At 44.0% G+C, this 576,716-nt stretch overlaps 2 protein-coding genes and 1 pseudogene across 2 annotated transcripts; all 3 read right to left on the bottom strand.

Moving 5' to 3' along the window:
• Positions 1-87,027: 87,027 nt before the first annotated feature.
• On the bottom strand, positions 87,028-88,957 carry LOC147705982 (uncharacterized; annotated as a pseudogene).
• A 7,809-nt stretch (positions 88,958-96,766) lies between these two features.
• On the bottom strand, positions 96,767-360,656 carry LOC147705981 (protein-glutamine gamma-glutamyltransferase E-like). The gene is made up of 13 exons (XM_086932440.1): positions 360,609-360,656; positions 338,751-338,927; positions 257,206-257,430; positions 241,358-241,476; positions 240,309-240,437; positions 221,982-222,159; positions 166,403-166,538; positions 152,910-153,013; positions 139,567-139,809; positions 135,153-135,482; positions 134,813-134,973; positions 107,142-107,275; positions 96,767-99,254 (listed from the first exon to the last, which is right to left on the bottom strand). Exons 1-13 carry the CDS (start codon positions 360,640-360,642, stop codon positions 99,074-99,076), a joined length of 2,151 nt encoding a protein of 716 aa, XP_086788566.1. The 5' UTR covers positions 360,643-360,656; the 3' UTR covers positions 96,767-99,073.
• An 80,760-nt stretch (positions 360,657-441,416) lies between these two features.
• Positions 441,417-543,191, bottom strand: LOC147705980 (protein-glutamine gamma-glutamyltransferase E-like). Its single transcript, XM_086932436.1, has 13 exons — positions 543,051-543,191; positions 511,956-512,129; positions 509,258-509,500; positions 502,507-502,619; positions 500,174-500,302; positions 496,270-496,444; positions 484,275-484,407; positions 469,745-469,848; positions 468,554-468,796; positions 464,332-464,646; positions 461,066-461,223; positions 456,007-456,140; positions 441,417-441,696 (listed from the first exon to the last, which is right to left on the bottom strand). Exons 1-13 carry the CDS (start codon positions 543,055-543,057, stop codon positions 441,546-441,548), a joined length of 2,079 nt encoding a protein of 692 aa, XP_086788562.1. The 5' UTR covers positions 543,058-543,191; the 3' UTR covers positions 441,417-441,545.
• Between the last annotated feature and the right edge of the window lie 33,525 nt (positions 543,192-576,716).

The raw sequence follows: 576,716 nt of genomic DNA, 5'->3' as shown, positions 1-576,716 counted from the left end.
GCAAACTGCATCTTGAACAGTGCAAGCGGTCGTTTTCTGCCGCTCGAGTAGATTTCTCCTCGAGCGGTCGCAGGCATACGCGACCACTCGCAATGAGAAACCTGACCTCCCCACGCTGAGAAACTCGCCGGAAGGTTTATTTTCCATGATAGCGATTGTCAACTTGATGTTGCTGATCGCGAATGAGGAAAAAGTCTCGCCGGGATGTAATATTGCTTGCTCGCAATCACCAACTTGACGTTGAGGACCGCAAGCAAGCAAAAAATGACCACTGTGCTAGGCTACACTATGCGTGGTTGCACTGTGCTATATTCAATTTCCGTAGTGCAAAGTAGCGCAACTTTTGCAAACTTTGCAAGAGTAGCGTAGTGCTTTGCCCGGGGTTAAACACAATGCAAACAAGGCAGCACTTTAAAATTGTTTTCCACATTTTCCAAATGTAAATGAAAATTAAAAACACATTTCAACATTGTACAAACTGTTTATAAAACAGTTTAACAGGTTCAACATATACACAATTTCCTTTCTTTCATTTCAGTGAAAACAATATCCCTCGTCCCCAACCAAGATGTCTGTTGCATACTGCGAGAATGGTCAAAAGCACATTTCTTTTGACAATCAAAATAATAATACATTTAGTCACAGTTTAAATCACTAAAAAACCACTTTTCAAAGCAAATGTATTCATTCATTATCGTTTACCTTCCAAAAACATATAAAAGGAGATTGCCACCCTTTGGTATGCAGTGGTACACTGGCTTCTGATGTGACCACACACAACACTGAGACCAGGAGAGTGCAGCCAACGACATTTCCAAACAGAGCCCTCTATCTACACAGGTAAGTATATGCTTGCCATTAATCGTCGTAAAAGAATACAAACTAAATAGCCAAAGCAATAACATTTAAAAAATGTTTTTATTTATCAGATATTCTGAAAGTCACCTTAAAACACGACCTTTGATCCAATTCCTACTGTGCCAACAATGTAAGTTATCATTCACCCTTTTTTCTGTGATAAATAATAGTAAAATAATAAATTAGGTAAAACCTATAACCTACTCACGAACGATGATATGCAACATTGGGTAGGGTAAAATTTGCTATTCTACTACAGCCAAATACTTACCTCAAGGACGGTGCTGGACAGTGACTGGACGAAAATACCAATGTTACTCCTCCAAGTACTTGCCTCAAGAAATGAGCTGTACAGTGACTGGGGATGAGCAAAATTACCATTCTCACTCCACCAAGTACTTCCCTCAGGAAAGGTGCTGGACAGCGTAAGGGGGGTGAAATTACTATTCTAACTCCGCAAAGTAGTTACCTCAGGGAAGGGGCTGGACTGTGGCTGAGGAGAAAATTACTATTCTAACTCCATGAAGTAATTGCCTCAGGGAAGGCGCTGGACAGTGACTGGGGGGCAAAATTACCATTCAAATTCCACCAAGTACTTACCTCAGGGTAGGTGACAGAAAGTGGCTGAGGGCAAAATTAAATTACTATTCTAACCCTGAACAGTGACTGAGGGGCAACATTGCTATTCTAACTCCACCAACTTAGATTACTATTTTCTGTTAACTACTACATCCTGGATTTCACTTAATTGATGTGTTTGGCTGAAACGCCAAGATGTTTATGTAGGTTTTGGACTGTGATTGCGGGACAAAATTACTATTTTAACTCCACCAAGTACTTACCTCAGGGTAGGCACTGGAGGACAATGGCGGATGAGATTACTATTCTAACTCTGGAAAGTACTTACCTTAGGGAAGGTGCTGGACAGCGGCTGCGGGGAAAAATTACTATTCTAACTTTGACAAGTACTTACCACAGGAAAAATGCTGGACTGTGGTTGAGGGTCAAAACTAATATTCAAACTCCTCCAAGTAATAACTTCAGGACAGGCTCTGGACAGCAGCAGGGTGCGAAATTACTATTCTAACTCCACCAAGTACTTACCTCAGGGAAGGTGCTGGGCAGCAGCTGGGGACAAATTTAACAATCTAACTCCACCAAGTGTTTACCTCAGGGTAGGTGCTGGACTGCAGCTGAAGGGCAAAATTACTATTTTAACTCCACAAAGGCATTACCTCGGGAAAGGTGCCAGACAGCAGTCGGAGGACAACATTATTATTGTAACTCAGCAAAGTACTTAACTCAAGGAAGGCTCCAGATTGGGGCTGGAGCAAAATTGCTATTCTACCTCTGCCAAGTACTTGCCTCCGGGAAGGTTCCAGACAGTAGCTGAGGGGCAAAATTACTATTCTAACCCTGAACATTGACTTGGGGGGCAAACTTAATAATCTAATTCCAGCAAGTACTTACATCAGGAAAAGCACTGAGTGAGGGGCCAAATTACAATTGTACCTCCACAAACTACTCACATCAGTGAAGGTGGTGGACAGTGACTGTGGGCAAAATTGCGATTCTAACTCTGCCAAGTACTTACCTCACTGAAGAAGCTGGACAATGTGTGGGGGTAAAATTATTATTCTAAATGTACCAAGTACCTACCTCACATATGGTGCTGGATAGTGACTGGGTAATAAGATTACTAATATAACTCCGCCAACTACTTACCTCTTTTCCTTACCTTAGACTACCATTCATTAAAGTAGAGGAATGTCCAGCGACTGGGGATCAAATTACTGGAAAGTCACACACCATGTTGCAAAGAATACAGCAGTTTAAAGATAAGTAATTCCCCAAAATATACTAAAAGCAAAAAAAAATAAAAGTAGTTAAAATCTCAGACACAACTCAAAACCCATAAAATACCCCTCTGGTTACTCTAGGTGACACTGTGGAAAGGACCACAGAGCATAACCACGCTGCCGCTGCAAAGGAGATTGAAGTGATGGAGAATATTTATCATTTGAAAATGCTAGCTTCCACCTCCAATGAACCCTGTGGCCAAGTTTTGAGGGAGGTAACCCAAAACATCCCCATTCATGCTGCTCGTATGATTTAAAATCCAACACCTTCCCTAGTGTCAGCACAGACTGGAGTTGGATTAGTAAATTATCCTATTCCAACATCCAGCACCTCTACAGCAAGTAGTTGTTCCGACTTTCATTGTAACGGTATGCGAAATAACAACGCAGTTGTTGTAAGTCCACGTTGTTTTGGCATGTGTTGTAAACGCATGCGAAAAAAAGATATATATTCGACGGAGAATGGTTCAGAGACAAACAGGTGAGTAATCTCCAAAGAATAATTCCACAATCCTACTTTGATATTAACATACCCACTGAACTTACAGATACTTTTACTGACAAACCTTTCCTACTGTTGTTGTGAATGTATCTAGGACCCTAATTAAATATCCCTGATTCATGCCTTCATGCGGTTATGATAAACCATGTCCTAATGAAGACATACGAATCTCGCTCATATTCAGTAATAGCCCACGCAGCCCAAATACGGCAAGGCTACTTCCTTAGATTCCTAGAGAGCACAACGAGTTCTTTCAACACACCAAACCTTCAGCAACCTGGGAATTCCCCATGTCTTTGTTTTGATTTGTCATTGAACTCCTGCAAGCACTAAAGGAACAGTCAGTTCTTAGTGACATCCTTTATTGACGTCTTATGTCCAACCTTACGTCAAACACGGCACCTTCCAGGTATAAATATACCAACACTTGCCTTAAGCAAACAGACAGTGGTGTCTGTGGAGCAGAGCGGCTATCTACTTATCCGAAGCCCAGCTGATGTGAGAGCCAAAGGAAGCCGCCCCTCCCCTTTGACACACTGGAGAAGCTGCCTTTTCTCACGCCGAGAAATCCAGCTCCGGTGTTTTCCAGTCACCCTCGCGGGTTACTGGGAGATCGAGTCCTGAGAAACGAGATACAAGACCTTCTTCTGCAACTTACTTACTTCTTCCCACGTATCAGGCTTAGGTCAGGTACACTGGGGTAGGCGTATCTTAGAAGCACCAATTGAGTTTGTTAGTCAATGTTTTTATGTTTGTAAATATTTTATCCATTTTAAAGTATCTTATGGCTAAGAAACCATATCAATGCTTTTACAGTTTTATTTTATAATACTCCTTTTACTGTACGCTCTTTACTTCATAATAAGTAATGCAATTGTGGCAATTCATTTCTCTTGCATGAGAAAAAAGACTGCTCAATAAAATAACACCTTTTATTGAAAATGCCCGCCTTTCTATTTCTCTGCACTCTGGTGAAATTAAGCATGCATGATTGACTGAGTGAAATAGCTGTCTATTGTTTTCACACGACTCTGGAGATATACTCCTTATTGTGGGGGAGCAAAGTTGTCATGTTCTATGGTTGTCAGAATCCCTTCTTGTCTAAATCAGGGAAGTTAACCCCTCCCTATTCATTCGAGAAAGTTTCTAGTGACCTCTGAGCTAGCTGGCAAAAACTAATTAAATCTAACATAGTCAGTAGAGACCTAGATGACCTCAGTCTTACGTCTACACTACTGTTTATGTTATTCCATTGAGCAGAGCCTATTGGGAATATAGGAACTACACTACATGGCGCCCAATGTTTGGTAAGGCGATAATCTAACGCAAGATACTAGAGTAACTCAGTTGTGCTTTTAACACAGACCCCTTTCTCTCGTAAAAACTCCAATAGACATCTGGAGTGGGTGAAAGGTTAATATCCACCGAAACTTAATAGGATGAGAATCCTATGTATTAGTTTACGGTATAGTCAATGTTGAAGGATACAGTGTTCCAAAATATTGTGCACCTAATCTTTGTTTCCTTGAAACTTGATCTACAACAAAAAACCTTTCTGTCAGTAAAAATGTCAGACAGTGAGGATGAAAGGGAAAGAGTTAGACTAGCAGCTCAACTCTTAGCAGAGGACACAGTCCTCCAAAATGCAGACCCGGATGCAAAACTCATCCTGGTCAATGTAAGAAAAACCATAACTATAAAACTTATAGAAAATGGGGTATCACCAAGAGGTGGTACAGTTGTATTTGTGGTAGGGGCATATGAGTATCGGCAGACAATGGTATTCTATTCCTGGATAACTTTTCCAGCAGCACATACTGTGACACGTGAGTTCCACTACTATAAAGTAGCGGAATCTCCAGCGGAATACTCTCCTTTCGAGGAAATTGAAATTCCACTAACATACCAAGAGCACCTGCTCTTATTTAATGGCGCCCTAAAACATCAAAATCACATTACCAGGCTCGGTCCACTAGGTAGACCAGGAGCCACGTGGCCGGTTCTAGCCAGCTACACACCACACCCAGACATTGAAACAATGTCAAGCAAAGAACTCTTAGTTAAAATAAAAGAATTACCAAAAGCATATAGAGATTTAGTTCAAATCACACTTGACAGTACAAACTACAGATTAGAACAACTAATTGAAAATTCTGAAAAAACCTTTATTAAAAACAATCTCAATTCTCAAAAAAAGAAATGGGAGGGTAATAAACAAACTACTCCCAGAGAAAAACAATTTCAGTCCAGAGGAAGGTCTCCCCAAAGGAGAAATAAATCTCCAGGAGGAGGGGAAAAGTCTCCCCAAAGGGAGCCCTCTGCAAAAAAGATATAACCTTGGAGATAGGGATAAAATTAGAAAACCTGACAGATATCAAGATATTGATACACGTCCATCTCGATCTTTTCAGACTTCCTCACAGAAATCGGAAAGAAGAGGACGGTCAGAACACAAGGAAGAGCACGTCAAGTCCAAAGACAAAGATCCTGCTCACCAAAGTAAAAAATCACAAATTCCAAGAAAGAAGGTAGCAAGTATTAAAATTAAACATGCAGAGAATCCTGAGGACACAACTGAAAAACGGAGAGTGGGCCCAGACAATGCTAGACCGCGCAGTAGAAGTGACCATAGCTCGCAAGATCCTGATGAATCTTCTGGAGACAGTGGACACGAATGAATATATTCAGGTGGAAACTGCAGACACGCAAGTTAGCGTGCCCCATAAACTATATGAAATAACATTACGTACAGAGGGAGATAAAACTAGGAAAATCAAAGGTCTCTTTTGGGAGAATATTTCTAAAGGCTATGACATCCTGTTATCTGAAAAAGACTGGCCACCAGAGTTTGTCAGGGAGTGCCCTCATGGCGAAGAAATGATTATGCCTGCCTTCTCAAATCATATCCCGATTCACAAAAAATACACATTTGCAAGAAAATGGGCAGTGGCCCAAGCCCCTGCTTTATATAGAAGTCATGTAGGATGGGATGAGGACTCTCCTCCCCACAAAATCCAGTTAAAAAATCAGCCTACTGCACAAAGGCAGTACCCAGTTAATCAAGAAGCTAAAAAGCAAGTCATCGATATCCTAGATCAACTTGAATATCAAGGGGTGATCGAAACATGCACCTCACAAATGAACAATCCTTTGTTTCCTGTCTCCAAGCCAGACGATTCATATCGTCTAGTTTTGGACTACAGACATTTAAACTCCAGCTGCAAAACTTTTGCAGTCCAAAACTCTCACAGTGCAGCACTAACGAATACCATTGTGCGCAAAAAATATAAAACGACATTAGATATCTCTAATGGATTTTTCTGCCAAAATATTTCACCTGAAAGCAGGTATTTGACCGCTTTCTCAATAATGGGGTCGCAAAAACAATTTTGCCGACTCCCACAGGGATTCAAGAATAGCCCAGGATTATTCTCAGCAAGGCTAACAGAATTACTACAAATGTACGATGATGAGGCATTATCCTATCTCGATGACATCTATCTTAAAGAGGATGACCTGGAGACTCACTTGAAAAGAGTGAACACCATAATACTTGGGTTCTCATCCAAAGGTTACAAATTCAACTTTAAAAAATCAAGAATAGCCCATCTAACTGTCCTATTTTTAGGATATGAATTATCAAGTTAAGGCAAAAGCCTAGCAGACAATTTCCTAGAGAAATGTGCGGTACTCCAAGCACCTAAAACGCTGAAGAATTTACAATCAGTACTAGGTTTCCTGAATTTTGTAAGAACATACATTCTAAATTATGCAGAGAGGGTTAAACCTCTCTACGAATTAATAAAACCTGATTTCAAACCAAATAATTGGACTCAAAAACATACAGAAATTTTGAGATCATTACAAACAGACATGTTAACTAAAACAAAACTGCAAACACGGACAAACGAACGCAATCTGGTAATCCGAGTCATCCCAGGAAGATGCGGATTCACATACCTGACCTCTAATGAGGGAGAAACGTTACCTATAGCTTACAAATCACATTTGTACACTCAAGCTGAAATGAAATTCAGTTCTACAGAAAAATTTTTGACAGCGGTTCAAACTGCTGTAGCAAGAGAAAGAGCCAAGAGAATAACTGTTTATACATCAGAATCAGCCATTGAGGCATTGAGAAGCCCACGCAATCTACAGGCAGAGTTATTAGATCCGAAATGGATACAATGGGAAAATTCTCTTGCTGCAGAAGACGTGAAAAACTATTTTCATTCGAATATGAAAAGACTAGAAAATCTGGAATACGAAGATGAATATCCTCTGCCGACCGAAATCCTGTCTCTAGAACAATACACATGTGTAATCTACGCAGACAGATTTGCACAACATTATGTTGTGGAAAAGCAAATTTACAAAAACGCGTGCGCGATTGTTAAAGGTCGTTGGCGCTTAGGTAAATTCAGACCAATGGTCACTAAAACAGAATCATTCAGAAACTGTACAGCTCAGCGAGCCGAAATAAGATCCCTAAAGATGGCGCTTGAAAATGCGGATCGCGAATTCCCCACACTAATAGTGTGCGATTCTCATTACTGCGTCCAATCTTACAATAAGAACCTGCAGACTTGGATTCAAAATGGTTACAAAGATGACACAGGTGCCACAATAAAATATAAAAAACTTTGGGAAGAAGTAGTTCTTTTGCAGAAAGAACTACAAAAGACTCACGTGATACACGCACTGAGTCATCGACATGATGGGGTTCACGTCGCAGGGAATTCATTGGCTGATAGAGCCACAGCGGCGGCTGGTCAACCGGCTTCCGTAGCCACGAAAAAGCATTCAGAAAAACTAATAGATGGAGAAACCATGCTGGCAGTAAAAGCCTCATTGAAAGGCGATTATGCGGCATTACCTCTTAACTATCCACTCAAAAATACATACATAATTGCTGCAAACTCCGTTCCGTTTGCTCGAATCCCTGGAGTGGGGGATAGAGTAATTCCAAACATGAACCGGAGAATCTTCTTGATACAAGAAGTATACATGGGATTGGGTCTGAGGCTCCAAGAGATCTTGAAATCTCTGATAGAATTACAATCACAATACTGGTGGGCGGGGATGAGCATAGAAATTTACAATTTTTCAATAAATTGTGAGGACTTCAACAGAGATCGCAGTTGTGAACCGGACCAGGCACCAGCCCAGACACCACTATTACACGGTACAAAAGGGGGTGGTGATGGACGGAGCATCTGAATCAATCAAACACTCACACCCCGTCAAAAGATCTGGGTTTAATCCATCACCGTTCTTTAGCCCACTCTGCCACCCCAGTTCAGACATGGCTATATGCAAATCAGTCTGACCCTGTGCCTCATGGGAACAGTCCAGCCCGAGCTGCCAAGCCATGTCTTCCCTGGACTGGAAACAAGCTTCCGAGGACCGGTTTCTGGCATTCCAGCCGTCTTCAGCCTGGCTTACTTGAATCCAGTGGTAAAGTGAGCAAGGGACTCACGTCTGAGTCCCTTGCTCACTTTGCCACTGGCCTGCAGGGAAAGGTGAACAACCCATTGTGAGGTCAGTAATGAGGTATTTTAAATTTTATGGGTGGGTAAGGGTTTTGGGTGTCTGAGATAAAATGTGGTGTGTATTATGGGGTAAAATCTGAGATTCGGGTGTGTTACCGGATCAGTCATGAAAGTTGGGGTGTGCATTTGGGTCAAATATGATTTTTAGGGTGTGTTTTGGGGCTCAAAGATGAATTTTAGTGTTCGGTGGAGCAAGGGTTAGTCCTAGGGTTGCACTCACTGAAGTGGGAATAGTAATGTTTACATCTCCGCAATCCAACACCTTCCCTACTGTTGCAATATGTCTAGTATTAGTATGCTTTGAATGGAATGCGATATAATGGTATGAGTGGTAAATCTATATATACCTGTGGCATACCAGTGGTACGCCTGCTGCGCAGGGCTGCACAGCGGCTGCCATTGAGAAGTGCAGCTGGGGGGACTGGACAGCTGGGAGGTGGGAGACATCGGAAAGAACACTGGATGGGCTGTGGACGTGGGGAGTGTCTGTGTGAGCGGGTGATGTAAATTTTTAGATGAAAGAAATGTTACCTCAAGGCTGGGTCCTGTGTCTTCCTTGCTTCTGCTCTCCTGATTCTCCTTCCAGGAACAGGAAGTAGGCAGCCAGGCTCACCCCCCCCAGGCCAATCACAATGCTGCAATACAGCATTGGTATTGGTCATTGGTGCCGTGACGAAGCATTCAGCCAGGAGCTGGAGGTGTTGGCATGTTCTCTATGCAGGCTGTAATACACCCTTCATTGCGAACAGAACAGTGTGCAAGACTGCTTTGTGCGGCCTGAGTCATCCAGCCAAACAGTCACTGGGCAGTTGAGTGGACATGTCACTCCGCCCCTGCCTTGCTCCGTGAATGGAGCAGCCCCACCCACCCTCCCGCCCGCAAAGGAAACATGTCACGATAACATCAGGAAGTTATCATCATGTGATGATTGTTCTTCTTCTTGTACTGCTTGGAAGCAGTGGGGCAATGCTCTTCTGCCATAGAGGATGAGCCGACACTGGGGGGGCGTCATCTACAGGTGCTAGCCCTGGGCGACTCGACTCCCGGAACTCCTCCTATACGTGTCCCACCTTCTCCTTACCTGGACATTGGCACCGTAGTGCAATCTGCTAAACTCTTTCCAAATCTGTGACTCAGCCAGCAGGAGCCTCAGACAGGTGAAATTTCATAAGCATGGGTACAGCAGTCACCGCCAAGTCCACTGGTGAACCTCCCGATGCAGTTGATGCAGCAGGGAACCCTTAGGCGTGAACTTGCCGCGCTCCCGCAACACAAGTTTGTTGCAGCTCAGGGGCCTCACCCTCCACAGCGTCCGGCCCGCGCAGCCTCGTTCGGCCTATAATGCAGAGAGGTGCTGCCCACTGTTGGTAATCATCTCTGTGCACCCCGGTGTAGTGGTGGATCATAGTATGTGATGCAGACCTCCATACGTTGGTGCGCAGGAGCGACTCTACCATTCACAGCTGTAAGGGGCGCAAGGCAGTTTTTTCATACAGGTCAGCAACGTGTCTCCATGTGACCAGCCAGACTTCACCACCAGGTATGGGTGATCACAGCGCCTCAATGTATATCGCCACGGCTCATCGACTCCACAGCTCCTTCGCATCCCACTCCAGGTTCCAGACTCAGGTCCAGCGAGGCATCCAGGCTCTCATCCTGGTCATCCTGGATGTTGAGTGGCTTGAAGGGGTTGTTGATGTGTGCTGCACTTGGCCCTGGCTGATCCATTCTGCACTTCATTACTTTTTTGCCTATTTTCTGCACTCTAGGCTACTCCACGCTACACCACTCTACATTACACTACTATACTGTATACCACTCTGTTCTATTCCACTCCAGCCTATGCCACTCCAATGTACGCTCTTCCACTGTATGCTCCTCCACTGTACGCCGCTCCACTGTGCACTATTCCACTGTATGCAACTCCACTCTACGACACTACACTCTATGCTACTCCACTTTATGCTATTCCACTCTGCACCACTTCATGGTACACCACTGCATTCTATGCTATTCCACTGGATGACACTCCACTCTATGACACTCAACTGTACTGAAGTGGAGTATACGCTACTCCACTCTACCCCAACCCACTGTAAGCTACTACACTGTACAGCACTACACTGTATGCCACTTCACTGTAGGTCACTACACTAAACAGTTCTACAGTCTAAGTTTTTCCAATGTATGACCATGTACTCTGTGCTACTCCACTACACCACTAGACTTAATGCCACTAAACTCAGCATTATTCCACTCAGCACTTCTCCACAGTATGCTACTCCACTGTATCAATCAATCAATCAATCAATCATCGCATTTATATAGCGCACTACTTACCCAGAGGGTCTCAAGGCGCTGGGGGAGGGGGATCTGCTACTGCTCGAACAACCAGGTCTTGAGTTGCTTCCTGAAGGCGAGGTGGTCCTGGGTCAGGCGGAGGTGGGTGGGGATGGAGTTCCATGTCTTGGCGGCGAGGTAGGAGAAGGACCGTCCCCCTGTGGTGGCTCTACGGATGCGGGGGACGGCGGCGAGTGCGTGGCTGGTCGATCGAAGCTGGCGTTTGGGAGCGTAGAAGTTGAGGCGGCTGTTGAGGTATCCTGGGCCTTGGCTGTGTATGGCACTCAATTCTATGCTACTCCACTGTAGCCTGCACTAGTCCGCTCCTCCCTACTCCTGTGTATACCACTCCACTATACGCCACCATACTATACACCACTCCACTCTACGCTATTCAACTTTATGCCACTACACTGTACATCTCTCCACTTTAAGCAGGTCTACTCTCCATCTCTCCACAGTACGCCTCTCCACTCAATGCATGTAACTCCAATCTTTGCCACTCTACTCTTTGCTATTCCAGTCTACGCCACTGCGATGTATGCCAGTCTACTCAACCATACCTCACTGTACGGCACTGCACTGTACGTCATTCCAGTATACGCTCTTCCAATGTATACCACTACACTGTACAACACTCCAATCTATGGTACCCCACTGCATGCCAATGCACTGTATGCAAACCCACTCTATACCATTCCACTGTAAGCAACTTCACTGTACTACTCTCCAATGTATGCTATCCCACTCTATATCACTCCACTGTATGCCACTCTACTATACTCTATTCCTTAGCACATCCCTCCCTGCATGCCACTCTGATGTACGCCACTCTCTCATGCATCTGAGTTAGCCCAGGTAGGCATTAGTGGCATTCTTGCATGTCCGCAATCCTTTTTCCTAATGGTGGCTTCTCTTTGCTACATTAAAGTTTGACAAACATTTTATATTCGTGGGGCTAAAGTCTAGTCTGCTCACTTAACTATGGTGTGTTTATCATGTTGCAGGAGGCCCCATACCCCAGTCTTTGACAGTCATGGCCTGGAGGTGCCTTCATCAATGTTGGTTAACTGTTTCTTTGCTGTGTAGATCAGTGCATTTGCACATCTTTGTCCAACCATGGAAACACTCTTGCTGTCAACTGATTTTTTATGCTGTTGTCTAATCAGTTCAGCCCTTAATCTTCCTCTCTTCCTTTATTTGGTACTTTCAAGAATTTGCAATTCTTGTCTCTAGCAGATTTATTCCTATTCCTGAGATATTTTTCATGTGGGTTTGATTCATAGAAATTAATGAGCTGTTTGCCAAGAGGAGACTAATTCCAACAGAAAATGCCTTGATGTACAGGCATAACCAAATCAAATCAGTCTCCCGCCTGTCGGTATCCTGCCTACATTTTGAATTTGCATATTCAGTTTTCACGCAAGATACCTTCATGTAGATTTTGTAGCATTTAACGTCATTTTCGTGAATTTAACAGAATTGGCATGTCTCCAATGCTCTTTTCCAGTAAGCCAAGAAACCTGAAGAACTTGTTTCTAGAGGTGGGGCTTGCATATTTCTCTCAAGGTATTACCTTTCAGGTGAGGCGGAAGCTTCGTGTAAAATGCATATTACTCTTGCATCTCTGACGCATATACCTTTTTATTGATTCTCATTCCAGACATATACAACTCCTTCTTTCTCTAGACAAAATATCTAAATGTATAATTTTCGATTCTACTGTTAATTCCTATTCTACTGCGTTATATATGCATGTCTTAAGAATCTTTAATAAACTCACTCTTTAAATATAAAAAAAGATGGAAACACCATAGTTTCCTTTTTTTGCACCGGAACACTGGCAAAACCTTTGAGTTTCTTGAAACAAGAATGGGAAAAAAATCAATTTTAATCCAAATATTTGCAGAATATAAATAACAGAAATACCATATATTTACAGGCACAAGGTCAATACTTTATGGGAATAATAAATGAGTTGCAAGAAAGGCCTTGTATTTCTAAACCTTTCACAGTTTGCTCATTCACAGTTCTTTGATAAGTTGGTTACTTTAACTATGTTTTTGTAGTACGTGTGTCTTAAATTGCTACAGTTACACTGCCGTGCTTGAAATAAAAAATAAATGTCATTAATTGGCTGGTGAAATTTCCATTTACACTTATTTGTGTGAGGCAACTGCATTAGTTTGGTTTGTCAATGCTTTTAATAAGGTTTTTGTTGCTCTTTTGTGCTGGCTGTTCTTTTGAAGGGGGACTTAAGGTAGGGAGGAAAAGCCATTGAGTGGTAATAGTATTGACTGTGCTGTGCAGCAAGGACACAGGTTATATTTTATATGCACCTTGTGGACTTGCTGCCAGTAGAGTATCTGCTAGTCAAATTAAGTCCAATATAGGAATGGTATGGCATATAATGTTTGTTTTAATACCTTGAAGTACCATATTTATTAGAACCACTCGGAAGTTAGCTCTGCTGAGATGTCCGCATGTAACTCCATACTCGCCAAGGGGGTGTCCAGCTTCACACTCCCAACCAAATAATAGAAATACAGCACTCCCACACGGGGACACACCACACACATGAAGCATGAAACACCTGGAAAATGGTTTCACTCATACAATGAGGCATATCAAAAGACAGTTTTCAGAATAAAGCACAGGGTTTTATCTGTGCAACACTCTCTAGCAGATAGACTTTTCCATAAATATATATCAACAGCCAAAAATCATGAATCACGAACATATAAGTAATTAAAATATGAACTGTGTTTTCATTAAATAATGAAAAAATTCAGCGAACTGCTTCAAGGATTTAAAGTGAAAACTACTTGTACCAGCCTTTTCACTAAGGGATCAGAAGTGCAATTAATTGAACTTAATTGCTTACAGACTTATCACCGTGATCAAGGCTACAACAGAAAAAATGCGTCAGTGGCAGAAAAAGACTGATTAAATATATTTGTTGACACAGAGCTTTTGAGAGTGCAGCGTCATTTATGTATGTTGAAATCATTCCTTTGGGAATATTGGTCTCATTCCAACGCTGGCACCAGCAGTTGAGCGCCAGCTATTGACCACTTTGGGGCATATGTACAAGGAGTTAACACCGCATTAGAGGCACTTTTCCAAAGATTTTGAGGCAAGATTTTTATCGCCTTTCGTACAAGCTGATGCTACCTCTGTTAGCTGCAGTTTTTGGGCGAAAACACCCATTATCAAGATTGCCACTTCTGCTAGCGATAATGACATGCGTTCCCGTGCAAAAACAGATGCTAACCCCAGTTAGCGATATTTACAAAGGGGATTCCTCAAGTTTGAAAGACAAAAAAAACTGCCTGTGACTGCAGTTAGAGGCAGTTTTTTAAGACCAGAAAATACATGATCTTAAAAATGGAGATAACCCTTGGGGCCTCATTTCAGCAGGTTTTGTTGCTGGACTGTACTGCAAGCATTGTTGCTGCACTACTTCCCTACGACAAAACTACAAGACAGGACTGCACGCCATCAATAAGATAGTGCGCATTCTTGGGCCTCATTTACAAAAAGTGTTGCAGTACTGCGACAAGACAGCGTTGCAACACCTTTCACCAGCCCCTTCTTGAAACACCACAGCTGCGCTCTATTTACAGGACAGTGCTCCATGACGTACGTATTGACAAATACGTCTAAAATGCTGACGTATCTGTCTGCGCTAAAGTCACCCATTGCTGTAGTCATGTCACAACCATGACGCAACTCCAGCAATAAATTGGGCCAGCCTGTACCTGTGGCACTGCATCACTCTAACGCCTGCCATCATGCAGGCATAAGGTACTGACACAGTGCAGTTCCTAAGGGGGGCCCGGGTGTCAGCGCAGTTGGAAATCCATCGGTGGAGGTTGCATTCAGCAGTGTTATCGTCTGTAGGCGTAGGTGGAGTGGTGGTGCTGAGGAAGTTGACGAGATGTACTTTGTGGCCTTGATCTAGCTGCAAGTGGGGCAATGATGCTGGTAGTGTATGGTGGGCATGGTGAGGACGTGATGTATACAATAATGATCGGTCCAGGAGAGTCCGGTGGTGTGGCTGTAGTTGAAGGTCCCGATGGTGGAGGAGACGTGCTCGACTGTGTGTCCTGCTATGTGGCTAGCTGCGGTGATACGCTGCTTGAGTCTGATGTTGGAGAGCTACCCCAGGAGGGGGTAGTGTTCTGATCACTGGGGTTGTCTAGGTGGAACTTTAGTTTGCTGAGTAGGATATCGTCAGTGGATGGGAGAGCCTGGTGTGTAATTAGGTCTACAATGGTATTGGAGAATGGGTGTCCAGGGCCCGGGGGCCTGCAGATGAGGGTGCCGCCAAGTATGGGGTTGGGGATGGTCTGGATCTGGAAGTTGAGGTGTTCCATGGTCACCGTTGGGTCATTAAAGTGTGTTCTCAGTCAGAATGTGCTTCTGTAGGTGATGGCAATGCCTCCTCATGGAGAGTCGGGTCTTCCTTGCGGGTGATTTAGTAGCTGCCAGTGATGAGGATGACCGATCTGGAGCAGATGTTGGTCCTGGCAGGCAATGTGGCATCCAGGGTTGATGTCGACAAGGGTGCTGGCGCTGTGGGAGTGGAGTGTCCGAGAGGAAGGGTTCTTAGTGCTGAGCACGGTCCAGGGGCAGACGGACACAGTTGGGCTTGCCTATGGATTTCCTTTGGGATGGGAGACGTCCATTACAAAGCAGGCATTACATCGTAATGCCTGAGAATGCAAATTCAACAACGCAGGTGTCTCTCCATCGCATTCCATTTCAACCCATTGTGAGGTCAGTAATGAGGTATTTAAAATTTTATGGGTGGGTAAGGGTTTCAGGTGTCTGAGATAAAATGTGGGGTGTATTATGGGGTAAAATCTGAGATTTGGTGTGTGTTACGGGATCAATCATGAAAGTTGGGGTGTGCATTTGGGTCAAATATGATTTTTAGGGTGTGTTTTGTTGCTCAAAGATGAATTTTAGTGTTCGAGGAAGCAAGGGTTAGTCCTAGGGTTGCCCTCACTGAAGTGGGAATAGTAATGTTTACATCTCCGCAATCCAACACCTTCCCTACTGTTGCAATCTGTCAAGTATTAGTATGCTTTGAATGGAATGCGATATAATGGTATGCGTGGCAAATCTAAATATATCTGTGGCATACCAGTGGTGCGCCTGCTGCGCAGGGCTGCACAGCGGCTGCCATTGAGAAGTGCAGCTGGTGGGACTGGACAGCTGAGAGGTGGGAAACGCCGGAAAGAACAATGGATGGGGCGTGGACGTGGGGGGTGTCTGTGTGAGCGTTTGTTGTAAATATTTAGATGAGAGAAATGTTACCTCAAAGCCGGGTCCTGTGTCTTCCTTGCTTCTGCTCTCCTGAGTCTCCTTCCAGGAACAGGAAGTAGGCAGCCAGGCTCACCCCCCTAGGCCAATCACAATGCTGCAATACAGCATTGGTATTGGTCTTTGGCACTGTGACGAAGCATTCAGCCAGGAGCTGGAGGTGTTGGCATTTTCTCTATGCAGGCTGTAATACACCCTTCATTGCGAACAGAACAGTGTGCAAGACTGCTTTGTGCGGCCTGAGTCATCCAGCCAAACAGTCACTGGGCAGTTGAGTGGACATGCCACTCCGCCCCTGCCCTGCTCCATGAGTAGAGCAGCCCCCCCCCCTCCCTCCCGCCCGCAAAGGAAACATGTCACGATAACATCAGGAAGTTATCATCATGTGATGATTGTTCTTCTTCTTGTACTGCTTGGAAGCAGTGGGGCGACACGAGGGGTGCGTCATCTACAGGTGCTAGCCCTGGGCGACTCGACCCCCGGAACTCCTCCTATACGTGTCCCAACTTCTCCTTACCTGGACATTGGCACCGTAGTGCAATCCGCTAAACTCTCTCCAAATCTGTGACTCAGCCAGCAGGAGCCTCAGACAGGTGAAATTTCATAAGCATGGGTACAGCAGTCACTGCCAAGTCCACTGGTGAACCTCCCGATGCAGTTGATGCAGCAGGGAGCCCTTAGGCGTGAACTTGCAGCGCTCCCGCAACACAAGTTTGGTGCAGCTCAGGGGCCTCACCCTCCACAGCGTCCGGCCCGCACAGCCTCGTTCGGCCTATAATGCAGAGAGGTGCTGCCCACTTTTGGCCATCATCTCTGTGCACCCCGGTGTAGTGGTGGATCATAGTATGTGATGCAGACCTCCATACATTGGTGCGCAGGAGCGACTCTACCATTCACAGCTGTAAGGGGCGCAAGGCAGTTTTTTCATACAGGTCAGCAACGTGTCTCCATGTGACCAGCCGACTTCACCACCAGGTATGGGTAATCGCAGTGCCTCAATGTATATCGCCACGGCTCATCGACTCCACAGCTTCTTCGCATCCCACTCCAGTTTCCAGACTCAGGTCCAGAGAGGCATCCAGGCTCTCATCCTGGTCATCCTGGATGTTGAGTTGCTTGAAGGGGTTGTTGATGTGTGCTGCACTTGGCCCTGGCTGATCCATTCTGCACTTGATTACTTTTTTGCCTATTTTCTGCACTCTAGGCTACTCCAAGCTACACCACTCTACATTACACTATTATACTGTACGCCACTCTGTTCTATTCCACTTCAGCGTATGCCACTCCAATGTACGCTCTTCCACTGTATGCTCCTCCACTGTACGCCACACCACTGTGCACTATTCTACTGTATGCAACTCCACTCTACGACACTACACTCTATGCTACTCCACTTTATGCTATTCCACTCTGCACCACTTCATGGTACACCACTGCATTCTATGCTATTCCACTGGGTGACACTCCACTCTACGACACTCAACTGTACTCAAGCGGAGTATACACTACTCCACTCTACCACAACCCACTGTATGCTACTACACTGTGCAACACTACATTGTATGCCACTTCACTGTAGGTCACTACACTAAACGCTTCTACAGTCTAAGTTATTCCACTGTATGACCATGTAGTCTGTGCTACTCCACTACATCACTAGACTTAATGCCACTAAACTCAGCATTATTCCACTCAGCACTTCTCCACAGTATAGTACTCCACTATATGGCACTCAATTCTATGCTACTTCACTGTAGTGTACACTAGTCCGCTCCTCCCTACTCCTATGGTCACAACTCCACTATACGCCACCATACTATACACCACTCTACTCTACGCTATTCAACTTTATGCCACTACACTGTACATCTCTCCACTTTAAGCAGGTCTTCTCTCCACCACTCCACAGTACGCCTCTCAACTCAATGCATGTAACTCCAATCTATGCCACTCTACTCTACGCTATTCCAGTCTACGCCACTGCACTGTATACCAGTCTACTCAACCATACCTCACTGTACGGCACTGCACTGTACGTCATTCCAGTATACGCTCTTCCAATGTATACCACTACACTGTATAACACTTTAATCTATGGCCCCCCACTGCCTGCCACTGCACTGTATGCAAACCCACTCTATACTATTCCACTATTCCACTGTAAGCAACTTCACTGTACTACTCTCCAATGTGTGCTATCCCACTCTATATCACTCTATATCACTCCACTGTATGCCACTCTACTATACTCTATTCCTTAGCAGATCCCTCCCTGCATGTCACTCTGATGTACGCCACTCTCTCATGCGTATGAGTTAGCCCAGGTAGGCATTAGTGACATTCTTGCATGTCCGCAATTCGTTTTCCTAAAGTTGGCTTCTCTTTGCTACATTAAAGTTTGACACACATTTTACATTTGTGGGGCTAAAGTCTCAGTCGAGTTTCACCTAGTGCTGCTCTTCCTTCCTAGTCTGCTCACTTTACTATGGTGTGTTTATCATGTTGCAGGAGTCCCCATCCCCCAGTCTCTGACAGTTGGAAGATTCACTTACTTCAAAGTAGGCACCCGTTGTAAGTGTTAGACATCAGACCCCAACTCTTCAGTACACTTCTAGACCTGTGAACTCTGCCAGGAAGAAGGACTGTTGTGCTGCTAAAGGGACTGGCACGATGCTGGACTGCTGCTCTGAAAGGCTGTTGTGTTGACCTGCTGCCTGCTGGACTCTTGTCTAGGTGAGAAGAACTTCACTTGCATCTCTGAACCCAAAACCCGGGAGTGCCTTCAAGGCTAGCTGTCTGGCCTCCTGATGAGAGGCCTCAGAGCTGAACAGGCTTCCAACAACCAGGACAGGAGCCCACCACCTGGACTTTGCCATATGTGAGTCCTACCCTGCTTAGTGGTTACCCCCCTCAGTCCAGGACCCTTGGATGTGGGCCTGAAGGACCTCTGCTAACCCATCTGTGGACTCAGCAAAACTGGCGCATCTTCTCTTCTGCATTGCGCAAACCCAAGCAGAAGAGTGCATGGCTCATGCTGCACACACTCTCCCAGGGCCAGGACTTTGCATTGCCCTCGCAGCACACAACTTTATCAGAACTGCCACAGCGCAAGCAGTCCCAGATGCAGGCCATCATATTGCAAGCCTCTCGTCAACAGCAGCCTCGATGACGACGCAGGACTGCGCATTGCAAGTCATGCAACCTCAACAAAACCAGTAGGTGCACAACGCATTTTTGATGCAGGACTATGCATCACAAGCCGCCTGATTTACAGCCTCATGATGGTGCAGGAATTCTCATCATAGCCTCGCAGGTCCCCAGAACCAATATTGCCAGACGTATCCCTGTCCTGGACCTTTCATCACCTCAGTTGCGCGACGCATCCTCGATGCAGGACTTCACAACTCTTTGCAAGTTGGATTTATGGTACTCTTTTTCAGAGTGTCCAATTGGGTCCATGTAGCTGGCTCGCTCTCCAACAGGGTCCGCATAAGATTGTGCCTCTATCCCGGTGTAATATGAGCAGATATTCACAGTTGGCACTTTGTTCTTTTCTGTTACATTTTTCAAATGGCATAGCACAGATTCTTCTGATTGGAGAATTGTTATTTTGGTCTTAAATTATTTACAAAACGTTACGCTAGTTTTCTAAATTGGTGTGGAATTTTTCTTGTGTTGTGCTTCACCTTATTATTGTTTGGAGCACAGCATAAATACTTTACACATTGTCTCTAAGTTAAGCTTGACTCCTCTGTGCCACGCTACCAGACATTTAAGTACACGTTAATTTGGGGTGCGCTTGTGACTTCACCCTAAAATGATTGTGGTTGCTGCTTGATTTGGGATGCGCCCTCACCACAGCCAGTAACACAATTCCTTGCACCTTGTTATATATGGCACAGAGCAGACAGCTAAACATAGAGAACATACATTTCTAAAGCATTTAGAAAAACCAAAACAGGTAAATAGTTAAAGCTTGTTTCCGGTCCAGGGAAGGCATGGCTTGGCAGTTCGGGCTGGACTGTTCCCATGAGGCACAGGGTCAGACTGATTTGCATATGGCCATGTCTGAACTGGGGTGGTGTGGATTGCAAAAAAACGATGGATTTAGGCCCAGATCTCTGTACTGGGGTGAATGTATGGCATTGTTCTGCATTCTGTCCATCAACTGTGGTTTTTGCATTTGTCACCCTGAGTGGGACGGGTATGCTCAGACGTGAGTCCCATGCTCTCCTCACCACTGGATTCAAGCAAGCCGGGCTGAAGACGGCTCGAATGCCAGAAACCGGTCCTCGGAAGCTTGTTTCCAGTCCAGGAAAGGCATGGCTTGGCAGTTCTGGAGTGACTGTTCGCATGAGGCACAGGGTCAGACTGATTTGCATATGGCCATGTCTGAACTGGGGTGGTGTGGAGTGCAAAATAACGATGGATTTAGGCCCAGATCTCTGTACTGGGGTGAATGTATGACATATTTCTGCATTCTGTCCATCAACTGGGGTTTTTGCATTTGTCACTCCGAGTGGGATGGGTATGCTCAGATGTGAGTCCCATGCTCTCCACACCACTGGATTCAAGCAAGCCGGGCTGAAGATGGCTGGAATGCCAGAAACCGGTCCTCGGAAGCTTGTTTCCGGTCCAGGGAAGGCATGGCTTGGCAGTTAGGGCTGGACTGTTTCCATGAGGCACAGGGTCAGACTGATTTGCATATGGCCATGTCTGAACTGGGGTGGTGTGGAGTGCAAAAAAACAATGGATTTAGGCCCAGATCTCTGTACTGGGGTGAATGTATGACATTGTTCTGCATTCTGTCCATCAACTGTTGTTTTTGGATTCGTCACCCCGAGTGGGATGGGTATTCTCAGACGTGAGTCCCATGCTCTCCACACCACTGGATTCAAGCAAGCTGGGCTGAAGACGGCTGGAATGCCAGAAACCGGTCCTCGGAAGCTTGTTTCCGGTCCAGGGAAGGCATGGCTTGGCAGTTCGGGCTGGACTGTTCCCATGAGACACAGGGTCAGACTGATTTGCATATGCCCAAGTCTGAACTGGGGTGGTGTGGAGTGCAGAAAAACGATGGATTTAGGCCCAGATCTCTGTACTGCGGTGAATGTATGACATTGTTCTGCATTCTGTCCATCAACTATGGTTTTTGCATTTATCACCCCGAGTGGGACGGGTATGCTCAGACATGAGTCCCATTCTCTACACACCACTGGATTCAAGCAAGACGGGCTGAAGACGGTTGGAATGCCAGAAACCAGTCCTCGCAAGCTTGTTTCCAGTCCAGGCAAGGCATGGCTTGGCAGTTCGGGCTGGACTGTTCCCATGAGGCACAGGGTCAGACTGATTTGCATATGGCCATGTCTGAACTGGAGTGGTGTGGAGTGCAAAAAAACGATGGATTTAGGCCCAGATCTCTGTACTGGGGTGAATGTATGACATTGTTCTGCATTCTGTCCATCAACTGTGATTTTTGCATTTGTCACCCCGAGTGGGATGGGTATGCTCAGACTAGAGTCCCATGCTCTCCACACCACTGGATTCAAGCAAGCCGGGCTGAAGACGGCTGGAATGCCAGAAACCGGTCCTTGGAAGCTTGTTTCCGGTCCAGGGAAGGCATGGCTTGGCAGTTTGGTCCGGACTGTTCCCATGAGGCACAGGGTCAGACTGATTTGCATATGGCCATGTCTGAACTTGGGTGGTGTGGAGTGCAAAAAAACGATGGATATAGGCCCAGATCTCTGTACTGGGGTGAATGTATGACATTGTTCTGCATTCTGTCCATCAACTGTGGTTTTTGCATTTGTCACCCCGAGTGGGATGGGTATGCTCAGATGTGAGTCCCATGCTCTCCACACCACTGGATTCAAGCAAGCCGGGCTGAAGACGGCTGGAATGCCAGAAACCGGTCCTCAGAAGCTTGTTTCCGGTCCAGGCAAGGCATGGCTTGGCAGTTCGGGCTGGACTGTTCCCATGAGGCACAGGGTCAGACTGATTTGCATACGGCCATGTCTGAACTGGGGTGGTGTGGAGTGCAAAAAAACGATGGATTTATGCCCAGATCTCTGTACTGGGGTGAATGAATGACATTGTTCTGCATTCTGTCCATCAACTGTGGTTTTTGCATTTGTCACCCCGAGTGGGATGGGTATGCTCAGACGTGAGTCCCATGCTCTCCACACCAATGGATTCAAGCAAGCCGGGCTGAAGACGGCTGGAATGCCAGAAACCGGTCCTCAGAAGCTTTTTTCCGGTCCAAGGAAGGCATGGCCTGGCAGTTTGGGCTGGACTCTTCCCATGAGGCACAGGGTCAGATGGATTTGCATAAGGCCATGTCTGAACTGGGGTGGTGTGGAGTGCAAAAAACCGATGGATTTAGGCCCAGATCTCTGTACTGGGGTGAATGTATGACATTGTTCTGCATTCTGTCCATCAACTGTGGTTTTTGCATTTGTCACCCCGAGTGGGACGGGTGTGCTCAGACGTGAGTCCCATGCTCTCCACACTACTGGATTCAAGCAAGCCAGGCTGAAGACGGCTCGAATGCCAGAAACCGGTCCTCGGAAGCTTGTTTCCAGTACAGGAAAGGCATGGATTGGCAGTTCTGGCTGGACTGTTCGCATGAGGCACAGGGTCAGACTGATTTGCATATGGCCATGTCTGAACTGGGCTGGTGTGGAGTGCAAAAAAACGATGGATTTAGGCCCAGATCTCTGTACTGGGGTGAATGTATGACATATTTCTGCATTCTGTCCATCAACTAGGGTTTTTGCATTTGTCACTCCGAGTGGGATGGGTATGCTCAGACGTGAGTCCCATGCTCTCCACACCACTGGATTCAAGCAAGCCGGGCTGAAGATGGCTGGAATGCCAGAAACCGGTCCTCTGAAGCTTGTTTCCGGTCCAGGGAAGGCATGGCTTGGCAGTTAGGGCTGGACTGTTCCCATGAGGCACAGGGTCAGACTGATTTGCATATGGCCATGTCTGAACTGGGGTGGTGTGGAGTGCAAAAAAAAACGATGGATTTAGGCCCAGATCTCTGTACTGGGGTGAATGTATGACATTGTTCTGCATTCTGTCCATCAACTGTTGTTTTTGCATTTGTCACCCCGAGTGGGATGGGTATGCTCAGACGTGAGTCCCATGCTCTCCACACCACTGGATTCAAGCAAGCTGGGCTGAAGATGGCTGGAATGCCAGAAACCGGTTCTCGGAAGCTTGTTTCCGGTCCAGGCAAGGCATGGCTTGGCAGTTCGGGCTGGACTGTTGCCATGAGGCAGAGGGTCAGACGGATTTGCATATGGCCATGTCTGAACTGGGGTGGTGTGGAGTGCAAAAAAATGATGGATATAGGCCCAGATCTCTGTACCGGGTGAATGTATGACATTGTTCTGCAGTCTGTCCATCAACTGTGGTTTTTGCATTTGTCACCCCGAGTGGGATGGGTATGCTCAGACCTGAGTCCCATGCTCTCCACACCACTGGATTCAAGCAAACCGGGCTGAAGACGGCTGGAATGCCAGAAACCGGTCCTCGGAAGCTTTTTTCCGGTCCAGGGAAGGCATGGCTTGGCAGTTCGGGCTGGACTGTTCCCATGAGGCACAGGGTCAGACGGATTTGCATATGGCCATGTCTGAACTGGGGTGGTGTGGAGTGCAAAAAAACGATGGATTTAGGCCCAGATCTCTTTACTGGGGTGAATGTATCACATTGTTCTGCATTCTGTCCATCAACTGTGGTTTTTGCATTTGTCACGCCGAGTGGGATGGGTATGCTCAGACGTGAGTCCCATGCTCTCCACACCACTGGCATCAAGCAAACCGGGCTGAAGACGGCTGGAATGCCAGAAACCGGCCCTCGGAAGCTTGTTTCCGGTCCAGGGAAGGCATGGCTTGGCAGTTCGGGCTGGACTGTTCCCATGAAACACAGGGTCAGACTGATTTGCATATGGCCATGTCTGAACTGGGGTGGTGTGGAGTGCAAAAAAACGATGTATTTAGGCCCAGTTCTCTGTACTGAGGTTTAATGTATGGCATTGTTCTGCATTCTGTCCATCAACTGTGGTTTTTGCATTTGTCACCCCGAGTGGGATGGGTATGCTCAGATGTGAGTCCCATGCTCTCCACACCACTGGATTCAAGCAAGCTGGGCTGAAGATGGCTGGAATGCCAGAAACCGGTCCTCGGAAGCTTGTTTCCGGTCCAGGGAAGGCATGGCTTGGCAGTTTGGGCTGGACTGTTCCCATGAGGCACAGGGTCAGACTTTTTTGCATATGGCCATGTCTGAACTGGGGTGGTGTGGAGTGCAAAAAAACGATGGATTTAGGCCCAGATCTCTGTACTGGGGTGAATGTATGACATTGTTCTGCATTCTGTCTATCAACTGTGGTTTTTGCATTTGTCACCCCGAGTGGGATGGGTATGCTCAAACGTGAGTCCCATGCTCTCCACACCACTGGATTCAAGCAAACTGGGCTGAAGACGGCTGGAATGCCAGAAACCGGTCCTCGGAAGATTCTTTCCGGTCCTGGAAAGGCATGGCTTGGCAGTTTGGGCTGGACTGTTCCCATGAGGCACAGGGTCAGACTGATTTGCATATGGCCATGTCTGAACTGGGGTGGTGTGGAGTGCAAAAAAACGATGGATTTAGGCCCAGATCTCTGTACTGCGGTGAATGTATGACATTGTTCTGCATTCTGTCCATCAACTATGGTTTTTGCATTTATCACCCCGAGTGGGAGGGTATGCTCAGACATGATTCCCATTCTCTACACACCACTGGATTCAAGCAAGACGGGCTGAAGACGGTTGGAATGCCAGAAACCGGTCCACGCAAGCTTGTTTCCAGTCCAGGCAAGGCATGGCTTGGAAGTTCGGGCTGGACTGTTCCCATGAGGCACAGGGTCAGACTGATTTGCATATGGCCATGTCTGAACTGGAGTGGTGTGAAGTGCAAAAAAACGATGGATTTAGGCCCATATCTCTGTACTGGGGTGAATGTATGACATTGTTCTGCATTCTGTCCATCAACTGTGATTTTTGCATTTGTCACCCCGAGTGGGATGGGTATGCTCAGACTAGAGTCCCATGCTCTCCACACCACTGGATTCAAGCAAGCCGGGCTGAAGACGGCTGGAATGCCAGAAACCGGTCCTTGGAAGCTTGTTTCCGGTCCAGGGAAGGCATGGCTTGGCAGTTTGGTCCGGGCTGTTCCCATGAGGCACAGGGTAAGACTGATTTGCATATGGCCATGTCTGAACTGGGGTGGTGTGGAGTGCAAAAAGACGATGGATTTAGGCCCAGATCTCTGTACTGGGGTGAATGTATGACATTGTTCTGAATTCTGTCCTTCAACTGTGGTTTTTGCATTTGTCACCCCGAGTGGGATGGGTATGCTCAGATGTGAGTCCCATGCTCTCCACACCACTGGATTCAAGCAAGCCGGGCTGAAGACGGCTGGAATGCCAGAAACCGGTCCTCAGAAGCTTGTTTCCGGTCCAGGCAAGGCATGGCTTGGCAGTTCGGGCTGGACTGTTCCCATGAGGCACAGGGTCAGACTGATTTGCATATGGCCATGTCTGAACTGGGGTGGTGTGGAGTGCAAAAAAACGATGGATTTATGCCCAGATCTCTGTACTGGGGTGAATGTATGACATTGTTCTGCATTCTGTCCATCAACTGTGGTTTTTGCATTTGTCACCCCGAGTGGGATGGGTATGCTCAGACGTGAGTCCCATGCTCTCCACACCAATGGATTCAAGCAAGCCGGGCTGAGGACGGCTGGAATGCCAGAAACCGGTCCTCAGAAGCTTTTTTCCGGTCCAAGGAAGGCATGGCCTGGCAGTTCGGGCTGGACTGTTCCCATGAGGCAAAGGGTCCGACGGATTTGCATAAGGCCATGTCTGAACTGGGGTGGTGTGAAGTGCAAAAAAATGATGGATTTAGGCCCAGATCTCTGTACTGCGGTGAATGTATGACATTGTTCTGCATTCTGTCCATCAACTGTGGTTTTTGCATTTGTCACCCCGAGTGGGACGGGTATGCTCAGACGTGAGTCCCATGCTCTCCACACCACTGGATTCAAGCAAGCCGGGGCTGAAGACAGCTCGAATGCCAGAAACCGGTCCTCTGAAGCTTGTTTCCAGTCCAGGAAAGGCATGGCTTGGCAGTTCTGGCTGGACTGTTCGCATGAGGCACAGGGTCAGACTGATTTGCATATGGCCATGTCTGAACTGGAGTGGTGTGGAGTGCAAAAAAACGATGGATTTAGGCCCAGATCTCTGTACTTGGGTGAATGTATGACATTGTTCTGCATTCTGTCCATCAACTGTTGTTTTTGGATTTGTCACCCTGAGTGGGATGGGTATGCTCAGACTAGAGTCCCATGCTCTCCACACCACTGGATTCAAGCAAGCCGGGCTGAAGACGGCTGGAATGCCAGAAACCGGTCCTTGGAAGCTTGTTTCCGGTCCAGGGAAGGCATGGCTTGGCAGTTTGGTCCGGACTCCGGACTGTTCCCATGAGGCACAGGGTCAGACTGATTTGCATATGGCCATGTCTGAACTGGGGTGGTGTGGAGTGCAAAAAAACGATGGATTTAGGCCCAGATCTCTGTACTGGGGTGAATGCATGACATTGTTCTGCATTCTGTCCATCAACTGTGGTTTTTGCATTTGTCACCCCGAGTGGGATGGGTATGCTCAGACGTGAGTCCCCTGCTCTTCACACCACTGGATTCAAGCAAGCTGGGCTGAAGACGGCTGGAATGCCAGAAACCGGTCCTCGGAAGCTTGTTTCCGGTCCAGGGAAGGCATGGCTTGGCAGTTTGTGCTGGACTGTTCCCATGAGGCACAGGGTCAGACTGATTTGCATATGCCCAAGTCTGAACTGGGGTGGTGTGGAATGCAGAAAAACGATGGATTTAGGCCCAGATCTCTGTACTGCGGTGAATGTATGACATTGTTCTGCATTCTGTCCATCAACTGTGGTTTTTGCATTTATCACCCCGAGTGGGACGGGTATGCTCAGACATGAGTCCCATTCTCTACACACCACTGGATTCAAGCAAGACGGGCTGAAGACGGTTGGAATGCCAGAAACCGGTCATCGGAAGCTTGTTTCCAGTGCAGGGAAGGGATGGCTTGGCAGTTCGGGCTGGACTGTTCCCATGAGGCACAGGGTCAGACTGATTTGCATATGGCCATGTCTGAACTGGGGTGGTGTGGAGTGCAAAAAAACGATGGATTTAGGCCCAGATCTCTGTACTGGGTTGAATGTATGACATTGCTCTACATTCTGTCCATCAACTGTGGTTTTTGCATTTGTCACCCTGAGTGGGATGGGTATGCTCAGACGTGAGTCCCATGCTCTCCACACCACTGGATTCAAGCAAGCCGGGCTGAAGACGGCTGGATTGCCAGAAACCGGTCCTCGCAAGCTTGTTTACGGTCCAGGCAAGGCATGGCTTGGCAGATCGGGCTGGACTGTTCCCATGAGGCACAGGGTCAGACTGATTTGCATATGGCCATGTCTGAACTAGGGTGATGTGGAGTGCAAAAAAACGATGGATTTAGGCCCAGATTTTTGTACTGGGGTGAGTGTATGACATTGTTCTGCATTCTGTCCATCAACTGTGTGATTTTGCAAATAGTTAAATCAGAACACAATAAAAATTACACTCTAATTTTAAACAAAGGAGTACAATTTAATGAATGGAATGTCACAAACCAACAAAAATCCATTATTGAGAATTGGAGGTAGGAATTGTAGAAGGTTTAAGAAAAAATGCCTTCAAAAAGCACAAAGCACCAATGATAGCCTATAGGCATGGTAGACCAGAATCTAGGCACAACTTGAGGCTAGGGAGTGACTCATGACCTCTGCCTCTCCCTAACCTATGATGTGTATATGTTGCTCAGGGTAATCCTACCCACTTTTACAACATTTCCTGTTTACCCTATTACAAACAATCCCATAGTGCCCCTCACTTTCAAAATCCAAGATGGAGAAACCCTGTATGCCTACCTAGAGGGCCAGGGTAAAAGCAATCCCCTACTCCTTGGTCGATCGAAACCAGTTCTGGAGAAGCTTCCCCCCCACACACTGATTTTGGTGCCTGCCTGACTACAAGGAGATCAGCTGGGGCCTTTCCCCTTTTCACCTAACATTTGCTTGTGTCAGGGATTGACTCTCCTTTTGAAGTAAATTAAGTTCCTGTACCCACCACAGCTAGTCTTGCTGCCATGGGATCAAAAAACCATCCCCACACCGAAGCCTTTATGTCTGCTCTGGAAAATGTTTTCGCAACTCACCAGTGGCTTTTAACTGGCTGGGCTAATGTTAGAGAAAAAGGATTAAGAAAAAAGTTATGTTTCCTTAATAGTTATTAGAAATCTGGCTTCCCTATTGAGTTTTGCTTTAAATAAATATCAAAATGATTTGTTTAACCATATTGTCTAACTGGTCGCTAACCCAAGATAGCAGAATCAATATTTAATATCACTTCCTAGTGTTCATGGGCCTTGCTGCAGCTTTTGGGTGCTAGTCACTGTAAGGACATGTTAGCTTAAAATTTCTGCACAACCTACTCCTGTCAAAAAAGATTATTTTGACAGTTCGGGCTGCACATTTTAAACTGCTGCAGCAAGGCTACAGTGGTAGGCTTGGAGTCATTTTTGCGTGGTCACACAAATGGATGGCACATTATGGTGTATTCCATAGTTTGAAAAAGACAACAATTGGGGGTTGGCCCTTGTGTACAACCACCATGGGTCTCTATCTACAAGCAAAAAAAAAGTAGGTGGTTGTATTTCTTTTTGTGTTTTACTATCTGTTTTTTTAACTAAAAAACAAAAAGAAATACAACCAACTACTTTTTTTATTTTTTTGCTTGTATTCCTTGGTTGACATTTAGTTGTCCATGTCCTGGATGAGCTTTGGGACACCATATACACTGACCTAATTGGATAGTTAAATATGCCAATCAGGAGTTAGCAAATTTGATTTTTTTTTAGGGATTAGAGCATATGCATTCAAACAACAGCAAAGGTGCACCACAGAAATTGTAACAGTTGTAATAATAATGATCAATCTTGAAGATGTTGGAGTTCTTCTTCAAATCCTTTATTTTCAAAACATTTAGTCAAACATAAACAGCCGACGCGTTTCGTCCCAAACTGGGACTTCTTCAGGGCTTTAAGTTAGTCGGACGTCGCGTGCCTGGGAGGAGAAATAGAAGTGTGGTCCTGGGGTCACCTTGCCAGCTACAATATATCCTATTATTTAGGTTCTTCCCGACGCTATTATTTTATTAGATAAATGCTAGCGGGCGACAGCAAAGCAGGTTTCTTAAAAGTTCTTCGAAGGTATGATGGAATGTGCCACCTTACTGTAAATACTGTCTCAGTCCATATGCTGAGTTAGTTGTGTATATGATGTTGGACTGGAGGTCCTGTGAGTCCTATGGAGGAGGGTGTGGGCACTGTATCCCAGCAGGCCGTTATAGTCAAAAGCGGCCGGCGCCCATCCACAGCCCTCGTCCTGGCCAACACCCGCAGCGACGTCGTGTGCTAACTAAAAAACAAAAAGAAATACAACCAACTACTTTTTTTATTTTTTTGCTTGTATTCCTTGGTTGACATTTAGTTGTCCATGTCCTGGATGAGCTTTGGGACACCATATACACTGACCTAATTGGATAGTTAAATATGCCAATCAGGAGTTAGCAAATTTGATTTTTTTTAGGGATTAGAGCATATGCACTTGGGATTCATTAGCAGTGTCCAAGTGCACTGAGTAAAAACACCAGCAGCAAAGGTCCATAAACATTGGGGATGACCACACAGAATGAAGCACTTTCTGCCAAATGTAAATCAATATTTAACAAGGGCAAAAAAATAACATGGATAACTACAAATGTAAATGTTCAAAATATAAATACCATTAGAAAGGGAGCCCTAATTATAATTGGACCTGCAGACCGAAAAGAACAGCTGACTATAGTAAATGGATTAGGTATTTCCACTTATTCGTGTTTCTAACAGAAAATGTAGCTAGTGCTGAAATTGTTTTGAAGGTATCATTTGTCTTTATTTGATATCTCACACTTGGGTGGGGTGACAGTGCAGCTGTCTGGTTTCCTAATTTATCTTGGGGACATTCTAAAAGCTTCCCTGGGAATACATTCCACTCATTACTTACCATTGGGTTTATGTTTTGTACCTCACATTTGCTTGCTTTCTATTTGCTGCTTTATTCGTTTTAGGCTGTCCAGCTTGTGTTTGTCCCTCCGATGGAGCATGGACTATTTACTGTATTCTTCCACTAGTACTTGCTTTATTTAAAGAGGCCTTTAACACTTGTTCTTATATTGTCGCATTTCCTGTGCATTCAAAGACAAAGGTCAAATATCAGGGTCTGTGTACCTAGGGAGTTTGCTGTTTACTTTTCTTTCTCTGATCTCAAAGTACAAGGATTTATGTGACAATCTTGCTGGCCACTGGAGTTGTGAAAGGAAAGACTTTTTTCTATCACACAACAATAATGTAGATGTCTGTAAATAAACTGTGCAGATATTTCAGAATGGATCAGAATTAGGAAAGCACAAATGAACAAATTATTTTTCTAATCTTGAAGTGTGTTGCAAACAAATCAATACACTAGGTGATGCCATTTCCACATATTATCATTTGTGCACTGCATAGTTTTATAAGTAAAACTATATATGTGCACAAACATAATGGTCACTTTAAATTGAAAAAGTATTGCCTGTAATGGCTATGTGCTACCACACCATACATACTCCACACTACACCACTCGAAAAAATATTCTACACTCTATGCCACTCTACTCTACTCTACACCACTCTTTGTTAATCCACTCTACATGACACTATATGACACTCCACTCCACTCTACAACCCTCCACTCTATGATACGCCACTCTACTCTACTCCAGTCTACACCACAGCACTCCACTCTACGCCACGCCACTGCACTCTACTCATGACACGCCACTCTACTCTACCTTCCTCCACTACACAATACTCTTTGACACGTCACTTCACTATACAACTATGTACAACATGCCACTCTATGACACGCCACTCTACGGTGCTCTACAACACACCACTCAACTTTATGCACCACTCTGCTCTATTCCACTACACTACTATACTCTATGATACGTCACTATACTCTAGGACACGTCACTTTACTCTAGCCCCTCCATGCTATGCCCCTCTTCTTTATGCAATGACACATTACAACACTCTACTCCACTCTACAGCATTTCACTCTGAAACACTCAATACCACTCCACTATATGACACTTTACCTCACTCTACTTTTTGCCACTCCCCTCTATCCTCTCCACGGCACTCCACTCCATGCCACTCCACTCTTCTCCACTCCACAACACTTTACTCCACTCTATGGCACTCTACTACACTCCTCTTTACGCACCTCCAGTCTGTGCCACCTCACTCTATGCCGCTCCACTCTACGACACTCCACTTTACAACACTTTACTCCACTCTACAAAAATCTATGCAACTCCTTAAATGCCATTACAGGCCAATTTACTACACTCCACTCTATGACACACTACTCACTCTTCTCCACTCTCCTCCGCTACTCCACTCCACTACATCCACTCCATGCCATTCCGCTCTACACCACTCAATTTTACAATGCTCTATGCCATTCCACTCTGCAACACTCTGGTCCAATACATGCCACTCCACTCTATGATGCTCTACCCTACTGAATGCTGCTCCCTCTAATACATTCCATGCCACTTCACACTACATGACTTCACTCCAATTTACAGTACTCCACTCCACTCTATGCCACTTCACTCAAAAACACTCAACTCCACTCTATGCCACTCCACTCTATGACATTTTCAGCCTCTCCACTCTACTCCACTGTATGCACATCACTATACATCACTCTATGCCATTCCACAAAGTGGACTCCACTTCATCCCTATCAAGTCTACCACAATCTACTTCACTCTATGGCACTCTACCCTATGACCTTCTATTGCACTATGCGTAACTCCCTCTATGCCACCCCACACCACTTTAAACCACTCTACTCCACTCCACTCTACACCATGCTACTCTACTCTGACACTCCATGCTACTACATTCTTCAACACTTTACTCCATGTTACACATCTCTACTCTACTCCAGTCTACTCCCGTTCACTCTACACCCTTCCACCCTTCGACACTCTACTCCCTCCACAACACCCCACAACACTCTACTCCACTTTATGACAATCTATGCCACTCCACTCAATGCCACTGAACTCTACAACACTCCATACCACTCCAATGCATGCCACTCTCCTCTATGCCACTAACTTTTAGCCATGCTGAATATCAGCCAAGCTGTTGTACAACATAGCTAAATCACAGTGGCAAAGCCAATAGATTTTGCATATGCAAGACATATTGGCTTTGACAATGCTTGTTCTAGATAGATGTTTTTTGTAATGTCTAACAGACTGGGCCAGTGGAGCTATGAGGCAGAAGAAGACCTCATTAAATGGCAGGGTTGACTAACCTATGTGGCCGGAAAGGGCAGATTATGTGGCATCTTGTGACAGTATTAATTCATTATTTTATCATTTTTACACGTTAACACTGCCTGGGAAAAGGAAACGTTTCACCTCTTCAGTACTGATTTAACAATCAAGGGCCTTGCGCTTTTACTTACTTTTGGCCCATTTGAGCTGAAATGTAAACTTGTGGTAAAGGACCTCTTTTTTGACATAGCATATGTTTGTACATTTGTTATGTAGTTTGGCAAAATCTAACGTTACCGATCTGTTGTTTGTCTTTGAATGGGAAACAAATAATATCTGACTTAAAGCAGTTATCAAATACAGGGTGGGAAAGGTTTTGTTGCTGTTGTGTCAATGTTGCTGATATTCGACTTTGCCACCTTAATTCGAGTTCCCCTTTCTAATCAATGTGTCACCTTTGTAAAACATTCAATTTTTGCTTCTGCCTCTTCCATAGATGACAGTAGTGGGGAAACAGTGGTTTAGTTGTGTTAGTTAAATAATAAAATTATTTGAGAAGGGGAGGCAATTCTGAATTTTGCCACAGGCTGAAATTCTCAAATGATAAAGTATCCAACACTAAATACATTAGTTATGATATTAACTATAAAAACTCTTTTTAGATAAGACATAATCAAGATCGCTGGAATTGTGTAATTTTCTGTTCTACATACCAATGAATTTCTCACACTTGGGACAGCCGCATAATTTGAACACTCGATCAAATGTTTATTAAAAAATCACCACACTAACCGCCTGATTCATCATGCTTTTTTGCGCTCGCAAAGGGCCGGATCCGGAGAATCCGGCCCTTTGCGAGAGCGATTTTTGCATTTGGGATTCAGCATCCCAAATGCAAAAATCGCTAATTGCGATAGCGCAAATGTGCGAGGAATTACATTTAAGGAATCTCTATTAGAGATTCCTTAAATGCAATTCAACATCCAATTTAAATTTGCGAATTCGCAATTTCTTGCCGCAATTTACCGCAAGGTCAGACCTCGCGGTAAATTGCGAAAACTCAGAAAAATGCATTTAAATGCATTTTTCTGAGTTGCATGTTACACACACACATGTCCTTTGGACATGTGTGTGTGCAACACCTGTGTGAAATTTCATTTGAGGGGTGCTACAGGGTGTCCTGTGGACACCCCTGGCACCCTTCAAATCGCAATCTTATTTGCGATTAGCTAATTGCTAATAGCAAATAAGGAATACTCCCCATTCATTCCTATGGGCCTTTTGGCCCATAGGAATGAATGGGGATTTATTCCTTATTTGCGATTAGCAATTAGCTAATCGCAAATAAGGAATCGTAAGGAATCGCAATTTTTTTGCATATTCCTACATGAATCCCGTTTTGCGAGTCCTTAATAGCGAATCGCTATAATTCGCTATTAGGGCCTCGCAAAACAGGAGATTGATGAATATGGCTGAAAGCCCCTTATAGGATTAGACCATTTGCAAATGTTGATCTTTCAGTTTCTGATTGTTCTATTGTATTAAATTAACACAGTACAGACGGTATTGGTGTGTGCTAAAAAAACAAAATTGTACAATAAAACTGCATTTTTAAGTTGCAGGAGTTGCCTTTTGGTATTGCACAATTTAGTCAAATCTATTCAATAACTTGGCCTAATCAGTGTCCCTAAAATGAATGCAAAAAATAAATGCCTGCAGTTGATGCACTCTACATGTTAAAGTTATGTAGATTCCATGGCTGAACATAAAACTTGCATTTTTTGCGGAAAATGGCCTAGAAGAGCAGTTGTTTTTCTTATGGGTCTATATTCAGCAAAGCACTTTGTGGGTAATTGCAGACAAAATTGTGCAATTGTATAGGTGAAGAAAGACTGTCCAGTTCAGTGTTTTGCCATCATAAAAGATTTTCATTTTACCATGGGGTATGGAAATATCACTATTTAGTTTTAAGCCCGCTAGTAAACAATTGGATATGATAGAACCTCGGGTAACAATTGCAGCAGCCAAGTTGGATTTACATGCCTCATGCCTCTCCCTAGTTGTAAACACTTGCTACTGTTCTGACCTGTAACTCAAATTAAGGGCCTATAACAATAATTACAGATCTCGACAATGGGCTATAATGCTATATTCGAACACTAGAATGCTGACAACTCAACTGAAAATAAAAGTGTGGCACTGGGCCAATAATAGCATATATATTACTTTTGTTCAAGCATTCCATTGGATGCATGATGGAATAACACATGCCAATACTAGCAATGCCTTTATCACGCAGTATTTACCATGCATATACCATTACCACGCAAGTCTTTATCACACATGTCATAATGACACACACAAATGTTTTTTGTTTTTATTAATGAACACAACAGGTGGACAGTCCTTAACAAGAAAATGTAAAATTGACTAAACTCTCAGTACAGTTTTGTCACTGATAACAATGATTTGCGTTATAATGTGAAATCATACATCTGAAATGTTAACAGACAAGGAACAAGTTATTGCCACTACAAACTATATTATTAGTTAAGATCATATACACACCCATTATGAAATCGTACAACACTATAACATGCAAAACGTTGAGTAATGAGGTTGAGTGTGTATCATGTGTAAAACTTGAGACTAAGTAAAAAGAAAATTGTTTTTGTTAATATAAAGAAATGCATCCTTTACCTGCACAGATAACAGATAGGTTCTGGATGCTTTAAAAAAAGAGAATGATTTATTACTTTGAGAGTTTAACCTTTAGGTAGGGTCAATTAAAAACACAATGGGTTGTTTGTCTGTCTAGTATTTTACGTACATATTGTTCATTACCATAGATGAAACAAAATACTAAACAGGTAGCAAAGTGGGTGAGTCAAGATTGCCACTGAAGACTTATTTGTATTTGACAACACAAGGATTTTGCAACTGTTACACAAATTCATCTTATAAGAAATTCATCTCATAAGGTTTTGTCAAGAAATAGGAATACAGTAATCTGATGCATAAAACTACAATAGAAAACTTTTATAAATGCATAATACTAAATGTGTTGATACAAAAATGACATACTAAAATTATAAAACAATATCTTGTACTAGGATGAATTTTGTACCACAATTTATATAACAACATACATGCTAACACAATATAGACAAATCAAAAATCTATACATGTTCAGCGGTATCTACAACAAAAACAATCAGCATGGGTTTTGATACCCAAATTGGGCTGCAAGTGTGGCTGGATACAGATGTTTGAAATATGCCTTACTTGAGGGACATCATAACCTGCTAAAGATGGCCATTGGATGTGGCAATGCAGAAGAAAGACACTTTTTAAAAGTATGAGTAATGAAAATGTAGAGGATAGGTGATAGTCTACAATGGGGCATATTATCAAGGGGGTTTATCTCCGCTTTTTTGGCTTTAAAAGCCAAGAAAGCGGAGATAAAATTATCTCCCTATTACCTAGCTGTCGCTAACACCAGTTAGCGACAGCTAGTTGGAGATAGCGACCATCTTGGGCCCCACTTTGCATGTCAGTGATATTTATCACTAATGACATGCAAAGTGGGCGTGCCAAGATGTTAGCGACTGAAAACAGTCGCTAACATCGCTATCTCCTATTACCAACTTTTGGAGATATTCGCGCTAAGCGCGAATATCTCCAAAAGCTAACACCTGCCCTGAGCAGTTCTTAGCCATGTAATCCAATGGGAGGTGGATAACATGGCTAAGAGCATTAGCTTGGTAATACATGAATATCGCGGACTTTTCAGCGATATTCATGCATTGCGGCGATTTATATCGCATTTGCGATAAACCTTGGTAATACCAAGGTTTATTTGCGGTAAAAATCGCCGCAGCTCAGCGGTAAATTTTTCACGCTAACCAAGCAATAGCGATAATTATCACTATTGCTTGGTAATATGCCCCAATGTTCTTTGTAGAAATGAGATGACAGTGACTAGTCCCAACAATGTGTGTGTTTTGTTAGAATGAAATACACAGGTATTGGGTGCTGTACTCTATTAGTTCATGTGAATGAGTGTCCAACAAATATGGAGTCTGAACACACCATGTAGAAGCAGGATTTGGTGACATATTTTACTAAAAGAATACCAGTTGTGAAAGCCTGCCTGCTTACACTTATGAAAGTTACATCAATTCTATGAAAAGGGCATTGCTTTACAATCTAAAAATAATGCTTATTGTGTGAAAAATGGCAGTTACTTGTAATACTGGATGTTGGAATATGTTATTGAACACAAGGAACATGTATAAGAATAACACACATATAACCGACACACACACAATGCAACTACAGTACTGACAATCCATATATTCATCTGACCAGACCCTGTAATTGTTTACATTTTTTTTATTAGATGATTGAAATATAGAACAATAATGATTTCCACTGATTGGTATATAAACAGTTGACAGTACATCAAGCGTATAGAACAATAAACATCAAAAAGTGTAGACAAAGATTGCTAATCTTGCTAAATATATTATATATATTTTTTTATTATTATTATTGTTATGCAATTTAAAGTAATATGAACGTGTATAAATAACCAAATTAATTGTTATTTGAATATAATTGATTTGTTTTTTTGTTTAAGGTCAGTTGGGCAGCAGTAGCACACAACATGCGGGTCCTGATTCATAAAGGTAAACTTACACTTTTGTGTAAGTTTACTATTTTGTTTGGTATTGACAATGTATGTTAATAGTATTTAATGACTGTGGAGACTCTGCATTTGGGTGGAGAACTCCGCACATAAAATTATAGGACAGGCTGATTTGAGTAAATAGGGAGGCTAACCTTGGAAGCTCCTATCATTCACTTATGATGTAGACTCGGGTGGCGTTGCGGTATGCAGAACACTGCAGCATGCCCCAAAATCTCTGCCGCGCTACGCAGAGTTTTGCAAGTGGGCGAAGCTGCTTGCCGCTCCCATTTACATGAAGTTTTATGTTGTATGCAAATCAGTCTTGACCCTGTCCCTCATGGGAACAGTCCATCCCGAACTGCCAAGCCATGTCTTCCCTGGAACGGAATCAAGCATCCTAGGACCGGTTTCTGGCTATCAGCCGTCTTCAGCCAGAATAGCTTGACTCCAGTGGCTTAGTGACACGGGACCCACGTCTGGGCATACCCTTCCTACATAGGGTGAACAGTAAAACACACAAGATGATGGACGGAATATTGCACAATGGCAAAACATTCACCCCCAGCCACAAATCTGGGTTTAATCCATGGTTATTATTTATTTTTCTTTGGTATCACTTTGTTCGCCCGAAGTTGTCAGGGTATGCCCAGACATGGGTCCCTTGCTCACTCTACCACTGGATTCAAGATAGCCTGGCTGATGAGTATTATTAATCTGAAACCGGTCCCAGGATGCTTGTTTCCGGTCCAGGGAAGACATGGCTTGGCAGTTCGGGCTGGACTGCTCCCATGAGGCACAGGGTCAGACTGATTTGCATATGGCCATGTCTGAACTGGGGTGGTGGAGTGAGCTAAAGAATGGTGATGGATTTAACCCAGATCAATTGACTGGGGATGAGTGTTTGATTTGTTCAAACGCTCCGTCAATCATCCTCTTTGGTATCGCTTTGTTCGCCCTAAGTTGGCAGGGTATGCCCAGACATGGGTACCTTGCTCACTCTTCCACTGGATTCAAGATAGCCTGGCTGATGAGGATTATGAATCCGAAACTGGTCCCAGGATGCTTGTTTCTGGTCCAGGGAAAACATGGCTTGGCAGAACGGGCTGGACTGTTCCCATGAGGCACAGGGTCAGACTGATTTGCATATGGCCATGTCTGAAATGGGGTGGTGGAGTGAACTAAAGAATGGTGATTGATTTAACCCGGATCAGTTGACTGGGGCTGAGTTTTTGATTTTCTCAAACGCTCCGTCCATCATCCTCTTTGGTATACCTTATGGTCAGCGGTTCCAGGAAGGGGGGCAGCACTGTGCAATTTGTTTGTGAGGCAGAGATAGCAGCACTAGCTTTTTGTGCAGTGCCGCCTCCCCTCCATGCTGGCAACAGATGGCAGGCCTGGAAGTGGGTGCCCCTTGCAGGAGCATTGCCTACATTGGGGGAGAGTGTGCTGTTGTGTATGACACACCGCCCACGTTCAGTGCACTCAACAGTAGCTCACACACCGTTGAGCAGACATCATAGATCGTGAGCAGGACCTGCTCGACATGCTAGGCGTGGAGATTTTGGGGATCGGTAAGTAGTTATTGTTTTTGCTTGTGTTCTACAATACTAACTTTTTCAGCCAAATAGCATGCTGCTCAGACTCAGTGGTAGGTTACGTTTACGATAAGAATATTATGTGATCCAGTTTGAGCTAGCTAACTGCATTTGTCAGCGTTTGCTTTGGCTGATTATTTAAGACGTCACCACAGACTCTTCTGTCCTTTTGTCACCATAGTGAATTAGTAATATCAGTAAGTTTGTATTCTCTATGGATTTCTTAATGTAGTTCGTACAGTACCAAGCAAACTCACAGTGACATGTAGTATGCATCTATGCATTGCAAAAAAGGAAGACTGCGTTAGTCCATCAAGGGGGTTGAGAAATAAGAATTGAATCAAAGATCATTCATTGCAATATAGTAGTTCCAAATGTCGTTTTTTTAAAGGAAATTTAGAATAGGGATTTTAGGATTACTACAGGCAACTTGATAGTCTATACTAGTACTATCTGTGATCTCATTTAGAAAATCACAATTTTACTGCATTTGCCTGTTATAATATTTTTAGGGAGATTAACTTCCCTAACTCTTACCTCTGTCCACTATTCTAGTACATTTAATTTTGCCTTGTTTATTTTTTAATACTGTCTCCTTTTTTTCTAACTCCCCTATCCAATTTCTGTTTAATTCTTGTTATCCCTGCTTTATCCTTTTTTCCAAACTTCATGTTTTTGTGTAGCTAACTTTCTCATGTCTGTACTAGTGTATAGTTTTTTCTTAATTTTTTAGTAAGCTTTACCTGTATCCTACATATCTTGTGGTACTCTAAGACTAAAAACAGCGTTTTTGGTACTCTACTGTCTACTGTAAAGAAGATTATGGACCCAAGTAAGCTAGCAATAATATTGATCATGTATGTTGGTTGAGAAGGCTTTCTATTTTTTGCTCATGCTCTAACAGTTAGAGTGGCCATAGTCATGGACCCCCCAATGTTGTGCTTTAATTTATTCATACAGTAAACCAGCAGTTTCCATGACTGTGCAGCATGCCTGGAAACTATGAGGTCCCATTGCATTTGCCAACGAACACCATATATGTCCTTCATTGAACATTATTCTACCCCTTAATTGCACTTCTATGAGTCATCATAATAGGCTATAGCTCTACCCCTCCATTACAAAAAGTGTTCAGTTGGTTTCACATCCTAGCTTTGCTAACATTGTCAATCAGAAAAATGCTCAGAGTGACATTTTTTATAGAAGATAGTGCTAACCGAACTGTAGTGATGTATTGTGGTTGCATTTTAAAAAAAGAAAAATAAATAAGGGATGGCATATCTGGCATCTAAAACATGTGTAATGATTTTTCTAGCTGATCAGACCACCAGTACCAGGGCCTTTCTGCTGCGGAGGCGGTTGGAGGGGGATATACTGTGGCGGCAAGGACAGGTGGTGGTGTGTCACATTGCCTGCTTATTGACAATTACTATTATACTCACTAGCTACAAAAGCATTGTGACTTGTGAGACTCGTGATCACGTACTCCCTGCTTTAGCAGCTACAGCAGTGGTTGATTCTATCTATAACTCAGCAAAAGCTCCCATAATGAATGGTGAAATGATGGGTTGATTGAAACAGAAAGAATGGAAGGTTAAAACAAAGGATAGGTGAAATAGTATGTAAGTGAATGGATGCTTGGGTGGGTGAAAGGATGCATGGGTGGGTATTTGGTAAATGGATGGATGGATGAGTGAAAGGATGGTTGAAACAGTGGATACTGAAGGGATGGATATATGAATGGATAATATGGATTGGAAATTTCAGTAAAAGATCGGATGACAGAAAGTAAAGCTTAAATCATAGCGGCTATCAATCGATAAATATAGAAAAATGAAAGTATGAATGAATAATTGCTTGGATGACGAGACAAACTTTTCTGGAGAGGACATGCTCACATAGTTTGCGTAATTGGTTTTCTGATTATCAACACTATGGTTCAAACTGGGGGTGTTTTATTTTTTGCTCTACTCTGTTCAACTACCATCACTCATCAACCCCCTCCCTGGCCATACCATTTAATCACATTTGACCTAAGTGCTCTATGTCTCAATTTGTGACTGTAGTGTTGGAGGCGCAATGTGTGTCTGCTTCAGTTAATGTGGCATTCACAAAGTTTCCAATGCATTGCATTGCAAACCGAACACAAGATGTGTTTTGCTTCACCCACTTGGGCCTCTTTTAGCACTTCACTCCTTTATTCTTACCTAAGTTCTTCCGTCCAGCCTACCAAAAAATTGAGAAATTCATACTTGGCTGGTGCTACATTTTTATAGCCATTTGAAATGATTCATAAATATATTTCATAGTTTCCATAACAGATTTACGCCTGTTCAAATTATTCCCTTTTGACTTTCGCCAACTGCAGTGACTGAATAAGCCAAAGTTGGGGCACATGATGATGATCAGTGATACCCTGCTAGTCTATAGCAAGAGCTCTGCCTAACTGGTCTAATCCTTTTAACTCACCCTATAGTAGACTAAGTCAAGTTTCCTTTCCTTACTGCCAAGCGAATTAATTTGTTGGGAATAATTTGTAGAGGAGAGTGAGGCTGGGAGTAAGAATTTGAAAGGCATTTGGAGAAGGGCAGGGTCATTAGAGTTAAAGTAAAATAATTGACCATTTCTGCTACCCCAGCTGCAGACTGCTTAGTAGCAAAGTACCCAATGCGCTGGCTAGCATGCCTCCATTTAGAATAACAACTTGTACTCCATAGTGCATTATGCCTTTCTCATTAATGAGAGTTCATTTATTTAATTTTTTCTACTTAAAGTGCTTCATTATGATGTCGGCCGGATTGCAACCAACACGTCGGTTGTAGTCCGACCAACAGCTGGGGCTGCGGTCCGACCAACACTTCCAAAGGGCTCAAAGAGCCTGTTGGATCAGCGGTCGGAACATAATTTCCTACAATGGGACGGTGCCTACTCCGGCACTGGCATTGGGATTACAAAGTCCCCTTCCGATGGCTTTTCATGGGCAGACTGACCGCCATAAAAAGGCTGCCGGAAATGGAATTGGGGGCCCTAGCAGGGTACCCCATACATCCACAGCCTCAACTATGAGGGCCTGGGGGGCACCTGTGGTGCCCTACCAAACATCCATTACCCGTGTGCATGAATATTTGTGAACATACATTTTTACCAATGCGGCTTGTGCCAGCCACAGCAATAGCCGCAATGGAAAAAATGGATTTTTACGACCGCCTCATATGCAGTCGCATCTTTTAATTTGTCAGATGAAGCCGCTGACTACTAGTTGGTCAGTTTCCATTCCGAAATGATGTTGGTCGGACACGCATTGGACAGACATCATAAAGAAGCCGAAAGTGTCTGTTTTGTTTTTTACTGGGAAAGCCGTTTTTAGGTCAGCCTGGGCAGCATGCATGCGCTGTCTGCAAGACCTGCTGTAATCGATAAAACCACTTTATTCCTGCCTCCTGCTTAAGATTGGTCAATTCCAGCATTGCTCTTCTTTGCTGCATCCTGTCTCGTTCCCACAGCCGATAGCTCATTTCCTTTCATGGCTCAGGAGAACTGGTAAATGACAGTGTACTTACGCTTGCATACGTTATCTCTTGTTCCTGAGAACTTTTTTATCTTTATTGTTTTCATGCTTTTGGCCCATCGCTGCATTCACCAATTTGTATTCACGTAATATGCCCTTCCCCTACTCTCCAAGCACACACAACACCTGCTCAGGCACACAGCCCCTGCAGCAGTCGTCTTTTGACCCGTTGGTGCTTTTAAAAAAAATGTTGCCCTGGCTCTCGTCATTTCCATCTGCATTTTTTATTTTTATTGAACTGGCTTGTCGTCTGCACAGCAGCACTTAGTGGCTGCCGTTATTCATGTTTTGAGAGGCTGGCACCATGGTCTGAAAAAAGCTGCCCATCTGCATACTCCAGTGCACCATTGCCCCTCCTCTAACAACCATTGTGAAACGGATGCCGTGTTTATAAAAGAAAGATGCCCAGCCACTTACTCCAATACAGCATTTTCTCACCTTCTCCTACATCCATAACCTTTGTGTTGCTTGCCCTCAAACTTTTCTTTTTTATTTACTTTATTTAATTGTATTGTCATCAGCACAGCAGCAATTGACGGCTGCCAAGCTTCATGTTTCTTAAAGCGGACACCACGTTCATTAAAGAAAGCTGCCCGGCTGCTTACTCCAGTGCGGCATTTTACTCAAACAACCATTGTGAAAAGGGTGCGGTGTTTATGAAAGAAAACCACCTAGCCACATACTCTGACCTTCAATGGTTCTCCACCAACATCCATACCCTTTGTGTTGCTTGCCCTCATACTTTGTTTATTTAACTGGCTTGTCGCCAGCAGAGCAGCACTTCACAGGTGCCCAGCTTCATGTTTCATAAAGCAGACACCATGTTCATAAAAAAAAAGCCGCCTGGCCGCTTACTCCAATGTTCCATCACGCCATTGTCCCCCTCCAACTACCATCGTGAAAGGGGTGCCCTGTTTATGAAAGAAAGCCACCTGGCCACTTACTCCAAAGCACCGTTGTTCACTTTCCAAACATCCATACCATATGTGCAAAGTGGAAGAAACATTTAAAAGGCTGGAAAGGTTCAGTGTGGGGTCTATGGTTTGGGACAGGTACAGAAGTGTGAATAGCCCAGTTTTCTTAAAATAAACACACCCCTTTGATTAGATTAATGCACATAAGTGAGCACGCTTCTCCCCTTTGAGGAAGTGATATTGAAAAGTATTAGCTAATGCACTGAGATTACAGTAAAGTCAACTCTTAAAATCTTTTCCAGCACTTAAGTAGAAAGATATTATGAGGTTTGAACGACTGGCAGTATATGAGTAAGCATGGGCGAATTTTGCGAATCTCGCGTTCGCGAATTTTGCGGATTTGCGAACTCGCAATCCGCAAAATCCGCGAATGCCCGCGAATTTGCGGATTTTTTTTTTTTGTGTTCGCCCGTGTTTCTGCCAGTTCGCGAGGGTTTTTACAATTTTGCAATTTGCGAACTTACCTGTCGGGTCGCAAGTTTTGCGAACTTGTTGTTTCTACGTGTCCAGCCTGTTTGGGACACTCTTCTTCATCACTGCCACTCTCTGTCACCACTGCCACTCTCTGACTACTCATGCCACCCTCTGGCCCACCCATGCCACCCTCTGTTTCATCACCACACCCTCTGGTTGTCCAGTGTACATTATTTTCGGCAAAGCAAAGCACACCTTCCCTGCCTCAAGTGACCTGAATTAATTTGGGGCTGATTAATGTGTCACAGAATATTTTTTTAGCTGGCACCTGCTTCCTTAGTGCGCCCTGATTAGTGATCTTTTGCACTTGCTAAGTGCTTTCATTGTTGCAAAATTAGTTACAACACCTGCCCTGCCCCAACTGACAATAATGAATTAGGGGCTGATTAATGGATTTTAACTTCCAGCCTGGCTCCTGCTTGTCTCCCTTAGCTGTAATTCAGGACCTTTGTGGCATATGTGTAACTATTCTGAGGTTCAGAGCAGGGTCACATAATAGTTGCAACTGGCAACTGAACTCTGGAGGGGCCCCTCAGGAAGCACTACAGGAAATGGCTACTAATGATGAGCCTGAACTTTTGAACCTGGTAAGTAGTTTCAGTTTTGCTAAGATCGTATTTCTGCAATTTAGCACTTATTCGCGGGGCGCGAAGTTGTACTCGGAAGCCGCGAACTCACGCGAACAGTGCGAGCAGTGCGAGCAAAATCCGCTGCTCGCGGATTTGCGGATTTTGCGGGAGATTCGCGAATCTCGCGGATTGCGAATTTCCCGAAAATCCGCAAAATCCGCGAGCGAAACGGATTTTCCGCCCATGCTTATATATGAGTGGTCTCTGTGGTTCTAATTTACCCCAAACTTTAATACCTTTAATAGGTAATGTACAATAATGGATAATATGCTGCATGGCTAAGCACTTATAAGGTCCCAAAGGTGAGACCTATTGCATGGCAAATACTTGTTTTAATCTGGTCTTATTCTGCCTTAATTCTTTTCAGCCAGTCAGTGTGTTTTATGTAAGGCACGTGTGGGTAAAAAATGACCCTGTGACTCCCCTAATCACATCAAATTCCAATGGGCCCAGGGGACCATCAGGGTCCTGCTACTGTGTCACACACTATTTAATTTTACACAAGCATTTACACAAAGCATTGTTTACAATTTGTCTTTTTTCTTTTTGGTTTTTCCATGATATAGCTACTCTTGCTGGTCCACCACCACTACCGGCACTGCAGGAGATAGCAGCCTGGCTGCGGCAGCAGAGACTGGAGATCATCCAGGCCAAATACTGGGAGCTGGTGGCCATGGAGGATTAGGATGCAGAAGCATCTGGTTCTGCCTTGGTCCCCAGTTCATCCAGCCATCATCCGCCTCCACCTTCCTGGCCAGTACATCGCTGGCACCACTACCAGTAGTCAGGGGCCCTAACCATCACTACTGCACCCCTCCCGCTCAGACGTGTATTCCAGCGCCGCCTCCTGAAGTGGAGGGACCATTTTGAGAGTCAGTTGGGAAGGATAGAGCAGAGCCTGGATCAACTCTGGCCCCAGATTGACGACACCCTCTTCTGACCCCTTTTTTAAATTGTTTTGGTGGGAGGGACTTTTGTTGTAGGTGGAGAGGGAAAGGAGATGGGACTTGGTGTTTTTTGGACATTCTTGGACAGTTTTCTTCTTTGTTGGACATTGGTTGGGGGTGGGGAGAAGGGAGGGCCTGATATGGGTAGAGGGGGTGAGTTTTTTGTTGATAATTTTTAAAGGGAAACATTATTTTATCATACTTTATGCCCAATGAATGACACCACTTTCTTTGTGACTTTGTCTCAGTAGCCATGCAGTGCCAGGCATGTCCAGATCATATGAAACAATTGTACTCCAAAAACACCGCACGCGGGCATCCCTCATCCTTCCTGTGGAAGCATTTGTTAATGTGCCCCGGGGTGAGCTATGCCCTATGCAGTATAAAGATAGTAATTAGCCTGAACCAGGCATTTATCGACACCTTGGGGTTCCTGGCTAAAACATTTGCCCAGTCCTTGTCGTTCTTATGGGTGCCTAAGTCCATCGTCCAACGATCCTTCAGTATGGTTAGTGGTTGCAGGGCATGCTCTCCCATTGTTCTATAGAGGAATGTGACTGCTTCAATTATGCAACCCGTTATGCCAATGTATCTGCAAGTGTTGTGAGGTTGTGGTTCTGAGGGGCCTGCCCTCCAGGGTCTTCGTACAGCCGCTGTCACTCCCCTATGTAAGTAGAAGTGGCCTTGGGGATCCCTCTCTAAATTCCATGAATGGGTGGAGTTCCCCTTCTCTGTAAAGGTCCCATAGTCTAGTTGCTCCCGCCTGTGTCCAGTCTCCAATGCCCTCCCAGAGTCCGCCATGTGGCAGTACATGTAGTACTGTCATGGTGGCATCCGGTGAATATGTGATTTGCCTACGTGTTTTTTGGAGGCATCTCCTCTAGCAGCTGCTCACGGCTGTACCTAGCCAGTGCACTCAGACGTAATCTCACCCACTTTCAGTAGTATTTGTAAAAGCACATCAAGGTTTGGTATAAATGGCTCATTTGTGCGTGCCTGCTACCCATCGAGTGAACCACTGCATTGCACTGCTAAATAATATGTTTCAAAGTCAGGGACTGCAAACCTGCCGCCACCAGTCAGGCGCTGCATTGTCCTCAGGGCTACTCGATTGCCGACGTTACCCCGGCGAAAGGCTGTTGTAAGGGAGTCTAGGTCAGTACACCATTTACTTGGCATGCATATAGGCAGCATCATAGAAAATAGACTGCACCATTTTTAAAAACTTCATCCATCCAGCTACTGACAGTGGTACTTTTTCCCAGAAGTCCATGTTGGTCCTCAAAGATATTACAGCAGCCCCCATGTTCCCTTCTAGTAAGTCGGATTGGGAATGGTATATCTTCATGCCGCAATATCCCAGACAGCAATGTTCCCATTGGAGTTTACCAAGCCCATCCGGTGGGTCCCTGCCCTCTGTCAGTGAGAAAAGCCTAGAATTCTGCTCGTTGACTTTAGGTCCTCAATCACAAAGTAGTCCAAAGTCTATTCAAAAGAGTGTTCCTCAAAGTATGGACACTACAAGTCTCAAGTGCTAAAAAAATAGAGTACAGAAGACAAACAGAAAGGGTTTAAATAGAAACCAGAGTCAATATGCAGAATGAAAGGCCATCACTTGGATGACGTAGAAGAAAACAGAAAAACTCAGTAAGGCATCATTGGTGTCCCATAATTACACATTACGTGCACAGTGTCATTATCTGGGATGCCAAACAACTATACTTTGCCCCACTTCCATCTAGGAGAAAATAGTTGTATCCCCTTGTAGAGTTCTATACAGGAGAATGGTGTAAGAGGGAAAGACTCTCTTATGTGAATGGTGCAGTGCAAGAAACAAAAGCAAAATGTGAATTAATAAAGGACACACAACAGAGTCTCAGTGTCAATGACTCTCTTAGATCTGATCTCACAGATGGGTTCCTATCTAAAAACAGTGAGAAAAATAAACCAAGAGCAGTTGAAGTACAGCATTGCTCTTCTGAGCAGTGCTGTACTCCCACTGATCTTCTGATATTCGGTGTCCATCATTGCCCTCAAATTCAACGATTTCTGAGCCCTTTCGGGCCGGGTTGGCCAGCCAGGCCAATAGGGAGCCCACTTGGTCCCTTCCTGCATGTGCCTGTTCCATATATCTTTCATAATCAAAACACAGCAACCACTCAACCTAGGTGAGCATTCCCTCTTTGGCATCCAGCAGGGCCTGGCCTTGCTCAGGGTGCCCCGGTGTGTGTCTTCGTGAGGTCCTTAGTTCCTGATCAGCTGCCTCCAGCTCCATCTCCAGGGTACGTCAGACTCCTATAGAGGTTGCCATGCATCTACCCCTGTTTATTGGATTAAAGGCATCCAATTCTGTCAATCTGGATGAGGCAGTGTCTGCATTCTCAGCAAAGTAATGTGTGGTATCCCCTAATGTCGTCAAGGAAGGTCTGGTCTTCCAGTGCTTCCGGTTTGAGCTGCAAATTAGGTGTGATTTGGCGAGGGGTCCCCCACTGTAGATGCAAGAGGACCGAGTTATGATCTGACACTGTGCGTGTCATGTATTCCACATCATGGGTCAGGGCATGGATATCTGGGGAGCACAGGAAGGTGTCCAGCCTAACATGGAGGTCGTGCACATAGGAGAAATAAGAGTAGTCTTGAATCGTAAGGTAGAGGCATTTTCAGGTATGTAACAGTCCCTATCTACTCTGTCATTATGTGAAGGTCTTCCCCACGTGATGAACAGGCACCGCTCCAAGCGGAGATGTGATCGGTTCATCAAGAGGTCAGCTATACAATTAAAGTCCCCTTCCAGAATCGTGCAGTGAGGTACATCCCACCAGGGTGCAGGACAGCTTAGACAATAAGCTGCGTATACTACGGGTAAATCTCCACCTAACCTCAAGCATGCCCTACTCCTTCGCACATGCCCTCTGCGTGCGCCGCTATAGACACACCTCCTGTAGGCGGTGGCTTGCTTCAAAGCATTGCGCATGCTCGGTGTCTTGTATACTGAGGGCTGAGTTGTGTCGCACTGCCGCGCAAGCGCAGTGCGTGGTTCTGACTAACATCGGCAACAGCGATAGGATCACAGCTGTTGCTTGTTCCCCCAATTAGGAAGGATATAAAACCACGAGCCTCACCTCTCCTCGTTGCCTCCCCTTCGGCTTTGGTGTTAGCCGAGAGGTACCGACGGAGAGGTGAGTATACAGATCGTGGCACGCTACTTCAGGCTCTTTAGGCTTATTGAGAGTCTCTTCTTTAGCGCTTTGTTTTTGAGACTGTTCCCCTCCAGGCTGGCGTAATTTCCCAGCTGTACCTCAGGACTGAGCTCTTTCACCTTTCCTTTACCACTTGATCTTGGATATAGGTGTAGGTTTAGTTTTGTTTGGGGTCCTCTTACAGATAAATATAGGGCTAAGGTCCTTTCACTTAGTCTCATTACCCTTCAATAGTCATCTTTGAGCCATACAGTTTATCTCTACCTCTTGACTGTGTGAGGGTTCTGAGTGGTCTACAAGCTTACAACTTAATAATTATTATTATTTGGTTAATAGGGGTATTCACTCCTGGTTGACCTAGCCAGTCAGAGATTAGACATTAGTTTTGTCCATTAGTTATACCTTCTCTTGATCTCCATGGGACAGCGATCGGTGAGGGCAGTCACACAACCAGTTTTTTACATGCGCAGATTGTAAAACTTAACACTGACTACAGTCCTCTGAGTCATTTAATCATAACACTTTATTTTATGTTCTGTGCATAGAGCGGGGCCTCAATCTCCGAGCCGTTGCCGGGTGAGGTGAGGCTCGACTCCCACATATTGCTGGGTAAGTCCTCTACACTTTGTTTGAAAAGAATGTTCAGTAATGACTGGTGGTTTACTTTAAATGCAACCTTTACTCTGTGTGGCCGTTCTAGTAGGGACTAGCCCAGCTGAGTCTATTAAATGGTCCTTAAAGCGTGACAAGTCTGTTATGTTTTAAGAACAAACACTAGCAGTTGTTTTTTGTCTCCATTCACAGGATCACGTCCTCTATCAACTACTGGTTCAGGAGGATACGGTAGGATGGTCTACATGACCACTCCAGTAGTTCGGACAGTTTGTTAACAAATAATTTGATCTGTCCTTTTCACTTTTTCACTCTACACAAAATATTTGAGTGTACCTTTGCAGTAGCAATATCTTTTGTGTCTGGCCCTGAAGAATGCCGGTGTAGTTTCACCTTTGGCAGAAACATGTTGGCCTAATCCATAACACAGCAAAGCATCACAGTGATTTTTTCACACTGTTTTACACTTCTTTTTAATCTGGCGTCCTGGTGAATATCAATAAAAAAAATTCTTTTGCCTCGACCGTCATTTGAACATCACTTGTTTCACTCCCTGGTTTGCACTGCACTTTTTCAGCACCACTCCGTGGCATGGACACTTCGACAATATGAACCAGTAGTGTGTGTTGTCTGGCCAATTCATCAGGGCTTAGACTCACCACCCTGGTTAGACGTCCTACATGACGAGGCTCCGCCAAATGGGTGGGCTGTTAGGATATCTATCATATACTTGTGTCATGTGACTATTTGGTCTGGTTTAGTGCAATTCAAAAGGGTGGCCTCCTACACAGGACCCTATAGACTCAGCTATGTTGGTTAACAGACCCTCCAACTCTTTGTGTTCGTTGCAGTTTGATTAGGGGTATTGAGTTTGGATGGTCTATAAATATAGCCCCCTTGACCCTCCTCAACTATTGTTTTTCAATAAATATCCTTGGTCTGCGCTGGGCCCATAGACATTCATTATGCTTCATCCCGACCATCTAATCTGCCTGTGACCACCACATATCGGCCTTCCGGGTCTATCCAGATCAACACTCCTCTGGTGAAATTCGAGTGTGAGGTGAAGTATACCGGACCCCCCACCTGTGTTTGAGTGCAGCCCCCTCCCTAGCTAACAAGTGGATCTCTTGCAATAGAGCAAGGTGCACTCTACGCCTGTTCAAATAGGAGAATATTTTGTAGCGTTTAGACATAGTGGGCATACCCCTAATGTTCCAAGTTTGAATCTTATATGGTGTGAGGTTAGTCATTGATGTGTTTCAGATAAGGTGTGGAGTTTCCCCTCTGGACTCTTGCCCTCTGCCTGGAGAGGTGGGAGCCCACCATCACTCTCCAGTATGTAGGTCCCGGCATATTTCATCTTCAGATCCCTTACTAATAACCCTATAACACACCAACAGCCCCACCCTAGCAAATCTTTGTCATCCAAATACAATCAGTACAACATAAAAAAATTCATTAGGGTTCCTGCAAGGCTCCTATGCAAAGGATTAGCCCTCGTCCCCTAGCTCCTCAGGGCCTTTCAGCCACCCAGTGTACATTAAACTCGCTAGGAGTGCTGGCCATGGGGGCCCGCTCAGGCAAGAAATCACAGTGCTGGACCTTCTGTCCACGTGGGCCTGCCATTCCACTTTGTCCTCATAATACCTGTGATTCAGGACAGTTTTCAGATGGGCAACAGGCTCTGCACCTGCCAACCCAATTCCAATAAGTGAGGCCCACTGTTATCTGACTCTTGGGTGCCTGCCAGTATACAGGCCAAACGTGTGCCAGCCGGGTCCCCCACTCGCTGTATCACCTCTGTCTCAGCAGCAGTTGGGCAGCATTCACCTGTCTCCATGGGAGAGCTGCTCCCGGCCAGGAAGTTGAAGGTAATTAACCCATTCAATGCTCATGATGGAATGGTTCCGTCATGAGCATCGGTTGAGCTGTGCTCATGACGGAATCGTTCCATCATGAGCCCGTTGGCTCATTAGAACCTTCAGCACAGCGCGAGAATTCGCGCCGCGCTGAAGGTGATAAAAGAAAGAGGCTCCAGTGCAGATGGTGACACCCCTGTGGGCGACAGCCTCCCTGGGTCCAATGTGTGCTTTTATCTGCCTCTCAGGCACCTGCAAGTACACAGACTAAATGTGCCCTAACCAAACCCCGCACTCTCTGTTTCACCTCTGTTTTATCAGCAGTGTCCAATGTGTGCTTTTATCTGTCTTTCAGGTGCCTGCCAGTATACAGGCTCAACGTGCTCCAACTGAGCCCCACACTCTCTGTTTAACCTCTGTCTTATCAGCAATCAGGCAGTCCTCATCAGACTCCAGGTGAGAGCCGCCCCTGGACAGTGAGCTCTAGGCCAACACATTTTCTCAGCCCTCGCTTCCTCTTCATAGGCACGGTCAATGTTGCGCTATGTTGTGTGGGCGGTTCTCCCCCTCTTGACCACCAGAAGTCAGGTTGGGGAAATCTCTTTGTGCACTCTCTAGGATAACAGGGGTCATCTCCCCAAGTCACACCAGCCAAAAGGGTACAGCTCCCTGCCAGGACTGCATGGGCTACACCCACCTGGGGTTCCCATGGGGCAGCTCCCACCACCAGTGGGCATTAGGTCCAGGAAGACCAGAAAAAGAGACCACCGGCAGGCTTACTGCTTACCTGAGGGTCCATAGCCCAAGGCTGCCGCCATCATAAGTTGCAACCTCGTGGCTTAAACAAGTGCTGAGTCAAAATTAAGGTTATCAGCATTGCCACTGGTTATGAGGGCATCAGCCGCCTCCCCAGTGTAGCAGACGTCCACGGGGGAGTAGTCAGGGCAACAAATCAGACACAGGTCTGCAGTATGGCACTGGGTGGGGATCGGCCGGCCCAGAGCAAAGCCGCTTACTCGATTGGCTGCTGGCCACGCCCCTGTGAAGGTTTGTGTTTGCTAACTAAATGGACTGGTTTGGTCCTTGTAGAATAATTTGTGAACCAGAAAAAAAGGAGTTGACTTGGCAAGCAAATCTTCCTAAGTGTGAAAGGGGAAGGGCCAATCACCTTGAGGAAAAGTGTTCACCCATTAGACCTCAAACATTGCAAATCATCACAATCAGGCTCACTAATTATAGTTGAACACCCTTCCTCACTGTCAGCCACCCCATGAAATTATCACTCACAGTCCCTTATATCTCTCATTGGTGCAATAAATGTACCTGCTCTAATCCAAGCATGGTGGTACACAATTGCTGATCCACTTTGATGCATGTAACACACATTGAGGCAGTCTTTGTGAATCAAATTTCTTGGGGCAGTCCTACTAGAGGATGAAAAAAGGATAGGCAGTGGATGGAGGGAGGAAGGCATTTTCTCTCCAATATCCTTCACTGCACACTCGTCCACCTCCAATGTGGCCATACATGTGCCTAAAACGATAGGGCTGCATAAGTTAGTCAGACAAAAGTAGACAAAATATTATGATGTTCCCCTAGATAGATCAATTTTTTTGGCAAAGAAATTGTGCAATAAAAGTTCTATGGCGGCCTACTCCGTCAGGAAAATAGAGTTTATCCTCAGACTCAGGTGGTTGGCCCAGAAGTTGGTAAGCTAGCACCCTCTGATCTGAATCTGACCAATCACCCTCATCCTGCTACTGTAGTGCTTCAGGAAAGGTGTACTTTGGTGGTATAAAATGTTTTTTTTGTATCAAGGTCAATCTCTCCACATTTTGAGGCGAGAGACTGGTTCTTCTCACCGTGACAGCTGCTCCAGCTTCACTGAACACACACTCAGCAGACACACCGGCTATCATATAGGTCAGATACGTTATTGCCAGCCTGCTGAGCTGTGCCCATTGATTCATCTTCTCATACCAATACACCAATGGGTTTTGATCCATATAAACCTCTTTTGGGTCATCCAGATACTCATTGAACATTCCTGCAAGGGTCATTGACGCTGCCACTTACTCGGCCTGTTTTGCCAGCACCTCTGCACTGGACGTAAGCCCTGCCATTAGATACCAAGCCAATGCAGAGGTTATGGACAATTCTTCTATTCCTGTTGTTGTTGCTGCTGGTGTTCTTGTCGCTGGTATTGGCTGCTGTGAGACAGGACTCCCCTGTCTGGAAGTTGAAGGTAGCACCCCAGAACTTCTTTCAGTGAGTGGGACTGTATGTTCCAGCTGTTTTCTTTCCAGGACCTCAGCTCTCTCAACAATCCCCTTCTTGTATTCTGAAATATCCCTTCTGAAAAAAGAAATGAAAGTGGCCATTATTATTTTATAATATGTATCCAGTATTGTGGCACAGATATACTTTTTGGATGACACAATGTCTCTTTAAAGTCTTGTATTTTCAATCAAATGAAAGATTAAGCTCTGAACCAAAATATAGACATCTTCAGATTGATCGCCCACAGCTGGGAACTTGTCAGACATGTTTTTTAACTGCTCCTTTTGCAGATACAACAATGGAATGGCTGGCCCATCGTACTCTACTCCTTACTGATTTCCCTGTGAAAACCTCAAAAGCAAGTAGAATCTTTGTTAGGCATTTAACTAGTCTCTATTTGTCTATACCAATGGTCATGCTTTTAGTTACATTACCTCCTCTTTGGTTGACACATTCATTGATCCATCTTTACTGCTTAAATAGACATCAAAGCATCTAATAAGTGGAGTTCTAATGTGCTGGCACCTCCTGTATGAGAGGTTTAACTGGTACTCTGTTAGGATGCTGAATGATCCTCAATTGCTTCAGGACTTTAAAAGAATGACTATAAAGAGTGCAGATTCTTTTGCATATGGTCAGTAAGTTGCTGACTTGATCAGGGCTAACATTTTAGCCAGCTTCCTTTTGTAAAAATGTGCCATTGAGTGGTTGCATTCGTGGGGTCCCATCCTGCCTAAACATACTCATAATAGTAGCCCAGATTTTATTGCTGGTGGTGACACTGATGAAGGTGACTTCCGAAGGGTACCAGTAGGTGGTCGACTCAATGCGCGTCTTAGGCCTGTCACTGTATTCTGTTGCTGTGTTGTCTCCATCTGAGTCATGTGCTATTGAGGGGTTGCTGACGTGGGTGACTGCTGGGGACAGTGCTGCTTTGTATAAAGATGTCAACCTATTCTTCCTGCTCACAACCTACACCTCCAACTCTAATCAAAGGCTCCAGAGTCAATACTCGTCCCCCATCACCTTGACTACCACCATGTGCAGTAAGTTGATTAAGGTTCGCCTCTGGCGGAGTGTGTGATGTTTTCTCAAAAAGGTCGCTTGGCCTCCAGTACCATAGTGCGTACCAAGCTTACCTCAGCGCACACTATCATTGCAAATGGAGTATTTTGTAATATTGTCCTCCCGCTTGCTAACTGTAAAGAAGTCCCAAACTAGGCAGAAGTACCTTTTCATTGGGCCACTGGTGCCACTGCCAATGCCTGAAGAACTGGGGGTAGGCAGGTGTGTTGAAGATTGGCTCTCTGCATGCATACTAGTAGTGGATGCAGGTTGCATGGGCCACATCGCTTAGAGCAGGTTGAATAGCAGGGGGTAATGTTGGTCTCCTCTGTGCAAGCTTCCACAATGACTGGCTCGTTGTCATCTTCATCCCCTTCCATAATTGTAAGAAAATGAGGAACTTTCCTTTTCATAAGCTTCTCCTGGCATGTTTTGGACTCAGCTGGGTTCCAATCCATGCCCAGATCATTAGAAAGGCAGTTAGGAGAGGATGGTGGAGTACCCTTCCCTTTTCTTGCTGGACATCTGGAAGCCAATGGCTGTATCGAGGAGGCTCTTGCTCAGTAGGTTCAACCTGCTTCTACTTCAGTAAGATTAATTGCTGGCTGCAGCTGTTCTCCACTTCCCTGCAAAGATTGGGTACTACTTTGCAAAAGAGACAAATCCAATTCAATTTGTTGACGTCAACATGATTGCAACGACTGCATCGCTGAGACACAGGCTTGGGCTTATATTAAGGTGGTGCCGTTGATGCGTGAGTGCTGAGCCCTGCTTGCCATCTGGAGACCAGTTCAGCAGGCATAAGTTTGCCAAAAAAGGGTTTTGGTTGGCACGCGAGTGGCAGAAATCTGCTTCTTCTCCTCCCAACCGGACACTTTCTTGGCAGCATCTTTCTTTGGGGCCATCGTGAAGGTGTCAGTTAGCAGTGGCACTTAGCTGCACAAGTGAAAGAGATTGGAGGACTTACATGACTGTCTGGCTATACTGTGGGTGATATCTTTTGTGCACCTCAAAGCAAACAAGCTGGAAAAACCTTGAGTGAAACATGGCATTGTTGCAGTCTGAATTAGTACAGACAATACCATTTTGTGTGGTTACTTAAGTAATCATTATTATCCTAAATAATTAACAACAACATTGCATTGCAAAGTCAAACCACATCATCAGAATATAATATTTAATTTCCATTCAGGATAAAAACATGCAGATATCACTGTTTGCTTTGTGTGCATGCAAGGGAGAAATCAGAGGCAGTCAGGGAGGTGCAGGGGGGAATTACATAATGCTTAACACATTAATGCAGGGAGTCAAGGGGAAAATGGAATAATCCTTACTAAAAGAATGCTGGTATGCATCCACTCAATAGCAGAAAGGGGGGGGGGGGTCAAGGGGAAAATAGAATAATCCTTAAGAAATGAATGCTGGTGTGTGTTGTACACCTCCTGTGGGGGGTGGTCAAGGGGAAAATTGAATAATCCTTAAAAAATGAATGCTGGTGTGTATTGTGCACCTATGGCATGCAGGGGATACAGGGGAAGATACGAAAATACCTAAAAATCTAATTTTTGTGTGTGTTGTGCAATTATGGCAGGTAGGTGGTGAATGGATGGTGGAGAAACTTAAAAACAAACAAACAACACAAATTCAAATAAAAACATTTTCATAAACAAATTAAATACCTTGAAATAACAACAATAATTAATTGCTGGTGTACTAAGGGATACTAGGGGACTGTGAGAAACCCATCATTATATACAAATACTACAATGACCCTCAAGCATCATAGTAAACTGATAGCAGAGAAAAGTAAAAATAAATAGTCAAATACCAAAAGGCATAGCCCTCTCCTATCAATCTCTCTTTGAAAACAAAAAAATAGGGTGATTGCACAAAATGGCCGGCAACATGATCAAAAAACAACAACCAGTAAAGAGACATGGCCACAGCAAAAAACACATGGATGCCTATGGCAAAAAGATACTGTCTGTCTATACAAAATGGCTTCCGGCCACACAGTCAACAAACAACAACCAGCATGGAGGCAAGACAACAACAAAGAAAACATGCAGGCCTATGGCAAAAGCACCCAGGTGTGTTACACAAAATGGGTGCCTGCCACGTGCTCAAACACAACAATCAGCAAGGAGGCATGGTCACAACAAAGAGCACATGCAAGCCTATGGCAAAAGCACACTGGCTGGCTGCAAAAAAAGGCCACATGCCAAATGGGCAACCAACAATAACCAGCAAGAAGGCATGGACACAGCAAAGAACACATGTAGACCTATAGCAAAAGCACAGAGGCTGCTTCCCAAAATAGCTACTGGCAACATGGTCAAACAACGAGCAGCAAGCAAAGAGGCATGGCCACAATAAACAACACATGCAGGCCTATGGCAAAAGCACACTGTCTGCTACCAAAAAATGACCATGGCCGCATGGTTAAACAGCAACCAGCAAGGAGTTATTGCCACAACGAAGAACACATGCAGGCCTATGGCAAGAGCACACTGGCTTGCTGCACAAAATGGCCACCGACACATGGTCAAACAACAAGCAAGAAACATGGGGTAAAAGAAACACATGCAGGTCTATGCACACTGGCTACACAAAATGGTTCCTGGCAACATGGCTTGTGTAACAAAGACAAATTGTGGCCTCTGGCAAAAACACATACACTGGCAAGACAACGGAGACATGTTAACACTGAAGAAAACAGCATTTTTTCAGCAATGCCAAAAACAAAAATTAACTGAGCTGTAAAATTTCACAACAACACACACCCTCTAAAGGCATTAAATATGTATTACCTCATCGATACACGTTTTGCAGAAAAAAGGGGAAATACCCCCAAAAACACATGATTTTTAATTTAATCCAATGCCATCCCTGACTTAAATGAACTTTTAATTCAACAGACAGCATAGAAACAGGTGCTTCATGCACCCATGCCCAGTACTCAGCTTACTGGCTGGGTGGCCCATTGGCAGACTAGGTCATATAGTAAAAACAAAAATTGTAAATGGGTTTTAAAAAATGAAGAAAATGTACTGAACTGTGCAACATTTTTCATTCACAAAAGAAGATACATATATTTGCAAAATAAATGCCCCCCAGTTAAACTATAGGCCACATAGTGCAATACATTTAAAAAAATGAAATAAAAGTACAAATAAATCCTGGTGCATGCCCTCATAGAAACAAACAACACCCTTAGACAGTAGGGTTTGAACTTATTTGTGATATCACAAAAACAAAGGGGCATATTACCAAGCAATAGCAATAATTATCGCTATTGCTTGGTTAGAGACAAAAATTTACCGCAGAGCTGCGGCGATTTTTATCGCAAATAAACCTTGGTATTACCAAGGTTTATCGCAAATGCGATAAAAATCGGCCGCAATGCATGAATATCGCTGAAAAGTCTGCGATATTCATGCATTACCGAGCTAATGCTCTTAGCCATGTTATCCACCTCCCATTGGATAACATGGCTAAGAACTGCTCAGGGCAGGTGTTAGGTTTTGGAGATATTCGTGCTTAGCGCGAATATCTCCAAAAGTTGGTAATAGGAGATAGCGATGTTAGCGACTGTTTCCAGTCGCTAACAACTTGGCATGCCCACTTTGCATGTCATTAGTGATAAATATCACTGACATGCAAAGTAGGTCCCAAGATGGTCGCTATCTCCTACTAGCTGTCGCTAACTGGTGTTAGCAACAGCTAGGTAATAGGGAGATAATTTTATCTCCGCTTTCTTGGCTTTTAAAGCTAAAAAAGCGGAGATAAACCCCCTTGATAATATGCCCAAAGTCCTTAAATCCAATGGTATTCAGGCAGCAGACAAAAAGAGTGATCCTTACATCTCCAAATCCAAAGGAAAAGGGCCAGGAGATGGGTAAAGCACTGGGATGAGCCTGTTGGACAGGAACAGGAAGTTGGAGTCTCAGGGGCACTTCTTCATTGTTAACCCGTTGCGTGCTGCCGTCGGCCAACGCACTACCTCCATGGTGCTGTCCTCAGCTGACGCAACCCCGCCCACTCTTCAGAGCGCCCGCACCGCGGTGGAAAAACCACTGCGGTTAAGATGTTAAAAAAAATGAGTAAAAAAAAATAAAGGCACCTCACAATAAAAAATGACTTGAACAGTCCATTGGAGAAGAAAATTAACTATAAAACATCTTTTCAAGTAGATTTAGCAACTTCTCGAGGATGCAGCCGTGGTCACTGGCAGTCTCTCGCTGTCATCAGGAAAATGTTACCGGATGTCACTGGCGTGGCATAAAGCTGCACTAGCAGCCTTCAAATCTCTCAAGCTCACCAGCCGGACAGCCAGCAAGTCTCTCGGACACTGGCAGGAGGCAGGTAAATCTCACTAGGACTCAGGAGCATCCGGCAAGACTTGTCATGCTTGCCAGGACATGCAAAAATCTGGCTCAAGCATGGCAAACAAAAAAGGCAGAAAACTGAATTTATTAGATACTCTGTTTTCTGTGTAGTGCAGAGTTACGAATTCCACAAACTCTGCAAGCGGAGTGGAATTTTACACCCAGGCTGATTATGATGTTCAATGTCCCTCCCAGAATATATGGCCTGATAACCTCCTCGGTTCCCTTTAAAGTGGTGCTCCATGGTTTCAGTGATAGTCAATGTGCTTGGCCATCCTCTAGGCCAAGTGAGCTAGTCTCTCTTAACTACTTCCAATAGGTAGGGCAAGGAAATATCTTTACTTGAGTTTTTTTCTTATGTTTTCGGTCAAACTCTCTCCAATGAAAACTTTCTTTGATATTGGAGTGTGGATCAGTTTTCTACTTTCACTGACCTCAACTGGAAGGTAATTGTAGTGCTTTTTACAAATTCACTTTGTCAACACCAAATTGTGTTTGACCATAGATTCGTCTTTCTCACCTGTTGGCCCTCTTCTGGGATAATACATTGTCTTTCACCCTGAATGCCCATTCTTCAAGTACTTTTAGTCTCTTGGGGCCCGATGTAGGTCGGTCGGTAACGGCCGAAAATCAGTATTTTCGGCCGTTACCGACCGGTATACCTGAAATGGTATGTAGGGGCACAATTTTACAGAATCGGTAAATTTACCGATTTGGTAAATTTACCGATTCCGTAAAATACCGAATCGTTATTTTTACCGATTCGGTAATTCTCCGATGTAGGTGGGACTCTTCAGAGTCCCAGGAGCCTTAACGAATCAGTATTTTTACCGATTCGGTAATTCTCCGATGTAGGTGGGACTCTTCAGAGTCCCAGGAGCCTTAACGAATCGGTATTTTACCATCAAATCCAATTTGATGGTAAAATACCGATTCAGGTGTGCATGCACATGTGTGCATGCACACCTATTCCATGTGACAGGCAGACCTGCCCTTAGGGCAGGTATGCCTGCCACATGGCACCCGTGCCTGTTTTGGGGGTGCCAGAGGGTGTCAAAGTGACACCCCCTGCACCCTTGTGTGAATCGGTATTTACAGATTCGGTAAATACCGAATCGGTAATGCCCATTCATTCCTATGGGCTTTGAAGCCCATAGGAATGAATGGGCATTACCGATTCTGTATTTACAGAATCAGTAAATACCGACTGTTGAAGATTCGGTATTTCAACATCTTGATATACCTACATATCCACACTTTAGATTTACCGATTTTTAATTACCGAATCGGTAGAATTCGGTAATTTAAAATCGGTAAATCTAATTTACCTACATCTGGCCCTTAGTCACATGATTTACAGTTGATGCCAAGCTCCATAGTGCTTAGTAGCTAGAGATTGATTTTATTATCCCTTTTCTCCATCATATGGCAATGGCTTCCCTTGGCTTGGTACGTTTTACATTCTACCCTGAAAACCTATTCATATTGTGGTCAGATTGATTTAACCCCTTGCATGCTGATGACGGAGCGGTTCCGTCATCAGCTACGGGTGAGCTGTGCTGATGACGGAACCGTTCCGTCATGACTCCGCCCGCGCAAGGCGGAGTCAGCATGGGCGGGGAATTCCCGCCGCACGCAAGGGGTTAATTTGTAAATCAATATTCTATTCAAAATATCAGCCCTGACTAAAAACTTGGTCTACTCACACGTCACCATCACGTCATTGACCAAAGAGTGGCAACCAGCCTTGATTACCATGTGGGCATTTCCCAATTCCCAGTACCCAGATGTTGGGACCTCCAAAGTTCTCTATTGTCCCCAATAATCTTCAATAATTCATCTGGTCATGGGATCCTAAAGATCATTTGACTTCACTGAAGTTTAAGGAGGGAGTAGATAAGAGGTAATTACTGTGTCCACCACAGCCTCGTCAGGATGTTGGGTCCAGCCAACCTTGGACAGCACATAATATTGATTTCCCTTGTATCAAAGCCTATGTAGAACAGGGGGATTGGTAAGTATTGCAGCATTCACTTCTTCCTATGGGTGTTGAGTAAATTTGATTACATGAAACTATAATTTTGGTTTCTCCTCACTTCTCAGAGTTAAGGTTTGGGATAACCTATTGCTCCACTCTGGGAGTTATAGAGCTCAAAGGATTCATCTGGAACACTGTCTTCAGAATTGTCTTCAGAATATGGGAGAGGAACAGAACAAACTGTGTTAACCTGCTCAATGCACACCTTTGGGCTGGGTTCCCACAGTCTGATGATGCCTAGTAAATGCCGAATTATTTGAACGTGTTCCTTTTTAATTGGAGATTGACTACAATTTGCATAACTTTAGGGTGTAAAGAACTGTTGATCATTTCCACTATTTTAGAAGAAGGTTTTTATGCTGAATGAATAATTCTAATAATTGTGTACCTTAGGTTTAGAAATAGGCCACTTTGAGTGAGACATTCCCTGGTTAACTCCTCCCCTTCCCCAGTCTGCCACCAGCCTGTCATTCGGAGAAGGGGACAATGTTCTCTAACTCTTTAACAAGTTCAAGGTGCAGTATCTTTCCCCGGTTGGAGCAATTAGTTCCTTCAATTTTTTCACCACTAATTTTTCGACTGGAGAGGAAAACCATATATGGGTGACTCTCCCCCTTAGGGTGAATGCCAGTTTTGGATTCTGGGCCAGCTATATTTAGGATCATTAGGGTTATTGAATGTGAAATTACACAGGCGTGACCCACTGCTGATTCACCCTCATGGGGCTTTTGGTGGTACAGTATTCGTCTTTTGTGGCAACATGACGCAACTGTCGGCTCCGTGTCCTGAAGGCATCGCAGAGGGGACCGCCGCACTTCCCACTGTAACCCTGGTCTTACCGACGAAGACACCCGAGACTGCCACCAAGCCACTGCATGCACCGTGACCTGTGGGCACTGCAGTTTGGAGTGCATCACTTCGCGCAGCCGGCCTAGCATCCCCACCGCCCCTGTTCCATGTTACGGTTGTACATGATCCGCGTCCGAGGCAGCAGAGATGGAGTCTCCGCCAACATAAAAGGAGAAGCGTCTGCAACACGAACGTTTCTCGTTCTAATTGTTTCTTCGTCCGTACGGGTCTCCCTCGTCACTTCCGGATCTCCGTTTCTGACTTTGGAGCCGCCGCATCTTCTGGAGCCTTCGCATCTTCTGTAGCCTTCGCATCTTCGGAAATCCGCTGCGCCTTTTGTTCCAGTTGGACTTTCACTTACCGACTATTCTCCTGCTCCTGCTCACAGCACGTGGGTCTTCCAGGGCCCTTTTCTAGCTCCGCTTAGTCTGTCCATACATCATGGCGGTAACATGCTCGTGCTAACTAATAGCACCCCAAGTGTGAATCCTTAACACTTGCGATCAGTGGTGTATTTTCTTGGCACGCACTGAGCATCTGTATTTTTCTTATATGATATGAAAGCTCGCATTAACGCTCTCCTTATAGGCATTGTTGGGTGTTGTATGTTGCATTCACATATCAAGTGTGTTTATTACTGGCTCCTGGTGTAAGAAGCTCCTTAGCTGAATTTCTCATAGATTAGAGTTTACCAGAATGTTGTTATCACTTACCTTTTCCCCCATTTGCATGATTCTATGAGTCTTGGAAGCTCTGCAAAATAGGCGGTTGCATATTTTGTTTTCATTATATTACAGGTTGCGCTATCAATAACCTGCGAACATCAATTCCTTATTTGCCACCTGGTATCATGTACTTCAATGGATAAGGGGTAAGCAGCTCATTAAGGCTACTACATTGCAGCTATAACATCACACCACACCACAGTTGTTAATTCTTGTTTTATTTATTGTTTAGGGAATATTGCACCTGATTCTCAGCCTTTTACATATATGGACACAAGTGGAAGAGGGGAGATTCCGAGGTAGAATGTTTATATAGTTCAATATTTATAGGACTTTATGTACCCAATCTAGCAACACATTAATTCGGCCTTCTGTTCACAGGATCTTCAGCCGGTCTCCTCTGGTGTTTCCTTGGTGCAGGACGTGTGTTGGATCTTCTGCTGCCATCTTCCTCCCTTGTCTCCCCTCTTTCCCCTATTCACTGATACTGCTTTGACCTTATTGGGTTGTCTAGTGGTAGAGGGAAGTTGGTAATTATTCATCAGTCTCCTGACTCGTGTCCCCACAGAGACCTCAGGTATGCCTGACAGAACACGAAGCCCACGTGGAATTTCTGGCTGGGTGAGAAGGAAGAGAATAAGATTTCCTTAGCAGACCTAGCTCCCATGTTAGGGAATCTACAGAAGGAAACGCAAGCTCTTTCAAGTAGAGTTGATACATTGGAGAGAAGTATGGCCCATGATGCCTCAAAGAGGGCTGAGGAAGGCATTTCCACTTCATTTACTCCTCCAGTAGTCAGTAGTCCTGTTATACAGGTCACTACTCCTCCCACAATACCGTTAACTCCTCCTGAAAGGTTAATGGGTGACCCTTCTTGCTTTGTGGCTTTTATTAACCAATGTCAATTGCACTTCATGTGCAAGGCCGCCTGTTTCCCAACCGAACAAGCCAAAGTAACTTTTGTCTTATCATATTTGGGTGGGGTCACAGCCACTTGGTCAATACCATTGGTTGAACGCAATGATCCCCTTTTGTATAATTATGGCCTGTTCAAAGAGGAATTAAAAAGTCTATTTGACAGACATTAGTTTGTACAATCAGTAGATTCGGAACTGCTTAATTTGAAACAGGGATCTAGAGATTTGATTACTTACATCACTGATTTTAGCTGCCTGAGTTTTGAAGCTGGTTGGCCTGAAGAAAAAAGAAGTGCCTTATTTTATAGGGGACTCAAAGATGAGTTTAAGGATTTATTGGCTCAGGTAGCATATTTACCTAATAATTGCAAGGCCCTCATGGATTTGACAGTAAAATTGGACCACAGATTACATGAACGAAAAAGGGAGAGAGGGCGATCAGAGGCATGGCTTATGACATACAGGGAAAAGCGCACTGAGACCAAAAGACATGGAACTGAGGTTGAACCAATGCAAATTGGGAGCATAAGGGGTCCTATCAGTAACAAAGAAAGACAGCACTGCAGGGACCAGGAATTATGCCTCTATTGTGGTAAACAGGGGCATTTCTTGAGGACGTGTTCCAGCAAACCGAAGAAACAAAAGGAGCAGGGAAACTAAATAGCCTGGTATCTAAAGAGAGAAGAATTTCAGGTTGGTCAGGTGTAATAGTCTTTCAACCTGTAGTTACAGAAGAAGCTTGTACACTGACTTCACACTTTAATGTAGACACCTCGATAGACTGAGAAAACCACCATATGAAAGTCTGTGCACTGATAGTTCCGGTGCCACAGGCAATTCTATAGATCTTCAATGGGCCAAACCGTTAAGAATTCCAGTTAAAGCAAAAGCTGTCATAGAAGAAGTCAAAACTATAGATGGTAGTACCATTAAATCTGGCCCGGTTACACATGTCACCATTCCTTTTTCCATGTGTATAGAGGGTGTTCATACTGAGGTAGTCACTTTTGATTTAATTCAATCACCACAATTTCTTGTTGTTTTAGGGGTTTCCTTGCTATCACAGCATAATCCAACTATAGATTGGAGACAGAGAACAATTACGTTTTCTTCACACTTCTGTATTGAACACTGTATAAAACAACCAAAGGTATCACACCCTGTGTTAGGATCCTGTACACAAATCGAACCTGAACTTCCTTCTTGTTACCTAGATTTAGCAGAGGTGTTTGACAAACAAAAGGCCATAACCCTTCCACCACACCACCTCTACGATTGTAGGATAGATTTAACCCCTTCCCTGCTGGCCCGTTTCCGCCGCTGTGCGGTAAACAAACGAACAGGGGCGGGCCATGACGAACCCCAGCCGTCATCAGCACACGAGCACCCTAGTGCATGACGGCTGGGGTTCGTCATCAGCATGGAAGGGGTTAATACCTGGGGCCCAGATACCCTGCAGCCGCATATATGCTCTTACCGAAAAAGAAAACCTCTATTTACGTGAATACCTAGATGAGATATTACATATAGGATTCATTCATCCTTCTAGATCCCCTGCATTTTCTCCACTTTTTTTTCTATCCCTAAGCGGGAGGGAGGCCTTAGGTGTTGTATCGACTACCGTACCTTGAATGATAACACCATAAAAAACATATACCTACTGCCTCTAATATCTTCCTTGTAGATCAGGTTAAGGAAGCGAGAATTTTCACAAAACTGGACCTACGAGGGGCATACCACTTAGTGTGAGTCCAACAAGGCGACAAATGGTAAACTGCTTTTCACACTAAGTTTGGGTTGTACGAATATTTAGTTATGCCCTTCGGGCTATGCAGCGCTCCTGCAGCGTTTCAGTTCTTTATTAATGAGGTTTTGAGGGACATGTTGGATATCTATGCCATTACCTACATTGATGACATCTTAGTATATTCGTCCTGTATTGAGCAGCACCAACACTACGTACGCACAGTAATGCAAAAAATTAAGAGACAACCATTTGCTTGTTAAACTTGACAAATGTTAATTCCACACGACCAAAGTAGCCTTTTAAGGATTCATCCTGCCACCTGGTGGGGTCAGCATGGATCCACAGAAGGTAGATGCAATTACACAATGGCCATCCCCTAAGTCTGTAAAGGACGTACAAAGTTTTTTGTGGTTTGCCAAATTTTACAGGCGTTTTATTGACAATTTTTCTACTTTGACATCCCCTGTTGCCAAACTGCTTAAGAAAAACATAGAATTCTTGTGGTCCCCTGCAGCTGAAACCACTTTTCAGTCTTTAAAGCAAGCTTTCACTCAGGTTCCCATATTGAGACACCCAGATCCTACTCGTCCTTTTATATTTGAAACGGATGCATCTGGGCGTGTCTTTTCCCAAAGAGATGCCTCCACAGGAAGTTTACATCCAGTTGCTTTCTTTTCTCACAAGATAAATACCGCTGAGCAGAATTACTCAGTAGGAGACAGAGAGTTATTAGCCACCAAGAGAGCATTTGAGTATTGGAGAGAGTACCTGTTAGGAGCCTTGCACAAAGTTACTGTTTTGACTGACCATAGGAATTTACTGTTTCTGAAATCTGCAAGAGCATTGTCTACAAGACAACTATGATGGACTTCGTTTTTTAGGGAATATGATTTCGTAATTCAATATCAGCCTGGTAGAAAACATGGGAAAGCAGATGCGTTATCTCGACTGGGTTATGAGTCAGAAGAGCAAGTATCCAAGCCACCTCCTATTATAGCTTCTGAACGTATATTAGGGGGACTTACCATAGAAGAAAATTTCATTCAAAGAGTAGCAGCTGCCCAAAACACGAAGGAGGTTAAAGACTGGGGGAAGAAGTATCAAGGGAACAGTATTGATAACATCTTATATATACAAGGTAAACTGGTGGTTCCTACCCTGGAATTACAGGAACAATCCTTGAAGTGGTGTCATGCCCAGGTACTTTCAGGTCTTCCCGGCTATAGAAAGACGGTAGATTTATTATGTCGTTATTTTTGGTTGCCCTCTATGTTTGCTGATGCTATTCGTACATTCAAAAGTGCTACGTCTGTGCACAAGACAAAAGTTCACTTCAAATTCCAGACGGGATTCTACTTCCCCTGCCACTCCTCCCAGCCCTTGGCATACTATTTAAATGGATTTAGCATCAGAACTGCCTAAAACAGCAAAAGGGCACACAGTAGTATGGGTGGTAGTAGACATGTTGACAAAAATGACCCACTTCACTCCTATGAAATCTCTTCCCACTTCACAAGAGCTAGCATGATTATTTGTGCAACACATGGTTAGGTTACATGGTTTGCCCACTGTATTAGTTTCTGATCAGGGACCCCAATTCATGTCCAATTTCTGGAAAGGGATGCGTAAACTCTTGTAGATAGATGTGCAGTTTTCCTCTGGGCATCCTCCCCAAACAGCTGGACAGACAGAAATAATTAACCAGTGTTTAGAACAATATCTACGATGTTAGTTATTACAAACGCCAGCAGATTGGGATAGGTATTTGTGGGCGGCAGAATTCTCTGTAAACAATAGTATGGAGTAGTTTCTGTCCTGTAACTCCAGTTCAGTAGTAGGGGTATCTCTGTTGCTGGGACCGGGGCAAACGTTGCAGAATGGGAAAGCAGTAATCCTTGATGAAATCCATAAAAAACAAAGAAAGGGGAATAGTCAGTGGCAGAATGTTTCTGTAGTAGGGGATCTCTGTGTATAGTCATGATCTAGTGAATAGTCCCGCCCATGTGCGTGGACCCCGGAGCAATCAAAAATAATCTCTTAAAGTGTTGAAAAAATGCAGAACTGCACAGACACTTAAGAGACACTTAAGAGAGAATTTAAAGACATATAATGCAGCCTATAAACAGGCTACACTGTCCAGTACTTCAACTAGAAATTCCACCAAAAATCCACAAACAGCAAAGCCTGTCCAGATTTCCTTTGCCCTAGCAGCAAAATCCCTCTGAAATGATAGAGAGGAAGACATGGACAGACAAGCCCATAGGCTGCCATTATGTGACTCAAAACAGGATACTGTGCCTTTAAGAGAACTTTCCAGAACTTCACAGTATCCCAGAATGCACTGCAGGTCCCTTTTACTTTCAGTTCTTTTTGAAGGCGTAACACGCCAGACCTGTAGCATTCCTTACATGAATATCTCTCCACCGGGGAGGAGGGCGGGCTCTTATGACTATAACAGAGATACCCCTACTACAGAACTGGAGTTACAGGACAGAAACTACTCCTTCTGTAGTAGGGGATCTCTGTGTATAGTCATAATCTAGTGAATAGAATGGCAAGCCCATCCCCACACCAAAGCGGCGGTGGAGAAAGAAATCAACACCACTATTGTGCGAACAAATTCCGCAGCGAAGCCTGTCCAACCTGAGCATCTGCCCTGGCATCAGCTTCCAGACAGTAATGCTTAGCAAAGGTATGAACCCACTTCCAAGTGGCGGCCTGGCAAATTTCTGCAATCGGCACATTACGGAGCAAGGCTGTCGTGGCAGCTTTGCCCCTGGTGGAATGAGCCTTAGGCTTACCTCCTAAGGTCTTGTTAGCTTTCTGGTAACACAGTTGTATGCAGGACACAATCCACCTAGAGATGGACTGCTTAGAGGTCGCAAGACCCGTCCTGACCGATCCATTATTGATAAACAATTGGTCTGACCTACGAATATCTTTTGGCTCATCCAGATAAAATTTCAACACCCTCCTAACATCCAGGGAATGTAAGGACCTTTCCGCTGGAGAAGAAGGTTTCTGAAAAAACGTAGGCAAAGTTATAGTCTGGTTGACATGAAAATCAGAAATAACCTTGGGAAGAAATTTAGGGTGAGTACGCATAACAACCTTAGCAGCATGAAATACAGTATAAGATTCTTGGCAACACAACGCCTGAATTTCACTCACCCTGCGGGCCGATGTATTAGCCACGAGGAACGCCGCCTTCCAGGACAAGTGCTGCAACGAAGCCTTATGAATGGGTTCAAAAGGCTCCTTCATCAATCTGGACAGCGCCACATTCAATTCCCATGACGGCGAAGGAAGCCTGACAGGAGAGAATACTTTCTTCAAGCCTTCCAAAAAGTCTTTGATCACAGGGATCTGGAAGAAGGAAGTCTGTGAAGGGCTTTTCCTGTAGGCAGTCAATGCAGCAAGATGAACCTTAATGGAATGAACATTAAGGCCAGACCGCTCCAAATGTAGAAGGTAAGGAAGGATGACATCTTCCTTGCACGTCGTCGGGTCAAAGTTCTTGGACGCACACCAGATACAAAACCTCTTCCACTTGTAAGCATAGGATGTCCGAGTGGAAGGTCGCTTAGACTCCTTCAGTATGTCCATGCAATCTTCGGGCAGATTCAAATGGCCATATTGCAATATATCAGGAGCCATGCTGCCAAACTCAAAGACGAGAGGTTGCGGTGCAACATCTGTCCCCCGAACTTCGAGAGAAGGTCCGGCCTGCAGGGCAGCCATATGTGCGGAAGGAGAGACCGGTGAAGCAGGTCCGTGAACCACCACTGCCTGGGCCATTCCGGGGCAATCAGGATCATCCGTGCCCTAGACTGGGACAGCTTGATGAGCACCGCTGGAATCAGGGGAATGGGTGGAAAAGCGTACACAAAGCTGTTCAACCAGTAGATCCATAGCGCATTCCCCAGCGTCCCTTGCTGATAGTACCTGGAGGCGAAGTCTCGGCATTTGCTGTTTTCGGCGGTGGCGAACAGATCTACGTCTGGAGTCCCCCACCTTTCGAAGACTTCTCCTAGTACTTCATCGTTTATGACCCATTCGTGGTTTTCCTGAATCAGTCTGCTCAGTGCGTCTGCCTGAACATTCTGCACACCTGGTAGATGGGTAGCCATTATCGTCAATCCACTGGCCAGAAGCCAGTGCCAGATCGTCTACGCCTCCCGAGACAGGGTGCGCGATCTCGAGCCCCCCTGCTTGTTGAGGTAATACATCGTGGTCGTATTGTCCGTCTGTACAAGCAGAGAGTTGGTCTGGAAGGATGGATGAAAGGCCTTCAGTGCCAAGTGAACAGCTCTGAGTTCCAGGAAATTGATGTGATACGTGCACTCCATCGGAGACGACGTTCCTTGAATCTGTAAATCTCCCGAATGCGCTCCCCAGCCGTGGAGAGAGGCATCCGTCACGATAGTATGAGTAGGAATGTCCTTGTGGAAGGGAACCCCTCTGAGGAGATTCTCCGCTGAACACCACCACTTCAGAGACTGAAGAGCATGCAGAGACAGTCGTATCTTGTCGTCCCAAGATCCTTTCCTCTGGTCCCATTGGTCCTCCAAGCACTCCTGCAGAGGTCTCATGTGTAGCCGTGCATGAGGAGTGAGGAAGATACAAGACGCACTCGACCCCAGTAGAGAAGACACCGTCCTCACTGTTGTAGATTGAGCGGTCATAAGAGCCTGAGCCTTCCGAAGGATCGATCGCCGTCGTTCCTCCGAAGGAGACACGCTTGCTGACAGCGTATTGATGGTGGCTCCCAAGTACTGAATGCACTGGACCGGGATCGGGACAGACTTGGACATGTTGATGTGCAACCCCAACTTGTTCAAGAGAACGCACGAATTCTGGAAGTGTGCTTGAGCTTCCGAGAAGGAGGAGGCCTTTATCAACCAATCATCCAGGTACGGGTAGACAAACACCTTGGTCTTCCTGAGGTGTGCCGCTACCACTGCCATGAACTTCGAGAATGTCCTGGGCGCAGATTTCAGCCCGAATGGCAGCACTGTGTACTGGTAATGATTGGTGCCGACTTGAAATCACAGAAACTTCCTGTGTTTTCACGCGATGGGCATGTGGAAGTAAGCATCCTGTAGGTCTATGGAACAAAGCCAGTCTCCCTGTTGCAACTGAGGACGAAGACGGCTGAAATGCCAGAAACCGGTCCCCGGTAGCTTGTTTCCTTCCCAGTGAAAGAATTGGCTTGGTAGTTTGGTTTGCCCTGTTCCCATGATACACTGGGCCAGGGACAGACTAATTTGCATATAGCCAGGTTCTGAGCTGGGATGGCGCAGTGAGCTAAAAAACGGTGTTGGATTAAGCCCTGATCTCTTGACTGGGTGAGAGTATTCTGCTTAATTCAGAAACTCTGTCCATCACCACCCCCTGTTGTTTAATTATTTTGTCCACCATAAGCGTGGAAGGGTATACTCAGACGTGAGGCCCTAGCTCATTGCACCATCAGGATTCAAGCAAGCCGGGCCGAAGACGGCTGAAATGCCAGAAACCGGTCCCCGGTAGCTTGTTTCCTTCCCAGTGAAAGAATTGGCTTGGTAGTTTGGTTTGCCCTGTTCCCATGATACACTGGGCCAGGGACAGACTAATTTGCATATAGCCAGGTTCTGAGCTGGGATGGTGCAGTGAGCTAAAAAACGGTGTTGGATTAAGCCCTGATCTCTTGACTGGGTGAGAGTATTCTGCTTAATTCAGAAACTCTGTCCATCACCACCCCCTGTTGTTTAATTATTTTGTCCACCATAAGCATGGAAGGGTATACTCAGACGTGAGTCTCTAGCTCATTGCACCATCAGGATTCAAGCAAGCCGGGCCGAAGACGGCTGAAATGCCAGAAACCGGTCCCCGGTAGCTTGTTTCCTTCCCAGTGAAAGAATTGGCTTGGTAGTTTGGTTTGCCCTGTTCCCATGATACACTGGGCCAGGGACAGACTAATTTGCATATAGCCAGGTTCTGAGCTGGGATGGTGCAGTGAGCTAAAAAACGGTGTTGGATTAAGCCCTGATCTCTTGACTGGGTGAGAGTATTCTGCTTAATTCAGAAACTCTGTCCATCACCACCCCCTGTTGTTTAATTATTTTGTCCACCATAAGCGTGGAAGGGTGTACTCAGACGTGAGTCCCTAGCTCATTGCACCATCAGGATTCAAGCAAGCCGGGCCGAAGACGGCTGAAATGCCAGAAACCGGTCCCCGGTAGCTTGTTTCCTTCCCAGTGAAAGAATTGGCATGGTAGTTTGGTTTGCCCTGTTCCCATGATACACTGGGCCAGGGACAGACTAATTTGCATATAGCCAGGTTCTGAGCTGGGATGGTGCAGTGAGCTAAAAAACGGTGTTGGATTAAGCCCTGATCTCTTGACTGGGTGAGAGTATTCTGCTCAATTCAGAAACTCTGTCCAGCACCACCCCCTGTTGTTTAATTATTTTGTTCACCGTAAGCGTGGAAGGGTATACTCAGACGTGAGTCCCTAGCTCATTGCACCATCAGGATTCAAGCAAGCCGGGCCGAAGACGGCTGAAATGCCAGAAACCGGTCCCCGGTAGCTTGTTTTCTTCCCAGTGAAAGAATTGGCTTGGTAGTTTGGTTTGCCCTGTTCCCATGATACACTGGGCCAGGGACAGACTAATTTGCATATAGCCAGGTTCTGAGCTGGGATGGTGCAGTGAGCTAAAAAACGGTGTTGGATTAAGCCCTGATCTCTTGACTGGGTAAGAGTATTCTGCTTAATTCAGAAACTCTGTCCATCACCACCCCCTGTTGTTTAATTAAATCTGATGCAACGACAGCATGCAAAACTTTTCTCTGGGAATCCACTTGTTTGCCTGCCGCAAGTCCAGAATGGGCCTGAACTCGTTCTTGTCCTTCTTGCGAACCAGGAAGAACCGGGAGTACAGACCTCTTCCTCTTTGAGACAAAGGTACGTCTTCTATCAACCTTTTCTTTAACAGGATATCGGCCTCCGCCTGGAGCTCGCGCAGTTGATACCGCGAGCTGACCGGAGGGATCGCTGGAGGAGGGCTGATGAACCGAAGACTGTATCCATTGCAAACAATATTCAGCACCCACTTGTCCTGAGTAAGTTTTCTCCACTCTGCCAGAAAAAATTGAACGCTTCCCCCCACCGGAGCGGGTAACGGATGAAGGGGAAGTAACCGCTCAGGGTCGAGACCCGGCCGGGCCCTTGTTCGCGGTAGAGGACAGCTGTCCCCCTCTACCCTGTCATTTCTGGAAGGGTCTCCGGAACTGCTGCTGTTGTTGCTGCTGCTGTCCCGAAGACTGCCCTTATCCTCTTCCTTGTGCGCCGTAGCGCCTTTGGAACGGCCGGTAGGACTTCTTCTCTTTGGGCTTCTCCAAGCCCACAGCCGTAAGGGTCTCCGCCTCCGCCTTCATGCGGGCCATCTCATCATCTGCGTGTTTTCCGAACAAGGTATTCCTGGAAAAGGGCAGGTTGGCCACCCGCTGCTGGGCCTCCGCCTTGAGTGACGTGAGCCGGACCCAGACATGTCGCCGCTGATTGATTCCATGGCAGTAACCATGGGCAGCCAACATGGAGGAATCCGCAGCCGCACTGATGACCTGATTGGACACCAGCATCCCTTCCTTGGGAATCTCTTGGAAGTCCTCCCTCTTGTCTCTTGGTAGCAGTTCCACGAACTGTTGCAGGGAGTCCCACAGCACCCGGTCATAACGTCCCAGAAGAGCTGTATCGCTGGATGCCTTCATGGCTGTGGAAGCGGTCCCACACGCCTTCCTTCCAGCCGAGTCGATCCATCGACTTTCTTTATCTGGCGGCACTGTGGAGGACGGGGAGGTAGAGTGTAATTTCCTGGCCGCCGTCACTATCACCGAATCCGGTACCGGATCTACTCTCAGAAAGTCAGGGTCCGAATCCGGGGCCCTGTACTTCTTTAGAAGTCGGGAGGGAGCGGCCTTCACCACCGATGGTGTGAGGAACATCTCCTCTGCAGGTTCCTTCAATCCAGGTACTAGTGGTAGAAGAGGGAAAGACAGATGCTTCTTGTGAAGTGTCTCGAATATCACTGACGTCGAAGGTGTAGGAGCCGTCACAGCGATACCCAACTTCGCAGCCCCCCTCAGGAGGACCTCCTGGAAAGTGGCAATGTCATCCACTGGAGAAACCCTGGTGTCAGGGGAGTCCGATAAGGTTGGCGAGTAGGAATGGGTCCTGGAAGAGTCCGTGCAGGACCTAGACCCCCGCCTCCTATGGCGACGCCTTGATCTGGTGGAGGATCTATGACGACTCCTTGATCTTCCTCTCCGTCCGGAGCGTGAACGTGACCTCCTCGGCCGAGGACGATCAACCGGATCCACCGGAGTGGGTGACTTGGGCTTGGACGGGGCCTTCGGTTTAGGCGTACCCTTGGGCGGCGTTGGAAGAATAGGCAACGAAGTCGACTTCGGTGGAACTGGAGGTGGCTTCACTGGCAGCCATGGCCCAGGTTGCGGTGGAGGCAACGGAGGAGGAGTAGGAGTCCTCGGAGGGGGACCCCTCAGTAATGGAGGAGGGGGAGTCACCTTCCCCGACGGGGTATACACCTCGGAATACACCGAGCCCGGCGAACCTCCTTCTCTACCAGCCTGGGATGTTGGCGAACTTCCCACGGCATCAGGCCTCTTTCTGCCTCTCTTTGACGTCGAAGAACGGCGGCCAGACGGCGAGCGCCCCCCCCCCTGACGTTGAGCGTCTCTTCTTCGGCGACGAACGCCTTCGCCTCAACGGCGACCTTCTGCGCCTCGACGGGGACCTTCTGCGCCTCAACGGCGATCTTCGGCGCCTCGACGGCGATCTTTGGCGCCTCGACGGAGACCTTCTGTGCCTTGACGGCGATCTTCCATGCCTCGACGGTGACCTGCGCCTCAACGGCGACCTGTGCCTCGACGGCGACCTGTGCATCAATGCCGACCTGTGCCTCGACGGCGACCTTGGTGATGAGGACCTCCTCGTGAACGAACGTCTCCTCTTCGCCAACGGCGAACGGCGGTGTCGCCTCGACTGCGAGCGCCGCCGCCTGGCCTGTCGACGTCGATCGATCGACGCCGACATCGACGAGGACGACGATGAAACAGTGACTGGGGACTTCGAAGGTCTAGTAACATCCCTCGACGCCGAGCGTCGACATCGTTTCGACTCCGATGATGGGGAACAGACCGTAGTCATTCCTCTCGACGCCGTAGTGGGTGCAATAGACCCAGGCGCAGAATGGTGACGTTTGCTGGCCTTCCTGCCCCTGGGGAGCCCCCAAGAGGCCTCAGCATGGGCAGAAGAAGCCCCTCCAGACCCACCTTGTACCTTCAATCTTCTTTCCTCAAGGCCCTGAAGTCTGATCTTCTTCCTGCCCTTCAGGGTCCTGCCAGAGAAGCCTTGACATATCACACACTCCTCTGGGATATGTGAGGAATGAAGGCAGAGGATACACATCTCATGGGAATCCGATTTGGCCTTCTTCCTGGAGCACTCCGGGCATTTATCGAATAATGCAGGCATATTCGACAAAAAACAGAGTGCAAGAACCAAGGAGAAAGGCACTAAAGTACAACAAAGTACTTAACTATGAGAAAACTAGTGAAAAATCACCAAAAACCCTTAAAAAGGGAGAGCTCAATGCTCCAGGGTCCTGCTTGCAGGAGCCAGAAAAAAGAACTGAAAGTAAAAGGGACCTGCAGTGCATTCTGGGATACTGTGAAGTTCTGGAAAGTTCTCTTAAAGGCACAGTATCCTGTTTTGAGCCACATAATGGCGGCCTTTGGGGCTTGTCTGTCCATGTCTTCCTCTCTATCATTTCAGAGGGTTTTTGCTGCTAGGGCAAAGGAAATCTGGACAGACTTTGCTGTTTGTGGATTTTTGGTGGAATTTCTAGTTGAAGTACTGGACAGTGTAGCCTGTTTATAGGCTGCATTATATGTCTTTAATTCTCTCTTAAGTGTCTGTGCAGTTCTGCATTTTTTCGACACTTTAAGAGATTATTTTTGATTGCTCCGGGGTTCACACACATGGGCGGGACTATTCACTAGATTATGACTATACACAGAGATCCCCTACTACAGAAACAATCTTCCACTGACTATTCCCCTTTCTTTGTTTTCTATGGATTTCATCCCAGATTACTGCTTTCCCATTCTGCAACGTTTGCCCCGGTCCCAGCAGCAAAAGAGTTCATTACACACATTCAGGAAGTGCAAAAAGCAGCAGTTCCAAATCTAGAAAAAGACAAATTGGCATATAAGAGAAGTGCAGATGCTCATTATCGCCCAAGCCCTGAATACGCTATGGGGGATAAAGTCTGGCTGTCCACATGCAATGTGCAAATCAAAGGAGTTCGCAAATTTAAACCCCGGTATATAGGACCTTACACCATTGTGGAAATAATCAATCCTGTGGCCATGAGGTTAGAACTCCCTGATACCTTGAAAATACACCCAGTGTTCCTTGTGTCCTTACTAAAACTTGTAGCACTGGGTACTGCGTTACCAGTCCAACCTGCGCCTCAAGAGGTTGACAAGGAAGAGGAGTACAAGGTGGGGGCCATTGTGGGCTCTCGTCGAGTACAGGGTAAGCTCCAATACCTCATTCATTGGAATGGGGAATGTACCTGCAGACAGAACCTGGGAACCAGTGGCTCACGTACCATCTCCCTGTTTGGTGTGTTTATTTCATCATAAATACCCTTGAAAGCCCAAACTAGCGGGGGTTCCATAGGGGGGTGTACTGTCACGGTTGTACATGATCCACTTACGAGGCAGCAGAGACGGAGTCTCCACCCACATAAAAGGAGACGCATCTGCAACACGAAAGCTTTGCGTTCTAATTGTTTTTTGGTCCGTTCGGGTCTCCCTCGACACTTCCAGATCTCTGTTTCCAAAGTTGGAGCCCCCGTGTCTTTTGGAGCCTTCGCATCTTCGGAAATCGGCCGTGCCTTTGGTTCCAGTTGGACTTTCACTTACCCGCTATTCTCCTGCTCCTGCTCACAGCACAGGGGTCTTCCTGGGCCCTTTTCTCGTTCCGCTAAGTCTCTCCTTATAGCAAGGCGGATAATGCGCTCGAGCTAATAACACCCCAAGTGTGAATCGTTAACATTTGTAATCAGTGGTGTATTTTCTTGGGGCGCACTGAGCCATATGGATGGCTTCAAACTGAGGTGGCATGTTGTGAAAAATAACCATGGACTGTGACTGAGTAATTAACAGTGGCTGTGACTATTTCAAGCATTCCCTACATCACTTTTTGTATAGTGCAACTTTCTAAAAGGTGGCATTTTCAGAATAGTAACTTATTACCATTAAAGGGGACTTAAACTACAATTCAAATGAGTACAATATGCATTTCACTATCTGTTCTCATTTACAGAGCCTAATAAGGTAACAGAGTGTTAGTCTACTGGAGAGATAGCCTTGCTATAATGACAAATAAATTATGAGTTTTTTTTTACTGTCAGAACATGTAAAACTTTATCACACATGTCCTTTTTAAATATCATGCACTGTGCCCTACGAGCATTGGGGGCCTACCCTACTAGTGATATATAAGCATTACAAAAGAAGGACTAGGACTGCCAAAAGGTCTAAATTGCTCGATTGAAATGTGAGTTTAAAAACTGCACAACAGGCTGCAGTGGCAAGCCAGAGACAGGTGTTACACTGCTACATTAGTGGGTGGCACGATGAGTACTACAGGCCACTAGCAGCATTTAACTTGCAAGCCCTGGGTATAATTAGCATTATATACTAGGTATTAAAGTAAACGAAATGTATCAATCAGTTGTATACCAATGTACTATGTTTCCTAAGGAAAGCACAATAAATGTATCACTGGTTCGAAGGAGTAATGTGCATAGAGTGTTAAGAGTCAACAAAAACGGGTTTAGCAAAGAATGGCAGAAATCTGGGGTGACCCTGCAGAAAGGGCCTGGTCCAACATGAACTCTTTCCTTCGACCTGGACATGCCTAAGAAGCACATTACTCTCTCATTTGTAAATTAGTTTGTGGATTTGGAGGATTAAGACATGACCATTTGTCCTTTTTTGACTACCTTTCCAAAACCAGGTCAGTGATCTGGCTGATGTTAATCTGGGCAATCCCCATGGGACCTATTCTTTTTTCACCTATTCTCCAAAGCTCAACATGTAGTTCTGGTTCCCATTAAGTAACCTCAAGTGACCTGTCCCTGCATCTACAGGTGTGTGTCGCTGGGTAGCCTGACTGTTGATGCTGCCCGACCGCCTAATTTGTTAGGGTGATTGGTGGGCATGGTATGTGTCTGGGTTTTCTTTTTTCAAATCCGACCTGTTGTGAAGTGCTTTTTGAAGAACATTCCTCTCTGTGTGACCTTCTTTCAGGGAAAGCTGTACATGCTCATGTGTTTCTTGCCCCTATCTGATTAGGGATTTTGCACTCTCACATATTTTGTGTCATATGGACCATATACTAATCTGCAACCTGGATCAGAATAGAACAGAGTGTGATGGAAAGACAAAACACCTCTTCAACTTTGCTTGAATTATTTCAATTACACAAAAGAAGATGGATAGAAAACTTACAAATAGCACACAAAGAAAGATGGATGGAATACTTACAAATAGTCTAACCACTGGCAATCATGCCAGGTAGCATTCCAACCTGCCGTTAATTATTTCAAAAACACAACAGAAGATGGATCGAATACTTGCAAATAGTCTAACCACTGGCAATTATGCTTGGTAGCATTCCAACCTGTTGTTAATTATGTCAAACACTCAAAAGAAGATGGATGGAATACTTACAAATAGTATAACCACTGGCAATCATGCTGGGTAGCATTCCAACCCGTCGTTAATTATTCCAAACACACAAAAGAAGATGAATGGCATACTTACAAATAGTCTAACCAATGGCAATAATGCTGGGTACCATTCCAACCCATTGTTAATTATTTCAAACACACAAAAGAAGATGGATGGAATACTTAATTCCATCCATCCATAATAGTCTAACCACCGGCAATCATGCTGGGCAGCATTCCAACCCGACGTTAATCATTCCAAACACACAAAAGAAGGTGCAAAGTTGTTGTTCCAGAGCACCGCACAAAGTAGATGTTTATCTATTGAGTATAATAGATTAAAGAGAAAAGAGAATAAATCAGCAATATATCTGTTTCCTAAGTTCAATCAGTGAATTCCTTTATTTTTCTTTCTTTTCTCTTCACAATCGTGGAGTTTTCACAAAATAGTAATTCTCCTTGTTATGTTGATTGGAAATTATACAGAATGTAGCCAGAAAGCCAAGCCCACACGTGTTTCGTCACGGGAAACAATCACCCAATGACTTCATCAGGGAATAAATAATTCTCGCGAAAGTGTACGCCACATTCCAGGTATGACTTGTCAATGGCCCAATATAGCATAAAATGAAGTAAAATCGATTCTCCTCATGAAAGTCACGTTTCCATCAATCATCTATTCAGATATAGGATCAATATCTCTAAAATTCATATATTTGGTGTAATCCAAGGAAAAATAAATTGGTTTCTTGGAGAGTACTCCTTTCTACTAAATCACTGAAGATGACGACGGGAGTACTCTCCTAGAAAACATTTTATTTTTCCTTGGGTTACACCAAATATATGAATTTTAGAGATATTGATCCTCTATCTGAATAGATGTTTGAAGGAAACGTGACTTTTTATGAGGAGAATCGATTTTACTTAGTTTTATACTGTATTGGGCCATTGACAGGTCATACCTGGAATGTGGCGTACTCTTTCGCGAGAATTATTTATGCCCTGATGAAGTCATTGGGTGATTTCTTCCCGTGATGAAACACGTGTCGGCTTGGCTTTCTGGCTACATTCTAAATAATTCAAATCAACATAACAAGGAGAATTACTATTTTGTGAAAACTCCACAATTGTGAAGAGAAAAGAAAGATAAATAAAGGAATACATTGATTAAACTTTGGAAACAGATAAATTGCTGATTTATTCTCTTTTCTCTTGAATCTATTATACTTATTAGATAAACATCTACTTTGTGCGGTGCTCGAGAACAACAACTTTGTATTGTGTATTCTCTGTGTTTACACAGAGGATTATTTGGAATTTAGGAGGCCATTGCCCCTGAAGCAACCTATTATGGGATTTGTTACTGTGAGAAGTTGGCCTGATATATGATGTTTCCAATTCTGGAACCACCTTGTATAAGTCCAAACAATCCCTTATGGTTTCTGGTTGTAAGTCAACCTTATAGACAAGCTATCCTAGTGGTAGCATGGACTAAGCAGCCTTAAAGGATAAACTCAAGAGGTCGTGTTAAGCAAGCTGTTTTACCAATCACAATCCTGTAATACCAAATGAAAGGACACCACACAAGTATATATTATAAACATATATGTATTTATTACTAGAATAATCCCCAGTACTCTTTATGAGCAAAGGGGCACAAGCGTTTAAACAAAAGCGCAGTATAACATATGAAAGTTGCACAATTATGGATGAGGGCGGGTGGGCACTCAAACCATATATTAAAAAAGTGGTATAAGAGATACCAATCGAACACTGGTTAGGCCTAGGGCCTAGGGAATCGCTGGGAGCAGTCAGGACTAGCAATGCTGAAGTCGGGAAAAGCCCGCGGGATTCGGGTGCAGCGCTTAAAGCAAACGCATGCACCAATGCAAAATCAATGGTGCGTAAAAGTTATAAAGTTACTGTTTAAGGAGACTTCCGCTTAACCTAGAAGGACGAAATTTAAGACACATACACTAGAGTTGTGTACCAGTGTGGGAACACCGGCGTTGTTGAATTACCTCACCCACAGGAAGCCGGTGCATAAGGTCGAAGTTGTGTCGGGTTTAGTCACGCAGGTTGTTGGTTCTTGAAGCTGAAGATGCTGCAGGCGATGTGAAGGAGAAGTGTCCGGTGTGATCCAAGGGTGGATCAGAGTTGTAGAGTACCTGAAAGCAGAGGGGACAGAGTCTGGGTCACTCAGCAGTGACCAGGGTGGAACCAGGACGGAACCAGGCAATGTCGGGCGCAATCAGGTGGTTGTCGAGGAGCTTCTCTCCGCTGCCACATGGGCTCTAGGGCATCTGCGATGTCCAGGAGTGGATCACGAGCTGTCCCATGAAGGCTCTCACCGTCGGCCCTGTCGGCTTCAGGATTTGAGCAAACAACACTTGGCAAGAGCAATCCATGCAGGACTGGAAGATTGCTTTTCTCACTCGGACCAGGAGGGTCAGAGCGGGTGCTCCTTTTCAGAGGAGCGGGTGCAAGTCTGGAGCAACCAGAATCACAAGTTAGATTTTGTAGTTCGTCAGCACAGGGGCCACAAGCCAGCGGGCAAGTGACAGGTCCAACGCGTTGAGCCAAAAGAAGCAGAAGGGACCCACGCAGCACTCGGTGAGTGTAGAGGGGTGAGCTTCAGTGCAAAAGTGGCTCAGGGCTGGGGCTTCTCAAACCCCGATGTACAGCTTCGAGGGTCACTCGTGGGCTGCACGGTCAGTGTCTCGTGGTCTTTCCACGATGGCGGGGCCCACGCTTCCGGTCGCCTCCACGGGTCTCAGCTCTGCAGGGACTGTGGATCGGGCTGTTAGAAGGCAGGCTCGCTTGGTCTTGTTGGACTCTGTCGCTCGAGTTCCGGCGGGAACAGCAACAAAGCAAACGTCGAGGTGTAGTGTAGTTCCTATTTCTCCTATAGGCCCTGCGCATTGGAATAACATAAACAGCAGTGTAGACGTAAGACTGCGGTCTTCTAGGTCTCTACTGACTATGTTAGACTTAATTTAGGTTTGCGCCAGCTAGCTCAGAGGTCACTGGAAACTTTCTTGACTGAATAGGAAGTGATCAGCTTCCCTGGCTCAGACAAGAAGGGATTCAGCTTCTAACAACCGCATAAACATGACAACTTTGCTCCTCAGACTAAGAGTCAATCTCTAGAGTTGTGTGAAACAATAGACAGCTATTTCACTCAGTCAGTAGTGCAGATTTACTTTCACCAGTGCAGAGAATGGAGAGACGGGTGTTTTCAATAAAATATATTATTTATTGAGCAGTCTTCCTTCTCATGCAAGAGAAATGAATTGCCACAATTGCAAGACTTGTTATTATGAAAAGTGCGTACAGTAAAAGGAGTATTACGAAATAATACTGTAAAAGCATTGCTATGGTTTCTTAGCCATAAGATAGTTAAAATGAATAAAATATATACATTCATATATACATTGGCTAACGACCTCAACTGGTGCTTCTAACTACGCCTACCCCGGTGTACCTGACCTAAGCCTAAAACCTGGGAGGGAGTAAGTAGGTAGCAATTTAAGTTAAGTTGGTTTTGCCAAGAGTTTGTTTCAAGAATTCTCTCTAAGGGTTTAGTCAGCACCGTACCTCTGGAATAGAATGCAGGAGGTCTGGATTCTCCTTCTTAGGACCCGATATCCCAGTCACCCGCAAGGGTAGGCTGGAAACGCCGGAGCTGGATTTTCTTGGCAGGAGAAAAGACAGTGTCTTTCTCTGCGCGTCAAGGAGGAGGGGCAGCGTCCGTGGGCTTCTCGCATCTGCTGGGCTCTTTGCAAGGGGACAGCTGTTCTGCTCCAGTATTCACCACCACCGTGTGTTTGCTTAAGGCAACGTTGGTATATTTATACCTGAAAGGTGCAGAGTTTGACGTAAGTTTTTGGACATAAGACATCAATAAAGATGTCACTTAGAACTGGTCGTTCTTACAGTGCTCGCAGGAGTTCTATTACTAATCAAAACAAAGCAAGCGGGGCTTTCCCAGGTTGCTGGGGGTTTGGGATGTCGAAAGAACTCGGTGTGCTATCTAGGAATCTAAGGAAGTGGCTTCTGCTTTGTCTTGGACTGTCATGGACTGCAGAGGCGAGTTACTGAAATATGGCTCTGATTGTTATGCCATTATAGGGATATGTATTGATTATAGCTGTATAGGGGACCAAACAAAATAGAGAAAACAGCACTCCTGTAAAACAGTAATTGTAACAATTAGGGCAAAATAAATGGCCCTTAGTATGTAAGACTCTAGTATTTATAGAGTAAACACAAAAGCATTCAATAAGGTGACATTCAATGGCAATAATTCAGAAATAGAGTTCTGAGATATAGTCCACTTGTTTTTTGTTATCTTCAATCTTTATTCTTATAATTCCAAAACACAGGTTTTCCCAGCAAGATTAAACATGATGTTTAATCTTGCTGGGAAAACCTGTGTTTTGGAATTATAAGAATAAAGATTGAAGATAACAAAAAACAAGTGGACTATATCTCAGAACTCTATTTCTGAATTATTGCCATTGAATGTCACCTTATTGAATGCTTTTGTGTTTACTCTATAAATACTAGAGTCTTACATACTAAGGGCCATTTATTTTGCCCTAATTGTTACAATTACTGTTTTACAGGAGTGCTGTTTTCTCTATTTTGTTTGGTCTCATGTGACGCACTTTCTAGTGTGTACTAACGGCATCTTCAGGTGGTAGGTGCCTTGAGTTTATAAAGCACCCTAATGATTACGTTGTTTCCATACAATGTGTACCTAACTTAAAGAAAAAAACAATTGTTTATGCAGAGTGTGTGCGGACATTTCCCTCTTGGGAACACTACCGCCCTTTCTTCTCTTTTGCTAATAGCTGTATAGGGGCATGAGGTCACAATATTGATAGGGGTCCTAGATAAAACACATCAGAGGTGCTGGATGGTGCCTGTATGCACAGGGTGGTAACTCCTTGATTCTTCAGTCTTCTATGTCGAGTAGGATGTCGAAGGGTCCAGAGTTTCGTTTCTTATGTTTCATCAGGATTATCTGAGTGCGTTGGCACTGCTCCCATTCTTATACCAATCTAGGGGGCTGGATTACCTGCTAGGTCCCCTCCTATGGGTGGGACCCAGGAAGGGGGTGGCTACACCCCTTTCCCTTTGTCCAGGTCACGCTGGGACTAGGGCTGGTGAGCCCCCGAACCGGTTTGACCGGATTATGCAAGGGGAAGCCTTGTGCTCCCCAGGCAGTGTCTGGTTTCTTTCAAACCTCCCTGCTACAATCCACTATCTCCTGTCTGGGGAGGATGGACACCTCCCTGCGACAGGAAAGCCTTTGTCCAGGCCTCCTCGGCTGAGTTTCGGTCAGCAGCAGGAGGTCAGACTCGTGTCTGTGGCAGAAGCATCCATTTTGTGGATCTGAGGCTCTTTTAAAAATCAACCGCGTTTCAGTAAAGTAACATGTCTTCTTCCTCTAGAGGGGTAAAATGCTATCCCCGTCGACAGGACTGTCGAGGGGATAGTATTCCAAATCGTATGACACCTTGCACGACATGTTTTGATAAAGCCAAACCAAAGTTAACATATAACCGCGAGGATTATAATGCACTTAATAGTATATGGTATGGCATTATCCCGGAACAGCTTAGGGAGTTGTTCCGGACAGCTGCAGACAGGCTCAGCTCATGCTCGAGCTCCATCTCACATTAAACCACGCACTCTGCCTCCAGGATTGATAAGGCCTTCCATAGGAGTGACTCACAGGTTTATATGTGTCCTGATATAGGTTTAGATATAGGTAAACTATATCTAAGCAAGAGGTGATTACACAACTTGTCCCAGCTGAGTGATCAGCCAGTTGTGTCAATTTAAGAACCATCCAGGGGTGGCAAAAGCTATGCTGCAGCCCCTGGTAGGCCTTGGTGGCACCTATGCCCTGAGCACCTATAGTGCATGGTACAGGGGCTGAAAATGAGTCCAGTTCCAATTGGTTTATGTACCTATAGTACATGTATGTGAATTTAGAGAGAGAACAGCAGGCTGGGGGTCTGATTAGCAGGCCCACAGCCTCATTAAGTCAAAAACCAGTGAAGCAAAAAGCAAAAATTGGGGTGACCATAGGATAACAGACCCTACTCTCCTACACAACCCCCCCCCCCCCCCCCCCAAACGCAGGGACATTATAATTAACCTTGACCAGATAAGTCTTCATGTTCTAAATGGAAGTACCTGGAGAAACCATCTGCATTACCATGGTCAGTCCCTGGGCGGACCACCTGAGTAGATTGGGGTTTTCGCCCTTCATCTGATTTAGCCACAAGAGGGGCTTATAGTCTGTCTGAATTAGGAAGTTAGTTCCAAACAAGTATTGCCTCAACTTCTTCAGGGCCCAAACCACAGCAAAGGCCTCCCTCTCAATAGCTGACCAGCGTTTCTCCCTGGGGGTCAGCCTTCTGCTAATTAAAGCAATGGGCTGGTCTTGACCATCTGTATTCAGTTGTGAAAGCACAGCCCCCACCCCCAACTCAGAAGCATCTGTCTGTACAATGAACTGTTTGAAGTAGTCAGGACGCTTCAGGATAGGTGCAGAGCACATGGCCTTCTTCAGGTCATCAAATGCCTTTTGACAGCTAACTGTCCACTGAACCTTTTTTGGCATTTTCTTGGATGTCAAGTCATTTAATGGTGTCACAATGGACCCATAGTTTTTCACAAACTTTCTGTAATACCCAGTCAGGCCCAAGAAGGCTCTGACTTGTGTCTGGGTAGTTGGAGGAGCCCAGTCATGTATGGTCTGGATCTTGCTCTCCAGTGGTTGAACCTGACCCCCACCTACTAGGTGGCCCAGGTACACAACCTTGCTCTGCCCTATCTGGCACTTAGTAGCCTTGATAGTCAGGCCTGCCTTTTGCAGGGCCTCCAGAACCTTCTTCAGGTGGATCAGATGATCCTCACAGGTGGAGCTAAAGACAGCAATATCATCTAGATATGCTGCACAAAAGTCATCCAACCCAGCAAGGACTTGATTCACCGACCTTTGGAAGGTGGCAGGTGCATTCTTCAAACCAAAGGGCATTACCACAAACTGATAATGTCCACTAGGGGTAGAGAATGCTGTCTTGGCTTTTGACTCTTCAGCTAACCTGATGTGCCAATAGCCAGCTGTCAAATCAAATGTGCTCAGAAACTTGTCAGAAGACAATTTATCAATGAGCTCATCTGCTCTTGGAATGGGATGTGCATCTGCCCTAGTGACAGCATTGAGACCTCTGTAGTCCACACAAAACCTCATTTCTCTCTTTCCATCTTTGGTATGAGGTTTTGGCACCAGGACTACTGGGCTGGCCCATGGGCTCTCTGATGGCTCAATCACTCCAAGCTCCAACATCTTTTGCACCTCAGCCTTTATACAATCCCTGATATGGTCAGGTTGCCTGAAGATTTTATTCTTCACAGGCAGACTGTCACCAGTGTCCACCTCATTGGTGCACCAGTTATTTTGACTGGGTGTGAGTGAAAACATGTGCCTGTGGGCCTGCAAAACCTGTCTGCAGTCCACCTGTTGCTGCTCAGTGAGGCTGCCTGCCAAGGCTACTCCATCAACTGAACCATCATCAGGGTTCTGGGAAAGCAGGTCTGGGAGAGGGTCACTCTCTTCCTCCTGTTCCCCATCTGTGGCCATGAGCAAGCTCATTTCCTCCCCGTCCACAAATGCTTTCAAACGATTCACATGGAGCACCCTGTGGGGGCTCCTAGGGGTTCCAAAGTCAACCACATAGGTGACTTCTCCCTTTTTCTCAACAATAGGGTAGGGTCCAGTCCATTTGCACTGGAGTGCTGCTGGGGCCACTGGCTCCAACACCCACACCTTCTGTCCTGGCTGGAACTCAACCATGACAGCCTTTTGGTCATGCCAAGCTTTCTGTAATTCTTGACTGGCCTCCAGGTTTTTGGATGCTCTCTCCATGTATTCAGCCATCCTGGAGCGGAGACCAAGTACATAGTCCACAACATCTAGCTTAGGCTTTTTGAGAGGTAACTCCCATCCTTCCTTCATCAAACATAGTGGACCCCTCACAGGGTGGCCAAACAAAAGTTCAAAAGGGCTGTAGCCAACCCCCTTCTGTGGGACCTCTCTGTAAGCAAAGAGCAAGCAGGGTAAAAGGGTGTCCTATTTCCACCTAAGCTTCTCTGGTAGTCCTTTTATCATTCCCTTGAGGGTCTTGTTGAATCTCTCCACAAGCCCATTGCACTGTGGGTGATATGGTGTGGTAAACTTGTAGTTTACTCCACACTCCTTCCACATTGCTTTTAAGTATCCAGACATGAAGTAGGTACCTCTGTCTGAAAGAACCTCCTTTGGAAAGCCCACTCCTGAGAAAACTGCAATGAGGGCCTTTGCCACAAAAGGTGCTGTTGTGGTCCTCAGGGGAATTGCCTCTGGATACCTGGTGGCATGATCCACTACCACCAGTATAAATCTGTGCCCAGATGCTTTTTGAGGATCCATGGGACCCACAATGTCTATTCCAACTCTTTCAAAGGGTACCCCCACCACAGGTAGTGGTATCAGGGGGGCCTTTGTTGTGCCACCTGACTTACCACTGGCTTGGCAAGTGACACACGAGCGACAAAACTTCTTGACATTTTCTGACATATGAGGCCAGTGAAAGTGAGGGACAAGCCTGTCCCAAGTCTTGTTCAGGCCTAAGTGTCCTGCAAGGGGAATATCATGGGCCAAGGTAAGAAGGAAGCTCCTGAATTGCAAAGGTATGACCAACCTCCTGGCTGCACCAGGCTTGGGGTCTCTAGCCTCTGAATAAAGGAGCCCATCATCCCAATACACTCTATGGGTACCTTGAGCATTCCCTGCAGCCTCAGCAGCAGCTTGCTGTCTGAGGGGTTCAAGGGAAGGGCAAGCTAATTGGGCCTGCCCCAGGTCTGCCCTTGAGGGTCCCCCTGTCCCCAGAAACTCAACCTGATCAGGCTCAAGTTCCTCAGAGACAGTCTCCTATTGGACTGCAGAATCAGCTCCCTGTGGAGGCTGATCCTCAACCTGGGGCAAGTGGGAAGGCACAGCCTTAACCCTCTTTCTCTTTCTCTTGGGTTGTGGTTGGTCTATTGTTCCAAGATCCACCACTGGTTCAGGAAGGCACTTCTTAGCCTGAGTCCTTGTCACTGCAAGGACATGTGCTGAAATCCCTAGCATTTCTGCATGAGTCCTGTACTCCACTTCTGACCAAACTGAGCTTTCCAGATCATTGCCTAACAGACAGTCTACTGGGAGGTCTGCACTCACAACAACTTTCTTCAGGCCAGTTACCCCTCCCCAGGAGAAGTTCACAACAGCCACACTATGTGTAGTAGTGGAGTTGCTAGCATTGGTCACTAGGTAATTCTCACCTAGTACAATCTGTCCAGGGTCCACAAAGTCAGGTGTCACCATAGTGACACTGGCACAAGTGTCCCTGTAGGCCTGAGCCAGTTTCTCATTTATCAAAGGCGTCTGCCTATACTTGCCCAGGTTACTGGGACTCACAGTAGTGGTCAAAGATAAGTCCACATCATAAAGCATAACTGCCTGAGTAGGGACTCTGACTAGGCCAGATTCCATCTCAGTACCCAGTGTTAACCCTACTATCCCTTTAGGTTGTGCACTACCACTGCTGTCTGTACTAGGGGGTGCAGGTGCTTTAGGAGCTGCAGTGGTAGGAACTGGATTTTTCTTGGGGCATTCACTCCCCCAATGGGAAGTGGACTTACAAGTATTGCACCAAGGCTTTTTTGGGACATCGTTCTTCTTCTTTTTGTTACCATTTTGGGAACCACCCTCCTTATTAGAATTTTGTGGGTCTGAAGAAGACTTCTGGTCTTTTTCTTTATCTATCTTATCCCCACCCTTCTGGTCTGTTTTCTTCTGGTCACCACCATGGTTCTGGGGTTTCTGCTTAATCCTTGTTCTGACCCATTTGTCCGCCTTCTTTCCCAATTCTTGGGGAGAGGTCAGATCAGAGTCAATAAGGTATTGATGCAACAGCTGGTTCTGACAGTTATTAAGGATCTGCTCTCTCATTATAAGATTGTACAATCCTGTATAGTCTGAGACATTACTTCCCTGCAGCCAACCCTCCAGAGCCTTAGTGGCACAATCAACAAAATCAGTCCAGTCCTGAGTCTGTGCTTTTTGGGTGTCTCTGAACAACAACCTGTATTGCTCAGTGGTTAGGCCAAACCCTTCAATAAGAGCACTCTTCAGGACAGAATAGTTTTTGGCATCCTCAGGTCTAACTGTGAGGAGCCTATCCCTCCCTTTCTCAGAAAAGGATGACCATAAAATTGCAGCCCACTGATCCTGAGGAACCTGCTGTACCATGCAGGCTCTCTCAAGAGCAGTCATCCATTTGTGGATGTCAACCCCTTCCTTGTAGGGGGGCACAATTTTTGTCAGGTTTCTATTATCATAGCCCCTGTCTTTCTCTCTAGGAATTATGCTGCCACCAGTGGAATATAATCCACACAACTTTTGTTCTCTTGCTAAAGCAAGTTTAGCTTGATCCAAGGCTATATCTTCCCTCTCTATCTGAAGTTGGACAGCCCTCATCCTGGCCCTATGCTCTTTTCTCTGGGGGGAAGTCATTCCCCTTTGAGATTCCCTTGAGACACTAGAAATATGAGAGTCCTTTGAGGGAGATCTCATCCTTCTATTGCCTGAGGGAACTATGTTATAGGATCTGGGGAGGTGCTGGACCTCTCCATTCCCATGTAGGTCTAAGTTGGTCTGGTTAAGCCTGCCAACTACGACCTGGTTACCTCTCTGATTCTGATCAGACTCATCTACCTCTGAGCCTTCCTCCTCTTCTTCTTCTTCTTCTTCTTCTTCCTCCTCCTCTGGGGTGGTCTCATTCTCAGGGGGGGGGGGGGTTATTCCATCTCCTGTTTCTAAGGGAACTGCACTCTCCTTATCTAAGTCATCCTTTTCCAGGATGGCTATCAGGGAAGGAATGGTGGGGTTGTGACCCCTTTTTAGCCCTCTTGCAATGCATAAGGCACTCAAGTCTTTATGGCTAAGTTTGTCATAGCTGGAAGTTGCCTTGGTAAGGTCAACTGTCACAGGGGCAGAGCCTGAAGCTCCTCCTGTGCCAGACATGACTGCTAGTGAGGTGCAAGTGGCGCACATACCTACACTAAGTGTTTTCCTACTGTCCCTTGCTTGTGAGCTGTAGGCAGGGTGTGCTAATCCCTTTAATCTACAACTACTAAGTTCAGTAGAACTAAAATATGCTAAGCTTTTGTTTATATGTACCTAAGGTACTTGATGTGATCTTTAAATTTGATAAAAAAGATTGCAATGGTAAAACTACAGCAAGCTCAAATCCGCACCGCTGCACACCAATGTGAGAAGTTGGTCTGATATATGATGTTTCCAATTCTGGAACCACCTTGTATCAGTCCAAACAATCCCTTATGGTGTCTGGTTGTAAGTCAACCTTATAGACAAGCTATCCTAGTGGTAGCATGGACTAAGCAGCCTTAAAGGCTAAACTCAGGAGGTCGTGTTAAGCGAGCTGTTTTACCAATCACAATCCTGTAATACCAAATGAAAGGACACCACACAAGTATATATTATAAAAATATATGTATTTATTACTAGAATAATCCCCAGTACTTTTTATGAGCAAAGGGGCACAAGCGTTTAAACAAAAGCACAGTATAACATATGAAAGTTGCACAATTATGGATGAGGGCGGGTGGCCACACAAACCATATATTACGAAAGTGGTATAAGAGATACAAATTGAACAGTGGTTAGGCCTAGGGCCTAGGGAATCGCTGGGAGCAGTCGGGACTAGCAATGCTGAAGTCGGGAAAAGCCAGCGGGATTCGGGTGCAGCGCTTAAAGCACACGCATGCACCAATGCAAAGTCAATGGTGCATAAAAGTTATAAAGTTACTATTTAAGGAGACTTCCGCTTAACCTAGAAGGACGAAATTTAAGACACATACACTAGAGGTGAGTACCAGTGTGGGAACATTGGCGTTGTTGAGTTACCTCACCCACAGGAAGCGGGTGCATAGGGTCGAAGTTGTGTCGGGTTTCGTCGCGCAGGTTGTTGGTGCTTGAAGCTGAAGATGCTGCAGGCGATGTGAAGGAGAAGTGTCTGGTGTGATCCAAGGGTGGATCAGAGTTGTAGAGTACCTGAAAGCAGAGGGGACAGAGTCTGGGTCACTCAGCAGTGACCAGGGTGGAACCAGGACGGAACCAGGCAATGTCAGGCGCAATCAGGTGGTTGTTGAGGTGCTTCTCTCCGCTGCCACGTGGGCTCTAGAGCATCAGCGACGTCCAGGAGTGGATCACGAGCTGTCCCACAAAGGCTCTCGCCGTCGGTGCTGTCGGCTTCAGGATCGGAGAAAACAACACTTGGCAAGAGCAATCCACGCAGGACTGGAAGATTGCTTCTCACTCGGACCAGGAGGGTCAGAGCGGATGCTCCTTTTCAGAGGAGCGGGTGCAAGTCTGGAGCAACCAGAACCACAAGTTAGATTTCGTAGTTCATCGGCACAGGGGCCACAAGCCAGCGGGCAAGTGACCGGGCCAACACGTTGAGCCAAAAGAAGCAGAAGGGCCTCACGCAGCACTCGGTGAGTGTAGAGGGGTGAGCTTCGGTGCAAAAGTGGCTCAGGGCTGGGGATTTTTAAACCCCGATGTACAGCTTCGAGGGTCACTCGTGGGCTGCACGGTCTGCGTCTCTTGGTCTTTCCAGAGAGTGTGGGCCCCACGCTTCCGGTCGCCTCCACGGGTTTCAGCTCGGCAGGGACTGTGGATCGGGCTGTTAGAAGGCAGGCTTGCTTGGTCTTGTCAGACTCTGTGGCTCCAGTTCCGGCGGGAACTGCAACAAAGCAAACGTCGAGGTGCTGGATGGTGCCTGTATGCACAGGGCGGTCACTCCTTGACCACAAGGGAGATTCTTCAGTCATCTACGTCGAGTAGGATGTCGAAGGGTCCAGAGTTTCGTTTCTTATGTTTTATCAGGATAATCTGAGTGCGTTGGCACTGCTCTTATTCTTATACCAACCTAGGGGCTGGATTACCTGCTAGGTCCCCTCCTATGGGTGGGACCCAGGAAGGGGGTGGTTACACCCCTTTCCCTTTGTCCGGATCACGCTGGGACTGGGGCTGGTGATCCCCAGAACCGGTTTGACCGGATTATGCAAGGGGAAGCCTTGTGCTCCCCAGGCAGAGTCTGGTTTCTTTCAAACCTCCCTGCTACAATCCACTATCTCCTGTCTGGGGTGGTGCGACACCTCCCTGCGACAGGAAAGCCTTTGTCCAGGCCTCCTCAGCTGAGTTTCGGTCAGCAGCAGGAGGTCAGACTCGTCTCTGTGGCAGAAGCATCCATTTTGTGGATCTGAGGCTCTTTTAAAAATCAACCGCGTTTCAGTAAAGTAACATGTCTTCTCTCTCTAGAGGGGTGGAATGCTATCCCCGTTGACAGGACTGTCGAAGGGATAGTATTCCAAATCATATGACACCTTACACGACATGATTTGATAAAGCCAAACCAAAGTTAACATATTACCGCGAGGATTATAATGCACTTAATAGTATATGGTATGGCATTATCCCGGAACAGCTTAGGGAGTTGTTCCCGACAGCTGCAGACAGGCTCAGCTCATGCTCGAGCTCCATCTCACATTAAACCACGCACTCTGCCTCCAGGATTGATAAGGCCTTTAATACGAGTGACTCACAGGTTTATATGTGTCCAAATATAGGTTTAGATATAGGTATACTATATCTAAGCAAGAGGTGATTACACCAACTTGCCCCAGCTGAGTGATCAGCCAGTTGTGTCAATTTGAGAACCAGCCAGGGGTGGCAAAAGCTATGCTGCAGCCCCTGGTAGGCCTTGGTGGCACCTATGCCCTGAGCACCTATATTGCATGGTACAGGGGCTGACAAGGAGTCCAGTTCCAATTGGGTTATGTACCTATAGTACATGTATGTGAATTTAGAGAGAGAACAGCAGGCTGGGGGTCTGATTAGCAGGCCCACAGCCTCATTAAGTCAAAAACCAGTGAAGGAAAAACCAAAAATTGGGGTGACCATAGGATAGCAGACCCTACTCTCCTACAGTTACTATTGCATTGGTTTTGCGCAAGGTATAACCCAGCCACGCCTCATAGCCTACACAAAAGAAGATGGATGGAATACTTACAAATAGTATAACCACTGGCAATCATGATGGGTAGCATTCCAACCTGTCGTTAATGATTCCAAACACACAAAAGAAGATGGATGGAATACTTACAAATAGTCTAACCACTCCAACCCACCGTTTTCCGCCCACTGTATGACTCTAGTTAGAGGCTTGCCATGTTCAAATTAGTGCTGAACCTGCACCTCATGGAAACAGTCCACCCTTAACTGCCAGGTGGGCTCTATCTAGAAAGAAACACTAACAACCACACCCAAGGTGATTGCTAGTGGTTTCGGCAATTTATAAGTATGAGTCCCCCACCGTTTGTATGTTTTCCTAAAGTGATATCTGGACACAACATTTGATTTCAGAGCGCCTCCCTCTGCATTGTCAAAAAGTTCTCAATTTGCGAGCACTGAGTATGGTTCCGTATTTGGAACTGGCATCTCTGACTCTGCTTTTGATTAATTTTTGAATGTAGCTAAAGATATTTTCCATTTGCTTGTTCTAAATCCGGAGTTAACTCAACGTATTAGCTCCCATTAGAACCCTTGAAATTTTTCCTTTTTTATAACCAATCAGTCCATATCTTTCACACTGCAATGGAAGTTCAACACTTCCTTTTTGAAATGCCTATTTCAGTATCTCTGTCATCCTCTCTATTTCTAAGAGTGGACAAGTCCTTCTGAAATTCGGCCATTTCTAATTTTCTTTTTAATTTCTGCTTGCAATATTATGAATCATTTAAGCAAAAGCTTGTCTTTGAACTTCCGATCTCCACATTCTGGTTGTCAACTTAGCTTCCTACTCTGCTCCCATATTGTAATTTATCATCATTCTTTTCTTTTCTAAATCAGTTTCTGTAAAAATCAGACTGCTAGCCATATTCACTAACAAAATCATTTGGTGCTTAGTTTCACCAGTCTCTTAAGATTTTCCCAGGTATTTGACCCCTCTAAAATTTGCATGCCAGGCAGAGTGTCAGCTCAGTAGGCATAGTGGCCTGTACCCTTGGTACCCAGTAATTGTAATACATGTGTGTTTCAAAGGCCTCACCAATCCTTAAAGCATGGATAGCTATTTTATTTTTCTCCTTCGTATACATCCCTGCTGTTCCATCTCTGTGGTATCCTGCATTTACACTTTATACCATTTTGTAATTCATTAAATGTTCATCCCATCTGTTTTTCTTAATACAAAGGCCTTAACTTGGGTAGGGGTCTTCCCCTAAATGTTTTGCCTGATTGCCTCCTCTTTTTGATTATTCAATTTGTTGGCCTTAGGACTCTGAGCAACACTGAAGACCAGTGCATGTACTTCTCCCCTAAACATGGTAACATTGGTGTACAACCAACTGCCATATTTAGTTTCCTTATAAGTCCCTTGTAAAGTAGTATACCATATACACATGGCCTGTAAATTAAATATTAGTGGGCCTGCAGCACTGTTGGTGCCACCGACACAAGTAGCCTTTCAAGCCTGTCTCAAGCTTGACACAGCGGGCATGTGTGTGGAGTTTACTGCCTCTTCAACTTGGCATACTAAACCCTTTACCAAGCCTTAAATTCCCATTTTATAAAACATGTCACCCTAAGGTAGGCCCTAGGTAGCCCATAGGACAGGGTGATGTGTGAGTAAAAGGTAGGGAATGTAGTTTTGAGGTTTGCTTGTCTTGGAAGTGACAAACACCCAAATTCGCTTTTCACTACTATGAGGACTACTTCTCTCATAGGTTAACATTGGGACTTCCTTAATACACTTTTAATATGTAATTCCTGATAAGAACGAAGTGGGTTTGACATGTTTTGTATCTTTCGAATGGTAATGATAAATACTCTTTACTTTTAGAAAGTGGATATTTCTCTGCTCTAACTCTTTTGTGTGCCTGCAGCCTTCCTTCAAATACACGTCTGGGGTTGGTGACTGCTTCACTTTGTGAATTCCCTCTCGACAGCCACAAACACAGGAAGGATAGGTGTGTCTGAGTGTCAATCTTCATTCTGATGGCTCATTCAGGGCTAGAAGGGAGGGAGAAGCTGACACTTGTACCTGAATAGGCAGTGTCCTATGCCCGCACAAATGGCTGATTACGCCCTACTGATAGTCTGGAGATACGGCTGGGAAGAAATTACCTCTGCAATTCAAAGAGCCTTCTTTGAAGACACTCCCACTTCAAAGGCACAACTGGGTATACGTGCTGGGTCTCTGACCTCTCCAAGCCAGGCACTACTGGACCTGTGAATACGTCTGACAGGAAGAAGGGCTGCTGTGCTGCTACCAGGAACTGCCACACTGCTGGACTACTGCTCTGAGAGAACTGTTTTTCCACTCTGCTTTGCAGCCTGCTGCTTGCTACCCTCTGCCCTGCTGAGGAAAGCACTGGACCCATCTTAAAAAAATCCATTGTAGCTCCAAGGTCCTGATGGTGTTCCCCCTGTTCTGAAGTCTCAGGGACATCAAAAACTTCCTACAAGCTTGCACCAGCACCTGGACTCCGCCATCTTTGAGTCGCTGCCCTGCCAAGTGATGCCAACCCAGTCCTGGGCTTTAAAAATGCATAACTCCGGTTCTACTTATTGGATTTTTGTCATTTTGGTCTTGTTTTATGCAGCACATTACTGTCTATTTGTCTATTTGTTATTTTAGGTGTTTTCATTGTGTTACTGTGTGTTGTGTTGCACAAATACTTTACACATTGCCTCTTTAGATAGACCAGACTGTTCTGTGCCAAGCTACCGGAGGCTGAGCAGAGGTTATCTTTTAGTGTGTTTCTAGCCTCCCCTAATAGGATTGTGGTCCCTACTTGGACAGGGTGAATACCTCTGTCAAATAGAGGCCCAATTTCTAACACTGACTAATGCCTAACTACTACATTGCTCACTTGGCTACTCAGCTGCTTAAACTTGGACTTCTTTTAGTTTCTTCCAGACATGCGATATTAATGACTGTCCTCAATGTCCCTTCCAAAGTTTGGAAAGTGAGATCAGGATACTCCCCACTGGCTAGATTCTCACATCTGTGCCTGGAGAGTAGGTCCCTCACCGTGTACTTGAGTCTTTTAAAACATTTATTGCAGTATTTTACCTCGTGAGAATGACCGGACACAATCTTGACCTTACACATGACTTTCACACTGATTGTCAGCACATTTTGGTGCTGTTTTTATCCACAAGTTGTACCTTGAGCCAGAGCTCCTTCTTTTTCAGCTTCTCAAGAGGGACCTGGATATCCCTCTCTGTAAATTTTATCTGTGCAGTACATGGTGACAAGATGAAGTGGTGCTTAAGCCTCTGATTTCCAATTTCTAAATTCTGATTAAACCTTTTCTTTACAAAGATAAATGCCTCCTAGCTAGAACTGCCTTCTTGCAGGTAGAAGCCGGGTAACACATGTTGGGTGTGGGGTGACCCTTACACATTCCTGTCCCATGTGTCACTTGGTGATTATGTGTTTTCTGGTTATTTCCATTGAAAAGTTTTTTATAAAGTTCAAGGACAAGTAGGAGTACAAAGGTACTTTTATTCTGTGCAAATTTGTTAGATGTAATACAATGTAGTAGAGAACAGTGCTAAACAAATCTATTTCTCATCAGGGTGACGTGGTAGAGGTAATGAGAAAATTGTGTAATACTATCTAATCGATTATGTTAAATGATACTGGTTTACATGTACCACCCTTCCGGCAAATATGAGAAAGTTTTACTAATACGAAAGAAAAGGAGGAATGGAGAGTCATAAAATAAGAAACAAGTGGGTTAAGAGCATGGACAAATTAACTGGTTCCTGTTTTAGAGGCTCTTTCCTGTTTCTGTGTGTGCCACACAAGCATACTGTCCCCAGGTGAGATATGTATGCACTTGATATTTTAAGCTGTGATATTATCAGGTGCATTAAACTTTTTGTGGTAACAGCAACAAGTTTCTTTAAGCTACTTCAAAAGAGGCTGTAATACATGTCCTCTATCAGATATTTTTGGAGGATGCATCAGTGGCAAAGCCCTTGGGAGAAAAATATTTGAACAATTCCTGAAATGTTTTTTGTGATAATCGGTTTGCGGTCCCTGGTTAGGCAAATAGGTTCCCTGGGTCCCTCAGGAAAGAGGTCTCCATGATGATGAAAAACAGCCCAGCAATCTGGGGAGCCACTGCAGAACCTCATGAACAAAAGGTGCATGAACTATGTTCTTGGTGTTACATCTGGCACTGGAAGGAAACCATTGTTCTTCACTACTTTAAATTTAGGTGCATAAACACATCTATTTAATTACATTTGCCATTTCTCATTTTAAATGAGGAGTTGGTTTAGCTTTACAACTTAAATTCATTAATGGTGGATTTAAGCCTTTTCTAGCTCATATTTACCTAACCCACCCTGCCAACTTAGGTTGTGCCCAGCTTTTACACAAGAAAGCTACAACAATGAATATTGATCATACTTTCTACTATTAACTCATACTAAATAGGTAGATACACCCCTAGCAGTAAAGCTTTTCCTGTTTTCTACATAACAACTAGCTATAGTACATAAAATAACACTCAAATAGGTTTTAGAAAATTGGTGGAGGAGGACAAATGTACAGAGATAGGTTTCACTTTTGACTGCCCTCAAACAGTTCTTCCTCACATAAAAAGAATCCCCAAATCAGTGACCTACCACCTATTCCACCCCAAAAACCCTACAAAAAAGACTTCCCCCTAGCTCACCTACAGGATTGCGAAACAATTTGTCTTTCTCACTTTGACTCTACAGTTGCAATCCTGGCAGGTATCACGCACTTCACGATGGACCCCATCAAAACAGGGCTTCATTCGACTTCTCCTCTACTGGCCTCTGCAGGCAAAGTTGATAATTTCAAAACACAGAAATGTGTCTGCCCTCTGAAAATGTTCAAGTGGCTCAGTTAGCGTCCAATCATAGAAAAAAGGCAGTAATCAGCTCGCTGTCACCAAAAATGAACACCTCACATAATCAGAGTCACACCAAGTTTTAGTAAAATATACACATAATTTTATTCAATTTTTTAAATGGAAATATATCATTTCATAGGGAACAAGGTACCTACACATGGATGATGCGGTACTATAATTCAAGAAATTGCATACACCCCAAACCGCAAACACTAACAAAACCTGGGTTTCTATTGGAATTATATAACACATATTAGCAAGCCCATTATTGCCGTTTTAGCAGCAGTTTCCTGCTGCTAAAACGGCGATAACTTTAACGAGGTTCTTGCTAATAAGCCCCATTGTTTCTTTATCTTCAAATGTTTGAAAGTGACCCCTTAAATAGCACTAATCTCACAACCCTCTCAAACTCTTAGTACGGGCAATAATATCTGGAACATTGAAATAATAATTTCCAGGACTTCAAAGCCACAAATAGGTGTTTATGGGTTATGGGCCTCCTCCTGCTGATCATCTTACTAAAATCCATTTTTAATTCCAGGCATTTTTCAGTAGCTAATTATCATAATTCTAAAATTGAGATGAAACTACCAAGGGCCTGATTACGAGTTTGGCTGTGCAGCACCGGGTCCACCTGCCGCCGCACTGCCAAACCCATGGTGGGCCGCCCACCGGATTATTCGTATTTCTTGTGTCTGGCAGGGTTTTGTTTGATGTTCCCACGGCGGGTACCTGAAAATTGGCACAACAATTGGAACACCCAAATTTGTTCCTGCACAGCATGGACTGAAAAGTCCATGCCATGCCGGAACCGAGGTGCATGCACACAGGGGGGCACATGTTGTTTTCCCCTGCATGCACCACATGGCACAGAGGATCAAGGGGGCCCTGTAGGGCCTCCTTAGTTTATTCTCTGCCACGGTTTTCATTGCGGAAAAACCGCCATGAAAACCGTAGCTGGGAGGAAACTCATAATATGCTTGGCGAAACCCGCGGTCCCGCCAATCATATTGTCACCTACTGACCGCAGCAACACTGCCAGGGAACGGCGTTTGGCCGCAAGATTGGTACTCAGGCCCCAAATGCTTCTAGAAACCAATTTTCATGTACTTGTATAGATATACTTATTTGGTTAATATTGCATTGATTTGATCAGAAGAAACACTAACATATTAAACATCAGAGCAGGGTATCACATGTTTTAATGCAAGTTGAGAGAAGCTAGATTAACAGATGGTTAGAGATTCCGCTGTTGTTGTTCAATTAACGTGTGACTGGCCCACAGGTGCAGGGCTTTTTATAGGGCTTGAAAAAGAGAGTTACTTGTGGCAAGAATGCAAAGGTCACAGGGCAACAATAGGTTTGGGAAAATATGTCTGGAAGAAAATATTATTTTAAATCTTGGTTCCATGTTTGAAATGTTGGTTTCACGTCACTGTTATTACAGCTTGCGGGAGCCTTAGTGCCTGCCGGTGATGTAATGCCAGGAATCATAAGGTCCAAGGAGGTACCTGAGCTGAGAACGCACCATGGCTGCTTTTTTCCCAGTTTCGAGGCTGTCTACTGAACTTGACTTCAAAAATTTTAAAATTAGAAAAGATAAGAATGAGAAGATGTATTATGACCTGCAATGCAAGATACTATCATTTTACAAACTACCTTTTGTTACACTGGAAATATTATCTTCAACTACAACAACTTCCACAAACGTTTTTACATTACAAAACTTGTTACAAGAGAAGTTGACTGCAAGCTGCTTGTTGCCCATGGCAATGGGGCTGATGTCAAATGGAATTATGATGGTCTCCTTTGGCTTTATTGAAATTACTCTGAAATGATAAAAGAAAGTAACAGTTAGTGCACTTAATCTGCCAAATGGAGTCATTGCAGTAGAAAAACTGACTGAGAACCCCCCAGTAAAGCCTCCACACTATACTTGTAAAACTAAGAGCCTGAATACAAGTTTAGTAGTTCTCCTACAGAGAGCCATGGCAGAGCTCCACGGGAGGATCACCAAACCCGTAGTGAAACCACCCGCAGGTTTCTGACTGGAATCCAAGTCGGACTGATGGTGCTGCAGAGGTCCCACAGTGGTGCCTTTGCCAGGCTTAAAGGCGAGCTTTAGAAAGGCATTGCTGGGTGACCAACACAGCGCGTTCTTGCACAGGATGAAATGGACCATGTCATGCATTCCTTCTCATACAGGAACTGGAAGTGCAAAAATACAGGGTGGCACAATATGTGCCCCCTTGCACAAAGGTGGCAGGGGGCCCTGTAAGGGCCCCCTGAGTTGCCTTAACATCACACTTTCCATGGCGGGCTCACCACCATGGAAAGGTTGGTGTTGAGGCAACTCATGATATGCTCAGGATTTCCACAGCGGTACTGCCAGGATATTTGTGCCTGTGACCGCTGTCTCACCACCGCTGGGTCACCGTCTCCCAGCAGTTGCAGCACTCCTGTGACAGTCCGACCTCTATGCTCAGAATAGGGTGGGTGGTGCTGCAGTGAGGCATGCTCTGACCACCACCACGGGACTGCTAAACTCGCAAATGGCCCCTAAGTGTTCTCATAATTTGGGTTTCCTTGTGCATCCATTTTGTCCATGTTAATTTCCTGTGTGCACAATTGCTTTTTTCATAGCCTGACAAAAGTACACATTTATACTAAGTGTGGCCCTCGGTTCATTCACTAACACACACCAGCTATTGCCATCACAAAAAAAGACACTGTGAAGCTTATATACAAGCCCCTTGTGCCACTGGTGCATCACTTTTTCCCATATTAAAAGTGAAGAATTGGCAAGCAAGGGGTTTGTAAATAAGCCCATATGAATGCAACTGTGTGGCGTGGCATGGCATGTGGTAATATCAACCAATCTCCCTTTGTCAGCTCCACTGCAGCTTGTCCGGGTTCTGCCATGGTTAAGAGTTGTAAAATAGTCTTGCAGAATTGTATGGGCCGATTCACAGAACTAACTTAAGACAAAATCCTAAACTTACTACCATTTTGGTATTCAAAGAAGGCATTTACTCATTTTGGTATTCACAGAAGGCACTTACTAATTTTGGTATTCATAGAAGGCACTTACTCATTGATGAGTAAGTGCCTTCTGTGAATACCAAAATGAGTAAGTGTACTTACTCATTTTGGTATTCACAGAATGAGTAAATGGTAGTAAGTTTAGGATTTTGTCTTAAGTTAGTTCTGTGAATCAGGCCTGTGGTGTTTGCTTACTACAGGAGTTAGTAGGTGCAGGTGACAGCAAGCAATCTTGTGTGTATGTGTGAACTTGCCTATCTTATGTGCGTGTTTACTTGTATCGGTCTCTGTGAGTCTTTCTATGCAGTGTGTGTCTGAGCAAGGGTGTACATCCAAGTGAATATGTCTGTGTCTGTATTTCTAGTAAATCTTTGCATTCATATTTCAGTTTTTTGTGTGTTTATAGTCATGTGTCTATATGTGTGTGAGAGTGCCTAAGGATTTGCAGAACATCCTATGCCTCTGGAGTTGACTTCTGGCATCTGGAGGCCATTCCTGCCTATCTTTAGACTTGGTAGGAATGCCTCTCATATGACTTGCATCACTTACATAGAGAGCATGGCATATGCTGAGTGCTCTAGGAATAAATGATGTCCACTCCTGGCACCTGGTTGAGATGGCGAGCATCTCTTGAACATTCCTACAATCTAACGACCATTCTTGACATAATGTGAACATCCCTAGTTTGTTCTGGCCATCTCTTAGATATATGGACTTAACTGGAAAACAGTGGCCATCTAATGGATATTTCAGCAATCTGATGTAGGGACAAGATAATGCGGGGCAATGCACTGACATGTGAGGATGAAGTTGCTCCTTGCATACGATGGTGTTAGTATGTCAATTTTTATGTACGCGAGTCAGCTGGATATGAGAGTTCTTGATTAAAATATAATAGGAGCTTTTGGGGGCAGACGACAAGGGAGGTCTGTACTCTGGGAGATTTTGGGCGTGGTGCAATCCACTGACTCCAGGCAGATTAGGCTATAGGTTGTAGGGTGGGAGGTGGGAACATATATGTTTGGACTACCAGCCACCATTTTATTAGTTATCAACATGATGGCTGGTAGAGTTGGCAGGGTTATATTTAGTTCTACCCGACAATCCCCCTGTTTTGATTAGGAAGGGTGTAAACTCTAGGCTAATTGTTGTTGGATCTGGTGCATAGTGGGATAGTGGGCAGGTTGCTGATATTGTGTTAGACAGTGGTTGGAGGAAAGCTCAGATGGTTTTATGGTTGTTGGGATGGGTGAGCTATTTTGAAAGAGGTTGTAGGGGAGAGTAAGTGTGCAATTACAGAAAGCAGGGAGTTAAGAGGATAAAGTTTAAGAACAAAGATATTTAGTTAGTTTATGATGTAGAAGACAGCGAAAGAGGTAGTTGAGGAAGTGTGGGGGGACATTTAGGATTGGGGGTATGACAAACATTAGTTGGTATGCATGTATAGTGAGGCAAATAGTTTTGTAAGGTAATTGGCCTAGGTTATATTTATTTTGCGCAACAAAGAGGCATTTTCCACACAAGAATGTCAGTGTTCTGTGCTGTCCCCTCTTGCTTAATATTATATCTGCAGCCAGACATATTTTATGCACTAGAACAATCACGGACACAATTATTTTATTGTCAGAAAAGGTGAATGCTTATGGAAATAATGTTTTTGCTAATAATGAAAAGTTACATTTGGGTGCAAACAGGTGTATATTGTTAGCGAACAAACAACGTATTTGATGGCATATGAGTCCATTACAAGGAAATAGTTGGAGTAAAAAGATTATTTACAAAAAAATAAAACAATGGTAATTAACAATAAAATGAATGTATTTCCAAAAAATAGCAGATAGAATAAAGAAAAAAATAGCTTTTACTAAAATTGAAAAGCTGGTCTTGAAATTCAAAACAATGTGTCTTCCACAAAGAAATAGAAGCTGATGTTTATGTAGAATTGCAGTTTCTGCAAAAATAAACTAAAAGTGATAATGTAAAGCAAAGGTAATGAGATTTCATACAACTGTAGAAGAAGTTCTGGGAGCAGATTTACTAAAACATAAAAATTTGTATTTTCAAAGCATAATACACTTTTGTTTTTCACAAACAGACAAATTGTATAAACTAGAAATGTTACAAACAGGGCCGAACTGGGAACCAAAACCAGCCCTGGAAAAGTGCTCGGCCAGCCCAGTTGAGCTGTCTGCCAGGGCCAGTTTCGGACGATTTTGTTACAGGGGAAGATATTACCGCTATGCTGCACAAACGGCCCTGTAACAAAAATGGACACCCAGGGGTCCAAAACTGGCCCCTACCCTGGCGGTCCACTGGGGAGATGCCTGGTGCCCGCTACGGCCAGTCCGGCCCTGGTTACAAACACATAGTTTATTATCAGGAAATGGCAAGATGTAAGCTTATGGAAACGAGACACTGGTACTTGATGATCAAATTAATGTATTTCCAGACAATTGCTGACATGTAAAGAAAAAGTTGTTTTTACTAAAAATTGAAGAGCTACTATTTAAAGGCAAAATAATGCATTTTCCACAACAAATACAGCTGGTGCTTTGGCAGAATTAAAAAAGTTTACAACAAAAAAAAAACTGAGACATAAAAATTGTATTTAGGGCAGAATATGTATTTTCAAACCATAATACACTTTTGTCTCTCAGATAATTAGCTAATTAACTATACATTACTAACTGATATTTGGGGACAAAATCAGAAATGTACATAAAATGGCCCAGCTATGAAAACGGCACCTATGAGATTGGCTTAGGTTTAGTGATAGAATCACTGGCTAAAGGCTTAGATTATGACTTCTCTATATATTCTCATCTTCCTGTCATGTCCCTTCCAAATATAATTACTTTCACTGTAAGAGCGATAACCTAATTTAAAGCCACAAAACAGGAAGTTGAAAAGTAAGAAGGTAGATATTTACTTAATATATGTTGAAAATTGGAAGAAAACCATGCACATGACTTTGTCAATTTACCTACCAAGATTATATCAATTGCTTGTAAATTCTATCGATGTTTGGTCAATTCCTGAAATAATTGAGTTATTGCTGTAAGAGGTTTATGCTGTTTAGGGGTGCAGGGCTGCTACTGTGAAGATGCTTAGAACTTTCCACATGCTGCTCATGGTAAAGGTCTTTTTCAACCTCTTTAAAGCAGCTTCTAGGCTGGCTGGTGTCTGTGAAGATGGCTTGGATGTTTGCCTAGGCTCCAGTAAGACAACTCCGGTGATGAGGAGCCTATAATTCCTGAAAGAACTCACTTGCAATGGGAGCACCCATGTGAGATGTCCCTTGCAAACGTTAGATCGAGCAACATAAGGGTACGGGGTCCTTCAGGCCTGAGCTGCGGAAATTGGATAGCTTTGTGAGGGCCTTAACCAAATCATTATATATTTAAATATTACCCTGCAAATTGAAAGTTTACTTGTCAACTTGCTACGTCAAAGTTATGATTCTTTCTAAAATCACCAGGAAAGGGTGCAATGATTAGACTTCCTTCCATCCCCTGCAATTTATAAGAAAATGAAAGAGTGAATGGTTTGCAACTTCTCCAGTGTTCGCAAACCACTGGAAGGTTACTGACTACCAATGTCAGGAAGTAAAGGTTTATGCAGTTAGAGCTTCCTTGAGCAGAAGTTTCCATCTTGTGAATTGCGGCTTTGGTAATTGGGCAGAAAGAGGTCACATGGACTGCTGCATGAGGACCTCTTTGGAAACAGCCCCTTTACTTTGACATAGTGGCTATACTTGTATACCTACAGCAATGCATTCACAGCGGATCACAAGGAATTGTCTGGGATTTAGGTGAACCGTTCTGCCCCGCCTCTTTGCTCCGAGAATGACTGATACATCCAGCACAGCAAGAACAATTGACCAAGTTGCATGCAGCTGCTGTGCAAACACAGTGCTGTGATACTGTGTGTTCAATAAGGACTACAAGATCATTCCAACAATGAGGCAAAGATGTGCTCCTGCACATAAATATATGCGCAAAAGTTCTTGAATTTCTTGTTGTAAGCTATTTCACAAGAGTGAAACTCACAGAGTCAACTATGTAGTGAGAAGCTGTAGCTTCTAAGAATGATGTGTGATGATATTTTTCACAAGCAGGAGACTGTGATCATTCAAATTTAAGGAAGCCAAGGCATTCACCAGGACCGAATATTTGGAGTTAAAAAAGATGGGTTTAGGGTACCAGAGGAAACACTTGTGCTTCGGAGTTGTAAGCTTCAACCGGGTTGGTTTAAAAGAAAGATGTACACTTTGGAATGAGGTGCATTGTGGATACGGATGACTTCAGGAAACAACTAACTTAATAATAATATTAATATCTATTCCTTTTCACAAGCTAGTAGTTTGAATTTTATGTTTTGAAAACATATTTTGGTGCACATCACTTTTTATTATGCCAAATTCTTTTGGGCCGACACGAACGTGTAAAGTGCAGTCAGCACAACGTACCTGAAGGCTTGTTCATTTTAGTTTCTGCCAACCCAAGCTCTCAAGGTGAAATACACTTTCACTATGTTAATGTGTAGGAGGAACACTTAAAAATAAATTTTCTTTCTATTGATTCTCTACATCAAATATGATCTATATTTGAGAAAATAGGAGGAATAAATCTAAACTTTCAATCCTTGGTCACAGAACAGTTCATGAATCAAGGCGAAGTTAACCTTGGAAGATGGAGCAAGCATATACACCTTTAACAGGAGAGCTGGACGACAAAGTCCAAGGACGCCTTCACGTCACACTGGGAGAGTCCATTTTGTGGCTCGCAACAAACGAGGCAAAGTACCAGTTTCTGCATTCTCAAGGCTAGGCTTTATGGAGGTTGTACAAGAGCATTTCATAGGCAAAGAAATGTTAAGTTGACCTCAATTTAGAAGCCAGGGTGGTGAAAAGTCACAAATTGTCAGATCAATGCCATTGAGCTGCCTGGCAAGAAGGCAGTACAAAAATAAAATGAGGAATGAATCACTCGACCTGAGTAACCAGGGATAGCAACTTTGTAATTAGAAGCCCTCAATCTCGTTTAGTAAGGTCGTGAGGCGGTATATCTTGGCTCTCCGCCAAAATCTAGAAACGTGTAAGCATCATCATTGGGCTCCCTTTTTGTAGTTCGCTTACCTCCACCAGGAGGAATACCACTGGTTATTGCAGTAGTGATTAGGGACATAGTGAAGGTGTTCAAGTTAGGTGAAGTTTGTTTAAAAGGCTTGTATGTCCTTGACAAAAAGAGAAGAAGGCAGTACAGCCACACACTTTACTCTCTCAAATACCACAGACAGGCCCAACCCAACTGAGTGTAGGGGCATCAACGTGAAATTCCTAAAATACTGCTCAGTGACTCTTGAGCAATGTCTAACAGTGTGGAGAGAGGCAGGGTCAAACACTTAAAATGGCAGGAAACCCCATTTCTCTGTTGCCCATCTCCTTTTTTTAGAGGTCACCAAGTGAAGACTATTCCTCCCATGTGTGGTGGGGACAGCAGGGGGTGCCTGAGCTATTTTAGCTGCCAGCCTACACCAGATAACGTCCAATCAATTTTTTGAAGCAGTAAGACACAAGGAAGTCTTCCACATTCCCCAAAAACTATGGGCCTGATTTAGATTTTGGCAGATGGTTTACTCTGTCATAACGGTGATAGATATCCTGTCCGCCAAAATATAAATCCCATGGGACATAATGGTATTTATATTTACGCGAGCGGGATGTCCATCACCATTGTGAGTAAACCATCCGCCAAAATCAAAATCAGGTCCTATAGCTTGAAATGATAACATTATTACTCCCTTTTAAAGAGTTTTTCAAGGGATGAGATGCTGGACATTGGCAAGCTAAACTCAACAGATGTTGGAAGTAGGATCTATTTCCACATACATATAATCCAGCTGCCAGGTGGCAGTAGCCTCCTCCCATCAACTTCAGATTTGGGCAGGTAGTTGGAACTGTTGCCGCCAAGACCTGGAACACACTCCCCACCCACCTACGGCAGACCCAAGACCTGCTGACCTTCAGAAGACTCCTCAAGACCTGGCTTTTCGAGCAGTAGCGGCATTCCCCAACCTCTAGCGCCTTGAGACCCTCACGGGTGATTAGTGCGCTTTCTAAATGCTATGATTGATTGATTTATTGATTGATTGATTGCCAAGGCTAGCTCAATACATACACTTAGCCTAGAAATCACCAGATTGGCAAAATACGAAGTCAGTAAAGGAGGTATTTAAAGGCCAATGTCTGTTTTTGAGGAGCATATCACTGTTTAGTTTAAAGTTACTTTGAAAGCTTTTTTCCAGTACATTTTTCTGACCGAAAGGTAAAACGGAAAGGTTATTTTGTAAATACAGTTTTGTAAACACTTTGTGTGTTCGATGCTACTATGGCACCCAATAAAATGTTATTGCAAGTTCAAGATTTGGCCATAAATGAGACGTTTTTGCTTAACCTGGATTATGAGCTGTGCAATGTCAACTGCACCTCACCTCACACACTTAAACAGTAAAATCCTAGTGGAAAACATCTAATGCCTGGAGTGTTAAAAATAGAAATTCCTGTAGAACTTTGAGTACTCTCACCTATTTCAGAACACCAAGGTCTTGTTATTGCCATTTGCTAAAATACAGGCAGAACATCCAACATCATGAAGAAGTCATTGTCTACTTACATTATCTCTAGTACTGCGTTTATCAAGGAGGCACCCACAATAGTCAGTTTGCCATCTGTTAATTCCTCTGAGAGAGGGTTGGAAAATGTGACGCTTCCTTTACCAGGCTTGTTCACAACAACTGGACCAAGCACCTGCACGACAAAATAAAGTGATTTTGCAAAGAGCAAAAAATGTAGAGGCCAGGTGGGGAGAAAAGTTGATAGAAACATTATGTGACAAGCAAAGAGGAAGGCATAAGTGATGGGGAGGGTAATGAAATGTGGAAAGATTTAAGTAGAGCTATTGGTAAGTGAGCAGGATAAGGGGCTACAGAATCTGGGTGAGACTGCAGCATTGAGAGAAGAGAAGATGAGATTCATTAAGAAATAAATGCACAGAAATTTGTCAGGCTGACAGTGAGAGTGGGAAGAAAAAATCTGGAGGTGACAGGAAGATATCAAATTCATGGGTTTTGACAATACTTATTTTCTCTTCAGCATCATATGAGATTTGTTAATTTTGTACGGCCATATTGCGTTGAAAGCACATGATCTCATTTGATTTCAGAATTTAGAATAACATCATGGTCACTGTACTTAAAAAACCAAGGGCTACTGATTAATTTAAATATGCCAATGAAGACTCTCCTTAAATTTGATAACACTGCTTTAAGAAAAAGTAGACCATTTTTAAAAAAGAATAATGTTGTTAAAATACAGATGTTCCAGTCTGTATATTAATACCACTCTAAGACTTGCAAAGGATTGGTGAACAAAGGAAAACAACACTTTGAGACTGGGAAAAATTGCTAGTTGAATCAAACATCCCAATAGGTAAAGAGTGAAAGGAACAATCAAACAAAACATTTCATAATTTAAAAAGGATTGGCCAAGTTTTTATTTAATGGACCTTTGCTTGGAGAGAAGTTTCAAGTTTTTCACAACGAACTTAGGCCCTCATTAGGATCGTGGAGAATCCGCATCCTCCGGGCCGGCGGAGGCCACCGCCGGCCCGGAGGATGCGGATTCTCTGCAGCGGAGCATCCAATGTCCCCCCTCCAGATTAGGATGGCTGGGGGGCCAAGAAGTCCGTCCGCCGCTTTTCCGCCGCAGTTGTCTTCCGACCGCGGCGGAAAAGCTCTATTATGGTGGCGGTGTCTATCAGACACCGCCAGCCATATTAGGATGGTGGGAAAGACATGCCTTTCCGCGGCGGATTTCCCGCCGTGTAAAAGCATACGGACTGTCACTTCGGGGGCCCGTTGCGTGCCCCCTGGGTGAAGGGGGGGTGGGGGGTGCACATGGTGCTCCCTGCATTTGCGTGCACAAAGCAGCAGGCACCACGCGGCGCCTGCCGCTTTGTTCATGCAAATGTGATGCATGCATTTTTCACCTTGCGGCGGGTGCAGCTTGAAACTGCACCCGCCGCAATGTTAAAGATAGTGGATGTGACTGCCACCCTGGCGGTCACATCCTAATCTGCTCGGAGGGAACGCCGCAGCCCCTGCGGATGCTCCCTCCTCCTCAGGGGTCGCGGACGGACTCAAGTCCGTCCGCGATCCTAATCGGGCCCCTATATTTGTTACGGACATAAACGAGTATAATTTATTGTGTCACTCACTGTGAGATGTCACCTTAAGATTGCACAACAACAGTGGAGGGGAGCATTCTCTTTCCCATGTACATATGCTTAGTCTGTAAAATACTGAACAGGAATCCCACATTTTATGAAGCGAATAGGGATGTATGAGTTGAATATATGTGCATGAAGTGTCTCTGGTGACCATTCACCATGCTCGGACCAATAAAGAAAAGGATTTAAACAATATTGTGTGAATAATCTTTAACACTTTAGGGCCCAAAATAGGAATAAGGGGGTGTTAGGCTCTAAAATTACATATTTATAACAGGCAATGGTATTATAGATAATTTATAGACAGTGGAGCAACAGTCCTGGGGAGAATAATTTCTACAAGTCTCTAGTTTAACATAGCCACATTTAAATGATTCCACAATATAAAGAGAAAAGCATGACTTGTGACCAATGTGCTTCTGGCAGATGGCACATTGATTTCAAGAAACATTGGTGGGGGGGGGGGGTGGAATGCAATTTTCTACAGTTAATGTGGTTTTGTGTGCTGTAGTTTGATTGAAATTACAGTCTCCTTCCTTGAGCACCATTAAAAACGCCAAGAATGCTTCATCTTTCAATTTTTAACATCATTTACATAGAGGTGTGAGGCTATTCACCTGCTTATCTGCCAGACGATTTTGTGGATTTTTTGAACACTTACATGGATCATAAAATCAGGATCACCTCTGAGTCGCTGTTCAGTACCAGGCTACATAACACCAGCAGGGGGTCACTTCCCTTCTAAAAAAAACGTCCAGCACTTGATCGTAACTAGACAAGGAATATCTGCCAAACTTTATTTTTAGCAGTAGAATTTTAAGATCCTTCGTTCCAGGAAATCTTCCAACTCCAGTGTACCAGTGAATTAAGGTTGAGAATGAGTCTGTACAATGTGTGATGGGAGATGAATGCCACCAATGTTAAACGTCCAGTCATCACAATACCAAGAATCTAGGGTGTCCGAGACTTGCAGTGTAAGCAGTGCAGAGGAAAAGAGGCAGTATTAATCTGTTTGGACTGCCTAACTTCCCGTAGGTTTCTCTTTAGGGCTGGGACTGGTCAAGGTGCATGGAAAAGCATGCCTGTTTATCCGATTAACTTGGAATCTGTTGGCTGTCACCTACAGACACCTGGCAAACATCTACTTCTCTACTTTTGTTGTCCGCTCTGGCACATGGTGCTCCTCCTGTTTTCATTATGGAATGTTATTTCACATTGTGGCAGAACATGACCAACATTTGGAGGCATCAATCTGCATTTGCTGGGCATCTCTTCCGTGGAATTACATACATATGCAAGTGTGTTAAGGTCTTTTCCCCTGGGGCAGTAGCCTATATGAGTGCTTTATATAACTGATATGTTGGTGTTTGGATGTTTGGTGGATTTCTTTCCCATAACATATGTAAAACTGATGCAAAACCATTTCACTTTGAGTTGGGGAAAAATGTATATCAGCTATGTTTTGAGTCTTAAAAGCCTTTTGTTTTAGCCAATATATTTGGTAAAGTGCACTGTAAAACGTGCAGTGCCATCTTTTCCAGAATATTTTTCAGGGTCAACCTCCCAAAACCCTTAGGGAAGGGTTGAATAGCAGAGCAATTGTTTTGCCCACTCACTTGATGCAATTTTAAGTCTGTATTGGAAATGTTTATACCATATCTGTTATATACGGCACCGCGATATCGAAGAAACCAACTCGCAGTTTATCGTCAGCATCCATAACGTTTACATCCTCATTAAATGAGTCATGTTAACGGCATCTTCCGTGTATTAACAGCAATGACGGACTCGCAATAAACCAACTAGTTTCGTTTCAAGTGGCGGCCATATTAAAGCAATAATAGTGCAACCCAATGGTGTTCGATGAACAGGCCAACGTAAACTACTTTCAACAAAGATTTTATTTTACTAGTTCCCTAGTAACAACATTGTCACTAACTGTACCAACCATCATATTGTGCATCGCACAGGATATACACAAATCGCAATGCTATTTATGTCTGACAGGATCCCTATCCAGGCCTTGGATTGGCCACAACCTGACCATATTCATCTAACAATCTCTTCACATGTGAAATTTTACTCTCCTTTGGGGTGGAGCAGATATGGAGGACATGTTCTGCCACACCCAAAAGATGGAAGCAACTAAGATGCCATGAAGTTCAGCTCATGGCGTAAGGCACATCACTGTTAGACCTCCTCCCAAAATCTGTGTTTAAGCTACCATAGATGAGTTAGGAGCAGACGACTGAGTGTATCTGCATTGCTCCATTAACACCAGGGATATTTGTATTGTCAAGCAAAAAAATACAAACGTAGTGGGAAGCTATGTGTCATAGTATAAAGCATTCTGCCCATCGTCTGCCTAATTTTAGCTAACCTGTGGGACCGGATCACTGAAGTTACTATACGATGTACCCTCCAGAGAGTACTGGGAACGCACCCTAGACTCAAGTGATGATTTGTATGTCAAGGGAAAAAAGGAAACAGTGTAGTGTCTGTTTTTCTGATAATAGGTTCGTCCCTCTCAGGCCTTTAACCACCATCTGTATTTCATTTATGCCAAGGCAGTTGATTCATGGTATTACATTGTGATCAAATAATATTATGAAAGGCGCACACCTTAATCCCCTTTTTAAACAAAAAACTTTATAAACCTCTCCCTTAAACATTTTTTTCTCTGTAATCATATTGTAGAGTGCTATTCAGGATTAGAGAGCTGCCTATCCCCCTATTATGTGACTGCCAAAGTATTTCAGGTCAATATTTACCTGAGAAACCTGTGTGGACTGCGTTGTTTGTTTAACATACAGAATAGCTACAAAGTCAACCGGAATCTCAAATAATCGTCCCCCATCATCATAGATTAAGACCAAAAAAATCTTAGCACGAACATTTTTCACGAATTACTCATGTATATGTATTTAGGTTACTTTCCACGAATTCACACAATCAAATTTACATTTCAGGCATCAAATTCACATGTAAATGTAACTTCAAAACATTCTCTGAGAACATAATAAGTGGTTGTTTGCTCATCTGTGTAATCCACATCCGGGTTCGTTTGCTGCCCTATGCATTTTGGGACACTCACAGTCCCTTCTTCAAGGGCCACTGCATTAAAACATAAAACATAAACCCTAACACTCCCAATAACTCATCAAATAATCTTTCCCTTGTCTTAATGCCCAAGTGGACAAGCATACAACAGCTGTTACACAAACGTTTATGCGAAATTACCCAATCATCTACATGCCTCATGCATACGAAGTGTGAGACCTGTGTGCTGAAGTAGCAGCTGTTATTGAACCAAAATAGTGAAAAAGACCAAAATAGTCAAAAACACTGTAATGGTCCTTCTATCGCCGCCATACTATGCCAATGAACTCCAGATTATGCCAACGAACTATGTATTTGAGCTTATATAGCGCACAGCTACCCGCAGTGGGTTTCCCGGCGCTTGCTTAGGGAACCCGTCCTGGTATTCCCCTGTGAAATAACCCCGGCAGGGTATCCACAAGGTGAACGCCAGGCATCCCGCCGCGAGGGGCCGTTGTAGAGATTAAGCAAGCTATTGCCCAGAGTCGCAGAGTGTGACCCCGTGAGTCGAGAAGGCACTGGAGCGAGAATTATCGAGTCCGTGGAATTTTTAGCCCAAGACCCGCCGAGGCTGGGAATTGAACCCTGGTCCAGGGCCGATCTCAGCTTCCGGATCTGCTGCCTCTAACCCCTGAGCCACACTTCTCCACATGATATACTATACTATGATATACTTACACTGTATGCCAAACTGAACAAATGTAACCATCCCTCAATGTGCCACTCATCCAAATATGTCATAGTTAATATCTTCATTAATGGATTATTATCCTATGTTGCTACTTCCATATACTACTGTAAACTAGAAAAACAAAAACTGTTATAAATATGCCTGTGCCAAAACAGAAACTCAACGCGTTGTTGTTCAATTTATAATCGCCACGTGCCTGCGTACCTGTTATATGTGGCACCGCAATATCGAAGAAACCAACTTGCAGTTTATCGTCAGCATCCATAACGTTTACAACCTCATTAAATGTGTCATGTTAACAGCATCTTCCGTGTATTAACAGCAATGACATACTCGTAATAAACCAACTAGTTTAGTTTCAAATGGCGGCCATCTTAAAGTAATAATAGTGCAACCCAATGGTGTTCAATGAACAGGCCAACGTAAACTACTTTCAACTAAGATTTTGTTTTACTAGTTCCCTAGTAACAACGTTGTCACTAACTGTACCAACCATCATATTGTGCACCGCACATGATGTACACAAATCGCAATTATGTCTGACAGTCAGGTAAATGGCAAAGAAGGACTCATAATTGACCAAAAAGTTTAAATTCAAATGACAGCCATCTTATCTTATCATATCTTCTTAAGTGGAATTTTTTTTTTTTTTTTTAAATTTTTAAAACCTTTATTATAAAAGAGCACACAGATATTCAGCCTAACATCCCGGAGGCAAGGCAGCATAGAACCAGGAGGAGAAAAGTGCAAGGTGATTCACATCAGAGCATTGTAGGTTGTTTTTTATTTTTTTAAGAAAGAGAACTAAACCAAGAAAAGAAACGCCCAGAGGCGCGTGAGAGTGGCAATGGAATCCTCAGAGTCGTCAGGGAGTCGGCAGAAGGCAGAGGAGGACAGGTAGAGAATCGATAAAGGAGGATAAATGATAGGATGGAAGGGGGGAGGAGGAAAAAGCAGGAGAAGTACAAACAGCATAAAACAGTTGGCGTCACAGGTTACGGTGATAAGTGTTCGTCCAGAGGGACAGGTTCCGGCGGCAGGCACACATCGCCCCTGTATGCATTCCATGCCCCCCACACTTTATTCCATGTCTGGGGCCTCCCTCTGGCTACATAGACCGTCTTTTCTCGGAACATGCACCAATCCATGTTGGCTTTCCATTGTACCACCAGGGGGGCTGCAGCAGCACCCCACTTTTGAGCAATATCTCGCTTGGCAACCATATTGCCCAGGGTCACCCAACGAGTCTGCGTCGTGTTGTGGTCAGACGGTTCCCAAACGTTGAGGAGACACCTCCGAGCCTCTGCAGCCAACACCACCCCAGTCACCTCCCCCATAATCCGGTGCACTCTCGCCCAGTAGGGGGAAATGACGGGGCATTCCCACAGAATGTGTAAAAAGGTTGCGAGAGCACCACAACCTCGACGACAAAGTCCGTCGGGCGAGAATCCCATATGCAAGAGTCGAGGGCCGGTGACATACACCCAGTGCAGGATCTTGAATTGCACCAGTCGGAGACGGGAGGAGATAGCGACCTCCTTAGGGGAGGACACTGCACTCTGCCAATCCTCATCGTCAAGTTCCAGGCCGTCTGCCACCCATTGGTCCCGCAACCCTAGGAGGAGATCAGTGCGAACATTAATCAGTTTTTTATAGGACAGGGAAATAGCACTGTCAGGTATATGGCCATCCAGTATCCTGTCCTCTAAGGGGGAGCTTTCAGGGATCTCTCCCTCCGTCGGCGTGGCAGAGAGCAACACGTGTCTCAGCTGGGCGTAGCGGAAAAACTCTGAATCGCCCAAACGGTATTCGGCCTGCAGCTGAGGAAAGGTCTTGACTTCGCCCTTAATAACCATATCGTCCACCCTGGAGATGCCTATGAGGTCCCATTTGTCGAAGCCCTTGGTGTGCCACAGCCTGCCCAAGATATCAGAGTCATACAGTGGGGTAAACCTGGTCAGTCTGCCCTGCCAGCCCTGTGCTTTAGTGATCGTCCGCCAAATGTGAACCGCTGCCTTGGTCGGGCCTGACAGCCGCCGATCGAAGGACCTTGAATACAGGGCCCGATAGTAGTTGCCACCGCGTAAGAGCCACCTGTCCATTGCGTAGCCGGGACTATCAATAGGGCCATAAAAGCCGTGATGGAGAGCAGTGAGCTGAGAGGACCAGTAGTACCGACGCACATCCGGCAGGGCTATGCCTCCATCGTACCACGGTAACGTAAGCTTCTGGATGGCGACGCTGGGTCGACCATCCCAAAGCAAGGCCCGTTGCAAACTCTCAATCTCCCGAAAATAGCGGGCCGGAACCGGGTCCTGAGTGTTCTGTAAGGCATACAGGAACCTGGGCAAAGACATCATTTTGAACAATGCTGCCCGGCCTAGGAGAGAGAGCGGGAGTCTGCGCCAGCTATCCACGTCTCTCCGCAGCCGCTGGAGAGGGGGGAGCAGGTTGTGGTCGTATCGCGCTTTAGGACTACCGGAAATGTATATCCCCAAGTACTTAAAGCCCTGTCTGGCCATCTGGATATTGCAGCCTCTGGGGAGGTGCGGTGTGTCCCCTTTTAGAATGTAAAGAGAAGACTTGGCCCAGTTGATGACCAGGCCAGAGTGAAGTCCAAAAAGCCTGAGTACGTCGCAGGCCACAATGAGCGACTTGCAGGGGGAAGTGAGGTAGAGCAGAATATCATCTGCGTACAGGGAAACTCTATCTTCAAAGCCCGGGGCCCAGGTAATGCCATGTAAGTCTGGGTGTGTACGCAGCATGGCCGCAAGCGGCTCGAGAGCCAGGACAAACAGGAGAGGTGACAGGGGGCAACCCTGCCTGGTACCTCGGTGAAGGGCAAAGGACGCCGACACGCGGCCATTGACTGTGACATTAGCCAACGGACAAGCGTAAAGGAGTTTCACCCAACTCACAAAGACCGGTCCAAACCCAAGCTTCGCCAGCACAGCCCAGAGGTAACTCCACTCAAGAGAGTCAAAAGCCATAGTGGCGTCAAGAGAAGCAAGCACCGCCGGTTCCTCGAGGGTGTGGGCTCTGGCCATAACACCATGGAGCCGACGCAGGTTAAGGGCAGTGTTTCGGCGGGGAATGAAGCCCGACTGGTCCGGGTGCACCAAATCACCAATGACTCCAACCAGTCGAGTAGCAAGCAGTTTGGCTAGGATCTTAGGCTCCACATTGAGGAGAGAGATAAGGCGATAGGATCGGCACACGTCCCTTGGTTTTCCCTCTTTGTGAATAACCACAATGGTGGCCAGCCTCTGGTCCAGGGGGAGCAGGCCCTCATCCAATGCCTTCAAAAACATAGTCCGCAGGTACGGGGATACCACATCCGGTCGAATTTTATATAACTCGACCGGAATACCATTGGGACCAGTCGCTTTACCCGACCTTAGTGCACGGATCGCTAAGGCGATCTCGTCAGCGGATATGTCTCGATCTAAGTCGGCACGGTCCTCTTCGGAAAGACAGGGAAGGTCAATCATCGAGAGGAACGCCGCCGAGTCAGCCTGGGAGCGGTCTGAGTTGGAAGTGTAGACACCCCGGAAGTAATCAGCAAAGGACTCGGCAACAGCACTTGGGTCCGTGACGGTAACCCCGTCTTCGCCCAAGATCTCAGGCACAACGCGGCTAGCCATCTCGCGCCTGTCCAGCCAAGCTAGCAGTTTCCCAGCTTTGTCGCCAACGTTGTAGATACAACCCTGCTGTTCCTTGGCCAGGGTAAGGGCAGCATTCGTGGCGAGATCATGGTATTCCGTCTGTTTAAGGGAAAGGGCATGCAAAAGAGAGGGGTCGGGCTCAGGCCCCAATCGGGACTCGAGGCGCAAGACCTCTTCTTCAATACACGTGAGTCGGCATCTCTGACTCTTCTGGCCTCTGCTTTGAGAGCAAGATCCTCCCCCCTTAACACAGTCTTAAATGCCTCCCACAAGGTAACAGCCGAGCCAACCGAGCCCACATTCTCCGAGAAGTAGAAGTCGATGGCCTTAGCAAGGAGGGTACGAGTTTTGAGATTGCGGGAAATACCATGGGTTAACCGCCACCGGCCGGTCAGACAGGACGACGTTAAAATCAAACGAGACCCACAACGGGGAGTGATCGGAAATGCCCCGTGCCACAAAACGGGCCTCAGACACGGCAGGCGCATGTGCAGCTAAGGTAAAGACGTAGTCTATACGAGAAAGACTACCATGGGCACTCGAAAGGAAGGAGAAATGGCGGAGCGCGGGATGCAGAAGTCGCCAGCTGTCCACTAAACCCATGGAGTCAAGAAAGGAAGGCAGCCACAGTTGGGAACTGCGGAGATCTCTCGGCGGATGGCGATCCAGGGAGCCAGAGCAGACTGAGTTAAAGTCACCCCCCATTATCAATAGACCATCAGGCAAGGAAAAAATGGCTCCACCAAGGTCTTGGAAAGTACCAGATTGTAGGCCTGGGGGAACATAAACCGAAAGTAGCGCGAGGGAACGCCCTTCCCATCTCCCCGCCACTGCAGCAAAGCGTCCCCTCTCATCAATCACAGTGATGTCTATCTCAAGGGGAAGGGACGCACGCACCAGGATTCCCGCCCCCCGGGAGCCCGAAGAGAACCCAGAGTGGGCCACCATCTTGTAGCCCTTACGGTTAAGAGCTTTGCACGAGTTTCCAATCAAATGCGTCTCTTGTAAGAGCACAACATCGGGCATATGTCTCTTAAGCAGTTGAATCACCACCCCTCTCTTAACACGGTCACCCAACCCATTAACATTCCAACTGATCACTTTTAATTTCCTACCCCCCATCGTCCCGTAGTCCGCCCCACCCAACCCCAGCCAACCCAAACAGCAAGTGAAAAACAGCAGTAAACATGACCCATTGCCTAGAGGAAAGAAGAGAGAAAGAACGAACAAACAAAGAAACTTGCGTAATTGCACCCCCCACCCTGCACCCCTGCATCAGACTAAAAAGCCCCCCCAACCAGCAGTGTGCCTGTTGCCCCATAAACTACTCTACAAAAAGTCCCAGAGGAGTAAGGAATCTCCACGAACACCTCCCGCCACCCTCCATGTAGCGACAGGAAAGTCAACAGGGTCACTTAAGAACAGTACCGACAGTCTCATGAAGCGGGGTCACCAAACGCCGAAGTTACACAGTAGAGCCAAGTCTCATAGATCCGAGCCACCAGCCGCACCTCCATCTTGTTCATCTTGAGCGTCCCGACGCGGCGACAAAGTGTCCAACCATTCACTCACATTCTCGGCGAAGTCAAAGAACAGGGCATGGCCCTCATGCTCAATCCGGAGTTTGGCAGGGAACATCATAGAGTACTTATATCCCATGTCTTGCAATCGCCGTTTTACACCCGCGTAGCTCTGACGCTGTCGCTGAACAGCCCTAGTAAAGTCCAGATAGAAATGTATTTCAGCGTTCTGGTACTTAAGCGGCCCATGCCGTCTGGACGCCTGTAGGACCGCATCTCGGTCTCGGAAGTTGAGAAGCCGCGCCACGATGGGTCTAGGCGCCACGCCCGCCTTCGGCGGGCCACCCGGCACCCGGTGGGCACGCTCCACAGAGAAAAAGTTACTAAGACCAGACGGTGCCAAATGGGTCTTTATCAGGTCCTCCACAAAGAGGTCCATCGCCGCTTCCTCTGAACCCTCTGGAACACCGACAATGCGGACGTTCTGCCGCCTGGCGCGTCCCTCAAAGTCCTCCAGCCGCCTTGAGAAGTGGTCCGTAGTCGTCCGCAGGTTCCGGACCTCGGTTTGCAGGTCCCAGACGTCGGCTGTTAGGCTGGAGGTCTTAATGTCTAGTGTCTTCACTCGATCATTAGTCTTGCCCAAGTCGGCTCTGATGAGAGTCAGATCAACAGCCATAGTGTCCACCTGGTGGGTCAAGATCTCATGTTGTTGCTGCATGTCGGCCCGAAAACTGGTAATGGGCCCCATAATGTCGCTTAGGGTAGGCTCGGAGCCGTCAGGCGAGCCCATAGATGGAAGGCTTTTAGCAGAAGACCCCGTGGCAGGCGGTGTCTTCGGCTGGACATACCGCTCAATCCTATTCTGTTGCGTCTGTGCTTTTCCGCGAACGCCTTTGTTCGACGTCTTGTCGGGGTCCCCTCTGCCCGCCATGATGGTTCCGATGAGGACAAAGGGCTGCACCAGCCAAGCCTGAGCCCAGCGAGCCAGGGAGAAAATCCGAGCTAGACAGGCAGACCAGGCCGATGGAAGTGAGCACTGTAGACACTAGCACTCCGCCAGTAGGGACAGCAGCCAGTCACTACGCAGTCCAATCGTGCAGAGTGGCGGAGACCGGAGAGACAATGGCACAGCCCTGGCACGGAGTTCAACTCGAAGTAGCTTAGCGTAGGAACCACCGATTCGAAGGCGGAAGGCAGCTCCCGCCTCAGTAGACCACCAGCAATAAGAATCCACCCGCGTGGATCAGGATTTCAGACAGGATATATGAGGAGGATCGGAAGGTCTGCGGAGCTCCGAGCTTACGGGGCCATCTTGGTTGCCCGCGAAGCTCCTCCCCTTAAGTGGAATTTGTTAAGCGCACTGACACCATAAGTTTCCTGGCGCTGAAAGAAAGAGTTCAGAGATTGCAGGGGCAGAGTTAACCAGATTGGGTGAAGAGCCGAGTTTTCAAAAGTTTCCTAAAATTCAATAAGGAGCCGCTAGATTTAACTGAAAGAGGAAAAGAATTCCGGAGTTTAGGGGCCAGATAAGCAAACCTGCGGCCGCCAAACTTATTAAGTTTTACTTTAGGGGCGACCAGTAGGTGAAGATGCGCTGAGCGAAGATTGCGCGCCGGGAGGTGCTGCGTGATCAGGGTTTTAAGGAAATCCTCCGGACTGGTGCAGTGGAGGGCTTTAAAGGTCATGCCGCCAATCTTAAAAGCCGCCCTTTCCACGACTGGTAACCAGTGGAGTTTTTGCAGTAGTGGTTTCGCAGATTCCCACTTTGGGGTTTTGTGGATGAGTCTGGCAGCCTGATTCTGTACAATTTGGAGACGGTGGTGCAGTGACTGGGGAAGACCATAGTAGAGGGAATTCGTAAAGTCGAGGCGGGATAGCACTAGGGAGATCACGACCTGGACTAATGCCGCGTGTGGGAGTAGATGGGCTATTCTGCGGATTTTTCGCAATTGGAACATGCAGGAGGAGATCACAGCACCTACTTGGGCCTTGAGGGAGAGCTCTACATCGATGATGACCCCCAAGCTCTTGACCGTGCTTGCTGGGGCGGGATGGGAGCCCAGGTCCGTGGGCCAAAATTGAGGGCCCCAGAATGCTGGGCTATTACCAGGAAGGATAAGTTCAGTTTTCCCTGGATTTAATTTCAGTTGGTTGTGATTCATCCACAGTTGTATATGGGTCATGGCTGCTTGAAAGCTTGTGGCGGCATCAGGAGATTCAAGGGGGAAGATAATCTGCAGATCGTCCGCATAATTGAATACTGTGATGTCCCAGTTTTTGAGCGAGTGAATCAGTGGCCGGAGATATAAATTGAATAAAAGGGGGGAAAGGGAGGAGCCCTGAGGGACTCCACAGGTTGTAGATGCCCTGGCTGCCGTGAAAGGGCCCAAACAAACAGCTTGTGTTCTGCCGACGAGAAAAGACTCAATCCAGTTGAAGGCAGGACCTTGAATGCCGGCCTGTCCGACACGGTGGAGAAGGATGTTATGGCCCACCGTGTCGAAGGCGGCCGACAGATCTAGTAGCACGAGGGCCTGGGGAGACCCGTTGTCAGCATTCCCCCTCAAGGCATCCAATACTGGCAAGATAACTGCCTCGGTGGAATGGGCCGGCCTAAAGCCGGCTTGGTTAGGTTCAAGATACCCAGAATTCTCAATGAAATTTGAGAGACAACGGGTAACATGAGCCTCGAGGAGTTTTGACAGGTAGGGCAAGAGGGAGATGGGACGGTAATTGGAGGAATCGGCGGGGTCCGCACCTGGTTTCTTCAGCAGGGCCAAGAGAGTGGCCTCCTTGAAGAAGCTGGGGACCGTGCCGGTGCTGAGGGAGGAGTTCCTCAGGGGCAGTATGCAATCCGGTAGTGTAAGGCAGACGTCCCGAACAACCCAATATTATTTGAAAACCCAAAAAACTCACACAACTTTCCAAGAACTTCTCATTTTACTGGTTCCCTGGTAACATCAACATCATTGAACATACCTAACGTCAAGTAGTATGCCACATGTTATGTTCATGAATCTGAATCCTATCACTATCTGACAATCAGTGTGCTCTTCACCTCATACATCAAATCCAAGTAAATTTCCTGAAAGGTTTTGATTAAAATCAAGTCCACAGCAGTTAGTTATGGAGCATGCAAATGCAAACATCATTCTCTTAATTGCATTAATCCCACATGATCGTTTTGCATGTACAACTTCAATTTCATGATTACAATAATGATACATTGTATATACATCTCTATACTTAAAGCATTGTCTGTTGCATGCCTCTCTAAGTCCATGTCCCATCTAGTAGCCTGAGACATAATGTGAAATGTATTATTTCGTATGTCAGTGGTTTAAGGTTCTGAAAAATCTATGCTTAGACTAGAAGTATGTCAAAAAACCAATATGAAAAAATGCGACCTATAGAAAACAACTCATGTCAAGTTTACCCTTCAAACCCAAATGAGTCATGCTGTTAAAGTTCTTTACCCAAATGACTTTTCTTTGTGATAGAATCTTCTTAGCGCCATCTAAGGGGGAAACGCAAGGCTGGACCACATTCTTGTAAATATGGTGCAGCCTTGTGTTTGTGAAGGGGCGGAGCGTGCCTTTAAGCCCAGGAGGCTAAAGATACACTACCTACTACAGGATATGTACAATAGAAGTGGCCACCAGAGTGCAAGGCTGTCTGTGTACAGGGGAGGATTGGTTATGTGTAGGAAGGTGTCCCTTCCTACACATAAACCATGCTAAAATGCCATTTTGTAACTTTGATGTCTGTATGCTTCATGCAGCACACATGAAAGTTACAAAATTGAATTTTTTAAAAAGGTTTGGTTATGTACAAGAAGGGGCACCTTCCTGCACATAAACAACCCTTGGCATTTTGCTTTTTCCATGTGTGCTGCAAAAGGCAGCAAACATGAGAATATTGCAAATATGAGCAGTAATAAACCATTTCCCCTCTTTTCACGAACTTAAGACCAGGGTTTTCCAGGTCCTAATTTTGGCGTTGCCTCCTATGTACCCCACCCTTGTACATTGGGGTCAGCGTCAAAAACATGGGTGTTGCGATGGAACGCCCACCACAACACCCACTGCACGCCCCTTTCACGTTCGCTAAACATAGCGTGAAAGGGTGCCTTCTGTACAAGGCAGCGTTAAGCCACAGTAAATGGCTTAATGCTGCTTTGTATACTAGGCAAGGCCCCTATCGTCATGGGAATGGCACAAAAAGTGACGTTCCCGTGGCGATAGGGGCTTATACATATGCCCATTAGTGTTCATTTTCAGAAAATTGCAAGCTGATGTTTGAGAAAAAACTTTTTAAGATATTGACTAAATAAAATTGGTTTTCCTTAGTTTGTCAAATACACTTTGAGGACCGAATGAGCCACTAAGCTTGGAAAGGTCTTTGCATGCTTGCCACATTATGAAGTATTGGGAAATGTCATAGGATCCACTGCTGAACTTCATGTAACATCTCTACCTTTGAAGCCAATTATTTGGCAATTTGGTTTGTTAAATATTGCAGGGATTTGTTAGCATGAGCTGAAAGCCATTTGTATTTTGGCAGCCATTTTAGGTAGCCATGTGCTCGCCATGTGCTGTTTCCCTCTTCAGAGCCTTGCACATGCTCAGAAGGGCCTAGCTAGTAGAATGCACCTGCTCCTAGTATAGAACTGTCAGGCTATTTTTGCTGCTGTATGGAGAAGTAATTCTCCTCCTTCTTTGTTGAGCAAGCAGATCTTGCATGCCCATATTAGACATTGTGCATGCTTACATGAGCCAGGACTGCTTCTTGGTTTTAAGCTGACTATGTAACCCTAAGCATATATAAGACCCCAGTTATCTGTACTCTTTAGACTGCTTCATTCAGTTGCTAAGGCTTCTGTGTGACATAGTCTCCCTCATCTGAGGTGAATGAATGAATGAATGAATGCATTCTTTTTATATTTCAGTTTCTGTGCCAATTTCTTCTTTGTTGGTTTGAAAGGGCCAGGTATCAGTGAGACCCCTGAGAAGGTGTCTATGTTCTTCAAATGGCGCTCCAACATGGACCTCATCAGTGAAGTGGCTATTTAAGTGAGTGATCTTGTCAGGAGACAGAAATCTTCTGCGGAGGACAGGACAGGACTCTACTAAGGAAGTACTCTGTGCACGGAGATTCTGGGGTTGCTCTATCTCTGCATCCCAGTATATTTCTGATCTTCCTGATTTTGATTCTCCACATGTTTACCATTCCTGACTGAGAACCTTTTTGGCGTCAGTATTCTAAAAAAAAAAACAACGTTAGGTCATTCAGAACTTGGCAGTTAGAATTTGGACACCATTTGATTGGTAAGAGTTGTTCTGCGGCACTTGCTGTTGGTTCTTGATGCCTTGGATTGGTAAGGTAGTTTAGTAACACTTACTGTGGCTTTTGATTTGTATAATTGGCCAATATTTGTACTTGTATGTATGTAATATATAAATTGCAATTTATGTAGGCAGGTAATGAGGAGACTTTTCTCTGTTTTGAATTGATTTGAACGGCACACAGTACAAGAGTACCTTAAGTGCTACTTTGATTATAATATTTGCATATGTTGCAATATTTTTGGCATGCCTGTTTCGAGCACACATCGAAGAATGTGTTTCTTTTTGGAGGTACCATAGTGAGATATGAAGTGAATTAGACGGCTCCCCTGAGGGAATACCTAAATAGCTTTAGGTATAAAAATATATTTCTTCCTTGGTGATTCTGCATCCCCCAGGAATTCAAATATGGACATAATACAAAAAAGGATCCTTTTCTGCGCACTTTTATAAATGGAGAGATGCAGAGCGATTTTTTGGCGTTCTGCCAGCCAAAGTTAATGAATTGAGTGTATTTTGGCTACTTGAAAATAAAACAGTCTGTTGGGCTTTTTTTGCGGTCTTTTGGAATACTATTGAGAAACTCTTCTTTTAAATATGACTTACAACTAGTATTTACAAATGGTTTGGTTTAAGTACAGTCTGTGGGCTGTCCTTTGCTTCTGTCCTAAGTGTTGATCTGTGGGTTAATCGTGTGTTTAAATGTCTATGTGGTTTTTGGTTTTCCCATTAGTGATACTTCTGTGAGTAAATAGCGATTGTGCTCTTTGTGTCAGGATTGCTAGCCTTAAGCGCGTTGTATCATGTTTTCTGAGTGTATGACCCCTTCTGTATATGTCTGAAATTAGCACATTGTGTTTGTTTGTGTTTTCTTGCTGTCCTCAGTCTGTTATGCAAAATGTAATTTAATTAGTATTAAATACAAATTAAATAAAAATCCAGAAATGAACCATATGATATGCTAAATAACTGCATGTTACTATTAAAGTTATAGAGCAAACAACTATGCACATGTACAAACTACTAATGCTTAAAAGATAAAACTAGAATTCACATTGAATAGGAATAAAATAGGCCTCAAAAACGAAATTGTGTGTTTTGCAATAAATAAACAATTATAAAATGTTACATTTTCCTTAGATACATTGTGTTAGATATAAACAGGCAAACACATCATCTGAGTAAATTTTCACTAAACTAAAACACATATTATAGAACATGCATTGAAATGCCTCAGTTTTAAATAGACTGTCACCATGCTTACATTTCAACACTAAAAAAAGGCTTTCCAACAGCTGTGTTTTAACTGCCCCTGAGCAGCAGCTGTTGTTTTGATTGTAGGCCACGGAGAGACAGGAATGTTAACTCAGCTAGGATTTTGTCAGTTAAACACAGTGTAAAACCCTGCATTTCAGACTGCTGTTTTAAAAAGTTACAAAAATCTGGTTCATTATTTTGGATAACAGGAAAACATTTAAAGTAAGGATTTCCTTTCTTAAATACTTTTTCCATAAGCACATTCTTTGTTCTGATGTTAAATGATGACTGTCCTTTTAAAAAAAAGTGGCTCAAAATGTTTCATGTTTAAAGTTAGGCTTCTGTGCTCAGGCTTATGAATGAATGTGTCTAAATATGATAGGCAAGGGATGCAGCTATGTTTTCATATGTGGAAGTATTAAAAATGATTGGTTTTATAAAAAAAAACAATTATTAATTATGAAAAAATTATTTAAAAAAATAAGTGCTTTTAAATTTGTTTTTTTATATATATAAAGCTTAATAATCATACTGTTACCTCCTAGCATTAAAATTAAATTTAAGTTGTGTTGTACCGCCTAATGAGGAATTTTGTATATGAAATATCACTCTGCGCAGGCGTAAAAAACTCATTTTTATAACGGTATATATGATATTTTTAATGTCCAATCTCTGGGATTTGTAGACAACATTCTGAGGATGGCTATTATGCAGAAAAAAATATAGGATATTCATTTTTAACCGCATCGCTGCTGCGGTGATTTTTGCGCTGTGCTGCAAATGATCATTTTGCTGTTTGCATGACGAGCTCAGCTCGTCATCAGCACACAACACCCGTGGGTGATGACGAGCTGAGCTCGTCATCAGCATCGAAAGGGTTAAGTGCCCCAAATATCAAAGTCAAAATTGGGCAAAATTCACTAATTTAAAAAAAAATCTGCAATTCAGAGCAGCCTTTAAAATGCCTTATGCTTCAGTAAATGCATACATTTAGGTATGATACAAATAGCTGACTTCTATATGGTTAGACAAGTATATTGCACACTGCTTATAATTGAAAATATGTATAAAAAACAGCAGAAGTTATTTTTTTTAACTCTAAACTGACAAACAGGGGAATGGGTCTGCTGTTCAGCCTTGCACACAGAATAGAACAGCTGGGAAGAGTTAAATATCAGTTCTATATTTAGAAGCCTAGCATGGCTCCCAGAGTAAAGTTTGCTGTGACATTTTGACTTCTGAAACTTTTTGAAAGACGACAGGGGAGAAAAGGAGAAGTTTTACTTTTTTTGGCAAAAGCAAGCACTTTATGTACTCATATGAATGGTATATGTGAACTTTTGATTAACAGATACGCTTTGCCATATATTTATAGAGCACTAATGCTTTTAGTCTGAGGATTACTGTAAAAAAGCTGAGGCAATGACATTTACTTTGAATTAATTCGCCCTCATGTTACACTTGTACATTTGCTAAAAGGATTGGGGTTTGGGTATTCATGTTTTTTTTTTAGCTCTTTCAAAAGTGCTATGTACCTCCTATAATTTTGTTTATGCTCAGTTGCTACAAAAATGGGTTGATAGTGTTGACAGAAGTGAAACCTGTTTCAGGTTTCCTACTGTCAAAATGGGGGACGGAGGCTATCTCCTCTACAAATTAAGGCAAGGTAAAATGTATGTTGCTCTCTCTTTTTCTCAATTTTTTTTAGCCTGTCTAAGTTGTCTGTGAAATAGCAATGAGACATTTAATTGGCTATTCAGTAATACTGTTGTAAACATTGTTAGCATTAATAAAATGAATAAGAATATATGTTATGTTACTGCCCATCCTGTTTGATGAAATTATGATAGGATCAGTAGTCTAGATTGGTGTTCCCTTATTTTGATCTTTAAGGGGAACTAGATGTAGGTAGTTTTTGTTCTACAAGTCTTAGGTGATAACACCATTATTGCATGTTATTCTCATGCTACATAGTTTTGCAAGGGCATTGCTAGCTTTTATTAGCTAGTCTGTGTAAATAAACTGACAGTCCTTATTAGAGCTGATGTTGCATAGTTTGGATCATGAAAAGTAGAATGCAGGGAAGATGCCCATGTGATCCTTAGCAAAAAATGTGTTGAAGGAAATGTTGTTTTATAGATAAGAACCCCTGTTAAATTAGCAGTTTTGAGACATGAGAGCATGGTCCTAAGCGTACAATATAGGTGCTTTTGAAGAATCATTTTAGAAGTGTCTGCAGTCCTGAACAAGTAATGTAAAGTTTATGAAGTGTAGAACATTTCCTTTTTGTTAGGGTTTTCAGATTAGTACACAGGAATACACCAAATGTAAGGATTTAGGGTATGTCTGTGTTGTTTTTCTCTTTTCCTCACAATTTAGTAAATTAACAGACTTCCTTGGCTGCTTGGGATTGGGTGATGTATTACTCTTGTCAGTTCACCAAAGAGTTCCTTTTATACTTGCCAATAGGTCCAGGATGTTTTTTTTTTTACTCTCACACAGATACATGAAAGTGTTCTTGAGTGCCTTGCTAATATATGGGGCGTCCCAAGAATAGGAAGCATTCTGGGACTATCGTCTCTGTTGATAGATTGTTTCTGTGCCTTGTCTAAAGACTTTTTGTTCTGTCCACCAATAGATATTTGCTGCCTTAAATTGTAGATTGTAAATTGTAAATTGATACTTGTATAGCGCACTACTCACCCGCAAGGGTCTCAAGGTGCTTGTACGAATACCGCTGTGGAACCCATCCTGGCTTTCCCTGTGAGGCGTCCACTCCTGGGCACCCCCAAGGTGGAGGCCAGGTATCCTTAGCGTTGTGGGGGCCGTTGTGGAGATTAAGCAAGCTATTGCCCAGAGTTGAAGAGTGGGACTCCATGATTGGAATAGGCACGAGGCGAGAATTATCAGGTCTGTGGAATTTTGAGCCCAAGACTGGCAGAGGCTGGGAATTGAACCCTGGTCCCGGGCTAGACCTCTGCATCAGGGTCTGCCGCTCTAACCATTGAGCCACACTTCTCCTCAATGGCCTTACAACCATTGCCAGAGGGGCTCGGACATCAGATTCAGCCTGCGGAGTCAGCGTCAGTACCAGTCCAGCTTGAAGCCAAAGTGAAGGTAACCAGCACAGGCTTTGCTGGCAACTAGGACCTCAGTGAAGGCGGAAGCCCTGGAATGAAGTATGTACCCCTGCCACTGTCTTGGGCGAAAGACGGGGTCACAAATCAGAAAGGAAATATTGTGAATAGAGTTTTTAATGCCCAGCTGAGAGTCACAGACCGACCAGAATGGCGAGGAGGCTTTGTGTGAGGTGACCCCTTTTGAAACAAGGGTTGCTTCAGAGATTCTAGCATCAGGCCTCTGAATCCTGGTCCTAAAGTGAATGCACGTTTGCACCTTTTTTTGTTGGTCAAGAGGTGCTTGAGCACACTGGATGCAATGTTTGGCCCCAATGAATGAGCAGCTCGCCAGCAGAGCAATACAGGAGCTAGGGAAGGACTTGAGTTTAGGGTACAGGTGCGGTGTCTCTGGTGCCTGTTAGATTGAAGTGAAGAAAACTGGTGCACTGCCTGAGACACTGGACAGGATCGTTAAGAGCATTTTCCCTGGTGGGTGACTGCCCTGTCCTGAAAGAAGAGACTTTTTTCTTGAAACTGGGCTGAGATTCTTGAGTAGCGAGTTGTGCAGCTCCACCGTGGAAACAACAAGAGCCTGCCTGTGAGGCTCAAATGGGCACAGGGAGAAGACTCCCCTCTGGCTTGGTTGTACAGCAGCTTCAATTTCCCCAAGGACTTCTTCTTTTTCTTGTCAATAATGTACCCCTTTGGATGTCCCGTTTTTGGGGAGGAGCAGCCCTTTGCAGCTCTTCGTTCTAATTCTCATGGCCCTGTGTGGTCCTCCTGGTCCCTTGGAACCAGGATTGTTTTTGTAATAATCTGTTTAGTTGGTTTAATATTTGAATTAGTTACATTTATTATGCACGAAAAACACTTTTCTGAGCAATTAAAAAATGTGACTTTGCCCTTTCCCAAATGTATTAAATTGATGTTCTAGCCCTCATAAAAGGAAAATGGACAAGTAGGCCTGAAAATGTTTTTACTAGACGGTTTTAGGATTTGCTTAGGACAAGAAAAATGATATTCCTGCTTATACCTCATATATACCCGTTTAATGAAATGTTTAGAATGGAAAATGCCCACCTAGCAATGAATTAGGATATTGATAAATTTATGAAAATGAATGTGCAAATATTTTCAATGATCCTACTGGACCATAGGAATGTCTTTAGCTTATGCTAAAAGGACCATCTGTTAAATATTGCTGGGATTTGTTAGCATGAGCTGAAAGCTGTTTTGTATTTTGGCAGCCATTTTAGGTAGGAAGGAGAAGAGGCAACAACCACAACAACCAGAACCAACGAGTAACCTGGCAAACCGAGGACCGAGTGGGCGACAACACTCAGAGCAAAACAGTGACACCGAGCACCAGTGGTCAAGGAGTCTAATTACCAACTTATCCGACAGACCTCTCAGTCAAGTGGAAGAGAGAGTCTTAGAAAGAGGTCTGGGTTTTGTCCCCACCGCGAGACCCGATAAGTTCAAACTCCATTGCGAGTTAGCTGAGTTCTTTCGCAAACTCAAGCTCAAAGCTTTCTTTGAAAACAGGACAGAAACTGAAACTGATCCTCTACCTTATGACACCAACTTCAGGCTGAAGTCAACCTTTGTACCACCGCCTTACAGCATCCCAGCAGAAATTACAGCTTTTGAACAGGCGGTCTTTAATGACATGGAAACTCTACCATTACCGACCACATTTCGAAATTTCTCTGGAGCAGAATTCCAAGCGCTTGAGCAACTGAAAAAAGACAAAAGTATTACTATAAAACCAGCCGACAAAGGGGGAGGGTTAGTAATACAAAATACCACTGATTATGACAAAGCTTGTCGCACCCTTTTGTACAACACAGTCAACTACAAACGGTTAACTGCAGATCCGACACCAGAACTAAAAGAACGTATTTCCAATCTCGTCAAAGAAGCAGAAGAGAATGGCCAGATTTCAAAAAATGAAGCAGCGTTTCTCACTGGCAGTGGCAGTACTGTTCCGTATTTTTATACGTTACCTAATACCCACAAAAACATCAATCCTCCGCCTGGAAGACCTATTGTCTCCGGAATCGGTTCTGTCCTCGAACCCCTCTCGACATTCTGCGATTTCTACCTAAAACCATTGGTCCAGAATACAAAAACATACCTGAAAGACACGAAAAACCTCCTACAACTGCTAGGCCAAGTGACTTTTTCAGAAAATTCAATCATCCTTGTCACACTAGACATTGAAAGTCTCTATACGAGCATTCCTCAAGACAATACCTTAAGAGTCATGGAGAGAGCCCTTGATTCTATCGAATGGGATTATGTAACCCCCAAGGATTTTCTAGTCCAATGTGCCACCATGGCACTTAAAGAAAATTATTTTGAATATCAAGGGGAGCTCTATTTACAGTGTACCGGAACATCGATGGGCAGTACGTTTGCTCCGTCAATAGCCGGACTGTATGTCTATGACTTCGAGGAAAGACATATTCTGCCAGCAGATAACCCATTCCTCTCATCAATTACCTTATGGAAAAGGTATATTGATGATATACTTTTAATTTGGAAAGGTGATGAAGATATCCTAAAAACTTTCCTGACCTGGATAAACACCAGAGATCCTTATCTGAAGTTTACCAACAACTACAGCAAAGAGCGAGTGGTATTCCTTGATGTCAACATCTCTGTGAGTGGGACCACCTTGAAAACCACTACCCACTACAAACCAACGGCTAAAAACAATCTCCTCGACTTTTCTAGCTTTCACCCAAGACCGTTGAGAGAAAATCTGCCGTATGGACAATATCTCCGTATACGGAGAAACTGCATGGACATCAAAGACTACAAATCTCAGGCCTCCGACTTGACAAAGAAACTACAAAAACGTGGCTATCCAAAAAAGATCCTGGATAAAGGTAATAAACGCGCCAGGAACCAACCACGAGAGGCCTTACTGGAGGATAACGCCAGAGCTCAGACTGAAATACCCTTAACGTGCGTAACAACATACAGCACCATCTCAGACGCGATGAAGAAATCGGTCAACAAACACTGGAGAATCATAAACAGCAATAAAAGAAACTGGGAAAAGCCATTGTTCTCTTTTAAGAAAGGCACTAGCCTTAAAGACTCTTTGGTTCATACACGCCCCAAGGTCGATACCTCCACCTCCGGTCCAAGATCCATCACTGAGGCGTGGGGTCTACCACCCGTGACAGGGCACTTCCCATGTGCCAATTGCAGTGTTTGCCATCTCACCACGCACACCAAGGAACTGTCCCTCGAACCGGGGAAAACATGGACTCAGAAGAACCATACTAATTGCAACTCGACTAACGTCGTTTATATGATAACATGTCCTTGTTCCAAAAAATACATCGGGATGACAACACGCAAAATCAGACAAAGAATCTGCGAGCATCGCAGTAACATAAGGTGTCATAAATCTGCGACCAAAATGAGCGAACATTTTTTGCAGCAACACCATACGCCCAATGACCTCAGATGGACAATAATTGAGCAAGTAACCACGGAGAGAAATACTACTAACATTCTCTTCGAGAAAGAACAACGATGGGTCTATAGGTTGGGCACCCACATTAATGGGTTAAACGATCAGATCCCATGGTCATCTGTTCTGAAAAAATAAGCTGTCTTGGTTCAAAACATATATACCCATATACCGTTCTGATGCTAGCAGCTCGGCCTCTCCATGTCCGTGAGTTTCTTCCCTTTCTCTCTTTTTTTCCCCCGTCTCTTTTTTTCCCCCGTCTCCGTGTGCTCAGAACTCACCACACCTGACCCGTGTTAGACATTCGAACCAACCATGTCAACACTAATGTCCGTGGTCTGACGTTCTAACTACCAGGCCTTCTGACACACGTCCACTGGGTCACCATAGCAACACGAGGGCTTGCATTCCAAGACTCGCTCTCGGACGGCTTTGTGATTGGGCACCCCTTATCCTCAGACACACCCACCTCCCCGGGTAGCTACGCCCAATTTCGCGCGCTTTACCTAGGAGAGAGTATTTCTATGCCATTCACTTGCCGAACACCCATCCACGGGGTCCGGTTCGAGGAGAGCGCTAGGTGCCAAGCGGGTGTTTGGCGTTGCGGGCGTAAGAATCCTTGCTTATACCACCAGGCTTTGCCTAACATTAAGCTAAGTATCCCTAGAACCGCACAGATCGCTTAAATAACTTGTCCTTTCACTCCTGTAGGGTGTGCCATCGTCGCCACCACCCCCCTCCCGAGACCCATGAGGTGTGGATCTTTTAACACACAAGTGAGAAATTTGCCATTTTTATCATTTTTTATCTTTTTTAATCTGTAGACACTGGTTGAACCACTAGGGTCCAACATAGTCACTAGCCCAATTTTCTGGGCGCATTGATCGTCTTAGCACAAATGGTACGTCTGCATGTGTTGCGACCGTTCTTTGTGCTGATTAGCTATATGCCCTGTTACAACCTGGCCTCCACCATTCCAGACGGTAACATACCAACTAACAAATTCACTGTGGGCACGCTTAACATCCTTAGTCTAAGCACAGAGCCGCATTTACAGTTGTAGCAAAAAGACGCTCCAGTCCACTTAGTAACCTTTACGTTTTGTCTTTTCATGTGTGTTTGTCAATCTTTCACAGACCACGGGTTCGCACACTTTAGCTCGAACCCTCTTTTTTGGTTTGTTCTTTTTGCACCCTTTTTTTGACACATAGTCTGTGTTTTAACTTTCACGTCCTCTGGTCAGGGTAGGCCTTAGCGTGTCTATACCGCCGAGGTACACATTCACATGGTCCTGACGAATGCCCAGTAACACATGTACACTTAAAGGGCAGAAACATGTTGACCCCATTGTAAATCTTGAGGGGAAAACACCCAACACAATAGTTGGTAGATTTCCCATCACATACCTTTTAACTAATACCCAGCCAACCACGGAATAAAGTTTTTTGTATGGTACGTGCTGTCGGTATTTTTTAATATTTTCCACCTTTTCACATTCTGTCACAAATAAACCCCGCTCCGCAGTAACCTGGCGTTGCAGCACACCGGGGAGACATTCGGTTTCTCCCGGTGGGCCCAATGATGAAGCATGTCACCACCCAGGGTGGTGAGTGAGGGCTTAAAAAGAATCCCTGGGAAATTCCTACGAAGGTAGATTCTAACTTTCCTTGTCTCTGTGCTCGACACCTGTACCCTTCTGTGGGCACTCTTTTGTTGTTTATTACTACTTCGTGGGGGACCGAGAGTGTCCTTTCCCTCCCTCTCTCTCTCGTTGTTGTTATTAGCCATTTTAGGTAGCCATGTGATTCGCATGTGCTGTTTCCCTCTTCAGAGCCTCGCACATGCTCAGAAGGGCCTAGCTAGTAGAATGCACCTGCTCCTAGTATAGAACTGTCAGGCTATTTTTGCTGCTGTATGGAGAGCAAGCAGATCTTGCATGCCCATATTAGGCATTTTGCATGCTTACATGAGCCAGGACTGCCCCTTGGTCTTATGTTGACTATATAACCCAAAGCATATATAAGGCCCCAGTTTTCTGTACTCTTTAGACTGCCTCATTCAGTTGCTAAGGCTTCTGTGTGACATAGTCTCCCTCATCTGAGGTGAATAAATGCATTCTTTTTATATTTCAGCTTCACTGCCAATTTCTTCTTTGTTGGTTTGGAAGGACCAGGTATCAGTGAGACCACTGGTAAGGTTTCTATGTTCTTCAGGTCGAAAAACACAATGTATCATCATGCGTTTTCTCTAATTTTCTTGGGGATAACTCTTTTGTCCATGATCTATCTCTGAGAATATAATGCTTGCCTCCAACGCTCACCATCACTCTCAAGGTTCCTCTGTCACTATTGTAGATCACCAACTAGTTTTCAGCATGATTGCACAGGAACTGAACCTTGGGACATCAAAAATATTTTTACATACTTCATTCTACTGACATTGTGAAGGGCGATTATTCAATGCATGGTGTTATCTGCATAAGACCAATAACACTTTTTTGACATTTTGCTTGCTTCAATTGTCTCTTCCCTTTTATTTCAGGGTTCCTTAAACACACTTTGAAAAATAATCATGGATCTTAAGTGAATATATTTTTAGCTTAATCTACACTGGCTTTGGTCTCTTTTTGATAATAGAAGCACTTAACTACATTTCATTGTATACTCTTGTTATTTTAGCTTGGCAGACAAGCCCACAAAAAGGGTCGGAGAGGTAACTGAGTAATACTGTATTATGGCCTGATTTTTGCAGAGAGATGAGACATCCCCACAATTCAGGCTACCCACCGGGAAGGAATGTGGTTGTTCACAGAGAGGTATGCTAAACGTAATATATACTTTTAATGCATTGACTATAGACAGACAGGATATTGATCCTAGAAGGACTACCATATCTTCATTCTATTGTATTCAACCCTCAGACTAAACTTTGTGTTTTACTACTATAACAATGGAGATATCTAAGAGAATAGGATAATGTCCATGCCAATGTGTTCTATATTCAATGTATCAGAAAGGTCACAAGGTGATTAGTGTTTTGCAAACTGTGCCAGATCAGCTGCACCCAGGAAATAAGAACCCTTCTTTGAAGACACCACTAAAACTGAAGCTGATTAAATTATTTGCTCACAGGGACACTACACTTAATCTACTTTTCAGCAACTAAAACCATCAGCAAATTTCCTCAGTTTAGTTACAATCAGCTCTCAGGAACAATGTAATGGAAACATATTTGGTGTCACTATGAATCAGCAATAGAATTGAAAGGTTGGCAATGAGCCCGAAAATTCATCAAAGTAGGCTAGTGAAGTTTATTCAAATTTCAGACACACTACCATGGAAGATAAACTCAGTGCGGGGAGACCAGTAAAAGAAACACACTGCCAAGAATAAGATAAACAAAGGGAGAGAGGTGAACGTCAGAGAAGTCACTGGATGGGAAGTAAGAATTACTGTCTTAAACAAAGGGGGTATAACCCAGATAATTTAGAATGGTGAGAGGACGATTTGTAAAGAAACAGAAAGTAAGAAACAAACAGCTCAAACAATGAAGCAAAAAAAAGCGGAAAGAGACTACATGGATACAAGTTGTGGAACAGGAGCAAAAAGTGAGCAGGTTACAACTGAGATAGAAGGATCTTATGAATGTGGATCAATGCAGGTTGCTTTATAGACAGACAAACATGGGCGCAAATAGTAAGGAGGGGTTTCATTATTGGTTAGATGTTACAAGAATGACGTGACTGGTAGGCATTGGGTCCTAGAATGACAACAACCCGACAAATGTAAATATTGCTTGCCGTATATCACACTCCATATGTATCTCAGTCATCACACTTCCTGTTTATAAAGCCCCATGGTTCATTTCTCACCTGGAGGCTAATTGGAGGGTGTTCCAATGTGATTGTCTTTTGCACCAGAAATGGTGCCTGCCCTTCAGCTTCACAGACAGCATTGAAGTGGACATTGTGATCATCTTTTGACAAATACTGTTCATATTGGCCATAAGTAACCGTAAATGGAATCTCCTTTTCTGTAAAGATACAGCAATTGACAAAAATGAGTGCTCTGTAAAATTTTATTTTTTGATCTTCCATAAATAACACATACATTTTAAATCAGATCCTGAGGCAGGCCAACCACCACACTGTGCCTAACTATTGAAATGTTAAAGAAATTAAGTGGAAAGAAACAAATTCTATGATAAATTACCTTCAGCAGGACCAAGCTTGACTGATGTTTTCTCCCCAGAGACCTCACTCGTCACTCTCCCATTGTACAGCACGGATGAGGCGCAGATGCTCACCACTACATTCTTGGCATGCTCTGTGCTTGAGTTTTTGAGGATGAGGATCAGATTGGCATCCTCACCAAAATGAATGGATTGAATGATCTTGAATTTTCCTGAGACATTTACGTTGGCTAATTCAGTGGCATCCCCCACAGCCTCCGCTGCAGCCCCCCGATTTGATGTAGATGGAGGAGCGCATCCAAACAGCTTGGTATATGCTTTTGTAAAAACTTCTCTCTCCTTCTTGGAACCTGAGCAGAAGCAAAATAAAATTAATTCTGTTGCTGCAAAGACAGCAGTGTACCCATGTTAAGTTGTTTCTGTGTATATATCTATCTTCCCACATGCTGAGAGAAACAGGAAAGGTGAAGTGATTGCTACAAGAACTTATGAGAAACACTGCTAGGGAATACAGTTTGTATGCTTCAATAAAATATGCTTCAACAAATCCTCACCACTCCTGAATAGTTTTATAAGTTACACACTCTCCTTTTTGCCTTCAACAATATCCCCATTATCAGATAACTGGTGTTTACATTGATTTACATATTGAGGCTTAGGAGAGAACACTCATATTTTGTCAGAGGTAGAAAGAAGCACGTTGGTTGACAAGCAGCACCCCATTATGGCAAAATGTTGAACTCACTTTTCTTGTATATGGTCTCATCACGAATTTGTGCCACACTGGTAATGCCATGTGCAAGCAAACTGCTAGAAGTCAAATTTATACCAGATGGCACTGAAGCAATTTTGAAGACGCGGCCTGTGACATTAAACAGCTGGACATAAATGAAGATTGCTGCTAAGGGAGTTCTGGAACTTTTTATGTAAAAAGACACTGCCCTATTTTTAACCTGTGTTCACTACCCTATTTCAATCACAGAAGGGTAATGCCACATTCAAGTCTGCTCAAAAGAGTAAGTGCTGGATTTTGAAGATAAATTCATCCTCAAGTTTATATGTTCAAATGATCACTCAGATACTAGAAGTGTGCCATATATCCCACCACAGAAGAGTGCAGTCTCTAAATGTTTTACTTCCAGAGAGAACCTATTGTAACCTTCCTGTGCCTAGCTAACACTAGCTAGTGAGCTTTCTGTTCCACAAGATGGAGCACAATCCAAAAAAGTGCAAGGCACAGAATTTCTCAAAATCTGTTGTATGGAAGCCTCTAGTGTCTACCAATTCCGTGCCAATATATTCTTCACATTCTGTTTTATGAATACACATTTGACAAAAAACATATTTTGGCAAGGCACTTTAACAGATTAAAAAACATTTTTGGCACTCTTTTTGGAATGAAAATATCCCAAACTGTGAATTTCAAAAATGTCAATTCCCTTATAATTACAAATCAAAGAGAAAAAGGGCAATGATAAAATTAGCTAATATATGGCCTGCAGACTGTCCAGTATTGGACGATAATAATTCCCAGAAGTCTAGCACTGAAAGTTAATCACTTGGAGATTGATACAAGAATGTGTTTAATGAGAAAGAGACCATAAAATGATGCCCCGCTGATTCAAAGTTAACAATAGTATATTGAGTATCTACCAATTGTCAAATAAAACTTTCAGTATTACAATATCAGGTCATTTAATTCTAGTGTCAAGACAAGGAAAATCCGAACTATATATACTAAATTCAGGGCAAGACTGGCAACACAAACCTGCCTTGGAAATTATGTCGGACCGTACTCCTGGAGGGTGAGGGGGAGTAGGGTTGCGGGTGCTAGTGGGAAATACTGCTGCTTAACTTTTGTGACAGGGGGCTGATTTTGCAGCACAGCTGCAAAGCTGGCCCCCAGTTGTCTAAAACCGACCCCACCCTTCTGGCCCACCAGGAAAATACCAGGGGCCTCATTTATTGGGCCGTGCTTCACTTTTACGTCGCCGGTGCGTCACTTTTTGTGACGCACCAGCAGCATAAAAAATGTGCCTTGTTGCAACATATTTACAGAGGGACGCATATAGGTAGATGCGTCACTTTGTAAACGCCTGTGCTACATTATACCTACGCCAGGTATAATGTATGCAGGGGGGGGCGTTCTGACGCAAGACAGGGTCATAGAAGTGACGCAGTGAAATCTATAAGATTTCACTGCGACACTTCTAGGATAAAAATGCGTCAATTTCTTATGCCTGCCTCACAGCAGGCGTAAGACTGACGCAGGCCCTTTCACATGGGGCAAGCCCCATGTGAAAGGACACATTGCTGGAGTTGCATAAATTTTCTGACACACTCCAGCAATGCGTCACTTTTGCGCCTACAGATACGTCAGAAATACTGACGTATCTGTAACTCCTTGCGACATGATGCGTCATACTTTAAATATGACGCATCGTTAGTGTTGCAGGGAGAGCGCAGTGAAAAGTGACGCATCGCTGTTTTCACGCGGCGATGCATCACTTTCCATAAATGAGGCCCCAGGTGCCTGCTACAGCCAATCCAGCCCTGGTCGTATTCCCCTGGTAACTAAAGAAGGACACCTTCAGGTGAAAAGGGAGCCATGCCTTGCAGCAATTGTTTGCTATAGTGTATCTCAAAATGAGGAGAAGTTGCAGTGTGCTGCCCATCCTGTTCAAGTTACTTAATTACTTCTGATTCTTGGGAAGGATTCTTTCGATGAAAGGGTTTCTCAGTCACATCTTGCAGCAGCCACTCTTTTCAGGTGTTCCGGGGAGAAGTCCAGTTTTCTCCTAGTGGGGCAGCCAGTACCGTAAGCGCTTGGTTCTCACACTAAAACTTTCATTCTTTGATATATCCTAGTACACTAAATTAATGCATTTGTATTCTTTGAAAGAGTAATGCTGTTTGGCTGGGGTTGCATTTCTTTGTTCTGACTTGAGGGGTTAATTCTCCAGGGAAGAGAGCTTTTAAAGCACCGTAATTTGTATCCTGATTCACGGTGATGCAGCGAAATTAATATCCTGGCTTCCACTGATAGGATTTTTGTTGTTGTGCTCTTGTTTTAATCAGATAAATATTCTCTATTTTCTAAGACTGTGTGGAGTTTTTATGTGGTGTTTTCATAGTGTTACTGTGTGTGTTTTGCACAAATACTTTACACATTTATGTTAAGCCTGCCTGCTCATATCTAGCTTACCCTGACTTATAATGTGATTCCTACTTGGACAGGGTGCAAATAAACCTCTGTAAGCTATAGACCCAATGTCTTACATTGGTGATCAGTAGTGAGTATAGGACTTGTGTTTGTGCAATAACATATAATCATTCAGTGTTCACTACAACTCCATATTTAAGACCAATGTTTTCCAATTCTCCCTGATTGGCCTTTTTTAATTATCTGCTAAATGATGTGTCTCTCTGGAGAAGCCGTACCTGAAAGAATTGAGTTTGAGTTGGCAATGTAAGAATTCTACACTGTGCAGCAGCTGACAGATTTCTGCAAGGACATCCAAGATTCTAGTTGGTGGGCGAAAATGCCCACAGTGGGGAGGGACGCAGTCCATACACTAGATGTAAAGGTCCAAACATGCTACATTGCAACTAAGGCCCTACTAGTCAAAAAGTTTGGACAGACCCTGAGAGGTATAGGTTCTAGTTGGAGCCCAAAAATCTCCTCACAAACATGGGTGGATTTCTTGGATTATGCAAGCAAGGCACTGAAGGGCTGGGGTAGGGGCAGCAAGGTTGATGATTATTCAGAGATGAACTACTGATTTTAAAGGAGCACATGCTTGATATTTGTTTTCCAGAGCTGCACCAACAGCTGGTTGATAGCAAGTTAAATGACCCCAAGAAACTTGATGAGGAGGCGGACATATGGGTCAGCACCAGAGTGTCCAAGAAGGCATCAGAAGGGGACAGTCAAAAGGGTGGGCAGGATTCCTAACAGAAGAAAGAGGGGGAGATAAAAAAAGACTGACTTTTCTAAAGGCCCCTAAAACAACTCTGAGAGGAAAGAGTCTCATTTCACTTTCCCAATCTGGCCAACAGAATAAAAATACCCTGACAAAGGTTAAAAGCCAAAGCCCTTCAAGTGGTATGAGTGCTACGACCATGGACACTACAAGGGTGAATCCCAAGTGTATAATAATTCATGGCCAAATTAATTTACACTTCATGTTGTGTTAATTGACATGGAGCTTGTTTGTCTTCCTACTTCTACTTCAAGTGGCAATGATTTTGCACTGCATAGTACAGGTTCAAAGGAAGTTAAAGCTAAATTAAATAGGCGCCTTATAAGGAGTGAAGACAAAGATAAATCTACATATTTTACCTGTCACCATCTAAGTCCAAAATCACAAAGCATTTTCTGTTGCTTTCTGTTTTTTACTCCAGAAATAGTGTTGTGAAGCAACCTGCCCATACCTTCCTCGTACTTGTAGTTGGCAGTGATATCTTCTCGGAGATTTTGCCCCACAGCCTTTGTGCTGATGTTCTTCCCAACAACACCGGAGTCACAACAAAGTTTCTCTTTTTTATTCTCGCCCTCACAGATCCAGGAGACACGGTCCGCATTGACCTCAGCAAACACAAACGGTGCATCATATTCCAGGTCCACGTCTCCTTCTTTGATCGCTTTTACCGAGGTAGGACCACAGCGATAGATTCCTGGAAGCCAAGTAGAAGAAATGTAATGTTAGGTGATAGAGCCACAACATGTATGATACAGAGAACTATTGTAATATAAAGTGTTGTTTGATATTTCCACTTGTCAGGATGCATTTTGGAACACACACAAACGATAAACCTGTGCATTGACATTGCACTTCTACAATGTGATCTTGCTATCACAAAAAGACCTCATATTACATGGAAGAAGTCAAAATTGTTTAGTACAATCCAGTGCTAAAGGTTAGTTTTTACATTGTCCTTTTGTTTGGAATGTTTTATATAACAGAGCTACCACAGGGGCGTGCATGACTGTTGACTTATTCAAAAGATTGCATATCAGCACTTAAATGTATGGCTGGAAGGTGCAATATGTGAAGAGTGTTGTGTACGTAAATGTTTTGTGTAGTGAGTGAGTGCCAAAGATGTGCTTTTATCAAGTTGTGAGGCCAGTGCGTAATTTTCATTATGCAGGTGTAAGACTGTGAAATTTCCAGAATTGTGCATAAAGCAAAATCTTGTCATTACGCATAAATAGTTTTTGCGCCAGGAAGCAGATGACAGGACCTAAACTTGACCACTCTGCACATTCATTTGCAAATAACATTGGTACACAGTCTCTGTTTATACCCTTTGGTGGAGCTTTACATTTATCTGGCAAAACTATTTTTAGTTTCTTAAGGTAACTCAAGGTAACTAAAGTGCTGATGCAGCTTTACACCCACTGACTTAATATGCTTTGGTCTCCACTGCCTGGTGCGCATGTGCAATTTCCATTGTTAGTTCTGTAGAATAAGCAGCAGACTTTCCCTAGAATGAAGGATAGCTGCTGTAAATCTCAGCTTTGACCTACATGCCTTGCAAAGTCCCTGTGACAAAGTTGAGGGAGCCAGGGAAATGTCCAACCGAAAAACAGCTTTAATGAAGTAATTAGTTTTTCCATCTTGCCTGCAGGATACCTTCCCGGTGCAGGGAATTGAGGGGATTGGTGATTTTACCATCATCTGATAGATGAAGCCATTTCAAGATATCTGGAGCTTTAAAAAAATGCAACTGCGAAAGGCACTTTTTCTAAACTCCACTACTACTGAAGATTATTGGATCATGGATGGAATGGTCAATTCAATCACATGCCAGGCATTCCTCAACCAGGCAAGGGGGCAACACTGTTCATGGAAATTTATATGTCTAAGCGTTTGGTTCCACTCCTTTTTTCCTTTTCACTTTCTCATACTCGTCAATTGAATGTTCTTTCAACACTCTAAGAATTCACCTATTTATGTCCATACTTTTCTGAGTGAACTGCAGATTTGAATTTACTTCCAACGTCTTCTGTGGTTGTGCCTTCCTTTTCTCGCTCATAGTATGTTGCAGTATACCAGAGGATGGCCACGAGTTGTGCTTGATTTACTCCAAGAGTCTGTAGAGGTACATTTAAGTTTGTTTTAACATCATTAGGGCTGTATTAACCTCAGAATTGTACTTTGTAAATTCCAATTGTCTTTCTAATATTGTGGATGCTTTTTTGTATTATTGCTTCCCTCCCTTACCCTCCTTGAATTTCCCTTAACCTCACATCTTTGTAGTAAATATTTCGTATTTCCTTCCTCACCACCTGGACCATCCAAGACTCAGTAGGGGTAGGGGATTTACTCCAAGGCTCGGTAGGGGTACATTTAAGTTTGTATTAACATCATTAGGGCTGTATTAACCTGAGAATTGTACTTTGTAAATTTCAATTGTCTTTCTAATCTTGTGGGTGATTTTTTGTATTATTGCTTCCCTCCCTTACCTTCCTTGATTTTCCCTTAACCTCACTTTTTAGGTCTCGTCTAGTATGTTCCGCAAGGAATAAATAGACAAGAGTATTGGGGGCAAACCAAGGTCTAAACCATCGTGGATTTCGTCGAGTGCATATGCACATGCACGCGCTTGCCATTACCTTCCGCCTGCCTCCGAGAGCTTCACTTCAAAGGAATCCACTCCCCCGCCCCCTGCTTCACACTTTTCACGGCCGCCAGGCCGTGTCTCGCATTTCTCCTCCCCCCTCTCCACAGCAATGCCTCATCCTACCGCGCTCTAATGATTGGAGGTCCACCGGATCTCTCGCCCTGCTGTGTATGGCGTACAGTTAACCTTTGCAGACTTACTTAAACTGCTCTATATTTTACCTCGTACAGGTGGTTTACATGCCTCTGATCCATAAATTGCTTCGAGTAAGCACCTTGTGCATGCAGTCTATTCTGCTGTTTTAAAGGCTCTTCCTTCGGCTTTCTATACCTGGCAATACATTTTTTTTTTTAGCCTTATCTCACCTATTCCGGTTACCTTCATTTTTCACAAACCAAGGGGCCGATTATGATTGCGGTTTTTCCGCATCCTCGGGGCCAAGGACCCACCGCCACATTAGGATGGCTGGTGGGTCCTGGTTTCCGTCCGCAGCTTTTCCGCCGCGGTCGGCTTACAACCGTGGCGGAAAAGCTCTGATATGGTGACGGTGTCTCTCAGACACCGTCCGCCATATCAGGATGGGCTTTAAAAAGTGCTTTTCCGCGGCGGGTTTTCCGCTGTGGAAAAGCATATGGATCTTCACTGCGGGGGCCCGTTGCGGGCCCCCTAGGTGAAGGGGGGGGTGGGGGGTGCACATGGGGGGTACCTATGGTACCCTCCTGCATTTGCATGCAGAAAGCGGCAGGCACCGTGCGGTGCCTGCCTCTTTCTGCATGCAAATGCAATGCGTGCATTTTTAACATTTCCGCGGGTGCAGCTTGAAGCTGCACCCGCTGCAATGTTAAAAATAGAGGATGTGACCGCCAGGGTGGCGGTCACATCCTAATTGCACAGGAGGGAACTCCGCATGCCATGCGGAGGTTCCCTCCTGCTCTGGGGTCGCGGACGGACGCAAGTCCGTCCGCGATCCTAATCCACCCCCAAATATGGTCTGTCTACTTTTGGCTAAAGGCTCCTCCTGCTGATTAAGGATTTTGCAACTTACCAAAGTGTTCACTGGCTGCCTGAATGACGTTTATAAAGTCATACAAACCCATTGAAACACGTAATATCGTGTTTAAAGGCTGTGGGATGTGTTTTATTTGTTATACAGAAAAACGTTCTATAATACCCTTAATCGCAAAATATGTAAACATTTTCTCCCATGCTTTTTTTCATCCTTCTTTAGCAAAACCCACTATCCATATAATAGTTTAATGAAGTTACTGCCTGAAATTTGCTTACATACAAACTGTGAAGCCAAAGGTGGAAATGGTTTTACATCGCTGTTCAAGATGACATGAGTGTTATTTTCAAACTCATAACACATGTACGAAAGGAGTTACAGCTTCCTGTTCCTGCACCGCCCCAGAGAAGCTGCTGCGGCGCTGTGCTGTAGAACAGAGATAAGATCTCACACGTGTTTTTGTGCGTGTGTATTAGTGGTCAAATTTCATTAAAAAACGTGCCCATCCTCGTGAAACACCGCACAAAATATTTACAATCAATATAAAAGATAAAAACATTTTTAATAATAAATAAGGAATTCAGCACCCAAAAGAGTGCACCCTGCCTTCCCTTCTAAACAAATAATAACACCCTCCCCCACTTTATATTATAGGCACCCATCAGTTTTGCTAGCAACTCTGCTTCAGGAATTTGAATGCTGCCCGCAGAACTATAAGTCCATTTGTGTCTCTTTGAAAACAGCATTGCTTCATTTACTTGTGCTGATTATTAGGTCTCGCATGCTGGCAACGTGTGTATGCTGTTGCTTGTCAAGGACTACTGTTCCGTAAAATGGGCTAGAAATGGTCACTTCACTCCGTGTCCCAGGCTATAAAAAGTATGGGGAGCTGCGTCTGTGCAGTAGACAGCATCGAAAGTGAAAGGCCTCCTAGAAGCAGCTTTAGAAAGTGTGTGTTGCCGACTGCATGAGCTGGTTCAGGGGGGTAGCGAAGTTTGTTGGTGAATTGCCAGGAGCCAAAAACTTTCTCTTTCGCAAATCACTCGGGCCACTTTATTAGATCACTTGGCTCTATGTAGCTGTTGTACATCATAGACCATGATTACAACATTTAAGGACTTGCGTTAAAATGTTCTGCTGGTATGAGCTACATAGACGAAGTAGCATGTAATCTTCATTGTGCTCGTGTTTTCTATATTAATGTGCACAATTTTTATTGGCCTATAATAAAATGCTATCATTTGAATCGCCTATTGAATACTTGGGGCTTCAGAAGCACCTTTTAAATTGCCTTGCTGGAGGGCAATGTAAGACTGAATACATTAAACCTTAAAAAAAAGTTTTTTTAAAAAAGTACAATGTTTGAGCTGTTATGTTTTTGAATTTTCGTCTTGAAATAACTGCTGCTCTAAAAAGTGTAATTGATGCGTCAGGAATATACATGCCAAATGGAAGAAAATATGTTGAAGACAAAGGCAGAATTATTTACCCTTTGTATTCTATTAAATTGTATGTAATGTTTTGATCTAGCAGACAAACACTCTTGTTAAACCACACTAACTGCAAAACCGCGAAATTGCAGCCTGGTGTCCACACTACTTTAGACCACGCACACTGCCCCCTCGCACTACTTTAGTTCACACACACTGTGCCCTTACACTACTTTAGGACACACACACTGTGCCCTCCCACTACTTTAGGACAAACACACTGCACCCACACACTACTTTAGGCCACGCACACTGCGCCCTCACACTACTTTAGGCCACGCACACTGCACCCTCACACTGCTTTAGGACACACACAATGCGCCCTCACACTACTTTAGTCCTTAGGTGAATAACACAATTGGAATTGGTTCACCTTATAGGCCCCTGTAACAGTGTACCATAGGTACCCAGGGCATAGGTGTATCCTAGGCCTACCAGGGGCTGCAGCATGTATTGTGCCACCAATGGCCTGGCCTCCATATTTGGCACAACTGGCTGATCACTCAGCTGGGGTAAGTTGGTGTAATCACCTCTTGCTTAGATATAGTATCCCGATATCTAACCTTAACTGGACACATGTTAACCTATAAGCCATTCCTATGAAAGGCCCCTGCAATCCTGGGGGCAGAGTGCGTGGTTTCATGTGAGATGTTGCTCTAGCATGAGCTGAGCCTGTCTGCAGCTGTCGGGAATAACTCCCTTAGCTGTTCCGGGATATTGCCATACCATTTACTCTTAAGTGCATTATAATCCTCGCGGTTATATGCTAACTTTGGTTTGGCTTTATCAAAACATGTCGAGTAAGGTGTCATACGATTGGGAATACTATCCCCTCGACAGTTCTGTCGACGGGGATAGCATTCCACCCTTCTAGAGGGACACGACATGTACATAACTTTAACCCCAGTTAAAGTTAACCAGAGCCTCAGCATCACAAAATGGATGCTGCCACCACAGACATAAGTCTGACCTCCTGCTGCTGGGAGTCCTTCCAGCGAGGGAGGCTTGGACAAAGGGTTTCCTGCCTTGGGAGGTGTGAGCACCACCCCAGACAGGATTTTGTGTATTGGGTAGGACAGGGTTGAATAGAATCAGACATGCCCGGGGCACACAAGGTGTCCCTGTGCATAAGCCAGTCCAAACCGGTCCTGGGACTTTCCAGACCCAGGCCTGGCGAGGAGCTGGACAAAGGAAAGGGGGTGTAACCTCCCCCCTTCCTGGTCCCACCCAGAGGAGGGACCTAGCAGGTGATCCACCCCTCAGATTGGGAATAAGAGTGGGAGCAGTGCCCTAGCACCTCAGATCATCCTGAATCAACTTGAAACTAAGAAGACAACTGGACTTCAACATTCTGCTGCACAGAAGACTGAAGAGCATCTCCCTTGTGGCCTAGGAGTGGCCACCCTGTGAACACAGGCACCATCCAGCAACTCGACGTCTGCTTTGCTGCCGCCTCCTGCCGGAGCCTGAGCCCAGAGCCTGACAAGACCCAGACTCCCAGACTTCTCACAGTCTGATCCACAGTCCCTGCAAAGAAGAGACCCGTGGAGGCACCGAGAGATGTGGGACCGGACCTCTTGAAAAAACCCCGAGAAGCTGACTGCGCAGCATCCGTGGCACCCTCGACGTTGTGCTTTGGGGACTGAGAAGCCCCACCCCCGAGCAGCCCTTGCACCGAAGATCAGCCCTCCAGCATCTCCACAATATGCGTGGGGCCCTTTTGCATTGTGCCACTCGACGCGCCATCCCGGCCACTTGCCACGTGGTCAGCGGCCATCTTGGGTACGAACCCTACAAACTACACTGCGGGTCTGGTTGCTCCAGACTTGCCCTCGCTCCTGTAAAAGGGAGCACCCGCTCTGACCCTGCTGGTCCGAGTGATAAGCCTTTTTTGATTCCTGCGTGGCTTGCATTAGCCAAGGCCTGTTTGCTCCAATCAAGTTGCCGATACCGCCAACAGCGAGAAGCCTGCCTGGGACAGCTCGTGATTGACTCCTGGATGTCCTCGACCTCTTTGTGTCCACGTGGCTGCAGAGAGAAGCTACACATACCCCTGTTTGCACCCGACATCGCCTGGTTCCAATCTGGTTCCACGGTAGTCACTGGCTAGTGACTTTGAACATTGTCCCCTCTGCTTTCAGGTCTTCACCACTTCAGATCCAGCTCCAAGCACCATCGACCTGCGTGACGAAACCCGACACTACTTCGACCCTATGCACCCGCTTCCTGTGGGTGAGGTAACTCAGCAACGCCGGCGTTCCCACACTGGTACACACCTCTAGTGTCTGTGTCTAAAGTTTCAGCTTTCTAGGTCACTCGGAAGGTTCCTAAAACACTAACTTTGCAACTTTTACACACCATAGACTTAACATTGATGAATGCGTGCACTTTAAACACTGGACCCGAGTTCCGCGGGCCTTTCCCGACTTAGTCACTGCTAGTCCCGATCAGCTCCAGCGATTCCCAAGGCCCTAGACCTGTTTCCTTTTCGATTGGTATCTCTTATACCACTTTCTTAGTATATGGTTTGAGTGGTCACCCGCCCTCATCCATATTGTGCAACATTTGTGTATTTAAACTGTGTTTTGTTTTAACGCTTGTGCTTCTGTGCTCATAAAGAGTATATGGGGATATTTGTAGTTAATAAATATATATATATATATTTTCAATATATAGCTGTGTGGTGCCCTTTCATTTGGTATTCAAGGGGATTGTGTATGGTAATACAGCTGGCTTCACATGCCTTTCAGAGTTTAGCCTAAGACTGCTTTGTCCACGTTACCACTAGGATAACTGGTCTATAAGGTTGACTTACAACCAATCATCATAAGGGTTGCTTGGCATGGTACAAGGTGATCACTAGAACTAGTGAGCATCATATACCAGGCCAACTTCTCACAGCTCCCTCGACCCTTCACAGTCCGGCTTCCGAGCCAAACACAGCACTGAGACCGCCCTCATCGCAGTCACAGACGACATTCGAACACTACTTCACAATGGAGAAACAGCTGCCCTCATCCTACTGGACCTCTCTGCAGCGTTCGACACGGTCTGTCATACCACCCTTATACAACGCCTCAGCAACGTCGGGATACTAGGAAAAGCATTGGACTGGATCATATCGTTCCTCGCCGGAAGAACTCAGAGGGTCCGCCTCCCCCCTTTCAGATCAGAGGCCTCTGAAGTCATCTGCGGCGTACCACAAGGATCTTCACTCAGCCCCACCCTCTTCAACATCTACATGAGCCCCCTCGCATCCATCGCGCGCCAACACAACCTCAACATCATTTCCTACGCTGACGACACACAGCTGATCCTCTCCCTAACCAAAGACCCAAGCACCGCCAAAACCAACCTACACGAAGGGATGAAAAACGTAGCCGAGTGGATGAAGAACAGCTGTCTAAAACTGAATTCAGACAAGACGGAAGTCCTCATCCTAGGATCATCCCCCTCCGCTTGGGACGACTCATGGTGGCCACCAGCCCTAGGAAGCGCACCCAAACCAACGGACCACGCACGCAACTTGGGCTTCATCCTGGACTCCTCTCTCTTGATGTCCAGACAAGTCAACGCCATCTCATCATCATGCTTTAACATCCTACGTACGCTCAAAAAGATCTTCCGCTGGATCCCCAACGAAACAAGAAAGACAGTCACCCAAGCACTTGTCACTAGCCGATTGGACTACAGAAACACCCTTTACGCCGGTACCACAGCCAAACTACAGAAAAAACTCCAACGCATTCAGAACGCCTCCGCCAGACTCATCCTAGACATTCCCCGCCACAATCACATATCCGGTCGCCTGAGAGACCTTCACTGGCTCCCCGTCAACAAGAGAATAACATTCCGTCTCCTCACCCACGCACACAAAGCCCTCTATGACCTAGGACCTAAATACCTCAACACGCGCATGACTTTTTACTCCCCCACACGCCAACTATGATCGTCCAATCGAGCCCTCGCCGCGATTCCACGCATTCAAAGATCCACCATGGGAGGACGATCTTTCTCCTACTTAGCGGCCAGAACCTGGAATTCTCTCCCCACCCACCTCCGCCTCACACAGAACCACCTCTCCTTCAGAAAACAACTCAAAACTTGGCTATTTGATAAGTAACAAACACCTCCTCCCCCAAGCGTCTTGAGACCCTCTGGGTGAGTAGTGAGCTATATAAATCCTAACTTGACTTAACCTGCATTTGTTTTTAGGCCTCTGGATGTTATGCAAAAACTATCACATAGAGAGAAGAGCACATTATTATTGTTCATTTCCACTCTTTATTCCATTTCAAATCATTCTTTGTATGAAGCGAAACAGCTACACATACTATGCTCATTAGATAATTCCTCCTATAGTTCAATATGTCTCAGTTTAGCTCAGAGGCTAACAGCCAGATTAAGAGATGAGTGATAGTAGAAAATCCTACAATTTCTGAACTAAAATCTAAATCCATTGGAGATGTCACCAGTGGGACCTTCAGTCATAGGGTTAGTAGTGAGGAGGACATTCAGTAATTTGATTTTTCCTCCTGATTTAGCAAGTTGAGGATTTCCGGTTACCGGCAACTATAAATGCCACATGTTTTTTCTGTTGTTCTGTTGTGTTATATTGTGCAGTCAGGGGCTCTCACCAGAAGTGCTGATACACAATCTTGTACCAAACCAAAATTAACACATTTTTCTGAAGCCTTTGCTTTAAGTGGCCTATTGATTCCCATGAAGTCATCACAACATGAGTGGTAAATATATTTGCTCACAAGTACTGGCCCAGTCATTTTACCTGCACAAAGCAGGTGAAGTGCCCAAGCGTAAATCGGTCCCTCAAATAGGGAATGGCATGTGAGTGTTGGTGTGGTGGCACTGATGTTGTTATTCCCCCTTACATCCACAAAACTGCAGTTGGCAGGTAAAGCCAAAGGTAATAGCACCAAAATCTATAGTACAGCCTACATTACTAATGTGCATCGTTACCAGCCACTTGAAATGAGGGCCTACACATCTAGGAATATGCATGAGTCATGTTTATTCGGTTTTGTCATCCTGAAAAAGAACAGCACCTTTTTAAGCCAATGAGACACAAGCTCGATTAAAATGATTACTTAATGTAAGCAAACATACTCTTAAATCTCTTTGCCTTGATGCACAAGACAATTTAATACACAGGCAATAATAATCATGCTGCTCCCAAAACAATGCCTATATAGCCACATTATGATTAAAGGATAACAAACTTCGATATTATCACCACTCTACATCAATAGTTAAGATTTAATTATTATTTCAGATACTCTTCAGACAAGGAAACTTACAGAGTAGTATGCCTGACACATTAAACAAACCTTGAGTTACAACATTCTAAATTGACAGGTTGACATTACTGAGGTAAATCTGAAGCACACACTGATTTTTTTCAGACTGTCTATTCAGGTCCATATGGGCATGTATAAGTAGTTGTTGTAATATTATTCTGATCAAGGTCTTGCAAGACTGTTTCAAACCTGAGTTTTCAAACACTGAAAAACAAATTTGGTCTTAGTACTAAAAATATTGAAGTCAAAAACTTAGCAAACTAAGTTTCTCTGAGAGACAGTTTAGATTTTGCGTTTTTTGTAGCAAAATACTCTCAAGCGACATTAGAAAAGTCATCACTATCTCTTTTTGAAAATCCATTATTTTGAAATAAAAATGTCTTTGGTTTTAGAGTAAAGTTTAATGTATGTAAGAAGGGGCCGTGTAGGAAAGTTCCCCTTTTTGCATAATTACCCCTCACTTTTTGCCTGACATCTGAAGGAACCTGACTTGATGTGCCCTGGGTCCCTGGCAATCACGTTTCCAGGGCCTATGTTCTTTCCCAAGACCATACCTTTATACCCACAATTGGCATTATCACTGGCCACAGGTAAGCCCCTTGTAAAAGGTACCATGGGTACCAAGGGCACTGTGAAAAGGGACGGTCTCTAAGGGCTGCTGCACCTATAATGCCACCCTTAGAGACCCTGATCATTAACACCCACACACTGTCATTGCAGGCAGTATGTTTTAGTGCAGAGAAAACTGAAGAGTCAACATGGCACACATCCCTGTGTGCTATGTCTGCAACCCACTGCCTGAAGTCTAGGGAAGTCACCCATTTAGGAGCGTTCACTAGCCCTAAGATGAAGGTACAGTGGCATGATCCCTGTACACCTACAGTGTCGAAGCCCATTCCTAGAGAGTTTAAGTGTAGGAAAGCTATAAAGAGTATATGGTCTGGGAGTTGGTCATTACAAATCCCAAAGCTCCATAAAGGCTATACTAAAAACTGGGAAGTTTGGTAGCAAATCTTTCAGCATATTAAACCCACAATGATGCCAGTGATTGATTTAATGTAAAATGTACTCAGTTGGCATCTTAGAGATGCCCCATGAAAGTCGACAGCCCTGGTATGGTTCCCTGGTGTGGCTGCCTGCCATTTGCCACCACCAGACAGGTTTCTGGACCCCTCTCTCTGGGTCCAGAAACAAAGCCCATCCTGGGCTAAGGTATCATGCCTCCTCCCCCAGGATGTTTCCACTAAAGGGAAGCTTCAAAGGCCTGCCCCCTTTGGAAGCTGTCCCTGCCTTTTGCTGGACCAAGCAACTGGCTCCCACAGGTTTCTGGCCCCCATCGTTGGTGGGAAAATCAGCGGGAAAACCAAGCTAGGAAGAGAGGTGTGCCCACCTTTGCCAACAACACCCCTCAAGTGGGAGAGGCAAGTTGAAGCATCTCAGTCCCTCAGTCTCTCCATCTTGAAGATGGGGGGGACTCAGCCAATTAGGGAGAGGCTCATGCCCCCTCCCACTGGACGGTGGCATAATAGGTGTACCCACCCTAGGGAAGGGACCCAGTGGTCCAGACCTGCACACCCCTTCACCACCTCTAAATTTAGGATTTAGGGTCAACCCTGAACCGTACCTCCTCAGATTCGAGGAAGAAAGAAGAAGGACCGAAGACCCGTGCAGACCCAGGAAGAAGAGGACAACTACTTCTTAGGCCCCAACCCTACCGACTTGTCCCGATTCCGACCTGCCTACATCAAAGAAACCGGAGTATCCAGCAGCCAGCAGCTTTCCAGAGCCCAAAGAACCCTACCCTGCACTCACCCTACAGACTCTGTCTCCCGTGAGCACCAGATTTGCGCAACAAAGACTCCAAGACCAGAATGCGGATTCCAGCACCTTCGCGATTCTACACTACTCTGCACCCGCCTGCCACGGCCCTAGTCTGAGAGTGGCCAAACACCACAAGGAGGTCTCCCCAGGGATCCTGATCTAGGATCTGGTTACCCCTGACCTCCCACAAGCTCTGAGATGGTGCCTTCAACCTCACCTGGAAAGATCCTCCTCGCCTGACTGCGAAAGAAGGCCGTAAGAAGATCCCGGATTCAACCAAAGCGTTCTGAGCCCGATAGTGACCGAAAGTGATCTGAAGGATTGTTGCGAGCCACTCACCTGAACTCCAGGATGTTCCAATGGGGTGACATTATTCCCCAGATCCCGCTGAGACCTGACAGGGCAGTAATGAGTTGACAGGCTGCTACCTCGCAAGTTCCCAAGGGGAAAGGGGGTTGGAAGAGAGAGAAAGAGACAAAAATACAGGCTTCCAGTGATGTGACATTTGGAGTTTTGGACTCTGGGCTCAGGACAGTATATAGCACTGTCCGATGTGCTGGACTCTGGGTTTCAAACAAGAAGTAACACTGGGATTTCTGGACAGCAGTGCTGACCTTAACCCAGAAGCTTTGCTCCTACACCAAAGTGGCCTGCCCATCCATAACCGAAGGCCCCCTTAGCCCCATTGGCTAACATTGGGCCCCTGCACTGTGCATCCGGCCGTCCCAGTACCACAGGTGGTGCAACTCAAGAGCCCATCTAGACCCTGGAGGGTTTGATCCTAACCCCCAAAACTCCCACTCGTAAGTCATGTACTTACCTGAGAAGTTGCTAACCCTTTTTCCCCCATAGCAACCCATGTTAAGAGATTTTTCTCCCATAGGAACTCATGTTAAGAGATTTAAGGCCTAAAACGTTCTAAGTGTTGAACTGATGTTTGTATGGAGAAAAGAGAACTAAACTGCAAAGTATAAAAAGTCATATTTACCTTGTATTATGAGATCGTAAGGTGTGGCATCTAGGCATACCACCCCAGTACTCAAAGTAATCCAAAAGTAGCTAAAAGGTAATCTGTAATTAATGACTTTGTAATTCAAACTGCATTTTAAAGTGAGACAAACCTGTAACAATTGCAAATCCATTCTCAATTGTATTTCTGTGTAAAGGCCTACAATTTTACCTACCTATACCAAGTTGCGCTTAGTTCTAGAAATAAAACACAAGTATACCTTTTTTATACTTACCCAATCGGTCTGAATTCAGTCTCTGAGTGTGTGCATCAGTCTTAATTGAGTGAATAATACAAATGCTTAACACACCCTCCGCATAAGCCTCCCTTCTCGCACACTCTACCCCAAAGAGAGCTGTTAGTTCTTATGTAATTTAGCCTCTACTATACCTCTGGGGACTCCCTGTACTCTGTGCACACTATACCTTACTTTGGTATAGTATATACAGAGCCAGTTTCCTACAGGCAGATTTTTTAATTGGCATCAATTCAGAAATAAAGGGTTTTACCTGTACTTTGCTCCTGAGGTGTTGCGTCCAGAACCTGCCAACCATCATAGAAAGCTCCCAGATCTTTCCGGGTAAACCAGCCTTCATTCCACACATGAAAGTTCCTGATGATATGAAAGAAAATTGAACAGGCAGTTCAGGAAGGCAGGCTGGAATAATCTAATGTATAACTTGCTGTTCAGATCATAAGGAGGATCAGATTTGCTACTAATATTATCGGCCACACAACATCATCCCTGCACATCCACATTCCATACAGTTTATACTATGTCCTGGGATGTTAAGCATATCCCTGGACACTTTCATATTCAGCAGAGGATTTCTAGCTCTCCCCATCTAGTACCTCAATTCCGACCAGGCCACAGCCCTGCTAATATGCTTAATTAAATCTCTCACACACCCACTGTCATAGCAATATTTTTCATAAAATGCTATGCCCAGTTAAGAGGCTGAGGAATATTCGAAAATTTAGCAACATTTTGAACACGGTTTATTAGGACTGTCTCCGATCCCAGACCTTCCTCGAGTATAAGCCGTGAGGGCAGCAACGCATCCATAAACTCTACTCAAATTTGACTAATTTTAGCAGATAGGTATTCCCAAATCTTGAGAGAATTCTTTTGTGGCTACTTATTTTGATATGACTGTTAGATTTGGGGGTCTCTAGTTGGCACAGGTAGGTACTTGTGACAAATAGGGGCCCTTCCCTCTAGTCAGGGTAAGGGGATTACAGTCCTAAAATAACCCCTGCTCACCCCATTGGTAGCTTGGCACGGGCAGACAGGCTTATCTTAGAGGCAGTGTGTACAGCATTTGTGACCACATACAGTAACCCAGTGAAAACACAACACATCACACAAGGTTTTATATAAAAAATAAGTATACTTTATATAGATTTACCACAAGACCATAAACAACAGAAATACACAACACTGTTACTTTAACATGGTAGATTTACCTTAGTTAAGTTTAGTTATTAAGATGCAACCCTTTGCGTCAATGTACCTTAGGTTGCGTTGCGCTTCCACGACAAGCAATGTCGCAGCGGGAGAAATGCGGCAAAGCTCAAGTACAAAGAAATAAAGATGTGAAGATCTTTCAGATGTGGCACGCTTCTCCGGGGATGTGAGAAGTTCTCGGTTCGATGCATGGACGGCAGCGGCAACACTCTTTTTCCGCGACGCGATGGCAGCAGCTCCACCTACGACACTCTTCTCCCACAATGCGTGAAGCTTCTGCACGATGCAACAACTACAGCGGTGACAACCACGATGCGACGGCAGCAGCTCTGACGGTGGCGTGCTTCTCGGGGATGCGAGGCGCTTTTCTTCGATGCGCTGCAGTGTGACAATTCCAGCGGTGACACCCCCCCTTCGGAGTTGCGACGGCAGGCACAGCGACACGCTCCGACTTCGTTGCGAGACTCTTCTCTCGATGCGGTGCAATGCGACAGCGGCAACACCCTCCTTCGGAGTTGTGACGGCAGCATCAGCGACGGCAACACGCTTCCTCTTCGTTGCGGGACGCTTCTCTCAGTGCGGTACAGTGCGACAACTACAGCGCCGACATCCATGATGCGATGGCAACAGCAGCAACGGCGACACGCTTCTTCTTCGATGAGTTGCTCTTCCAGCTCCTTGCGACACACAGTTCTTCAGAAGGCCCAACACAGCAGATGGCACTTCCAGAAGAACTCTGGGGAGCTGGGGGTTGAAGTCTGTTGTCCCTGAGACTTCAGCAGGAGGCAAGCTCTTTTCCAAGCGCTTGGGAATCCTTTGCAAGTTGAAAGCAAAGTGCACAAAGTTCCTTTCTCCTTCCTTTGGTAGTAAGGCAACCACTGTAGGCCAATCCCCCAAGCAGCACTTCAGCTTGGGAATAGTCTCTCCTCAGTTTCTTCAGGTTCCTCTACTCAGTAACGGTTTCTACTTGTAGTCCAAAAGTGATCTAATTTCTTGGGTTCAGGGTCCCAATATTTATACCCCAAAATCCTTTATCCTCTGAGGGGAGAGGGCCTTTGCCCAGTCCAAACCAGTTCTGAAGCACTCTGTTTACCAGACTTTGCCTTTCCTTTCACAGTGCATGGCAGAAACATCAGACGCCCCACAGGAGGTGGATCCAGCATGTGGAAGGCAAGTACAGTCCTGGAGCGCTTTCTTTACAGGACTCCTTCTCTTCTTTCAGTGTGCAGGGCAGAGACATCAGCCGTTCCCCAGGAGGTGGAACCAGCATTGCGGAATGCAGGCACAGCCCTATTCAAGGTTAAGGTGCAACTCCTCCCTCCCATCTAGATGCAGATCTCTTTATTCACCACTGGGCTGACTCATCCTGTCTTTTGGAATCCCCCAGCCCTGTCACTCACAAAATCAGACAAAGGAATACACAACCTAGCAGAGGCAAACTTGAAAGGTTAGAGAAGCAAATACCTACTTTCTAAAAGTGTTATTTGCAAACACAGAATATTAAAATCAACTTCACTAAAAGATGCATTTTATCAATCTGAGTCAAGGCATACTAAACTCGAATTTCTACCATGTTCTCTGAGACAGTTAGGATTATAACATATAATAATTCTAACTGCACACTCCGGCCTATGAAGAACATGTAACCTTGCAATAGTGAAAAACAAAAATGGCTGCAATTTAGTATTAGGACATGCCACACACATCAGGGCTTATCCTACCTTATACTTATAATGCACCCTGCCCTTGGGCCTACCATAGTGGTGATTGATAGGAAGAAAAAGGAAGGTTTAGGGACTGGCAAGTGGGTGCACTTGCCCAGTCAGCATGACAGTACCAGACTGCACGCAGGCTCTGCAATGGCAGACCTTAGACACATTTTACAAGGCTGCTTCTGTGGGTGGCACAACCAGTGCTGCAGGCCCACCAGCAGCTTTTGGATTTACACGCCCTGGGCACACTCAGTGTTCTAGACTAGGGTCTGACAAGTAAACCAAATAGCCAAACATGGACCCACTGATTAATATATCAATTTACAACAGGGAGCACTTGCACTGAGGCACTGAATAGCAGTGGCACAGTGCCTAAAGCATGTAACATCAGCAAAAATACATGAGGCAACAGCAAAAATGTAAGCGAGACACACGCCAATGGTGCCAGGTCTAACAATGCCAAACTTTTAATTTGAGAAAAGGCCCTGACTTCACCCTCCGTGGCTATGAGGGTGATTACGATGTCCGTTTGCCATTGTTGCTGGGATCGAGACCGTCCGCTTGTAATGCGGCGATCCCGCATATGAGATTATGATGTGACCGCCATTGTGGCGGTCGCATCGTTTATCTCTAACATTGCGGCGGGTGCTGCTTGCTGCAGCACCATCTGCAATGTTCAAAATGCACTGTTTGCATTTCCCTGCTCTATGCAGCAGGCACTTCGAGGTGCCTACCACCTGGTGCAGGGAAATGAAGGGGGGTACAATAGGTGCCCCCCCAGTGCAACACAAGGCCCAAAAGCCCATCCCACTAGCCTTTCCATGTTGGTTTTACCGCCAAAGAAACACTGGCAGGGATGCAGCATCATAATATGGTAGACAGTGTCTGCCAGGAACACCCACCATTCTACTGATGTGATGAGGTCCAACAGGCAATCATTATGATTGGTGCTGTCAGACCTATGGCAGACTGTTTTTCCGTCCACCATGCAAACCGCCTGCCATCGCAATCTGGCGGGAAAAATTTGGCTGCAGAATTGCAGTGAATCCACCACTAGCAGGCTGCCAGAAGCGGATTCACCGCAATCGTAATTAGCCCCTATGCGTTTTCACAGTTTGCCCAATTCAATCAAATTCATTTAAATGAATGTGCAACCATCCACTGTGCTTTGTACGTGTGGTCTGTTGCTACTTAGGTGAATCTGAACTCATGCATTATCCAAAAGGAATTATTCCTTCTCTTGATTTACCTTATGAGCATGATTTAAAGGTAAATTACACAAACAGGAGACTTTAGATCACCCATGAAGGGAGGGATGAATATGGGTGTCCTGGAAGAAATACTTAACTTCTGATGGATCAATTTGCCTCCTTAGACACCTTGAAAATTTTTTCTTGATTGCTTCCAGGTGTGGCTTCTCCACTAAGTCAGAAGAATGTTGCCCCTCTGCTCTAAAGCAGTGCAACGGAAAAATATAATGATATAACAAAACATTATTTTCATTTTATTTTGAGTATTGCCGGTGCACTGCAGACAGGTTGTTAGGGCGGGTCTAGGCTCCCCTGACATTGATGAAGGAGGAGTGGTGGCTGCACCATAAGTGCGCATGATGGTTTGGCCGGCCGTCTCGGGCCGGCAGAACCGTCATGTGCACTTTGCATGTTCTCCACCGGCTGTATTGTACAGCCTGGGGTTGTACATGCCCATCCTCCCAGTCTCTCTCTGAGCGCTGAATTACAGGGCTCAGACCAAACGCAATGCTGCTGTAAGGCAGCGCTTTGATTGCTCGGGAGATTCTGAGAGGCTGTGTTCTTCCTGGTTCCTGCTGGGGGAGAGGCGGCAGCTGGAGACGGTGACCACCAGGTAAATTTTCTTTTCTTGTTCTTTATATTTCTTCCTAACCTCACCCCCACCATCTGCCCTGCCCCGCCAACGTTCCCTACCAGCCACCACTGGTTGCCTCAAAACTGGTACCATTGTTTCAAACTATTAGAACACAAAGACATGTATTGCAAAACTATTTCAGAGAGCTACGACAGGCAGTTAAAATGTAAGGTTTTTCTAACTAATAGGAAAAACACCATGCTAGACATGAGAGCTAATTTTGAAAATCTTTATTAGCTGCAGTTAGCTGATCTTTTTGGAGAATCTAGACTTGAGGAAAAAGAAAAAAGCAATGAACACTGCCAGTTGGGTTTGGACATGATATTCTTCCATGGTCTATGGTCTTATTGAATTTAGAGAGTTATTGAGCTATTCGACAAGGAACAGGTCCTAGATTCATGAAGGGAAATTGCGCTCGCAAAGGGCCAGATTCTGAGAATCTGGCCCTTTGCGAGCGCAATTTTTGCATTTGGGATTCATCATCCCAAATGCAAAAATCGCTATTTGCGAAATCGCATATTTGCGAGGAATTGCATTTAAGGAATCTCTATTAGAGATTCCTTAAATGCAATTCATTAACCAATTTTAAATTGCGAATTCGCAATATTTGGCCGCTATTTACCACGAAGTCTGACTTCGTGGTAAATAGCGAAAAAATAGAAAAAAGCACTTTAGTGCATTTTTCTCTGTTGCATGTTACACACACACACATGTCCTTTGGACATGTGTGTGCGCAACACCTGTGTAAATTTGCATTTCAGGGGTGCTACAGGGTGTCCTTTGGACACCCCTGGCACCCTTGAAATCGCCATCTTATTTGCGATTAGCTAATTGCTAATCGCAAATAAGGAATGTGTAGGAATCGCTATTTATTTAGCGATTCCTACATGAATCCCGTTTTGCAAGTCCTTAATAGTGATTCCTTAATAATCGCTATTAAGGACTCGCAAAATGGGACAATGATGAATCTAGCAGTAGGTCATGAGTTTTAGTTTAGATAAAAAAGCATATTTTCGGGCTCTCCGTTAAGAGAATTGTTTAATCTTGTTTTTCCCAAAGCTCAGCCCAACTTAGAGAGAATTGCTGCCATTCGCCAAAAACAGCAAGCAAAAAATATAAAAAACCATGCTCAATTATATGAATCTTAACAGATTGGAGCCCAAACTTTATCTAAATGCAAAGTCATTCAGATTCAACTTGCATACCAACCTCAACATAATGAACACATTTCCAAATTACACAAAGATGCCCTGGTCCAGCTGTCTCTTCTAAACAATGTTTTTTTCTAGAATGTGACTTCAGAACAGCTGTTCAAGCACTGTTACTTTAGCATCTGGATGGTGGTAATGCCATGCTTCTGACTTCCCGGTCTCCTTGCTGTTATCCATTAAGGGCATCCTACATGCCTTTGCAGGTCTCATTAAAAGCCGGCAAAAATTTGATCACATCACCCCCATTCTGAGAGCTCCACTCTGTGTCTCGTGCAAATTTCAAAACGAGCTACAGCATTTACAAAGCCATCATGACTAGCAGCCCCGCGTTTCTTGATAACAAACTCAATATGTCTGGTGGCTCGCAGCACACCTACAGCAAGGCCACCATTAGATTAGACTGGAGCCTAAGAAGTGTAAAAAAGAAAAAAGCAAGGCAGCAGGCAACCAGTAATTTGAATAACATCCTTGTATACATAGGGATCGCCCAATGCTATTTTAATTAGGAAAGAATTGAATTGAAGGATCTATAAATAAAACTACAACAACATGCAGTAAACAGTCGAATAACCAGCTACCTCACCTATCCCTCCCTGACTGCATGCTTTCTTCTGACCCTGTACAGTGTTTTTGGAAAGGTTTGCACAATACAAATACCACAGCCATTCATTCATATTGGAAAAGCCTCTTTTTAACAGCACTTTATTTCACCACACCTAAAAGTATTAAGGTGCTGATATCTTGTATTTTTACCTGTGTGCATATTTCTTCATTTTCCCCAGGTTCAGACTATCTATTCTCAAGAGCCGGATGTACTTACAGTAATATAGAGATGAGTCTGTCCCTTGAAATGGGTCTGCTGGACGGGGTATTGCTCTAACCTTTAAACTCTAAATACAGAGACAAGTAATGTTTCTCTTTTTAAATCAATGTGTTTTAGTGTGACTGTTGTTTTCCTTTGTGAGTATCCCAGTTTACCACTGAATGTTAGCTATTTATTTTGTACAACTTGTTTATTCAATAACATATTTTTTCTATGTTTTTCGTCCAAGGGCATATTACTACAACCCCCCCTCCCCCAAAAAAGCTTACCCAAACACCCATTCATACCGACTTTGTGTTAACCATTTTTTTTTTAAATTCATGATCTATCCTGATTTTGCTCAGATAAATAACCGGTCCATGTCTACAATAGAAGTTTCAGATTAGTGTCAGCTTTATTTACTAAAGAATGGCAATCAGAAGAATGATTTCCTAGTTTCTACGTATGGCATAAATATCTGTTCTCTGTGGCATGCATGCCGTTTTGCAATTTCGGCAATATGAAGATTCAATGTAGTGCCTCATATCTCAATCAACTTTGATGATTCAAAGGAGGTAGGCTACAATCTAAAGGGAATAGGTTACAATTACTGTCAGCAAACAACATGAGTGATTGATTGGCAATTTCTTTCCCCACAAAATTATATTTCCAAACCAGTCTCCTCAATACAACGTTTGTTTCTAACAATTTATGGTCTAATGTCTATCTGCATACCAACATATTAATGCATTCAATTTCCACATCTATTTCAGCAGTAAGTTACTGTCTAGTGAGTGGACATTTTGTTTGGTAGGAGTTTAGGGCCTTATTTATGAGGAAGTCACACAGTGCAGCGCAGCAAGTCACCTTGCTGTGCTGCGTGACAGGGAAAGGCAGGTAATGCATCGTATTTAAGTCACTATGGTGCATTACTTTCCCTTCCCTAGCACTGGTGCCCTTTTGGCAGTCTTGCACCAATGCAGAATCGCTTGCACCATGCTCCAAGGGTGCCTGTGTTGCGTGCAGTATTGTTTTTATGCAGGACGGGGTGCCATCCTGCACAAAACCACTCCTGGGAAGCATATTCCTCTTTCTATAAAGAAACAAGGAGAAATACAGATATTTCTCGCTGCTATGCCTCCCCTGGAAAGGTGTGAGTTTTTGGCACAACCCATGTTTACAAGTTCTTGTAAATCTGGGGATGCATCAAAATCCATGGGAGTTGGGTGGGAACACCCATACAATACCCATGGAATGCCTACCCAGGTCAGAGTAATGGAATGCAGCAATTCGTGCTGCATTGCTTCATTCCAGATTTTCGAATTCCCTCAAAATTACACAAGTACTATATTGTGTGGTGCAAACGTGCTGCAACCCTCTCATAATTGAGGCCCTTAGTGTTATTTTTCCACCAAAATCAACACAAAACTGATACGGTTTGATGCCTAAAAGAGCAAAATGTGTAATCTTGTTAGCTGGGGGAAAAACAAAAATACCTGATGTTTTGAAAGTATGCATTGTCCTACAGTCTGTTACAGTCTTATTACAGTCTGTAAACTTCCTTCAATGCTTACATTGAAACAAATTCGAAACTTGGTTTAGAAAGTTAAAATCTACTCAATCCATGACAGTGGAAACTATTTAATGAGTTCTGACTCCAGTGCTGTTCATGAGGAGGCTGAGTTGCTATGTCTGGCCCATCACAGCTAGCTTCAGTAAAAATGTGTTTGACCTTTCATTGCCTCCTCAACAATCCATCTATTATATTTATCTGTCATACACATATGTATTGAAATACTAGATGGTTTAGGTGTAGAAATTATAAACTATTTAGTATGGGTCAACATTTCATGTTTTGTCCTTAGGCTGACACACTACTGTACAAGGGCAGTCACTTTTAGCATGTGCACTTTTTATAGAGATGATATCTTTGTGCACAGTTCACTAGATCTGAACTTTGGTAGACCTTACACTTTTACCACAGTGCCTTTAAAATAAGGAAAATAATTGTCCTTCTAGTGGAGGTATGTGAAGCCCCTGAGCACACTCGAACACCCTGCTACATGACATCTTATACAATGCATTGACAAGTGAGGGCAGGACCAGGTACACTAGTCTGTGACTGAAAGATGTGGCTGCTTCTGTGCTTATCACACATCTGACCTTACCCACCAGAGCATCTATTGCTCATGATGTGCATGTGTGAAAGGAATGGAATTTGCGTACGCAAATGCTGATGTATTTGAAGAATCCTCTTATGTACAAAGTATGTTATTTTTCAAACTAGAAGCTTATTTGGATCCTAACCAGCCCAGTCTGCGCAGCTCAGGGGGGTCATGCAGTCTCTTGATCCACTCCATATCACTCTCAGAAGCTTTCTTTAACTAATTCAATTACTCTCACCACCAACACAGTGATTTGAGTTGCACCAGATAATTCTGATTACACACAAGAAGAGTTGCAAATGTTGTTACTCCCTGGAAATCAGGCGCAATGTCTGGTGTGCCTTGATTTTAGTCAGTCCAGTTAATTCCGGTCATACACACAGGCGCAAGTGCAGCCGTACCGCACGAGGTAGAATGATGCACTGCTACGGGTGCGCCCCCAACTCCGAGGTTCGCTGCCTTTGAATCGGACACTGCTCGCAATGAGCTTGCAGTTGCAGTGTCACACAAGAGAGATGCAGGACGATTAATGAAGTGGGCCATGCGGGGTCCGGTAACCAGTGAATTGGCTCACCACCAACAAGACGCTTATGGGTATCGAGGCCCCAAGATGCAGCAACCATACTTCTGAGATGCGGGCAGTGCTTTTGGGGCTCTGCACCAGGCAGTCTGATATCCAGGCACAACACTTAGTTCCACGCTCACAATGCGTTACCAATAGGAATCCAGCAGACAAAGTGGGTACTTAAGGGGGCAACGCTCTCCAGGTGTCTCAGGTAGATGGTTCTGGTCCCTCGAAGGAGATCTTTGATGTCCCTGAGACCTCCACAAAAAACGGGGAAAGCCAACAAGCCCTTGGAGAGCATATGTCAAGGTGTCACATAGCAACAGGCAGTCAGACCAGCCAATATTCAAGAAGGTTGCATGGTCCCGTCCAATTGCAGTAATCCTCCTTGTGCACAACAGATTCCTCTGGCTGTGTGGAAGTGTGCACCACGCAGTTCCAGGATCTCCGGTCCGACGTCACAAGTGTATCTTTACCCTGCTGAAGTATGGCACCAGAAGTATTACCGTAGTGTGCCTCTGAAGTGGGGGTCAGGGGTGCCCAGTCCCAGTTGGGCACCCCTGTTTGCTCTAGATGTTAGGAGAGCCCGCCCCTGCTGCCCCGCTGGCTCCTGTGCTCCCACTCTTCTGCGGGAGCCAGCAGCTCTTTCATCCCCTGCCCGAGGCCAAGGATCTTCTAATTGGTTGGCACAGGGAGTGGGACAGGTCCACCACAGCTGGTGAAAGTGTGGCAGCACTTTCCCTCATTGTCGACCACTTCTCTCTTGAAGAAATCGGACCCGGAGGTGGATCCTGGGCCCCTCTTTTTACTGTGTGGGAGCACACCGGTGCTCCTGCCTTCCTCTTGGTGATTGTGGAGGGGCCTCGGGACTCTGGGGAAGAGGCCCTATGCAACACCCTCCCAGTACTTTAAAAATAGCAGTACTCCTTTCAGTGACTCCATGTTCTTCTGTGAGGGATCAAAGGTCAAAACTTATCCTGCTGATATCTCAGGCCCTGTCAGATCGTTTTATATGCGTTATGCGTCATTTAGCTCCTAGTAGCAAAACCCAGCCACCTGGAGCAAACATTTTCATCGGATCTCCTGGCCTTATAGATGTTAAAGTTTGCTATGTGCTGGTTCCACTGGATCCCTCCGCCAGCCTTTCTTCTTTCTCTCCCATGGGGATCCTCTCCTCCTTGGTGTAGAAGCCCAGTTGTTCCATCAGACTAGTCCTCTGGTCTGGGTTAACTGTATTCCGAGTCCTTAGTCCAGATGGATATCAGGGGGCTACCTCTTCCAACTGTCCATGACTGCTTCCTCCAGTCTCAGTTTCCAGCAGAAAAAACACAACCAAGAGTGCTCTCCCCCTTGTGCAAAGCCTTTTAAGTGGGGGCTGAATGTTCTAGAAGCAAGGCTCTTCTTGCCTATCCTGGGGCGCCACAAAATATCTTGGCCCCTGCCCCAATCCTCATGCACAGCACTGTGTGACAATTCAATATGGTGTCACCAAGGAGTCACTGTCCACCTCTCCTTTGGAGGCCTCAGCTCTGCCCCTTATTGACATCGCTGCCAGGGCCATTCCCATCAAATCTTCAAAGGGGAGCGCCCTCCTGTGTTGGCTCCAGAGGTTTGGGCTCCGTCATTTGTCCAGTAGGCTTGGGCTGACCAATCTTTGTTACAGTGTGTCTGCTGATTTATTGATGCAGATGCTTCATGCTCACCCCTTGTTTCCTCAGGACCTGACCTGAGTAAAGCATTGCAAATTGCCCCCTTTGTGTTGTTAGGCCTTTGTGCTTTCTGCTGGAGACAAATGTAATTAACGTGGCACCTGAGCTGTGATCCAGAGCTGAGCCAGAGAAACGGGACGGGACAATCCTGGATGAAACATAAGTTGTATGGATATCATCTTGTAAATCACAGATTTGGGTTTGGAATACAGGTTCCATTTCATTTCGAAATGCCACTGGCCTCTGTAGGCTAAAGGGAAGCAAAACTGGACTTTAAGCAGTCTTCCATAAAGGTGTAAAATGGAGTGTCACTGCTGACAAGATAGTATAGAACACTGGCTTTCCCTATGAGTGTACACTAACCTTATGAGGCCTACCCCAGGTCACTATCTAACCCTGCAGCGTTCCCTCTGTGCCTGGCTACCTGTGTGCAGTTACCTGACTGTGCATGACATGAGTCTCACAAGTGACGCCTTCACACATGTTCACTTGTAACCAGCCAAGTTCCCCTTACCCTTGCTGTGTTGCAGTGTCCTTATCTTAACAGGTGGACATGAGGGTAAGCATGTGCAGTCCATTTACTATATGTTTATCGTGGTTAAGTCACCAGTTGAGATGCTCACCCACTATAGAAGGTCAAAGCCAGTTGATAAAAAAGCAAAAAAACAGAGGGATTTGATGGGCAGAACCCATTGCCCTACAAGTGGCCCAACATTTACTTGACTCATCCCCCTCCTTTTATTTAATGTTGGAAGAGTGCGTAATAATTACTGTTAAGTTGTAACCTGGATTCCTGAATATTTGTGGAAGTATTCAGTATAGAGTAAAGTTTGAAAAAGTCTAGGCAAGTTTGAATAATAACATATCTGCAGGCAAACAAAAGTATCAGTCCTCCATGACTGTACACATGAAGGATGCATGAATGATGGTACCTAGTTGATTTTTAACTATAAATCTGCATAATTATGTTTACATTCCTTTATTATTTGTCTTGGGTTTCTTCATGGTGAGGTATTGCACAGTCTCTATTTTCAGTGCATGTCACACATATGGTCTTTGATATAGGCACTCAATTCAATATTTTCCCCACATTCCTCTCTTTGCCTCATGAAAAAGTTTTATTATAAGGTCACCAGGGTACCAACCCCCCCCCCTACTACACTTGTATATTCATAGTGAGGTTCTAAAAAGATGTCAATATTATCAAACCTGTGTAGACAACCATATTTAGCCTCTTTTTTGTTCTATGTAGTGAATGTAGTGATGGTTTACTGAAGAAGGCATTTTTTCAGCTGAAACATGCGTAGTGTGTCAACATACCGCCAGCCTTCTTGCCCAACTTAACCATTCACTTTGTGGACCTTTTCTTCAATTATGTTATGGCCTATTGAATGAAAATAATGCATACATATGGTAAAACTAAATAGAAAAGAATGTAAATAAGTGCATAACCTAAATGTACCATTTTCATATATACTGCAATATAGGACACAGTATCAATTTATATTGCTGGCTTTACACTATAAATTATTTAGTATGTCTGATTTGTGAACTTTTCTATAATAATATAGACATTTTTGCAATAAATAACGATAGAGTTACGTATGTAATCCTGATAAATTGTAAATATTGGGGGCAGATTTACAAGCCCCTTGCGCCACCAGTGCGTCACTTTTACCATGTTAAAAATGAAGCAAAAGTGGCGCAAGGGGCTTGTAAATCTGCCCCATGGTGATAATTTGGTTTGCCTCCACATATGTTATTATTCAAACTTGCCTAGGCTTTTTCATACTTTACTGTATACTCTCTGCGTTTGGCAAGTTCATCTTGTATGCATGGGCCCCTATGTTTCAAACTCACAATTCAGTATAGAACAGACTGCTACCTACTATTCTCTCAGACAATCGAAATGTGATATAAGGATTTTACCAGAGTACATATGCAATAGGAGCTGTGCAATCAGGAATTTGACCACAAAAGGGAGTTAATTTGGAGCATAGTTTTGGACACTGAACCACAGCTTTTAGGGCCCTTTTACCAAGAATTTCTATCTAAAGTTAATTATCTCTGACTGAGCATTCATCAAGAATGCCATCTTGGAATTCGAATGTCAGTGACAGAACATTTCTTCTAGTATGAGTTTTGAGTAAGGTTGTCATTTCTGCACCTTCTGCTATTTTCTACTTTTAAATTTCAACAGGTTGCGCCAATTTTGATTGTGTGATAAGTCGTGATAAATGAGACATTTGGTGCACCAAACTCTATGGGTAATTTTTACTTTTAAAACATGGAACTAGAGTGGCAGTAATTTTCAGCAATATTCTGTATGTACATGTAGCTTTAGATTACGTTTCTTTGACAATATAGAATTGGCGAAGCCACGGTGATGATGTTTCAACAAGAATATAAGATAGGGTACAGATTTCAAATACCACATGCTCCTTGATAGTTAAATGAACATTAAAAGAATGGTTCAATATATTTACCATATGCTGTCATCACTTTGATTCAATGGTTTTCCAGTTTTGTCATAAAATTCATCAATACTCAAGGGTCCATTTGTATCATGGGCGGAGCTGAAGTTTGTGACTACACGAGCTGGAATCCCCAAACACCTGAGGACTTTGAAAACAAAATCAAAGATAGAATCAAGGACGGAGACATACATTCAACGCAAGGATATTGTTAGTGGCAGAATTTTAACTATTAGTGATTTAAAGTCATAACTTGGAATGTAATCCTCTGAACTCAAATCACTGCAAACTGCAAGCCAAGGTACACTCTACATAGATATAGCTGTCATTGGCCAGGTAAGGTCCAATTCTTAACCCCTCCCATGCTGATGTCGAGCTCAGCTCGTCATTCATCTGCCACGGTGCTCGTGTGCTGATGACGAGCTGAGCTCGTCATGGCCGTTAGAACGCTCACACGCGGTGATAATACCCCTGTTGTGCTGGGCGTTCTAAGGAACGGGTGTGGCCGTGACAAGCTCAGCTCGTCATCAGCACACGAGCAGCGTGGCTGATGACGAGCTGAGCTAGTCATCAGCACCGGGGCGCTGTGCGCGCCCCGCCCCCAGCACAGCGAGGGAATGTGCCCCGCAGCCAAGGGGTTAAAAGTGTTTTGCACAGCTAAGTCAGAGTTAGGCTTTCAATTATCTTCATTTGTAAGATGAAATCCACTTTACTCATTCACAAGATTTTCTCACACTGTCTAACCTGTAGTATGGTGCTATTTCCAGTGTGATAGGATCTGCTCACTTGATGGGTTGCACATTAGAAATTAGAGGCATCTGCAAAAGGTGGTGGAAAACCAAAAACGGTTTTTAAGTACTCACAAATCCCAGAAAAATGTTGTTCCTTTAAGGGGTAGGAGTCAATTTAAAAAATATATTTTTCCAGTGGGGTAAAAGTGTTAAAGTGCAAAATATCAGCCTGATATTTCCACATGCAGGACCATACACATTTTCATGTACAAAATGTTTACCTTTGTTAATATTCTAGGTAAACTACTATATCCACATGTTCCTGGGAATTATCATGTAATTATTTATGAATTCCAATAAACGTTTGAAAAATATTATTAAAAATATAGTCATAAGCCTACTTGAACACAGTTTCCGGTGTTCTTTAGAATTAGAATTAGTCCAATGTCCACTTCCTCTGTCTTGACATTCTGAAAAATAATTTAACATATTTTCCGGTGTTCCTTAGAATCGTAATTAGTCTAAATTTCCATTTTCTCTGCCTTGACATTCTGATAAATTATTAAAGTCACTTCTAGTCCCTACGCATCATGTGTCTCTGGTCCAACTTAAAGGTTATATAGACAGTGACTATATTCTCCTTTATGTCTGGCTAGATACAGCTTTCTACAGCCTCATGTTGGGATGGCAAAACAGGGAATACATAGATGGCCTTTCAGTTTTCGTTTGGGCATTTAATTATCTTGCATTGTGTTTTTATATTGATGAGAAATGTGAAACAGCGCAATTTAGGCTTCGCCCTTACATGTCACAGAAGCGCAATGTTCATGTGCACCTGACACAATATGCATGGAGTGTCTCAACTTTATTTACATGTAAGGAAGCATTTAACCACATTCTTGACATGTGTATACTGTAGAAAGTAGAGACTGAAGTGTGTGTGGGTTAAATTTTAGTCTAACTATGACAACATATAACTCTCATTCACATTTACACTTTGTTTCCAGTTGTACTGCGTTTATTAACATACATTGAATATGTCATCATAAACTCATTTATCCATGTTTGCATTTATTTTGAAGTTACAGCTGCATATATACTCATATATTCAAAATGGACATTGAAATACTTAGCTAAAGTTAACTTGGCTAAATACCTAAACTTTCAAATGTATTCTTGCTTGCCTTTCATGTTCGTTCTTTTGCAGGTGTGTTCTCATGATTTCATAGTTAGAGAATGGAGTATTGTTGTATTATTCATAGTGAGGCCTGAGAAGAGAAATCTTTGCAAGGACGTGAAGAACTAATGAGCAAGAGAAGCCTCCTATTCATTGCTTATTAGAAAGGATGAGATACTCAAGGTTGCAGAGACTGTGTTCGTGGGATGGGAAAGTCAAAGGATGTTGCTGATACTAACTGTGTGAATGAGAAATAATTGGGTTTCTGCTGACGTGGGGAAAGTGAGATTGTCTTGAAAATTCTTGGTTTGATTAGTCTCACACAGTTAGAGCTCAGACCCAAATCCCTTTCTACTTGTTTCCCTTGCAAGTGTGTAGCTTTATGCTAAGCACATATTCTTTTTTTAGAAGACTTCTACTTGAGTTCTCACTATGCGGACACCTTCCTGCACTTCTGAATTCCTCTGAGACCATCCCCTAATGACTCATTAGCATCTTAGATTTAGTCTTGGGTTAGATGACTTTAGAATCTATTCATGTTTAGGAAGGTGGATCAGAGTTTCTTTAACCCGTTCCGTGCTCGTGACGGAACCGCTCCGTCACGAGCCTCGGGTGGGCTGTGCTGGTGACGGAACGGTTCCGTCACAGCCCGCTCGCCGCGCCTGCGCGGTGCTGATTTCGCGCCTGCGCGGCACGTTCTATTAAGCGGGCGGGGCCATGACGGAACAGTTCCGTCACAAGCACAGCCCACCCGATGCTCATGATGAAGCGGTTCTGTCACGAGTACGGGAGCGACACGCGGCCCCCCTCCCCCCTAGCGCTGCGGCGGAATAACCACCGCAGCTAAGGGGTTAAGGAACACAAATTTGTATTTCTCAGTATTTGCATTGCGGAGACTGTGTTCATTGTATGTTTTATGCTATTGAATCTGAATCTCTTTTTATGTTTCAGATTGCCAGCTGTAATCATGTACCATCATAATGTATTCTCGTTTTGCATATATATTGGATTGACTTTTAACTTGCAATAAACTCACTTAAGTTTTTTTTTTCAAAGTTGAATTATTTTACTAGTGTTGACTCCCTTGGCCTCTCAGTCAACTGAAAAGGTTCATTGGATGAGAAAACAGTAATCACATTCCTCCTTGGCTGCAAATTCTAAAAAAACTAGTCCTTCGTAATTGAGTTACTGAGCTTCCAGACCTTTCGACAGTGACTGTTTTACGTGTGTTTGTTTTGCTTAGCATTACCTGAAAAGCACTTGAACGATTCTTAGGTGATGCTCTGGCTCTCAATAGGGAATCCAACTATCGTTCTCTCAACCATATTATCTCAGCTTTGCCAAAGGGCTGCAAATGAAATTAGCATGCCAAGCACAAAAGCTGTGTTTGTTTTTGACAGCAGCAGTAGGCTACTGGCTCTCAGTATTAAAATTGGGGGGCAGAGGAATTTCTGCTTTCATGTTCATCTGCTCACAATTCCCTGAAGACTCGTCTGAATGTTTAAAAACGTTGGGCCGTATGTATCAAGCTAATTAGCATTCGCAAAGGCCGAAATTCTGCGAATTTCGGCCTTTGCGAATGCTAATTACCTAAATGGTATGTATCAAACATTTTTGCATCAAAATAAGGAATCGCAAAATTTGCTATTCCTTATTTTGCGATTGCACTTAAGGAATCGCAAATTTTGCGATTCCTTAAATGCAATGTATCAAAGAAAAAATATGCAAAAAATGCCATTAAGGAATCGCAAATTACCACCAACTTCTAGTTGGTGGTAAGTTGCGAATTCTTTTAATAAAGTATTTTTCCAAAAAACCAAAGGTGCCATATGACGCCCATACATGCCCTTAGGGCATGTATGTGCGCCATATGCCCCCAAATGTCTTTTTCAGGGGTGCAGCAGGGTGTTCTTGAGACACCCCTGCACCCTTGAAAAAATTCCTAATTTGCGATTAGCAAATTGCTAATCGCAAATTACCCCTTCATTCCTATGGACCTCCTGGCCCATAGAAATGAATGGGTAATTTACGATTAGCAATTTGCTAATCGCAAATTAGGAATGGTAAGGAATCGCTATAAAAAAGCGATTTTGTACATACATACCGTTTTGCGAATTCCAAATAGCGATTCCTTAAAATTCGCTATTTGGAATTCGCAAAACGGAACCATGATACATATGGCCCTAAATGAGAGGAACAGGGGTCTCTTATGCTAATTTATTATTGAATATTACAGCAGCCCTGCTCTTCACTACTGTGCAGGGCTGGAAACCCAAGGGACTCAAACTGAGAAATGTGGTAGAGCTGTGTCAGATTGGTTGTATGTGAGTGGTGTTTGGGGAGGAAGAAAGTAGTCTTCATGCCTCTGTGAAAGAGCGATGGTAGATTACAAGTGTCCTTCACTTTTTCCTTATCTTTGACTTTCCATGGCTACACTTGCACATATTTAAATTTGTCTACCTGAGGTCTATGTGTACCAACAAATTATCTGACGTAAATGCAAGCAAATGCTACATTGAAATCACAAAACAGGTTTATCTGAGTCACCATTTCCAACTTCTGATGTTTGCAATATACATGAGACATCATTGCTGACCACCCAAGACAGTAATTCATAAGGGAAGATGCGGGTGCCTACGGCATGGGCGCCAGCTTTCTGAGGGGGCACTCTGGTATTATAGAAGTGACCCGCCAGGGCACTTTGCTATTACGGAAGTGGATTCAGATGCTTCCTGTGACCCTTTGTGTTATACAGATAGCACCAGAGCACATACAGTCACAAAGAGGTGGAGCACAGTCAGTGGGTTCTCTGTCGGTGACTGTTGTAAGAGGATAAAGTGGGTCATCTGAAACCCCTGGCATACTCCTGCAGAGGGCTCTTTGTTCGCCTTTGAAGTTCAGACCAGGTATCTGCCTGCACTGTGAAAGACTGAGTGTCTGCTTCAAAGGGCTGCTTCGTCTTTCATGAATGAATTGTCCCAAGTTTGCGTCTAACCTGGGGGCATTGCAATATCTACTATAAGGTGCACTGTCCACCATCTGTGCCGGGTGCACATTGTAAAAGTGCTGCATGGCACAAACAGGGGCTGTGCACCTTATCTATAATAACACAACCCCTGAGGATCTAGGCCTAGATGTAGGTAATAGCAATTTACCGAATGGTAAATACCAAATTTTACAGATTCGGTATTCACTATTCGGTAATTGCTATGTAGGTAAAATAATCGGTAAAAATACCGAATCTGTATGATTCGGTAATTTCCGATTCTGTAATTACAGAATCGGTATTTGCCATTGATTCCTATGGGCCTTGAAGCCCATGGGAATCAATGGCAAATACCGATTCTGTAATTACAGAATCGGTAAAATTACCGATTTTGCAAGGGTGACAGGGTGTCACTTTGACACCCTGTTGCACCCCTGTTTCTGGCTTGTGTGCCATTTGACACACAGACATGCCCTTAGGGCATGTCTGTGTGCCACATGGCACAGGTGTACATGCACAGATGTGCATGTACACTGGAATTCGTTATTTACCATGGAATAGTATTCCATGGTAAATAACGATTCGGTAAGGGCCTGTGGCACTGATTACAGTGCCACCTACATCTTGATTTACAGAATCGGTAAATTTACCGATTCGGTATTTTACCGATTCTGTATATTTACCGAATCGGTAAATATACTGATTCTGTAAATAAAATGCCCCCTACATCTCAAAAGCCAAATACCGGTCGGAAACGGCCGACCGGTATTAAGGCTCCTACATCTGGCCCCAAATTTGGATCATTATTAAAAACATGCATTGTTCTCTGCTGTTTTTCTGACATTAAACTATTTCCCCCATTTCATACCCTAAACATTGAGGAACATAATTATACCCCCACTGGCCTCAATGAGTGATTTTGGCAGGATTTCCGTATATTAAGGCTCCCTGTAGGTGTCAATTGTTGTCCATGCGTGCCTTCTTTTTCTGAACTCTTCTTTATCTTCGAGCCATGACAGCCTCCTTGTTTGCTTGCTAATGTTTTTTTTTAAAGAGTTGTGCAGAAGTGCCTTGTCCCATAGTTCTTTTGCTTTCAGCGTTGTTAATGCTGTGTTAAGGGTTTCAGCCCAGTTCGAATTTTGGTGCATGTTGTTTTGGATTTCATTTCATATCAGAGCTCTACATGTGTTTCCATCGGAAGCTCTTGCTAATGACCTGTATTTGATCAATGTACCTGTTTGTGCTAGTTGTTGATTTATTAGCCCGAATTCTAGTCAGATCTGAGAGAGAGATGCCCTCTGGGGAAGCTCAAATAAAAGTCTGAGGGCCATATGTAGTAATTACTATTTACCGATTCTTAAATACCGAATTTTACCGATTCGGTATTTGAAAATCGGTAAATAGTATTTAGGTAAAAATTCGGTAAATTTTACCGAATCGGTAATATTCGGTATTACCGATTCGGTAATTCCTATTCATTCCTATGGGCCTGGAGACCCATAGGAATGAATGGGAAGCCATTCACTATTACCGATTCGGTAAATACCGAATCGGTAATAGGGGTTACATATTCAAGGGTGGCAGGGTGTCACATTGACACCCTGTTGCACCCCTGAATCGTGCATGTGTGCACATGTAGCACACATACATGCCCTAAGGTCATGTATTTCTGCCACATGGCACATTTAAAAAAGCACAAAATTGCTTTTTCAAAGGTTTTCGATATTTACCACAAACTTGTAGTTGGTGGTAAATAACAAATCCTTAAATGAAAAATGCAGTCACTTGAGTGCCCCCTACATAGGATTTAAGGATTCGTTAATTTACCGATTCTTTAAATTACCGAATCAGTAAATTACTGAATCCTTAAATCCTGCCACCTACATTAGAAAAAGCTAAGTACCGGTCAGTAACGGCAAATTTACCGATTTTCGGCCGCTACCAACCGGTATTAAGCTACCTACATATGGCACTTAGGCCTAGATGTAGGTAATAGCAATTTACCGAATGGTAAATACCGAATTTTACAGATTCGGTATTCACTATTCGGTAATTGCTATGTAGGTAGAATATTCGGTAAAAATACCGAATCTGTAAGATTCGGTAATTACCGATTCTGTAATTACAGAATTGGTATTTGCCATTGATTCCTATGGGGCTTTGAAGCCCATAGGAATCAATGGCAAATACCGATTCTGTAATTACAGAATCGGTAAAATTACCAATTTTGCAAGGGTGACAGGGTGTCACTTTGACACCCTGTTGCACCCCTGTTTCTGGCTTGTGTGCCATGTGACACACAGACATGCCCTTAGGGCATGTCTGTGTGCCACATGGCACAGGTGTACATGCACAGATGTGCATGTACACTGGAATTCGTTATTTACCATGGAATAGTATTCCATGGTAAATAACGATGCGGTAAGGGCCTGTGGCACTGATTACAGTGCCACCTACATCGTGATTTACAGAATCGGTAAATTCACTGATTCGGTATTTTACCGATTCTGTATATTTACCGAATCGGTAAATATACCGATTCTGTAAATAAAATGCCCCCTCCATCTCAAAAGCAAAATACCGGTCGGAAACGGCCGAAATCGTCCGTTTCCGACCGGTATTAAGGCTCCTACATCTGGCCCTTAATACCTTATTTTGTGCTAAGTTGAGGAAAGGCCCACATTTTCCCATGAAGGCTTCAGTGCCATAGCAGAAATTTGGTATAAGCTTGGTGTATCGCAGTAAGTAATGGCTTAAAGGTCGGGTTTTGTAGCTTCCGGTGTATTCGCTGGAAATCTGATATTAGGGAAGCGATTCTTGGTGTTAGTGTAATCTGATTAAAGTTGTGTGACTGCCGATCTTGTAGTCATACGCCGAAATATTTATATGATTTGGCTCATAGAATTGGTTCCCCCACTGACCAGCTGCCTTTCTTTATTAATTTCCTACCGAAAATCACTACCTTTGTTTCATTTTTAGAGCAATAGATGTTTAGTTGGTTCAATAGCCTCTGTAGGCCCATCCCAGTTAGATTCACAAGGACAAGATCATCTGAGTATTCTATTGAGGCTACTCTCCTAGTTGCCAGTTTTGGTGGATAAGAATTGGTTGTCTCCAAGTGAGCACTAAGATCAGCCAAAAACAGATTGAATAGTACAGGCGCCAAGATGCAGCCTTGCTTCAGACCTTGCTTTATGGCAATTATTTCAGTCAAATTGGAGTTTTGCCCGAGTATGACCTGGATTCAATTATTAGAGTATAAAGGTTGAATTGTACGCAGTATTTTTTCCCCACTGCACAGCTTTTTCCATAATAGATTGCGGATGACACAGTCGAAGGCTTTTGAAAAGTCCACAAAGCATGTGTATAGTAATTGTTTCATTGAGACACGCATTTGTCGACAACCATATTAAGAGACACCCAGGGCAGGATTGGGAACCACAACCGGCCCTGGCAAAGTGCTCAGCCGGCCCCCCTCCCCACTGGGGACGGTTTTCGGTCGATTTTGTTGTAGGGCCGATTTTATGCTGCAAAAACGACCCTGTAACAAAAATGGCCCCTAGGGGTCCAAAACCGGCCCCCCACCCGTGCGGCGCACCGGGGGATTCCCCGGTGCCCGCTATGGCCAGTCCGGGCCTGGAGACACCAGATTGTCTAAAGTGCTAGCTTTTGAACAGAAATCTGTCTGATTACATGGGATTACATTTTTGTTATCTGCCCATTCTTCAAGTTCTATCAAGATGAGTCCTGCAAATATTTTGGAATCAGTATCTAATAAGGCTATGATTCTAAAGCTTTCTGGAGAGCCACAGGGGGGCCTTCTTATAGATTGAATGTAGGATTGAGCCATGCCAGGTATCTGGGATAGTTTCTGTTATTAAGCAATCATTTTTTTTTTTTAAACTGGAAGCGGCTGCTTCAAATGTCCTTGTCTTCTTTATACATGACCCCTGGGAGGCCGTTTGAGCCAGGAGCACAATTCCCCCTGCTTGTCTCAATTATTTCTGTGATTTCGTGTGTAAAGGACAACACAGTTTCACCTAAAATGTTTTCTGTATTTACAGATATTTGAGATTTTCAGGCTTCCTCAGTAACATTATTTCCCACTGGGCCCAAGTTGTGACTATCTAATTGTTTTATTAATGACCATAATGACTTTCAGTTGGTTTTGCAGGCTTGAACTATGTCAATTCAGTCTTGCTCTGATTTGGCTCTCTTTGCTTTGCAAATTGCCTTTTGATAAGACTTCCATAATTCTCCGAGTTTTGTTTGGGCCTGTGGGTTGCATTGTGAATTACTAGCTTTCATTTCTCAATCCAGGGTTCTTTGTTGTTGTCTGAGAGAGCTGGAATACCAGGTTTTATGCTTGGACTGCCGCTAAGTTGCTATAAAGCTATTTTGTACTGCAAAAGCGGCCTTGAGTTCTTCTTGTGTTTGGCTACAGGCCAAGATTGGGTCTTTATGATCCCAGGTAAATGTTGAACCAGCCTTTTCCCTAGTTTCATATCAAGAAGATTACAGTCCATTCGATTTGATTTATTTCCAGTTCGAGCCTAGCTCTTGTGAGCTGATGGATTTATAGGTTTTCCGCTTTGTGTTATAATTTATGATACTAAGGGTTTGTGGCAAATGGTCGCTTTCACACCTGTCGCTGATTTTGAAACATGAGTTTTTATGGAAAAGTTTAAGGGATGCAAATGTAAAGTCCATATACGAATTTGATTTGTTGGTGTTTCTTGTGGCCTTCATCGGAATGTCTCCTTGAGTGTGGCCTTGCAATGTTCGAAGGCCCAAGGCTTCCATAGTTTATAGTAAATCATGATCTGGTTTGATGATTGGACCACATTTTGAGACTTGGATTGGCATGCCCCATTGTCTGACTGCTCTGTGTAAGTTTCCACTTCTTCCTTGGTGGTTAGCCATGTTGTGTAAAATCGCCTGTGACTATGCAGGGGATGCCTTGATGCGAAATTTCCAAAGACAGAAGATAGCTTTGTACTATTTTTATATTCCTCCATTGAATTCGGATGGATGTAGATATTTAAAATTATGATGGATTCCAAGGCGTTGCCATAGTTCTAATTATTTATTTTTATGCCTTGTATATAAATGAACAATGGCTCCTGTGGACTGGTAAAGAATGTTCTAATAAAGTTATGCACAATGGCAATGCACAGGGTTGAGGTGATGTCAGAGAGAATGCTGGCTACATACATCAACGATTTTGTCAATTTGTAAATTTGTTTATATAGAAAGGAAGTAAATTAAACAATATATACATACATATTTAGAGTTGAAAAATATATTGTACAATAGATACTCTTTAAATCATAGTGAGAGGTGTCCTAGTGAGAAAACATATGAACCTAAACTAATGGTGACATATGTACAACGTTTCAATTTTTAGAACATTTCGGCGACCATAGGAAATTCACAACACTTATACAATCATAAGCGCTGAGTTATTGTTTGCCTTTGTTAACTGTCAACGGCGTTTCGACCCAGTTTAGAATGTAGGGTCTCTTCGGGACCAAGGAATAACGGGACACCTGAAGGGAGGGCTGCACTGCCTATTGTGAAAAAGCAGCGGCACAGTGAATATAGTGAAAAGAATGAACTCACAGGGGACCCGGCCGGGTGCCCATGTGAGGTTGGTAATAGGCAGGCAGATTGTAAAGCTGGTAAAGACAGTATTTCCGGCACTGAGTGGTCGGAAAAGCGAAGCAAAGTGTGCGAGTAGTAATGCTGCGTGTGTGGGGGCGCAGGGCTGCTCTTGGATACATTTATTGGCTAGCCGGGCTGTGTCTCTGGATTACCAATGGATACAAAGTATGCTTATCTGTTGACGATTGCGATCTGACAGCTCCCAAGTGTGGCTCGAACAAAGGAGCGTCCGTCTCCCTATATGGTGCAATGACCACACCATACTTAGTTTAGCCTCAACATTCCTGACTTACTCACTAGCGGAAGCATTGTCAGGGGAAAGAGCTAGCTCCTGATAAATCTGCAGAACCTTCTCTTGAGAATAGGGAGCTATTTTATCACAGAAATCTTGGGAAGGGGTCATCGGCAGTTGCTGGGGAGGTTCAGAAATTTCTTTAATTACTTTAAACATCAAGCTGGTTGAATTATCTTTCCAGAGAGATAGCAGGATTTAGCCTAAAAGATAGCATCCTTGTAATTCCATACCATAGAGTGTTCTTGTCGGTGGCATTCCAGTCTCAGAGTCAAGAGTTCCCCTGAGAACCATGGGACAGAGGGCTTGCTCCTTTTAAAAATGTAATTCTTAAGGGGGCATCTATGTCTAGAACCCTACTTAACCAATCACGGAAACCTTCTGCTGTATAATGGAGGATTATTTGCCCCCCGTCTGATGTAGTGACTAGGGCAGCCTCCCAAATAGTGGCAGTGATATTATTCAGTTTCCTGCAGAAATGGTATCTAGCAGGGGAATCCTTGCATTTTTTGTGGGCTACTGGGGAGAAATTATGAATTTGAGCAGATAGTGATCCACCCAACTGAGGGGGTGGATAGTCTCAATCGCTAGGTGATCATGATTGCTAAAAATGCCATCAAGCGTATGATCAGCAGTATGAGTTGGGGAACAAACCTGCTGCTCAAACCCAATGGAGGACATAAGATCGACGAGATGCATAGTGTCTGTATCAAGGTGATTTTCAAGCTGGAAATTAAAGTCTCCTAGGTCTGTATAGTGGACAGTGGTGGCGAATGGCTCAAAGATTTTACACCATGTCTTTATAAATTTAGCTAGCAGGCCAGGCGGACGATAGACCGAAATTCCAGAGAAACAGAAATTCTCTGACAGTTTGATCCTAAAAGAGGCTGCTTCTAGAATTGCACCCAGAGCAGATGTCACAGCAAGGAGTGTGCAACTAAAGGAGTCCCTGGCCACCAAAGCTAGCCCACCTTCTCTTCTTTCAGGGCGATCCAGTCTAAGTATGGTATAGCCCGGAGGGATTGCATCTACCAGATCTGGCCCTGAATGATCTCTGGCACATGTCTCCATAATGAATAGACAGTCAAGATTACTAGACTGGATGGTCAGGGCTACTTCAGTTTTGTGCTTAATCATGGAGAGAGCATTTAGCAGTGCAGAGGTTTGCTCTCTGCTAGTATCCTGGTGTCAATCTTATCTTCCACCGCCTGAGTTTTTCTAAGGTGGTGCAGATGGGAAGCCTTACTACTACTAAGTTTTCTATTACACTGGGGGTAGGGCACACCAACCTCCTCAGTGAAATTCCAGTTCTCTTTACACCACACGCTGGAAATTGGAGCGTACCTCTAACAATCTTAGTTTGGAGTAGGTAATGGCTGGAGGATCCTCAATTCCAGGTTGAATTATATCATTGTTTTTAAAAAGGCAGAACAATTGAAATGCTATTATCATTTTAAAAAAGCAGAGCAGGCCAGCGTGCCTCTTGCCTTACATGTGTTCCAGGTAATGGGGCTCCAGTGAAATTCGCCAAAAAATAGAGCTCTAATGGGTTTTGTTCCATTTAGACTTGTAGACTTGCATTAAGGCAGAGTCTACAGGCTAGGCCTAGAGGGTAAAAGTAAGAGGCTGGAGGGCCAAGTGAGGGGCCAAGCAGGAGGTCACCAGAGGCCGCAACTCACACCTAGACCTAGTAGGCCAGTTCTCCGAGGAACCCTGGGCTTCCAATAAGCATGAGGTAACTATTGCCGCTGTGCTTGGCTGTGCTCTATCATCTTACCAAGAAGAAGGGTGGGGCAACCCATGTAGCCCCAAACCAATCACACAGCAACATCTAGCCCCTTTTGGCTTCATTTAAACGATACTTCATTTTTCATTTTTTTGTACACTGTTTAATCCATATTTTTTGTCCTTCATTATTTATCTATAACTGTATGTGATTCCAACTCCAATCCACACACGGGGTTCGTTCTGCCATTTTCCTAAGTTTCTAGTATTCAGACTGTGCCCTCCGGACCTTAAATTCTAAACAAGACATATGCAGAAGTTCGTCCAAAGCAATGTTTATTAAAAAATCCAATGCATTTCGGGCACCGCACTGCCCTTCTTCAGGGAACACTACAAATGACAATAATACAAAAATAATGAACACCATATATTCACATTATTCAATATCCAGTCTTTAATCTAAACAGTCATCAGATTTATGCACTAGTTTACCCATTCCCTTAAATATAATTATGCAGAGCCCCCTTCCTGCGCAATGTAGATAATGATCCTCCGTTTTTACAAAAACAACCAGTCCCTCTTTAACACAATTTCCTTCCTTCATCTCGCATATAATGACCCTTCGTTTTTACAAAAACAACCAATCCCTCTTCAACACAATTTCCTTCCTTCTTCCCCCATAATTCTCTCTCTTTTTTTTTTTTTAATTTATTTTAGGTTTTTATAGAGCGCGTAGTCACCCACGAGTATCCCAGCGCTAAAACCTCAGGGTCCTAAGGGTTGGAAGTAGGGGATGTTGACGACTCAGGGGAAGAGTAGGGTTTTAAGGGACTTCCTGAATCGTAGGAGGTTTGGTTCCGCTCTGAGACTCGGGGGGAGCGCGTTCCATTTTTTTGCTGTGTTGACTGAGAAGCGGCGGCCGCCTGCGCGGGCCTTCTTCACCCAGGGGATCATGATAAGGTTTCCATGTTCTGACCGAAGCGCTCTCGTAGGTCTGTAAGGTGTGATCCAGTTGTTGAGAATTGGGGGGCCTGCATTGTGCAGCACCTTGTGGGCCAAACAAAGGGCCTTGAAAGTTACTCTTTCCCTAATTGGGAGCCAGTGTAGCTTCCTCAGTGCAGGTTTGGCTGATGTTCTGGCTGGGGTATTCGTGAGTAGTCGGGCTGCGGCATTCTGGTTTTTTTGCAATGTCTGGAGAGTGGATTCCGGAGCTCCCAGGTAAATGGCGTTGCTGTAGTCCAGCCTCGATAAAATTAGGCCTTGGATCAGCAGAAGTCGGGACTGGAATGGGAGTAGGGGGAGCACCTTCAAAGGTACTCTATCAAAGGTATCTACTCATATTCTTCCATCAGTGTTTATATAGCGTCTTCAATCCTCCCTTATCTCTCTCCCTCATTACTTTCTCCCATCTCATTTCACCCCATGGCCTCCCCGATTACTCCTCCTTATACATGCTATCTTACCCACAGCTTTCGTGCTCGTACTCACAAACCTCTTTCATTATTCAAACTCCTCACCCAGAGTTTCCTCCCTCCGCTTTCTTCTGCATTACTTCTCCTTACACAATACTACTGCATTTCACATACCTTCTTCAGACAGTAAAACCACTCCACTCTCATTTAGGTTCTGGTGAAAATTTAACACCTTTATTTAAATCTCGACCTCTCTAGTACCTTCCTCCCGATTGGCCCATTACTCCCACAGTTTCCCGCCTTCAAAACCACGTTTAAAGTCACAATCTATATCATTCAACTACATTGCCCATAACCCAGTGCTCACTCGTAAATTTAAATTATAGGAAAATGATGAAATCTTTTTAGATTTTAAAATTTTCAAAAAATTATTGTCATGAACAACACGTCTTCATCCGTGTAGTCTTGTAAAGTCAAATTGTATTGTCGAGATTTTCTCGATAACATTGCTTTTATCGCGAACCAGAATCTTGCTCCATCCATGTGGATCCTTACATTATTATAAACTGTTTTAGAACTTCTTGAAGGGTGCTATCCCAGTGAAAGGGTAAATTTGAAACAATGAAAGTGGTGGGATGCACACCGTTTTATCTCATGTTTGTCTTTGCTTGTCCACTATAAATGTGAATGCGTGCGTATTGGTTGTTATGCCTGCCCCGGTGGCACCTCTATGACAAGGAAGAAGGGTGGGGCAACCCATGTAGCCCCAAACCAATCGCACAGCGACATCTAGCCGCTTTTGTCTTCATTTAAACAATACTTCATTTTTCATTTTTTTGTACACTGTTTGCCCATCATCTTACCAGCCTCAAGTTGCGCTGGGTGTCCGGGCGTGAACAAAACGGCACATCCGGTGTCTGCAGTCAGCAACGGTCTAGCAATGGAGACCGCTGGCCGCCGGACGGCTGGTTCAGCTCCACTGAGCTTGTTTGAAGGCAGCGGTGTCTGCATTCAGGAATGGCCCAAAAATGGAGACCGCGGGTCACAGGCAGCCGGTTACTCTCCACGGGGTTTGCAAATGGTCCACAGGAACGCTGGATGGCACGTAGTGTAACTTGCATGGTTGCGTCCTCAATGGTGAATCTACAGATACCATACGTTACCCAACACCGGATGGATGAATTTAACCTGCTTCAAGTGAACATAACCTTGCCAGATAATAAAGACACTGACAACAAATGACCTAGTATTGGACTGTCCTGCACTTTTTAAAAATGTAGGATGCACAGTCTCTCTTTTTTCTGCCTGTACTTTTCACCCTTTGACTCCTCTGTACCTGTTCGGCTATGGCATAATTAAAGCGGCAGTGCATTTTTGTGGTTAACATGGCAAATCACTGCAGATCAGTCATGCAAACATTAAATCATTACACATTTTATATGCTCTTACTCTTGTTAGAGTGCAGATTTTGCTCTTAAAATTGTAGGGGTGCATTATAAACAAGGGTAGATCACATCTACATATAATCCTTTGTCGTTTTAATTTAGGAAACATGGCTGTAATAAAGTGACATTTTATGTGTTAGGGGTTTAGAGTAAATGTGAAGACACCAGCATTGCAATACCATGTTTAGTTTGAAACATTAATGCACACATTTCATACGTGTTGCCAATAATCATCAGTGCATTCGATGGGCTTATATAACGTATTAAAATAGAAGTGCTCAGAAAAAGTATTCATTGGATGTAATCCTATGAGGCCTTGATGACGCTTCTTATGTCGGCCAGTTTCAGTAGGTCCTGGTTGTACTTTCCCTTGGAAGCTCTTGCATTAAATGTAATAGTTGAATTTCATGTGTGTGTTGAAATTGTTTTTCTTACGTTTCTGTTGCAGGTGTAGAACTAATCCTCATTAGCTAGAACAATGTCTTTGTTTTAGGAGTAAGGCTTAGGGAAGAAAGGATACATTGAGAAGTAATTCTGATAACATGGACTGGTGTACTTTTTCAGCAAGGCAAGCCAGGGAATCAAGGTCACTTGCTCAGGCTTGGTGTCATCGCTGCCCAGTGGAAATGTACCCACAAGGAGGTGTCTTGAACGGTATTGCACCGTTACATCGCAACTTTTACAACGGGAGTCTATTACAACGCAATTTTTACAACGCTGGTTCCATTACATCGCATGCCATTACAAAGCATGACATTACATAGCAGATGCTATTACAACGCATGGCATTACATCATAAGTATAGGTAAGTATTTAATTTTTTTTAATTTTATTTAATATTATTTAATTAATTTAATTAATATTAATTATAATTAAATATATTTATTTATGTTTTTGAATATTATTAATTTATTATATATTATATATATTATTTATTATTTATTTATTTTTAGGTTTCAGGGCTGGGTTTGGGTTTTGGGGTACAGGGGTATTTTTAGGATTTAGGGCTGGGTTTGGGTTTTGGGGTACAGGGGTATTTTTAGGTTTTAGGGCTGGGTTTGGGTTTTGGGGTACAGGGGTATTTTTAGGTTTTAGGGCTGGGTTTGGGTTTTGGGGTACAGGGGTATTTTTAGGTTTCAGGGCTGGGTTTGGGTTTTGGGGTACAGGGGTATTTTTAGGTTTTAGGGCTGGGTTTGGGTTTTGGTGTACAGGGGTATTTTTAGGTTTCAGGGCTGGGTTTGGGTTTTGGGGTACAGGGGTATTTTTAGGTTTCAGGGCTGGGTTTGGGTTTTGGGGTACAGGGGTATTTTTAGGTTTTAGGGCTGGGTTTGGGTTTTGGGGTACAGGGGTATTTTTAGGTTTCAGGGCTGGGTTTGGGTTTTGGGGTACAGGGGTATTTTTAGGTTTCAGGGCTGGGTTTGGGTTTTGGGGTACAGGGGTATTTTTAGGTTTTAGGGCTGGGTTTTGGGTTTTGGGGTACAGGGGTATTTTTAGGGTTCAGTTTTTTAAAAAAACGACTTTAAATTAATTAAATTAATTATATTAAATAAATTAAAAAAAATTAATTAAATTATATTTACCATTTATAAATTAATTAAAATACATTTATTAAATTAAATTAAATAAATTATATTATATTAATTACATTTTTCTAATTAAATTAATTAAATTAAATAAATTATTTTAATTAATTTAATTTAATTACAATGTTTAAAATATTTAAATTAAATTAATTTCATTATATTAATTAAATTAAATTAATTAAAATTTTTATTAAAATTAAATTAAATAAATAGAATTAAATTAATTAAATTAAATTAATTACTATTTTAAAATGTATTTTAATTAAATTAAATTAATTAAATTAAATTAATTAAATTAACTTAATTACATTTTTTTTAAAAAGGTATACTTACCTATACTTACGATGTAATGGCCTGCGTTGTAATAGTATCTGCTATGTAATGACATGCGTTGTAAAGGCATCCGATGTAATGGATCCTGCGTTGTAAAAATTCCGATGTAACGGTCTGCGTTGTAAAATAACGCGTTGTAACATCATAGATCCGTCTTGAACGGATGGTGTGATGTCGCAATGCCTTCTGGATCGGTTTCCGAGGAATAATGTGTTTGATTTAGGGACAGTGTCCGGGGATTCTTACCTTGCCTTGAGAGAGGGAGCATCTTAGAAGGAGCTCTGTAGCTTTATGTTACTTGACTTCTTAAACGTAAAGAGTCTTCTTAGGAAGTCTTCATGCACTGACACCTTAATTAACCTTGCCTTGGGAAATGCTAAGTAGGGATGGCACGTTAGCTGTAGAGCAGGGACGGATAAATACTTTATAACTACAAACCTCCAATGAAGGGGAACCTCGACGTCTGTGGAGTCATTTTCTGTATTTTGATTCTCAAATTGTTCATCTTGTGCATGTTGCACCGCCTCAACTTTACCCAAAGATTTGGCTTTTTATTAGTTCCAATGTATTTCTACACCCTCATCTTGAGGTGTTTGTATGTCCAACTGTTCTTGGGATTGTAATAATTGAACTAAACTTTTCTGGAGTCTGGGATCCTTAGGAGTCATACAGCCCGATTCATCATCGGCATGTTTTGCGAGTCTGTAATAGCGAATAATAAGGAATCGCTATTACAGACTCGCAAAACGGGATTCATATAGGAATCGCAAAATAAATTGCGATTCCTACACATTTCTTATTTGCGATTAGCAAATTGCTAATCGCAAATAAGGAATAACTCCCCATTCATTCCTATGGGCCTAAAGGCCCATAGGAATGAATGGGGAGTTATTCCTTAATTGTGATTAGCAATTTGCTAATCGCAAAAAAGGATGCGATTTCAAGGGTGCTAGGGGTGTCCACAGGACACCCTGTAGCACCCCTGAAATGTAAATTTAGACTTATGTTGCGCACACACATGTCCAAAGGACATGTGTGTGTGTAACATACAACTGAGAAAAATGCACAAAAGTGCATTTTTATCAGTTTTCGCTATTTACCACGAAGTCTGACTTTGCGGTAAATAGCGGCAATAAATAGCGAATTCGCAAATTTTTTTTGGGTCATGAATAGCATTTAAGGAATCTCTAATAGAGATTCCTTAAATGCGATCGCAATTTGAAAAATCGAATTTTTTTGCGATTTCTCAAATTGCGAGTACATGACCCAATGATGAATTTCAAATGCCATTTTTGCGGGCGCAAACTGACGAATTCTGCGATTCGCACCGTTTGCGCCCGCAAAAATGCTTCATGAATCTAGCTGCATGTTATTGGAACAAAGTGGCTGGTAATGGCTTCTCTCCTTCTTAAACTTCAATACTGATAAAATGTGATTTCAACCTGGGGGTTCCAAACCTAATGTAGAACGTGGAACCTGACTTCTTCAGTTGGTAGCAGTGTAGGATGGTTGTCACATGGAGTAGGTAGGATCAGAGTCTTGAAAAATCTAGAAAAGGCGTAGACTCCTAGAGCACCATAACAGAGCCCAATGACAGAGAGCGGACAACAACTGACTTTGGTGGAGAGCGACAGATTTATGGTGCTGCGAGAACAGCGGCAGAAAGAGGAGTGAGTATTAATAGGGATGCGCTGTGTGTTAGATTGCAGGAGTGTTTTGTTTGTAAGAGGTCTGGAAGAGGTTGTTTGAAAGTCAAGTTAATGGTGTTTCGGGAAGATCATGGTCTGGGCGTTTTGCTTTTGTTTCAGGCCCCATAATGGGATATAAATAGTAGGTGTAGAAGACACCGATTTAGTGTGATTGCCAGACCATTGGTTTGGGGAGTTGTTGTGAGACGTCTTTGGATATTCCATTTAAGACAGAGAACTTTGTGTGAGTGGGACGCATAAGAATCATATGGTAAACTTTGTGTACAGGAGGAAACTATATTGATTCAGGTGACCAGCGCAGGTCAATCGTCACTGTGTGAAATGTTCTTGAGTGATTGGATTTTATTGATCCTTTAGAAGGCAGACAGTCACTTGTTTTGTAGATTGTGTGAGTGAATGTGTACGGAGAAATTGTGAAGGAGGGTGAGCCTCTGCGGGGAGGAAAAGGTGATGTTAGAGCATGCCGCGCAATGATAGGTCGGTTGGTGTAACACCATGCTGAGATTGGGTGGTAAACATCAGGAAGTTGAAATCGAGAAAACTTGTCTGCTGGAGAAGAATTTTGAGGAATCATGCGATATTTTAGAGTGTTATGGGACATGTGTAGAGAAGATCGGGGTGTGGTCACTCAACTGGATGAGGAAGCAACGCCAGAGGTACTCCAGCACACTATATGGCAACAAATGTGGGACTCCAAACCATAGTTTGGCTTCAAAATTGGAATACGATTACGGAAAAATAGGGTGATTTGGCTTTCCCACGCTATGGTTCCTTTCAATTGGAGGTATTGTACCAGTTGAGAGGAATGATGTCTTCCTTACGTCCTCCACCTAGATCAACATAGTTTGAGGCATTAGATGCATGGATGTGAGCAGAACAGTCAAAGAATAGGGAGAAATTTCTGGGAAGGATGAAAAAGGCAACAACAGCATATCAAGACGGGCAATGAGATGAACAACTGAAAAAAAGGAGAGTAGACATCACCAAGGGTGAGAGATTGTGCCTCATACTGGTGAAATATGAAAGGACACAAGATAGTAGCAAAGAGCATAATGGAGACGATGGGAGTGACACAGGCGACAGCTTGTTAGACAGATTGGTGTCAGAGAGACCTCCACCCTATAATCCACATTCGGTAGAGGGAAGGCTATTAGCAATTTGACCTGTGTCTGATGGAGACGCAGCGAGGGAGAGAGAGAGAGCTTTGGCCAACCTTGTTCGGCCCAGCAGGATGCCGCGTGGAGCCACGAGGTAGAGGGGATGCGCTCTCACCGAAGGAATGGTCCAGCTTTTCCCCCACTGTACCGACAACTATCCAAGGAATCGCAGCCCAGGGATCGGGCCGCATCTGTTGCCTTCTTCTCCAGACCGGAGTCTGCCCTAAAAGCTAGTCGACAGCGTGAATCTGCCGTCGGAGGGCCCCGGGACAGGACACAACTGCTGTAGGTACTGTGTGAATGGCCTGCGCGTCCTCACTGTTTTCCAGAGCACTTTTCTTTTCTTCACCTTGGGACACGGCACCGCCACCCCAGCCACCCATGAGCGGGCGATCGCACGGTGGCCCTTGACCTCATCACCGGTGCCCCTCGTCTAAAGCAGACACACCCCTGCTACTTTCTCATGGGGTAGCTTGCGAACCACGGAGCACACCCCATTGTTCCATTTGAGGAAAATACCAATGAGTGCTGGATCAAACGATTTCATTGTGTAATACCCACATGATTTCCCGCCTTTCATTTAATGCTAAGGATTCCCATGTAAATGTAGCCGCGTTTACTGCTGGGTTTCACTTGCTCTCCCTGATAGACTGCCAATAGATTGCCACAGGAGGACTACAATGAACAGCAATCGCAGGGGAAGGACATGCCTTAAAAGAAGTGTGCCGGCTCACAGAACGTGCCCAGAGCCCGAAGAGGCTGGGCTGGGCCCACTCTTTTACATCCGAACCATTTTGAAGATACTGTGCTACTTTGTATTCCGTTTTCCCTCTCTGGCTTTGGTGGGGGTGAGCTGAATATTATCCCTCCCTTTAACATGAACAAACCAAATGAAAGACCAGGGAGTGGCGTTGCAGGCACTTTGGACACCTTTCTTACGAGGGCAGAGACTGTTTTAACTCACGAAATAGAGTGAACAGAGTGATGGCTTTCCTTGGACTCTTATATTACACAAAAGCGCTCCTCCCTTGGCACCATCAGTACGGAAGCCCCCCCCTTTGAGGTCTCCAAAACAGCTTTCCCCATACCCGGTCATCGCTACATCTCCTACCTCCTCTTCCTCCCTTAGTGTAATAGCAACCGGTAACATAATCACCCGGGCCAAGACGGAGCCAGCCCAGTCTGATCCTGGTTACAGTGGACCTCCAGTCAAAATAAGGAGGGGGGGAGGTGTTCCCCTCAACCAAAAACCTATGAAAGGGGAATGTGCTGGGAAACGCACCAGGACAGACAATCTGGAAGTGGGACAAGCTGAATCAGTCAGGTCTACTGATACTGATATTTTGCCCACCTATTTGGCTAAGGAGGACTTTCTGAACCGGGTGGAGACCATGGTGTGTTTACTATTGAATCCTCTCCTGTATAAATTACCTAGAATTGAATAGAGGCTGACATCAATGGAGGCTGGCTGTAGATTGTATCATACTTGTGTCGATAGAACCTGGATAAATGAATTAGAGGGGTTGCCGGCACAGACACAGGTCTCAGTGATATCACCAAGTGAGGAAACGGAAAGCCATGATTCTCACTTGACTCTCGGGCCCACTGTTTCTTCAGAGCCACCAGTTTTGTGCACAACAAAAGTGGGGGACAGTGTATTGCACCAGCATCAGACCCTATCTAATCTCAACCACCCTTAATACTTACAATATTAATCTCATGCAAGGTGAACATCAGGAAAGTATAAGGGTCCAGAAGAATTCATCTTCTGTGTCAGCTACTATTAGATCTAGCTATCCAACCAATTCCCAATAGGCCCCAACGGGGGGCGACAACAAATTAGCCAATTCAGGACCACATACCAATAGCGTAAGGCATACTTCTAACAAACACTACTCTCTCTATCTTCCCCCAGCGGCAATGCCCCTAGTCATAGTACTGAGAAATGTTCCACCTTGAGGGAGGGTCAAGTGGAAACTACTTCCCAGTTGATGGATAAGTCCCTTCATTGGCTGAACTGCTATGCAGCGGGCTCTTGTTGCGAGGGGGGGGGCACTTCTAACCAATCATTTCATCATGGCCAGAAGGGTAGGGTGGTTGGGCGTGTCCCCAAAAGTGACTAAGGGTGATTGTGTTGTGATTCATTTTAATAATCCCTAAATCGCAAAATTCCTTTGAGACTATTCGCGCAGAATTCCTCCCGTAGGGACACAGATCACTGAAATTTCACTGGGTTACTTTTTTAGGCTCTTCTCACCGCTGGTTTTGGGATCGCCATTTTATACAAGGGAAAACCCAGGGAGTTATAATCAGAAGGCTAACAAGAGAATTCCCTTGGAGAATAGATTTGCCCCCCATTGAGGGTTAGAAATGTGTGATTGACTACCAGAGAATAGGCAGGAGGGGCAGGCTTTAATGCCCACGGCAGTTCTTGCACACAAGACCGACAGAGAAGCGACTACAACCCCCAGTAATAAAAATAGGAGGTACCCAGATGTAATGAGAATAGTATCATGGAATGTCGCAGGCATTTCAAATAAACTTGATAATGCCCATTGGCTTAAACTATGGCAGGATCAAGATATTTCCTGCTTCCAGGAGACCTGGGCCACAGAAGAGACCTTCGTAAATGGTTACCGCTCATATCAGACAAGAGCCACCCCAACCTCCTCTGGAAGAGCTAAAGGGGGCCTAATAACTCTGATTTCAAATACACTAGCAACAAAAGTAAAGATGCTAGAAGGAACATCCCCATATTTTCATCTCATTATTTTAGAGTTAGCTAATGAAGATCAATGGCTCCTAATAAACTTTTATAATAACAACTTTGATCCAAATATTCATAAAGTTTTGGAGGAAGTGAACTGTGCCCTTGATAAGGCGTTCAATTTTATTAAACAAAAGGCTGCCCTAAGTATCATCTGGCTGGGAGACTTTAACATACATCCTTGCAACCATAACTTAGATAAGGTTTGTGGTGTGGAGGATATAAGGGGCAATCCTGTCCATCATTTCTCATAGAATGCCTATGGAAACACTCTGAATATGTTAATTTCAATGATAAATATGCCTATGGTCAATAACCTAGCCACTATTAGTGATACTTTGTCTCCAACGTTTCACCGGGAACATTAGGAATCAACTATTGATTTTATATTTGTCACAAATCCCTTAAACACCAGGTATAGCAAAGTAATTATTCAATTTAACGCTTTTAGTGACCATGCAATTCTACTTTGTGCAATCCAACTTATGCAGAGGGTTGTGACAATCACCCAGGAAATTGATCAGCCTATATTAGCCAGGCGAAATGGATACCAACTAAAGTGGCCCATAATTGATAAAACAAAGGTGATACCCAATATGATTAGGACTGCCCTTCATAATATTAGTTACTGTAAAAATACTGATGAATTAAAAAAGGATAAGGGCTGGTTTGACTCTATTTGTTCAAAAAAAGTAAAGCCCTCACCAAAGCTTTAGGCTGTAAACCAATAAACACTTCAGAAATTTCCATTCTCCGAAGGGAATATAAAACGGCCAGGAAAAATAGGGAGAAGGCGCTAAGGGAAGAAACCTGGGTCAAATTAAAGCGGTCCTCGGCTTCAGGTAACTCTAAGGAGTTCGGGGGAATTGAGGTAATATGAATTTTTATGGTCAATTGTGTCCCCTAACGTAGACCCCAACGGCTCCATGTACATGCTTCAAGTACATGTAATTTCCCTCCATGACCAGCTATGAAGACGCAAATACATTTGCGTCCAACGTTAACATGTCCTCTTTCAGATCCACCATGAATGGGTCGAAAATTCAGTTCCTAAGTATGCCGTGCCACCGTCTTTACATGGGGCACTTTCGCGTTTTCCTGGCTCTGGCGAGCTAGGCCCTGATTTTTGCCATTGAGCCCTTTCTGCCTTCTGCCTCTGAAAACTGCAGCCTGGATCTGCATCCATGACCCTTGCCTTACTCCCTGTGCGGCGAGCGGTGCCCGGCTCGGCCTGCTTGCCTGCCAAGACAATTCAGCCTTCAAGTTTCTCTGCTCCGCTCCTCGAAAATACATTCCTGTCTAGTGATATAGGTAAACATCTCCCCAGCTGCAGAGCAAAGGGCCCGGCTTTTCTGTCTCCGTGCAAGTAATTCATTGCCCCCGTTACCATGGTAGGCCCATGGCCCCTCGCATTACACGTAGACACGTAGACACATATGCACGCACTAGCAGTCAGTATAGAATAGCCTCTGCCTGAAAGACCTTTCCTTCTAGATAATACAGTTCTTCAACACAAGATATCAGATATGATTTGGGTTTAGGTTGTTCTGACACGCCAGACTTCTGTCTCCCCTTTTGGTGCTAAATGTCAAGTCCCCTTCACCCTCCAGTTCCACGTCAATCACACGTCATGTTGCCTGCGCGCGCATCCAGCCACATATTTCTGCTGACACTGCAAGATTCCTCTATGGATCCACCCACCTGTGACACTCTTATGTGACGTTTCTAGTACACACCTCCGTGTACGCCCTCGTGCACGCCTTCTGTTACGCACATGTGTTCTTATCTCGTTTTTTCCAGCTGTTACGCCTTCTGTATCCATCACCATTTTATGCATTTACTATATATATTGTGCACTGTTAATAAAGTTTGTCTATCCCTTCCTGAACCCTCGTGGTGATGGAACATGATACCATGGTTCGAACCATTCCATTACATGGAATAAAACCCTTATAAACTCAGATGCCACGGACTCTGCCTCTCATTTGATTGAGCTATTTTATTGAACTTATACCGCATAGAAATTCCGCATACGGTAAAATATTTATTTACCACATAATTTGGCGCCCGAACAGGTACCCCTCCCCCACCTTACACGCCGGCGATGCGTCGCAGGACTTGCCGCCTGCCACAGCCGTGACGGACAACTACGCGTATCCGCAGGATTTCCTGTATCTCCCTCAGGCCTACGGAGGTGACGGAGACTGCGATCGACATCCAGACGAGGCGGTGAGGAGTGCGGAGGATCCCGACCAGAGCCCAGCCGAGAGAGCAAGGTCCGAGGTGTCTAGAGGCCCACCAGTTCCGAAGTATCTGCGTCACGTATCGAGTCGAGTCCAGTCCGGTCCAGTCCAGTCGAGTTTCCGAGGCCTTCTGTTCTGTGCTTCCCGGTGAGTACCGTTGCTGGGGACGCATCTAGACGGGTGCATTAATTTGTGTCCGGTCAAGACGGGTTTGGGTACGCACTGTTTTAGCAGTGTATCTGTACTGTTTAGCAGTATATCCAGTATCCAGTTATCTAGTATTTGTCCGTTCCAAAATGTTTTAATGTGTTTTAAATGTCGTGGTATGAGTGATTGTTTGATCTTCATTCCTGTGTTTATTGTATTAGTTGTGTCCAGATCCGAGTAAGTATCAAGTATCAAGTATCAAGTATCAAGTATCGAGTTACAGGATGCCTCTATTCTCTAAACTAAGACAGATAGGAACTAGAAAAGGGATACTCGAGGAAGCTGTTCCCATCCCACCCAGGGACACTCCCGGTCATTTTATGTACCACAAGCACGGCTTAGACGCCGTATTATATCTCGACTTATGGGTGGATTACACTAAGGACTTAGCAGAGAATCAGAGATGGCCCGCTACAGGGACATGGGATGCCGAGTGCATCATGAGAGTAGAGGAAGCGTTATGGAAAAAGAAAGCCAGACAGTCACAGAAAGATGCCATTGAACTATGGCGTAAAGAATCACATAGGCGAACCGAGAAATCACTCAGAAAAGCAGAGAATAGTAGAGAGGATTCTGAAAAAGCCAAAGAAAAAGAACTACTAGAAGAAGGAGAACGAGTCAAAATGGAACAATATGACAGACAGAGTAATGCTATTATGACAGGATTGTATCCAGTCCTGGCCGAGGGCCTGCCCAAAGCGACCCCGGAAACACCGAAAAATCTGCCTCCTCCATTGGTTCCGACTAAATTACGTCATAAGACCGCAGCAGACATTTTCCTTTCTTCCTATTTAGACGATGTAGCTCCCGCATATACCAATGTGCCCGCTCATGTCCCACCTGCTGACGGTAACCTACCTCATGATCATCAGCCCCCAGGTCCGCAACAACCGACCCTCCCTACATCGCTTCCTGCACCCGTATCTGTTGGTCCCCCTATTAATCCGCTTAATCCTTTTGGGTCTGGCACGGTCCAGGTTCCAACCCAGTTACAGCAAGTACCGACCCTACAGCCAGATTATGTCCAAGCCTCCGCCTCAGGAGGTGCTACAGGAGGTTACCATACCCCGCCACCTACACAGCGATTGACAATAAGAGACTTAGCTGCACAGCATACCCCGAAAGGGGCCCCTTTAGAAAAGCTTAAAGAATATCTTACAGACTGTAGATATGATCCCGTTCCAGGCAAGCAAGGGCCCATGATGTTAGCCTCAATACGTTTAAGACGTGCTGCAAATTTTTTTGTTTTATTGCCAGGAATGCCAGATTATCTAGACCGGATATATCGTTTTGTTCAGACTGGGGAGGGTCCTGAATGTATTCACGAGGCCATGGCATATCAGAAAGTAGACACTCAAAGTATGATATTAAGATTCCTCGTGAACTGTTCTATAAGAGAACGAGATCGGCCTGGTGTAAATAAAGAAGAAATGGAGGTACTAACTACATGGAGTCAGAATATAGCAGACGGAAAACATGATAGACAGAAATGTATAGAGGCCATGTACAGAAAGGTCCGTAGAGAAATAGTAGCAATGCATGAAAGAGAGAAGGATGCAAGGGAAGCAGAAACGGACATGAATAAATCCTCAGAGGAGGATGAGCCAGAACATACAGAAACGGTGGCATATGTGAGTAAGGGTAGACCCTTTAATAAAACGTTACGCCCAGAATGCAAGAGACTTTTTCACTCTGCTATGTCAAACCCGAGGACTCCTGAACATCTATTTCAGGCTACCGATAAAGTACTTCAAGAACGAATGGGGTACCATGTACTCAATTTCATGGATGAACAAGAATTAGCCAGGTCAGCAGTACAATGGGCTGACAATTTCGATAGATATAATGATGACTCAGTAGCGCAAACCTTTTTGAATCTTTCCCCAGACGAACAGCGACTAGCTGGTATGTACATGATACAACACCTCCTTACGTTGTATAAGAGCCAACATTCTGATCCAGGTCCCCTACCTGATGTACTAGTAGAATTATTAATGAATAAATGGAGAGGCCTAGGTACCGATTTAATTAAAGTAATTTTAGAACATCGACATAAATATAGTGCTTTCCTGAATCCACAGTTTGTTTCAGCTCCACCCCCAGTAAGGAAAATGTTTTACATAGACAGACAGAATCCTTTACGAGAAGTACATCCAGTCAGGAATGCTGATGATACCCTTACACGTGTGTATGTATACACACCTATAACTAAAATGGAATTGTTAGAGATGAAGAAAATAGTGCCGAGTCATGATAAAGACCCTGCAGGTTTTCACCGTGAAATAAAAGACATGTTACTCATGGGAGATTATACCTATCCCGACATTATGAAAATATTGAAAGTATTATTGCCTGCCGGTATTTACGAAAAACTCAAAGAAAAAGAATGGGAGGTGGGAGACCAAAAGATCGATTGGGCTGCATTAGAAACTGAAGAGACAGGTCGAACCCCAGGGCTGGGTCTTGGGGATAAGACTAAAGCATTACCAGGATTGTTAGTACAGGTTTTACCACGTTTGTTAGCAACTAAAAAAGAAGGACTGGGATGCAATCTCAGCCTGCAAACAGAAACCCGACGAAGACACTAGTGATTTTTATTCCCGATTTGAGAAATGTTTTATTATTAATAGTGGCCTGAAAGCAAGTAGCGAGTCATATCCACACCTTTTTGTATCCAAATTAGTCGAGAATTCATTGCCCCAGGTTAAGAACCGTGTACTGAAAGTCGAGAGCACATGGCAAGCTAATTCGCCTTCACAAATGTTACAAATGTTACAGTATCACCAGAATAGGATCAGGGAAGAACATGACCATGAACAAAGACGTATGAAAGAGACGAAAATGAAAATGCTCGTTGCTCAGTCAGTTCCAGCTGACGGTCAGAAAAAGGGTATGACACCGTCCAATAATTCGGCAGCTCCTGTTAAAGGGATATGCAACTATTGTAAGCAGCCTGGTCACTATGTAAACGATTGTACAGTTTTAAAACACAACATAGCCACAGGTAAAACTAAAGAGAGACCGCGTCCACCTAGACAGGACCAGGCCCCACAACACGTTCCACAGAATGTTCAGCCTATGCAAACTTCACAACAGACTGTTGCGGTACCACAGCCACAACCCATTGCCGCAGCACAACATGCAACCCAGCAGATGTACCAATATGCACAATCTGACTATCCCGATTATCAGCGATACACATGAAACAGCCTAGAGAGGGAAGTTGGCTTGCCTCTTATTGAGGTTCCTGTAGATCAAGAGGGTCCTTATGTACATAGTCAGGTATTAGGGAAAGATAGAAAGTTTTTGATTGACACAGGGGCAAGCAGGACAACAATCAGTCACGACGAGGTTCCAGGGGCACCCCTCTGAGGCTCACAGAATGTTTCCCTTGGATTTTCAGGAAAGCCTATAGTTAATGAAGTATCGAAACCAGTCCCCCTTGCAGTTGGTCCGTTGTCCCGCACTACAGATTTGTTGCTAACGAAATCATGTCCAGAAAACTTGTTAGGTATCAAGACACTGAAAGCTCTAGGAGCTGTAATTTGTTGTTCTCCTGAAGGAGTAAGACTGTTTTTGCGTGACTTTAAGGGTCACTATGTGTTGAGAGATATTGATTCCAGATTACAGAATGTTCCTGCCCGTTTATGGGCAAAAGGCCCCACTGATGTAGGTTGTATGCACATCACTCCATATCGTGTCACACTGAAGCCAGGAGTAGTACTACCACGCATGCGACAATACAAGTTACCACCAGATGCTGTAGTGGCTTTACTGAAAATCATTGACGAGCTCATTGCACAAGGAGTGGTTGTAGAATCCGACTCCAATCTATGTAATTCCCCTATCATTCCAATTCTTAAACGTACTGATCCGAATGCACCTTCAGTTTATCGATTAGTTATCGATTTACGAGAATTGAATAAATGTATTGTACCACAATATCCCGTGGTCCCAGATATTTCATCCCTATTGACAGCTATTGATTCCGAAGCGACGTTCTTCACTGTAATTGACCTCAAGAACGCCTTCTTTAGTGTCCCTATAGACCCGGAAAGCCAATATCTTTTCGGTTTCTGTTTAAATGGCCGAAGTTTCAAATTTGCACGTGCACCTCAAGGATTCACAGAAAGCCCCAGTATCTACAGCCAAGCATTGAAAAGACAACTTGACAGTATCCACATGCCTGACAACACTGCCTTACTCCAGTACGTCGATGATCTATTGATCACCGCCCGAAGTGAACTAGAATGTGAACAAGCGTCACTGACAGTTTTGCATTTCCTGGCGGACAAGGGACACAAGGTGTCTCCTTCGAAGCTGCAATTCTGTGTTCAGCAAGTGGTATACCTTGGGCACTTGCTGACCAAGTGGGGGAGACAGCTAACGCCTGACCGAATTCAGTTAATTGCACATCTTCCGCAACCCAAGACACAGAAAGAAGTACGAGCCTTTATTGGCCTCACTTCCTATTGCAGACAATGGATTCCACAATATGCATTCCTAACTAAACCACTCATACAGTTGACAACACAGGAGGCAGCGTCTTCGGCTGTCCTCCCTTGGACTCAGGAACATACACAAGCTTTTGACGAATTAAAGAAAGCCTTATGTCAAGCATCAGTTTTAGCGACACCTTGTTACAGTAAACCCTTTACACTTTTTGTCACAGAACGCGAAGGTACTGCATTGTCAGTACTCACCCAGGATCAAGCAGGTTCACACAAACCGTGTGCTTATTTTTCTAGTACATTAGATCCAGTAGCCCAGGCTCTGCCTGCGTGCTTGAAATCTGTAGCAGCAACAGCTCTAGCGATCAGACAGAGTGATTCCATAGTGCTAGGACATCAATTGACAGTACAAGTTCCACATTCCGTGGAAGTCCTTTTGAACAGAACCCAGACTCAGCACTTGACTATAGCACGACTGACAGGTTATGAATTGACATTGTTTCAGCCACACATAGAAATTAGACGTTGCAATACATTGAATCCTGCTACGCTTTTGCCATTAAGTGAGACAGACCCTTTGGCACATGATTGTGTTGAAGTCATCACCATTACGACGAAACCCAGACAAGATTTGACAGACATCGCATTACCAGATCCAGACCTGACACTTTATGTGGATGGTTCATGTATGAGAACAAGTACAGGAGAGTTAGTGGCCGCATATGCAGTCACGACAGAAACTGAAGTCATAGAAACACATCGCATTGACACCCTGTCAGCCCAAGCAGCAGAGCTCATTGCTCTGACCCAAGCTTGTATTCGAGCAAGGAACAAGAAAGTTAACATATACACAGACTCCCGTTATGCCTTTGGAGTCGTACGCGACTTCGGTGTCCTCTGGCAAGAGAGAGGTTTCTTGACCTCTCACGGAGCCAAGATCCAGCACGGTCCCCTCATCCAAGCTCTGTTAGAAGCAATACATTTGCCTACAGCCATATCCATCATGAAGTGCAGAGCACATACGAAAGTTACAGATACCATTTCCCAGGGTAATGACCTGGCAGACCGAACAGCCAAGCATACAGCTCAGACTCATACTCACACAATTGATATGACAAAGACAATAGTCCCGACACCGACGCATTGCATGACAGTTAGGGATCCCGCCCTAGATGTAATTGACATACAGACACATGCTACACCAGATGAAATAAAGAAATGGATTGAATTAGGAGGGATCCAGACAGAACAGGGATGGATGACGAAAGGAAAAGCCACATGGTTTCTCCCCGACTCTATGGTTCAAGTTATCATTAACACAGCACATAGTCCTGCACATTTAGGAGAAAAAGCCATGTTAGACAGTATTCAAAACCTTTGGTTCAATAAGCATTTACGAGCAGCAGCAAAACAGAAAGTGCGTACTTGCATGATCTGTTGTCAGTTCAACCCAGGTAAAGGCATTCCCGTAGAGCAAGGTGGATTTCATCCTCCCGATCACCCTTTTGAAGTCCTCCAGATGGATTATATCCAGATGGAACGCTGTTGAGGATTCAAATATGTCCTCGTAGTTGTATGCGCACTCTCCCGATGGACAGAAGCATATCCAGTCCCAGATTACACTGCTCCGACCACTGCCAAGCAGCTGGTACGTGAATTCTTCCCCCGGTATGGTTTGCCCCGTATCGTGTACTCAGATAATGGTCAGCCATTCTCGTCCGAGCTCATGAAGCAGGTATCACTCCTGCTAGGTTATCAGTGGAAGTTCCACTGTGTCCGACATCCCGAGGCAGCAGGTCTCGTGGAACGACACAATCAGACCCTGAAAATACGTCTTGCCAAGATATGTAGAGAGAAAGGTGTAGACTGGATAGTAGCTTTGCCAGTTGCACTCTTTTACATGAGAATGATAGCACATTCTAGGACAGGGCTATCCCCGTACGAGGTGGTCTTTGGCAGGCCACCGAATATGTGGGGGACGCCTCTGCCTCGTAAGATCACAGATGTTGACTGTAATATGCTGACAGATTACCTTGCTTCCTTGATGTCTGCACTACAATCATGTCGTTCACAGGTAGCTGCAGCTTTTCCCGACAACACCGAGGTGAAGCCACACGAGATCATCCCTGGAAATCTGGTCTTTGTTCGGAATTTCGACAGGAGGAGTCCGCTGGAGCCCCGCTGGCAGGAGCCGAAGCTTGTTTTATTAACCACAAGGACAGCAGTGAAGGTGGAGGGCCGCAAAGGCTGGCTCCACTCAAGTCATATTAAGAAATACCATGGACTGCCGCCAAAAACAGACTTCCAGCCCTGCCCCGTTCCAGAGACTGATACTAAACTCCCACTGGTAGAGAAAACTCCTCAGCAGGAGTATAAACTGAAATTAAGGTCTAGCAAGTCAGACAGTTTAATTGTTTAAGTCCTCCCCTAGGTGAAGCGGTTAGACAGGTTCCTGACATGTACAAGTTAGACCCCAATAGAGAGAGAGATAGACAGAAACAGATCAAGAAACATGAATATTGTAAATCTTTCCGTAGTCACTGCATTGTGACATTATTGATTATGTTTTGTCTGAGTCTTATAATTATTGCTACAAGTATATTATTACACATGTACTTTCCTATCTCCGTACGTGCACATACTTCCTCAAATGACACTGTCGAGCATACTTTCAGTGAATTGCCCCCTCACGAGTTATCATACCGACTTGCGCTGCGCAACAATACTTTCATCAGTATGTTACATCATTCCCATCAGACCAGCAACGCTACAAATTGTTGGATATGTGGCCGACTCCCTCCCTATCAGAAGTATAAGGGAGTTCTGCCCCTCTTTCCGTATCCATTCACACACAATGGTTCCTGTGGTGCATGGTTTAGTTTAATAAATTCATTAGATTCTGATTCCATAGTTTACCAGGGCAATTGGGTATGGGGAAATCTGAACACAGTCATGCATAAAGTATGTTTCCCTGACAAGGAGGGTCTTCCACAACGGACAGGGACTGATTTAGAGAACAAAGTGTATGGATTAGGTAATTTTACACTCAACCTCATGATTCTGAATGTCCAGTCCGATACAAAACCAGACTTACCCGCTATGTCAGTATTACCAGTCAAAGGTGAATTATGTGTCAGAAAGAATGGTTCAGTACACCTAGGTCATAGTGAATGTACCACTGTGATTGAATTCAGTGATAAAGGCAAGTCTACATTCAAAGCTTCCCGCCATTCCTATTTCATTTGTGGTCATACAGCTTATATACGCTTACCTCTAGATTGGGATGGTACTTGTTACATTGCCTTCCTTCTGCCACCTGTTTTCCTAGCCCCACCTGATTATTATAAGGACTCCCATCTAGTACCCAATAGATCCAAGAGAGATCTCCCGATTGTCGACTATACTGAAACGGCATGGGAGCAGTATACAGATTTCAATAAAGGTTTCTTTCCTTATTTAGGTACTGTCTCGAATAGTAAACTGATACGTAAATTAACCAGAACCCTTGAAGCAGTAGTGAATGAAACTACTTCCGCCCTAGGCAACCTAACAGAGGAACAGTCTGCTATGAGACTTGTTGTTCTTCAGAATCGTCTTGTTCTTGACGTCATCCTAGCCGATAGGGGCGGAGCTTGTAGAGTCATCGGATCGAGCTGCTGTGTTTTCATTCCAGAAAATGCACCATCAGTATATAGAGCCATAACCCGTCTCCACAAGATTGCAAGTCAGATACACCAGAATCCAGGCACCTGGACTTGGTCCGGTTGGCTCTGGAGTGTATTATCAGCCTGGGGATGGAAAGTCCTATCATTCCTCGGAATAGTCCTTCTCATAGTATTCAGTTGTTGCCTATGTCTACAGTGTGGACCGGCGATTTGCGGCCTGTGTGCCACATCATGCATTCCCCATCCTAGTTCACGTTCTAAATCCCGCCAGAAAAGGGAAGAGCAAATGGTGTTATATGAACAAATAGATAGACTAATGAAGATTGATATATCATGAAGGGTCCGTAGGGGACAAGGAGGGAATGAGGTAATATGAATTTTTATGGTCAATTGTGTCCCCTAACGTAGACCCCAACGGGTCCATGTACATGCTTCAAGTACATGTAATTTCCCTCCATGACCAGCTATGAAGACGCAAATACATTTGCGTCCAACGTTAACATGTCCTCTTTCAGATCCACCATGAATGGGTCGAAAATTCAGTTCCTAAGTATGCCGTGCCACCGTCTTTACATGGGGCACTTTCGCGTTTTCCTGGCTCTGGCGAGCTAGGCCCTGATTTTTGCCATTGAGCCCTTTCTGCCTTCTGCCTCTGAAAACTGCAGCCTGGATCTGCATCCATGACCCTTGCCTTACTCCCTGTGCGGCGAGCGGTGCCCGGCTCGGCCTGCTTGCCTGCCAAGACAATTCAGCCTTCAAGTTATCTGCTCCGCTCCTCGAAAATACATTCCTGTCTAGTGATATAGGTAAACATCTCCCCAGCTGCAGAGCAAAGGGCCCGGCTTTTCTGTCTCCGTGCAAGTAATTCATTGCCCCCGTTACCATGGTAGGCCCATGGCCCCTCGCATTACACGTAGACACGTAGACACATATGCACGCACTAGCAGTCAGTATAGAATAGCCTCTGCCTGAAAGACCTTTCCTTCTAGATAATACAGTTCTTCAACACAAGATATCGATATGATTTGGGTTTAGGTTGTTCTGACACGCCAGACTTCTGTCTCCCCTTTTGGTGCTAAATGTCAAGTCCCCTTCACCCTCCAGTTCCACGTCAATCACACGTCATGTTGCCTGCGCGCGCATCCAGCCACATATTTCTGCTGACACTGCAAGATTCCTCTATGGATCCACCCACCTGTGACACTCTTATGTGACGTTTCTAGTACACACCTCCGTGTACGCCCTCGTGCACGCCTTCTGTTACGCACATGTGTTCTTATCTCGTTTTTTCCAGCTGTTACGCCTTCTGTACCCATCACCATTTTATGCATTTACTATATATATTGTGCACTGTTAATAAAGTTTGTCTATCCCTTCCTGAACCCTCGTGGTGATGGAACATGATACCATGGTTCGAACCATTCCATTACATGGAATAAAACCCTTATAAACTCAGACTCTGCCTCTCATTTGATTGAGCTATTTTATTGAACTTATACCGCATAGAAATTCCGCATACGGTAAAATATTTATTTACCACAGAATAATAAATAGCCCCCATTTTAAAACGCCTAATGACCCAACGCTTGATGTAAACGTAGGGGAGGAGGAGTGGGTGGCTCACTTTAAAAGTATTTTTTCCCCAATTGATTGCCCGATATCTCCTGTCTAGGAAACATCTCTCTTTTTTCACTAATGAAGTTAGGAATGGGATAGAGGCTTGCAGTACTGGGAAAGCCCCGGCCTGATGTTGTCCCAATGGATGTTTTCTTTGAGAGCATGGACATATGGGTCCCCCTTTTAACAAATGTTTTTAATAAAATTGCTATAGTGAGCCCCCTATGTCTTGGAAAACCAGCATAATCGTCCCGGTTCACAAAAAGGGAGAAAAAAGTAATCCTAAAAATGATCTTCCCATCTTGCTGATCGATACGACGGCCAAACTCATGGGCTGTCTTCTTTTGATGAGATTGGAGGCATGGGTGCGGAGTAAGAACATTTAATGAAGTCCCAATATGGCTTCCAAGAGGGAAAGGGCACGCTAGACCAATGCCTGAACCTCTCATTGTTCATGGACAGATATGTCAGAGCCAAGGGTAAGAAGATCTATCTTGCCTTTATGGACCTATCCGCAGCCTTTGACTGCGTGTCCCACCCTAGACTCTGGCAAATAATGGAGGAGATGGGAATAGATCAGGCATTGGTTGACCTTAAGACAGCTGTATTCTGAAGCCTCCTCGTCAGTCCGTTGCGGGAAGAACGGGGAGTGTACCCTATCATTCAAGATCTTAAGAGGGGTAAGGCATTGCTGCGTCCTGGCACAGTTTTTATTTTCCATCTATACCAACAGTGTGGGAAAACATCTTGAGGGCGCAGCCTTGGATGTCCCTGTGCTCTCTAATCATCAGAGGTTACCGATTTTGGCGCATGCTTTTGACGCCGTTTTGATGGCCAGAACTGGGATGGGGCGCCAGCATCTTATATATGCTTTTTTTATGAATTCATTAGATTTAAAGGTCAATCAGACAGAATCTTTTATAATCATTGCTGGGGCAGGGAAACGCAACAGACCACCTTCTATTTTCTATGGACTCTGGTAAAATTGATGTGGTGGACTTGTTTACCTATCTAGGAGTTCTCTTTGATAAAGATTGATCATGGTCCAAACTGCTAGAGGGAAGAGCAATGGGTATGCAGAGAAGCTTAATGGTGTTGAAAACATTCTCCAAAAGGTTGGGAGCCAAATCTCTAATTCCAATGAAACAAAATTATCACATGAAAACAAAGGCGGCAGCCGTGTACGGGGCAGGAGTATGGGGGATGGCTCTCTGTGATTCCTTGCAATCCATTCAGAATACATTTTTTAAGTCTTTTACCTCCCTTCCCCAGTCATACTTGAACTTCTTGCTTCACATGGAATTGGCTATACCATACGTTATGGACTCGATCAAAATGGCACTATTCCTGCTGTGGCTGTCCATCTGGTGCAGGGACACAGACCCACTTACGCAAAATGTAATAACAACTATTTTATATCAGACAAACCACAGCAGGATTAGGTGGCTAAAGAGGACCCATGGGAAGGATACCGGAGATAGGTACAAGTCAAGGAAGTCATGAAAATCAGAATGTTTCTCAAACCCCAACTTCAGAGAAGTGGCAGAGAGGTCTCGAACAGTGATGGGGAAGGACAGAGCAGTATGTCGAGTCAGGGGACAATCAACACTGCATTAAAGGCAAAATTGTTGGATCTAGTAAGGTTGAAAACTGAGGTTGATAAGAATAATTGATAGAAACTTGCCTTTAGAAAGAATGGAAATTCATGAACAGGATGAGCTGCTATTTGTGGCAAAGGATGTTACTCGTAAAGCGAGGAGAGCCCATGAGAAATTAACAGAATTGGCTCGAAGGTACGACGTAGATTTGTGGAAGGCAAAAAATGTACAGGGAAATCACTGGTTGAACTATAGCATTCAGGAATTGGAAGAGAAAAGAGTAACAGGATTAAAGTGCTTTCAGGGATATGCACATGGAGCATGCTTGATAAATGGGAAGGAAGGTGGTCAAAGAAAAAGAATGTCAGGAAAGGATCGGGGAAACACCGCTTACAGGAGTGGGAACCTTGATAGTTGAGGCTTATCCACTGCTAGAGGTGCCTAGTGGAGGGTGTGTACACATACCATGGAGCAGGGGTGACCTAGCAGCATTCACTAATGATTTTCCTAGGTTGAGGAGAAAACCTGCCGAGTGGTACAAGCAAGTTGATCGCTTTGCAAAAATTTGCAAAGGTGTTGTGGATTGACCTGAAAACGTTGTTTGATATTGTGGCTTCTAGTGATCTGTGGTCTGCTTGCAAAATATCTATTGATTGGCCTTCTACTGAACCAGACAGAGACCCCATAACTCCTGGTTCCTCACCATTGGTAATGAAGAAGTTCAAGCAAGCAATCACATGGTTACAGCCCCAAATAGCCCCGCAGGATATCGATTGGGTCAAGTAAAAATTGACAGGACGATGCAGGAGCCCAAGGAATCATTACATGCTTACTATGTACAGCTCACACAAGCCTTCAAACAGTACAGTGGGTTAGATACTCTAGACCCAAAGGACATGGGACAGTTTGTCTCCAAATTTGTACTAGGACTGAGACTAGAGATAATGATACAGCAGCATCTAATATGCTGGCAAAACAAGTCAGAGGACAAGATTCTACGGTATGCTTGGTATTGCAGTGACGAGGTGGACTCCAAGCATAGGAGGATAAAGGACAAGTTAATGCTAGTCCAAATGAGGAATAGCGAAAAAAGCATATCAGGTGAAGACAAATGGGGGAACCCTTGGACATAAGCAGGGCTACGGTCAAGGGGGAGTTCAATGTGCTAGGAACAACATGAGTTAAGTAAGAGTCAAAAGGGTAGATCCCAAGATGGCGGTAGACATTGTCACCTTGAAGAAAATGACTGCTTGTCATTATTGTCACAAAATAGGGCACTGTAAGCAAGAGTGTAGGGTAAATCGGGCAAATCAGCTACAGGAAGGTGAGACAGTGGTAGTGCTGAATGGGCTCGAAACAGTGACAAGACCTAGATCATTTAATGGGGACAACCAGAGTCAGATAGAGCATGTGCCACAACCTCCAAGAATCTCACAGGGAAATCAAACATACCATTAAATGCCCTTTATGGAAACCATTGATGGATTTGATCAGGACCTGATACAATGACGGTGCCTGTGGGGGAGGAAGACTGTACCCTTGGAGCAGTCTTAAAAGTAGACCAGAATGGAATTCATGGAAGCTGATATAGATGGTCATCCCATTACATTCTTGATTGATACTGGTGCTATCCGTACTACTGTGAGATCTGCAGTAGTCCCAAACCTACCCATCTTTGGATAATCAATTCATGTTGTAGGTGTTGCCAACAGGAGAATTAAAAACTCGTTATCAGAAGAAATACCTGTGGGAATAGGAACATTTCAAGATCTACACCAGTTTGTGATCTGTGATTCAAGTCCAGCTTGTCTGTTAGGGCATGACCTTTTATGTAAGCTGAACTGTACACCTGTGATTGAGTCTATGATTTTGCAGGGCCTTCTGAAGGAGATCATCGGACATCCATGGAACTCACCCATAATAGGGTTGAGGAAGCCCAGTGGCAAGTATCGCACTGTTCAAGATATAAGAAACATCAATGTGATCTTGATTCCATGCTGTCCTGTGGTACTCAGTCCATCTGTGATACTGTTTCAGGTTCTTTGCAAGGCTGAGTGGTTCAATGTGATTGATTTTGCCAGGCATTTTTCTCCATCACTTTGCATGAGGAGAGCCAATTTTTTTTGCTTTCCAGCTGGAGAATCATGTCTTAATCCTACCTCTGCAGAATAAATGTAATTGGTATGAGCTCCCTAGACTTCTACGGTCCGCAAACACCAGCCTAATTTTGGTTCCCAGATTTAAACGGTCCAGAATGGGTGGCAGGGCCTTTAGTGTGGCAGCTGGACAACTATGGAACGGGCTGCCACAGAATCTTAGGGTAGCCGACTGCCTACTGGACTTCAGAAAGGGCTTGAAGACCTTACTGCTTCTTAGGAGCTAGCCTATCTGTTATCAACCTCGAGCCGCAGTTATAGCTGTTACATCTTTGTCTGAGCGCCAGGATGCCCGTAGGGCGATAGCAGCGCTATATAAAAACGCATTACATTACATTACATTAACATGGTATCAATCCCTCAAGGGTATACTGAGAGTTCATCTATCTTTAACCAGATCTTGAAGAAGAATATTGAGAGCTTGGCATTTCCCCAGAACTCGTTACTGCTGCAATACATTGACAACTTCTTGATTGCATCTGAGACAGAGGAGGTGTGCAGAAACGATACCATCACCTTGTTGAATCATTTGGCAGAAAATGGTCACAAGATGTCACCAAGCAAGCTTCAGTACTATTTGACAGAAGTTCCGTACTTGGGTCATTGCATTGAAAAAGGCAAGAGAAAGGTGTCACCAGATCGCATTGAGGCGATCATGAAAATGAATGTGCCTATGACACAGAAGGAAGTCAGGATGTTTCTGCAAATGGTACCCTCGGATAACAACTGTTTGGTTGCCTTATTGGAGCTGAGAGAGAGCTTTTGTTGCACTCCAACTCTGGGAATGCCTGATTACAACAAAGCATTTTCACTCTTCTGCTGAGAAAAGAAGGGTTGTGTGGCCTATTTTTCAGCTACATTAGACCCTGTAGCTTCAGCGTTGCCGGGATGTCTCAGATCCTTTGCTGCAAAAGGTGTCAGTATTGAGAGATGTGAAAGTATAGTGATGGGTCATCCACTTACTGTCTATGTTCCACACTCAGCTGAGTTCCTGATGAAGAGGACCAAAACACAAGATTTGAGAAATAATAGGCTTATCCGGTATGAATAGGTTTTACTGGCTGCAGAGAATGGAACTTTGAAGCAGTGTTCTGTGTAAAATCCTGCTACATTGATGCCTACTCCAAATGTTGATGAAGAAAATTGTGAGTACTATGACTGTATGGATGTGACTGAACTTTGCACCAAACCGAGACCCACATTGTTGATGAGCCCTTACTTGTTTCTGACTAGATCATTTTTGTTAATGGCTCATGCTTAAGAGACAATAAGGGTTACCTGAGAGCAGCATTTGCTGTTTGTACTTTTTCTGGAGTTGTCGAAGCTGCTTGTTTAGAAGGAGTATACTCCGCACAAGTAGCTGAAATCATTGCCTTAACCTGTGCAAGTCGTGTTCCTGAACAGATCCGAGTCATCATCTATACTCTTTGGGCCAGATGTAGGTAAAATAGATTTACCGATTTTTAATTACCGAATTTTACCGATTCGGCAATTAAAAATCGGTAAATCTAAGGGGTGGATATGTAGGTATTCCAGATGTGCTGGAATACCGATTCGGAAGAATTCGGTGTTTACAGATTCGGTAAATACCGAATCGGTAATGCCCATTCATTCCTATGGGCTTTGAAGCCCATAGGAATGAATGGGCATTACCGATTCGGTATTTACCGAATCGGTAAATACCGATTTTCACAAGGGTGCAGGGGGTGTCACTTTGACACCCTCTGGCACCCCCAAAACAGGCTCGGGTGCCATGTGGCAGGCATACATGCCCTAAGGGCAGGTCTGCCTGTCACATGGCATAGGTGTGCATGCACACATGTGCATGCACACCGGAATCGGTATTTTATCATCAAATTGGATTTGATGGTAAAATACCGATTTGGTAAGGCCTCTGGGACTCTGAAGAGTCCCACCTACATCTGGGTGCCTCAGAATCGGTAAATTTACCGAATTTTTATTTTACAGAATCGGTAAAATTACCGATTCGGTAATTTTACCGATTCGGTAAAATAATGCCCCCTACATACCTGTCACCCATTTACCGATCGGTAACGACCAAAATCGGCCGTTACCGCTCGGTAAAAGGCCTCAAACGGCCACCTACATCTGGCCCTTTGAGTGTTGGGTCATGCTCTCGGCTGTGGTGTAACATTGGGTCAGAAAGTCTGTGGCAAGGGCTACATTTTTTTTTCTGAAAGGAATGTGAACTGCCATTTTTCAACACATGCCAGACAAGGAGGCTCATGAGCCGGAAGTCAATTCTAATAATTAACTGCCTCTCATTAGTGTTTTACAGTATGTACCCATTCTAAAATGTGCTTCTGAGAACCTTGAACCTCGTAATGAGAGATGTTAACCTTGTTTAGTTTGTAGGAATTCATGACCTTCTCTGTGAAGTGTGTTCTGTGTGATGAAAAGTTGTGAAGGAGGTTCTAACTGATCAGAAGGCACTAGAGGGTGCAAATGCATGGAGTATTGTACTTAAAGGCGGTTGAGCCACTGTAAGCTCAAGCCAGATACCTGCCTCTGGCTCAGCACGAGGTCCTCTTGGACTCTCAAGCTTAAAACAAGCTGAGCCTGCATGTGTCGTTGGCATGCCACCCATTCTCTAAATACGTGCTTCAAGATCCCCTGGGTACCTCCTGGGCAGTGCTAGGCCGTGTAGATGGGAAAATAGCAAATACCTGTGATTGTGCTGTGAAAGTGCTTGTAGAGGAGTGGTATGCTAATGACTTTTCAACAGTTTTTCTCCAACTTCATTAACAACACCCTAAAGGATCTTGACAATCAGCCATCTCAGTTGCTGTCTCCAGGGAGTAATGAAAAGGGCCAAAAACCAATCGTGTAAGCTCTGCCTGAAAGTTTTTCTGCAGTCGATCTCACTTCACTCGTATTGCTATGAAGACTTGTACCTTTAATTCCATGGACTCTCCCAGACCTTTTGCAATGTGCACATGGGAGATTGCCTTCACTATGGTGTTAAGCCTCCTCAAAATTTTTGGGGCAGATTTACAAGCATCTTGCGACACAGTTACGCTGCTGTTGCGTTACTTCTGTGATACAGCGGCGTCATAAACAATGCGCCACGTTGCAACAAATTTACAACGTGACGCATCTAGGGAGATGTATCACGTTGTAAAGACCTGCGTCCTATTATACCTGTGTCAGGTATAATGTATGCAGGGTGAGAGTTCCCACGCAAGAAAGCCTCGTAAAAGTGATGCAGTGAAATCTAGAAGATTTCACGGAGTCACTTTTACGGCGACGCTGCGCCAAAAACCTTAAGCCTGCTTGAAGCAGGTGTAAGGAGTGACACAGCACAGCAAGTATAGGCCACCCCTAAGCAGTGCTGGAGATGCTTCACACTAGCTAGATAACTCTAGTACTGCATTACCCTTATGCCAACAGCCGCGTCACACATCTATCAATCCTTGCGCCACAATGTGCCACATTGTAAATGCGACGCATTGACTCAAAAGGTTTTTTTTTACGTGACGCAAATTAACTGACGCATCTCTGCTGATATGCAGAGATACATCAGTTCTTGGAAATCTACCCCAGTGTTTTTATTAAAGTCAGGGAAACAAGGTGATAAAAACATTAACATCGAGGACTCTGTCTTTGCTTTACTTTGTGTAACTTTGTAAGTTTTTTCCAGACATTCTTCCTGCAAATTTGCACACTGCATATGAGCTACTACTGAGCCGATACCGAGACTGCTTCTTCCCACATTATTTTTTTTTTGCATGTTTGTACACCTGCCGGGGTGGGATCTTGTCCCTAGCACTAACTTTCGGTGTGTTTGTACATCAGTGGCTATTAAGCCTGCTCATTTCGCCACAACTTATTTGAATGTTTGCTCACTAACTGAGGTGCGACCTCATCCCTCAGCATTGACCATTTCTATCTTTGCACATCTCATATTAGCTGAAACTGAGCCAATACTGAGACTGCATCTCCACTGCATTCGTTTTTTTAATGTTTGCACACTGGCTGGGGTGGGAACTCATCTCCCAGTATTGACCCCCTGCGTGTTTGCACATTAGCTGCTATTGATGTTTGCTTTTTGTATGCACACATTTCTTGCTGGTCTAGGAAGTTGCTAAATCTTTGACATTTTTCTAAGGCACTGTTAAACTTTGTAGCTGACTAGTGTACTTTGGCTCAGATCGAGAAAAGTAAAATTCCTTCACCTGTAAAGTCAAGCTGCTCTTCCTCATCTTTAGATGGCTACATTAAACGTGACGTGGGGGCTTTAAATAAGGAATTAGAGCATGTGGAGCATCTCCTCTCCTGCACTTTGGTGGTGGGAGTTGGGTTTGTTGCCACTACTAGTCCAGGGGAACTAGGACCAGAGGGCTTGTGTAACATTGTGCCTGGCCGGGTCAAGGGTTGGCTTCAGTGCCATCTTCCTCCAAATATGCCTTTTCTGTGGATCTTGGATTGATTTCTGGTACGGACACTACCTCACCACATAACAACCGCCCCCCCTGCTAAAACGAAAATGCACCAGGGGTTAAGAAAGTCTGTTCCACGTATAGTTCCTCAATCTAATCATCTAATTGATTCTACCTTGTTTAGTTCAGTGGCTCTAGACTACTTTCAGAAGACATTTTTTAACAATGTGAGGAGTGTGATCGAAAGTTTGCTTGCACCTATATGTTCTAGGCTGGAGACTATTGAAGAACTTTAAATAAGTGCTATGGGTAGGTGTGATACCTCTACTGTTACTCAACCTACAATGCGCTAGCAGGTGGTTAGAGGGCTGTTAACACATGCTATGCCAGCCCCTTAAGACTGCAGCCCAATCTCTAGTCACCCCTGGGGTAGACATATGATGGCTGACCCTCCTCAAGCTTTGCATTGTAACCCCTCACATGTGCACCCACAAGATAGGATCTCAGTGCCCAGGAGGGAGGGCGACCCTACCATCTTGGGGAGAGGTCCAAATGTGGGTAGAACTTTTAATCCTGCAAGGGGTGGGCAACGTCTTTGAATAGCCGCAGCTGGTCTCTGTGGTAAACTACCTCCTGTGGTAACCCTACCGAAAGTCTGCCACAGGGCAGGGGGGCAGAGGGCTGCTTGGAAGAGGGGCTGGCCGACTTAATATGGATGTGATTAACTTACTCCCTGATTGCTGCCTTTATGTAGTAATATTAGCCAATGTGCCACCTTTGACTTAGACTTTAGTTGAGTAGCCATTGCAGTTAAGGAACACAGTATTGCATTGGCTGCAGTCCAAGTCTATTTTTCAAAAATCTGGTAAAGATCAAATCATGATGACATGTAGGGTGGGCTGGATTAGCACTGTGAGAAGTTTACCTGGTATATGATGTCCACTATTCTAGTGGGCACCTTGCACCAGTCTAAACGACCCTCATGATGGTGGTTGTAAAGTCAACCTTATAGATCAGCTATCCTAGTGGTAGCATGGACCAGCAGTCTTAGGCTAAAACTTCAGAGAGCATGTGAAGCAAGCTGTTATACCAATTATAATCCCTTGAATACCAAATGAAAGGACACCACACAAGGTATATACAAAATATATATGTATTTGTTACTAACACAACCCCTCTGAACGCTTTATGAGGTCATAGATCGAGATACGGTACAAGTTACTCAATTAGCATACTTTAAGTTGCACAAATACAATTCTGCCCTAGGGGCCTCACGAACCATATACTAAGTAAGTGGTATAAGAACCACTTCAGGAATGGTGAATAGGCCTAGAGCCTAGGGAATCGCTTGGGCTACACTGGACAACCAAGGGATTGGAAGTAGGAGGCCCACACAGTCGCGGGTTACCATAGAGTTATAATGGGAACGTAAAAGTTACAAAGTTGTAGATTCAGGACACTTCCGGATGGACTACGGTAAAACCTTTTTAAACTAGGACACTTCGAGAGTCAACACCCATGGGAGAACCGGGAAGCCGGGTGCATAGGTGTTGTTTCGTATCCGGTTTCGTTGCTGTTTCCTATGGAGAGCTGCAAAGAGTGCTGCAGGCGACCAGGAGAAAAGTGTTCGGGTGGATCCAAGGGTGGATCGAAGATGTGATGAACCTGAAAGCAGAGGGGACAGAGTCTGGGTCACTAGCCAGTGACCAGGAAGGAATCAGGCGATGTCGAGCTGATTCAGGTGAAGAAGGTGAAGCTTGTCTCTGCAGCCACGAGGACCAGGAGACGTCGACGATGACCAGGAGCTGGATTCTAGCTGTCCCATAAAGGATCTTGTTGACTGCGGTGTCGGTATCCGGATTGGACCCAACAAGCCTTGGCAAACGCAATCCAAGCAGGATGGGAAGATTGGCTTCAGGTCAGACCAGCAAGGTCTGGGGAGCTTCTCCTTTGCAGGGAAGCTGGATCAAGCCCGGAGCAACCAGGCAAGCAGTGTAGTTTTAAAAGGAAGTCTTTGGAGGGCTCACTAGCCAATGGGCTAGCAACCGGGAAGACACGTCGAGCTGAAATGCAGGAGCAGGCCCCACGCGGCACTCATGGAGTGTGGAGGGCTGAGCTTCAGTGCAAATGCTGCTCGGGTCTGGGGCTTCTCAAAACCCAATGCACAACTTCAAGGATACCTCAGAAGCTGCACGGTTAGCAAAGAGCAGGTAGTCCAGGGTGTCCGGTCCCACGTCTCTCGTGTCCGCCACGGGTCTCAGCTTTGCTGTGGACGTGGATTGGAGTCGGAGAAGTCTGGATTTCCAGTTCCTGAGTCGCCGAGTCTTCGGGTTCCGGCGGGAGCATCGACAAAGCAAACCGGCAAGTTACTTGTGGTGCCTGTTTGCACAGGGTGGTCACTCCTTGACCACAAGGGAGATGTCTTCAGTCTTCTAGTTGGTATAGAACGTCGAAGGTCCAAGAGGTTCATTTCAGAGTTTCAGTCCAGGATAATCTAATGTCTCTAGACACAGCTCCTATCTTTATACTGATTTAAGGGGCTGGATTACCTGCTAGGTCCCTCCTATGGGTGGACCCTGAGAAGGGGGTGGTTACACCCCTTTCTCTTTGTCCAGTTTCACGCCAGAGCTGGGGTTGGAGTGCCCCAGCAACTGGTTTGAACCGGGCTATGCATAGAGCACCTTGTGTGCCCCAGGCAGTGTCTGGAAAAGCATCTTTCCATTGAACCCACCCTGCCCCAATACACTACAGTCTGTCTGGGGAGGTGCTAGCATTTCCCTCGGCAGGAAACCTATTGTACAGGCCTCCCTTGCCTGAGTTTTGTCCAGCCGCAGGAGGTCATACCCGTGTCTGTGGCAGCAGCATCCATTTTGTGATGCTGAGGCTCTGTTTAACTCTAACCGGGTAAAGCAGTAACTACATGTCTTCTCCCTCTAGAAGGGTGGAATGCTACCCCCGCCACCAGGACTGGCGGGGAGGTAGTATTCCAAAGTGTTTGACACCTTACACGACATGTTTTGATAAAGCCAAACCAAAGTTAGCATTAACCGCGAGGATTACAATGCACTTAAGAGTATATGGTATGGCTATGTCATAGAACAGCTATAAGGACATGGTTCCGAAAGCTGCAGAAGGGCTCAGCTCATGCTAGAGCACCATCACACATAAAACCAAGCACTCTGCCTTCAGGATTGTCAAGGCCTGCCATAGGAGTTACTTATAGGTATATATGTGTTTATATATAAGGGTAGATATAGGTATACTATATCTAAGCAAGGGGTGATTACACCACCTTGCCCAAGCTGAGTGATCAGCCTGTGGTGTCAGTTTGGATGGCCAGCCAGGGGTGGTATAATACATGCTGCAGCCCCTGGTAGGCCTTGGATGCACCTATGCCCTGGGTACCTATGGTACACTATACAGGGGCTCACAAAGGTGTCCCAATTCCCACCTAAAGTACAAGGAGTCCATTTTACAGAGAGAGCAGATAGCCTGCGGCCCTGAATAGCAGGATCCCAGGCCAACTAAGTAAAAAACCAGCTAAACACTAGGCAAAAAGTTGGGGTAACCATATAGTCAGATATCCACCTTCCTACAAGCACATCTAGAAAATATCTTGATGGGGATTGTGTCATCCTTAACTTTAGTCATCCAGGGGTTGCTGGAGAGATCTTGCATAATGCATTGTTTGATCTTTCCAAGGGGGATATGTTTTGCTTCTTCCCTTAGGTTTTTTCTATCAACACCTATCCCAGCCACCTGTTGGTTCTGATTTTCAACCATTGGTCTTCCCTACTGCAGGTAATCATCCTTTTCCCCTTTCACTTTCAAATAGGTAGAATGCCTTAAATTATTTGCAGGTGGTAGATTGACTTTTAGATGTAGTGGTTACTCACCAATATCTCTGGCTTGAGCAATTTTCCGGACTACATTAGTTCATCTCCCTGATATGCAAACATGCCTCCAGCAGTTTTTAATGTTCCTGCCTAAAGTACTCCCCCGTTGTCTGGTAATGAGACATTCACAAGGAGTTTTAATGAATCTGGTCCAGCCAGCCCTTTTGTCCAATCTGTTTATAATGAGTCATGTGGCCTTATCTCATGGGACATCTCAGTGCTTCAGAATAAGGTAACTGCCGCAGACTGGCTTGATATTATCTCTACCACTCACATAATCTGGATCCAGGAAACTTGGCGAGTGGACCATCTGCATGCTGAAGGTTTCTCTTTCCTATTTATACCATTATATGCAGTTCGTGCCAAAGGGGGTTTCAGATGTTGATTTGTAACTTGCTGCCAGCCATCATTAGAAGATCTATCACCTCTTTCCCTTACTGCTAATTTATGTTATAATCATTGAAGTTGGGATTGAATTGATCCTAATACATTCTTATAAAAATGCGCTCGCTCCACCCACTGTAATGTTAATGCTCTGGAAGTTGACAGACTCTTTTCTAGGGCTTTAAAATGTTGCCTGTCCAATTGCATGGGCCGACTATTTTAACATCCAAAGATGTAGCCATCCAACTAGATGGATGAGTGATCTTACAAATTAGGCAGGAGTTGGTACCTCTCACTTCCTACATAGTGCGAACGGTAAGGCTTTATAAATGTTGATCCACAGACATGAACTATTGCTGGTGCATGACCATAACACCATTTGTCATCCACAGATTCATACATTTGTGGGGAGAGGTGCACACTCTACAATCAACAATTTTTTCATTAGCTCCACCGTCAATCATTTAGTCTCCAATATTATGGGTCAAACAAACTGCTGTAAGTGATAACAACCCAATAGTGTGTTTTATGATTCTTCATGCCGATTGTCCTATAGCCCCTAACGGCGTATTAAATATTGTCCTTGTCAGGCAGAACAGTGTACGGAGTAGATGGTCAGGAGTTGACCTTAAGTACATACTCCGAAGGTTGCTAACCTTGAAGACAAATGAGTTTGATCTTTGTCCAGCCCCTGGTGTGGATAATGATGAGTTGGTCTCTGCCTTTGAGTCAATTATTGGGGCTCTTCATTTCCTCTTGTTGCATCCCGCTAGGATAGGGTTGTGTTATAGACATGGTTGGTTCAATCAGGACTTCAAAAAGTTGAGGGCTGCCCTCAATTGCACCCCAAGAGACTATTCTGTCATTAAGCCTCTAAGGAAATATATTATAGCAAGGCGTTAGCCTCTAGGAAAAAGGAGTTAAGGGAAAATGCTTAGTTAATTCTGGCCCCGGTGGCTGAAACTAATGATAACACTTTTTGGAATAACATAAATGCCCCATTTTTTAAAAGTGATTCTATTCCTGAATGAGCATCACATGTTCCCTTACAAGTTTGGATAGATCAATGTGAAAGGGTCTTTGATCCTTCAGTCAATAACTTGTCAAGGCTCAGCTTCTTGACTCCGAAAGAAGCAAAAATGATCCCCATTTTTAGGAAATGCATGCCTTTGGATTTCGGCCTGGATGAGGTCCTTGATACTTTGAAAGGTTGTGCCAAAGGTAAAGCCCCAGGACCCGAGGAGCTCCCAGTTGATGCTTTCATTGGTATGGGTGAAAAATGGGGCACAATATTGAGTAGAGTTTTCAATGCGAAGGCAAAGGTTTCAGCACCCTTGACATGGGCTAATTCAATGTTTTCCCTATGTTCAAGATGGGGGACAGGTCCAACCCGAAGTACTACTGCCCCATTTCCCTCCTGGATTCATCTGCAAAACTCCTGGACAGGGTTGTCTTACAGGGACTGGACAACTGGGCATTTGATTGATAAATTGGATTTAGGAAGGGAATTAGGCCAGTGGAACAATATGTAAATCTCAAACTTCTGATTGGGAAATACACAAAGGCAAAGCCAGCATTCTTTACTTATGTTTTGCCAACCTTAGTAGCATTTTTGATCAAGTGGACCACTCAATTCTATGGCATATCCTGCTTTCATATGAGGCTCCTAAGAATACTGGTTGTCTTCTTTCTCAGCTGAATTGGAATCTTACAGCTGTTGTACGATATGGTCCCACCTGAGAAGATTACCCCTCTTTTAGGTTTATGAAGGCGTGAGACAGGGGTGTGTGTTGGCCCCATTTTTATTTCAACTTTATATAAATGGTGGAGATAATATTCTTTGGTCCTGGCATGCCAGTGCACCAACCGTTGCTGGTCACATGGTTCCCATCCTCCTGTATTCAGATGATGTGGTCCTATTATCTGGGATCGCTTCAGACTGCAGCGATTAAAGGACACCTTTGTGGGATTCATGGAATCCAAGAAATGAAATAGCTGCAAAACCAATACATTTGTAATGTCTTGTGGTAAAACTCCACAGAAGGTTAGGCCTTTTTTCTTGGAGAGCACATCCATTACAAAGTTGAATTCCTTTAGTTATCTGGGCATTCTCTTCCCTAGTAATGGCTCTTGAGTCCAACACATAAAGAATGCCCAGCTCAAGAAGAACAGTGTGAGGGTGTGTTTAAGTTCTCTTGCAAACTTGCCTCTGCCCTATAAGGGATATGATTACCATCTACAAAGCAAGAGCACTAGCAGCCGCTAATTACGGTGGGGTGTGTGTGGTCAGATGTCTAACAGCTCTTTACAGGCTCAGAAAAATGCCTTTTTAAGGTGCCTTTTCTGTACTCCCCCTTCATCGACATCATCCATTATTCTTAAGTGGGGTTAACTCACTTGGATGACATGTGTTTACTCAAACCATATTTTACTGTGGCATTCAATATTGGCCAACCCAGAGATAGAATTTACTAAGGCAACATACGGGACTGTCTAACGTACAATTATGCTTTCCAAATCCCGTGGTTGTCTTATATTTATGACACCTTCAATTTGGCGTTCGGTTTTCTTGGGCTGCACGAGTGGTCTTGAATTCTTATGCTCCAAAGGTCGGAGGGGAAGACAGTTTTATCTGTTGTGTGGGCAGAAAAAAAGAGCCCTTGATGAAGCTAGGAAACCCCTGCTTGTCACATGTTTGTCATACGCCTTGCCTTAGGGTTTCAAAATGTATTTCCCCTTGGTGTCAAATACACATCATTTCGTTCTGACTAGACTGCGGCTAGGCATTGTACATCACCTCATAGCTTTCCCCATCATTAACCAATGGCAAAGAGTTCCTGTTCCAAGCCCATGTGACGGAATCTCAAAACAAAACACTCGGCACTTTATGCTTTTTTTGCGAATTTTATTTGTGCTTAAAGAAGTACTTTTTAAAATCAATTTTCATTGCACGCAGTATCAGGGGACCACAAGCCTGCAATGCATTTTTTGTGCCCTATGGAGTTCCCTGCTGAATGTTTTAGTGTCATCTCTTATATCTGGAAAGCAATATGTGCTAGGGATAGTATTTCTGATTAACTATAGCACTGTTTGGCCCATGTGGTACTGATCCTTGGACGTATATTTGAATGTTTTATATTGTCTTATGATGTATTGCGTTTTAGCGATTGTTCTTTTATGGCCTTTGATGCTAGTGCCGAAATAAAGATTTTTGAATGGAATCACTTCCTGTGTCAACTTTATTATGCAATACCTGCATTTATTTAATACATCATGTTTGATTTATTAAATACACACTATGAACCTTTAATGTAAAAGAGGAGAGAGAAAGAGATATCCATCTATAGTCTGAATTGCACAAAGTGAAACCAGGACACCTTAGATGAACTGTGGCTTCCGAGATCGACCAAATTGTGCGAATTTAGACAAATACATTATCACACTGACGCCTCATTTTGCTTCATCATAACATTTGAGAATACCTTGATATATATGACTTCAGGATGTACTCTACACAAAAAAGTCTCTTGTTAGATTTAATACACTATAATAATGTCCCCTTGAACACCAACAACCTAGGACACATAGAAGTAGCACATTACAAATGACTCTCCCCTCAGTTCACTAATATGGTACAATCATTTGCAATGCAATAGATCTCGCATTCATGCGAGTTTGAGCTATTGGCATTGTAATAGACAACGCCTTTTATTTATGTTTTGGGTTTTAAAACAAATAAAAGGCATTGTCATTTACAATACTAATATTACAAACTCTCGCAAATGCGATATCTTTTGCATTGCAATAAAGGGCCTTCTCGACCGCTTGTTAGATTTTAAATATCAGAGGAAGAAACTGGCCTGTGACGTCTTCAAAGTAGTGATAAATAGTGCAGTGAAGAAGGTGTGGAAGTGTTGTAAATTACACAGACTCAAAGTGTGAAGTGAGAGTTACATATGATCCGAGCTATAAACACTAACAAAGTGCTCCAACACCTTTTGCTCTGTGATTATACTGTTGTGGCTCAGGAGGAAGAGCAGGAGGGGGGGCTATTTCCTGCCCTCTCCCTGATTTGAGTGTGCAGTGTGGCACTGCGTAATGTCAATGCTATGTTTGGGCTAATAAAAAACACTCCAGCTGTAGTAGGGCCCTGGCTTTACCTCCTGGTGCAGGGCGGGCAGTGCTTTATGGCAGGCATGGAAGGTGGGAGTTATGGTCTTGGCTGTATCTCTGGCCTTGTACAGTGCCCCTCCTATTACCAGTGAGCGAGAGGCGCTGAGGTAATGGTATTTGTTTTGGTGGTATTGATGGTGGTGGTGGTCGTGGTATTGGTGGTGGTGGTATTGGTGGTGGTGGTATTGGTGATGGTTTTGGTATTGGTATTGGTGGTGGTGGTACTGGTATTGGTGGTGGTGACATTGGTGGTATTGGTGGTACTGTTGGTATTGGTGGTGGTGGTATTGGTGGTGGGATACTGATGGTGGTGGCGGTATTGGTGGTGGTGGTATTGGTGGTGGTATTGGTGGTGATGGTGGTATTGGTGGTGGTGGTATTGGTGGTGGTACTATTGGTGGTGGTGGTATTGGTGGTGGTGGTATTGGTGGTGGTTGTATTGATGGTGGTGTTGGTATTGGTGGTGGTGATATTGGTGGTGTTGGTGGAGTTATTGGTGGTGGCGGTGGTCTTGGTGGTATTGATGATGGTGGTATTGGTGGTATTGGTGGAGGTGGTATGAGTGGTGGTGATGGTAGTATTGGTGGTGGTGGTATTGGTGGTGGTGGTGGTATTGGTGGCATTAGTGGTGGCGGTGGTGGTATTGGTTGTGGTGGTATTGGTGGTGGTGGTATTGGTGGTATTGGTGGTGGTATTGGTGGTGGGGGTATTGGTGGAGGTGGTGGTATTGGTGGAGGTGGTGGAATTGGTGGTGGTGGAATTGGTGCTAGTGGTATTGATGGTGGTGGTATTGAGGGTATTGGTTGTGGTGGTATTAATAAAACAAGCTTTTGAAAACAACCTGTCAGGGCATTGTCATTTACAATACTAACAGCTCAAACTGTCGCAAATGTGAGACCTTTTGCATTGCAATAAAGGGCCTTCTCGACTGCTTGTTAGATCGTAAATATCTGAGGAAAAACCGGCCTGCGACATCTTCAAAGTAGTGATAAATAGTTCGATGAAGAAGATGTGTAAGTGTTGTAAATTACACAGACACAAAGAGTGAAGTGTTGGTGGTGGTGGTATTGGTGGTGGTAGTAATGGTGGTGGTGTTATTGGTGGTGGTGGTGGTGATATTGGTGGTGTTGGAGGTGGTGGTATTGGTGGTGGTATTGGTGCTATTAGTGGTGATGGTTGTGGTATTGGTTGTGATGGTGGAATTGGTAGTGGTATTGGTGGTATTACTGGTGGCGGTATTGGTGGTGGTGGAGGTGGTGGTATTGGTATTAGTGGTATTGGTGGTGATGGCATTAGTGGTGGCATAGGTGGTGGTGGTATTGGTGGAGGTGGTGGAATTGGTGGTGCTGGTATTGGTGGAGGTATTTAGGGTGGTGGTGGTGATGTTAATAAAAAAGGCTTTTGAAAAAACCTGTCAGGTGGCTTTAGTACAGATGACATATAACACAGATGTGCTGTTGTCCGCTTCAGCCCATTAGCACAGGATTATGTGCTACCTGGAATTCACACAACTTAATTCGCTAATCATTTCTAAATCCATTTTACATGGGGGAGGGAGTTTAAACAGACACAAGACAATTCCGGGTTAAACAATTGAATGCAAGCACCAGTGTAACCGGGGCGGCTGTGCTGCTTAAAAGAACACAAACGGTTTCAGCTGAAGCAGCACATATCCAGCCTGCAATAAGAGAAACTCAATAAAGTAAATAGTGCTTACAGAGTAAATACGGAGGCATTTGGGGCACCCGAGAAATACAAGTGAGCTGCAAAGACAGAACACACAAAAATATTTTGCTGATGTCATGGAAATTTCTACTGGAGGTTAAGGTACATGACAAGAATGATAACTTTCTCCCAAAAAAGTAGGAACTGTCCAACGAATGTTGAGACAGGTGGTAACAATCCGAGCAAAGTGCCCTGTGAGAAAAAGCATCACTAGTTGTTAGTTTAAGCATACTACAACAAGCCAGCACACTCCTATCATATCTCATAGAGCGGAATTTATTTAAGTATGTTCAAATAAAAACTATAATGCCCATTTACTTATTAAATAAAAACGATTATATCTCTGTTGATGTTTTTCTCTATCATCACAATAAAAATTACATTGACAATCCTTCTGTAAAACAGATTTTAGCATCACAATGAAGCCGATTAACAACAAAAATGTTGTCAACTTCTGAGGAGACCAAAGGTGATATAAATCACTTCTGGCAGAAAATAAAAATGTCTGCATTCTGAGTGTGTCAGTGGGGTAAAAGTGTGTGGTGTGGGTTGGGGGCGTGGGTGTCACAGGTGAATTTTAACTTTGACGTACCAAGGACATTAAAAATAAAATCCTGGAAAGCGAACATGCAACGGAAGCGGGCCCTCATTTGCTCAGAGACGGGCTGTGCCGTGTGAAGGGGGCACCCACCGGCTCCCAGAACAGCTATAATTTCGGAAAGGTTCCTGTTTCCACACCTCAAATTCCTGCTTAATGCTTTGTGTCAAGCTTTGTTCTACCATTTGGGAAGCTGTGCCTGAAGATGATTCTCTGTCTTCTCCCCACACCCTTCCTACCCTTGAAATGATGTAGCACCCCACAAATGACACCATGTCGCCGTGATACAGCTTACCCAGCATTCTGAGGAGCGAATAGAAGGGACACCTCGCTCGGAGACTCCTGCCTTCACATTGTTTTCCTTTCTGTGCTAAAGACGTTTAAACAAATATATATTTGCAATGCATAGGTCTCGCATTTAAATGCAAGACCTATGGCATTGCAAGCAAAAGGCCGCCATTGTCCATGCTTCGAAAGTGAAAGTGGGCATGGCAGCTGAATGTAAGCGAAGCACGTCATCATGCCTAATGTAGGAGAAGCTCAATAAAGGAAAAAAAGTACAGGTACCGTGTAACAACCAAGTAAAGGGGCCAGTAGCCATGGGAGGATACAAATGATGACATGGTCATACTAAGGAGGGACTAACAAGCCTAATAAGGAATCAAATGCCAATATTTACGAAGGACAAAGACACAAGCCAATGAAAAATATGGGTGGGGCTTCTCCTCCATACTCTACCTACAACAGATTGCCAGAGCAGCTCTTCCGCGCTGGCTCTGGCTCGATCCAAAAAACAAGCTGATGGAAACAATGCTTGACATAATCTCGGTCACTGGCAATCAATCTGAGCGGCATTCCAGACCATTGTTTTTTTGCCTTCAGTTAAATTCTAGGGAGAGACACCCGCCTTAGGAACAACCTAGGCACATACAGGTAGTATATGACAGCTGATTCGCTCGCTTGATTTACTAATGGCATCTTTGTGAAGGTGATCAGTGAGAAAGAATGTTTCTAAGTTCCTCTTGAAAAACTATCACTTCTAATAAATGCCACATAATGTGGTGATATACTACTGTGGAATGTAAATGTAAATGTAAATGTATAGGCATTTATATAGCGCACTACTTACCCGTAGGGTCCCAAGGCGCTTCGACCGCTGCAAAACCCTTCCTGGCTTCCCTGAGAGATGGTCCCTTAATGGGTATCTCCAGGGTGAGACCAGGCATCCCCGGCGGTCTGGTGGGGCCGTTAGTGAAGATGAGGCAAGCTAATGCCCAGAGTTGCCGAGTGTGATCGCTGATCAGAGTGGGCACCGAGGCGAGAGAATTATCGAGTCCGCTGACCCTGGTCCAGAAACCTGCCGCGCCGGGAATCGAACCCTGGTCTCGGGCCGTCCTCTGCTCTCGGGTCTGCCGCCTCTAACCAGTGAGCCACACTACTTCACTTTGACATATGACAGAAATATACTATTTTGAATATTGCCACTTAGTAACATACCTGTGCAGGTCACACCTGCGAAGACCCAGCATTGTCCATATTCAACTGGTGAGTAGCTATGTTGGCCCCACTCTCGCAGAATGGCTACACTTCCATTCCAGCTGCTAGGATCAGTCCCATCTGAGTAATCACCACTCCAATCTCCCACCAAAACCCCATCATCATCTTGGCAATTCACCTGAACCAAAAAAAGAGAGCACAACTTCAGTCAGAAAGGCTATAGTGGTTTTAAAAAGCACAGGGCATTTATCCAAAATTTGCAATTGATAAAAAAGTGGAGAAATGTATAACATGCATTGTACAGTGTCTCCTGTGACTAGATCCTCATGAATTACTAAGATGATTTGAGACCTCCTGTGAAAGACCTCACACATCCACAGATGGTACAAAAGTATGAGAGGGACAATGGGATACACCTGGCAGCCTCAAACAATGCTTTTTATAAAATAAAAAACTGTTCAGAAGAATAAAAAGAATGGGGTTGACATTACCTAATGAGGCAACCAATGAGTCATGTTTAGTTATTGTGGACTACACTAATACTGTTAATTAAAGCAGAGAAAATATTGGGGAGATTTACAAAATGTTCACACAACACAGTGCAGCAACCTAAGTTGCAGTGCTGTGTTGTATGAAAGTTAAAGGAGATGGCAGAATAACGCAATTTGTACTACAACATGGTGCTGGTTTCCTCCAGCCCATGAGCCGGCACACTTTAGGCTTCCATGTGCCAACCCACATGCTCTTCCATTATGTTGCAATGCTGTGTGCATTCAGTTATGCATAGGTTTTGTACTGAAGGAGACCCTTCTAGTACAAAAACATTCTTAATAATTTTCCTACTTTGCGTGTGTGCTGTGCAGCGCCACACAAATACAACGTTAGGAAAATGAGTCTTAAAAGTGCTCCACAGTTAGAGGGTGCTGCGGGCATCATTGTTGCTGCTCCCTACCTGGACCCTTGGTGGAGCAGTCTTCTACCGGACCCTTTGGTGCCTCAATCCCCTGCTGGTGGTGGAGCGAACGGAGACACGCTGGTTACACGCGAGGCCCCGCACTTCAACTCCCAGGGGGCCTCGCGGCGTGCACGGCAGTGACGCGGTAACAGGGCGCCTGAGGCCCTTAAGACCGGCCATACACTCCCTCAGTGCGGGACACGCATGGGAGTGCCCGGGCAAAGCCCGGGCCAAGGGCGGGCCTGTCCGCGCCCGTCATAGCCTGACAGAGACTGGACTGGGCCATTTCTCTAACATCTTGCCCCAGATAAAGAAGACTTGGCCTACCGGTAAGAAAGAACTTGAAGAAGTAGCCGGTTCTGTCATTCATTTTCGTCTTTCACCATTGTTGGGCTTTATTGTCAACTCGTGTGTACCTCTCTTATTTTTACCTTTATATAACTGGATTAAGTAGGGGTAAACATGAGTAAGGGTAAAGGTCCGGCAGGCACTTTGGACGCCTTTATTCTTAGGGCAGAATCCCTCTTAAATCACAAGATTCAAATTGCTGAAAAGAGGTTGTCCTTAGATCCTATTTTTTTGCAGAGTAATCCACCAAGACTTTCAGGGACTCCAGTAATCCCATTGCAGATGTCGACAGGAACAGAAATAGAGGATGATTTACCTTTTGACTGTACAAATCAGTCCACTTCAATTGAATCAACCGACATTTCTAGTCTACGAATAGGGACTAGACTAAGGAACCAGAAACAGCTGCCGGTAAAAAAACAGGATACAAAAAAGAAATCAGTACTCCCTAGGAAGTCAAAGACCAGGACGGTTGAGGCAGTGACACAAAGAGGGAAACCCACATCTAGCACTGCTCCAATTAGAATTGTTGGGAGGAGTGTGTCCACCCAGACAGAGCATAACACCAATGGGAATAATACCGACCTTGAAGATTATAATAGGGATCTTGAGTCGATTCTAAAAAGGTCCCTAGATGCCGCAAAAGAAGATCTTATATCTGCCCTAGCCACGCACATTAATGAGGCGTTAAGACCTCTGGAAGAGAAGCTAGTTTGTCTTCAAAATTCATGGGGGCAGCAGAATAGTACAAGCTGCATTACTGGGGACCGTGGCAAGGACAAGGGAAACCTATTAGAATCTCGGTCTATCCCACTTGAACCTGAAATAACTATTTGTCACAAACAGATTGGAAGTAGCCCCAGTGTAAAGAGTAAGCACACAACAGGGAATAGAATAGTAACGGGGGCGGACAAGGAAATAATACACAACAGACATCGGAAGGCTATCCTCCTAAAAATATAGGAAGTAAAAGACTGAGCCCCCATATATAGCCCAAAAGATACAGATTTAATTCCCAATGAAGATGTTCTTAGGTTTCCACCAGCATCAAGCCCATATACCCTAATACTAACAGGGGTTACTGTGCTCAGGAGAGGACAGAAAGAAAATTGGCTAAGCCTGAAAAATAAAGTAATTAATTGGCTAGAAAAATTCAGACAATTCAATCCAATGAGAGAAGCGGATATTCCGATGTTACGTAGGGTAGGCTGGGTGGGTGAATCCAGGAAGAATATAAGTGGAGATTGCGTGGTTGTAAATTTTAGGCGGCCACAAACGATTAGGGCAATTTTGGATAATAAAGATATGTCTGACCGGGGGTACACAATCATCAGCACCCTACCACTGGGATACTTCTACAGACCAAAAGAGAGAGGCTTTGAAACAAACCCCAATTCAGTGGTGCGGTTGAATAACTGTTTTGAGATCATATCCACTTTGGATGATCTAGATTGACTTGTAAAGGATAGGACTGTTGGGTTGGACATATTAACAGCGAATGGAAGGGCAAAACGTATGGACAACAGAGTCATGTTTGACCAACAGATAGGGCTGGGCCATTACCCCCAAGGTCAAGTAGAACCAACTATTGAAGTGTTGGATATGGTATTATTAAAAGGACTCAGTGACAATTCTGTTGTAAATATTGAGGCTCCTTCCTTTTGTCCACCAATAGTACCTGATTTAAACCCCAATATCCCTAGGCTGGAAAATGAATTATCACGGCTTACACCAGCTATAAATATTATATCTTGGAACATAGCGGGCTTAAAAAGGAACATGCTGGATTCCACCTGGCATGAATACATAGAGCTTCACGATATTATTCTCCTGCAAGAGACTTGGCTACTAGATACTCCTCATAGAGTGGGTTACAAAACATATTGGGTGGGGGCGACTCCCTCTGTAAAAGGCAGGCCCTCAGGTGGATTGGTGACCTGGATACGAGTATCTTTACAAATAGCTATTGCCCCTCACCATGTTTCTTCCCCAGATATATTAGGCCTAAAATTAACGGCTAAGGATGGTAGGATTATACACCTTTATAACATCTACAACAGACCTTGCCCTGTAAGTAGTGAATCAGCTGTGATTAGCCAGTTGGGTTCTGCTCTTGAGTTACTGGGGCATAACCCAAATATCGTAGTAGGGGGTGACTTCAACTCCAATTTCGAGCCTGTAGTGGGCTTCGGGGAACTAATGGAAGATGAAGACGAAGCATATAATATCCCAGAGTTGGTTAGCGAACAAGCAGCTAAATGTACAGTATCCACTACACAACTTTTGAGATTTACAATGGCACATAGTCTTAGGGCCTGCAATGGGAGACTCCCATCGGATAGACCAAAAGCTTATACATTTAATAGAGGTAATTCACGCAGTCATATAGACTACATATTAGTATCATTGAAATGCTGGAGTCATTTGCGTGATTTCAGAATAGATCCTAGAATAGAGAGTGACCACCGACCCTTGAGTTTGTCAGCCTCACCAGAAATATTTTCTATAACTTTACCTGGTGGTGGGGACACTGGCAGACTAGATGATGAAATTATACTAAAGAGGAATAATAGAGTAGTCAAATGGCCCTTTATTCTTGGGGACAATAGAACAATGGCCAGCATCTATTTCATTTTTTCTGATCTAATCTCCTCGTATTTGGAAAATGACGTAGGACAAGCAAGGGTGTCAGATCTGCATGGCAGGCTGGTAGAGGCTTTGGGCCCTGTACTGAGTAAAGTCCCCAAAGAAATGAACTTCCAAGAAGGCTAGAAATGGTGAACCTTGGTATAACAAGGATTGCAGACTAGCGAAGTATGAGCTAATCAAAGCTATTACAGACAAAGATGTAGAACATATAAGGGTGGAAAGGTGCACATATAAACATACATTAGATCACGCAAAAAGAACATGGGATGAGGAAGTATGGGCAGAACTATTACAGGCAGCCAAGGCAAATGATCAGGCGGGATTCTGGAATCTGATTGCTAAGGGCAATAGGACAGGTAAAGCCCAAAGGGACCTCTTCTTAGATGAAGATACTTGGATGAACCATTTCTGAGCCCTTTATTCTGAATCTGATCACAGCAGCAGCTTTAAAATATCAGAGGACATGATTATTATAGCAAAGGCAGAAAATCTGACCTTCAAATTGAAGGAAACAAGTTTCGTCCTAGAAACAGTTAAACCGGGTAAAGCACAATGCCCGGATAAAATTCCTGGTGATCTATATATTACTTTTGTGGACTTAAGAGCCGCATTCGATTTGGTCCCCAGGAGCAAACTATGGTGTCATCTGAAGGATATCGGGGTCCCTATCGAATTGTTAGTACAGATAATCAGTTGACATCTATATCTTCCCAACCTTAAAGTGCACCCCACTTTCACATATCCATTCTCTCCCGAGAGGACGGGGACCCAGTTCCAGGCCTGGTAATGTCCTCCGTCTCCGTAGCGGTTCTTGCCCCGTCTCCACCTGTATTTGCGTTCTGCAGTAGCAGGTAGGTGGTGAGTGGCCCCCAAATATCCTTCGGGCATGACTTGATGGGCAACATTTCTGCATAGTGGCCCAAATTATCTTGCCATGCTGTCATAGTGTGAATCCAAAATTTGAATTTGGGAGCACGTCCCATTCCCCGCCGACAAGCCACGTGACGCTTCGCCAGGAGCAGCCCCATAGCTAGGAATTTCTTGTGTGGTGTGTTAACGTCCTGGGACAATCCTAAGGGAGCTACTAATGGGCATGGATCTAGCGGAATCCCTAGCATGATTGAGAGCGCCTCAAATGTGTGTGTCCAGAAGGTTGCCACATGGGGGCAGTTCCATGCCAAATGCAAAAAGTCAGCCCCCTCCCCACCGCATCTAATGCACCTGTCGTTATCTCTGAGGCAGAATCTATGTAGCCTAGCCGGGTTGTGATATAAACGGTGCCAAAATTTGAAGTGTATGAGACATAATCTGCTGTTACCGGTAATAGTTTCTGTGTGTATACAGCTACGCTCCCACTGCTCATCAGACAACGGTACTTCCAAGTCCTTATCCCACTCTTGCCGGGCTCTGATCGTGTGAGATGGTATCGCTGCCTGTGTATGTTTGTATAGGAGGGACACAACGTGTCTAGGAGGCTTCGGCTGAAGGAGAGCATGTAAGGGGTCTAGCGTGGCTGGCTCCTTGGGAAACGCAGAAGTGATCACCCTCACACTCTGACGTAGCCGAGTATAAAGGAATATGTCCATTATTGTTGGTGTATGCTTGTCGAAAAACTGTTCCCTAGTGCGGAACTGCCCTCCTTTATAAAGATCTCCCCAAGTGGTGTACGTAAGGCCCTCAAGCATCTTAAGGCAGATCCCTTCGCACATGACTTTAAGTAAAGGGTTGCGGATCAGAGTTATTTTAGGAGAGTACAGCATCGGGGATTCCAATTTATGGGCTATTCGCTGCCAGGCTACGACAGTGCAGTCTACAGTAGAAGGGTCTCGGCCACGTTCCTTCACTGACGTGAATAGATAGGCTGCCGGAGGCATCAGGGCCATGTAGCCGTCCTCCACCGCTAGGTGAGGCATAAAGGGGGTGGATGGAACCAATACACCGCGAAGTGAGCCTGCGCGCAATAGTACCCTCCCTCACTGTAGGGCAGCATCATAGTACGTAGGGTAAGACGTGCCTGCTTCCCCCCCATATCAGCCACGTGAGCTGTGTCCGGAGTGAACTGAAGAAGGAGCTACCCGGGTGATATGGTATATTAATAAAGAGATACAGCAGCTTTGGCAGTAGCACCATCTTGATCCGCGAGATTCGTCCTGCCATGGATAGGGCAGACGCAGCCATTTAGTGAAAGAGCCAGTAATCTTGTCCATGGCAGTCTCATAGTTCGCTCTCATTAATGCATCTCTGTCCCTAGTGATGTGTATGCCTAGGTACTTGAGTTCCTCCGATTCCCAGACCAGTGGGTAGTCTAGGGGGAACACTGCAGACTTGGACCAATTTATTTGTATACCTGAAATGACACCGAATTTAGTGATCTCCCTCAGTATGGGGTTTAAATTGTCCAGGGGTTTGTGAACATATAATGTCATGTCAACCGCATAAAGCGAGATAAGCAGTTGCCTGACGGGATAGATTAACGCCTTGTCATTGTGGTGTTGGCATAATTTAGCAGCTAGAGGTTCTATAGCTAGGGCAAATAAGATGGGAGATAGGGGCAACCTTGACGCGTTCCTCTAGAAATGGGAAAGGGAGATGATCTGATACCATTTAAGAGTACCGACGCCACCGGTCAACAGTAAAGCAGCTGTATCCATTGAAGGAAGGAAGTGGGCATCTCCATACAACCCAATACCCCAGCAGGTAATCCCACTCCAAGGAATCGAATGCTTTGGTAGCGTCGAGAAAGACCGCCACTGCAGCACAGATGGGGTCCATGTCCTGCAAGACCGCAGCCAGGGTTTCCGAGGTTGTGTGCCATGGCCTGACTCGGGATGAACCCCGCCTGGTCAGGCAGCACAAGTCTCTGCATCAGCAAGTTAAGCCTGGTCGCCAGGGCTTTAGCAAGTATTTTCATGTCGCAGTTGAATAGTGATAAGGGCGGATATGAGTCACAGCACATTGGGGATTTCCCTGGCTTAAGTAAGGAGGTAAGTAGGGCCTCACGCATAATCTCTGGCAGGCACCCCTCCTCCCGCGCCGCATAAAAAACTTCCCGGAGGATGGGAGCTAAAATAGGGGCATACACTTTATAGAATTCTATTGGTAACCCGTCAGACCCTGGAGCACGTCCTGATCTCATTTTCATGATGGGGTCTGTAATTTTGTCCAATTCCAGGTCTAGGTTCAGGAATTTTCACTGAGTATCCCTTAACCATGCCAATGCTGTATCGTCTAGATATTCTGTCAGGTCCAGGAAGGTTTCTGTGAATGTTACCCTGCGCATCCTGTATGGTTGTTACATAAGTGGAAAACCTGGGGGGCTTAATCGCACCTGCTAGAGCCTTCCCCGGCCGGTCTCCCTCACCATATACCCATGCCATATGCGGTTTACCCCGAAACCTGCTCTCCCTATCAGCAAGCTCCTCATACTCCGTCAGTGTGTCGCGCATAGTGGCTCTGTGTGCGTGTCCGTCAGGGTCATTGTTGATGTCAGTTTCCAGCTGTATGTAGCATCATACACCCCTTTAAACTTGACTTGGTAAAACTCTTCTACAAGTGTCATCAGCTACGTATGCCATTTAGGCATTATTTTACATGCACTGCAAAGGAAATATACTTCTCCTGTCCCTCCTAACCATATATTGCATTACTTGTTTAACCTTATTATCAAATATGTTTATTTTTATCTTATGTACGCAGCATCTTTTGTTTTTCACGCTCTTTATACTAAGGCTATCACTTAATTTTAGTCTTTGTAGATTCATGGATTGATCTCACATTGCCATCTTTTTTCAAAGTATTAATTTTTCTAATGTGAAATCTGAATGCTATATTATGTAAACTGTTAGAGGTCACAAATCACATCTTCACATCTGCAATGTAGTCTAATGTATTTTGTTCTTTGCTCAATAAAATGTCTTCAGAAAAAACACAGTTATTGCTCCTGCTCTAAGAGATGTTTTCCTTGTTGGTGGTCTTTACTGCATGTTCTGCTGTGCTGGTAGCTGCAAAGCATATGTCTGCAGGCAGGCAGATAAGAAGTACTTTGACCTTTTATATCAAAAGCTCAGACTTTTCTGCTTTAGTCATCAGGATGGTTCCGCCCAGGCACCTCCTTCCCAGTGCCAGTACATAGCATGTATTTGTAAAGCTGCATACCTGGGGAGCACACATGTGACTACGAAGCCTGAGCAGAGAGAAGAAGAGAAGAGACAAGAGGGCACAGTGTACTGTTGAAGGATACACTTTGGAAAGGAGAGGTGAAAGAAGTTTGTAGAAAAATAGGAAAAAAGAAGCGCACAAGAGAGGGAAGGAAGACATGACAAAGGGCAAGGAGGAAGAGAGAGCTAATCTTTGGGGAGGGGAGGATGCAAGAGATAACGGTGGAGAGAGGGTGACTGGAGAAATGTGCAGGCAAATAATGGCTACTGGATGAAGAAGAGTGGTGTCATATTCTCCTTCCTCCCAGAATCACGCAGGTAAGTGTTACTTTACTTTCTTTATTCTCTCGGTTGCTTCCCTGCCCACATGCACATCCTTCCCTTTGCCCTCCTTGTTCTTACTGCCCTGTCCACTCCCTGACTAGAAGTGGTGTCCAGTTCTTGTGGTCCGGTGCAGGGTCCTAGTGCCTTTCACCCCAGGCCACTACATCTCCCCCTTTTGTCACAAAGAAATTATGAGAGAAGAGAGAGAGAATAAATTGTAGAGATAGAGAGAAAGGAAAAGAAAAGATATATCAAAACAAAGAAATGATGAGGGTGTATCCCTATCACTGCATTTCTTCAATAAGTCTTTTCAGCCTTCTGCTCGCTCTTCTTGGACAAGTCTCTTCCTGTAATCCTTCTGCTGGCCCTTCACCCTTGTCCGTTTCCATTCCGTTGTGATCTATCGCTTCGCTACCTCCTGTCACAGTATCTTGGCAATTTTCATTCAGTGTCTTCAGTCCTTTAAAGTGAGAACTGTTCCGTGTTATTCAGTGATGTTTTGAAGCAGCCGTGATCATTGGCCCCTTCACCTTGACAATCTTTAACAGGTCCTTTGAGAACAGGCTGACGGACTTTCTTTGCTGCCGCTGAAGCTTTATCACCTCGTCTCCTTCTTTGAGGTGCGCCGGGTGGCATGACGCCTTGCATCTGTATAGGCTTTCATCTTTTCTTTAGTTTCTTTGTCTTTGGCTGCAATGCTGCTGTGCTCCGTTGATGCCGCTGCTTCTATCTGTGGTAACCTCGTCCTGCTTGTCCTCCCCAATACCAACTCAGTGCGGCATCTCCCCATGGAGCTGTGTGGGGTGTTTCTATAGTCTCATAGGACTTGACATAGAGCTTGTCCAAAGGAGATCTACGACAGCTTCACTCATTGGACATTCTTTATGTTCCCCATGAACTGTTCTACCATGCAGTTCGCTTGTGGCCACAGCGGTGTTATCTTCTTGTGATGAATACCTGGGTAGTTTTCAAAATCAATGGAGGGGGATAGGAATACGTGATCCAATCAGTTTCCTATATTGCTAATATTTTTAATCAATGAGAAAGGATCACTGGTCCTGCATAACATGGGGTATGCGGGGATGGTTCATACTCTTCCCAATAAAAACCCTCATACACGAGTTGGAAAATTACGATGTTTTAGCTGTATATCTTGGTTCTCCGCTGTCCCTCACACGTGTTCGCATAATCACGGGGTTTAGTAGTTTATGCGACCTCCAGCCAGGAGGTATTACCCTTGTTAGAACAGTAGTGATCAGAAATTGTGGTTGTGAAGTGAAGTGGTGAAATTATAAAGAAAATAGATAAAAATTGTTCTCTATAACAGACAATTATTTTAATAGTTCTGATCTTCAGAGAACAATATTAAAATTAAAGTGGGTGAATTTAGAGCGATTATGACTCTTTCACATTAGTTATGTGGTATAGGTCGACATGTTTCAGCCCTCTAGTCGCCAGTAGGTCGGTGGGGCTTTCATCAGGACCACAGTGCTCAAGTGAATAGAGACTTACTCACATCTCTATGAGTACAAAAGAATTCAATAGAACATCTCGTTGCGCTGTTCTTTGACAAGTACCAATATTGCCTAGCTATTTCAACAGTGGAACAGACAATGATCACCCGAATTACCGAAGCAAAACAGTAACTCTCAGGAGTAGTATTTCTCCGGAATTAATCCAATACTATTTAATTATTTTGCATCAAACAGAACCATATACATGAACAATTTTTCATTTTTAAACATACAAATTGTTTGAACTCCACATAACATCAATATAGACAATTTTCACAATCAGCCAACTTTCATACAAGCATTCATACACGACAAAACATTAATATATATACACATAAGAAGTTTTTGGAACTATACAAAATTATTTACAATTTCTTGATTTCAAAGAACAAAGCATTGGAAAGCAAATGAGATTTTTCAGTATTTCAATGATCAAATAGGTATTCCTAATGCTGAATGACTACGCTTTCAGATTGGTGAACGTGTGACCGCGTTACAAGCCATGTAGCGGAACAGATAGAGTCTTGTAGAACCCTTTTGCCAACGTGTTAGTCATACTTATCACAGCCTGATTAACCCATTTAATGCGACATTCTACGGGCCACACATTCCAATGTATAAGACCCGCACTATAAAAACGCCACTTATGAGAGAGTTGACCCATTCTGACCCATTTAGACGCATGAGTACGCTTTCAGATTGGTGAATGTGTGACCGCGTAACAAGCCATGTAGCGGAGCAGATAGAGTCTTATAGAACCCTTTTGCCAACGTGTTAGTCATACTTATCACAGCCTGATTAACCCATTTAATGCCATTCCAATGTATAAGACCCGCACTATAAAATTGCCACTTATGAGAGAGTTGACCCATTCTGGATGTAAAGGTGTTCAGTTTCAAAGTATTGTCATTTTTTAGTTGCAAAGCCATTGTGCTATGAATGAGTTCCTGGTATTTGAATACCGGTCTACTAAGTTTTAGTGTTTTTCCCAATACCCTCCCCCTTGTCTAGTTTTTTTAAAAAATTTTACAGGTACTCTCTGACCTTGTCAAAGAACAGCGCAACGAGATGTTCTATTGAATTCTTTTGTACTCATAGAGATGTGAGTAAGTCTCTATTCACTTGAGCACTGTGGTCCTGATGAAAGCCCCACCGACCTACTGGCGACTAGAGGGGTGAAACATGTCGACCTATACCACGTAACTAATGTGAAAGAGTCATAATCGCTCTAAATTCACCCACTTTAATTTTAATATTGTCCTCTAAAGATCAGAACTATTAAAATAATTGTCTGTTATAGAGAACAATTTTTATCTATTTTCTTTATAATTTCACCACTTCACTTCACAACCACAATTTCTGATCACTACGGTTCTAACAAGGGTAATACCTCCTGGCTGGAGGTCGCATAAACTACTAAACCCCGTGATTATGCCAACACGTGTGAGGGACAGCAGAGAACCAATATATACCGCTAAAACATCGTAATTTTCCAACACGTGTATGAGGGTTTTTATTGGGAAGAGTATGAACCATCCCCGCATACCCCATGTTATGCAGGACAAGTGATCCTTTCTCATTGATTAAAAATAAAAGAATACCTGGGTAGGCCATGAACTTTCGGAACTCTTCTCCTGAGAATGGGGTACCATTGTCTGGGGAGCTCCAGGCCGCAACTATGTCATCCAAGATCGGTAGTCTCGCTGTTGCCGACGTTGATGATACGTTTTACACTATGGGGAATTGTGAGTACTCGTCAATGATCACGAGCAGGTAGTTGCACATGTCTAGTGGCCCAAAGAAATCAGCTGCCAAAATTGTCCACACCGCCGTCAGAAGTTCTGACATTTGTAGTGGTTCGGGTTTGGCTGGCTTTCCTGTCGCTTGACAGATGTGATACGTCACAATGGTGTCTTCCACCATTCTATCCAGGCCAGGGAACCATACTTTCTCCCTTAGCATTTTTTTGTTGCCACCATTCCGCGGTGTGACTCATGTGCCACATTGACAGTCTGTCGCCTTAGTGACTTCGGTATCACTATCTTTGTTCCTCACAACCTTATTCCTGTTTCTGTCTCCGACAGTTCTTCATGTATCTTTTTTAGTGCTATCATTTCCTCCTTGGTTACTTCTTCTCCCCAGGTGCAGTTGTTTTTGATGTGTTGCCACCTCTGCATCCTTGTCGTTTCTTTGGCCAGCTGCAGGGTGGCATCTTTCGCTGTCTCCTGCTCTAGCTCCCCTAATGTTATTGGCACCGGAGTGTTTTGCTGTAGTACAAAATTGAGTTATTCCACAACCATTGATGCAGTCACTGGTGACTGTGGTAGAGGTTGTCTCGACATGTAATCAGTCGGGTTGTGTCCCTTTCCAGGCTTGTGCACAATTTTGAAGTCATAGTCCATCAACCGTAAGCCCCAATGCTCAATGCGAGGTGGCATCTTTTGACGACGGATTTCCATATATTGCCACCAGAGCCTGATGATCTGTTATGATGGTGAATAACTTCCCATATATGAACATGTGATAGTGTTCATACACCCATACCACTGCTAGGCTTTCTTTTTCTGGTTGGGAGTATGCCTTCTCAATGTCAGACAAGCTTTTGCTTGCATAAGCAACAATCTTTCTTTTGGTGTCTCTCCCCGGCAGGTGCTGCGCTAGTATGGCTCCTAGTCCGACTGGGCTGCTGTCTCCCATTATCTCAGTGCATAGCAAAGGTTCAAAATAGACAAGATGATCTACCCCCATTACAGCCTCTCTGATGGCTTCAAACACCCAACTGCATTCCTGTGACCAGAGGAACCTCGGAGCTTGCTTTGTTAGCTCTGGGAGCAGTGTGCTCACGCGGTAAAGTCCTTGATGTAGCGAGCACAGTAGCTGGCAAGCCCCAGACATCACTTACTTCTGCGACATCTTTCGGAGGACTTGCATTTTGCAGTATCTCTACTTTGCTGGGATCTGGCCTCATTCCTTTCTTGGAGAAAATGTGTCCGAAAAAAAACAATTCTCTTCTCCCCAGCTCGCACTTGTCTGCGTTCAATCTTAATCCCGCTTGTTCCAGCTGTAGGCATACTTGATGCAGGGCCTATCATGTTCCTCATCAGACCCTGGGCCGGACTAGGAACCACAACCGGCCCTGGCAAAGTGCTCGGCGGCCCCCCCCCCACTCTTTGGAGGTGCCGCCGAGCTCTTTGCCAGGGCCGGTTTTGGTCCAATGTTGGTACAGGGCCAATTTTGCAGCTATGCTGCAAAAACGGGCCTGTAACAAAAACAGCCCCCAGGGGCCCAAAACCGGCCCCCACCCGTGCGGCGCACCGGGGGATTGCCCGTTGCCCGCTGTGGCCGTCCGGCCCTGATCTAACCGCCTGAATACTAGAATGTCATCACTATAGTTGAGGCTGTTCTTCACCAGCCTTATCACTTGCCTTATGGTCTCCTGAAATATCTCTGCAGCCGATGAAATGCCAAAACTCAGTCTCTTGTAGCGAAACAGACACATGTGCGTCGAGAACGTGGTAATGTATCTTGACTGTTGGTCCAGCTCTAGTTGGTGGTACCCTTTGCACAAGTCTAACTTCGAGAATCGGCAGGCCCGGGTGAGACAGCTGATCATCTCATTGAGATGTGGCCCCAGGTGGCGTTCTCGCTCAATTGCTGTGTTCGGTATCCTCATGTCCACATATATGCGGATCTTGGAGGTGTTCTTTTTTGGAACTGCCACTATTGGAGACACCCATGGCATAGGCCCTTCTGCAGGCTCAATGATGTCTTAGGCCAGTAAACTTTGATTTTCCTCTTCAACTTGCGATTGTAGGTGTATTGGTACCCGTTGATGATGTTGTGCTACCGGCTTGATCGCCTCGTTGATGTGCAACGTTATCTGCTTCCCTTTCAGTTTTCCTAGACCCTGCAGTAGGGCCGGATGCTCTTGTAGAATGTTTCTTTTTCCCAAATGTGGTATGTCATCGCTAGTTGACCCATCACCTGAGCCATGATGGTGGGATGTCACCTTTCAGCACATGTATCTCTTCTTGGCACGATCTGTCTTCGTATGTTAAGGTCTCTATGAACTTCCCCATGTTCTCCACCGGCTTCTAGGAGCCCCAGGTGAACACATCAACAGTGAATGGTGATAGCGGCAGCCTCACTTTCATTTTCTCATACTTCGACATGCACATGATGTTGCATGTGGACCCGCTGTCAAGTACAAACCGTGTATTATGTCGCTCTACTTCAATGTCTACTGTTGCTGTCTTCTTTATTTGATGCTTCTCCACAAGATGAATGTGCTCTTGTCTCCGGTCTACCTTGTAGTGCTGCCGTTTCTTCTGACTCATCTGAGGAGCTGCGATTCACTGTTTCCATGTGTCTGGCATACCTGCTGGGGCTATTGGTGGTCACCCATGGTCTTGCCGCTCTGCCCCCCTCGCTTCTGAACTGCCTGCTCATGCAGGTGCTTGCAAAGTGATTGTCCCTGTTGCATTTCCTGCATCTCTGGCCCATTGCCGGGCACACACTGACATGCAGAAAGTCGAGTTTGCATCTATAGCACGTTTGTTCGCTCTTCTTCATTGTTTCTTTTTGCCATTTCCCGTAATGCAATTGGCTTGTTCCAGTCTTTTCTCTTTCCTCAGCTCCTTCTCTTTGGCATGCGCCGTTGCTCTTGCTTCTGTGCGGGCCATGGTCCATATCTTCTCCAGCGTTGTTGGTTCCTTTAGGACACGTGCATGGAACTCTACAGACTGACAGCCTTCAATAATGCGCTGTCTTATTGCTTGCTCATTGTCAAACTTATCAAACTCACAGTATGTGAGTAATTTGCGCAGTCGTGTTGCAAAGTCATCAAGGGACTCCTCTGTTCTCTAACACGCTGTGTTGAAGGTGTATCTCTCAAAGTCAATGTTCCGTTGCGGGTCAAATTTTGCTGTGAGGCACTGTATTATGCCTTTGTATGCCGCTGTTTGATCGATGGGAAAAGTTATGAGCAGGTCCTCGATTTCATCCCCTGCGAGATTCAGAAAGAGGTCTAGCTGTTTGCTGTCCACGATGTCCGTGGCGCGCATGTAGCGCTCAAATTGCCTAATCCACCTTTCCCACCTGATGCCAGCTTGTGGTTCCGACAGGCTGAATGGCAATGGTCTGCAAAATATCGCTTGTGGACTCTTTGTGTCACTTTCTGTGTCAACCATTTTCGGACGTGCAGCTTCCGTGCAGGCCTTTTTTTGTACTTGCTTTTCTTTCTATGTATTTATTGTCTTTGTTCCCACGTTCACTTTGCCTTTAATTTGGTGTCTTTTTTTCTTTTAATACACTTTTGTGTATGTATATTTGACTGCTTCACCTTAATCCGGCCTTCTGGCCTTGAATTCTTTTTTGTTTCACGCTTTGCACCTTTGCCTGACTTCAAAATGACCTCCCGGCCTTCTTATTCCTCTATTGGCTACTTTGCCTGTCCTTAAGATGGCGAGACCAAGATTTCCAGTGCCTGACCTCCTAAAATGGCCAATGGGGCTTCCTGGGTGCTGATTGGCCACTCCCGCCTGACACCAAGATGGCGCTGTGCTCATGCAAGATTTATCTTTAAATCTACGCGCGAAGAGGGCTCTTCATGGTGCGGGTGGCCAGGACACAGTGGGGCGCACCGCTGAAGGGCGCGCGATGCTTCCACACAGAAGCCAATTTAGTTCAAAGCTAGCCTTAAGGCAGGTTGGGGGTGCCTCTTACCACGTCTTCGCCGTGGCTAGGCGGGCTCCCTCGCAGATGCCTCGGCACTCAGACCAGGATGGGCTCCTGGCTCTGTTTTTCCTGCAACCGGGTGGGCTCCAGATGTCGCAGCTTTTCTTCTTTTGTCCCTTTCGGCGGCAGGCAGACCAGAGTGGGCTCCTGGCTCCATTCTCAACTCACGAGAGACCTTGGTGCACGCTTTTGGTGTCCCTTTAATATCCCACCTTCGTCGCCAGTTGTCGTATTCTCCTTGCCCCAGGAATCACGCAGGAAAGGGTTACTTTACTTTCTTTATTCTCTAGGTTGCATCCCTGCCCACATGCACGTCCATCCTCATGCCCTCCTCGTTCTTACTGCCCTGTCCACTCCCTGACCGGAAGTAGTTTCCAGTTATTGTGGTCCGGTGCAGGGTCCTAGTGCCCTTCACCCCAGGCCAATTCAAGTGGGACTATATGCAGATTAATAGCTATACAGTAAATTTATTTAGCATTTTTTTGGGAGTGTGGATAGAAAAGGAGAATGTGAGAGAGAGTGGAGATAAGTGTGGGAGAAGAAGACTAAAGGAAGACTAATCAAAGCGAAACAATGAAGAAACAAGATGGTTAGAAACTTTGGGTAGAGGACTAAAAATAGCAAGACGCCAGAGAGAAGAAAATTTGACAATCAGGTGAAGACAGGAGAAAGCAGAGAAAGATGTGAGAAGAGAGAGAGGCTTTTAGACTGAATATAGGTGGAAGAAAAATATTACTGAGAAAAAACGAAGAAGAATGAAAAAGAGAGACTGTAGAGATGGTGGTGAATTAAAATAGAGCAGGTGAGAGGTCAGGGAAAAAATACCCTCGGAATAGAAACATCAAAAGGAGAGCAAAACTAAAGGCAGAAGTATAAAGGGAACCATATGTGAGTGGAAATATGTATTGTAAAGTAGTAAGCGAGAAACCTCAAGGAAAAGAAGCGAATAAACGCCCACTTGTGCAGTTCTTCAGTTGAATATGAGATGGACTTATGTGTGCACAGGTTCAGCTGTGATCACTCATCCCAGATACCATGCTTTTTCCTGCTAAGGGTGTAGGACCAGCATGCTTCATAGACAGTCGACAAATTTGTATGCATACATAAGGAGGTCCCCAAAGTGCGTCAATTATATGCAGTCTTTAAATTTTTTGGTTTGGTACAACATTTAGAATGCACACCGCGGGTAGCTTAGGACGTAAGCATATGTTTAATTCTCAGTTTTTCAGAAAGAGTCACTCGGAGTCACATATAAGACCTGGAAATGTCACACGTAGGCACCTAAAAGCATGAAAATGTCACTCTTAATCAAACTGAAAACTTTAAATATCTGACGATATATATTACATAAATACACATACAACACGGATGAAAACACTGGGCCATATGTACGACAAAGTGACTTCGGAAAGGCAAGGCTGCACCATATTCACAAGAATGTGGTGCAGCCTTGCGCTTCCCCCTGCGATGGCGCTAAATTTCTCAACTTAGCACCAACGCAGACACCCTTTCACCAGAGTGCAAGGGTGTCTGTGTGCAGGGGAGGATTGGTTATGTGTAGGAAGGTGTCCCTTCCTGTACGTAAACAATCCAAAAATTTCATTTTGTAACTTCCATGTGTGCTGCTTCATGCAGCACACATGAAAGTTACCAAAGAGCATTTTTAAAAAGGTTTGTTTATGTACAGGAAGGAACACCTAAACAAACCATAGCATATTGCTTTTTCTATGGGTGCCGCACAAGGCAGCACACATGGAAAAAGCAAAAACGAAGAGAAATAATGCATTTCTCCTCGTTTCGGCACCTTAAGACCAGTGTTGCGGTGGAACGCCCACCACAGCACCCACTGCATGCCCCTTTCATGCTAAACATAGCGTGAAAGGGTGTCTTATGTACAAGGCAGCATTAAGTGGCTGCTTTGTACATAAGGCAAGGCCCCTATCGCCGTGGGAACGCCACAAAAAGTGAAGTGTACATATGCCCCTCTATACCCAGATGGAGGACGGGTGTGCTCTCTGCTGTTCTGACCATTGTCCAAAGGACTCCTAATAATGGTTAATTTTATTTTGCAAGTAAAGTGGCGTAGCAAAGGGGTGGCGGCACAGGTTTTGGAGGCGGAGGCCTCCACCCCCACTCTTACATGTGCGGCAAATGCAGGTCTCGCCAGTCTTCCCCCTTCGCTCTAACATGCGGACACCACAGGGCGGCAAAGGCAAGAATCACAAAGTGTGTAGCTACGCCACTGTGTAAGTATAGTACCCTTATCTTCACGGGAAATAATGAAAGATCTATAACTGTGTTCTTATCTCTTTCTTCTCTAGTGGAGTATAACCAAAGAATAATGCACTAAATACATTCAAGTTTTAATTATCTGATTTTATAATGTATTTATTTTTTCTGGAGAAGAATATGAATGATTGATCTAAATATAGAAATGCATATTCCGGATAGGGAAAGAATGAAGAAGAGTGGGGACGCAATACAGAGTCAAAGAGCAAAAAAAGACAAAAAAGCACCACAGCATTTTATAGGCAAACTCTATCAGGATGTTCTACATGCTAGAGAAACAGAAGAGAGAGAATTTCCTAGGACCACATTTCAAAACAACTGCGTCTCCTCCAAAGAAAAATAATCTCCAGCTCACCATTGCGCTGATTACTCTGCTCACATAGACAGGATTATTTCTCTGTGTACAGTCTAAGGATGGTTCCTTGCAGTGCTCCAAACTCTTATCCAGGATGGTGAGACACAAATCCAGAACTTTTTTTTCAAACTAATAATAAAAAATATCACATCAATGTTAGGAAAATAACACTTTAGCTTCTTCAGGAGTATATTGCTTAACTCTTTCACTATCACTAAAGTCCTCCCTTCAAGAATGACTCTCATATCATAGCAGCAAGGCCTTAGGACTGCTCAGGGACAGTAGACAACAGAAGGGCAGGCTGAGTAGGTGTATAACTGGAACCAAAACGTATTCTATAGAGAGGTAGAGAACCCCTGCAAAGGGGAGGAGAATAAATCCAATAGCATACGCTTATGCTACTTATTAATAACAATATAACAGTTCATTTTGTATTTTATAGTTCTCAAGAGATTGTAATATATTTATAGACCATGCAGATTAAAAGGGGAAATATAGAATACATGCCTACAGTAGGTCATAAGATCAGAGAAACGCACACATTTAAAGCAGTCAAAATGATTACAGCTTTCTGATCAACTCTGACTATTATCCCTAAACCGAGAATTAACCATAACTACTATCACGGGCCTTAATCCTACACGCTGACCTTAAAGCCTAACACTCATACTGTTCCTAAACCAAAGTTCCATATCTAATCCCATTTCAATGCCTTAAATGTCATATTTTCTGCTACATGGGAACTTCAGTGAAATTACTTTTCAATACTTAATATCTGGTTCTTTGTAAAATACCACATACTTTTCTTTTAGGACAATTATTTAAGTATATGTACCTAACCTTTAAAACGTTCCTAAGCTTCACCAAGTACCTGCAGCTACTTATCTATACCAAATGAGAAGGGATGGCTCTTTTGCAGAGATTTTACTGAACAAGCTAATGTCCGTATCTTCTCGCTGTACTTTATGTTGGCGCCTGGAAAATATCCATGGATTCATATTTTCACCCTGACTTTTCTCATCAACTTTTTGATGATGATCTTAACCTACCTGGCCAAAATTCCATCCTAGCTCTGTAATGTACTTATTATGGCCTCGGTAGATAATTCCGGAGTCATTCAGAACATACTCCTTCCTTTGGACATCGATGGGCATAAATACATCATCATCTGAAAAAACATAAATATTATTTATATTTTGCAGAGATCAAAAATATGTGCGTTAATTTGATATAACTACTTTCATTTTTTTAGCTTCTGTGTTATCTCTTTCTTTGTGTCTTTAGATCTTTCTTATCTCTACAGTTTGAATCTGCAACTGCTTTACTCCATTTCCATGTAACAGTTCCACCTTCATTTGTGTAATGCAACAGAAAAACACTCTCTAGGAATATAAGCGAAGCCTAGTGCAGCATATTCTAACCTGGAGAAACAGGAGAAGAGTATGAGAACATGAGATTAAAAGTCATTCCATTCAATAACTTTATTTCAGTACAAAGAACCATAAAAGTGAACAACATCCTTTAATACGACCCAGTTTACAATAAACCACACAGCTATAAAGCACATTACCCAATCGATCACAAAGCCTCTCCACCGACGGCAGTTCAGATGGAAATATATAAAATATATTACAATAAATACTGTAAGCCAGTTTAAATCTAATACCCCTGATAAAGTAGAACACTTATTAAGAACTCCTCCCTTTAGACAAAACTATATGGGACAAAAACCTCCAATAAATTCAATAGCTAAATCTATAGAGGTCTGCTATGCTAACCATATTGTCTAGGGTCGGGGAATATTTCATAGAAGACTCTGTCATTGTCACGTTGCTCTTTCTAAAATGCATAGAGCTAGAATAAAATATTTTAAAATCACTAAGACCTTATAGTTGATACATGAATTTAACTCCAACATGCCAGGTTGGGCTGGGAAGGAAGATTAGTGAATTGCGTGTTTGCTATAGACTGTACATCCCCTTATAATTCTTCAGAATTACCAGGTTCCACATTCTAGGGACCGGCTCCATTCTATGGAGGAAAGACAAGGGATCACAGAAACTTTTTTTGTCAGACACCAGATCCAGAACAAGTATTTAGAGACTGCGAAAGTAAAAGGCTGGTGCATATGCATTTTCAGGAACCTAAGGGCCTCATGGCAACGTGATGTCCCTAGATTTCTGTAGAGTTGAATCAGCCCTTTGCCCTAGATTTCTCATAGTCTGCACAGAAAACTAAGACACAAGCCTCCGTTTATTTGTCCAAACCACAGGAAAGGCTATTCGATGGTGTATCATAAATCTGTCCCCTCCAATAATTGTTGATAAATCTTCGCAAGGGAAGTGTTCCATGCCTAAACTGGCTGGCTGGTTGCACCTAAACCAAAAAGACCTCAAATCGATAGGTTTCTTCAATCCCTAGAAATCTTATTGTTAGTATTCCTGAGGAGAGACTTGCCAGAAGGGAGATTGATTTAGACCCCCTACAACATTTCACCAACTCCCCCTTGGACACTGCCAAGCAAGCCACTGCCGGATCATCCCACATGGTTGCTTTGCCAATAGTTGTTAGGGATTCCCAGATATTTGAAGCCCGGGTAGCCTGCCTGATTCCTGAAGTCCTAGGATCTCCACCAAAGCCAATTTCTAAGAGGTCAGCTCCGGAGTGATTCATAATCTTCCCCAAAATAGAAGCGCTTAAATGTGGCCGCCTCTAAGATTGATCTAATGCCTAGATCCAGTCGGAGGGGGGTTAATGAGCTAGCAGGAAGGCTCACTAGTTGCCCTTGAAATGTATTCTCCACCTGCACAATATCTTTAATAGATATGTGTCCCCATAGCTCGTGACCATACAAGGTAGCACCTAGGGCTTGCATTTTGTAGATTTCAATAGTGGGACTAACAGGTTTATAAAAGGATCCCTTATAAACCCCCCACAAGCCCACCCATGTATTGCACCAGTTTTAGCCTTTTTTTGGCAATATGGAATGACCAATCCATATTCTCACTTAGAGTTAATCCTACTTAATCAAAAATAGGAACCCTCTCAAGGAGAGTGTCATTCAGGCTGGTGTTTAAATGTGTAAAATGTGATGGGTAAAAACCATACATTTGATTTTAGTCCATTGATTTCAAGGTGCCTCGACCCACAACATTTGTTGAAGCTATCTAATGTATTTTGGATGCCCATTAGGGTTTTATATAGAAGAAGAGTATCATCAGCAAGCATCAATGCCAGTCTTTTGCAAGAACCAAGCCTAGGTGCATCATTGTTGCTGGTGGTATCTAATACACCTATAAGACCATTAATATACAGGGAAATAGCTTTGGGGATAACACATATCCTTGTCGAACACCCCTGCTGACAGTAAAGGGTTCAGGAAATTCTCCCAGTGTACCACAACACACCTGTTCAAACTTATTCTCATGCAACGTCTTCATTATATGGCACAGATGTGGAGGAACCCCCATGTCAGCTAGCACTGCCCAAAGTAAATCTCTCAGAACTAGGTCAAATTATTATCCAGTTGACACACAATTTTGGACTAAAAGAGCTAAACACCAATACATTTAACGGATAGAAGAACCACATGACTAGACTCCATAAAACGAAGTAAAATATGAGACATCAACCACTTATTGAAAACTGGTCTTCGAGAAGAGACATAGAAATGACAAAATGTCTTACTATTGTTTTAAAAAAATATTTTTGCAATACATTAAGAAGACATGTTTCTGGTATTTTTTCACCACTTGCGTTCTCGTTAAGTGAATATTTGCGGTAATACCACAAATTAGTAGTAGCTTTGTTGTAAATTGAGCGCCCAAACAAATCGTTTTAAATTGGAACTAATGAGTGCAGTACACAAAAGGTGCTAACAGCCGGTTTTCCTGTGCCCTGCTACTATATTACTGTAACAGTAATGCTGTAAATTGAGATTATAGTCCATCAAGATTTACGCATCCACTTTCGTGTGCATGTTCCGATATGAAGGTAGTTTGTGATGGTCTATGTGCTTTGTCACTGTCTGCCTTTTCTGTTGCAATTAGGTTCAGCCCAATCAGTACGCCCAGATTTATTTGATCATCTGTTTATGGACTTCTCACTGTTGGCAAGTCTCCCTAAATATGTGTCACCCATGGTAGTCACATGGACTGCACAAGTTTACCATCAGTATTATGTCTTTTAAGATAATGCCACTGCAACCTATCTAGGGTAAGGGGCATTTGGCTGGTAACATGTGAACACATGCAGTTGTGTGTGCACATGATTGAGGGCGGCGAGTGTAAGACTACCATCATATGCAGCCCGGTAACAGAACACAGGTAGGCTGGCACAGAGGGGACTCTGCAGGGTCAGACATTGACCTGGGATAGGCTTTATAATATTAGTGGGCACATACAGGTAAAGTCAGGATGATTTACTGTCTTTTCTGCAGTGACACAACAAACAAATAAATATTGTGGCCGTACTGCTAATCCTCTGATGAAGGGCATTCGGCCCGAAATGCATTGGGAAACCACAAATGAATTATAAGAATTGAATACAGATGTTTTTCATGAACTTTATGATCTGAATTTAACATCAAGATCAAAAAAACTTTTCCTTAATAAATCAACATCAAACGCATAACAACGTTTTTGAAATTTCTTTCATTTAGTGCATTTGGTGACGCTACCCACGTTTGGGATAGCGCAATACCACACATCAATTGGTCCTTTAGCCCTCAAAGGATTACCAAATAGCACCTACCGAACTCATTCAAAATCTTATCCTTCAACCTAAACAGGAGTGCGATTGTTCTACCTCCAAAGCAGTATCAGCACCTTTTATAAGGCCACCAGGCTTACCTGATATGTTTTGCTGTCCCTTGGTAAAGCCAATAGGTCTGTCTTGTTTACAATGACACCCCCTTGTATTTTTTTGTGCTGGCTGGTATAGGTGAGGGGTACTGTGATTTTGGGGGGCATGACCGTTTAGGGGTCAAATGCGTGTATAAGATAATTTCAATCTACCTTCTCTGTATATTTGTAAATTAATGTAGTGTGTGTGTGAGAGAGAAATAAATGTACTTTTCCTTTTTCCAAAAGAAAAAGCACTGACTCGGCAATCCTTGATCAAGTGTTATTATTGCCTTTCAGCGAATGGTGATTACTAGCCCACACCACCTTCCCTGTGTAGGCCTTGGACTGCTCTGCTTTGTTACCCTGAGAGACAGTCACGCACTACAATTGGATGTTTGGTTCTCAATAAGGGGAAATTGCGGCCCAATTACTTGAGCAGGATGTGAGGCCTGTGAAACTTATAACCAAATTTCATACATTTTCCCCCACTGATCTGACAATTAGTTGGGCGGAGCAGTATTCACAATTAGGTCACAGTTAAATCCAATACCAAGAGGTCTGATTTTCCTGCATCTTTTTGTTCAGGGTATGTGAACATTAGGCTCTGTTACACCAGCAGGAAACTTCGTCTGGTAAATCCTTGTGAAGACCAGACAGGGACTGCGGCACGACAGCAGTCCGGCAAAAGCCTGACTCACTCTTATTGCATTGGGGTAGCCTCTAATGCGACCCATCCCTTTACATAGCTTGCAAGGCACCCTTCCGCCTACCCTACTGCCTCCGCCTCCCACCAAAAATAGGCCTGACTTCCATTTCCAACCCACTCAGAGCAATGGGTAAATGGAAGCATAAAAACACAGGAGGATGAATCCACATGGAATTTTGAGTTCCCATCGTAATTTGACACAGAAAAAATAGCTCTAAATAGTTGTTATCCATTCTGGGGGAATGACTTCTTAATTTTCATGGAGCTGGTTGGGTGTTTCCAAAGAGTATCAGTGTGCAACGTTGCAGACAGCGTTTGCACTCTGCCAGTACCAGGCAACTGTTAATCAGGTCCCAGGTGTTTTGCTTGTATATATATATATATATATATATATATATATATATATAGAGAGAGAGAGAGATTTTTGTGTTTGCTTGAACTTGAACACCAACATGGCCCGTCTATATGTTGGTTTGTGCAGGAGTGGACTGTGTAGGTAAGAGCAATGAGGCATGGTCGGGTGGAGTAAACTCGGTGATGTGGTGAGTGCAAGGTAAGTGGTTTTCTCTTTTCTAATTTAAACTTTCCTCGTCTTCGTTCCACCCACCCCGCTAAACTGCCCCACCGCTCTTACCTGAACGGGGCGGGGCGTTCCTGGGTCTGTGTGCATGGAGGCTTTTATGGTCCCTTTTCTTTGTAAGTGCAACAATTGTAATTCTTCTAGGTCCATTGTAACTGCTAATTTGGCATCCTATAGTCATGTTGTGACCATCTATTCCAGATTTTGGTTTAGAAAATGGCTTTGTTTCTGTCTCCCAGGATGGTCAATAGCTTGGTGCCCAGCTAACGCTCATTATAGCCATCTACAGACAGCTCCTTCGAATGAAACAATGACTGTAAAGGCTTGCCATTCTGCAACTTCTCAGCCTAGTCATCCCTCTGAGAAAAAAACTTTGAAACCCGGGAAGCAAAATGAGGCTTTTAGCATCAACAGAGTAGATTCGGCCTGACAAGTGACGATTTATAAGAAAATGGTGATACAGGTCATGACCCACTCCTCTGTTTCAACGTCTTGAGTTCTGACACCCTGAAGAGACAGTAGCATGCCTAGAGCTGAATTAAAACTGGTTACACATTTACTAAAGTTTTGTCTTGGTTCGTTCACCACGCAAAGCAATGTAAAGCACCACAATGCAAAGAGAATACATTTTTAAGAGCAAAAATCTATTTTGTGCCAAAAGTTAACACTCATGGAATACCAAAGCCGCTTTGGGCAACTCCATATTAATTTAGATAACAGTGGTGTGTCTAGAGTGCAGCAGTGTGAAAACCATAGGTTTTGGCTCAAAGCCATTTACACTAAAGCGGCGCGTGATCTGGCTTTGCTCCAAATCCCAGTGCTTAGTAAAACCAATTGCAAGGGAGAGTCAAGCAGTTACTTATTTGAGATATCTAGGTTTAAGCAATTAAGCAGTTGTGGCCGGTGAAGGTAAGCTGGGCGAGGGGGGGGGGGGGGGGGGGGGGTAGTGGATACATGACAGAATAGGTTTTAATTATTTATTTAATTGTACCTATTTCGTCGTCTTTTCCGCTCCTCCTCTCATGCAACAAATCGGTGTGACATGTTTATAAGAGTTGGGACACAACTGCAAACCACTTAGACCAAAACATAATATTCACAGGCCACACCTCAAGCATTACTCTTGCAAACATGCATAACAAATGGAGTAGATGCTTACTTGTCCATCCTGACGACACTAGGGATAAGAAAGCGCGAGATAAATGCAATTACAATACAATAAAATGCTTAACAGGGATCCTTTGTTGCAGCTTTTAGGTGTTAAAGTGGGGGTTCTAGGACTGAACATCACATTCAGAAATATCTTCTGAAAAAGAGTGTCCTAATTAGTATTCACAGATTTATCTTCCCAGGGGTATAGATTTTCTGTTATCAACATCAATTGGGCAATATTTCGTCAACGATATTTAAGACATTTAGGACATTGTATTTATGTCAAATGATATTCTGACTACCATATTCTGGTAACACCTAAAAAATGACAGTTGGCCCTAACAATGACCCAAAATCAGTACTCTCGATTGTCAAGACACTGTAGCCAAATAGGATCTTATTTAAAAGCTCCTTGCGCAGCCGGTTTGTCACTTTTCCCTATATTAAAAGTGAGGCACCGGCGACGCAAGTGGCTTGTAAATAAGTTGCATGAAAACTGTAGCAAAACCTTTCTGCTGTCACAAGCATAAGCAGCAAAAGTTGCGGAAATGGATTTGCTCCATTTTTTATGGTGTGCAGACAAAATATTGAGTAGGAAATTTCGAACTACAGAAATATTGAGTCCTAAATTTTTTCAGTGAAAAATATCGACTTCAAGAATATTGTGGTCAAGAATATCAGTTTGAAGGTAAGAAATATCATTTTTTTAAATATAGAAGTCAATAATATCGTTTGCAAAAATATAGTTGTTTAAAATATCGATTTTTTAATTAGTGGTATGTATTTTAGTATATATTTTAAATGTATGTGATGTATTTTTTGTATAAGTTTTGTATTTTTTATTTTGTATATTAGTTAAATTTTTAGTAGTAATCAATTTTATTTTAATTAAATTTCATATTTTTCAGTTCTGTAGCAGGTTGAGGGTTTATAGGGGAATAGGGTGGGAAGTAATTTAATTATAATAAATGACTGATATTTAATAATATTTATTTAATTGCGATTTTATAGTGTTAATTGTGGGAAGTACTTTAATTATTTATTAATTTGATGTTAATTATTATTAATTAATTAATTAAAATTCCAATATGAAAATTATGTAATTAGTTTTAGGTGCGGGTTGTGGGGTTTATAGTGTTAAAGGATGGGAGGTTTATTCATTTTTATGTGTTTTAATTTGTGTTTTAATTAATAATATGTATTTAATTGATAAGGAATTATGTTAATTATGGAAGTACATTTTATTTTTAATGTAGATGTGGGTTGTGTGGAATTATAGGGTAGGATGTAAGTTTAAAAAAAAAATTGTTTGAAAAATAATTTTACATTATATTTTTAGGTATTGCAGATATGTATTTAACATGATATATATTTATTTTTATTAAATTTATAATATTAAATATGTTTGTATTATAATTTTTAACATATTTATATATATATATGCTTTAATGTATTTTGTTTTTGAAATATTTGTTGTTGTTGATATTTTGTTTGTTTTTAATTTGGAATTGACTTTAGTGGGAATAGCAATTTTTACCCCTCCGCTATCCAACACTTTCCCTACTGTTGCACCCACATGGAGTGGGAATAGTAATTTGTACCCCTACGCTATCCAACACTTTCCCTACTGTTGCACTGACTAGAGTGGAAATACAAATTTTTGCCCCTCGACTATCCAACACTTTCCCTACTGTTGCACTGACTGGAGTGGGAATAGTCATTTTTACCCCTCCGCTATTCAACACTTTCCTTACTGTTGCACTCACTGGAATGGGAATAGTAATTGTTACCCTTCCACTGTCCAACACTTTTTCTACTGTTGCACTCACTGGACTGGAACTAATAATTTGTATTCCTTGGCTATCCAACATTTTCCCTACTGTTGCATGCATTGGAGTGGGAATCATAATATCTATTCCTTCGCTATCCAACACTTTCCCTACTGTTGCACTCATTGGAGTGGGAATAGTAATTTTTATCCCTTTAGCTTGATAATAGAATGTTTTTTTGATATATATTTTATATTACTGAATATATATCAAAACAAAACTCTTTCAGGCATAGAGCGATGCATAAATTATGCAAAAAAGAAGGAGAGAACTCTGGGTAGTTTTCAAGTTTAGGTGGAATGCATCTCCTGTTAGAGCACTCTCAACACCAGCGACACTCTAGATGTGCTCACCTCAAATGTCTGTTTTTCTATCAAAGTTTTTAAGAATAAGATTAGCACAGTGCTATCCACGGTGAGATAGAAAAAGACAAAGTATTTTGCCATTTATACAGCAAAGTCTTTAAGCATAGGACTAGTACAGTGCTGTCCTTGCCGAGCGGTAAAATCACAAAAGCCATTTATCACTCCAGGCACAATATTACAGCTTTGAATTGGTAAAATACCAACTCAAGCCAACCTGAAATGAGTAAAAGCAACCCCTGACACAGTGTTTTACTCTAATTAGAGCTCTTCAGAGAGGTATAGCTTGGTCCAGAAACAAGGGAGCACCCAGTATTAAGTCAAAACAAAACCCTTTCAGGCATAGAGTGACGCATACATTATGCAAAAAAGAATGAGAGAACTCTGGGTAGTTCTCAAGTTTAGGTGAAATTCAGCTCCTTTTAGAGCACTCTCAACACCAGCACCACTCTAGATGTGCTCACCTCAAATGTCTGTTTTTCTATCAAAGTTTTTAAGCATAGGATTAGCACAGTGCTATCCACGCCGAGTTAGAGAAAGACAAAGTATTTTGCCATTTATACAGCAAAGTCTTTAAGCATAGGACTAGTACAGTGCTGTCCTTGCTGAACTGTAAAATCACAAAAGCCATTTATCACTCCAGGCACAATATAACAGCTCAAATTGGTAAGATACCAACTCAAGCCAACCTGAAATGAGTAAAAGCAACCTCTGACATAGTGTTTCGCTTTAATTAGAGCTCTTCAGAGAGGTATAGCTTTGTCCAGACATAAGGGAGCACCCAGTATTAAGTCAAAACAAAACCCTTTCAGGCATAGAGTGACGCATAACTTATGCAAAAAAAGGAGAGAACTCTGGGTAGTTCTCAAGTTTAGGTGGAATGCAGCTCCTGTTAGAGCACTCTCAACACCAGCGACACTCTATCTGTGCTCACCTCAAATGTCTGTTTTTCTATCAAAGTTTTTAAGAATAAGATTAGCACAGTGCTATCCACGGTGAGATAGAAAAAGACAAAGTATTTTGCCATTTATACAGCAAAGTCTTTAAGCATAGGACTAGTACAGTGCTGTCCTTGCCGAGCGGTAAAATCACTAAAGTCATTTATCACTCCAGGCACAATATTAAAGCTTTGAATTGGTAAAATAGCAACTCAAGCCAACGTGAAATGAGTAAAAGCAACCCCTGACACAGTGTTTCGCTCTAATTAGAGCTCTTCAGAGAGGTATAGCTTGGTCCAGAAACAAGGGAGCACCCAGTATTAAATCAAAACGAAACCCTTTCAGGCATAGAGTGACGCATACATTATGCAAAAAAGAATGAGAGAACTCTGGGTAGTTCTCAAGTTTAGGTGGAATGCAGCTCCTGTTGGAGCACTCTCAACACCAGCAACACTCTATCTGTGCTCACCTCAAATGTCTGTTTTTCTATCAAAGTTTTTAAGCATAGGATTAGCACAGTGCTATCCAGGCCGAGATAGAAAAAGACAAAGTCTTTTGCCATTTATACAGCAAGGTCTTTAAACATAAGACTAGCACAGTGCTGTCCTTGCCGAGCTGTAAAATCACAAAAGCCATTTATCACTCCAGGCACAATAAGACAGCTTTGAATTGGTAAAATACCAACTCAAGCCAACCTGAAATGAGTAAAAACCCTGACACAGTGTTTTGCTCTAATTAGAGCTCTTCAGAGAGGTATAGCTTTGTCCAGACACAAGGGAGCACCCAGTATTAAGTCAAAACAAACCCCTTTCAGGCATAGAGTGACGCATAAATTATGCAAAAAAGTAGGAGAGAACTCTGGGTAGTTCTCAAGTTTAGGTGGAATGCAGCTCCTGTTAGAGCACTCTGAACACCAGCAGCACTCTAGATGTGCTCACCTCAAATGTCTGTTTTTCTATCAAAGTTTTTAAGCATAGGATTAGCACAGTGCTATCCACGCCGAGTTAAAGACAAAGTATTTTGCCATGTATACAGCAAAGTCTTTAAGCATAGGACTAGTACAGTGCTGTCCTTGCCGAGCTGTAAAATCACAAAAGCCATTTATCACTCCAGGCACAATTCTACAGCTCAAATTGGTAAGATACCAACTCAAGCCAACCTGAAATGAGTAAAAGCAACCTCTGACATAGTGTTTCGCTTTAATTAGAGCTCTTCAGAGAGGTATAGCTTCGCCCAGACACAAGGGAGCACCCAGTATTAAGTCAAAACAAAACCCTTTCAGGCATAGAGTGACGCATAACTTATGCAAAAAAGGAGAGAACTCTGGGTAGTTCTCAAGTTTAGGTGGAATGCAGCTCCTGTTAGAGCACTCTTAACACCAGCGAAACTCTAGATGTGCTCACCTCAAATGCTGTTTTTCTATCAAAGTTTTTAAGCATAGGAATAGCACAGTGCTATCCACGCCGAGATAGAAAAAGACAAAGTCTTTTGCATTTATACAGCTAAGTCTTTAAGCATAGGACTAGTACAGTGCTGTCCTTGCCGAGCTGTAAAATCACAAAAGCCATTTATCACTCCAGGCACAATATTACAGCTTTGAATTGGTAAAATACCAACTCAAGCCAACCTGAAATGAGTAAAAGCAACCCCTAACACAGTGTTTTGCTCTAATTAGAGCTCTTCAGAGAGGTATAGCTTTCCGCACCACACTTCCCATAATACACAGTCTCATTTGAGCCTCCCATTGGTGGGTGTGTCTTTTGGAAAATGCAGAAGTGGGTTAGCGGTTGCGCACACCGCTTCCGTTAAAGCCCCTGAAAAGAAGCATATGGAGCTTCGAAACGCGTCGGGCAGATCCATTATGGAGCGGCTTCTACAAGCGGATCCCCATCCTCCCCTACACATAAATGAAGCTGCTGCTCGTGTGCTACTCAAAGGTGGACAACCTTGGAGCGACAATATATATATAAATATATATATATATTTATATATTTGTTATACAAACGCCCTGGAGCTTAGGAGTGCACTCGGCAGGAGGCCTGGCTTTCGGCTACTGATTTCGGCTTCTTTTGTCATGCCAACAAGCATTCTTCTGCACCCTTGGAGTTTCGATACACAGCATCTTAATCATAGGCTTGTGAATGTAAGGTTGCAGGAAGTGCTCTTTTTTATTTTCATTATCAAATACACACCCATAGTGGGCTTGGCAAAGTGCATATCCTTATTCAATGCATTACGAGATGTATAGTCCTTCAAGAGCATTAATTATTTCCTTAGAATGCTCCAGACACCTTCAATACATTTGTACTTTTGAATGCCTTCATAGGCTTGTCAAAACGAAAAAAGTCCATTTCTTTAGGCCTTTTTGCCAACAACGGAAGTAGTGGAAATTAATAACCGAAAGGCAGGCATCCTGCCCAGTGCACTCCTAAGCTTCAGGGCATTTGTATAACAAAATTATTCACGGCGGCCCCCTTTCGTAGAGGAGAAGTACCACCTCGTCATCAGAGGGGCTGAGGGGAGAAAAAATTCTTCACTGGACAACGCTGGAAGCCTAAATACATTGGCTTTTTTGTTGTGCCAAGCCTACAAAGGTAATAAAGTGTATAAATGTATTGAAGGGAGACTACTAAGGAAATAATTAATGCTCGTGAAGAACTATACGTCCCATAATGCATAGAATAAGGCAGCAGATACGATAAGAGCCTAGAGCAGGCATAAACGGTTCTAATCTAATACAATACACCTATCTCTTCACCCTGTAGCCTAAACCTACGCCACCACTTCACACCCACGACACCTAAAGCACTGACTTACATCAGCAACTACATCCTATTCCTCATATACCCTTACTGCCTCCTACCCACCGTGTACTTCATTATCACTCTACACCAAGATACACCTACACTACTCCTCACACAGTGCCTAAGCATCAGCACTTGTCAATACCGGTACATATGCCAGCATGCCTAAAGGTGGCGATGTTTGTGTAATTTGGAGATGAGCAGTTGTTTGTTAACTCAATATACATTAAAAACAACGTATACCTGCCGGCCAAGACATTCTTATATCTTTGAGGCCTGGAATAATCTAAATTCCCACACTTGTGCGAGTGTGATGGTTAATAGTTGTGTTGGTATTGGCCGCACCGGCGGGCTCAATGGGTGACGCAAGCTGCAGTGACCTCCTGACAAGGGCCCTGGCACCAATGTTATTTTTATAAATCAAGCATAGCCCACACCATCTATATGTTAACCATTAGTCGTAAATCCGGCTATGATAGTCTTGCAGCACAATATTTTGTTGCCATTATGCTAATATACAACCATCAAAGAAGCATGCACTGCTGCTACTTACAGTCAATGCGTGTTGAAAGCTTGTACACCTATTGCTGTTGCACCTTTCTTAAGTGTGATGAGAGCTTTTCTGCTGAGCTGTATATATTTCTTATTTGAGTGAAGCTTGCAGTACCGTTGCATGTGATTTGCTGTTTTGGTGACTGAGAAAAAACAGTACTTCTCTTCCCATACTGCATATTTCTGCAGGTGTGGGAAGCTTGCACTACCGCTGCATGTGAGCTGCCATTTTGGTGAATGAGAGAAAGCTGTACTGCTGTTCCCATGCTTCATGTTTCTGCAGGTGTGGGAAGCTTGCACTTTCAAGGTGCCTCTGCTGCATATGTTCTGTGTGCAAGGGAAATGTGTCTGCTACTGTGAGTATTGTACGTGATCTGTTTGTAAAGGAAGTTTGCCTATGGTGTGCCTGCTTTTTAGGGACTAATGAATTTGTGAAACCCTTTCCCTAATATAAAGGCAAACATTATTAACTTTGTTAATATTGTATTATTGGTGCTGATTTTCGCTTTCCTCGGATGCTTTAACAGTTCATCTGACGGGAAACAACCTTTACAACGCAGTCATTACATCGCACTACCTTTACATAGCAGTCATTACATCGCAACATCCTTCACATAGCATGTCATTACAACACAACCATTACATTGCATGTCACTACAACGCATGTCATTATAACGCATGTCATTACAACGCATGTCATTACATCGCAAGTCATGACAATGCATACTATTACAACGCATAATACCCTTACACTGTCCGACACTTACCCTACTGTTGCACTCAGTGGAGTTAGAATAGTAATTTTTACCCCTACACTATCCAACACTTACCCTACTGTTGCACTCACTGGAGTTAGAATAGTAATTTTTACCCCTACACTATCCAACACGTACCCTACTGTTGCACTCACTGGAGTCAGAATAGTAAATATTACCCCTATACTATCCAACACATACCTTAAATGCGATGTAATGGTATGCATTGTAATGATATGCGTTGTAAAGGTATAATGCGATGTAATGGAATGCGTTGTAAAGGTATTTTCTGAAAATGCAATGTAATGGCATGCAATGTAAAAGAATGCGTTGTAAAGGATGATGCAATGTAAAAACTGCATTGTAAAGGCATGCACTGTAAATGTATGCGTTGTAACATCATACATTCGTCTGGGACATGATCTAGTGATAATTATGTTTTGAGTGCATCCTTTAGAGGAGATGTAAATAAATCTGCACACCAACTTTCATTTTTGGTACTTTCGTTCAAACCAATGGCAGGTTATGAGATTATCTTTCTAGGAAAAATGGGGCCCCTGCCTAATAGGATAAACCCTAGCAAGGTAAAGTATTTTTTGGAAAATAGAGCGTGCACACCGGGTTATGTGTACTGATAGTTCATGAGTAACTTAGACATGCATATTATAATAAATCATTCTCAACCCATGGAATTCTGATCGAGGTTATTTATTTTTTATTTATATATTTGATATTTATTCTTTGTTGTTTTGTTTCTTTCTTTTCCTTTTTTTTCTTATTTATCTTTTTTTTCCATATATATACTCTTACTTATTTTGTTACAAAAGACATTTTTACATACGAAACATTAGGATGGTTTCACATAAAAACTGTTTTTTTAAAACAACATCATCACTGTTTGAGACTTAATATAAACGCAGAATTAATTCCTTCAACGCGTTTCGGCCGTTCGCCTTCCTCAGGAAATCTGCCTTGTTCTTTGTTATAATAACCGTGGCTTATTTGTTGGAGCGTCGAGGCTTCTTATAGATTTATTTCTACACTTGTACCAGATCTATCAGGGGACCAGTTCTTTGTTTCTTGAGTAACGGTTATCTTTAACAGTACTGGGTTGTCTATCCGTCTTGTTTCCAAGGTGGCAAAATTGCTTCTTTTATATCAAAACCGGTGCAAAGGATATCAGTGTTGTTACCTGCAGATAGTTAGTTTGCTCCGCTAGGTTTGTCGCCTCATTCAGTTTAGCCGGTCCTGAAGTCCGGATGACCGAATTGTTTCTGTTTTGATGGTCTGTACTCAAGGTAGCAATAATTTATGACCAGAAGCAGATCTTCAGAGTCTTTTAATCTTAATATTATGGCAGACCCGATCCGGTGGCACATCGAAGGGCTCAACAGAAAATACATCAGATATATGGCAAAGCGTAAAGAAACTACAGCAGGGGCTATCAAGAAGTTATACCTTGGAGTCGGCCATAATATTAAGATTAAAAGACTCTGAAGATCTGCTTCTGGTCATAAATTATTGCTACCTTGAGTACAGACCATCAAAACAGAAACAATTCGGTCATCCGGACTTCAGGACCGGCTAAACTGAATGAGGCGACAAACCTAGCGGAGCAAACTAACTATCTGCAGGTAACAACACTGATATCCTTTGCACCGGTTTTGATATAAAAGAAGCAATTTTGCCACCTTGGAAACAAGACGGATAGACAACCCAGTACTGTTAAAGATAACCGTTACTCAAGAAACAAAGAACTGGTCCCCTGATAGATCTGGTACAAGTGTAGAAATAAATCTATAAGAAGCCTCAACGCTCCAACAAATAAGCCACGGTTATTATAACAAAGAACAAGGCAGATTTCCTGAGGAAGGCGAACGGCCGAAACGCGTTGAAGGAATTCATTCTGCGTTTATATTAAGCCTCAAACAGTGATGATGTTGTTTTAAAAAAACAGTTTTTATGTGAAACCATCTTAATGTTTTGTATGTAAAAATGTCTTTTGTAACAAAATAAGTAAGAGTATATATATGAAAAAAAAGATAAATAAGAAAAAAAAGGAAAAGAAAGAAACAAAACAACAAAGAATAAATATCAAATATATAAATGAAAAATAAATAACCTCGATCAGTATTCCATGGGTTGAGAATGATTTATTATAATACGCATGTCTAAGTTACTCATGAACTATCAGTACACATAACCCGGTGTGCACGCTCTATTTTCCAAAAAATAGGTTATGAGATTATGATATAATAATTGTTGTACTGTTTTTGATTTACTCTTTCTGTGACAAATATTGTAAACTGTTGTGGTACCCTGTTTTTGGGAGCGAGTTGGACAATATTGAAAGAAATATTAAAAGTACTTGGTACCTGCACTCCAAGGGTTGAAGAGCAAGATGAACTGGCCGAGTTTGATGGTTGAATTCTTGATGCTGGAGGAGACCTGGAGACTCAAGTCGTAGCGTCCAATGCTGGCAGTAGGGGGGCTGAGGATCGTGTAAGTAATGGTGTTTGAGGGCCCATGTTCCAGTACTGCGCTCCAGGAACCTTCTGCTGCTGAGCTGGGTAGAGGAAACTTGGTCTTTGGAGATGACACTGAAAAAGAAAAGAACATGTGAGAAAGAAAGGGACGCGCCTATGGTTTTCTTTCAGGCGTAGTTGCAAAGACAGCATTCAAACATGATACAATGATTTGTTTCTAGGCTCTTTTTTACTCAGGATGTCCTTTGTTTCTAGGCATTGTTAGGAACATGTTCTACCACTAATACCTTTTTGTAATGGTACTCAAGGGGTTGACCTCCTTAGGATGGAAGGCCGGGTTAACCTTGCCAATATTTGATTCTGCAACACACAGATCACATATGTAAGCAGGAAACATTTAACATTCTATGCAAACTTACCAACTACGGATCTGAGAGAGGATTTGCACAAAGAGGCACATACCAGTGTGTCCCTGCTTGCCTTCCGACCCATTGAGCACCTGACTTGGCAGGGCAAGCTGAACTATTCCCATTGGTGCAAGACCAGGTCTGATTTGCATGTGGCTAGTGTCAGTCTAGAGTTAGCAAAAACAACATTATGGACTAGAATGTAACCACGAGTATATACTAGTAGTTGAGATCAATTAAAACATACTTTCCCATGCTTTAAATGGGCTGATACAGGTATTGAGTACCTCAGTTTTTATTTTAAAAGGGAAAGTACCTCTTTAGTTTTGAGGTTAAAACCAAAGGGACTAGTAATGCCCGCCTGAGGTCCAGGCTCTGATCTTAATACACACAACTAAGACAGTTGCTCTGCTGTATTACTGAGCAATAAAGCTGCCTTTTGCCTGATTTGCCTTTCAAGACTACCTCAATTGTAAACATTAGCTGAAGCCTTAATTTAAAGTTCATAAAAATAATTCTGGCCTTCACGTTACCATATCAAGTTAATATAAGATGTAATTCTAAAAAAAAAAAAAAGCAAAAATGACCCCGCACCCGAGCACAAAAAATCTCTCTATAATGTGTCTAAATATCCTAATGCATCATGTCACAACGAAGAACATAGTATTTCATGGCGGCAAGCAATTCTGTGATGTTTTAATAGAATAAAGTGTCTATGAATGAAAAAGAATTAATTGTCTACAATCAAGTGTTGCAACAGTTTAACTTGTTTTTCTGGGGGAAGCTATTTATTGAAATACTATGTTCGTTGTTGTGACATGATGCACTACAATATTTAGACACATTATAGAGAGATTTTTTTGTGCGCGGCTGCGGGACATTTTTGCTTTTTCTGTTAGTGGTGATTCATAATCACCTTGTGGGATGTATATGGGTCACATCCCAGACCCAACGCACAGGAACTGAAAGAAGATAGGCTCATACTAATATTAATGTTTAGTGCTGGATCGGCAAAGCTCTGACCCTTCACAGTGTAATTTATTCTAAGATGTAATTCTAGCATTACTACTTTATGTATTCTGCAGAAAGGAAGTAACTAGAAGTTCTTTTAGTACAGAGAATGGAGAGATCCTGTGTCGAAGATGCATTGCGCATCGTCAGTTCCAAAGAGCTGCGGGGTTGTGGTGCAAAGTCCTGTGTCTTCACTAAGGATGTAGTTGATGAAGAGCTTGTGATGCAAAGGCCTGCATTGAGAATTTGTTGCACAGTGGTGGTTTTAAGAAGACTGCAAGCTGCAATACGTGGTCCACCATCAGGAATCCGTTGTGCTGTGGCGGTCCGAGACATCGGTTATGCTTCATATGATATTACGTGAGCTGGCTGAACACCTTCACACCCACATCCAATGGCCCAGGATTCTCGGTAAGACTCACACCAGACAGAGTCCAGGTGCTGGGTTCAAGATGGTTGGAGCCTTTTCTCTCTGTGAGGAGCTGATCAGGATGTAAGGCAACTAACCCTCTAAGTTAGTATTGGAGAACCGGGCCTTATGTGCCTGGCGGCACAGGGCACGCCTTAAATCCCCGAGTTCACCTGCCTTATCGAACAGAGACACGAGACACTCTGTTGAGCGTGGAAACTAGGTTTATTAGCTGCAGCCAAGCACAGTTATCCCAGAAGTTACACACAAGGTGCTTTCTGAGGAGACTGCCACTTCAATCCGTGGCGCACAATCTTTTATAGGAAACACATTTACGGAATTCACTCCTTACACATACAAAACGGACCAATGAGAAAAGTTGGAAAACAAGCTATCAAGTATCTCAAATACGCCCCCGTGTGTTACCCCTCCCAACAATTTAATCAGTGATGGTTGCAACAATCCAATTTGCAGGTGGCAGGACGTATTTGTGTGCCTCAAAGGATAGCTGTGTAACAAGAGAATACAAGGAAAGAATAGTGAAGGCTAGTCGGATAAGATAATGTAAGGAAAAAATAGGAGAAGGCAAATAGTCAGTCGAGACGGGGAGCAGTCAACCCAGACATGGATTAACAAACTCGGCCAGACCCTGACATCGGTTTCATAAACAAGGGCAATGGAGTTACTCTTTAACTGTAAGGACACGCAACAGCTGGGAAAAGCAAAAACACTCCGTTCGCCGTGCTGCCTGAGTGAGGGCAACACAAAATGGCGACGAGACACAAAATGGCGGGTAGATACGGAACAAAGTCAGAAATCAAAGAACCTCAGACCCTCCTTTTGCCATTACTCAGGCAAAACACAAAGGACTCAAGTTAGTCTGAGTCGATGTCAATGGCCATGAGGTCATCGAGCTGTTGCTGTAACATCATTCTAATATTCTCTGTTTTCTGTGACACAGGCTTTGGGACACACATGGTAGCACAAAGACCACAGATGGCAGGTCCACACTGTACACAGAGACAACAAGAGAAAATGATGGCCAAAACCATTCCAAGGAAAGTTAATATCTTCCATCCCCATGTGGACAGTAGTCCCCAAAACCATCCCATCACAGACCAATCTCCCGTGTCCTGATGTATAGACTCGGAGATGATATGTAACTTGGAGATAGCTTGGTATACCCTAGGGGCATTATCAGGAATGTAAACACAGCAACTAGACCCGATCAATTTACAGACTCCTCCACGATCTGCAAGGACAATGTCTAGAACCATTCGGTTCTGCAAAGTCATAAGGAGATCCGCCTGAAGTTCGGCTGTCAGATTACTCAAGGCTCCAGAAGTTACATTTATAGTAGCCTCAACAACACAAACTAGTTGTCTAATGTCTCTGCTATTGGCCATTGGCCCCCAGAAAGGAATCAACCCTTTATTAAAGTCACCTTCTTCTTGTCCTGCCATGTCTTTCGAATCAATAACTCCTCTGCCATATCTCTTCCTATGATGACCTGAAGGAGCAGTATATGTTGGAGGAAGAAGAAAAGCCACATAGCAAGTTCCTGAAAAGTAAGTAGGAAGCCATGTATAAGCTCTGTCATGGCAGATAAAATATGTGCCTTGCGATGGCACGAATGGTGAGGGAATCTGAGGTGTATAGACATAATTATGAGAACAAACGCTCCTTTCCTATTGATTCTTAACATTCTGACCATTAATTTGTAGATAGCAATTACCTCGATGAGGCACAGTCCAAATTGGTGGGGATCTCCTTCGCCTAGCCTTATCCATGAGGCTAGTAACATAACGAGTTATATTCTAGCCATCATATGCTCTTTTCTCATCCACGGGAATCTTACTAATCTCAGCAATTCTAGCCATAGCCACTATTCCCTTTATCAAAGAACTATGACGGAAATCTGCTCCACCACCATATGGACTACCAGGAGGATACCGTAGTTGATTCTGATAGACATTAGAGAACATAGCCAGATAGTTTTTTGGGCAGTGCAGAGGTGTTTGTGTATTGGAGGGGGTCATGCTGGGGACAGTGTTTTAGGGTTTAGGGCATTGCAGTGGTATTTGTGTAGTGTAGGGGGTCATGCTGGGGGAAATGTTTTAGAGTTTCGGGCAGTGCAGTGGTGTTTGTATAGTGTAAGGGGTCCCACTGGGGGTAGTGTTTTAAAGTTTACGACAATGCTGTAGTGTTTGAGTAGTGTAGGGTGGTCGTGCTGGGGATAGTGTTTGAGTGCTTAGGCTAGTGCAGTAATGTTTGGGTAATGTAGGGGGTCATGCTGGGGGTATTGTTTTAGAGTTTAGGGTAGTGCAGTGATGTTTGGGTAATGTACAGGATTGTGCTGGGGTAGTGTTTTAGGATTAAGAGTAGTGCAGTGGTGTTTGCGTAGAGTTTGGAGGTTCGTGCCGGGAATAGTGTTTTAGGGTTTAGTGTAGCGCAGTGGTGTTTGTGTAGTGTAGGGGGTTGTGTTGGGGGTAGTGTTTTGGGGTTTAGGGTAGTGCAGTGGTGTTTGTGTAGTGTAGGGGCTCATGTTGGAGATGGTGTTTTAGAGTTTACGACAATGCAGTGGTGTTTGGGTATTGTAAGGGGTCATGCTGGGAGGGTTTGCGTAGTGGAAGGGTCGTGCTTGGGGTAGTGTTTTAGGAGTTAGGGCAGTGCAGTAGTGTTTGTGTAGTGTAGGGGGTCGTGCAGGGGGTAGTGTTTTAGGATAAAGGGCAGTGCAGTGGTGTTTGGGTAGTGTAGGGGTCGTGCTGGGGATAGTGTTTTAGAGATTACAACAATGAAGTGGTGTTTGGGTAGTGTAGGTGGTCATGCTGGGAGTAGTGTTTTAGTGTTTAAGATAGTGCAGTGGTGATTGTGTATGTAGGGGGTCGTGCTGAGAGTTGTGTTTTAGTGTTTAGGGTAGTGCAGTAGTGTTTGTGTAGTGTAGGGGTCGTGCTGGGAGTAGTGTTTTAGTGTTTAAGGTAGTGCACTGGTGTTTGGGTAGTGTGGGGGTCATGCCGATGGACTGACTCACAGAGCTCCAAGCCGACAGACTGGATTCCAAAGACATAGCCACGAACTGGTGATGTGGGGAGAGGAACCTTGAAGGGGGTATCTCGCGGAGACAGAGCTGCAATATATTTTCAGTGTTGCCTCACAGAGGTAAAACTATGGACCGATGGCTTCCACACAGATAGATGCGAGCTGACGAACTGAGTCACAAAATGCCTGCCAACACTTCCTGGTTCACAGCCAATGAGCTGCAAGCTTGTGCTCGTAACCCCTCAGCCAATCAGATTTCAGAATTCTCAAATATCAAGATCTGTAAAATTTGATATTTCTCGAAAACTACTGAACGAATTTACACCATTTAAACAAAAGCGTGCTTTCTGGACCATCACCATTCTCCCTGCCAAATTTGGCATTTATCCGTTCAGCAGTTTCACCTGTAGCCTTGTCTAAAGTTTCCTATGGAAATTAAAAGGAGAAAACACGTTTTGGGACCCCTTTTTTCTCAGCCCCCCTAGACCAATGACCCCCAAACCTTCAAGATAGGAGCTGATCAAAAATGAGAAACGTTTCGGAAAAGTTCATAAAGATTTGTCAAAGGACGCAAGTTATAAGCACATAGAGGGCTCCTTGTGGGGGTCTGCGCAACCCCCTCCCAACATGAGTGATGCCCCGGGGTTACCGGGGCCCCAGTGGGCCGCCTCATCCCCAGCGAGCCCCGCTATTATTTTTTAAGAAATGCCCCCGGTACCTAGCCGACTCAGGGGCCTCATCCAAATAAAACAAGGGAACCTGCAACTCCAGCGTGACTTGCACTGATTTGTTGTTTTTTATTAATGCTTTTTTGGACCTGAGGGTCCTTCTGGGACCCCCTGAGCAGGCCTAGTAGGTCAGGGTGTTTCTACCTGCCCCCTTCTCTTGTTTTATATCTTTGTTTCTCTGTTTTCTGGTGACTCGTTTCTACCGAGCCACAAGATGGCCGCCAACACTTCCTGGTTTGGAGAGTTGGCAGCCAATCTGGGTAAAGGTCTTGCTCAGGAGTTAGGCTCCACCTAGATATCAAAACTTTTATTTTTCTAATTTCTCAGCAACTACTGAATGGATTTACACCATTTAAAAAAAAGGTCGCTTTCTGATCCACACACTACCTTTTTGCCAAATTTGGGATAATTAAGTTCAGTAGTTTTGGCTGTAGCCTTGCCCAAAGTTTCCTATGAGAAATTGATTTTTGGACTCCTATTTTCTGGATTTATCAAAAACTACTGTACGGATTTACACATTTTGAAAAAAAGGTTGCTTTCTGAACCAAGCTCTACATTTTTGCCAAATATGGGGTAAGTCTGTTCAGCAGTTCGGGATGTAGCTCATCGCAAAATTTCCCATGGAAATTAACATGGGGATAACGTGTTTTGGGACCTCCCTTTTTTCTCATCCCCCGCTTGACGAATCACTCCCAAACTTTCAAGATAGGGGCTTCCCTGGATAGACTTTTTTTTTAGAATTTCGCAAAGATTCAGCAAACGATGCCAAAGTTATTAGCAATCATGAAACAATTGGAGAGAGAGAGGGTAGGAGGCACTCTTAGTCCCCGAGTTAAGTATGCAAAACAAAGAAAGAGTGATGTATGCAAAGGTGTCTGTGTAGGAACACAGAGGCAAAGACTGTGGAAAAGCCTATAGAGAAAAACCCTCTTTTTGACATAAAATCTTTTTGGTTGGTACAGTGTTAGACATTTTTAACATCACTGTCACAAAATCCAGCTCCGCTGTAATCTGGCGTTGTAGCACACCAGGGAGGCATTCGGCTTCACCTGGTGGGCCCGATGATGAAGCATGTCAGCAACCAGGTTGGTGAGTGAGGGCTTCCCATAAATCCCTTGAAGGTTTCCAATGTGTCAAAAAGAGGGTATTTCTCTATAGTCTTTTCCACAGTGTTTGCCTCAGTGTTCCTGCAAAGTTATTAGCAAATCAAAAAATGTTTTTCCTATGGAAACTAGGTTCTAACTAACTAACTACTGGCGACCGCTACTAGGTAATATGTCAAAACAAAGTTGCCCCTTTGTTGTCCCCATGGAAAGAGCCACTCAGCAGGTAAGTGTAATCTTAGCATTTATTGTGAAAGCTGCAGCATTGCGTCTGGAAAACGGCATTCAAATATCAAACAAGTCCAATTGCCTACGCGTTTCGTGCGCTGTGCGTACTTCTTCATAGGCAGACTCCTGAAATGGTGCCAGGCATTCCACGGACAGAGTCCCAGCCCATCCAAGCGAGTGTCATAAGCAGCTCAGGTGCCATGGAATGCTTATGTGGCACGTTATAGTTAGAAATTAGCATTTAAAAAACCTTAGAAATTCACTGAAATAAACACAGGTTTCAGGGACGTTATAGTTAGTTGGACATTTCACTTGGTACACAGTCAAAATATTGAGTTGTAAATATCGACCTACACAAATATCGAGTTAGAAATATCGAAGGTAAAGAATATCAATGCCAAGAATATCGTTGGACATAATATCGCCCCTAAGGTAAGTAATATTGTTTTTTTTTATATCGATGTAAGTAATTTCGATGTTACTAATATCGATATTTGTACTATTGTTATGTGTTTTAGTATGTATTTAATTTGTATGTGTTATATGTTTTTTGTTAAGTATTTTACTTGTTTTAAGTTATGTGTGAACTATTTTAATTATTATTATTATTATTATGTTTCTTATATAGCGCCAGAATCGACCCCCGAAGGGGTATCTCCGCGCTTGCCTTGGGAACCCGTCCTGGCTTTTCCCTGTGAGATAGCCCCTACAGGGCATCCCCAAGGTGAAAGCCAGGCATCCCGCCACGGGGGGGCCGTTGTGGAGATTAAGCAAGCTTAATGCCCAGAGTTGCGGAGTGTGAACCCATGATTAGGTCAGGCACCGAAGCGAGAATTATCGAGTCCATGGACATTTGAGCTCAAGACCCTGCCGCGTCGGGAATTGAACCCTGGTCCCGGGTCTGACCTCTGCTTCAGGGTCTGCCTGCTCTAACCAGTGAGACACACTTCTCCATTTATAATGTAATTTTTAAGTCAATTTTATGTTTTCGTAACGGGGCGGGTTGTGGGTTTATAGGGGAATCGGGTGGGAAGTAATTTAATTATATTAAATTAATTATTACTTTTGAGCAATTATAAATTAATTTTAGTTAATTTTTGCGTTTAAGTTCTGTAGCGGGTAGTGGGTTTATAGGGGAATTGGGTGGGAAGTATTTGAATTGTAATTAAGTAATGAATTATTTTATTTATTGGTATTGATAATGTATGTATTTTTAATTAATTATTAATTGGCAACTAATAATTTAAATTGGTAATTAATTGTTTTATTTGGTAATTATTATTAGTAATTGGTAATTAATGTTTGTAATTGATAGTTAATGTTTGTAATTGGTAATTAATGTATTTAATGTGTAATTAATTTTTGTAATTGGTAATTAATTTATTTAATTGGTAATTAATGTAATTGGTAGTTAATGTTTGTAATTGGTAATTAATGTTTGTAATTGGTAGTTGATGATTGTAATTGGTAATTAATTTATTTAATGTGTAATTAATTTTTGTAATTGGTAATTAATGTATTTAATTGGTAATTAAAATATTTTTTAATGGAAAATATTTGTAAATAATTTGTAATTAATGTGTTATAAAAAGTATTTTTGGGATACAAATAATATTATTGTTTAATGTTTTTTAATTAGTAAATAATTATTAATAATATTTGTTTTGTTTTTACATTATTTTATTGCTTAATATTTATGATTTAGTAACTATTATTTATTAATTGATATTTATTGTTAATTTATTGTTCATTATTCATTCAAATCTACCTTTTTCTTTAATATTAATGGGTATTTTTAAATGATGTTTAGTTATTTAAAAATTAAAACTTTATTAAATTTAAATAAAAAAATATTTGTAAGTATGTTTTATTTCATTTGTATGTTATCCAATGCTTTCTATACTGTTGCACTCTCTGGAGTGGGAATAGTAATTTTTACCCCTACGCTATCCAACGCTTTCTCTACTGTTGCACTCTCTGGAGTTGGAATAGTAATTTTTACCCCTACGCTATCCAACACTTTCCCTACTGTTGCACTCTCTGGAGTGGGAATAGTAAATGTTACCCCTACGCTATCCAGCGCTTTCTCTACTGTTTCACTCTGGAGTAGGAATAGTAATTTGTACCCCTACGCTATCCAACGCTTTCACTAATGTTTCACTCTCTGGAGTGGGAATAGTAATTTTTACCCCTACGCTATGCAACGCTTTCACTACTGTTGCACTCTCGGGAGTTGGAATAGTAGTTTTTACCCCTACGCTATCCAACGCTTTCCCTACTGTTGCACTCTCTGGAGTGGGAATAGTAATTTTTACCCCTATGCTATCCAGCGATTTACCTACTGTTTCACTCTCTAGAGTTGGAATAGTAATTGTTACCCCTATGCTATCCAATGCTTTCCTTACTGTTGCGCTCTCTGGAGTGGAATAGTAATTTTTACCCCTACGCTATCCAACGCTTTCCCTACTGTTGCACTCTCTGGAGTGGGAATAGTAATTTTTACCCATACGCTATCCAGCGCTTTCCCTACTGTTTCACTCTCTGGAGTTGGAATAGTAATTTTTACCCCTACGCTATCCAACGCTTTCCCTAATGTTTCACTCTCTGGAGTGGGAATAGTAATTTTTATAGTAATTTTTACCCCTACGCTATCCAACGATTTACCTACTGTTGCACTCTCTGGAGTTGGAATAGTAATTTTCACCCCTACGCTATCCAACGCTTTCCAAAATGCATTTGTAGATACTCTAAACGGGGTCTGAGTAGTCTTTAGGGACTTAACTCCTCCATTTCCATTGCATTTATAGGCCTAAACCGTATTGGTAGACTGTATTTAAACATGTGGTAGGTGATTAACTGTGTCATGTGATCAAGCGCTCTGTGAAGCGCGAAACGCGTTGTGATGACTGGGAGCACCATTGCTGAATAAACCACCTTCTTTTTGCACCTAAACCTGGGTTTGTGTCCGTATTTGCAGCTTTTGAAACTCTGCGCCGTACTGGATTATACCTGGAATATATATATATATATATATATATATACTTCGCTAAAAAAAATATCGGTTTCAAGGACGTTATAGTTAGTTGGACATTTCACTTGTACAAAACCACAGAAATTCCGCTGATATAGTTAGTTCAGCTAACTATAACTTGCGCCCCTGCAATGCAATGCACTGCTGATGACATCACATATTACATCATTCATGACATGGTCAGTGACATTACTGATAATATCACTAATGACATCTCAAATTACTTCACTGATGACCTCACTGATTACATCATCCAGTGACTGTGTGTTTCTATATTGTTTAAATATGTTTTATATATATGCCAAGGTGTTTGTGAAGAATGAATGGGTGTATAAGTGTCTGGATGGAGGATTTAATAGGTGCGTGACTGACTGTATAAGTGAGTGATTAAATGTGTCTTACTGAATGAATGGGTTAGTGATTAAACTGTGAATGTCTGTATCAGTGTGTCTATTGTTGTGTAAGCTGCTGAATGGGTTGGTCACTAGCTACATGAGTGTCTATATGGTTTATAGATTAGTTGTCTGAGTATTTGTATGGGTGCCGAGTGTGTGTGTGTATGAGTGGAAGGGAGGTGTATGACTCTGTGCATAAATGTTTGAGTGGTTGATTCACTGAGTGTATGGGTTCAAGCGTGCATGTGGAAACAGCTGTATGGGTGGGTGAGTGTGTAAATGGGTGTGTTGGTTTCTAACTATAACATCCCTGAAACCTATGTTTTTTTCATTGAATATATAAATTTACACACACACACCGACACACAAGCACACACACATGACAACACACACACACGCACACACCCACACACACCCACTCACACACACACAACACCTCTACATACACATGAAGAGACAAACTTCCCCATGTCTTATTTAATTCTGTTTTGTGGAAAGCGCTGCGCATTCCTTCAGTAAAACTTAAACTCACTTAATTGTTGTTAAATTTTTGGACACTAAGAACGTGATACAACAGAACAGCATATATTGCCACTAAGGAAAATAAATCTGGGGCTCCTTCCGCAATGTACTCATTTTAATTTTCCTGTTCACTGCCGCAATTAGGCCTTTCAAGGAATGCCCGTGTCAGCGGGGAAGTTTATTTTGCCTCACTCTTCCACCCTTTGACGCAGATTATGATTGGCCACTCTTGGGTGTACCAAAACACGCCAGAACTGTGTGCTCTTACGCAAAGATGAAAGAGTGCAGATGTTTATAAACATTTACCGGAAGGGAGTTGAAAGAACCCAAAGGGATGGGCTGCCCTGGTTTGCCCCAGGCTCCCTGGGTGATTGTAAGTCCCGGGATGCCCAGGGCACAAGGGGCTCTTAGCGAGAGGTTACAGAACCAGCTGAGCTGGCCTGACAGCTCCTGTTAGCGGTAAACCCTCTCCCTTAGGCTCTGCCCTCAGCAAGGAAAGCAGCAGGACCCTCGGTCTGTTTGAGCCCCTCCAAAGACGCTTTCATTGCCTGTCCACGGAGCACAAGTATTGATTAGTGCTTGGAGGATCGCCGCCCATGGTGTGAAACTTGACTGGCGGATTTTTGTTTTATTTAGAAAAAAACCTTAGCACTCGCAGAACTCTGGCTAAAATGAAGGTTTTTGCCCGCAGCTCATACTCACAGATGCCGGAGTTTCTTCTGTCAGAGCTTTCACTTTCTTCTTAAATCAAGGAATGTCTTTTGCTCGTTTCAGTGGAGAATATGTTTTGGATTGTCTGCTAGAGAAACACGTAACGTGAATGAGATGCTTACTACTGGCTGGGTCTGCTTTATGCTCCTTTCATTTTTCAATACTATGTTGACCTCCTGTTACTGGAAAACACATTTTCTTCATTAACACGGACCACAGATTCCTGTTTACACTAGTGAATAGTGCTGTTTTTTAAATAGCGCATCTTGACCCGAAAGTACTTGAGCGCCAGTCCCGTTACACAACACATTCATCTTCAGTAGGCACGGGGAGATTTAGTGATTTGTCCACAATAACAGGGTGTTGGCTCTACGCAGAGTGAGACTCAAACCTGGATCCCTAGTTACAAAGTCGGCAGCTCAGGTCGCTACACATATCCTCTCCCAGGGCCATTCCTGTGCCTCTTCATCCTGCAGCCAGCACTAGCTTGCTTATCTCCTGGATTACCCATTCTTTAATTTCACACCCTTTCACTAGACACCTCTAATTCTTGAACTACTTGCCCAACGTTTCCATTTCATACCGCACTAGTCAGCAGTGTTAACAGGCAGCGGCGCCCTTCACCCTCTAGCTGCCGACATGCATTCCAGTTTTTCTAAAAGGCTCCTCCATTTCCCCAGTATGCTTGCCACCAACGGTCCCCGGGTCAGCTAGCCATCGCATTTCTTCCCTCAATGTACTGGCCAACACTGCTTTCACTCCCTCTATAAGACTACAGCGTTTGCTTTGCCCGGCCTGTTTTTATCCCCCCCTTCACCCTGGAAAGTAATACCCCCTCGCTTTCTGTTCCGTGTGCTCACATGTTGGCGTGCCTTTGCACAAGTAGAACTTGTGTATCCTTCTGTGCAAACTCTCTGCCAGACTCAGGGTACACATGGCGGATATGGAGGAAAAAGGAGGCGGATCCTGGGGCCTCTGTAGGAACCCCCTCTGCCCGGCAAGAGAGGAGGTAAAATTCATCAGGAGGGGCTTGGACTGGAGGGAGTGCAGGTAGGTGTGACGGGAGGGGAAGGGGCGCCGCAGCTTTCTGTCCGGAACAAATCGTGCACATGCCAGTTTTCAGTGCAAATAACCCTGAAGGGGCCTTTCATTGCTGGGTCCCCGCACCCCAGCTGCAGCCCCCATGCAGGCCCCCACAGAACACTGTCACACCCCGCAAAGGTGGTACCAGGCCTCAGAGGAGAGAGAACACACTCAGTACCTCATAACAAACTCCCTAGTCCCCTCGCCCACACAAAAAGCATTAAGTAGACCCCTGCAACAATACCCCACTGAACCTTTAATACACCACACAACATAAACATGGCACAAGTTCCTTTTAACGCAAAAGCCCCACAAAAAAAGAATGGCCACTAGACTCCCACCTGTGACCCTCAACACTTGTTTCCACAACAAACCAGCAGAAACCCCAATGCAGCAGTATGTGGGGGGACCCTCACAGACAGCAATGGCGCAAGACCCCCACAACAGACCAGCAGAAACCAATTCTTTGCACAGACAGTCGGTTAAAACAAAGGCACAAGGCCCGCACGTCCGTCTAACAGGAGGTCAGTTGTTTTATTTGTCTGCAACAAATTCCTTTTTTTTATTTAAAACGTGTGTCCTAATATATAGTTACCAAACACTGATCCGTAAACCTGCCTTTACCTCAAAACTTATATTTTTACATTTCTGCTTTTCTTACACATTACTTTCTTTTTGTTGCTTTGCTCTCTTCCTATCCATGATTGTTTCTTTTCTTGTTTGTTTTTCTGTCACCTGTCATACTTTCTTTCTCTCTTCTGCTCGTTCTCCTAAGTGTCCTCTCATTTTCAGTATTAATTCCTTTGCTGGCTGGCTTTCCTTCTGTTGCCTATTTTCCCTAGCATTCTCCATCTCTCAATTTCCTTCTCCCATCCAATAATCTCGAAAACTACCCTTTCTTTCCACTTGTCCACGTTTCTATAAGTGCTGAACTTGTGACTACTGAAATCCTTCCAGGGCTGATTGTACCTGTGCCTTTCCTACCCCAATACGCCAACTAGCACACTGGACACAAGCATCACAAATAAATGTACAGTTTTTACAGGAAAGCATTTTACCAAAGCCAAACAGAAAAAAATGACTTAAAATTAATATTATTAACCTAAGTTTGTTTGCTGATTTTCACGATGACTACTGTATGTAAACCTTCCATACTTATGTATTATGGTACATTTATTTTTATGCATCTCAAGGGTTTCTGTAACACTTGAATGTTTTTGCAAGTTATGTTAAATGCCAATAAAATATTTGGAAAGAAACAAGGGAACCCAAGTAAGGTCTGCCAGGGACCTTGGGAATTAAGCTATTTTTAAGAACAGTGGGCCCTAGAGAAACAATAGTAAAAAGGGGAGGAAATGAATATAGACCCAATCAGTACTATATCTGTATAACTTGTCCAGTCGGACAGAGGTCAGATATTTAATATTTTAAATTCAAATAGGAATAATACAGACAAAACAATTTGTAAGTGGGACACAAGCCTGCATCCAACTAAACCAAGAGGGACTAACAATGAAGAAAACAAAAGCCTCAGGCAAAGTTATCAGTTTTCAATGTAACAAACAAATTGCAAGAGAACACCTTCACACATTAAATGACAATTTAGAGCAGTGTATTGGGTGTCGACGGTGTTATGATCCATATATACAATAAATGGATCATCATCAGGACATTTAGAATAAGTAACCCTGTGTGCAACTGGCTGTAATAAATGTTGGCAACTCCCACATGGATAGCAACAAATATGGAACTGAGGGCACGAATGGTGAACAGCCAGACCAAGAAAAATACAATCAGAGGTGTAGGAGAACAGGACCGCTTAGAGCGTCAAAGGTAATGGTACGGTATTAGTGAGACCCATCCAGTAATGAGAAGGGGAAGGCGCAATGGCTTGAGTATCCAAACGGGGGAAGGAGCCGCAGCCGCATGCTGCTAATTTCAGATATAGGGTTGTGCTTGATCCGTGTTCCTGGGTTGCAGACAGTAAATGCCGGTTTCCGAGATGTCCTGATGATGATCCATTTATTGTGTATATAGATCGAAACGCCGTCCACACCCGATACACCTCGTACACTGCTTTAAATTGTCATTTAATGTGTAAAGGTGTTGTCTTGGAATCGGTTTGTTACATTGAAAATTGTGTGTTTAACAAACTTACAGCTTTGCTTGGGACTTTTGTGTTTTTCATTGTTTGTCCCTCTTGGTTTATTTGGATGCAGGCCTGTGTCCCACTTACAAATTGTCTTATCAATATTGTACCAATTTGAACTTAAAATATCAAATATCGGACCTCTGTCCGGCTGAAACAGTTATACAAATATAGTATTGACTGGGTCTATATTCATCCTCCCCCCTTTTTATGGCTGTTTCACTAGGGACCACTGTTTCTCAAAAATAACATTTTTGGAGCAAAAAAAACCAACTATCAATATTCAAATGGGTCAACGTTCGGGATGGGGTAATGCGCACAATATGACATTCATAACGAGTACGGAAAATGGAGATTTAATGATGTGTTGTGATATTAGAAGACCATCCGCACTACAAATCCTAGTATATTTTAGAGAAATTGTTTCCCCCATAAACCTCAACAGTGAAACACACATGTCGCGCTTTTTGTAATTATAAATGCACTATTGTCCATATAAACACATAAAGTTCCATAATTAGCTTTAAGCGCCTGCTTTCTTAGCTGGTGTGAGCGCCGGCCGCAGAGAGCAGCGCACTAGCGGATGTAGCCGGCACTGGTCCTGGGAAGCGACACAACTTCCATTAAACAATTCCATGGTTTCAGCACTTTCAATAACAAATTTTTCTTCCCCATGGGCATCACTCCGGGGCACAGATTCAGCTCGCCATAAGTATGGGCTTAAAATTTGCGAAATTTTGGCAATTTCGCAATCTGCGAATCGCGTGAAATTGCCAAAGAGTTTGCGAATTTTATTTTGCTTGGTCGCGCTTTAACAAGACAATCTCGCGCCCGCAGCGTTGACTTACCCTAATTTTGGGTTCGGCGAGTTGTTTTCCTCCCGGTTTGCGTGCGCTGCACCTTTTTGGATCTGGCTGCGTGATCGCGCAAGACTTTTCGACCGCGAGTATGTCATGGAATCCCGCTCTCTTGCACTGCGAGACTTTGAGAACGCGAATACGTCATAAGGGCCCGCGATCACGTATCGCAGGAGTAAACATTAGCGAATACGTAGATGCGACGCGCAGCTGACATCCGGTGGGAGATTTGAACAGCTCACTTTCCCGAAGTCGCAAAAATTGAAAATCTGCACAAGAAATCTATTGCTGGCAGCATAAACTTTCTGAAAATGATGCTTTGGATCAGAATAACCCTTCAGATTGACATTTGGTTGCACTTTTTTTGTGCAAGTAGTACATTTTTAGGGGGGGTGGGAGGAAGGAAGTGCCCCAGAGTCTCTAACTTCCTGTTTCTGTCCAGCAGGCGCCTCCCAATGCTTTGTCCATGTCCTGGTCACTTTTCATTTGGATCTGGAGCTGGAAGGATTGCTTTTTGTGGCTGCTGCTGGATATTTGTATTTGAGGACTTTTTGTTTGGATCACTTTTGGATTTGAGATTTTACAAGTAAGTTGGTGTTGTTTGTTTGGGGCATTGCAGTTGCTGCAACTACAATTTATAAACTTTTTCACAACTTTAAAAAAAAATATACTGTGGGTAGCCACAGTATCCAGTAGGGCCAGGGTTAGTCATGGGTGCATGATACAACTGTTTCTGTGAGTTTTGTTGAACTTAAATATCATTTACGGCATGGATGGCATGGAATTGAATAGCTCACTGTTATATGTGGATGCTTTTTTTTAATTTTGGGGTGCGTGTTAAAGCCACACTAGCCAGTAGGCCCAGGGGTAGTCAGTGGTGCATGGACAAAGTCTTTCTGTGGGGTCTCCTGAATTTAAACATCATTTAGGGCATATATGGCATTGGATTGAGGTGATTTTTGTGTGTATTTCGATTTTTTGGGTGTTGGGGCTTAGCCAAGGGCCTGGCCATGTGGGTGGGGGCCATTTTGAGGTCTGGTCCAGGGTCTGGCCATGTGGGTGGGGGTATAGGGGCCATTTTGAAGCCAGGCAGCATGCTTTGTGCCATAGGCCTGCACCCAGTCTGCCTTGCTTTCATCCATTATGCCAAGGGGTACTCAGTGGTGCATGGACAAAGTCTTTCTGTGGGGTCCCATGAATTTAAACATCATTTAGGGCATGGAGGGCATTGGATGGAGGTGATTTTTGTGTGTATCTCGATTGTATGGGTGTTGTTGGGGCCTGGTCCAGGGTCTGGCCATGTGGGTGAGGGGGGCATATTGAGGCCAGGCAAATTTTGCCATAGGCCGGCAGGCTTGCGGGCCAGTAGGCCTAAGATTATGAATGGGTGTATGAAACAACTCTCTCTGTGTGGTCTCTCTTCTATTAATTTAAACATCCATTTTTGACTAGAGTTGCAATTTTTATTTTGGGTCTTTCCGTTTTTGGGTGTGTTGTGTTAATAATAATAAATGCCTAGTTGCAATAGTATTAATTGAAGCACGACATATGCAACATTTATTTAACTGATGTTCCTCTGGTTTCTTTGCTTTTAGGTGCACAAAGACTGAGAACCTAGAATCTTTGTAGTGCCAGGAAGAAGTCCGGCTGCGGTGTGTGCACAATGTCACGTGATGTCCCGTGTGGCCACAGACAACTCTGCAACTCGTGCAACTGTGTCCTGCTGTTCTGACATCTGAAGAAGATGGGCCCAAAGAAAGGTAGCCGTAGCTCCTCTACCAAGAAAGTTGCCAGTGCCACTGCCAGTAAGAAGCAAGTGGCGCTACTTACCAAGGAGAGTGGTGTGCCGACCACCACTTTATTTGGGGGGAAAAAACTACGCCTGCAGCAGCGGTGTCCGCTGGGGACCAAGCTGGGAGCAGCACCTCCGCTTCAATGGTCTCAGTGCCACCACACCAAGTTAGGCCCAAGCCCATGAGTGACGCAGACACAGCCACTTTAATTGCTCTTTCAACATCGACCAGTGATGTTGGCGTTGACTCATCGCAAACTAGCATGCAATCAACGCAGGGTGTAACTCATCTGACGAGTGGTCAACCACAGCCGCAAAGACAACCACAGGTGCAACAAGGCAAGGCACAAGGAGAGCCGCAAGGAGAGGCGCAAGGAGAGGCGCAAGGAGAGGCGCAAGGAGAGGCACAACAGCCCACAATACTTGTCCCTCCAGAAGTAGCGGCACATCAGGAAATCGAGATTCATGCGGAGGTATCAGCCGAGCCAGCCACTCCTGATGATCCATTGTCTTTCAGATCCCCAGCAAGGAAAAGGAGGGCTAGTACAACTTCTTCTTCAAGCCCCCTTCCTTCTGATGATCTAGATCTTGATTGACACCCACCAATTCAATCTGAGAGGGAGGCACGCCATGAGCCGACAAAGCTAGGTAAAAGGAAGGTTCCAGCAAGGCTTTCAGTTGTGGGTGATGATGAAGAAGAAGTAGAAGTGGTGTATTCTGCTGCTGATGAAGAGTCCGACGATGAGGACCCAGTCATCGCAGTCGTCACTCCAGCCCCAGCGGGCATGCAGCAGACAGACATTTTTACCCTAACCCGAAATGCTGCGCGGGATGTGGGTGGCGTGGCGCTGGTACCACCACCAACACAGGTAACTACTACACCAACACGACCTACAGCTTCCATATTTTCTCTTCAGACGGGCCAGCAGGGACCTCCATCCAGCTCGACCTCCATTACCTCAAGTAGTGGTGCTGTAAGTGCCCAACAGAGTCAAATTCCACCACGCCGATCCTCCACTTGATCTGGCATTGAAAGTGGCACCTCCACCACCACCAGAAATCTCAACTCCCCAGTTTGGGACTTCTTTAGTATTAGCAAAAAGGCTGAAAACCAAGTTATTTGTTCAATTTGCAAACAAGTAGTTAGTCAGGGTAAGCTTGGTAACAACTATGGTACCGGAGGCCAGAGAGGTCATCTCCAAAAACACCAGAGCATCCAGTGGGAGGTGCTCCTAAGTAACATCTGGAAAGCCAAAAGTAGAAATCCAAATGTAGCCATTGATATTGCATCTGATGACGAGGAGCTGATCGTGCAGGGGGGAGGTGAAGAAGCGAGAGACATTTTTTCTGGTACACAAAGTACGTACCCCTGGCAGCAGCACTGCAGTGGTAGCGCTCACACCCTCTACCCCAGCAACATCTATGTGGCACAGTAAGAGTCTGGTAGAGACACCAATACGAAAAAGTACATCAATGAGCCTAACTGGGTTGAAGAAGTCTGGATCATCATCACATATAAAAACATCCCAGACCACCATTAAAAGCATGTTTTGGTCAGAGGCGCCATTTGAACACAACCACCTAACAGCACGTCTGTATAATGCAATGCTGGCTAAAATGTTAGCACTGGACCATCTCCCTTTTTCTTTCGGGGAAGGGGTGGGTTTTCTAGAATTTGTGGCAAAAGTCAGCCCTAAATGGAAGGTTCCTAGCCGATCCTATTTTGCCAGAGTTGTGGTTCCAGCACTACATCAAGATGTGCTGGACGTGATTGGGGCAGCTTTGCAGAAGAGTGCTGTTCACACTATCCACCTGACAACAGACATGTGGACCAGTTGCCAAGCCGTTGATTACATGTGCATCACTGCACACTGGGTCTCTTTTGCGGGGTTAGAGAGAAGATAGCTGCAGGTGTTGACAGTGTCACAATTTTTCATGCTACTCGGAAACATGCAACAGTAGCCATGCTTGCCATGGAGAAATCTCATACTGCAGTTAACATTTTGGAAGAGTTTACCAGTAAGGTCTTTAAATGGCTGCAGCCAAGAAGGTGCATGATTGGTTATGTTTCCATAGAAAATGGCAGTAATATAGTTAAGGCCATGGCTGATGGTGGCTATGTCAGAGTGCCGTGTTTGGCGCACAGCATTAACATTAATATTCAAGATTTCTTGAAAAAAGAAAACACAGTCAGCAAGTTACTGCCCACCTGCCGAAGACTCTGCACACATTTCAGCCATTCTTTTAAGGCCTGGAAGCAGCTAAGGATCATTCAACGTGACCGTAGAGTGCCAATCAGAGGACTCATCCAGGAGGTGGCAATGCGCTGGACTTCAACCTTTTACGTGCTTGAGCGTCTGTTTGAGCAGTACTTGGTAATCAATGAGTATGTCTTTCACGCACGGGGTGCTTCTATGAAAGACGAGGCTAGAGGTGGAGGAATGGGACCTAGTTAAAAGCCTGACAGACATGCTTCAGCCTTTTGAGGTCTTCACGCGTGAAGTCAGCAGGGAGGACTGTACTTTGGGCAAAGCTATCCCAATGTTGCGCATGCTAGAGCACCAACTGAAGGCAGTGTTTTCTACGCTCTGAGTTGATGCTGAAAAACAAGATGCATATCAGTTGGTGGAGAGCTTATTAAGCCGCCTAGTTGACAATGCAAGGCTTAAAGCAATACATTTAGAACAACATTACATTTGTGCCACTATTCTGGATCCCAGGTACAAAGAGGCACTGGCCAGCAATACATTCATTCCTTTTTCTGAAGCAGATGTTTTCAAGTACAAACATTGGCTAGCTCTGTCAGCCACTCGGTTCGAAAAAGAGCGGCAGGAAATTGAAGGAACCACCACAAGTACTACTGAAGCAGCAGGCCACCCGGCGTCAAGGTCCACTTCTGTGGCCGAAGGCACTCACTTTCCCTCAGAGCCGTTACCGACACCAGCAACCATATCATCATCACCTGCACCAGGCCCAGCCATAATAATGTCAGAAGCAGATTGGATGACTCATCAAGGGTTTGCTCGTTCCAGTGTTGATGCAAAGGCAACAAATGGTACGCAAAGTGGAGCACCCCTGGAGAACCTAGAGTGGATGGTGCAGGCCTATCTGGATGACCCAACAGAGGTCTTCTTTGATCAGAACCCATTGGTGTATTGGTATGGGAAAAGGCCTCAATGGTCACTGATCACCAAGCTGGCAATAAATGTTTTGGCTTTCCCACTCGCAAGTGTCTCTTCTGAACGTGTTTTCAGTGCTGCTTACTTCTTTTTTTTCATCCTTATTCACTTTTATTTCTCTGTGTCTTTCTTTGTTTTGCAACTTTTAGCACAACAAAACTCTAATCACAACAAATCCATCAGCAGCACTGTCTTCGTCTTATTTCCATATTGAAGGTGCCGCTGTTTGCATTCCTGAGGTTCACAAGTTCACAACTCAGTCATGCTCCTCTATCCTCCTCCTCCAGACTCCCCCTATCCATTTCCCTCAAGGCAGATGGCCGGATTACGCAGAATCAAGAAACTGTCGCTTCGTAGATGAGTCCCCTCAAAAGAAGTGGGACTTTAATGACTGACTATGCTGACTGTTACTTCTGAAATTGACACGAGAGGCTGCCCTGTGGCCCTTCACTTAAGAATAAGATGCTGACAAAAAGTGGAACAGGTAATGAATGATGATATGGCTTGAAGTGGACAACAATGGCTGTCTGGCTCCGATGAAAGCAATTGCTTTTTGTTTGTTGTGCATGAAATGAATCCTATGCGTTCTGTTATTATTTAATCTTTTACACACTAAATGCAACTCAAGTCTACTCTGTTTACCTTGTATAATACAAATTGTACTTTGACAGGGCCACTACGTTGCATTTTTCAATATGGAAAATGTCCTTGGACTCACTGTGTCTAGACTGGGACTCCATAAACAAGATTGAGTTTGCCAACACCATGATGATGATGAGTCATGATGACCAATGCTACATAATATCTTTACAGTCACTTACTGGTATGGATGGATCATCATCGTCAATTTACGGAAGAACTATGGCCATTTCGTGAGTGGCAAACGGGTAAACAAGTCAACAACAACCACAGCAGAACTACATGTCTGTCTAGTCGTGGTATTGAGTGGTCAAGCCAGTGTAGTGTTATGCCAGAGTCCAGACAGTGGTTCATGTAAAATTGCGGCTATGTGGCTTGCTGTATAAATTTAGATCTGCTTTGTCTGTCTGTGTCAAAGAGGTATGCTACATGGAGGTTGGTTCACTCAGTGGTGCTTGCCTTGAACGTCTGCATGGCCCTGGCTTGCTGTGTGCTAATTATTATCCTGGAAACAGAGACTCAAAGTAGGCACTTTAGAAAGTATGCATGTATGTAATACTGTCTCCTCTGAAAGTGAAAGTGTTATTTTTGCACTACACACCGTACCTTATGTTTTTCCACTGGGGTGTTTTAATATCCCTTTCTGTTTTTCCATCAACAATTACAGGCTGGCACTTACCCTGTGCAATGGGAAAAACATTAACTCAGGCTTACCATAGCAATCCGCAATTCCGCATCCGCCAGGCAGGCAATGGACAGTGTGGTCACCAAGATTGATTGACGGAGTGCCGATGAAATGGAGGAGTACTGCGAATAATAGGAATGGCTGGATGCATGCAACTTCCCAATTTGACCAGGACAACTACAACATACAGTTACAGTTTCCACTTCACTTGTCCTTATCTTTTAAATAATGTTATTGTTGTGAACTTCTATGAGTGCGACTGTGCGTTTGCTCTCTGCTTCAAATTCATCCCTACAGCTATTTGATAAGTTTCTTTGCTATTTTTAAAACTAATGTAATATACTACTAAGTGTTTATTCTCTCTGAGGGCAGATAGGCAAGTGAAATTGCATAATTACTGCAGCCCTGTACTGTCTAATTGTTTAGTACTAGTTAGTAAGTTGTAGTAAGTACTACTTTTTAGTAACCTAACCATCCATTTAGCAAACAACTTAATGCATGCACTTCCTTTATGTCCCTTAAAAGATGTATGGATATCTTCGTATCCAAAGATTTTTTTCCTTTATTTGTTGTTTGTCCATGCTGTGTTTTTTTTTTTGTCTCCAAAAAACTTTCCCAAAAACTCCACTCCCATCCATTTTTCAAACCCTAACCCTCTTCCCCCGGGCTGTGTGGTTTTCATTGAGGTGTGACTAAATGACACCAATAATTCCACACGCTTGATGGGGAGGATAAGGTCAAAAGCAACAGAAAATCAATTTCAAGGCAGGTCAAGGAATCCGAGGATATATTCTTATTCTGCTTGACACACACCCATGAGTGTTTGCTATTCAATTCTGAATTTCAGGTCCCCCATCGAGTGGATTCATCATCAACAACATCCTCCTACACATGACTAAAGCTTACGCTGCTGTGTCCTTCAGTACTAGTTCTTGTAGTAGCCATAATCCACGCATCTAGTAGTTAACTTTTGATTGGAAACTTTAGCATTGCTTAGGCTACAATTTATGGCACAGTTTCTGTGTACTGTACTATTGTACTGTTCTAATGCTCCTCTCAGGCCACTCAATGTCTCTGTCACGATTCCCCGACCGCTGGTAAACACTGCCTGCGCTGGGAAACGCTCACGGGACTAAGAAACTACAAATCCCATGATCCTTGGGGCGGCCCGTTGTAATGAAGTTCTGCGCCAGGGAAAAAGCATATAGCGTGCCTTCTAGGCAGAACGCGCTGCCGATTATTTGTGATTACAGAGTTCTCGTTTGTCTGGAGGATCGGTGATCTCCTGATCACGTTGTGGATGCTGGATTTCTTGGCGGAGGCTTAGGAAGCGCCTACTAGGATTGGTTTGAAAGAACTTCCACAGGTGTGTTTACCCTCTCCTTTGGATTATTTGGCGGAGGCTTAGGAAGCACCTATCTCCAGGTATAGGTGGGGCTTGCTTCAAGGGCGTGGGAGTTCGGAGTGCCGAGGATATATTTGCTGGGGCTTCGGAAGCGCCTACATCGTGAAGGCATCAGTTTCAGGTCTTCTTTTTCTTGGTTCGAGGTGGTGTGTGACTTGGTTCAGGGAATCTGGGTCAAGTTTGTTCGGTACACACCTTTGAATAGTACTTGTACTGTGTGGATCTTTGAAAGTATTGAATGCTGTTAGTGACTACTTCAAAGATTGATTTCCTGACTATTGTGGATCGTGGGTTTTGGGCAAAATCCATTCTTTTGGTTCTTCGTTTTTTGCTGAGCTGCTGATATTCTGCTGATATTCTTTATTTCATTGGAACTACGTTATCATTTGCTTTGTGGAGAGAACTGAGTGCTTGAGAGTAACGCAAGGTGACAGAGTTATGTACACCTATATGACATTACTACATGCATGAGTTAATGCAGGCACAAATCATTGTTATAAAACCTAAGGAGACACGAGGTAGAGAATTGGTGGTCTTCAGTTACGAGAGGATCGTTGGGTATTCTTTATCCCTCAAGGGGTAGGTGTATTTTCTTGTTTAGTCAATACCAAGAAGTGGTTACTTGTTGGGGAAGTCTATTTACAGAGAGGTTGTTATTTCTCCCTTACAGTAACCTCGGGGGATGAGGAGTTGTTCATTTCTTTACCTCATATATCTGAATTACAGGTGAGGAATGAGTCACATTGTTAGATATTGTTCAGTCTAGCAAGCCCAACGCCACTTATTCCGTGCTTTGTATATTTCAGATTTCCGGTTCCAGCAGCCCAGCAGTTCTCCTCCGGACCTTCTTTTTCCCCTGCTTGATCTCCTTAACAGTCTGGGTACTATGAGTGTCAGACTTGGGATGATCTAGAGGTGGGCCCCTTTATAGCATCAGTACAATCCTGGGGATACATCACAGAGGAACCTGACAGTCTCATTTCCTTTTTTCATAAGCTGCTACTGCCAGTGTGTACCACTACTACTACCACCACAACAATGCCATTTCATCCGTCCAGGATTCCATAGCCAACCTTAATCGCCATTTGCCATGCAGCCAGCCCTGTGCCTAGCCCTATTCTCAAACATGAATCACAGGTAAGATAAGCATTTTGAGGGAGGGAGAATAATTGAGTAGGAGGAGAAGAGAGACTGACGGTAGTACTAGTAAAGTAGTAGGACAATTAAATTCACTAACTCTGTCAGTGACACTTTTGTATAAATTAAGACGATTACTTAGACGATTTGAATCAACCAGCCAGTTAAGTTTCAGGAAAACAAACATACAGTTAACCCCCCTGCCTCCCCCACAAAACAGTAAAAAAGTGCATGCTATGTTTAAGTGGAAAATAAATAATTATTTCAAACCTAACAATAATAAACTATCCCACAAGACCCAACCCACCCCCCTCCCTAACCCCAACCAATGTCCATGAAATGTCCCCAAAAGTTCACAAACCCCAACGCCCAATTCCCATCCCCCCAAAGCTCTTTAAAAAATGGGCAAGGGACAGTCTCTACTTTGGTTGGCGGTGTCCTGTGGCCAGGTGGTCCCGCAGCTCTTTCCGGAGGGCCTTCCACCTCCTGCTCAAGGTAGGCCACTCGCAGGGTTAGGCGGTGCACACGCGCCTTGCAGGTACTGTGGGGGGCAGCTGTTGGCTTCGCTGCTCAGCAGCGGCGGGTGGCTGCCAGACCACGGCGCCGTACCGCTGGAGAATTGTGCTGGCTGGATGACCCAGAGGCAGAGGAGGCGGATTCAGCTGTTGTTGTTGACTGAGACTCATCCTCTTCCTCCTTAGCCACCTGCCGCCGATATTCCGCAACAATTGCCTCCAGCTTCCGGCGCCCTGCCCGGATAGCCAACTCCTTCCTTGATGGTTTAGAAGGAGTATCTATATGAAGAAAGAAAAAAATACTATAACCAATACTCTTTAAGATTAACACAAAATAATTCAACAGAAAGTTGAGTCACAGTAGCACTAGCAACTTGTAAGCACAGTACATAACATTTGTGGCATGTATCTATCTAGCCTCCCACTTCGTCAGCCTCTGCTCTAACATTAGTGGGAGTTTCAGGAATTCTACTAGCACTATGGACTCACTGCATTAGACTCAGACAGTACACCAGTCTTCTTCTTCTCTCTTGTTTAGCAAAATTAGTTCGTAAACTTGTGGAAGCCGGCATATTCCCAGCGCAGTCAGCTTGCACCCAAGAAAAACAGATGCAAGCCATGATGATGCACACTATTGTTACTGTTAACAGTACATGCAGGTGGGGAAGCTCTTACTTTTCTATTACTGGTGGCACTGGCTATACTCTGTTACAACAAGGGCTACTGCTCAATTAATATACCTTTCACCCTGCCCTGCCCCTGACTGCTACAAATGTAAATGAAGAAGATAATATGATCATCTATCCCTTCACATGATATTTGTTCATATAAAGGATGACTTTAGGTGCTTTGTTTTTACTGACTGAGTGAACACCGATAGGCCACACATTAATGACGGACATGAAAAAAAATTATTAACATAGGTAGTGAGTGGTCCCCGTAATCGCCGGAGGAAGGCACTTGTGACTTGACTTGATAATGTTAACTATACAATATAGATACACAATATATACTGTGCTTGCAAACTGCTGTTAGTCAAGGGAGTATTCTGAAAAATTACCAATTCAACTTTCCTCGGATTTTCTACTCTGGCACGGACGTGCGGTGTTACATGCTCTTCAAACTATACTCTTCAGCCAGTGACCGTCTACTCTGTCTACTCTACATACACCTATGATATCTATGAGGAAGATACCATCCAGGCATCCATCCATTCAAAGTAAATGAAAATCATTCTTCTTAATGTGTCAACTGGACAACCCTTACTTTTTCTCACCGACAAACACCCTTTTTTATTTTATTTTGTAAACCACCACCCATGCATCCGTGCTTGACTTGCATTTGAATTTGACCCAAAGGATATATTGCGCACACATACAGTTTCTGTTTCACCCACTCAGGCAGTCCTCTTTTCGTTCTCCTTCCACCCATCCTTGCTTCAACCGGCCAGACATCAGATTCCTACCTGACACCTCTGCCTGCATTCAAAAACACGTATCATTCATTGCCAGTCATTAATTTAACTCGCTCTTCCTTCCTCCTTCCTTACACCCTTCTTTCCATTTTCGTTCATCCCATCCACCAAGGTCATCTCTGATCTGACTTGGCTTCTGGATAAAACTTTCAGAGCTGAGTCAAATTTAGAGGAGGCCATTAGTTACTCATCAACTCCCGCCATTAATGCTATTGCTCATGTGAAGTCAAGGGTGACTGTCTTCTACCTGGTTGACCAAAACATAGTTCTAAATTTGTAAGTCTTCTTAACAGTAAAGTATACTTGTACTGTACAACATACACCCCTGCAGCGAGCCTACTCTGCAATCTCAATAAGTAAGGAATATAATAGCTTACCACTGCCCCCTACTGCCAAGATATCCTCCACAGCAGTTCCTGCTGGCACTGGTGGCGCCGCATCCGCCCCTGGAGTGACCACCTCCGTGCTGGCCCCTGCACTGGTGGTGGTCTGTGCCTATGGTGTTCCACCTAGAAAATACATTTCATATTTTTAGATGCCATAAACACCCCTCCCTATTTTGTCGAGGAATGAAAAAAAAATTACTACATAAACAAATGTAATTATTTGTGACTCTCTAGTCTAAACTAAAAATTCTTCTTTCGGAAGGGCTGGGTGTTTTTATTTATGCTTAGCCATAACAGGCTACTCTTTTTGGCACAACTGATGAATGCTTGCTTTTTAACAAGCACCATTTTACTCATAACAGACACAAGATTCCCTTCTACGAACAAGAGCAATATGTTACTCATCATCATTACCACCAGTACTTTAAGTTCCAACCAGGTGAGGGGTCCCCCACAATTAATGTGTAAATCAGCCACTGTTCAGTTTTCATGAGTTCACTGTTTCTCTTCTATGAAGTTGATTTTAATAAATGTTTTTATATAATGCACAATTGAAAATTAATATACAGAGTACACACAGAGCTAGTTGTTTTACTTCTAATAAAGCTTTAAAACGTACATAGACTCTGTGGTTTTTGGTCATGAGTGAGTGAGCGAAAGGGCTTGCAATTTGCAAGCATGATTCCGTGACTCTGAGAGGTCGCGACTCTGACTTTGTAGTCTTAAGTTCTGGGTTGTATAATCATTGGGGATCATCGCTACATTCGGGGGCTAAATAATGACTCTGACATACTAGCTAGTCAGTAAGGAGATTGGGGTTCAACTTCTGTCATGACTGAGGTATGTGGAAAGTCTAACTGCGCCTATTATCACCAATGCCCTATTTCTTGTCCATAGTTCTGTATGTGCAGAATAGTCCCTGCAACAGTAGTAGTATGTCCTCCTATCCAATCAAAAAGTAAACTAGTATCTTATTCTTGGTGGCCATTGACATTTTATTGTTGGGAATTGTCAAAGCATAAACATTAAGAAGACTTGAATAAACATTAAGGACAACCCAGAGGACTGCACTTAGTGCCTAGAGCTATTGCTGAATAGGAGATTTGTTTAACACCTTTTGCCAACTGTGCAAGCTTAGCTAGCTACACAGACAGACTAATAAAAATAAATAGTAGTAGCACAAAGAGTCATAGTAGAGGCAGGATAAGAATTTAGAAACAGTCTACCAGAAGATCAAAGACGATTTAGGGAAAAATAGAATTATGATGAACGTTTGGAATAAATTGGTGCTGTAAAAGTTAGGGAAGTATAATTATTAATATTAACAAGAAAACTTACTGGGGCCTGCAGAAGAGCCCTCGGCGGACCGATCCTGGCCTTCCTGCTCCGCCTGCGCCGCCACCTCTGTCCTCTTGCCCCTGGGAGGTGCTGATGTTCATGAAAGAAAGACACAAACATGGATGATTGTTGTCAACTAAATCAAACATTTCAAAAAAACAATTACAAATTATTTTGGGGAAATAAACAAAAATTAGACTAAATTTATTGACCTATCCGATGTGGTCTACTAGGATATTAGTAATGCTGGATTCGCGGATCATCTATTCGGAAAGTTATGTAAATCACTAAACCAACTACAAAAAGGTTCTACTAGGAGTTGCAGCAGTCAGCAGCACACGAAGTGACAGACACAGCCCGTCATGATTGCAGACCTATCAATCCACCACAACTATCTGTTCTTAGAGGCAGGAGTACAAAGGAAGGACTGGACTTGAGTCTCTAGTCTCTAGCATCACGCAGTTCTGTAAAGTACATTCATACATAATCACTCAGGCCAAATGAGCACAAAATTGAAAACAAGTAAGCATAGTAGCACCGCCACTGAGCAGGCGAGCACCTGCAATACCGGAAGCTTTTGAAACATAATTGACCTGCAATGTAATCTGCAGCATTCTTGCTCTTTGGAAAAAACATATATTTGCAATATAACACAGCGCAGAAGAAACCAAAGTAGTTATTAAATAGCTACTAGTACTCAACAAGCCCAGGGATCTCAACGCCAAGCAGGTTGAGCAGGTCTTGTTCCCGGTCCAGTATGTCGGACCACCGATGCGTCACCTGGTCCCCAGACTCCTGATACATGGCACAGCACACCCTACCCTATAGCTGGTAACGCTCCCGGAGGCCGTACCAGGTACCGGGCCTGCCGCCTGCTGCAATGGTCTTGGGGAGGTGGTGCTGCACAAAGAAGCCCAGTGCGGCCACCTCCACCACACTGAATATCTCCCTGGGACTTACAGATGCCCCCGTTAAACGCCCGCAAGGGAGTCGGCTGATGGGTGCGGGGCTCTTCCCCTTGGACTTGCCGGCTCCCTTTGCCATGGTCCTGGGTTAAAGTAAGGAAAAATAGGAAAGAATAGGGAAAAAAGAGTAAATAAAAGAAAAGAGAGAGTTAAAAAAGTAGTTATTAAAGTAATGAAAAGTAGAAAAAACCACAAAATATAGATGTACAAAAATAGAGAGATAGATAATGAGTAAAAAAGATTTTAAAAAAGTTCAAACAAACAAAGGATTACAAAGATTGAATCTGGATAGAAAAGGCATGCCCAGAACCAAAGCAATGAATAAAAAACAAGATGGCCCAGCCCATTGCAACCACGTGGGTAAGTTCGCACAATATTTTCCTCGCGAGCACGCAAAGACGGACGCAAACACGCAACTGCAACCCGGAACAGGAAATGCGCATCGCGACCATGCAGCTAGCAACCAGAAACTGAAATACGCAACGCGAACAGTGAAACACAGATGGCCGCGCCCATATACGAACGCATGGGTAAGTTCGCGTTCGCCGGGGTGAAAAAAAATCCAACGAACTCGCAAAAATTTAAAAATCCGCAATTTCACAACAGTTTGCGTATTTTGCAAACCGCGAGTACGCTTTCGCGCGAAGTCGCGTACCGCGAATTTGCAAAATTCACCCACACTTAGTGCACCATCTCCTAGCTCTTGTCCGGTGAAGTGCAAGCAGTCTACTGAATAAAGTGTATTCTGCACCCACTCTGACATCTCATGTTGGAGTCTACCTGCTCCTGTCCAGTGAAGTGCAGAATGCCCATCCCTTGAAGTGCTCTCTTCACCACCATTTGCTCACTGCTCTCGACCACTGTATGGAGAAGTACAGGTTGCCCCTCACTTGAAGTGCGCTCTTCAACCCCTCTGCCGGCTGCTCATGATCCCGGTCTGTTGAAGTGCCTGCTGACCCTCGCTTGAAGTGCCCACTTCATCCTACATGACTTTCTGCCCGTTACTCTCTGACCCTGTCAGTTGAAGTGCCCGTTTTACCCTCTCTGCCCGCTGCTCTCGAACCACTGTCCGATGAAATGCCTGCATACTCTCCAAACACCCCTCACCCTCTTCCCATGCCTGCTGCTCTCGACTACCATACGGTGAAGTGCCAACTGCCCCTCGCTTGAAGTTCCTCTTCACCCCACTCTGTCCGCATCACTCTGCCCCTGTCTTAGACCATTTCTGATGAAGTGCCCAGTACTTTGGAGCCTATATATATTCCTTCCACAACGGCCCACTTTTCTAACACCTGGGTGCTCTGGGCGGTGCAGTTGCGAACGGCAAAGCCAAGCTGTTAACAAATCACACCACTTTTCCCCAAAAGTCAATTCCGCTCACACTCACGAGTAAGGAGACTTCAAATTGCAATTATCGCAGTTACGATTTATTACAGCATGTCAGAAACATCTCTACGCGTTTCGGTCTTTTCAGAGACCTTGTTCACGAGAATAACAAACCAACAGGCACTGAGTTGTTTTCTCTTTTTAAAGATACAAAAGCAGTGATTTCATCACTTCCTGCAGGCAACAGCTGAGCATTGTGGATCATGTACTTCAACACTACACCCCACTACATAACCATTATTTGTGATGAAACAATATGTATAGATTGTGTTAATACTTAAATTAAAGTAGGATAACGTCTGTACATATTGCGGAATTGAGTTTGCTCACTATTAAAAAATGTAAGCTCTACAATGCACACTACAAACTTTGTAGGTAGGCAAAAAATTGAATCCACATTTTTAATTTTTTTAACTTGTAAATGCGACTCCAATAACAGTGTACAATTACAATGGATTGAATTACATTTAATTATGTCACTGCTAACCCCAATCTGGTTCTGCCCTATATGTATGTATCTAATCTCGCACTCTAGTAGGCAAATTGTCTCATTCAAAACTCTTGCCTCTAGTGGGCATTAAGGGGTTGATTAGGATGGCGGACGGACAAAGTCCGTCCGCCATCCTGTCTGGGGCAGGGACCGTCCGCCACAAGGGCGGAGGTTCCGTGCCCCGAATTAGGATGCATCGGCCACAGTGGCGGGTGCATCCCGCATTTGTAATATTGCGGCAGACGGTGCTTGAAACACCGGCCGCCGCAATGCTAAAAAGGCATATTGTGTGTTTCCAAGCACAACATGATAGGCACCGCGAAGTGCCTGCCATGTTGTACTTGGAAACGCAGGGGGTTACCATAGGTACCCCCTATGTGCACAACCACCCCCCCCCTTCACCCTGGGGGCCCGCAACGGGGCCCCAAAGCAAAGACCGTTAGGGCGATTAGGATGGCAGACGGAAAAAGTCCATCCGCCATACTGTCTGGGGCAGGGATCGTTCGCCACAAGGGCGGAGGTTCCGTGCCCCGAATTAGGATGCATCCGCCACAGTGGTGAGTGCATCCTGCATTTTTAACATTGCAGCAGACGGTGCTTGAAACACCGGCCGCCGCAATGCTAAAAAGGCATATTGTGGGTTTCCAAGCACAACATGACAGGCACCGCGCGGTACCTGCCATGTTGTACGTGGAAACACAGGGGGGTACCATTGCCGCCACGGAAAAGCATACCCCATAGCCCATCCTAATATGGCTGGCGGCGCCACCATATTAGAGCTTTTCCGCCACGGTCGCAAGCTGACCGTGGCGGAAAAGCGGCAGACAGTGTTTTGCTCTGCTGCGGTCCCCCCGCCATTGTAATATGGCAAGGGGAATTTGGTGGCAGACGGGCAGGAATGGCGGATGGATCGCCACCGCCTGCATGGCGTTGGCGATCCATCCGCCATCCTAATCGACCCCCTTATGCCTTAAAGGCATACCCCACAGTCCATCCTAATAATGCTGGCGGTGTCTGATAGACACCGCCACCATATTAGAGCTTTTCCGCCACGGCCTCAAGCTGACCGTGGTGGAAAAGCGGCGGACGGTGTTTTGCTCTGCTGCGGTCCCCCCCCATTGTAATATGGCGGGGGAAATTGGTGGCGGACGGGCAGGGATGGCGGACGGATCGCCACCGCTTGCATGCAGGTGGCAATTCATCCGTCATCCTAATCAACCCCTAAGTTAGTATACTGTTAGGAAAATCCTCACTTCAGTTAAAATTATTGGCAACTGGTTCGAGACCACTTGTCCCCTACTTTGCAATTCCCATTTGTTTGTGTCATCACAATAATTCATCTGGTGTAATTTCTCCGCAAACTTTCTACTGTACATTACCTAATTAGATTACTAGTACTGTAACCTTAAATTTAATTTACATGTGAAAAAGTGTGTGACTAAAATATAGTGAGAAATTAAACATTATGATCATATATATGATGACCCCTTATCAACAAAAATCTATGTGCTAAAATTTGTTTGTTAAAATCTAAGGAGGCCTATATTAAATTAATATTAAGATCTTATATGTATCAAAAAGGAGGTTGTCAAATTCAGTTTACAAATGATAATGAAGCTCTTCGTCTTGATTCAATCCATTAGGAGTGAGGGTCCGAAAGTTCAGGATGTGTTGCGATTCTTTCTGCCTTGGCGTTTTTTCTCTGTCTCCTCCTCTTGGATGTATTCCTACTGATTCCACGGCATAACATTTCAAGTCTTTCCATTTGCCCCTGTGTTCTTTTTCCATCTGTCAGTATTAATTGTTGCACGTACGTGTTTCAGAATATGTTTTTTTAGCTCACATGGCGTGCTGCCCATGTATTTTAAGGAACATGGGCATTCAATCATGTATATTACAAATTGACTTTTGTAGTTGATCAGTTGTTGAATTTTCCAAACACGTTTGTTGGCCTTCATTACTTCTTTGGTGTTTTTGGCAATCCCACAAACTATACAATTAGTGCACAAGAAGAAGCCCCTGGGTTTCAGCCAGGTCTCTTGCTTCCTTTTATTTTTTAAATGTTTGTAAAACCATTTGATCCCTGAGGTTTTTTGCCCATCTGAGCATAATGTTTGGATGGTCTCCCACTATTTTGGAAACTGTTGGGTCCATGTGCAATATGTGCCAGTTCTTTCACATAATTTTTATTATTTGTTCATTTTCCATGGAATATGTTGTTATTAGATGTAATTTTTGTTAATCTTCATTATCCTGGGCTTGTCTCTCTTGTTGTTGAGTAAACTGCTGCACCAGTTAGTCACTAGCTACGTGAATCTCTATATTAGTTATTAATTAATTAACTGAATATTTACAATGAAGAATGAATGTGTGTGTGCTTCAGTGGGGGGTCTGTGACTGCCCAAAGATATGTGAATAGTTAATTCAGTACGTATACGACGAGGTTTAGATTACGTATTATAATACTTGTTTAGGTGAGTGAATATCTTTATGGGTGTGGTGATGAGCAGAAACATTTCTCAATGGTACATGCCTAACAAAGTAGAAAAAATAAAAGACAGTGTATGTGACAGTTGTTGGATATAAATAAGTGTACATAAAAATCATTGATTCCATGAGTGACTGTATAGATAATTCTATGCTTGTAATAGTGATTTGAAGTATGAGTTACTATTTATATGAATAAATGAAGTGAAATTTGCATAAGTGTGTACCTGAGTAAATGTAAAGAAGGTACATTGTTTGGAAAAGTGAGTAGGATGACTGCATAACTGAATACGTTGTGTGCTGGTGTGTAATATTAATATAGGTGTATAAGTATATTTGATAGAGTTCTATTGATCATTGACAACATGTATGAGTGAATATACAGGAAAGTGATTAGATTTGTGTGTAGATCTAGGAATTACTGAGTACTATGACATACTAAGATACTTGTATTGCTGTATCAATCGATTCAAATATGGTACTCTGTATTTTACAGTGAGTGATGAAAGGTTAAACTAGTGTATGATGAGGTGTAGCTGATTGTCACGTGGATGATGTCATCAGTGATGTCATCAGTGATGTCCTTTGAGATGTCATCAGTGATGTCACTGACCATGTCATGAATGATGTAATATGTGACATCATCACCAGTGTATTGCGGACACGAGAGTTATAGTTAGTACAACTACTATAACGGAGGAATTTCAATGGTTTTGTATGAGTGAAATGTCCAGCTACGTATAATACCCCTAAAACCTATGGTTTTTTCAGTGTTATATTTCTTGTTATATTTTTCAACTACATTTTTGACTCTTTTTTTAGGTATGTTATTTTTTAAATTACATTACACATTTTTTTTTGTTTTTTTAAATAAAATATACTTTTTCTTAATATTTTATATTGTTTAAAATATACTTAAATACATTTTTCTCTCTTATTTTTTGTGCTTTTTTTGTTTTGGAGTCGCACACTCAAAGCGTACCCTGCTCGTTCACTGCACGTCACATGTTCGCCATTTTAGGATTGCTGTATAAGAACAGCGTAGAGTGTGCGATGAGTACAACTTTTTAAACCTGGTCGATATGCGACTTGTACGCGAGTTGTGGCGCATATGCGACATGTACTTATTACGCGACATGTAGGTAGCGCGGTAGAGCGTACCGTCGTATGCATATCGGACGCGGTGGTTGCGCAACTCCCGGGAAATTGTAAAATGTTCAGAAACTTATATATATATATATATATATAATATAAATATTAACACAAGACTTTGTGTGAGGTAATTATAACAATAATATTGTTTAAGTTTCAAAAAAAGCACATTACTTTTAAATGCAATTTCGCGAAGTCGCGCTGGATGCGTGCCGGGTGCTCGCACCCTATGCGTACCCCATGTGACCACAAAAAAAGAGATCTGATTGGTTCATTAGACGTCCTATTCAAAGTATTTGAAGGACCCCACCCATTTCAATCAGTCTTCTTAGACCTTTTCTTAGGCAAAGACATGTTGAGAAGAACTCCTTTTTTTTGCTCAGTACAGACCTGATTCACCTCATAATTTTTAAAATGACAACAAATCCATCTTCTTCATCTGATTCTAAAGAGTCCACCACTCAGAAATGTGTTCCAGAACTTCCCCTCCAGAGAGGTATTCATCTATAGTGTGGAAGATTTCACATTACCAACGGGACTAAAAAAGGTCAATGCGACCAAAGTAACGTGCAAAATCTGCAAAGCAGTCCTCACTAGCGGAAATCCGAACAAAAAATACTTGTGTGGGACTGCGAGTATGAAGAATCATTTGCAGACACGTCATCTAGTCAACTTATCATGAGAGGAGATGAGAAGAGTACATCAAAATGCTCCTGCACCACCAGCTGTACCAAGCACATCTGGGACAGCACCATCATCTTCTAGTTCAGCACCAGATATACGTCCCCAATTTGCACGAGTCAGTATAAATTGTGTAAAATGTGGACGTCTCATTGCTTATAATGAGCAATCAGTGGACCTTATTTGTCGGGCTATGGACAAGCACCATTGTTAGTTTTTTTTTCTCCTCACAGTTTTTGGTTCTGTTCATCCTGTTTCCCTGTTTAAAAAAAAACAATTAAAAAAAAATCATTAAAAAAATAGAGAACTACAAAACAAAACAAAAAGTTCTTGTCAGAACTACCTACTCTGGTAAAAAAAAAAGCTAAACTTGTATGCTACTATGTGAAAGTTTAGATGTATGTATTTGTAGTGCATAATTGACTGAAACAATGCATGTTTAATATGAGGTGAATACATAAGTGCATAACTAAAAGAAAATGCTGCAGTATGACACTGTGAACTATTTACCTACAGCATACTGCGCAATTTCCGAAGCACATGGGTGCAACATTTGTACATAAATATGTTGCAAGTCTGTGCTTCCCTCTGCACAGCTGCTTAAACTGCAGCCATGTGGTGTTGCGAATTTGCAGATTTTTTTTTGTGTTCGCAAGGGTTTCTGCCAGTTCGCGAGGGTTTTGTACCAGTTCGCAATTGCGAACTTACTTGTCGGCTCGCAACGGTCGCCACTTTGTTGTTTCTACGTCTGGTTCATCATCACAGGTTCACAGCACCCTCTGTTTCACCACTGCCACCCTCTGATTCACCCATGCCACCCTCTGGTACATCACTGCCACCCTCTGATTCATCACTGTAGATTATGGGGGGGAAAGCAAGCACACCTGCCCTGCTTCAACTGACATGAATTAATTTGGAGTTGATTAATGTGTCACTGAATTTAAACTTCCTGTCTGGCACCTGCTTCCTTATCTGTAATTTGCTTTCTGTTGCAGTGCATTTTTTTCCCAGGACCTTTGTGGCCTACTTGTAGCTATTCTATGAGCCTGCTGTGAGGGTCAGGGCAGGGTCATAGAACTCTGGAGGGGCCCCTCAGGAAGCACTACAGGGAATGGTTACTAATGATGAGTGAACTTTTGCACCTGCTGAATGCTTTCAGTTTTGCAAAACTCGTTTTTCTGCAGAACAGCAACTGTAATGCCCCAAACAAACTTACTTGTGAAAGTTGATTTCTAATCCAAAAGTGATCCAAAGAAAGTCAAAAAGGCCTCAAATCCCAAAAAGTGCAAGGAAATGTCAACCTGAGGAGTCATTCTGATAAAAATCATCATTTATGCTGCTTGCTGGTGGATTTCTTGTGCAGAATTGCAAATTTTGTAATTTTGCGAGTGCAAGATTGTTGCTGCCTGCCGCATCTACATGTTTGCAATTGCAAACTCTTGCGATGCGTCGCCAAACTCCCGCGGGAACCCGCAGCAAGATCCAAAATGGCGCAGCACTCGCAAAATATCGAGAAAAACAACTCGGCAAACGCTGAATGATGGTAAGTGAACGCCGCACGCCGCAATATTGTATCACCAAGCAAAAAAATCCACTGCGTGCGAATTTGCGGATTTTTGGTAAATTCGCGAGAGTTCGCGGATTGCGAATTTACCAAAAATCCGCAAAATCCGCGAGCGGAACGGATTTTCCGCCCATGCTTAATAGACTCATATGTCTTTAAATCAATCAATTCTGGAGGAATAGCAACTAACTCTAAATTATTATCCACAGCTCTAGTGGGCATTTTATTCTCATCTAATTTGTTATAACAATATTTACAAATACACTGATCAGAACCCAAATCAAAACAATTCTCTACCAACAAATAAGTTGCAAATTCCTTCCAATTATCACAATTTTCTTTTTCACTTTTCAAATACAGATCAAAACTCCTAGTCTGATTTTTATAGTGAGTTCGCCGACAACAAATACAAGAAAAATGTGCCCTTTTACCTGAAATCACCTTAAACTTTCTAATTTCATTTTCAAAATTTGTTGTACAACTATGTTCAACATTCTCTACAACATTTTCTTCTATTAATGTCTGAGTTTCTTCACTCTCTTCTTCAGGACCAAAGTAACAAAACTCAATATCATCACAAACCTTTTTCACATCTGATACTGACCCACGCAAAAGAGCATTGTTCAACTCATTTAACTTTAGAGCTGAACTTTTTGCGTAATACAATCTTCTCACTAACTTGCGCATTTGAGTATGATGTACTGCCAACATCCTGAAATGGTGAAAAACACTTTGACATACTTTCCTAGAAAGACAAGCCAGAGAATGACCTTGCAAACCAGTATGTTTTCTCACTCTGCAAGGGTCTAGTCCTTGCAACACCTTAATCTTTTTAAAAAAAATGTTTACAATATGCTTGTAAATAATTATGTAATTTATCAATAGATTCTTGTTGTACACTGCAAATACAACTACAATCCCAAGTGTTCACTGGGGCTTTAGGACGTATGCCTAGAACTTCATCAGCTAACACTTCTTCTGCATTTCTAGGAACCATTTGCTCTTTGTCAATTGGACAACCATTTCTAACCTCATAAGTTCAACCACAGGTATCAACTGCATGCAACAAATCATTGGTCTGTAAATAACTCTCTTCATTAAAAAAGGATCAGAAATTGAACTGTTTCCATTGCCCTAAGAAAATATCACAAAAATTACTTTTGTTAATTACTCTTTTCCTCTTACTTTTGGCCTTCATTAAATGCATTGGTTTATCTAGTGATCGAATTCTGTTTAATACTAAAATAAATAGTTTCCTCTTTACTTCAAAGGCCTTTTCAACAATGGATTCGATATTTTTTTTCTTTATTATAAAATACTGTTCTCTTTCTATATTTCTTTGTATCTCCCATCAAATTATGGAGTACTCTGTTGTAAAAAAATGTTTTGCAGATTTCTTTATATTGATTTTCTCTTCTTTTACTAAAAGTTGTATCCTTTGTATGTACATTGTCTTTTTTTCCTTTCCTATTCTTTGCACTTTTTTGTGCTTGGAACATTTTCACTGCTTTGCACATTTCCATTTTTTTCAGAATCTAGTAATATTTTTTAAGAAGTCCTTTGTGGTCTTACCAGAAATGTTTCTCTTTTTAGTCACATTATGTTGGTCTTCCAATACTTGTGGTTGAGTTTTTCAAGTAAGTATCCTTCTTCTGACCTTGTTTTCTTCTTTTTTCTCCGGCATGATAACTTTTTTTAATGATGATAAACAGTATCTGTTGTGATATGGTTTAGGGTAGTAGAGTGGCGAATGGGTAGTGTAGGGGGTCGTGCTGGGGTAGATTTAAGGTTTAGGGTTGTGCAATGGTGTTTATGTAGTGTAGGGGATCGCGCTGAATTACTCTTTTAGGGTAGTACAGTGGTATTTGGGTAGTGTAGGGGTCGTGCTGGGGTAGGGTTAAGGTTTAGGGTAGTGCAATGGAATTTGGGTAGTGTAGAGGGTCGTACTAGGGTAGTGTGTTAGGGTTTAGAGTAATACAGTGGTGTTTGTGTAGTGTAGGGGTTGTGCTGTCATAGTGTTTTATGGTAGTGCAGTAGTGTTTGAGTAGTGTAGGGGGTCATGCTGGGATAGATTTAAGGTTTAGAGTACTGCAATGGTGTTTTGGTAGTGTAGGGGTCGTGCTGGGGTAGTGTTTTAGGGTTTAGGGTAGTACAGTGGTGAATTGGTAGTGTAGGTGGGCATGCTGAGGGTAGATTTAGAGTGTAGGGTTGTGCAGTGGTGTTTATGTAGTGTAGTGAATCATGCAGAATTACTCTTTTAGTGTACAACAGTGGTGTTTGGGTACTGTAAGGGGTCATGCTGGGGTACATTTACGGTTTAGGGTACTGCAATGCTGTTTGGGTAGTGTAGAGGGACGTGTTGGGTACTGTTTTAGTGTTTAGGGTAGTACAGTAGTGTTTATATAGTGTAGGGGGTCATACTAGGAATAGATTTAGAATGGATCCACCGCGCCCATAGATATATAAATGACTTTTACTGTAATTTTCTCAGGAACTGCTAAACTGATTGACACCTTTTAAGAAAAAGGCACAAGTCTGAACTGAGAGCTACTCCTTTGCCAAATTTTGTGTCATTCCGTTCAGCAGTTCAGGCTGTAGCTGTGGCTAAAGGTCCTATGAGAAATAGCATGGGGAAAACACATTTTGGGACCCCCTTTTTTCTCAGCCCCCACTTGACGAATCAGCATGAAACTTTCATGATAGGAGGGGACCAGAGCTGCCTGGGTGGTTAGACTACTACATGCATAGTGCATAAGAGTTTCAAGAACTGCGTACCCTAAAGCCTGTCTCAATGCAACAGTATATGTACTTATTTGTCTGCAAACACATCAAACATCCTTTCCACATATTTCATAACTGCATTTTACTATAAAAGATAAACTCATTTTGGAAACACATAACCAATGACTATTTTCTAATTCTACAAAAATGTGAAAACACAACACCTTTTTAATCAATCACATGTCAGGAAACACATGAAGTACCACAATGCTTCGCTCAGAGTGACTCCAAAAATGCACACAGACTCACTGTGTGATTCTAGATAAGCAACACTATCCCTTACATTTTACCAAAACACATTTACTAGTCTATAACACTTAAGATGACTATACACATTACACAAAATATTCTACTTAACATTAGCATAGAGCGCTTACATCAGAACGATTCCTAAATGCACACAAGACTCACTGCGTGAATCTAGACAAACAACACTATCCCTTGCATTTTACCAAAACACATTTCATAGTCTAGAATGAGTACTACATTTTAGTATTGAAACCTAACTAATTTAGCAAATATATAAAAAAATGACAGGTTTCTAATTCTACCAAAACATGAAAACAGCATAGTTATCTGTCTGCAAACACATGAAATACACAGATGCTTATCTCAGAATGGTTTAAAAATGCACACACACTCACAATGAAATTCTACAGAAAAAAGCACTCCCTGCACTTTAGCAGGAGAAACACATTAGTCAGATTAAAATCAAAATGCACCACATACATCCCCTCACAAATTAATAACTCACCTTTCAAATTGTTTTGTAGGATAAGAAGTATGTCAGTCACACACCAGATTTTCTTATATCTCTTCTGTACACCTCTCACCAGAACCAAAGAATGGCAACGTTTCCCTCCCATTTTGAACACATATACACCTGAACATCAAATCACGTTGCTTCCCACATTAATTCAAAAGCAAACACATATTGCTATTGGTTACACATTTGAACCCTTTCCAATTGACATAAATTTGAACATTACCCCCAATCTGCCTTCTACCTGTTAACATAGAAACAGTTTATGGAACACTTAACTGAGCTCACAGGTCAAAAGTTCATTACACAATGTTGCTAATCAAAACAGCAAGTGTGCTTGACTTTTCAAAATATCAGCTTATCCTATGTAATGTTCCTTTCAATCAGATTTTGTTAACCAATAAGAATCATCCATTTAAAAAACAGAAACATGCACCCTACTTCTTAGTGTAGAAAGTTGTCAAACAACCAATGATTTCTTTTCTTTTTTTTAAAAATGCATCTTATCCACCGTTTTAGAAAAATTTTAGTTTTCAAACTGTCATTTCATTTACAGAGACCATCTGAGTGCACCCGGACCTCCCTTCAAGATGCTTAGAGCGTGGATTGTGAGACACAGCTATATTTTCTGGAGCCAAAGGTATGCAGAAAACAAAAGGTTTTAAACAAATACATTGTGGGCCCTGGGGATCCTTCTGGGAGCCCCTAAGCAGGTCTAGAGGGTAAAATTATTTCTACCCTGCCCCCTTTCTACGTTTTGCACACATATTCCACTGACTTCCTCAGACTCGCTTTTACCAAGGCACAAAAGGGCTGCCAACAGTTCCTGGTTTTGAATGTTGACACCACTTGACAGCCAATTAGCGTTCAGCGCGTGATCGGAAGGGTGCGCTTATAGTACGATGACAATCCTCGCACAATCCACGGATCCACCGCGCCCATAGATATATAAATGACTTCAACTGTAATTTTCTCAGGAACTACTGAATAGATTGACACCATTTAAGCGAAAGGCCCAAGGGTGAACTGAGAACCCCTTCTTTGCCAAATTTGGTGTCATTCCGTTCAGCCGTTCGGGCTGTAGCTGTGGCTAAAGTTCCTATGGTTAATTGCATGGGGAAAACAAGTTTTGGGACCCCCTTTTTGTCTTGGCCCCCACTTGACGAATCACCCCGAAACTTTCAGGATAGAAGCAGACCAGAGCTGGCCAAAAGTTTGGAAAATTTCGCAAAGATTCATCAATCGGTGCCAAATATATTGGGAATAGAATGTTGCGGATTTCCTATGCATAATAGGTCCTAACTATAACTGCCAGTAGGATATATATATATATATATATATATATATATATATATATATATATATATATATATATATATATATATATATATATATATATATATATATATATATATATATATATATATAAAAACAAAAATCCAAGGTTGCCCCTGAGAGAAGGCACTTCACACAGGGTTACAGCACACCACCACGCAAGCAGCAGCGTTCAATCAGGCTGCGTGTACTCCCTCTGGCCATACGCGTTTCGAGCTCCCTTGAGCCCTTGATCACTGGCGGCATGAAGCGGGAAACAGGTGAGTAAGAACAAGCATTTTTTATTATCAATATGAAGCCCCGCCCATGTGGATGCGCCAAGGCATGCTGGTTAAGGTAGTTCCAAATTGCAGCCCAATTGACTTCTACGTTCTTTCACCAAGTGGATCCTGTTCCCACTTCAAATCAATGTCTTTCCTGTAAGGTAGGAGCGCTCTGCCAGTCCTTTTAAGCGCTACTGTATCTCCAAGCGGATGAGGCCCCTGTGTCCTGCGTGCACTCTTCTTGCCGAGTACAAACGGGTCCGCATTTCAGCGTTGAGGCCTTCTCGCGGCTGGGCCAGCCGCATAAACACAAAAATCCAAGGTTGCCCCCGAGAGAAGTCACTTCACACAGGGTTACAGCACACCACCACGCAAGCAGCAGCGTTCAATCAGGCTGCGTGTACTCCCTCTGGCCATACGCGTTTCGAGCTCCCTTGAGCCCTTGATCACTGGCGGCATGAAGCGGGAAACAGGTGAGTAAGAACAAGCATTTTTTATTATCAATATGAAGCCCCGCCCATGTGGATGCGCCAAGGCATGCTGGTTAAGGTAGTTCCAAATTGCAGCCCAATTGACTTCTACGTTCTTTCACCAAGTGGATCCTGTTCCCACTTCAAATCAATGTCTTTCCTGTAAGGTAGGAGCGCTCTGCCAGTCCTTTTAAGCGCTACTGTATCTCCAAGCGGATGAGGCCCCTGTGTCCTGCGTGCACTCTTCTTGCCGAGTACAAACGGGTCCGCATTTCAGCGTCGAGGCCTTCTCGCGGCTGGGCCAGCCGCATAAACACAAAAATCCAAGGTTGCCCCTGAGAGAAGGCACTTCACACAGGGTTACAGCACACCACCACGCAAGCAGCAGCGTTCAATCAGGCTGCGTGTACTCCCTCTGGCCATACGCGTTTCGAGCTCCCTTGAGCCCTTGATCACTGGCGGCATGAAGCGGGAAACAGGTGAGTAAGAACAAGCATTTTTTATTATCAATATGAAGCCCCGCCCATGTGGATGCGCCAAGGCATGCTGGTTAAGGTAGTTCCAAATTGCAGCCCAATTGACTTCTACGTTCTTTCACCAAGTGGATCCTGTTCCCACTTCAAATCAATGTCTTTCCTGTAAGGTAGGAGCGCTCTGCCAGTCCTTATAAACGCTACTGTATCTCCAAGCGGATGAGGCCCCTGTGTCCTGCGTGCACTCTTCTTGCCGAGTACAAACCGGTCCGCATTTCAGCGTCAAGGCCTTCTCGCGGCTGGGCCAACCGCATAAACACAAAAATCCAAGGTTGCCCCTGAGAGAAGGCACTTCACACAGGGTTACAGCCCACCACCACGCAATATTGGGACTACTACGGCGCTGTACACAACTTTCTTCACCCACTGGGGTTTTGACATTTGAACCAACATAAGAATTGAGGCACCCACTGCGGTTATGCGCCTTGAGTCCGTGGCATGAACTGCAACAACCAGAATGCCTTGCTACAGCCCAACCGGGCGGGACCCTGTATTCAAATAAAACAGGTGCATTGAATTCATTTCGACTTCTGTCTTACATGGTGCAGTTAGTGATCAAGGGCGGTACTACGCCCGAAACATGTTTGGCAAGCTGGAAGGCTGATGTGCGACAAGCTGTGTACTACCACCGGCAGCATTTGTGTGACAACCCCTTCGTGTGCGGCCTTTCCACTTTGGGCAACCTTTTTTCAAATATTTAGCGGCCAAGCCTGGTCGCGGAAAGGCCCCGCCGCTGGCTCTGGCAGATCTGCACTACTCGCTCACATAGAGTGGTGTTCAGAGCGGAGGAGGCCTGAGCTGCCGGTACATATTGGGACTACTACGGCGCTGTACACAACTTTCTTCACCCACTGGGGTTTTGACATTTGAACCAACGTAAGAATTGAGGCACCCACTGCGGTTATGCGCCTTGAGTCCGTGGCATGAACTGCAACAACCAGAATGCCTTGCTACAGCCCAACCGGGCGGGACCCTGTATTCAAATAAAACAGGTGCATTGAATTCATTTCGACTTCTGTCTTACATGGTGCAGCCAGTGATCAAGGGCGGTACTACGCCCGAAACATGTTTGGCAAGCTGGAAGGCTGATGTGCGACAAGCTGTGTACTACCACCGGCAGCATTTGTGTGACAACCCCTTCGTGTGCGGCCTTTCCACTTTGGGCAACCTTTTTTCAAATATTTAGCGGCCAAGCCTGGTCGCGGAAAGGCCCCGCCGCTGGCTCTGGCGGATCTGCACTACTCGCTCACATAGAGTGGTGTTCAGAGCGGAGGGGGCCTGAGCTGCCGGTACATATTGGGACTACTACGGCGCTGTACACAACTTTCTTCACCCACTGGGGTTTTGACATTTGAACCAACGTAAGAATTGAGGCACCCACTGCGGTTATGCGCCTTGAGTCCGTGGCATGAACTGCAACAACCAGAATGCCTTGCTACAGCCCAACCGGGCGGGACCCTGTATTCAAATAAAACAGGTGCATTGAATTCATTTCGACTTCTGTCTTACATGGTGCAGCCAGTGATCAAGGGCGGTACTACGCCCGAAACATGTTTGGCAAGCTGGAAGGCTGATGTGCGACAAGCTGTGCACTACCACCGGCAGCATTTGTGTGACAACCCCTTCGTGTGCGGCCTTTCCACTTTGGGCAACCTTTTTTCAAATATTTAGCGGCCAAGCCTGGTCGCGGAAAGGCCCCGCCGCTGGCTCTGCAGGATCTGCACTACTCGCTCACATAGAGTGGTGTTCAGAGCGGAGGGGGCCTGAGCTGCCGGTACATATTGGGACTACTACGGCGCTGTACACAACTTTCTTCACCCACTGGGGTTTTGACATTTGAACCAACGTAAGAATTGAGGCACCCACTGCAGTTATGCGCCTTGAGTCCGTGGCATGAACTGCAACAACCAGAATGCCTTGCTACAGCCCAACCGGGCGGGACCCTGTATTCAAATAAAACAGGTGCATTGAATTCATTTCGACTTCTGTCTTACATGGTGCAGCCAGTGATCAAGGGCGGTACTACGCCCGAAACATGTTTGGCAAGCTGGAAGGCTGATGTGCGACAAGCTGTGTACTACCACCGGCAGCATTTGTGTGACAACCCCTTCGTGTGCGGCCTTTCCACTTTGGGCAACCTTTTTTCAAATATTTAGCGGCCAAGCCTGGTCGCGGAAAAGCCCCGCCGCTGGCTCTGGCGGATCTGCACTACTCGCTCACATAGAGTGGTGTTCAGAGCGGAGGGGGCCTGAGCTGCCGGTACATATTGGGACTACTACGGCGCTGTACACAACTTTCTTCACCCACTGGGGTTTTGACATTTGAACCAACGTAAGAATTGAGGCACCCACTGCGGTTATGCGCCTTGAGTCCGTGGCATGAACTGCAACAACCAGAATGCCTTGCTACAGCCCAACCGGGCGGGACCCTGTATTCAAATAAAACAGGTGCATTGAATTCATTTCGACTTCTGTGTTACATGGTGCAGCCAGTGATCAAGGGCGGTACTACGCCCGAAACATGTTTGGCAAGCTGGAAGGCTGATGTGCGACAAGCTGTGTACTACCACCGGCAGCATTTGTGTGACAACCCCTTCGTGTGCGGCCTTTCCACTTTGGGCAACCTTTTTTCAAATATATATATATATATATATATATATTACCTACTGGCGGTCGCCAGTAGGTAGTTATAGTTAGGATTGTTTTCCATAGGAAATCCTCAACATTCTATTTGGAATAACTTTGGCCCTGGTGGATGAGTCTTTGCGAATTTCTCGAAGAAGATGGCTAGGTTCGCTGCACTCCTTCCCTGAAAGTTTGGGGGGGATTGGTCAAGTGGGGGCTGAGATATAAGGGGGGTCCCAAAACGTGTTTTCTCCATGTTATTTTCCATAGGACCTTTAGACTCGGCTACAGTTCGAACGGGTGAATGAATTTATAAGAAATTTGCCAAAACTGTAGAGTCTTGTTCGCAGATTACGCTTTTTTTGGAATGGTGTAAATCCGTTCAGTAGTTGTTGAGAAAATTAAAGTTAAAGTCAATTATATATTTATAGGCGCGCACACATGCGCGCACCCAAGCGGCTGCGCGTGAGCGGTATTTTTTTGGGCTGCGTGACGTCTGTTAACGTTCGATTCGAAGGAAATCAGGAAGTTTTGTCCGCCATTTTGTCACTGCGAGTAAATATATTGTTCATTTCAAAGCGTTGAAACATGGAAAGGGGAGAAGGTAGAGATTGTCTTCCTGCGTAGGTTTTCTCAGGGTGTGCAGTAAGGCCCTTAAACGCGAAAAGATATAATTTTTCTCCGAAAAAAAATACGGGGTGCGCGCACCCGGTCGCGCACACCTGTTTACAAGAGTGTGAAAATGGAGGTAAATCAGAAGTTTGAGTGCTTAGATATAAGGTGGCTCTGAAAAGAGCCCTTGTGTTAATTGAGTGTTTTCTGCATTTATAAGTAAGTACCGATGCAGAGCCTGATGTTGCAGAGGAAGATTCTGTTTCCCTCATTCGTGAAATGAACACCGTCTCTCCTATAGACGTCTTGCATGTGGTATCGCAAGTTGTTGTGGTAAATAGAACCCATGCTATAATCTCTGAGGAACGCAGAAACAGATTTATTTACATGTCTCCTTGCTTTCTCAAATTGTGCACAATGGTGATTGGACCAATTCCATTTCTGTCTTTGGCATATATTGGAATATACCAAGGCAGATCGAGGAAAAAGTGTCATCAATTGTCGAAAGGTGTCTTTTAGAAGCATTTCCAGACCTACCCCAGTGATTGTGCCTAGATCGTTCCCACCACAGTGCACAATTATAAGGTCTGGTTCTGGGAGATGCATAAAAGTTTTCACCAATGGAATTAATTGGTGACATTTCAATCCTCTTTTGGAAATCCATGTTATGTGTACATTTGGTAAGCTGAGGTTGCAAATTCGTCTGCTTACTGCATATTTTTCACTCCAGTGAATATAACTGTGTTCTATTAGCCAGACCTTCATTTTCAAGGGATTTGTAGTTGTCCTCCGATCGGTTCTGGAAGTGGAATGGTAGATAGAAGTTGACATTTTAAGTAAAGAAAAAGGAAGAGGCTGGGTGTGGTTAAAAAAATAAAAATGATTGGTTGATTGTAACAAGTGGAGAGTGAACAGGTCAATGTTTATGTTAAACGAAAAGTACTATTGGGTGTGAAAAAACAAGACATGTAACAGAGTTGTGGATTGGCAGGTGTTTCTGGAGGGAAAATAGTGTTCTTAGTTTGCTGTAGAACGTTGAGACATGAACTTTTGACCTGTGCCTTCAGCAAGGTGCAGAATGAGGTGTAACCATGGAAACAGCCGGAGATGGCAGTTGGGGATGGGTTCACTCTTTGGTGCCTCTGCATCTGAGTCTGTTCTCTGGTGGCTGGCGGACAACTGTTTGTTATTGTGGAGATGAAAGGGTGATAAGGAGAGAAATACGACATAGCGTCTGGCCTGTAGAAGCGTGGGAGCAGTGATTAACTCTGAGTGAAGCGGAACTGTGTCGGTGCTTAGTAACAGTAAAAAAATAAAATGTTAACAGTGGTATAACTGTCTTTACGGTGCGCGACCTACTAAGAAAGAGTTCACGGGCCGTATTTGGCTTACAGGTTCTAGTATCAGTAAGTGAGGTTGAGAAAAGAAAATATTCAGGACTTTATTTATGAAGGCCTTGCGCCACCGGTGCGTTACTTTTTCCCATTTTAAAAAATGAGGCACTGGCGGCGGAAGGTCTTCATAAATAAGGTCCTCCGTGTCTACAGTTAAGCTTATGTGGAACCCATGAATAGTTTTTCAATATGAAATCATTTCAGTTGAGATTATGGATTAAAAGAGAAACCGTGAATATTTGAAATGTTTATTTAGAAATGTACTATTTTAAAGGCAAATCATTATGTAATCTGAGTACAAAAATTGCAAAAAACACAGTAATTGGTATTGTCAGTAGTACATGGAATACAAACGCTATAGTTGAAGAAAAATGAATATAGTTGGAAAAAAACATTGTACAGTCTTATAAGGAAGTATATTATATTTTAATAAATGGAAGAAGGTTTCTGGCCTTTCAGTTTAGGAACGATATATGAAAATGCAAGTGGTTATACATCATTACTTTATGAATCAGCTGTCTAACAACACGAAATCATAATGTCCACTGTTAGTAAAGCAAATAGGTCTGTTCTTCAAAAGAAAATATGGAAAATAACGTGAAGAATATAAAAAACCAAAAGGAAATGAGGACGACAATGGGTTGTTTGAGAGTTATTGAAGCATTGTTTAGGCAAAATAGGTAGCTTCTGCTTGTTACAGGAAATCAGTTTTATCATTTGAAATTATGTCAGCTATCCAATGGAAAAGAGTAAAGCAGTACTGATGATCTGTTATAATCGGAGCCTCTTTTACCATCAGAGGGCAGCTCGGTGGGTTTTCGATGTAGCTCGCTGTTAGGAAAGAGTTAACCGTCCATTGTGTAGGCAAAGTATGCAGCAAGTGCCTCTAACATGAAATCATTGTTATCATCTGAAAACATGTCAGCCATCCAATTGAGAAGATGAAAGGAGCATTCATGATCTGTCATTATTGGGGCGTCTTTTACCATCATAGGGCAGCTCGGTGGGTTTTCGATGTAGCTCTCTGTTAGGAAATCTTGCGCCGCTGCGAATATATTCCAATGACCCAGAACTCCTTGTATCGCTGCAAAGGCCATAAACCCTCCGTTGTAACAAAGCTGTTCATGATCAAGTAACGGATTCATGAGGTGATTGTAATTCGGTTCAGGAGGTACCAAATTGCAGAGACATAAATCCAGGGCCCACGTGAAATCTCAGCTCAGGCAATGAAATACAGGCTGCACACAGGTGAAATACGAATATCGAAATGATAATCGATATGAAGTATTCAAAGTTGAGAGTGGTAAGGTGCCGTAGTATAGAAGCATTCTCTGTCGAAATAGTTCTAAGTGGCCCGGCTCGTTTGCGAAGGCAGGAGGGACATCCATTTTGAATTTCCCAAGATGGTACAGGAAACGGCACAGCACCGCTGGTTGTATAGCAACTCCACAGAATTAGGTCGCCGGCTATGCAGTGGAGAGGAGCAGAATGACTTGATACATTTTCTAGGAGTCTAGTCACTTATATATTGCTTAGTGGTTATTAAAAAAGTAGCTTTTTTTGAACTGGAGGATGCGTTAAAAAATAAGGGAGTGATTTGAGGGAGTTGTAAAGCAAGGTCAATTTTTTTTACATCAATGCTGTTTTCTGTGAATGTTAGCTTAGTGAAAGATATGTGTGTGAGCAGATGCAACGTTCAGTTTTAAATGTGACAATGGCGGTCTTGTTCATGTCTTCCGATTCAAGGTCGGTATTCGCTGCCAAATACAAAGATTAAGAAACGCATGCGTGGGGTACATAGTGTGCATTCTTAAAGGAAAGCAAATGAAGGGTTATTTTTACCGCGTTAGCATTGTCGTTTAAAAAGTTATAGTGATTTCTATTATATGTGAAGAAAGTGTCACTGATGAAGACTGAAAATAAATCCTTATAAATGATACGGACTGGTGTATTTTAGAAAAGGTTTGTAACATTACATGAATTGTGGAAAAAAAATAATGTAATTGAAAGTGTATGGTTTGAAAATGAAAAGTAGAGGTTTATAGTTCATGTTTTGAAAGCAGTTCTAGAGGGTCAGATGAAAGTGTATGGTTTGAAAATGAAAAGTAGAGGTTTATAGTTCACGTTTTGAAAGCAGTTCTAGAGGGTCAGATGCATGATAGATTTATTAAAAATAGAACATGTTTTTAAATAGTATTTTGGAAAAAATATGTGCCTTTATGTACTATTTACATTATGTGCCTGTTGCGTATTCTTTGAGTTTTAGTAATCCTGTGTCTTATAAGTTTTCCAGGGGCGGTTTGAGGTTCATGGTGGGTTTAGGCAGGGAGGGTAGGTTGGGGGTTTGTAATAGGGGGTTCGGCTGGGGTGGAGTGCGGAGTTTAGTGAAAAGTGAGGGGGGCGGGGAGTTACGGTGTTTGGTAATGGAGCAGAGTCAGAGGACGCCACATTTGTGTTATGGGCTGCCACGGAAATATGTATTTATTCTCAGAGGTTTATTATATTAAGGATATATATTAGCATGGTGGCTCTTGTCGTTTTGTGGTTCTGTGTATGTTTATAATGCTGGCTCTGTAGTTTTTGTTTATGGACCTTATTGCGACACACAGGGGACCTACGTTGCACAGTTGGAGATCAGAGACTTAGGAAATAAAACTTTATAATTGTAAGGGCTGTAAGCGATAGAAATCGCCCGTTCTCGGTGTAAAAAATATCACCGCTATTGGTGGTATTTTCTACGGTGTTAGTACTCGAAGGAGAATAGTAACATATATGTGAAATAAAATTATGTAATAGGCTCAGCATTTTACATTATCTTGGAAAACAAAAGTTGCTTTTACATAGCAATAAGTCTCTTATAATTAAGGGACGGAGTGTATATAGTGCTATTTAGTACTCTGCTATGTGATTGATGTCGAATATTTCATAAGAGGAGGCTTTAAAAGTTTTACGATAAACTTGTTTTCTAGGGAAGTGGGTGGAGTGTTCCGTGTAAATTGCAGAATAGAAACTAGTAAGAACCAATTGGAAGTGTTGTTTTAAAGTCACATGACTGCACATGCGTGTCTCGACGCGATAGGTGGGTGCGCGCACCCGGTCGCGCACTATAAGAAAGCGGCGAGAAAATATCAGCTAATATGCTCTTCAAGCTTATTTTGGTACAAAGAGTTAGTTCTGAAAAGAACTTTTTTTTTTTTTTTTTTTTTTTGGGAAACAAGTGTTATGATGCTTTTGATTTCTTAAAGTTGCGACGACATTTTTCAGTATGTCATACTATCCAAATAAAGTGAAGAAATTTAACTTTTCTTGGAGGATTTATGACTCTCAATTATTTGTTTAATTAGAGTAAAGCTTTGCTCTCCGTATACAAGAAGTTCTCCACAGTTCGTGCATTTCATGTGCACGTTCGCCAGATATGGTCTCAAGTCCATCTCAGCACTCGATGGAGATACAGGTCGTCCACCGGAAGATGTGTTGATTACTTCTGATGGTAATAGCGTGGCCTCCGTTTTTCTTGTCAAAGGTGGTCGCTGATTTTCATCAGATTCGGAAGATGAATGCGGAACGGTAGCCATTGTAGCGAAGTCTTCGGAAGATGTTCGACGTTGTTGTCTCTTGAGTGTAGAAAAGAAAGTGATGGAAGTGGGTGGAGTGCTGCGTGTAAATTCCAGAATAGAAACTACCAAGAACCAATTAGAAGTGTTGTTTAGAAGTCACATGACTTCACATGGGAGTGTCAGGTCCTGTACGCGATAGAAGGGTGCGCGCACCCGGTCTCGCACTAAAATAAAGTGGCGAAAAAACATCTTATAATATGCTCTTCGAGCATGTTTTGGTGGAAAGAGTTAGTTCTGAAAAGAACTTTTTTTTTTTTTTTTTTTTTTGGAAACAAGTGTTTTGATGCAATTGATTTCTTAAAGTTGCTACGATATTTTTCAGTATGTCATACTATCCAAATAAAGTGAAGAAATTTAACTTTTCTTGGAGCATTTATGACTCTCAATTTTGTGTTTAATTAGAGTAAAGCTTTGCTCTCCGTATACAAGAAGTTCTCCACAGTTGTTGCATTTTATGTGCACCTTCGCCAGACATGGTTTCAAGTCCATTTTAGCACTCGATGGAGATACAGGTCGTCCACCGGAAGATGTGCTGATTACTTCTGATGGTAATAGCGTGGCCTCCGTTTTTCTTGTCAAAGGTGGTCGCTCATTTTCATCAGATTCGGAAGATGAATGCGGAACGGTAGCCATTGTAGCGAAGTCTTCGGAAGATGTTCGACGTTGTTGTCTCTTGAGTGTAGAAAAGAAAGTGATGGAAGTGGGTGGAGTGCTGCGTGTAAATTCCAGAATAGAAACTACCAAGAACCAATTAGAAGTGTTGTTTAGAAGTCACATGACTTCACATGGGAGTGTCAGGTCCTGTACGCGATAGAAGGGTGCGCGCACCCGGTCTCGCACTAAAATAAAGTGGCGAAAAAACATCTTATAATATGCTCTTCGAGCAGGTTTTGGTGGAAAGAGTTAGTTCTGAAAAGAACTTTTTTTTTTTTTTTTTTTTTTGGAAACAAGTGTTTTGATGCATTTGATTTCTTAAAGTTGCGACGACATTTTTCAGTATGTCATACTATCCAAATAAAGTGAAGAAATTTAACTTTTCTTGGAGGATTTATGACTCTCAATTATTTGTTTAATTAGAGTAAAGCTTTGCTCTCCGTATACAAGAAGTTCTCCACAGTTCGTGCATTTCATGTGCACGTTCGCCAGATATGGTCTCAAGTCCATCTCAGCACTCGATGGAGATACAGGTCGTCCACCGGAAGATGTGTTGATTACTTCTGATGGTAATAGCGTGGCCTCCGTTTTTCTTGTCAAAGGTGGTCGCTGATTTTCATCAGATTCGGAAGATGAATGCGGAACGGTAGCCATTGTAGCGAAGTCTTCGGAAGATGTTCGACGTTGTTGTCTCTTGAGTGTAGAAAAGAAAGTGATGGAAGTGGGTGGAGTGCTGCGTGTAAATTCCAGAATAGAAACTACCAAGAACCAATTAGAAGTGTTGTTTAGAAGTCACATGACTTCACATGGGAGTGTCAGGTCCTGTACGCGATAGAAGGGTGCGCGCACCCGGTCTCGCACTAAAATAAAGTGGCGAAAAAACATCTTATAATATGCTCTTCGAGCATGTTTTGGTGGAAAGAGTTAGTTCTGAAAAGAACTTTTTTTTTTTTTTTTTTTTTGGAAACAAGTGTTTTGATGCATTTGATTTCTTAAAGTTGCTACGATATTTTTCAGTATGTCATACTATCCAAATAAAGTGAAGAAATTTAACTTTTCTTGGAGCATTTATGACTCTCAATTTTGTGTTTAATTAGAGTAAAGCTTTGCTCTCCGTATACAAGAAGTTCTCCACAGTTGTTGCATTTTATGTGCACCTTCGCCAGACATGGTTTCAAGTCCATTTTAGCACTCGATGGAGATACAGGTCGTCCACCGGAAGATGTGCTGATTACTTCTGATGGTAATAGCGTGGCCTCCGTTTTTCTTGTCAAAGGTGGTCGCTCATTTTCATCAGATTCGGAAGATGAATGCGGAACGGTAGCCATTGTAGCGAAGTCTTCGGAAGATGTTCGACGTTGTTGTCTCTTGAGTGTAGAAAAGAAAGTGATGGAAGTGGGTGGAGTGCTGCGTGTAAATTCCAGAATAGAAACTACCAAGAACCAATTAGAAGTGTTGTTTAGAAGTCACATGACTTCACATGCAAGTGTCAGGTCCTGTACGCGATAGGAGGGTGCGCGCACCCGGTCTCGCACTAAAATAAAGCGGCGAAAAAATATCTCATAATATGCTCTTGGAGCACGTTTTGGTAGAAAGAGTTCGTTCTGAAATAACTTTTTTTTTTTTGGGGGGGGGAAGAAGTGTTATAATGCTTTAGATTTCTTAAAGTTGCTACTACATTTTTCAGTATGTAATAGTTTGAAAATGAAGTGAAGAAATTTATCTTTTCTTGGGGCATTTGTGACTGTCAATTTTGAGTTTAATAAGAACGAGGCTCTGCTCTCCATACAAAAGAATTTCTCCACATTTGTTGCATTTCATATGCACCTTCGCAAGATATGGTCTCAAGTCCATCTCAGCACTCGATGGAGATACAGGTCGTACACCAGAAGATGTGCTGGCCACCTCTGATGGTAATAGCGTGGCCAGGGCTCTTGTCGATGCTTTTGCATAATGCTCAGGATGCCTTTGTTTAACATGCCGCTGCATGGTGTGTGCAGAAAAGGAATATTTTTTATTTGGATTTCCCCTTGAGAGCTCCGAATTGCATATCGTGCAGGTTACTTTTGGCGCATTCACTTTCTTTTGATCTTCAGGATAAGTGAAAAATTGCCAAATGAAAGATTCCTTTTTTCTTCTTAACGGTGGTCGCTCATTTCCTTCAGATTCGGAAGATGAATCTGGTAGGGCAGCCATTTCAGCAAAGTCTTCCGGAAGATGCTCGACGTTGTTGTCTCTTGAGAGTAGAAAAGATTGTGAGGAAAGTGGGTGGAGTGCTTCGTGTATATTCCAGAACAGAAACTACTAGTAACCAATTGGAAGTTTTGTTTTCAAGTCACATGACTTTACATGCGCTTCTCAGGACGTGTAGGCGGTGACACTATGTAGTTACGAACGTGATTACATACTTAGGAACTAGCATTCAAAAAAACTATGAAATTCACTGAAAAAACCATAGGTTTTACACACGTTATAGTTAGGAAGTAGCATTTGAAAAACCTATGAAATTCACTGAAAAAACCATAGGTTTGACACCAGTTATAGTTTGCTGGAAATTTTACTGACATAAAACCAATGAAATTCCACGTTATAGTTAGTTGGACTCACTATAACTTGCGCGTGTAATGCACTGCTGATGACATTACATATTACATCACTCATGACATGGTCAGTGACATCACTTATGACACCATCCAGTGAATGTGTGTCTTTCTAAAAAATAAATATGTTTTATATATGTATATGTAAAGGTCGAGGGAAGAATAAATGTTTAAATTATTGTCTTAATGAATGTTTTTTTCAAAAAGAAATTATTGGATAACTGGCTTATTAAGTGTACCTTAGTGAATACATATATTAGCGAGTAATGTTTAAATATTTGAATATATGTATCAGTGTTTCACTTTGTGAATAACTGGCTGCATGGATTGATGAGTACCTACATGTGTAGGTATTTGGGTTCTTAGATGTTTTTTTAGTATCAGTATGAGTGTTTCTATCGTTTTATCAATCAATCAATCAAAGACATTTATAGAGCGCACTACATACCCGTAGGGTCTCAAGGCGCTGGGGGTGGGGGGGTGCCGCTACTGCTCGAACAGCCAGGTCTTCAGCTTCTTCCTGAAGGAGAGGTGGTCTTGGGTCAGGCGCAGGTCGTTCGGGAGGGAGTTCCAGGTCTTGGCGGCCAGGTAGGAGAAGGACCTTCCTCCTGTAGTCGCTCTACGGATGCGGGGGACGGCGGCGAGGGCGTGGTTGGCTGATCGGAGGTGGCGTTTGGGAGCGTAGAAGTTGATTCGGCTGTTGAGGTAGCTCGGGCCTTGGTCGTGTAGGGCTTTGTGTGCGTGGGTGAGGAGGCGGAAGGTGATTCTTTTGTTGACGGGGAGCCAGTGTAGGTCTCTCAGATGTCCGGAGATGTGGCTGGTTCGTGGGATGTCAAGGATGAGTCTGGCTGAGGCGTTCTGGATCCGCTGGAGTCTCTTCTGGAGCTTGGCGGTGGTACCGGCGTAGAGGGCGTTGCCGTAGTCCAGTCGGCTAGTGACGAGGGCCTGGGTGACGGTCTTCCTGGTCTCGGTGGGGATCCACCAGAAGATCTTCCGTAGCATGCGTAGGATGTTGAAGCACGCCGAGGAGACGTTGTTGACTTGCCTGGTCATGGAGAGGGAGGAGTCCAGGATGAAGCCCAGGTTGCGTGCATGGTCTGTCGGTTTGGGTGCGGTGCCCAGGGCGGGAGGCCACCAGGAGTCATCCCAGGCGGAGGGTGAAGAGCCCAGGATGAGGACCTCCGTCTTGTCTGAGTTCAGTTTCAGGCGGCTGGTCGTCATCCACTCGGCTACCTCTTTCATCCCTTCGTGCAGGTTGGCTCTGGCGGCAGCGGGGTCGTTGGTCAGGGAGAGGATCAGCTGGGTGTCGTCGGCGTAGGAGATTATGCTGAGGTTGTGTTGGCGTGCGATGGCCGCGAGGGGGCTCGTGTAGACGTTGAAGAGGGTGGGGCTCAGCGAGGATCCTTGAGGGACGCCGCAGATGACTTCGGTGGCCTCTGACTTGTACGGTGGTAGGCGGACTCTCTGTGTTCTTCCGTCGAGGAAGGAGATGATCCATTCCAGCGCCTTGTCCTGGATTCCGATGTTGCTGAGGCGCTGTACTAGGGTGCGGTGGCAGACAGTGTCGAATGCCGCAGAGAGGTCTAGGAGGATGAGGGCCGCTGTTTCTCCGTTGTCCATCAGGGCTCGGATGTCATCGGTGGCGGCGATGAGGGCGGTCTCGGTGCTGTGGTTGGCTCGGAAGCCAGACTGTGAGGGGTCGAGGGATCCATTCGTCTCGAGGAAGGCGGCCATCTGCTTGTTGACGGTCTTTTCGATGACTTTGGCTGGAAACGGGAGGAGCGAGATGGGGCGGTAATTCTTGAGTTCGGTGGGGTCTGCTGTGGGTTTCTTGAGTAGAGCGCTGAGTTCGGCGTGCTTCCAGCTCTCAGGGAAGGTAGCGGAGTCGAAGGATGTGTTGATGATGTCTCGTAGGAGGGGTGCGATGACAGCGTCGGCCTTGTTGAAGACGTGGTGAGGGCAGGGGTCGGTCGGCGATCCGGAGTGGATGGAGTTCATCGTGCGGATGGTGTCTTCGGTGCTGATCGGGGTCCAGGCGTGGAGGGTGGTGGTGGGGGGTGGTTGTTTGGTCGTGGTGTGCGCTGGTTGGTTGTTGAAGCTGTTGTGTATGTCCGCGATCTTGTTGTGGAAGTATGAGGCGAGGGAGTTGCAGAGGTCTTGCGATGGGGTGATGTCGTTGTTTCCTGCGCTGGGGTTGGATAGCTCTTTCACGATGTTGAAGAGTTCCTTGCAGTTGTGTGCGTTGTTGTCCAGCCGGTCCTTGAATGCAGTTTTCTTGGCGGCGCGGATCAGCTGGTGGTGCTTCCAGGTGGCCAGCTTGAAGGTGGTCCTGTTGTCCGGTGTAGGTTCCCTTCTCCAGACTTTCTCGAGGGCTCGGCAGTTCTTCTTGGAGCTCTTGAGTTCATCGGTGAACCATGGGGCTTTCTTGCTGCCGGGTCTGCTGGGCGGGGTCCTCAGCGGGGCGAGCTCGTCCGCGCAGTTGCTGATCCACTTCGTGAGGTTGTCGGCGGCCTGGTTGGGGTTCGCTGAGCTGGCAGGAGGGTGCTGGCTCAAGGAGGTGGCGAGCTGGTCTGCTGTGATCTTGTTCCAGCTTCTGCGGGCAGCCTGTTGCTGGTGGTGGTGGGTCGTTGTTCTTTTGAAGGTGAAGTGGACGCAGCTGTGGTTCGTCCATTGAAGCTCTGTGGCGTGGCTGAAGTCAATGTCTGTGCTGGATGAGAAGACTGCATTGAGTGTGTGTCCGGCGAGGTGGGTGGGGGTGGACACCAGCTGCTTGAGTCCCAGTTTGGAGAGGTTGTCGAGCAGGGTGCTGGTGTTGCGGTCGTTGTTGTTCTCCAGGTGGAAGTTGAGGTCCCCCAAGAGGATGTAGTCAGCGGAGGGGAGGGCATGCGGGCTGACGAAGTCGGCGATGTCCTCGCTGAATTGTGTGCGTGGTCCCGGGGGTCGGTAGATCAGGGTGCCTCTGAAGGTGGTGTTCGGGTCGGTGTGGATCTGGAAATGCAGGTGTTCGGCGGTGGTCAGGGTGTTGTCGGTGCTGGTCGTGAGACGGATGGTGTTCCTGTGGATGATGGCGATGCCTCCTCCCATCTGGTTGGCGGTGCGATCCCTCCGGGTGATCTTGTAGCCCTCTGGGATGGCGATGGCGATGTCGGGAGCTGAAGAGGCGTTCATCGAGGTCTCCGTGAGGAAGGCAACGTCAGGGGCTGTGGCGTCTAGGAGGTTCCAGAGTTCGATGGCGTGTCTGTGGACGGAGCGGGTGTTGAGCAGGATGCACTTGAGGTGGGTGCTGCTGGTTTTTGACTAGGCGGGTGCTGGTGCGAGGCAGGTCCGGATGCAGGTGAACTTGCAGGCGTGGCAGCTGAAGGGTCCGTGGGTGCATCGTGGTGTGGCTTGGTGGCATCCTGGGAATCGGCCAGTGTTGAGTGCGAAGAGGGTGGCGGCGGTGTACGTCAGGCGGGTCGGTCGGGATCTTCGTGGGCCAGGGGTCCTGGCACTGGGCGCGGTCCAGGCGCGGACGGGCGCAGACGGGCTTACCTTTGGCGCGCCTTCGGCGCACAATCGGCGCGCCCGCTGCGCGTGACCGCTGCGCGTGACCGCTGCGCGTTCGCACGGTCGCCATATAAGGCGAAGTGCGCGGGTGGGCGGAGCAGCTGGGAGGCGGGAGCGGGGAGGGAACAGAAGTAAAAAAGGGGCGGGGTCAGCGGTGGTGGCGGGAAGCGGGGAGCGGGGAGGGTGGCAACAGGCGGGAAAAAAGACAGTCAATACGGCGGAGACAACAACAATGAACACAAATACAGGTCAACAGGCAATACGGCGGAAAAGCAATTATAAGCACAAATGAGCACTAATACGAGTCTGCACAGTGCCCCGGGGGCACAGGGAGAGGAGCGCTGAACACGGACCACGCCGCTCGAAGGAGGGGGCGTGGTCACGAGCCGGCAGTCGGGCAGCGAGACACAAGGAAGGGGGGCACACGCAGCAGCTGGTGGCCGTGCGGCGCGGGGGTGTCCTAAAACTAGGACACACTCACCTGCGTCGCACGGTCGCCATATACGGCCAAGTGCGCGGGTGGGCGGAGCAGCTGGGAGGCGGGAGCGGGGAGGGAACAGAAGTAAAAAAGGGGCGGGGTCAGCGGTGGTGGCGGGAAGCGGGGAGCGGGGAGGGCGGCAACAGGCGGGAAAAAAGACAGTGGGGGTATTACTAATCACATAGATGCATGAATGACTAACTCTCTTTTTGTATGTGTTTAGAAGACACCATATGTGCAGGACTGTATGGGTGGTTGAGTGTGAATAGTTTTATATGCAAATAAATGGATGTTCAATAGTTTATTTGCATGTGTGAGTATGTGTGTGAGTAACTTTTGGATGATTGTCGGTGTGTTACAGGATATATAGGTGTATCACTACATATGATGAGTGAGTATATGTATGAGTGACTATATAGAACTGTTGGTAAATGAGAGAATGTGTATATAGATGGTGGAATTACTGAATTGGTTGTTGTAACTGGTATGGGTATCTCCATGTTTTTGAAAATGTTAATTTCTATTTTCCAATATGTGTTTTAAGGGTTACATTACACTTAAAGGAGGTCTGTCATCAGTGATGTCATAAGTGATGTCACTGGCCATGTCATGAGTGATGTAATATGTAATGTCCTCAGCAGTGCATTACACGCGCAAGTTATAGTGAGTCCAACTAACTATAACGTGGAATTTCATTGGTTTTATGTCAGTAAAATTTCCAGCTAACTATAACTGGTGTCAAACCTATGGTTTTTTCAGTGAATTTCATAGGTTTTTCAAATGCTACTTCCTAACTATAACGTGTGTAAAACCTATGGTTTTTTCAGTGAATATATATATATATCAAACACCAAACTCCACAATGCCAATGCGCAACAAACCGGCGAAACGGACTCTTGTGATGACTTCAGTTGCAGGTTTTTATTATTTTTTCAATATTCAAAAGTGCATTGCTGTGCCCGAAAACACCAAACGCGTTTCGGCGATCCCAGTCGTCTTGATCGCTGGTAAATTGTGCAAATTACCCCATTAACATTTAAAACCACCATTCATCAATCATAGGCTGTCATCTCATTTTACCATGGATATAGAAAACAGACTTTGTTTTTGTTAGTATGTTCATACGGGAAAACAGACTATCTCGTAACTGCAAAATACATTTGTTTTAAAGTGCTCTGTGCAACATACAATAGTAAAGAAATATTTCTTTGTCCGATATAATACATGCAATTGGTTGTAATCAGACCGCGATAAAAAATAACTGTTCAAATACATAAACGATAGTCACTAAGTGCATATTTCCATTCTGCCCTAGGTGTATTAACCTTTGGTCGGCCATTGCATTTATATTAATATGTCCACATTCGATTTTCTTATTTCCCTTTGTCAAACATAAAAATCAATTAAATATTTGTTTGTATGTAAAACCCTTCTTGATGACAGAAAAAAGTGCATGTGCTATAGTGCAATATTAAAGTGCAAAATAAACTCCCGGCCGGGAGTTAGCTTAAGCTTGGTAGTAAGTATATTACTGAGGGGCAGGGTTAGGGGCAGAGGTAGCTATCTCAATCAATAAAATGTTGATATCCATTACTGTACAAATACTAGTGAACGGGTTTGAATTCATAATTCGGAAAAAGTGACAACATGGGACTTAGATATGGGCAAACTTAACCTCAGATGTTAATCAATTCATATGGTCAATAAATCCATGCTGTGGCATCAATCAATAGTAAAAACCAAAAATCCATAAAATTATAGATTCATGATAAAATACACATCAATCGAACACCACGACAAAGAGCTAAAAACCTACATAAAAAAGATTAAAATTGTAATAAAACATATTAATTGATAAATATGTGATAACATTGAATAAATAATTATTTGAGCGAGATCCATTTCATAAAGTGTAAAATATAGGCTGAAATTTAATGTGGAAACGGTCTAGAGATAGTGATGTAAGTCTTCACAAATATTGAGCCCTTTCGGGGTTTTAGTGTTGAGCTCTAGAATATGTTTAGTCTCTAATTGACGTAATAACTTTTCCCGGTTACCACCTATCTTACTGGCTTGTTTGCTGTCAATTACAAAGTACTGTAACACGTTCAAATTGTTGTCATGTTCTAATTTGACGTGTCTAGCCACTGGGTAGGAGGGGTCAGAGTTGACCGTCACTCTCAAATGCTGCAGGATTCTAGCATGCACTTGTAGATTCGTGCTGCCTACATATAGGAGTCCACATATGCATTTCAACGCATACACAGCATATTCTGTTTTACACGTGTAGTGACCCTTGATTTTAATAAGGGTTTCCGAAAATGTATTAGTGTATGTACTGGTGTTGACTCCAAATTTGCAGGCCCTGCAGGTACTGCATTTGAAGAAGCCTTTTTTGGTAGAATGCCAACTTTCTTTGTGATTTAGCTCAGGGCTAGTTTTGACTAATTCACTTCTCATTGAATGGGTCTTGCGGAAAGTAAAATTAGGTCTTGAAGTTAAAACTTCATTAAGAACAGTATCAGTGAGCACTATGGGCCATTGTGTATTTATAATCTTCTTTATACTATGAGATTGTCTGCTGTATGTAGAGATGAACCTACAGGGATTTTCTGCTTTAGATGTCTGACTGGTTACGACTGAAATCTGAGTTGGATCGCCTGGATTTTCTGTGTATATTAATGTTGGTTGAATGAGAGTTGCTCTGTCTTTTTTGTTAGCCTTTTGAATGGCTAAATCAAGCTTCTTCATTGTATCCACGTTCCAGCAATCTGCCGTTAGCAGATTCCTGTGCTTCCTTCTGCGCAGTTTCTGTACTGCAGACTCTACGAATTCACAGGAATTCACCATAGGGTAAGCTGGTAATAGTGTGATGCGGGTGGAAACTGCTGGCATGCAACAATGTGTTGCCAGCCGTGGGTTTCTGGTAAAGGCTAGTTTCTATTTTCCCTTCCAGTATGAATACTTGGACATCCAAAAAACGAATCGACAGGGGGTCAATATGGGAGGTAAATCTGAGGTTAAGTTCATTAACATTGATTGTATCTACAAATCTTTTTGCCTCCTCCTCAGACCCTCGCCAAATAATAAAAACATCATCAATGTATCTCCACATTTGCAACACATGTTTTCCGAACAGAGCCCGGTGTTCCCCCTTGAGGACATGCTTCTCCCACCAGCCTACATGTAAACATGCATAGCTTGGGGAGAAGCATGCCCCCATTGCCACCCCCTGTGTTTGCCTATACACTTTGCCATCAAACATAAATAGGTTGTTATGTAGACACCAGTGTATCATACTGAGTAGCATCGTATTATGATGGTACAGTTCGATGTTTTTACGCTTCAAATAGTATTCTACTGCATGAAGTCCATCTGTATGTTTAATGCATGTATATAGGAAGGCAATGTCCAAAGTTAACAACATGTAATCCTCACACCATGTATATTGCTTAACTTGGTTGGAAAGAAAGTCTTGAGAGTCCTGTAAGTAGGATGGCAGCTTGGTCACAAATTCCTGTAAAAAATAATCTACCTATTTAGAGGTATTTTCGAATGTGCTGTTTATGGCTGAAATAATTGGCCACCCTTGTAGAGGGTCTACGCCCTTGTGCACTTTTGGTATTAAGTAAAACGTAGGTGGAGTTGGATGATCTTTAAAAAGGAACTTGTATTCATCTTTCGAGATGAGTCCTTCTCTTTGCCATCTTCCAAGTTCGTTTTTATACTCTCCATTTATTTTACGTGCACTTGTTCCATTGGAAAGCTCATAACATTCCACATCATTCAGATGTCTAAATGCCTCTGTTCTGTAGATTTTTTTGTCCCAGAGAACAATGTTGCCCCCTTTATCGGCTCTATTGATGACCACTGAATCGTTGTTCTTAAGTTTGCTCATAAGTTGAAAATATTTTTTGTCCTTGTCTTTGATCTTTGTTTTATTTCTGCACGTTTTTTTTGTGTAAAGATTTGAGTTCTTCCGTAATTCTCTCATGGAATACGTCTATGGCATCCCTCGGCATGATTAGAACAAAGGTCGAGGATGCTTTGAATGGACTGTTGACCGAGGAACGGACACTAATATCTTCCTGTTCTAAGACCTCTTGTGTGTCAGTCACCTCAGACTCTGGTGCATTCTGTCGTAAAGCATGGAGAGTTTTGAGGAGTGGGATCTCCCTCACCGTCAGCTCCCCCTCTTCTCGTTGTTTATGCTTTGGTACAGATGTTCTGTTTTGGCCATGATTTTTAATGGTGTAGTATTTTCCGAGTTTTAATTTTCGGATGAACTTATAAACATCTACACGAGTCTGCACGAAGTTAAAATTACTTTCGGGACAAAAGCTTAACATTGCCATAGTCACTAGAAATCACACTAGATTCGGAACCTGAAGTTGCGCTATGCAAGGCAGAGGCTTGGTTTTTGGGGTTTGCCCCTCCTGGTACAACGTTAACCATTTTTCCTGCTTTTTGTTTTTTTACCAAATCATACTTGCGGGCAAATGTAAACACCTGCCTTTGTTCATAGTCATTTTTGTCTCGGTCGAATTTCCACACCTTTCTCTTTTCAATGGTTTCTTCGTGCTTTCCTTTTCTTTCGTGCATTTCCTTTAATGTTTTGTCAATTAGATCCTCATTGCTGTTGTTCGTGAGTGTATCTATTTTGCCTTGAATTCGGGTGATTTCTTTAAGGTCTGTTTCACGATCAATTGTGGCATATTTAATGAGGAGGCAAACTAAACGCATATATATATGTGACTCTTTCTGCCAAATAAAATCTGTAAAGTACCTCGAGGTCCGTGTCCGGAGTCTACTTGCTGGCTGTGCGAGCTGCGCGAGCTTGTGGTGAAACGGAGTTCAGGATATATATATATATATATATACACACACATGCATAATAGGTCCTAATTATAACGACCTACTGGCGACTGCCAGTAGGTATTATATATATATATATATATATATATATATATATATATATATATATATATATATATATATATATATATATATATATCCCAAAAACCTCTCCTTCACCGAGGAGAGAAGCAACACTCCAGCAACTTCAGTCCTTTCATTTTAATTTATTTCAATGCGGCAGTCCTAATATATTTCGGTCACCATTGACCTTCTTCAGAGGTAAGCCGATGGGAACATCCGTGCCGGACAAGAGAGACCAATCAAGTGAGTCACGACAACAATGTCTTTTATTCGCCCCCTGAAAGCTCAGGTTACCCAACAGTTTCGGGGGCACTCCAGGACCAACTATGCCTCGTGGGCTCGGCAGCTCACAAGTCGCGGCCTGACGCGTTTCGCATTGCTGCTTTTTCAAAGGCCGTTTTTGTCTGTCACTCGGCAATGCGTGCTTCGCTAGGATTGAAGATGCTGCCTTCTGATAGGCCACAGGTTCCCACTGCTTTATGGTATCCGTAGTGAAGTACAAATTAACCCTGGATGGGTGCCAAGTTCTTACAGTCACTAATGCCTGCCCTGGATGGGCACTGTGTGCAGGCGAGTCATTATTCCGGCGTCGCTCCTTCGCCTGCTCAATTTGCAGCAGTGGTGCCTCCCGCGCGGCAGGGCTTGCCGCGGTGTAAATGAAAGCTCAGGTTACCCAACAGTTTCGGGGGCACTCCAGGACCAACTATGCCTCGTGGGCTCGGCAGCTCACAAGTCGCGGCCTGACGCGTTTCGCATTGCTGCTTTTTCAAAGGCCGTTTTTGTCTGTCACTCGGCAATGCGTGCTTCGCTAGGATTGAAGATGCTGCCTTCTGATAGGCCACAGGTTCCCACTGCTTTATGGTATCCGTAGTGAAGTACAAATTAACCCTGGATGGGTGCCAAGTTCTTACAGTCACTAATGCCTGCCCTGGATGGGCCCTGTGTGCTGGCGAGTCATTATTCCGGCGTCGCTCCTTCGCCTGCTCAATTTGCAGCAGTGGTGCCTCCCGCGCGGCAGGGCTTGCCACGGTGTAAATGAAAGCTCAGGTTACCCAACAGTTTCGGGGGCACTCCAGGACCAACTATGCCTCGTGGGCTCGGATGCTCACAAGTCGCGGCCTGACGCGTTTCGCATTGCTGCTTTTTCAAAGGCCGTTTTTGTCTGTCACTCGGCAATGCGTGCTTCGCTAGGATTGAAGATGCTGCCTTCTGATAGGCCACAGGTTCCCACTGCTTTATGGTATCCGTAGTGAAGTACAAATTAACCCTGGATGGGTGCCAAGTTCTTACAGTCACTAATGCCTGCCCTGGATGGGCCCTGTGTGCTGGCGAGTCATTATTCCGGCGTCACTCCTTCGCCTGCTCAATTTGCAGCAGTGGTGCCTCCCGCGCGGCAGGGCTTGCCGCGTTGTAAATGAAAGCTCAGGTTACCCAACAGTTTCGGGGGCACTCCAGGACCAACTATGCCTCGTGGGCTCGGCAGCTCACAAGTCGCGGCCTGAGGCGTTTCGCATTGCTGCTTTTTCAAAGGCCGTTTTTGTCTGTCACTCGGCAATGCGTGCTTCGCTAGGATTGAAGATGCTGCCTTCTGATAGGCCACAGGTTCCCACTGCTTTATGGTATCCGTAGTGAAGTACAAATTAACCCTGGATGGGTGCCAAGTTCTTACAGTCACTAATGCCTGCCCTGGATGGGCCCTGTGTGCTGGCGAGTCATTATTCCGGCGTCGCTCCTTCGCCTGCTCAATTTGCAGCAGCGGTGCCTCCCGCACGGCAGGGCTTGCCGCGGTGTAAATGAAAGCTCAGGTTACCCAACAGTTTCGGGGGCACTCCAGGAACCTGCGGCCTATCAGAGGGCGGCATCTTCGAATCCTACTTAAGCACGCATTGCCGACTTCCTACAGAAACGGCCTTTGAAAAAGCAAAAATGCGAAACGCGTCAGGCCGCATCTTGTGAGCTGCTGAGTCTCGGGCATGGTTGTTCCTGGAGTGCCCCCTAAACACGTGGGGTAACCTGAGCTTAATCTATACCGCGGCAAGCCCTGCCGCGTGGGAGGCACCACTGCTTTTTCGAGCAGGCGAAGGAGCAACACCAGAATCAAGGCACGCCAGCACACACAGCCCATTCAGGGCAAGCATCAGTGACTGTTTGAACTCGGCACCCATCGAGGGTAAATTTGGGCTTAACTACGGATACCAGAAAGCAATGGGAACCTGCGGCCTATCAGAGGGCGGCATCTTCGAATCCTACTTAAGCACGCATTGCCGACTTCCTACAGAAACGGCCTTTGAAAAAGCAAAAATGCGAAACGCGTCAGGCCGCATCTTGTGAGCTGCTGAGTCTCGGGGCATGGTTGTTCCTGGAGTGCCCCCTAAACACGTGGGGTAACCTGAGCTTAATCTATACCGCGGCAAGCCCTGCCGCGTGGGAGGCACCACTGCTTTTTCGAGCAGGCGAAGGAGCAACACCAGAATCAAGGCACGCCAGCACACACAGCCCATTCAGGGCAAGCATCAGTGACTGTTTGAACTCGGCACCCATCGAGGGTAAATTTGGGCTTAACTACGGATACCAGAAAGCAATGGGAACCTGCGGCCTATCAGAGGGCGGCATCTTCGAATCCTACTTAAGCACGCATTGCCGACTTCCTACAGAAACGGCCTTTGAAAAAGCAAAAATGCGAAACGCGTCAGGCCGCATCTTGTGAGCTGCTGAGTCTCGGGGCATGGTTGTTCCTGGAGTGCCCCCTAAACACGTGGGGTAACCTGAGCTTAATATATATATATATATATATATATATATATATACATATATATATATATATATATATATATATATATATATATATCGGTCAAACTCGAAAATAGTTTGCACCTGGGGCGCAACGTACTTTGCATTCACAGACACCAAACAACAGCCACATTGGACAATTACCTAATTGAGGGTTTTCAACACAGGGACAAAACAGAATGTGAACAACAAGTTCCAGAAGACACTGCAATCCACTGAGGATGCCCACAGAGGGCGGAGAATTGCATAAAAAGTAACATCCTTGTTGTTTTCACAATCACCTGATAACAATGTGAGAGGCGTACCTATGAATAAGTTCGAGTTAGAACGAAACATGTCAGGATTGCCAATGGTTCAAAATAAATGACTGCCAGCTTCGTTGTGGTGTGCGGCTGAATTGTTCTCTACAAGGAGGATATCTGGTAAATATATATATATATATATATATATATTCACTGAAAAAAACATAGGTTTCACACATGCTATAGTTAGCTGGACATTTCACTCATACAAAACCATTGAAATTCCCCCTTTATAGTTAACTATAACTTGCGCGCCCGCAATGCACTGCTGATGACGTCACATATTACATCACTCATGCCATGGTCAGTGGCATCACTCATGACATCACTGATGCCATCTCAAATGACATCACTGATGACATCACTGATGACATCATCCAGTGAATGTGTGTCTTTCTGAAAAATAAATATTTTTTATATATGTATATCTAAAGGTCGATAGAAGAATAAATGGGTAAATAAGTGTCTAAATGGATGTTTTTTTGTAAAATTGATTGCATAACTGACTTATTAAGTGTATCTTAGTGAATACATGTATTAACGAGTAATGTTTAAATATTTAAATATCTGTATCAGTGTCTCACTTTGTGTATAAGTGGCTGCATGGGTTGGTGAGTAGCTACATGAGTGTCGATATGGGTTATTAGTTGGTTTTTAGAGTATCTATATGAGTGTCTGTACGGTTCGGTGGGGGGTATTACTTACCGTATAGATGCATGAATGTGTGACTCACTGTTTGTATGTGCTTTGAAGAGAGCATGTGTGCAGGACTGTATGGGTGGATGAGTGTGTGTATGGGTGTGTTAGTGAGTGAATCACTGTCTCAATAGTATCTTTATGAGTAACTACATATGTTTTAAACTAGTATATGTGAGTATTGATGTATATAAAAGATGAATATGTGAGAGAGGGAGATAGGACGAGTTCCGGTATAAATAAGTATGTGTTTCTATAAGTGATTGTGTAAGAGAATAAGTATGTGTACGTTTCTATACAAGTAAGTGTAGTAGTGTGTGTATAGCTGTATATGCAAATAAATGAATGTTTGATAGCTTATTTGCATGTGTGAGTATGTGTGTGAGTAACTTAATGGATGAGTGTCAGTGTGTAACAGGATGTATGAGTACATATGAAGAGTGAGTACATGTATGAGTGGCTGTATAGAAATGTTGGTGAATGAGTGGATGTGTATGTAGATGTTGGAATTACTGAATAGGTTGTTGTAACTAGTATTGGTATCTCCATTTTTTTGAAAATTTTATTTTCTATTTTTGAATGTGTGTATCAAAGGTTATGTTAGGGTTAGAGGAGGTCTGCCACTCTTTCACAAGGATGATGTCATCAGTGATGTCATCAGTGATGTCATTTGAGATGTCATGAGTGATGTCACTGACCATGTCATGAGTGATGTAATATGTGACGTCATCAGCAGTGAATTGTGGGCACGCGAGTTATAGTTAACTATAACGGGGGAATTTCAATGGTTTTGTATGAGTGAAATGTCCAGCTAACTATAACATGTGTGAAACCTGTGGTTTTTTCAGTGAATTCCTTTTTTTTTTTTTTTTTTTTACCAGGAAAAGCAGGAATCATTTTACAGTAATGAAATATGAGATACAAGTACATAACATAAATAGTTAGAATATACAGCAGATATTACAGACCGGAAAGTAAGTCAAACAGCGATGAAGCAGTAAGAAAAAAAAGAGGAAAAAAGCCTAGGAAATCAGATTGAATACAGTAATAGGCAATTAACACATAAGATACGATACATACATTTTAAATCAACCAATACCACTGGAAATAATGCCAGCTTTCCAATTAGTGATTGGGCGCCAGAGTGTTTCCCCGCGCGCCCTAGAATTTACTCCTCTTGTTTCAAATATAGCAGGAAGCGTGCTAACCACATCTGAAAACTTGGCGGATCTACTTCTTTCCAGCGGGCATACAAAATTAACCTTAATACTGCTGTACCTATAAAAATTAGGTTTTCTTCAGATTTCGCTAGATTTAGAGTACAATCATGGCCTAGTAAAAACAAGGTTTCTGATTCTGGTATTTTATGCCTAAATACCTCTTCCCAGAAGGAAGCTATCATGTTTTTAATCAGCATCAAATCAGGACAGCTGTAAAACATATGGGTAAGAGTTGCCGGTCCTTGAGTGCATCTAGGGCATAAATCATTCTCACGTTTACCCCATGAGAACAATTTAGCGGGAGTGAAATAAAGGTCAAAAACAGTTTTATAAAGTTGTGCCTTAAGATTGCTCGCCATAAGTAACTTTTGGCTCATCTCTAATACTCTATTGATGTCTACATTAGGATTGTTTAATTTTGTAGCCCATTTATTTTCAGTCTTATCAAGATCATCATTCTTCATACTCAAAAGAATATTATACAAGGTTCCAATTCTGGTATTTATTCTAGGTATTGCGTCCAAAATTTCAATTTTTGAGAGACAAATTAGGGACTCTTTGGCCTTTAATTTAGCAAATATCTGTGCAAATTTTAAGAAATCTCCATTGGGTAAGTTATATTTTACCTTTAGATCAAAAAAGGTAGTATCAAAATCATTTATTAAGAACTCGCCAATTGTTCTAATTCCCAGCTTGTTCCATTTCTTTAGGACGCTAGCGAGATCTTGGCCTTGAATGGCGTTAGAACGCCATAGCGGCGTATATCAATTGATCTTCTTGATTTTCATATATTTAGCCACTTTATTCCAAGTTCTCCATGCGCTAGCCATAATTTCTCCCTTAAAATCTTTATAATTTCTTGCCTCGGTCTTCCGTAAGAGTAGGCCCTTAGCCTCCTGACCTACAAGGAGCTCGTATATTGAGGGTATTTTATCAAAGCCTTCTGGACTCTCTAGATTATAGCCTCTAATCATGGGGGTAAGTTGTTTTATCTGTGCTGCCCAATAATATAAAATTATATTAGGTATAGTGAGACCGCCTCTATCAAAAGGGAGTGACAATAATGCAAGAGATCTCCGAGTCTTCCCATTTTGCCACACAAATTTTGATATAAGTGAATTGATTAGCATTAGCGTTTCCTGTTCAATGGCTAATGGAATGGCCCGAAACAAATAGAGGCATCTGGGCAACGTATTCATTTTAACATAATTGACTCTTCCTATAATAGAGAGATGGAGGCTATTAACCCTCTCGAAGTCGTTCTTGATCTTAATCAGTAGTGGATCAAAATTAGCTTTTGTTATTAATTTAGTGTATGCACAGAGAACAACTCCCAAATATGTAGCTTTTTCAGCTTTTTGTTGGTCCAAACAGGTGGTATTATCAGTTCATACAATAATCGTTTTTCCTCTATTGAGGGAATAGCCCGAGCAACGCCCAAATTCAGTAGTCACTTTCTCTATTTCACGAATAGCCTCAATCGGTTCAGATGTAGTGACCGCGATGCCATCGGCGTAGGCCAATACTTTTGTTTCAAAATGATGACTAATAACAGGTTTAATATTGTTGCTTTCTAATAATTTCAAAATAAGGGGTTAATATGTAAAGCAAAGAGCAAGGGTGAGCAGGGACACCCTTGTCTAGTGCCCCTGGCAATATTAATATATCCAGATAATAACCCTGCTGCTTGGACTTTTGCTTTGGGGCGAAGATACATTGATTTAATAGAATTAATACATTTTGGGCCAAAATTATTACGTGTCATAACTTCCCAAAGAAAATCCCATGTGACACGGTCAAAAGCTTTCTCAGCGTCAAGCAGGATCATCGACATCTGTCCCCCCCCGGCAACCATGGCATCAAATGAAATGAAATGAAATGAAATGAAATTTAGGTTTTATATAGCGCATGGCTGCCCGTGAGCGTCCCAGCGCTGGGATTGCAGAACTTCTGAGGGTGAAGTCGGAGAAAGGGAGGAAGTTATTGCGGGAAGAGGTGTGTTTTTAGAAGCTTGCGAAATTTCAAAAGATTGGTCTCAGAACGAAGATGAAATGGCAGAGCATTCCAGGAGGTGGCCGCTGTAACCGAGAAACGGCGTCCTCCAGTTCGGGCTTTTCTGGTTTTGTGGACTGTGGCCAGATGACCTTGAGCTGAGAGTAGGGGCCTGTTGGGTCTGTATGGGAAGATCATAGCTTTTAGCATTGGGGGCCCTTGATTTTGCAAAGCTTTATGGGTAGAGCAAAGGGCCTTAAATTTGACCCTTTCGCGGATCGGCAGCCAATGTAGTGCCTTAAGGGCGGGTTTGGCTGAGACTCTGCGAGAGGTCCCAGTAAGAATCCTAGCGGCAGCATTCTGTGTTCTTTGAAGAATGTTGATCGTGGATTCTGGGGCAGCTAGAAAGAGAGCATTGCAATAATCTAGTCTTGATAAGACTAAACCTTGAACAAGCAATTTCTGTGAAGGTCCTGGAAGTAGAGGGAGGATCTTTCTGGTGGAACGCAGTAGCCCCACACATGTGCCAGCTGTTTTTTTCGCTTGCGTTTTAAGGGATAGGTCCTGTTCAAGCCAAAAACCCAGACTTTTTAATTCAGTCTTGGGTTGAGGGAGGGGGCCTAAGCATGCTGGCCACATGGCGGATGGAAGAGAAGTTATTTTATTTAAGGCAATTGCCCTACGGGTGTGTTCTGTAGTTCCTTTACCAGGAATGAAGCCATGTTGCCACGGGGAGACAAGACGTTCAACAACCCTGCTGAGTCTGAGCGCTAATACCTTTGCATATAATTTAGAGTCCGAATTGATTAGGGATATGGGACGATAAGAGGTTAGCTGTTCGGGAGATTTTCCCTTTTTTGGAAAATTGATTATGTTAGCATCATCCCAGGAGGCTGGAGGAACACCATTACACTGTACCCCAAGGAATAAGTCATGTAGGATAGGGACTAATTGGTGGCTAAGGGTCTTAAACAGCTCGATCTGTAGCTTATCGGGGCCTGCTGCTTTACCGGATGACAATAATGTTAATGCGGCACCCACCTCTGTCAGTGTGATTTCTTTTTCGAGATCTTCCTTAGTAGCGTCATTTAGTAATTTCATAGCATCAGGATTAATAAGAAAGTTATCTAGATAGTCTTTTATATCCTTTTCAGTAATTGGAACTTCCTCCTAATAAAGTTTCTGGTAGTACCTTTGAAATTGATAGTTGATATCAGTCGCATGGGTAAAGGTCTGCCCATTATCTATTATAGAGGCAATGTCATTCCTTACGTTTTTCTGTCGTGTACTAAGTGCCAGTTGTCTACCTACTTTTTCTCCACTTTCATAAACATGTTTCTTATGTGATTGATATGTTTGGGCAGCTTTCTGGCTAAGTTTGGTGTTTAATTCTGATTTCAGTACTGCTACCTGTATCATCAAATGTCTAGTATCTTGTTTTTGTATAATTTTGGCAGTATGTTCTTCCTCAGCTTTAGCTAAAGCTGCCATTTTCATTTCGAATTCTTTTTTTCCGATTTTTCCGGCTTTGTTTTGGTAACTCATGGTCTCCCCCCTTAATGCAGCTTTGTAAGTATCCCATACAGTGTTTCTTGTTGCACTAAAGCGATTCATGTTAAAAAATTCATCAGTCCAGGTTTTAATATGGTCGATGTATTCATTGTTGGATAGTAGCTTCCTATCAAAAGACCACGAGCATTTTTGAATAAGATTGGTATCATAAGTAGTTAGCAGTATTAGGGGATTATCATCCGAAATTATTTTTGGTAATTTATTTATATATGAGGAAGATGCTAACTCACTAGAAGTAAAAATGTAATCTATCCGTACATGCTTTTGATGGGGGTGAGAATAAAACGTATAGCCAGGGTCATTAGGATTATTTTGTAGCCATATGTCCCAGGTTTCAAGTCTTTATTTCGATTTTTATCAAATCATAAAAGACACATTAAGATTCGATAATAAGCTGTCAGACAGAGTTTAAAGCGAAAAGAACTACTTAAAAGTTAATAATAAGGCAAACATCACTATACAGAAACTAAACACATTTAGAACAAACCAATAAAGAAGAGATAAATAAAATATGCATTAAGTATAAAATAAAGAGAAGACTGAGTTAAAAAAGAGCATAAGTTATTTTTAGAAAAGCATTACAATTCATATTCAATAACGGTAAACCATTATTTGCTTAGTGTTCGAAGGACACAGCCTGGATAAACTGATAACAAGTGATTAAAAAAACGGTACATGTTCTATCAATTAACGGAATGATGAAAGGGAGTCCAAGGAGCTATGACATGTGTTTTAGCCTTAAAAGCCAAGCCCAGCCCAAATATTTTGCCAAACATACAACAAAGAGTTCGGAGGTGTTGGACTTGAGCGCCCAAATGGCTTCCGCAGATGTTTTAAACGGCAAGCTTTGAAATAGTGGTTTTAACCATTTCTTACGGGGTGCAGCATATCTAGGACAAGCAAAAAGAAAATGACCCTCTGATTCATAATGACCTGGGCAACATTTACAGTCGGTTAATGACCCTGCGGTCCATTTGTATGGGAAAGAGTTTAGAGGCAAAGACCCCACTCTAAACTGGTGAAACAGTTTTTTATCTAACGGTCTAGTTATTACATCCCAATAGGACTCTCGCAATAGGTCAAGTTTAGATGTTAAAAACCTGCCTGTAAGACTGTTATTGCTAGAGAGTGCAACTCTTTTTGAACGGATCGAGGCCCAGTACAAGGATTTAAACTCGTGTTTGGAGGGGAAAACATTGGATTGGGGGGATGACCAGAGATGTTCCAGGCCCATATCAGTGAGGATGGTTTTTACAGCTGAGAACCAGGGGATTTTACCGGATCCGATGATGGACCTGACTTCTGCCAATTCTTGTGCAAAAAGAGACAGGTCTGGAGACGTCCATATGCGTCTCCACAAAGCCACCAGCCTAAATCTAGCCATCTCGTTGATCGGAGGGCACCCTAGATCCAAACAGAGGGGGATCGAGGGGATCACCTGTGGGAGACCTACTAAGTTACGAAGGAACTTACATTGGGTTTTGAATAAGTTAAGCGGGTCCATATGCCCCCAAAGATCAGCGCCATAAAGGATGGCTGTGGAGATTTTAGCATCATAGATCCTGAGGGCAGGGAGGACCCGTTTGGTGGTTGATTCTTTTTGCTCTTTTATGAGACAGCCAGTCAACCTTGCAAATTTGAGATGTTGGGTATTGATTTGGTCTTTCCATCTCAAACGGCTGTCAAGCGTAACCCCAAGGTAGGTCATGGTATCCACTTGCTCGAGGTTAACTCCATTCAACCTCACGGAGCTGCGAACTGGGTGGTTTTTTGTGAAGACCATTAACTTCGTTTTCCCCACATTTACCGCCAGGTTATTAGTAGCACAGTACTTCTCAAAGCGGTCCATATGTCAGTTAAGCCCAGGCTGCGTATCAAACTATTAACAGGGCGATAAACCCTTGGTTTCCGACCCATATATTTTGGTTTAGGTGTATATGTCGAGAACGATGGCAAGAGGGAAATGATAAAATCCCCACAGAAAATTAATGGACCTTGCCACATAGCTAGTTCTGTTTCCAAGATTTCGAATATTGTGGGGTCATCATAGTTTGATCCATAGACAGAGCATATAGTGAGTTAATTTAGCTAATTTAGCGATTGCCCACCTTCCATGCGCATCAGATAGAAAACGTATTCCTTGACCAAAGCAGGCTTTTACAAAAAATGCTACACCCCTAATATTTGATGATTGAGATGATGCTATCAGTAAGTTATATCCCTTAAGTCTTAATAAAGTTCTTTTACTCTGTCAAGGGTCTGTCAAAGGCTGTTCTTTCACAGACAAACCACACAGGAGCAGAATGCCGCTAAGTCCAAATGCCCCTCTCAGAACCCCCCGCAAGGTATACCGTATACTCCTTTGCAGGTAAGTACTAAGGGGGGAAAAGGGGTTGGGCTTAAGAAGAGACTGCTCCAAAACTTTGCCTGTTCAGCTTCGTCCGTTCTTCTTCTTCTGCTGGCGCAGGTTAAAAACATGTACTAACTTAAATCTTATTGCTTACATTAAACTTAGTTTATGTTAGACACATGAATAACTTATCTTACCAAAAAATAGTTTGGAGCTTGCCTCTCTTCTTGCTTCTCTTAATTGTTTGCTTTTTACCAAAAGAAGCCTTCACTCTAATCACTTGTTCATTTTCCTTACAGGTTATTCAGCTTCAATCACTGTTCAGTCTAGTCGTGAGAGAAACAAGGTAAGTGTGTTTTATAAATCTTTTCTTAATTGCTAATTACTAATTTGGATTTTCCTCCTTTTATACTCACTAAACAAGTAGATGTGAAGACCTTAAAAGGGGGGGTCTGAGGTGCTGTGCCAAGTCTTCCGTTTCTCTCCTTATTAACCAAAATCCACCAGTCTTTAAATAATGTTTTATATTAAAGAACTAGAAGACTCTGTAATGGTTTAATTTAGGTTGACCTTTAAGTGAGAAAACGGGAATTGCAATGTGCTTATTTATATTTTTTACTGAATGCCAGTTGCATCAAGTATTCTGTGAGGAGCTGAATTATTTCTGAAGCTTTTGAGAGTTAAACGCATGCCAAGTGAATATTGCATGCATTAACTCTTCTTTTTACAAGTAGACAAACTCAGTTCTCTGAACTAATGAACTGTGTTTGTCAGAAGCCCAATAATCTTCTGCCTTTCTTCAAAAGCAGCACGTAGGAAAATGTGCGCTCATCTTTTTATTTCATTTTACTGAAGCTGAGCCTAATGCAACACGAGAGAAAGATGTGCTCACATTAGGCCTTTAATTCAATTATACATTTCTTTATTTTAGAGTGCCAGAGTAGTCCAACAGACGCAGAGTGTTGAATTGTCACGCCTGCGTTTATTAAACTTGGAAACAATTATTCATCACCAGAGGAATTGAAATGTCTTAAATGCTAGGCAAGACTGAATTTGAACACGACCTTTCCTTGCCTCTTAAGTTAAATAAACTGTCACTAGTTATTGAATTTATTACCAGACTTTCTATGGACTGCAGAAAGAATATTATTATTTCAACACTAACCTTATTTTAAGAGCCTGTGAAATTACCGACGGAGCTAAACCCGGACTATTCGCTTCTACCCTGACTAACTTCCACGACGCTTTATTTTCAGGTGCTCTTCAAGTAGATTCCTCAGTGAAGTGCGCAGTGGAATGTTGGAGCACACCTCACCAGACTGAAATTACTAAAAAAAGACTAGAACGTTAAACATCAGTAAGCTGTTGCAGTGCCAGAATGTTGGCAGCCATGTTGGAGTTTCTGCGGTGCCAACTAGCGCTCCAGCTTAAAGGATGAATCACTCTTTGAGTTTTGAATGAGAGGGTAGTAGCCACCAAGGAGTTCTGAGGAGGAAACCTCCCAAGATTCCTGACATACTCCAAGGAATATGTGTCTCCTGGATGCACAAAATATCTACAGGGTTTAGTTTTACTAATTCCCCTAATCTGAGGCGTTTGTCTCTAGATAGAAGCCCCCTACATTCCAAGATTGCATACTAAGTTTACCCATTATTAATGTGGAAAAATTGACTAATAGCATTGCTCAAATAATATTCCATATCCTTGACCTGCTGTATCTCCTTTCTCGTTATCTCAAAGGTTAATTTTGTTCCTGCTACTAAACCTGGTTCATTTTTTATTCCCCCCCTTTCTCCACACACCCCCTTCCCGCCATCCCTCCCCAAGACCCTCCTCAAACCCCTCCCCTTTTCCCCTTTTCCCCCCCTTACGCAGGCATTCAGACTCTACCAGAGTCTGTGTGATGAAGTTGCTGCACTTCTACTGAGCTACCGCTCCTTGCCATAAATAAAAAAAGATGAATGAATAAGAATAAAGCTTAAAGTGAGAAAATAACATTATATACCATAACCGTGAACAACGTAACCTCTATATCTTGTCAGACATCTGTGTAATTCTTGGTTCACACCAATCAAACATCAAAGTATCAAAGAACTGTCAGCAGAAATTTTTCATATTACAACACCATCATGAAGAAATGCTGAAATGTTGCTCTTTCTTAAGCATATACTGATTGTTACCAGATATACCTGTGTGTTTACCCAAAGTTGTCTAAGATATTTCATCTAGATAAGCTTTTGCTTTTACCTCAGACTGAAAAAACTTTGTCTGACCACCATGAATAATCTTAAATCTAGCAGGGTTATTCTAAAATCCTAGGGTTCCCTTTTCTTGAAATGGTTTGATCAATAGGCGCAACCGCCATCGTCTTTCCACGGTTGGGTGGCAGAAGTCAGGCCTTGAAAAAAAGGAAAAATCACTAAAAGATAGTTTACGATCAGGTCTCGCTTTCTCAGCCACTACTTGCCGTAATAAAAATTTTCCGAAATATACTAGGATAGCACGTGGGTATAGCCCTGGCTTAGGTGGTGGATTGAACGGGACTCGATGGGCCCTCTGAATTTCCAGATCCCAGTTCCAGTTTTGTACATCAGGCATAGATTCGCTGAGAAGTTTCACAACGAAAGCTCGCATATTCTCCCCCTCCATTTTCTCGGGTACTCCTAAAATGCGCAAATTATTGCGACATTGCCTGTTTTCAAAATCCTCAAGCTTCCATTTGACATCCATCAGGTCTGCTTCCTGAAGCTTGATTTTCTCATGGTTCTCAGAGGAGTCTTTTTCTGCCAATATCACCCTTAGTTCCATTTCTGTTACTCTTTCACCAATATGATTACAGGTTTTGGAAAGTTTCTTGACAACCCCTTGCATTTTGCGCAATGCTGCGCAAGATCTTTTGCTATCTAGAGCAGTCTCTTCCCTATGTGCTGCTATCGCTTGTAGAATGGTCTCCAATGCCGTGGGAGGTATCTCCGAGGTGCCGGAACTGGCACCTTGGTTAATATCAAGGTGGTCTTTAGCTAACTTATTCTGTGTAGCTCTAGCTCCTGCTTTAGGCTTAGCCTTGACAGTATTAACATTCTGTCTTCCTTCTCCATAGCTATCTTCTGAAGAGTATGAATGCGGTTCTGAGTCCTCATCATCATCCTCCTCCCCCTCCGTAGACTCGTAGCTCTCTGTCCATTCCCCCACAGCATCTGCTTCAACCTCTCCGGTTTCGTCAGAAAAGGAGTAGAACTCACTAAGATCTTTTTCGCCCTCCGGGAGTTGACCTATGTGTAGCAGAGCTGTATTCGGTAATAAATCATTAATATCTTCATTTGCTGTAGTCTGCTCAGGGGTTGGTTGTGGGGGTACAGATAATACCTCTTCCGGGTTATTAAATGTGGAGTAGGTGTTATAGATATGGTCTGGTTAGTAATTAGTGTTGCTTCCATCGTCAGATTAACCAGTTCATTTTGTACACCTAGGATATTTCCGCCGGGGCCCGAGAATGACATGGCGCGTCCCTCCTCATCTTGTTTCTCACCATTTTCTATCAATTCACTAGTTTGCATAGGATTGGAAGTCTCACAAGTGTTAATATTAATATTGTTCAGATCATCTGCATTATTGCCAGCTATGGGCAGAGGGGCGACAGGAGCATTTGAGAGGTCAGATAGTCCATTGTCTAAGCCTGGTATGTTATTTGGCTGTAACGTGGCTGTGCTGTTCTGTTCATCATTCAAAGGTGGAGTTGACACTAGCTCAACTTCAATCTGCGAGTTAGCCTGAATCGGTGTTTTTTTCAATAATAAGTTAAGTACTGACCTCCCACCAGCATTGCTTAGCTTTCTTTGTGATGCTAGAACTTCTTGTCTTGGGGTGTTGGTCGAGGGCAAAAGAGGCTGCTTCTTTGTCTTTGAGCTCACTGCTTTAACCTGTGTGTTATCGGACTCTTCACCGTCCAATGAGCCCTCTCGTTGTTGCCTCTCTGCTTCCTCACGCAGCACTCTGGCTGCCTTCGCGATCCGTGCTCTGGCTGCGGCGGCTGAGGCACTTTTCGGCGGCATTGCTGCTGACCTTGGCGTCCTCAACGTCCTCCTCCTTTGACACCGCTGCACTCGACAAACAAAGCCGCACACCGCAAACACAGATCTCCGCCGCGATGATTGCACCGTCTGACACACCCACTGAAGCGCCGCTGTCAGCGTAGGTCTGAGTCTGCCCGAGACGCCACACGGAGGAGCTGCGGATCCCCAAGCAAACACGGGAAGGTTCAGGTATTGTTCGTGGCTTTCGCTTACTTTATTACATTGTAAGAACCTTTGTAACATACCGCCCCTGCAATTTAGTATCAAGGAGCCGTAAGCGGTAGTGTAGATAGGACGTCGGCTCGTTAACTCGGCTCGTTAACTCAGAATCCAACAAACAGTTTTTACCCCGGCTTTCCGCAAGGCCGATACTCAGCAACTTGATCTTGATCTTCGGTTTTCTTTAGTCATCAAAAAGGCCATATCACTCATGAGCCGATTCCGTCAAGGATCAGTTTCAGTCATCCTCGGTCATCATAGAAACATCGGAGCTCAGTGATGTGCTGCAAACCGGTCTAACGCTTAGACCGCCATCTTTGCCCCAGGTTTTTCAGTGAATTTCAAAGGTTTTTTAAATGCTAATTTTCAAGTATAACGTGTGTGAAGCCTATGGTTTTTTCAGTGAATTTCAAAGGTTTTGTAAATGATAATTTTTAAATGTATTAATGTATTTTTATTCTGATTTACTACATTATTTTAAATTATTTATTTTTAGATATTTTATTTTTAAATTACATTACACATTTTTTATATAAATTGAAAAAAATGTTTTTAAAAATATTGAAATTGTAATATTTATTTTTTATTTAATATTTTTGTAATTTATATATAGCAGGCAATGATATAATATCGAAGGAAATTTAAGTTACTGGTAAGTACAGTTAATTTTACTTTTTAGGAATAGTAGTGAGATAGATTGGGGAATTAATTCCTCTTCAATCCTGAGGTCCCCTGTGAGCCAACTAGCCCACCAGGTACCTCCAGTATGCACCAAGCAGCTGTGTTGCAAAGAGTCGTTCAAAGGGCAAGCCCCCTTTTTACAACACTCTGCAACACAGCTCCGTGGCGCCTACTGGAGATACCTGTTGTACTAGTTGCCCCCTAGGGGACCTCTGGATTGAACAGGAATCGATTCCCCACCTTAAAACGCGCCTCAGGGCATGTTTGCACTCACATCACCTCAAGCCCCGCCCCCTACCTTCACCACTGTGCTAACGCGCCCTGTAGAGTGTTCTAAGTTGGGGGATTAAGTCTCCTTGCATACTGGGGGTCCTTGGGGGCCAACTAGCCCACCGGGAACTTCCAGTATGCGCCAGGAGGCTGCGTTGCAGAGACGTGTAATGAGGCCACGCCCCTTTTTACACCTCTCTCAAACACAGTCCCGGGGGCGCGTTTGCAGAGGGGGAACTAATTCCCCTTGCATACTGGGGGTCCCTGGGGGCCAACTAGCCCACAAGGAATCTCCAGTATGCACTAGGGGGCTGCATTGCAGAGAGGTGTAATGAGGCCACCCTCCTTCTTACACCTCTCTGCAACACAGCCCCCTGGCGCGTTTGCAGAGGGGGAACCAATTCCCCTTGCATACTGTGGGCTCATGGGGGCCAACTAGCCCACCTGGAACCTACAGTATGCGCCGGGGGGCTGCGTTGCTTTGCCCTGGCGGGTGGTGGTCCTAGGGGCAGTGTGGGGGGATTGGGGCCCCGCACACTTATTTTTCACTATGCCCCCGGGATTTGGTCCCCCTGGGGGGTAATTTGAAAAAAAGCAGACCGGGTTTAAAAAAAAAAAATTGGGGGCCTTGGGGGTCCTTGTGGGACCACCTGAGCAGGCCTATGGGGTCAAGCTGTTTCTACCCTGCCCCCTTTTTGCGTTCTACACGTTTGTTTTTCTGCTTTCTTGTGCCTCGGTCTACCGAGTACAAGATGGCTGCCAACACTTTCTGGTTTGGAGTGTTGACAGACAGTTGACAGCCAATTAGCATTCAGCTCGTGCTCGGGAAGGTACAGAGTACAGTAAGCTTACCGTAACACCTCCAATATATATCTATGATTTTACTTTTGATTTTCTCAGGAACTACTGAACGGATTTACACCATTTAACAAAAAGGCCCATCTGTGAACAGAACTCTACCTTTTTGCCAAGTTTGGTGTAATTCCGTTTAGCCGTTCGGGCTGTAGCCCTGGCTAAAGGTCCTATGGAAAATTGCATGGGGAAAACATGTTTTGGGACCCCCCTTTTTTCTCAGCCCCCGCTTCACGAATCACCCCCAAACTTTCAGGGAAGGAGCGGAGCAGAGCAGGCCATCTTCTTGGAGAAATTCGCCAAGATTCGTCCACCGGCGCCAAAGTTGTTCCAAATAGAATGCTGCAGATGTCCAATGGAAACTAGGTTTTAACTATAACTACCTACATATATATATATATATATATATATATATATATATATATATATATATATATATATATATATATATATATATATATATATATATATATATATATATACACACACACACACACACACATACATACACACACATGCAGGGTATGTATTTTGAAAAGGCACAGTTCTTTTCTTATTAGAACTTTTTACTGAAACTTTCCAAGGCATGTATCTTTGTTATTACAACATGTTTTTACAGTTTTGCTGCTCCTGGGAACTGTAGATACGAAATAATTACTCACTTTAACGGTATGAGTTTGTCTATCTTGGATGTTTTCATATTTAAACTGACTTGTTACCAGACGCCATTTTTGGAAACATGCAAACTTCATTTGATATTGTGAAACTACTTCCTGCTAGATAAAACATGTCCCACCACTCTCAGACATTATGATTAAATAACATTATTACCACGCTTATAAAGATTGTTAGAATACTCACCGGTCTCTGCACTGAGTTGGATGCTCTCTCCACTCTCAAGAGCTCTGTTGAATTTTACAATGATTTTAAAAGGCTGGCCTCTTCTTAATATTAATTCTTTGCTGCAGTATTCGCTCGTATTGTGTGCGGTTCTGTTTGCAGGGATCTGCAGGTCAACCACGTCTGCCACAAGTAGGGCTGCGGAGAGACGCACAATCAGTGACAACATAACAACGCCCTGCCTGCTGCAGGGCTGTAAAGAGAAACAATGTCAGTGCATGCATAAAGTGAGCCCTAACTAAGGTAATCAATGTAATTCCTGGTTAAATAAAATAATTTAACCATAACTGACAACATCAATCGCTTCGATTTCCCTAATTAATACATTTAAGGGAAATCTTCTAAACACCATAGAGTGTGTCACTGAGCAAAAGGACCCATTATTACAATTTATTGATGTAGGGTAATAACAATATTTGGAGCAAAGTTATGGTTTAGGAGGAGGGGGGTTCAAAAAGGATTCAGAAATACTATGTAAGTCTCCTCATCATGATTTATAGGAGTAGCACAAGACAGTAAGCAGTGATTCCATCCCCTGAAGCACAGTTGTATGCCGTTTTACTGCTGATTACAAACACATGACATGTACTGATTGTATGACTCTGAGATGCCAAGCGTCCTGTTTGCAGAATGCATGACCTGATGGGGTTGCCCAACTCTAATAGATTAATTTGTAGATCAGGATAACGTTTTCATTAATGCTGCATTTCTAGTCATATGATGTGCAAAAGAGCAACACAGACTAGAACTACCAATTAAAATGGCGAGAGAGCAAATTGGAAAGTTTTAACATTATGGTGGCTTGGATTTCACATTTGTATTACACTGAAATATGCTTGCAACGCTCACCAAGAATCATCGATCTAGATTGAAATTGGGACTATATTGATCCGGACAAAAATGATAAAAGCATGCACATCTAGGGTAAGATATATTCTTCGTTATGAAATCTGAGACCTATATTGTAAAGGCCACCTTGTGCTGCTTACCATAATGCATATAGAGTCAGTTTCACTTTAAATACCAACTAATACAAATAATACAATTAATTAGAATGTGTTACAACCACAAATGAACAGTCGGAACATCAACTTTAGGTGATTGTGATGATGACTGAAGTTAATTTTCATTCTTAACACAGCCTACCACCTCTAAATGCTTAGTTCAGAGACAGAGTGGTGGCACCTGTTGTGAGTTGTGTCTATTACCTGTAGAACCTGGTTTTTGGTATATGTTATAAAAGGTAAGCTTCCTACTCTTACAGATTCAATCAATGCAAGACCTAGTACATCACCAATAAATGCAGTCTGGTTGACTTAGCCTTGGGTGACAGAGTGAGTGAGGTCCTCTCTCTATTTAACATAACACAGTTCAGATACGAAAGATATAAAAAAAAATGGACAGTGGACCAAATACAAACACTTGCGGCACCAAACACCAAAAATCACCAATGGAATCAAAGTTTTGAAATATCTTGTGTGTAGACCTCCAAAGGTGCTCCCTGTCCAAGAGCACCCCCATCCGAAGGGAAAATTAAACAAACTAAGGGGTATAATCGCAAGAATGTGTGCTAAACATCACCAAAAAAAGCTAACACACTTTTACACATCGCAGCCTATCGTGGGAAAATAACCCTGTGTCAACGTGGAATTCACAACAAGACGGTAGCATGCAATAGTCTGCCGAAACCGAGGCCATTGTCCGCGATACAATCACCTTGACTGCGATAAAAACCCAAACCCCAACGTGAAAAAACATGCAATGGGCCAAAGCACAATCAGGAAATCAGCGATAAGCAGCGCCAGGTCTGCAATACACACATGGCGGTACAAAAGGGGGTGGTGATGGACGGAGCATCTGAATCAATCAAACACTGACACCCAGTCAAAAGATCTGGGTTTAATCCATCACCGTACTTTAGCCCACTCTGCCCCCCCAGTTCAGACATGGCTATATGCAAATCAGTCTGACCCTGTGCCTCATTGGAACAGTCCAGCCCGAACAGCCAAGCCATGTCTTCCCTGGACCGGTTTCCGAGGACCGGTTTCTGGCATTCCATCCGTCTTCAACCAGGCTTGCTTGAATCCAGTGGCAAAGTGAGCAAGGGACTCACATCTGAGCATACCCTGCCACATTTATGGCTGCCAAAAGCGGTACAAAAGGGGGTGGTGATGGACGGAGCATCTGAATCAATCAAACACGCACACCCAGTCAAAAGATCTGGGTTTAATCCATCACCGTTCTTTAGCCCACTCTGCCACCCCAGTTCAGACATGGCTATATGCAAATCAGTCTGACCCTGTGCCTCATGGGAACAGTCCAGCCCGAACTGCCAAGCCATGTCTTCCCTGGACCGGAAACAAGCTTCCGAGGATCGGTTTCTAGCATTCCAGCCGTCTTCAGCCCGGCTTGCTTGAATCCAGTGGCAAAGTGAGCAAGGGACTCACGTCTGAGCATACCCTGCCACACTTATGGCGGCCACTACCCAAATCACCCAGCAGGAGGTACCCACAGCACCGGCACTCTCCCAAGACCCCCAGGAACAAACCATGCCCTTCCAAAATGGTGTGCTGGAGGGCCAGAGGGAGATGGCTGAGCAGGTGCGGGTGGGGTTCAGCCTCTTGGCTACCAAAATGGACGTCATCCATGGGTGTCTAGGTCCCATCAGGGACCAGCTCCAGTCCCTAACGTACACCCACGGCCCGCCCCATGCTCTCCAAGGAGCCCTGACTGACATTGCTGGAGTCATGACGTGGAGGGAAGAACACCTGTCCACTCAGACTGTCTCCATGGATTCCAGCCGTGAGCTGGCACACATGCAGAGGCTCATGGAGGACATGGTGCAGATGGAGGCGGAAAGGATGGCAGCCACCACTGCACATCAGATAAATGTAGCTGGAATCTACCATGCCCTGCAGATCCTCATCATGGCATTGCTGCCACAAGGCGTGGCGCTGATGAATGCTGCTGCCCCATACCATCCACATCTCCACCGCCTGATGTGTCAGTGCCTCATAGTGCGGCAGGCGTATCCACTCCAGCACCTTATGTGCCACTGCCACACAGTGCAGCCCACAATCCAACTCCGGCCCCTGAAGTGCCAGTGGCACACAGTGCCGCAGCCAGTAATGCCACACCCACAGGTGAGGTAGAGCACACATACGAGGATGTAGATGGGATTGTTGTCAGAAGGAGGCATTAGCATTCCTCTCCGCCACCGGGCCTATTTCTGCTTGGTATTGCACATGGCCTCATGACCTCCCACTGACCCCCGATACACTCCGCTGCACTCACCTTGGACCATGACATGGACTGCCATATACTGTTTGATGACCAATGACACGGCAACCAGAATGCGGACTGTTCCCTTCCTCTTCCGCAACACCTGTCATCCCAGGATGGACTCTGGCTGGCACTCCACGGGCCCATATTGTGTAGTGTGCTTGGCATGGCCCTGTACCGCTCCAGCTGCAACACTCCACTGGATGTGCAATACACATCCAGTAACGCACTGCTGTGTCATGTCTTTCATCATTCCTGCATGAATGTGTGGATCGAAGTGGGGACAGTGATTTCCATTACGTCAGTGATGCTCATCTAGTGTGATGCCTGTCATCGTGTGCTACATTGCCTATTGTGTCCCGGGTGCCGTGGACACTACAACTGGGATACACACATTAGTCACTTTCTTGTCCGTATATGGACTGAACCACGCCAAAGCCCTGAGTCATTGTTGCAAGCCCTGCGCTGGTCCAGCGTACGCCAACCAGACCACTCCACTGACGCCCTGAGGGGGGCCCACATAGTTACCTGTCGCAGGCATACTCGCTGGTGGTATGCAGGTCACTGGTCTAATTTTCAGCATGGTTTAAAGAAAATGGGGTAACCCTGTGTCCCTCAGAACCTGGGTGAATGTGGTTAAATACAAAGTTGGTTCTGTTGGGTTAGACAAATCACTTTGAAAATGCTAATAAATGCAAATTAAACATTTAGAAACTCTCTGAAACACATATGCAATGAGAAAATGAATACTCAAGCAATCTAATTATAAACTTCATATAGCCAAGGGGTGATTTGGAACAAATTTATATTCGAAATCAATCATGTTACATCTGGATTAATTCATTCAATGATGACATTGGATTCCTAAGAAAGACCATCAAACACATTTGAAAATTATGTGACAAGTGCTTGGTGCATGAAGCAATGTACAATGAAATCGAATAATACATATATACAATTATATACAAGGGTTAAGTTGACCAGAATCTATTTCACATCCAAGGAAACCTAGTATTCATTTAATGGATCCTGGAGTTTCTGGACCATAGGTGAGCGTCGACGTTTCGACCCTTATGCGCCCCAGTTGGTGGTCGCGTCGGGTCTTTTTCAAGACAGATGTGAGGGGGTGGACAGTATGGTAATCAGGAGGAAGGGTCTCTGCCTGATCAGGTGCCACATGGTCAGATCCGATGAAGGTTAGGTTGGATATGCGGTCAAACCCTTAGGAGTCGCTGCGTCCTCTCGCTCTGCTTCTGGGAGGAGGGCTCTATGAAGTTTATCATTAGATTGCTTGAGTATTCATTTTCTCATTGCATATGTGTTTCAGAGATTTTCTAAACATTTAATTTGCATTTATTAGCATTTTCAAAGTGGTTTGTCTGACCTAACAGAACCACCTATGTATTTAACCTAATTGTCAGCATGTCAAGGCCACTCCTTGAGGGCAGGTCTAAACACATACACCACACCCATCCGGCACAGGCAACACAGGCCATGTCACCCTGGTAATATAAGGGGCCGACAACGTCACATTCCCCTGACGGTGGTGACTAGATGACTGATGCTCCACGGTGCTTAATCATAAACGGCCCATGATGTGCTACGCACAGGGTTAGTAGGACCCGAGCCCTTGCGACAGACATGGGCCTATCACCACGTGGCACTGACTGGGGTTGCACAGGGTTAGTGGCACCAGAGGCCTTGCGGCCGACACGGGCCTACCACCACGTGGGGCTGACTCGGGTTGCACAGAGATAGTGGCACTGGACTAGCTGAGTGGGTGTGCAGTCTGCGATGACGACGTGAAAACTGATGTGGTCTCCGTCATTGAGGACTCAGGACTCAGCATCATGTGTGGGACTTGCTGGGGCACGGGGCAGACCCGCATGATGTGGACCATGCCATGGCGGCGGACAGGGGCCTGGAGCTTGCACAGGCACGCGGTTTGCCTACGGATGGACACACCGGTGGCAGCAGGTCACAGTGGGGCCTGTGTGTGCAGGGGGGTGGTTTCTCTTTCTCTCCCTTCCCCCTCTCTCTCACATTCTCTCCCATCCCTCCCTCTCTCTCTCCCTTCCCTCTCTCTCCCTTCCCTCTCTATCTCCCTTCACTCTCTCTTTCTAGCGCTCTCTTCCCTCTCTCTCTCTCTCCCTTCCCTTCCTTCTCTCTCTCTCTCTCTCTCTCTCTCTCTCTCTCTCCCTTCCTCCTCTCTCTCTCTCACCATCTATCTCCCTTCCCTCTCTCTCTTCTCTCTCTCCCTTCCTTTACTTCCTTCTCTTTCTCTCTCTGGCTCACTTTCCTTCTCTGTTTCTTTGTGTCTCGCTCCTTAAATGTGCGTATGACACACGTCCTGATTTTGTGCTTTCTCTTCCAGGCTGTGTCGTCGAGATTGGCCCTGGCGGACCAGACAGGAGTCTTCTGCATTGCTGTTTTGTGTTGTGTTTCAATAAAGTTTTTGGTTGTTACTTCACTTCTGTGTGACTGTTTGTCGTTCTTATGGCCACACATGTATGTGTTTATTTGGCACTGTGCATCATCATGCCTTTGTTGTGGCTCTTGTGGCGTGCATGGTATGTGTATGTCCGGGGGGAGGGCTGTGGGGGGAGCCTGGGGTGGTTGCGGGGGCGGGGGGGTATTGTGGCCCTAATAGGTATCCGCATTGCATTATCATTGTCACCATGGCATCTGTGGTCTTCAGGTGTGACTCTTGCCTGGGCTCCCTTTCATGCTGCAGGGAGTCATCCTGCTTAACACCAGCAGTAGGTAGGTGTTAATTCCCTGCTGCTACCACGGCTTATCGCATGTTTGGCTTCGCAGATCTGGCAGTTTGTTGTGGAAGTGGTGTTGTGATTTTTTTGTGTGTTTTTGCACGGAAACGCCTACTCTGCATCTCATTAGGGTTAGTTGATGGTGTCCACCATGGAGATTCATTTTGGGGCAGTTATCGCGAGAATACAGGTGATGTCTGCAGTTTGCACCAGCTTATGAATGGGGTGTCAATTCTATCTCCACATTTGTTGCATTAAGGTGGGGTTATAAATTGGAGTTGAGTCCTTGTAAATATCCCCCTCAATCAGAGCTGCACCACTACATAATGAGCATGTCCATATAGGTAATCATAGCTCAATGAAGAATGAGAAATGTTTTCTTCTTAATTTTTTCTTTCAAAACAAGCCACAGCCAACGCTTTTTGTCCTATAACATAGGACTTCTTCAGGGCATTAATCAGACTAAGGCGACTGAAAAATAGGTAGATCGGTTGTCGCCTTGTGGGTAGATTGTTCTGAGCAGGAGCCGAAATCTAGCCACGATCCGATTTGTATGTTGAGTGAGTGGTCCATATAAAGATCCAAACGTTATTCAATATGGTCCAGTATGCAACAGTGGTAAGTCAATAAATAAATAACGAGGTATAATAGCCACAAATTGATGGAGACTAAGCCGGTATGTCTTGAACCTGCATGTTTTTGTTGGGGACTCTTCGCACTAGCTGCCAAACTTCATAATAGAAGTCCAAACCAGCATGGTTTTCCGGCGGGGAGGAGGCCAGCTGACAGAAAGCTCCTTCTAGTCTGAGTTAGTGGCATAAGGCAAGAAGAGCTCCCCCTGCACATACATATGTACAATGCCAGAAAAATAAATTAAAGTGCATTACTTAGAAGTTACTTTTTTTACCATGTTTACTGTGCCGATAAGAGGTTTGTATTAGAGGTGGGCAAAATTATGTAAATTTGTTCCACACTCACTATAGTAAAGAATTATGCTTGGAGGGTTTCCTGCATGAACATGTTACACAAGGTATGCCCTCATGTACAAAAGATAGTAAAAGCCAGAAAAAGTAACTGCACTTATTGAAATATCATTTAAGTAGTTAATTAGAATCTGATGCTGCTAAAGAAGTAGGCAGGGTTACTTTATCCTCAGCTAGTGTTACCACCAGTCTCAGTATTCTTAACAGTTTGGGCTGGAGTTTTGGGTAATGTCGAGGGCAAAACATACCTGTGAGGGATTTAAAGAAAGAAGGGCTGCTGCTCATTAGTCTGGGAACAGGAAAAAAGACATTCCGAAAAAATATAAAGTTAATCCTTTCACAGACAGAACGTTATTTGCAAATGTTTAAAGTTCAAAACAGATTGATCTACCTGAGAGTGGCATGCCTGCAAATGTACCCCAAAATCACACCATTTGATGCTCCAAGAAATTGCAAAGTATCCAGTGCTTAACTTGTAAAATATGAAGTCCAGGTGCTCATTTTTTTTCTGGAGGGCACATCCATTTTACCAGACTCCACCCATTACCTTCATAGCTCCACCCCTTCCTTCAATGGCACCATACACATCCTCAACTGGCACTGCTAAAATGTAAGATGTAATGCTTTCGCACGGATACAGTGAGTTGCAGTGCCTCGAGACACATGTTGTGCTTCGTCGCCAGGCTGTCTTATGGACAGTAAATAACATTTCATAACACTCAAAACACACTTTTACCAAGTGAGATCGTGCAGTACAAGGATGACCTTTTATCCACACGAACATTTATCAAAAGGAATGTACCATGCATCACATGAGACATTTTTCATACACTTTACTCGTCTGTTTAACACACATTTGCGGCACAGGATCATCTTAACCCAGTGACTAAGCATGGGCGAATTTTGCGAATCTCGCGTTCGCGAATTTTGCGGATTTGCGAACTCGCAATCCGCAAAATCCGCGAATTCTCGCGAATTTGCGGATTTTTTTTTTGTGTTTGCGCGGGTTACTGCCAGTTCGCGAGGGTTTTGTACAATTTCGCAAAACGCGAACTTACCTGTCGGGTCGCAAGTTTCGCGAACTTGTTGTTTCTACGTGTCCAGCCTGTTTGGGACACTCTTCTTCATCACTGCCACTCTCTGTCACCACTGCCACTCTCTGACTACTCATGCCACCCTCTGGCCCACCCATGCCACCCTCTGTTTCATCACAGCACCCTCTGGTTGTCCAGTCAGTGTACATTATTGTGGCAACGCAAGCACACCTTCCCTGCCTCAAGTGACCTGAATTAATTTGGGGCTGATTAATGTGTCACAGAATATTTTTTTAGCTGGCACCTGCTTCCTTAGTGCTTCCTGATTAGTGATCTTTTGCACTTGCTAAGTGCTTTCATTGTTGCAAAATTAGTTACAACACCTGCCCTGCCCCAACTGACAATAATGAATTAGGGGCTGATTAATGGATTTGAACCTCCAGCCTGGCTCCTGCTTGTCTCCCTTAGCTGTAATTCAGGACCTTTGTGGCATATGTGTAACTATTCTGAGGTTCAGAGCAGGGTCACATAATATTTGCAACTGGCAACTGAACTCTGGAGGGGCCCCTCAGGAAGCACTACAGGAAATGGCTACTAATGATGAGCCTGAACTTTTGAACCTGGTAAGTAGTTTCAGTTTTGCTAAGATCGTATTTCTGCATTTTTGCGCTTATTCGCGGGCGTGAAGTTGTACTGGGAAGCCGCGAACTCACGCGAACAGTGCGAGCAAGCCATGAAATCCGCTGCTCGCGGATTTGCGGATTTTGCGGGAGATTCGCGAATCTCGCGGATTGCGAATTTACCGAAAATCCGCAAAATCCGCGAGCGAAACGGATTTTCCGCCCATGCTTACCAGTGACTTACTTTACCACACAGACATTTGCTTCACATCAGGCTCTTTACCTCACAGAGGGAATTCAATTCTTCCACTGGAAACTTAACCACACTGGCATTTGTCAACTTTTCCTGCACATGTGTGTCTTACCACAAACCTTTTACCACATGGACTAATCACACAGTCCTTGGCCCTGTGCGGCTTTGATCATCCACATCATGTAACGTCCATAAAGGTTTTTTTAGATCGAACAAGACCTCACATATTCGAAACAGAAGAGGGTTACCGAGATTATTTACAAAAATATTATCAGCTTCTGTATTACAATATTGAAAACACACGTCACTATCCCGATATATTAGATGAAAACCCATTTAGAATGTGTCGAGTATGCCTGTGTACAGTCAGTGACTTGGCTGAGCAGGCATGAAGGAGCTGAAAGTGGATCATAAATTCAAATCTTTTCGGAACAGGGTCCCACAAAATGCGTTTCGCACAGGGACTGCAAAATCCTTAAGATGTCCCTGATCTGCCCTGTCTAAAATTCAAGCTTTTCCCTACATTTGTATGAGTATTAATTTATCGCTTCAGCGGCAGAACAAGAAAGGAAATCCTGATGAAAACCAAGACTATTTCTTGCACAGATTACAACATTGGTGCAGAAGGACACCGTGCTGCAAGACTTCAGAAAGACATGAACTTGAGGATCCACAGAGCGAAAGTGAAGATAGCTCCACGTTCTTTGGGAACATCATCCCTCCCTCATATTCACTCTTTAGAAGGCATGGACTAGCTTGCTCCCTAGATGTTCTGGGCCATTACAAAGCACAGCAACACTCAGAGGAAACCAATCCCTGGTAGGGAAGCCAATCTAACCATATGTGTCAGTGCTGGCACATGCCTGGATAGATAGAGGCTTATGCTTCTGTCCCCTATGTGATAATGCTATCTTTGCAGAGATAGGATTGTGATCGCTATATGGCTGGATAAGAACACCACAGTACTTAATAAGGGAAAACATGCTCTAAGTGACAAATATATAGTCGATGGTGCTTCCTGCACTTCGTCCTATAAAGGTGGCAATATGTTGGTCAGTCGATGTGGGCGCCTTATTGACCATACCCCGTTCTAGCAAATGAGTAAACAGAACCCGTCCCGTAACATCCATCACTTTATGGTCCAGCTCATGGGAGATTGGATCGAAGGTGGTCGGAGAAAGGGGCGTAGGAAGCCCCAATTTTGTGTTATAATCCCCTGCCACCAACAACTTAAAGGGGCAATCCGCTCAAGCCTCTCTTTCCGCAAGCATGTCAATCAGCACAAAAAGGTCTTAGAAATCACCTCTGGATGAAAAATTATTATTATAGAAATGTACCAAATACAACTTAAAAGTATCATTCCAAGAAAGAGAAAAAGCCTGCGCCTCCCCCTGTTCTTGAAGTAACTGAACAATCAGGCCAGCAATTTCCACTTTAAACCAGGCCCACAATCCCCCTTTAGCTCTACCCGCTATCGATGGAATGGCAGGCAAGCTAAAACACGTGAACCCATCGAATACAATATCCTTGCACTCCCAGGTTTCTTGCATGAAAACTATATCATAGGTCATAATGAAGGATCGCCATTCCTCCAATGCAATCTTTGATGCTACACACACTATATTCCAGTTTAGGATTTTCAGGCATACATTGTCTATTTGGCCTTCGTTGTTGCCTAAGCTCACACTTGCCTCTAAAGGGAGAGGGTTCTATAAGTAACCAGGGGGCAGTTGAGGAACAGAGGTTAAATAAGCAAGAACCTCCATACAATTCCCAGTACGTGGTCCTACACACAAATGGTCATGCAGTAGAGTATTGTTTACTAGTACAACAGGACTGGGATTACAAGAAACCCTGCCCTCCTCCTCAAAAACTGTCACCACCAAGGGCGAAGGTTTATATTGGGATGAGGGTAGTATTTGGGTAACAAGTACTAGATTGACAAATGACCTGTCCGCCTCCTGGAGGTCAGAACAGACAGACACCTCCCTAAACTGTCAATCAATTTCTTCCAAATCAAACAATGGGGCAAATCTATTGGACAGGTGGGGTGACTCTGAAGGGGCGGTCCAGGCAGCACAGAGCCACTGGGGACAAAACTACCAGGAGTACATGAGTGACTCACCAAATGCTGATAAAAGAAGCCAAGAGGGACTATCTTGAAGGAGCTAGTTTTGACCATACCCATACTTGCTTTATACAGTATTTCCTGAACTACCCGGGGTGAACAGAAATTTACCACAATGACATCTCCATTTTTTTCAAGGCCCCTGCCCCCAACGTCTCTCACCTGCCTAGGCATCAACATGTCTTTTGATGTGTTCCAGTTACCAGTAAGGTTGTTTTTCAGCCAATGGATGGATTTATTCATTAGGCCTCTGGTAGTTTCCATATTGGTTTCTGTAGGCCTGGGCACGTTTGTCAATAGAACAACATATGGCGCAGATGCTGGGGGAAAGTCTGTCACAGGAAGAATGGCCAGGTTTAGGGCACGGACTGTCTGTTGAATGACAGTTTGGGATATTGGTAAGATTTCAAATGGATGAAAAGCACCCTTGCTTTGATCAGGGATAGTGGAGGTAAAGTCAAGGCTAAGTACTAGGTACAAGTGGAAATAGAAGTATTGATATCTGGCGACCTCGCCAGGTTGGATAACATTTTTGCAAATCGATCAAGAATGGGGCATCCGGAAGATCCCCTAGGCATTTCTTCAAATCACACCAGGTATTCTCATTAACCTCAACCAGTTCCCCAGATGGACCACAATTTTCAGCCTTATTATGCGAAGGAATTTTGCTGGTTTTAGCAGGATTTCTCTGCTTAGTTGATTTGGCAATTTTCGTCCTCCGCTTGGTTCTTGCGCCACTCTCCCCTTCGAAAACGCAAAACTGGTTGCCGCCGTCTGTGCTTGTTGAGCCAGATACAAGCTCTCTTCCAGGCCCAACCCCCACGCAGGCTGGACCTGCACCTACACTATGGACCTTCGTCACAGAGCAAGTCAAGGTCCTTAGTATCTCTGGAGGGCTTCTTACCCCTAAGGTGCTCTGAGATGGTAATGAATCACTACAACTTTGATCAGTATGTGGAGGAGTGAACTCTCCAGTTGTAAGGGAAAGGCGACATTCTACCAGCTGGATCTCGTTTGAAACCATATCCACAGCTCGAGTTAAATAATTGTCTATTGTCAAGCGCGTGCGGGGGTGGTAACATGCTGGAGACGCTTGGAGCGCCCTTTCTCTTACCTATTGTGAGGACCTGTTGTAAATGGCCCTTTTTGCAGGGTTATCCCCAAACATTTTGCTTTTTCCTTCTATTTGTTCCTGACCTGTGTGTGGTGGTTTTAGGACTCTGGGCACTTTACCACTGCTAATCAGTGCTAAAGGTACCCCCATGGGCAGAGTGCATTGTATGTAAACGGTAGGACATACCCTGGTGTGTGTGGCATGTCCTGATAGTGAATTACAGCGTACTTCGTTTTTCACTATTGCAAGGCTACCTGTTCCCCATAGGCCAGAATTGGCAGTTTGATTATTACATCCTATAATCTTAACTGACTCAGGGAACATGTGAGAAATTCGACATTAGTATGCCTAAACTCAGGATGATAAAATCCATATTTTAGTGAAGTTGGTTTTAACATTCTGTTTTTGAGAATACCACTTTTAGAAAGTAGGTCTTTTCTTGTCTAACCATCCAAGCCTGCCTCTGCTAGGTTGTGTATTCCCTGTCTGAGTTATAGTGACAGGGGCTGGTGGATTCCAGGAGACAGGGTGAGTCAGCACAGAACTGAATAGACACAGCTACATGTAGATGGGTAGGAGGAGTTGTACCTGGGACCTGAATAGGGCTGTGCCTTTTCTCCAAAATGCTGGCTCCACCTCCTGTGGTACAAATGATGAGCCTGGCCGACACTGACAAAGAAAGAAGGTGCACACAGGTAGAATGCACCCAAAACTGGTTTGAACTAGGTGCAGGCCCCACTGCCTTCAGAGGACAAAGGATTTTGTGGTATAAATATTGGGGCCCAGACCACAGAGAGTTAGATTACTTCTGAACTAAGGAACCTGCTAGGAAGAAGGACCGGGAAAGCTGGAGGAGGAGTATTGCCCCTATGCTGCGTGTCAAGGGGTTGGCTTGCAGTGGTTGCTTCTGCCTTGAGCAGGGAAAGGACTGGACTGTGCTTTCATCATACTGCTGTTAGAATTTTCTCCACGGGCTTGAAATAGAGCTTGCCTCCTGTTGGAAGTCTCAAGGATAGAAAGACTTAAGAGAACTCACTGGAATCAAGGAACCTCGGATAGCGAACGACCCGGTGGCAGAGGGTCTCACCCGTGACTGCCGATGAGCTGCTGACACAGTTTCCCCATTTTAACTTTATTGTGCTGCTGATTGCGAGCAGCCGCAATTTTTATCTTACAATTTATTGTGTTTTCTCTAACCTACCTGTGATTCAAAGTTGACAGGTTGCTTAACTTGATTGCTTCTAGGGGCTCAGAGGATCGCCGTGGGCCGAGCGTTGTGTGGCGGGCTCCCGCGGACGCGGGCCCCATCTTGGCTTGGGCTGCCCAGCCGAATCTACATCTTAGCCACTCCCCCCACGCTACTCCCTATTTAGGAGCAATTCCGGCTCTCGGCGGGTGATCGCGAACGACCCGGTGGCAGAGGGTCTCACCCGTGACTGCCGATGAGCTGCTGACACAGTTTCCCCATTTTAACTTTATTGTGCTGCTGATTGCGAGCAGCCGCAATTTTTATCTTACAATTTATTGTGTTTTCTCTAACCTACCTGTGATTCAAAGTTGACAGGTTGCTTAACTTGATTGCTTCTAGGGGCTCAGAGGATCGCCGTGGGCCGAGCGTTGTGTGGCGGGCTCCCGCGGACGCGGGCGCCATCTTGGCTTGGGCTGCCCAGCCGAATCTAAATCTTAGCCACTCCCCCCATGCTACGCCCTATTTAAATAGACCATATGCGGCAGCGCAGCGGACGAGCGCAGCGGGCGCGACGAAGGCGCGCCGGAGTTGTGGCTGAGTTAAGCCCGTCTGCGCCCGTCCGTGGCCAGCAGGGGCTAGGGGCTACTTCCCCTGGCCACTTCATTCGCTACTCCTCAGCTGATCTCATCCACTTACCAGGTCATTGGCCCCTCGACCCCCGCACTACTCACCGGATTACCAACATGGGCTGTTTCTCTCCCTGCCAAGCCTGCCCACAGGGCTGCCCCCTTCCTTCTGTTTCTCCGTTAGCACTTCCGTCAACGCCCGCTCCTGACACTCTCTCTCCCCCATTATCTATTATTTTATTAAACACTAGGTCAGCCATTAGACACCATCAGGAACTATTCATACTCTTAGATACGGATAAACCCGATCTTTTATTCCTAACCGAGACGTGGTTTTGTGAGTCTTCCCTCCCGTCTCTACTGGCTGCCCTCCCTTCGACATGTTATTCTATCCGCGCCGACCGCCCAGTAGGGAAAATGGTGGAGGCGTTGCCCTTATCACCCGTACGGATTTTCAGTTCCAGATTCACCCCTCACCCCCTATGGGAGGAATTGACCACTTAGTGGTCCGTTCTACCTCTTTCTCCCCTCACCTAGCCTGTGTGCTGGTATATCATCCACCTCAACCCATCCCGTCCTTTCTCCCCGCCTTTCAAGATCTACTTGGCACACTGGCCGTTAATTATGCTTCGGTGCTGGTCCTCGGGGACTTTAACTATTGGCCCTCCGACCCCAAGGAATGCTCTTCTTCCAAGGAATTTTCTGAAACTCTATTGTCACTCAATTTCTCCTCCCTGGTTCACATTCCCACTCATATTCACGGTCACATCTTAGACCAAGTTTGGTCTCTCAACTGTCTCCTTTCCTCACTCACCGTTTCCCCTTGCACTTGGTCAGATCATTTTCTAATCTCCTTCTCTCTTCGCCTCTGTCTGACCAAGATGCCCGTCCACGCCAAAAACTCGTGGGCTCGCAACTGGGGCAAAGTTAACCTGTCGGACCTAACCTCCTCACTCCTGGCCTCTTCTCCTTCCCTGTCGGGCTTGGCGTCTGCTGCCCAAGCTAAGGCCATCGATTCCTGGCTTACGGATGGAAGTGACAGTATGGCTCCCCTTCGGCGTACCTCAATTAGGCGCCCTAAAGACGCTAACCGGTGGTTCAGTAAAGAATTAAAAGAGCAGAAACTAACGGTCCGACAGGCAGAACGCAGATGGAGACAGGACTACTGTCCCATCTCTAAGTCCCTTTACGTCCTCCTTCTAGGGACTTATAAAAAAAAGCATTCTAGAGAACAAGAAGGCTTATTTCTCAGTCAAAATTTTAGCAGCAGAGAACCAACCTGAGGAGATCTTTTCCATCACTCACGACCTGGCCTTCTCCGACAGGACCTCATTGAAGCCTCTCCCCTCTCAAAATCTCTGTGACTCTTTGAACTCCTACTTTGTGGAAAAAATTGCGACCATCAAAACCAATATCCCCCCCGTCCCCCGTCTTTGTTGACCCCCAGTTACCCCTGCCCAAGCTTCTCTCATCTCTCTCCCCCCTCTTTCTGAGGAAATTTTCCTTTCTCTTCTCCCTAAAATCAAATCTGGCTCCCCAGCTGATATCTGCCCTGCACACATCCTACAGCAGATTTATTCAGCGTGCACCCTGCCCCCTCCTATGTTTCTTAATAACTCCTTGGCCCAGGGTGTCGTGACCCCGTCACTGAAATCCGCCACCATTGTTCCCATTTTGACAAAAACAGGAGCCGATCCCTCTGCCTTAGCTAACTACCGCCCCATCTCCTTGCTACCCTTTTTGGGTAAGGTGCTTGAGCGACACGTCACCTCTGTGCTCAGCTCCTTTGTCGAGGAGAATGGGGTGCTGGCCCCCTGCCAGGCGGGGTTTCGGCCAAGGCATTCGACAGAGTCAGTGGTGGTGTCTGTGCTGGATACCCTCAGGGAGGGCATGGATAATGGTCAACCCCAGGCGCTGGTCCTCCTTGATTTGTCCGCCGCTTTTGACACGGTGGATCATTCCATCTTAGTCTCCCGTGTCAGGGCGGCGGGTATCGGAGGATCGGCCCTCATTTGGCTTTCATCCTTCCTGAGGGACCGGACCCAGGCGGTTCGTCTTGGGGAGTTTTCAGCTACCCCCTGTAAGGTCCAGTGCGGGGTGCCTCAGGGTTCCTCTCTGTCTCCTCTATTATTCCATCTGTACATCTCTCCTCTCATCTTTGCTCTTCAGCAGCTGGAGGTCACGGTATATAACTACGCCGATGACCTCCAGCTCATCTTTAATCTTTCTTCTTCCCCTGACTCTATATCTAACTTCCAGTCTATCCTGTCTTTTATCAGGGACTGGATGAACTTCAACCACCTGAAGCTCAACTCCGATAAGACGGAACTTGTACTAACGGGTGGTTGCTCCAGTCCCTGGAACTCTCTATTTTGGCCCCTCTCCTTCGGCTCTCCCCCCACTCCTGCTTCCTCAGTTAAGACTTTAGGTATCAAGCTTAACGATAAACTCACCATGCACTCCCAGATAGGCTCTGTGGTATCTTCTTGCTTCCTTACTCTCCGTACTATCCGCTCCATCTCTCGTTTCTTCTCTTTCCCTGCACTCAAACTGATCATGTCCGCACTGGTCCTATCCCGCCTGGACTATGGGAATGCCTTGTTCAACGGCATCCCACAGTACAGCCTGCGCAAGCTACAACTGGTTCAGAACCAGGCGGCCCGCCTTGCATTCGGTCTCCCTAGATTCCACCACACCTCTCCTCTGTTGAAGACCCTTCACTGGCTTCCAATTCGGGAACGCGCCTTGTTCAAATTAGGCTGCATGGCCTTTCAGGCCAGGTCTGGTCTGGCCCCTATCTTTATATCCTTCGCCATCAAAACTTACGTTCCCAGCAGAGACCTCTGTTCCTCGGCTCAACATCTACTAGTAGCCCCACGTTTCAGGGAAAAAAAACAGGGCGGTTCTAAATTTGCTGCTCTGGCCCCTGTGTTTTGGAATTCCCTTCCCTTCCACCTCAGATCCCTTACCCAGCATTCCCTCTTCCGTAAATCCCTGAAAACTTTCTTGTTTACCCAGGCCTTTCTGCCTTAAAATTCCCCCCCTGTTTCAGTCTACGTCCTAGTGGTTGACTCTAGCCCCTCTGGTAGTTTGCTATCTCAGCGCCAAGAAACCGCTCGGTGTATGTCGCGCTTTAGAAATATTTTAAACTTAAACTTAAACTTAAACCTGCCAAGAAGAAGAGCTGGAAGAGCAGCCAGGAGGAGTACTGCCCTTTGCTGTGTTGTTGCTTTGTTATGTTGGCCTGCAGCTGCTGCTTCTGCCTTGGGCAGTGAAAGTACTGGATGAACTTTCTCTACTTGTGCTGAGTATCCCCAAGGGCTTGAGGCAGAGCTTGCCCCTGTTCTAGAAGTATCAGGAACAGCAAAGATTTCAAGCCTGACGCCGTCTATGACGCCGCTGCCGTTTCCTGAAGGCACCGCATAGGGCACCGCCGCAATGCCGCACCGCAACCCTAATCTCACCAACGACGCCTGGTGATGCCACCACCAAGCCGCTGCTCGCACCGTGACCTGTGGGCAACGCACTCTGCACCGCCTTGCTTCACAACAATGCCCTGGTATCCCCAACGACGCTCCACGCCGTATTCAACGAAGCTGCTTGCAGCGTGGTTCGAGGGCACCGCTCGTAAAGTTACATGATGCACCGCCCTTATCCCGCACACCAACCTTAGTCTACCGACGCCGTTGCCATCGACTCCACTTGTCAGCCGACAACAGCGCTTCAGCGACAGTGACGTCGCTACTGCACCGTGACCTGCCAACACCGTGACGAGAACCGCCTTCATCTCACACCACGACCCTGGTCTCACCGACGACGTGCACTGCGACCTGAGGGCACCGGACACAGCACCGCTGCACATTGCACCGCAGCACCCGACGCCTGCCTACGCTAGCGCCCCTGATTCCATCAGAGAGGAGATCGACCTGCAACGGGTGTGACAACGAGAGTTCATCGACGACCTGCATCTCTGAAAGGTACTGTCTGCGGGTCTCCCCGACACCGCAGCTGACCCGCAACGCCATGGTCAACCAGAACTGTTTGGATTTGTTAGTTCACAACGCCATGATAGCCTCTGGATTTTTATCTTATTTGGTCTTGTTTAAGTATATAAAATATTGGCTATTTTTCTAAACAGGTGTGGTGTCCGTTTATAGTGCTTACACTGTATTACTGCTGTTGGTTAAGTGCAAATGCTTTACACACTGCCTCTAAGAGAAGCCTGACTGCTCATGCAAAAGCTACCAAGGGGGTGAGCAGGGGTTATTTTAGGAGTGTAACTCCCTTATCCTGACTAGAGTGGGGGTTTCTGCATGGCTTTGGTGCAAACCTTAGCCAACCAGAAATCCCATTTCACAAAGGACCTAATTGGAAGGAGGACGTAAATCAAACACAGGATTGGGGTAATCAGAGTACGTGAGCTTCCTTTATACCAGGCAAACACGACCAGCCACTGCTCTCATTGCATGAATGTAAGGAGGAAACACTGTACCTTGGGCCGTGGAGCCATCGTAGATATCAAGGAAGTCCGCTGCAGGCTTTAGGATGGTGGCGCTGTGGGCGATGTAGGCGGAAAGCTGGCCGCAAAGGAGGCTGGGTGTTGCGGTTCCTGGCTCCCTGGTGCAACACTACAGCAAGAAGTTCAGGCAATGGGCATCCCACGCTGCGGGGACGATCAAGGCTTTTTGAATCCGTCTCCAGGCGCAGCGGGCGACGTAGGTGGCAAGCTGGCGGCAAAGGAGGCTGGGTGTTGCGGTTCCTGGCTACCCGGTGCAACACTGCAGCAAAAAGTACAGGCAACGGGCATCACATGCCTCAAGGCTTTTTTAATCTGCCTCCTGGCGCTGCGGGCAACGTAGGCGGCGAGCTGGCCACAAAAGAGGCTGGGTGTCGTGGTTCCAGGCCCCCCAGTGCAACACTGCAGCAAAAAGTTCAGGCAACGGGCATCCCGCACTGCGGGAGCCCTCAAAGCTTTTTTAAAACACCTCTTGGAGCTGAGGGCGATGTAGGAGGCGAGCTGGCTGCAAAGGAGGCTGGGTTTTGCGGTTCCTGCCCCCCAGTGCAACACTGCAGCAAAAAGTTCAAGCAACGGTCATCCCAGCCTGCTGGAGCCCTCAAGACTTTTTTAATCTGCCTCCAGGCACTGCGAGCAACGTAGGCGGCGACCTAGCCGCAAAGGAGTCTGGGTGTTGCAGTTCCTACACCCCCCCCCCCCCCCAACCCCCGGGTGCAACACTGCAGCAAAAAGTTCAGGCAACAGGCATACATTTTTAATTTTACAGAGTTTTATATAGCGCAAACTTGATCTGAGCGCTTTACATAGCACCGGTTGCGTCACATGAGGACACATTCATTTTTTTGTTATAATCATTTAGCTTCAGTAGAAAATGGGGCTGGGGTTTAGGTTAATCTGTCTTATACCATGGCAGGCTTTTTATAGTATATGGTTCATTAGCCATGATTGCGGTATTTTTGATATGCATTTGTTTTCAAATTGTGGCACGAATACTGAATCTTAGGACACAATAGTTTGAATAAATATTCTAAACTTCCTTTGTGTCTTTTGTTTATTTTACTGCGGGCGAGTACATGTGAGAGAGTGAAAGGGTGTGTTTCCTGTTACCGCGATCCCTAAGAGAGTCCAGATTGTTGTGTTCTGCGGTGCCAATTCAATTGCTTCTCTGGCAAGGTTAGAAGGGCAAGTGAGGAACTATAGCTAGTTGGACTCGGGCTCATAGGTACTGAGGTGGTATGGTGACTCAGTCCCTGCATGCCGATGTTCTATGGTCCCAAGCATAGTTCTGTTCCTGAGCAGAATCCCTGCATCATGCATATGTACTACATTGGCGTATCCACACACATCCAACAATTTACAATGATTACAACAAATATTTACTGGAAAAGCCCAGACATATTGGGTTTGACTATGCTTGTAATCTTTCTTTGAAAAAATAACAAGAGTGACAGGAGTTGACTGGCTAATTTCAGAAGCAAAAAATCTGAACTGTGACAATGGAAGTTAGATTTAAAGCAATGAAAACTGCCAGTAACATGTCGTGTAATTGTAAAGCAGCTCTTGTGATTAAGTTGCCACGACAAATTTGGAGTCTGTAAGTTTTCAATGGTTTGAGAACAGAATTCCAGTTGCAAATCGTTGACCCATCTGGTACAGAATCACGGTTTGGAAGGGTTACCATCAACACACAGCTCCAAATAGTGACATGGTGTCCTGTCGCAATCCCACACCTTTGCTATCATAAACTCAGATTCAGAGTTTGTCACTGCAAAAACGTTTAGTACATCCTACCCAATCCTCTTGCTTGAGAAGTGTGGCTCACTGGTTAGAGCAGGCAGACCCTGAAGCAGAGGTCGGACCCGGGACCAGGGTTCAATTCCCGACGCGGCAGGGTCTTGAGCTCAAATATCCATGGACTCGATAATTCTCGCTTCGGTGCCTGACCAAATCATGGGTTCACACTCTGCAACTCTGGGCATTAAGCTTGCTTAATCTCCACAACGGCCCCCCCGCGGCAGGATGCCTAGCTTTCACCTTGGGGATGCCCTGTAGGGGCTATCTCACCGGGAAAAGCCAGGACGGGTTCCCAAGGCAAGAGCGGAGATACCCCTTTGGGGGTCGATTCTGGCGCTATATAAGAATATAATAATAATAATAATAATAATAATAATCAAGCAATAGTCAACACATGATTAGTGCCGGTGGTTCCATGTGGTAGGCCCGCCTCTCGTTTTGGGGACAGGGACTTAGCATTTGATTTTGACCCAAAGTAAAAGACAGAAATGTAGAAAAGGGAGGCTGAAGGAGGAAGAGAAAGGTAGCAGAACAGCTGCAAAGGGATAAAGCAGGGATAAAAGAACCTGCAAGAGTGAGATAAAGAGACAGGAAATGTAAGCTGGTGGGAAGAGACATGCAGGGGCGGCCTTAGGCATGTGCAAGCTGTGCACCTGCACAGGGCCGCCAAACCCCAGGGGCCACCACGCCAATATATATCCTTAATATAATAATCCTCTGATGATGGATACATATTTGCGTGGCGGCCCCTGGCAAGGATTTGGCGGCCACCGGCTCTGTTCCACTTACAAACACCCTGACCCCCCCCCCCCTCTTCACTGGCCTCCGTGTTCCGCCCCACCCGGACCCCCTCTTCCGGGGCCCCCTACCTACGCTCCCTGCCCAGGGCCGCCATGAGCCTAGGCCGCCCCTGAGACACGAGTTGGAATCTAGACCAGGCAGTATTAGAATGCAGCTACCCCTGTATTTGACAACACCACTGGGGGATCCTAAGAAAAACTTTGTATCCATGCTCCTATTGTCTTGCAAATGAAACACTGAAGCTGTATTAAGTCGTACACGTACAAGAGGATATTGATAATTGTCGTTCTAGGATGCATAAAAGTCCTAAGGCGACTATCAAAACCTGCTTGCTTAGAGGTCCTTCAGTTCCGGAGAAATGCCACATTTTTTTACGATCGCCAAATACCCGCGGGACGAGAGGAAAACGCACAAGGGATCAAGCCGCACCTCATTGCCTCGGAGTGCAGCCACATGGTAGAGTCACGTGGATGCTATAGCCTACGGGCATGCGTCACAAGTCAGGACAAGCAAGATAACACAAGAGAGTTAACAAAAAATGTCAGAATCCTGCTGCAAAGACAAGACACCTGTTCAGTAATGTGCTCAAACCTGACCACGCACGGTCAAACAATTTTTAGTTTCACACAGTCTCACGTCGTTATAAACAGCAACAGGGCGCGAAGGTCCGAAAATACGCCACTGTCAATCATAAAAATGTCTCAAACTCACCTGGAACAGCAGGCCGGCTGCAGCGCTGCCCCATTGTGCTCTGCCATAACACAGACTGAGAAAGGTATGTGGCTAATGCTTTCCAACAGCCACCGGGGCGTGGTCAAAATTTGTTATTGAGACCTCGGATAGCTGACACGTGAGAGTAAAAACCACAGGCATAGATGGGCGTGACTCGCAGATCGCCTGGAGGAAGACCGAAGGACGCATTTATTTTTTTAACACTTTCCCAAAAATATTTTTTATTGTGCCTAGATCATTCCAAACAAATCAAGGCGAAAAGTTCGACGTTTTTAAGTTACTAACTAACACAGGAATCCTCATAGTTTCAAAATAAAGATAGTTTTTGCAATTTGTATTTAATCTGAGCACACAGTGTTGAAGATTAGTTTTAATTTTAATGTTTAAATGTAAATTGTTCTTACTATTACTGTCATGTAGGGTTCCCACTGAGAGCCTCGTGAATACCTTTCTACATCTGGTAATTCACTGCTATGATTTAGCAACAGTTTTTAACAAAACTAGTTACCAGGGTCACTGGGATTTTGTGTCAGCAGAGGACCAAAATATGCAACAAGGTTGACTAAATTATGTAGCAACAAAATGCAAATGGTGTGAACTACTGCAATACATTTTTGTGATAGTATTCATAATTGTGATCTTTTTTTCCATGTTTGTATCTGCTGATATGCATACCTATATTTTAATAAAAACATTTGGAAATAAAAAAAAACTGTAGGGGCAACATTTTCACCTCATTTGTACCAGTTTAGCACACACATACAATATTAAACTAAGGAGAGATGACCAGGCAATGTTTGCATTAGGCCTTCCCCTGCACAGCAGCAGGGGTCCCTGTAATTCTAGTTACCTCAAATCCCTTTGAGCTGGAAAATATTTTTTGTAAAAAATTGAAGATTAGGCACCAGATGATGAATTATGTAGCAACTGAAGGAAATCCATATTTATGCGGAAAATACTGCGGCTTCAGAAGGGCGTAATTCCAGTGGCCTCGTCTGTTACCCACTGTTGGTACATGTACAACATGAAGAAATTCCAGGCTGCTCTGACAGGGCTCTCACGGAGCCTTTTTGTGCTCCGCTGGCAAAGCAGAGTACATCTGGATAGTAGAGAAGGGAAAGAAGGTACAGTGGGTGGGGGGTAGGAGGCTAGTTTTATCTTTTGTGATAGGGAAAGGAGTCGCTTTATGTGTGGCTCCCCATTACTCATCTGTCCCTGCGTAGCAAATGAGAGCGGGTAGATGATTTTAGGGGGTCCATACATCACATAAAATTATAGATCAGTGAAAATTGAATTACATGTATGTTATTTCTCCTCTGAGTTCTGAGTAACACTATAGATGAATCAAGCTTCACATTTGTTGTCTATTTGGTGTCCCTCAGGACCCCTCAGTGATAAACATTTCTGTAATTCACTGAAACCCATCTATAATTCTATGTAATGTATGCTAAAATCCATTGATTCTGTACTGATATGTCTTTAAAAGACCCACCCTCTGTTCCTCAACTTGCATGTTTTCTGTAGAGGGAGGGGAGTGCAACTCCATTCTGATAACTGTCCGCTCCTCTGCCCTATTCTACCTTTAAATATCAAGAAATTCCAAAATGACAAGAAACCGTTTTGTGAGGGAAATTTGCGAAATTTTCATTTGTGTATTTACGTTAAATTTCTGGAAAATTACTCAAAATTCTGTGTATTTAGGCAGCATACAAAACCTGAATTTAGGGCGATATTCTCATATCCATTTTGGGAATAAGGATGCATTTTGACTCAAAACCAGCACAAAAAAAGAAAAACACTGCAAACAGCAGCCTCTCTCATTGCTCCTCAGCACCGGTGCTAAATGTTTGCTGCGAAGGACGCGCAATTACACAACATGCTGTAATGGTTGTATGATTAAATAACTACCTCTGAAATCACAGGTGCCTAAACCACGAAGGCTAAACAACGACCAAATGCTAACCACTAAGTTATTGAACCCCAACTTAACTGAACCACGAAAATAATTATTTTGACGTGCAAACCGAATCTACCCATATTTTGAAACTGGTGTTAATGAAAACCTGCTATCTTTGAAAATGCCATTCTTACTTTGTTTTTCTTTTTTAACAATACTAATATTTACACGTAGACGCTTACCTCAGATTTTAATGTCATTTTCTACACTGGTACTAACTGGTAATCTCCAGCCTTGTATTTAAGTAAAATATTGCTGGTATTTACGTTTTATTCATGAAAATCTCTTTTTACTTTGCAAACTGGGCCACACTGTTTTAGGATGATGTCATCAAACAGCAAAATACTCCTAGTGGAACCATTCTTAGAGCTACAGCAATAATGGCAAAAAAATAGAGAAGAGTGGTGGAAAATAAATTAATGAAACCTCGTGAAAAGAGAGATCGTAATGATGAAAAAAAACTGCTAGAATCGGATAATGAAAGCGGAAGTGCCGGATGGTCTGTTCATTTCATTATATATATTCCAGTAGCTGCTCGATACTTTTTTTTTTAGCACTGAGTAATCGAATCTGAATTGAAAACTTTAAAATTCCAGAGATCACACAGAATGACACCTTGAAGCTGGGATTTGAAAGTGGTCACAACTATAATGCTAACTTAATTGGCGGCATATAAAACATAAAATTAAAACCATATCCATTATTTAAATTGATTAAAAAAAAATTCAGCATAAAAACCATCTGAAAACAATCTTACAGCTCCATCTATTGGCCTTATAAGATAAATAAAAACGTATTACATTTTTGTTCGTCTTTATAGTCGTTGTTAAGGCTACTTGTTGTTTAATGTAGTAATTGTTGAGGTGGTCGTGGTTCATTTGCAGGTCGTTGTTTATGCGTCGTTGCTAAGGCCACTCCTTGTTAAATATTCATTGTTCAGGCTGTTTTCCGCTGCCAAATGTGCTATGCTAGCAACATTGAGCACACAACATAGGGCCCGATTACGATGTCAGGCGGAAAACTTCCAATCATCTGTCATTTCAGTCTGACCTCTGTATTAGGATGACGGAGGTTGGAGTGAAACCTGCTGGGGATTCCGTTGCGCTTCCACAGGCTCAAGGAGCTAGTTGGAGTGTCAGAAGCCACCATAATCCCCTAATGACGGCAGAGCCAGCCTCAGCACTGCCATCAGGATTATGATGCCATTTTCTGACAGCCATTTAATATCTGCCTTATCTACTTGGAAAGGCTGTTGGGAAGTGTCTTTGGGATGCCTAGCAGGGCTCCCTCCCCCCCAGGCCCTCTGCTATAGGGTCTGGGGGGCACCAAACATCCCTGCACCGCATGGCAGACACTGCATGGTGCCTGCCACATGGTGCAAGATTGTTTGTAAACATCCATTTCCCAATGGCAGCATGTGCTGGGGGCCTTTTCCGCCCACCACAAAGGCTGCCATTGGGAAATGGATGTTTCCAACCATCCATAGAGCTGTCACATCAAAATCCGGCAGTCGGAACTGCCCGACCTATGGTCAGTCGGTTCCAGACCACAATGGTGTTGGGCAAATCGTTATTTGGTCCTTAGAGAACTTGGATAGAGAATATTATTTAGTATGTCTTTTTGCATTTGAGTTTATATCTTGCATATGCTTTCTTTTGAACTGAATGGATAGTGGAGACTTAAGGCTAAGCAATATGAGGTACATTTTGATGGTGAAAATTGTGATTGGGCCAAAAAAACATAGTCATAGTCAAAGAATACACATAAGATCTGTAATTCTTATGGAAATCACACTTATTTTTATGGGGAAAAATATGTTATCCGTACTCATAAGTAGATACCAAAATAATATCATGTGAGCAAAATAAAGGTTTTGCATTGATCATTAAAAGCTTTTTTTCTACATTCATTAAACATAAAAAATATACCATGAGTATATTTTTAATGAGGAATTCTAAAAACATATCGAGACATTTTTAAAGGATTTTTGGCCTTTTTCATTTCAAATCATTGTCTTGTAAATGCTGTAAATTTTCTTTTCCAAGTGAATGTTTTTTTTACATTTTGACCTAAGACAATCTTAAGCGCTAGCATTTGTAAGTCAAAGAGCATGTGTGAGATATAACTGAGATCACACATAGGAAAGGAGTAAAAAATGTGATGAGCCAGGTAGGTGATACATTGGGGCCTTAGAACAAGTCTGGCGGTTCGAGGACCACCACACTCAAGGGGGGCGCATCAATGGTGGTCCACCGACCGCCACACCGGAGGCCCGACCTCCGAATTACAACGTAGGTGGTAGGACCTCATTTCTCCACCATAGGCATCAGGGAACTGCCTTTCTATGGAAGTGGTGCAGCGGTCTTGAGGAAGCAATGTTTGGTGGGACCACCACGGTCCTGCCAAGCATATTATGAGTTTCCACTCTGTCACAGTTTTCATGGCGGTTCGTACTCCATGAAAACTGTGGCAGAGAAGAAACAAAGTGGACCCTACAGGGCCCCTTGTTGCCCCATGGCCATGGGTGCATGAAGGGGGGCACAACGTGTGCCCCTCCCTGTGTGCATGCACCCTAGTTCCTTTATGGTCCATGTAATGCAGTACCCTTTTTTGGCATTCCCATTTCATTGCCCATTTACAGAGCCACCACTGTGGGACCGCCCAAAAAAGCCTCAGGGCACACAGGTTTGGCAGTGCTGTAGTGGGCCGGTGGCATAGCAGTCCGCTTCCTCACCACCAAACTCATAATCAGGCCCTTAGTATTTCCGAAAACTGGAGAGTATTTTTCATAATGGTGGCACAGGGTGATCACATTTCAAAGTTTGGAATAGAACCCCAGACACAGATTTATGAGGGCTTTGTGCCAGCGCACAGCATTCCATTGCAGCATAAAGTCACTCAACTCACAGGGTGATGTTTACTATCTGATATAGTAAGAGAGCCAGACTTGGTTTTGCATCAAAAACTAAGGCCTATTAAAGCAGAAGTAACCAAGGAATTGTGCATTTCTCAAAGAAAAGGTGCTTCACATGTATGAATCAGCGCACCCCTCACATAAAATCTGATTTGAGGAATCCATCTAAGTTTGTCTAGGCATTCACACTGGAAGGCTATGCTTTCAATACAAATCCTTCGATAGACAGAGCACACTTTCCCCATACCATGGTTCGAGGCAGCCTTGTTGATGATCAAGCAAAGGGGTTAACAGCAGCACCAGGCCAATCTTAGTTGAAAGAGCTCTAGGCCTTGATTTTGCGCTTCGCAACGAAGCACGGCAAATTTGTTTGCTGAGTCATATGAAAAATTAGTAAATCTAGGCCTGTTTTCAGGTGCCCTGTTTATTTACTTAGTAACTAAAGGCATGGGCTCTCCCGCAGCTTTTTACATATATCTATGTCATGGTCTTTACCCAGTGGCAGGTTATCAGGTAAGCAGTATGAATGATAATAGTCTCCCATGGAGTAATTTGTCTGATGTAAGTCTGACACACAGGGGCATATAGTTAAGCCCCTGTCCCCACCAAAAGCTCACTTGTTGTGACTTTGTGGTGGTGATAGGGGCTTAGGCTTATTTATAGGCCTTTTCACACTACACGTAGCTTGAAAGAATGGGACAATAGATGTTGAGGTGGGAGTTCCACCGCAACACCCAGTGATTTTGGCGCTGTCCCCTATTCACAAGAGCAGCGTAAATAGGTGGCAGCGCCAAAATTAAGACCAGGAAATACCTGGTCTTAAACAGGCAAAAAGAGGACAAATGCTATATTTCTCCTCTTTTTTGCTGTTTCCATGTGTGCTAGGTTGTGCAGCACACATAAAAATAGCAAAATGGCAATGATTGTCCATATGCAGGAAGGGGTCCTTTCCTACATATAAACAATCATTTAAAAAAAATGCTGTTTTGCAACTTCTATGTGTTCTGCATTAAGCAGCACACATAGAAGTTACAAAACGACATTTAAAGATTGTTTATGTGCAGGAAGGGAGACCTTCCTGCACATAAACAATCTTCCCCTCAACACAGACACCCTTGTACTATGGTGCAAGGGTGCTCGTTTGGCGCTAGGCAGCTAAACTTAGCGCTAGCTCTAGGGGAAACGCAGGGCTGCACCATATTCTTGTAAATATGGTGCAGCCCTGCATTTAAGTGATGGAGCGTGGCTTAACGACACGCTTTACCACTTTCTTGTCAACAAACCTAAAATTTCTTTGCCATTACAAACGCAAGATCAGTACACTATGAGGTTTCTTTTCTAGTATGATGAAAGGGGGTGTAAAACATACTTGTATTCTTTGGCAGTCTAGTCGAAAGCTGTCTTGGTTTTTCTCTACTAATTTGTTCATTTTACTCTACATAAAAGAACAAGCTCCATTAATTGACTGAGTTTCTTCAACATACAAAAAAATGATAGATTGGCACAATTCATTACGCTGATCTACCTGACTGAGAAAAGCTCGAGGAGTAACAGTTTCAAGCTCATGACTTCAAACGTTCAACTGTAAGCTTGTCACATCCAATGTGTTCCGGATGCACTAGGGCTGCACCCAGTTCTGGAATGCTGCTTCTCAGCTTTAAGAAAAATGTGAGGCAGGGCCTACGCGGGCTCGAGGCCTTTCCCAGCTGAACAGATGTGAGTTTTATCAATGTCACGTAAGGCGTCTGGTCCTGAGCAATATATAGTTTTGGGCGGAAATCTTCCTCATAATTGTTCTGCACCTGGCAGGGTGTAAATCAATGTTGTCTAGATAGTACGCTGGCGCTGAGAAGGTACCCGAAATCTACTTTTCTGTGTATCCGCTTTTCTCCTAAAAAAACTACAAATTTCCTAACTTCTTGTGTCCGGCAAAGGTTTACACATTGCTATTCCAGATATATTACCAATACATCCGCATATTAAAATAGCCATGCTGTAAGTAATACAGCCAGAACCAATCCTAAAGTAATACATCCCCATCATGAAGTCATCATCGATTAGTAGTCCCATTCTAAAGATATTTTGGGATCATCCTTGAGTAATACTGCCTCATTCTGAAGTCATTACAAGATCATTCTGTAATAATACAGCCCCATCCTGAAATTCCTATGGGAGAATCCTGGAGTAATCCAGACTAATCCTGAAAGCATTCTGGGATCATCCTGCAGTGGTAGGGCATATTCCAATGAAATAATCAGGAACGCATCCTGGAGTAATCCAGACTATTCCTGAAATCATCATGGTATCATCCTGCAGTAGTACAAGATCATCACATCTTTTCCACTGAAGTAATTGGGCACTAATCCTGGAGTGGTTTCTCTGATGACTCTAGATAAAGTCATCTCATTTAAATATTCTGCCCTGTGGGCATACTGCAGGATGGTTTCAGATGACTTCCACAGATAATTGCAGGAATAGCCTGACTTCAGAATCACCCTAGGATGATCTTCCTTTTTGACTTGGGAGTTCCCACAAAAAGCGCCATGGGCCTTCGCAGTAAAAGGTCATACTTGTATGCTGGCATGTTAGACAGCTGATTCCAGGTTGAGACAGTATCTCTGGGCACTGGCACTTCCAAGATGAGCTTATGAGTTGCAGTGTTGTGAATCCTCCCCTCTTTCTATCGAAACCATGCCAATGGGTATGCTGTTACAATTCAACATTGCTGAACCCTGGTGAATGGGCCCGAGATAGTCTCAGTGGAACAAGCATTTCGATTTTCCATAGCTATCCATGGGTGTGAATGATAAAGAGCACAAGAGGGATATTCCACCACACATTGCAAGACGTGACACCTAACACATAGCACCGACCATTCCGAAACGGGCACTGAAACATATGAAGGACTCAAAGATAGTCTGATGAAATATTCCTTGCCCAGGAAAAATATTGATTATGAGTGATAAAGTTTCACTGTTTGCATTGGAATCCTGGTGAGCAATGAATGCTTTTATTATCTGTGTCTAACTTTGTGTTCAAGACTATGGGGCAGATTTACAAGCCCCTTGCAGCACTTTTGCATCGCCGTTGCATCACTTTTATGACGCAGCAGCGGCATAAAAATGTGGGCAATTTACAACGTAACACATCACGCTGTAAAGCCCTGCATCACATTATACCTGTGTCAGGTATATTGTATGCAGGGTAGGTGTTCCCACGCAAAAACGCCTGGTAGAACTGATACAATGAAATCTATAAGGTTTCACTGCTGCACTTCTAGGACTCCACTACGTCAAAACCTTACGCCTGCTTCAGCCAGGCGTAAGGAGTGACGCAGTGTGGTGGAAATAGGCCTCAAAATGCATTGACAGAGTTGCATCGTGCTTGCAACACAACTCCAGCAATGCGTGACTTTTGGGCCATCAGGTGAATCAGAATTTCTGGTGCATCTGTCAATCCTTGCGCCATGATGCGCCATATTGTATACGGCGCATCCATGGTGGAGCAAAGATTTCTCAGGGTGGCGCAGGAAAAATGACTCATCTCTCCAGATGAGTCACTTTCTTGTATATCTGCCCCTATGAATTTGCAAATACAATTGTGAGGCAGCGTTAAGGTCCTAAATCCATGCTGGCTGTCTGATTCCTGGACTCAGGGCAAAACTACTGCAAAAGCCCATATAGACAGACAATATTCTTGCAATGGCACATACAGCCCAAACTGCTAAATGTCAGGTTATCATATAGCGTGCCTCGGGCCTGCTGAGGCCACAGTGGGGACATTTGCCCTGTAAGTGATGCTCTTACATTGGTGCGTAATGGAGAGCAGTAATTCATCCAATGTGGTAATTGACTTCCTCATGCAGGTGGATGCACCACATTCACTGGTGACTTATGCATTTGGAGTGAGATGTATTTTTAGGTTGCTAGAATGACAATGATGCCATGTCATCACTTGTGAAATGCTGGTTCACCAAAGTGTGGGATGACAATATCCACTGAAGCAAAGCACAACATTGACCAGGAAGAAGACGTCACTGCTAAGAGAAGAAGTGACTCCTCAAAATCTCAAACACACAATACTGAAAACATGCAGTTCAGATTTGTTAGATTGTCAGAACTGAGTATTTCAGGAGGCATCATCCAAGGTCAATCGAGGTGTCCCAAAGTGCCTACTGTGGTGTTTTCCCACATATAAAGAAAGTATAAAGAATATATAAGTGTTTTCGATCCTGATCTTTGGTGAGTCCCTTTGGAAAACAATGACACCCCCTAAAGCATTGCAGTGCCTGACAGAGGGCAGTCTCAATAAATATAAGATTGACTTTCTCAGCCAGCTCTGACATCTTTTCATCACAAATTCTTTAGTGAAAGCATCAAGTCTGATCCTTAAATCAGCACTAACATTCTCTAAAGCAGAGGTCTTTAAACGTTTTTGCTCTGAGACCCGCTAAGCAAAATGTTTTAAGGTCTGTCCCCCTCCAAAACTTCATGGTTTGGATTGAGGGACCGGGAGGGACATGGCTGCGTGCCAGGGGTGGGGCTTATGAGATGATTTCAGGAGAACTTTTTCTATAGCTCATAAACCACACTAAGGGGGTCATTAGGATCGCGGACGGACTTGAGTCCGTCCGCGACCCCAGAGCATGAGGGAACGTCCGCATGGGCTGCGGCGTTCCCTCTGTGCAGATTAGGATGTGACCGCCAGGGTGGCGGTCACATCCTCTATTTTAACATTGCGGCGGGTGGAGCTTCAAGCTGCACCCGCAGTAATGTTAAAAATGCATGCACAGCATTTGCGTGCACAAAGCGGCAGGCACCGCGCGGTGCCTGCTGCATTGTGCACGCAAATGCAGGGGGTACCTATGGTACCCCCCATGTGCACCCCCCACTACACCTAGGGGGCCCGCAACGGGCCCCCGCAGTGCAGTTACACATGCTTTTCCACGGCGGAAAAGCCGCCGCGGAAAAGCATGTTCCCAAGCACATCCTAATCTGGCTGACGGTGTCTGAGAGACACCGTCACCATTTTAGTGCTTTTCCGCCGCGGTTGTAAGCCAGCCGCGGCGGAAAAGCTGCGGACCTAAACCATGACCCACCAGCCATCCTAATGTGGCGGTGGGTCCTGGTGGGTCCGCAGAGGATTTTCCGCATCCTCCGGGCCGGCGGTGGCTTCCGCCGGCCCGGGGGATGCGGAAAATCCTCCATCGTAATGACCCCCTAAATATGAGAATTATAAAACAGAAAATGCATCAAACAAAAACATGTATTGGCTCAAACATACTGCTCCCCATATTCTGGGTGTTATGATCCCCTCACACTCTTGGACCCCAATGTGACTACAGTTGCTGCATTAAGGATAACAGCAGTTCTGAGTAGCAGGCTATATCCACTGCACCTGTCACCTCTTCCCTACCATGCCTGACCAGCATTCCAATATCGAAAGAGTCGCTCTGTTCAGATACAAAGAGCTCCCACATGTTGCCTCCCTGTTTCTGCAAGGGTGCTCTCGATCCAAATGCTAGAAAGGAAAATAAGCTCCCATGTCCCTTTTTTAAGGGTATACAGTCGATCAATTAGATTCAAAACTTTATTCGGTTATGGCGATTGTAGGGACCTTGTGTGGAGCGCTGGCTCCTGGGAGACAATGCTCTCCGCAGGGTTCTTTATTCTGTAGCACAGCGTCGTGAGCTACCACCTGCCACAGCCATGATCTTTACGATCTGGAAGGTGTTGCTCCGTCAGATGGGTTGGTGGGGAAGTCTCACTAGGTAACCGCCGCTGTGGAACAACAGGCAATTGATGCAGCTATTACACCTGCCTGGCTTCCGGGGCTGAGAGGCCATTTGGATAGATACAGTGGGGACAGTTGTACGTGGATGTACTCTCAAGTCAATCTCAGATATCCAAGCAGACTACGAAATGCCCCGCTCACAATTTTACAGCTATCTCCTTGTGCTAGTTCCAGCACACCTTTACTCCATATATATCTCCCTTAACAGAGATTCCTAAATTTAATCCCATTGAGGCAAAGGTTTTTATGGGAGACTTAGGAAATCGAAAAATAACCAAAATATAATAATAATAATAGGAAAGTTTACAGAGCGCCTGGTTACACGCACCGGTGTGTCCCCGCGCTATGGTAAGTGGAAGCAACAAAGTCTCAGCAGCACCCAGGGCTCATCTACTGAACAAACAGGCGAGTTTTCAGTTTCCCCCTGAATCTGGACTCTGACGGTTCCAAGCGCAGTTCCAGCGGGAGCCTATTCCAGCTTCTGGCTGCAAGAAACCGGAAGTACCTATCCCCCATGCGTGCCTTTTTAACTTTGGGAATCATCAGTAGGCCGGAACCAGAGGATCTCAATGCTCAGGCTGGCTCGTAGCGAGTAATTAGGCCCTGTAACGGCTTAGGTGCTTTGCCGCTTATAATGCGGTGGCACGTGCACAGAGTCTTAAACTCAATTCTACTCCTCACCGGAAGCCAGTGAAGTGCCTGCAACGCTACCCTCAAAGCGGGTCTTCTGGGCAGCCTCAAGACAAAACAAGCAGCTGCATTTTGTAACACCTGTAGGCGGTCAAGGCTCTTTCCCGTGGCACCCAGATAAAGAAGATTGCCATAGTCCAATCGAGCGCAATATACCGCACACTTATTAACAAGACCCCCACCACTCTCCATAAAAACAAAGAGGCATCGCAGCAAGATCTCGGTCCCTTGGATGAGGATGACTGGGTGGAGGCTCTGGAGTCCCCACGCAGGGCAGCAATTGCGGCTCGCTTGCAACTCTTCAAGTTTAAATACTTACACAGAGCATACTACACCAGACACAGGCTATGACGCGCCAAGCTCAATGCATCCCCACACTGCTTGCACTGCCAATCTATGGGGGGGACAATCCTACATACCGTGTGGGCATGCCTAGCACTGTCAAAATTCTCGAGGGGGGTGTTCACATGTCAATATTAGGTCTTTGGATGGGTTCTTGCTTCCACACTGAGACTGGCTATTTTACACATTGCAGAGGACATAGGCGGGAATAGATATAAGCACCACCTCCTCTTTCTGGGCCTAACACTGGCCAAGAGGGATATCGCTCGGGCCTGGAATGCTAATTCTTCGCCGCTTGGTGTATAGAAGAAGGACCTAGCTTTTGTATGGGCCTAGAATTCCCGTTTTTCGAGGCCAGGGAATGACCCCGTAAACATCACAAAATTTGGAAGCAGTAGGCTGATTACCGGGTATTGTATCTGAAGCCACCTCCCCCCTACCCGATGTTGGCGATCCTGTAGCATGATATTGGTTAGTAGGCATACTTGTCGATTTTGCAATCGCTTTGATTATGGATGGCAAAATCTTTCTCTTCACTTGGAATCAATATATTTGCTGAGGGGAAACAAAGTGGCACAGTTGGTTTTTTTCTTCTTTATTTTCTCTTTTATTTTCAGGTTTTCTTGTAATGTAGCACCTGTGGAATCCATCTTTTATTATTATCAGAAATGTTGATTCATATATTTGCTACCATGTATGTCTGCGTCTGGTGCCCTATGACACACATGTATTATATTGGATGTCAACAATAAAAATATCTTTTGAAAACAAAAACAGTACAAAAGAAAAAATTCCTTTCTGTGTTCTTCAATGTCATTATATTCAAGACCTTGTCATACAGTTTAGATAACCCCTGAGCATATAACATCCACACACAAAATTGCATATATTACCTTGATTTTATTTAAAAACAGGCATTATTGCCTAAGTTCATAGTATTTTATACAAAAAATAAAAAATACAGTGTTCATAGGATATCCAATACTGTCAGAATTTAACAAACACACAATGTACAGTCATTAAAAACAAATTTCAGGTAAATAGAAGTCCTTTTGTCGACGCGTTTCGGTGTCTTGTTCTGATTTTGTAAACACCTTTCACAGGGCAGATCAAAATTAAAAACCATCAAATCTGAAAGCAAATACATACAATTAATATTTGAAAGATTTATGTGGATTTTCTACACTCCATCTAAATTGTATAGGTGTCATGACAAGGTCTAGAAGGTCTTACTTTTAAGTGTATGTATCACTTTTTTTCAAGTTTTTTTTCGAAGTTGACCAGTAATAAACTTTTGGTCCTTCTTCCAGGGGTTCAGCAAGATGTCCTCTAGTATTTATAAAATAACATAGATAGGCTCTTAAGTATAGGCCATCTGTTGGTAAGTGTCACTTTTCCCTCTTATCATTTCCCAACTCGTGGCTATTTAACTTACTTAAAATTGAATCGATGTTGTCACCTCGTAGTGTTTCTCAAATGCAGGGCCATATTTTGTGATACTATTGCTCCTGTTAGGAAACGATTCTTCCTTGACGTTTTTTTACAATGTTTTCACCCTTATCCTTGTGGTGCCACCTTTATCTCCTCTGTGTATATAATTGGGATTGCACCTACAGTCAAAAAGAAGTTTTATCAGTACTTCTATTTATCTTTCGTTACGTTTTACTTATAAATAAGCTAAACATCCAGATTGAATATCTGTGAACCAATTATATACACAGAGGAGACATGTCAATTTCTGGGGTGCAGAAGGGTGTCCTTAAGACACCCTTGCACCCTTGAAATTATTCTCAATTTGCGATTAGCAAATTGCGAATCGCAAATTGAGAATAATTTTCCATTTCTTCCTATGGGCCTCCTGCCCCATAGAAATGAATGGGAACTTATTCCTTAATTGCGATTAGCAATTTGCTAAACGCAATTAAGGAATTTTAAGAAATTGCTCAAAGTTAGCGAATTTCTACATACATACCATTTTGCAAATCTCAATTAGCGATTCCTTAAAAATCGCTATTTGGAATTCTCAAAAAAGTATCTTGATATATTTAGCCCCATATGAATAAAGCTATGTTTAAGTCAAAGGATTTATGGAAGTATGTGACCTTGAGATCTAACGGGTTCATTAAATTTTCTGTTAGGGTGAGGAGTACTCTGACGCTCTATCAGTCAAAACAGAAAAGGGACGTAATATGAGTGAATGTGCTAATTAAGGGCTGATAGTTGTTTATTCTTCAGTGTACAGGAGTGGTGAATTGGTCAAGGCAACTCGTGCAGGTTGAGATTCTGCTACGTTTTGAACGTGATTATTATTGGAGATATTTCATGAATCTTAAAAGAACTGTAAAGATTTCCTTTCCATTAGACAATAGGATTTTAGAGGAGTTTTCCAAATAAAGTTCACAGAAGATCAACCATACGCTGTGCTAAACATCTTATAGAATAATGTGCAGGGACAGGTTGGCAACAAGAAAGTACCTCACTGTGATTGGTTGACCTATGACTTTGAGGATCTTTTATTGGCGGACAAATTGTGAGCTCTTGGAGTGAGAGACGCGTGTGCATGAATTGAAAAGTGGGATGACTGCTGACAATTTAAACAAAAACAAAAAATAGGAAATCTTTTTATGAAATAGTCTTCAAATCAGGAGGAAAACTTTCTACCAGAGAGAACATCAGCTAGAGAGACGGCTGCAAAGAAAGTGTTATATACGTGTGTGGGGCTCAAGCAATTTTTTTTTTTTAAATGTATTTTTATTGCAGAATTAGAAACAAGACATCAGTATATGCCAATCAGTACTCTCCCAGCATCCCCACCTTAACAATGATAGACATTTCGTACACAGCCATTCAGCCCACATCCCGGAGGCTGGGCGGCGAATCAGGTCTGTCCTTCCAGGAAGATGCTACCGTGTATTCCTTTTCCCAGTATCCGATCAGCTTCACCTCTCAGTATCTGCTTTTACCCCCCTAAATCCCCCCCCAAGCACCACCCAGCGAAATCAGAATTCTCATGGGAATTTACGCTAATCGCTCGTACCCCAGCCAACACAATGCCTTCTATAGCCCTCCAGCTTCCTCCGACCGGATCCTCCCAGTGTTGTAACCAGCGTGCCCACCTTCCATCCCGGGTACCCCCCGCCCCCGGCTCAATCCCAGGGTCTATCCACTAATTTAGGGCCATCCCGCTAGGTCGGGCTACCTCCCGTAAAACGCCCCCCCCCCCCAACTACTACTACTACAGCTGCTGCTAATGCGGGCATGCTAAATCCGTACTGTCACTGTGGCACGTCACACATCAGGAGTCATTCGGATTCGCTAATAGTACACGGAATCCTCATGGACTATGGCTCCTCCTCCTCATCCTCCACCAGGTAATCACGCAATGCCTGCACCACCATCTCCCAAGCCCTTGCCAGTTCCAAACAGCTCTCCTTGCCAAGCCTAGCAGCCTGCCGCATCCTAATAATGCCTTTGCAGCCCGCCCACTTCAACAGCTCATTCGTCCATCTCCTCACCGACGGGCCTTCCTTAGATTTCCAGTGCCAGGTTATCTCCCTTTGTGCCAACATGAGTCCTAAATCAATAAATTTACTTGTAATTCTTGTTTTTTATGTATGAGGGAACCAGAGCAGGAGACACGCCGCCATATCAAAGTCCACCTCCCTATCAGTCACCGCATTTAGAAGTTCCCCCACCTCCAGCCAATACGTCCCCAATGTCGGACACCCCCACAACAGGTGATCGAAGTCTGCCTCGGGCGCCAAGCATCGTGGGCACACCGCGTCAAGCACCTGGAAGTATCTCTTTAGCCTCTCCGGAGTCAGGTACGCCCTGTGTATTACAAAGAAATGCACCTGCTGAAATCTTGCATTTCTTGTACCTTTCCACGTCCGCCTCAGGATCTGGCTCCAGACCGTGTCCGGTATGGGCTTGCCTAAGCTATCCTCCCACCGCGACTTCAAAGCCTGCAGTGGCGTTAGCCCCTCGGTCAACATCCTCGTGTGGAGGCATGTTACCGCCTTAACCGTGCCTGCAGCCATCACTACGTATTGACACGCCATGGTCACTTCCGGCTCCGCAAGCCCTACCCCCCAATGCTTTTGCATCGCCGCCACCACTGCCGCGTGCAATAGAAAGGTACCGTCTGGCAAGCCAAATTGCTCCTGCAATGTTTGATAGGGGACCAACGCGCCATCAATGTATAAGTCCCCCACCATCTGTAGTCCCAACTCCTCCCACTCCAGGAGCCTGGACCAATCGCCCCCATCCGGTAGCGCGGTCAACATCCCCAGCGGTATCTCCGGGGCATACGACCGATTTTTCCTCGCTCTTTTCAGACTCCTTTGCCAGCACATCTTAAGCATCCTCTCTTCCACTGTGAGATCCCTCGAGTCCAATTTCTGTTGCATAACGATATAAGATAGGATGTACCTTTGGATACCGGTACCACTGGCACTCTCAGGACCCCTGAACTCTCTAGCCACATTCTGAGTTAGGATCTGTAGTTGCGCCGCCAGGTAGTACAGTTCAAAATCGGGGACTGCCATCCCCCCCTCAGTCTTAGGCCTCATTAGAGTTTCCAGCGCCACCCTCCGCCTGCCATGGCCCCAAAGGAAGCCGGTCACCAACATTTTCAGGTCTTTGAAGACCCGCTGCGGGACCCACACCGGCAGAGTCCGAAAATAATAGAGCAGCCGTGGGAGCGCCACCATCTTCAACAGTGCCACTCGACCCAACACCGACAGAGGGAGAGAGGCCCAGAATGCGACGCTGCCCCTCAGAGCCCGAATGCAACGCCCTATGTTCCCCTCCAGGAGGTCCGCCGCCGTATGATAAATGCGCACCCCTAGGTAGGTGAAGCCCGAAGGCTCCCACCGTACCTCCCGCACTAGCGGGGGACAGGGCGTGCCCGCCCGCAGTGGGAATATACAGGTCTTAGTCCAATTCACCTTAAGGCCCGACAACCGACCGAATCCTACCAGCATCTCTACTGCTCCCTCCAGGGACCGTTCGGGATCTGCTAAGTACAGTAGCAAATCGTCAGCATATAACGATATATAATGCGACTCCAGGCCTTGCGCAATCCCATTGTACATAGTGCCTGACCTCGCCTGCGCCGCCAGCGGCTCCATCGCCAATGCGAACAGCAGGGGGGACAACGAACAGCCCTGTCTCGTCCCTCTACAAACAGGGTAGGCAGAAGATACCAGTGGCCCCAGGCGCACCCTTGCCCTAGCCGACATGTAAAGCACCCTCGTCCACCTTCGAAATCCCTCTCCGAGTCCGAATTTCAGCAGCACCCCATCTAGATACTCCCACTCGAGGCTATCGAAAGCTTTTTCAATATCGACTGCCAACACCACGGAGTCAAGATCCGAAGTCCCGGCCCCTTCCAAAATTCGAACCAGCCGCCGAATATTCATGGAGGTGTTCCTAGTCGGGATAAACCCCGCTTGGTCTCCATGCACTAGTGTGGTCATGTACGGCAGCAACCTGGTGACCAGAATACGGCTCAAGATCTTATAATCCACCGTCAGCATCGACAAAGGTCGATAGGACGTCACACTCAGTGCATCCTTGCCTGGCTTCAACAGTGGTACTACTAGCGCCTCCCTCATCGACTCAGGCAGGCAACCCAATTGCTTGGCCTCCGAGTACACCACCAATAGTTTCGGTGCTAGGGTGTCAACGAATTTGGCGTAGAACTCGATCGGTAAGCCGTTAACCCCTGGGGTTTTATTTCGAGCCATCTGTTTAATCGCCACTCTCACCTCTGCTAGCGTTATGGGACCTCCCAGTTCCTTAGCATCCTCACTGTCCAGCACCGGCAGCGGGATCGAGGCCAAGTGGCTGCCTATCTCTGCCTCCTCCGCCTCCAGGTGGCATTCATATAATCTCGTGTAATAGGACTGAAAGCACGCCAGCACTGCTGTCTGCGAGCACACTACCCCCCCCCCCCTCCGTTCTTATACTCATGATCGGGCTCCCCCTAGGCTCTGGGTCAGCAAGCTTGGCAAGGAGTGCACCCACCTTATCACGCTCCTCATGCGCCTTTATGTTATACAACTTGTAGTCATAGCTCCTCAGCCGTTCAGTCTCAGTCGCCACTATCTCTTTAGCCTCCACTAACCTCTCCTGCAATTCTGGTCGTTCCGGCCTCCTTTGTTCCAAGTCCCTCAACACCACTTCCGCTTTCACCAGATCATTCAGGACAGCCGTCCGCGCATTCGAGAATTTACCCATGCACACGCCTCGCACCACCACTTTCATCGCATCCCACTCTATCGCTCGTGACGAGGCTGAGCCCTTGTTCTCCGCAAAGTAGCTGTCAATGCCCTGTTGAACCGTGTCACTAAACACCAGGTCTTCTAGTGTTTCAGGCCTCAGCCGCCATGATGGGACCGCCGACCTGGCCTGTTGCCACTGCACTGACACCAATAAGGGATTATGATCTGATATGGTTCTGGTCAGGTATTCAGTATGAGTCACCATCGTCGCCAGCGTGCCACTACACAGCACCGCATCCAATCTAACATGCAGTTCGTGTATTGTAGAAAAGTAGGAGTAATCCCTCATCTCAGGATGCTGCCCCCGCCACACATCAAGCAATCCCCACTTTTCCTGCCATTCTTTTCTGTGAGCTGCCAGCCTGCGCACTGGAGAGTCGGCTAAAGGTGGGTGCGACTTATCCAGTGCCACATCAGTAATCGAGTTGAAGTCACCCCCCAATAAGACAGGGCCAGCCAGAAAATGGGCCAGCGAACTCGTTAAGCCGTCGAAAAAGCGGGCCTGATCGGAATTGGGGGCATACACACTGCACAATACCACCTCCCTACCATAAAGCCGTCCCTCCACCGCTACATACCTACCCTCGGAATCCACCCGCTGCGCCGTGACTTGGAACGGTGTCCCCGCTCGTACCCATATTAGGGCCCCTCTGGCAAATGCTGAATAGGTTGTGCCAAACACCTGACCCCGCCACCTCTTCTGCAAGGCTCCACATTCTTTCTTAGTTAAATGAGTCTCTTGAAGCATTGCTATCTGCACTCCCCGCCTCAACAAGTATGCATGCACCTTATGGCGTTTCACCATCGTTTGAAGTCCGCGGACATTCCATGTAATACACTTCACATTAGGTAACGACCCCATAATAGACATTTCTGTACAGTATCAGCATCCAACAGTTGTACCCCGCATTGCAGCAGTCGTGTCGCCCCTCCCACCCCCCGCAAAACACCCCAAACCCCACTCCCCAGGACAGGACCTAATAACCCAGCTTCAGCCCCGTTCCAAACCATCAAAACCACACACTTACACTAATCTGTGGACGTCACCACAGAAGGCCTTAAGGGCCACAAGAGGGTGCTAGAGCACCGACCCAGGGCAGGTAGAGCTCCCACCCCGCGCCCTCAGTCCCATGTTGCCTGCACAGCCCCATACCTGATGGCGCCAAAAGTCTGGAGAGTCTGTCCCAACAGGTACCCCAAGAAGACTGGATTCACCAAAACATCACTCATTAAACAGTCCATCTGAAGTCTGTGGGGTGACCACTGGCCCTTTCGCACTCCCCGTCTCCGATTCATCGCCTCCAGATTGTCCTCCTTCCTTCTCCGAGGCCGACCCCTCCGACGTTCTGTCCAGCTGCGAACCTGTAATGTTTGCCGTCGCAGCTACTGCCCCTTTCGTGCCATCTGCCATCTTGGCTTCTCGCATGGCCCGCTGGAGTTTGTTCCGCGAGCGAATGCGCTGCGATTTCCGGACCCGGATCGGTTTCGGCCTGTCCCTTTCGCTCGTGCGTGTGCGGTCGGTTCCAGCACGATACAGTTCCAGCCACGACCAAGCTTCGTCCGGAGTCTGGAAGAAGTGCGTCCTATCGTCGAGGATAACCCTCAGTTTAGCAGGGAAGAGTAAGGAGTACTGAATTCCCTCTTCCCTCAGTTCTTTTTTGACCGCTAGAAAGGACGCTCTGTGTTTCTGTACTTCCTGCGTATAGTCCGGAAAGATCGTGACCTTGCTATTGTCCACTTGGAAAGGGCCCCGGGATCGTGCGCTTTGTATCAACAGGTCGCGGTCCTTGTAATGCAGCAGCTTCACCACCATTGGTCGGGGTGGTCGGCCCTCCAGGGGCGGCTTGGCCGGAACCCTATGCGCTCTTTCCAGGGAGAAGAAAGGAGAGAGCCCCTCCGGCGCCACGACTGTTTTAAACCAGTCCTCCATGAATGCCACTGCATCACCCTTTTCAATCTTCTCCGGAAGGCCCACCACCCTCACGTTATTCCTCCTGTTACGACTTTCCGCATCCTCCGTCCGTCGTTCCAGAGTCGCCAAACGCCCAAGAATATCAGTCAGCTTGTGTTCCGCCGTCACTACAGCAGGTTTCAGGCCCAGGAGTAATTGTTCATGCTCCTTCACTCTATCAGAAAGCTTGGCATGGTCTGCTTTCAGTAGGCCCAGCCCCGTCGCCACTTGCGCTATATCGTGGTGCAGCGTTTCCTTTGTCGCGGTAATCGCCTCCAGGCTAGCATCAAGACGCAGATTCAACCTTTGTTCCGGCGAGGAGTCCTCCCGTGGGGACCGGGTGCCGCCAGTGGGGACCAGGGCGGGTGCGTCATCTCGTTCTTGGGGTGCTTCCAAGACCCCGCCAGAAGCGGCCATCTCGGCCATGTTGGATGCTCCTCCTAGATCACCGCCTATTGCCTCGCCGCCCACAGCGCTCCTGCCACAGGCCCGCCAACTATTGTCCCCAGCCAGGGTAGACCGCCTCCACGCCGAGCAGGGCGCCACACACCTCAGTAGCGATTATTTCAGCCCCCTCCTCGCGTCTTTCGTGGCCCTGGGGCACCCCCTTAGGCTCCGGTCACTACCGGTAGGTCACAGCTGGCAGGCACCGGGCCCCTCTCCAATTCCTGCCGTCCGGGTCGGGATCAGCAACGTGCGTGTGCCCCCCGGTGCCACGTGTGCCGTCCGCCCGATCCAATATGTGGCCACGGGTCAGCCACGCAGCTCCAGTCCATGCGCCAGTTTGCTCCGCCTCCACACTTGCCGTGGCCCTGGCGGGTAATGCCCTGCCAAAATAGCCCCCCCCGGTGTGTAGAACGCTTTGCGCTTCCCGCTGCCTAGGGGTATTATTGTGGCCCTCTATGACCAGGGGCCTCGGCTGCGCCCGCCCCGTCACCTCCGCGGATCCAAAGTCCGCTGCCTGCCCGGTGTGGCAACTCCTCAGGCTCCCCAGGCGGCTGGCCGGTTCACTCGCGCGGCCCCCACCACTCGATCCAGAGCGGCGCTCTGAGCGTGGTCCCGCCGCCCGCTGCAGGCACCGCAGCCCCAAGTCCGCCCGTCACGCTCCAGCCTCCAGGATGGGGAGCGGGGGGGGGGTGAGATGGCGCCGCACTCACCGCTGTCCGGGGGACGATGGCAGCAACCCCCTTGACCGGCACCGAGGATGCCTCCGGGAACGCCTCCACTTCCCTCGCTCTGCTCAGCCGCCACCAGCGCTCCAGCCTCAGGCGTCCCCCAGCTCCGGACCTCTACGGAGCCTCACGCCGCCATCTTGTCCTTGTTCTCGGCTCGGCTCCTCCGGATTCCGGGACTTAGCTCCACACGTCCCCGAGGGTCCGCCAGCTACCAGACTCTCCACCCCGGTCTGCTTTCACCGCTGGTGGTGAATCCGCTGCTCCAAAGGCACTATAGGCTTCAATACCAGGAGTAATATCGGGACTCGGCGCGGAGCTGCACGCTCACACGGCCATCCCGGTCGGCGCTCAGACCACACCCCCCGTGTGTGGGGCTCAAGCTATTGCAGCAATATACAGAAAAGGAAGGGGAATTACAGTTCCTATAATGCAGAGAATGTATGTGGCAAAACCCCAACCTAGTTCCATACAATTCTAGGCCTTAAATATCTGGGAGCAGGCAGCGAATGAAAACAACCCAAAAATATTTTCACTTAATCTGGCAATAAGTCTATTCTTGGTTGAATATTCAGGTCAATGCAAGATAGAAAAGGTGGCAAGAGGATGTCGTTGAGAAAGTAGACACTTACCTCATGATAGATAGTGAGGCACTAACAAAGGAAAATGATATTACCAAAAAGAACCCTGAAGAAGAGACAGAAGTAGAGAGTGATGAGGAGGATCACTTTTTTCAGACGAACTCTTGAGGACAAGTTCAACTCCAAACAACTTTGTATCAGCAACAGGGTTTCCATGCTCAAAATCCCAATGGGAATGAATCTGGTCACCAACCTCTACAGAGGCAAGGGTACACCCAAGTTATAAGGATACCGTATACAGCTACTGCAACCTCACCAACCACACCAGCCCATAGTGCCCCGCCTACCACAGTTTCCCTTACCAGGTCCAAAACCCTTACCAATATGGGTCTTCCCTCCCGCTGTAGTTACGAGCACTCCCCAAGTGCACCCAACCCTAAGCATTCCCCAAACTGCAGTAGACTCATTGAGTATTTTAGCTCCAAGATGCCAGGGCAGGCTCTTACAGATACCCCTTTTACAGGAGAGATGACTTTGCCTGCAGTTCCTTTAAGAGCCCAGCAGTACAAGAAGGAGCGCAGCAGAGCATTGTGGTGATTTGCATTTTGAGCCTTCTTTGGTTCCCTCTACACATATTAGCTGATTAAGGGTGCCATTGCTTTGCACAGTGACACTTAATACATTTGCTGTTGTGACATTATGTTATTTTAGAAATACGCTGTACATATTATTTGTTATTCAATAACTCTTCTTGAGATTCAGTCTGAACATTTCGTTCAAGGTCGAACACATAGTGCACTGTTTTCTTGTGCCCAGTCAGCAACATCTCCTAACACTTTCAGACATTACACGGTAGCATGGCTGCAGTTTTCTAACACAGTAGTTCTTATCATATAAACCGTGTCTCACCCCCTTCGGGGCGGAAAAGAGAATTGCAGCAGAGAGAACGGTCAAGGAACAGAGGCAGCAGCCTTCCGTAAACTGACTTTACACCTATGATGCGGACCACCTAACTACACACACCAGGTATGGGATCTGTTGCTAATCCCAGAGATCACTATTATATACCTGTACTCATGTAGTGACGGTAGGCCTAGATATATATATATATATATATATATATATATATATATATATTAGTAGCCATGGTTGGGTTGTTTATTGTATACAGCCTAATAGTAAAGCTGATTTTGTCGCTCAGTTGTATTTGCTTACTTGTCACGGCACACTTGCTTCAAAATAGACTACAATAGTTTCAATAAATATATTGTAAACTTCCTTTCGGGTCTTTCTTCTGTTTACTATGGACATGCATGAGTGTGAAACAAAACGTGATGATCTGTTTCCACTATTCCCTTGAGGACTAGAGGTTCATGTTCTAGGTTTGTGGAAATCACCTGATACTCTGGAAAGGTTTGGAGTTGAGGTGAGTGACTGTGAGCTAGACGGATTTGGGCCTGCAGGTACTGGCATGGTACAGAGACTCAGTCTGTACATTCTGACGTCCTTTTGTCGAAAGCCACAGTTCTTCTCCATAGAAAAATCCCTACAAAAGGGTATATATATTACACAAATAAAAACTGAATTCAAAGCGCCTGTGAAGGGCAACATAGGCTTAGACTTTTTGGGTCACTATGGCAGGAATTAATTGGTTTACATGAGCAAGGAAGCCGCAGGAGTTGCACATGAAACATACGCAAAAATTGAGATGTTGTCAGATAAATGTGGATTTGGTTTCACTCAAGGACATAATCTTTAAAAGAATTTCAGAACGACAATAAGCAAAATGGATTTGAAACACTGAAGTTGAGAGGGTTAAAGATGCATCTGAAAGAACTGATTGAATGAATCAGAGAGTGGACTGGCTTGGAGAAGTTTAGGGAACAATGGTCAAAGAAAGAGAGGTCAAAGGTAAGATGTAAACAGGAATTTAATAGATGATGGGAACGGCTACAAATCAGAAATGGCAGTGAAGGAGTACCCTTTAAGAGAGGTAATGGGAGGAGCATAATTATATATTTTATGGTCAAGAGCAGATAATTTCCATTTCTACGATACCCTCCCAAAGCTGGGAAAAAAGCTAGATAAGTGGTACACCCAAATAGACCAGATTGTAACTATTTTGAAGTCATTATGGAAAGATTTGGACATGCTTGTTAAAGCGGCAGTCCCTAAAGATCTATGGGCTGAATGTAATTGAATCGTAGATTGTCCGACGCAAAAAACCCAAGCATATCAACCGCAAATGCCCCATCATGAAAGGTGAAGGCCGAGTATGATAAAGTCATTGCGCATGATGAATTGGTGCATGCTTATTTTAAGTGACTGATGCAAGTGTGTAGCGAGCGTAGTGGTATGTTTGACCCGCTTGGTGAAAACATGGGTGGTTTCCTCATGTTCTTTGTGTATCGACTGCTACCAGTGATTAGTTATCAGATACATGCTGGCAAGCAGAGCTCTTGACAACATCTTGCAGTATGTAAAGTATTGCAGCGACGTGCTGGATCCTAAATGGAATGATTAAAGGAAATGTTCATGATCTCTCAGAAAAAGCGCAGAAAGACGGTGTGATAACTTTAGGTATGACAGATTCAGAATTGGAACTTGTTGGCAATGCAGGATTGAATATGCAAGTTGCCATGCCATATGGATCAAGGGTACCTATACAAGAGAAAGGAAGGGGGAATGTGAGTGACACTAATGTTAATGCTCTAAAGAAAGTCACTCCTTTTCACAAGGTATACCACTAGAAAAGGGAATGCCATTTTTACCCAAATAGAATGCAGACCGATGCACAAGTACCACATCACATGAATCAGGAAGGGATCTCCCTAAAGCTGTGATAGAAGCAGAGGATGAATTAACAGAGAAGGTGGTAAGAGGCGCACCTCTAGACCAGGCTTTAATTAAAATTTCAATAGCAAAGATGGAGGCAGAGGAGAGCATAGCTAGTAAGGCAGCAAAAACATATCTTGTAAACAGAGAAAGATGCCACGAATTTAATGAATCTGTGGGCCGCACGCTCGCTATTCGTACTAGGCAGAATGTCTCTACGGGGCAGGAGAGAGATTCAGGATAATGGGTGAGTGATAGTCTCAGATCCAGAGGGGATACAGGAGGTCTTTAGAAAATGTTATACTTCACTATACAACCAAGAATATACAAGTGATCTCCCCAAGATAAGTGATTGCTTGCGGGATATTCCAGTAGCTGTTTTGACGGAGGATGAGGGAAGGAAGCTGGAAGAGCCCTTCAGTTTGGAAGAGATCTCGGCCGCTTTACTCAGTCTTCCATCCGGGAAGGCTGCAGGACCCGACCAGATTCCAATGGAATTCTTTAAGATTTTCTAGGACGTAATCAAGCAGGATCTAGTCAACATTATGCCACGGGCGCAGGCAGGAGTATCAATCCCGAGCAGCTGGGCAGGGGCAGACATAGTTATAATATTAAAAAAGGGTAAATCACCTGTCCAGCCTGGGTCATATAGGCCGATAACCTTGATGAACGTGGACACAGAGTTATATTCTAAGATCCTTCCACTTAGAGTTGCTAAAGTTGTCAACACGCTTGTTAGTATTAATCTCACTTTGCCACTGGATTCAAGCAAGCCGGGCTGAAGACGGCTGGAATGCCAGAAACCGGTCCTCGGAAGCTTGTTTCCGGTCCAGGGAAGACATGGCTTGGCAGTTCAGGCTGGACTGTTCCCATGAGGCACAGGGTCAGACTGATTTGCATATAGCCATGTCTGAACTGGGGTGGCAGAGTGAGCTAAAGAACGGTGATGGATTAAACCCAGATCTTTTGCTGGGTGTGAGTGTTTGATTGATTCAGATGCTCCGTCCATCACCACCCCCTTTTGTACCGCTTTTGGCCGCCATAAGTGTTGCAGGGTATGCTCAGACGTGAGTCCCTTGCTCACTTTGCCACTGGATTCGAGCAAGTCGGGCTGAAGACGGCTGGAATGCCAGAAACCGGTCCTGGGAAGCTTGTTTCCGGTCCAGGGAAGACATGGCTTGGCAGTTCGGACTGGACTGTTCCCATGAGGCACAGGGTCAGACTGATTTGCATATAGCCATGTCTGAACTGGGGTGGCAGAGTGGGCTAAAGAACGGTGATGGATTAAACCCAGATCTTTTGACTGGGTGTGAGTGTTTGATTGATTCAGATGCTCCATCCATCACCACCCCCTTTTGTACCGTGTTAGTATTAATCAGCATGGGTTTATACCAGGGAGAGGCACCACCCATCATACCGGAAAAGTTATTACCTTGTTTGATGCCGCAGAGGTTGCAGGAGACCCGATGGCGGTAATGCTACTAGATGCAGAAAAAGCTTTTGATCGGGTCTCCTGGGACTTTCTGTGGTTTGTTCTCAGGAAGGCCGGGTTTAAGGAGGGCCTTGTGAAAGCTCTCCAGGTATTATACTCAGCCCCAACTGCTGGTATACAGGTAAACGCGGGGTATACGATCCCATTCAGCATCAAGAGGGGCACACGTCAGGGGTGTCCGTGCTCCCCGCTCTTATTCGCCCTCTACATGGATCCGTACATACGTCGTATAGAATTAAACATCAACATCTGTCCAGTAGATAGACATAGGGGCCAATGTAAAATCTTGGCCTATGCCGATGACAACGCTATTGTGACTCCTAAACCCACCGAACCTATGGGTCTGGTTGAGGCAGAAGCACAACAATTTGGCGAACTGTCTGGATATGCCCTGAATACTGCTAAAACCCAGATCATCAAAAATAGTAAGGTGAACTGCTCAGATCATCGGGTGGTGCAAAGGGGCGTATACTATGGGGTAACAATAATGGCTGACTTAGACAATCTTGTGCAGGTGAATATAACACCAGTAATTAATAAACCAAAGAAGGAGCTAGATAGGTTACATAACATAAATTTTTCAATAGTAGGTCGAACAATCATAATTAAAATGATCTTTCTCCCAAAGTTCTTGTATTTATTCAGGGCCATACCATTACTCTTTGAATCAAAGTGGCTTAAGGTGCTGGAGCACATGGTAAATCGATTTTTGTCTGGGCACATGAAAAGACACGTAGAGCGTTGAGATTTATGGCACTCCCTAGGGAGCGCCACGGGTGGGCCCTACCGGACTTAAAGTTGTATTAATGGGCGGCATCTTTTCAATATAAGGCAGGGCTCTTTGGTGGCGCAGAAAGGGAAAGACAAGACGGATTAGGAACCTTAGCAATCTATGCTGTGGTACTGGGATACCAAGCGGAGAATTGCTTCTTGAAATTTACCGATAATAATTATTTTAAGAGAACTAAATTTAAAACAGTTTTGGCCGCCCATAGGATTTGGACCTCATTCACAAAAAAATTTGGGCTGGGCAGATTTAATGCATACACCAGATTGAATGTCAACCCCAATCTGCCTGGCGACATTTTCTCAGGGGCTGTCTTTACTGAGTGGGTAGGCCACAGGATTAGTAAGATGGGGTACCTGTATGACTCGCAGGGGTTGATCCAGTTTAGTGGTCTGCAGGCGATATTTGGGTTAGATGCAACCCATTTTTTTAAATACCTCTAAGTTAGGAGCTTTATGGCGACAAAAACTGGAGGGCCGACTGGATTCGGCATGAACCCTATCCTGGATATCATACAGGATGGTACAGACTGTACAATTAAAAGATTTTATGCAGAATTAATGGAGTCCCAACCAGACGATCTGGAAAAGTTTGAAACTAAATGGATTCAGAAGTTGGGGGTAGTGAAGGAAGCTTTTCACAGATCACTGGATTTGGGTCAGACAAGTATTATGCTTGGCACCACTTAAGGCGCAACATTATAAGACACTGTACTCTCTGTACCACACACCAGCTAGGATAGCACAATGAGGTGGGGCAGCCGAGATCACCTGCCCAAGATGTGATAGTACCGAGGCTGACTTAGTTCACATGCTGGCTACGTGCACCCATTTAAGAACTACTTGGGTTGAAATTGAGGTGTTCCTTAAAAGGTCTTTGAGGATAGAGATTACTTTAACACCGGCAGTGGTACTTCTGGGAATAATGGATAACGCCATCCGAACACAATATGAAGGTTTTATCTTTGTGGCTATGGTTGTCCTGAGATTGTGTATTACCACAACTAGGTTGGATCGTGTTCCGCCCACATTCCATCAATGGCTAACAAAGTTATTAGTTGTTTATAACCTTGAGAAGGCAATTTACGCCAGGAGAGGTAGAAATGGTAAGAAACTAGGAAAGGAAATTTAGGAACCAATACAAAAACGGAAGGAGAAGGAATCGGGGTAGGAGGTTTGGAAAGATATTGTGTCCAGGATTTAATTCACTCCTGTATTATGTTGCATATCTGCACCTCTCTTAATTTTTCTTATATTTTGTATATCTCGAACCTGTGTGTTTCAATGTTTTAGTATAACCCTGTATTATAATGATAATTTTGCATGCATATTTGTGCCCTGTACAACAAAAAGGGGGGGGGGGGGGGAATCTCAATAAAAATATATTTTTTTTTTAAAAGGAAGGGATCTCCCCTATACCAAAACCCCATATCGGCGCCAGTGCCTACCCAGATGCAGAGTGGAAATTTGCATTTTCAGCCCCATGCAAAAACTCATCAGAACCCATGTTCAACTCACGTGCCCCAAGTTCCCATGGTATTTGAGAATCCCATTGTACTTGAACAAGCCCAATGAAGGTGCCTTAGCGGGAGGAGGATTGTGTGATTAGTGTAGTTCTGGAAGTGAATCAGAGTGGCCCATACATAGAAGGAGAAGTTAATGGATATCCAGTGTCCTTTTTGATCAATACTAGAGCCACTCGTTTGACCTTGTGGATGGCTGAGGTCTCAAACCTGCCCCTCTTGGGAAAAAAGGTCTAAGGTGTCCGCATCACAACTCTTCAGCACACAAACCAGGTTTCAAGCCCTGTCCCAGTGAAGACAGGCACTATCCAAGAACATAACCAGTGTGTGGTTTGCTATTGGGTTCTTGTGGACATGTGCGGATGGGACTTGCTTTTTTCAATCTCAACTGCATAATAAATACTATACCCTATTGGGTTGAAATAGAGACCCAGGCAACAGACTCTGAATTCAAACTGAAATCACAAAAATCACTAGTCAGATTGTACCCCATTCTCATCATGGAGATTTACATGCCAATCTCAAGGAAGTGGTCCGAGTAAGTAGGGGATTTCACATGAAGAGCTATAGGATTAATCAAGTATGCAAAGCATCTGAAGATTACTCTCAGAACTGATGCAGTTTTTCCCAAGACACACACCTACAAGCTAACATCATCCTCTCAATAATTGTGAAAAGGACAGAACAGGCCATGCTGAGAGAGGTCATTGGTAGCCCATGTAATTCCCTGATCATGATCTTGCAAAAACCTAATAAGAAAAGGAGGATAGTGCAGGATCTTTGGAAAATGAACAGACTAGTCATTATGTGCTATCCAATGGTATATAACCGAGCCATGATCCTGTTCCTCTAGAAACAGACTGGCAGATGCATCAACGGAAATACCTCCCGGTAAAACAGCGAATCGGTAAAACAGGCCGATACCGAACGCAAAACCAGAAAATGCTATGCATCAAACAATGAATCGTTAAAAAATAAAGAATCACAAATAACCCCCGCGGTAAAATACCGAATCGCAAAACAGACAATCGGAATTACCGAACCCCAAAGCGGCCCTCGGTAATACCGAATCGGTAATAAAGAATCGCAATGGTATGCATGAAAAGTCGCTATTACCGAAAAACCCAAAAATCGCTATTTAGCATGAGCAAATTAAGGGGAATCACAATCAGGAGGTAAAGTAAACGGAAGGACAGAAAAAAATATTACAACCCCCAACTGCAGGTGCTCACAATCAGTAACCCTTCAAAAATGCCCTTGGAAACCCCACATGTCTACCAAAATGGCTGCCCTGTACGTGCTTGCTAGGAGGAGGAGGATCAACGCCCAGGCCCAGCGCAGGAGGATGATCCAGGACAGGATCTTCAGGGTGCGCATCACTTTGCTGGGGCAGACCGAGGAACAGGTCTACGACAAGTATAGACTGAACCGTGCCATGATAATGCGCCTAATAGCAGACCTGGAACCATTACTGCAGCACGAGACCCGTAGGACCAACGCCATACCAGCCCATGTGCAGGTCCTATGCTGCCTGCACCTGCTAGCGTCTGGAAGCTTCCAGGGGGTAATAGCTGAGACTGGAGCCGTGTCGCAAAGCGCTTTATCACGCTTCTTCCACCGGTTCCTAGAGGCCATGCTGACATTAATTAATCGCCACATCACCTTCCCCACAACCCCCCAGCAGCTGACCCGCACCAAACGGGAATTCTACCAGGTGGCACAATTCCCCCATGTCATAGGGTGTGTTGACTGCACGCATGTCCCCATCTGTCCTCCATCAGCCACCGAATACATTTTCCGCAACCGGAAGTCATATCACTCTATAAATGTGCAGGTGGTGTGCAATGCCAAGTACATCATTACGGACCTTGTAGCCCAATTCCCCGGGAGCATACACTACGCTTACATATTCCGTCACTGTGGCCTCCACAGGCGCCTGATCAACGGTGAATTTGGAGAGGGACACCTACTAGGTACATATTGATGCATCATCGTACTCTCCACCCACTCCATCCCCACATGTATATTTTCAATCATGCTGATGACCATTCTCTCCCCATCCTGCAGGTGACAGCGCATACGCATTGCGTGAATATCTACTCACTCCCTACCTGAACCCAGCGACACCACAAGAGCAGCGCTACAACAGAGCACACATCAGCACAAGGAATGTGGTTGAGCGTACATTCGGCATCCTCAAGAGCTGCTTCCGTATACTGCACAAGACTGGAGGTGCCTTGCAGTACGACCCAGTGACCTGCTGCCAGATCATTGCTGTGTGTGCCATCCTGCACAACATCGCCACACGCAGGGGGATACCCATAGAGGTGGACGGAGAGGATGAACTACGTGCACAGCAACCACCCCCCAACACCGACAGGCGCATGTGCCCAACACAGCTGAAGGGCAACGGAGGCGGACATACATCACACGGAATCATTTCTGAGACAGGTAAGAGAGAGACTTGACAACAGGTCTCGATTTGCAAGGGTTTAATGGGCATGGACACCTGAGTGGTGCAGAGAAACAAAACAAAAACATGCTGCTGCTGCAGTTAAAGTCAAACTTTAATTGTCCGTCCTCTGAACGGGTGATGCGTGCGGCACTTAAGTCTGGCCATGGTTACGTCACCAAGGACACTGTAACTTTGTCAAATGTTCACTTCCGTTTGCCGCGTACCCCCAGTCTCTTATCCTGTGACTCCTCGGCTTCTACTCGATGGGAGTCTGTGGCAGTTGCATTGCGGCCACTGCGCCTCCTCCCGCTGGTGTCCGATAGGGAGACGCTGCTGACACTGGAGGCTGCCTCACTCCCCTCTTCCGCCCCCAGTATGCTGACACTGGCTGACCCAGGCTGCAGTTGCGCCACTGCGGTGGTCACCCTCTCAAGGGCCTTTGCCACATCCCCACAGTAATGACCTAGGTCCACTTGCAGGGACACGGACCTGCGGGACAGCACAGCCGTGCTGTTGCAGAGCTTATTGATGGCCTTGTTGGTTGAAGTCACTGCCAGCATGATCTGCCTGTGACGCCGCCGCTCACTCTGTTGGCCTGCCACTACGGCACGTGTGAGTTCTTGCAGGTACAGCTTAATGTCATTGTTGCCGGCAGCTACGGCAGTGGTGTGCTCACGCATAGCGTCTGTCATGTTGCTAAGTTTGTTGCATAGCTTGGTCATGGAGAGTTTCATGGCACCCATGTGTCTCCCCTGCAGGCGCTGGACACGCAGCATCCGGGTCTCCACAACTCCGTACCCTCCGGACAGATCGGCTGGTCTTGCAGCACCACGAGCCGGGGTCACAGCCCTCTTCCTGATGCGCTGTCGTGATGATGTTTGGCTGGTTGGAGTGACGACAGCCTGGCGTGGAACTTTTGGGGGTGCTGAACTGTGATCAGATTCCATCAGGAGCAGGGAGGGAACATCAGCTCTGCGGCTCTGCGGAGTGGCCCGCACTGGTGGTGGTGGTGTCTTGGACCGCGAGGTTGGTGTTGGTGGTGTCTTGGACCGCGAGGTTGGTGGTGGTGGTGGTGGTGGTGGTGTCTTGGACCGCAGGGATGGTGGAGGTGTCGACCGCCGTGGTGGTGAAGGGGAGGACATGGCTTCAGCTCCATGTGAGCACTCGGCTTCTGACAACACTGGCGTCTCAGAGATGACGAGGCGGGCACTGTCGTCTGAATCGTAGGGGGATGCATCTGTGTGTGAAACAGTGCATTGTTATAATCATGGTATAGTATGTGGAAATAGCAGTGGCATCTCACAATAAATAACATTTTCAGTCTGACAATTGGCCCTTTGCTGCTGTATTCATCTCTGTGCTCTGGCATGCACCCATTCATGTATGGACTACAACTCCCATGGTGCAACACATTGGTGAGGGTATGTGTTTAGGGCAACACTACATGGGCACAGGGTCTGGCATGGGGGACTGGGCAGGGACTTAGTACACGCTGCATTGTTACGCTGCCATGCTTCTTACCTTGTCCTCCTTCCGCAGCACCAGAGGTGTCCAGACGTGTGACCCCCACAACAGCTTCCGGTTCTAGATCCTCCAGGGCAGTGTTTGGCGTCACGTTGGCTGTGCCCCCTCCTGTGCCACCAGCATCCTTGACCCTCTGCGCAATCTTCTTCTTGGCCCTCTTCCTTAGGTCATACCACCGTTTTTTTAGGTCGTCGATGCTGCGGTGGGTGACTCCGCAGGCATTTACCTTGTCCTTGATGCGCAGCCACATCTTGCGTTTTTCTGCCTCTGGCACCTTCAGGGACAATTTGCCAAACAGTCTGTCATTATTGCTGGTCACACACTCGATGAGGATTTCCAGCTCCTTATCAGAAAACTTCCTTTTGCGCTTTTGGTGTGTGTCCTTTCCCTGCTGGGGGGCCTCCTTCTCCATCTTGTCCTGCTTGCCTTGTCCTGCTTGCTACAGGTTCAGTCTTGGTCCTCAGCTCCTGTGCTCTGCCTCCTCCTCAGTGCAACTCCGAACACAAAATGCAGCGTGGCTGTCCTACTTCCTGGTTGTGATGTCATCGGCCCGCTTCCGAAGCGTCGCGTAATTTGCCCGTTTTCGCTATTACCGAAATCGCTAATACCGGATTCACTAATACCGATTCGGTATTAGCTAACTCAGTATTTGCTACTCGTGCGGGTGTACTTTCGCTATTTAATAGCGATTTTTACCGAATCGGTAATTTTTACCGATTTGTTTGATGCATCGCGGTTTGCATGTCCTTAATAGCGATTCGGTATTTTTCGCTATTACCGACGTGTATTACCGAATGTTGATGCATATGCCTGTGAGTGGTTTATGGGCATTGACTTGTGTCAGGCTTATTTTACATTCCTCTCCACAAAGATAGCCAGTATCTCTTCACGTTAAGATTCCAAGAGAACACTCTTATGTGGTGTCGCCCTCCTTTCAGGTATAAAGAGAGACCCTCATACTTCAATCAGATACTGGGAAAAAACTAGAGACCTTACAGTTACCATGCAGTTCCACCTTATTGCATAACATTGATAGCTTGCTTGTAGCATCAATGACAAAAGAGGCTTGCAGACAAGACACTATTTCCCTGCTCCACCATTTTGCTGAGAAATGGCACAAGGTTTCCCTTGAGAAGGTGCAATGCTGTCACAGAAATGTTAGATCGAGAAGGGAGCAAGGAGAGTGTCACATGAGTGCATTTAGACTGTTCCAAAAATGAAGTGCCCAACCACTCAGAGACAAGTGAGAACATTCATAGGAAGGTCCTGTCTACAGTGGATTCCAAAGGTTTCCTTTGTGGCAGGCCTTTACTGTGGCTCACACACACTGATGCATGACCCCATACCAAAGGATGATGAGTGTGCAGAAGCATACCTAGAGCTCAAAAATGCACTTTGTAGTGCACAAAGCCAGACCACAACAAATCATTTGTGATATTCTGTCATGAATGAGATGGGTGCATATTATCTGTGTTGACACATACTCATGATGAAGTCAAAGGTCCTATTGCCTACCTATCTGCAGCTTTTGACCCAGTAGCTGAGCATTACCTGCATTTCTCAAGGTGATTGAAGCGATTAGCCTGAGTATACATCAGACCAAGAGTATCCTGATATGACACCCGCTCATTGTCATGGTTCCTCATTCTATCGATTTCTTGTATACATACACATCTACTAAATATCCATGAAACACGCTACAAGAGAATTATCTTAGCTTCAAAAAGTGTGTCATTGAAAATATGCCACATCCTCAATCCTGGTATCTTTTACCTACCCCTGATGAAGACACCGAGCGTGACTTTGACCATAACTGCATCAACGTTACTGAAGTGTGAATGAAACTGCGACCAGACATACTGAATGTGCCCCTTGCTGAATTCGGTCAAACCTTGTTTGTTCATGGCTCTTGTTTGAGAGACAGACATGGCATTTTAAGAGAAGTTTATGCCATCTTTACACTGAGTAAAGTTATGGAAGTATCCTACCAAGTAGCCAAAGTGATTGCTCTTACCAGAGCTTGTTGTACATGCAAGAGATCGAGAATAACCTTTTATACTGACATTCAGTATGGATTCTGTGCTGGGCTTGATTTTGGTCAGTTATGGTCACAGAGAGTGATACTAACATTATCTTGTTCCGTCATTAGGAATAGCTTGTGCATTTTAAACTTGTTGAATACAATCCAATTGCCAAGGGAGATAGCAATTGTAAAGAATTCTGCACCCAAGAGTGGAAATGATTTAGTCACAAGAGGGAACAGGTATGTCTATAAAATCACCTGGTATTGTGCTGTTGAGTTCAGCAAATTTCTCTTAAATGAGTCAGGTAGCGTGAAGAGAGAAACTGTCTAAAATATGATACTGAACACGGTGTAGACCTTTAATAAACTGAGGGAATTGCTACAAGAAGCCCATGGAATTAAGAAAGCCAACTGAGAAAAAGCGGGTTGTGTAAAAGATGCTAGGGACATTTTTTTGTATCAGGAGAAGAAAACACATTTTGCCTGATTCCAGAACATGGTGAGACTCATGAATGCCTTGAAACATGTAGGTTGAGATGGAAAGTCCCAGATTTGCAAACGTTATTGATTCAATTCCAATTTTTGCATCATGGTCGAATACCTGTGTCAACGGTGCATGATGTGCCAAAAACAGAATGCTGACAGAAAAGTTGTTGTAACAATTAGTGACATAAGTAAGTCTGACGATCCTTTCAACTAACTCCAAATCAATTTTCCTGGATGCCCTGATATAGTCAACTGAGATACATATTAATTGCTGTGTTTTTATTTTCCTGCTGGGTTGAGGCATATCCCATCAGGATATGCAATATGCTTATAGTTGTGAAGCTACTACTGTCAATCAATCAATCAATCAATCAATCAATCAATCAGGGTATTGTAAGCGCGCTACTCACTCGTGAGGGTCTCAAGCCACTGGGGGGAGGGCTACGCCGCTCCGTTTAGCCGAAGCGATTCAGAAAAGGGGGTGGTGATGAACAGAGTGTCTGAATTAAGCAGACCACTCTTACCCAGTCCAAAGATCAGGGCTTGATCCATCACCTTTATTTATCTCACTGCACCATCCCAGCTCAGAACCTGGCTATATGCAAATCAGTCTGTCCCTGGCCCAGTGCATCATGGGAACAGGGCAGACTAAACTACCAAGCCAATTCTTCACCAGAAAGGAGACAAGCTATCGGGGACCAGTTTCTGGCATTTCAGCCTTCTTCGGCCCGGCTTGCTTGAATCCTGAGTATACCCTGCCACACCTATAGTGGCCAAAAACGATTCAGAAAAGGGGGTGGTGATGAACAGAGTGTCTGAATTAAGCAGACCACTCTTACCCAGTCCAAAGATCAGGGCGTTTAGCCGAAGAGCCAGGTGTTGAGGGTCTTTCTTTAGGTGTTCAGGGAGAGGGCACGTCTGATGTCTGCCAGTAGCTCGTTCCAGGTCTTTGCTGCGATGTGAGAGAACTATCTTCTGCCTGATCTGGCTCTGTGGATCCGCTGGGTTTCAGCCTGTGTTTAGTTGGATGATCGCAGGTTTCTATTTGGTACGTGGAAGTTTATTCTGTCATTGAGGTATTTGGGGACGTTGTTGTGCAGGCATTTGTAGGCATGGGTGGTAATTTTGAAAGTGACTCTCTTCTCCACGAGGAGCCAGTGGAGTCGCCACAGGTGCTGAATGATGTGTTCTTGCCGGGGGGTGCTGAGGACAAGTCTAGGCGCGGTGTTCTGTATTGTTTGCAGAGGGAGTTGATTCCACGATTAGGGATGCCAGTTCATCTTGAATGGGATCAAGGAAGCTACTTTAGGAATGAGGTAGTGCAGTTGCTGTGCACCACCGTAAAGATTGACCGGAGATTCCATTGCAGTTACAGAATAAAAGCTTCAGGGATTGTAGAGAGGGTGAACAGAGCTATCAAAACAAAACTAGTCAAGACATGAGCCTCTACATCTCTCAAATGATCAGACAAACTTCCGCTGGCATGAGCATTTGGAGCACCCCATGCCAGAGAAAGGGATTCTTCCCCCACAAAGTACTGATGGGGAGAGCCATGAGAATTCCTTCTGTTCCAGCAGCCGAATACACAGATAGCCTAGTGTTCGAGTATTGCAAGGGACTGGCTGATGTGGTGCGTTCTATCTCTCACCAGGTCGACTTTGCACCACCATCTGTGTGGACTACCCCTCTCATGATTTAAAACCCAGGGACTGGGTTCACATTGCAAGGCACGTTCACTTGTCGTGCCTGGGAGAATGTTGGAAAGAGCCATACTAAGTCACCTTGATCAACAACACTACTGTGAAATGTGCAGGCCTACCAAACTGGATACACACTACACACACAAATAGAGCAAGAAAAGCAGAGGAAGAGGTGGGGGGCAGCAGGCAATAATTTCTCAAGTTCAAGTTAATTTGGAGTTTCTGAACTCTCAGACAAAGAAGACGAGGGCCAAATCGAAAATCCCTGGCTTATTCATAAGAATCACAGTCACTGAGGACAAATTGAGGGAGCAGAGTCCTCAGCATTAAGTGAAAAGCAACACTGAAAGTTGAGACTCCAAATACACAGAGAATCTGGAAACCCATGGAAGGCAGACTCAGAACAGCCAGGGGACATCTCCTTGGGATCTGAAAACGGAGCTGGAGAGACAGTACGAGAAGACTCAGCAAGCGATAATGAAATAGTGTCTCATGAGCCAGACACAACAAAGACCTCTATCTGTTGGAGGCAAATGCTTCACCAAACCCAACTAATGTAAATAGAACAATAATCAATAGCAAAGAAACTCATGCAGATAGAGTTTCTCATCTTCCTCATTCTGAAAGTAGGTATGATACAGTCTATTTCCAGATGATTGCTGAGTATGTCAAAGTAATGCAAGTTAAAAATAGTGTTGTTTGTTCATATCATCCAGCTCCCGCCACAGAAGGTTCATCCTACTATCATCTTCCTCTTTTGTACGCCTTTTCCTGCAGTGCATTTTTGATTCTGTTCTATGATCATGACTCAATTAAACCGTTTTTTTCAGATTATGAGTGTCCTATAGAAAATATACCTGTAACAAGTGGTTCAACTCTGAATATGTGGGCAGCTAAGAATGCTTATCGATTTTCTAAAGCTTACTAGTGAATGGATGTTACAATTTATAACACCTCTTACTAATGTAAATCCCACTAACTAAGCCAAACATGAGCTTACATGCAAATTTAGGGGCATATTATCAAGGACAGCGTTAAAATTATCGCCAGTTTAGCGGCAGAAAACGGCTGCTAAAGCAGCGATATTGGACTTGATAATATGCCCTGGAGAATTCCAATAGAAGCCCATGTTCAAACCAGAACATGGACTTCTATTGGAATTCTCAAGGGCATATTATCAAGCCCATTATCGCTGCTTTAGCAGCAGTTTTCTGCCGCTAAACCCTCGATAATTTTTAACGCCGTTCTTGATAATATGCCCCCAAGTCAAGATGAGAGGACCTTTGTGGAGGAGCTGGATGAAAGGATGAGGCAGGAAGAAGCAGTGTGACCGTAGAAGGGACCAGCAAAACCTCCCCACGCAACCCGTGAAAGGAAAGACCTGCTGTGAGGGGCGGAGGACTCATTCAGACCAAGCGCAGCAAGCGCCGCTGAAGCAGCGAGTGCAACCCCCCCCCTACAACATGTAATGGAGCCAGCCCTCCTTCCCTCCAAAAGGAACAGTCAGCACCCAGCGCTGCCAAGAAGCAGTGGAATATAGAGAGTTAACTCGCTGCGGCATGCAGAGTGGTCAGGGAGCATCGAGGACAGCTGGTGCAGGGAAAGACGACCCAGGACAGTCCATATGGGTCTGCAGCTCGTAAGGGCATTGAGGTAGAAAGATGAACGCAGCACCTATCGCGGTTTGAGGCTGGTGTGGAAGAAAACAGAGACAGAGTCAAGAAACTGATCGAAGTTTCACGTACAAGAAAAATGGATATTAACTTTCGTAAGTTAACCCTGCACTGCCATCTAGTGGCCAAAGTGCATCATTCCGCCCGCTACAGGGAAGACTGTGGCTGCAACGTTACATACCACCCAAATGATGAGAGAGTAGGCTGGAAGGACCGTATGCCTGGCAGAAAGTAATGCAGCACATGACTGAAGGGCAAAGAGCACCAGTGGAGAGGAGAAAAAAGAAGAAAAGGCAACACTGGACACTAAGACACGGTAAGGACTGCCAAGCAAGAAATTGACTGTACAGCAACGCTAACTACAGTAGCACCAAGTCATCACACAGACCTTAAGGATAATAGGGGATGGCGCAAGGAACACGCCAGGAGACGGCGCAGGAACGCACAAGGAGTGCAGGAACTCCACAAATGACGATCGAGAGAACGCGCACCAAGTGCGCCCAGAGAAGTTCACAAAGATAGCAACCAGCAACAAACAGAAGAAGCAAGACCAGAAGAAGGTCAATGGAGTGGTGACGCAACCCTCCAAAAGCAACACCCAAAAAGCACCTACGCCACGCCGGAAGAGACTACAGCGATGCCTGATGGCCACAGGCCATCGCTGCAGCAGTATGGCGAAGACAAAAGTACCACGTCACAAACCGACGGTGGTTCTGGAAACCGGCAACAGGAAGTGAGAAGCCGCATGACACAATGCGCAGCAGTGCAGACAGCACTAGCCCAAAGCAGCAAGTCACAAGGAAAACACGAAGAGCGCACCCAGATGCGCACCAAAGCAATCCAACTGCGATGAAAGGAAAATGGTTGCGCAATCAACCCGCAGCATTGAAGACTCAACAGAAGAGCAACCTGACCACTCAGCCTGGTCACAAAGCAGGAAGCCGACCAGCCAGATGGTCGCACCAAGAAGCCGACCTGCCAGAGATAGGCAGAAGGGACCAGCACGAGGTCCAAGAAGTTCAGCCAAGGTGCGGTCCGCGAACATGGACCAACAAACTTCAACTTCACAAATTAACGGAGGTGACCAAAAGAGGAAGTGAAGGTTGCGACGCTAACCCTGGGAGGTGAGTGACAAGAAGACAGTCTCCTAGGACTAGAACAAGACCAGGAGGACACATGCAGAGTGTGCACGCTGCACGGGGAAGCCTGGCCAGAGAAGGTGAAAGAAGATCGGGCCAGGTTACGTCGCAAGAAGAAGGAGAGTGGCCACCGCCACTGAGAAAAGAAGGAAGAAGAAATCAGAGTGGCACACTGCCACTGCGAGAAGAAAGAAGAGAGATCAGAGTGGCACACCTCCACTGAGAAAAGAAGGAAGAGAGATCGGAGTGGCACACCGCCACTGAGTAAAGAAGGAAGGTGAAATCAGAGTGGCACGCTGCCACTGCAAGAAGAAGCTGCCACTGCGAAAAGAAGGAAGGTGACAGGCACTGGAACATCTGAGTTTATTGGAGGACAAGGCCTGGCAAGAGCACCGGCAGCGCAGATCAAAGACGTCTACCTAAGAGCCATCCATCCACATGGCGATCGCAGATGAGAGCAAGCGGGACTGTTGGCGACATTTACCTCTGGGGTTGAGCGGAAGATTGGATGGCGAGAGTGCTCAGGCATCCGGAAGCTGAGGAACTGACCACCTCACACCAGCCCGTGGCAACCCAAGAGGCAGAGGCCTCAAGGGACTCTGGTGGCAGCAAGTCCCGCACGGAGACAGATCCACAGCTGCGCGTCTGCAGGACCCACGGGGATGAAAGCCTCGCGAGCAAGGAAAAGAGTTGACAACTCAACCTTCAGGTGGAACTAGGACACAACGGTGAGGCTCGTGGAGCGCCCCGCTCACAGCCCGAATGCTATGGTGGAGCAACACGACCGAAAACACCAGTCCAGTGGAAGCCTGGCGAAGAGGTCCTCCCGGACATCTTGTGAGAGAAGAACACCGGCAAGAGGGGCATCCTAGTGAGAAGGATGTTTACACCTACTCTCTTCACCTGCCAAGGGACACATTGAAGCCTGTCTGGAGGCATCACAAAACCAGAATGGAGAAAGAAGCCAGAGGACAAACAACACCCATATCATCCATCTCTCTCTCCAACTACTCATCTTCACTAATTGAGTGAAGCAAAGGCAAGGCTGAGAACAACGTCCAGGCAAAGCTGCCAGAAGACCGAACCCGCCGAACAACTGCAAGCCGTGCCACAGAGAACTGTTGGTCCTGAATGCAGGAACTACACTGCTTGCGGCCTGCAAGCAGCCAAAGAGACTCATTTGAAATCATGAGTCCAATGTTGTATTTTGGTATCTTTTCTTTCCCACAGGGTGTTGGACTTTTCCTGTTGGTTTGATTTTTCACCACGTTTGGGAGGGATGTAATGACCTACAGTCAAAGTCAGCACTCTAGTGTTCAGCATGTAACCTCACTGAACACCCACCCACCACTGATGTCACTAGTCAGGGCCAGTTGCCCCCTGTACTCTACTGTGTCTGCGTCAGCGTAATTTCTAGCATGAGGGCCTAGGGCCCGACTTTACACCTATAGTCTTCGATAACCAGATTAACAATTACACCTGCAACATCACAAACATGACTAATCATCTAAAAAATGTAAAAGAAACATGTGTCTAGGTAGAAGTAAGTTCTGTGTTTAGTTATATTGGGAACAGATTTGTAAAGATAGCTAATGGCTAGGAATATTGGTGGAGAAATACTAACATTGTTTTTGACCCCTCTGTTTGTCATACTAATCAGTGAAGCATGCATGCTCTTCTCCTAAGATTTTGTGGATTAACTTAATCAAATAAATGGTTGCAATGTGGAAAAAAGAAACTGTCAGCAATGAGCAGAAGAAAGAGGCCGGGCATTAAATTAGAGGAAATGCAGAGTGGCTTTTATGATGAAATGAAGGAGTTAAAAGGAGCTAAACAAAATATTTTTGAAGCATATGATGACTGTCCTATGATGACTAAGATAATAAAAAGTTGCGGTGATTCAGGAAAGTCATCGCAGGAGCGGGGATGGTTTAGATCACTAGTAATAGAAATATTCAAGGCTTAGGACATTACAAATTTGTCTTTAAGCTAACTAGGCTAACATAGACTCTGTCATGCATCTATGATGTGAGGTTGCACTACACCACGTGATTAACTCCACCCTTCCTAGCCTTCACAGAGTAAGAAGAAGACTTTATAAAATGATGTGATCAAACTGTACTTTGTCAAGGCCACGGCTATAGGTAGATGTCCTAGACTGCAAAACATATTATGTAACAGTTTGTGTCCATGAACAAGATGTTATGGGCCCGAAAACTAATGCAGTAGAATAGGTTGAATAGTGAATAGTGAGAAAGTCATTGAATGTATTATGTTGCAAATGTTTTGCTTTGCTTGATTCCAATTGGTTATGAGCCTATGAACCATGCATTAATGTAGTAAATGTATGAAATCCTTGTTGAAACCCCTAAAATAGGAATGTGATTTTATGATGTGGAGAGGAGACTCTTTCTACATTCTTAGAATTTCTGCTGGATTTATATTCTTTTTTATGCCTTTTCTTTACTTTGAATCTTTTCGAAGTAAATCTTTAAAGTTTAAGACTGCTCATTGTCTTGTCATGCTTACCGATTGAAATGTTCTTAGTCTTAGTCTGTTCAGGGGCAACTACACCCTGGTCCAGTAACATCGCGCACAGGGAAACAGATTAATGTGGGTTTGCACTCTGACATGGGTAAGGAGAGAGCTGAACAGTCACAGCTGGTGATAAGGGCTTGTGTTATGGTGTGTCTCGTGTATAGGGGTAGCTACTTGAAGATCTTACGTAGCATTCGCAGAGTGAGGAAGCAGAATGAGGAGACGTTGTTGTCCTGTGAATTCTTCGTGAGCTTGTTGTCAATGATGATTCTGAGGTTTCTGGAGTGGTTGGATGGAGTGGGTCTGAGGACTGATGGCAACCAGGAGTCTTTCCATGTGTTGCTGCTGTTGCCAAATATGAGTACTTCCGTCTTATCTTTGCTCAGCTGCAGGCAGTTCTTTAGCCAGTCAGCAATGTGGGTCATACATCTGTGGAAGTTGGTTCTGGTGGTGGTGGGGTTGTTGGTGAGTGAGAGGATGATCTGGGTGTTATCCTTGTAGAAAATTAAGTTGAGACCATGGGATCTGACAATGTTGGCCAGCGGGGTTATACATGCATTGAAGAGAGTGGGGCTAAGGGATGAGTCATAGAGGACACCGCATGCAATCTCCTTCGGTTCAAAGGTGAGCGGTGGGAGGTGGATCCTCTAAATTCTTCCAGTGAGGAAGGAGGTGATCCATTTGAGCGCGTCCTTATATATGCCGATGTGGTGGAGTCTTTCGATCAGTGTGTGGTGGAATACAGTGTCGAAGGCTGCCAAGAGGTCAAGGAGGATAAAAGCTGACATTTCTCCTCAGTAAAGAAGGGTTTGGATGTCATTGGTGGCTGCGATCAAGGCGGTTTCAGTGCTGTGATTGCTGCAGAAGCCAGATTGGGAGGCGTCTAGTAGCTGGTTCTCCTCCATATGTGTCAGTGGTCATTACCACTCGATGGAAGGAGGAAGCTTACCCATCTCACCCTGGATCTTCTCTAAGCTAAGTCTATCGGCTAGTTGTGTGCACGTGCATTTGTACTGTATCATGGTCTGATCATGACTTTCTGCTCAGAGAGGAATTATCTCTATTTACAAAAGAGTATATTGGCTTACTCTGCATTCTTCAAGAAATACGAGAAATAATGGTTTGGTTTCACAATAACGAATGACACATATCATCTCCTTCTCTTGTGCATGTGAGTGACTACTTGTTGTGTTTGTAATTGTTTATGGCGTGAATGTGAGGAACATATAGTTAATCCTGTCTCCTGTCTTTTCTTTGTTAACTGATGGTACCTCCCGTAATATTGACTTTGTGCTTCTGCGTTTTCTAAGCTAGAATCCAGAAAAGACATCAAGAGAGGATCCTTCAGGTCGCAGAGTATTTGTAGACTGCTGTTTATTGTTTTCTCCACTCCCCCATTCCCCCCGGTGTGCCTCACAGGGTGAACTTTATATTTGGTGCTCCTGGTAGAGCACCAAGTGAGTGGTTGGACTACCTTCTTGCCATCGGTCCAGTCGGCTGTATATGTAAGGTTAGTGTTGTAGCTAGTTCCTGTCTATCTGTACTAACCGTTATGACATGAATGAGCTGATCTCAGTTGAAACAGTATTATTGTACAGGTAGCAGGACACTGCCATTTAGGTGAACAGTCGGACATGATGTAGTTCAGAGGAGGTGGATTGAGGCCCAGATCTTTGTACTGGGGTGAATGTAAGACATTGTTAGGCATTCTGTCCATCAACTGTGTTTTTTGCAATTTTCACCCCGAGTGGGCTGGGTATGCTCAGACGTGAGTCCAAGGCTCTCCACATCACTGAAGTCAAGCTATCCAGGCTGAAGAAGGTTGATAGCCAGAAACCGGTCCTTGGATGCTTGATTCCGGTCTAGGAAAGACATGGCTTGGTAGTTCGGGCTGGACTGTTCCCATGAGGCACAGGGTCAACGCTGATTTGCATATAGCCATTGTCTGACCTAGGGTGGTGTGGAGTGCAAAAAAATGATGGATTTTGGCCCAGATCTTTGTACTGGGGTGAATGTAAGACATTGTTCTGCATTCTGTCCATCAACTGTTTTTCGGAAAACAAGTAGAAGACCTTGGAAGGGAAGACGGGGAACAGAAATTTGATATCTAATAAGTATGTTAGCAATTTTCTTTACTTAGAAATATTATTTATTGTATTAGATAAAAGGTACACAAAAATTAAAACAGTTAGGCGAATCCTAATCTAAAGAAAGCAATGCATCATAATTAGGGCTCCTGGTTTTATGGTATTTATTTTTTTGATATTTCCGTCTGTATTTATCCATATTTATTTTCGGCAAATTTTATCTCTATTTATCCATATTTATTTTGGGTTTTGTGGAAAAATGAAGCTAAAATTAGTATATTTACACATGTATTTAATTAATCGGTAAATATGCACTTATGCTTGAATGCCTACCAAATTTCAATGTTGTAAACCCCTACAGAAGATAAATCAATGCACTGATAAGAAAATATTAATATTTCAGTATCAACTTTGTGCATATCTACTACTGCTGTTAACACCTCTTTGCTAAAATTAGTCTCTTTTTTTAGCCCCCTCACCTATCAATCCACACAGCAATTGGCCTGGCAGTCATGGCAGACAGTATTTAGACTTACTCAAAAAGAAACCAACCCAATTTCCATTTTTATCCACATTTAGAAATAGATACAGACAAGATAATGAATGTTTTCTGTCTGTATTTATCTGTAAAAGTCAGGAAAAATGGAAAACAGGGAGCCTTAATCATACTATATATCTGCTCCAAAATAAACAAATCTTATAATGAATGAAGAATGCATCAAAGTTCGCTCTACACATAAAAAAATCCCCTTCTTTGCAACCAGGTTTGCCATATATACAAGACAACCATATTGGAGATAAGTTCAATATCTGTCCTGCAGCGTAAATCCATAACCTTGTATTTGCTGATCTCAAGATGAATTAAAAGGAGTAATAACATCCTTCTTCACAGACTTCCTGTTTTTGCACAAATGTACAAAAGTGGATGACTTTCCCCTCCCCAACTTTCCCAATCACAAATCCCTTCATTGCACCCTTGGGTATCCCACTTTGGCTCGTAAGCGCTTACCAGTACTACGGTTAATGTAAACCTGACATACCGAGTGCTTTGCAGCATAGGGAAGATCTCATTGCGATATGGTTCTGATATTTAATAAGGATAAGGTTTCTATCCATGGGGGTCCTACTGGTGATATGGAGTAACACATCTAACCTGCTGCACCATTAACTATCATTATTTCACCTTAGCAGTGGAGGAATCTATAAGTGTGGGTAATCCCATTAATCCCCTCGAACATTCCCCGGTAAGATTATCTGAACAACAGCTAGCCAATTACAACTCCTACAATTCTACATTTACAGCTCGGATAGCCCATGTATACACAGATGTGTGAATTAGCTTGTAGCCTGATCTACTACATTGCAGGCCTCAATGTAATTACTTCAGCAATACAGTCAAAACAAGTGGGGCCACTCTAAGAAGGGATCTCAGATATCGGTCATCTTGTCTTTGGAAATCAATGGAGTTGTTGCCCCACACTTCCACCCCATAAGAAGATGCTGCAACCGCCTTTGCTCTATGGACCTGTATTAGTGGGTTTTCTGAATCACCACCAACTATATGCTTGCACATTTAAATGGAAGCAGCATTGTCCCTCAAGGTACTGATTGCTTTTTCCCTCTACTGATAATTACAACATCTTCCCGTATCCAAAAGATGCTCTTTATCATAAAGGAACATTTCATGGCACCTTTTGCATGCATAACCATATATCTGGTTATACTATGTATTAATTACAAACTTCTTTCCTAAACAGCTCGACCCCCCCTTAACAGACTATGCATCAACAACCATGTTAAGTATATTAGAATCATATTGTCTGGTTAAAATTGTAGAGGATTTATATTTTTCTTGGTCAAGGAGTCAGAACAAATTCTTGTCTGACACCTGGTGCAATCCTAAGTTCTTTTGAAAACTCACCCAAATCCCTTACTGCACCTTTGCTGCTGTCAACTCATGCCAGCACTGGCCATATACCCAATACCGTCTTGCATCTCCTTCTGTTTTAAAGAAAGTCAAAGTTGGTCCCAGGTCTGAGCCACTCTGCAATGTTGCATTAAAAAAGTACATATATCTGCTTGATATAGTACAAAAAGATATTGTCTAGACCTGGTGCCTTCCTTGATTGCAGGTCGACAATCGCTTTCTCAACATCTGTAAGGGTAGTAAGCTTTTCCGTCATACATGTAGATCAACCTAGATGGTTGGTTAGTAGAATCTCTTACAATAACTGCTGACTACAATACTTCACATATCCAAGGCCCCAACACCCATCTCAAGACAACTTGACCTACTAGATTTCCCAAAATTGTTTACTATTACTATGCCTGGTAGAGGTTTTCAGTGCATTCCAGATTTTCTGTTGCACTTGCTTATTTATTCCTGAAAGTTGCTTTAATATGATAGTCTTTTAAGCATACTAGTGTCATGTCACCATCCGGGCTGAAGTTGCACATACATAGAGGTTTTCTTTTTCAGATCATGTGCACACCATCCTTATGCTGTTATCAACTGTGTCTTCATTGTGTTTCTTCTGTGACAATGAAAGCTGTGCAAGGGAGCATGGGTGTATTAGCCAATGCTTTATCTAATGTTCCTCCATGTATGCTGTAGATCTTTGGGCAATATGGTAAGGGGTATATGTACTTATGCACATAAACCTAATAATTGAGGGTACTGGTTTGCAAGTCAAATGGGAAATATGCTCTTGTGTTTAATACTTGTCTATTGTTGGGTCTTGGTATTGAAAAGCTGTTCTAGTGCTGGAAGTTTTAGTTTGGAGCAATCAGGACTAAGTTAGGAATTTGTTCACCACAGCCGTTTTGCACCTGGGAGGTTGGGCGATGAAAAGAAGTTGAAAGATACTCACACTATCTCTACCAACAACAAGCATTTGCATAGCCTATAGGTCTTGCCTTTGGGACCTTATAAGTGTTGAGCCATGCAACAGTTGATGCTGTTGCACCAATGATATTGTGCTGCATAACTAAATACTTTTAAGGTACCAAAGGTGAGACCCATTGGCTTTGCCAATGCTTGTTCATGTCTTGTAAGTGAAGCCTCTGGTCTTGAGGATGATGCATGCGTTTGGTGGCATCAGTGTGATCTGGATGGATTTCTTCAGGCCCTCGAGCCTCGAAACAAGCCTCAGCATTTAGGATGCCTTTAATATGTGCCAATGTAGAGTTGTGGAGGCCATTGAGCAGAGGGTTGCCTCCATCTCGCTAGAGGTGAAAAGAGGCTTCCTCTCTGGACCCGAAGCTGGTTTCAGGTAGGGAGAAATTCAGCCAGGACAGCTGGCACCATTCCCTCATGGTTTTCTTAGCGGTTGTTTCTTGAAAAAGGCTTCTGTTGCGTGTGAATTGATTGATTTTACACTTGCTGTCAGCCGGGAGGTAAAGCCATACAGGTTCACATGGCTGTAGCGTCGCGCTCTAGTTGTTGAGCGCGACGCTGTGACGTCACGCGCAGCGGCCATTTTAGGTGCCGACTCATGTCTCAGTCACGGAGAGCTCCAGACGTTCCCGGCACTCTCCTGCTGCTTATTAATAAAGTATACTGTGAAACTTCACCAGAATCCAACGATTTATTAAAAAACTAATGCACAAATTGTTTAAAGACATAGAGGGAGTACAATACTTCCAAGACGACATACTGGTGATGGGCAAAGACCAATCTGACCACGACAAGAAGCTGGCCAAGGTGCTACAAGTTCTGGAAGATAGTGGCCTCACAGCCGAATGGTATAAATGCCGGTTTGGAATGGCATCAGTTACTTATCTGGGTCACAAGATTGGGAAGCAAGGCATAACGCCCAAACAAGCCAACGTCAAGGCGATATGCAACGCACCAGCACCCAAGAATAAAGAAGAGGTGAGGTCCTTCTTGGGGATGGCCGAATATTACAGCAAATTCGTACAACACTTTGCCACCAAGACGCACCACCTGAGGCAGCTCATACGGGACAAAACATCATTTACATGGACCGAAGAAGCACAAAAGGACTTCAACATAATAAAGGATGACATCAGCAAGGCAGTACCCCTTCAAGGATACGATCTTCAGGGGCAAACCATATTAACTACAGACGCCAGTGAGAAAGGACTGGGGGCAGTCCTTATGCAGGAAAGGAGGAATGGAGAAGTGGCGACCCTCAGCTTTGTATCCAGGTCCCTATCCCCAACTGAACAGAAATTCAGTGTCATAGAAAAGGAGATGCTGGCGTTCGTATGGGCCATGGGGAAGTTCCGACAATTCTTGCGGGGCACGAGGTTCAAGCTCAAGACGGACCATAAACCCCTGGTCAAAGTACTCACATCAAGTGGTCATGCCAACGCAACACCCGCATCACAAAGATGACTCTGAAGCTGTTAGGCTACAGGTATGATGTGGAATACATCCCAGGGATGAACAATAAGGTAGCCGACTATCCGCGATGGAGGAAGCCCCAGCAGGCCCGAACGAGAGAGAAGTCCTGGTGGCATTCACTGAAGACCTGGAAAGAGTGATAAGTAACCAAGAATTGACAAAAGCCTATGAAGAAGATTCAAACTTGGAGAGGTCAAGGGATTCCTGCTACAAGGATGACCAGAAAAGAAACATCTACGGTCAGCACTCAGGAAATTCTACAAGGTGCGCGAGGAGTTGTCCATCGGAGACCAGGGGACCTTCCTGTTCAGAGGAGACAAAGGGCTATATGTATGAAGGTACCGATTTGCGATTCTGAAATAGCGATTTTTAAGAAATCACTATTTCAGAATCGCAAATTGGTATGTATATACAAATTAGCTTTTTTTTAGCGAATTCTTAGTATTCCTTAATTGCGATTAGCAAATTGCGAATCGCAATTAAGGAATACTTTTCCATTCATTTCTATGGGCCAGGAGGCCCATAGGAATGAATGGGAAGGTATTCTCAATTTTGCAATTCGCAATTAAAAAATCGCGAATTGAGAATAATTTCAAGGGTGCAGGGGTGTCCAAAGGACACCCTTTTGCACCCCTGAAATATGCATGGGTGCACATGGGTGTACATGTGGCGCACATACATGCCCTAAGGGCATGTATGTGCGTCACTTGGCACTTTGAAAAATGCAGAAATTTGCATTTTTAAAGGAAATCGCAACTTACCACCAACTAGAAGTTGGTGGCAATTCGCGATTCCTCAAGGACATTTTGGAATTTTTTTGGCTTCATACATTGCATTTAAGAAATCGCAAAATTTGCGATTCCATAAATGCAATTGCAAAATAAGGAATCACAAATTTTGCGATTTCTTATTTTGCACCAGATTTTACATCATACATATAATTTTCTTAATTCACATTCGCAAAGGCCGAAATTCTGCGAATTTCGGCCTTTGCGATTGCGAATTTGCTTCATACATATGGCCCAAAGTGATTCCTCCAATGACATTGATACCTCACCTGGTAGCGATAATGCATGAAGGACACCTGGGGATCGTGAAAACGAAGATGAGAACGAAACAGATGTACTGGTGTCCAGGAATGGACATCCAGATCGAGAGACATGTAAGGGAATGTGACCTGTGCCTGAGAGCGGACAAGACCAAAACACCTTTGAGACCAGCATTGGGAAAATTCACCAACCCTTTGAATCCATGGGAAGAGGTGTCCATAGGCATCCTGGGACCCGTGTTAGACAGCTAGGGCACCCCGAAGTATGTATGCATCCTCATTGACAGGTATTCAAAGTGGCCTGAAGTGCACATACAAGAGGAGATGGACACGGAAACAGTCCTTTGATTTCTCACCGCTACATTCCTCAGAGAAGGTATACCCCGATCCATCTTGAGTGACAATGGACCACAATTCACCTCGGAAAAATGGCACCGATACATGGAAAGGAACGGGATCAAGATTAATCATACAGCCATATAACACCCACCAGCAATGGCCTAGTGGAAGGGTTTAACCGGGTCATAATGGGCTCTATACAAGCTGCCATCGCGATGGGCAAGGACTGGGAAAAAGAAGTGCAGAGCATGTTATGGGCTTATCATATCACGCCCACCGGCACAGGGTCTAGTCCATTCCAGATCCTGAGAGGGCGTGACCCATTCACTAAGGACAATACGGCGTGGAAGGAGAAGACTGTCACTAGCAAATGGTCTCCAGCAGTAGTGCAGCACAATTTAGAGAAAGCACAAAGAATATACACTGAACACTACAATAAGAGACGCAATGCGAAGAGAGTCTCTCTAGAAAGAGGAGAATGGGTGAGAGTCAAACTAGCCCTGCTGAGAAGGAAAGGAGACAGAAATACAGCCCTCCCATGCAGGTAAAGGAGGTGTATGACAGGGCAGCTCTGCTTAGTGATGGAAATGTCTGGTCCCAAGACTGCATGTCCAAATGCAACAAGATTCTGCAATGGACCGATGAAGAAAGACGGGAACCCGGACAAGACCATACTCCACTCACTGATAAAGAAGTAAGTAGAGGAGGAGAAGAGGACCCAGGGACAAGAGGGAGCAGCACGGTGTCTGATACAGGGGACAACGTCATGGCAGGATAATATCTGGAAGGAGTGGAAGAGACTCCGGGAAGAGAGAACCCTCTAGTAAAGGAAGGCTGGCCGGCCAACCTGGTGGAGACCTTCCCTCGGAATGTCCCCACCACTCCGGTAAGACGTACAAGAGCGGGCAGAACAGTTGTGAAGCCCTCCAGATACAGAGACTATGAACTGGGAGATGGGAGATAAGTATGATCTAGAGTTGGCCTTTATAATTCTCCATTGATATGTAAAGAAGGGAGATATGTAGTGTTGCGCTCGAGTTGTTGAGTGCGACGCGGTGACATCACGCGCAGCGGCCATTTTAGGTGCCGACTCGCGTCTCAGTCACGGAGAGCTCCGGACGTTCCCGGCGCTCTCCTGCTGCTTATTAATAAAGTATACTGTGAAACTTCACCAGAATCCTGCGTTTTATTCAGGGAAGTAGGCAACATTACAGTGGACAGTCCATCTTTGAGACAAAGTTTGTTTGGCTCTGTTGGAGAAGAGGAAGAAATCTCAGAGTTGAGCTCACCGCTGCCCTTGTGTTAATTGCTAAACCCTCGCACTCAGATCTGTCTGCAAGTTCACTGTTGCATTTGAAACTAATGAGCGTAATTATGCTAAGCCAGTTACAGCACATTTTAATTTCACTTAGCCAAACACCTGTCACCTTAAGTGAACTCCACGCCTAACCAACATTTAGGTAACTCTCTCCAACCTTCAGTTAATTTAGCTGAAATTTGTGTTTCATTTTCAAAACTCCTGATGTATTTTTTCTTTAGCTGTGGGTGTTTGTACTGGACATGTCATCATTGGTAACTAAGTGTACGGCTCAGGGTAGCAACTAAAGGGGATGCTCGTAATGATGATAAACACAGTCACCTACACCTATTTAAAGATATTACTGAAGGGTGTGCAATGCAAATAACCGTCAAACCACTAGGTGGCAGCATTTACCATCATATTTTGAGAGGCGAGCGTCTATGGCTGAACAATTCGAGTCTCCAAGAATGTGCTGATTCCATACTTTCTTTAATCTCTGGACTTTTAACACGTGGGTTGAGGAGAGGAAGAGGCTGGGGGAGGGGAGGGGGAGGGTTGTTGTGAGGAAGTGTGCAAATGATTTCACTCCTAGAGTGGCAAGTCACTGCGTGATTTAACAAGTAATGGCTGCGCGGCCGTAAAAGTGACACGGCCACGCGGCCGCGAAAGTGAAAGTAATGGCCAGCGATGCGGAGGAAAAGATAAGAAAGGCAGATGGTGGCTGCACACGTGCACGCGAGCTTGCACCAAGCTTCAGGCCAAGAAAAGCTTGTGGTCAGCACTTTGAAAATCCCCTTACTAAAAGTCGAGCAAGCAGCGCTTGCGCTGCTCTAGGCTCGACTTAAAAATGAAAGTAAAATACTTATCATATGTGCATTTATTAGATGGCCTGCAGTGTTTGACACCTGGAAAAGCTAGACTCGTACCATCTGTAGAATAGTCCGCAAAACGCAGACTTGTTTGAGAGGCTCAACAGTGATACTTGGAAAAGATTGTACTAGCACATGGTAGTGGTGGAAAACCAGTACGATCAGGTACTACACTTTGCCCTTTTAGACAACACAATAGCTTCCCTTCCTGCAAGAAGGAAAAAGGAAAGAATTGGTGGTACTATTGAAATGAGCCTGGGGAGGGTCAAATGACAAAAAATGGTTGTGTAAGTCTTTTGTGTATGACCAAAAGAGAATGTGCAGGTTACAAGAAAACACATGAGTAATGGGGAAAGGTCTGAGGGAGCGAGGTGTTCAGCCCTGCCTTTTTTCTACTTTTTCTTGTAGACATTGTTTGGTCAGATAGGAACTTGAGGGACAGGCCCAAATTTCACTTTCACAAAAATACCTCCCTCCACTGATCCCAGCTAAGAAAAAAGCAGTGCTCAATTGGTAAAAAAAAATAAGTGCCATGGCTCTTGTGAGTAGTTTGCACCACACATTGCCCTTGCTATGCTCCCATGGATAGTAAAAACACAAATACTAACCATCCCACTCCTACAGATATGACAATTGAGACTATTTCAGGCCCCCAGAGCTATAAGAATGGCTTGGGTGGCACGAAATAATCTTTTGTAATACATATTAAATTAATAATTAATTGTTTTTGTGGTCATCTCTAAATTAGCCAGACAGTCCCACCTTGTGGCAGAATGTCACAAGCACGGGTGTTGACAACTAAGTGCTGTTGCCGAGCACCGGAAACCACTGGCTCAAATTAAGCACTGGAATTAAGACACAGACAAGAACTGGGACAAGGATTAAAAGACAAACATCTCAACCGCAGATAAGGGGCGAGGACAAGGAATGACACAAAGAACAAGGCAAGGATAACAAAACTTGGATATTATTGGGCACGTGTCGGTGCAGTAATGACTGGCATAAACTCCACTTGGTGCTCCATGGGTGGGCCTAATAAGTAGCCCTTCTGAACAAAAAGGTTTGTCCTTACGTGACACAAAGAACATTCAGTGTGGACTTAAAATGCAAGCAAGGGTCGAGTGAAGGGTGATACAACAATGCACTAAATACCTTTATGTAAAAATGAGCTGATAATTGTCACGTGTTAATGCCTCCTGCAAACATGTGTATGGCATTCTCAGGCTTGATACTGTGATCATAGATTCACATACAATTCCCCAGCAATCTGAAAACATTTGAAGGATAATGCTTGCCAAAGTGGATGAGCTTGAAGAGTAATAACTCACTGCCTGTGTTCATCCAGGTGCCTATGCAGAGAGATATGGTTCCATGTGTTTTCCATATAAGGGATAATGGGAATTATGTTTTTGTTACCTCTTGATGGTAATAATACAATTGTAAAATGTTAAGGTGAATGAGGAAATCATCCTAGAATATCAGTGCCAGTATTCATATAAATAACCCCCTTATTGCCAACTGGACTAGCATATTATGAACAACATATTAATAAGTATAATAACAATAATAACAGAGACTAATATTGTTATTAATAATAATCAAAATATTAATAATGGTATACAGTGCACTTAGAGCCTAACATCGATTTTGGCGAACAGCAGTAAATCCATCGGTATGGTGGAGTGCTTTACTTCTGCCATACTAAGGGTCCTTTGTCCATCAAATTTAGAGATGTCCACCCAGCCAACGGACATCTCTTAACTGTGGCAGGATCTTGTGACAAAGATTCCTGTCAATGTACTAAAAGTTTGACAATACCAACAAAATAATGGTAGTGAGTCACATTTTGTATATATTTTTGTATTTTTTTTGTTAAATCATTTTTAATAATATAAGAAAAAGTACCAAATTAACAGTAAACATGAGATGGAGAAGTTAGCATGGTTAAAAGAACACTATGTTACAAATGATGTAATCCCAAAAGACATAAAAGGAAAACAACCTTATGCATTAAAAATGGGTAGGATGAACTAAAGGTACTTAATAAATCAAACAGTGTTATACCAATGATTTTGCATTAAAAGGAGAGAGAGAAAAGAAAGGGAAAGTAGAGGAAAAGGAAGGGAAGAAAATAATAGAAAAGGGATTAGTGTAAAGAAGGATGTGAGGATAAGTAAGAAGTAAAAGGAAGCCAGATCAAATCAGATTTAATTTTCTGAGAGAGTGTTAGCGAAGAAACAGTAGAGAATCTATGTTCATTACAAATAAGATTCCACCATGTTAAAATACAAATTTGGAATTATCTTTCCAACAAGTTAAAATAACTTTAAAAGCAAGAGCAATGAAAAGGTCAAACAATTTTAGCTAAGAGGAGTTGTTAAAAAATTCATCAAACATTGAACCAAGGAAGACATTTGAACTTGATAGTGGAATACGGCAATTAATTAATTATCTTAGAAGTTACAGATCAAATGGAGTTCCAAAGTTTGAAAATATTAGGACCAAAATTAAATGCAACAGTGTGCTGTCAGAGGCAAGACACGACCAGCAAAGGGGAGAGGAAGAGGGATACATTTTATGAATAAAAACGGGTGTACAAACTACTCTATTGTATAGAAATAGTAAGGATTGAGTAATATTAGCAGCTTTAGAGGTGGTAAAGATTTTGTACCATAACTTATCCCATCTTTGAATCAAAAGAGTGAGTGAGAGAGCTTGTTCCCATGCCAGTTCTACAGGGTATGTTTGTCTTTCAAGTTCAGGGGTAACAAGCATTTTATAGATAAGTGAAGCTTTGGGGGAGGATTCGGAAGAAATATTATATAAAGGGGTTGGAGGGATGAATGTAGTAGAGCCATCAGGGAAATGTTGAGATATTAGGAAGGATTGAAGTGCCTGTGCTAAATCTGAGTATTGGGATATATATGATGGGAGGAGGTTATAACGTTCTTGTAATGTTGTAAAGGGGTATGACAAAGTTATGTGATATCAGTTGGTGAACATAAAAAATATCCTTTGCTTTCCAGTGTTTAAATTAGAACGATTTGTAGCGAAATTGAATGAATTTGCTGTACCAGATGGAGGAGGCAAGGAAGTCTTGATAGAAATTGGAGCCATCAGTAAATAAGGAATGTAATAAGTGTTGAGGATATTTTTAAATGGGATATTTAGAAATGAAAGTACAATTGGACATAAAGCAGATATCAGTAAAACAGAATTCATGTAGCAAGGTGCGTTCAAAGGTAACCCAGGGAGGTTTCGGTGAATCCTCATCTTGGCGGTTTAGAGAGTAAAATATTTTTGTATTTTCAAAAGCAAAATCCCAAAGCGGAATTTTATTTTTTTCAATTACACATAATAGTGACCCCCCTCCCACAGCATGGGAGTTGGCTCCCATGGTGTGAGGGGCCGCTTTGCAGTTTTCACTGCCCCTTCCGGCAAGGGATAGTGAAAAATCATGTGAATCCCAGATCGATATTGGGCCATCATCTTCTTGGGGCTGCCAGGTTCGTAGGTACGGGACAATATGTCTAGACCTAAATTTTACCAACACTAGATCACCAGGAATGTCTTTTGGGAGGGAGCCTAACCAGCCCACCCTTCTAACACACATTATTGTTCCATCCAGATCAGGTGGTAGAGGTCTGTTTTTGATAGCCAGAAGGTTACCTTGTTAGTAAGTCATGTTGTCTTTCGGCTTTCCCATGTGTGAGTGGTGGTACTCCTGAAATTACACACACGTATGGGACGGCCTCAGGTGGAAGGTGTATGGAAGGTACTTTTTTTTCTCTACTCTAGCAATAATATGATGTGGTAGTTCCGGTTTAGAAGCAATCTTAGGGGTTGTTTTATTGGTGGTTAGTTGTAGAGTTTTGAGATTGTTGCATAGTGCAGGTTGCGTTGGCACTGTGGGGGCAACAGGGGATTGATGGCGATTAGTTATTTCGGTGGTTTTAGCGGGAATTAAATCAATCTTAATCAATTCCTCTATTTCCGTCAGCTTATTCTCCAGGATATTTATTTTCTCCAACAATGGCGATATAAGAGATTTGAGCAATGGTTCAATCAGAGATGTTAGAGCCAGTTGAAGAGGGGGTGCTAGACTATCTAATACTTCTGCAGCCTCTGGGATTGAGGGGGAGTTAGTGACGGTCAATGGGGGGGCTTAAGTGCAATTTTTGTACCTTTAGGTACTTCCCATTATGATGAACCCTGTCACATTTGCGTTTAATGGGTGGTGTCTGCGTGAGCAATACGCTTGGAGTGTTAACTTTTGTATGTGATAGGGTGGATTCCTGCGCAAGTTCATTGTAGAGCCAAGTACTAAAGCTTTTAGCCGTACAAGGAGAAGCACTATCTAGTTTAGGTCTCAAATCTGCTGGGACATACTTGGTTTTACACAGATTGTTTCGTTCTGCTAACAGTGAGTAGCTTTGCAGAATACCGGATGTTTCTGGGGGAGATTGTTCACTGGGGATGCTAGCTATTGCCTGACAAGAATCGTTCCCATCTGAGTCACTGGGTATAGGCCGTGGTATACTGATGAAGTGGTGGTCTTGTATACCATTAAGGGAACCCCTCTGGTTGACAGATTTATTGGGGACCCCTTTCTGAGTCATGGTTCCGTTCAATTGGATAGGGGTAATACGTGACATCAACACAAAGGCAAAGGTTTGGTGTTTACAACTACGTGTCCATTAAATGTCAGCAAGCATAGGGTGGTACTCAATTTGTCAACCTCTGGAAGAATGAAACGATGGGTGGATAATGCAGAACCAGACTCAGGGCTTAGGCCTTAATGGACAAGCCATGGGCGAGAGGCCAGGGGCTTGGTAAAATAAAGTGGTGAAAAAGGTAGGGACACAGACAGACAGACAAATCTGTCAAGTAATTCACATCCCGCCCCTCACTCAAGCGCAGCCAATGACCGGAGGAGGTAGTGAACTGGGAGCTGTGAAAAGCTATTGGGTGTGATCATTGCAAGATACGTTATCATGTTTGAGTACTGTCAAAATGTCTTGTCCGGCACTGGCCGATGCAAAGGTGTAAGACTGAGTTGAAAGTGAACTTCCGCCATACTTGTGTGTGTATGTGTGTATGTGTGATATTGAGCCAGTATTAAGTAATTTTGCATATCTTTACACTCCGAAGTGTTACATGATGTTATTTATTGATGTCTGGAAGTGACAGAGGAAATGTTGCTATATTTACACTTACCTGTGAGGGCAATAGAAATAATTGCTCTATCTATTTTTCCTTGCATGGCACGAGTCCAGGGGATTTGCTTTAGCTTCATCTGGTTTTCGATTTTGCCACACTCACCTACTACTTTCTAACCCACTTCAGGTCAGATGTTCTTTTGTGTATTTGTACACACATATAAAAGTGATATCTCATTCGTGTGGAACAGTATATTCTACAAGAGATGGAAGAGCCAAAACTATAAAAATGTCAATTACTTGAAATGTGAGATGTAGGCATGCAGAGCCATAAGAATGTTGGCACTGGGAACAAATTAAGGGCAATGACGGGACATAAATATGAGGAAATAGTGTGTTTTAAGCCACTATTGTAGAGAAAACTTGTAATCTGAGAACGGTGCAAATCATGCCTCCCGGGGAAATGGGTATCTCACCTTCAGAAATATTGGTGACGTGACTGGCAGGCTTTGTTGTAGACTAGGTGAACCCGGGGGACAATCTGCCACCATCCTTCGAGCTAAATTTCTTCCAAAATTACCTTTGATAAACTGACCCACACAGTTGTGCCTTGGATATGTGTCAATATGCGTACCAATACCAGCTGGGGTAACGAAATGCACCTCGTCAAGGCCTTTAATGTTGGCCATGCATTCAGGTGGTACTGCCTGTACATAAAAGCTATTCAGGCTTTTCTACAAAAAGTATGTTTTAATTTTATTTTGGGTAAGGGAGAGGCCCCGATCATCCATGCAAATCACAAATTCTTAGGTTTTCCGCTGTATCCAGTTTTAAAAAATCAGTGTCATTTTTATGTTTCTCGTGGTGCCTACCAAACCTCAATATGAGAGCTATCGTCACCCCCCTCAGGCCCAGGGCAGCAGGATCATGGTGTAGCACTGAGTTGAGACACATCGGCTTGGCTTTCCTCGAAGTGCAGGGGCCTCCTTTTCCCAAAATTTTAAGTTGGTTCAAGTGTAAGGTAGGAAACATTTTCCTTTTAATAATAGAGCAGCGTTTATTTCAGCTGTTGTGGTGCAGGGTTCCCCATGTTCAGCAGTCAGGCTTCCCTCTCCTGATGGAGTGTTTTCAATGTCGTTTCACTTTCATTTGTTGCAGTGAAGAGGCTTGTGAATTCTGTATACTTTTGTTTTTAAACTGGTTCCACCTGTGAGTGAGAAGGAGTCAGGGAATCGTCCCTTTTAACCACGGCGATGTTTTCACAGTTAAAAAACATCTTCTGCCGAATCCCTTGTGTCTCCAGGAGTTTTCTGGCAACGATTAAAATCATGCCAAGATAACTCTTGTGAATAATGTTCCTGCTGGAGCAACATCAGCATTCTGCCAGTGGCAGTTTGTACCCACCCTCATGCAGCACAGAGGATTACTATGCCTGCTGCAAATAACATGTACATGCAGATCATTAAAGTGCATTTTATGGGAGTAGCTCAGTAGGTTACTGCTTTTGTCACAGAGATTATTTAGTTACTTACAGTTCATAATTTACAATCGTGATATAACACAATTATGTATGAACTGCAGTGAAGAGTTTGTATTCAAACTGTTTGGTAAGGTTAGTACATTCTACCCACCCCCCCTAAGACACTCATTATCCTAATTTTGCTAAAAGTTTTAGTTTGGGTAAAAATACATTGTTTTTAGTAAAATCAACCACTGTGGTACGTTTTAAATCCAGACCAACACTATTTAAATATACTGCCTACTAGTATGGATGACATGTAATTCTACAACTTAATCCTCACTATTTTATGTAACATTTCCTTTAGAATGATTACAAACGTATGAATTATTGTCTCTCTATATTGTGGGTATGATGTAAAGTGCTCTGACACCCTACACTAGTAATGGTGCTTTATAGTAGTTTCAAGATCCTCTTTTAGTTTCTCATTCCTCATATGGGTGTAACTTTTGGTATTTATCTGTTTCCATGGATGTCATTGCTTGATTTGACTCGGGAGAAAGTGTCAATCTTAAGTGTCACACATTGGTTGTTGAATGTCATTCACAAGTACACTGAAACTATGAAAATGTCACACATAAGCAATGTCAAACCTTGGCAGCTATGCTTTTCCACCTCTGCAATAATACCATAGTGGATACGTTTGTCTGGAAGGAGCCGCTCACAAGGTCTTTGGTCTGATTTTGCAGGGGGTTTTGATCGAAAAGTAAAGCAAAAAGTTTTCCTTATGGGGGATATTATTTCCTGCTCCTAAATCAGGACTCAAACTAACAGACACAAATCATACCATTCATTTTGTGGAACGGGAGAACACTTACCAGAAAGGGACACACTAAATCAAGTTAAAAAAGTATACAATTTATTGTAAATAAGGATACAAATATATCAATGAATCAGCAAGTTAAAAACATGGAATACACAGATAAAATACACAAATAAAACCACCTAATGTGGATGTGGAGAAATTAATCAAAAAAGACACTAAGATCTATCTTTGTTATATCATTTCGGGCCCTTGTTTGTCAACAATGGAAGGAATGATATTCCTTTGGACCAGATTGATTGTTGGCAACGCCGAATATGACTTGGCAATTGGCGTTGACGCGTTTCGGAAGCGTTAAATGATACTGGCTTCCTTCCTCAGGACAGTTTCTATATATATTCTCCACAGGTTAATATGAAACCGTAATGATTATACTTCCAGTAGAAATCTACCAAATGTGTAGTATTCCTCTGAAGGTCGCCTATAATGGTCTCAGGATTCCATCATCCTATCTCAATGTATAGAGAAGCAACTTTACTCCAACCCAAGTCTGTTTAAAGGCTTATTTAGCGCTGGGTTCTTACGCGTTCCTTGCGTGTTTTGCAAAGCGGCGTACTTGGTATTAAAGCCACTCTTTCACTCTTGCGTGTTCTGCAAAGGGGCGTACACGTGGCTGTTGTGAGCACACGGCCGACTTTTCGGCCGTGTGCTCACAACAGCCACGTGTACGATACTACCCGGCTGCGTTAAAAGAATCCCATTTCGGAAATTTGACCCGCAACCACCGATTGTTGCAGCATTATACAGCACCAAGAGTGAAAGAGAGGCTTTAATACCAAGTACGCCCCTTTGCAGAACACGCAAGAGTGAAAGAGTGACTTTAATACCAAGTACACCGCTTTGCAAAACACGCAAGGAACGCGTAAGAACCCATCGCTAAATAAGCCTTTAAACAGACTTGGGTTGGAGTAAAGTTGCTTCTCTATACATTGAGATAGGATGATGGAATCCTGAGACCATTATAGGCGACCTTCAGAGGAATACTACACATTTGGTAGATTTCTACTGGAATTATAATCATTACGGTTTCATATTAACCTGTGGAGAATATATATAGAAACTGTCCTGAGGAAGGAAACCAGTATCATTTAACGCTTCCGAAACGCGTCGACGCCAATTGCCAAGTCATATTCGGCGTTGCCAACAATCAATCTGGTCCAAAGGAATATCATTCCTTCCATTGTTGACAAACAAGGGCCCGAAATGATATAACAAAGATAGATCTTAGTGTCTTTTTTGATTAATTTCTCCACATCCACATTAGGTGGTTTTATTTGTGTATTTTATCTGTGTATTCCATGTTTTTAACTTGCTGATTCATTGATATATTTGTATCCTTATTTACAATAAATTGTATACTTTTTTAACTTGATTTAGTGTGTTCCTTTCTGGTAAGTGTTCTCCCGTTCCACAAAATGAATGGTATGATTTGTGTCTGTTAGTTTGAGTCCTGATTTAGGAGCAGGAAATAATATCCCCCATAAGGAAAACTTTTTGCTTTACTTTTCAGTATATTGGTGCTCTATTTCCCTATGGGTCATTAAGAGCCCCTCTCTTCCTTTTATACCTAGGGGGTTCTGACCAAGACAGAGGAGTATTTTAATAATGATAATCACCTGCCACCAATGGACCACAAAGGCTGGCTCTGTGCATGAGCAGCAGGCCATTATTAAAACAGGCCCTCGACCTCAGAAACCGAGGCTGGGCTTGCGCAGCCTCAGGGCCGCATGTTCACATTTAGTGCACCGCCTGCACGCCATCACTCATTGCTCTACAGGGTGGGGTAGGTGGGTCATGTGCGCAGAGTAAACTGTGTGGTCAGCACCAATCATCCGCGCCTGCTCCTGTGGACACTACCGAAGCAGCCTGAAAGCAACTGTTAGGTCACATCTCCTTCCATTTCCTCATGTAAAAATCCTTTCTCTAATCATTAAAATATTTCCATAACACCAGAGCCACATAGTTAAAAAATTCAAATTTGGTGATAATGCACATATTACTGCCTTGCAAATAAACGTACAAATCATATACTTTGAAAATTGTGATCGAATAGAATTGCATATTTTAAAAAAATGCACTGACAAAAACACCACAAATTAAAGAAGTTAATGTATATATTTCTTCACAGCATAATAATATAGTGATCGCTTTTTGTTGTATTACACAATTTGACAATATATGTTTTTTTTAAAATGCCGAAATATAGAACTACGCTCGTTAGTGCTTCATTCGTAATGCAAGCATCATGTCAGTTCTGCATGCAGCTCTGCGTGGCACCTTGCGCATCTGAAAGAAACCCCCTATTTACATGTTGAATAAAAAGCAATTTGAACTTTTAACTAACCCTACACACAAAGATTGTCCTTTAAGACCTATCAACTGCCTTTAGGAATGTTGGCTGGAAATTCAGGCTGGATCTAGGTGTCGCCAAAGGCAAAGATGGACAGTGCTATGGAAATTTCCAGATGTTTATTACGCTCTGTTGTTTGCCTTAGTGTCTGGGTAATTGTCTATTCATCGGGGTAATTTTGGGCGTACTGTGAACAGCATAAAATGGTCAGGTAACCTTTGCTTGGAAAATTATGTAAACGTTTTCCAAAAGGCTGAATTATATTAGGCGTACTAAAGATTTGATGCATGCAAATTCTGAATATCGAGAGAGTGTATTTTTTATGTAATGCTTGCTTGACCATGCAGTGTTTCGTTTTTTTTTTCGGTCAGTTGTAGCTTTATTAATATTATTATTAACTTTTATATAGTGTATAGCTACCCAAAGGCGTCCCACTGCTCACATCTAGACAGGGGTTTCCAGCAGGCTATGCACCAGATCGCTGGAAGAGCTTTCAGTTGCATTTTACTTTATTTTTGTATGTACTGACCCTTTATTTAAGTTAAATTACTTAATGTGCTTTGAAAGTACGTTTGGGACACTCATGCGATTGATTTGTCTCATTTCTGAGTGCATTAATATTGATTTTACAGAACATACAGAAAAGGGATGAGTAGGGTAATAGTGTCAGCCAAAAGGCTTAGAGTGCAGAAGGTTGCTGTTTTTAACTTGCAAAGATTTATAAAATGTCCAATTCTTTCTGTTTGCGAAGCTTGCAAAGTTTCCCATTGCAATCCCACAAAGTTTGTTTCTGCATAGTGTGATAGTTTTTACTGCATAGCAATATATTTTTTTCACTTTCAACAACGCTAGCCAGGATGAAAAATGTATCTGTGAGTTTACCTTTTGCAGAGTTTTTCTATGTGTAATGACATTGCAGAGGAAAAGATACAGGCCACAATCTCCAAAGGTTTTTGCTATCACTTTTTTTGTAGTACTCCTGGCTTACGTTTGAATTCTGTGAGGAAGACAGGAGTAAGTTAGGAACAGTCTACCTTATGTCTACAATTCATGAGTAAGATAGGAGTACTATATTTGTAAGACTCACCTTCTCCCAGCAAATCTTTTGAGAATGGGCTCATGGAGCTCAATTCACGTATGGCCTGGTTCACAAAAGGTTTGCTATGGGTCGGTATGATGTATTCTTGCAGTACTCCTGGCTTACTTCTAAATTTCATTAATAAACCAGGGAAACTCCTGGCTTACTTCTGGAATTCAGTCCCAAGAATACAGCCCATTCACTTGCGCCCTCCTAAGCCATCAGAACCCATTGTCTCTAGTACCCCCTGAAGCCCTACCCACCCTACAAAGGCTGACCTGGTCCTGCACCCATTTATCACGTCTTAATAGCTGATGGTGAATCGAAGCAGATTTGTCCGCCGAAGGAAGGCTCCAGATGTCATTTTGGACCAGGTAATTCCCAGTTCACATGTTAATTGACATTCTAGAGACCAGTACTCAGAACAGCAGGATTCATGTCTGGATATACCATCTGGAATCACTCTTTCTGGCTAGATAGTATCCTGGCATCTCAATCCAGACCACCTGTAATTGGGAGCTTGATGTATCCTTTCTTTTAAACCTGTTCATTTTCTCTGCACCAGTTTTGGTGACACCTTGAATTGGCTTACCCTGAGTGCCTACCCAACGACCCATGACTGCTGCATGTTCTGCTTTTATAACCATATTGAGAAATACCACTTTAGCTTTCAAAAGAGATTTCAAAATATTTTAATCTTGAAAATAAATATTAGTGCTCTCCTACTGTGGCTCTTTTTTAGCAGGAACTCAAAATAGACAACAAAGTAAGAAGGGATGGAGTGTTACCTCAATTTATGGTACCATGCCCCCTTTCAGGCTTGAAGAGAAGGATAACAAGCTATTTGCTTACACTATTATAGTTTTTCCACTATTAGAGGTTTTCGAAACCTACAATTATGATTTTGATCCTGGCTTGAAATGCCTTAATAATTGCATACAAATAACTTTTCCTCCCTTAAATAATCTATCTATCTATCTATCTATCTGTTAGACCTGGCATCATTGGCATGTGTCTCCCTTCCATTTTGACAGGTTGCCTCCTCTGTTTTGATATGTTTTTGCTGGTTTTATGCTTTGGGCACTGCGCCACTGCTAATCAGTGCCACAGTGCAAGTGTTCCCTATGTTAAATTAATGTATTAATTGGTTATTCCATGATTGGGGTATTTGATTTACCCGTCAGCCCCTAGTACAGTGCACCATGTGGGCCCAGGGCTTGTAAATCAAATGCTGCTGGTGGGCCTGCACCACTGGTTGTGCCACCCACAGAAGCAGCTTGTAAAGTGTGTCTCAGGCCTGCCATTGCAAGGCCTGTGTGCAGTCTAACACTGCCATGTCGACTCTGCCAAGTGCACCCACTTGCCAGTCCCTAAACCTTCCCTTTGCTTCATGTTAGACACCCCTATTGTATGCCCAAGGGAAGGGTGCATTGTAAGTATAAGGTAGGACATGCTCTGATGTGTAAATGTAAATGTGGTGTATTTGTATAGCGCGAACAGTGACCCGGAGGCATCCCGGCGCTTGTACTCCTACCACAAGGGAACCCCTCCTGGCTTTTCCTTGTGGGCTGTCCACTCCTGGGCATCCCATGGTGAAACCAGGCATCCCTTGTGTATCAGGGGGCCTTTGTGGAGACTAAGCAAGCTATTGCCCAGAGTTGCAGCGTGGGACCCATGCTTAGAATCGGCGCTGAGGCGAGAATATCCGGTCAGAGGAATTTAAGCCCGAAACCCGCCGAGGCGGGAATCGAACCCTGGTCCCTGGCCAGCGTTCTGCATCAAGGTCTGCCGCTCTAAGCATTGAGCCACACTTCTCCACTGTGTAGCATGTTCTAATAGTGAATTACAGCCATTTTCATTTTTCACTATTGAAGGCTACCTGTTCTCATAGGCCAGAATGGGCAGTTAGATTCTTACATTCTTATAATCCTAACTGACTCAGGGAACATGGTAGAAATTCGAATTTAGGGCCAGATGTAGGTCGCCCAATACCGGTCGGTAACGGCCGAAATTACTGAATTTCGGCTGTTACCGACCGGTATTGGGTTTTTGAGATGTAGGTGGCATTTTTAAGGATTCGGTATATTACCGAATCGGTAATTTAAGGATTCAGTAAAATACCGAATTCTTAACATACCGATTCGGTAAATTACCGAATCCAGGATGTAGGGAGCACTCAAGTTAGTGCATTCCTCAGTTAAGGATTCGTTTTTTACCACCAACTAGAAGTTGTTGGTAAAAAATGACAACCTTTGAAAAAGCATTTTTTTTGCTTTTCCAACAGTGCCATGTTGCAGACATCCATGCCCTTAGTGCATGTATGTCTGCAACATGCGCACCCATACCCAATTGAGGGGTGCAACAGGGTGTCAAAGTGACACCCTGTCACCCTTCAATGTTTCCCCCTTTTACCGAATCAGTATTTACCGATTCGGTAATTGCCATTCTTTCCTATGGGCCTCCAGGCCCATCGGAATGAATGGCAATTACCGAATCGGTAAATACCGATTCGGTAATTACCGAAACTTACCGATTCAGTAATTTTGTACGAAAAAGTACCTACATCCCATTTACCTGTTCTTAAATACGGAATCGGTATGATTCGGTATTTAATGGTCGGTAAACTGGGATTACCTACATCTGGCCCTTAGTATGCCTGAACTCAGAATAATAAAATACATCTTTTAGTAAAGTTGGTTTTAATATTCTGTGTTTGAAAATACCACTTTTAGAAAGTAGGTATTTTCTTGCCTAACTATCCAGGCCTGCCTCTGCTGGGTTGTGTATTTCTTGTCTGGGTTTGTGAGTGACAGGGGATTCCAGGAGACAGGCTGGGGCAGCCCGGTGGTGAATAGAGAGATCTGCATCTAGATGGGAGGGAGGAATTGGACCTAGGACCGGAATAGGGCTGGGCCTTCCCTCTACAATGCTGGCTCCACCTCCTGCGGCTTTTCTGATGTCTCTGCCCTGCACTGTTAAAGGAGAGGATAAATCATGTCAACAGAGTGCTCCAGAGCTGTATCTTCCCTCCTCTGTGCTGGCTCCATCTCCTGTGGGGCGGCTGATGTCTCTGCCCTGCACAGTGAAAGGAAGAAGAGTGTCATGTAAACAAAGTACTCAGGAACTGGTTTGGACTAGGCAGAGGCCTCTCTGCCTTCAGAGAACAAATGATTTTGGGTTATAAATATTGGGACCCTGATCCCAAGAATTTTAGATCACTTATGGACAAGAAACCTTTCTGCCAAGGAAAAGAAACAGGAAGCTGCAGGAGTTTTACTGCCCCCCTGCCAGTGTGCTGTTTGCTGGGTTGGCCTGCAGTGGTTGCTTCATTGCCAAGGGAAAGGAGAAGGAACTTTGTAAGGACTTTCATCTACAGAATATATTCCAAGGGCTTGAACTGTGCTTGCCTCCTGCTGAAGTCTCAGGGACAAAAGACTTCACCTCCAGCTCCCCACTGAATTTCCTTGCTGGGAATTCTGACTCCAGACACTTGTGTGCCGCTGGGAGCTGGAAGCGTGACGCATCGAGAAGAAGCATGTTGCTGCTGCAGCTGAAATTGTCGCACCGCAGGAGAAGCGAGCCTTCGCCACCTCTCCCTGGAAGCGTGGGTTCATCGAAGCTGCCTGCTGTCACATCACCAGAGAAGCGTGACGGCATCTTGAGAGTCGCCATCGCATCACCGGAGAAGCGTGTCACAGGGCCTGTTTCGGCCCCAAAGTAGAGAGTCGTCGCAAGGCTGCCAATGCGTCATCGCATCGTCATCGCATCGCCACATCAAGGGCGCCATTTTCTTGCATCGCAACCGGATCATCGCATCGCATCAAGGCGCCATCTTGCGCACCGCAACGGGCCCGCAGGCCGAGAATCCACGCATCACCTCCACACCGGTAAGGATCACGACGCATCCCCTACTCTGCGCAAGCAGCACGATGCATCATCTTCCCCGGATCACAGAACCGACGCATCTCCCCTTTTGCGAGCCTTTTGTTTACTTTGCGTTACGCTTCCAGGTACTTTGTTGAACACTTTGTCGCATTTACCATCAACTTGAACTAAACAACTTTAATCATCTTTTAAGTAATCTTAAGTGTAGTATTGTAGATTTTTGTCATTTGTGGTCTTGTGTTTAAGTCTATGTAAAGAATACTTATTTTTGTAAAACCTGTTTTGTGTCCATCTGTAGTGTTTTCACTGTATTACTGTGTATATTCACAGATGCTTAATACACTGCCTCGGAGAAAAGCCTGTCTACTCGTGCCAAGCTACCAAGGGGGTGAGCAGGGGTTATCAAGGAGTGTAATCCTCTTATCCTGACTTAGAGGTAAGGGTCTCTATTTGGACAAAGGTGAATACCATTGTCAACTAGAGACCCCCAGATGTAACACTATCTATCTATCTATCTATCTATCTATCTATCTATCTATCTATCTATCTATCTATCTATCTATCTATCTATCTATCTATCTATCTATCTATCTATCTATCTATCAGAAAAGTCCTCTGCATGTCTAAAGATATGTACCCCTTCCCTGATGGCTCTACTGTACTGTTGTCTGGATCCCTAATGCTTATTGTTTTCTCATAGGCGAGCACAGATCATGCGGGTGCGCCATAACACCGGTCTGTCTCACGGTATGTGGTCTTGTGGGCCAGGAGGGGCATCCAAAGTGCTATCCTTATAGTGGTGGAAGGCTACAGCCTTTGCCAGGTGTTAAGCAGCACAAGAGCGGTGGTTGCAGCCTACTGTGTAGTGATCAGTAGTAGTGAACAGGTCCTTTTTACCCTGTCACTGCAGTGAGGCCTACTGGCTCACTTTTTTAAAAGTTCAGCTGCTGGGTGCTTGACTCAGCCTTGGCCTACTTCAGCTAGATGTGCAGTGCTGCGCAGGAGCAGTGACTCTGCGCTAGATCTGTGTGTGCCTGGGAAGAGTAAAGTACAGGGATTTGTATATGCTGCTGCCTCTGTAATTAATATTGTTTTAACAGTGACTTTGAAATATATGCACCTTCATGCACAAACCAAATGGGCATTGGTTGACTAAACTGGTTTGATTTTTTAATGTTGCTGGCTCCTGTACTTGTTATTGTTTAAAATGTCATTGTGAAGTATTTGCGCCTTTATACACAAACCAAAAAGTCAATTGTTTGACCAACCTGGCTCCATTTCTGCATACTGCTGGATTTGTTTTTATCACGCACTTTGAAAGAGTTTTCACCTTGATGCAAGAAGAAAGGGGATTGCTTTAGAAAACACGATTGAGTTTTGTATATTGCTGGATTGATAATACTTTTATTATGCACTTTGAAAGTATTTGCACTTTTTCCAATACTTCACCAGCTACAGATAGTATAGATTCTGTCATTAGGTACTTGATAATATGGTTTGTTTTTATCCTATATGATGCGTTATTGATGGTGTTGTTTGCATTTGTCTATAATATGTGCACCTGAAGTCGTGTAATTAGCTCTGTTTACAATACAGAAATGATAAATGCAGACACACATCTGCATCTGTGTTCTGAAGCATCAAAGCAGTTTTCATCCTCAGCCTTGTGTGCCTGACTGTTTATGCCCTGCTTACTAATAAAGCCCTGATGGTAGATATTGAAATTGCATCCTCAGTTCCAGCGACGGCTCGTGGAGGGAGTTACGGTGGGGCAGGAGGGCGGGGAGGGGGAGGGGCAGGGCGGAGGTTGCTAAAAACCGGCATATGGATAATTGCAGGTAAGTAAACAATTTAATTAATAAAACGAATTTCGTAGCTCGCACTGCATTGCATTTTGCGATGCAAGGCGCACTACGAAATTCATTTTATTAATTAAATTGTTTACTTACCTGCAATTATCCATATGCCGGTTTTTAGCAACCTCCACCCTGCCCCTCCCCCTCCCCACCCTCCTGCCCCACCGTAACTCCCTCCACGAGCCGTCGCTGCTCAGTTCATTTTAAAAACTATAGAGTGGCCAATATGATACAAAATCCCTGACAGACGCAAGCGAGTGGCATGCAGAAAATTCCCAACAGTTTATTTTCTTGGAGCTGGCAGAATACTGGGTTATATCTTGTGTACTGATCACGTATATTGTCAGTTAAGTCTGTTAAATTGCAGATTTGGGGTTGTCTTTCAAAGTTTCAAGTTATTTTCCCTCAATGTCAATTCTAATTCAGACCCTATGTAGTTGTTCTTTGTTCTGCAGCGATAGGCAGTTCCTCAAACAATAGGACCGCTCCTTGGCATTGCTCTGATTCCTGTCTCAGTGAAATAATCTGCTCTTGACAATAATGTTACAAATGGTGTAGCTCATATGTTAAGAGTGTTACCTACTTTCTTATTCAAATTTGAGTATGCAAATATAGAGGCATTTCATTTAATGTTGGAGGTTTCAATTCAAAATATACCAGAATTTTTGGTGGTGGGGCAAAGTGGTGAGTGGTAGGTCGGGGGCCCCCTCCATGTACTTTTCAGGGGGGCCCCCTAAAGTTTCGTTATGCCACTGGGGTGATCGTCTGAAAGTATTCAGAGCTCCGTCCATCATCTCCTTGTGTTTGCTGTGCAGTACACCTATCCCCACTTGTGGGGTGCAGTATGCCTATCCACACATGTGGGGTACTGTATTTATCAGTGGCAATGCAGGAATGCTGGTTGTGAGTACATTTTCCATTGAATTTGAATTCTGGTGTTCACAACCCTGTAGATGTGGGGAAATACTGCTTGTCCTCAATCTTGAAAGATCACTGGTGTTGTACGTAAAGAATGTTTGTGTGATGCATCTAATTCCCCTCTGTAGAACCTCTTGGGTTTCTAGGTTTCAAACATGTTTAGACTTGGTAGCTGCGGACTGGCTCAACAGCACAGCTGTTGCCAGACAATTATGTGAGCATCACTAGAGAGGGGATTTGGTTCTTTCAAACATTGAGAGCCAGGTGTACATCTTTCGATTGGACAGAAGTTGTATGATTCTGCAAAAATGTATTTGCCCCAGAACACAGCTGTGATCATTTGTTTATTAAACATTCTGCCTGAGCTTGAACAGATATGGCACTGAAATGCAATAAAAGTGTCTTAGATAACTAGATAATTTTTGGTGTTTTTCTCTGGCAGCAGTACACATGGGAGGAGAGCAGTCATTAACCCACTTCGATGTTTGGTTCTGGTCACCTTTTAACTTTCAACAATATTATTCTACAGTTCTTTGCTTGCACACAAATACATATCCGTTTCCATGCTGTTTACTGACCATGCCTCACTTTCCAAAACAACATTACTTTAAAGCCAGACCTATCGACAGTGCAAATGCGTGTTATGATTTGGCTTGACAGTGCAGAAGTCGCTAGACAGATATGTGAAAATCAGCAAGAGAGGGGCTTCGACACTTCCCACATGTTGGGAGCCAGGAGTACATGTTTTAATTAGGCAGAAGTTGTATGCTTCCACTAAAAAGAGCTTGACCTCCACACTGAAGTTATCATTTTGTTTATTTATACAGTTGCCTGAGGGCACACACAGCATTGTAATGTATTAAAGTGCCTTAGATAACAAGATAATTTATACTGTTTTTCTCTGGCTGCAGCAAAGATGGGAGGAGTCTAGTCATAAACCTACATAGATTTTTAATTCTGGCAAACTGTCATCTGATCTTTTATCTTACACCAATAATTTTATACAGGTCTTTGCTTCCACACAAATATATATATCTATTCCCATGCTACCTAACTGTAATGCTTCACAGTACCATACAACATTCGTTTAAAGCCAGACCTATTGGCACTGGCATTGCTTGTTTTCTCTTGCTGTCAGGTGATCCAAGTTCCAGAAACCACCCTCTGTTCCAGGAGTCAGGGGCATGTCTTTCCACTACAGTATTATTGCTGAGGGCATGACCTCCAGAGGGCCTCCATGTCCTCAGCACTAGAAGGTCCAGAAATCCACCCTGAAAAAGGAACAAATACGGTAATTTGACACATAGGGGCATAGTTACAATGGCATTGTGTCACAGGAACGTCACTTTTAACGGTGTTCCTGTGGTTCAATGCCCTGCTCCATATTATTATAGAGGCTTTTGTAGCGCGCTCTGTTACTAAAAAATAGTATCCTGGCGCGAAAGGGGTGAGAGGCAAAGCAGAGCAGGGAAGACCCTATACAGTGATGTTAAAGAGGTGGGTCTTCATATTTATAAAGTGGCGTTAAGCCACATTTTTGGGCTTAAAGCCGCGTTGTAAATAGGGTACCCTTTCATGCAGGAATCTGTGTGAAAGGGGCATGCAATGGGTGTTGATGTGAACGTTCCACAGCAACATCCCATTTCTTTTTAAAGCTGCCCCAGATTTACAAGGATGTGTAAATCTGAGGCAGACATTTAAGAGCAGGCATTAAAATGGCGAAACAAGCGGAAAAACTTTTGTTTCACATCGTTTTTGCTTTTCTATGTGTGCTGCATTCTGCAGTACACATATAAAGAGCAAAACACCATGAATTATTGTTTATGTGCTGGAAGGTGTCCTTTCCTGCACATAAACAATCATTAAAAAATGACGATGTGCTACTTTTATGTGTGCTGCATTCTGCAGCTCACATAGAAGTAAAATCAGCCTTATAGATTGTTTATGTGCCGGAAGGGACACCTTCCGGCACATAAACAATCATTCCCTGAGATGCAGGCACCCTTGCTCTATGGTGTCTGCGTTGACCTTAGGCAGCTAATTTTAGCTCTGGCGCTAGGGAAAAACACAGGGGTGTGCCATATTCCCTGAGGCACGGGGTCAGACTGATTTGCATATGGCCATGTCTGAAATGGGGTGGCAGAGTGAGCTAAAGAACGGTGATGGATTAAACCCAGATCTGTTGACTGGGTGTGAGTGTTTGATTGGTATGTAATAGAAGGGGGTTCCCCAGGGCAAATAAATGATGTAGGCAGGAAAGAAGGGGAAAACACATAAGCAAATAGAAAGGATCACCCTGCCAAGGAAGATAATCAATGGTCCCAGGTGGGATCCAGTTCTGGTTAAGGGGGAGCAATATCCAATGAATATCTAAGACCAAGATAACAGATGGACCGCAGTCAATTCATTTTTTTATAGAAAAAATATATTTTTTATTTATTATTTGTTTTAGAGCAATTAGCCATATTTACAAAACAATCAAGGAATAACAGGTTCAAAAATTCATAAAACCATCAGTACTGTTCATCATTTCATAGGGGGAAGAAAATTCTTAGGGAAAGACTCCGGGGGGTGAACAGGGGGCTCAACAGACACTCAAATCAACAAGGATCATTCATACTTTAACATGTTCAGTCACTTCATACGGGTAATTCTCGTTTTGCCTGCAACAAAAAAAGATGGAATTATGGTTGCATGGACGCGGGTGCAGCTTGGGGAAGGCAAGTAGGTGAAATACTGTTGCCGTTCCTGATAGTAACGCTGTAGTAACGCCAACGCGCGTTTCGGTGTGAGGCACCTTCGTCAGGGCTGGCAGAGATGAGGGGGGAGGGGAACACACTGGCTGAGGTTAGCGGAGGTCGTGGGTCTAGATAGCGAAGTCCTTTCTGGAAGGTCAGGAATATTGGTAGCGTGAATCCCAGGTTCAGGGAATAGAGGGGTCACGCTGATGAGGTGGCGGACGGGAGATCAACAGCGAACATTATCGGTCGATCAAGAACGAGTAACGATCTAGGAGCTTCCGTTTATAGATAGAGGCTGGTGATTATAGTGCGTAGACTGCTGTGTCTGGATGATGGCAAAACAGGAAAATCGGAACTAGAGCCGTCTTTGGATATCTTTAGGCAGGTTGGATAGAGGCTGGTGGTTATGGCGCTTAGACTGCCGCGTTTGGATGATGGAGAGACAGGAAAATCGAAACTGGAGCCGTTTTTAGATATCTGGGGATCCGTTCGCGAACCGGGTTTTCCGACTTCGCGAACGGATCCCCAGACGATGTTATCCTGCGTTCTGGATACGAGCTCCTCCAACACCCTTTGAGATCCCCCTGGGTGTACCTTACCTGCCTAAAGATATCTAAAGACGGCTCCAGTTTCGATTATCCTGTCTCTCCATCATCCAAACGCGGCAGTCTAAGCGCCATAACCACCAGCCTCTATCTAACCTGCCTAAAGATATCCAAAGACGGCTCTAGTTCCGATTTTCCTGTTTTGCCATCATCCAGACGCAGCAGTCTACGCGCTATAATCACCAGCCTCTATCTATAAACGGAAACTCCTAGATTGTTACTCCTTCTTGATCGACCGTTAATGTTCGCTGTTGATCTCCCGTCCGCCACCTCATCAGCGTGACCCCTCTATTCCCTGAACCTGGGATTCACGCTACCAATATTCCTGACCTTCCAGAAAGGACTTCGCTATCTAGACCCACGGCCTCCGCTAACCTCAGCCAGTGTATTCCCCTTCCCCCTCATCTCTGCCAGCCCTGACGAAGGTGCCTCACACCGAAACGCGCGTTGGCGTTACTACGGCGTTACTATCAGGAACGGCAAAAGTATTTCACCTACTTGCCTTCCCCAAGCTGCACCTGCGTCCATGCAACCATAATTCCATCTTTTTTTGTTGCAGGCAAAACGAGAATTACCCGTATGAAGTGACTGAACATGTTAGAGTATGAATGATCCTTGTTAGATTTGAGTGTCTGTTGAGCCCCCTGTTCACCCCCCGGAGTGAGTGGAACACCGTATTTCCCTAAGAATTTTCTTCCCCCTATGAAATGATGAACAGTACTGATGGTTTTATGAATTTTTTAACCTGTTATTCCCTGATTTTTTTGTAAATATGACTAATTGCACTAAAACAAATAATAAATTAAAAAATATATATTTTCTATAAAAAAATGAATTGACTGCGGTCCATCTGTTATCTTGGTCTTAGATATTCATTGGATATTGCTCCCCCTTAACCAGAACTGGATCCCACCTGGGACCATTTATTATCTTCCTTGGCAGGGTGATCTTTTCTATTTGCTTGTGAGTGTTTGATTGGTTCAGATGCCCCGTCCATCACCACCCCCTTTTGTACCGATACTGTAAATATGACGCATCCCTGCCTTTTGGAAATGTTGGAGTGCGGCGCATCTAAATTTGGCGTCGCTCGTGCTCATTTTGTACTTGTCCCCCATAGTGTGCAAATAGGGACAAAATCTAGTCCCTTTTTTATTCAATGCAATTTGATAATTTACATGTTGAACTATGTAATACAGAGTAATTAAAATAAGGTGAACACACAATGTCAACATAGCATGATTTAATTCAGTTGCAAAATACTAAATTGTAAATAACAGATCATGTAGCAGTTTTTACAACTGCACCTTAAATGGGTGCTTCACCCAGCTTAGAAATACACATATGCCTATATCAATCCGTGACTGTCCAGAGAAGTGGCTCATGGGATAAACTGTTTCACTGTGGATGGGTGGACAACGATTTTGTCAGGATCATGTTTGGCTGTGTTGCTGTTCCGAGTGGGCATTTAGACATCAATGAGAGCTGTAGAGTGTCAAGACTCAATTAAGCATTACCTGTTCATCCTCCAGTGGTGGTGGGAAAGTAAGGGGGCAGTGGATGTTTGGAATTGTTTGCATAAATACAGTATTGTATAACGTTAACCTAGCTGAAAATTCCTTATTGAGCTGTACAGGGTCAAAGGCAAGCATACAGTCAATAAGTAATAGGAAAGGTAAATGGTTATTGGATTGCTACTGCATCTTGAAGAAGTGTTGTTTGATTTGAAGAATCTTCAACTCTTTACTAATTTGCCAGAGGGTTCGAGATTTTCTGATGGATATGAGGACATTGCCCCAGATCCTGGGCGCATAGGTAGGAAAGACCTGTTGGTTTGTTTTTTTCTTTGAGGACAGAACAAGTAGGCTTGGCTTTAATGGTCTGCACCAGTTCTGATCCCCTAGCCATAGGAATTTGTGTATAAATTATTCTTGCAGTCCTTGCTTTGGTCACTTTGAAAGACTGAACTATTTTGTCTGATGCCCGATGGAGCTACTTGGTTTAGCTATAGGGGAGACGGGCCGTGGATTCCCTCCTTGGTCGTCACCTACCCAGTCGGTCCTTAGACAGACTTCCTTTCGTCTCCACGGTTGTCTCTTCCCTTATCCTCACTTTCTCACCTCTCCTAACCCCCACTATTTTCTCTCTCCTTTCTCTCTTCTCCTAATGTATTGCTGATTGTTTGATATTATGTTTACTTGTTGATCTTTTTCTGGTATATTGTTGAACCACATTGTTGCACCTCCTTTCTTCCCGCCTGTCAGCTCCTCCCGCATCCTCCCTCTATCTATATCTCTCCTTCTCTCCTCTCTCAATTTATTTGAGACTGAACTATTTTGTCTGATGCCCGATGGAGCTACTTGGTTTAGCTATAGGGGAGACGGGCCGTGGATTCCCTCCTTGGTCGTCACCTACCCAGTCGGTCCTTAGACAGACTTCCTTTCGTCTCCACGGATGTCTCTTCCCTTATCCTCACTTTCTCACCTCTCCTAACCCCCACTATTTTCTCTCTCCTTTCTCTCTTCTCCTAATGTATTGCTGATTGTTTGATATTATGTTTACTTGTTGATCTTTTTCTGGTATATTGTTGAACCACATTGTTGTACCTCCTTTCTTCCCGCCTGTCAGCTCCTCCCGCATCCTCCCTCTATCTATATCTCTCCTTCTCTCCTCTCTCAATTTATTTGAGACTGAACTATTTTGTCTGATGCCCGATGGAGCTACTTGGTTTAGCTATAGGGGAGACGGGCCGTGGAGTCCCTCCTTGGTCGTCACCTACCCAGTCGGTCCTTAGACAGACTTCCTTTCATCTCCACGGTTGTCTCTTCCCTTATCCTCACTTTCTCACCTCTCCTAACCCCCACTATTTTCTCTCTCCTTTCTCTCTTCTCCTAATGTATTGCTGATTGTTTGATATTATGTTTACTTGTTGATCTTTTTCTGGTATATTGTTGAACCACATTGTTGCACCTCCTTTCTTCCCGCCTGTCAGCTCCTCCCGCATCCTCCCTCTATCTATATCTCTCCTTCTCTCCTCTCTCAATTTATTTGAGACTGAACTATTTTGTCTGATGCCCGATGGAGCTACTTGGTTTAGCTATAGGGGAGATGGGCCGTGGATTCCCTCCTTGGTCGTCACCTACCCAGTCGGTCTTTTGACAGACTTCTTTTCGTCTCTCCTTATTGTCTCTTTCCTTATCCTCCCTTTCTCACCTCCCCTGCCCCCTCCACTACTTTTCTCTCTCCTCTCTCGTCTCTCCTCTCCTAATTGTATTGCTTATGTTTTGAATGTTTTGTGTAATTGTTGAACTTTTTCTGTTACATTGTTGATTCTCATGTAAAGCACTCTGATACCTCCGGGTCTAGCCAGCGCTATGTAAAAGTAGAGAACCTGCGGCTGTTGACAATATGTGCTCCCACTTCCCCCAACCCTCCCCCCCTCCGCTCCTACTCTTTCCAGCTTCTGTCCTCTGCCCTCGCTTGCGCCTGTCCTTTGTCCCCACCCTGTTTTTCTGTGAACCTCTTCTCTCCCTACTTGAGACTGAACTATTTTGTATGAAGCCCGATGGAGCTACCTGGTTTTAGCTATAGGGGAGATGGGCCGTGGATTCCCTCCTTGGTCGTCACCTACCCAGTCGGTCTTTAGACAGACTTCCTCTCGTCTCTACGGTTGTCTCTTCCCTTATCCTCACTTTCCCTCCTCCTCTACCCCGCACTACTTTCTCTCTCCTTTCTCTCCTCCCCAAATTGTATTGCTGATTGGTTGATATAATGTTTACTTGTTGATCTTTTCTAGTTTATTGTTGAACCACATAGTTACACTTCCTTTCGTCTCTCCTGTCATCTCCTACCACATCCTCCCTCTATTTATGTCTCTCCTTCCCTCCTCTCTCAATGTATTGAGACTGTACTATTTTGTCTGACGCCCGATGGAGCTACTTAGTTTAGCTATAGGGGAGATGGGCCGTGGATTCCCTCCTTGGTCGTCACCTACCCAGTCGGTCTTTAGGCAGACTTCTTTTCATCTCTCCTTATTGTCTCTTCCCTAGCTCCTATCCTCTCTCCCCTGAATCTCTCCCCTTGTCTGCCCTGGGATCACAGCTTACTGGACTTTGGACGTTGCCTTGACTCGCCTACCGGTTTGTGTCCCCATCAGCCTTCCTCTCCTCTTCCCATGCTGTGTCTCTCACCCGCCCCTCCCCTTTACCGCACTCATTATCTGTCTACTTCCCGTGCTCCAACCCCCCTCCCCAGAATCTCTCACCTTGCCTGTTTTTCCCCTAACGTATTTGTGCTTATTGTTTATCTCGACCTTACATGTAACTATGTTGCCATTCTCTAAGAACTGTGTAACCTTTGTCATGATGTAACCTGTGACTATGATCTGATGCTCATGTAAAGCGCTCTGATACCTCCGGGTCTAGCCAGCGCTATATAAAACTTTAAATAAATAAATAAAAAAATAACTCCTAGGATCTGTTTTGTCAAAATATACCATTTAGGCTATTGGCTTTAGCTATCCAAATAACTGAAGCAAATGTAAGCAATTTCACTAGGGTAGCCCTTTAGGTTTCAAAATATCATATTTGCTTGTGTCAAGGCAATAGCTGACAAAGTTATTCTACCTTCGGTTGAACACTGGGTTCTTTTACGGTATGCCAGAGTTTAACAAGGTGGGGCAAACGGTAATAGGTGCAAGTGGAAATATAGAAGTGTTTAGTATAGGTAACTAGTATCCCTCAATTGCATGCCCCGGAGGTAGATTGAAAGATGCAAGTATCTGGGTGCAATAAGAATAGGTTCTGTAAGTGTGGATCTGGTTTTGGCTGAGTGGGTCTCAAAGCGGACGCCTATGTCAGTCCTTTAAAGATGGTGCTTTTAGAGTAACTATGCTAGGGAGAGGTGGTGCGGAGGTGGGCATAGTTAGGGCCACTTGCAGAATCTAGTATTGAGTTCGAAGGTGGTGATGTGGTTGCAGTCAAAGTGGGATTTGGGTGTAGATATTGCTGGTGTGGAGTAGGGGTGTGCGAAATACAACTTGCTACTGAAGCTTGTACACATTTGAAATTGTATATTTACATAATTATTTCAGTTTTTAGGAAGGAACACACTGACAATATTAATTTTAGAATGAGAGCATACTGATTTTCCTGTTCTTAAATTGTATTTGCTTTCTGTACAAATTCACCATCGTAGTTCAGCATTCCACCAGCTGGGAGAAATCAAACAACATTGAGCCTAAGCTGAGAGAGTTCAGCCCCTCTCAAGAGCCACCTATTTAGTGGAAGGATATTATAAACAAAAGTCCTCTCAAGTATTCTGAGAAAGGATGGAAATTACAATTCTTAGATTTAAAGTGGGCTTTGGAATGTGATTTATACATCTCATTTATCGAGGTGGGCGAGCCACCTAAGGTTTAAGGTATGCTCAAGCCAGAGGCCTGGCTCTGGCTCAGCTCGAGGTCCTCTTGGATCCTCAAGCCAAATACGAGCAGAGCTTTAGTGTGGATTCTTACTGCCACCCATGCAGTATCATCAGGCACAAAGAATTAAAAACACAGCATACACCTTTGGTGGTAACGACTTGAAATAAAAAAAAAAAAAAAATGGAGAGAAGGAAGCAGACATCTTGGGAGAATTGCATAATGTGATATATAAAAATATGGGACCAGTCCTGGCTTCTTCACATGACCAAATTGTGTGATCATGGGAAAATTATTTATTTTACAAAACCTTTTTCTTCATTATCATACTTGAGAGCGCCTTTCAATAATTGAGTTCAGATTGAACACTGTAGGAAACTGATCTGATGTGTTAAGTGAAATGCTTCTGTGTGTTAAAGAAACAAGGGGAATATTATCAAGGGGGTTTATCTCCGCTTTTTTAGCTTTAAAAGCCAAGAAAGCGGAGATACAATTATCTCCCTATTACCTAGCTGTCGCTAACACCAGTTAGCGACAGCTAGTAGGAGATAGCGACCATCTTGGGCCCCACTTTGCATGTCAGTGATATTTATCACTAATGACATGCAAAGTGGGCGTGCCAAGATGTTAGCGACTGGAAACAGTCGCTAACATCGCTATCTCCTTTTACCAACTTTTGTAGATATTCGCGCTAAGCGCGAATATCTCCAAACGCTAACACCTGCCCTGCAGTTCTTAGCCATGTTATCCAATTGGAGGTGGATAACATGGCTAAGAGCATTAGCTCGGTAATGTATGAATATCGCTAACTTTTCAGCGATATTCATGCATTGAGGCCGATTTTTATCGCATTTGCGATAAACCTTGGTAATACCAAGGTTTATCTGTGATAAAAATCGCCGCAGCTCAGCGGTAAATTTTTGTCTCTAACCAAGCAATAGCGATAATTATTGCTATTGCTTGGTAATATGCCCCTGAGTTTTACTTTTCAAGTGACTACGACATTTTCACATGATGTTTGATGCTAACTATAGAGCCCAGCCTCGACTCTGGCTCGGGTTTCCCTGTTATTTTGTTGGCTCACCCATCTCTATACATTGCATGCTTCCAAACACAAGATAGAAAGGTGAGACCACATTATATATTATAAATAGTATCAAATATGTATGTATGGCACTGACATCCTGCAAGGGGAGAGCCAAGCTCCCTGTCCGGTTGTGTAACCATTATGAGCCCGGATGAATGCCAACTCTCTGCTGTGTGGCCCTGTGCCCATGCAGCTCTTTCTCTACCTTTGAGAAGGAACAGGATGATTGATGCTCAGATGTGTTGGCCTGCTGCGTCTTGTCTCAAACCACATCTCCAATACTGTGGCAGAAGGTGGTGAGCATTGACTCAAACAGAGGAGACAGGACTGCAAATCAGGCCCCAGCCACGCCCCTGACCTAAAAGCATGCCAATGGACTCACTTAAGATATGCCCCTTACCTCCCGTAGGGTTAAATTACATGCTAAGAGACCATCCAGGACTTTTCAAGAACCCCCAACCCTATATTTGGCACAGTAAAACCCAGGGCACAATGCCCTCTGATGGGTCCAGCCTTCAGGAAAGGGCAAGACACACTTCTGAATGGCCCCAGTGCCTCTCCAAGCTCAACAGAGCCTACAACCAAGCATAAGTAAGTTAGCATAATAGGGATGGAGCAAAGTTGGTCATGTCCACTCTGTTTGTTTCACCTCCCTCACCCCTAGTGCCAGACCCAGAAGACCTGGTATGCAGTCTCACGCTCTAGTCGCAAAGACTGGGTATCAAACTCTATGATGAAGCATGACACTTAGTTTGGTGTGTGAGGGCATATTTACATTTTTAATAAAATTCCAGACACATTTATTATCGAAGTGAATGAGTTCCACACTGTGGGTAACCTCTTAGGAATCCACATATATCTCCAAAAGATAACTGCAGATAACATTGTTTTGTTTACATTATAGTACCAGGAGGCTGTTACCCCACGTAGCCCTATCGTCTCCTTTTCTCGTAATTGTTTTTCGGAATATTTCCAATTTTAGGCAAAATGAGATTTGTTTCTTGAAAGACCTCTATTCCAGCTTGTCTTTTCCTCTCCTTTACCTCTCTCCTGGTGATAGTTCTCTATTATTCCTGTGTCTCCATCCTGTGCTTAGAGGTGACGTTATGGTTGCACTAGGCACTTACCAAACAACCATTGACAGACCCCTAATGTTTCTAACTAAGGTTTAAATCCTGGGTGGTTGCTTATGATTTGCTTCTACCATTCTTTGAAAATGGAGACATGTACTCTCAAGCTTAGTAGCACATACTACTGAAGAAACCCTTTAAAGTACAGAAATGCCCATCTTAACTACATTCCAAGTCCATGTGAATCATGTTTTCATTTCAATCCAGTGTCTATGCACCAGGATGTACCTGAGACAAATGAAAAGCCTTCTTGAATTTCAAGCGGGCTGCAGCTATTAGACTTTGATATGTGTAACACATTTTACCCATTAACAGCAAACATAACCATTACAAAGAGTCACATGTTTAAAGTATGAAAATGTTTTATTTGGATGCCCTTTCTAACATAATCAATAGCATTCTTCAGAAATTTACATAAAAGGTAATATTTTACATTCATAGCGGCCAATCGTCAGCAACGCAACAAGACAGATTTAAGCTGCAGATACGGTGATGTTCTGTGATCCCTTCACATCACTGAATTTATCTGAGGAAAAGTCAACCATCAGGTTCCTTTTCCCGGGCTTATAGGGAATAATTTCAAACCGGGCTACAGATCTTTGATTCATCTTCAGAGGACTCAAGCTGCAAAACAAGAGGACAGCACTGTTGGCTACTTGTAGTTTGACTTTTAGTAAATATCAATATTCGGTTTTAACCTGAAAGTGCAGATGAAAGTAAGCAAAGAATTTTAGATACATAAATCTAACAGTTTTTCTTTTCATGTTTGCTCTCAGAATCATTAGCACAACTGATGAAGTCCTGGCCTAATACCTAAACTAAGTAATATGCTTGCCTCGTTTTAGGAAATGTTTGAAGCAAAACTTTTTTTGAATTTGACCATATTTATTAAATGTGTGGTTGCAAACGGCATATAAAAATAAATTATTTTATTATTAATTGAGAAGAAATCTTAAATGTTATATTTCTCCACTGAACCTGGCATATTACATACAAAGAGCACTATCAACCAGAAAACCTCCATCCATCGAAGAAACACACCACCATTGAAGACAGTATCATCAGTGGCGGACGGCAGGGATCGGGGGAGGAGGGGGTTAAAATAAAAAAATAAAAACTTACCTGATTACCGGGTCTCTCCTCTTCCATCCCTCCAATTGTCTCTCCAGCCAGAACAGGGAAGCTGGAAGAACCCGGATCCAGAGCTCCCCTGAGCCATCACAATGCTGAAATGCAGCATTGTGATTGGTCTGAGCCAGTGGATCAGCGCTGAGCCAGGGGATTGGGGCTTGGGCATGTTCTCCATGCAGGCTGTAATGCAGCCTGTAATGCAGCCTGCATGGAGACAGGGAAAGAACACATGAATGTTCTGGGTGGCCCAAGAGGGCCGTCCAAACATTCATGCGCAGGTTGGGAGTCCAAGACACTCCTCCCCTGCCCTGTAAGAACAGCAGCCCTGCCCGCCCCCACGCTGACACAGCATCGAAACATAAAATGATAATAACATGTTATTATCCTTTAATGTTTTTATTTATTTTACTGCTGCAAGCAGTGGGGCCATGCTGCTCCTCCTTAGCGGCGGAGCCGCCACTGAGTATCCTCCACCAAAATCCAGTAATGCTCTATCATCTTCATCTAAGTTTTTGTTGACAAAATTTTTATAATTCTTTCAGTGAAGGGATGCCTGGGAACAATCTTTGCCAGGGGCGTCCCTTGGTGAACCATAATTGCTGGCTCCATGCCAGATATCAAGGATATCGATGTGTGATAAATTTACATACAAAAAATGTGAACAGGATTCATTTACATAATTAATGTCTAGACCAAAAATTCTACATTGATCCAGCCTTAATGGGCCAACTATGGACTTCATCATCGAACAACATAAATCGATCAGGTCAGCCTCTTCCTCCATCTCCTTACATACAGATCTTGCCTAAAAATTACCTGGGTCACAAGGGTTAAAGTTTAGAAATCCAAGAAAGTCTGCATCAACAATTCCCTGACATTGCAAAAAATGATTCCTTCATAGTAGCATGTCCTAGCAGAAACCTTTTCTATTTTGTGATTGGCTCTAAGGGATAAAGGCAACGCCTCAATCAACAAGTAAAAGAGAAATGGAGAAGTTAGGCACCATGTCTAGTTCCTCTCTCAAACAGAATGCGATTTGTTTGCAAATATTCATGCATTGTTCCCATAAATGCTGTTGGGAATTTTCATGGATTCCTCACGCTCCAGATGCATCCTCCCTCCAGTAACCTGATGCCTTTCTCTGCGTCTACCAGAATCGCTGTGATCACCATGAATGGATGGGAATCAGCTGAGGCACAATCAATATATGTTATGAAATCCTAAACATTCGTATTGTAAATATGAACAGAGAAAATATATGAAAACAAAGACAACAGTAATCGTTGATTCCTTAAGCGTTAGATTTTTTAGTAAATAAACAGCTATAACTGTGCTTTGCCGTAAACAGAGCTCCTCACCACTTCCATTATTTTCAGATAGGCTTCTATAAATGGGTTTTTTCAGAGTTTCACCTCAATCCCATCAGGGCGCAGTGTTTTTTCCTTTTTTACCCTGTCAACCATATCTGCCACTTCATGCTTCAATAGGAATTTAACTAATTCCTCCTTATAAGGAGTAGCACAACTGGAAAAAGTGACAACCTTTCAGCAATTTATCTATGGGCTCTTAATAGAGCAAAGAATAGAGGTTGCTAAATGGATTTTCTTACTCTTCTCACATTTATATGTAATTTGGCTTTCAGTATTTTGCCTAATCTGCTTTTTTTGCTTAATATCGGACTGATGTACAAGTAGGTTATCAGTTTACTTTTAATGAACGCATATATTTCCTCCTGATAAGTTTTTAAAGCAATTGATAATTTATTTTAAGTCATCTCATAACATTCAAGTTAATCCTTTTACATTTCTTTTTCTAGATTAGTGGACATCCCTCCATTTGTGCCTTGTGGTTTTCTATCTGCAGGTGTTCAATATGCAGATAATCTCTTGATTTTTACAGCAGTTGCCAGGCTGTGTCACACAGGTGAACAAATATTGTTAATAGATTTGCTCAATTCACAGGGTACAAATTTATGTTTTACAAACAAATACAACAAATTACTCAGGGTCTTCCTGCTTCACCAAAACGTGCAATTTCTGAGAAAGGTAAACATAATGGATTATTGTGCCTCAAAATGTAAACCTCTAATCATTTACTTCTTAGGAAAAATTGGAAGAAATCACGAACTTACCACACCCAGGCAAAACTCTACCATCTCTTCTGATTGCTAGTGTTAACTATCTAAAACTGGTCCTTTTATTTATGTTATTGTCCTTTGTTCAGCCTGGCATCTCCTTTACAAAACTTGAATTGAGAATTGAGACTTTCTTCTGGCACAAAAAATATCTAACATTTCTAGGAGTAAGCTCTGTTGCGCCGGGACAACTCTGTTTGAGGTAGCTATTTGCGCTTTATAAATGTCGGTATTAATATTATTATTAAAGCTGATTAGTCTGGTTGAGGAAGCAAGTCTATTGTGTCCCACATTTACATACTACCACTGGGCAAAACAGATGCGTACTGTGAAATCTCTACTAGGACTAGATAGATTTGTAAGTAAATGTTACAACTGCTTAGACTCTTTGGTGCTCTGTAAAGCCCTAATGGATAACTTACAAAAATAATAAGTCTGAATTCTCTAAAAAGATTGAACTAAAAAAATTGTGATACTGCAGCATTATATGCCTGCATTATCTTCAGCTAACTCCATTCTGCACATTATGGGACAGGATAATGTCCTCATAATTTAAATTTATAGTAATGCGCCAAAATGGGTCTTTATTAGATGTATCAGAGATGGTTGAATTAAATGGTACCGTAAAAATGTATATTAGTGTGTTAGAGGCCTTGCAAGTGTTTTTCAACCCCACAAAGGTATGTGTTATTGGGTGTTTACCCTAGAAGCTTTTTCTTCTCACTTCCCCAAACCTTAGATGTCAATTACTGCTTTGCAAAAATCCGTTCCTCTTGCAACCTCTTCACAATCACGAGTGGCAACTGCTGCAGATAAAAAAGTTCTATCTTGACTTTGTGAGCCAGTATTCAGATCTCTAGTGTCCATTGCCCCATTGCCATTTTTCATGATACATTCTGGAGAATAATCCCTGTTTGCTTACCATGGGTTAGCCATCCACTAACATGGTTCTTGCTCTTTTTTGCCACCCTCTTTTCTCTCGCAAGCATGAGTTCTTTCTTAACCACCCATATTCAACATTGTCTCTCTTACCCACATGTGTCTTGCAGAACTTGCTGGCCACAAGCAACATGGACACAGGAACAGTGTGCAGGAGATGCAGATATGGTCACAGAACTGGGTGCAAGGGTATAGGCAGAGGGTATAGGCAGAAGGCGGTATTACAGTAGTGGGCACAACACCTCTCTCACTCTCGGCAATGACGCTTAAAATCCAAAAATGAATGTATCCTCATGTAATGCAACTGGGGCTATGTAAAGCGCTCTGCTACCCGATTCGGGTCAAGTTTGCGATATATAAAACTCAGTAAAAAAAAAAAGAAAAATTGGTAATTTACCTCTACTACACACTTTTCCACCTCTCCTGGTACAGTTGTTAATGCTTAACACACCCACTGCCTAAAGTCCCCAAATACATTGTACCCAGTAACAGTGAACTGTAGGCACCTAAAGACTTCATAGGATCTCCCTAAAAAGTGCAGTGGCATATTCCCTAAATTTCAGTCTATGGTGCAAACCCAACACACATTCGGCAAACACATTGGTTGCATCCAGATTAGAGCACTCTGCAATAGAAAAGATAAATCTGTGGCACTGGCTTTCTCTCACATTAGATAGAAGTAACAAGACTCTCACACAATATGCCTTTACAATGTTCATTACAAATGTTGGTGGCACTGACCACACTCCTACGAGACTGATTTTTGAAGGATCGGGGTGCTGTTCATTCACATCTGGAACTGCGACTGACCACCAGTCAGCAAGGCGTGGAGACTAAACCGTGATAGCCTCAACATTATAGCGGGTCTAGCATCAGGCATCTTGTTTTGAACCACTCATCAGTTACTAAATGATAAACATTTGAGGGGATGGTAGAGCCAGTTTAAGAGAGTTTGCATGCTTGGGGCTGCTGATCTTCTAAGTAATATGAGTCAATTTTAGTATTTTTTAAATCAGTGTGCAGTGCCCTCTCAGGGTTTTTGTCATGGCTGTTACACTTTATGTGTTCCAGAGCGTCACAGCATTGTGGAACTTGTAAATGAGATCAAACTCCCTGGAAGAGGCAAGGTGTAGCCACAATTCAGCAAAATCATATTAGAACCATTCGCCTTCACCAACCCTGACAACTCTTTTGAAATTATAGGAGCCAGTATAGAGCACTTCCACGAAAATGGTATCTCCTGGCAAGTCACACAAAGAAGGTCATACAACTCTTATCATCACTGTTCTCACAACTCTCATCATATCCAAAAACATTCTCATCCCACTAGATATTGACTTCTGGCTTACAGATGAGTCTATCCGCTCATCAAACAATTTCTTGTCCTCTGCAAAATTCTAAATATAAAAGTCATGCCTACAAGGATTTCACACACCAAAGGTCATCGTCAGCAACCCCCACAAAAGCCCAAATATCACAACATTTCTAAAAAAAGATTATTAAGTCTGACCACAAAACCCTACCATTCACCCTGGTAGCCACCGCCCAAGAAACACAAAAAAAGAGAGTTCAAAACCCAAAACCTCTGCTAATGTGAAAAGGACCCCAAACACATTCAGATCAAGCGCAGAAAACAACCTCAACAATTTCAACATGACAGCCCAACCCAAATCTCTCCTCCAGACTCACACAAATGAAAAATTTCAGGGAGTGGGTAAAAGTGCATTCACACAATAGGGCAAACACTTTGAAAGCAGGCAGGATTCATTGTCTTATAAACACACTCAACATTCAAAAAAGAGTGCTGGCAAAAATTATATGAATGCATGAAATGCCCCAACCCTTCAAACATGCATGCTGGATACTGTAAAGCCATCTATGAAGCCAAAAAAGACCTTCACTGAAAAGGCCATACATGCAGCAAATACTGCTTGCAGTTCTTTGTGGTTGTAAAAAACATCGGGCATATTATCAAGCAGTGCGTTAAAAATTATCGCTGTTTTAGCGGTAGAAAACTCCCGCTAAAGCAGCGATAATTGGCTTGATAATCTGGCCGTGTGAATTCCAATAGAAACCCATGTTCTGGTGTGAACATGGGCTTCTATTGGAAACCCACGCCCTATTTGATAATATGCCCCCTCATCTTCTCTCCTATGGGCTGATGTCTGCTCCTACTCCTCTCCTATCTTTTCTATGTGGAGAGTTCTACCAAAGTGTTGCAGATCTCCAGACATGTGAACATAAGTTTTTGTATAACAAATGTGACAGGGGCCTGGGAAGTGGGTTTACAAAGGGGATTGCTTACATTAAAATAGGAGGGGTTTAGGCGATGTTCAAGGTGGGTTTTGGGGGATAGATGATAATACAAACATCCACCCACAATAGAGTGAGTCCATAGCTAGTCACAAACTGTGAGTGGTTTGAGTGACTCTGAGATACTTGACAGCATGGGCTTGTCCTTAGGAGGACGAAGTGTAACGAATCACAGACCTAAATCCACTTTCAATCCTATCACACCACATGGCAACTTAGAGACGTTTCATGACATTGTTACTAGAGATCTTCTCTCTCTATGGGAGAGCAGCAAGAATAGACATGTTCATAATCTCTCGCTAAACCAGAGGAAAGCCCTTGGCACACTTAATGCTGACCCCTGTTGCATAATAAAGCCATCTGACAAAGGTGGGAATGTTGTTTCTTGGGATGTGAATCTGTACAGACAGTAGGCAAACAGACAACTGGAATTATCAGGCAACTACAGGAGGTCTAACATAGAAGAATATGTCGCCAGTATCACAACCTACCATGAGAAACTGCAGGGTTGGAGAGAAAGGAATCTGCTAGCGGAGTCAGAATTCAGGTTTTTATATGTGAAACAGCCAGTCTCCCCTTGTTTTTACATGTTACCAAAGGTTCACAAGGACGACACTAACCCACCTGGTAGGCCCATTGTTTCTGCCAATGGCAGTCTTCTTGAAAGCACATCCATTTTTCTTGATACTTTCCTTTTTCCCTATGTCCTCAACATCCCCTCGTACTGTAGGGACAGTACGGATTTCATCACTAAGATAGATGGGATCAGATGGGAGGACAGTTTCTGGTTGGTTACAGTAGACGTGGTCTCACTGTATACGTGTATCAGACACGCGGATGGTTTGAAAGCATGTAGACATTTCTTGAGGGATAGATCTGTTTTCTTTTTACAACAAACTGAAATGCTGCTTGAAATGCTTGAATTTTGTTTGATGAATAATTTCTTTCTGTTCGATGACACTTGGTTTAAACAGGAGGTGGGCACGGCGATGGGAAGTTGCTTTGCCCCAAGTTTTGCCTGCATGCTGATGGGTTGGTGGGAGGAACAAGTTTTATGGTCAGAAGAAAATACCAATCTCACATGTCACATTGCCTTTTACACCAGGTATATTGACGATATTTTCTGATCTGGGATGGTACCAAACCTGAGTTAAACAAATTCCTTGCCTGCCTCAATAAGAACGGGGTTAATTTGAAGTTCACCAACAAGACAGACCAAATAGAAATGGACTTTCTAGATGTTAGAGTGAGAATTGTGGATGGAGCCATCCAAACCAGCCTGTACAGGAAACTCACCTCAGGCAACAGCATTTTACATGCTAGAAGTCACCATCCTAAAAGTCTCAAGGACAGCATCCCATACGGAGAATTCCTAATCGCTAAGCGCAATTGCAGCTCAGAGGCGGCATTTGAGAAAGAGCTGACCACCATGACACAGAGATTTAAGGCCAGGGGTTATTCCAACCAGGTATTGCTGGTGGCCAAAGAAAAAGCCAAAGCAAGGAATAGAGAGACACTATTGACAAAAAAGAAAGTGAGAGCCACTGGGAACCCCGAATCCAACAATGTCAGGATGATAACAACGTATAGTGTAGAAGCAGGCAGAGTGCGTGAAATACTGAAGAAACACAGGCACATTGTAAAGAGTGATCCGGTCATAGGCAAAACGATCAATAGACAACTCCAGGTGACGTACAGAAAGGCACGCTCTCTAAAGGACATGTTAGTGAGGAGCTACTTTGAGGCACCTAAGAAGAAAAAGAATTGGCTAAAAGAACAAAAAGGCTTTTACAAATGTGGCAAGTGCAAAGCCTGTGCCACTAGCAAGAATGTCAAGTCCTATCCCCTTCTTACAGGCAGGAGTGAAGTGATTGGTAAATTTATGAACTGCAAAACTGACTATTGTGTGTACGTGATTGTGTGCCCATGTGCCAAATTCTATATTGGGAGCACCATTTTCCCAATAAAGAAACGTATATTAGAGCACATGTGGGCGATTAAGAATGTTGACATGAGTTATGCCACTGCACGCCACTGGTTGCGTTTCCATAATAGTGATGTTAATCATTTTTCCTTCTTTGGCATTGACAGAATTCCTGCAAATCCGAGAGGGGGCAACAGACTCAAGCAGCTACGCATCATGGAATCCCAGTACATCATCCGTCTGGATTCGATAAACCCCTTTGGCCTAAATGAGGATGAGGAGTTACACGTGCATATTGGCTGAAAACCCTATGTTAGGCCTCTACACTATCTTACCTATCCCCTGCACCTGACCTTCCTCTCATACCAAACCCCAGCTGTTGTGTTTGCAATGTCCAACTCTCATTGTCCTTCAGAGAGGGCCCTCTCTGTTGTAGATGTGGAGTTAGGAGCTTCACAGAAGAGCTTAGACAAAACGACCGAGTCACGACCTACCAGGGCATGCACATGGGGCAGCTCACACCTGATGAGTAACCCATCACCGCCTCACTTTGGCTTATATTTCCCCCTTTTCCCTCCTTTGCACATCACCTGTAACCCACGTTTTAACTGCACAATCACACCCAGGTTCATACTTTTGCTGTAGGTCCTGTTAGGCTCTCAACAGATAGTATAGCGTTCACCTCTTGCACTAATCACAGTGCTAAAAGAATCAATTTTAGCACTTTTGTTTAAATGTAGCCATATCTATGGATTGGCTTTTTTAACCTGACAACCCCCTCACTCCCCGTGACCAAGCCCCCCCCATAGAACATATATTTCTTGACTGTTAGTTAACACATACATAGGTAACGCTATAGGAGCAGCGCACTAAGTAGCCTTAGTTTATTCCATTCGGCCACCTGGCCGGGACAAAGATATTGTCTTTCCCGTTAATTTAATTGAATTAAATTTCTTTTCTGCCTCCTTTGCCAATGATAATGTTTTGACCAAATGTCAGATGTGTAATATATTCTTCGTGTCAATAAGTAACTGATGGCCACTTGGCCTCTATTTTTGAAGTAGTTGTTGTTTTGGACTCAATGTGGTGCCAAGAGATATATATATGTATCTAGTGCTTAGAACCTTGGCCACTTGGCCTGAACAAACTTGGTTTTCATTGATTCTATGTGGTTACCTTATCGTACATTTATTGGTTTGTTTATTTAAACATTGAAATGTGACTTGTATTTAACTTTAAGCACTAGCTACTACAAGAGATTGCACCGCCAAATCTTTCTTCCACTTCATTTCTAGTTCTTACTATCACTGTAGTTCAATTTGGGTTGTGGTTCTATGTCAGTTTTCACTACTCCCTTGGTGCACTTTAAAATGGTGACTGGCTAACGAAGAAGACCGCCTGGTCGAAACGCGTTGCCAATAAACGATTTACGAACACGGACCCTGGAGTGCGAGTCTCTTTTGTGTTTCCTGTGACTTACTGAGTGGGGAACCCTTTCTAACACATATATATATATATATATATATATATATATATATATATATATATATATATATATATATATATATATATATATATATATATATATATATATATATATATATATATATATATATATATATATATATAGATATATATATATATTAATGAAAATCCTCTGACTACCACACCAGCAGCGCGGTGAAAGACGGAGACAGACCCCACGGCCTCAGGCAAGATGTTGCTTTTATTTAAAACCTTCCTGGCGACGCGTTTCGAGTAGCTAGTACTCTTGATCACACACCATTGAATGAGTCAGCCTGTCATTTTTGAATGCTTGTTTTCCCTGAACCCTCCTATGGGCCACACCTCCTAAAGTGCATCACATGGTTTGTTAAAACATTGGCATAGAAAGGGTACACATATCATAATGGAGTAAAAAACAGACTGTTGTGGACTTTTCCTTTTAGTAAAAAAAATACATTTTGCCTGAAACAATACTGTATAACAAATTAATTCTGTTTATACATGTTAAATAATTTTTCATGATTTTATAATGCTAAAATATTGCATATAAAAACCTTTGTCACTTCCTTTAGTAATTATTGCACATATCCCATGGCTGTGTATAACCGTTTATTATAACTGCATGAATGCAGAAGCGCCTCGCGGCTAATAAAGTGACTGGTGCTGTATCCTTGCTGCGTGAATGCAAAACAACCAGTAACGGATAATATTTGAACAACCATCAGATTTGTGAATATTAATTCTGCCTACAGTTGAAACAATCATGCGATCCTAAAATCTAAGTGAATTGGAACTAAACCATGAAACCCTCAGCTCATGTAATGAATATTTATTAAAAATTCTAAGTACTTGAATTTATATACATCATAAATATTGATACTATATACACTGTACAGACTCAAAAAACATTTTCTTTTAAAGTACCAGTGCTAATTGTGTACATGTGCTTGATTGTGAGCGATGAACAAACTGTGAGAAAAACCCTAAAATTAACCAAAAATAACAAAAAATGGAATGCTGATATGAAAATATAATACAGCCTATGTACAAAGTATACAAGAAGAGAGATAAAAATTACCGAGTGGGATGCAACCCGGACTCCTAACCACAGATGTGGAAATAACCATGAAGGGCCTCAAATGGACAAAAAAGGGGGAAAGCCGGAGTTTACAGAAAGTTGTGAAGATCTTCTGTAGCGTTAAGCCCATAGGGCTGTTTACTGTCCAACGCAATGATGTATTGGGTTTCCAACTTTCTCAACATCTTGTCCCTGTCGCCCCCCCATCTTTGTAGTGGCACTGCATCTATGACATAGTAACTCAAACACAACAGATCCCTGTCATGTACTGAATTAAAATGTCGTGCCACGGGGTAGGCTGGGTCATGGTTTACAATTGCCCGGAGATGCTGCAATATTCTGACGTGCACTTGCGACCTCGTACCTCCTACATAGCACAAGCCGCAAGGGCACGCCAGAACATACACAGCAAACTCCGTGCGGCAATTGAAATTGCCTCTGATTGAGATCTTGGCGCCGGAGAAAGTATTGACATAGTGGGTCATATTTTGTCCAAACTTGCACGCACGGCAAGAACTACATTTGTAGAAGCCTTTTCTGTTTAACCAGTCACTGCCTGTGCTAGTTCTGGACTTGGTTTCACTAGTCTGCTGTGCATGCTATAAGCTCTTTTGAAAGTGATGATGGGCTTGTCAGGGACACTATATATATGATTATGTAATGTTGCAATCAATTCCGTGTTCACCAGCGATAAATACAACTGTGTAAAATCATGGACTACAAGGCCCACAATCCTCTAAGGGGCGTGGCTCAATGGAAATGTTTTGTGGTGTTGGTAACACCCCTTTGATATTATAAAATTGCATTTGCATTTTGTTGTGTATTTGAAAGTAAAGTGGATTCCGTTCTTCAAAGCCCCTTTCAACGAAATGCAAAAATTCACCCACACTATAATGCCAAATATTCAAGGTCCCGCAAAATTAGCAATGACAGAAAGTGGCTCAAAGTCTTGATATTGTATTCACTTTTAAGTGTGAAACTATTTAGTACTAGAAAAGTACCCATTTTGTAGCATAAATAGCGCTCTGCATTCCTTTGACCTAATTTGTGAGAAGCGGACATTCCATTAGTGGTCCTTGGGCTATACAAGGAAGCCACCTATGGTTTTTGATTCAAACCCCTGCCTAGTAAATGTTCAATCCAGCTTTGTGGCAAAAAAATAAAGCCTCTTTGAGGCAGTCACAAAACAGGAGAAATGTTTCAATTTCTCCTAAAATTTCATACATTGTTTGTTTGTTTCACTGTATAGTACTCATACAGGGGAATATTTATGTAAAAGTCACACAGCGCAGCTAACAAACCACCTTGCTGTGCTGCATGACAGGGAAAGTGCAGGAATGCCCTGTATAACACTAAACAGTACATTCCCGCCTTTTGCCAGTGCTGGCTCATGATGTGCATGGTGCGAGGCTGTGTGCATTGTATGCAGTATTGTTTTTGTGCAGGAAGGGACACCCTCCCACGCAAAAGCAATCCTCTGAGATATTGTCCTCTTTCATTGTGAGTTGCATTCTGCAACACACATAGAAAGAGGAAACAGGAGGAGAAATAAAGATAGTTCTCTTTGTTAGGCCTGCACGGCACGGAAGGCATAGCATTTTGGCACATTCCCAGATCTACCAGTAATGTTAAATCTGGCATCAAAATCAATTGGTGTTGCGTGGGAACATCAACGTACCACCCATTGAACGCCTCCCTGGGGCAGAGTAACGCAACATAGCCATTTATGCTACATTGCATTAGTCTGGATTTATCAAGCCACTGAGGTGCGGGGCCCTGCCTGGCTTGATAAATTGCATTTTAGGGTTGCGTTGCACATGCACACCCATTGCATGATGCAAAAAAGATGCCACCCATACATAAATATGGCCCCAATATGTAGAAATTCTAGGCATAGGATTTTGTACTATAAGGATGCCCATCCAGGTAGAAGGCACACACCTTTGCATTTTGTTTAAAAAGTGTGTGTGTGTGGTCTGCGGCAGTCTTAAACAGCACCAGCACAGAGAAAGAGAGAAGCAGCAGGCCACTTAAAGCAAGCATGGCTCTGCACAGCTCTCTCGTGCCTAGCGCAACGCAGTGCATTGGTTGCTGCGCTTAGTTGCCCTATTTTCTTTTCATAAATCTGATCCCAAAATGTTGTTCTTTTCCTGCTACCTTCATTTAAACAACCATGCTGCCAGTTCATATGTTTTCACGGAGGATACCACTCACCACCAATGCTTCGCCATGCACTTCTCACAGCTGGTTTTACCTTTTTCCCCCTCCAGTGTCTTTCAACTGTATCATTAGGTATACAGTTCAAGGTCCATTATTAAGAGAAGGAATTGAAGCACAGTCAAGGTAGCAGTGTGCTTCAGAATTCTACAGGGTGAATGTACTGGAGTGCAGCTTGGAGTGTGGTAGACCACTTTACAGGCAGGACAGGAAACCCTGGTGGTTATCCTCAGACACACGCAAAGCGTGAGATGGTCGATCTCTCAGAAATAGGCACTGTTCACACATAAAGTTGGGGAAGTGGGGCAGGTTCCACGCCAGAGACCACAGGGCGTGCTGGTGGCATTCTGCCAGCAGAGGCCTCTAACATCAGTGTCAGTACACCTACACTGACAAACAGCAAGGCACATGGCGGGGTTCTTCAAGGCTAATGAATTAGATGAGTGCAAGTCCCCACAGAATTCAGGGGCATATTACCAAGGGACATTATCGCCGCATTAGCGGGACTTTTTCCCGCTAATGCGGTGATAATTTTATCACCCTATTACCAAGCTGTCGCTAACACCAGTTAGTGACAGCTTGTAGGCGATAGCGGGCATTTAGGGGCCCACTTTGCATGTCAGCGATAATTATCGCTAATGACATGCAAAGTGGGCGTGCCAAGATGTTAGCGACTGAAAACAGTCGCTAACATCACTATCTCCTATTAACAACTTTTGGAAATATTCGCGCTAAGCGCGAATGTCTCCAAAAGCTAACGCCTGCTAAAAGCAGTTCTTAGCCATGTTATCCAATGGAAGGTGGATAATATGGCTAAGAGCATTGTCACGATAATGCATGAATATCACTGATTTTTCAGCGATATTCATGCATTTCGCAGGATTTTTACCGCTTTTGAGATAAACCTTGATAATATCAAGGTATCTCAGCGGTAAAAATCCTCGGTGCTCGACGATATTTTTTTCCCGTTAACCAAGCAATAGCGATAATTATCGCTATTGCTTGGCAATATGCCCCTCAGATATTACGGGCCCAGCCTCTGGCAGCATCCCTGTCCTACAGATTACAAAGGACTTGGGCAGAAGAACAATCCACTAAGCAGCTCAATTAGAAAGCAGACACAATCTGCTGTGGTCAGTGGTGTGAAATATGGCAAGTGAAAATTTTGGTTGGCAAATTAAAAATAAGGCCGGATTGGCCAGCCGGGCAAGCGGACAATCTCCCGGGAGGCTGGAGCCTTTGGAGGCCGGTTTTGACACTTGGAGGCCGGTTTCGGCCTCCAGAAGTGGTGGTGCATGTTACACGATTTCAGCAGCAACTTTAAAAAGTTGCTCTGGTTCTAGCACACATTAGCACTTCTGCACATGGGGGCTGAAGTTTGAATTTTTGCCAGGACTGTTTTAAGTTCCCAGTCCGGCCCTGGTTAAAAAGCGAAACAAGTGATTGAGGCCAAGGGTTTCCCCGGACTGCAGATTAAGCACAATTGTTAAACAATTGACTACATTATTTAAAAGTGTGTTGGATTCTGATGTGTTCTTTGCCCAAACCAAAATCCTGATCAGTGGAATTTTATAAATGTATTCTTTCATTTACAATCTGCCCCATCTCCCCGCCACGTCGGCAAAAGCTTCAGCGTATCAGACTCAAGGATTGACCTTGCAAACCACAACAGCAACCAATAACCTTTGTTACCTTATTTTCAGCTGCTTCTCTAGTAAACCGTTGCCTTCCACCACCAGCTCGCATTTGCTCACATCCTTAGCAAGAGGATTGGTAAATGTGACCTCCACTTGCAGAGGCTGGTTCACCTTGGCCTGCCCAGAAACCTGGAAAAACAAGGATTTATGATATTTATTAAGCATGCTATTTGGAATGTCTAAGTCAAGTTGCGTTGGGGAGACAAGAGACCTGTGGGCACTGGAGAAGGAGGAGAAAAGAGTGAAGGGAGGAATGAAACATGGGAAAGACAACTGTCATAAAGAACTGAAACTTCAGAAAGAGATGTGAGGACCTCACATATTTGTACTAGGTGCCTTCAACCTACATCTTGAGTCCATTCATCGTATCTCTTCTGTTCAATCTATACACCATTCCCGTTACATCTGTTCACCCTCTCAACCCCACATAGTCTGATGCTCTTCTAAAGTTATTTTCATATCTTGGTGTGTCTTTTTGTATAAATGGGTTAGAAGGACGTAATGTGGAATGTTAAGTGTGGATGCTGTGAGAATGCATCAGTACATGGACTGTTGGGGTGTATGCACTTGTGCTAGTCTGACAGTTAATCAGAAATGAAGGGAGAATTGAGTCCCTGTTGGTGCTACTAAGTTGTGGTTGTAATTTATTGGTCTAACATGAAATAGTGGCCTTACCAACTAACTAAGTCTCTTCTAAACTGAAGTGACAACCCTATAATTATATTAACCTTTTCCACCTCCTCTCTTTCTCTCTCTCTCTCTCTCTAATTTTGTCTTTCTTGCAACTGTCTGCAACTAGCCCTCACCTTCTCACCTTCAATAGTTTACTGGACAACTAAACATGTTCTGTAACGTCATATGATCATTTAATTTTGATTTTTAGAGATTTGCATGCTGATTTCACCAACATTTATTGCCAACTTGGTCGCAATTCACACCAATTCATGTTGTTTCATGTTGCTTTGAAAAACTGTCGGCCTGGCTATTTAATCTGTCTGGTGAGGAATGTCTAAAAACATTGGGGCACTTTACAAGCCCTTTGCCCTGCAGGTACATCCCCTTTTTGTGACTCTCCAGCAAACAGAGTGTTTTTCAATAAACTCAAACTTAAAGTGCAAGAGCTAATGTTTAAAGTGCTATTGTGCTGAGGTACTTTTTAATTCGAATGTCTTCCTTCACATTGTTCTGGGGTTAAAGTGCGCTGTCTTTGTTCTTTTATTAAAACGCTCTTATAATAATAATTTCTATTGTTTGTCCATCAATTCTTTTGCTCAGAGTAATTAGTGATCTTCCTTTGTATATTACGAAAACCCTGGATTAAAGTGCAAATGCAATGCAATGATGTTCTGAGTATGCATCCCAGGTGTAGTTTCTAACGATGTGCTGGTGCCCTTCTGGCGGAATAGTGTGGCTCATTGGTTAGAGTGGCAGACCCTGATGCAGAGGTCTGGCCCGGGACCAGGGTTCAATTCCCCGCCTCAGTGGGTCTTGGGCTCAAAATTCCATGGACCTGATAATTCTCGCCTCGGTGCCTATTCCATTCATGGAGTTCCACTCTGCAACTCTGGGCAATAGCTTGCTTAATCTCCACAACGGCCCCCACAACGCTAAGGATGCCTGGCTTCACCTTGGGGGTGCCCAGGAGTGGACGCCTCACAGGGAAAGCCAGGATGGGTTTCACAGCGGTATTCGTACAAGCGCCTTGAGACCCTTGCGGGTGAGTAGTGTGCTGTACAAGTGTCAATTTACATTTACAATTGAGTGCAGACTCGTACCTACGAAGCCACACATAGCCACTTTGTGTGACTTTTCATGGCCTCCTAGATATGGTGTAAGGTAAAGCAGTACAAGTCACTGCATTGCCTGACACTGTCAGGGAGGTGTTTCATGGGTTTCGCGCTGGGTGTTTCCACGTAACACTGATGGGTTTTGACGCCGTCTCAGATTTGCAAGGATCTGTATACCTTGGCGTCAACACTGTAAACCTCCCCAGGGCAGTTGTAACGAGAAGAAATATGTTTATTTCTCCTCATTTCCTCCTCTTTCTTTGTATGCTGCATTCTGCAGCACCCTTAGAAAAAAGGAAAACACCTCCATGGCTTGTTTTTGTACAGGAAGGTGTCCCATTGTGCACAAAAACAATTCTGCCAACCACGCAGCCTCCCTTGCATCATGGTGCAAGGGTGCCTGCATTGGCAGTAGGCGCAATATTGTGCGCTGGCAGGAAGGACAGGAATACACTGTATCTTGTAAATACTGAGCATCCCTGCCCTTTAGATTTGGCGTAGGGCAGAGCAGCAACAAGACTTGAGGCGCTGCCCTAGGCCAAAACATTGAAAATGAGCCCCATTATGTGTATTGTCATCCTTGTTTCATGTTAATTGCAGAAAGCAAATCATTGTTCATTTGAGGACAATTTCAAATTAATGCTGATGATACAATAGATCAATCTCTTCACTTAATGACATTATGGGAACTTCCTGAAGTTGACAACAGGTCTATTAAGTTTTGTATGTGCAATTTCAAGACTTTGGGGTATTTTTCACTGCCACTAGCGGCTCCTGGAGGGAGTGCTGCCCGGCAGTGACGCACTGCCGGCGAGGGGCAGGGCGGGGGGTAGTAAAGTCCGGATTATGGCCTAACGGAGGTAAGTATACAAATCAATAAATAAAACAATTTTTGCTGCGCACGCACAACAAAAAAATCGTTTTATTTATCGATTTATATACTTACCTCCGTTAGGCCATAATCCGTACTTTAATACCCCTCCACCCTGCCCCTCCCCCGCCCTGCATCACTGCCCGAAATCACCCCCTCAAGGAAAATGTACACTGAAAAGACACCATTGGCCTTTTTAATCCGAAATTTGTTTGGTGAGTGAACTTAAAATAACTGTTTACAATTGCTTCGCCAAAAGATTTTTTAAGGGCTGTGCGCCAAGTACTATTTTTAATTGCAACTCTAGAATGTACACTATGACATCAAAACAGTGGACTATACGTTCACAGAAATGCAAAAGTGGTTCTGAGGAAGATTAGCACTTAAGAAACAATTGTATAAAATAGCTAGGATTTCACACCCCAAGAGTGCCAGGTCACTTAGTGGAATAAATGCTACTCACTACCAAGGTTCACAAGACACAATTTATACATCATGTAGTCAAGTTCTCCCTAAACATATGGGTAAATGCCCAAGGGAGTGATGGGCCCTTTTGTGGGCTAATACAAAGACCTGATTCTCAGTTGTGCGGAAAATAAAGGGCCTTACCTCCCCTGAGCAATACCAATACTTCAGAATTTTTATGAGGTGTGGAAATAACACTTACTATTTTCCTGATAAAAATGAGGCATAACATGCAAACGTGTTATATACTGCTATGAATTTCGAAACTTTTGTCTTTTAATCGGATATTATTTCACAAAAACTGTGAGCAAGTTTTTGCTGGCAATATCTGTCATGCATAAAACAGCAAGGGGATGTATGACGTTACAACGCATGCTGTTACAACGCAAGTATTACTACGAAAACCTTTACAACGCATTACACTTGGGGGTGCTGGATAGTGCATAGTTTAATTTACTATTCCAACTCCAGTCTCCGTGGACACTAGGGAAGGTTTTGGTTAGTAAATTAAAACTATTCCTTATCCTGGAGCGGCCCCTAGTGTAATGCGTTGTAATGGTTTTCATTGTAATACATGCGTTGTAACAGCACTGCGTGGTAAAAGTTGCGTTTTAAAGGTTGCATACCACAGCAAGGATGTGATATTCAGCACAACCAGGTACGCCAATTTTTGCTCAAACTCCCATTTGCACAGGGATTGGATTTTACTCCAAAACTTAAATTACGGGCCTTAGAATGGAGCATCTGTACTTCTGCATGTTGCAATTTAGGTTAAGCAGCAGGACCTGGTATACTTTATAGCAGCAGTTCTTAAGCAGTGGTCCAGGGACACCTGGGGGGTCCACAAAGCCTTCTCATGGGGTTTGTAACTGGTTAGAAAATTAAATAATGTTAACAGATGAATCAAGTCTATAGAAATAAAGAAGCAAAATGTAAAGATGAACATTTTAAAATGTTTTGTGAACATGAAGGAATTTTAAATTGGAGGCTAAAAATTAAGTTAATATCCTCAGACGGATTTGTGGGAGCAGTGTGGGTTCATCAAACAGATTGTAGTATGGACAATGAGTGCCCTACATTAAATTTAGGAATGCTGCAACCTTAAGTTGAAAATTTAAATTGTGTTTTTTTTATATATTTGTTTGTGAATTACATAAAATATTTCATCATTTATGTATTTGCTTGATGAATACATTTTTCATTAATTGTGTGTATTTCTTTGTGGTTCAAATCATCTCAAATGCTTAGGCTGTGGCCTGGCTTCCAGTAATGACTCAATGGGGGTCCCCGGATCTCAATAAGCATTCAGTGGTGGGCCACGGGTTACAGTAATGATGGAGTACTTACTATAGTGATCAGCGCTTACATGATATGCTGTCATTATGTTACTCCTAGTTTTGCAGGAGGTTTTCCCAAAGGATCAAATGCAATTGCATGAAGACAGTTTTTAAACGTGGAGTCTCTCACCACTGGACTGATCTCCAATGTCGTTTAGTGATGCTGTGTCGTTTAGTGATGCTATGTCGTTTAGTGATGCTATGTGAGGACACAGTAGAGTGGCTCTGGTGAGTGGTCTCACCTTTTTTGTACTCCTGACAAGTCTGTTCCATACTAACCCGTAGGGATGTACCCTTAATCAGCCTGTTTCATGCAAATCAGCAGGGTGTGTACCATACTTTTCCCAGATTCTGGAGGATTGTGGAAGACAGCATTCCGGGTGATAAGTAGATGAGGTACCGGAGGGGGTCCCTCACCCTAATAATCAACATCATTGTTTTATCTGGATATCTGCTTTCTGCAGTAACTACAAGTGAACTCTGTACCACTGTTGACACACAATGGATAAGCATTGTTAGGGCACTGCAGAGTCTTACACATGAAAACGGTGTGATGCATAGGTAGCGGCCAATAGCCCATCTTCCTCTTGTTACCTTCACAATAACTGGCGGGGTCTTCAGTGTAATGTCTGTTTCCACCAGCAGTTTTCCACCTTTGTCGTCATTACACACAGCATTTACTTGGATCAGGTTGTGCTCGGTCAGACGCCCTTCGTACTGGGCATATGTTATACCCAGTGGAATTTGTTTCTCTGAAAAGTTGAACATATTCTGTCAGAATGTGATGATGCCTTCCAGTAGAGTCACATTTAAAGAGATGAGTGAATGTTACATGCCAAGCTATATCACATGCATGTTCTCTGCTCACAACAAGATCACATTCGTTTTTTTATTTCTATTATTTTATGCCTCTCCCACAGGTTTGTTGTTTTGGGTGACCTTGGCCCAGATGAGGTATTACTGGTCGCAGAATACTTGTTGCAATTTACAACCAGTAATTTTGCAACCAGTAAAGAGTCTTAAGAAACAGCTTTGTAGTAATAAGTCAGTACTTAAACTTCTGAGTCGTAATGGGACAAAATGTAACCTACCTTATGAATATTAAGGACATTTGCAATTCACTACCTTTGGAGGCCATCACAGGTATGGTGAGGTGCTCAGGTCACCGGAAGACCATCATGCTTATAAATACTTCTAACCCCTTGCGTGCTCGTGACGGAACCGTTTCGTCACGAGCCTCGGGTGGGCTGTGCTGGTGACGGAATGGTTCGGTCACGGCCCGCTCGCGCGGCTGCGCGGCACAAATTCCACGTCTGCGCTGAGGGTTCCGTTGGGTGGGCGGGGCCGTGACAGAACCGTTCCGTCACAAGCACAGCCCACCCGAGGCTCGTGACGGAGCGGTTCCGTCACGAGCACGGGAGAGCCGTGCGGCCCCCTTAGCATTGCGCCGGAATAGCCGCCGCAGCTAAGGGGTTAAAGAAAGCAATTTGTTTTTAAACTGCAGCCTATTTCCCCAAAGGAAACATTGGATCACTACCTACTCTTCAGCATTTTCCACATTCAGAAAAGGGAACGGGTCTCAAGGGAACCCTTCCCTTTTGCAAATGCATTACTACCCCAATTTCATTTCATTTACATTGTCTGTACGTTTTCAATATTTTTCAGCCAGATTTAGATCACAAAATACGGATACATATAATACGATTAGGTATTTGGAAAGGACGCCTGCATGAAGCTCCTTCTAGATACCAAATCACTTTCCATTTGGAGTCCCATACTAGGAGTGCAAAATATGTTCTGATTCTTAGAACGGGGGGGCATATTATCAAGGGGGTTTATCTCCGCTTTTTTGGCTTTAAAAGCCAAGAAAGCGGAGATAAAATTATCTCCCTATTACCCTGCTGTCGCTAACACCAGTTAGCGACAGCTAGTAGGAGATAGCGACCATCATGGGCCCCACTTTGCATGTCAGTAATATTTATCACTAATGACATGCAAAGTGGGCGTGCCAAGATGTTAGCGACTGGAAACTGTCGCTAACATCGCTATCTCCCATTACCAACTTTTGGAGATATTCGCGCTAAGCGCGAATATGTCCAAAAGCTAACACCTGCCCTGAGCAGTTCTTAGCCATGTTATCCAATTGGAGGTGGATAACATGGCTAAGAGCATTAGCTCGGTAATGCATGAATATCGCGGACTTTTCAGCGATATTCATGCATTGTGGCCGATTTTTATCGCATTTGCAACAAACCTTGGTAATACCAAGGTTTATCTGCGAGAAAAATCGCCGCAGCTCAGCAGTAAATTTTTGTCTCTAAGCAAGCAATAGCGATAATTATCGATATTGCTTGGTAATATGCCCCTCGATTAATACATAGAAAAAACATTGTAACAATTGCAAACTCCAAATTGAATGTTTGTGACAGTTAAAATGCTTACTTCATCTGGCCCTTTAGGATAAATTTAGTGAGTTCAACTATCAAAACATTTTTCCGTAATCATATCATTTTTAAATAAGCTGTTGTGAAACAAAAGGTAAAGAGCCCTGGTCTTCTCCAATGACATAATGGTTACTCCATTGCCTTGAAAATGCTACATAGTTGTGGCACTGACATCTTAATACTTACTGATTTGTGCACAGTATTCAGCACCATAACAATATTGGCCATTTCCATAATTGTGTCCAATACTTCATTTAATGCTGGAAAATAGCTCCACACAGAGCAGCGAGCACAGGAAATTTAATAGATCAACATTTCATGTAATGAGTGATAACTTGGGATAGATATAGAAACAATCAACCTAAGCAACCAAACGTCCCTGGAAATAGGAAGAAATAGGGTCCATGTCTCCTCTAGCCAGCCGCAGTACCCCCATTAGGGCAGCAAAAGTGAAAAAGAATGGTAATAAAATTAATTACCATTTTATTTTTCTGTGGTCCCAACTTGAGCAGTGTTGTGGGCAGGGCTGCTGCTGACTGGCAGCAGGAGAGTGTTGTTCACTTCACTAGTTTACACTGCACTTATCTCTTTTTTCCGTTTGTCTTGCAACAGCCAGCCTGATATGCGCAGTGTAAACCTCTCAACTTGGTTGTCTTAGACAACTGGGTGGAAAGCAGGTGCCTCCCCTGGAGCCTACTGGAGCCTCAAGGCAGCCCATTTTGCCTGAACATCCAAGATGTAAAAAACATATTTGGTAAGAGTTAGCAATGCTGCATTCAGAGATATCATACATATGGTTGAATTGATTGCTAACAAAGTTGGTGTTAGAGAGTAACTCAACCTCATTTGAAGTTTGGAGGGAACCGAAAATGTCCTACTATTCTGAGTCATGTGGATCGTTTTTTAAAATACCAAATTTCACGTGCTTTGCCTTATTTCTGGCCTTTTTTCCCCTGATACTTTTTGGCAGGTTTGGCCTGCAGGATTTTATCAGAAAAACTGTGAGGTTGAAATAATTAACACACAACACATGATACTGGTAACTTTGCAAGCACGCCTTCAAACAGGGATCACAATTTAGCCCTTAACTTGTATTGAAGGCCATTGAGCTTTCTCCAGGAATTAGAGGATTTTTCTGTTCTCTCCACACTATAAATGAGTCCCTCAGTCTTTCAAAACAGCTGTAATAAAACCCTCACTATGTCCTGGAAATGTCTGGGATCAGATCATATCGTTGAGGTTTCTGTCTTAATATGCTGAGGAATGTAACATTGATCACTGCTTTCCATTTTTACTCAAAGCTTGTTAATTTAATTGAATTTTATATTTTTTGCCTGTTGCATTCCTGTTATCTTTGGAACTGAAAATGACCAACAGGTCTAGTGCTCAGATATTGGGAGACTGTAGTGATTGTACCTTCATTTGGACCCAGGGTTACAGCCTGGGTTTCCGTCATGACCTCCTTCACTGGTTTGCGGGTATAGGTGATGGCAGTGGCACTGGTCTTCACGTCAATTTTCAGGTCGCCCGAGCTGTCGTTTTTGAGGGACAATGTTAAGCTGATCTCTTTGCCAACTTCAGGGGTGCCCTCCACCAAAAACTTTCCAGAGAATTGAGGCTTTTGTGCGGGTGCCGCCTCCTCTCTTGCAAGACTGAAGGCTGCCATTCTGCTTGCGCCACCAAACAACTTGCTTCGGGCCTTCTGGAAAATCTCTCTTTCCTTTGCACTTCCTGAAAAATGAAACATTGTAGTTCAATGTAAGCCAAAGCACACTAAGCAACTAAGGTATTGAAGTCTCAATAGAGCTTAGAATTCCCAACAAGCAGCTTTTGCTGGCAAAGAGTGCATCTGAACATCACCATGTCTAATTGAATAGAACACTCAAATAATTTGCTCTGGGTCAAAGGGTGATGATGATAAACAAGTCCCCATCCCAATAATAAGTGCAGATGAGCACCACGTACAACCATGTGCACCCATTACCATAGACTAAAAGCCTTTATCTTGAATTTCCCGGGAGTCATAGGAAGGGCCTCCTATGACTACCTAATCTTTGGCGTCTATAGTCAGTGGAAGTTGCCAACGTTCTGTCCACTTAATCTAGTAGGTCTCATAATTATTAATTCAATGGGAGAAACTGGTGTGAATTGTAAAATAACATATCATGGACTAACATTGATCATGTGTCAATGATATGTTTGTGTCTGATTCCTATTATTCTGGGCCCTTATTTATGAGGCCTTGCGTCAGTTTCGCGCCGCCGTTGCGTCACTTTTTGTGACACACCAGCGGCGTACAAAATGCGCCTTGTTGCGCCATATTTAAAAAGTGACTCATCTAGGTAGATGCGTCACTTTTTAAACCCCTGCGCCACATTATACCTGCGTCAGGTATAATGTATGCAGAGGGGGCGTTCCCCCGCAAAAAGCCTCGTAATAGTGACGCAGTGAAATCTATGAGATTTCCCTGCGTCACTTTTAGGATGCTGTTGCGTCAAAATCTTGCGCCTGCCTCACAGCAGGCGTATGACTGACGCAAGCCCTTTCACATGGGGCTTTCCCCATGTGAAAGGACGCATTGCTGGAGTTGCGTCACTTTTGTGACACACTCCAGCAATGCGTCACTTTTGCGCTTACAGATGCGTCAGAAATACTGACGCATCTGTAAGTCCTTGCGACATGATGCGTCATACATTAAATATGACGCATCATTGGTGTCGCAAGGAGTGCGCAGTAAAAAGTGACGCATCGCTGTTTTCACGCAGCGATGCGTAACTTTTCATAAATGAGGCCCCTAGTGTTTAGATATAGCCTGATCCCTGAAGCAGCCAATAAGCATGTATTGCACCAAATGTTAAAATCAATACATGTAACGTAGATTTCATATGCACAATAAAGATGCACACCTTTAAAGAATACTACATTGCAACAAAGTAACAGTCCGCCCCCACTCTCAGAACCCAGCTGCCCTTCATTCATTGACTGACATTTGCCATTATTCCTGTGAAGCTTCCACTGCCTTTCAGCTAGATTTGCACTATACAAATACCAAATACTTAAATACATACAATGCCATCACATAGTTAAAAGTTTTCACTGCAAGTAAAACGTTTGGTTGTGGACAAAAACATCACATGATTATGTAGTTCAAAAGACATGTGTGCAGAAGGGTTATCAATGCAGTTTATGGTGTAAGATAGTGGTCCCAGGACTCTTGGGTTGCGACTATTGGTGTGAAAAAACTGTTGGAGTTGATATAGATGATCCACCGAAGTAGAGGTGGATGGCTGCAGGATGAGTGGCAAGTCCCGTGGGGGGTTCTTGTGTCAATCAAGGGGTCTGGGTAACGTATACATATGTTTCCTCGGGAAAACACCCACTGCTCTAAAACTGACGTTTTGGAAACCTACACTCAGTCTTGTCTAAGCCATGCTGAGTCGTCAGCACCCTATCCTACAATGGGACTAATCACACTGCTCCAAATAAGCTCTTTGCAGACATCACAGCCTATGTATTCTTTAAATGGTTGTGGCATTCTGCTTCCTAAAGGATAACTTGTGCTCTTGGAAGGCAGTGGACAAATGAACAGGCGTGAGCCTTTTAGGCCCTCACACCACCATACACATTGAATTGTGATGTACCTTTTTTGATGCAACATCTGGGCAAATCATTGGGTATTGGGGGAAGCGATGAGCATTCTTCAAGCTCATGGCCCACAACCTGCATTGTAGTGAATAGATTGTAGCGTTTTAAATGCTCCCTGCACATCTCAACCAACTTGACACTTATCTTGAGAATATTTGGAGTTAATATTAGATTGTTCTAAAGAGCTCTGCATTCGTAGTATGCTGGAGTTTGATACATTCACCAATCCTTTATGCAAATCACTGCTCAATGTATGTGCCCTGCCTGAGCACAGTTGTACACATTCACAGCATGCACTTTCCTTCTGTTCATATGTGACATAGTGAAGATAGAATGCCCAGAAAAATGCTTGGTTTTAACCCTTTGGTTGCTGGTGACAGAACCACTCCGTCACCAGCGAAGGACGGGCTGTACTAATGACGGAGTTGTTCCGTCACGGTCCCGCCGCCACAACTGCGCGGCAGCGATTTCGCGCCTGCGCTGAACGCTCTATTGAGCGGACGGGGCCGTGACGGAAACACTCCGTCATAAGCACAGCGCGCCAGAGGCTCGTGACGGAGTGGTTCCGTCACGAGCATGGCGCCGTGTCGCGGCCCCCCCTCCCTCCTAGCGCTGCGGCAGAATTACCGCCGCAGCCAAGGGGTTAAAGGAGGCTCTGAGCATAAAGTAGAAAAGAAAATTCTCTTTGTCAAGTACAGAATCACTAAAAATCCCCAACAATATACATTCTAGAATGTTGCTGGTGTGATGATGACAGCTGTGGTTTTCAGATCTATTGTGACACTCTTCACAGAATGGCCCCTTTGACTACATCCTCTCACTCCCAGTGAATGCGTAAGTGAAGTTCAAAGTAAGCTCTGATACTTCATCTCCACAATAAGCGGACTTTCCGCCACGCCATTGTAGCCGAGAGGCATTTCACCGCCTACACTGTTGCGTCTAATTAAACAGCACTAAAGCTGTAGTTTGCCAAATGACCGTCGGAAAGGTGGGAAGGGAAGCGGGGGCATACGGCACCCCCCAAAAAATAGAAAACAACAATAACGACAGGGCATTCTCCTGCGTCAGTGTTTGCCCTGTGGTTAATGTTGACAACTTCTTCTCCATACCTTTCCAATGTAAAGAGCAAGGCTCTGTAGAGTAATGGCCATAGTACTGTAGGGCTATGCATTCTGAATCGTATCTGAGGGTCATCTGCAATATACCTTGTGATCCTTGGTGTGTATAGTGGGTTGTTTGCAAAGTCTCTGAAACACACAATGGTTCAAACTCCCCAGGACTACCTCCTTGAAATAGGATTTGGAATCTATTCTGATGCGCAATCATGGCGTGATTTTGGAAGGACAGCTCATAACATCCCATAACCTGCTTATGGATGCTAACTAGAATAACCTGAGCGGAATGGGTTATATTTGTAAAGTGATATCATACATAATGTCTAGGGATGCCTGTAGGTATATTAAATTGGCACTGGCACCGTGACCTGCTTGGCTAGGAGTACAATGACTAATGTAGTAAGCTTTTTTTTAGCAAGAACAGTGGGCAAAGGGAACATGGGATGCAAAAAGTGGTAAACATACTGAGAGGTAGAATGTTTAATTAGAGGTGGAGTGTTCATGCTCCAGTGGGGCGAGATGTAGAGAGTTTCACATGCCAGGTACACTAAAAAGCAAAAAGTTTGTTGGAATGTGCAAAGGGTTGTGTGTTGGGGTTACTGTTACATCAATATCAACATAGACAACCAACATACGTTCAGGGTAAGCATCCATAGGAAAGTACAGATGTATTATTCTTAACTCCACATCTACTTACCTTGACGATATCCTGGAAGTCAATATTGTGAACCTGTCCTAAGTGCAGGTCTACAGGGTGTTGTGACAGGTTGACTGGAAGGCATAGTGGCTTATTATACAGTTTTGCTGGAAAGAAGACTGTGTAGTGACAGATTTGTTTGACCACCATTTTGAAATTGGTAGTCAAATCACGTGCTTACCTTCTGTATATTTATAGGTGTTGGTGACGTCCACACGTGCATCACTGCCCACGGCCTTGGTGCTGGTTTTCTGGCCAATTGCCCTGCTATCAGAATAGATCTTTTCACGATTGCCATCTTCATCCTCAACCATCTGAACCTTGTCAGCATTCACCTCACCAAACACAAAAGGGGTATCGTAGAGCAGGTCAACATCTCCTTCTTTGACCGCTTCGCGTGAGGTGGGTCCCAGGCAAAATATACCTAATGTAGAAAAAGAGTCTTGACACCCTTACCTTGAACACAAAGCTCTTGTCTGCCCCTAATGTCCCTCTTCGTCCTATTCTCTATTGTATATATACTATGTAACTGGAATACCCTCAGAGTAGCAAGCGAGCTGCAAATCAATGTGATGGACATTTCAAGAACTTTCACACCACCATTGATTAGGTGTCCACAATAGCTATATAATGGTGTAATGTTTCTATTTTTTATGTTTTATTTACCAATATGTCACAGTGGTGAGCAAACCTTCCACAGAGACCCCTCTGACATTTTTAATTTCAGAATAAGAAAAAAGAAAATCTATAGATATATGAGACTGGAAGTCAATGACTTCCAATACATTTCAATACTTTAAGATAATGATATGTTTACTAAAGTTTTGCACAGGTGTACGTATATATAATGCACTATTGGTGGGATGTTTTAATCCATTCTGCTGAAGAGAAAGGGATGTTTATGTTCTCCTTGTTATACTTCATTCATACTCATCATGGCAGCAACCTAAATTCGAGGGAGTAGTTTCTTCCTTCTCTAGTACAACTTAAATCCCTAACATTTAAATACAGGCAGCCGCACTGGGCTGAAAAAGGGAGAACATCTTACTTGTGGCCTTACAGCTACAATCAATGTCTATTAAAAAAAGGGAAATGTTCTGGAAGTTTATGATTGTATATTGATGCCAAAATATTTTTTAATGCCATATCTCCTAACTCAGGTATATTTCTTGCTCCTGTAGCATATCCTACATCACTCTGAGGATGCACATTATGAGGCCATTGGCTCAATTTCTGGGCTTTTCATCCAACTCCAGGATAGCTGTTGTATCTGACTATGGTGTCAGGGATAACCCACGGGTTCTAATTTGAGCAAATAAAGTGTTTCGCCGGCACATTAAGATCAGCACTTTAGTATTTAACATATAAGTACCTCCACTTTCCTCTTGTGGAGTTGCGTCAAAAATCTGCCATCCATTGTATTTTGGTCCCAGGTCATCTCGGACGAGCCAACCTTCATTCCATACATGGAAATTCCTACAACGAAAAGGAAGCCACAAAATACGTTTGCAAGAAAGACAAATACTATAAATGGAACCATTCTGCAGACAGAGCATGATTGTAAGCAAACCTCCTGAAGATCAACACTGCTCTGGAGAAGGCCTGACATCTGTATTCCATATGAGAGTGTAAGCCTGTAAGGAAGCCTGCTGCAGAGCTTCTTCACTCCTCACCCATGGAGAACACTAACTTCTAGAGCGCCTAAAACATGCAGACAGGTTTTTTGTGTCTGGGAACTGCTTGGCAAAAGTGGAATTGGCCTGCAGCTAGTATGCACCTCAATTTTGCTTTAGACTGAGTATGTTTTCAGAAGAAGTTTATTCATAATATGTTCTAGTGCTCACATTATGAATGAGGTTTTCTGTGAGAATGGAGTATGTTCTATCACTGAGGGGAACATTGGAGGGCCAACCAAAAGCTGCAGTGTATGTTATGCCATTAAGGAATTTTGAGGGAGGAGGTGATTGAGTCCAGTATGACATAGTTGGAGAGACATATTGTGATGCAGCTGAAAACTAAAGAGAGGAACACAACACCCCAAGGTCCCTTCATTTCAGGAGGACCATGGGTGGAGTTTTGAGTTGTGAAACTTCAGAAAGTCAAATATTAATTTAGAAGGGATACTCTTAACAGATTAATAAATGTATTTGGTGTCGGTTACCATGCAGTTCTAAGTAAAACTCTCCCAAGCCCTGGTAGATATGGCACAAGCAGCAGGCAATTACCCAGAGAAATGTGTGCTACGTTCAAGTAGTACAAAATAACTTTAATGTTAAGAACACAACACAATAAAATTCTCACACTAATTTAGAAACATCAGAAAAAGAAATCATAGGAAAAGAGATGCAAAGACTATTAAACTCAGACACGACAATTAAGAAATATGGGGTTTTAAGGTTTTACAGCAAAACGTACTAAGACTACAAATGCTCTGGAGAGGTGAAGCTGGGGTGGCTGCTTTGTCCTGTTCACCTGCCAGTGATAGGAGAATTCCCCATCCTGAATCCTGGCAACTTTCTCACCTCCATTTACAGAACATTCTTACCTAAAGTACTGCACATATTCCTTGAGCCCCTCATCCAAGATGGCCCTGGCCTTTGGATGTGCGAATGAAGGTCAGTGTGGCTTTCAGATTAGAGATTTCAGTTATTGAGACCTCTATTTGTGATCCCCACTACATAGGAAGTACTATTGTTGCACTCCTTTCTGTTTCTGTTTGTTCCTGTCCCTCGCCACAGGACTCATAACTGCTAAGTGGTGACTGCTGAAACCACTTTAGCCTGCCTGTTATCCATCCAGCCAGGTCTAGTGGCTTAGAGGACTAATGCGTCCACTGTTGGGGCCTGTGTTCAACCTCATGGTTCCAGTGTGTCCAATCATCTTTCTGAGGTCGATAAAATGAGTGCCATTGAATTGGGAGACAGCAAACACCTGTTTTTCAACGCCAAGATACCCTTGGATGAAGATGTGCCTTACAAATACACATGTCATTGTATCCTGGGGGCTTGTCATTAACCCCTATTAATGGATGATTATTTTAGTCACCCCAGTGGGGCGAAAGGCAAACTTATTTTTATCAATTTTTCTCTTAGTTTTTTTGGCACTACCGTCATCAGGTCTACTTTCCCTATTAAATTATTTTTTCAACAGCAGCGGCTCCTCTGCTATGGCGGAAAATCATTGCCCTCTCAAAAACATATAGAAAGGAGAAATAAAGTAACACTCAATTTATTTCTCCTTTCCTGGCAAATCATGGAGAGGGAGGGGGGCACGGGGAGGACAGCACAGAGGGAGTGGTAGTGCACTCTCTTCACTGCGCATGACGGTTTGGCCGGCTATCTCAGGCTGGCTAAACCCTCATGCTCAGGGAATCTCTCTTCAACCCCAGCTGCATTGCTGGGGTTGGAGAAAGCAAGCACAGACACCCAGTCTGTCCTGGAACGCTAATCTCATGCAAGAGCAACTTCAAGATTGGCTGCAGGTCAGGCTGAGAGCCTGAGCCTGAAAAAGAGGAGCAGAGCGACGAAGGATGCCGCCAGCTGAAGGTAAGGTTTTTTAAAAAAAAAAAGAGAATATTTTTATTTTGCTCCTTTCCCTATGTGACCCTTTTGCCCCTCCTCACTGCCCTGCCACTCGTAGCAAACACCGCCCGCTTCCGGTTTTTAATAACAAATGGGGAGCATTTTGTAATTATTTCTCTAGCATTATGAAGACTTTTTTTATCCTAAATTAGGCCTGCTCATGGGAAATGTAGTTACAAAATAGCAGCATTTATCTACGTTAGAATCAGCTGTCTAGATGGTGATTTTAACACCAGCCAGGTAGACTTCAATGGTTCTGTCTGTACCCATATACCATTTTCATGCATCTGAGTGGTGTAAACTTACATTGCAGACCACATCCAACATTTAACTTCCATGCCACTGGTGTAGTTTATGTTCCAATTTACCATGGGCCTCCTAGAAACTTAATAATACAGTTGTGTGCAACCAATTTAAAAATGTATGTTCATTGAAAGAACACACTCTCTGCCACTGAATGGCAATGTGACACAGCACAGTGTTATAAAAGGTGAAAGGCCAGACAAATCGCACATAAAAAAACAAATTGCTACGAAGCTCTGCTCTGAAACCAACTCTGGATCCCTCTCATTTTAGATCAGAAGAAGGCTCCCAGGTTCATACATTTAGACCTGAATTAAATTGATTAAATCACTCACATTAATGAGGTGCTATGCCTATTTGGTGGCAGATAGACGCAATGATCACAGGGTCATAGGTGAACCACCAGTATCCCAAATAAAGCAGCATTAATAAATGCCACACTCCTCCAGGTGTTGATTGAAGTCCAAGCATGTAGCACTCAATGAGCGTAAGGGAGAATGAGTGTAACCTCTGTGATCTACATATGTAAAACCCAGTGTCATTATTACCAAATTATATGATTTGTATGAGTTGACTGTAGTCTCGTTAAATTAATAACCTAAGAAAAATTAATTCTGGGAAAGGATTACTCTACATCACAGAATGTTCCTTAAGTTTGGTTGCAAGGAATTTTGACAGGAAGATGTCATTCCAACATCTTAAAGAGCTGGTGAAATGTGAAATATTAAGGTTATATTATTAGGGAGACGTATACATAGCAAAGTATCATAATGGAGTACACAGTCTGGAACAAATGTGTTTAAACAAAGTTACTGAATGGTGTTTTACAAATGCAATCCTAGACTAAACCAAACTCATGTCAAAATGATTCATGGTACGATATTTGAAAAATGGCACAACTGCCAGTCAATACCTCCTTTCACTAAGGCAGCACAGCTTTACTAGTGTTATCAGTGTCCATTACATGTATAAATGAAACCAAGAATGAGAGAGAGTTGTAACCTATTGGCTTTGTCAATACTTGTTTCAAAACTGAACTAAATATTGCTTGGAGGAGCAGATTACTTATATAAACATAGAGCAAAATCTTTGCTAATTTACAGTTGCAATCTTTATGCAGCCTGGTTGTCCCGCTGGCCAAACAGCAAGGTCTGAGACTTTTGATGATTAGTTGTCACGTAGGTATTTAGGCAAATATATACCAGTGCTATTATGGTGGAAACCATGTTCTTTGTCCAATATGATATTGCATTCATAACTCAATAGCTCACATGAAACTATACCATTTTAAGTGGGCAAATTATACCTGAGATAAGAACTCAGTTGAGGAAGGAAATTCACTGACTAAAAAGCATAAATGCCAAATTGAACCCTTACCTCAGTCCTTCGTTGCTCAGATAACTTTAGAGAGCTGTGAAGAGATCCCCATGTTGATGCAGATCATATTAGAAAATCCCCCGGAACCAAATGGAGGCAAACTGCAACAGTAGCCTTTCATAAATATTGTGTCAATAACCAACACATATATTAAATGATAACTCTTAGCTTTAAACTGTGAGGATCATCTTTCCTTTAAGAACCTTTTAATGATTTATATTGCAGTTTTCAATATTGCGAGCTCCACCAAAGGCATTGGAGCATTCACATGAGCACCAGTTACATTACACAAGCTCACAGTCAATTTTTAAGCACAGAGAGATCATAGATTTCCCCAGAATCACAAGATGTTGAACCAACGCAGAGACTCAAAGCTGGTTCCCCAGTTCCAAAGTCTGCAGCTCGATAAATACTGGTTCTGCATAATATGCATTCTTCCTTGGGCAAAAACCCATAATAGGAAGTATTTCCAGCATCCAGTATCTAATGTTATGTTATGTTATGTTATGTTAAAATGGGACTTTTATAGCGCAACGGCTACTCCAAAGGAGTGTCCTGGCGCTTTGAGCTCCAGACCATGGAAAAGAGCGAGAAACATAACAGTAACAGAAAGGGGCCCAAGGGAGGGGATAAATTATCCAGCAAACAACCAGGTTTTCAGGTCTTTCCTGAAGACAAGCAGATTTGCGGTGGTTCGCAGGGACAACGGTAGCGAGTTCCATAGCTGAGGAGCAAGGAAGCTAAAAGACCGGCCGCCTAGCCGAGCCTTTTTAATGCGTGGTACCCGAGCCAAAGCCAAGGCTTCTGACCTGAGGGATCGTGCAGGTCGATAGAAGTCCAGCCTCCTCTGGAGATACTTGGCGCCATTACCATGCAAGGCCTTATGGGCAAGGGTCATGGCCTTAAACAGTATTCTCTTCCGCACCGGAAGCCAGTGGAGGGATACAAGGAGATTAGAGGCGCTAGTGCGGCGATGAAGGCCAAAAATGGCACGCGCAGCAGCGTTCTGGGTGACCTGCAGACGTTGGAGGAGATATTCAGGCAGGCCCAGATATAGGACATTGGCATAGTCCAATCTGGACCCTATAAGGGCCTGAACAGTGATCCTCCGATGTTGCTCTGAAAGAAGGGGAAAAAACTTGCGCAACATTCTGAGAATCCCAAAACATGTTCCCCTAAGAGTGGAAACCTGGGATTTGAGCGAAAGCTCGTTGTCAATTTTAACTCCCAGGTTCTTGGCACACTTAGAGGACTGTGTGGGAGGGAACATGTCGGCAGGCCACCATCCTTGCCAATCTGGTTCTGATGGGCATCCGAAGAATAGTATTTCAGATTTGTCCGAGTTGCACTTAAGGCTGTTGTGTGAAAACCAGCTAAAAACAGCCCCAAGGCACTCACGGATCCTTGCTCCATCGAACTCTTCGCTCTTGCGACAGGTGAAAAGGAGCTGAGTGTCGTCAGCATAAGAGACGATCCGGGCCCCATAGGACTCCGCCAATGTCGCCAGAGGGGTCATAAGGATGTTAAATAGAGTGGGGCTCAAAATAGAGCCCTGAGGCACTCCGACTCCCAATGGCGGCATCTCGGCGGATCCGGGTGGGACCCAGACCGTCTGGCGGCGGTTGGCCAGGAAGGAAGAAAACCAGTTGAGCACCGTCCCCCCTAGCCCGATGTCACGGAGCCTGGTGAGGAGATCCTCATGGGGGACGGTGTCAAACGCCGCCGACAGTTCTAGCATAACTAACATCACCCTGCCTCCCATGTCGAACACCTCTTTTACGATCTCCGAGACTTCCAAGAGCGCTGTCTCGGTGCTTAAGTTGGAGCGAAAGCCCGATTGGGATTCATGGAGTAGATCATTAGACTCCAGGAAGTTGGAAAGCACGCTGTGCACGTGTTTCTCCAAGATCTTAGTCAGTGCTGGAAGGAGCGAGATTGGCCTGTAGTTGGAGGGTGCCTCTGGGTCGAGATTGGGCTTCTTAATCAGAGGGATGACCATGGCTTGCTTCCAGGTCTGGGGCAAAAAGCCCTCGCTCAGGGATGAATTAAGGATGGGATTGGCTATGGGGTTGATGGCATCTGCCATTTTTGCCAGAAAATTTGCAGGGCACGGATCTAATGGTGAGTCCGACTTAAGGTTCCTCATCAAGGCTAAAGATGTGGCAGCCGAGAGGGGAGGAAAATCAAGCAGGGCTGGGCCTGAGGGAGACAGAGAAGCTGTCTCAATCGGCACCGCAGACACATCATCTGGGGCTCTCAGCGGAAAGGAGACCTGGATTTGCCTAATTTTGGTAGTAAAGAAATTGGCAATAGTGTTAGCCCAGGTCTCCGCTGGAGCACCATGAGTGGAGATGGACCGGGGGCTAGTGAATTCGCGCACGATTGAGAAAATCTCCTTGCAGGAATTGGCAGCATCGTCAATCCTTTTGGCAAAATACCGTTTCTTGCACTGAAGGACTAGTTCATGGTATGACTTCATCATGGTTTTATACCGTTGTTTGGCCTCGGGCTCATACTGAACTCTCCAAGCCCGCTCCGCCACTTTACATTGCCTACGGGCATGGGCTAATTCCTCCGTAAACCAGGGGGCAGAAACTCGTCGAGCAGCGGACCTGGGTGGCTGTACGGGAGCGAGCTCATTTAATCTGGCAAGAAGCCAGGATTGCAGGCTCTCCAGATCTTTCTCCAGGTCCCCAGTGCAAGCCACAGGGTGATCAACCAGAGCATGTGTGAGCATATCTGGGGTCACCCGATGAAGTGCCCTGTAGCTGCTGCCCTGCTGTCTCGTGGCGCTAGCCGGGGGAGCCAAGGTAGAAGGTATTTCAAAATGGGCGAGGAAGTGGTCAGACCAAACAATTGGCAGAAGTGTTACATTCATGATAGGTGTGGTGGAAAAAACCTGATCAAGTGTATGGCCTTTATCGTGGGTCGGACCGGAAAGATAGGGGGAAAGACCCAGGGTGGATGCGAGATCTAACAGTTTGATGGCATTTTGGTCATTATGATCGTCCATATGGAAATTAAAATCTCCCGCAAGTAAGCATTGCTCCGATCTCAGGACAAGGACCGACATGACCTGTTGGAGATCATTAAGAAAGGAACCCACTGGGCCCGGAGATCTATAGACAATCAGGCCCTTCAGTGCTTGTTGCGGCGATAGGGAGATGGTAAAAGCTAATGAGTCAGCCCCTTCAATGGTGTGAGCACTCTGATCTGGAGTACTGTTATTTACTGGCTGTTGTAGATATCCCACTGTGTACTACCCCAGTCGTAAGCAGTACTATTGCATTTGAACTTATAATCAAGCCCACTGGAATTATGCTGAAGAAGAGGACTAAGTTATGCAGCAATGTTGAGCAATGTTCCCTCTAATTTATTTTCTTTATATGCAGCAATAAAGGTGCATGGTGCACTGCAGCTAAGGCTGCCTGCACTGATGATAAGTAACAGCTTAATATGCAAGCCTGTGCGGTGTGCAAGCTACCAAAATCAGTGGCCCAGTAAATGTGTCATCGACTCTAATGCAAACCAGAAACAAATTAGCCTTTCCCCTCCCCCACAACTCTGGGTCGGTAATAAAGACACCCATTACTGGGGCGTAGAAGGCTCTTGCACCCCTGAGCATGGATGTCAAATAATCTTGGGGCATATTATCAAGGGGGTTTATCTCCGCTTTTTTGGCTTTAAAAGCCAAGAAAGCGGAGATAAAATTATCTCCCTATTACCTAGCTGTCGCTAACACCAGTTAGCGACAGCTAGTAGGAGATAGCGACCATCTTGGGCCCCGCTTTGCATGTCAGTGATATTTATCACTAATGACATGCAAAGTGGACGTGCCAAGATGTTAGCGACTGGAAACAGTCGCTAATATCGCTATCTCCTATTACCAACTTTTGGAAATATTCACGCCAAGCGCGAATATCTCCAAAAGGTAACACCTGCCCCATAGCAGTTCTTAGCCATGTTATCCAATGGTAGGTGGATAATATGGCTAAGAGCATTAGCTCGGTAATGCATGAATATCGCTGACTTTTCAGCGATATTCATGCATTTCGGCCAATTTTTATCGCTTAGGAGATAAACCTTGATAATAGCAAGGTTCCTAAGCGATACAAATCGCCGCAGCTCGGCGATAAAAATATTGCCGGTAAGCCAACATAGCGATAATTATCGCTATTTGTTGGTAATATGCCCCTTGTGCCATAATATTCGGCCTATAATTCCTCTCTATCTGCTTTCTCCAAGCTAGTCTTATCTCCTCCTCACACCTTTTCTTATCCCCGTCCCCTTCCACTTGATCTCCATGCTTGGACTTATCGCCTTTTTCCATTGATTAGTTTGTTTCTCTCCTTGCTCTTTCTTACACTCCTATGTTTTGTTCTCTATTTCCACTGTGCTCCATTTCATCCTCATTCTGTTTCCTCCCTTCAATCTACATCCTACTCTCTCTCCCACAAAGTCTCTCTAATATCCCTGTTCTCTCTCATTCCAACCCTACATTATCAAATCAATATCTTGACTATACTACTTTCTCATTTCGTTCTTCCCCTTAGCGCCAACCTCTTTGTTAGTCACCTCTAGGTCTACCTATCCCCTTTTGGTAATTTTATCGTATTTTCCTTCCCTCTTGTTTTCCTCTACTTTGTATGGTTCATTCCCCTTGTTTTCTTTGCTCACCCTTTCTTGCTTATTCACTTTTTCCTCTATCTATCTCACATCCATAACTCATCCTCTCCAAACATGCCTCCTTTTCTTTCTATACTCAAATCTCCCCTAACCCTCACCCTCCCACATTTCCTTTCCTCTCCATCTTTTCTATTATTTATGCCCTTCCTACTTTTCTCCTTTCCTATCCAGTACCTTTTCTTACTTTCCAATCCCGGTTCTTATCTTTTCTTCTTTATTCTACTCTCCAATATTCCTTTCCTATGTGTCTTTCCTATTTACTTCATTTTCTTACTGTCTCTCCTCTTCTTTTATTCTCTCTATGCCATATCCCAGTCTAACCCCTTCATTCTTTCCCTCCTTAATATCTTACTTCCATAGCTGCCCTTCTCCTCCCAACCTCATTGTATGCACCTCTATTTCTTTCCACCCATTTTTTTTAATTTCTGCTGCCTTTCTGCCTCATCCATCATCTTACACACTGTCTCCTTGTCTTTTTTCCTACCTCATGATAAGCTCCTGAACAAACACATTGACTAAATGTTTGGCCTCTGCTCTGCAATAGCCTCTGTTAGAGTTTTACCAGTGCCTGCTTGGGACCAGTTTCATTCTCCGTGGCACAGACTGTCCCCCAACCTCTCCCAGAGGAAGAGACCACACAGAGCTAAACCCAGGGAGACACTTCAAAAGAATTCTGAGCAAATCAGGGCAAAACTGTTCCTGGGTTGCTTGTGTACTGGTTCAGAGAGAACCTGGCAGTTTAGATAGGACTGCTCCGAATAAGGTCGAGAAGATTTGCATATGGTTGGGTGAAAACTGAGTTGGCCAGGTAGGCAAATGAACAATTCTTTGGAATGCTATCCCAAGTGATTGCCAATGGTTATACCTACTGCTAGCATTCTGCCATCACCTTTTGTGAGCCTTATGTAACGCACTGAGTGTCAATGGTATGCCCATACATGAGCCCCTTGCTCCCTGTGCCACTGAAACCAAGCTACAAACTGAAGGGTCCGAATCAGGGCGAAACTGGTCTTGGGTTACTTGTGGTGTGGCTCATGGAGGACCTGGCCTGTTAGTTCAGAGTGGACTGCTCCTGTTTGAGCATTTGTAAGACTGATTTGCATATGGCTGGGTTCAAACAGAGGTGGCATGGTGGGCAAAAGAAGAATGAGTTGGAATGCTACTCTGACTGGCTGCCGGTGATTAGACTTATTGCAAGCCTTCCTCACATCACCTCCTGTGTCTCTGCTGTTAAACTGCAGCCAATGCAGAGAAAACTGGGCCGTGTCGCCTTTGCACTGGCTACAGTAAAAAAAGCCATGGCCCTGACTAAAATCACAAGTTAACATCACAGGTGGCACTCCCTGTCACCTCTGCCCCACTTGTCTGACCTCCTAGACAATCCTCAAAAGGCAATGGGGCAGGCATCCTTGGCTAGGCCAGGTGCACCACCCTTGCTACCACTAACAGGCCGCATCGTTACCTAACCACTTGTGATGGTATAAAACCAGAAAAATGATGTGGTTGTTTGGTCCTCTTGAATTTATATAGCAATTAATACACGGGACAAAGCTGTGAAGTATTCTTATTTGCCTTGTGGTGCCGGGCACCCTTTTGGACTGCATGGTTGATAAGGATGATGGATTTAGTGCCTCCTTTATAGATGTTGGGTGAGGGGCATGACATTCAAAGACATGATTCAAACATGCTTCTGTGAACATTGCTGCAGGTAAATATGAGGTGCCGCAGAGAGTTAAAATTAATCTACCATTTGATAAAAAACAGCCACGGCCCGTGTAGGGCGTGTCACCGGGCGGTGATGTGGGGCGGGGGAGGGTCAGGGTGGGGGGTTGTAGAATGCGGGAAACGGACGATTTCAGGTAGGTACTGGGAAAAAAAAATTATTGTTGCGCTCGCTGCATCACATTTGAGATGCAGCGCGAGCAACACATTTTTTTTTCTATTCAGTATTTATCTAAAATCATCTGTTTCCTGCATTTTACAACCCACCCACCCTGCCCCTCCCCTGTGCCACGTCACCGCCCGGTGGCACGCCCTACACAGGCCGTGGCTGATAAAAACACTAATGTGCATTTAGTTGAAATGAACTAGCTACATTTTTAGTTACCTTTGAAATGTTAGGTCTTTGTACATTTTATGATTTAGCGTACTTGAAGAACCATAACTAAAGAATAGCTGGTGGAGCAAGTTTAGACTTTCTTTGCAATCCGGAACATGTCTAGCAAAATTTGTAATGCTCAATGCAAAGCTCATGCCACTTTTCTCTCATGCTTTAGAGGCCTCTTCTCTTTCTTTGGCATCTTCATTACCTTCTGATTTGACACAGTACAGCAGCATTTGCTCCGCATTGGTCAATTGGTAACCTTACATTAGCTTGCAGTAAGTACACAAATCGTCATCATAATATTGGCAAGTACCTGACTAGAGATTCTGATTCAGATATATTAACACTTTGCACTGAGCTTGCATCACAAAAGTGACACAAACCCAGCACACAGTGTTGTGGTGGGATGTACAATCCAATGTAAAGCATGATGTGTGTATGAAAGTTTCCCTCAGTAGCGCAAAGAAGCACTATGCCCTTCATTGTGCTACTTGGTATCAAGGGGGGTGTGCCATAGGTGGTACATGGGTGTTCCCATGCACTCACCCATTGGTTTTGAGGCAAATACCTATCTACTAACATTTATAGACAGGTATGTGAGCCACAAAAGTACGTCTCCTCGAGGCAGGCGTAACAGTGGAGGAACTTTTGAAAGGCTCCATATGTTTCAAACTTTGCATGTGTGATGCACTGTGCACTGTACAGCACACACACAGTGGGAAACGTCTTAAAGGATATTTTTTGTACTGGGAAGATCCCCTTCTAGTAAAATACCTATGCTTGACAGAACACTTGGGGGCATGTTAGCAAGAACATCGTTAAAATTATCCCCGTTTTAGCGGCAGGTAACTGCCGCTAAAACGGCAATAATGGGCTTGATAATATGCGTTCTAGAATCTCAATAGAAGCCCAGGTTAGATGTGGATGACAACTAACCTGGGCTTCTATTGGAATTCTATAGCGCATATTAGCAAGCCCATTATCACTGTTTTAGCGGCAGTTTCCTGCCGCTAAACGGCGATAATTTGAACGAGGTTCTTGCTAATATGCTCCTAACATTTTGTACTAAGGGCACAGGAATTATAAGATTTTGCGGCCTTGGCCTTGTCCACATCAATATAGATTTGCCACATGTGCCACATAATCTATAATCTGCTGTATAATTTGAGGATTTAACCCCCCAAAAATTGATTCTAGCTTGAATGGATAAAAAGTTACTACAGCTAAGACTTACTTTGTTTCTGCAAAGTGGAAGACCCTTTGCAAAGGTAACCTGGTCACCTTTCTGTTGCTTATTGTTGTATTTAGGTGTTACATTGGGACTAAAGAGGTGAAACATTTTCTTAGAAAGAGTTAGCATATGTAAAATGCCAAAATAATAAAGTAATACTATCACCAAATGTGCAGCATTACCCCACATAACTTGCCTTTTCTTGCTGCATAATTAAACCCTGACGCATAATTTGGTCCTCTCCTGCAGCATAATTCCAGTGGCCCTGACTATGGTGCAAGGCAGAGGTGTGCGAACCAACAACTTATTAGGGACAGCTGAGCTAAGGGTCGGCTCTGGCTCTTAAACTGTCGTACATGAGCCAAGCCTTGAAGATATGTGACATGTCAATCACTCAGCGCAGATTATGTTAAAATATGGAAAAATATAGTCAAGATTCAAAAAAATGAAAACAAAGAAGCACCTCACCTTGGTACATCAGATTATGTGCAAAGTATTTATTAAAAAAAAAGAGTTTTTAGAAATGAACTGAGAAACTTTACTAGCCCCTCTACCCGACCCTCACATAAAAATGCTATTAGCGATCTAAGAAGCAAGTCAGGCGTCATATGTACCCTATTTGAGGCCTAGGTTATAATTATAAATGGAGCAAATGTATAGGCTATTAAATCAAGCACAAGAGTTGCTTTGTACAGTGCAAAGCCTGAATTAGTGCATTTAGGGTGCCCTCATTTGAGATGATGAACAAAACAGTATTTCCACTAAAGAAAAAGTATTTGCCTATTCTTTAGGATGAAAATACATTTTTTTTTACAGTTTTGTGAGCAACCTCGACCGGAAAGTATTGGAGCGCTTTACTTGAGCATCAAGACTGGAACCTGTTTCCCCAGTTCCAAAGTCAGCAGCATTGCCCATAATGCCACATCCACAGTCTCTCATTGACACATTCATGAGTGTTTTGTTTCACACTGCCTGCTATGGGTGGCTCTTAAAAGAAGTAGCCCCTCTATCCTTAAATTGATTTACTAGGCCTCCTGGAGCGCCGACAGCCATGAAAAGGGAAGTTTTCACCTTCCCCTTTGTTATGTGTTTCGGCGCTCCTAGGGGAGAGTCCACTTCCGGAGAGTGTCTGGGTGCTGTAGGAAGCATGGCTGCGTGCGCGCGCATGCACACAAAGCCTAGTGGGAAATTAGGAGTTGAGCAAATTATGCAGCAAGAAAAGGCAAATTAGGTGACATAAAGTTGCACATTTTGTAATAGCATTACTTAATTATTTCATCATTTTTAAACTTGGTAACATTGTCTGGGCATTGGTTGCACCTCCTTAGTACCAGTTTAATACCCAAAAATAACAATAAGAAACAGAAACAGGTCAGCTTTGCAAAGGGCAACAGATGTTGTTGCACTTTTGGTACCATTTGAGCCGTTTGAGATAGAAACTATTTTTTCATTAAAATCTGAAGATTATGCAGCAGATGATGGATTATGTAACAACTGCAGCAAATCTAAAATTATGCAAAAGTCGCTGCAGCCGCACAATCGCATAATTCCAGTGGCCCTGCTGATAATCAAGCCTCAAAATCTCACAATTTTTGGACCAAACCTTCTCCACATCTATAATTTCCCTTAAACATAGGAAGCAAGCCTAATCTATTTGTGCACCATTTGGAATGACAAAATCACATTGCTGCAATAAACTTGGTGGCAGTGCAGAGTGGGATTTTAACTAGAAGTATAACTGATAAACTAAAATGGTAATATACGTATATCTAGGGTAGAATTATCAGAGAAGTGTGAATCAGGTCCATGCCTTATAAGTGGAAAGGAGATTGCCAGTGCTAGATACACTTATAAGATTATTCTTTTGTGCCTGCAGAGATACCTGTACCTCCCCAAACTTATGCCCTGATAACTTGCAAAGAAAAGATCTTTTACAGCTCTAGAGGCAAAAATAGTCAAAATGTGTCCTGAAAGAGGCAATCCCATACACAAGTATAGAGTTATTCAAGCTCTAATTCAATCCTCTTTCAATACCAACATTGTTCCTCTTTGATTAATTCTTAAAAGTTGTCTTGTGAGTTTTAAGGGGTCCATTTGGCAAATAATGTCACTATAGCTCTGAAAAACCCAATCAGACGTCATTAAACAAACACACATTCTAGAATGCCTATTCTTGGTGATGGATAGAGGTGACTGGGTATAAGGAAAAGTGTTTTTTAGTGTATAAAGATGGTCCCTTTCATAAATGAATGAATGAAATAAATCACTTGTGTAACAGCAGAGCACCATACCAATCTAACATCTTACAAATTAGTTACACTTCAGACTTTTTACAATATTTTCCATTCTCCTGATCATACTTGTTTCATCCCTTAGAGCATTCTGAATTAATCCATTTTTAGACTGCTGAGACCTCCTTCGGCAGCTGCAAGCATTACAAGTGGACTATTCATTCATCCACTCATTAAAACATATGTCCTCACATACTCTGTGTGATGCTGTACATGAGTGGTGTTTAGTGGAAGCTGGGTGAGTTTTTTAGTGATGCGAAGGGTCTTACAAATCCTTTTTCCAATTCACCCGCTCAAGCATACGTCAAGGCAAAGGTAGTCATATTTACCATACGCTGTCTGGAGAGTCAATAGGTTGGCCACTTTCGTTGTATATTTCCTCGACTAACAGGTTTTCGTTGGCATCGTGTGCCGACTGGAAGTTTGTGATCACACGTGAGGGAATTCCAAAACACCTGAGAACTTGGTACAAAATGCAATATTGCAAATTAGTTATTGAACAAAATGCCAATGAAGTATGAAAGAAATCGCCAATGAACCAATCACCTTTGATTCCCTACGTCCACTTAACATTTACTACAAGACACTTTCCAAGTGTCACTGTTGATGTCTCATCTAACTATCATCCCTTAAATGCCCCCGCTCATCCATACATTTTGCGCTTGAATATCTCAGCATCATATCAGAGAAACATTTCATTGGTGCAAACAAAAGAAAAATCCATTTCACACAATGTTCTCATGTGTGATATATTATATGGGAGGAAACAAATTGTGCTCCGTCCATGTTACTGAAAGATGTTTACATCTGGGAAAATAATCAAGGAAATCGAATGTATAATCATGACATATACAACAGAAACACTGGCAAAGCCAATTCAAACTGACTTTTATTTTGAGCCCTGACTAAACCATTAAAGAAAATCCTGCAGCAGTGAAAAACAATGGAAAATGATTGTTTTCTGCATAAAGTGCACCTAAGAGAACAATTCAATTTCAATGTATTTATTTTGTTTTGGAACTTCTACGGAGGTCCACAAAAACAAACTAACAATTTAAAAAGACAAACATTGCATACAGTACAAAATTCCTTCCTTATACATTACTATAACATGATATCAAACATAGTGTGAAATGTGCAAATAATGCTATAATACGTAAAACATTCACATAACCGGCCAATAAAATTTCTTATATACATACTGAGTAATGTGCAAATGATGCAATGAATACATGAAACAATTAAATAGACAATCAGTTGATACTAGATGAAACCAGAGTACTACTGTTAGACAAAATTCTAGTAAATAGGCAAAAAGGTTCTAAAAAATTGGTATATCTTAAAACAAACCATTTCATTCGGGGGTGACAAAACCAGAGAACGTGCATCCTGAGCAGAGTGAATATTAAATTTGATAAATACTGGTTTTAAAAACACTCGCCTGGCACTTTGCAGCTTTGAACATGCAAATAAGACATGATTAAGATCTTGGATTTACAACTGACACAGTTCACAAATTCTCTTCTCTCTAGGTGTTTTATCCCAGATGCCAGTGACGTCTCTTAAAGGCAGCAGATGAAATCTCAGTAGGAGTATCAGCCTTCTAATCCCATGAGGGATATTCCAAGTTGAATAAGGCTGTGGTTTATTCCCCAATGTACTCCCACTGACGGCCACGTTACTGGGCCTGGATTTACTTAAAGCAATGTCTCTGGCTAAACTGATAGGGGATCTAAATTTCTTTAAGAACTGTTTTAAACCAGATTTAGGCATTGGCGAAGCGGGAGTTATACTAAGACCGAAACTGTCAATTGCACATAAAAAGGACCTAAAAAACGTGGATTGTGCTTTTAGATTGCAAAAGATTTCTATTCTCAGAGCAGCCCTTAGAGTACCCTCTTCCCCCAAGAAGAGAGAGTTACCCCACCTAAGAACTGGTGCCTGGGCTAAAATAAAGGACGAGACTAATCCAAATTGAAGGCGCAGAACATGTGGGGCAGCCAGAGAATTTAAATTACACATTTGGCGCATAATTCGTCTTTCTGCCTTATCAAACATAAGCCAATGATTCATGTCCACCACCTCGGCAGCATATATTAAGGAGGGTGGGATTTCAAACTTGAAAACAGATAAGACATGGCTAAAATGGCGTCTCCCGCAGGTTTTATAGATTCTGTTTAATGCACTTGCCTGGGATACGGCTTTACTAACGCAGTGTTTAATATGCTCCAAGTCTCGACCTGTTTTGGAAAAAACTTTCCCTAAATATACATACAAGTCAACCAATTCCATTTTTTTAGACTCAAGCATCCATCTTAAACATCTCTTTATTCTGAGCCCCTTCTTACGAAAAACCAAGATCTTGCTTTTTGCAATGTTAGTTTTTAAAAAATGAACATCTGCATATTTATTTAAAACGTCCAGACGGTGTTGCAGGCCAATAGGTGTTAAATCGAATATTGGAACATCGTCTGCATACAATAAAGACCCAACTGACATTCGACCAAATTTGGGGCCATCCCCTCTCGCCAAGTTCAAAGCGCCAGGGAGATCAACGATGTACAGTGAAAATAAAAATGGTGCTAATAGACAACCCTGATTAAGCCCATTATGCGTTCCAATTTTGCATGTTAACCCTCGCGAGCCTCCCATTAGAACCTGGCACCAGGTGTCAGTATGCAATGCCATGATCAGACCCTGGAGATGATTTGGAATGCCGAGGGAGACAAGTTTTCTCCACAGGTTCTGGCGGTCCACCTTGTCAAACGCCGTGGAGAAATCAATAAAGGCTGTATAAACTGGCATCCCTCGGGAGAAAACATATTTCTCCACAATTGTCTGAACAACCGCTATATTATCTAAGGTGCCATGGTTCTTTCTAAAAACCGGCTTGTTCCGGTGGAAGGATATCCTGATCATAGACCCATTGTTGTAAGTCGCATAATATGCTTTTTGCAAATAATTTGCCGGAGGCATCCAGGAGGGCAATCTGCCTAAAACTAGTCTGCACCGTTTTTGGTCCTTTTTTATACAGGGGGCCTATAATGCTCCCCTTCGAAGAGGGGGGGGGGGATTTTATTCATAAAGAAGCAATATTTAAAAATTGGCTCTAAAAAAATCACCCCATGCTTCTGGCTCCTTTTTGATTAGTGCAATTGGGATACCATCCGGCCCTTGTGCACCGGACATTCTAGCAATCTTTATGTACTTTATCAATTCCTGCCAGATGCAGGTTTAACCTCATCAGGCAACACGGGAGAAACTGGACTATTATTTCTATATAATAGAGAGATGTAATCCACCCATTCCTTTTCGGGAATCGGTATCGGAGTAGCTCTCTGCCTTGAATCACAATATTCAGCGATCAAGAGCCAATATTTTCTCGAGTCCTTGGCCCTTGCGGCTTCCCTCAGCCCTATCTACATCGCGTCAAGCTCCTTTCTTTTTTCGCTGAGCATGAGGCGACTTCTCACTCGCTTGAGGCGATTAATTTCCTGCTGTCGACCAAGGAGATAATTTATGTGCTGTTTTCGAACAAGATGGTTAATTGCCTGTTTTAAAACGATCATATGAGACCTATCTTGTTTATACGTGAGAGGTTCAGAAGATGTGGAGCTTAAGTTACAAATCTTCTTCATTTGAGCCTCAAAAAAGGATATCATATTGGAGTGAGCAATACCTTCCTTTTCGACATACACCATCTTCACAATGGAGCCTACTTCAACAGTGTTTTTTTGCCTCCAAAAGGATCGACCATTTCCTTTATTAAAAGTGGCCAAGCCCTGACTGGCATTCCCTGAGTCCAGTGTGGGTAGATCGAAAGCCACTGACATACCCACTATACAGTGTTCGCTCCATACCGACGGGCTAACAGAAAAGTTATCACAAGCCCGAACATTTGGTAGGAAACAATCACATAATCTAAAAGGCTCTGAGTATGTTGAAAATGAAAGGTAAAATGGGCTGCTTTATCGGCAGGCACTCTCCCATTTAAGATAACAAGATCCGAACTTCTGATGCTATCAAGCAAGAGAAACCCCCGCTTGTCTGTCTTTAGTTTATTTGGAAATATAATTTTAGGGATGTGCCAGATTTCCTCTTTATCAATGTTGGCATAAATCTCAGAGGCAGAATTTGAAATTTTAGCATTTAAGTCCCCCGCTACTATCACTAGGGGCAATCTTCCCTAGTAGCTATTTCCTGAATGAAAGAGAAAAATACGGGCAAAAGATGATCAAAATTTTTCCCCGGGGGGACGTACAAGTTTGCCACAAGAAAGGAGATGGGCGTGTCAGAATCTCCCAAGCATGCCAACTTCAAACATATACAGAGGTTTGAGGGGTGAGGAAAAACCTTCTGGTTCCAATTGATGGAGTTTTTAAGCAGAATAGATACCTCCCGCTGGCATGTCCCCTTTCCGATCGCTTCATGTAACACGAATATACAACATAGCCATCACATTCAAATTCTTTACAAGACCAAGTTTCTTGTAGACATATAATTATGGGATTCATACTTTTTAAGGAATTTAATTTTGTTTCCTTAGGTCCCAGGCCAGCCATATTCCAGGACACGAGCAGCCCACCCAGGCTACCTCAATCGAGCAATCCTTACTGCATTCACATGGGTATTATTCAGGGCTCTTGCAACCCAGCTCCACTGGGCTAATTCATCTTCTATGTCTGGGGTCTGTGGGGCAGCTACTACGATGGGTACAACATTTATTAAACGCCCCCTCCAGTTCACGGAAACCACTATATCTTTAGGATTGACCGCAGAATACTCTATTTTGGGGCCCAATGCGTCTAGTGCCACTGAATTAGTAGCCTTCAAGACTTTCAGGGTTTGGCTTTGGGGGCCCGCAATTTGATTTTTATCAAATTCAATAACAGATGTTACATCAAGCCCTTGTTTAAAAAAAACCCTCACAGTTCGTCAAAACCAAGTTAGCCACTATCGGTGAACAAAAAGTGACCCTGAAGTACGGGACAATGTCATGTGCATAAATCATCACATTTAAAATATCCTTGCTAGCTATCAGCTTTAGTGACTCTAATTCTGAAAATAAATTGAGAATGAAACCTCTATTTACCGGGATGGATTCAGTATCAAATAGCCAAGTAAAATCCACCATGGGAGATAAGCCAGGCTGTGCCCCTCTAATATTCTTTGGGGCATCTCTCCATGGGATCCATAAGGGAACCCTATCCGTGGAGCAGGCAACTTGCATCCGACCGTGTTGTTTGATATTCGAGTATGGGAACGATAATTTAATGTGTGATGATTCAGTGTACTTTTTAGTTGTGAAATAATCCATTGTGGACTGCAATGCAAGCACTTCGTAGGAGGTGGAATGATACACTACACAGGTGATATCATGAGGTGACTCCTCTGAAAGGAGTTAAACATATTTTAAATAGTTAGCAGCAACAGGTGTGCAGACAACAACAATGTCAAGTCATTCCTAAAAAAGTATCATGTGTAAATTAGTTTTGGTCTGCATTTGAGCCTTTAACAATTAAATTAGAAAACATATTTGACTTGTAAAAAGAAAAATAGAATGCACTCAGTTTTCAACATGTTTGCTACTTGAGTAACAAGCATTTGCAATGCAATAGGTCTCGCTTTTGTTGGAGTTAGAGCTAATGGCATTGTAAATGGGAACCACTAATACATTTCAACAGAGCAGGCAGAAGTTGAAGCTGAAAAACTGCTTCCCCGCATCAACTCATCAAAATCTTTTTTTTCATAGCAGAAAAAGCGTGCTCATTTATCGGCTCTGCAATATTTCCATTTGTAAAACTATTTAAGAAAAAAAATGTCCTGCCTGTGTCCAGGGCCGGCTTTAGAGCTAGTGGCGCCAGGTGCGACAATCACTTTTGGCTCCCCAATGTCTCATGACCGCCTCCTCGGATTCTCTCCCTACCACCTTTAAAAGTGCCCCTCATCTCACCTATCATAAGATATTGCTAAACACAGTGCCCCTCTGAGGTCACAACACCCCCTCCACAGGTCAGCGCTCAGTGCGGCTGCACCAGTCGCACTCCCCTAAAGCTGGCCCTGCCTGTGTCAATGTGTTTCTGTTGTTTTTTTTCTCCCTTTTTATAATTGACTTGGATCAGAAAAAGCATCACTTAACATATATTAAACAGCTTTATGTACACTGCATGTGTTAAACACATCATACCTTTGACTTCTATCAAAGCTTTGCTCATCGTGATGACATTTTATGTTGTGTATTTTGTAAGTCTGGGGTTAACTGGGACTGTGAAATGGGTGTTAAAGCCTTAGGCAAACGAAATGCAATGATTTATTGAACATAGAATTTTTTTTACATATGATATGTTGTGTCTGTGTGCTTGCACGCATACCTGTGCTACATATTGATGGGAATTTATGATCTTGAGGAAAAACATGCAGGGGGCGTGGCCAACACTGGAGCATGGCGGACACATAGTCATGGGGCTCCTACACCAGGGCCCAGTAATCCGGTTCTAATTTTACTGTCCAGCAACCATTGACCCGTAGCGTGGACACCTGGGGACGCGCCCTTGGACAATAAAAACCTGCTAGGATGCGAGGTGTGCGGTAACGACCCTGAGACGGGCCAACTGGCTGCCACACTGCACTTCCAAGATGGCGGGCCGTGGCTGATCCCACGAGCCTGTGACACCTGGCATTGCCAAAGTGAATGCTGCAGCCACCAAAGTCCCCGTAGTAGGCATTGGCTAGCAGAAAAGGTGAGGGAGACCAAGCGACTGGCAGCCTGTGTGCAGGAGAGTCTGTTAAGTGCTGCTCTGGCCACCACACAGTAAGACCAAGGTGACGGGCAGAGTTCCCTGATGGGTGACCGGCCTCAGAATCAAACCTAAATGGCGGACTCTCCTTCGCATGAGAGGCCAAGCCCATCTGATGAAGCAGCCTGGGAGGTCCTGGCAAGCCGCCACAACTGGACATGCTGCTTGGGCCTACAACTGTAGAGAAACTCAATAAAGAAAATAATGCTTACAAGAGTAAATAGCATGTACCGTGTAACAACCGAAGTGAAAGGGCCAGTCGCCAAGGGAGGGTGAAAATGAAGACAAGGCGGTACTAAGGAGGAACTAACAAGCCTCTTTACCAATCAGAAGCCACCATTTCTGAAGGATAATGACACAAGCCAATGACAAACATGGGCGAAGAGTAGGCGGGGCTTTTATGCCATACTCCAGTACAGCAAGTCTCGCAGAGCAGCGCTTGCGTGCTGACTCTAGGCTCAACCTAATAAAAATGGAGCTCACCGATTTAGCATCAAACGTAGTGATACCTATGCAACTTTAAAAATCGAACAATATATATGTTTGCCAATTTTGAGTTGTCAATGCAGCAAACATGGTATAGTATCAGTTTGATCATTTTGTCATGGTGTATAACACTGCCTTGAAGCTAATACCATTATCTCCCTTTCCTATTTCAAAAATGTCAAAAGTGAATCTGACTTGGTTTTTTCCACCAGTGCGAAGGTAATGTAATACATCTCAAATTATACAAAAACATGTTCCGTGCCTGTGGTAACTGGATTGATGTAAAGTGCAATAACACATTCAGTAGTAATTCCAAAATAATGAAAACCTTTGTATTATCAAAGATGTTCGAGCAGATACTCATGCAACAAAAGCTCTAGGTAGGTATCACAGAAAAGAGTCAGGGATGAAATAAACACAGCATGCAAACACATATGATTTGAAATACGAAATTAAGTTGTCACGTGTTTTGCAGTTCAACATTTAAATTCTTCCTATTTTCATGAACGAGAAATCTTTGATTTTTCAGGAACATTATGCTATATGAACTGAGATAGTATTATGTATTTACTGAATACTGAATTGATCATACAGATGATACATTTATGACAGCAATTTGTGCAGTTTGTCATTGCACATCAATTTTCCCAGTTAGAGTCCAGATTCGGATATATTGTTTCCTATTCTACTCATCTCATGCTTTTGAGTAAATTATTATCTGTAGGAAAGTGCCCCATATTGTAGGTCACCGCTCACTTTTTTCTCAAAATGCTGATGATCATGACTCTGAGAGTGCATTGGAGTCTTCTGCCCAGACCCCAGTGCCTTTGCTCACTACCAAAACAGGTAAATTTGGTAATTCCAAGTTAACAAATACTTTACCCCCTTAGAAGAACCCAGTATATGGTACCTGGGGTAACCAGGGCATTGGTGGTACAGGGGCCCCCAGGAATGCTGTATAGTTTTGTCTTACCTGGAGTGACCCAAAACAACTACTGACAGAAGGCTTGCCATTGCATACTGCAGGAGCAGAGCAAACTGATCAAACTCAACTATGCCCTCGCCATGTGTGGCACAGTCACCTACACTGCCTTTAATATATGTAAGGCACGCCTAATGTAGGCCTCCTCAGCCCAGGAGGCAGGGTGCATTATACTAAAAGCGTGGACTTTTAAGTTCAAGCATATACCTCTCTATAGTGATGAACCCAGTTGGGAACTACTATATGTGTTAGCAGTCCAAGGGATAACATTGGCTGCCAAATGGGCACGCTCGAAAGTGCCAGCTCCATTATGGTAACACTAAAATATGTTGTGTTTGGTATCAAAGAATGTGTCTTCTCACTCCATACATTTCGGGCATTGGGATGCCCGAAATGCATTGGGAAAGACACACTAATCAGGATGAAAATTGTATAAGTCCTGCTTTATGGAGAAGGCCTGGATGGGCATACCTTCAGTATCAGATGTATATACAAAACATGGATTCAAGTGCTAAAACGAATTGAAAAATTGAAATGATTGGAATAACAAGAATAAAAAGATCGAATGGAAACCCAGTGTGGAATTTTTTGGCAATGCAACAGTGCTTTCGGATCGGGGGTGATTTTGTTCCCGACATATTAGTTTGTACTTTCATGTGGCAGATGGCGGACCACTATTCCGGGATGCACGCAATTTAAAATGATTCAAGTTTGAAAACAGCAAGTCAAAGGTGTGCACTTCAACCCATCATTTAACTCTTCAGCCCAATTTGAAGTAGCACCCACGGTGTACATGGCTCACTTTGAAAAAATGGATGGTCACTTGAAAACCTTGTTCGCCTCATCTTGGGGGAGCGAGTTTGAACTGCTCCTGCTGCAACAAACGTAACGGACGCTTGTGTTTTGATGATTTTAAGCACTTTACTACAAAAAGTTCCGATACGGAGCAGCTCATTATATGGACTTGAATTTCAAAAACAAATTGTAATTCTATTATATGTTTGCATTCTGTACATATTATGCTTCATGTAGACAGTTAAATCAGGCGTAGTAGGAAACATCGCAAGGGAGGGCGGGGTAAATTGGTGTGGGTGTCTTCATATGTTGATCATTCACGGTCGTAACGGAAAATTGATTCTGGTATCATTGAATAGAGGATTATAGGTACTGTAGTGTAGCATGACGTAGAAGAGATGGGAGAGGAACCTCAAAGGTAGTTAAAAGGGAAGCAGGTGTGAGAAGCTGACATCCCGTTTTTGCAATAAAAAGGAGGAATAAGTCCAGGACATGCAAACACAGGTACGGGAGCGTTTTTAGAACGTTTGGTTTGATGCGCATGGGTTAAACTTATAAATTCAGGCAGTGGGGCGACATTTCCACATAGTGTTAATATGGTTAACAACAGGGCCGGACTGGCTACCGGGCAGTTTGGAATGCTGCTGAGCTGGAGGCTGATTTCATTCATGGAGACCTGTGTGTGCTAAACGAAATTCATTTTGCTTTAATTATTTCGAAGCGAACGCAGGTCTTCATGAACGAAATCAGCCCCCACTGCAATTAAATCAGCCCCCAGCTTGGCAGCATTCCAAACTGCCCGGTAGTCAGTCCGGCCCTGGTTACAAACGTGAGACATAAAGGGAAAAGTAATGGGTTATATTAAATTTAGGTCTTATGTTGTTGACTATTAGAGGGAAAACGCCGAGTGGAGCAGTTTATACATGCATGTATAATGAGCATGTTACAAGCTTAGGATGTAAAGTGTTTTATAAATTTAAACATAATGTCTAAAGTTATTGCTTATATTTGTAGTGAACTCCTGAAGAAGGGCAAGTAAAATGCCTGAAATGCATTGGGAAAGACACACTAATGAGGATGAAATTTGTATAAGTCCTGCTTTATGGAGAAGGCCTGGATGGGCATACCTTCAGCATCAGATGTATATACAAAATATGGATTTCAAGTGCTAAAACGAATTGAAAAATTGAAATGATTGGAATAACAAGAATAAAAAGATCGAATGGAAACCCATTGTGGAATTTTTTGGCAATGCAACAGTGCTTCCAGATCGGGGGTGATTTGATTCCCGACATATTAGTTTGTACTTTAATGTGGCCGATGGGCGGACCACTTTTCCAGGATGCACGCAATTTAAAATGATTCAAGTTTGAAAACAGCAAGTAAAAGGTGTGCACTTCAACCCATCATTTAGTAACTTAACTCTTCAGCCCAATTTGAAGTAGCACCCACGGTGTACATGGCTCACTTTGAAAAAATGGATGGTCACTTGAAAACCTTGTTCGCCTCATCTTGGGGGAGCGAGTTTGAACTGCTCCTGTGGCAACAAACTTAACGGACTCTTGTGTTTTGATGGTTTTAAGCACTTTACTACAAAAAGTTCTGATACGGAGCAGCTCATTATATGGACTTGAATTTTAAAAACAAATTGTAATTCTATTATATGTTTTCATTCTGTACATATTATGCTTCATGTAGACAGTTAAATCAGAGTAGTAGGAAACATCACAAGGGAGGGCGGGGTAAATTGGTGTGGGTGTCGTCATATGTTGATCATTCACAGCCGTAACGGAAAGTTGATTCCGGTATCATTGAATAGAGGATTATAGGTCCTGTAGTGTAGCAAGACGTAGAAGAGAGGGGGGAGGAACCTCATAGGTAGTTAAAAGGGAAGCAGGTGTGAGAGAGCTGACATCCGGTTTTTGGAATAAAAAGGAGGAATAGGTCCCGCACCTGCAAACACAGGTACGGGAGCGTTTTTAGAACATTTGGTTTGATGCGCATGGGTTAAACTTATAAATTCAGGCAGTGGGGCGACATTTCCACATAGTGTTAATATGGTTAACAATGTGAGACATAAAGGGAGAAGTAATGGGTTATATTAAATTTAGGTCTTATGTTGTTGACTATTAGAGGGAAACGCCGAGTGAAGCAGTTTATAAATGCATATATAATGAGCATGTTACAAGCTTAGGATGTAAAGTGTTTTATAAATTTAAACATAATGTCTATAGGTATTGCTTATATTTGTAGTGAACCCCTGAAGTAGGGCAAGTAAAATGCCCGAAATGCATTGGGAAAGACACACTAATGAGGATGAGATTTGTATAAGTCGTGCTTTATGGAAAAGGCCTGGATGTGCATACCTTCAGCATCAGATGCATATACAAAATATGGATTTCAAATGCTAAAACGAATTAAAAAATTGAAATGATTGGAATAACAAGAATAAAAAGATCGAATGGAAACCCATTGTGGAATTTTTTGACAATGCAACAGTGCTTCCGGATCGGGGGTGATTTAGTTCCAGACATATTGGTTTGTCTTGCCTATACACTCATTTAACAGCCTTTATATATACCCGAATGTACTGATGAGGTTCTATCAAAATATTACTTTGCATCCTGGCTGAGAGGTTGTTTCTTCTAATAGCATCTTCACCAGCCAGGTGTTGTCCAGGGCTATCAAGCTAGCAAGTACAATCCAGGCTATTTGAGGACTTCTGAGAGAGCCTTTATCTGGCCTGCTGAGAAAAAATGAGTGACTGCATCAGGGCCAGACCAGTCGTATGGGCACCAAGCATTGCCCCGGTGGGCTGGAGGGGTGGGAGGTGGTTTGTGCCAGAGGGAGCCGGTTTTGTCACTGGGACCTGGTTTTGCAGCAGTGCTGCAATATCGAGCCCCTATAACAAAAGCAGGAGTGGTGCCTTCTGCTAGCACCCCCTCTCCAGGGCGGGCCGGTCGAGCAACAATCTGCCAGGGCTGGTTACTGTTCCCAGTCTGGCCCTGGACTGAATTGACTCTAGGCACAGGAAGCACAAATCAATGGTGTGCTTTCAAACTTAGTACTTTCTCAATTCAGGCTATCTCGCAATTCCCATTTTTTTCTTGCACTATTATATTTTCTCCGTTTGTTATTCTTTGGCCCCTTCAATTATTTACACATTTTTCCAGCGCCCTCATGCTCTATGGTGGTTCTAATCATAGTTGCGCACCCTGCAAATAAGAATGATACCACACTCCACACTTATTGCTTATTATGTACCTGTGTTCAGCACTCCAGCGAAGACCCAGCATTGAGCGTATTTTACGGGTCCAGACTTATCCCACTGGCGGAGGATGGTAGTGCTGGTGTTCCACTTGGTGGGCACAACCCCATCTGCATAGCTTCCACTCCATTTCCCCACCAGTAAACCATTGTCCTGGTCATTAGCATTGACCTGTGAAGAAAGAAGCAACATGTTCTTCAGATAAGCGCACCGTGTATCATTTCACTGTCATATATTAACATAAGTGGACCACCATATAAAAGTTTGTATGTTGAAATATCAAGGTCACTAATAGCGACATACAACAAATTGACTGCAGAATATTGAAATTCAAAGTATAATCATAGTAATAATGCCTTGTTATGTATCGATTTACTGTGCATACCTCTACATCTATGTACCTTGAAGACATATACAAATCATTAAATTATGTAGATTTAAAAATAGTAAATCTATATGTAACTCTACACTCCTACCTTGAAGATATAGTGATACTCTATATTCTGAAGTCAATAGTTTTGTAAGTCGATGCGAAAAACTTGATATTCTGGTAGTCAACTGATGGAAAAGTGGTCTAGCCAAGCAAGGCTCCAGCCTGTTTCAGGCTGAATTCTTGGCTCTGGCAAGGCACCTGTTCCATGGGACAGATAAGCTGGTAACAGAGCCGGCCAAAGTATCACAGACACTGCCTATCTCACTCTCTAGAGGTAAGACATCTGTTACTATGAAGCACAGCTGCAGGCAGAATCAAGATGTGGAAAATGTGGTGTTAGTGGCACATGCAGTGAAGCCTTGCAGTAACACTTATGTTATCATAAAAACCCTTCCCCCTTTGTCCTTATTTATTTAACCATTAGCTACCATGTCGATAGAAGTAGTCTGAAGTGTTTTCAAACCTGTTCCATTATTTTACTCAAAGAAGAGGAGTATTAGTTGCTTCCATCTCACAGACATGTTCTACCAATCCCCATGTCAATACCTCTTCTCTGTACTTTCTCTTTGCCATGCAGGTGATATTACGTATCCTTGGGATTAACCACCATATCTAAAATGGACACTCATCTATCTCGAGAAAGAACTGCGATACACAGATGACACATCTGTTATCATTTGGACCTGTGTGCTAGTGTTACAACTGGTGCTAATTGAATCTGCACTAGTTTTTAGCACTGGTCCCTATTATCACATTCTCACATATTGTGCTCTCTCTCTGATATTTGCATTGACACTTACCACCAGGTCCTACCCCATGCTGCTTAACTACGGATAATAACACTCTCAAAGGACACCAAGAACCCTTGCACACTGTATTCACAGTTTTTCTCTGATCTTAACATCAGGTCCAAAACACGGAGAGCACCTCGTGCAATTGTAACCTATGAAGGGGTATTCTTTCTCCCAATGTTGCGGTATAACCGCATTTGTAGGTCTCATCTAAGGTAAGATCATGCACTGTTTCCTACTAGAACTATGGCTACCTTACAGGGGGCTTAGACGCCACCCAATTGCTTACAATTAGTTGGTTTCATTATCACTGTCATTAGCTGGCTCCTTATTCAGTAGGTTCCATAGGCTTGGCTCTTACTCATTTGTTTGACTCTCCCCTGGAGCAAGGATGTATTACTTGTGTCCTTCCACTGTTCCCTTTTTCAGGCACTACTTTTTTATTTTTGTTTAAGCACTCAATGAGAGTATTTGCACTTTTCATTTATCTCCCTCACGTACTTCTTCCCCTCCATGTTCCTCGCCAGCCCATCCATTCTCTGTGTGCTTGTCCCAACCCTGCTAACACTCTGTTGTCTGTATGCTTGCCTCAGCACCTCCGGCCCACCGATTTCTGTCAACGTGCTTGCCTCCATCCCCTCCTGGAAACCCACTGTTGTCCATGTGCTTGACCCCAGAACCTCTAGATCACCCTCCATCTGTTTGCCTCAACCCTTCCCGCCCAGCTTCTGTCCCCTGTCTGCTTACTCCCAGTCTCTCTTGTGACCCTCTGTTGTCCATCTGTTTTCCCCAGTCCTTCATGACCACCCTTTGCTGTCCTTATTTATGCCTCCAGTCCCTTCTGACTACCCTACATAGTCCTTCTGCTTGCTCCATGTAGTTGTCCCGTCCCTCCGCATTGTCCATGTGCTTTTCCCAGTCCCTCCAAATGAACCTCCATTGTCCATCTGCGTATCCCCAGACCCTCCTTTCCACCCTCTGTTGTCCTTCTGTTTCACTCCAGCTCCACCTGAATGATGTCTGTTGTGTATCTTCTTGACCCCAGCCCCTCTCACCCACCCTCTCTTGTCCATGCAGTTGCTCCAACTCCTCATCATTGTCCATATGCTTGCTCCAATCACTTGCAGACAACCATCCTTTGTCCGTGTACTTGCCCAGCCCTCCCACCCTCCTTGTCTTGTCAATCTGCTTACCCGAACCACTCCCACCAACCTTATAATGTTTAGCAGCTTTCCAGATGCCCTTTCCACTGACCCTCTGTTGTCCATGTGGCTCCCCCCAGACCTCCCTGCTGACTCTCCGTTGTCCATGTGGTTTCTCCCAGTCCCTTTTGCACATCCTCCATTGTCTGTCTGCTTGTCTCCAGCCCTTCTCACCCATCTTTCGCTGTACTCTCCTGCCCTTTGGTGTCTTCTTCTCTCTCCCCCTTCCACCCTTCCTCCCTCCATCTGTATTGTCTCTGTAGAGCGATGGCTGTGTCATAGCATTGTTTTATTAACTTTGGTCAGGCTTCACATCAGTCATACTGTTGTACAGCATGGCTACGAAATATCGCCAAATCCTATAGCTCTTGTACTCGAGACCTACTAGCTTTGCCAAGGCTTCTTTTTTATCAGGGAACACATGCTCTAAGTCATATCAGGAAACCTTTGTCCTCGGAAACATCCCTGGATATGTAGCATTATATATGAGAATCAGTGCAGTAAAAAAAATATCTGCATGTTACTATCTGAACATTAGGGTTTAAACTCATACTGCCAGATTCATCAAGCTAAATTGTGCTTGCAAAGGGCCAGATTCTGAGAATCTGGCCCTTTGCGAGTGCAATTTTTGCATTTGATTCATCATCCCAAATGCAAAAATCGCTATTAGCGAAATCGCATATTTCCCAGGAATTGGATTTAAGGGATCTCTATTAGAGATTCCTTAAATGCAATTCATTAACCAATTTGAAATTGCGAATTCGCAATATTTGGTCGCTATTTACCACAAAGTCTGACTTCGTGGTAAATAGCAAAAAAATAGAAAAAAGCACTTTAGTGCATTTTTCTCTGTTGCATGTTACACACACACATGTCCTTTGGACATGTGTGTGCGCAACACCTGTGTAAATTTGCATTTCAGGGGTGCTACAGGGTGTCCTTTGGAAACCCCTGGCACCCTTGAAATCGCTATCTATTTGCGATTAGCTAATTGCTAATCGCAAATAAGGATTATGGGGAGTATTCCTTATTTGCGATTAGCAATTTGCTAATCGCAAATAAGGAAGATGTAGGAATCGCAATATTTTTAGCGATTCCTACATGAATCCCGTTTTGCAAGTCCTTAATAGCGATTCCTTATGAATCGCTATTAAAGACTCGCAAAACGGGTCTTTGATGAATCTAGCTGCTAATTCCCTCCAATAAAGCAGGGACCTGATGAATCTAATATCCCCCAGCATTGGTAATATCAGGTGTAGTATAACAACTCCTTTATACCAGGCTACTTTAAATGAGGCCATTACACAGTCAAACCTTTCGTCAACTCAGCCACATCCAACGCGTTGACAAACTAGTCAGAAATATAATCCATCAGTACCATAACCCTGAGGGGATCAAACCTTACTGCAATGGCCCCTCGGATTGCATACTTCTTGCCAGGCTTTACTGAATAAATAAACCTCTTATTCCTTACCATTGCGCTGAGCACCCTTCCTATGTATTTTGGGTCGTTCCTCTTGGAAACATGTTCTGCCGCATTTTCTTTGTAATCTGGGCATTTATCGAGAATTTTGAAGCAGATTTCCAGAATATTTATGTCAAACTGCAAAAATAAGGCAAAGCTTGTGAGAATTAGGTGATTCATAGAATGTAAATGTTAATATCACTCTATTTACCAGCATTATGTTGTTGGCATGTGTGATGGTGCAATGGAGAGTATCTCAACATTGATACCCTACTCCTTAAAAGTGTCACTGTCTCACTACCGTCTATATAACAAACACATGGCTAAGATTACACACAATGCAACACAACAACAATGTAATCCAATTCAAATGTCCCCAAGGTATGTCTCAAATAGCGGAAAGCGGATTTGTGCTCCCAGTCCAGCCGTGATTCCAATCCAGGAGCGATGCATCCTCGGGTGTACTTCACTGCACAGAGGTTCATTTCCTACAAGCAGATATAGGCCCACGCTCAGCTCGAATTAGTGAATCTGGGTTCTTCCACTAAAGTGTTAATGAAATATCCTTTTGCACCTGTGGCCTTGATATGCATTGTGCCCTGGGAGTGAAAAGAGTGTGTGCATCTGCCTTGTGTAGCCCTGGGGCACTATGGTATCACAGAAGGGGCAGCAGACGCTTGTGGAGCACCTTCAGCGGTTGTATGATGTTACAACGCGTGTTTTTACAACGCGTGCTGTTACATCGCATTCGTTACAACGACTGCGATGTTACCACGCTATGCCTTTACAATGCAAGTCTTTACATTGACTTGGGCTAGGTGGCGTGCTAACATTAGAAAAGTGTAATTTACTATTCCAACTCCAGTCCACTTATCAGTAGGGAAGGTGTTGGAATAGTAAACTACACTATTTTTAATGTTAGCACGCCATCTAGCGCAAGTCGATGTAAAGACTTGCGTTGTAATGGCATAGCGTGGTTACATCGCCGTGGTTGTAATGACCGTGATGTAACAGCATTGCAGTGTACTGACCGCGTTGTTAAGGATGTTTCCCCCTTCAGCAGTACTGATAGCATTGGCACACATGTAGCACCAGTGCTTTCATATGAGGTTGTTCACTAATTTGTACGAGGTCGTGTCCTTATGCAAATGGGGGAATCTCTTTGCCTCTGTGCGTGAGTTGTATTACAGACGTAAACATGCCCTTTGGCGGCACATTCACAGTGAACCACAAAAAGATGGCAAAATGGACCACCCAAGACTCCTCCTGCAAGCCTGCATAGGATCTCTCAGTGGTTAGAGGCGGCAGACCCGGAAGCTGTGATCAGCCGTGGACCAGGGTTCGATTCCCCGTCTCGGCGGGTCTCCGGCTCAAAAATTCCACGGAGTCGACAATTCTCGCTCCGGTGCCTACTCGACTCACGGGGCCACACTCTGCGACTCTGGGCAATAGCTTGCTTAATCTCCACTACGGCCCCTCGCGGCGGGATGCCTGGCTTTCACCTTGTGGATACCCGGCCGGGATATCTCACAGGGGAATACCAGGACGGGTTCCCTAAGCAAGCGCCTTGGGACCCCTGGGTTAAAGTGCGCTATATAAATCGAAACACATTTACATTTACATTTACATTCTTCAAAGTGCAGGTTGGTGCTGCCTGCACTGTGAAGCATGGGGTGGCTGATTAAAGCAGCCAGATCTATATTCTACAGAATGCTCGAGTTTACAGCTGCCCGGGGGCAGCTTATTCATCATAATAGGACGTACTTTCCCTGTTTGCGTCCAGCACATCCGTTTAAAGGTGCACTAAGGTGCAAACAGGTAACGTGCACACTGTCAGTAATACATACCCAGGTCTATCATTCTTCAATTTGTATGTTGCATCAGTATTTACAACTTACAAACTGAATTGTTGTTGGGTGGGGTAGTAGTGTACTGTACTCCATATGCCTATACAGTGAATGGAATATCAGTGTCTCTAACATTTTGCTTTAGATCACCACAGCACTGAGCATGAGGCAATGAGTCAGCCCACTTCATCCACTGGCTGTCTTGCTCTGTGATTGAAGGCCTTTTGCCTAAACCCCTGTGCGGAGCCAGCAGAACAATGAGTGCACTTCCCTGCCTGGGTTGATATGCCTCGCTTGCTGAGCCATTTCTTTACTTTTTTTTCAGTTTTGCCTTTTTGCATGTTGCATACTTGCAAACAAAGAAACCTTGCACTGTTACAAAGAACATACCTATTGGCTTTGCTAATGTTTGTTTAAAGTTTTTATGCAGTCTTATTTTAGGACATCAGTAGAATACTTAATATAAGAGCCCTTGGATGGTCTTTTTCATTTCACCTGTCCATATTCCCATTGTCTAAAAGAGCCATCAATGTGCCAGAAGATAATCCCATTTTCATTCAGAACATACTCCTTCCTCTCTGCATCATTTGACATGTAGACATCGTCCCCTAACGAAAAGGAAAAAAAACACATTTACAGTTATTGCAGTGAGTTGAAGACCCTTTCTAATATCCACCACTCACATGCCCACACACATCTCATGTTTTTCTTTCAGCACAGACACACTTTTGCACTTTTTTAGGCCTGGAGAAAAGCTGCATTTGCACACATGGTTGCCCTAGCAAATGGACCAATGCAATTATGCTCATCTACCAAGTTTTTCACATAATTAGAGATCAACCACCCTTGACACACAGAAGACCCTCTGCTGCATTATTTGCAGCTTTTAACAAAAAACAAAATTGCTTAAAAACGGCCAAATATTGTGCAAAACAGTGGCAGCGCAGTTGCAATTGCTATTTTGACACCATGTTGTTTGTCTTTGCTCCATTCAGGTGTTAAACTGGTAATGTACACTCTTTGCTCAGAGACTATTTTGCAATGTGTTTTACAATGCAAAATAGTAACTTAATACTGCCACAGAATGTACCGCATTTTGCCACATAATTTGCCTTCTTCTGTCACATAATTTAGTAAACCCTGCAGCATAATTTTGTTTGTGACTTCCTTAGAACTCCAGTGGCCCTGCATATCACCAGTCTCGGGCCACGCTAAATAAGTGTAACTTCTGATGGCAAGACATAATATACTTGGCTTCAGCACAGAAGTGATCCAGAAAACTCAAGGTATGTGTGTTCTGTAGGACTGTAGTGATAACAGGCCCCACCCAAGAATAGTTCAAAGATCTGAAAAGCTTTATAAAATGCAAAGGTGAGAGACCTACTAAAAACCTAAATCAGTCATGGTAGATATCTTCAACCCAGCCCCACACTGAAAGGGTTTATGACTAATATGACATTGTGGAGGATTTTATGGCTGGGTCATGGCAACTGTTAGACCTGTCATCCTTAGGTTGGTCTTCCCCTAAGCTGTTGCCTGCTTGCCTCCTCTTATTGCTGAATCTCTTTAGTGGGACTCTGAGCACTTTACAACTACTGACCAGTGCTAAAGTGTGCTTCTCCCCTAAACATGGTAACATTGGTGTATACTACATGTTTAGTTTACCTGTAAGTACCTTGTAAAGTGGTATACCATATATGCAGGGCCTGTAACCTAAATGCTACTAGTGGGCCTGTAGCACTGATTTGGCCACCCACACAAGTAACCTTTCAAACCTGTCTGATATTTGCCATTGCACAACCTGTGTGTGCAGTTTACTGTCACTTGGACTTGACATTTAAAACTACTTGCCAAGTCTAAAAATCTCCTTTTATTACACATAAGCCACCCCTAATGTAGGCCATCGGTAGCCCACAGGGCAGGGTGCTGTGTAAGTAAAATGTAGGACATGTACTTTTAAGTTTTGCATATCTGTGAGGCCTACTCTCATCATAGGTTAACAATGGAAATCACTTAATTATCTTTAAGCTGTAATCTCTGATTAGAAAGGAGTAGCTGCATCATGTCTCATATCTTTCGAATAGTAATGATGAATACTCTTTAATGGTAAAGTTGGAATTATCATTACCAATCCTAGAAATGCCACTTTCATAAAGTGGCCATTTCTCTGCTCCTACTGCTCTGACTGCCTGCAACCTGTTTCCAATACACGTCTAGGGTGGGTGACAGCTACACTTTGTGCAACACAGAAAGGGTAGATGTGACAGACAACTCATCTGCATTCTGATAGCTCTTCCAGGGCAAGAAGAGGGGGGAGGTGACACTTACACCTGAATAGGCAGTGTCCTGTTTACCACACAAAGGGCTGATTACCTCGTACTGATAGTCTGGAGCCAGGGCTGTAAAGAAAGGACCTGTGTGCACTTCAAAGACACTTGTTTGAAGTCACCCAAAATTCAAAGGCACAACTGAATATAAGTACTGTGGCTCTGAGTCTAACAAAAGAGTACACTACTGGACCTGTGAAGAACTCTGCCAAGAATAGAGACTGTTTTGCTAAATGAATTGCCACTCTTCTTGATTGCTGCTCTGGAAGATCTGCTTTTCTGCGATCCTTTGCTGTGCTGCCCTGCTGCCTGCTGATCTCCGCACTGCTGAGGACAAGGACTGGACCCATCTCACTTGAACTCAGAGTGACTCCAAGGACTTGCTGGCTTGCCCCCTGTTCTGAAGTCTCGGGCCATCAAAGACTTCCTTCAACCCTGCAGCAATTCTCTGGACTATGCCATATGTGAGTCCTGTCTTGCCAAGTAATGCCAATCCAGTACTGGGCCGTTGAAAGGTGATTTCTGCAGTGCTGATCCATCAAAACATACACAGCAACGGCTATGAGCCACTCTGAACCAACACATCACCCTTTGATTCCGACATGACTGCGGCTTGACGACATCGCTTCAACATACTGCGTGGCTCGACGCAGGCAGACTGCACAGCTCGATGATGATGCATTGCCTGCATCATTAAGGGTTCATTGGTGAAGCCTTCATCAACTGCGCAAATTGGAAACAACGATTCGCCTCCATCCACAGGTTAGACAACAGTGCCTTGCCTCCTCTGCTCGTTGCATTGAGTCTTCGATGTCAACGCTTCCTCCATCCAAGGTATTTTGTCAGTTAGACCTTCATGAGTCCTGCAGCCAGCCTGCCCTCTGTCACAGTCAGCCTGAACTTTGGATTTACCCCGGTCTAATCTGACCAAATGTCCCTGGTTGGAATTTTATGATTCTAGTACTATAATTTTATTTAATCTTTAAAAATCCATAACTCCAATTCTACGTATTGTATTTTTTTCATTTTGGCCTTGTTTTACTCATAAACGTATTGTCTATTTTTCCAACCCTGTGTGGAGTATGTTTGTGGTGCTTTCAGTGTTGCTGTGTGTGTGTTCCGCAAATACTTTATACACTGCCTCTTTAGATAAGCCTGACTGTTCAGTGTGAAACTACCAGAGGGTGAGCACAGGTTATCTTTTATTGTGTATCTCGCTTACCCAGACTAACATAGTGGTGGCCTGATTGTACAGGGTGCATATTCTGACAATCAGAAACCCCATTTCTAATAGAAACCTATTCTGTTCTGAAGCAGGCCCTTAGCCTGCAGCAACTGGAAAATGCCAGAGTTGCAGAATGACCAGCCTTGGTCTTACCAAGGATGTCTTATAAAGGATTATATGTCCCACATAAGGCCATTGTATACTTTATATGCTATAATATCCAAGGCCGAACTAGATCTAGCGGGCAGAGAGCAGGTGAGTCGGAAGGGTGGGCGCCGGTTTTGGAGCAGTATGGACCGGTTTTGGAGCAGTGCTGCAATATCGGTCCTCTGCAACAAAAACAGGAGCAGTGTTGCTAAAGCGGCCGGCACTGCCGGCAGCAGTGCTAAAGCGGCAGCACTGCTTTCCACTAGCACTCCCCCACACAGGCCGGGCCGGTTGAATTGCCAGTGCTGGTTTGTGTTCCCAGTACAGCTGTGATAACATCACCAAGTTAGGGATCATGAGGACCCAGTTCTGAACATGTGAGACATGAAAATTCAATTTTATTCAAGGTGGCCTATCTGTATGCTACTTTCATGTTATTCACATAAAATACATTTCCATCCAGTTAATTTATTTTAAAGTGATTTAGATAGTGACCAGTTATCCCAATCATTTAGAAAGGATCAGCACTTCTAGAGGTGTGATGGACACCTCTTATGTCAAATATGTGGTGTGAGGCAAAAGCAAATAACATGTGGTTGAGAATCTAAGTTCTTCTTTGTCTGATGTCTTATAAGCAGAGCAGGGCGTTTTGCATAGACATTGTTTACACAGCATAGACACATGAAGACAAAGCCTGAGTGCATCATTTTCATTTGTGTCAGATATACATTGGTGACATACATTTACTTCACTCTGGTGTGTTCCCTGCGGACTATTTATGTATTCTTGTGACAGTTGGCTTCTAGGCTTTTAGTCCATTTGAGTAGCCATGAATACATTATAACATGTTGTTCTATTTCTATATTAGAACATAAATATTGCGTTCTAGTTGTGCAGCCCATTAAATGTCCCTAAAAGAGGGCAGCATCATGCAGGAATGGCTGTTTACTAAAACTCTGAAAAGTGTGAAATTTAAATATTTAATCAGCCAGTCAGAATGCAGGGCCTGATGTCCAAAATCGAGTTGCTGTTCTTGCACAGTGACTGCTTAGAGACACAGTTCAGTTTTGTGCTGCAACTGATGCACAAATCTATGGGGTGCAAAACAACAACTTGCAAGTTGTCCTGGCTCATTAATGCACACGAGGCAGGAAACCGGTGATGAAAGCTCCTTGCCATCCTTCCCACCCCAGAGTACCTACTTGTTTTCATTTCAACCCCTGTCAATTAAATGGAATGTTTACTGCGATCTATTCCATACCATCAGTTTAGCTCTTTCGTGTTATTATTGGTCGAAGCTAGACTTATGCAAATCTGTCTTGGTCCATCATAAACAGTATACCCTTAACTGCTGAGCCACATCTCTCTCAATAGGAACACATAAAATCCCTTTTTATCCCTTTGGGCTTCATCAGTGAGGTGCAGCTTGAATCTCTATGGCGCAGCAAGCAAGGAATCCAGGTCTAAGCATACCTCAGCACCTAGGGTGACTCGCCCAGTGGGCAAAAAAAGCGCCAGAGGAAAATCCTGGTGTCAATCGGAACCACAAGTATGAACTCTGAGATCAATACATTCAATTGTGTTTTAGCTCATCTCCACTCTTGCAGAGAGGGACCAACTGTATGTAAATCAGCTGTAGAGGCACCAGGGAAGCACCTACGACATGGAAGCTTGCAATGCATCAAGCCAAAAAGCGCTGAGAGAACTCTAAGGTAAGATGTGATTGAGAGAACTCTAAGGTAAGATGTGATTAGCCTAGATAAATGCTCTATAAACCCTATATGCCTATGCTTTTCATAATGGTAAAACATGGACTGGTCCTTCCAATTTCTACCTGCATCCATATCTTATCTATATCCAAATCCCACTCCTACACCAATCAAGAGGAGGTTTTGACTTCTCGCCCTCACAATCCCTTGAAAATCCAAGCCAATGTAAGAGGTTCTTGACATTCAAGAACTTGTGCAGTATTATCCCAGCCCAATGGGAGCCTGGCATATTGGTCAGTAACTGCCACATGGAGTGCCAAGTACCTCTGATACCCTGCAGGATTTAGAGAACTGATCTGACAATTTCGATCCCACCAATAGCAGAAGAGCACAAGTCACACCACTTGCTACATTGTCTTAATGCAAGGCTTGATGGACTGTCCATACACTCTATTTGCATATTTTGCACATCTTCCAGAAGTCATCCCATTTAAGGATGAGGGAGTCTTCCGTACTATCGAGGGGGATATATTTTGTGCGCACTCTTTTTCTGGCAGAGCCTTGCACTTGGTTGGGGGGCAGCAGACTCAATACACAAGGCTCTTCTCTAGGGGCTCGAGACATGAGTTTGCCTGAGCAGAAATCAGTGTCTTATTAGGAAAGGGAAAAGAAACTTAAGCAAGCGTCCAAAATACAGAAAAAAGCATCGGGCACCACAACAATTATTTTGAACAAATCAATGTACACTACTTACTGATATTAAACATGACAAAATTGATTTCTTTTATTGAAAAACTTTTTAAATTTCTTTTGTCAAAGAATTGCTATAACATGCTAAATAATTTATATAGTTAAAGCCATCATTGTGGGGCCCCCATAATTTTCCGCCTCAAATGGGCCCTCTTCCTGCCCCCTCCAAAACTGCCCGAAACCTCGGCATTATCTTTGATGACCAGATGTCGATGAAACAACATACGGTCAGAGTTGGCTCCACTTGTGTTACCATCCTCAAGTGGCTCAAGAAGATCATCTGGATGCTTCCTCAGGACACACAAAAAACCGTAGTCCAGGCCCTAATAACATCCAGACTGGACTATGGCAATATCCTTTACCTAGGTGCCTGCAAAGAAGTAACCCATAAACTACAGACGGTGCAGAATATAGCGGTCAGGCAATTCTGCAAACTCCCTAATAAATCCCCGAGATCCACTTCCTTACGTAACCTGCACTGGCTCCACATTGAGAGTCGTACAAAGTTTAAGGCCCTGTGCTTTATGCACAGGATCAAATCTGAAAAGGCCCCATCCTATCTTAAAATGCTAGTTCAGCAATATTGTCCCTCCCGGGCCCTCCGTTCTGCCAACCAGCATAAGTTTTGTGTACCCAGGATCAAGAAAGCCAGAATGGGCGGACGGTCTTTTGTTTACCTGGCTCCTTCCCTCTGGAATTCTCTTCCCCTTCACCTGCGCACAGAACCTAGCTATCTCAAATTCCGCAAGGACACTAAGTCATGGTTGTTTAATCAATAGGCTGCCTTTCTCTTTCCTTAGTCTCTAACTCGCTGGTCCTCTGCCCTCATCCTGTTCCTAGCACCGGGAAACCTTCGGGTAGCTGTGCGCTCTATAAACTTAAATATAATAATAATAATTATTATAGAAAAAGACATTGTATTGCAATTGTGTATCCATGAAAACCAGTTCATTTAACTTGATAGATGTTGTTGTAAGAATGCTTCTTACCAGCCTTTTGTAATCATTCGTGGTGAGTAACAAACTTTGACATTGAAATAGTGAGTGCTAGAAGACCTCAGTCTTAAAAATAAAGATTGAAGGTTGTACCTGAAAACCAAGGATTGAAGAGTAGTGCAAAGTCTCCGAATGGTGCCGAAGTTGTTCTGCCACCGGAGGTGATCTGCACGCTGAATTTGTAGAAACCGATGCAGGCTTTGGCCGGGCTGGTAATGGTGACCTTTATGGAAGTGGAGCTGGTTGACCCTTGAACTGCGCTCCAGGTACCGCTGCTTGCAGATCTTGAGAGCGGAAACACAACTTTTGTGTTTTTTGCTGCTGATGGCGATGGACCTTCAGAAAAGAAATGTGAGCAATGAGTTTTAGTACCATATCTGGAATGGTGAGATTGGCTAAGCCAATCACAGCGCTTATAATGTTGCCATTAACTACTGTTGTTAGCTGAAGTCTAGAGTTAGTGGCAGGACCATGAGAGAGACAGATGGACAGAAGCAGGAGGGAAGGTCTTCATTTGACTGTCTTGGTTGATATTAGCGGGCCAGTAATAATGAACATCAGAGTCCCCTTGTTGTCAGGTGTGCGTGGCTGGAAAAATCCTACCCACATAATAAGCATCTTTGTCTTTGGCTTGCACTGACAATTTGGAGTCAGGCGCGAACACGTAGGTAATGCCAATTGTCAATCCCAATCTTTTTTGGGGGGGGATCACATTATGCACTCTGGGCGCTGTAGTCTTGCTTTGCTTCAGTTCAATCAATTAAACTAACACACCTGAAAATAAGGATTTGTTGGTGAAAAGTTACAGCTGGAATCAGTGTCTGTATAGACCTGGATTGAGGTGGTCACTGTAGTGCACATAGGTGTGGCTATCATTACCAGTTGTCCACGTTGGGATGGGGGATGCCGTCTTCCAGGGCAGTATTTTTTGGAAAGTTTCTGCCTTTGACAGGGGTGTGTGATGCCTTTATCAGGCGACGAGGCATCTATATTTAATGCATACTGTTGATTGTTTTTCTGTGTGGTGGTTTGAAGCTGGATTGGCTGTCGAATGTGAGCTTGCAAGAACATGGTTTTATTTTTATAAAACGAGCACATCATTGAGATGGCTAGTCTCTGACTGAGTGTATTGAGGGATTACCCCGCTGCCAAGTGACTATGAACTGTGATTTGTTTTTTGTGAAATGAGTAGACAATGGAATCCTTGACGGTGAATGCCCAAAGAGCCAAGTTAGATGATTGTGTAAAATGAGGCATGTTTGTGTGTTCAATGTGATCTCCAGGGTCAATATATTCAGTCAGTACAGGGGTAAAGTGTAGACATTGGTTCACCAAAATGCCTGGGCTAGCGGAAGTGGCAAAGTAAAATTTGACATCACAGGGTTTACCACTTGCACCAGCCTTTGCCCCTTCAGCAGTGTCTTAATTGCTGCTAAGCAACAAGATGAAGGCTCCTGAGAGCCTGCTTACTTTCTGTTCCTGCTGCTTCCTTCAAAACTCCAGAAACTGGGGTGCTTATTTACAAACCCCTTGCGCCGCTGGTGCGACACTTTTAACGCTGGGAAAAGTGACGTACATGTGGTGCAAGAGGCTTGTGAATAAGGGGCAGATGTATCAAGATTCCATTTTGCGAATCCTAAATAGCGATTTTTTGCGAATCGCTATTTAGAATTCGCAAAATGGAATGTATGTAAAAATTCGCTATTTTTTAGCGATTCCTTAATATTCTTTATTTGCAAAATCGCATTTTGCGAATTCGCAAATAAGGAATATTTTCCCATGCATTCCTATGGGCCAGGAGGCCATATTTTATGATTGTGAAGTAATTCTCAAATTGCAAATTCGCATTTTGCTAATTGCAATTTGAGAATTATTTCAAGGGTGCAGGAGTGTCTCAAAGACACCCTGCTGCACCCCTGAAATGTACATGTGTGTGCATATGGCGCACATACATGCCCTATGGGCATGTGTGTGCGTCACATGCCACCTTGACAAATGACAAATTGTGCTTTATTCAAAGAATTCGCAAATTACCATCAACAACAAGTTGGTGGTAATTTGCGGGTTCTTAACCAAAATTTGCAAATTGAAATTGGTACATACATAGCATTTAAGGAATCGCAAAAATTGTGATTCCTTAAATGCTATAGCAAAATAAGGAATCGCAATTTTTTGCGATTCCTTAAATTGCGATTTTTTAATACATTACAAAACATGCAAAAAGGTTGTTTGCGATTCGCAAAGGCTTGATACATCCACCCCTAAGCCCCTAGGTTTGAAAGGGCAGTGCCAGGGATAGCAGAGGGCAAACCAAGGGGCACTGATTGCTACAGCTGGTTACCCCCAAAATCCATGGAATGAAGAAAGGCAAACATTTATGGCACCTTTTGGAACCAACCTCCCTGTAAGGCAAGTTCATTACACCAACTCTAGGTCAATCAGAGGTATTCGTGAGTATGATCAGCCTGTGAGGGTAGAGTATAATAAAGTCTACATGGCAATGATGCAGTTTGCCCTCTACTGATGTGGCCCAGTAGTAACAATGATAACTACATATGTGGACAGAGATTAAGCAGCCTGTTAGTTGAAAGTGTCAAAGTTGGCACAGCTGAGATGAGTGAACAGTGGAGTTTGTCTCCTTGCAAATTTCCTATGGTATACAGAGTATTTGCTCGTCAATCAGGACTTTTTATGTCTGCTCGATGTGCATTGTATGAGAGGCTGCCATCTGACTACCAGCCTTGCAAGATTACATGCTGTTTTGTGTGATTGATGTAACACGAGTAATTACCTGTTTCCACGGTGAACCCAATGGTCTCTTGAGATCTCAGAGCTCTGCTTGTCTTCAGAATCACGGTGTATGGCTGGCCTCTTCTCACAATCAGCTTCGGGTTGCTAAACTCATTGGTGTTATGGGCAGTCCTGTTTGCAGATAGCTGAAAATCCACACTGGTCACCCGTAGCGCTGTAAGGGAAGTACAGCATTTCAAATGAAAGTCATCTGTTCATCAAGCATAGACGTGCATGATTGTGCATCCTTCACAACACCCTCTCTAGCTCATTGTGTTCTCTTTATGTAAGGGCACCCCTAAAATTCATCTAGAGAACACTAGCCAGACCAGGTCTCTTTCCTTACCATCCATCACCTCCTTCTCATGATCTCAGTTGTATGTTCATCTTAACAATTGTGTCTTTGGGAAGGGTTTTGGAGGGGACAGATGAGGCCCATGACACAACTCAATTTATGCAGCCTCCCTCCCCCTAACTCCACACTTTGGCCCCAACGCTACATATTTTGAATGCAGCCTCATACAGGGAGGCAAAACAGACAAAACACCGCCACACACATTTAATATACCCAAATACATTTCACTGCAAAGTAGCAATCGGTCAAAGCAGTACTTAAGCCTACAGGTTGGCTTAAAAAATATAATCACAGCTTTCTTTGTATGTGTGTAGATCTGTCTCAGTATAACTCACGAGCTCAGGAGCTAGTGGTAGCTTAACAACACTAGGGAAGTAGCTCTCCAGAGTGAAGCTCAGCCCAGTACATCATTCAGAAGGTATAGGCACTTTACAGAAGACAGCGGTGCTCATCTGAAGACCCTTAGAGCGTCAGCGACCCAAACCAATCGAAGGGCCTCATGCTAAAACACAAACACACACACTGTGTTGACCTATAGAGACCTGCAACCTATGGGACCTGCATTGCGTTGGCCTATGAGGCATTTATCATCTCCAAATCCAGTAAGGTTACTTTCAAGGAGATTGGACATGTCCTAGGCCTCGCTCTATCAGTCACTCAATTTGTGTGAGAATGGGCCAGGAAAGAAGAGTGCAATCAGTAGCAAGAGCTCGAGTCAGAGTGGACTTACCCAAGTGTAGGCCAGCAGGAGCCAGAGAGAAAGTGTGGAGTGAGGTGCATTATCAGCCCAGGAGCCAAGGTGAGCAGGAGTTGGATTTGGAGCTGAGATTCATTTACAAAGCTCACTGTGCATGCATCTTTGTGTGCACATGTATGTGTCTGTCTCTCTGCATTTGAATCTGACAATGTGTTTTTTCTGGATAAATAGCGTTGCTCCCTTGAAAATCTACCTAGTGTCAAGAACCACCAAAACTATACATTGCTTCCTGTCATGCATGGGCTCATCTTGGCATATAAGTCCCCCAGGCATTATGGGGCATATTACCAAGCAATAGCGATAATTATCGCTATTGCTTGGTTAGAGACAAAAATTTACCGCTGAGCTGCGGCGATTTTTATCGCAGATAAACCTTGGTATTACCAAGGTTTATTGCAAATGCGATAAAAATCGGCCGCAATGCATGAATATCGCTGAAAAGTCAGCGATATTCATGCATTACCGAGCTAATGCTCTTAGCCATGTTATCCACCTCCCATTGGATAACATGGCTAAGAACTGCTCAGGGCAGGTCTCAGCTTTTGGAGATATTCGCGCTTAGCGCGAATATCTCCAAAAGTTGGTAATAGGAGATAGCGATGTTAGCGACTGTTTTCAGTCGCTAACATCTTGGCACGCCCACTTTGCATGTCATTAGTGATAAATATCACTGACATGCAAAGTGGGGCCCAAGATGGTCGCTATCTACTAGCTGTCGCTAACTGGTGTTAGCGACAGCTAGGTAATAGGGAGATAATTTTATCTCCGCTTTCTTGGCTTTTAAAGCCAAAAAAGCGGAGATAAACCCCCTTGATAATATGGCCCTATATTTGTCATCATTAACATATTTTGGCCTTTCTGGCAGCTATGATTGACAAATTGTAAGCCTGACAGATTACATTTTGTAGTAGTTGTATGTGCTTTATTCGATATAAAAATATCATATTAGCTTTTACAGTTAAAATTCCAATAATAAAAAGACATGCATAATAATTGTGTCTTGCATCATGGTGAACATTTTCGAATTAAAATCCATTTTTTTCAGGTAAGAAACACTGAGGCACGAAAGATATAAACCATTTTTCTATCTATAATGATGAATTAAGACCATAAAAATTTCGTTAAAAGTCATACTACACATACAGGAAAATACAAGAATTAAAAGATATTTTTTTTTTAAACAAATCTTATAGAAAAGAAAAGAGTAAACCAAGGGGGAGTGGGCCAATATGCCATACAAGCAATACTATTTCAGAACCATATGGCTAATACATTATACAATTTCCTCATTGGGGAATAGGCTTGATTTGATTAGATTAACTGCCAAAGATTTCTGGGTTACTTTGATCTAACACTTCTTTCCGACGATCCTTGGCGGATCAGCCAAACGCACCCCAAAAACTTGGCCACTCCGCAAATCATTAATGAAGATGATGTATCAGTTCTCAAAATGCAGAGTGCTGCGCGATGATTCATTGAGCCTAGCATTTTACACACCAGTTTAAGCCATTTGGCTCTGGCCATGCTATAGGCCGGACATGCAAAGAAAAGATGAGGAATGGATGGATTACATTTTGTCCAACTCTGACTTAATGGCGGCCATAATGACGTACTCTGAGCATCCTGGCCATGATAGTGTCCAGCTGTTTAAGGGTGAACATTACTGTCATAATACAGGTATTCTTGGCATTCTGGGAAACATCCATGGCATGTGATCATAAAGCCTGGATATTTTAACAATATTTTGTCTGCGTGAAGCATTTATGCTTGTGAGTACTTGATGAATATGGAAAGATTATGCTTTGGGATGTGTGTTTACTAAAAATAAGAACTGGTATTGAAAAGGCAAAAATGATTCCTCTTTCAGAAAATTAATTTTGAAAAATTAGTTTGTTTCCTTAAAATGGAAGAGGTGTTTGTTAGAAACACATGTTTATTTTCCTGAACTGATATGCTGAAAATGGCTGGATTTCCGATACATAATTTAAGCCAAGATTTGAACGGTAATTCATGTTGAGTTGGGGAGACCTATTACTGTGGCGTTGTCTTTTGTTTGAGAGGCCGTGTGCTGCTTTAAGTTATTATTTCATTAGCCACGTGGTGACCTTTTATATTGATAAAACTTTTCCAGACATTTCTGCGGGTAATCCCTCTGAAATGTTGGGAAGTGGCTTGTGTATTGTTAAAGAATGTGGTCAGTATTGTCTACAATAGCATTTGCTGGGGGCTCTGGAAGACTTTCCTTGAGCAGAAGTAGTTCTCCATATGGAAAAGGTTGGGGACCCCATTCTCACATGCTCACTGCTGTAGGTGGCCTGATCAGTTTAATGTGGGGTCCTTTGGGTACTCTACTTCAAATGCCTTCTAGAGATACCACAGCCACTTAGTAAAAGTTGTTTATATTTCCTTATAGTTAACATCAGATGTCTGTGGACAATTAGCCCCACAAGACATATTGCATTTTCGTGCTGAATGGCACAACTGTGTATATCATGACCCTTAGTCGTTGCCCAACTTCAATAAACATTTCTTCTCAAAATGTCATCAGTATATGTAATTTCACACTCAGGTGTCTCGTGAAAACACTTCAATTAAATAGTGGTTAAAATGTAATTCTTTGCTTATTACCATTACATAGCATCCACGATTCTTGTGGATGATCATGTTCAAAATTCACAATCCATCAATGCAGCTATTATAGTGTATCCCAAATCCTTTACTGCTTCTGCGCTTTATCCTGAGTTAATTTTCTTGAATTGAAATGCATGAGTCTCCACAACCTTTGTAACTGACATTGGTTAATAGATCAAGATACCACATCATAGACTATACTTAGAATAATTTTGTATTAGGTTAGAGCAAACATAAATCTCGGCATTGGTTTCAAGCACCCATTCAAATTACCCAGGTGTACTAATGCTACTCAACTTTTATGACCACAGTTTGAACGTGCGACAATTGTCAGGGCCACAACCTTAATGCCTTGTGTTTCATGCTAATTGTTTAAGAGCCTAGGGGCATATTAGCAAGGAATAGCGATATTTATCGCTAAATGCGCTTAGCGCATTTATTTTTCATCACTGGCTATCGCTGGATACGTTAGCGGAGAAAACATGCTATTAGAAACGTTTTTCTCCATTGTGCTAAATTATCCAGCGATAGCGGCGGAATGCGTGAATATCGCTGGAAATCCAGCGATATTCACGCATTAACGCCAATGGAGACTTAACCTGACAATCCACCTCCCATTGGATAAATAGGTAATTATGTTTTTAGCAGGCGTTAGATTATAGCGATAATCGCGCTTAGTGCAATTTTTTTTATCGCTAAGCCTGCCTTGCTAATAGGCGATAGCTGTGTCAGCAACTGCTTTCAGTCGCTAATAGTTTGGGTACGCCCACTTTGCATGTCATTAGCGATAAATATCGCTGACATGCAAAGCAGGCCCCAAACTGGTCGCTATCGCCTAAAAGCTGTTGCTAACTGCTGTTAGCGACAGCTTGCTGATAGGGTGATAAAAATATCCCCGCTTTAGCGGCAAAAAGTGCCGCTAAAGCGGCGATATGGCCCTTGCTAATATGCCCCCTAGTGCATATTTTGAGGCCATGGTTGCGGGTGGGCCCCACTGGCACTCATATTTGGGGATGGCACTTATGTTTTTTATAATCAACCTTTGATCGAGAACAAGAAAGCAAAAGGCAGCAAAAATGGAAAGACAGAGGAAGAGACCCACAGTAATTTTCAGGTAGCTATGCAATTTATAAGTCAAGATAAGATAAGAATGATGGAAAACAGTGACAAAGAAGGAAGCTTTGATGAAAAAGTTCCTGTAGGAGTGAAATAAATGTGCAGGAAGTACATGTCAATTGATGAAAGAAGCATAAGGTGGAATCAAAGGTAACTATGGAAAATCACAACTAATAACCTGCGGACCAGGAAGGAGTAATCTGTAGTACCTTAAGCTGCTAGGCCATTCTCTGTGCTCTGTTCTGAACTTTTGTTACCTGGGTGGCATTTTTGATTCCTCCAATCTTGGCAATCCCAAGTGAATGCAGCATGCATGAAAGTGAGTAGGGTGACTGAGTCCTTATTTAATCTTTTTCAGAGGGAACGTAGTGGCACTATTTGCTCCAGCATTAAGATCTTTTATCTTCAGTGTGTTCCTAGAGCTACATACACAGCGGAGAGTTGGGGGTACCATAATCCTTCCCCCATACAGGTGGAGGAAAACAGGATTCTAAGACGGTTACTGAATCTCCCGCCAGCCAGCCCCCCACTTTATTCTACACTCTGAACTCAACTTAGAATATGTTTCAGACAGAATTTAATTGGCCCCGCTCCTGCTTTGGGTGAGTGCGTGGTCATACATTGAAGCGAGTTTCAGTAGAGAAGTTATTTCAGATTGTTAGTTTAGACAATGGTCATTCCATCCCATGACTGAAATACTTTAGAAAGGGTTTCCCTGACATTGAACTCCCTGAGATGTTTACTGCACCTGAAACACTAAGTAAAGGCAACAAGAGGCAGGCAAAGTCTTCTCATACAGAGGGGCATATTATCAAGGACCGGTGTTAAAATTATTGCCTTTTTATTGGCAGGAAACTGCCGATAAAACGGCGATAATGGGCTTGATAATATGCCCTTGTTAATTCCATAGATGCCCATGTTAACATCAGAACATGTTTCCTGCCGATAAAACAGCGATAATTTTAACACCGGTCCTTGATAATATGCCCCGCAGTTTTTAGCTTGTCCTGTAGAATGGAGGAGGTTTTTAACAAGCACTCTTTGCGCAACTATTTTATCACACTAGCCACAGTTGATTTGGCATTCTACCGAACAATGGCTCTCTCACGGTGGGAGAAGTCCCTTCTTTTAGCTTTACGGCAGGTACCGTGTGCTGCCTGTTGTACTTTTTAAATTGGGCGAATGGTTAAGATAGCAGCTTACCATCATGCCCCTGTGATGGGATGACAGAGTTATCTATATATCCCAATGGGAAATAGATGGAGGGGTAATGCAGTAGCGGTAGCTTATTGCTTGGTAAATGCATTCATGTAGTAGTTCACTCTGTACTGTTGCCATGTTTTCTTTCATTCCTAATAGATTCTGTATCAAAGTTTTTTTTAAGTTTTCAGATTTGTTTTTTGTATAACTGGGGTGATTTGTATCCGTGAAACTGCCTTCTATCACGTAAAAAGTTGATGGAGGGTAACGCCAGCGGAGACAGCATTTTGTTAAATGAATGCACTTTATCACAGCAGTCTATTTTGCACTGATTTTTTATTTTCAAACATATTTGTATTAATGTCTTAGACTGTGAATTTGCTCTTTTATGATTTTAATCTAAAATAGAATAAAGATTCTTTGAATTGAATTGATAATGTGTAAATCAAATAGCCATTTCAAAATATTGCTGTAATGTATTCCCAAACCTTTAAATTTACAGTCGGCTTCAACTTTCCCTTTTCGTAAACCCTAAAATCTGATAAGTACATTTGCAGATTAATCAAATAATGGGCTTAAGTATTCCTAGTATTATTATTTGTGCCGGGGTATGGACGGCATTTGTACACAAATACACCCATGTGTGAAGGAATAGTGAAAAAGAAAAACTATCAGTAAGTGTTTACATTTTGTCAGCAGTTTTACCATTTCAACAATTATCGCAAGGTACTTAAACATTGCCACCTAGTGTCCATTAATGAAAAGCACAGCTTATGTATGCTAATTTTGAGAAATAAAGGTCTTTAGTGGGGGATTGTGGTACTATCATTTTAGGTCTCGCCTAGGGTTGCTGCACACATGTGCAACCCGCTCGGCGAGATTTATTACAGATGATTACTTTGAGAAAAGGGCTTGAAGCCCCACCCCTTATTCCCATTGGCTTGTGTAACCGTTTATGTTAAACGGAGGGCTGCCATTGAAAATAAGGTTTCTAGGGTGCCTCCTTTTTGCTTTTTTTGTCCGGCACACCCAGACATTGCTTGCCTGCTTTCTGTGTGTCGCAAATGCTTTTCTTATCTTTACAAGGCGTTACGTGGACGGCACGCTCCGGGCTTCCTGCAACTACGGTGACTTGCTTCCTTCATGCCTGCAGCACCAGTCGGCTCTGTCATTGGTTACCGACTTTTGCTTTTATTGTCCGCACGCTGTCTCCTCCTCCCTGCCCCTTAGCCTTGCCTCCTCTGGTTTCTTTGGACAGGGAGGTCCAACCCGCATGGTGAGAGCTCAGTTGTATTTTTTCAGGGCTGGTTTTGGTTCTACGTCCGGCCCTGGTTGCTCTTTCCACCTCTTACTGTGTTCTTTCTTTTTGCCACAGAACCTCTCTATCCCTTTCCTCTTCCACTGCTCGTATTTTCGTTTTTATTGAAGCGCACACAGATGACGCCGAGCTCTGGGAAGGTCTCCTCTCTTCCCGGATCTTGTTTCGGGAAGAGGTGGGGTGGAATGCAGATGCGCTCATGGATGGAGGCGGCAGGGTCCTGCCCTGAGGGGATGCCCACCAGGGGAGCCCCCTTATCACAGCTCCCTCTGGCAGCAGGCGCAGTGGATACCCCCTCCCGGTGGGCGGAGGGGTGCCCGTGGTGCCAAGAGGCGCTGGCACGCTGCCCGGGTGGGGCAGGAAGGACTCCACACCCCCAGGCAGGACACGGTGAGGAAATACTGGCACATCTGTGCTTGCTGCACAGCGTGGGGGCCCTGGACCCGAAGCTATGCCCCACGCAGCGCTACACTTATTGGCTCTCGGCGCTTCCTCCGACAGTCTGACCACTGCTCTGCTGGAGGCTTCCCTACAAAAACAGAGCTCAGGCAATGTTTTGCAAACTTGTAGCAGGAAACTGGGAGTTATCTGTCGACTACGAATAGGGTCTGAGCCGCAGTGGCAAACCAAGGCTGCAAGCCATGAAATGGGCACAGCTAGTGGTTTTCTACCAAAGAAACAGCTATAAGTGGGGTAGTGGCTCCCACGCACCCGTGGGCCCCGTTGCCACTGCACTGCAGGCACTCATTGTAAGTGAGGGTCCCTCGGGAGCTCTGGCCCTGTTATCGTTTATTTGCAGCACAACCCCAATGACGCATGCCCTGAAGTTCACACTTAATCACGTTGGGCGACTGTGACCTTGGGCAGCTGTGTGCTTCAAAACAGTTCCAGTGCCTTGGATACGTCAAACAAGCAGCCACCAGCGTGGGCCAGGGGCCCCTTTAAAGGCTCGTGCATACAGCCGGATAGGACTGCGGAGGAGGAGGCAGGCTGAAAGGGGCGCATGATGCATAGTTGTTCAGGTAGCCCTGACATTTTCACGCGTGCTTTGTCAGACCTTTCTCAAAGCTTTCCAGCACTTTCCTCAAGTATTGTACAACTCAGTGGATTTTTGTGCAATGTGTCAACAAACCAAATCAAGGCCTTCATGCAACTGTTCTTTGTTAATGGAAAGAAAGTACTTCTGCTCATAGGACTACTCTTGACAAAAAAAATTGCTTAGTGCTGGTTTCTCCATCAAACTATGGCGTGTCGATCGCATACTTTTGTAGTTCAAAAATAGCAACTCAAAGATATAAAAAAATATATATATTTAATTCTTTTACATAAATAAAGTTCCTGTCCTGCTGGGACTCATCCCTCACCAAGTTGGGCACCGTCCGACAGCTATGATGTGGTTGGTGGCAACAGGGGGTGAGGGGAAGTTGGGTAGCAGGTAAGAGCGCAGCACAGGTGGCCAGGTGACCATTTCAAGCAGTGCCTTCAGGTGCCAGACACTGAGTCCGTTTCCAATGACATTTTCAGGGGCCTCTCTCAAGGGTGTGTGTGGGTGTGGTGGGGTGAGGACCGAACAAGCATGGAATCTGTACTCACCCATCAGACAAGGTTTGGTGTGTGTATGTGGGCAGTGAAAGTGCCTGCAGTGTGAAGAACTTAAACGGGTGGCCTCAGATGTTCACACTGCTGAGCAAACTCAATAGCTTGCACGGAAGCGGTGAACTCAAGATGTTCGCACTACTGTGTACGTTGAGTAGCTTACACTGCACTGCAGGACTTGCAGGTGTTCACACATCTGGGCACGTTGAGTAATGTGCACAACAGGGGTGATCTCAGCTGTTCACGCATCTGGGTACAATGAGTAGCTTTCACCGCACTGGTGGACTCAAGGAAGGTGCCCCTTCCTGCACAAAAACAATCACTACAAGCATTTTCCTCTTTCAATGAATGCACTAGAATGCAGCACGCATTGAAAGAGGAAAAACAAGGAGAAATTAAAACATTTCTCCTCATTGCGCCTGGCTACGCCACCCCTAGGGTGGCGTAGCAAACTGACGCATTTCAAGGTTTCGCAGGGTGGCTTTTCCTGTCCTTGTAAATAGGGGGCAAAGAGATGCGCTGCCAGTGCATCACAAAAAGTGATGTATTGGCGGCGCAAGGGGCTTGTAAATCTGCCCCAATATTAGAACGGCTCCCAGGGCAAAATGGCCATGAGGCCATCTGGATGTAGGTTGGTCTTTCAAAATCCCCTTCAATAGGAAATAGATTAATAGAGAATGTCAATACACAGGTAGACATTCAACAAAAGATTTTGTTCCAAATATATAATAAGAAGTCCACATAAAGAAAACCATGTTAAAGGGAATAGTAGTGTAGCTTCAGAAATTCTATAGGTGTGAGATGCATAATACCACAAACTTACTTTGTGTTCCAAAAAGGAGAAAGATAATAGGTTGGATTAGTCAATGGTTTGTAAATTCTTCCTAAGCTAAGGTTAACATAAAAACCGAGGTAAAAAAGGGAAGACAGGGAATTTAAAAAGGGGAAGGCAAATGGATCAATGTTTCCATTAGTCGTCCAGAATTCTTTCTAAAATATTGTGCATTCAATAAACAGTAAACCGTTCGTTTTTCATCAGTCATCAGATATATTCTGGAGAGGATGTGGTCTACCGGCTAGGGCGGTCGACCTCGAATCTGGGAAACCGACTTCGAGTCTCGGAAGGGATGCTCAACAGCCTGTGATTCTGGGCAAGTCACTTAATCCTCCCCTAATAAAAAATGAATGTCTCCTGTAATACAACTGGTGCTCAGGTAAAGCACTCTTAGGGGCATAATATCAAGAGCAAACGATAAAATTATCACTGCTTTATCGGCAGGAAAGTGCCGCTAAAGCTGCAATAAGGGGCTTGATAATATGCCCTTGTGAATTCCCATAGCAGCCCAGGTTAACACCAGAAACTGGGCTGCTATGGGAATTCACAAGGACATATTATCAAGGCCATTATTGCCGCTTTATCTGCAGTTTCCTGCCAATAAAGCGGCGATAATCTTATCGCCTGTGCTTGATAATATGCCCCATAATTCCTTCGGGTCAGGTTCGCCCTACATAAAACTTCCAAATACAATATATATATCTTCAGACTGCTCAGACTTTAACCTATAACATATACTGCATATATGTCTTTTCTATCACATATGCAGTTCTACATCTAACGCAGAATGAATGGGCAGTCAAGTCCGACAAGCCCATTTCACAGAAACATTACACTTGTCCAAGAAAAAGCTAAAACTACATGCCTATCTTTTCAACATTTTTGCTACTTATTTAATAATAATGCAGCAAATTTATTTTGTACCAGGCTAAGCAATGAACACTATTTCCATCAAGTATAAGGAGTAAATAAAAAAATGTCTTCGGCCAGGTTGTTAGTTAAGCATTTTTGAACTCTTATAGGAAGAAAAACCTGTGTGGGAGCATTTGATGATTAAACAAGCTGTGCTCGTTGCAACATAAGCAACTATTTTACAAGCAGAGGTTTCATGCACCTTGGGTGTGGACTACAGGCAGTGTGCCAATGCTGGAAGGTGAACTGGATCTTGTTTCCATCCTTACAGGTAAAGTTGAGCAATTGTTCATAATTACTACATCGAAAGATTGGAGCACCGCTCTACCCAATGGCATGGCAGAGGGCAAAAAATGGCTGGTCGAGGTGAAAATTTAATATTCGGTTTTAAGACAATGTCATAGTGAAAAATATCGTCCTACCAAAATATCAACTATCAGAAAATTGAGCACTACAACAGATTGTGACTAAAAGTAAATATATGTAAGTATAGATTTCCTCTTCTTAACATCATATCTATGTACTAACCCTGGGCAAAGAACTACGCTCCGTTCGCGGAGTTTGCGGAGTTTCGGCAACTCCGCGCTCCGCGGAGAACGCGAAGTTGTCGAATACTCCACAATCTGCTGCGTAGCGTAGTTCTCGCGCGCTCAATAGCATTTTGGCGTGCGCGAGGATGCTTGTCGGTAAGATCGAGTTGCCGAACACGCAGAAACTGCAATCTGGCACAGAATAACTCGCGAACACGTTAGTAGTGACCGGAAATAAGGGGACGCGAGCGGGCGGGACAAACCTCATGGGTAACTTCGCGCGCTACACATCCTGAGCATGCAGGCAATCAATCAATCAATCAATCAGGATATTTGTATAGCGCGCTACTCACCCAGAGGGTCTCAAGGCGCTTGGGGGAGGGGGGTTCGCTACTGCTCGAACAGCCATGTCTTGAGTTGCTTCCTGAAGCAGAGGTGGTCTTGGGTCAGGCGGAGGTGGATGGGGGGGGGAGTTCCAAGTCTTGGCTGCCAGGTAGGAGAAGGATCTTCCTCCCATGGTGGATCTTCGGATGCGTGGCACGGCGGCGAGGGCGTTGCTGGTCGATCGTAGCTGGCGGGTGGGAGTGTAGAAGGTCAGGCGGTTGTTGAGGTACCTGGGGCCCAGGTCGTGGAGGGCCTTGTGTGCGTGGGTGAGGAGTTGGAACGTGATTCTCTTGCTGATGGGGAGCCAGTGAAGGTCTCTCAGGTGTCCGGAGATGTGGCTGTGTCGGGGGATGTCCAAGATGAGTCGTGCGGAGGCGTTCTGGATGTGTTAGAGTCTTTTCTGGAGTTTGGCTGTGGTTCCGGTATAGAGGGTGTTTCCGTAGTCCAGTCGGCTGGTGATGAGTGCCTGTGTGACCGTCTTCCTGGTTTCGGTGGCGAGCCATCGGAAGATCTTTCAGAGCATGCGTAGGATGTTGAAGCATGATAATGAGACAGCGTTGACTTGTCTGGTCATCGAGAGGGAGGAGTCCAGGATGAAGCCCAGGTTGTGTGTGTGGTCCGTTGGTTTGGGTGCGCTGCCCAGGGCAGGGGGCCACCAGGAGTCGTCCCAGGCGGAGGGTGATGATCCAAGGATGAGGACTTCCGTCTTGTCTGAGTTCAGTTTCAGGCGGCTGTTCCTCATCCACTCGACTACGTCTTTCATCCCTTCGTGTAGGTTGGTTCTGGCGGTTCCTGGGTCGTTGGTGAGGGAGAGGATCAGCTGGGTGTCGTCGGCGTAGGAGATGATGTTGAGGTTGTGTTGGCGTACGATGGCTGCGAGGGGGCTCATGTAGACGTTGAAGAGGGTGGGGCTGAGTGATGATCCTTGTGGTAAGCCGCATATGACTTCCGTGGCCTTGGATCTGTGTGGGGGGAGGCGGACTCTCTGGGTTCTTCCGGTGAGGAACGAGATGATCCACTCCAGTGCCTTCTCTTGGATTCCGATGTTGCTGAGGCACTGCACTAGGGTGCGGTGGCAGACCGTATCGAATGCTGCGGAGAGGTCCAGGAGGATGAGGGCCGCTGTTTCCCAGTTGTGGAGCAGGGCTCGGATGTCGTCAGTGGCTGCGATGAGGGCGGTCTCGGTGCTGTGGTTGGCGCGGAAGCCGGACTGCGAGTGGTCGAGGCTGGTTGGGTGAGCCCAATTGGTGATCCACTGTGTGAGGTTGTTGGCTGCTTGGTTGGGGTCCGTTGAGCTGGCGGGAGGGTTCTGGCTCAGTGAAGTGGTGAGCTGGTCGGTGGTGATCTTGTTCCAGTTCCTGCGGGGAACCTGTTGCGTGTGGTGGTGAGACGTGGTCTTTCTGAAGCTGAAGTGGACGCAGCTGTGGTCTTTCCAGTGGAGTTCGGTGGAGTGGCTGAAGGAGATGTACTTGCTGGAGGAGAAGACTGGGTCAAGCGTGTGTCCGGCGTAGTGGGTGGGGGTGTTCACCAGTTGCATGAGTCCGATGTTGGCGAGGTTGTCCAGCAGGGTGGTGGTGGTGTTGTCGTTGTTGTTCTCCAGGTGGAAGTTGAGGTCCCCTAGGAGGATGTAGTCAGCGGAGGCGAGGGCGTGCGGGCTGATGAAGTCTGCGATGTCTTCGCTGAATTGTGTGCGAGGTCCTGGGGGTCTGTAGATGAGGGTGCCTCTGAGTGTGGTCTTGGGGTCGGTGTGTATCTGGAAGTGAAGATGTTAAGCGGCTGTGAGGGTGTCGTCTGAGTTGGTCGTGATGCGGATGGTGTTCTTGTGGACGATGGCGATGCCTCCTCCTGCCTCGTTGACGCGGTCTCTCCGGGTGATCTTTTATCCGTCCAGGATGGCGACGGCGATGTCGGGCGCTGAGGAGGCGTTCACCCATGTTTCCGTGAGGAAGGCGACGTCTGGAGATGTGGTGTCGAGCAGGTTCCAGAGTTCCACTGTGCTCCCGAAGACGAAAAATGGCTAGCGAATGGGTCAAGCATGCTACTACGCATGCTCGCGGAGCTATGCGTAGTTCGCGGAGTGCAAGTGCATCTTCGCGTAGCTCCGCGGAGTGCGGCTACGCCAACTATGCCCAGGCTTACTATGTACCTTGAAAATATGTAGAGTAAGGAATACAGATGTGGAGTTAAGAATAGTAAATCTATAGTCACCTACATTTAGGTACCATCATGATACTGTAATAGTCCCGGTTTGGGCCACAGTAGTGTGGTCGTTGTGCAGTTCTGTGGTCCTCGTTTCTCTTTTAGCGTTGGTGGCTTGGCGGTCTCCAATGCTCCACCTGTGGTCACTCTTCTTCACAAAATACTTCCTTATTCACAGATAGGCCCCTGGCAATCTTACATTCTTACAGTTAAACACTGGTTCCAGAAAAAATATCCAGAGAGCATTTCTTCAAGACATCTCACAAGGCAGGCCTTTGTCGGACTTGCAGCATTTCTGTTTATACACCTATGGTTACTTAGCCTTCTATAAACATGTTACAACTGCAGAGTCCCGCACGCATATTCACAAAAAACTGGCAGAGTGCAGTGTTGTGCCAAAAATTAGTAGCACCACACTCCAACAGTTGCACAACACAGGGATGTGCCAGATTTACAAGAATGCAGGGCACCCCTGCCTTTCCCCTAGCACTGGCGCTAAAAAAGCTGCCTTGCGCCAGCTCAGGCACTTAGTGCCATTTTGCTGGGATGTGCGCACTGCAGGGGCAATTGTTTAAGTGCAGGAAGCAACACCTTCCTGCAGGTAAACAATCTTTACAGGTGGTTTGCTCTAACTATGTGTGCAGCAGAATGTGGAAATAGCCAAATATGAGGTGAAATAAAACATTTCTCCCTGTATCGCCTCCTTATGACCAGGGATTACCTACTGGTATTTTTGGCATTGCCCCATACCTTGTAAATGCGAAAAAGCAATGGGTGTTACGGTGGAATGCTCACTGCAACACCCGTTGTACCCCCCTTTCACGCTAAGTGCTGCGTTTTATTTACAAGGTGGCGTTAAGCCAAGTTAAGTGGCTTAATGTTGCTTAACGCTGCATTGTAAATTAGGCAAATGAGTTATCGCCACCAGAACGTCGGGAAAAATGCGACCTTCTGGTGGCGTTAACTCCTTGTAAATATGCTTCTTATTTTCGCAAATAAATTGCAATAATATCACCTTTTACCGCTGCAGGATACCTTGATATTGCAGTACATTTATCTTCAAATAAGAAATAACTTGGGACATAGCGTTCTATGTTTTCCAAAACCTTTGCCGGATGCTAATAGGCGCACCTTTCCATGAACATCAATATAAATCGCGAAAGTCGTGTGAATGCACAGTAATCCACTTATGGTACATACATTGCGGCCAATAATATATGGCACGGCAAAACACCCCTGTGACGACACGTAATGAGTATTCAAAGGAAAACGTGTATACTAATTTCCTTAATGACAAACGTGAGTTAATGGAACCATCTGCTAAGTTTAATTACGTGATAGAGTTTTATATAAATAAATGCACTTAATTCCAAAGATGTCAATGTTTCATCAACATAGTGTATTACATCTGATGATAACTGAAGTGCTATTATTCATTAAAACTTTGCTAAAATAATAACTAGACTGCATGCAAGCTTCCAAACGCAAGCACCATAAGCAACTGTATAATATTATGAAGATGATAATTTCCCCGTGCTGTTACAACACTTAGTAGGATTAAAATGAAAAAATGAGGACTCATGTAGACTTCTCCTGTTCACGAGTCTGAAAATGATACATCTTGTTTCTCTCCCTCTGCCTCCCACTGGAGACTTAGGTGTCTGCATGTGCTTTGGGGCTTGTAGAGCGCATCAGTGGTCACCTCTACAAAATGAAATACACAAATGATGACACAGATCACTTTCTATAGGGCTACTTGTTGGGTGTAACAGTTCAACAGGGTTTTGAGATCTGATCTCACACTGGGAATGTAATAAGTTGTTGTAATGTGGTAAATCAGGATCTGTTCTATTGTTTCAGGGTTTCATAATAGAATACATCAAGTGATAATTGGTTAATTAATATTATTATTTTATTTTTAGTTTTTGCACAGTTTACCTCAACAGAGGAGGGTCAGTGTGCTTTACAACAGAACAAGGAGGGTGGGGTCAACCCATTACATTGAAAGGACAATTAACCAAGGAGGACAAAGGCACTAATGGAAGATAATGACAACAGTGCTAAGCCAGTCTCACAAGATATAAATACAGCAGAAAACTGTGAATAAAAGTGGAACACAGCAGGCATGAATGCCACAGGGACGTAAGAGCGGAGAAAGGGAACAAAGATGAAGGTTTAGGAGCCTAGGGAAAGGAAAACTATACAATAAAGGGTTTCTGAAATTAGTAATGAGGAAGAACTCGAGGTATGGGATAAAAGGAACCATGGGGCATATTTACAAGCCCCTTGCAACAACTTTATGCCACTGTTGCATCACTTTTGTGATGCAGCGGCGTCGCAAACAATGCGCGATGTTGCAACATATTTACAACGTGACGCATCTAGGGAGATGAGCGACGTTGTAAAGCCCTGCGCTACATGGTACCTGCGTCAGGTAAAATGTATGCAGGGTGGGCGTTCCGACGTGTGAAAGCCTCGTAAAAGTGCTACTGTGAAATCTACAAGATTTCACTATTTCACTCACTTCTACGATGCCACGGCGTCAACCTTGTGCCTGCTTGAAGCAGGCACAAGGAGTGACACAGCATGATAGGAATAGGCATTCCTGACCATTGCTGGAGTTGCTTCGTGCTTGCGACACAATTCCAGCACTGCGCTGCCTTTACACCAATTGGTGCGACACGCATCTGTCTATCCTTGCGCCACAGTGCGCCGCATTGTAAATGTAACGCATCCATGGTGGGGCAAGGATTTTTTTACGTTGCGCAAATTCCCTGACGCATCTCTGCTAATATTCAGAGATGCGCCAGTTCTTGTAAATCTGCCCCCAAGAGTTTAGGTGATGTGGCAAGGCGAATGTATAGCAGAATACAAGGATAGTGAAAGATTTAAGGGCAGGGGGGTAGGTCCACGGAATTCAAGGCAGGGGTTAGGAGGAAGATCAAGGTAGAGGGATAGTAAGCAGTAGGTCAACGAATGGAGAGCTCTGAGTTGGAGCCTTCAAGAAGATAAGGGATTATGTGAAGAGAACGGGCAGAAGTAGAGAAGTAATGAGGACAGGCAGAGCTGATGAGGGAGGGTTTAAAAGGTGGAACTAGGAAGCAAAAAATAAGTAAGGGGTCGGTGAATCAAATGAATGATATTGAAGTCCCATCGGATCTTTGCATTACTGCATAGACGCCATTAGGGCGAAGCAGTTCTAGACGGTAAGGGGCTGATTTAGAATTTGGTGGGCAGGTGTATCTCTGTCCGTATGGCGGTATAGTTTACTAATGCCAAACCGAGGGTCCTCCACCCGCCAAATTAGAGTGGTAATGAGAAAAATGGCTCCATTGATCATTTTATGATCCATGTTGGATATTGAAGTTTCGGTTCTTCAATAGGGTTTTCTTAATGTACTTTTAGCACGGGTGTGTGCAGGGCTGGACTGGCCTTTGCGGGCACTGGGCAATCCCCGGTGCGCCGCAAGGGTGGGGGCCGGTGCAAAATCGGCCCTGTAACAACATCGGCCGAAAACCGGCCCTGGCAAAGAGCTCGGCGGCACCCCAATCTCCCGTCCCCCCCCAACACCCCTCCGCCCACCCCACCTCCGGGGGCTGGCTGAGCACTTTGCCAGGGCCGGTTTTGGTTTCCAGTCCGCCCTGGGTGTGTGGAGGTTTCATTTTGCAAGCACAGAACTACCTGTTTTCTGCTTTTCCTACATTATGCCTTGGTTTAATTTTTTCCCCTCAAATTGGCAATATTGCTTCACAAATGATAGTTCTCGTTGAGAGTTAGATGTATATTTCTACTTGCGAGTTACGCTTTAAACCAGTTTTCCTCTCAACTTTCAACCTGGATTGATGCTGCAAATTAATTTAGTCAAAACAACTCGACATAAGCCCCAAAAATCCTGATTTTAAGGTTAAAACCCACATGCAGGAAAACTAGCAAACCTCAGAACTAATCATAGAATTCACAAGAATTATGGAAAGTTTGCAAATGAAAAATGCCACAATGTTGCAAACCACTAGTTTGTTAATGTTGCGGTGGACAGCAGTGCAGGGAGTTTTAGAACCACCAGACTCAATTGTCAAACCTTAAAGCATTGGCAGCTGAGTTATTGGGAAATTTAGGAATCACAGCCCAACTGTTAAAGCCCCTTTTGCCCCAGTTGGGCCTCTGGATCAGGGTCAAAGGCTGTCAAGGAGGTCCTTTTGCTGAGTTGTCAGTCAAGGAAGATATTCTGGTAGGCATTACACTAGTCAGGCAGCTACAGTTGAAGGTTCTGCAGGAGGAAACAATGATTCATCCGGATCAAGTATTCATTACAGATGACACACTGTGCTGTCATTTAGAGGTAGACATAAGCCCCCAGCCTTCTTTTCCAGTCGTGCTTCGAAGCAGGGTGTGGCGTGACACACCTTGGATGTGTCTCATTATCTAATGATTTATCTGCATCGAGGCATCCCTTTAAAGGTAAAAAAAAAAACATGATCTAACTCTTAGCCAGTCGTTTCTGGAAGCAATCATAAAAGCATAGGAGCCATGGGAGTTCAGGTTCCCCCAAAGAAGTGGGAGAATTGCAGCATCTTAAGTGGAATCTAAGACCCTTTCCTTGGGTGAGTTTGTCGCCTGGCCACCACAGCCTCTTCTAACACATTTATTTGGTATTATCAGTCGGTGATAGAATATGCTCCTGGGGCCTAATTTATGAGAAATCACGCACCGCTGCGTGAAAGCAGCGATGCGTCACTTCTCAGTGCACAATCCTTGCGACATTTCTGATGCGTCATATTTACTGTATGACGCATCATGTCGCAAGGAGTTACAGATACGTCAGTATTTCTGATGTATCTGTAAGCGCAAAAGTGACGCATTGCTGGAGTGTGTCACAAAAGTGACGCAACTCCAGCAATGGGTCCTTTCACATGGGGCAAGCCCCATGTGAAAGGGCCTGCGTCAGGCTTACGCCTGCTGTGAGGCAGGAGCAAGATTTTGACGCAACAGCGTCCTAAAAGTGACGCAGTGAAATCTCATAGATTTCACTGCGTCACTTCTACGACCCTTCCTTGCGTCAATACGCCCCCCTTGCATACATCATACCAGGAGCAGGTATAATGTGGCGCAGGGGTTTACAAAGTGACGCATCTCCCTAGATGCGTCACTTTGTAAATATGGCGCAACAAGGCGCATTTTTTACGCCCCTGGTGCGTCACAAAAAGTGACGCACCGGCGGCGTAAAAGTGACGCAGATCCTCATAAGTGAGGCCCCTGGTGTTTTTTGTTACATTGATACACCAGGACTGGTGCAAGTCTTTTCAGTGCTCCATTCAAATAAAAAAATAAATACCTGCAGACAGCCCTCCTGGCATTTAATGCGCCTTTGTAGGCTTATTTCCATAATTATGCACCTCCACTGGGTGGAGCCATAAAGCTGCTGCCTTTTTTTGCCCTATGGAACCTCTGACATGGAAAACAGTGGCAGTTATAATGACACAGATATCCCTTTCTATAAATCTTGGTCTTCTTCCTCACATTCCTACTTCTGAGCACCTCAATAAAAATAAACACAGGGAGGACCAGATCAATGTGCTAATGTAGGTTGTTTTTAAAGGAAAAGGTTGCATGAAAATAAAAATAACAGGCATGCATTTGCACAGGTTCCAAGAGAGAAAGTTTTTGTATTCCCGAGGATAACAGAAATGTGACTGGCTCTTGCAAGACCTGCTTGGTAGAGTAAGGGCTTTGATGTGGAAGACTAGGACTCAGAAGGGGAGATTTACCATTTTTTAAGTAGCGCCCAGCAGCATCCGCAAATGCTGCGCTGCATGAAAAGGAGAGGGGGGTGCACCCAATTTACTAAAATAAGGCACTCTCTTCCCCTCTCCCTTGCGCCGGCGCAAAAATCAGCTGCTGTGCGCCACGCAGACACCTTTGCCTAATAGTGCAATGGTGTCTCCGTGAGTCCAGAAAATGTTTTGTACTGGGGTGGAACCCATCCAGTACAAAATACTATGCTTAGATTACCTTAAAAGGATTTTTCCCACTTTGTATGTGTGCTGTACAGTGCAGCACACATGCAAAGTCAGAAAAGGAAGAGGAAATGAAAGCCTTTCTCCTTCCTTGTGCCTATTTTGAAAAGTCACAGGGGCATATTACCAACAACTAGCGATAATTATCGCTATGTTGGCTTAGCGGCAATATTTTTATTGCTGAGGCGCGGTGATTTTTATCGCTTAAGAACCTTGCTATTATCAAGGTTTATCTCCTAAGCGATAAAAATCGGACGAAATGCATGAATATCGCTGAAAAGTCCGCGATATTCATGCATTACCGAGCTAATGCTCTTAGCCATGTTTTCCACCTACCATTGGATAACAAGGCTAAGAACTGCTCTGGGGCAGGTGTTAGCTTTTGGAGATAATCGCGCTTAGCGCGAATATCTCCAAAAGTTGGTAATAGGAGATAGCGATGTTAGCGACTGTTTCCAGACGCTAACATCTTGGCACGCCCACTTTGCATGTCATTAGTGATAAATATCACTGACATGCAAAGCGGGGCCCAAGATGGTCGCTATCTCCTACTAGCTGTCGCTAACTGGTGTTAGCGACAGCTAGGTAATAGGGAGATCATTTTATCTCCGCTTTCTTGGCTTTTAAAGCCAAAAAAGCGGAGATAAACCCCCTTGATGATATGCCCCACAGTTTTCTCATGCTAAACCCTGTTTACTTTGTTTAGTAAAGGGAGTTTAGCGTGAGAAACTATGGGTGGTTGCATGGGAATGCCCATGGCGCTTAAAAATGCACCGCAGGGCTATGGGCTGCTTTGCATTACTTTTAGCACTGGAAAGAAAATCGGGAAAAAAGATTTTGCACCAATATGTGTCATTTTTATGACACAAAAACGGAGTAACATCTTAGTAAATCTCCCCCAATGTAACTTAAGATCACTAGTAAGGAATCAGAAAATTTACGAAAACTGCTTATTCTGCAAATTACTAAAGCATCCCTGAAAAATACAAGATGCTGTGTCAGAACCAAAAGCTTCGGTTCACATAAGGCCATTCATATTTGAAAAACTATTTCCGAATTAGCTGCCAATGTTTATTCACTGTGAAGCAATATGTAACTATGCACTCCAAAGGTATGTCTTAAAAGCCCAAGGCCTGATGCGCATTAGAACAGGCATCAGTATTAGCTGCCAAGTCAAGCCTTATCGCGTAATAAAGAGGGTGTGGCTGTAGTTACAACAGCACGTGCAGTGCTTCAAGGCTTAGATGCGATAGGGAACTAGAGCATTAAAATTACTGTTGCCTTTTACTACCCAGCTGGTGGCAAACGGCTCATTTTACTTTTATTAGGATCCACGGAACCAGTGTCGTGCCGCAACAGAAGCATCTTTTGGCACAACTCTTGGTGCACAGCTTTTCCCGAATATGGGTGTGTAAAGCATTTATGATGCAACCCAAGTCTTGCGTAAATCCTGATTATTGACCAACCCATGGTTCACTGAGTATATTGCTTCTCATATGTTTATGGCCCAATTGATGGGCATATCATCAAGGGTAACTTAATCAACTGGGAGGGATGAAGAATTTACAGTGTCTGTTTCTTTCCCCAAAATTGTTCAGTTTGCAATCAACAAAATTGGACACTTGTTACACTGTTCGACTTTTGGTTCAGTGCAAATAAGGAAACCCTCATAGAAGTCAATGTATATTTGAGATTAGCGGTATATTAGCTTCATCCGCCCCACATTGACATTCATGCAGTTATCATCGGGTTTTTCCTCTTGGTGTGTACTGCTAGCCTCATCCAGAGGCACCTCCAGTCTCGAGTGCAGTGTCCAGAGACAAAAAGGATTTTCCAAAAGGATTGGGTAAAAATGAAAAAGAGAGCCCGAAAATGTTTTAATATTGGCCAAACTTCACATTATTAAAAATTTTGGATACTCATTCATAAGCCAAGTTACGGGGCTATATAGTATTACTGGAATGATATTGTCGACATGTTTCAGCTCTATTGGGCCAGGCGGTCTGTAGAGCTTTCGTCAGGACTTACAAAGGGGTTGGTACAAACAAACATATAAAAAGTTACTCACACGAATTGTGCGGTAATCCCACACCTCAATGCATTGATTTGAGTATTGTATTCTTCTTGATCTGTCGTGATTACGACTTCTACTTCCTACAGGGGTACCTTCAATCGCCACAGAGCCGCATGGAGTCCTTCCTCCTGCCTTGTGCTGACTCTGCCCCCGGAGAAAAAGCCTTCACAACTTGGCCTATTCCTTTTGCAGAACTGAGGGAGCTCCAGCTAAGGCTTTCAGCAGTGCAGGATTCAATAAAAAATCTTAAAGGTTATTTGCTATTGTTCAATTACTTTAACACCTAGCATCCACTCATGTAATCATCTTGTTACGTGTCTGTCAGATTTTTAAACAGTTTACTGCACATGGGAATATTTTCATTTTCCTTAACTGGAAATTTGTCAATCACACCAAAGGCATTGATTGATAGGTGGTGGGAAAATGTTCTCGCTTACACCAAAATCTTAAAATACAATAATAAATAATTTATTTTCACAATTTGTATGATCCAGTTTTGAATCTAAGTACCAGGACGTTTACAACACTTCAAAAAGAACACTGCCAATAATGGATAGATTTTGTGATTTACCTAAATATAGCTGCCTGTATCTGGGAGCCAAAGCTACAAATTAACCCTGCACCCGAGAAACGTGTATTCGATTTATATAGCTACCATAGTACAGCTTATTCAAATAATGAAGAAAAATATTGCAAACAGAATAACTTCCCAGACGAAAATATCAAACAGACGTATGTCTTGATTGTAGTTACAGTAAATCTTTTATTGCAAATCACTTGTCCTTTTTAAATTCACCACAAAATTGGTTTGCCAACGCGTTTCATTCCTCTTGGGACTTCTTGAGGGCTTATTCAAGTGCTGGTTCTGATGTTGATAGTAAGTATGGCTCCAAGCCAACCTTAGCAGCAACATTGGGGAAACTGTGTATTGGTGTTGGTCTTAACGTTATCGCTATTGCATAGCGTTATTTCTCTCTAGATGCCAGAAGGTCGATCTTATTTTATAGTGATTTCGGGAATGATCATTACTTCAAATTGTGAGTTCACATCTCATTTCATTTCAATGGTCCAGGGTAAATGACCAGACGTATCTTGTGTGCTTCCTATTATCAAAAAAATGATGAAGTTCATCCTCATTACCCGTAATTAGTCTGTGCGGTAGATTGCCTTTCTCTGACAATAATATCATCCTGTGGCTGAGTGTGTTCAAGTCTCTTCAAAAGGTCAATAATGCAATGTCACATTAAGCCAAGAAGGGCTTATACGTTTTTAACTATGCAAAAAGAAAGGGGTAGACTTGCGCTTCCAAACATAAGACTATATTATTGGGTTATTACTCTTTTGAGTAATCTAACCCTTACTGGAGAAAAACCAAGAGAAAGAACTTTAATGGATATACCGACATCGACCAAACTTTTAATGGGTGAAAAGGCATGGGGGTTCCTGAAAGACTGTCATTACAAGAAGGTACACTCTAAGACACTGGCTGGTGGATTTAAGGTATTGAAATCAATTCGCAAAATGCTTGGATTAGGCCAATTAAACTGTTATACACCAATTAGCAATAATCATAATATGCCAGAAATTTTTAGAGACTCTATAGCTAAAAATTAGCATGAAAAAGGCCTATCTAAACTGGGGAATTCTACTCAACAACAGGCATAGATTTGTTTGAAAATTTGAGGGAATCGTATGATCTAGAAAGGATGCATTTTTTTAAATACCTTCAAATCCAGGACTTCTTAAGTAAAAAGTTTGGAGGCGCGAGTGGTTTTAGCAATAATTATATTATAGACAATGAGAGAGAGATTGAACCACCGCCTATTAGAGCTATTTATAAGTTATTTAATCAACTAATGCCAGATGATTTAGAAGTTCATGCAAGAAGGTGGAAAGAAGAAATAGGAATCTCTGAAGAATTATTCAATCACTCAATAGAACTAGTGCAAAATATTTTAATTCCGGCCCGACTCCAGGCCTATTACTATAAATCCTGCTTCTCACTTTATTATACTCCAAAGAAAATAGCAAAATGGGGGACAGGGAGAGGGATTTTAAATCCTAGCTGGTCATTATATCAGGCGGATTTAAACCATATGTTTGCCACATGTAGTGGTTTAAATGACTTAACACAAGATATTTCAACTTTTTTTAGGGAAATGCTTGCGAATGATATTGTCCTCTCTCCATCTTTGATTGGATTAGGGGTCAACTCAGATCTACAAGGGAAATTAGGAGAAAAATTGCTGTTTATCAGTAGGGCAATACAATGAATATGCCTGGCTGCTGCTTGGTTGGATCCTTCCCCTCCAACTTTTTATCAATGGTGGCATATAGAAAGTAGGATGTGGTGAAAGAGTTTTACAAAAATGATGATATTGGTCAGTGGTTCAGAGCCTATGAGGTAGCCATGTCTTCCCACCGGGTCCCTGAGAGAGATTCGGGAGCGGGGTTGTGGGGAAGGTTCCTTAGTGAGGGGTGGGATACATTGTTAGACCTGTCTTCTGAAGTACACAATTCATACAGCCACATGAAAGATGCATTGATGTCTAGATATGGTTTGACACCTGAGCTCTATAGGCAGAGGTTCAGGAAATGCAAAAAGTTAGAAAACAGTACTTGGGTTGAATATGTCTCTTTCTTTTGCAGAGCATTGGATAGTTGGGTAAAGGGCAGCAAGGTTAATGATTTTCAAGGTCTCTTTGATTTGATTGCATGGGAGCACTTGTCTGATAATGGGTTTCCAGAGCTGCGCCAGCATTTGATAGATAGCAAGCTGACTAACCCTAGGAAGCTTGCTGAGGAGGCAGACCGCTGGGTCAGTACCAGGGTCCACAAGGATAACATAGGAGACTCAGCCAAAGGTGGGCAGGGTCCCCAGCAGAAGAGTGGGGGGAAAAGGGTAAACAGAAGGAGTTCCGCAAAGGGCCCCAAAGTATTCCCCAAGGTAACCCTGTGAAAGGTTCCCAGCCTCCCCCTGAGAGAAAGCAAGGGGCCTGACAGGTAGTCCTGTTCCCCAGGGGACCATGAAATGTTACAGGTGTGGTGACCTGGGTCATAAGCCGAATGATACCAGGTGCTGCCTGTTTGGTAAACAAGCACCCACTGGTGCTCCGCCCCGGCAGATGGCTAGTGTCGCCTTGGGGTAAGAGATTGATGTCCAAGGTGGGTGGGGTCCCGCACAAATGACCCTTGTCCCTTTAGGAGACTGTGAGACGGTCTCAGAATCTCAGCTACCCAGGAACACTAAGAAATATGGGCAGCGAGTGACCGTCAATGGCCAAAGGTGGAGGCTCTTAGAGACACAGGAGCCAGTGTGACAGCTGTCAGGTGTCACCTGGTGACTCAAGAGCAGATTGTCCCACATGCATTTTGCTGAGTTGTTAATGCCGACAACACAGAGAGTCATTGTCCAATGGCTCAAGTTCCCTTTGAGTGGGGGGATCTCTTGTACTGTTCAGTTAGCTGTGAGGCCCGCCATGCCTGTTGACTGTTTGTTGGGAAATTATTTGGAGAGCTCCCCTCGGGAAAAAATGGAGATAACAACTCACATAAAGATGGTTGGACTGCCTGACTGGGCGTGTGTGACCACCCGGTCAATGTTAGCCAGTCGGGGTTCTCAAGAGGACCTGGAGCCTGAGAGGGAGGCTCAGGAACCTGCCGAAGAAAGAAGTGGTGAGCGGCATGGGAAACCGGCCCCTGAAGTTCCCACGGCCCAGGAGGAGGTAGACCCTGAGGGGGATGCCCTAGAGCCTACCGGGGAGCAGATAGCTGAACTGGGAGACCTGCTTGAGCTGACTCATTGGCAGCAAGAAGGAGGTCCCTCAAGGGAAGACTTTTGCAAGGAGCAGAAAGAATGCCCTTCTCGTGTGGGGTTGCGGCAACAGGCTGTAAGCCAGGCAACAGGTGATCAGCCAGGATCACATTGGATCTTCTGGGAGAATGGTCTCCTGTATAGTGAGCCTAAGGTTGCTGAACCCAGGTCAGCCCGTGTGCTGGTGGTACCCCAGAAGTTCAGAGCCTTCCTACTGGGGCTGGGTCATGATGTGCCATTAGCAGGACATTTCAGGTCCAACAAGACCTTTGAGAGGCTTGTCACCACCTTTCATTGGCCCCAAATGCGCCAGAGTTCTGCCAGGCATGTGGAAAGAGTGGGAGGAAGCACAAGGCTCCTCTCCAGCCATTCCCTGTGGTCAGTACCCCCTTTGAGCGGGTGGGGATTGACATTGTGGGGCCACTGGACCCCAAGACAGCCATGGGCAACAAGTTCATCCTGGTGTTGGTGGACCATGCCACCCGGTACCCGGAAGCCATACCTCTGAGGACAGTGACGGCCCCCGTGGTGGGACGAGCACTGATGGGAATTTTCTCCCGAGTGGGATTCCCTCGCGAGGTAGTTTCTGACCGGGGCCCCAACTTCATTTCCAAGTATATGAAGTCCCTGTGGCAGGAGTGCGGTGTAACTTACAAGTTGAGCACTCCTTACCACCCCCAAGGAAATGAGCTGGTTGAAAGGTTCAAACGTACCCTGAAGGGCATGATAATGGGTCTTGAAGAACCCATGAGGCGTAAGTGGGACGTCCTCTTACCGTGCCTACTGTTTGCATACCGGGAGGTGCCACAGAAATCTCTAGGGTTTAGTCCCTTTGAGCCTCTCTATAGACACCCGGCCAGAGGACCTCTGAGTCTGGTTAAAGAAGGCTGGGAGCAATCTCCCAGGAAACCTCCCCAGGATGTATATAGCTACATGCTGGCTTTCAGAAACCAAACCAGGCGCTTCAGTGTACTCGCTCAGGCGAATCTGGAAGCCAGCCAGGAGGAGATGAAGCGCTGGTATGACCAAAATGCCACTCTGGTAGAGCTTCAGCCTGGACAGAAGGTGTGGGTCATGGCCCCAGTGGAGCTCTGTGCACTCCAAGATAAGTGGACCGGACCTTTTGAGGTTGTGGAGCGCAAGAGTCCAGTTACCTACTTGGTGGACTTGCGGTCTCCTAGAAACCCCTTGAGGGTCCTACATGTCAACCGCCTTAAGCCCCACTTAGAGAAGTCTGAAGTGGGCATGCTCTTGGCAACAGATGCTGGGATGGAGGAGGAGACTGAGCCAATTCCTGACCTCCTGTCAGCCTCGGAGCAAGATGGGTCAGTGGATGGTGTTAACCTCTCTTCCACCCTGACCCCTGAGCAACAGAATGACTGCCGCCAGTTGCTGGGACAGTTTTCTGATATGTTTTCCCTGGTTCCTGATGTCACAGATTGGTGCATCCATGATGTGGACACAGGAGACAGCTTACCTGTGAAGCACAAGTCTTACAGCGTAACTGACAGGGTGAGGGCTCGCATTAAAGAGGAGGTCTCAAAGATGCTTGCACTTGGGGTGATTGAATCATCTAGCAGTCCTTGGGCCAGCCCAGTGGTCTTGGTCCCGAAGGCTGCAGCACAGGGTGCCACACCAGAACTCCGGTTCTGGGTGGACTACCGAGGGCTCAATTCAGTCACGAAGACTTACGCACACCCCATCTCCATAGCTGATGAGCTCATTGATCAGCTAGGGGCTGCACGGTACCTCAGCACGTTTGATTTGAAGTCTGGATACTGGCAGATTGCCTTGACTGAGGGGTCAAAGGAGAAGTCAGCATTCTCCACACCAGATGGACATTTCCAGTTCCGTGTTATGCCTTTTGGGATGAAGCATGCCCCTGTCACCTTTCAGAGGTTGGTCAAGCAGGTGTTGGTTGGACTGGAGAAATTCAGTGCTGCCTACCTGGATGACATTGCAGTGCTCAGTGTCAGTTGGGAGGAACATCTGCGCCACCTCTTGGAAGTGTTGTTGGCACTGCGGAGAGCAAGCCTCATGATCAAGGCGAGTAAGTGCCAGATTGGGCAGGGTTCTGTGGTGTACTTGGGACACCAAGTTGGGAGCGGTCAGGTGGCGCCCCTCCAACCCAAGATTGAATCCATCCTGGCTTGGAAACTGCCCAAAACCCAGACAGAGGTGAGAGCCTTCTTAGGTCTCACAGGGTATTACAGGAGGTTTGTTAAGGAGTATGGCAATATTGTTGCACCCATGACAGAGCTGACTTCCAGGAAGCAGCCCAAGAAAGTGATTTGGACTGACACCTGTCAGAAAGCCTTTGATGCCCTGAAAGCTGCCATGTGCACGGCACCCATGCTCCTGGCACCCAACTTCTCAAGAGAGTTCATTGCCCAGACAGATGCTTCAGAGCCTGGTGTGGGGGCTGTTTTGTCACAGATAAATGAGGAGGGCCTAGATCAACATGTAGCCTTTATCAGTAGAAGGTCACTTACACAGGAACAGAGGTGGAATGCTATTGAGCGTGAGGCATTTGCTGTGGTCTGGGCACTGAAGAAGCTGAGACCATACCTGTTTGGGACTCACTTCCGGCTTCAGACAGACCACAAACCACTCAGATGGTTGATACAGATGAGGGGTGAGAATCCAAACCTGTTGAGGTGGTCCCTTTCCCTACAGGTTATGGACTTTACAATGGTACACCGCCCTGGTACAGAACACGCCAACGCTGATGGTCTGTCCAGATTTTTCCACCTTAGTGAAGAGAACTCCCAGGAGTTAGGGTAGTTCTCCCCACTTTTCAGATGGAGGGGACACATGTTAGACCTGGCACCATTGGTGTGGGTCCCCCTTCCATTTTTGCTGTTGCCTCATGTATTTTTGCTGGTGTTAGATGCTTTGGGCACTGTGCCACTGCTATCCAAAGCCACAGTGCAAGTGCTCTGTACTGTAAATTGATGTACTAATCCGTGGTTCCATGTTTGACTATTTGGTTTACTTGTCAGACCCTAGTCTAGTGCACTGAGTGTGCCAGGGCGTGTAATCCTAATGCTGCTGGTGGGCCTGCAGCACTGGTTGTGCCACCCTCTGAAGCAGCCTTGTAAAATGTGTCTAAGGTCTGCCATTGCAGAGCCTGCGTGCAGTCTGGTACTGTCATGCTGACTGGGCAAGTGCACCCACTTCCCAGTCCCTAAACCTTCCCTTTTCTTCATATCAGTCACCCCTACGGTAGGCCCAAAGGCAGGGTGCATTGTAAGTATAAGGTAGGAAAAGCCCTGATGTGTGTGACATGTCCTAATAGTGAATTAGAGCCATTTTCGTTTTTCACTATTGCAAGGCTACCTGTTCTCCATAGGCCAGAATGAGCTTTTAGAATTGTTACAGTTTATAATCCTAACAGGCTCAGCGAACATGGTAGAAATTCGAGTTTAGAATGCCTGAAATCAGAATAATAAAATACATCTTTTAGTAAAGTTTATTTTAATATTCTGTTTTTGCAACTACCACTTTTAGAAAGTAGGTATTTGCTTGTCTAACCATTCAAACCTGCCTCTGCTGGGATGTGTATTCCTATGTCTGGTTTCTGTGAGTGACAGGGCTGGGGAATTTTTGTAGGTTGATATTTTTTACCTCAGGGAGGTGGCATACAACACTATGACTATAACCTTCAAAGTGAACACAAATGTACATGATCTGCAAAAACCTACAAAAATTAACACACATACTCTGAGAATGTTAAAAAAAACTGCACGATATTTTGAGGGAAACTTTTGAGACATGAAAAGTTTAAACATGAAAAAGGACCTCATCATGTGCACAAAAGCATCAGTATATTACCCCTTCAAGTACCAATGTTTTACAAAGACGGTACTACTTACCTACTTACTATGAGTTAAGTTTTGCCCACTCTCCTTGCACAGTGGCAAGTGCCTAATTTATTCAGGTAGAAAGCAGCATTCTTTCTGGCACAAAGACAACAAACTAACCAGAGGCTGTGGCAGCTAAACCAGTGTAACAGGGAGCTGAGCACCTCCTACACAATATGCTTAAGAAATGCAAACAAACCCACAGAGGAATCAGTCTGCCTACATACAGACCCACTTGTGGTATTCCTTGATCTAAATGAGATTGCAAACGGTAGCATATAAATAGTTTTCAATTTGATAAAAAAAATATAATAACAATAAATGAGTGCAAGGGACAAAGGGGCATATTTACATGGGGGTATCGCCACCAAAATGTCCCTTTTAACGACGTTCTGGTGGCAATATCCCCTTCTTATTTACAAAACAACATTAAGCAACTTAACATGTCTTAGTGCTACCTTGTAAATAAGGCGCCTTTTCACGCTTTCCTTAGCCTGAAAGGGGCATGCAATGGGTATTGCAGTAGGCGTTCTGCCACAACATCCATTGCTTCTTGATGCTGCCCCATATATACAAGGCTGGGGCAGCGCTCAAACTAAGACCAGACAATACCTGATCTTATTCTTGCGATATAAGGAGAAATTATTGTCTCCACATTTTTTGCTCTTTATATGTGTGCTGCATTCTGCAGCACACATAGTGACAGCAAATCGCCTTTCAAGATTATTTATGTGCAGGAAGGTGTCCCTTCCTGCACATAAGCAAGTGCCGCTGCTGCACAGGCACCCTTGCCACATGCGTCAAGGGTACCTGTGCTGTCACTACGCAGCTTTATTAGTGCCAGCACTAGGGGTAACATAGGAGTGCACTATATTTTGGTAAGCATGGCGCATCCCTGCGTTTTACAAATGTTGGAGCACGGCGTTACTAATTTTGGCGTAAAAGCGCTCTGACATTTTGTCGCAAATATCCCCCAAAGTTTTTCATAGGAGCCTCACAGCAGTGCTGCCAAATGCCAGGGGTACTTAACACCAAGGAAGCAAATCTTCTAATCCACCTCTTGCCTCTTTTTCCGCCACCTATGCTTCCTTCTTCTTTATCTCACTGTTAAAAGTGCTTCTTCAACCCTACCCTCAACCCCTGTCCAAGTCTTCATATCTGTCTCACTTTCACTCTCATGCTCCGGGTCAACGTTTGGTGATTCTAAATCAGAAGAGATCCCCAAAAATGAGTGACTGAGCCCTTCACCTGCAACCACCACCACCACAAATTAAGCAGTGTTAGTAAGGTACTTAATACATGTGATTATGTGTTTGCAATTAGCCACCCAGGGTCACATGGCATATAAAAATGTGGAGTCTCTAAAATGCGAACCAATGCCCACCACCTGCACAAATTAAGCAGTGCAGGATCCATGTCATGCTCATCGACTCATAAGAACCGCCCTTTGCCTAGTCAGGCCCTTGGATGGCATTCAGAAAGCTTCCATTGTACTCACCTGTCATATTTGCTGTCTATCTCTGACACTCTCTAGCACAGTCTCTTCCTCCCTTGCAGACAGGATTCGCGCGCAGTCTGAACACAAGTGGGGCAAAGCTGTTAATATTTATAGACTAAAATCTGAGGCCTCTCCTCCTATGCCATTTAACATGCAAACGAGCAAGAGCCGGGTGTTGCCGAATTGTTTCCCACAGCGTGTGATGATGTATCACACAGTTTCATGTCATTTCAGTTGCACAAGTTTTGGGAGAGGCCTCGCCACTCCTGCCAGGCAGCATTCATGTACAATGAAGAGTTGGTGATTTTGCTGAAACAGCGATGACTATCATGTTATATGCAGGAAGAGGAATACTTTATTTAAGGTTCCCTCGCCAAAGCTAGTTTTCCCCACATGAGGAACAGCCTTTGAATTTCTGCTGAATTACCTAATATATGTTTTGCTTAGCGACCAATTTAGAGTCCCTCCCTTTCTTGGACATTTTTGTCACAATGTTTCATTGACAGAAAGTATTTGATTTGGCAAAAAAACACCCAGGAAAATAGCATTTGTGCCTGGCATCCATTAGGAATTTATTTCCAATTACGCTAGACAATAATGTACAAAGTCAGCATTTGGGGCAATTTTTCTTGCAGTGCTCCTTTTCATCGCAATTTTTTGTGTGTGTAGAAAATGTCATACAAATAGCAATTAGGGGACATTTCAACACAAAAGCTCGGGGTCTGTGTGCTGTGTTCAAGATACACATGTTGTGGACTTTGTGTAAATCAATGTTGCTGCAGGCTAAACACTATATCGAAAATAGGTTCTTTGATGGCCCTTTACTATAAAGCTATACTCCAGAGACCAATCACAAATGTATGTTATAAGCACATTTCCAAACTGTTTTCCAATTTTTGCCATTTTAAGATTTTAGTCATAGCAACTTAATAAACTATCAATATTTTTGAAGTACACTTTGAGAAGACATTCAAGGCCTACTTTAAAAAAAAAATGTAAATTACATGTTAATTTACACCTGGAAGTAGGTGTACATAGACTTCAACTGTCTGGCAACTTGTTAACATTTTCAACCAACATGTGCGGTAATTTATGCATGATGAACTCTGGGATTCTCATTAAAACTTTTACGTCAATCCCAATTCAGCAAATTGGGACCGACTGTGAGTATTTCGGTAACACCTTGCTGCAGAGTCTCCCTTCCCCAAGTAGATTTCACTTGAAAAAAAAAATACTGAAATTTGCAGGAATAAAACGGGCCAAAACAGGAGAAAAACGCTGTAATTTGTTCGTACACACAAATTCCCTTGGAAATTCTGAAGTCTCAATTCTCTTCGTAGTCCCATATTTCTGGATTACAATACACAATGACATCTGTACTTTCTAGTGCAGGATTCTCAATGCAAAGTTTTTATGCACCTCTCATGAAGAGTAGCTAAGTGTACAGTATCCACAAGCACCGCTGGATTGCTTTTCCTAACTGTAAATGTGTATAGTAAACACTTGTTTTAACAAGAACATCTCTCCTTTTCACCTATAAAATCAGAAAAGTCATATAACTTATGTACTTCCTCTCGCTTTTGGGGGTGAAGTAAAACACAATTTATATTTTTTCCTGGGAGTCCCCATTCCACTTAGTCTATGAGTCATATTTTAATCTCAAATTGCAATTTACTGCCCCCCCATACCCCCCCCCCCGTTGCCGTACATAGTTTCTGCCTACTAAACGCAATAGATGTTCTAGCTTTACAAACATAAGTTAACATTTATGGACCTCATTTACGAGGTTTTGTTGTAGAGCAGCACCACCGGCCTTCCTGTTGTGCTGCCCTACGGCAAAAGAAAGGGCATGTATGCACCAAAAACAGCGCGTTCTTGTCCTTTTCCCCAACGCTGGTGCGCAATGGGCTGCCGTGCTTCAGGGCAGGCACCATTGCACCATGGTGCAAGGGTGCCTGCGTTGTGGGGATGATTATATTTGTGCAGGAATGGAAACCTTCCCGCACGAAAACAATCTCAAGAGGCTTTTTTTTCTTTCTCATAGAAAAAGGAAAAACAAGGAGAAATAAAGATATTTCTCCTCGTTGTGCCTCCCTTGGCCTCCACTTAGAAGGAGTAAGGTTTTGGGGCTGCATCAGATTTTCGATTTCTCGTCAATCTGGGTCAGTGTCAATAAACAATGGATGTTGCTGGGAATGCCCCCAGCAACATCCATTGAGAGCCCCTTTAATGCAGAAAACTGTGTTAAAGGGAACAATATTTAAAAGGCAGCAATAAGACAAAAAATGCGGTTTAGTGCTGCCTCGTAAAAATGGTGCTGGCCCCTGTGCCACGGAACGTCACAAAAAGTGATATTCTGGTGGCGCAGGAGGCCTCGTAAATGAGGCCCTAAACATTTTCAGAATATTTCCATGTGATGTCTGCATAGCTCAGACACACTCTACAATGCCTTGTATTACTCGGGTAATTTTTAAGGAGTGAGTCGAACTGTCCAGGAAAGGATTAGTGAACAGCCTGCCTGATTGTTCTTTTAGCAGTTAAGCAATGTGTGTATTTTAAACTTAATTCCTCACGCAAGGTGCCAGCAGAAGAGGCAATGAAATCATAGGAAGCTTTGGAGGTAAATAGCCATGATCTCATTTAGTTGTTCAAATAGGTGTATATATATATATATATATATATATATATATATATATATATATATATATATATATATATATATATATATATATATATATATATAACCCTCCAAATCCTCCCAAACTCCAGCAGAAGAACGAGACAGCACTCGAGGGGTAGAATACTTTCAACACGCTAGATTTTATTTAGCGGAGGGGCACACACAGACGAGTTTCGGCGTGCTGCCTTCGTCAGTGTGTGTTACACTGCGTTTACTGCCGACATTGTTTTTAAACATCATTCTGTCAATCCCACATTTTTCAGGACATGAACAGAGAAAGGGGACTTACACCATACACAGAATAGGGGCAGCCATCTTGTAATGTTTGTTATAAAGCAAAACAAATATTCACCATATATTTTGTAGACATTAAGCTCATAGATGAGCAGATGCCTTATTCTGATTATGGTATTTGTAGTTTACATAATCCAAAATGGAGATATATATATATTTTTTTATATATATATGCCCGTACACCCAGTCCAGAACTACAAGCTCCCAATCAGCTTGGAGCTCAAACACGGTGAGGAAGGAGGAGCTGACCCAGATTGCAGTGAGCAATTTAGTAGTTTATTTCATGAAGCTCGCCCGCCAGCACAACGTTTCGGCCTGCCCAGAGGCCTTGGTCACATGACACCAGCTTGGGAGGGAGTTCTATTTAAAGTGCAAGTGTTCTTAAAGCAGGGATTGCCATTGGTTAATTAAAATCGAGACATCAATGCCACAAAGAGAGGACTATAAAATACATAAATGTACAAACATCTCCGTATTTACAGCAAAAACAATGATTTACAAACACGTCATGTCAACACAGAGATTACTACTGAAAACGGAAAGTCTGTTTGTTTAAAATACAGTCAAATTCCTCAAAATCAATTGTGTATACATGATATTGCATTACACCCAATATTGAAATTACTCAATTCATCATGCTTAAATGCAGCTTCAATATTGTGCAAATACGCAGCGTTCAAAAAGTGTTAGTGCAAATTGGTTTTTTGTACTCTGAAGTGCTATGCTGACACCTAACATTTGGCATTTATCTATAGTACAAATGTTCAGTGGCTTGATCTTACAGATGGAATAATGTCCCAATAGACTCGTCTCTTCTGTTAAAACCCTTTACAACTACCCTGCCAGTGCAGCAAACGTGTGTAGTGAATGTGATACTTTATTAAAAAAGCATGTACCATTTTTTGTTTTTTTTATAAAAAAACACAGAATTAAATAAAAACAGGACTGCGGCAGTGCAACTGGCAGAAAAAATAGACCCAATTATGGTCACAAGGCCAAAAACCCAACTGACAAAATGGATGTGCCACCTGTCTCGACTGCCTGACAGCAGGCAAAGCCATGTTATTTCACAAGGTAGAGACAATGCATACCCATATATATATAATTTTTTTCACTGAAAAAACCATAGGTTTCAGGCACATTACAGTTAGAAATTAGCAGTTAAAAATCTTAGAAATTCACTGAAAAAAACATAGGTTTTAGGGAAAGTTATAGTTAGTTGGAGATTTCCCTTGTACAAAACCAGAGAAAGTTCCCCGTTACAGTTAGTTCGGCTAACTATAACTTGCGCCCCCGCAATGCACTGCTGATGACGCCACATATTACATCACTGATGACATGGTCACTGATATCACTGATGACATCTCAAATTACATATCTGATGACATTATCCAGTGACTGTATGTTCCTGTAAAGTTTAAATATGTTTACCATATATAGGGAAAGGCGTATTGAAGAATGAGTGGGTGTATAAGTATCTACATGGATGATTTAGTAGGTGCCTGACTGACTCTATAAGTGAGTGATTAAACGTATCTCACTGAATGCAAAAGTTAGTGACTAAACTGTGTGAATGTCTGCATCTGTCTGTTGGTGTGTAAGCGGCTACATGGGCTTGTGAATAGCTACATGACTGTCTATATGGGCTATTGATTAGTTGTCTGAGTATCTGTATGGGTGCCTGAGTGTTTATGTGGGTAGGGTGTGTGTGACTGTGCATAGATGTGTGAGTGGGTGATTCACTGGGTGCATGGTTTGAAGAGTGCATCTGTGATGGACTGTATGGGTGGGTGAGTGTGTGTATTAGTTGTGTTAGTAAGTGAATGTATATCTCAGTGGTATATGTGTGAGTAACTACATATGTGAAAGGCAGTATATATGTGTGTTGGAGTATATAAATGGCTGTAAGTGAGCGTGTGTGATTTTGAGAGTGGCTGAATGGATGAGTGTGTGCTTGTATCAGTGATTGTATCAGAGCATAAGAATGTGCTAGTATTTGTATGAGGGACTGAGCTGGTGTGTATAACTGTATAGGTGAGTAAATGGCAGTGTGTTTAATTACTTGCATGACTGACTAGGTGTGTGAGTACCTGTATGGATGAGTGGTGGTGTATGAGTGTTTATATAGGTGGGTGAGTGCATATTATAGTCTGTACTGAGTGACCATAAGTATGAGTGACTGTACGGTTGAGTGAGTGGATGTCTGCGTAAACCTAAGAATCAGTGAGTGTGTATGTAGTTATTGCTGTTGGAGTGTCTATGGTTTTGAGAAAGGCAGTCTGTAATTTAGAGTGGGTGTCTAAAAGGTTATATATTTGGGTGTGAGAAGATGCATCAAATTATCACATGGATGATGTCATCAGTGATGTCATTTGAGATGACATCAGTGATGTCATGAGTGATGTCACTGATCATGTCATGAGTGATGTAATATGTGACATCATCAGCACTGCATTGCGAGAGGCACGAGTTATAGTTAGCTGAACTAACTATAACTGGGGAATTTCTCTGGTTTTGTAGGAGTGAAATGTCCAACTAACTATAACTTTCCCTAAAACCTACGTTTTTTTCAATTAATTTCTAAGGTTTTTTAAATGCTAATTTCTAACTATACAATGTTTTAAGTTGGGGGATTAAGGCCCCTTGAATCCTGAGGGTCCCTGGGGTCTAACTAGCCCACCAGGTACCTGCAGTAAACGCCACAGAGCTGCGTTGCAGAGAGGTGTAAAAAGGGGCGTTGCCTGGACCACCTCTCTGCAACGCAGCCCTGTGGCGCTTACTGGAGGTAGCTGGTGGGCTAGTTGGCCCCCAAGAACCCCCAGGATTGAAGAGGAAATATTTCCCCAACTTACAACGCGCCACCGGCGTGTTTCCACACATGTCACCTCAGGCCCCCCCCTCCCTTCACCACTGTGCAAATGCATCCCCTGGCTCATTGTAAGTTGGGGAGTTAATTCCCCTTGAATGCTGAGGGTCCCTGTGGCGCGTTTGCAGAGTGTTGCTGGGAGGGGGCGGGGCCTCCGACACGATTGCAAGTGTTTTTTTAAGATTGTTTTTGGAAGGGGGCTGTGTAGGACCCCTTCTTCTTACAGTGTTTGGGCCCTGGGGATCCCATCCCCCAGGGCCTGACCCCCATTAAAAGAAATATGTATATATATAATGGGAAGGGGGCCGCGTGGGCCCCCCTCCTGTGGCCAATTCCGGGATCCCATACTCCAGGGCATGGGCCAACGTTTTTTTGATTATTATGGAGGGGGGCTGTGTGGCCCCCCTCCTCATGCCATTTATGGCCCTGAGGACCCCATCCCCCGGGGCCGGCCTTTGCGTGCTTTATTTATTTATTTATTTTTAAATATTATTTTGGAAGGGGGGTTGCGTGGCCCCCCTCCAGGGCCACTTCTGGCCCCGGAGACCCCATCCCCCGGTGCATGGCCAGTGTTTAAAAAAATAGTTATATATTTGGAGGGGGGCTGTGTGGCCCCCCTCGTCAGGCCATTTATGGCCCCGGGGACCCCATCCCCCGGGGCAAGCCTTTGCATAGCTTTTAATTTTTTTATTTATTAATGGGGTAGGGGGCAGCATAGACCCCCTCCCTGTCCATTTATGGCCCTGGGGACCCCATCCCCTGGGGCCTGGCCTCTCATTGGGGATCGTGGGGGGAGCCCCAATGCCCCCACGGTCCCTGCGGAAGCCAGCATTGCTTTTCCACATGGGGAGCTGCTACGATGCAGCTCCCCATGTGGAGAAAGCAATCTGATTTGAATTTTGGAAGAGAGAGCAGGTTTCCTGCTCTCTCTTTCAAAATCCAAACCACAGTTTGCTATATTTATGATATGTACACATGTGCAAACAGCGAAGTATGTTGTCACTCTCCATTAATTTAAAGATGTATTTCTAAGGGAAATTGCAGTATCAATTCACTCAAAAGAGGCTAACCCTGAAACGCGTTGTCTTGGTGCAAATTAAAGTAATTGTGCAAGTAATCCCTGGTGTGCCGCTTAATTTCTTGTCTGGAGCTCTGGAGGAGAAGTCTTGGTGATTACACATTATGGCGGCTGCCGCCACAGCAGGCACTGACGCCATTGGAGGGTGAACTGCAATAGCAGCATTTGAAGCAATTGAAACATTGTTGCAGTTCCCGCCATTCCGGATTTTAATTGAAAGAAGAAAAACAGCGGTAAGCGGAGGCAGCGTGTGTGGGGGGGAGGAAGAAGAGCGCTGTTTCCCCTAGAAGTGGTAGTGGGCGCTCCCAGAGGGCCTGTGGGCCCAAAAACATTTTGGGGAAGGATCAGAGAATCTGTGGTAAAATTAAGAAAACAACATATGGGTAGCCCATGGGGATGGTGCATTTTTTATTTAGGGTGAGGCCTCTAGCCTCAAGACTCTAAAAGGTCCTGGGGACCACATACCCTGGTGCCTTCTCTTAAATAAAGGAGAGTGGGGCATGCAGTCACCCTGTGCAAGCCTAAAAAGTCCCAGGGACCTCATCCCAGGATGTGTAAAAAACATAAAGGTGGGGGAGTGGGGCACGCGTACCCACTCCCCAAACCTCTAAGTGACCCCAGGAGCCCCATCTCAGGGTTCATATTATAATAATGGAGAAGGTGAGTGCATGGCTCCCCTCAACAAAAACCTTTGAAATGGGGGAAGGCCACAAGGCCTCCTCCAAAAGCCATGCAATGGCCCCTAGACTCCATCCCTGGAGCCGGCCCAGGTGAAGTGTCCCAGGATCCCTGACACTAACCCGAGGATACCATGTATTTCCCTGCCCACATGAACAGGGGCAGCGCAATGTTCTTCCACCCCATCTTGCCTGGAGGGAGAACAAAAATGTTCTCTGTACTGTTATTTGCTCTCACCCAATAGGAGAAAAAGAGAAGCTGCCACATCAGGATAGAAGAAATGCCTGCTCCCATCGCTCGTGCAATAGGTGCTAGCAGGGAGTCTCCACCATAGCCTCAATGAAGGACCAGCCATGGGGTGACTTGGGTTGGCACCAGGGCATCCCACTTTAAAATAAAAAAAAACAGCTCCAACAGGAGCAGGGAGCTGGGGACAGCAGGACCGTGGGGCTCTCATCCCAGGTCCCATCAAACATAAAGGTGTGGGGTGACCCCGATAGGCACAAGAGCACCCCTTTAGATAATTATATTCCTAAAATTGGCAGCTGCTACATGGCCCCATTACATGGGCACGCTTGCAGTGATCTAGCGGGGGCCCTGAGGCTTCCCCCTACTCAGGCCCCTGTAATTGTAAACAGTGGGAGTGCTGGGCGAAAACAGCCTGTGATTTATTCGTCACTACTCCTTCAAGGAGCACTCTAAAATGCAATGCAAGTGATATAAACATGTTGCATTTTTACTGATGTCCATAACCATTTTTTTTTAAAAAAAATTTGGGGGGGGGGGGCTGCAGGGAGTTATGCAGCCCACCAGCAATATTTCAAAAATATAGTAAGTCTCCTGGATCACTGAATCAATTACACTACGCAAACTTGCTATGTTTTTTGAAGCATTTCCCAGCTGGAACTTTTGCTCTACAGCTGGAATTAAAACACCATCTAGTGTCTGGTTGTATGGCTGCATTTAATGTGTCCTAAAGATTAACAAAAAGAATCAGAGACATATTTGTTTAAATAAAACAAAAAAACAATATGTCCCTCACTATTTCTTTTCAAATGTTTTACTCAAAAAAGACAAAGTATGTAAAAAGGAGTCACATGCATATTTTTTCTATAAAACGGTATTAAACTTATTTTTAGTAGTCAATGTTAATTAAATTTCATTGTGTGAATTCTTGAAATATACCTTTAAATAAAATAAAATTATTGGTGATTTTTGGAGAAAGAAGATAGATCTATTTTATATTGATATGCTAACTCCTTGATAAAGCCAATAGGCTTTCTTTTTATACTTTAGTACTGTAGAGGGCTGTGCAGGGCGTTGGGCAGGCTCGTTAGAGGAAAGGATCTTTGGCCATTCCTATGCTATGCACAGGGGTTGACTGCCTGTGGGAGGGAGGGGGTTGGCTGCAGAGCCTGACTGGAGGCCTGGCTCTGTGGCCCACCCCCCGCCCATGCACTGCTGAAGGGGATTGGCTGCCCACCTTGGTTTCAACACAGGGCTGGGGCTATGTTTGAAAAGTGTGAGCAATGGGGGGGTTTCTTTACGTATGGTAGTAAAATGTTACTTTGCTATAAAAACCCTAGTAATTCACTGAAAGATCCAAAACTTAAAGAGACGTTATAGTTAAGTGAAGAATTAATTTACAACATTCTGTTTTAAGCATAGACAACTATTGCCATTCACCAGTTATAGTTATCTCAAGTAACTATATTCAATAGATGCTTAACAATTCATAGAGTGAACAGGATACGTAGGTGGTGTGTGTAGCCCTATACTAAGTGCAAAGTCCACGAAAACCTGGAAGTCCATTGAGTATCTGCACATTGAAACCAGGAAAAAGAGAATACCCATGCTCCAACACAATGTGAAGGTCACTAATTGTTGCCGTGGTGGAAAACAATACAATGGAGGTAGATGGATAGATCCAAACAGCCAACAGAAATATAGTGCAAATAAAATACTCTTGTGGGTTGCTCAAAGACATAATTGACATTGTCTGAAGCTAGTGACTGGGAGTTCCTGAGTCAAAGAAGCCAATGACTGAGCCAAAGCCCCTTAAAGTATGCATAGAGTAATTAAACCTAAAAGTGATCTTGCAAATGTATTTACTGTACTCTTCCTTTCTTCATTTTGAAGGTGCATGAAAGGATGTTTCCAAGGTGGACCCAACATGTCAACTCTTAATCTCCATTTTGAATCAATTGATCACAACCTATGTATCTGACCACTGCCCTCCACCTCAGAATTAACTTGTTTAAAAAAATAGGGTGTTGGATAATAAAACCAGAAGTTATCATGAGGCCTTCTTGGGCCCATGTTGGTTCTCCATTTTAGTTTTATATTTTACATATTTAAGGTTAACATTATTTTAGCAATGTTATTTTTAAGTGTTTTGCTCGCACAATATTATTCTGAGAAGATGCTGTACATGATGCTTGTTTTTAAACAGCTTTTCTCGTCATGTAATCTGTACATTCCATTCAAGGCTAGGAACACAGAACAAGATAATCTACTGCTTGCATTGCCCCTTCAAAGATAGTTTCTAACATCTAGACATGTCATTGCATCAGAACGGTACCCCTAACACAGTGACTTTTATTATATAACAGTAAATCGACCGTCAGAGGTCAAAGAGGAGCACTCTGGTCACGACTGTGCACCTCTGTTGACCCTGATCTTTTATCCTGAAGAGAAGGATTGTCAATCCTATTGTAGGCCAATTCATCGGTCTAGCTATGCAGGTATAGGGGCTCAGGCTAACCTAAGAGATCAGGCAGAGAGTGAGCCTACTATACTCTGAGATTCGGGGTACCGATAGGTATAAATATATAGACATCAGACTGCCATTGTTGGACTGTTTGTTCTTTTCACCATGTTCATAATGCTGGTTACTTTGCATTGCTTTATCTATCTAAATAATCCCAGCTCATTCTTTCTATGCAAGACTACGATTGTTTCAATAAACTTACTGGAAACTGTATGCATATTTTTCTTATGTTTACCATAGGCATGCATAATTAAACAACAAAAGAGTTACAATTTGTTTCCACAATTCCCTTGTGGATCAGAGTGTCATGTTCGAGGTTGCCAAAATCACCTGCCACCCCAGGAAGATTAGGTGTTCAGGTAAGGCACTATGAGCAAGCTAGGAATTGGGCAGACAATCTCTGATAGTGTAGATGGACTCAGTCCCACCATTCTGAAGTTCTGCTATCCTAGTACGCAGTCCTACATTTTCTAGAGGGAACTGTATAACACAGTATCATGTTGTTTTAGTGTTTTTTTTTAAAAGATGAAAATTAGAATGTTCACGTTTTCAAATTGGGAAATATTGAACTGAAGCAAAACAACATGTTAGACATGTGATTTTATTATAGTTATATTAGACTCATTTCTTATAAACTGTAAGGAACTTTTTCTTTTAGATTTTCTTTTATTTGCAATTTGGCTTTAAAAGTTTGAAGTTGTGATCAACATTATTTTGTATTCCATCTCATACAGGCCGACTTGAAAGCTATTCTCTTGTCTACTCTTTTATGTTGATTTTAACTATTTTTATATCAAGACAAGTACAAATCTCTACTACTGTTATTAGTTAAGAAGATGCCACTCAATAAATTAAATGTTTTTTTCAAAACGCTTGATTGTTTTGTTTTTATTTTGAAAAACAAATATCAAAGACCAGACATAAACATGACACCATGACATTACATGGTCATGCATTGAAGCCTATCCTCTATGTTCATCTCCCTTAACACTTATTTAACATAGTCACTCACTACTTACTGCATATCCCTCGAATCCAGAAAATTTGCTAGTCTTCTGCAGTCTGTGTAAACCTTTGTTTCTACAGTCCATTCTGGCCTCCCAGCCGGGGTCCCAGTTATAATCATTGTCACATCAATTCTTCTGCATTCTGTCCATCCATCCTATATTTTGGAGTGTTTATGTGTGCAATCCCACAATTGGTACATCTGTATCTCCAGTGCCATTCAGTGGTCCACACCTTATGTCCAAGTCTCCAAATTCAATGGCTTCACCCTGCTGCTAGCAGCTAGCAACATAACTACAACCAGAAGATCTAAGTGTAGCAATGCAAATTTGTATCTTTTGAAGTCAATGTCAGCTAAAAGGTGAATCAGGGATAGTATGGGATGACTCACTAGTTGCCAACCTATCTTTCTCTTAGAAGTCACAGGACCCCTTGTCATGTAGTTGAGGTGAAGAAACAAGAGTTGGAAGAGTCTAAATCATGCAGCAGTTAGGAAAGGGTGAAATGTAATTTACACCAGCATAATTCCATGTATTTTGATCATTTAGCATTAGGTTTATCACGCAAAATTCCCGAAATTACACCATTGCGCTACATTGGATAATTACTCTGCCATTCATGAATACAGGAATATGAGCAACCAGATCTGAGTAGCAATTGTTAATGTCAGTTGTGTTTTTTGTGCTTTTCATGATAGAAAAATGCATCCTCATGTCAAAAAAAGTCCTATTACCATCTTTATTACCGTATTTATTTCTTATATTTTATGAATTGTATCTTTTGATTGTTTATATTGTACGATGCTTTTATGAATGCCACAATCTCTCAGAATAAAGCTTGTTTTGAATTGGATTGACATCAAAATGCATTTTGATATTAAAATATAGCACTAAATGCCAGATTTGCATTTCGCATAATTAAATGCAATTTAATATAATTATCCCGAAACTTCGCATAATTACATGAAAGTAAATTGTGCACATTTCACACATACCCCAGTGGCAATGGTGTCTTCACGGGGTCCATTCTGGCCTCCTGCCACTCTTCCTCTTCTTAGGTCATCAATATTTTTTTCCCAGACTTGTCTCAGCGTCTCTAAGGTATCTGGCATGTTAATCAACAAGGAGCTATATGTACAAGATACCCTTCCTTGCCTCTAGTCCACCATCAGGAGTTTAGCTTCGAGAGGGCTGAAATCAGGAAGCTGGTGCAGGTCTATAATGTAGGAATGTTGCTGTGTCTCTATTGCAGGGAATTAACAGATATTATGGTAATGTCTGTTATAGGCATTTTGCAGGTCAGTAAATAATTGTTTATGGATGCCTTCTATCATATTTACCACTTTAGAGATCTCAATGGTACCCCATTCTGTAAAATCCAGAAATTAAGGGCCTTACTTATGAAGGCTTGCAACACGTTTATGCCACTGTTACATCACTTTTTGTGCCGCAGCAGCAGCTTAAAAAATGTTCCAAGTTGTGCCATATTTACAAAGTGATGCATCTCAGCAGATGAGTCAGTTTGTAAATGCCTTCCCTACATTATACCTGTGTCAGGTATAATGTATGCAGGGTGGGAGTTCCCACGTGAAAAAGCCCCGTAGAAGTGGCATCGTGAAATCTATCAAAATTCACTGCGCCACTTCTAGGATGCTACTGCATCACTACCTTACGCCTGCCTCACAACAGGAGTAAGGGTGACACTACGCAATGGGAATAGGCCTCTCCCATGCATTGCTGGAGTTGCGTCATGCTTATGACACAACTCCAGCAATGGGTGGATTTTGCGCAGACAGATACATTAGCATTCCTGATGTACCTGTCATTCCTTTTGACATGGTGGGCCATAGAATACATATGGCATGTCCGTTGTGATGAGGGTGCACTGAAATAGGTTGCATCACTGCTTTTACGCAGTGATGCAACACTTTTCATAAAAGAGGCTCTAGATGTTTGTTTCCTGCGTTATTAATGAAGGGTAGTGTGCTTCTGTCTGATGACCTGTGACTAGGGCCACAGAAAATTGGTGATAGAGGAGGATCACATTTTGTGTCAGGTTTTACTAAATTATGGAGTAACAAAAAGCTAATTTTGCGACACATTTTTTTGACAGTATTACGGCATTTTATTATCTTTTTTTTACACGTTAAGACTCGACAAAACTGCCATCACATTAGTTGCAGTTTAACACTCAAATACAGCAATAGACAACTGAAAGACTGTCGTTAGGGACTTTTCATTACAGCGGCAACACTTGTTCCTACGTTTTTGGTAACTTTTAATCTTTTTGAGCTAGAAACAACCATATTTTGGGTAAAATTTGCCAACTCCGCAGCAGATGATGGCAAATGCGGCAAATTCATAATAATAATAATAATAATAATAATAATAAAGGGATCTTATCGTGCGCAGACTTAGCCCAGTGGGCATCAAGGCGCCTAATTCCAAATCCAGCTCATAACAAAGAACTCTGCAACTCAACCTGTATAGGCTCTAGAGAAGCACCATGTTTTTAGGGCCTTTTTAAACAGCACCAGAGAAGGTAGCGTCTTCATCTCCATCGGCAGGATGTTCCAAAGCTGTGGGGCAACGACGGAGAAGGCCCTGGCTCCCCATCTGGTGAGCTTAAAGCGAGGGATGACAAGTTGAAGTTGTCCCGAGGAGCGCAGACACCTTGGAGGGTGATAGCGAGTAAGTAGGGAGCTGATAGCATCTTTGGGTCCGTCCTCGAGAGCTCTATAGGTCAGGCACAGAATTTTAAAATAGATTCTGTGCTGGATAGGCAGCCAGTGAAGGTCTCTCCTCGCAGCAGTAGCAGAGGAAGACCTGGGAAGATCCAGGACAAAGCGTGCAGCAGCGTTCTGCACTACTTGCAGTCGATGTATGAGGCCCTTGTTGGTTTCCATGTAGAGAGAGTTGCAGTAGTCTAACCTGGAACCAACAAGGGCGACTGCAATCTGCTTGCGTGCTTGAGGGGACAGGTAGCTGCGAATTCTGTTGAGAGTCCTGATCACGCCCCAGCAGGTCGCGACAGTCCGACTCACCTGTAGAGACATCGAGAGTGATGTATCGAACACCACACCCAGATTTTTGGCGGATTGTGAGGGAGTGGGGCAAGTTCCAAGAGAGGAAGGCCACCACTCACTCGACCAGATATCTTGGTCCTTCCCAAAAACCAGAACCTCAGTCTTGTCGCCATTTAGCTTCAGGGAGTTGGTGACCATCCAATCTGCAACATGTTGCATACAGGTCCTGAAGCAGGAGGCAGATGTTATGACAGAGGACCGGGTGAGTGAAATCATAATCTGGGTGTCGTCGGCGTATGATACCACCTCCATCCCCAGCGATCTCACAAGTCTAGCAAGGGGGGCCACGTAGATGTTGAATAGGGTCGGACTTAATGCCGACCCCTGAGGCACCCCACATTGCAAAGACTTTGCTGGGGAGAGGTGGTTGCCGAGCATCACTCTCTGTTCCCTATCTAGGAGAAAGGAGTTAAGGAGACTCAGGGCTGGACCAGAGACACCTGCCTCCCTAAGCCGAGATGTTAAGATGGCAGGAGACAAGGTGTCGAATGCGGCCGTGAGGTCCAATAGCACCAGAATGGTTGTTTGTCCAGCATCAACCTTGCGTCGGATGTTATCGACTACATAGGTGAGGGCAGATTCTGTGCTGTGATGTTTTCGGAATCCATGCTGGGTAATGTCCAGGTACTCTGAAGCTTCGAGGAAGGAAGATAGGTGGCGATTCAAGTGTGCTTCTAAGATTTTAGCAGGTGCAGGGAGCAAGGAAATGGGTCTAAAATTTTTCAATTGACCTGGGTCAAGTGAAGGCTTCTTGAGAAGCGGCTTCACAATGGCCTTCTTCCAGACTAATGGAAAAGTGCCTTGGGCAATTGCCTTATTCATCACCTCAAGTAGCGGGGGAAGGAGACTGTTCCTACACTCCTTTAGCTTTTTAAGAGGCAGTGGGTCAAGTGGGGAGGAGGATTTGGTCTTATCTAAAAGAAGATTCAACCCCTCCAGAGACAGAGGTGGAAAGTCAGAAAGAGAGCTGGAAGGGGCTGTATCCAGTGATTCCAAAAGGGTTATACCTGGGAGATTATTTTCAGTCAGGGAGAGACGTTGTACTTCTAGAGAAGTATGAATGTCAAAGATTTTCTTATGAAAAAAGTCTGCAATATCATCACACAGACGTTGGGAGCTAACTACGGGGTCTGGAAGTTGGAGGGAGCATAGCGAATCCGCAATTTTAAAAAGCTCCCTGGAAGAAGTGAGTGAACTAGTGAGATTGGAAAAGTATTCCTGCTTCTCCAATATCACTTTTTGCTTATACTCCCGTAAGGCAGACTTATGAGCCTCTCTATCCGCAGGATCCCAGGATTTCCTCCACCTCCTTTCACTGCTTCTGCAGCCCTGTCTTAATAGTCTAAGATGGTCCGAGAACCATGGAGCTGATGGTTTCCTCCGGGCTACATATCGCAGGGATGCAGGGGCAAGTTTTTCCCCAGCATTCAAGATGGAGTCATGCAGAGTTTGTGCTGCCTCATCCGAGTCTTTTAGGGAGAGAACCTCAGAAGTAGGGACGAAAGGAGCAAAAGCGTCGTTGGTGAGGTTTCTGAGATTTCTCCTAGGAGTAAAAGAGGTGGTCCCCTTCTTAGTGAGATTGGAAATGGAGAAGACTAGGTGAAGAGGAACCGCAAAATGATCAGTCCACACTAGCAGTAGAGGGGTGCCACAAGAAAGTCTTGGATCATTCGAGAATACCCCGTCAAGGATATGACCTGCTGAGTGAGTAGCACTAGTGACAAGCTGACTAAGATCACAGGCTCCAAGAGAGTCGACCAATGATTGAGTGTCCTTAGAGTGAAACTCATCAAGATGGAAATTGAGATCACCTAGAATGGTGATAGAGGGTTTTCCAAAATAGGGTTCAAGGATTCTCAAAATGTCTGAGGCGAAATTAGCTCTAGAACCAGGCGGCCTATAGATCAATATACCCGTGAAAGAGACTGAGGGGGCACAAGTAATACAAAAATATAAGGCCTCAAAGCGATCTTGGGGCGAGGAGAGAGGGTTAACCGAACATAAGAAGGAGGATTTGAAAAGAATGGCAATACCTCCTCCTCTCCGTATAGGTCTGTCAAGCTTTTGAAGAGAGTATCCCTCAGGGATGGCTAGAAGAAGGTCATGACCGGAGAAGTCAGTGGCCCAAGTCTCAGTGATGAATACCCAGTCAGGCTGTCTTTCATCCACAAAATCGTGGAAGGCCAGATTGTGTTTAATTAGCGAACGGGCATTTAATAAGAACCCAGTATTATGAGAAACAATAGGCAGTGGGGAGGAAGGGCAGCGACTAATCGAACAAGAGCCAAAGGGGTGAAATGATGTAGAGCAGACAGTGCAGCAGCGAGAATGTAGTAGCTCTAACGGGGTGAAACAGTGCATAGCCGAGCATGCGGGAGGTCTAAGAGCCAGAAGCATAGGTGGAGTATAACGCAGAGATGTCTTACCTAGGAGCAATGATGATGAGACCAGGTCCAGCCCGACCTGCAGCCCGTCCTCAGCGCGGACGGGCGCAGACGGGCTGAACTCTGGCGTAACTCCGGCGTCATTCTGGCGTCTCCGCAGCGCGTAACCGCTGCGCGTGAGCATGGCTCAATTTATGTACTGCTCGCCTCCTAAAGAGAGGACTAGAGCGTGCAAACTACCCCCCAAAGCAAGATGGCCGCCAACGAGACGTGGGCTAAGGATCCGCCAAGGGCGGTGAAATTACCGATTAGAGTGTGGGTGAGAGGGGCAGAGGTGCGAGTGTGCGTGGCCGGCAGTTAAAAGCAAGGTAAACAATTTTAAAATAAGTTTAAACAGAAAATGACAAAACGGGATTTTTAAAAGTCTCCAATGTCTGCCTGCAGGTCGCGCTGAGAGTAAAGCGCTGCTGGTAGTGCGCTGGGCTGTTGAGGGCGAACTGAGGAGATTTGCCTCAATTTATGCACTGCTCGCCTCCTAAAGAGAGGACTAGAGCGTGCAAACTACCCCCCAAAGCAAGATGGCCGCCAACGAGACGTGGGCTAAGGACACGCCAAGGGCGGTGAAATTACCGATTAGAGTGTGGGTGAGAGGGGCAGAGGTGTGAAGGACTGGGTTCTTTTGGACCCAGCGGTGCCAGGGCACAACACCTGAAACCTTCGTGGGTAACCTGCTCCGGCGTACAAGTCACAGAGACACGGGACACTTCCTTCGGCGTCAAAGATTCAAGGTTTATTAGCTGCAGGGAACACAGAAGTCACAGGAAGTACATCGAGTGTAGTTCGGGGAGACTGCTTCAAATTGGTTCTGTGGATCGCTCCTTTTATACAGTTTTTACCCATAGGATAACATGATACACAAAAGTTTACAACCCGGTTCCCACAATTCGCCCCCAGAGGGGTCGCTTTGGTCACTTTGAAACACACAAGGTCCGGAACATTAGTGCGGAAACATTTGGCGGTTCCCAACTGTAAAAACCCATCTTCCCACCATTAGCAAATTCCAATCAGCAGTAAAGTAAATCGAAATAGGAATGAAGACAGGTGCAGAGGAAGACGAAGACAGTGGGGAGATCGGAAAGGGTGTAAAAGGGGAGGTAACGGGAAACACGAGATGCAGGCATCAAAGGGACGTGCCTAATGAGATGCACGGCTGAGACAATAAGCCTGTGCGGCAAGATGAGCCTCGAGCGGCGCCACCTGCCTTACAGTAGCATCCCCCTCGTCATAAAGACACTTACAAAGAACATGTGTCTTCCGCAAATATCTTGGGAGTCCCAGGGTCGCGAAGCGGACAGCGTCCGTTCGCTGACTACTTGAGGGCAAGAGACAAAATGGATGCCGTATCTAAGATGGAACCCGTGGGTACAGATGAAAAACCCACGTAACAAACGAACGGTTTAAGTTAGCACAGCGAAACTGCGCACACTTACTAAACTCGTCATTTGCGGTTCGTAGATACCAGACTCGACCATATTCGTGCGAGTCGAAAACACCACTTACAATTGTCACGGAACCTCAGACGCTCCTTTTGCCCTCATGTAGGCAAGCACTAGTCGGAATCATATTCGATATTCATCAGACCATCAAGATGTTGCTGTAGCATAGCTCTGTCCAACCGAGTCCCCTTGGTAACAGATGGTTGTCTCATACACGTTGTAGCACAGAGGCCACATAAGGCAGGACCACACTGCACGCAAAGGCAACACGTGAACAGGAACACTACCACAACCCCGATGATCATCAGAATTTCCCAACCCCAAGTCGACATCAGGCCCCAAAACCATCCAAGTAGCGTCCAATCCCCTACATCCACGTGTATGGATTCGGAGATCTTATGCAACTTCGAGATGGCTTGATAGACAGTAGGAGCATTATCTGGGATGAAAATGCAGCAGCTCGAATGGATCACCTTACATACCCCACCGCGATCTGCTAAGATGACATCTAAAACCATACGGTTTTGTAACGTCATAAGTCTCTCCGCCTGCAGTTCTGTGGTGATATTACCAAGGGCACTGGCAGTAATATTAGCTGTCGATTCTACCACTCGAGTCAACTGTCTCAGGTTCCTACTATTAACCATAGGTCCCCAAAACGGGAGGAAACCCTTGAAAAAGTCTCCTGCCTCTTGACCGGCAGTGTCTTCTTCGCTAATTACGCCTCGTACAACTCTAGTCTTGTGATAATCGGCATCTACAGTAAACGTCGGAGGCAACAGATTTGCAATAAAACATGAGCCCATGAAGTCTGCGGGCAACCATGTGTATGCACGATCATAACAGATAAAGTATGTACCCTTGGCAGCCAGAAACACAGGGGACGAGAACATTGGCAGAATGTAACTTTCAGTGCAAGCACTTGCTCCAGGTAGGGCTTGCGAACCACGACCCATAAGACAAAGATTACCAGTGTGGGGTACGACCCATATTGGAGGCGAGCTTTTAAGCTGCTTTTCACTAGTGAACGCACTATATTCACCTCTACTTAGGACCTTATAGGCTCGTACCTCTTCTTCAGGGATAAGAAAAGGATCATGGATCTCATCCTCCATATCCTCTATTGCCATCGACAGCAGCTTCTGATACGAGGTAGAACCAGAGTAGGGGGAATGTGGTTCTCGAATGGGGTGGAAACCCAGTGCGCTTCGAAACATTGTTTGGAATGCTCGAGCTGACCCTTGGGAACTATACGGTAACACCAGATATGGAATTCCCTTATCCGTAGTATGTGGCATCAATCCACACACCCAACAATTAGTAGTGTTAACCACTAACTGATGCTGATGAAGGAGCTGAATAAAGGAATTATTGCGGAATTCTACACGTCTAGCCTGCTCGTGTTCCGGTAACATGTGAAAGGAATGGGGAGAAGCAGTAGTGGTAAGATTAGGGTAAGGAGTAGGAGTAGGAATAACAGGTAAGAAGTAAGACATAGTGTAATACACCCCACCCGCCAATAAAGCAGAAGCAGTCAAAAATAACATAAACAACTGAAATATGAAGCATTTGGTACGACTGAGTTGCTGCAGCTTGAATCTATAGCCTTGAGCCCCTTCCAAATCATTTAGCTTCGAGAATGCCATTCCCTACGACCGTCCGCAACGTTTCTTGACGCACTTCGTTCCGTACAGCAATAGTCAATCCCCAGGAGTTCCCAGGAACCGACGGCCTTTAACCTAGCGTCAAGACCTACTGTCCAGAAGGAAGTACGCGCGCGGCCCTACGGCCTTCAATACACAATATGTATATATATAAGCACAATGTCTCTCAGCTGTGGAAGTAAAAAGATACAAGGAAGGAAAACTCAATATATGTACAAAAATTACAGTGATACGAATGTTCAAAACTGATCACGGGAAAACGAGGATAATGCAGTTGTCAATTTCAGCAAAGCAAGAAAATTTTATTTGTCCTTAGTGCGAGATCGCAGAGAATATCTGTGTTTCCCGGGACGTGTCTGCTCGTCGAACAAAGGATCCGTTGAAAAGACAGCGTCCTGCTGATCAGTTGGTTGATCTGGTCTTGAGTCTTTTGCTGACAAGTGTTCAACAGTGGCTTTCTGCTGCGCTGAGTGTTCTCCAACAGGCTGTGCGTCGCTAAAAGGTACAAACGTCGGCAATGTTTCTGTTTCTGTTGACGCAATGCCTTTCCTTACCCACGGGTCTGCCGGCAAAGGAATAGGGACTCGCTTACAATGGGTAACATGTACCCAATTTTTCCGCCCCTCAAGACGAACGGCAGTCCTCGTGGCCAGGAGCACCTGGTAAGGTCCGGTAAATCGGGGGTCCAGATTGTTCTTTCGTGAAAAGTTGCGTGTTACTACCCAGTCTCCGGGCTGGAGCTGGTGGCCTGGACCCTCCGTCTGCGTCGGCAAGGCGTCGTAAACCTGTTGGTGAATTAACCTCAGTTTAGCAGTCAAGTCATGTAAGTAGTCAATCAACATCGGATACTCAAGATCAGAGAATATTCCTGGCCTAGGAACCCCCCACACATTCGCAGGACGGCCGAACACTATTTCATAGGGGCTAAGCCCTATTCGGGAGTGTACAGTCGCCCTAGTTGACAGTAATGCTAGGGGCAAAGCGTCAGGCCACGAAAGACCAGTCGTAGCCTGAGTCTTCGCCAGTTTTAGTTTAAGGGTGCCATTGTACCCCTCAACTAATCCAGCTGACTGGGGATGATTGGCGCTATGGAATTTTTGGTTTATTCCAAGGCCCTTACACACACTCTTCATCACACTTCCAACAAACTCACTTCCGTTATCTGACCACACGACTCTAGGCATTCCATACCGAGGAAAATATTCCTTCAGTAGGATTTTCGCAGTAGACAAAGCAGTATTGTCTTTGAGGGGATAGGCCTCGATCCATCGGGAGAATGCGCAAACCACAACTAAAACGTATTTCAAGTTATTGCATCGCTCCATATGGATGAAGTCCAATTGAATCACCTCAAAGGGATACGAAGGAGGAGCAAAACTGCCAGGGGGAGTTGGGGTTCCTTTGCCAGGATTGTACATTATGCACACCATACAATTCTTCACCAGACGTTCAGCACATTTCGTAATGCCATCATTCTTCCACACAGGCGACAACAACTTACAAATGCCTTTCGCGCTAATATGCGCTAACCCATGTGCCATTGTCACAACGGCCAGCACATACGCATCGGGTAACATCCATCTTTTCTGATCCGACAAATCAATCCAGCAACCATTCGCATCCAACTTTCCCGTACTTTCTTTCCACTTCGTCTTTTCAGTGTCGGTGGCCTCATTCTGAATTGCTTTCACGCTCTCAACAGTATCTTCACACATACTTGATTCTGTAGGCCACCTAACCGAACTCGTCACATACATTCGAGTGCTAAGGTTCCGGGCAGTCTCCTTAGCAATCTCATCCGCAAACGCATTACCACGACCAACATCATCCGTCACTTTACGATGCGCACTACACTTAACAATCGCAACTTGCTTAGGCAAAGTCAATGCATCCAAAAGATCGTTCACAAGCTGGCCATGCTGTATCTTTGTACCATGCGACGTCAAGAAACCACGCTCTCGCCACAATCGTCCAAAACTATGTGCTACACCGAAAGCGTACTGGCTATCGGTGTACACATTCACACGTTTCCCTTTCGCTAACACACATGCTCTAGTGAGAGCAATCAGCTCTGCAGCTTGGGCAGAATTCTGATTCAATCTTGCAGTCTCAACAACAGTGTTCAACGTTACAACAGCATAAGCAGTAGTCACATCGCCATTCGGCAACTTAAAACATGACCCATCCACATACAGAGTGCCATCCGGGTCTTCCAATGGGGTGTTTTTAAGGTCCACTCGACCTTTTGTTTCCTCTTCCGTCCGCAAGTAACAGTCATGTTCTGCTACTTCATCTGACTCTGCACTAATTGGTAACAAAGTTGCCGGATTTAGGACATTACAACGTTTTATCTGAATATGGCTTGCCAAGAGCGTCAATTCGTACCCAGACAACCTCGCACTCGTCAAGTGCTGAGTTTTCGTACGATTCAACAGAGTATCGACTGCATGCGGAACCATCACCGTAAGCATATTATCCATGACCAATCCTGCTGATTGTCGGATGGAGACCGCAGCTGCCGCAGTTGCTCTCAAACAACTCGGCAATGCTCTAGCTACTGGGTCTAAGGTCGAGGAAAAATATGCACATGGACGTTGCTTACCACCAAAAGGTTGCGTTAAGACACTCAAAGCACAACCTTCCCTCTCGTGAACATATAGTGTAAACGGCTTGCTGTAGTCAGGGGTACCCAACACAGGAGCCGAACACAATGAATCACGTAATTCAGAAAAACTTTTCTGACATTCTTCCGTCCATGGTAAAGGAGTTGAAACATCCTTGCACGTAAGAGCCACCAATGGTTTCGCTAGCAATGAAAAATTAGGAATCCACTGCCTGCAGTACGACGTGATACCTAGGAAGGCACGCACATCTCTTTGGGTTTGTGGCACAGCCATTCGCGCAATTGCTGCAATTCTCTCTGGGGTCAATCTCCTTCCCTCCTTTGACAATAAGTGACCTAGGTAGGTTACTTCTTGACAACAATATTGGAGTTTAGAAGGTGACACCTTGTGATGTAACTCACAGAGATGTTGCAGCAACGACACTGTAGCAATTTTGCAAATGTCCTGAGTATCAGCAGCCACCAATAAGTCATCGACGTATTGGATTAAAAGCCGCACCAACCGGCAACCGAAACGCATCCAGTTGACCCTTCAAGGCTTGACTGTAAATAGACGGACTTTCACAGTAGCCTTGAGGAGCGCGTTTGAACCGGAAACTACGTCCACCGAGAGAGAAACCGAAAAGGTCCCTGCTCTCTTCGGCAATCGGGATGCTGAAAAAGGCGTTTTTCAAGTCAATCACCGAAAACCATGAAGCGGTAGCTGGAATCAGAGTCAGTAGCGCCGTGATGTCAGGCACAACAGGGAATTGAGGAACCACTATTTTATTCACCTCCCGTAAATCGATAACAAAACGATAAACAGGCGGTTTTGAAGGATCAGTACGTTTTAGGATGGGCAGTACAGGGCTGTTGCACACGTTTCCCCGAGTCTCCTCAATAACATCTTTCTCGATCAAGTCATAGATGATCGCTAACAAAGCTCGTTCACCATCAAGGGAGATACGATATTGGGGAATACGCGGCAATCGCACATTCGATTTCAACTGAACAACATAGGGGGAGATATCAAGTAGGCCCACATCATTTGGACCCGTCGCCCACAAAGACGCAGGAAGAGAACTCAATTCCGGTGGAAGCTTATCGAGAGACAAATACATGGGAGAGACTACTCTCTCTCCTAACGTAAGCTTTACACCCGCAGGAGAACAATACAATGTTGCATACAAACGTTTAAGCAAATCCAGACCCAAAAGATTTTCGCCACAACCCGTGGTTAAAATCAACGGAGCTTCTAGCTCACGTGGCCCAATTTGAAGGGGCAAAGGGCGAGAAACTGGATTGCTAACGGGGGCGCCAGAGAATCCAACGGAAACATTTGTTAAGCCAGACAAAGGTGCGCCAGGGAGTTTCGAATGCATGATAGAACTTTTCGCTGCACCAGTGTCCAACAGAAAAGGCTCAACGACGCCCGATGTAGCAACTGCGACGTAAGGCCCTCTCTGATCAACCGGAACTGATACCACTCCCTCTCCTTGTCTTTGGCTGTCCTAGTAATTACTGTCGTCAGTTCCCTGATCGACGTAATAATTGTCTACATTGTACTGCGCAGATCGTCCTTGCGATGATCCACGTTGATCGAAACAGTTATTAGAAGTCGATGAATTGTCTGAGCGATCATTTTGAGCACCACGACCTCTACCACGTGAGGCCTGCTGTGAACCACCACGACCTCCTTTAGACGAATTACCACTAATACGTTCGTTTAAAGCAGGGCAATTGAATTTAATGTGTCCCTCCTGTCTACAATAAGCACATTGATTGTACCCTAACGAGGATCTTTGGAAGGAGGAATCATTACGCGGCTGCGATCGATTCGATTGCGACTGCGATCTATTCTGTTGGGGCGCATTCTGATTAGAACGCGGCGGATACGCTTGTTGCAACAACACTTTAGTTTTCAGCTCTTTTGTCTTTTTATCAGCACGGTCATTCTCCTCTTTCTCTCTATTCTCGTAATATTGCGCCGTAGCCAATATCTGAGCTGAGGTAGAAACGGCCCATGCACTCTCTGAGTTCTTTAATTTATTGCTTAAATCAGGCAACAAGTTCGACACAAATTTATCCACAAACAACCTCTGTCCACCCTCAGTACCCATATCCTGTCCACTATGGTCAATGAATGCTTCCTCAAACCTCGTAAAGAAGTCTGATACACTCTCATCTTTCTTTTGTTTGCAAGCTGACAATTTGTCCCAATTTACCCTCATAGCTGGCATAAGCGTCTTCATCAACGTTATTATCCGCTGAGGAAGTGCAGTAATCAATTGATCGGGTTTAGTAGCAGCCACTTGTCCAGCATCTGCCGCTGTAATGGCAGCCCAATCACCACCTAATTCATTTGTGTGATCTTGGTGACGAATCTTAGCCCATACCGGTTGCGGTACGACGTTGCCAAACAACATGTCGATATCGGCAAGATTCATTACCGTAGCATCTACGAGCTGCGATAATTCCTTATAATACCCAGTAGGATTTTTGCGTGGATCAGGCAAAGATTGCTTTACCTGAAGCACTTCCGATCGTTTCCATGGGAGGTGTATCCACACTCTCTCAAAATGCGCCACTACCAGAGGATTAGCATTACCATCAGCTGGTATCCAAACTGGCGGAACTTCACGCATAGGATATTGGCCAGACTCGTCTTGTTTTTCAATATCCTCAACAAACAGTGCGTGAGGAATGGGAGCGGGACGAAGAGACAGCAACTGCTCAATAGCACGTCGGACATTAGTATCTACTATCAGTCCAGTTGCGAACTGAAGCCGAAGATTAGACAGGGCGGTCAGCACCTCGTCAGGCGCATCGGCCGCTATCTGATCATGTAGGAACTTACACATTTCGTCAAACACATATCTCTGAGTCGGTATGTTGAATTGACTAAACGTGTCAAGAACAACTCGGGGTGGATTTCTCTGCGGATTGTCCATCCAACCCATCGCCATATTATACAGCGCAGCGCGTTCCCTGTTACCAGGAAGCTGGCTACGTCTCTGAGGACCATCAGAACCAGCAGACCCATGAACAGGTCCGAGCGACTGAAAGAAACTTGGTGCAATAGGAGAATTACGACTACGAGTAGAGGGAGAGAGATAAGACACAGGACTAACAAGAGAAGGAGTAGAAACAGTAGCAGCAACAGGAGTTAACAACACAGGAGCAGTAGCGGGAGCGGGAGTATGTGGAAGCGGAGGAGCAGTAGGAATAGAAACAGACAAAGGAGCAGGAACAGTCGGAAGAACGGGTGCAGGTTGAGGAACAGGTGGAGGAACAACAGGTGGAAGAACAGGTACGGCAGGGACCACAGGAGCTGCGGTACCCTGTACGTACGGAGGTGGCGACTTCATAAGATAGGACATTAAAGGATCCTCAACTGCCTCGTCCTTCTTATCCGACTCCGTAGGCAAAGCAGGATAACATTTATCTATGGTCATACGCTGTAATCTCTCAAACACTTCCTTATCCTTATCCTCCTTATCACGCTGGAACTGCTCAGCTTTCTTCACTATGGTAGCAACATTATCTCGCTGACTACGTTTATTTTGTCTGATTTCTTTCTGTCGGGCTTCTTTGCGCCACAACCGAAAGGCATCAAACATGGCCGGCCTTGATTTACGTTCGAACAACTTCTTTTCCAGATTATCTAAGATCGACGCTTCGAAGCTACCGTGAGGTGGCCAACGAAGATCGCCGTCTTTCTTTGTATATTTAATCCAATAATCATTAAAAGCAATCGGGCCTAGCCCATGTTTGCTATATAAGTCATAAGTAGGAGTTCCAACCGGAGGTATCGGACACGAGTCCTCCAGCAGGGAATCCGCACCACAAGGTCTGAAACAACTAAACAAAGTACTGCGGCCAGGCATCTTGCACACTAGCCGAGTTTCACAAACTTCAAGGGTTACGGGATTTACCAAGTCCCAGCAAAGAACAAAACCCTCGGTTTTTGGCGGCTGCAGTCGTCAAACAATACAACAACAAAGTACGCTAGCAAAGTGTCACCGACAAAAACACTCACACAGCGTGCACAACAAAGACACCCGCTAAAGTGTCAACAACCAAGAACTCTGGGAGCGACCCACAAATACTTAACTCAAAGATCAATGGCGTCACCAGGAAGGCCCGTCAATCGTCTCGCTATACCAAGGTCTACGCCAGGCGCCAAAACAGGTCTACAGTCAGGGCAGCAGTCCGTCGCAGCCGTCAGGAGGCGGGAATCTTCGCGGGAAAAGTCTTCGGGCCACTTATTTCGACAACAGGATCGATGAAGCGGAGTGCACCTTCCCTCGGAGATTTCACACGAAGTTCCTCACGATCGTCGGGCTTGGACCGGTACCACTGATGCAGCCCCACGTTGGGCGCCAACTGAAGGACTGGGTTCTTTTGGACCCAGCGGTGCCAGGGCACAACACCTGAAACCTTCGTGGGTAACCTGCTCCGGCGTACAAGTCACAGAGACACGGGACACTTCCTTCGGCGTCAAAGATTCAAGGTTTATTAGCTGCAGGGAACACAGAAGTCACAGGAAGTACATCGAGTGTAGTTCGGGGAGACTGCTTCAAATTGGTTCTGTGGATCGCTCCTTTTATACAGTTTTTACCCATAGGATAACATGATACACAAAAGTTTACAACCCGGTTCCCACAATTCGCCCCCAGAGGGGTCGCTTTGGTCACTTTGAAACACACAAGGTCCGGAACATTAGTGCGGAAACATTTGGCGGTTCCCAACTGTAAAAACCCATCTTCCCACCATTAGCAAATTCCAATCAGCAGTAAAGTAGATCGAAATAGGAATGAAGACAGGTGCAGAGGAAGACGAAGACAGTGGGGAGATCGGAAAGGGTGTAAAAGGGGAGGTAACGGGAAACACGAGATGCAGGCATCAAAGGGACGTGCCTAATGAGATGCACGGCTGAGACAATAAGCCTGTGCGGCAAGATGAGCCTCGAGCGGCGCCACCTGCCTTACAGTAGCATCCCCCTCGTCATAAAGACACTTACAAAGAACATGTGTCTTCCGCAAATATCTTGGGAGTCCCAGGGTCGCGAAGCGGACAGCGTCCGTTCGCTGACTACTTGAGGGCAAGAGACAAAATGGATGCCGTATCTAAGATGGAACCCGTGGGTACAGATGAAAAACCCACGTAACAAACGAACGGTTTAAGTTAGCACAGCGAAACTGCGCACACTTACTAAACTCGTCATTTGCGGTTCGTAGATACCAGACTCGACCATATTCGTGCGAGTCGAAAACACCACTTACAATTGTCACGGAACCTCAGGTGCGAGTGTGCGTGGCCGGCAGTTAAAAGCAAGGTAAACAATTCGAGAAACGCCTTTTTTCACATTGCTACCTCTACTCTTCAATAATATTAATGTTGTATTTAACCTGTCTATTTTCTGCCAGTGGGATTTCACTGTCATTCACATGATGTCACCACTAGAACCTCTGGTGACATCATGGAGTGTTTGGGGCTTAGCCTGGTGACAACTGGCAGTTGGAACCAGGCAGGCTGAGTGGCAAGCTGGTCACTCCTGTCGGGTCTTCCTTATATCCTATCTTAACATCTTGAAGACTTAACTAACTTCAATAAAGCAACTTAAATGATACCAGGCTCCAGGCTTCTATTTACAACAATTAATTATTATTTCTTAGGGCCAGAGTTCTTTTCGTGATCTAGACAATATTTCAGCAGCAGGGATATAAAATTGGTCGACCAGGGCACATTGTTTTCCTCTTTCTGTTGCTGTAATTTTAAATTCTTACATCGGTCCTACATCTTGCCCCGCACTCTTCTAAACTCTACTAAATTCCTTAGGATTCGGAGGTATTCATTTTTAAGGACAGCCTACGCCAGCAATCATGATCAGGGAGTTTACAAGCTGTTGGTAACGCACATTCTTAGTCATGGTCTTTTGCATGATTTTCAGATTTTTTATGTTTTGTTTGCACCACCCCAAATAAACTCTCGCACACTCCCTGTGAATCACAGCCCCTCGCTGTTTGGACCAGCTGCAACACGCAGTCTGAAACTGCAACAAACTTTTTACTAAAGTGAGTCAAGCCCACAGCGTTCACAGAAGTGAGTCTCAGCTGAGAGTGTTCGCAAAAGTAATGCTCAACTATTTGTCATTGCATGGGGTGATGACGCTGATAAAAGTTGTTCAGATATTTCACTCTTCACCTTCCCACCAATTAAAGTTAAGAAAAATGTGCGTAACGTTCACAAATATGCAGATTTGTGCAATCCCTACACCTGTAAAGAGAAGTGGATGACAGACACTTTTGTACATTGTTTTCTAGGCTGGGTGCCCAGAGAGCTTTGTAATTTGAAGGAGGGGGAGGGGCGATCACACATCCTGCTGGCCTCTGCGGGCTTGCCACCTGCAAATTTCAAGCGCACACCTACCTGGAGCCAAAATAACCTGAACACAGATATTTCAACATACATAACAACAAAGTCCACAGGAGGTATGAGTTCAAAAGAGTTTGATTAATAATGGATGTATTGAATGAGCCCAACAATTAATACTAAATGACATAAAAAGAAAGACACAATTAATATTGGTAATTATAACAACTCTAGTAAAAACATCTTTATATGTTTTCATATCTATAAAGAGTGCATAGACTCAAAACATTAAAATAACTTTCGTACACGTGCAGTGTCATGTGCGAAAACTCTGCCAATGGTGGCCTGAGCTGTGACCCAGAAACAAACGGCAATAGACAATAAGCAAACAGCAAGTATAAGGGGCATATTCACAAGGATTTCATGCCACAGCACGTCACTTTTTATGACTGTTGGACTTGCCTCTTTTTGTCTAAAGTTCCCTAAAACAGCTTGCTTTCCCCCTAGACCTTTTTTCTGACATACGTACGCCCTGTCAGGGTAGCACTATAAAATGATTGTATTATAGGCTTGTAAATATTACTGTAAATTGATCATCCAGCAAATCCCTTAGTACAACCTGTGTAAATGAAGTGAAATTATGTAGGAAACTATAGACAGTGTAAATATGATGTAAAATCTTTGTAAAATCTTTGTAAATATATCTTGGTACTATTGGAAATTTGTACATAATGTCTCTTGTTTTAACGTTGTTTATATAAAAATTCTTTTGTATATCCCAGTGATCAACTTTGAATGTATAGCATACTTTTATGATTTTAACTTAATCGAATAAAGTGTTTTTGACTCTGACTCTGACTCTGACATGGTGTTGCCAACTTAGATGCTTTGAACCCTTTGCCACAGCTGATCAGTGTCAAAGTGCAAGTGCTCTCTGTATACAGTATAATGGTAATTGGTTGTCCATGATTGGTATGTTTGTCTTACTTGTAAAGTCTTTAGTAAAGTGCACTATGTGTGCCAGGGGTGGTCATGTAGGGGTAGGAGTAGCCCGTAGAGGTGAAGAGGCCTGGGTTGCTGCTATAAAACTATTGTCCCATCTCCTGCTGAGTGATTGAGAATCCAGACCCCCACTAATCAAAGGAAGAAGGTGCCACTGGCAGGGAGGCACCCAGAACTGGTTTGAACAGGGGTCAGTGCCTCCCTGAACACAAAGACTTTAAAGACATTTAGGGGTATAATAACTATGAGAACTAAATCCCCTGAACTTTAAAGAAATGGATTGATCAAGATTGAACAAGATTAAAGCTACTTTGTGGTCAAGAGGAACCTTTGCCAAGAGAGAAGCAACTGAAGAGACTGAAGGATAGGACTGACCCTTGCTGTGTGTTCTGGGGCTGGCCTGCAGTTTTCTGTTTTAACCAAGGAGAGGCTAAAGGGATTTTGCTGTGTGCTGTGCCCCCCTGCTTGAAAGGACTTTGCTATGCTGGTTCCTGAAGTAACTTATCCCCAAGGGCCCCGAGGTTAGCTGGCTCCCTGTTGCGGAAACTCAGGAACACAAAAGTTTCCAGGAGAGTCTCAGCGACGCTGTGTGCATGTGCTTGTTGCAGCCTGAGACCCTCATAAGAAGTGTCGGGTGATCGTGGGCACCTGTAGTCCGAGCGAGGATCAATAACGCTATATGCGTGTGCTTTTTGCAGCCTGAGCTCTTCATGAGACTTGTCATGTTATCGTGTGTACCGGAGTCCAAGTGAGTCTCAGCGACGCTGTGTGTGTGTGCTTTGTGCAGCCTGAGACCTTCGTGAGGATTGCCTTGTTATTGTGCACCCGAAGTTAAAGTGAATTTCAGCAACACTGTGTGCGTGTGCTTCCTGCAGCCAGAGATCTTCGGGAGGAGTGCCAGGTGATCGTGCACCTGAAGCTCAAGTGAGTCTCAGTGATGCTGTGTGTCCTGTGGCAGCCTGAGATCTTTGTAGCAGTAGCGGCCCAGACCGGCAGCCCCGGAGGAGCTGAGCCGCCGGCTCCAGCCTACTGGTGCCAGAGCAGGACCTCAAGCCAACTGTGATAATGCTCTGGTTCCACGTTCTATGTTCTCACGTGGAACCAGGACTTTGCAGTGTTCTGGGTTGGACAGTTGGTTCAGCTTGTTGCTAGATTTATTTTATTTATTTATTTTATATTCTTATATAGCGCCTGATTCGACCCCCGAAGGGGTATCTCCGCGCTTTTACCAGTGGAAGAATATAACTCGTGCTGATCCATGGTCAGAGGGATAATTAGACTTTGATTATGTGGTTTAGATGTTTATGAATAAATGAGTTTTGAGGGACTTTGGGAAGGTTAGGTGGTTAGTGATTTGTCTCAGTATATGAGGCAGTGAGTTCCAGAGGACAGGTCCAGTGTGGGCCAGGGTGCGGCCTCCCTGCCTGGATTTTTTAATTCTGGGTACCTGTATTAACTGCAGATTACTGGAACGTAAGGAGCGTCCAGGAACATAAGGTAAGAAAGCTTTTGTCAGATACTTTGGACCGGTACCTGACAGACATTTGTGAATAGTGCATAAGATTTTGAACTTAATGCGTTGCCGCACTGGGAGCCAGTGGAGTTTAGTCAGCAGAGGGAGTCCTAGGTGGAACGTTAACGACAAGGCTCGCCGCTGTATTTTGGACTATTTGTAATTTATTGAGCTGTTCTTCATTAGCTGATAAGAGAAGACCATTGCAATAGATGGGGTTATTAATTAAAGTCTCTCAAATATTTTACTTATAAAAGGTTCAGTTTACTTTATTTCACTGGCGACGATCGAGTGTAATGTGCAGAATATTTAACCCCAAACATCGGAAGGAATATTTAACAACACAGAAGTCAAATAGGAGCAAGAGAATGTTTTCAAGTAAAGAAAAGGAAATGGAATAAGTACCTTTGTCGGAGCAGTTTTGGGAGACAGTGTTTCAGCGATCGGCTGTTGATTTGTTCCTGAGAGGTGTTGTGAATTGGCAAAGGAAATGCTCTATCTATTTGAAAAGGAAGGATCATCTGCGTTTCACGGTCAGTATGCTGAGTCCAATTGCCTAAGGAAACAAGGCTGCATGCAAGTTCAACGCTGCGCAAGAAAACATGCCCAAATTCCTGTGAAAATAGGACCGAAGGTTTACGTCAAGACGACAGCCGCCATTTTAACTTGAATTCTTTGCTCATCAGTAAAACAAGCCAAGGTGCTATAAAAAAAGGGTCAAAAGTATACGTAGGCGGCTATTTTACCTTTAAACTTTATGGAAAACAAAGGAAAGGATACATATTGTTTGTTAGTATATCTACATTAAGGAAAACAAGATGGACACAGTGCAACTAAGGAACACAAGTAATAATAATATAAAGAGATTGTCATCACGGTGATAAGCACACCTTGAATCGAAGGGAACAAGAATTTTTTTAACATTTTTTTAAAAATTTTAAATTTTTAATTTTTTTTTACCTAAAAAAGGGGAACTTATTTGCATGGACAAGAAAGTTGAAAATAAATGTATTGTTGTACTTATAGAAACAATTTAAAAACTTGTGAGAAAGGAACGTTAAAAACATTTTTTGAGATGCAAAATGTAACTGCACCCCCATTTTTCTTGTCAACTCCAGGGAAACCCGCAGTGAAGTGGAAAAAAATGGAGGAACATTTTTGAATGAGTATGTGGTACTAATATGAGTGCAGAGAGGAAACAAGCATTGTTACTACACTGTTTAAGTGGCGAGGGACAGGAGGTCTTGGAAAACTTATCACAGTTGAGTTCTGCAGTTCAAAGGGGGTTGAATGAATACAAGATATGTTTTAAACAATTAGATCTGCATTATCTGCCTAAAGTAAGCACCGTTATGGAGCGTAATTATTTTGGTTTAAGAGAACAAGGTAAAGAGGAAACAGGGGAGGAATTTGTGACTGCTCTAAGGAAATTAGCTTTGAGTTGCAAATTTGGGGAACTTGTGGAGGAGAGAATACGAAATCAGTTTGTCTTAAGATGCAGCAGTGATAAAATAAGGGAGGAGCTTTTGTTAAAGGATGAGCCACCGTTAGATGAAGTAATGGTTATTGCTAAACGGGTGGAACATATGCCTAAATGTGTAGGAGAATTTAGCAAAGTGGGAAAGTTATCTTCTCATGAAGAGAAAGTAGAAGAGATTGTTTGTCAGGTTAAATTGAAAAGTGATTCAGTCAAATACAAGGGTGGAGAGGAAGAAAGTAAAGAGGGAACTATATCTCAAGAAAGGAGGGGCATGATGGATTTTCAGGGAATGTGTTATCGATGGGGTACATTTGGTCACAAAGCCAATGCAAGGGAATACCCGGCTCTTAGGTTATGTGTAGCTCTTGTGGGAGGAGGGGTCACTTCACAAGGAACTGTCATTTTTTGACTAATTCCAACAGTGGGAATGAAGTAAGAGAAGTCTCTTTTCAAGTGAATGAATGTGGTGTGGATCATCCTACTGAATGGGTCAAGGTGGGAGATGTAAGGATCAAAATGAAATTTGTTTCATGCTCTCATTTTACATTTATTTCTAAAGAAGAATTTGTGAAGAGTTCTACAGGAAAAGTCAAATTGTAAAAATGTAATGTTAAACCAACAGGTTATGGGGGTTCTCCCATAAAAATGTAGGGTATTTCTTGAGCTGTGTGGAGTGAAATGGGAGGTTTACTGA

This window comes from Lissotriton vulgaris, chromosome 7 (assembly GCF_964263255.1).
Source record: "Lissotriton vulgaris chromosome 7, aLisVul1.2, whole genome shotgun sequence".
NCBI lineage: Eukaryota > Metazoa > Chordata > Amphibia > Caudata > Salamandridae > Lissotriton > Lissotriton vulgaris.
Note: the sequence above shows the minus strand (reverse complement) of the source record. Positions and strands in the feature narration are given on the sequence as shown.

Bases quoted from the DNA above. Each gene is read 5' to 3' on its own strand.
- LOC147705981 (XM_086932440.1), bottom strand. From the start codon at position 360,642: ATGGGGCAGCGCTGCAGCCGGCCTGCTGTTCCAG. The intron at 139,810-152,909 runs GTAAAACCCTTT...CTTGGCTTCCAG, and splicing joins ACCTCAGGAGCAAAGTACAG to GAATCTATCGCTGTGGTCCT. The intron at 107,276-134,812 runs GTGAGAAATGAA...TTTGTCGTGCAG, and splicing joins ACCCTCCAATTAGCCTCCAG to GTGCTTGGTCCAGTTGTTGT.
- LOC147705980 (XM_086932436.1), bottom strand. The intron at 469,849-484,274 runs GTAAATATGACT...TTTTCGTTGTAG, and splicing joins GACTCTCCAGACAGCGTATG to GAATTTCCATGTATGGAATG. The intron at 456,141-461,065 runs GTAACAAGAGGA...TTGTTTTTCCAG, and splicing joins CCCCGCCAGTTATTGTGAAG to GTTTCTGGGCAGGCCAAGGT.